Source organism: Rhinichthys klamathensis, unplaced genomic scaffold, assembly GCF_029890125.1.
Source record: "Rhinichthys klamathensis goyatoka isolate OS25496 unplaced genomic scaffold, OSU_Roscu_1.1 h1tg000277l_1, whole genome shotgun sequence".
In the NCBI taxonomy this organism is placed as follows: domain Eukaryota; kingdom Metazoa; phylum Chordata; class Actinopteri; order Cypriniformes; family Leuciscidae; genus Rhinichthys; species Rhinichthys klamathensis.
In genome coordinates, this window is record NW_026606796.1 from 1 (window position 1) to 576,716 (window position 576,716).

The 576,716-nt window shown below is 38.3% G+C and overlaps 24 protein-coding genes, 2 long non-coding RNA genes and 1 pseudogene across 84 annotated transcripts in view; 14 read left to right on the forward strand and 13 right to left on the reverse strand.

Moving 5' to 3' along the window:
* Positions 1-336: 336 nt before the first annotated feature.
* On the reverse strand, positions 337-77,122 carry atrnl1b (attractin-like 1b). The gene is made up of 26 exons (XM_056268780.1): positions 76,009-77,122; positions 65,511-65,594; positions 65,114-65,227; positions 63,701-63,829; positions 63,246-63,454; positions 60,322-60,496; positions 59,790-59,877; positions 58,401-58,656; positions 57,405-57,588; positions 57,139-57,293; positions 56,032-56,116; positions 55,736-55,947; positions 52,019-52,137; positions 51,787-51,919; positions 50,149-50,336; positions 46,730-46,943; positions 46,425-46,613; positions 38,291-38,509; positions 37,248-37,385; positions 35,525-35,618; positions 29,124-29,176; positions 25,056-25,150; positions 24,638-24,716; positions 22,508-22,665; positions 10,937-10,998; positions 337-457 (listed from the first exon to the last, which is right to left on the reverse strand). The coding sequence occupies exons 1-26, from the start codon at positions 76,242-76,244 to the stop codon at positions 352-354; spliced, it is 3,774 nt and encodes a 1,257-aa protein (XP_056124755.1). The 5' UTR covers positions 76,245-77,122; the 3' UTR covers positions 337-351.
* A 4,255-nt stretch (positions 77,123-81,377) lies between these two features.
* On the reverse strand, positions 81,378-83,749 carry trub1 (TruB pseudouridine (psi) synthase family member 1). Its single transcript, XM_056268845.1, has 8 exons — positions 83,580-83,749; positions 83,337-83,435; positions 83,023-83,078; positions 82,847-82,928; positions 82,701-82,773; positions 82,461-82,600; positions 82,211-82,267; positions 81,378-82,107 (listed from the first exon to the last, which is right to left on the reverse strand). The coding sequence occupies exons 1-8, from the start codon at positions 83,713-83,715 to the stop codon at positions 81,875-81,877; spliced, it is 876 nt and encodes a 291-aa protein (XP_056124820.1). The 5' UTR covers positions 83,716-83,749; the 3' UTR covers positions 81,378-81,874.
* Positions 83,750-85,004: 1,255 nt separating this feature from the next.
* Positions 85,005-175,478, forward strand: ablim1b (actin binding LIM protein 1b). Of its 45 annotated transcripts, none has more exons than XM_056268902.1 (26): positions 85,005-85,144; positions 124,956-125,090; positions 139,532-139,715; positions 140,172-140,281; positions 147,635-147,761; positions 147,945-148,038; positions 157,939-158,026; positions 158,802-158,860; positions 159,195-159,323; positions 160,509-160,553; positions 162,522-162,599; positions 163,087-163,245; positions 166,698-166,742; positions 167,291-167,329; positions 168,732-168,767; positions 168,908-169,037; positions 169,263-169,355; positions 169,666-169,680; positions 170,729-170,821; positions 171,113-171,160; positions 172,648-172,794; positions 173,285-173,370; positions 173,668-173,791; positions 173,883-173,941; positions 175,170-175,230; positions 175,338-175,478. In XM_056268902.1, exons 1-26 carry the CDS (start codon positions 85,132-85,134, stop codon positions 175,355-175,357), a joined length of 2,217 nt encoding a protein of 738 aa, XP_056124877.1. In that variant the 5' UTR covers positions 85,005-85,131; the 3' UTR covers positions 175,358-175,478. The 45 variants fall into 45 exon arrangements, with proteins under 45 accessions (XP_056124877.1, XP_056124889.1, XP_056124879.1 ...); XM_056268914.1 differs by lacking the exon at positions 85,005-85,144 and adding an exon at positions 99,474-99,658; XM_056268904.1 differs by lacking the exon at positions 85,005-85,144 and adding an exon at positions 99,475-99,612.
* Positions 175,479-175,669: 191 nt separating this feature from the next.
* LOC130102832 (actin-binding LIM protein 1-like) lies at positions 175,670-179,411 on the forward strand. The gene is made up of 3 exons (XM_056268926.1): positions 175,670-175,803; positions 177,375-177,455; positions 177,899-179,411. The coding sequence occupies exons 1-3, from the start codon at positions 175,762-175,764 to the stop codon at positions 178,010-178,012; spliced, it is 237 nt and encodes a 78-aa protein (XP_056124901.1). The 5' UTR covers positions 175,670-175,761; the 3' UTR covers positions 178,013-179,411.
* A 10,247-nt stretch (positions 179,412-189,658) lies between these two features.
* Positions 189,659-230,540, forward strand: afap1l2 (actin filament associated protein 1-like 2). Of its 3 annotated transcripts, none has more exons than XM_056268821.1 (20): positions 189,659-189,858; positions 206,323-206,451; positions 209,123-209,194; positions 210,191-210,261; positions 217,595-217,706; positions 218,559-218,642; positions 221,553-221,761; positions 222,493-222,672; positions 222,757-222,831; positions 222,934-223,018; positions 223,867-223,962; positions 224,049-224,260; positions 225,845-225,990; positions 226,272-226,386; positions 226,621-226,827; positions 227,275-227,536; positions 227,667-227,837; positions 228,076-228,263; positions 228,965-229,114; positions 229,920-230,540. In XM_056268821.1, the coding sequence occupies exons 1-20, from the start codon at positions 189,843-189,845 to the stop codon at positions 229,944-229,946; spliced, it is 2,607 nt and encodes an 868-aa protein (XP_056124796.1). In that variant the 5' UTR covers positions 189,659-189,842; the 3' UTR covers positions 229,947-230,540. The 3 variants fall into 3 exon arrangements, with proteins under 3 accessions (XP_056124796.1, XP_056124795.1, XP_056124797.1); XM_056268820.1 differs by having other exon boundaries at positions 189,660-189,858; positions 227,664-227,837; XM_056268822.1 differs by lacking the exon at positions 218,559-218,642 and having other exon boundaries at positions 189,661-189,858; positions 227,664-227,837.
* Positions 213,350-214,967, reverse strand: LOC130102780 (kelch repeat and BTB domain-containing protein 13). Its single transcript, XM_056268823.1, has one exon. It carries the CDS (start codon positions 214,963-214,965, stop codon positions 213,418-213,420), a length of 1,548 nt encoding a protein of 515 aa, XP_056124798.1. The 5' UTR covers positions 214,966-214,967; the 3' UTR covers positions 213,350-213,417.
* A 646-nt stretch (positions 230,541-231,186) lies between the features above and the next one.
* vwa2 (von Willebrand factor A domain containing 2) lies at positions 231,187-247,835 on the reverse strand. The gene is made up of 13 exons (XM_056268868.1): positions 247,731-247,835; positions 245,472-245,546; positions 244,580-244,713; positions 242,474-242,583; positions 241,126-241,320; positions 238,595-238,728; positions 238,386-238,515; positions 236,692-236,747; positions 236,492-236,599; positions 234,263-234,841; positions 232,652-233,203; positions 232,446-232,568; positions 231,187-231,542 (listed from the first exon to the last, which is right to left on the reverse strand). The coding sequence occupies exons 1-13, from the start codon at positions 247,780-247,782 to the stop codon at positions 231,403-231,405; spliced, it is 2,388 nt and encodes a 795-aa protein (XP_056124843.1). The 5' UTR covers positions 247,783-247,835; the 3' UTR covers positions 231,187-231,402.
* A 4,408-nt stretch (positions 247,836-252,243) lies between these two features.
* On the reverse strand, positions 252,244-271,695 carry tdrd1 (tudor domain containing 1). The gene is made up of 25 exons (XM_056268869.1): positions 271,469-271,695; positions 271,325-271,377; positions 271,028-271,112; positions 267,450-267,564; positions 267,291-267,354; positions 267,125-267,208; positions 266,873-267,052; positions 266,547-266,690; positions 261,589-261,757; positions 261,416-261,502; positions 261,129-261,305; positions 260,487-260,594; positions 260,164-260,334; positions 259,785-260,036; positions 259,569-259,697; positions 259,382-259,489; positions 257,294-257,464; positions 256,824-257,168; positions 256,571-256,687; positions 256,323-256,439; positions 255,802-255,969; positions 253,482-253,856; positions 253,185-253,259; positions 252,727-252,764; positions 252,244-252,596 (listed from the first exon to the last, which is right to left on the reverse strand). Exons 1-25 carry the CDS (start codon positions 271,617-271,619, stop codon positions 252,537-252,539), a joined length of 3,543 nt encoding a protein of 1,180 aa, XP_056124844.1. The 5' UTR covers positions 271,620-271,695; the 3' UTR covers positions 252,244-252,536.
* Positions 271,696-274,376: 2,681 nt separating this feature from the next.
* si:ch211-225b10.3 (endoplasmic reticulum-Golgi intermediate compartment protein 2) lies at positions 274,377-280,096 on the forward strand. Of its 2 annotated transcripts, none has more exons than XM_056268851.1 (13): positions 274,377-274,479; positions 275,541-275,670; positions 275,764-275,872; positions 275,978-276,024; positions 276,148-276,215; positions 276,296-276,336; positions 276,437-276,538; positions 276,777-276,872; positions 276,959-277,014; positions 278,659-278,760; positions 278,934-279,031; positions 279,116-279,278; positions 279,532-280,096. In XM_056268851.1, the coding sequence occupies exons 2-13, from the start codon at positions 275,565-275,567 to the stop codon at positions 279,627-279,629; spliced, it is 1,086 nt and encodes a 361-aa protein (XP_056124826.1). In that variant the 5' UTR covers positions 274,377-274,479; positions 275,541-275,564; the 3' UTR covers positions 279,630-280,096. The 2 variants fall into 2 exon arrangements, with proteins under 2 accessions (XP_056124826.1, XP_056124825.1); XM_056268850.1 differs by having other exon boundaries at positions 274,378-274,479; positions 275,546-275,670.
* Positions 280,097-280,844: 748 nt separating this feature from the next.
* ccdc186 (coiled-coil domain-containing protein 186) lies at positions 280,845-313,813 on the forward strand. 3 transcript variants are annotated; one of them, XM_056268936.1, is made up of 17 exons: positions 280,847-280,979; positions 283,069-283,916; positions 285,286-285,412; positions 288,651-288,779; positions 290,001-290,213; positions 290,326-290,445; positions 290,815-290,919; positions 291,204-291,302; positions 291,891-291,977; positions 292,066-292,208; positions 295,975-296,230; positions 298,768-298,957; positions 300,615-300,695; positions 303,783-303,845; positions 304,416-304,635; positions 309,864-310,083; positions 311,707-313,813. In XM_056268936.1, exons 2-17 carry the CDS (start codon positions 283,090-283,092, stop codon positions 311,788-311,790), a joined length of 2,964 nt encoding a protein of 987 aa, XP_056124911.1. In that variant the 5' UTR covers positions 280,847-280,979; positions 283,069-283,089; the 3' UTR covers positions 311,791-313,813. The 3 variants fall into 3 exon arrangements, with proteins under 3 accessions (XP_056124913.1, XP_056124911.1, XP_056124912.1); XM_056268937.1 differs by lacking the exon at positions 303,783-303,845; XM_056268938.1 differs by lacking the exons at positions 309,864-310,083; positions 311,707-313,813 and having other exon boundaries at positions 280,845-280,979; positions 303,773-303,845; positions 304,416-304,586.
* Positions 313,814-330,531: 16,718 nt separating this feature from the next.
* Positions 330,532-331,903, reverse strand: adrb1 (adrenoceptor beta 1). Its single transcript, XM_056268846.1, has one exon. The coding sequence runs from the start codon at positions 331,861-331,863 to the stop codon at positions 330,640-330,642; it is 1,224 nt and encodes a 407-aa protein (XP_056124821.1). The 5' UTR covers positions 331,864-331,903; the 3' UTR covers positions 330,532-330,639.
* A 9,682-nt stretch (positions 331,904-341,585) lies between these two features.
* On the reverse strand, positions 341,586-364,062 carry nhlrc2 (NHL repeat containing 2). The gene is made up of 11 exons (XM_056268928.1): positions 363,870-364,062; positions 363,251-363,403; positions 356,014-356,469; positions 355,258-355,379; positions 354,982-355,111; positions 350,405-350,489; positions 349,689-349,920; positions 347,865-347,987; positions 346,637-346,846; positions 346,334-346,553; positions 341,586-343,143 (listed from the first exon to the last, which is right to left on the reverse strand). Exons 1-11 carry the CDS (start codon positions 364,030-364,032, stop codon positions 342,887-342,889), a joined length of 2,151 nt encoding a protein of 716 aa, XP_056124903.1. The 5' UTR covers positions 364,033-364,062; the 3' UTR covers positions 341,586-342,886.
* A 216-nt stretch (positions 364,063-364,278) lies between these two features.
* Positions 364,279-373,984, forward strand: dclre1a (DNA cross-link repair 1A (PSO2 homolog, S. cerevisiae)). 2 transcript variants are annotated; one of them, XR_008809295.1, is made up of 10 exons: positions 364,279-364,915; positions 365,292-366,713; positions 366,951-367,084; positions 367,769-367,887; positions 368,046-368,189; positions 368,324-368,469; positions 368,892-369,046; positions 371,012-371,150; positions 372,180-372,393; positions 373,909-373,984. XR_008809295.1 is itself a non-coding variant. In XM_056268927.1 (9 exons), exons 1-9 carry the CDS (start codon positions 364,522-364,524, stop codon positions 372,341-372,343), a joined length of 2,817 nt encoding a protein of 938 aa, XP_056124902.1. In that variant the 5' UTR covers positions 364,279-364,521; the 3' UTR covers positions 372,344-372,685. The 2 variants fall into 2 exon arrangements, 1 of the variants encoding a protein (XP_056124902.1); XM_056268927.1 differs by lacking the exon at positions 373,909-373,984 and having other exon boundaries at positions 372,180-372,685.
* On the reverse strand, positions 372,867-376,959 carry plekhs1.1 (pleckstrin homology domain containing S1, tandem duplicate 1). 3 transcript variants are annotated; one of them, XM_056268931.1, is made up of 12 exons: positions 376,896-376,959; positions 376,676-376,779; positions 376,476-376,591; positions 376,239-376,391; positions 376,103-376,148; positions 375,804-375,854; positions 375,588-375,704; positions 375,424-375,488; positions 374,931-375,020; positions 374,468-374,557; positions 373,849-373,981; positions 372,867-373,745 (listed from the first exon to the last, which is right to left on the reverse strand). In XM_056268931.1, the coding sequence occupies exons 1-12, from the start codon at positions 376,912-376,914 to the stop codon at positions 373,674-373,676; spliced, it is 1,056 nt and encodes a 351-aa protein (XP_056124906.1). In that variant the 5' UTR covers positions 376,915-376,959; the 3' UTR covers positions 372,867-373,673. The 3 variants fall into 3 exon arrangements, with proteins under 3 accessions (XP_056124906.1, XP_056124904.1, XP_056124905.1); XM_056268929.1 differs by having other exon boundaries at positions 375,804-375,887; XM_056268930.1 differs by having other exon boundaries at positions 375,804-375,887; positions 376,676-376,773; positions 376,896-376,957.
* A 12,795-nt stretch (positions 376,960-389,754) lies between these two features.
* On the forward strand, positions 389,755-394,144 carry LOC130102805 (uncharacterized). Its single transcript, XR_008809292.1, has 3 exons — positions 389,755-389,862; positions 393,235-393,358; positions 394,107-394,144. It is a non-coding gene; the product is annotated as an uncharacterized LOC130102805 (long non-coding RNA).
* On the reverse strand, positions 393,095-396,803 carry LOC130102800 (pleckstrin homology domain-containing family S member 1-like; annotated as a pseudogene).
* A 2,808-nt stretch (positions 396,804-399,611) lies between these two features.
* On the reverse strand, positions 399,612-403,073 carry LOC130102802 (pleckstrin homology domain-containing family S member 1-like). The gene is made up of 12 exons (XM_056268852.1): positions 402,988-403,073; positions 402,761-402,879; positions 402,531-402,683; positions 401,963-402,041; positions 401,558-401,677; positions 401,381-401,469; positions 401,197-401,253; positions 400,668-400,742; positions 400,455-400,550; positions 400,156-400,248; positions 399,884-400,016; positions 399,612-399,803 (listed from the first exon to the last, which is right to left on the reverse strand). The coding sequence occupies exons 1-12, from the start codon at positions 403,054-403,056 to the stop codon at positions 399,735-399,737; spliced, it is 1,152 nt and encodes a 383-aa protein (XP_056124827.1). The 5' UTR covers positions 403,057-403,073; the 3' UTR covers positions 399,612-399,734.
* Positions 402,786-414,280, forward strand: si:ch211-28p3.4 (probable E3 ubiquitin-protein ligase TRIML1). Its single transcript, XM_056268853.1, has 7 exons — positions 402,786-402,897; positions 411,308-411,519; positions 411,589-411,684; positions 411,791-412,024; positions 412,939-412,958; positions 413,203-413,345; positions 413,533-414,280. The coding sequence occupies exons 2-7, from the start codon at positions 411,499-411,501 to the stop codon at positions 414,108-414,110; spliced, it is 1,092 nt and encodes a 363-aa protein (XP_056124828.1). The 5' UTR covers positions 402,786-402,897; positions 411,308-411,498; the 3' UTR covers positions 414,111-414,280.
* Positions 406,203-408,948, reverse strand: plekhs1.4 (pleckstrin homology domain containing S1, tandem duplicate 4). 3 transcript variants are annotated; one of them, XM_056268856.1, is made up of 8 exons: positions 408,785-408,948; positions 408,609-408,703; positions 408,399-408,514; positions 407,843-407,977; positions 407,259-407,334; positions 407,090-407,146; positions 406,613-406,710; positions 406,203-406,523 (listed from the first exon to the last, which is right to left on the reverse strand). In XM_056268856.1, exons 1-8 carry the CDS (start codon positions 408,789-408,791, stop codon positions 406,466-406,468), a joined length of 642 nt encoding a protein of 213 aa, XP_056124831.1. In that variant the 5' UTR covers positions 408,792-408,948; the 3' UTR covers positions 406,203-406,465. The 3 variants fall into 3 exon arrangements, with proteins under 3 accessions (XP_056124831.1, XP_056124829.1, XP_056124830.1); XM_056268854.1 differs by lacking the exon at positions 408,785-408,948 and having other exon boundaries at positions 406,203-406,521; positions 406,617-406,710; positions 408,609-408,729; XM_056268855.1 differs by lacking the exon at positions 408,785-408,948 and having other exon boundaries at positions 406,203-406,521; positions 406,609-406,710; positions 408,609-408,729.
* A 1,803-nt stretch (positions 414,281-416,083) lies between the features above and the next one.
* casp7 (caspase 7, apoptosis-related cysteine peptidase) lies at positions 416,084-422,026 on the reverse strand. Its single transcript, XM_056268847.1, has 6 exons — positions 421,929-422,026; positions 420,108-420,256; positions 419,333-419,461; positions 418,052-418,227; positions 417,712-417,850; positions 416,084-416,896 (listed from the first exon to the last, which is right to left on the reverse strand). The coding sequence occupies exons 1-6, from the start codon at positions 422,024-422,026 to the stop codon at positions 416,670-416,672; spliced, it is 918 nt and encodes a 305-aa protein (XP_056124822.1). The 3' UTR covers positions 416,084-416,669.
* Positions 422,027-429,809: 7,783 nt separating this feature from the next.
* Positions 429,810-444,431, forward strand: nrap (nebulin-related anchoring protein). Its single transcript, XM_056268861.1, has 43 exons — positions 429,810-430,026; positions 430,244-430,338; positions 430,512-430,599; positions 431,793-431,897; positions 432,011-432,115; positions 432,249-432,353; positions 432,784-432,891; positions 432,983-433,087; positions 433,169-433,276; positions 433,359-433,466; positions 433,566-433,673; positions 433,907-434,023; positions 434,530-434,634; positions 434,761-434,868; positions 434,973-435,086; positions 435,265-435,363; positions 435,458-435,562; positions 435,678-435,785; positions 435,871-435,978; positions 436,109-436,306; positions 436,412-436,516; positions 436,650-436,748; positions 436,843-436,947; positions 437,055-437,162; positions 437,273-437,584; positions 437,694-437,798; positions 438,587-438,685; positions 438,780-438,884; positions 438,990-439,097; positions 439,178-439,291; positions 439,388-439,585; positions 439,695-439,799; positions 439,999-440,097; positions 440,184-440,288; positions 440,472-440,579; positions 440,748-441,059; positions 441,189-441,293; positions 441,565-441,663; positions 441,755-441,859; positions 442,605-442,712; positions 442,819-443,130; positions 443,364-443,516; positions 444,052-444,431. The coding sequence occupies exons 1-43, from the start codon at positions 429,955-429,957 to the stop codon at positions 444,397-444,399; spliced, it is 5,586 nt and encodes a 1,861-aa protein (XP_056124836.1). The 5' UTR covers positions 429,810-429,954; the 3' UTR covers positions 444,400-444,431.
* A 21,672-nt stretch (positions 444,432-466,103) lies between these two features.
* Positions 466,104-498,738, forward strand: thbs2b (thrombospondin 2b). Of its 2 annotated transcripts, XM_056268843.1 has the most exons (22): positions 466,104-466,402; positions 466,522-466,601; positions 481,113-481,280; positions 481,765-482,321; positions 482,618-482,702; positions 485,899-486,110; positions 486,581-486,815; positions 487,687-487,857; positions 487,941-488,117; positions 489,827-490,000; positions 491,134-491,261; positions 492,607-492,759; positions 492,909-493,127; positions 494,274-494,381; positions 494,495-494,654; positions 494,754-494,872; positions 494,955-495,189; positions 496,802-497,029; positions 497,125-497,396; positions 497,547-497,644; positions 497,749-497,888; positions 497,995-498,738. In XM_056268843.1, exons 3-22 carry the CDS (start codon positions 481,214-481,216, stop codon positions 498,000-498,002), a joined length of 3,546 nt encoding a protein of 1,181 aa, XP_056124818.1. In that variant the 5' UTR covers positions 466,104-466,402; positions 466,522-466,601; positions 481,113-481,213; the 3' UTR covers positions 498,003-498,738. The 2 variants fall into 2 exon arrangements, with proteins under 2 accessions (XP_056124818.1, XP_056124819.1); XM_056268844.1 differs by lacking the exon at positions 466,522-466,601.
* Positions 498,739-498,752: 14 nt separating this feature from the next.
* On the forward strand, positions 498,753-499,237 carry LOC130102792 (uncharacterized). Its single transcript, XR_008809291.1, has 2 exons — positions 498,753-498,813; positions 498,893-499,237. It is a non-coding gene; the product is annotated as an uncharacterized LOC130102792 (long non-coding RNA).
* A 12,745-nt stretch (positions 499,238-511,982) lies between these two features.
* On the forward strand, positions 511,983-515,326 carry kcnk1a (potassium channel, subfamily K, member 1a). The gene is made up of 3 exons (XM_056268873.1): positions 511,983-512,545; positions 513,960-514,355; positions 514,986-515,326. Exons 1-3 carry the CDS (start codon positions 512,191-512,193, stop codon positions 515,249-515,251), a joined length of 1,017 nt encoding a protein of 338 aa, XP_056124848.1. The 5' UTR covers positions 511,983-512,190; the 3' UTR covers positions 515,252-515,326.
* Positions 515,327-521,415: 6,089 nt separating this feature from the next.
* Positions 521,416-529,987, forward strand: slc35f3a (solute carrier family 35 member F3a). 2 transcript variants are annotated; one of them, XM_056268871.1, is made up of 8 exons: positions 521,416-521,525; positions 521,890-522,104; positions 525,648-525,993; positions 527,105-527,318; positions 527,462-527,587; positions 527,729-527,921; positions 528,026-528,115; positions 529,169-529,987. In XM_056268871.1, the coding sequence occupies exons 2-8, from the start codon at positions 521,894-521,896 to the stop codon at positions 529,417-529,419; spliced, it is 1,431 nt and encodes a 476-aa protein (XP_056124846.1). In that variant the 5' UTR covers positions 521,416-521,525; positions 521,890-521,893; the 3' UTR covers positions 529,420-529,987. The 2 variants fall into 2 exon arrangements, with proteins under 2 accessions (XP_056124846.1, XP_056124845.1); XM_056268870.1 differs by having other exon boundaries at positions 521,417-521,525; positions 527,105-527,324.
* A 455-nt stretch (positions 529,988-530,442) lies between these two features.
* The window catches only part of entpd1 (ectonucleoside triphosphate diphosphohydrolase 1), a 266,701-nt gene continuing 220,427 nt past the window's right edge, over positions 530,443-576,716 (reverse strand). Inside the window, exons 1-10 of one of the 2 annotated variants that reach the window (XM_056268811.1) lie at positions 559,211-559,417; positions 536,794-536,921; positions 536,573-536,690; positions 535,955-536,105; positions 533,992-534,151; positions 533,582-533,800; positions 532,915-533,166; positions 532,712-532,819; positions 532,477-532,614; positions 530,444-531,256 (exon numbers count right to left, since the gene is read on the reverse strand). In XM_056268811.1, the coding sequence (XP_056124786.1) occupies positions 531,047-531,256; positions 532,477-532,614; positions 532,712-532,819; positions 532,915-533,166; positions 533,582-533,800; positions 533,992-534,151; positions 535,955-536,105; positions 536,573-536,690; positions 536,794-536,921; positions 559,211-559,226 (1,500 nt within the window). In that variant the 5' untranslated portion in view covers positions 559,227-559,417 and the 3' untranslated portion in view covers positions 530,444-531,046. Of the gene's footprint in view, positions 531,257-532,476; positions 532,615-532,711; positions 532,820-532,914; positions 533,167-533,581; positions 533,801-533,991; positions 534,152-535,954; positions 536,106-536,572; positions 536,693-536,793; positions 536,922-559,210; positions 559,418-576,716 lie in introns of those variants that run through there. The other variant, XM_056268812.1, reaches the window with a different exon arrangement.
* The window catches only part of aldh18a1 (aldehyde dehydrogenase 18 family, member A1), an 11,595-nt gene continuing 4,986 nt past the window's right edge, over positions 570,108-576,716 (forward strand). Inside the window, exons 1-10 of one of the 2 annotated variants that reach the window (XM_056268782.1) lie at positions 570,108-570,247; positions 570,835-570,944; positions 572,801-572,952; positions 573,056-573,205; positions 573,751-573,855; positions 573,945-574,103; positions 574,606-574,696; positions 575,541-575,665; positions 576,257-576,401; positions 576,502-576,575. In XM_056268782.1, coding sequence (XP_056124757.1) covers positions 570,854-570,944; positions 572,801-572,952; positions 573,056-573,205; positions 573,751-573,855; positions 573,945-574,103; positions 574,606-574,696; positions 575,541-575,665; positions 576,257-576,401; positions 576,502-576,575 — 1,092 coding nt within the window. In that variant the 5' untranslated portion in view covers positions 570,108-570,247; positions 570,835-570,853. Of the gene's footprint in view, positions 570,248-570,834; positions 570,945-572,778; positions 572,953-573,055; positions 573,206-573,750; positions 573,856-573,944; positions 574,104-574,605; positions 574,697-575,540; positions 575,666-576,256; positions 576,402-576,501; positions 576,576-576,716 lie in introns of those variants that run through there. The other variant, XM_056268781.1, reaches the window with a different exon arrangement.

Genomic DNA, 576,716 nt, shown 5'->3' on the forward strand with positions numbered 1-576,716 from the left:
CGCTTATTGTTCAGTTTGCTCTAAACTGCATTAGATAACTCCTGTCAGAGCTAATTGGCTCATAAGGGCCCCTAATTAGGAAGATGGGCATGTTTGTAAGCAGTGAATTCTGCAGAGCTGTTTCATGTGGCAGACAATGCTTTATACGCATGTCTAAAGCGTTACTAATCACATTCCATAAGAAGGAAAATCCACACAACGGAAAACAGACTTTACCACAGTGTAAAGTGATTCCATAAACCGATATATCAGACAAACAGTTAAATCAGCAGATATTTGGAAATTGTGGAATTTCTAGGAATTTGACACAAAGATCAGATATACGTTTATATTCTTGTAATGAGAAGCGCTTTAAGTCTCTTCTGTTTTGTGACATACCTCTCGTCGCCTGGAGGCCCAGCAGGTCTGTTTGATCTTCCACACCACTGCAGCTACCAGCAAAAGGGACAGAAAACAGCTGTAGGATGAAGAAATGAAGGGATGGAAAGATTAACGTGATTGTAGAAATTTCAGAGATATCATTACATCACTAGGTATTGGGCAGTATGACGATAACTGGAAAATAATCTGCTATTCTGTTTATATTTGCAGTAGATCTGCAATATCTGTGCAAATATCAGGGTTTTATTCAATTAGAATTAAACTCTGAAACTACTTGTTAGTTTTTACTGTTTTTGAGACTTTTGATGTCAGATTTTGATCATTATTTTGTTATGAATAATCTTTTGGTTTGCATCCATCAAGTTCTAAATAAAAAGAAAAAAATAACGATTAGTTTTGAAAAAAATAACTATATCATGGTATAATGTTACAGTGATTAAATTATTCATACTGTGTGATATTTGGGTCATATGGCCCGTCCCTACCACTAACATTTGGCATTAAAAAACAATGACTTTATCTTTATGCAACCACTTTCCTTCTCATCTCATATGTCGTCCTTAAGCAAGTTTTAGAAACTTTGCACTGAGTACTATAAGAATGTCCCAGTGACAGATTTATGCTTATACCATTCAACATTATCACTGGATAAAAACAAAACATATTTTAAAATTAAAAAAAACAACTATTGTTTAGTCATTTAAAAAAGAATTTGATTTAGTAAGAAAATTTCTTAATTTGCATTTTCAGCAGTCTTATCAAGATTAATTCGACAATTGAATTGCCATGGCTTATTTGGGGTTGTGGGTGCCTGGGAAACAAAAGCAATTTAAATGTGTTTAACATGGTGGGATTTATTCATTGAGATACCTCAGTGATAGATATATGATTTAAGTTTTTCCTACTGGCTACTTCCTTCCGTATGGATGTAGTTTGGTTTTTGTAATATTCCATATTGTAGCCACCAATAATGGGTCTCTAGAACATGACAGTTGAGTCTTGACTAACATGAAAAAATGTTGGCAGTATTTTATACAATTGCTTTGTCACACATTGTTAAAGATTTTACAGAGCATCTAGACTGAATTTCTCAGATAATCCCATTTTAAAAGATTAAAGTAAATGGACAAAAGATCATGCACTGATAAATGTCAAGCATCTCTGAAACTCGCAGAAGGCTTTCCAGTGATCAAGCTGAGAAATATGCTCAACTCAGTCAAGTGCTAGAGTCTGGTGATGTGCATCAAAAGACTAATCTTATAACCGGGCTGACACCAGAGTCGTGAATTGTAGGGAAATTGCTTTTGCTTACTGTATTTCATTCACATATATATGTGAGCATTCATAAACATCTCTGTGTGAAATTAATTCAGTTTGCATAGATGAAAAAAGTTGTGGAGAAAAAAAAAAGTAATCCTTCTAATGCTTTCAAAAGCACGCCATCTTAGGTTCGTTTGAAGATAATGGCAAATTGGAGACGAATAGGGAAGAGAGAAACTTGAATGGCTCGATTAAGTAGCAGTGCGGGAGAAATCCCCCTTCAGATCGAAGCTTTTCATCCGGTACATTGCAGGCAGTAAACAGGACTTAATCCCCTCTGCGGTTCCACCTGGAAACCGAATTAATACGAAAAATAAAGCAATTAAAGGTTCTCGCCCCTCATGTGGTGGTACATGTGGCGGTTGAGTAAATATGTGAGAAAATTAAGAAGGTATCCAGGGACCAACAAAAGCAGAGGATGGTATGAAAGGTCTGGAACAAGCTATGGGAGAAAGAATTAAAAAGCCGCCTGCTAAACAATGATAAAAAGGTGCATCCTAAGTTACACATGCTTCCACTGATCCAAAAAATACAACACCACACCACTCCACTGACTTGGAGAAGGATTTTTTTTCTCACTTGCAGAAGCTGAAAAGATCCAGAACAAAAATGAATGATTAAACTGTGAACTAAAGTGTTATTTAGCTACTTATATGCAATTAAGTAGATAAGCAGCCTTGTATTGAACCCATTTCAGGAGTCACTTCAGGAAACCTTTCCAGGTTTTAGGGCAAAATGCAAGTGCTATTTACAATATCTGCATAGATAACAAACTTTTTCTTCTTCTGGAGCAGTCCACATATTCTGCAACACTGCAATTAGACTATAAATAAGGAAATACAAAAATAAAATCAGCTAACAGAAAGAGAACTAGGAGATACAAACTATGTAATGAAGGTGACAATCATTCCCCTTAGGCCAGGTGAGTTTGCTTCGGTCTCAAAGCACCACTGACATCATCAAGACCAAATGAGGCAAAAATGACACTGTCACCCCCTGATGATTTCATTTTCTGCCATTTAAGCACCCACTTTTAGCCTTCCTGGCATCCCTGACCGTCTCATTACAGTGAGAGGAGGATCTAGAGGACGATCGAACGGCATGACACCTCTTAGAACTGATGTTTAGTTAAACTCGTAGTCAAATCACTCTGCATTACAGTTTGCTGATTCACTGAGCTCCATGTAAATGAGCAAATGTCTGGGAAATGAAATCATTTGAAGGACGTTTTTGGTGATTTCGCAGACATCAAGAGGCGCATACCCATATCATCTGAATGAAGCAATCTACGTACAGAATGGATAAAAAAAGAGACAGCTACAGCAAACCTGGGAGAGGAAGTACTCATGTCCTACCCTGAAGACTGAACAGCATGTGCTAGATATTAAATAAAAGCAAATGGATGGCATGGATTGAACCAAATGCATTATCTTCCATTTAACAAAAAGACTGTTAAAAAGCCATTCACAGGGTGGAAATGCATTTCGCTATTGCTCATGTTAACTACTCTAATTTCAGGTCGCACACTGACAGGTTTTTAATCAACAATACATTTTCAACACACCCCTGCAGAGCCCTTTTACAGAGAGGGTTATTTTTTTTTTTTTTTTAGATTGTAATAACTAGAAAGTTAATATTATCAGGAATGTCTAGATACACCAGGTTTGTACGTTAGGCATCTCTCTAGCTGCACTGGTAATGGAACAGAATCTGCCTGAGGCTAGTCTTGATTCCAGCTGTCATGAGTTTTATCTCACTCTGTGGAAATAAAGTGAAAATCACACTGATAAAATCAGGGAAATGCTCATTGGAGGAAGCACTTGATTGACAGCATTAAATCCTGCCTAACGCTACTAATGTAATGATACATGAATGTTTTTTTGTTTGTTTAAGTTAAAATTTCTGACAGAAAGATGCCTTTAAGGAAGCCCATTTTTGCCACATAGAAGAAAAAAAATGCTCTGGTAAATCATTATTATGACATAAAGTGTCAAAATTATGAGATACTAAGTCAATTATGAGCTTAAATTAATTATGAAGGGACAGATTTACTAAACAGGGAAAATAAGTGCAAGACCGCAATCCCATAAAAGCACAGATGGAAGTGGAAAGTTCTGCGGGTGATTTACTGACAATGCACATATTAATGAACACTGACACAGCCTGATCAGTTCCATAATGACCAACGCATTCCATTAAGACAACGGTGCAGGTGCAAAGTGGCTTAAGACACGCTTTTTTGGATATTAAATAATGGTACAAAAACCAGTCAATTGACTAGCGCAAACCTTAGTAAATCATGTTGCATGATTCATTTAAATTCTCTCCTCCCATAAATATTGCATTTGAAAGGGAAATCCTACAAATGCATATGCAAATAAGGTCAGCCACAATAAGGTCAGCCGCAAAAATTGCGTGTCTTTAGTAAATCCTGACAGTATTTTTTTAAATGCCAAAAGAGGGTTTGCGTTGGCGCAAGCTGTTAGTAAATCTGGCCCTAAGTCATTAGGAAATGAAGTGTCAAAATTATGACTTTAAAAACATTACTGGTGTATCTCCTAGGACAAAATAATGGCACTGGCATGTTTTAAGATATGCCAGTGCTTTTTACTTTCAGTTAAGACAGCTCAAACTTGCATTTTAGCCTGGGACTAGGTTTAAGCCTTCTCTGTGATAACGGGCAACTAAGTTGAAATTATGACTTCGAAAAGTTGAAATGATCACATACAAAGTCAGAATTATAAAATATTATGAAATTAGTCAATGACTAATTAGTTTTGACTTCTTGTCATAGTTATGACTTTTAAAGTGATCATTTTGACTTCTCATCTCATAATACAGTATGAATTAGCATGTCATTATTTTGACTTTTTCTGTCATATTTATGACTTACCAGAGCATAAGTGGCAGAAATGGGCTTCCATATGCTTTTGATCAAAAATACCATAAAAACAATTTAAAATAACTAACTTTATATTTTGTATATTTTTAAATGCAACGTATTCCTGTGATGGCAAAGCTGAATTGCTCAAATGCTTAAGGAACACTTCTTATTATTATCGATGTTAAAAACGGTTGCGCTACTTAATATTTGTATTGGTAACCATGGTACATTGAAAAAAAAAAAACATTTTCAAGAGAGCAGAATTTATTTGAAATACATTATAAAAGCATTATAAAAGATTAAAGTAGCATTATAAAAGTCTTCACCGTCACTTCTCACCAATTTAATGTGTCCTTGCTGAATACAAGTATTAATTTATATATATATATATATATATATATATATATATATATATATATACACTCACCTAAAGGATTATTAGGAACACCTGTTCAATTTCTCATTAATGCAATTATCTAATCAACCAATCACATGGCAGTTGCTTCAATGCATTTAGGGGTGTGGTCCTGGTCAAGACAATCTCCTAAACTCCAAACTGAATGTCAGAATGGGAAAGAAAGGTGATTTAAGCAATTTTGAGCGTGGCATGGTTGTTGGTGCCAGACGGGCCAGTCTGAGTATTTCACAATCTGCTCAGTTACTGGGATTTTCACGCACAACCATTTCTAGGGTTTACAAAGAATGGTGTGAAAAGGGAAAAACATCCAGTATGCGGCAGTCCTGTGGGCGAAAATGCCTTGTTGATGCTAGAGGTCAGAGGAGAATGGGCCGACTGATTCAGGCTGATAGAAGAGCAACTTTGACTGAAATAACCACTCGTTACAACCGAGGTATGCAGCAAAGCATTTGTGAAGCCACAACACGCACAACCTTGAGGAGGATGGGCTACAACAGCAGAAGACCCCACCGGGTACCACTCATCTCCACTACAAATAGGAAAAAGAAGCTACAATTTGCAAGAGCTCACCAAAATTGGACAGTTGAAGACTGGAAAAATGTTGCCTGGTCTGATGAGTCTCGATTTCTGTTGAGACATTCTGATGGCAGAGTCCGAATTTGGCATGAACAGAATGAGAACATGGATCCATCATGCCTTGTTACCACTGTGCAGGCTGGTGGTGGTGGTGTAATGGTGTGGGGGATGTTTTCTTGGCACACTTTAGGCCCCTTAGTGCCAATTGGGCATCGTTTAAATGCCACGGCCTACCTGAGCATTGTTTCCGACCATGTCCTTCCCTTTATGACCACCATGGCCACCATCCTCTAATGGCTACTTCCAGCAGGATAATGCACCATGTCACAAAGCTCGAATCATTTCAAATTGGTTTCTTGAACATGACAATGAGTTCACTGTACTAAAATGGCCCCCAGTCACCAGATCTCAACCCAATACAGTATCTTTGGGATGTGGTGGAACGGGAGCTTCGTGCCCTGGATGTGCATCCCACAAATCTCCATCAACTGCAAGATGCTATCCTATCAATATGGGCCAACATTTCTAAAGAATGCTTTCAGCACCTTGTTGAATCAATGCCACGTAGAATTAAGGCAGTTCTGAAGGCGAAAGGGGGTCAAACACAGTATTAGTATGGTGTTCCTAATAATCCTTTAGGTGAGTGTATATATACATTAAAAAAACACACTGACTTCAAATGAACGGTAGTGTATGTGCGGGTGAACCAGATGGATGAATGCTTAAAAAAAATGAAAATCATTGTTTGACATTTTATCTTATTTGACAGTTGCACCACACATGGAGCATGGAGAATCGGGATGCCTGGAGGCAACGATGGAAGGCTCGTCTGAGGACGACTTAGAGAGAGACACCTTGTCATGGCACATTTTCCACAGCAATTCACGGGGTTAAAACTAGTAATCTGCCAACTACGCATCCACTGAAGCATTTGAAATCAACTATATGCTTCTTCTCACCTATTGCTTCCAGACGCCAAGGGAAGGCGCGCTGAAGCTGGTGCAATTTCCTGTATGATACGTGAGCAACATACAACAGCATTTGAACTTCCCAGATGACAGAACGGTTTTCAACGCCAGACAGTTTCTCATTCACCTGAAAAGACTGTCTTCTTTCTTCACTTATATTTGAATAAATGATGTTGGTGAAAAGACTAAACATTTGAGTCTGGTTCTTCTGAAGGTAGGTTTGAATTTAGCAGACTCAAACTGAATTTCCAGAATGAAGTGCCAAGCTTTCTTAAAATAATGGATTAATTCCAGTCTGCTTACGCTGCCAGTGTGGATGTCACACTACACACACACTAAGGCACGCTTGAAGCTAACTAGTTAAACTGATTGCCCAGGCAGTCAGAAACAAGCAAGCTGTATAACATGACTGTTTGGAGAACAAGTTGACCCCGTGTCGGAGTGCATCAGTGAGTGACACCAGCTTCCAGAGGGGCTGTCTAATCCAGGACAATGATCTGAATCCAGGACAAGCACCAGAGGGAGCGGCAGCAGCAAGAGATTGACCATTCAGAGAGAGAGACGGTCTTTATAACCAAATCTAACAAGACACAATGGGTACAGGTGTGCATTTAATGACAAATCAAGAAACTGCACAGAAATTAACAAATCAGGATGACAGATCTATCTTGTGGCAATGACACCTCATTTGGAGGAAGGAGCTGAGCAGTTCTGCATGAAGCATTGCGTGACAGCATTATCAAAAGTTCATTTTCAATTGTGTTTTGTCTCATCTCGTTCAGCCAAAACTGAAAATGCTGTCATTGTTTAGTAACCCTCAATTTGGTCCAATCTCATATGAATGTATTTCTTCTGCACTCCGCGAAAAAGGATACATTCTGAAGAAAGTGCTGGTTTATTTTTTTCATGCAATTACAATTAAGGGGGGCTGAAAGCTTTCAAGTTTCAAAAAAGATTTGAAAGCAACACAAGTTTTATGAAGTCATCTGACAGCTTTGTATAAGAACCAGACTAATTTTGTGAACTAAATTAAAAAATGTATTGAAAATATATGACTCAAAATCTGTATGTTCCAAAATCAGACCAATCCATAAAGCAGTGCAAAAGAGCTTAAGGTGAATGTCAAGATTTTCAGTGAATAAAAACTTTTTTTTGAAGCCTGAAATCTTCAGGCTCCATTCATTGTAATTTTATAATAAAGAGAGGCTATAGCATACAGGTTTGTAAAGACATAAGGGTGAGTAAATGAATTACATTTTTGGGGGAACTAGCTATGCCTTAAAAGTAAAACTACTATAGAAAGTGGCACATAATGTCAAGTTGAACCTCTTCAATCACCTTGTTTCCTTCCCTCGTTTCCAGTTAGTTCCTTGATATCAATTAGCTTATGCAAAAAAAATGTAAAGATAAAGCGACAGCTAATATACAATATACATGAATATCAGATGATGTCACCAACGTCTCCTCACTGACGTCACTCAATTCTAAAACTTGTCTTCCGCCATCTTGAGTACCTGATTCGGCAAGATCGATACGTCAGTCGCAAAGGAACTAGAGCTTATTCTCCGACCGAGCCCGAACTTGCGGGCCGATATTTCCCGTCACTATCCTCGGGCCGGGCCCTTGATCTAGAGACGTGCACTCCCAATGCAAAAGAGTGCGGCGCGGGACTAGATTTGATGGCCGAGTGCGAGCGGCAATGCACTCTCTGTGTGTGTGCGCGTTGCAGGGAGAATAAAACGATTCGCGGGACTCCCGCAAACTAGAAATATCTATGAATAAAACACAAAAACTAATACATTTTTGCAGAAAAGCAACAAGAACTAAAACAAAATAGAAACAATTTACAGGCCAGAGTTTCCTTTTAAAACACGTTTGCAGCGTTGAGCGATGTAGCCAATCACAGACATACGTGTTGATTTCTTCAACGCAAAGGCCAATCAGAAGCATTTAAGATAGACTCCCCTCACTGCTCAAAACGGACTTTTTGTTCAGAGCTCTGTATGCTGACAAATCCTCTAATTGTAACAAACAAAGTGTATATATTATGAAAGATTCATTGTGCAGTCAGCTTAATTGATATTAACAGAGATGTGAGATCGCGATTAACTGATGTCAGCTTTTTAGGAATTATTAAGGGAGCGCACTTTGCGCGCATTCAGTCAAAATCCTTCAATCATATCATGCCCAACCATGCACGCAGTAGCTGCTTGCTTGTATGTTATAACAGTGGTTTGTGTGTGCAAACTCTCTGTGCAGTGTTCATTTTGTCTGTGGTGAGTGTATGTAAATGATAATGAGCTTACGCTAGCTTAGGGGTGTGCGATATCACGATTTATGATCGTGGATTAAAATATATCGCGACGTATATTCACATCAAATGTTAACGCAGAGGAACGGGACAATGCAGTTCACATAAGTTCATTATTTGCATGTGCTAACAAGTCATTCACGTGTTGATGCGCGGTTCTAATGAGCGCTTTTCTGAGCGCGTACACCCGAAGCGCACGCGCACTAAGCCTGTCTAACAACAGCGACAGGTTACTGAACTAAGTTATCTTTCTAGTCTTATTGTGCGAATACTGTCAAATACACACAGGGTTTACATAAACAAAGTTGGTTATGTATAAAGTGAAACAAACAGAAAATCTGCTTCCTAGCTAATGCCGTCAGTATTGTAGACAGTACTCGGCAGGTACTCAAGATGGCGGCAGTCAACTGGAAAAAGAGCGGATGACGTAAGAGGTCATGTGACTGATATTCATGTATAAGTAAGGTAAACGGTTTCATGCAGCTTATACGTGAAGTCACATCATGGGCAAAATCCAGTCATTTCAAAAGGAATCCACACTAGGGATGGGCGATATGGACTTAAAAATATATCACGATATTTTCTGGCATTTATTGCGATAACGATATCAATGACGATATAACCATATTCACCACTGTTTTTGGCTACAAGTGATAGCTGCATGCAAAGTAAAATGTACCCTTCACCAAATAGGCTCCTATAAAATACCAATTACCGTCCATAAAATAATAATAAAAAAACAGTAAAACAGTAAACACCATCCCTTGCAGAAATGGAAAAGTTGCATACGTTTCTTCTGTAAAAGTGCAGATATTGTTTAAATAGTGCAACTATACTGAAAAACATCACACCGTAATAATTCAAATCATTTACAAGTTTGAAATATAAAAAATCTAACAACGAATAGTTATACTAATACTACTACGAATTCTGATACTAATAACAATATAAACCACACTAAGGATTGATGAGCTGCTGGGTTCATGAATATCATGTCTGCGTTTGCGCATTAGTTTCTGCTTGCTCAAAGCTGAATAATTCCAAATGAACTCCATTATTTTTACAGGAAAATACAACAAATAATATAATTTACATGTAGACATCATGTACACTTCAATTCTGCGTGGTATGTAAGACTCTCTCTCTCTCATCGAGTGCATGAGAAACACGGAGCGCTCTCAGCAGTGACAGCACGTCATGCGCCTCAGTGTTTACTGCGCGTCAAATACACTGTGTATTCATTGAGATGAACTGATATAGTGGGCTTTACGGATCACTTGACGGAGAGCGACACTCTCAAGTGCTCAGTCAGTGTTCGGCGAGATGGGCGGATGAAAATCTGTGTGTACCAGTTCCAGATTGTAGAGGTAGTTACTCGTTTAGCGATAAACTTCACCTCAGCTTCACGTCCGCCTTCCGCCATGCGCGTGAGCTGCGAATGCGTCCCGTCATAGGCTTTATCGTTATTATCGCGGGAAGACTAATTCTTATCGTGAGGAAAAATTTTAACGATATATCGCAAACGATAATATATCGCCCATCCCTAATCCACACAATGGGGAGTTTTGAGTGAGGACGAAAATACTCCCCATGCTGATTTCGCTCATGTTGGTCTTGCAAATTCACCATGTTGACCAACAAAAAGCTGCTTGGTTTGAAAGTAACTTCTGTGTGAGCATGCTTCGCTACACTATTATTATACTATTGACAATGGGCCTTGTTGTCTCTGTGAAATTTTGCTAATGTGACCGCACCAAGTCTATCAGAAGAATTTATTCCAATAGATAATTTAAAAACTTGAATGTATACGGTAGTTTAAGCAAATAGGTAGAGCTGGAGAACACTAAAACCAATTAGGTCTCATTTCCTCTTGGCCTAAAGAGCTCGCTCAGTACTGGCTCACTAATCCAAAGGGAAAAGGCATTAAACGAATCGAGTTCTGAGGAATCCAACCCGGGCAGGCTGTCACTAAATGATTATACATTGGCTTAACAGGTGAAAGATGTTGTTACGATCAACTTCGGTGTTACATCACTCCTTTGAAATGTGTAAGGAACAAGGACAGCACAAGCACTCACCTGAAAAATGTCACAAAGAACTGCACCAGGTCCATAATGCTGTTGTGCTGAGAGAAGGCGATCTATGAGGGGACAAAAGCAAAAGAGAGATAAATGATGGGGTGACAGGTTACCAAAGAACAGCTCTTTACCTGAAAAGATGATGAAGACCTTTGCTTGCGGCTAGGGTCCTTCACAAGAGATAATGTCATAACAGATTTTCTAGCTTGAGGGGCCATCATGTACATCATTTTTTCTTTTTCCTTGTCCCCTCTAATTGTTAAATGGAGGCAATAATGGCTGTTCATGGTTACCTGAGCTGACATCCCTCAGGCATTACACACATGCCAAACGTTTGCCTTCTGGGATTGTGGCTTACATTAAATGCACAGGTGTAGCTCAACATGGCTAAGAAGGGATTAAATGACACCGTGGAAGAAAAGTCCATAATTGCACGTTCAAATGGGCTGGATTTTTGCACACAGGGCAGCTTTAAAATGACCAGTGGCAGATTTGCATTTTGGAGAGATTAAGAATATGTGACCCACTTTGTATTAAGTGTATTTAACTACCAATTACTAACATTTAAATTGATCATTTGTACAATGCACTTATTGTGTACATATTTGTTTTAACATTCTACTTATATTTCAAAAAAATATCTGCATGTAACTACATCTGTAGTTACAATTATATTTGACCCTATCTCTACCCCTTAAAGATGTCATGAAAAAGACGTTGCAATAATTTTTTCCCCATTGTGAAGCATATTCGAGAGAAGCAGCTTCTGAACCGAGAAAAAAAAAATGTAGGGAGAGGCTTGATTTCATCCTTCAGGAATTAATTGAATCATAGGAAGTCGAGATTTGCTAACTAAATGGAGGCAGATCTGAATGCCAGTTTGCAGGCAGTTGTGGAGGATATATAGTCCCACTCTCCGCAAAGACATACATCATGAAGAGAACAGATGTGCACATGAATTAAAATAAATAAATAATGACGTGCATTGATAAATCATTTTTAATAAACACTGCAACATTATGTAAAAAAAACAAAAACAATTATTGATTTTGATTTCATGGTGACTTTAAACCAAACTTTACCACCAAACCTGTCCCTAACCTTACCTGTATCCAACTTCAATAGCAGAAAAAAAAGTGTTTTGCAGTGTACCTATCTACTTTGTTTTCTGGAAGCAAGTTGCATGCTAAAAAAAAAAAAAAAAAAGTTATTTTATATTATTAAAGGTTGCACGCTTTAAAAATGAGTTTTTATTCTGGCCATTCAACTTGTTTAAGTCAAAGATGTTTTATTCAGAGATTTCATATCGATATGCTACAGGATTCAGCAGACAAGCTACATTCTTGGCCAAGCTTCAGAAGACACTGTGTTTGAATGATATGAGACATCATGGGTTTGGCAGCGAATACTGCAGGGCCATTAACTAAGCAACAACACATTTTTTTTTTAAAAGTTGTTCAAGGGTTCACAGTGTCAAGAAAGTGTGTTCTCCTAGCATCCCGTAAGGCAAGGAGAATAACTACTTGGATAAATATACCCAGCAAAAATAAACAGATTAATGTTCTAAATGTACGAATTTGTAAGTCACCCTGACTCACCAGATGAATAATGCAACAATGGCAGAGCGGGGCAGGTCCTTTGGAGAACCCATTCATTTCATTAAGTCGTTGTCACAGGAACACGGCTGGGGCTAAAGACAGCGCTAGAGAAAGCTTTAACACTCGATTAAGGCTGAACCATTTTTGTCCCCAAAGACAAGCAAGCAAGATGCTGGGATTGAAAAGAGCAGTTGTGCAGCCCCTACATCTGCCCAGTTAAGTCATTGCTCCCACTGAGACCATACCTTGTTGTGCCATAAATAATGCTGTGGAAGCACCACATGGACAAGATGTTAACTCTACCAAATAGGTCATTTAGACATTGTAAATCATATGCAAACATATAGTACATCTAAAATAATTCTTAATACTGCATATCTGAACAGTAACATTCAAGTATCTGCATTTACAAAAATTCAGAAACAGGTTTGACATCTATCAGTGTGTTATAATGGCACCTGACAAACAGGTTTGTATTAGTGGTCATTTTATTAACGAAAACTACGAAAAATGTCCGCTGACGATCTCCATACATCAGCTATCAAGAGTCAAATTAGGGATTTATTACTGTACATACATTATCTTGTGCATACTACAAAAAAAAGTCTGTCAATAAGTCTAGATCATATAGCTGAAAGAATCCCTTTTATCATAGTTATTCTAATTTGCATTAATTATAATATATTAGATTATTGTATAAATTGTAAGGACTTAAATCACCCTGTATAGTTATTGTTCATTGCTGTTGAATGAATAACCACTAACAAAGCATCTGAGATGTAGACAGGACTGTCAGGAAAATTATCCTAATGAGCATTTTGAAACATACTCTATAAAGAGGACAGAGGAAACTACTGCGAGACCATCAAGCCTCAAGTCTTTGTTCTACCTTCATTATTCAAGGTGTGTCCAAACCTTAAGTCATGTTCTATGATGATGATGATGATGACGATGATTATTATTATTATTTATATTTATATTTATTTATATATATATATATATATATATATATATATATATATATATAAGATATGCAATTACTTCATATTTTAATATATATATGTAATAATAATAATAATAGTATTAAAAAACAGTAAATAGCCCAATATGTTGCACAGTGGTGTATGTGTACAGACAGCCTGATTTAATATTTTTCTCCCAGATTTTATTTTCATTAACCATAACAAATCTCATTTAAATATATGCAACAAGACTACAACAAATCCATTTAAATTAAAAAAAAAATTGGGTTGAAAAGGCTCAATTTATCCTGAATTTAACTACTTTCACTGACCAGTTTTATTTACGTATTGTAACATTAAAGCAAAAAATTAAATAAAGCTTGCACATATATATGCCTAGAATGGATTATTTATCTTGTTCATACTGGCTGACCTCACACCGACCCATGAGACAATGAGAGTTAAGCAGCAGTAATGTTTTGTCAGATTGGGTTTCCTGCACAACAAGAGCACTTCAATATTCCATATCTAATATCTGAATGCTTTCAGAGGGGTCGGGGTCCTCATATGTGCATAGTTTCACTTTCCTCAGTAAGCTAATAAATGCTGATCACACTTTCCGATCATAAACATCAGAGGAATGCGAGCTCACCGTGTCACGGGGGTCCATTTGATTTAATGATGCATCGCCATGGTAAATAAGTGACTCTGCTTTTGGGAAATCTAATAGAAAACTATTACTGCATGAACACAGCTCAACCGAGATGAAGGTCCGTGAGACCAACGTAAATAAATGAACCTTATCAAAGGAACTCATCTCATAGGTGATAGAGGAACAGAGGAATGAATGCAGATCAATATTAGGTGCATTCTCGCTGTTGGAGATGGTCCCAACAACAAATGACGTGCAGTATCTGAGCGTCTCGGAGCACAGCTGGCGAGCGGTAATGAACGACAGAAAGGTTGAGAGGATTTGTGGTGGTTATCTTTATAAACCATATGGATATCGACCAGATGAAATCTTCCTTTATTGAGGTGGATTTTTTAATAAATAGCTTCACTAGGCACAGAAACCTGCTCAACATCGAACCCTCTAAAGGACTGCTATTAAGTGTTTATCATATTCTGTGTAATATATTTTATTACCAATATAGAAGGTTATTACTTTTTCCTTCAGAGACTGGTAATTTAGGGAAAGACATCAGGGGCAGGAGGAGCGTACATTGCCCAGTGTGAACCAACTACCAGTGACATAAGTATATAGACTAACATGCCTGCTCTGTCTATCTATCTGCAAATTATACAATGATTTTCTTTTTATTTAATGTACAGGTAATATTATGAGCACAATCACTCAAGATTTGTTTATCGCAATAAACTGTAATTTCCCACCACTAGCACAGCTAAAGATCTTGCTTAAAATTTGGTAAATCTTGACAGACTGACCGTAATGGAAAGTACATACAAACAAATGTAAATATTATTTTTTGCATACGTTTTTGGAAATTTGCCATCTGAAAGGACAATATCCAATCACCTGGGGCCTCATTTATAACCGTTGCGTACGCACAAAACAGGCCCTGAAAGAGGCGTACGCCACTTCCGACGCATAAGATGTGATTTATAAAAACAAACTTGACGGAAAAATGTGCGCACCTGCACGCAAACTCTGACCCATGCGTACGAACGTTTTGGAGACGGAGCAGTTTGGCGACACCGATGGTGAGCTGTAGTTAAATGTCTTTTTGGTCACTTTTAGACAGAAAATCTAAAGAAAATTATACATAGGCTATACAGAAAGATAATACAAATATAATTTCACTCACTAAGCATATCACTTGAGGCAAATATTCATCCCTTCTTAAATGTCCGCGCCAGCGAGCGCGTTGGGCCGTTTAGTGAAACTAACGCCTATCTAACGACAGAGTCCTAATCATAAAAACTGTGCATGTTCACAACAGTTTAAATAAATAAAAGAATGATTTAAACTGTTTTACTTCTGATATAAACATTTAGATTAAATATGCCATTGTCATTGATGGAGTTAAACACTTAAACATGAAACCATTACTGAGAAGTTACAACATTTTTTATATTCAATAAATATAAATATTTGTTGTGGATGCAATGCTTTTGAACACTTTTCCTCTGGCATGCTGTGTTTTAATGTTTTAACTAAAGAGATAATTGCTTATCATGATAATAGCAGATTGTCTGAGAAAATAGTTTCGTGCAAATAATGCACAACAGTCTATCTGTTTCCATTAAAAATATAAATCAATTAAAAATAGGCTATTTGGTCAGTGGAAAAGATTGTGAAAACTTTCTCTGAAATGTATTTTACACTATTTGATTTATTTATATTTAAAAACAAGGCAAGGATAGGCTACTAAATTATTTTTATTAATGTAATGTGACGGCACATCCGTATTAGGCTATTTCATATTTTCCTAATGTCTTGTACCGTTAAACATGTTATCACGTGGATGAATAATCATATTCAAATGATATGCAGATGAGGATATGCATAGTAAAACTAGGCGTTGTAAGCTCCATATATGGTTATTTCGGGGAGGAGACGCATGTGCGCACAATCTTCCGCTGACTGAGATTTATCGGGATTTATAAAGTGAATTCTGCGCAGGTTCTGGCGTACGCACGGTTTTATAAATCTGAATATTTTTTTGCGTATGCCATTTTTGGCTTTCGGGCGCACGTACACTTTTAGTAAGTATCCTACGCACAGTTTTATAAATGAGGCCCCTGGCCATTACTGTAAAATAATGACCACAACAGGGTGATAAAAAAAAATCATTTGTGTCAGAGTCCTAATCACCATGTCAGAATACTTTTTTTGTTATTATCAGCTGATTGTTCATTATTGATATAAAATCTATATATAATTCAATAGAAATATCAGTTGACCTGAACAACAATCATTTATAGTTTTCATTTATACAATCCCAAACAGTGTTGTTGTTATTGTTATCTAAAACTATAAAGTTTTTGGTACCCGAAATAAAATAAAATATGAAATATAAATATTAAATGATAATTTCAGTTAGTTTCCAACGCAACATTTTATTTTTTTTTGTTTAAGTTGATATACTAAAATGACTAAGGCTATGTTTACACGGAAACGATCTGAAGAGAAAACGCAAAAGTGGCGTTGCGTTATCACTTTTTATTCTGCGTTTAGACGAGCGTTATGGTTGGGAAATCCGCGTGCATATGGAGACGCAAAAGTGTGTGAAATTCGATGTAGTATGCACTCCAGGCGGCTAGGTGGCAATGTGAAGCACTGCCACACAACAACACCAATATCTTAGAATATTTTGTACAACTGTTGAAAAGACTCTTGTATGTTTTTCAGAGCTGCTAGGGCAACTTGAAGGTCCGACGTATGGAAATAATCTGACATGTTGGTTGTTATTTTCCTGTACTGGCGCATGCATGTGACGCAAACGCGTACGCGACGAGAGCCACCGTGAGCAGATTTGCGTTTTTACCGTTTAGACGGGAACGCGACGGTGGAGCGTTTTTAAGATTTCCACTCTGGAGGGTGGTTTCACTTTTTTGCGTTTTTGAGCCCCCAAAATGCCGTTGCCGTGTAAACGAAAGGCACATCCGATAAAATATTTTTACGTTTTCACCCGGAATCGTTCTCGTGTAAACGGGGCCTAAAACTAAAACTGAAATAATAAATTAATGAAATGTATTATATATACACTCACCTAAAGGATTATTAGGAACACCTGTTCAATTTCTCATTAATGCAATTGACCGTTCGCAAAAGCCACGCCCCCTAGTTATTGTTGCTACGCCCGTCAAACAAATGGTCAAACACGACCAGCGCCACAGATTGCCATGACGGGAAGAGGTGCGTCAGTAACCTTTTTTGGAGCAATACCTCCGCGATATCCTCCAGATAGAGGCAAAAGGGGTTACAGTATGCAGTGGAGGGATATATTCAAAATATAAAAATACGCAATGAAGGAGACACGACTACTATCGAGCCTAATAATGCTCTCAAGCTCTCAAACCGGTCTCAAGCGAAATCTGAGAAACCCCATGACCTGTAACGTTACCTCAAATGCAACCAGCACAGCCTTGAAGAAGATTTTATAAGCTGTTTCAGTGGCTAATTGTTTGGAGTTAGAAATATATAACTCGCGCTGCATATTTAGTAATTTTGCCTCAGATACAGGATTATTCATTCGCTTTAACAAGCAGGTTGTTCATTACCACGGCAACCGCTTGCGTGTCATGCTGAATGCGATTTTCGTGTTTAAAAAGTAACTATACATAATAGACGGAAAGATGCAGATAACCATACATTATTTCTATTCGTTACGATATTGATATGAACTGATGTTGTCAAGTAAGCTTCATGCGTTCCCCGTTGCGAACGTGCACTCCTCTAACGTTAGTCTAAACTGTAGTCTACAGGTGCTGCCTGCACTGCTAGTGACTGCTGCTCATTTCCCCCCGAAAATATCATGTTAACAACAACACTTTAGAAAACGTACTTCCTTTGTAGATCCTCTTGATCTGCTTTCTCCATTTGTCTTTGACTAATCTCATTGTCTCAGTCTCACGCACGCTGCACGCGAGTTAACCATGTTCGACACATTTAACGTTAACTGGGAGTGGGGCCGTCCGCACTGTTTTTATCCATTGTAGGGACCGCTCACGTTGTGTTTTCGGCTTTTGAAACGGAAAGAACACAACTCCTCCAGACAATCTCTCGGGGTATCTAGTGTCCGATTTACAAACGCCGTGGGCGCACCGCTTCACCATCTTGCTTGGAGTCAATGTTTGACGGACCTGCTCACATAGTAACGGTTGCTATGATGTGTGATTGGACAATAGCCGTTTTGGGGGAGGGGCCTGCGAACGGTCAATTGTCTAATCAACCAATCACATGGCAGTTGCTTCAATGCATTTAGGGGTGTGGTCCTGGTCAAGACAATCTCCTGAACTCCAAACTGAATGTCAGAATGGGAAAGAAAGGTGATTTAAGCAATTTTGAGCGTGGCATGGTTGTTGGTGCCAGACGGGCAGGTCTGAGTATTTCACAATCTGCTCAGTTACTGGGATTTTCACGCACAACCATTTCTAGGGTTTACAAAGAATGGTGTGAAAAGGGAAAAACATCCAGTATGCGGCAGTCCTGTGGGCGAAAATGCCTTGTTGATGCTAGAGGTCAGAGGAGAATGGGCCGACTGATTCAAGCTGATAGAAGAGCAACTTTGACTGAAATAACCACTCGTTACAACCGAGGTATGCAGCAAAGCATTTGTGAAGCCACAACACACACAACCTTGAGGCGGATGGGCTACAACAGCAGAAGACCCCACCGGGTACCACTCATCTCCACTACAAATAGGAAAAAGAGGCTACAATTTGCAAGAGCTCACCAAAATTGGACAGTTGAAGACTGGAAAAATGATGCCTGGTCTGATGAGTCTCGATTTCTGTTGAGACCTTCAGATGGTAGAGTCAGAATTTGGCGTAAACAGAATGAGAACATGGATCCATCATGCCTTGTTACCACTGTGCAGGCTGGTGGTGGTGGTGTAATGGTGTGGGGGATGTTTTCTTGGCACACTTTAGGCCCCTTAGTGCCAATTGGGCATCGTTTAAATGCCACGGCCTACCTGAGCATTGTTTCAGACCATGTTCATCCCTTTATGGCCACCATGTACCCATCCTCTGATGGCTACTTCCAGCAGGATAATGCACCATGTCACAAAGCTCGAATCATTTCAAATTGGTTTCTTGAACATGACAATGAGTTCACTGTACTAAAATGGCCCCCACAGTCACCAGATCTCAACCCAATAGAGCATCTTTGGGATGTGGTGGAACGGGAGCTTCGTGCCCTGGATGTGCATCCCACAAATCTCCATCAACTGCAAGATGCTATCCTATCAATATGGGCCAACATTTCTAAAGAATGCTTTCAGCACCTTGTTGAATCAATGCCACGTAGAATTAAGGCAGTTCTGAAGGCGAAAGGGGGTCAAACACAGTATTAGTATGGTGTTCCTAATAATCCTTTAGGTGAGTATGTATATATATATATATATATATAATTATCAAATTAAAGTAACATTTAAAAACAACAAAAACTAATTCAAAATATTAATAAATCCACAAAAAATGTAGTAATGTAGTAGTTGTAATAAAAACGATTCAACCCCCAATGCAAATCAGGCAAAAAAAAAAAAAACAATGGGGCCGCCTCCTCAAAACAATGGTAGGGGAAACACTGGGCTTCATTAGTTAGAAATTAGTTAGAGCTAGAACACATGAAATATCTGAACTGGCCAGGGGTTTGATGACTGTCACGTTTGACTGCACGTTAGAAATACGACTACGTCAAAAGAATGGTCCAAAAAGTTAAGACAAGGTATCATCACCCTTCACAAACAAGTGACAGGATACAAAAAGATAGCGAAGGTACTAAATGTTCCTAGAGACACCATTGGACGCATAGTTTGCGAGTTCAAAGTTAAAGGAACAGTGGTTACACTACCTGGAAAAGGCAGAAAAAAGAAGCTATCAATGGCTGCAAACAGATTTCTGAGAAGGCAGGCTCAGAAAAACCCTCGAGTGACTGCAAAAGACCTGTAGCAAGACTTGGTGGCAACAGGCACTGAGGTTTCAGCTTACACAGTAAGGCGTGTACAAAACCCATGCGGTTTCAATGCCAGAAATCCAAGACGTACACCACTACTGACCCAAAAGCACAAGAAAAGTCGGCTCCAATTTGCTCAAAATCATATAAATAAGCCACAGAAGTTTTGGGATTCTGTTCTGTGGAGCGATGAAACAAAACTGGAATTTTTCATCCCTATGGATCAGCGGTATGTCTGGAGGAAGAGTGAAGCATATGCTGAAAAGAACACTGGCTACAGTTAAGCATGGTGGGGCTCGGTGATGCTCTGGGGCTGCTTTGCATCCTCTGGCACTGGAAACCAGCAGCGTGTGGAAGGCAAGATGGATTCATTGAAGTATCAGGAAATCCTAGGAGAAAACTTCATGCCGTCAGTGAGGAAGCTGAAGCTTGGGCATCATTGGCCCTTCCAACAGGTGCTTGGTTGCAGAAGAAGTGCTAGACTTGAACCCCACAAAAAATCTCTGGTGGGATTTGAAGGCAGTGGTTGCAGCACGCAAAGCCGCAAACCCAAGAATATTACTTAACTGGAGGCCATTGCTCATGAGGAATGGGCTAAGATTCCTCAGAAACATTGCCAGAAGCTGGTGTCTGGTTGTACATCTCGTTTGCAGAAGGTTAAAACAGCAAATGGGTGTTCTACTAAGTACTAAAGATGCTTGCCATGAAGGGGTTTTAAGACTGCACAAGTCATTAAAAGTTGTATTTTAGGAAAACCACTTAAAACATTTGTTGTGCTAATTAAATAACTTTTGTTTGATTTGTTCATTGCAAACAGCTGAAAGTCTGCACATTTTGCCAATAAACCTGATTTGCGATGTAAACAATACTAAAATAACTATGATCCCAAAAAGTAATCTATATCATACATAATGCCAGATTAACTTCAAGTAAGCATCTGAGAACCCAAGAAGAGCTCAATGAAAGGTAATGGTTAGGTTACATATGTTCTGTGATGGAGTCCATGTGTCATAAAAACTCCAAGTGATGACATTTCACACTGGAGTATTGTCTTTAAGACCAGAGTCACAGCTGAGGTGTGAGTTCATAGTGCCAGATCACATCTATGTCTGATCCACGGTGCTGGGGATCTAACTCTTCCAACACACAGCATTTGATTAGGGCCAGCCATACACTCATATAATGCAATGCTGATGTCATCGAGCAATGGGAAGCACGCTCAAAGCAGTTTTCAGAGGACAGAGAAAGGGAGGGGACTGTCAGTGTGGATGAGCCTCTGTAGTAGCGCGTTCCCTAAAGCTTCCAGCACACACAAAGCACAAGTCTCAATGGTCACACTATATAAATAAAATTTGTAACTAGCACTCCCACAAACTGTGTTAATTTTTTGTTTTTGAAATAACTCATACTATTGCTGCATTTATTTGATCATAATATTCTGAAATATCATTACAATTTAAAATAACTGTTTTCTATTTCATATATTTTAAAATGCAATTTATTCCTGTGATGGCAAAGCAGAATTTTCATCCGTCTTCAGCATCACATGATCCTTCAGAAATCTTTCTAAAATGCTGATTTGGTGCTCAAGAGACATTTCTCATTGTTATCAATTTTAAAAACAATGATGCTGCTTAATATTGTTGTGGAAACAGTAATATATATTTTTTTATTCTTTGACAAAATAGTTCAAAAGAACAGAAATTATTTGAAATATAAATAAGTACAATTGTCTTTACAGTGACTTTTAATCAATTTAATGCATCCTTGCTGAATACAAGTATTAACTTCTTTTTGAATGATAGTGTATAGTCACTACTTAAGGAACACATAAAGACCCAATTTTAATGACTATAGGTTTTAAATAGAGGCTAGAAGTTTCATATTGACAAGATCTTTTTTTTCTTCTAAAAACCAAACTACCTGTACCAACGTACTGTATGAAGTACTGTATGTATATCTCTCCTTCTGTTTGATTGCAAGCAATAAAGACTCCAAACATCGTTCATTTTAAGGGTGATGTACCAGAGTAGAGATTCAACATAAATGTTTTTCCATGATAGATAGCATCAGTCTGCACATTACTCCAGCAATGTCATTTTATGTCCGTTGTCTAGGCATCTGGCAACGTAACACATTGCCACTTAACAGCTGATTCAATTTTATGGACCATAAGATGCAAACTTGTTCTAGTGCATAACTGAATAATTGATTTCCATATCAAGGAACGCTGGATCTTTTTAGAAACATTTGTTTTAGTGGATTTCCATTTCACAAAGGAGATGGATGTTTCCTGCTTTACCCAAAACTAAAAACTAAAAAAATAGCTTAACTTAACATACTGAAACTGGTCAAAATGTGTCCTCACCTGTATTTTGATTGGCCATGAGAAGTTGCTGACATACACATAGAAGGTTATGTTGGGGTTGCTGTGAAAACTGAATTTCTCACAAGAGAAACTGTCTCTGTACTCTTTGATGTTAGTCTTGGACACGATGGGGATCTCTTCCCCGGAGATGGTCCCAGCTGTAAGGGGAAAAGAATGCGATAGATCAACTCGAATAAAAGAGGCATTCAGAAATGATATTTGATACACCTCATAACTTCTCTTAATTAAGGCATTGCCCATAAATGGTCATTCACGCTACACTATATATTCCATTGTCTTCCATTTTTAGACACGCAGACTTGTGCATTTATAGGGAGCAAAAATGTTTGTCCATAAATTTTCTTTACCTATATTTATGGTGGGATCTGAAATCATTTTGCATGGTTAAAATTTAGTGTGACTGCCACTTAATGCTTTCTGAGCTATTAAATAAGGGCAAATGAGAGCCAGTAATCAACTAGGCTGACCGCATGCACTGGTTTAGTTGTTTGTTGATATGTTTTATTCAGGGAGAAAATGAGTTTTAAATCAACCTCTCAGCGTGACAATTTCATTATCTATTTTAAACATATGAGAAACATGGTATAAAACCATAATGTAACAAAAATTACTTTTGGGAGTTGAAAAGAAAAGCAGCCTTTGTCCTATTTTATCAGGACTTTTTAAACTTTTCTGAAGTCCTCCAGTGAAACTCTTAAGTCTCACCAATCGTCATTCCAAACCAGCACTATGAAACAAAGCCCTCAAAATGACATCCCAAATGCCACTACGTGGCAATGTTTATCTTAATTGAAATCGTTCAGTGCTCCTGAAGACGCCGCAGCCCCAGAATTCAGAGCCGCACGCTAGACTATTGTTAGAAGCCCTTCTCAGGGGAGAGTGTCTTTAAACAGAAAGACACCACTCCAAATATTAATTGAGGGGAGCCGGGAGGTTGAGGAGGAGAGGGGTGAACCTGTTAAAGAGGAGCAAGAATGTCAAAGTCACATTTAAAAAATTGGCTGGTGACTATTTGGACGAAAAGGTGATTACAGAAATAAACAAAAGAGGATAATGGTGACGTCCTTGAGTGTCTGTCTATTACAAAATACCCAACACACCCAGGAACAAACTGCGGTCAAACTAGAATGCATTAGCATTTGTGTATCAGAACCATTACGATATTATGCAAAGAAAGATTGCATCACGGTGGTCGACTAGGCATTGTACATCCAATTGACCGACTACTAAGGATGACCTGTTTACACTACTATTCAAAACTTTGAGGTTTGTAAGATTTGTTTTATGTTTATGAAATAAGGATCTTATGCTCACAAAGGCTGCACTTATTTGATCAAAAAACAGTAATATTGTGAAACATTACAATTTAAAACATTTTAATTTAAATTTCAAAATGTAATTTATTACTGTGATGGCAAAGCTGAATTATCAGCACTCTTGCTCAGTGTCACACGACCCATCAAAAATCATTATGCTGATTTGGTGTTTATGTAAAATTTCGTAATTAGGGCCTGAGCACCGGTGGCGTGTGAGGACCCTATTGGAATTGCTCTGTTTATATCATCTATATGTTTCTTAATATTATCTTAATAAATATATTCTATAATATTATGTTGAAACCAGTTGTGCTGCTTAGTAGTTTTGTGGAAACAAAGAACAGTATTGATTTGAAATATAAATCTTTTTTAACATTATAAAATGTTATTACAGTCACTATTGATCAATTTTATGCATCCTTGCAGAATACAAGTATTAATAAAAAAAATCTTGCTGATCCCAAACCTTTGAATAGTAGTGTATGTTTTTAGTTTTTTATATTTTTAACAGAGATTTTTTGTTTTAAATATGCTGACAGCCGTTAAAAATTTTCAGGGCAAAAACATCTCTTAAAAGTTTAAAAAGTCTCTTTTTTGAGTGTCCTATTACGCTGTCAAATTAAAAATAGCCCAACTTTATAAAAAAAACGTTTCTTGAAACACAGTCTTCTTTGTGCACTGACAAAAAAAGGGAAGATTTGCTCAACTAACATGCTCGTTTTTACTACAAAAGCAAGAACTATTATACAACAAAACAAGCAAATATTCAACAGAGGAAAATATCAACCAGTACCTGTTGACCCAACTGACCAAGTGATGTTCAGATTGAAATTGTTTGAGGCATTAATGGACATGTCCAAGTTCTTGCTGGTCTACAAAATGAAAAGAGAAAACAAAGTTGATGTCTGTAAAATAACTATTTTTCAGGTGATTTTATAGCAGTATGGCTTCCGTATGGCATCGTTAAAAACTCATCTGACCCATAAAAGTGATCACCATTGGCTTTCCATATATGTAAAGGAGCAGCTTGGACATTCTCCAATATTTGTATTTATTTTTGTTCACATAAGAAAGTCATAATACGTATATGTTTTAAAAGACACTATGAGAGTGAGAAAATGATGACAGATTTATCATTTTTAGGGTGAACTATGGCATTTATGAAATTGATGAAGCTGCTTCTGTTCTCAGATAAGTAGATCGTGACTGACCTGTTCAGGGGTGGCCATGAAGTTAATGGCAGTGTAGTGCTGGTCATCTTCTTGAAGAAGACTGAAGGTGAACTGGTAATCAATCAGCAAGTTATCTGTTCAGATCAAAACCCTATTGTTAATTATCACAATTTATACAATCATGAATTCCACACCATGCAATTCTGTCAGGTTAATGGCTGAAACTTTGCATTTAAGGAACATCACAAAAGAGTGGTGCACATTCACTCTTGAAATAAGAGGGCTACTTTGAAGAGCTATGAATCACCAGTCACTTTAATTGCACTAAATGAATACCTCCCTTTCAGAGTGTGTCATTGCTTAATAAGCATACACTCTGATTAAGCTCAATTGTTTTTAAGACGTCTATTTTAAAGTATTTAAAATCTAGGCTTCTTAGTTACATTAACAAACTTGTTAACTTTACCTAGACCTAAAGCTAAAGTTTTAAAAGTTTAAGACTAGAAATAATCTGAAATCTGGAAATCGCCGTTTAAAGGAGCACAGTAAGGTGGAGTAGGTTTAGTCTTTTTCAAGGTCCTGACATCTCTTTAAAGCACCATTTCAAAGACATAGAAATGTCTGGATTGTTTTCTTATCTCCTGGTCTGTTAAATGACTGAATGCTGCCACAGGCATCTCACAGAGAACAGCTGTTTGTGTGAATCACAATATGGCACTGTAAACATCTCTTTCACTCCCCATCAATTTGAAAGATGTCTTTATAAGCTTTTGAATCAATTCAGATGTGACATGAAAGCACCATAGTTTCACTCATTTCCTAGATTTTTGCTTGAAAGATCATGTAGCCTTCATGCACCGAACAGTGCTGATCTAAATCAGTCCTTTCCTTTAAATCATCCGCCTAGAGGGAATGCTGCTGCTTTCAAAATTAGTTTTAGATGCAACTATCAAGGTGACAAAACTTGAACCATCCTCCAGCTTGCTCTTAAACCATTAAGGCGATATATGCTGGATTTTTTCAAGAATGGTGAAGCTAAAGTGAATGTCAGTGAGTTTCATAAGTCAGACAGCTGTTCTGAAAGTGATGTCAGCCACAAAGTTGTAAGTTATTAAAAGAGCATAGGAAAAACTTGGTATATGACATTTAAGTCCAAACGCTCACTACAAGACAGAAGCTTGTCATCCTGCACAAATCAAAAACTCACAGTTTCTTTGACAAGTTCTCTGTCATGTTCTCGTCTATTGTGAAGACTTCACACAGCTAATCGCAGACTTGCTGTCAATTACATGATCATTCTCCTATCTGGCTGTTGCTACAGTCTCAAAATTCATTCTCTCAAACAAACATTTAAAAAGATAATCCACCTAAAAAATAAAATAAACACCTCATGTCATTCCATACCTGTCCTACTCTCTTTCCTTTATATAACTCAAATGAAGATATTTTGAAGAATGTTAAAATGATAACCAAGAAGTTCTGGTTAACATTGTTTATCTTTCCAAAATATCTTCTTTTATGTTCCACAAAAGAAAGTCATACAGGTTTGGAACTGACAGGAGGGTGAGTAAATTATGGCCGAATTGTTATTCTCTTCACGCTGTGTCCGAAATCCGAATTCTTCCCTACTATTATAGTATGCCGTTACGTCCTTAGGGACGTTTATAGTGTTTTTGGGTGTGTTTTGTGTTTCTCTTTTTGGTCTCTTTTGTCTCTCTTACTTTCACTTTCACAGGCCGTCTTGCCTGTCAGTCATTCGTAGTGAGTTGAGTGGGTGTGCCTTGTGAGGCGGGATCCTCATCATGCTGATGCTTGACACCTGGAGAAGCCCTACTTAAGGAACATGCTACTGCCAGCGAGGGAGAGAGACTTTTTGTTTTGACTTTGCGATGCGTTTTGTTTTTGCTTGATTTAGTTGTGTTAAGTGTTTTGTCTGTCATGTACTCTTGCCCTTTGTTTTGAGCGCTCAAAAAGGAGAGGGGATAGGTAAGGCCGTCATGTGACATACATTTACACATTTAGGTTGATTTTTGTTTATTCACACTAGGTTAGGGATTTGTGCCACCCGCTGTATTTTTGGTTTTGTTAGTTAGAGTAGTTTATTTACGACGTCACGGACGTTGAAGACTTTTTCTTTGATCTTTCTTTTCTTAGTTTAGGATTAGATTGAAATGGTTTAGTTAGTTCCTTTTTGATTATGTTATTTTTGTTTGTTTGGCACAATCCAGTTTTCCCCTTTGTTCCTTCCGTTTTGCTTTGTTCATATGTAAAATATGAATTACTTTACCTTTATTAAATTAAGTTTACTTGATTTTGTCGTGTCTCTCGTGTTTCTCATTTCATTCCGTGCTCAATGGTGACAGGTGTCTGAACTAGTTTAATGTTCCCCTTCTAAAAATTCCTAGACGGTTGTGAGCCAAAGAAGGGTCGTAGCAATGTGAAATACAGTACACCAACAGAGTAGTATGTCCAAATACATAGTAGTATATAGTATTTGAAAAACAGTAGGCGAAAAGTACCCGGGTGACCTACTACTTCAGCCTAGATTCTGAATTGCGCATTCAATGGACATTTTACTATCCCATGAGGCCAAGGGAGAGGATTTGTGAATGGCAGTGAAGTGACGCAACTGACACCCGGCAGGTCAGATGATAATGACGAGATGGCGGATGTAGCATTTCATTTTCATACTATATAGAATGTACTTTTTTAACGGTGGCGAAGTAAGTTTCAAACCAAATGTAGTACATACTCAAGAGAGTATGCAATTTTGGACGCAGCGTAACCTCGCAGCTAAACTCTGCAGAACAGTGGGTATCCATGAGCAGGGTTAAAGACCTTTAATTTAAATTGTAACGAAAATCATGGAGAAAATGTTTGTGGTCACTTTTGACAGCAAGCACGACAATCTTCTGTCTTGTGCATTGGCTTAAGTGTTCTAGAGTAGACCAATAAATCTGAATCTAATGAATCAACTAAGGTGCTAGAATATTGTAATATTGAACTGGAAATGAACTCCACTCAGGTGATTAAAGACACTGCCCACTGCAGTTATATTGGGAATACATGGTGGGCTGATCACCCTGCAAGAGTGTGGGATTAAACCAGTCTGAGAAGATTTAGCATGATCAAGAGGTCTTACTGGGTCTGGAGGACTGTTTTTACAAGATCAATCTCCTTTGAGGGTGAGTCAAGTAACACTGACAGAACACACTGAACTTGCTTGCTAGTGCTGCCTCCGGAAATACACAAGTCAAACCTTGCATGTGTGAGAAAGCGAACGCACACTGCCTACTTCGACTCAACTTCTGCTTGTGTCTTTAATTAATTAGTTCGAATCATTCGCTTACTCACTCTGACAGGGTTTGACACTCTCACCAGTCTTATATTGTCGCCTGCGGCCCACTCTCCAGCAACACTTCCCCCTACAGGACACTATTTGAGAAAATACGGCCGGGTGATACAGTTTTCTTCTAAACAGCGATTGGGCCGGAAGCCTGAGAGCATACGCGCTCCATCTAACAGACGCAGAGGGAGCAGAGTGGATGGAAATTGATTGATAAATTGAAGGCTTTATTTAATCCTGATTGATGACAATAGGGATAATGCTGGCAGGATTTGCAAACGGAGTGAAATTTCATCTCCTAAACGCTACTGACTGCATTTAGCCTTTTCAGACTCCATGATGACTGCTGATATTAATTGCAAAAAAGGGAAAGAGAGAAACACCAATGTATACACAGGGATCATGCTGTTTCTGATATACAACAAGACTGCCCCCTGGTGCTGTGCATTTGAGCTCTGCACACAGACTTCAACATGGTTTGCTCATCTTCTGAGATGTTCAAGAGATCTACATCTACTTTTTGATTTCTGACAAATCAGAATGTCTCACTCTCATCCACAACTTTTATCTTGTTGTGTGGTTGTGCATCAGGTCATAGCAATTTCATCAAGGTTTCCTAGCATCTTAAGCCCCCTAGTCTAATTTCATTAAATGGCAGACTACAAACAGCCTCTGAGTTTGAAAGTGCCTACAGAGTCAGATACATTTTCAAGGTACAACAGGATTACTTTAAGGTCAGAGCTCAAATAGAGCATACTCACAGTAACAGGTTCCACGAAGAGGGTTGCCAAGATAACGGTTTTCTGAATCACAACTGTAGAGGGGATAAAAAAATAACTGAGATGAAACACATCAGTAATGAGACCGTGCAACATCTGATGCAAGAATCTTCTGACATGCATTTGTCATAACATTTATATTTTATGCACTTAGCAAGTGCTTTTATCCAAAGCGACTTACAATGCATTCAAGTAACACATTTACAGTTTAGAGGTTCTGGACTGTGAAACAAGAAAAAGTTTGTAACTTGAAAAAAAACTGAAATAAATATATAAAAACCAAAGTCTTAAGACAGACTACTAGACAACCTACCGCATAAGTGATTTCGTAAATATGTTGTTTTGCATATCATGATTAACTTTGTTAAATATTGCATCTGTGATGTTAAAGTCAGCATGAAATTAAAATTCTCCCTATTCATTTTCTAAATGCACGTTCAAATATTTTTGAACTTGTAATGTTTAATCAAAATGCCATGACTGGAGCTTCCGGTGAAAACTTCAAACTTCTCCTTTACGATGCATACAAGACTTCTCCAATCATTTGGTCCGCTTAAATCCCCTAGCTTTCATCTGCTTACATTTTTAAGTACAACAAGTACACCTCAAAAACCAATCAACAACCAATGCATAGAATCAAGTGTGTCATAGAATCAATCTGTTGCTAGAAAGAAAAAAATCTGTTGCTAGTTCTTTTGCATTTCGACTTTAATAGGAATCATCTGTGTTACTCATTACATACAGTGTGAAAAACAAACCTACAGCTGTTTTCATATATCAAACCCATGAAATTGCAGTAAAATTGAGTTTCCTTTTCTAGTTGTTAAATAAACCTGGCATTGCATATTATGAATATTGTTGGCTCTTTGACAAATTGTTTTTTTCCCCCTCCTTTGTAAGTCACTTTGGATAAAAACGTCTGCTAAATGCATAAATGTAAACTGCCGGAGTACAAGTTTAGCATATCTGCATATTGCTACCATTCATACATTCTAACATTTTTAACAACGGTTCTTGTTGACCTCTAAATGGAAAAATGGTGTTAAATTAACAGAAAAAGGTGAAGAATGTTTGTGTGTTTTGACTTTGTGTGGTGCCTGCGGTATCTTTGTCCCTTTCCATACTAAAGCAGATTATGTAATTCCACTCTGTTCTCGCGATCCTTTATTTCCAGAGCTTCATTAGAGAGCGCCAGGAGACAGCCCAAAGCTTCCTCTACCTCAATCTCAAACACGCTAAACAATTAACACAGCGCTGTCGGCCCAGCTCAGCACCAGCCTAAGCAGATTACACATCTTGTTGCTCTTCTGAGCCAGAAACTGACTGTCCAATTAGAGTCTGCATTCATTTGAGAGCATAACTCTCTCTCCTCACAACAATCTAGCCACTTAGTTTCTACAGAGGGAATTCACTTTCAATTCATTCCATTGTACTGTAAACATATCTGAAGTGCGAATGCGATTAATCATTGAAGCCACTCTTAAGGAGTAAATGCAGTGATGTAATAGTTAATGAGGAATGCCGGGCTCTGGTATAGTTACTTTGGAGCTAATCTAACGCAATGAACCCAGTTCACATGTATTTCAGCCATAACATTTTTTTATATAAGTATGCAAATGCATTACAATTGTAAGGTTCAGCCAAATCTGGCTTTCGAGTCTGTACTGAATGTGACAAAATCATGGCAAAAAATAAATAAATCTTCCCCCTACAGGACACTATTTAAAAAAAATCTACTTTCTTTTGAGTTGTCCACACAAGTCACATGCAAAAACAAACAGTCCGATTCACAATTAACTCTTAGACATGAAAGCCCTTTTTTGCCACATAAAAAACAAAACAAACAAAAACCCACATGCTTTAGTAAATCATAATTATGACAAAGCCAAATTTTTGTCAATGATTTTATCATCTCATTAATATAACTTAATATCTCATAATTTTTACATTTTCTCTCATCATTATTAGTCATATCTACGAGTGTCATATTTTTGTCAATTTTTATCTCATAATTTTTATACTTGTCAATTATGTTTTTATCATACTTTTGTCAACTTATGTCATAATTGACCTTTTCTCCCAATTTCAACTTATAATTTTTACATTTGATCTCATAATTAGTATGGCAAAATTTTGACTTAGCATGTCATAACTATGACTTCTTGTGTCATAATTACGATTTATCAAAGCATGATCGGGAAATCTGGATCGAAACCTAGTCATTTCTGGTAATGCTGAAAATGTAATGCATACTACGGTGGCTGAGAAGTGCAAAACAAACCACAATTCTGAAAACAAAACAAATTTATAAACGCAATGGAAAGACTAAAAACAAATGAGCAAGTTAGAAAACACAATAACAATTCCGAAAAAAATAACGACTCAGGTCGTTCGCGTCAAAAGCTAAATCTTCTGTTCTTACTACATGCCACTCTCCCACTTTACCAGATCGAGTTCTTTAATAATTTTGTCTGACCAAAACCAGATAGTGGTAGGAAGATTTTAATATGAAAAGGTTTTTTTTCTCCATAATCGCACTAATATGTACACATGCACACGCGAATCGTCTTTCTTCTGCCGCAGTCTGCTGTACTTTCTGCATGTCTTGATTGACAGATGTCTCGTCCAATCAGCTGTCAGTATTCCATTCGCCACATATACCTACCTTTTCCGTTTTGTCAGACTTGTCATTGTGTTTTCTGATTTGTTATTTTGTTTTCAGATTTGTCGTTGTGTTTTCCAATTTGTTATTTTGTTTTCGGAAATGTTATTGAGTTTTCTAACTTGTTAATTTGTTTTAGTCTTTCCATTGCGTTTATACATTTTTTTTATTTATTTTTATGTTTTGTTTTCGAAATTGTGGTTGGTTTTGCACTTCTCGGCCACCATAGCATACCCTACGAATTGCCCTTATCCATTTCTGAACATTGATATTGGGCCTGAAACATAGTCGGATTCATAGACTGTGTGACCAAGGCTATGATAATCCAAATAATTACACGTTTGACTGATAGGAAGTAAATTGACCTGCTTTACTGTTTTAAGCATTACACATACCTCCTTTAAGTACACTAATCTCACAGTCAAATATACACTGACCTCCATCCCATACTGTAAATATCTTTGCCCTTAGCTTGCGGGGGATACAACTTTATCATACACAGCTGAAGCGTTCATATTTTTTCCGAGAGTTGGTAATAAATACGAGAGGACAAGGTAGAGTACACTTTTACCACGGTACAGAGGACACAGGACAAACTGCACCACAGGCATTTTAAAACCTCTGCATATCAGTCCCCTAGCCTTTAATCTGGATGACATTTCAGAAATGACTATTCTCTCTCTCACCCATACACTGCAAATCAGAAGAAGAGGTTTCCAACGCTCATGCCTGCATACACACAATGTACTCCGTAAGGGCAATGAAACATAATGCACTCTTACTCAGTATCTTAATTTAATCTCCAGTGAGAGCACACCTACATGTGAGTGCATGCTTTAATGCACTCTCTCTCTGTAGTGGCATAATTTGATCCCCATTTGGGTCGCACCTGGAGTGCTACAACATACAACACACTCCATGACACTCTATCATGATGATGATGGACTCTACAGTAATCAAGCATGCTTTTGCTTCAAATTGTATCAATTTTCTCTCTTTAATCATGTGTATCTTTTCAAATATCTCTTGTTGAGCGGCCCTCTGATCGAGAAGGAAAGTGACGCATTCTCGTCACTCTGAAGTCCCACTCAGGACTGTGAAAGGAAACTTTGAATTGCTCTTCCACAATGTCAGCTCACTAAAGTGGGGCCAGCGAGCGATCACTGCAGCACATCAGGGGCCGTATTCACGAAACATTTTATCTTGCCACTAAGAGTTCTCCTAAATAGCAGTAAAAGTTATTAGGTACGGTTTTCCTCTTAAAACCTATTCACAAAGCTACTGAGTCCAACTTTTACTAAGGAATAGAGAGAAGTCTGCCCACAAGGCTATCAGCGCAGACGATTAATTATTTTCAACTTGACTGCAATGTTTTATTCTCCACCGTTCAATGCATATAGAACCTTTATGTTACTGTATGTCATCGCAGATTAAAATCGTTATTGCATTTATTAGAAGGCTCAGCACCCGAGGCTCTATCGCCTATTGCTTCAATAGTGTACAGTGTCTTTAGGCAGCGTCTGAGGTGGTCTGCCAGCAACAGCCATTTTAGGATTGTTTGTGATTTGGTCTTAGTGACTTAAGGAGTCCTTCTTGACAACCCCTGACTTTTCAAAGATTTAGGAGCTGGCTTTAGCGCTAAAATGCTTTGTGAAATACTCTTACAGCAAAAATTTCCTAAAAGAGTCCTAAAATTAGGCCTGACACAGCCATTTCTTCAAGAGTTTCTCCAAAATCAGCGAGTTAGGAGCTACTTTTAGCATTAAGATGTTTTGAAAATACGGACCCTGGTCTTTAATCAACCATTTTGAGCGTGATAGTGTTTGTGCGTGACAAAAATGGTCTCGGTGCTTCATTATGGACCTCATTATGTAGGATGGGTAATGGCATCTGTCCGCTCTGAGTAATGAAGGTGAGAGAACAGAGTGAGAAGGAGAGGAATAAACAAGAAGCGGTAACGGCCGTCTCAAATGCTGCCTGTGCACTCATTTGTCCTTGTGATGAAGACATGCTTGAATACATCATCAATGTACCTGGCTTGGCCTGATTGGGCTACACACAATTAAAAACAAGCATCTACCGGTATGCACACACACGCTGAAAACAAAAGTGTGTGTGAGAGATAGAACCCTTCGAGCCCACAACCACCACTATAGACACCAGACACAGCAGAAAGCCAAGTTAAAAGATGTTTTCTCACAACAGCTTTTGATGCAGAGTGAGGTCCATTTGTAGCCTGGGAAAACCCAGACAACTTCCGGCAAATTTAGATTTGCTCTGAAAGTTAGTCTGGCAAAGAGCTCATTCAAGCCCATTTCCAATCCGTCGAAATCGAGGCACCAATCAGAAACGTTGGGGCGGGCTTTACACGATGACGACAGCGCTGGGATTTTGAAGCAGATTTTGTAGCCTACATTACAAAGATGGATGCCGCCGTCGAACATCACTCGTTCGAATCAGCTATCGCGTCTGTTTTAAGCGATTTGAACGTTTCCTTTTTGTTAAAAACCAAGCAAAGAACAACACTCGGAGATGTTTCTCCACCGCTCTGCATACGTCATCTCCTTCATCGCTCTGATTGGTTTTAGGTCTATCCGCGACGTCCGTTGGTGACGCCCCTCTGGAAATGATTTGTCTATGACGCTTTGCCAGACCATAACTCAGTTACAACTGAGAATGGTCTGGTTTTAACCAGGCTAGTCCATTTGACGTCAGTGTTTACTTCATTTGTTCAAGCAACACTGCTGTGTGTATTTGATTCACTAAATAAATAAATAAACACTCATAATAGCCACTTGTTTAAGAATTAGACTACTCTGGTGACATTCTATGCTTTTGATTCACTAAAAAGAACCAACTCATAAAGAGTCACGGTTAACAATGGAACCAGTAAAGAAAAGGGAAAAAATAAATAAATAACATGAACAATGCAATGCGTGGTGCCTTCTCCTCCTGAGTCATTACCTTACTAAGGAGTACAGCTGTCGTTTAGTTTATGATGAAATTGTGCCGTGGTGACAAATAATGCAATGTGAAAATAGACCTGCAGGCATAAAGTCACAGTTTCCTGTTCCCTGCGATAAAACCCTGTTAAAAGATCAAGTGACACCTTCCATGAGCTGCACACCTCTTCATATCCCAGAGTTACACGTCAGCCTAGAACAAAGCATTTGCTCCTAAAAGAACAAAAAGGCACTAACACCCTCCGCTCTGTAGCCCTGAATGCAACACAGCAGCCCGGATTTCAAACTGCTTCTGTTTCTATAACTGAAGCATCTGAGTGGGAAATTCAGTTCTCACCCACGTCTCCTAAATAAGCATGACTGGTCAACCCACTCTTTAGAATTTTTGCATGTACATACAACAATGCAGTGAGTGAAGCACTTGAGTTTCATTATTCTCAAAGATGAACGGACTCTCTAATAGTCACAAAACTGATGCCAGCACACTCCCACACCTCACTTCCACCTCCATTAGTGCTATTTAAGTGTGTGCACACAAGCAGACAAAATGTGCTGCGTCTGCGGATAGGCCCAAATGTACACAATGTACACAAAGGACACAGTCAAGCTAAATGGAATGAAGGGGACTTCATAGCCTTAAATATTGAAATTAAAAATGACAATAATCATAATATTTGTATTTATTAAATAAATGAAATGTTTTAAAATAAAAGATTGATATGCCCTCATTTAGATGTGTATGAAGAAGATGTACTTACAGCTGGCATTGGTCGCCTTTGATACCCTTGGTGGTACAAAAGCATTTCCCCGTCAGCACCTGGCACACGTTGGCATGGCCATTACATTTACAGGCTAGAAGAGGAAAAAGTGAGAAGGAACCAGATAAAAATGGGAAGATGAGAAATACACAGAGGGAGATAAAGATTACCAGGAGGGGGTCAGAAAGAAAGAGAAACAGTGTGTGAGAACATAAATAATTTAAGGAAATAGCTTGATCTCAATACGGAATGAGCTCTTTTATCTAATGCATTATTTAATGCTACAACAGAGCAATTCTAGGGATACTTCTGTGACACCACATAATAATAAATACATCAAATAAATTAAAATACAAATGACTAAATCGACTCCAATTCAAATCAGTCTCTACAGTCATAGGTTTATCTGTTGGATCATCAACATCATGTAAAGAAGTTGAAAAACCCAGTGGGATCATCTCATAGGTGGTCTCTCTCCGACTCTGTTGTCACATTTTGTTCTTAGAGACGCAAGTTTGGGTGCATTACATGAAATGAGAACATTAGGTTACAATCCCCAGGCTACATCAATGATGGATATCAAAATAATAAATTATGAACCTTAATCACAGAGGTCAACAAACAAAAAGAATGGAAAATTGCACAGGAATGGAAAGTGCACAGGAAAATAAGACTATTACATAATCCAGGCCAAGCAGAAACTAAAACATCAATTTAGAAACATATTAAAAGAGTTTTGCCATCACAGCCCTAAGTAACATTAACAAATATTAATAAATACTTTAACAAATGTATAGCTTATTGCTAGTTCATGTACAATACATTCATCTTTTAATTTAAATTTTGTTCAGAAGTTTCTTGCCACTGACAAAAAAACAGTGACTTTAAGTGCCACAGCCACATCTGTACTGTGCCACATCTGTAATGAAATCCATTTCCGCATTTTCTGAGCAGTAGACAATAATTATTTCTAAAATAAGCTTTAATTCTACACATGCTCTACACGCTGCACTAACATCGTTTTAGATCGCAGGGCTCTGACAGGCTTTTGTCTTCCAAACTAAACATACATGACAGCACGTATAGGACCAATTCTATGCCGTCTCTAATCCCCAGCATCCTGTAGGTCGTATTTCAAAGGTTTATGCTGATGTGTGTAAGAACGCCTTTTGTAAGTTGCTCAGCTTTTAAGAAGGAATATGAATATCATATTTCTCAAGAATATGGGAAATATGATAGTGTCTAGGGTTTGCAGGGTGCAGTTTTTTGAACTGACATGCCATCAAGTATTAAAGTAAAGGAGGCCTTGGGCAAGATTTCACAAAAACATGGAGGAACACAACAAATCCATTTTCATACAAACATGTGCTGTAAATAAAACATTAAACGATAGTTTATGGTCCCTAAAGTGTCTCGAAAGACCACAATTTTAGAATTTTTAAACTAGCATGTTTCGTGACCACTAGTTCTTAGTGTTAAACTCCTGGTGGGGGTGTTGGCTCATATCTGAGAGCATAATGGTCTATGCCAGCATATCCTGTTTCACGTAGGATCAGTGGGCAATGCTGTAAACTGACATCTCCAGGGCAAAAGAGGAAAAAAACATTGTGAATGCAACCACCTCTATGACCTCAAAACTCATTTCACAGTGAGTTCTTTTCTCTATTACTAGGCGAATGGAATATCAAAATGCCCTGTCAGTAGAAGGTGCAAATATTCTCACCTTGGCACTTTCCGCCATTGGTTGGGTCTCCGTGGTAACCAGGCAAGCACGTTTCGCAGTGAAGGCCGGTGGTGAGGTTACGGCACTGCTCGCACACGCTGCTGTTCACACATGTACTGTGACCATTACACTGGCATGCTGAAAGATAAAAGTTGGTTGTTCAGGAAAAACTCAAGCATTTGGAGATTGTAGTAGTTTTTGAAAGAATCAAAAACTCCAGAGCATTCAAACTCTTTATGCCAAGGACCCCCAAATAGGAATGAAGGCCCCCTTTCCTAAAATATGAAGGCAGCTATACATTTTCATTTCTAAAAACCCATTTATACTGGGTAAAAAATAGTGTAAAGACAAAAGAAAGTGTTGTTTATATTGTCAATGTAAAGCAATTCAAAGAATTTTTTTTAAATAAATAAGATTTAAGTTGATAAGATTTTTAATGTTTTAACAGGAATTAAAAACAGTAATTAAATTTGGTGCTCAAGTAACATTTCTTTATCAATGTTGAAAACTGACGATATTTTTCAGTATTCTTTGATGAATAGCAAGCTATTTCAAATAAGTTCAAGTTTATCTATAAAAATGTCAAATTTTTTACTGTCACTTTCAATTTAATGATTCCTTGCTGAATAAAAGTATTCATTTCTTTAAAAAATCTTACAGACTGTTGAATGGTAGTGTATACCACAAAATAATATTTATATTTGTTAGTTTAAAAAAAACTAGGACTGTCACCTTGATCTCACAATTTCTGGTCAGTCTTTTGAAAACATAATAAAATAGTACATTTATTACTTATCATTTACTGTCAAGCTAAACATATTTCATGAATTTATTAAATGTACACGTTAACTTTAACAGGCCTAAAAACAATACATACAATAAAAAAATATATATATTCTCGTCAAGTTTTTCAAACATCACCTAGCACCCCTCTGTGACTTCTGGGGGTCCCTGGGCCGCAGTTTGAAAACCCCTTGTGGAACATTTGCTCTTTAATAAAGGTCAAGTGTGCGTGTGATTGTTTGAATGTTTGTGGCTCTCACCGGGGCACTGGATGAAGGCCCACTCAAAGCCACGCTCTTTTGGACAGAGCCCCGTCTCCAGGACCATGTCTTGGCTTTGTTTGGAGGGGCTCTTCATGGGTCCGCGATACGAACCCTCCATGCACTGCCCTCGGCCGGTGTTACTAGGGTCTCCACACCAGCCGCAGTCAGGCTGCTCCAAACACAGACCACATGTACGCAAACCAGAGCAGTTCTGAGCTGGAATGACAGAGAATAGAGTGGAGATGAGAGGCCAAAGAGATGAGAAACAGAAAAGACATGCTTAAAATTAGACTTTTTTAAGCTCCCACGGGGCATATCATTCCACTGACTGAGTAATGTGCTCTCAAATACCACCAGAAAGTTCACTCTGTCAAAAGAGCACATCAGAGCCATATGATGCCTCATCAGAGCCAGCCTTTTTCGGTTTGATCCACCACCCTGGCAGCCAAATCACACTCTTAGGATCTCAGACCACACAACAACAAGCATTACACACAAAGTGTGTTCAGGGGCAACATGATGGCAGCCATAACAATGAAAAAGAACAATGTTAGTCATTATCGCTGGCAGGAATTCATGGATTTTCAACTGCAGGAGCTGACAGATCGTCAACAGCAACATATGATTTAATTCGGCATGCTATAAAAATCCTTTGTTTAGGGGTGAGGATATGTCTAGGCGGGTTAGGCGTTGAGAACAAATGAGACGTCACTGGGAATAAAAATGCATCCCTGCCGATTTAAATAAAGGGTCACGTTCATAGACATAAATTGATTGGCATCCCGCAAATGAAAAAAAAAAGAGAGATGGCAGTTCAGCTAGCAGATATGACTGGTTTTAAAGTCACATCAAAATTGAGACCATTTAGATACTTTCTGGACTAAATTCATTGGTGAATATTGTTAAAAAGAAAAACATTTTTGTATTCATAATCCTTATAGACTGTAAATAAAGATGGATGACGTGCCTTCCACTGTTGAAAAATCGAGCCAAAATGTCCCAGAAATAACATCTTGCGGCGATGATGTAATTTGGAGCCTGAATCTGCGCAGTTGTGAGTGCGAGGTGGAGCCACGGTATCAAAGTCAAAGACAATGAAGTGTAATTGTCACAAATCGTTACATTTGAAGTGTCGCTGGCAATTGCGGAGAGAGACAGAGAAAGAAGAGAGATGTGGGACAAATAGTCAAATATATTATCTCTGGCAGTGCGACAAGGACATGGTACAAACCGACTATAAACAAATGCCCTTCAGCCCAACAGAACAGTGGCAGCAGCCGCCAGATTTAAGAGCGAATATATCAGACTGATACAATATAGGGTCGACACACACAAGCTCCCCACATCCCAGTGCAAATCACTGTCGCGAAAAAATGTAAACCTTCACAAGTCAAACTCATCCAGGCATGCACCGACAGAGACAAAGCACCCTGAAGAGAAAAAGAAAGAAAAAAACAGAGAGAGAGAGAAAAAGAAAAACATGAAGCAGAAATAGATCTTTAAAATGGCACTGACACAGGCCAGGGCTTATGGTGGAGCAGTTGAAACGTTAAGTAACCATCACTTGGACGGAGCGGTACATTTTGGTGACAAAAAGGTTTCCTCAGCCAGACAGATTTGCAGACTAGTACCACCTCTTTCTGGCGGAGAGAGCTTTTAATTCATTTTCCATCAGACTGAGCATAATGGAAGTTCTATCAGTAAGTCTAAGCCTGTCATAAGAACACACTACAGTCAGGAGACTGTACCTTACCTCACCAGATAGCCAGGGTGAAATAAGACATTATGAGCACTTAAAGCCTCAAGTCTGAAGGACAAACATAGCTTGGCATAACACAGAATATACAGAGCTGTGAACTAAATAAATGCAAAGCAAACTTTGCATTTGCACACAAGTGTTGTGTTGAAGCGAGTACACGTTGGAGATTAATATTTTGTAATTAAAGTGGTAAATTATGGGGGGGGGGGGGGGGTTCTCAAACAAAGCACTAGCATCGCTTCATAAAATTGAGGTTAAACCACTGGAGTCACATGGATTACTTTTATGATGTCTTTACTACCTTTCTGGGGCTTGAAAGTGGTAGTTGTGTAGACTGTCAATAGAGGGACAGAAAGCTCTCAGATTTCATTAAAAAGATCTTCATTTCTGTTCCAAAGATGAACAAAAGTTTTACTGGTTTGGAACGAGATGAGGACGAGTAATTAATGACATAATTTGCATTATTGGGTGAACCAACACTTTAATATTCCCTGCAGAAGATTTCCACCTAATGTCGTTCACCATCACGTTTTCCTTAATGTTTCTATCAGTTTGTGTGCCGACATGTGCCATAAGAATCCATTCGTGAACAGCCAAGAGGGAAGAGCGAATGCTTAGGCAGACAAATTGAAACACTAATTGCACATTACAGGCGGATCAGAGGCCAAGCAGTTCAGCTAATAGGATGAAACAACAGATCTGATAGAGATGAAGAACCCACACAATCAAGCCTGCTGACAGGCACTGATTGGTTGTATCTTTCTCTGAAAGGCTCCACAGAGCAACTTTCTCATCACTGGGAAGGGAATACTCAACACTGAAACCCTTCCAAGAAACAAGGCTAAGGGCTTCATGAGAAAACAGCTCCTCTAATTCATTCCAGTTTCATTCCAACATACGACATTTCCCACCATCAGTTCAAAGCCCAAAATATTCCTAAAAAGAAAATTAACTATTAATTATTAAAGGGGTGGTTGATTGCGATTTCACTTTTTTCATTTTAAATAGTGTGTAATGTTGCTGTTGGTGCATGAACAGTATCTGCAAAGTTTCTGCGCTGAAAGTTCAACGTAAGCAGAGATATCGTCTTTTAAAAATCAGGAAGGTTAATGCCTACAAAAACGACTTGAATGGGACTACAACGAGATACTTCCCGGGTTTTATACGTAACTAACCCATAAATTTACATCAACCCTCCCTCCGGAATATGCAAAAAAGGGGGCATGGCCATATTTCTGCGGCTTTGTCGAAGAGGAAGAGTTATAGTGGAGAGCTGTAGCCATGCCGTCGAAAGTGTGTTATTTTCACCCAGCTGTCAGGTCTTCTGTGTTCGGGCTTCCCACGGACGCTGTAGTTCGTCAACAATGGCTAAAATTTATGTTTGATTATGTTCCTGAAAATTACAATCGTAATTTAGCTCTCTGTGCTGCGCATTTTACGGAAGACAGCTTCCAGAATCTCCACGAATTCAATGCCGGATTCAACAAGAAACTGTTATTAAAACATGAAGCAGTTCCAACTTTAAAACCAGACGCAGCAGTTGTTGGGCCTCAACCTGTAAGTAAGACTTAATAATTTTAAATGTATTTGCATGTATAATTTCAGACGTAATGTTTTAGTTTTATCAAGGACGTAAACAAATGCCAGCGCTGGCTTTAGTAGCCACTTAGTTATGCTATTTCGTGTGTCAAACAAGTACAAACATTTTGGACCTGAATTTGTAATTATGTACTAATTTTGTAAATGTATTTTCCATGTGCTATTTTGTGTGTATAAGACAAACGAGTATAAAGTTAAAAAAATTATATGTAATCGCAACAGCAAACTTCAGCTGCTGTTATCAGTATTCAGTATGGTTTTAATACAGTTGCCACGTGTACACCTAAAGTAAACGATACACTGAGTAAACTAAGGGTGCTTTCACACCTGGATCGATTTGTTTTGTTCCGGAACAGATCCGAAACAGAATACTTTGTTCCGAATCAATTTAATACGTCACTCTGTTCACACCACACTGTTGTAAAGCGGTCCAAATCGCGCACCCTTCCAGGGCTTTCCTTACACCATTACATCACTACCTCATGCGTGCAGGTCGCGCATTCCATTGTGGGACATCGTCATGACAACAGTAGCCTAACACAAAATGAATCGCGGGTTGACTTGGTGGCGGTGCTACGAAGAGGTGAAATGCCTCATAGATATTTGGTCGGAAGTCAGAGTTTCCGCTAGAAAAAAATGGTGCCGGTCAAAGTGACCGGCAGAGGTTTCGTTAAACGGACATTTTGATGATATGCCGGTCAAATATCGCCTCTTAATTAGTCAAGTTCAGGAAAACTGGAGGCAGGTTATATAACTTTAAAAAATGACATAATCAGGCCTTAGGCATATAGAATGCAACATGTTATTATTAGCCTATAACTTTCAAATAGACGGAAAAAAACATGAACCTCTGATTGGCGTCAATCAACACTAATTGTTTTTTACTATGGTTTCACACACATTCACTTTTTGAAACATTGAGGCACGGATGTACCTAACACAAATAAATAAAAAATCTCCAGTTAACTCATTCATTTAGTTCGCTATTAAATAAGAGATCTAGCGCTAAAATCAGTTGTTTTTTAAATCAAGCTGAGCGCTCGTGTCCGCTGCTATCAGTTGCATGCACGACGCGCTGCGCGAGTTGCGCAATCTTCACTGGACACGCGTTTCAATCTATCGCCGTTGCGGAGGCTCTACACAGGCGAAGCACTGCTACTTGGGCGCAGAGATATCACGCAACACTTGAAATAAAGCTTGCCACAAAGAACCGGCGAAAGTAATGATTATGCATGAAACATTTAAATTGCTGATAAATTGATAAAGTTGACGATGCAGACTCGACATCTTCTTCGCAGTAGTGAACGCGCCTAGAGAGAAATGCACACTTCATATGAATAAATTATTATTTATTAATCCAGGCAAATTTGTTGATGAAACATTGATTAAAATGAAGATACAATTTATACAAAACGAAATAAACTTTAAAGAAAGGCTTTCTACAAAACAAAACTAAAAAACTGGTCAAAATCATGTCTGACCAATTCCAAATGTTTTCCGATATATAGGCCTATTGGTCATCTTATGATCCTATCTTACTCATCTCATGCAGTTCCCTTTTCATATAGCCTAATCAACATAGATGAAATAAAAAAATAATAACATTATATTTTTTATAAATATGAAACTTATATTTATTTGTTTTACTTATGATAAGCGTCACACCGCTCTGCTTTGCTCACATGCTCTGGGGTGTAGCCTAATGCATGTGTGCGTGCATGTGGTGGAGGGGTGCGATTTTCGAATAATAATCAACCCAGCGATCTTCGAATATTATTTTTGCTTGAAAATTTCGTTTTGTATAAATTGTATATTAATTTTAATCAATGTTTCATCAACAAATTTGACTGGATTAATAAATAAGAAGCAAATATAGTGGACAATATAGGCTAATAGGCTAATCAGGACACGGAGGCGTCGGCGCGTGCACACTTCTCTCTATAGGCGCGTTCACTACTGCGAAGATGGCGAGTCTGCATCGTCAACTTTATCAATTTATCAACATTATCAATAATATCAATGGACCTGGCCATATTTGAAACGTCTCACTCAATCGTTTGTTGTTTAGGTCTATATTACAGCGGCGTGCGCTTTATTTGAAATGCAGCATGCGATGTTGTTTAATAACTTTCTAACGGTAGAGCCTGTTCCTATAACATATAGCCAAAGGTAGGTGTATTTTTGCTTTATACATTTTAGGCTTATTCTCAAATTCATATTGTGTTAGGAGGGCGGGATTATTACGCAATTTTAATTGGACAATTTGACCGGATAGATTTAATTTTGGCGGACATTTAATTTTTTTTTCCCGGCCAATGTCCGGTAATTACCGGACAACGGAAACCCTGGTCGGAAGAACACATCTCCCGGATGTTGGACACTACACACAAGAACACCGAAGTGTACTAGAAGATCAGCTATAAAATGAAAGAGAGGGGTTATGAACGGTCCGTCGAGCAGTGCCGCGCAAAGGCGAAAAAACTCCGACATTGATTTGTTCCGGTTCGTGGGTCGGTTGTGTTCTCACTACAAACGAACCGCTCCAGGGTTCGTATGGAATCGAGCCGAGACCACCTCTTCTAGGCGGTCTCGGCTCGGTTGTTTTGTTCCGATTCAGAGTGCGATTGTTGTGTTCACATATGACCAAACGAACCGGGCCAAAAGGGAAACGCCCCTTTGTTTCGGAACAACGTCTCCAATCGATCCAGGTGTGAAAGCACCCTAAGTTTTGTGAATAGAGGGTATGCGCATGACGTCACCGTCGGCCGGAGTGAATGCGGTCACGCCCACAAGTGGCAAAAAGACTGAGCGGCAGCATTTGTTTTCAGCGTGAATGCCGTGAAAATCACACAAAACACATCTAAAACGGGAAAGAGCTTTGCGATTGACTGTACAACTAGATTTGACCAGAAATCTGAGGTACTGTATATTTTTACAGACTGCAAAAAGCTACAGAACAGACTATATTCTGCATAATTGGATGTTTTTAAATAAACACTGACAAAAAACTATACAAGTTTTAGGGCTGGACGATATGATGATATACAGTATAACATTAATGTAAGTGATCACTCGGATTTAGACCTATCTATATTGTATTTATATAAAACGTTTACAGGCAAATTGTCTTCATTTATTTCCCCGGCGTCGAAATCAGGCACATATAAATGTCAGGAAACACGATTCCTGGCTGCATGTCAATATCCATGGATCACTGGATCTTTGATAAGTTGTAAGGAACACTATATCGAGTCCAACTTTTAGTTTAAACTGATAATAGTTTGTTTTACTAGCGTTAACGCAGTTTCCCCTATTAACTCCAGTCACGCAGCAGCTCTTCTGCCACTCAGTCCCGCTGAGGTGGGCGTGTTCCGGCGGGGAAGTGACGTTAATGCATTCCCTCTATAGATAAACGGTTGTATATATCGATAATATATCGATAAAACAATAACTTTAAAAACGGTATTACTCAGTCATTTATTCAGTTATATTAAATGTTTAATCAGGAGAAAACCGTATCTCAAAAGCTAACAAGCAGCAGTAGCATTTTCAGGTAACAGCGTATCGATATTCTTATATAATAATAGAATAATAATAATAATAATAATAAATGTACCATTCAGAAACGTTTTGTAAGAGTCGTGTTAGGGGAGGTTCTGCTTGACTCTCTTCATTGCCGCTTTCTGGGTCTGATTCTGGCTCAAACTAATCAACACCATTATTTACATTTGACCAGAGCACATGCAACTTTCGCCCGTAAAGGTAATGGGCGTGAAGTTTCCGGACAACGTGCACTACGCAGTTTAGCCAATTACAACACACCGGCCCAACTAACCAATCTGAGCCCATTGCCTGTTTCTAAGGGAGTGGTTTCATAGAATCAGGAAGTCAACCGGTCGTTCAAATGACAGGAGAAAGCGGCTTACAATAAAGGTGAAATTTATGTTTAAAATTAGAATAAAGCTAAAAAAAACACGAAGACATGTTATGTTGCACCCCATAAACACAATCGTGCAAAGAAAAAAAGCAGAAACCAACCCTAAAAATATGCACTACCAAAACTTTAAAAGTCTATTGTACCCAGCAAGGCTGCATTTATTTGAGCAAAAATATAGCAAAAACAGATATAATAATTGTTATAATAATAATAATAATAACATAGAACAATTGTTATTTATAATTATTTATAATATTATATATTATTTATTTATAATAAAATTAATAATTTTTTTAAAAATGTAATTAATTTCTGTGATAGCAAAGCTGAATTTTCAGCATCATTACTCCAGTCTTCAGTGTCTTGTGATCCTTTGGAATTAATTTTCAATATGCTGATTTGGTGCTCAAGAAATATTTCTTATTATTGTCAATGTTGAAATCAGTTGTGCTGTTTAATATTTTGTGAAAAAAGTTTTTTTTTCTTCCTTTGATCACTAGAAAGTTCAAAAGAACAGCATTTATTTGAAATGGAAATCTTTTGTAACATTATAAATGTCATTACTGTCACTTTTGATCAATTTAATGCATCCTTACTAAAAAAAAAAAAAAAAAAAGATTTATTTTACTACCACTTATAGGTTCATTTTGTATATATTTTGGCTGCTACCAATAATAGTGCAGTACTATTATTACTAGTACATTTAACACATTTTAATGTATTCAGTTCCTTTTCCCCTGAAAGTAAGTGCTGAAAACTGAAAAAAAAGACCATAGATTCTCTCCGGGGCTATTTATAAGAAGTGATGGCCACTATAGGTAAATAAGGACACTCACACAAACAGTCTCCTGTCTGCCACTCCAGACACTGGCCGTAGGGAAAGGAGATGACGTAGGCATTGGAGTCCACACAGCGTTTGGTGCTTCCACACCACATGCACTCCATGGCCTGGCTGGTGCAGTTCTCACAGGTGGTGCGCAGAGAGCAGGGCATCTTACAAGGGCGGGCGTTCTGATTCGGGCTCACTGCAGAAGAGGAAATATGTATGAGGTTACTGAACAGGGAATGCTTATGGAAATGGGCACATTTCCAAGCCCTCACTGAAAAATAAAGGGAATAGGAGAATGGAATCGGTACTCACCGACTGGTTTCTCACAGATGAGGCCGTCTGTGTTGGCTGTGCAGGGATTGGCCCTGAGGCCAGACACCTGAGCTCTTTCCAGGTAAGCACAGAAGCCTGAGTCATTGGGCTCACCGGGCAGCCACTGCAGAGAGGTGTTAGTGAATGAAGACATGTCCTCCCAGCCCCAGTATGACACGTTGATCTTCCTCAGGCCAACCCACGGGGACAGTTTCTGCAGGACAAATGCAAAAGAATCACAGAAAAAGTTAACAAAATTAGGGACTAAACTAATTTTGAAGAGAGGATGCATCAATCATAATTATGTTAATAGAATGTGAGTATACACTACCATTCAAAAGTTTGAGGTCAGTTCCATTTTTTGTTTTGTTTTTAATTAATACTTTAAGCAATGAAGCCTCAAATTGATCAAAAGTAAAGATTTTATAATGTTAAAAAAACATTTCTATTTCAAATAAATGCTGTTCTTCTGAACAATTAAACAGCACAATTGTTTTCAACAACGATAAGAAATGCTTCTTAAGCACAAAATCAACATGTCAAATTGTAATAATATTTCACAATATAACGGTTTTACTGTATTTCTGATCAAATAAATGTAGTCTGTAATGTTATGTGTATAGGTTTTGTTCATGTATCATAACTGAAAATAAAACCATATAAAAAAATAAATAAATGCAGCCTTGGTGAGTTTAAAACTTTTTTTACAAAAACTGATCCAAACTTTTGAATGGAATAGTGAAAAAGCCAGTATAAATTTTGGACACACTTGACTAAATTTATGTTTTTCATGATCTTAAAAAAAATTAGTGGTGGGCATAGATTAATTTTTTTAATCTAGATTAATCTCACTGTAATCTTGGAATTAATCTAGATTAATCTAGATTAAAATAGCTTTTGAATTCTGCCGAAGGCATTCAGAATATGTGTGCTACCCAAATAAATAACCTCGCAGGTAGTTTGTAAGATGGGCAGGGGCGGAGCCAGACTCTCAGTACAGTGGGGGCGGAGCTTCATCATGGGGCCCTCTGCGACCAAGTCATTTTAAAATTAAAACCGTAAAAAAAAGTAACATATCTGATTAATGCATATGTAATAATGTGTCACTTGTTTAGCCAAGTAAGCTTATGTTAAATAAAACACAAAGACTAACTCGTTCTTTTCTTTTTAATGCGCCCGATTTATATTTTCTCTCCAAATTTCGTAACTATTCTCTAAATTATACATTCGCACCTCACGCCACCCACTGTACTCCTGAGGCAAGTAGGCCTACCTTATACGCTGTGTTAAGGTTCATTTATGACTCACAAGGCGAGCTCCAGTTCACGCGCCGGCGGCTCCGTGTTGTGATTATCTATTGTCTGCTATATTTACTTCGTATTTATTAAATCCAGGCAATTGGTTGATGAAACATTGATTAAAATTAAGATACAATTAATACAAAACGAAATTCACCTTAATGAAAGGCTTTGTGCTTTATGTTTGATGTCTCTGTGAAAGTTTTAAAGCAGTTTTTCAGTGCCGTTTTTTAAGAGCGGTAACGTCCGTAACGGGGAACTGTCACGTAACATTTTTTTTCCCTCATAAATGCGTACACGAAAAATAAGACAAAATGAATATTTTATGTTCTGTGGAGAGCCAACCCTTCTTCATCCGGTGGTTAGCATTACTTTTTGTACTTTTGCCACCTAAAAGTTAAAGTTTTTTTTGTGTCACGTCCATTACGGATGTGTATTTCCCTCATATTAAATATAAAACGCATAGACTGATATTTTTCTAATGTCTGGACTCCTTTATTAAGGGAGTATGGATAAACAGACGTTTCAATATATTGGTATTAAATGCCCCCTACAGTGCAATTCGGCTAGGTATACATCTGCGCTAAAATATCAAGGTGAAAGTCATAGCTTGCGTAGTATAGACCCAGCTCCCAACCCAACTTTGAGAATAGATTAACAGCGATATTTTTGTTTTATCGCCCGATAAGAGTCTCACGTTAACGCAGCACGTTAACGCCGATAACGGCCCACCACTAAAAAAAAAAATGTTTAAAGACTAAATGATAAAAGACTTGGATTGTGTCTATAGCCCTATTCGGACGGTAATTGTTTCTCATGGGGTCGTACGGTATTTTCAACATTTACAGGGGCTAGTTGGTGATTTTATTGCCATCATTTATTGCAATGTCAGTGTTTTTCTCCCACCACCCGTGTCAAAATCCCTGGTCGAATTACCTACTTTTTAACAAACAACAGGGTCATGTGATAATTTAACTGCCGTCCGAATCCACACCACTGAGTTTACAAGAGATCAATTCAAAATTCACTGTTTAAATCTATTTTGACCACTGCTGAGCACCGTACGATAACTGTTGCGCTTCGCTGCAATTTTCATGTTTTTTAAAGATGTACACTTTTATTATTGAAATGTTGGAAAGTATTTACAAGAACAATATTTCATCACCGCTCCACCTCAGCGAGTGGAAGCTGTTAAGAACAAAAAGGAGAAAGAGAAGAAAAGCATGTAAAGATTTGAAATGGACCATTATGCAACCATGCAGCAACAGATATGAAATACCTTTTTAAAATATATATATATATATATATATACCAAGCAACTTTATTTACTTCATGTTTATTTACTTCATGCTGCATTAACCTTTTACCGTTAATTTCCACATTTTTAAAATGACATCATTTTGAGTTAAAAAGCAAGACAGAACACCATTTCAACTATAGTGTGTCTATCTTCCTATTTTTAAACAGATTTTTTTTTTTTTATCAAATAATAAATAGGATATTATTTTCCTTATTATTCCAAGCATGAGACATTTTATTTACAGCAGACAATCATGTGAATAACCATGTGAGCAGCGTGTTCCTTGATTCAAAGGATCACAAAACTTGTTTCTTCACCGTGAATAAATCGCCATCCGAATGTTTTATCATTGAGGTGCAATGCAAATTAATTTTTTTTACAGACGTCCACATGAGAAATATTTACCATCCGAGTAGGGCTTTATTATGATTTTCTTTACAAAACTACCATTTTACTACAACAAAACGGTGAGTTGAATCACATAGCGAAAGAAAATAATCCAACAAGTGGTCAGCATACATTTGAACTCCTAAAATACTGTTTTAAAAGCATTCCAGGTGGAAGTTGGTTGTGAGAATCATGACCAAAGTGTGGAGAGCTGCAATCTAGGAAAAGGCTGGCTCCTTTCCAGAGGCTAAATATAAGATAGCATTGATTTGCTTGCCATTATTTGGTCACAACATAATTCTCATACTTGTATTTGCATTATTTCATAGTTTTGATGACTTTACTACCATTCTAGAATGTGGAAAATATTGATAAGGAACGAGAATGTAGGTCCAAACTCCTAAATGGTAGTGTACATATGAGCAGACACAAACCTTTCCCTTCAGCAGGTACTTCTGTAGTTCGTCCAGCACAAAGTCCACCTGCTTGGCTGTGGTAAGGGAGGCGATGTTTCCCTCCAGGTTCTTGCAGTAGTGCTGAGCATTGTCATAGCTCTCCCTGCTGGAATTGATCTGAAGACAGGCCTCCCCAACATTGCTCCAACCGTCTCCACACAGCTGGGCTACAGAGAGTTCATGAGATGTCGACGAATCAGGAGCTTTTATCTCAAGCCTCATATTTTTTCCATTTCTCGTTTGATCTCTGCTCTTCAGAGACAGCAGGAGAGCTCTTAACATGATGCAAATTACTCTGTAGAACCAAGTGAAGCTCTAAAAGGGCCAATAGCTAATTCAAGCAAAGTGGCCGGTTTAAGAAATTTCCACAGTGGTAAATGCCAGGCACAATCAGAATGAATCATTCAGCAAATTTACAATTCAAAGAAGACAAAAGGTATCCTGATTGTCAAGTTTCTTCAGGTCAGAATTTACAAAGAGCACAACACCCACAAATTCAAGTACAACCAAAATGAAATTACGAAACAAAAATAGAAGAGGTGTCTTTAAATCTGCCAAAAACAGGCTGTTTCAAAAAACTAGTGACCTTCCTGTCTAGACAACCTTTTAAGGTGCACTCCTGACACAAAGGCCCTGTTTAAACCTGATATTAAGATGCGTCTTGGTCGATCGGATCACAAGTGGACGACGCTAAATACAGGTGTAAACGGGTTTTAAAACGTTTTGAGCTTGTCCACTTTCAACCACTTCCAGAGGTAGAGGACCCGATTGCTTTCGTAGTGTAAACGCTCATGTGGTCGAATGTTTTCGGACAGCCACAAAAGACTGCCTACTCTCCGCCTACTGACCTAACACGTAAACATTATGGGAAACGCGCTAGCCAGACGGGATTTAAACTTTGTCGGCAGGAGAATCAAGTTTGGTTTGAAGACGAAAAACGTACCAAGCACAATGCTCTCTCACCATTCCTGATTTCTAACACACACTATCGCATTCGGCGTGATCTTGCGGCTGTCAGAGCAGAAACGAAAGCTGCTGCTTCCTGTATGTGTTACCGTTGTCTCTGGGCACGTTCATATATAAATTGTGCGACCTTATTTTGTCCATTAGATCGAAAGATCTATACATTTACCCGCCCATAGACCCTGTAATCGAAGGAATCAGGACAGAAGTGGTTGACAGTGGACAAAAGAAATCGATTAAAACACCGGGTGTAAACGGGTATGTGTCTCCCTCATCTACTTGTGATACGATTGACCAAAATGCATCTTAAAACCAGGTGTAAACAGGGCCAAATGCTGCTCCAAAAAGAAAGCTAGCTTCTTTTGGCCAATATATAAGACCACAATGCACTGTAGTAAGCTCACTGAATAAAATGAATCTAAGATGGCAGATGAGTGTGTATAAACTCATTGAAATTGTCTATTTTACCCAATATAAGTATGCTACATATTTTTATGCTCATCATGTCCTTAACTTGGCAGCATGTTAATGGCAAACTCCATTGGAATCAATTGTGAATCATGTGTGAAAAATGCTTGACAAGCCCAATGACCATCAGTCTCTGTTCACAAAATAGAATAAAAAATATCTCCCACCATCCTCTGCCGTTCTTACCAGGAAGGGTGTGGCATTCCTGCTGCTGAGGATCCCATTGGCAGCTGAGGTTGAGAGAGCAGCTCTTGCAGTTGGCCATCTTACTGCAAATCTGCTCATTCCTGATTGGACAGTTGGTGAAATTCTTTACAGTCTAGTGAAAAGAAAGTCAAAAGAGTTTTCAACAAACACAGGACTACTAGCACATAGAGTTGTGAAGTGTAGCATTGATGCCCTCTGCAGGCCGACTTACAGCAGTGCAGTTACTGAGAGCTGAGATGCATTTCTTGCTGTCACACCACTGACATCCATTAGTGTTGGCGGTACAGCTGGTGCAGTCTGAGAAGCGGTAACATCTCTCATCCACCGTGGCTAGAGCAGAGACAGATCGAAAAAACAAAGAAGAAAGGCTGAGATGAAGAGCTCAGTGCAAAAAACGACAGTCTTGAGTATTAATATCCAACAGTTATGAGGCATACATTAATCTAGAGAGACATCTAAACTCTTCCAAAGCCAACTCTCATATCAGACCTTTAACCGAAGTAGAAGAGAAACATTTAACACTTCAAACACCTTCCATTCCCCATTTACTTCTAATCGCATGACTTCAGACAGTGGGACTTATGTAAAGGATCAAAGAAGCCTCTGTTCTACGTCTCTCTGCTTTGACAATGCTTTATTCAATATTTAAAAGTGTCTCCATGTCCTTACTTCACTACAGAAACATTTGCTTCCCGGTCCTTGGACTTAAAAAGTTCTCTCTCAAACACACCTACATTTCCTGTACAATTAGTTGAACCAGTAAAGACTTTTACATTGTTACATAACGTTTCAGTCACATTTAATCGATTTAATGCGTCCTTGTTGGATAAAAGTAATGGCTGTCTCTCCAACAGCAAAAACATAATTGCAGTGATTACTACAAACTCTGCTACTGCAGTGAGAAACCCCGTTTAAACCCACAGGCCCTTCTCCAATAGGCTCTATGCACGAACGCTGCTGATGTATTTCCGGTAGAATCTCAGCCAGTATCTTTACCTCCGCATAGCGCGTTCTATAGCGAAGAGTACTAGCGGCCAAACTTTAATAAAATTCATTTTCTCAGAAACGAGACAATTTTAGAAACTGATTCGCTAGTCGGATTTCGCATGATATGAGAGATTACTCACCATCAAAGTTGTCGCTGTAGCTCGAAATATATAATTTAATGCCGTTCTCTTTCTTACTCTTATGTGTGACAGCTAACTGCCTCACAATATTGTTAACATCATTCATGTTAACCGCTGGAAGTTCTTGTAAACAGTGAGTGTAATTTGCCATTATACCATTGTAGCAGGTGACATCAAGGGAGTAAAGTTGTGAATCAAGGGGGTGTGGTTAGCCTAGTATAAAGCTCAGTGGTAGGAACGAGAATAGTAGGTGCGTTTGTTTCTGGCCGGCGGAAATCGATCGACACTTGTGGTGTTCATATGCGAGAGGTTCGCCTGTGGATTTCTTTGGATCTTTGAGACAGGTATGAGTTGATTCGAATTATTAAATTGTTTTAATATGGGGTGATTGTTTTAATATGAATAATAAAGTGGTTTTAATGTTTGTATTTTCAGCTCTATGGAGCCCATTTGTTGCTCTTGTTGTAATTGAATTTGTTTGGGTTTTTTTTGTTTGTTTATTTGGTTTGGGTATATTGTCTAGTCCGCCTGGGTGATTGAGCTGGTAATCGGGCCCAAAAGAAATGGGAAAGGCCTTTGGGGCAGACTAGTTTTCTTTTCTTTTTGTTTGTTTGTATATTGTTTGTTCCCCCACTATTTATTACTGCAGCACGAGGATGCTACTGGCTTAGTGTTTGAACAGAGGAGCTACTTTTGCATGTAATTTATTTTGGATTAACTGAGTGATTCACAAGGTTTTGTTTGATGAATTTACCTTGTGGTTTTTTTTATTGTGTTTGATTCTTATTTTGCTGGGTGGTTTAGAGGCTCCTTCTGTTCGGGTAGTTTGTGATGAAAGCATCCTTTTGTGTGTGATATACTTTTTGTGTAAGCCAAAAATAAACCTTGATGATTTTTCTATTTAATGAACCTGAGTCGTGTTTTGTTTAGTTAACGGTGGGTCATGTAACACCATGGTATGGGTGAATACTCGATTCTGATTGGCTGCATGGTGTCCGTTAAAAAGTGATAGAGGACACCTAGTAAAGTAGTTCTGGTGAAACTGACTGTTTACCATTCGAAAATAATAAATAAATGCGCTGCCTACAACAGCTGTGAGTAACCATAGCAACAGGCAGTCAAAGTATCCGTTTACAATTTGCTCTATCAAAACAAACATCTAACGTTAGTTAGATATTACATAGCCTACTAATACAACAATGAGCGACTTCGTTATTTCTTTTAACATTTATGGAGAATATGACAACTTTGACGACTGGGATGCTGCTGAAGAAAGAAAAAATGTAAATAAAACGGAGAAACGACACAGAGATAACACCGGGAGCATGTAGGCAAATGACCCTCTCTTTGATCTGATTAATTTATTGCCCTCTATAAATGCGCAAATCGCTGGAGCGCAGAACTAATTGTTTTTTTTTGTTTGATTGTTGTTTGATTTAATTGTTTTATGTGTAATAAAAAAATAACTATGCCTACCTTTGTGTTTCATGGAAAAAAAAAATGCATTTTTGAACCTGAAGGGTTCTACAAGCTGAGCGGACTATAAATATCTCCGGTTGCTAAATAAACCGTCAGGCAAGTTATTATTTGTAAAAACTAGATTTAGCCTAATTAAAATATAAACTAATGTTTTGAAAATGTTTTATTTGGCAAGTGACCATGGTATAAGCAGGTTAATGCCCTCCGAGGTGTCCATTGTCAAGTTTTAATGGACTTCGGCGGAGGCAACCGTCCTCCGCTGCGCGTTGGCCGGTTCACACCTCGCCGTCGTCCATTAAAACCTGACAATGGACACCTCGTCGGGAATTAACCCTTACTTATCTCCACCTAATGCAAAAACGGCTTGCGACGCAGCACCGGATGTATGTAACTGGGCGGGCTGAGACAAAACACAGAAGCGATCGTGCATAGAGCCTATTTTGAATGTTTTTATTATTTAATATATAGTTTGTTGATTTTTAAAAAATATTTTAAAAAAATACAAATAAAACAAGTATATCCTTTAAAAAATACCAAACATTTATTACAACACTAAGTTTAAGTTTAATTTATTTAATAAGTTTTTTTTATTTATTTAATGTCACTGATTTAAGTTTCACCAACCTTAAGTAGATACAACACTTACACTTACTTTTATTTCAGTGACTGATTTATCAAGTCTTTTTGACTGATTATTTAAAAGAACTGGATCATAAACATAAATCATTGAGAAATCTGACAACATGAGTGCTTCCAGCATCTTGGCGTTATTTCAAATTCATAGTACACAGTCTTTATCGCATTCGATTTAATTTAGACTGCAGGTTCACATTTTTCCCATGGCACTTGAGATTCAGCAGCGGCAGACAGGGGTGAAGAAAACACTGACACACACGCAACACAAACAAGGCCAGCACTGCCAGGGAATATCCCAGCATGCACCTCTCAAGACCTCAGGTTTGAATTTCAAATCAAAGAAAACAAAGCCAAATACTGCATTAGCTTGAGGTCCACACACTCACTCTCAAAGACTAAATTCTGGCTGGTTTTGTGTGGTTGGCTGTGTTCTGACATGTGGCAAAAGATCAAACAGACTGGCAGTCCTGCAGAGCTGAGGAGGGCTGTGGGAAACTGTCCTCTGCGTCTGCTTCAGACAGCTTGTGCCCCCGCCATTACTCTCTCATTAACACAGCCAGTGCACGATGTAGCAGACAAACCCAAGGGCTTAGATCAATACACACAAGACTGATTTCTTGGCTTGGGCATGGTAGAAAATGTTTTAGCTGAGGGTGGCAGCTTCTAAGCCTCTTCCAGGTACCTACCAGCTTTGGCAGGGCAGAATGGAGCAGGTGTAGCACTGTTAGTGAAGCTGGGCTCCCAGGACACGCAGCGGCCCCCTTTCCAAACGCAGCGCACGCCAGGGCCTGCAGCCTCACAACGCTCCTGACCCAGGAAAGCCTCACAGCTGGGCGGCCTGTAGATCAGTACGTCATTCAGAAGGACGCTAGAGAACCCCCCAAACACATACATGGATCTAGAAAGAGAAGAAGATAAAGACAGTTGAGTAGACAACAACCTTTTGCGAGAGTGTGTGTGTGTGGGGGGGGGGGGGTCTCACCCATTACTGGTTACTGCTGTATGTCCAAAGCGATTCACGTCTCTGTGCAAGTTTGGTTTGGGAAGGACCTTCCACTCGTCACACGCTGTAAGAAAAAAGGCACATGGAAAATTTATTAAATTATTGTAAATGACTTATTTCATGCCCTTTTCAATTAATTTGTGATTACGGCAAGACTTTAAAAAAAAAAATGGTTTGATTCGGACTGCTGTGGTGTGAACCGGTTAACCATATCATTAAGTAGAACCAGTTTAGGAATGATTTGCTCATAAATCACTATGCAATAAATTCATATTTTTGAACATAGAAACAAAACTAAAATGTATTTTCCCGAAGGGATTCTCCATGGACTTTATTAATTATAATAAAATGTTTCCTGGACAACACAATTTTTCAATTATCTGATATTTCTTTGGCTTTCCATGTGGGAATGCTGACAACTGTACACTACCGTTAAAAAATTTGGGGTCAGTACTTTTTTTTTAAGACATTAATACTTCAGCAAGGATATATTAATTTGATAAAAAGTGACAGTAAAAGACTTTTACATAATTACAAAAAAAATAATATTTCAAATAGAAGTTGTTCTTTTTAACTTTCTATTCATCGAAGAATCCTAAAAAAAATCCACAAAAATATTAAGTAGCACAACTGTTTTCAACATTGATGATAATGATAACTGAAGACTGCAATATTGGCTGCTGAAAATTCATAAAAATTCATTTTTTTAAAACTACATTTTTAAACTAATTGAAATATATATAAATAAATATAGTGTAATACTAGTATTTCACAATATTAGCTTTTACTGTATTTTTGATCATATAAATGCATCCTTTTAGAGTAGGGATGGGTATCGATAATAATAAATAGTAAGTGTATTTTCTTAATTTCTCCAGTACCGACAGCAGAACCGATAACGTCAGAGCTTATCGATACTGCAGTCTTTCATTATTTAGCCCCGGGGCTCATTTAATACCAGGTTTTGGTACCCATCCCTTTTGGTGAGCAGAAGAAAATATCCTTCAAAAACATTAAAAATCTTACAGACCTCCAACTTTTCAACAGCAGTGTATGTCAAAGGTGTAGCAAAGTACCAGCACAAACCAATGTCATAGGCGAGAAAGTCAGCAGAGAAGCACTTGGCTCCATTGCTAAGAGACGTGTCATTATGGGTATTTCCTCCAAAGATGAGTAGAGTTCCTCCCAGCAGCACAGACGAATGCAGGTAACGTGGGTAACCGCTTTCCCTAAGAATCGTCCTGTGACACACAACAAACAACATCAAACTGATGCACCAAAACTGAAACTAACTGAACTATAGCCTGTTCCTCTACAATTTTTTTCCCTTGAATATGTATGTGCACTCTTACCAGGTGCGGGTCTGAACCTCATAGCGGTAAAGATCATCCACCAGGCCATATTTGTTTGCTGGGAGAGATTTGTAGCCTCCGTGGACGTACACGCTCTTGCTACCGCTGTCGTACACACTGCTATGGCCATAACCACCCTGAGCGATTGCTCCTCTAGTCTCTGGCACCAGCCAAGTGTTCGTCCCTGTGCACAGAAACAAAATAACTTACTTTAAAAGTGCACCTTTAAGTCAAGGATTTTCTTTAAACGTTAAACACGTTTTGCCTCTCCATAACCAGTCTGTGGAAATTTGACAGTGAGCATGTTTCGGTACAATGAGTGGAATAACAATGAGTAACCTCATCCCAATAGAATATGGTTTGTGGTACGAGTTCACAACACTTGTAAGATCACTTGAGAACATAAAGATTATGCCCTGATCAAAGAGTTTAACATGATTAAAAAAAGGTACAGATTATTCAAATGCTTCAGACTGAGAGACACTGAGTCTCTGGATACATTATTTGTTCATGGGTCTTTGCAAAGAACCACAGCTTCATCTACTGGACCACTTGTGTAAAATAAAAAAATCGAATCCGTTTCAACCCCTGCAGACCTACTTGTTTTACTGTTGCTCTCAAAAGTTGCCTATATTGTCTTTAAAAAAACAACAATGTACAATCTGTGTTGTTATTGTTAACTAAAACTAAGTTAATTGAAAATTAATTAAATTAAAAACTAAAAAAAAACTGAAAATTAGGCCATGGCAACTAACTGAAATAAAAAAAGTTTAAAGTGAAGTACTAAAATTAGTAAAACTGAAATAATAAAAAACTAATAAAAATGACAAATGTGCATCAAATTAAACAAACTAAAATTAAAATGGAAACAGTAAAAAATAAAACCCATTTCAAAATATTACTAAACACTATAATAACACTGTGTACAACCCAGAATTTTTGGGTACTTGCAGAACCTTTCAATCCTAAACAAATACACCATAGTCAGTCACTCACTGATGTTGTACTCCTGAACATTGCTGATGTAGCTGTAGATGGAGGAGTAGCCGAAGATGACCACCATCACCACATCGCCGTTATCCAGCTCGACCATATGGGCGGAGTGGCCTTCCACAGCGTAGACCTGCCCATGGGCTGGCACACTGGGGAACTTCTGCGACCACGTCATGACGGGTATGTTGAACACCCACAGCTCATCTGTTACGTTACTGGCACCCATCTCCAACTTCCCTCCAAACATATAGATGTCATCCTGAAAGAAAAAGATTTAATAAGTTACAAGAAAGTTTTAATCTACTGGTAAATATTCTAAAGTTCCCATATTTTTCTTTCAGCTAGGGCTGCAAAAATTAATGTGTTAATGCATGTGATCAATATCTTGAATTATGTTTCATTCGGTTTTGTATATTTTCTTTATACTGGTGGTCAGAGACTTAACAAGAGCATTTACACTCCCGTTCAAAGGTATTTTTTAGGGCCGGGACTTTAACGCGTTAATTAAGATTAATTAATTACACACTTTAACGCGTTAATTAATTACACAAATTATTTTTAATCGCACTTATTTTTGCACCGCGGAACGTTTCTCACTGGATGAGTTTCGGCGGACCGATTATACTGGCGCACCAACTAGCGTTCATGACGAAGAAGCTGACGAGAACGCTTTGGTTGGCCGGTGGCTGGGAAATGTTGTTACAAAAAACGAACGGATGGACGCGTCGATAAGAGCATGGTTGTGTGCAAGCTATGCAACAAGGAATTCGCTATTGCTATTAGTGTAGTGTAGCAATATGCTATTTTGTTGCAATATGCTATTGCTACACTTAATGGCTATTATGGCTATTAGTGTAGTGCTATTAGTGTAGTGTAGCAATATGCTATTTTGTTGCAATATGCTATTGCTACACTTAATGGCAAAAATTGCACTGGTCTGCTGGACTTGGTTGAATAAAAATAAACAATATTTTGTTGCTTAAGCTTATGTATGCAGTCATTATTCAATGGTATACTAAAAATCCATGTGAAAAAAATTACTTCTCACAGTTCTCAGGTCAAATATTTATGCGATTAAAATGCGATTAATTTCGATTAATTAATTACAAAGCCTCGAATTAATTATATTATTTTTTTTAATCGAGTCCCGGCCCTAGTATTTTTTAAAAATGTTTTTGAAAGAACTCTCTGATGTTCAACAAGGCTGAATTTATGTGATTAAAAATATATATTAAAAACTGTAATATTGTTAAATAATATTACAATTTAAAATTAATGTTTTCTATTTGAATTCAATTTAAAATGTTATTTATTCCTGTGATGAAAAAGCTGATTTTTCAGAATCAATGGATTACAGCCATTTAGACAAAATATTGTTAACACTTATGTTACCCGATATAGTGCCAAGGAGTGTCCATATCTCGGCAGGGGTCCGCTACTGATGGGTACAGTATTCCAGATGCCACTTTCCAGATTATAACTGAAAAGCCACAAAAAAAAAAAAGTTAACATCCTAACACAAGTTCATTTACATATCTAAAGTAAAAAAAAAAAAAAATCCAGACTGTGATGGCTTCAGAATTACACAAATTACCCATTATTCAAGTAGTTAGTACAAGAAGTCACAGTCCGAGTTTTGACTGAAATATCATATCCATATCCACAATGTCGCTAATGCTCCCTATACAAAGAATTCCCTCTGAGAATACTCAGATTCACAGCTTTTATCCTCAAACTGACAGATTAATCAAACTCTACTCCTACCACAGGATCACATTGATTTATCATTAGTATTATTATAATTACTGCGGTTTTATTTTTGGATTATTGTCATTGTATGGAAGCGCATATACGAATAAGCCTTGTGCATAACATGAACTGGGTTATGCTGTAGGCCTACACAGCGTTCTGAACTACCACTTACTTTAGAATCATCTGAAAGTTGCTGTAGTTAAACGTGTAGCCACCGACGACCCACATGACCTTTTCCTGCACAACCGTCTTATGGGATGCTCTTCCAAGCGATGCTCCAAAAGGCTTGACTGTGGGCATGATCCAGTAAGACTCCGTGGAGGGCACTGTTAGCGAGCAGTCTGGACCTGAGAAAAAGAGAGACAGATAAATCGCTTGTACAATAATCTAAGGCGGAGTTTCCCAAAATAGGGCTTCACAGACCTCTGGGGGTTCACGAGGGAACTGCAGGGGGTTGAGAAGCTTAAATAAATATAAAATTTAAATAAATATAGGTGGACAATTATTAAAAATAAAACTGAAATCGCTATATAGCTTAGCATGATTTTCAAATCAAAGGCAGCATTTAATTAAATAAGAATACAGCATGTTGCGTGTTTTTCAGATTGAAGAGCAGCACTGTGTCGTGTCGCATGCCGTTCACAGTGTTTTCAACATCAGAGCGGCTCGGTTCACAGTAAATGCTGCTTCTCACGAATTCAATCTCTGTATGTGCAGAGTTTAACGTGCAATAAAATGTGTGCTAGGTTCACGTTATTTACACATTCCCATAATTTCCAACATTTCTGTGGATAGGAGTTTACAGCATTTCACCATCATTCTGCCAAAATAAAAGCTTTTAAAGAGAAGAATTTAAGAAATAAAAATGAGTATAGGCTTTATGCCGAACGTCACATGAACAAACAGGAGGGCAAGCCTCGTTCTAACCGTACGAAGCTTGTTTTCGCCGGTAGAACATGCCGAATCGGTGAGGTTATAGAATGTCTGAGAAGTGACGAACTGTAATCTGGTGATTGTCTGCATTGGTTGGTGTCTGTCGGTGCAGTGTGAATTGGCCTTAAGGGGTTCAGTTGACCAAAATGTTTGGGAACTCCTGATAGGTAACATCCATTTCATTATATTTGATCTTATGAATGATGACCTAAACAGAGCAGGTCTGGCAGCTTCTCATGGTCATTACTATGAACATTCACATCTCATGTGTCTCCTCACATGAGGCTTAGTGATAAGTTGGCTAGAAAGACTCATTAAATTAACCTTAAGGCATCCTGATGTCAATGCTCTATCCAGGGTTCCTACAGGTTTCTTCAAGTTAAATTCAAGTCTTTTTAAGACCTTTTTAAGACCATTTATATAAAAAATTAATACCTATTTCACGTCCCTACCAGCAAAGAAAAACAAATTCCTTCAACTTGTGTTCATTTATTTTTCAAATGTGGAATGGGTAAAAGATGATAAGCCAAGCAGGTGTGAAAAATAAAAACATTTCAGTAGGCCACAAGAAAGTTTGCCGAACAATGTTAAGTTGTGTTTTAACATTAGCTAGCTACTTATTCCATGCTGGGAATATGGGGAACTGAGAGACCCCTGAACAATAAACATCGAAAATCATAATAATCGTGGTTGACAAATGAAACTTTTAGTTGTTTTAGACTTGTTTTAGTTTTAGTCTAGTTTTAGTTGACGAAATACAATAAGATTTTAGTGATTTTTGATTTTAGTTTTTTGATTTTCTAAATCTACTGTAAACTAAATCTACAGTAGATTTAGTCGACTAAACTATAATGGTTTTAGGTAAATTGTAATGCGTTAATTAAGAATTTCTCTAAAATTTCCAAACCCATACACTCCCGGAGAAAACATTTATTAACCTATTAATATGTATGATTTTTAAGTTTGAACATGCAATACAGATACAGATTTAACTACTGTGACTTAAAAAAATATCTTAAAATAAATAAAACCACTTTTCCTAAAGTAAAACAGTCTTCTTTTCAATTAATGATAGATATGCATTCTTTATAACAACTTACATACATCATCCTTTATTCTTTCAAGTAGACAATTATTTGTATGAATTAAATATAATTAATCCGTATTAAAGCTATTAACAAACAGTGAATGCTTTTCTCTTTTTATTTTGTTGCTTGATCAAAATTAATGACACAGACCGCATTATGTTTATTGCCACTGTCACTTTAAGACATCGGCCAATGGGACTTTGGACTTTAAGACATGTCCAATGACATGCGGATACGATTGCACTGATGCATACCCGATACAACTGTTTAACATAACCGACATAGTTAACATGAATACTGTCCAAACCGGACATTTAGACATAATGTTGTGTGTATGTGTCCATTCAGACACGAAAGAGAGCTCATCAGTTCAGAACTCGCGCGCTGTATGGTGTCTATGTGCACGGCTGCACGCTTCGGGTTGGTTTACATTTTTACATTTTATGAGACCACGAGGTAGATCAGCACGTTACAGTACAAATGTGTGCATCTAGCACACACGCAGGACATCAGTTCTGACTGGATCGCTTCCCAGATCGACACGATCTAACATTTTCATCTAGTTTTTATTCGTTGAGTCAATGATTTTCGTCATAGTTTTTGTCATTCAAAACTAGGTTTTATTTACTAGCGTCTCGTTTTCGTCAGTGAAGAATGTCGTTGAAGAAATGTTTTCGTCATTATATTCGTCAATGAAATACACTGACATACAGCACAATTTTTAAGACCCAGACATCAAATTTTAAGACTTTTTAAAGACTTTTTAAGGTATTATTTCCGAATTCATAAATTCAATGCTTTTAAGGCTTTTTAAGACCCCGCGGGAACCCTGTCTATCACGCTTTGACATTTTGTGACATTGTGGCAAAAGCCTGATGAGGATGCTGCAGTGATGCAGAGGTGACAGATGCACTATTAAAAAATCAACACCAGGGGGAGACAACACACATAACAACAAAAACTGCCTGAGACACAATGCTCTGTTGGGAACATGAAACTGGAAAGGTCTCGGATTTTCACAGCATCCTGTAGAATACAGGAGAGGAGTGGAAATGAGAGTGGAAGTGAGTAGTACCTTGCCAGCTGTCATTGCACACGCACAGCTTTTCCCCTGTGAGGTCACAGTAGCCGTGATCGGGGCTGCCACAGTTGTTCCTGCAGTACGGGATGTCACAGGCCTCACCCTTCCAGTACTTATCGCATTCACAATACACACGGCTCGCTATTGAGTTCCCCGAGGAGCACTTCCCGTGGCTAGAGCAGTTATTTGGACATGAGTTGATTCTGTCGAGGGAGAGATGAAGAAAGAAGGTTGTGCAAGGGGTAAGTTGGTACACAGATGTACGAAGGGAAACCTGAAATGGGGGAGGGTATATTGAACAGGACTAATCTGTGATTACACTGAGAATAAAACAGGCAGAGAGGTGATAAAATTAAGACCTCTGTGAGATTACGTGTTTAGATATTAACACTAGACCAAATCAGCAGGCTTTCATTAACTCTGTTGTCCCAGCGTGGCTGAATACTCACGAGTAGAAGATTTCAAATCCCGTCAGGTTGTAGGCAGCGTCGCTAAAAAAGTGCAGGAGTGCGTAGCCTGAGTTGGTCTCCACTTCAGGGACGGTCTCGTTCCCTTTCAGTTCGGGGACAATGAGTCCACTGTGAGACAATTACAAAAAAATAGAAGCTGGTTAGGAAATGTTCCCTCAATCTTCCTTAAAAGCAGTAACTTATTCCATTTGTTATGCAGTAAAGTGAAATTTTCCTGTGTGACTCTAGGAATGAGGTTTTCAACTTCCAAAAGAGGTGCAAAGGAGTGCTATGAGGTCCACCAAACATGTGGAAAGGAAAAGACTTTACAAAATAAATTTTTAGGGCTTTCAAAGTTAACATGTTGACTTAATATATTTATTAGATATGTTTTATGCAATAACTTCTTAACATACCTAGTGCTTTGAAATTTATCATGAAAAGTGTTTTACAAATAAATTCTAATATATTTTTATTGTCAGTTTTATGCACTACCGTTCAAAAGTTTGGGTAAGATTTATATGTTTTTGAAAGTAGTCTAGGCTGCAAAAAAAAAAAAGTGATAGTAATACTGTCAATACTGCGATATATTTAGATAAAAAATAAACTTATTTTGAATTTTAATGATATCTTTTTAAAAGGTAATTTATTCCTGTTATGGGAAAGCAGAACTTTCAGCATTACTCCAGTCTTCAGTGTCACATGATCCTTCGGAAATCATTCTAATATGCTGATTTGGTGCTCAAGAAACATTTCTTATTATTATCAATGTTGAAAACAGTTGTGTTGACTAATATTTTGAGAAAACCGAGATTTCAGGATTAATTGATAAATAGAAAGTTTTTTTTTTTGTTTTTTTTTTTTCATATGGACAATATTTTTTGTCTCTGTTGTCTGGTACAAGGTTTGCACTTATATTGTAGGATTCTCTGATATTATTTTGTTGTTATTTATAACAATGCCAAATAAAGAACAATTCAATTCAAAAGAACAGTATTGATTTTAATCTTAAAATGTAATCTTTTTGTAGCATTATAACGGTCATTACTGTCACTTTTGATCAATTTAATACATGCTTGCTAAAAAAAAGTCATACAATTGAACAGTATAGTGTAGATCTAACATTAATAGTGTATAAAAAAAAAACAGAAATTCTGTCAAATTAATACAAAATAAACATATTTTGATCATTGCCATTGGCATTAGTTTAGTGACAATATAAAATCTAATTATTTATAGTAATTGTTAAAAACAACATGCTGTCTTTATAATAACACATTCAATATTTCTCTCACACAGTATAAATAGGTCTTTATGCATGAACATACATAGCTGCCATTATATTTTAGGAAGGGGGTACTTGGCACCAAAAAGTCTGAAAACCCAGTTTTCAGTTTTAGAAAACACACTCACCTTAAGACAGCAACTAAGGGAGCATAAATAGAGTCTCCATCATAGACGTACATGTGGTCCCAGCTACATTCGGTCGCAAAATGGTTAAACCGTAACCTCAGGACTGCGTTTGGGCTGCAAAACAAAGGTGATGACATAATGCTTAAGAATGTGTTTTTGGCTGCATAATCCATTATGAGAACACATTACAGCAGACTCATTTCTGCCAAGTCTGAAGGGTGTAAGGCGGAATGTGCTCGTCCAAGCCTTTTCTGGTAACCCAACACAGAAGAAAACACCCTTGTAAGGGCTGCTGAAGTCTATTTAAATAAGGGGTTATGCAAGAGGGAAGTGTGGGCACAACAAAACCGAGTCGAACTCTGGTGAGAAAGAGAGAGGATGACAGAATAACACTTACTAGCCCTCAATCAGCCAGGTGCACTTTGTTTTGTACTTGTAGTTGATGGGGCCATCTGTTAGGTACCCGGACGGCTCGGTCAACCTGAAAAATAAGATCAGAGTTGCCGTTCACATCAAATCGATCCCGTGGGACTAACAGAACAATGCGATGCGTAAGAAAAGAAGCCAGAGGCGTTGCGGAGAAGTGCTGTTTCAGTACAAGTATGCACAACGATGAATATGGTTTCTGTGGTTACTTATGGCCATATGGACACAGGCTTGTGTGGGAGCAGATCCACAATGATTCACTGCTGTAAATGTGCTCATGACACAGGCCTAACCAATCAGTTGCCTCTCCCTCCGGACTGCAACAGGGCCATCGGTCCATGGAGTGATAGCGCTTGGATCCATATTGCATCATCATGGAACACTCAGGGCCTGTCTGTGTCGCGGACCACATTAACCGCATCAAGCTGGCGGCATTGTTTGCCCAGACAAGGCCTATTGTTTGTAGATGCCGACTTAAAGGGATGCATCGTTCTAAACAATGACCTCAATATTCCACAGACACACTCTTAATTGAACACGTTATTGCTGGCTGAACTTCTCTGGCTGAATTCTACAAGGCCATCAATCTAAGTGACATTGCCGAGAGCTTCTGTCCTGCTCATCTTTAAGAGAACTGAGCTGGTGTTGCACTAGAATCTTGGAGTAAAGGAAGCCAACACACATTAATATTCACAAGATATCTTAGCATTACTATGATACTTAAAAGTAAAACTTGTCATTTCCATGCCAAATGGAACTGCAACTAAAGAAATATTCTTGTATAGATGGTGATTAGTACATTCAGAATAAAATGTAAAAGACATGCAGGTTCATTAACTGATATTCTCTACTGATAAACTGGAGATGCTCGCTATCATTCTATCATGTTGCATTTTTGTAATTCTGCACAGTAATTGAATCAGCTCATTAATTCTCATTCATGTCCCTGACAACAGCGCACTAGAGAATGTCATTGAGTGTCCGTTTGCCTGTCTGTATGTTTATCCGTTCATTTCTTTTAATGTTTAATGTAATTAAATCTGTCTCTTCCTCACGTTACAAATGTGTTTCTAGCTAGACTTTTTATAACTTCCTGTATCAACAATCGAGCTGACAGGTACTGTACATTTATCATCTACCTTTACTGGTAAGCTAAAAAGTTAATTTTGCCAATTTTCCATTACAGCGGATATTAGATCCAAATAAGGTGTTACATCACATCACATCAGAATTATGATTAATACAAGAAGGTTTCTAGAAACAATATTGTTGGCTTAATTTAGCTGTCGATGAGGTCAACATAATGCCCATCAAAAGTTCGGAATCAGCCTAAGCAAAGTGGGATTTTGGACAATGTCAACAAATTCTTTTCATTTCTTGGCGCAAATAAATTCACTTATTGAAGCAATTATTTAAAGCAATAACTATTTCTTATTACTTATTAATAGCCATACACTTTTTAAAAGTTCTGAATCGGTAAGATTGTGAAGTCTCATAAGCTCACCAAGACTGCATTTATTTGATCAAAAATACAGTAAAAACTGTTAAATATATTGCCATTTAAAATTAGTTTTTATTATTATTATTTTAGGATAAGAAACATTTCTTATTATCAATGTTGAAAACAGTTGTGCTGCTTAATATTTTTGTGGAAATCATGATGCTTTTTCCCATAATTCTTTGATGAATAAAAAGTTAAAGAAAATAGCATTTATTTGAATTTTCTTGTAACAATATAAAGTCTTTACTGTTAATTTTTGAATAAAAATACATTCTTGCTGAATAAAAGTATTCATTTTAATCATCACACAACAGACCAATTAGAACACACTTTAGATGGATTATACATTATTTCTGTTTTTAATTTTATAAAATATACTTTAATACTTTGTGTTCCCTTATCCATGCAAAAATCATCACAGAATTACAAAGATTCTGACTCTCACTTTCATATGACATATTAAAAACTTTTTCGGGTGCTAGTCTGAACATATCCAAACTCTGTAAATAAAACCTAAATTCATAAATGATATTAATCTGTGCACCACACAGCAAAGTGAAAACAAGTCGTAATTGATTTTTATACCCTTTGTATTAATCATTTCTTTCAGTCTGTGAATCATTCCTCATTTTCCTCACAACAAAATGTAGGTCTATGTGACGACAGCCAACCTAATGCAAACGCTAAAAACCAAGCATTCTTGCTGCAAGTTAAATCGTAGCCTATTAACAAGCTATTTCTCCACTCTGTGTTCTCTATAATCAGACAGTGAGATTTTAAGAACGGTTAAAAACAGTAATCACGGTGCACCACATCCTGTGCCGGGGAGGACACCCCTCAGGCTGAATGCTGGCGAGAGGGATGATTCTTTGTGCGGGCACACACTCAGCGGCCCAGAAGAGAGACAAAAAAGGCAACTGTAGGTGAGTCAACATTTAAAATATTCACCAGGTTTTCATGCATCTTTAATAGCACAGTTCCAAAGCAAATATATCCACCAAGGCAGGATTAATACCTATCCCAACGGCTTAGAAACCACCACTGGACAAGGTTCACTCAGCCTCGCTCAAAGGCTGGCCTCAGGCATTCAGAAAAGGACGGGAAGGGAGTTACATAAAGATCTGCAGAACAGCCAATGCAATATTACAAAAACAAAGACTTGTGCGCTGAAGGTAAATAGGGTCAGTACTACAGTCAGCCATAATAAAATGTTGACACTTGGCAAAGTCCAATTAGAGAGGGCCTCTTTGTCAGCTAACTCAAGCCCAGTTTCCTGCCACCTGAATAGGAGTCCACTGATATCTGCCGATCACTTCCTGAACGTGCCGGTCCTCACAGCCCTCGTCTTCCTGTAGTCGGTGTGTTGCCTCCCACCACTTGTTCGTTTAGCTGTTGTGCAACAGGAAAGCTGTTTTTAGTGCCAGTTTGATGTGGAGGCAAGGACACTAGGATAGGACTACTAAACAATTTAGGTCTGTTCATTTATTTAAAGTCGTGGTATCATCTAGCCCGTATTTTCTCCACTGAACAACTGTTTACCTAAAGATCAAGAATATATTAGCATCATTCTAAACGTGTAAAAGTTATTCTACTGCATTTGACTTACGATTCAATCTAAAACACTGAGCTATATTTACCCTCACACTGAGCAAGCAAGATCTATTCACAATTTGAGAAAGTGACTCCATTAACAGCTGCAAGACACTTAATGACAAAGGGGATTTTAGAGTGGAAGCACTATTTCATTAGCCTGACGTGGTCATACTCAGATTCTAGTCAGACTCAGAATGTGAGTCTGATACTGCTCCATTGGGCTATGATTATGGGGCGTGTTTCAACCGAACCAGGAAAGAAAAGGCCTCTGCACTCAATTGGATAGACTTATCTTCTATAACAGACGTGATGGCGGAATCTACACATCTCAATTCTCCAGCGGCAGCCACCTTTGTTGTAAACTAATTCAACCCAAGCGCTCTTTGGTGACGTGGATGATTATGTTACTGTTGATCATCTGTCCATCATTGTATAAAGCCAACCCTGGCAATTTGATTGGTCCGAACAGCTCTGGTTTGAGCATAGTTACTCCACAAAGGATCAAGTCCAGACCGAAATTCCATACCTCAAATGTTGTGGGCAGGGCTAAGTTTGGCTGGCATCCAGGCTACTATTTCATGGGATTCAAACACTTCTTGTTATTGTCCAGGATGTTTGGGTGAAGTGTGATACAGGGCAAGCATCCACACAGTGGGTGAATGACTGACCGCTCAGTATTACAATTGTTGCCTCAATTGTTACAGTGTTGCCTCTGGTGGACTCACCTTTGTCCAGCCTGCATTTTGCCAATACAGCACATTAGCTTGATCCTGAATGGTAATCTATATAAACTGGAAACAAAAAGCTATTACAGGAAAATGAAAAGAAACTAAGAGATATGTTGGAAAGGAAACTAATGGTAACTTTCTCTTATACTGACTTATATATAATATAATTATAGCAGCCTTTCAAAAACCATGAGCACATGAAATTAAAACAAGGTCAAAATTCAGTTTGGCCTAAATCAAGCAATCTGTTAGGCTTGTTTGATGAAGATGATGTAGCTCACATTGCACTTCAGATAGTCATCTATAAAGATCAACCTAAAAATAGTGCACAGATCATGTCGACTGGCTTTGCTTAATCCAAATACCAAATCATTTCACCAACAACTTTACGGCAGTCTAGACACCACAGACATATTTCAGATGTTCGCACAGGGGTAGTTGCCGTACCGGAACTGACACGTCCTGTGGTGTTAAATATTATACTCATTCTAAAACCATTTGAAAACATTTTGCTAATTATTTTATAATTATTATGCATTCATCTTGTATGACTTCATATTGATGGAGATACTAAATATAATATTTGTACTTTAAAAATGCATTTGTGTCACAGCAGGACTGTTTCAAATGAAGAGGGTGAAAAGCTTAAAAACAAGAAAAGAAAAATAATACAAGAAAAAGTAATCTGGTACAGGAACTATGTCACAACACCTTGTATACATTTTATCAGTGATGTAAAGTATCTGAGTAAATGTAATTAGTTACTAGGGACAGTTCCGCCAAAAATGAAAATTATGTCATCATTTAGCCTACTTACTTACCCTCAAGTTGATCCACCAAACCTGTATGAATTTCTTTCTTCTGCTGAACACAAAAGAAGATATTTTGAAGAATATGGGTAACCAAACAATTGACTTTCATAGTATGGAAAAAAATACTATGGAAGTCAATGGGGCCCATTAACTGACAATAATTTTCAGAAGACATTTTCTTTAAAGTCTGTGAACTTTTATGTCACTCTAATGTATAAATATTGATATCAGTTCAGCATGATGAAGGGGTCTTAACCCTCATGTGGTGTTCAAAACCCTATAACACCTGTGGTGTTCCCGGTCAAAAATGACCGGGCCATAAAAAAAACCTTATAAATCACTCATTATACCATATTTTCACCCAATCTTGGATTCAATCTTTTTGTCAACATGTTCTCTTTCAATTAGGACTGGTTTTATATTTTGATTTGCATCTGAATAATCATAGGCCTCATTTATTTGAGAGTAGGCATTTCATTTTTTGAGTAATTTTTTTAAAATTTTTGAATAATTTTGGAAATATTAAATAAAATCTGAAGAAAATTGGTATTGTTGATCACACTAGTCAACTTAACATTTTCACCAGGAATTTTGTTTTGAAACTTTTGTTTTGTAAAAAATATGGCACATAGTCACACTTGTGGTGTTCCCGGTCAAAAATGACCGGCCTATAAAAAATAGCTTATAAGTCACTCATTATACCATATTTTCACCCAATCTTTGATTCAATCTTTTTGTCAACTTGTTCTCTTTCAATTAGGACTGGTTTTATATTTCTGTTTGCATCTGATTAATCGTGGGCCTCATTTGTCTGAGAGTAGGCATCTCATTTTTTGAGTAAAAAACAAATCATTTATGAGTAAATTCGGAAATATAAAAAAAAAAAAAAAAAAAAAATGGCTACTGTTGATCACACTTGTCTACTCTAATGTTTCACCAGGAATTTTGTTTTGAAACTTTTGTTTTGTAAAAAATATGGCACATAGTCACACTTGTGGTGTTCCCGGTCAAAAATGACCGGCCTATAAAAAATAGCTTATAAGTCACTCATTATACCATATTTTCACCCAATCTTGGATTCAATCTTTTTGGCAACTTGTTCTCTTTCAATTAGGACTGGTTTTATATTTCTGTTTGCATCTGATTAATCGTGGGCCTCATTCATCTGAGAGTAGGCATGGTCAAAAATGGTCACAATGGCCGACCATTGAAAGTGAATGGGAGAGACTGAAAATAACAGAACAATTTAGTTTTCAGGAGCATGTTCATTATTTTCATGTACACATATGAGCATGTGTGCTTGCAAACATCGAGCCCTTGGACCTGTGCATGTATCGATACATTTATACACACGCTACCCAGACACACACATGTTAAAACACACAAACTTTTTTAAATATTACACACATTCTTTTCCACAGAGAGAAATTTGATCCTACCCTAACCTGCAACCCTAACTAGCAGTAAAGAGGAGATGAGATGATCGGTTCACGATAGAAAAGCAACAGAATTTTAAAGTTAAGACTTGATTTCAGATAACAAAGCACAAAGCTTTTTGTGATTATTAAAGTGTTATGTTTAGTTAAGTTTTGTTCACGCATCAACAGAAAATGGCACAGATTTCAGAGGCTGTTTCGGGTAAAAAAAAAAAATCCGGTAGCCGTAATTTCGATGCATCCCTAACAATCTGACCATTTTACCCATTCTCCTTCGACCGGAACTGTCAAAATCTGAGCTTGAACGACTTGAGCTAATTAGAGGGTGCCTGTTCCGTCCCTAAACCAATCAGGTTCCTCGTACGCTTTCAGGATGCCTCTCTACTAAAAAGTGAATACTTTAAACACACAGATGGAACGGAACATTACAGCAGAGATGATTATGGAAGATAATGAGATTTTCATTATTATTCAAGATGTCGATCCCAATCGAATTTATCACATAAATATCTCCAGCAAGCGACCCTTTGTTTTGCTAACATTTACTTAAGATTGTGATTATAGCCTAATGACCTTAGGCCAGTGTATTATCCCAAGCTTTTTCTTGCCACGGCACAGTTTTGATAAGTCAAGAATCCCACGACACTACTAAGCACTAAAATAACAAAATTGCACAAACAAGCATTGCTTCAAATGGCATATTAAAACTGGATATTATATTAAAAGTAGTTTAAGGTGAAACTTCAGCTTAAAGCTCCAGTCGGCAAGTCTGGCAGATTGAGTGGATTTAGGAAAATTTTGAATGTTTACAACTCTCATGCCCCTCCCCCACTATCAACGGATACCCTCCCACCCAGTTCATGCTCGTCAGTGCCAGCTCTGGTCAGTGCGTGTGCACCAGATTTTCAGTGAACACCAGGGCTCTCAAGTGTCACGCATTGAGCGTGACAGTCACTCATTTTGGTCTTTTGTCACGCTCTCCCGCCACACATTGTATTTCTCACGCTGAAAAACTATTTGTAATATATTTAATATGCCGCAGCGCCCAAAACTCTGGCCGCGCCGCTCTCACTGTGGAACCGGCATGAATCAAGCGCGTTGGTTTCCTCTGGTGTTGTTCGTCGAGCTACACAATAGCCAATCAGAAAATAGCCCTATTGTATCTGGGTAAGATTTAACGCAACAACCAATGACAAAAATGTATCCAACCCCCCGTCGGCTGGGTGTCACTCTTACCTGTCTTCAAAACTTGAGAGCCCTGGAACGCGCCCGTCTCATCAGCATCCATCAACACCATGGAGTATTTGGAGGTATGCTGTCCTGGCTAATGTACCGATAGATTGCATTTGCTAACGTCATTTATACTCTAAATGAGCTTACTTGATTTTCCGCCATCACTCTTCGTTACTGCGCGAACTTCCGCGAACTTCAGGCGTGTGCATGTGATTGTAACGTGCGCGAGGGGTGGCGTGTGCCCGATCTGTGATTGACAGTCAGATCTCACACCCCCCTGCGCTGATTGGACATGATGAACCGGGAGCTGTGGATTTTTGCAAAACAAATAACAAGCTCCAGGTGGAGTTAGAAGCTCGGGGTTTTTTCTAAAACCACTTTATTTATGTTGTTCTGTCAGATTATAGTGTCGATTTCACTGAATATGCTCAAAAAAATGTTGCCGACGGCAGCTTTAAGTCAGGTTGAAACAATACGGCCATATAGGAAGCAAGCTACATGATGTTGTTGGTCATTATAAAACAAATTTAGGCTAGGCTACATATCATTCCTGTCAGGCGGAAAACCTCATATTTCTAAAATAAACACTGTGACGTCAAAGTTAATTATTTGTAAAAGGTATGAATAATGACCAATAGGCTAGCATTGCTTTTTAAAAATAAAATAAAACAAAAACGAAATATAGAGATAGGAGGTTTCCACCCGAAAGTGACGATATATTCTTAAAAATCTCCATGGCACACCTGACAGCAATGATGAAATTGTCTATCTGTACTTTTACTTAAGTATGGTTTTCAGGTACTCTTTACACCTCTGCATTTTTTACATCAATGATTTTGTTAACTTCCACGACATGCATCAACTACCCATTAACATAGATTGAAGAAATACCTTGAATAATAATAATAAAAACATTCTAATGCAAAAAGAAATCTTAAAATGCAATTTTCCTTACACACAGAAAAAAATTATAATTTAACCTGTGCAACTAAGAAAGCCACCATAACCACAAACCCCTCAACTATCCTCAAATTATTATAAAGATAGTTTCAAGAGAAACTAGGCCTATATGACATGACAGGTGATATTCTAAAATCCATGTACACAACCATTGCACCTCAAGTATAGCAGATAACGGCACTATAAAGTACTCAAAATTATTTACAGACAATAGACAATTTAAGGACAAAACCAACCAAATCTAAAAATGTAAACATTTTCATAATCAATTATCTATACCTATTAATATCAAAATATATATGCAATTGCTATAACTAAGTATAATCTGCTGGAATTTAAACTAATGTAGTTTCATCTTCAATCTAAATTAACTTCAACATACAGGAAAATAACTGAAGGAAGTTACATCATCAGATGGCACAACCACAGAAACCCAACCAATCTCTAAGCAAGACTAAGGTTTAGGCAACGTCATTAAGTTAGCCGACTGCTCTAGAAATTTACAAAGCACTCACTTTTAACCACAAAGTTGACTCTATTTGAAAATGTACTGTTCATATTGCAAAAACATAGATAATATTTCACTTTGTTGAATGTCTATTTAGTCAATTTTTTCCCCAAGAAATAAATTAAAAGACTGATTCATAGTTTCAAGGCAGGTTGCTATATTTTAACTTTGAACAGACAGAACGGTCTCTATACATAATTAAAGCACTATCATGGCAAGGAGATTGTTGTTTATGAGCCTGAAACCTAACACATCTCATTAATAATTCTGCATCCTCATAAACAACATCTGAACATACAGGCCATGTTCAAAACAATAGAGTGGTATGCACCAGGCACGACAATTTCTATCCCAAGTATCCATTTAGCCAATCTTTATAACAACTTACTGTTATTTGTCAATGTGACAGCAGCAGCTAATGGGCAGTATGACAATGTCATGTAACTCCATGGTCTTCCTAGTATTTCCTAGTCACCTGGACCAGCATTAAAGGCAAACAATGGCCAAGAGTATCAAAACATCAATGGAGACCACTTCCTTCCATCCAGCTATTCTTGCTTCCAACCTTTGTCACACAGGGCTGGGTGTCAGTCTGAAGTTTAGTTTGAGTGACAGCACTTATAAATGCCAATAGCATCCTCTCAGCTGCTTCTAAGACGGAGTGAAGAGGAAGATCTTTGTTGCACCCAATGAGAGTGGGATGCTATTTTAAGATACAGGAGTGCAGGAGCTTTGTTAAAGAATTTAATTTATCATACAGCTGTCAAACTACAATCGTTTAAAACTAAATCATGTCTGCCCACAGTAACTTTGACATCCTTTTTGAAGACGAAAAAAACAGAATTAATAATGACAATAGTAAATGTTTGAAAACTCTCATCAGATCATGTCTGTACAATTATTTAAAAAATACAATATACAACAGTGTGTAAAGTAAATGTGTGACCAGCAAGAAGCCATCAAATTATACAATCCAGTTTTTCAGTACTGCTTTATGGAAACCAGTGTGGGCCTAAAAGCTTAGCAAACTTCATGTGTGCTAAAAGTACAAAACTTTAATTCAACTAAATTGTGCCAAGACTCACAGGATTTGCCAGAGGTATACCAAGATTTCAATGTGGATATGATAAATCTTTGACACCCTGACGAAGGCTTGTATATCGAAACGCGTTGGAGTGTTTTAAAGGTTTAAGATGACCAAGCCATAACAATAAAGGCTTTTTAATCTTTCTAAAGAGAGAGTGCCTTTGAGTTTCCTGAATTTTTGTTTGCTACATATGATTATCCCATCCAAAGAGCACCTCAAGGAAACATTTTGAGTCCTGGAAGTGCTCCTCTACAGACATATGATAAATCTATATTTTAAGCCATATGAAAATGGTCTGAGAGGGGGGAACAGTAAAGAACAAGTGACCTTCATATCAGTTTTTAACCAGATGGTGCACATATGTGAAAAATCCCTTTCAAGTTATCCAGAATTATTAGACAAATTATGAAAATCCAGCAATCAGTAACATGCTTAAGATGATTAACATATAACAAAACTTTGTTATTTTAATAAAATAACAATTAAAGAAATCACATCTATGCACCAATGATCATTGAATTTAAAACAAGCATGGTTCCCTGTTTCTCAAGAATTAAAAACAGGTACAAATGCATAATTTAATACTCTTAAATGTTTTAGTAAATACTCACTTGAATCTTCCCTGGCAGTGTTGGCATTGGTCACCAACCCATCCACGATCACAGACACAAGATCCGTTCACACACCTGCCTGACAGACAGTTCTTCTCACAGGGTTTAGATGGAGAGCAGTCTGATATCAGCACCAGGGAGAACATCACACATAGCCATAAATATCTCTGCATGCCCTGCAGTCTCTGTCTGACCAGAAACAGCTCAGGTCTGAGCATCCTCTTCCCGGCATTCATGGTTTAAGGATGCAGAACTGTTGAATTGGGTATCAATATCTTAGGGCCTTTCTTCCCTGCTTACTGGTGGCCAGATTGTTTCAATTATAACAGCAGGGGAAACCGTTCACTTATAGATCATGCATATTCCCTAAACATCAGCGATAGTATCCCGAAATCTAGGCAATCGTTTAAAGGAAAACCTCCAGATCCGAGCGTGATAAGATAAAATCAGCATAAACACAGGCATATTTAATCAACTGTCTCGCCTCATTGTGTTTCTGAACAAGAGCAGGAATTTCCTACGTTACCTCCTGCAGTTACAGGGCTGGAAAATAATTCCCCATAACATTGAAAAAACCTTTCCTCCCAGATCATTACCATAACTCAAGAGATGGGGTATTTCCAGCTTTAAAGCATCATATTATTCAACGGTCTTATTCTGATCCCGTCCGCAGCCATTTTAAAGCGTAAACATTCAGCTGGCTGCTCAAATACACTGCTGGTGTGCTTTCAAGCCTTCAAACCTTGAGCTTTTCGTGGCTAAACGTTCATATGCCACGTGAAAACAAGCTAAACGGAGAAGGCTTCTGAAGAAAAAGCATCCTTTATGATCGCAGCAGTGAGTAACATGGATGTTGTTTCTGCTGTTGTCCGTTGCGCTGAGGGATTTGGAAAATCTGGGCAACTCTCCGTTATTCGCATTTTTTCGCTATTTCTTTGGCTCAACGTGATAAACTCCTTGTCAAAAGTGTCGCCCCTCAATATAGATATATATCCTCTTCGTCCCAGGTCGCCGAAAACCCCTCAGCGTGCGAATTTTGGCCCCCTCGACCAGCGTTTAATCTCCCATAGTACGAGCAGCTCGCGCTGGCTGGCTGGCTGCTCCTCAGGTTGGAGCAAACTCAACACGGAGATGACCGCGCATGCGCACTGGGAAGGGGATACATTTAAAGAGACAGAGGGACAGTGTGTGCATCCGTAAGAATGTCCATTGCAGTACTTGAGAAGCTTCATTAAACATTTTGTGTAATATTTATAAGGAAATGTGTGAAAGCCTAACATACATTTCCCATGTAAATAAAGTTGATTGTATAGTATATTATGTGGAACATTGACAGTCAGTCAAGACAACAAGATGGCAAGCACTTATTTCTAAGATACAAGATTATTATTGTTTTACCTACAATGTACAATGTAACAATTGCTATACGGACAGTCCAGTATGCTACAGTAAATGTAAAAATGTATGTTGCTAACACTTTGTTAAATGAGTAGCCTACTTCATCCTAATTCTAAATGAGGATTCTACATCCCCACTAACTAGGTTTTATGACCCAGATTCCCTTCACACTTTAAGCCTCCATCTTAAATATGGACTCTGTTCTTCTCTTAAGCGTTTAGGTGCATATTATGCCCTTATATGCCAGCTGCTCTTTAGGTTCCTTTTTTAGTCACTCTTTTATGCACCACAAACATATGATATTGTTATAAGTAATAAAAAGCAGGGATGTATCTCATGTAATGTGATCACTATCTTTTAAAGTTTGTAGGATTGTTTTAGTGTGTGTGTGTGTACATAGATATAGATATATAGATATACTAGTGGCAAGGATTTTTTTTTTTTTTTACACCATACAAAATATAACATATTCATGCAACTGTAAATCTGCCCACTGTTATATATGCATGTAATAAAACACTCAATTCGGCAGGGAATTTGATATTCCACACAGACAATTACTGGGTCTTGCGATGATTCTCACACCTCAAGACTTCCCTTTTTAGATCATTCCCGTCACAACAGCCCCATTCAGTCAGGCACTGAACAAATGAATAACAAAAGAATGTAACACTGCATTATATCGCTGACTTAAGGAAGAGAACTGTGTGGTTAAAATACAAGGGTATCCATGCTATTAAGCTAAAAAGCACATTTAAAGTAAAAAGAACAGCATTTAACACTTTTTCATAAACAATATTAATTTATATGTGCTTCACCCATTTAATATTTGCAATTTTCAACTTTCACATTTACACAATATTCCTGTCTATGAACATAGCTGCCTCACACATTCACTGTTCTACATTTTTTCATGGCCCCACTGAGAAACATGAGACTATCCTCAGACCTTCAGGAATGAAAGAATCAGATCCTCAGGCTAATAGCTGATCACCACATTGACAGCACATGCATGTCCCAGCCTGTCAGAGAGCACATGTGGCATAACTGTGCCCAGTGACCCGCTATAGTAGGATGTCATGTGCAAAAACACAGGTGATTTACAATCGATTGCCCTGCACTTCAGGCATGCCATAAATCCTTCTATAAACCAAGCACCATAGTGTCCCCAGGTGGTAAACCTTTAAATATATGGTATAGCTGTACTGATCTCTGTGAATGACAGCTACTCGTGCTATTACTCTGTTTCTAAAGTCAGCACTATAATGCACTGTTACATTCTTATGTTCTTCATCTGTTCAGTGCCTATGGTGAAAAATTATATTATGAGCAGAAGGTAATTAAATATTGTTAGATTATCCGTGGCAATGCAGACATCTGTATTGACTCTGAGGAGGAGGTGGGGGGTTTTGTATTTCACACAGCGATTTCCCATGATTTCTCTTTGTTCTTAATGCCATTAAAGTATGGGTGGATACAGAGTCTGGGAGCAGAGGAGTTGAATCTTAATCCCCGACTAAGAGGGATTAGTATCCAAGTACACTCATTGCGAACATGAAAAGAGTCTAAAAAAAAAACAGATTTGTCAATTCGGCAAGAGACTATGATCATATTGCTTTAGATAAATATCAGTGTGTAATGGTGCATATTTCTTTCCAATCTGAAATCAATTTTTAATTACACGTTTTTAATAATATTGTTTAGGTTTGGTTTAGGTGTACAATTACAAAAACACTAAATTATTACTTTCCCTTAAATGGATAGTAACATAAAATATTAAAATGACAGAACTTTTAACAGTATTTTAAGATTTTTTACAAAGGAAATTAATTATTTCATTCAGCAAGTACACATTCAATTGATCAAAGGTGACAAAGACTTTTACATTGTTACAAAGGATTTCTATATCAATAAACAGAAATATTGTTGTTCTATTGAACTTTATATTCATCAAATAGTTCTGAAAATTATTTAAAAAAAACATTAGAGGCACAACTGTTTTCAACTGTGAAATACCCTGAACACTGGAGTAATGATGCTGAAAATTCAGCTTTGCATTCACAGGAATAAATTACATTAAAAAAAATATTAAATAGAAAATAATTATTTTAAGTTGTAATATTTCACAATATTAATATTTGTACTGTATTTTTGCTCAAACCAACACAGCCAACCGCAACCTTTTGTATAGCACTGTATTGCTATTTCCCAACGCATCAGTACTCCAATGAGTTTTTGCAATACTCCACATCACATTTTCTATTAAAAATATTGCTTTGATTTTCCATTTTCAATTTTGTACCTAACATGAAAACATCATGTATAAGAATGGAACATTTGCTGGAACCAGAACAAACACATTAAATGAGATATTTATTTATTAGCAAACCAAAATAACTATTTTCAAGAATATACAGCGGGGGAAATAAGTATTGAACACGTCACCATTTTTCTCAGTAAATATATTTCCAAAGGTGCTACTGACATGAAATTTTCACCAGATGTTGATAACAACACAATGAATCAGTACATACAAAGAAACCAAAACAAATAAGCTCAGAAATTAAGTTATGTGTAATAATGTGAAATGACACAGGGAAAAAGTATTGAACACATGAAGAAAGGGAGGTGCAAAAAGGCATGGAAAGCCAAGACAACAGCTTAAAACTATTAGTAATTAAAAAGCAATCCAACCCCCTGTCCGTGCACATTAATAACAGCTGGTTCAGTCCCAACGGATGGCCTACAAAAAGGTCTCATTGCCAAGGTGTCACACAAGACACATCTCATGATGGGTAAAAGCAAAGAGCTGTCTCAAGACCTTCGCAACCTAATTGTTCCAACACATAATGATGGCATTGGTTATAGGTGCATTTCTAAGCTTCTGAATGTTCCAGTGAGCGCTGTTGGGGCCATAATACGGAAGTGGAAAGACAATCATTTCACCATAAATTTGCCTCAACCACTGCTCCTCGCAAGATTTCTGATAGAGGAGTTAAAAGAATAATCAGAAGAGTTGTCCAAGAGCTAAGGATCACTTGTGGAGAGCTTCAAAAAGACCTGCAGATAGCAGGTACTGTGTTCTCAAAGAAAACAGTAAGTAATGCACTCCACCACCATGGCCCGTATGCACGCTCACCACGCAAGACTCCATTACTGAAGAAAAAAAGCATGTTGAAGCTCGTTTAAAGTTTGCTGCACAACATTTGGAAAAGCCAGGGAAATACTGGGAGAATTTAGTGTGGTCACATGAGAGCAAAATTGAATTGTTTGGATGCCATAATACACACCATGTTTGGAGGAGAAATGGCACTGCACATTACCCTAAAAACGCCATACACCTTGGTGTTAGCTCTTGGACAACTCTTCTGATTATTCTTTTCACTCCTCTATCAGAAATCTTGCGAGGAGCAGTGGTCGAGGCAAATTTATGGTGAAATGATTGTCTTTCCACTTCCGTATTATGGCCCCAACAGCGCTCACTGGAACATTCAGAAGCTTAGAAATGCACCTATAACCAATGCCATCATTATGTTTTGGAACAATTAGGTTGCGAAGGTCTTGAGACAGCTCTTTGCTTTTACCCATCATGAGATGTGTCTTGTGTGACACCTTGGCAATGAGACCTTTTTGTAGGCCATCCGTTGGGACTGAACCAGCTGTTATTAATGTGCACGGACAGGGGGTTGGATTGCTTTTTAATTACTAATAGTTTTAAGCTGTTGTCTTGGCTTTCCATGCCTTTTTGCACCTCCCTTTCTTCATGTGTTCAATACTTTTTCCCTGTGTCATTTCATATTATTACACATAACTTAATTTCTGAGCTTATTTGTTTTGGTTTCTTTGTATGTACTGATTCATTGTGTTGTTATCAACATCTGGTGAAAATTTCATGTCAGTAGCACCTTTGGAAATATATTTACTGAGAAAAATGGTGACGTGTTCAATACTTATTTCCCCCGCTGTATATATTTTTTCATTAAGTGAAAAGACGCACTAACCCGCTATCAACTTTAATAGCTTGTCAATATGTGATAAAAACAATATAAAGAAAGGAAAAGCCTAGTACTTACATCACTTTTGGGCTTACATAGTTAAATAATGACAGTGCCAACTGGTGTTTGTCAAAACAATATCAGTGCAGTTTTAACTTAATCTAAAAATCTAAATAATTATCATTTATTTCTTTTGGCACCATAAGGACTAGTCAAGTGGTTTTTATATTGAAACAATATAACAAAACAAAAATGGCTTTGATAATGGTTTTTGCACTGAAGTAAATTTCATCAAGTTCAACACACTGACACCACCTGTTTTATCCATATTTACAAGTACCATATATGGCCATGCAATTAGATGCAAAGGGATGGTGAAAGAGACCAGATCGAATCAGAGCGGACCAGGCAATTTCCTACAATTCTCTCACTGAGAATGTAATTTGTGTATCAGATGGGCAATTTCATCACCTTTAGTCACTGTTGTGATCTCCATCATCACCCTTAGATTCAGATGGGCCAGGCTTTTGCTTTGATTTTGCTTTCTTGGCATTCTTTTGTTGCTCTGGTGGCTTTGGGCAGGGCTGCAGAGCCTGTGATATATCTGCCAACGTCCAACATTCTTCCTTCAATGCGTGTTCTTCCAATGTGAATTGACCCTGCTTCGTCCGGGACAGTTCTTTAATGTGAGCACAGGACAACAGACCTGCAGGGGTAAAACTCAAGATTATACAGTAAATGTCAAGTCATTTAAATTAAACATTTAAAGGGGAATATTAAAATATATATATATATATTTAGAGTTCTACCTTTGGCCAGATCATCAACCAGACTTCTGACATAAAACCCGCCTCCACACTCCACATCTGTAAATGCAAATAATAAATTTAAATTAAAAGAAAATGTTTAAATCAAGCTGTTTAGCATGACATACAATGATTTTTATCAAAAAAAATATTTTTAATGGAATGTTGCGGTTTTTATTATAAATGATCTATGTTGTGTATAAGAAAGAACATACATGTACTACAATCAATCAAATATTTCCAAATGACTAACCTATGGTGAAAAGTGGGGGGCTGAAGTCTTGTAAAGAGAGACTGTACACTGTAACTGGACGTGCAGGTTTAGCCTCAACCTCTTGACCTTGCTTGAGAAGGACAGACATGCGCTTGCCATCCTTCTTCAGTGCTGAATATCTTTAAATGCAAATATCAGAATGTCTATGAGATCAAGAAACAACTCTTTCAGACATCAATGAGGAGTGTATTATACATCAAGCAGAATGAATTGACTTACAAAGGTGGAACCTGCATAATATCACCCGTAAACTGCTTCAGCTTCTCCTCAAAAGCTTCTTTTGTGATGTGATCTGGGGAAAAAACAAGTACTTAGCTTTATACACTGACTTCTGTTAGATATCCATTCCCTCATAAGATTCTTACCATAACTCTTTTCTTCAACAACATTTCCAGTGACGTCAAGAGTGTCAGTTGCTTTGCCTAATTCTCCAACAGCTCTGTATTTCTATGAAAAAGGCCATAGAATGTAATGTCACAGTAATCAAAGATTACAAGTGTAGAAGGACATGTAAACAAAATGTAACCTAGAAAATGCTTACCTTTGATCCTGCAAGCATTGTGGTGAGCATCTTTGTTCCTTCACCAATTCCAACCACTGCAAAACATTATTATTAAGCTGTATATATTTTATATTACAATCATATTGTTTTGTATATTATGTAATATGACTAGTAGAAAAACTAATAGAAAGAAAACATCATAAATACACATTTTCAACAACAAGAAATATATTGCCTTAATACGTAATTTCTGTGAAAACAGCTGCTTCGACTTCACCAGTGCTCTAGGTGTAATTTTTTTATTTGTTTCATGTTTCAGAACGGAAGAAGATACTTGATTAACTTATATTTACCAAGTACACCAGAGGCATTGCTGTCCAGGGTGCCGCCATGGCCAATTTTTAAAGGTTGCTTCTTCCTTTTCCGAGGGTTGGGATTTGCAACGCCTGCCTCTGTGTAAGGATAAACTCATTATACAATAAAAAGTATTCTGATAATTGTCTCGTGACTATCTAATCCCCAAATGCAGAGGAGTGACATGAACTGGATGCGTCACAAGATGTCCAAAAAGAACAATAACATAAAAACGCACCTACCTTTTAAAAGCGCCTTCTTCAGTGTGTTTAACACGTCAGCTGAGGTGGGACCCTCTTTCTTATAGATGGCAAATATACCATGCAGAGACTGCAGTTTGGATAATGAACCGTTCTGTAAAGTTGACACACCAGCCATGCTTGTTCTTGATTTATCGCGGCGCAAAATTATGACGTCATTCGCGTGTTGGTATTTGTAGTTCTTTCAAGAGTGACCGACGACATCAGCAGCAGAGCAGACCGTTTGTGTTTGTGTCATCTCTGACCTGTTTCTGGTAAGCACCTTCAAATTGACATAAGAGAACCCTCAGTTAGAATTGCAATTGCTGATATTGCCGGAGTACATTTCAATCATTGTATACCAGGCAAAAACCCAGCTGCAACACTAATAATCAAGCATATTCCTGCAAACTCTTTTAATTTGCAGTCGGACTATTCTGATATCAGGCCTCCAAAATACACAAGAAGTAGCATATCTAAATATCTCTCTCGATCCACTGCGAAGCTACTGATTCCTGCCCCGGGACAAAGCTTGCAAATGCCAGGATCTGATTCCCAAAGCCACATGCAAATCTACTAAAACTGACTCTAGATCAGTTGCGGCTGATCACATCGCGTGCTGCGTGCGCGCATGGCACAGGGAACTTGGCCTTCTCCATAAAATAGCCTATGTACTTTTCTGCTTCTTTAGGCATATATAAATATTTTTGTCCTTCGTATTTTACTAGCTCGTATAGGAAAAAAATCTAGCAGTGTATGTATCGTCAATTATTAATAGGTCTAAGCGAGGCCTACTTATTATAATTTATAGGCACAGTAAAATATGAAACTACCACATGATGGCGATATTTAACCATATAGGCTACTGAAGCAGTTTTTAGATAGGATAAACAAGAACAATGTGTTCAATATTACAGAATTTAAGAAAAATCTGTTATAGACTAATACGTTGTATAGCTAGGCTAGGCTATGGCTTATTTTTTATATAACGTTGTTGTAATTGTTTTAATTAGCCTATGTTTTGTTTTGTTTTGTTTTTAATGAGAGAGAGACGTATATTGTAGGCTAATGGTACATTTTAAACCAAGTGCGATCTTGGCAGATCATCGCAGTGACATTTATCGTCGAAAAGAAAGTGTTGGAAATGTATAATATATAAAACTTACATAAAATATATAAAACTAATATATAAACACCATTACAAATGGTTAAAGTCAGCAAAACAATAGTTATTCGAAAACAGCAGTGGCTATATATATGTTCTGCTTCAGCTCTGTAGCCACATACCGTGCAGCAGTCGGTCCATCACACAGGACACGCCCATTGTGTGCCACTGGTTCCCGTTATTCTCTCGCCTCGCCTCTCCTCGCGCTGTGGTGATCACTGATGCCGAGCGCACGAGCTGCTCCGCTGCTCACGGTCACGGACACAGAGCTCGCCTCGCACACCTTCTATTTATCTGAAGTCGGGGGACTATAGCCTATTTTGTTCTGAAAGGCACATTGCCGACCACCATCATTTCAGGAAGAAAATCCACAGCTTTTCCTACTGCATCATGTCAACGAGAGGTAACCAGTTTTTTTGTAGTTTTAAAGTGTCATTTTAATTTGCGAGGACAAAATTGTATTCATATGTAGCTTACTCAAGAAAGGTCGATATAAAACCGTTTGACACGTGTTTGTTTCAGCTGAAAATTAAGCCACTTTTGAACTTGGGACGCAGAGAGACGGTCATGTCTCTCTCTCTTCACCTGTCTGTTTTTGCATATGTTTACTATAAAATCTGACAACACACTCCACATGTGTTAAACTAATGCTACATGCAGTATCATACAATGCAAACAAAAATACAAACATTATTAAGCTGCAATATAAAGAATAAGACCATTAGTTAATATATTAGCATCTGTATAATATACTTGATAACATTTGTCATCAAACTTTGATTCATACATTTTCATTTTGATATTTGTGCACTGATTAATTATAATTATCTGTTTAGCAAGTATAATGTTTGGTGACTTATTAACCCTCTTGTCCTAAACTAAACCTGATTAGACCTTTAATGTTCTTTTTTCAAGTTCTTATGTGTATTATGATGGAATTTTATTTAGATTATTGATGGATTAACACAATTTGTGTTAAAAGAAAAAACTCTGGGAGACTTTGGCGAACGGTGTCCTTTTCTCTGGTTAGGTTCCCTTTTGGCATTTCATAATATCTCATATAATTTGTTTTGGTATTCCTGACAGTCTTGTTCCAATATAGGGAGGGGGGAGGGGGGGGGGACGTGGTATTTATTGTGTATTTTTACAGACTTAAAAATGACCTGAAGAAAACAGAAGGGTTAAAGAAAGCAATTACATTGAGTTCAAGAAAGAACACAGAGAAGAAACCAAGCAAGATGCCCATTAGACTATTATTAGCATTTTGCTTCTCACCATTGGATGCTCTTCCTTTCATATCAGCATCACGCGAGATGATGCTGTGTTTACGCCCACTGAATGCTTCTTTTTATTATTCGTGCTTTGACACTGACAGTTCAAATGGTTTCTGGACTTCAATTAGACTCACCGCAAGCACTGCAGATGATTTGTGGTGCCGAGTCTATTTAAAGAATCAGGCTGCCACGAGCCACAGTCAGAAGCCTCTACATGCTATAATTACAGCATGTGTTTAAAAACTTGCATTTCCAAGAAATTATTCTTAAAAAGTGTTGCAACATTATTCATTTAACTTTTGTGACTTGAGTGTGACCACCAGAGAAGCAGTGGATAAATGCCATTATCACTGGCCAGTGATAGTTCATAATACTTTAGTTGTATAGTTGTTCTCAAGAATGATGCTTCTTCTTCAAATGGTACAGTTATTATTAGCTTGTAGTCCTCTTTTTGAAATAAATCTAAATGACCAAAACTGCCATGATTAAAACTGAAGTAGATGCAGAATATGTCTGTATAGATCTGTGGAGGTTTTTGGCTTCAGACATGGCTGGAAGAGAGTTTAACTTTGATCTTGAGTTTGCCTTTCAGACGGTTACATTTTTGGTGAAGCCCCATTCATACCGCTGTCTTGCAAGTGCTAGTCCATGTTTTTCTTACCATGTCCCCATAACCCCTAGTAGCCAGGGGTATAGAGTTCATTTTAACCTTTGCACTTGAGATCAGCAAGGTGTCCAGTAATTTCATTTTAATCAGTGAGGTCACTGGAGTGCAGTTATAACACCAAACATCTGTAAAAGTATGGAATTAGTTTGACAGAGAAAGAATAAGTAGGGGAGACTGCGCTAGGGGAGGTTGTCAGAAGGGCTGTATTTCATTATATTTAAGTTTTTGTGTTAAATCTAGGCCTACAATTGCACAAATTTGTAATGAAATTGTTTGTATGCTATTTGATTAATTGTTTTGCATGTTATAATTGTTGACTGTTTAGATTTAGCTGAGAAGCTTATTCAATGGCAAGTTGTATTGTGGCTTAATCGCAAACAATTGCCCTGCTATTGGGGCACGTTGTCACAAATGGTTAAAGGTGCAAAACGCAAGTCTCTGAGTTTTTGCAGAACTACGCCCCCTCTGGCGACAAGCGAAACTGCAACCAGAGTTGTGCACACTCATGGACCATTCACGGGAACAATTTACTATTTTTACCGAAAAAGACAATATAGCCAATGCAACGGCGTTCTTCCTTGTTGGTCAATGACATGAACACCTTAGCATGTTAGCAATGGACACAAGGCTAACGTTACCGGTAGGCCATACACAAAAACATAGTTAGCATCTTTTATTGGATATGTTTCATGTTGTACTATTCTTCCGAACACAATTCCTAGTTTATGAAACTGTTCACTAACAATGGTAGTAAAACCAATTCTGATTGTACATGTATCTAGCTTACGCTAAAGCATTACACATTTTACGCATCGTCATTTGTTGTCATACATAGATTGGCCGTATCAAACATTAGAGACTAGGCTATAGCTTACCGTTTTATCAAGAAAAAAGCCAACTGAGGATCCCGTTTGAGACCAAGAGCAGACCGGAGATCTCTCCATTTGTTGAATGCCTTCCCGAGGTTGACTCTCGTCTTACTCCGACGCCTGTCTGACAAAAATTTTCTTTTCTTTACTTTACGTGGAGTTTGCGTTGGGGTTTGGAATGGACTACAAGCCGGTCTCTTTGAATCCATCTTCTACCTTTGACGCACAAGTTGTCTTCACTGATGCTGAGAATGGCGGCGCCGGCGAATACACAAACCTTCGAGACACAGCCTGGTGAGCGTGAACGCGCATGACGTCACGCCCAGTCTCAAATTCGATCCCTCTTATATATTTTACTGTACAGGATTAGAGAGGCAATCTCAGTGCGCAGAGAAGGGCTCATTCAGCCCATCAGGCAGTTCTTTAAGCATGTATAGGATAGAAAAACAGGTATTTTTAACATTAAAAGTTGCGCAATGCACCTTTAATGTGCGTTAAAAGAACTGTATCTTTTTCTTTGGGCAATAATGGTGGACATATTCAATTACTTTTTTGTAACTTTAAGGTATGTAACTATATAGAAATATTCACTGGTGTAAAAAGTGTGACAGCTCCGGTCTCCCTTATTCAAAAGAACAAACGAGTAAATACTAACTGGTTCATATATCCATGGTACATTTTCTCTCTTTCCCTGTATCTCCATTTCTCAGAGCCCAAGATCATTGTCGGCCCCTAGGGAAGCCCAGTTAAACCTGTCAGCTGAAATCAGTGTGAGAATCTGAAAAGTAAACCGTCTCCAACAACATCCAGCAAGTAGGAATCTCTCAAGACTTGCTTTTCTTTGGAGGTTTTTTTTTATCAGAGCAGTGATACCACTGTTTTCTTTCCCAACAGCCCTAACATAAATTCCCCAGGAAAGATGAATTTGTGACAGCCTTATTGAGAGTTTTTGAGAAGGAAAAGGAGTTTCTTAAATCATTCTAAATTATGAAACTAAATTATAACATGTGAGTTATTTCCAGACTGATTAGACTGAGGATTGTAAAAGAGTTGTGCTCTATTTATCACTGTCCAAATTCAGGTCATCCATTCCCCTGTAAGATATGTCTCTTATCATTGCTTTAAGTGGCTGTCAGACTATGAGACTTGTCTCTTGATGGGGTGAGGAGGATGGACGCCAGTGCACTTGTAGTTTTGCTGCAATAGAACCTACACCGTTTAGCTTTGCCTCAGACACAGAAACACAATCACTGAACTTCAGTGGAATGACACATCATCATTCCTGCTGTTCAGCTCACTGCTACACTTTCTTTGTGCCCTGCTCATTCACTCGAGTTGACACAGAATTGCATTCGCTGTATTAATAGTATGAATCATTCTTGCACATAGCTTCAACACAGTCAATTAAGCTAAATAAATGGATCCTGAAAACAACTATCCTAGGATATACTGTTTTTGCGATATAAGGTAATGGCACTGAAGCTTTTATGCAACAGTTCTGTAAACAAGTGGTTAAAGTCGGGAATGAAAATGAAGGTGAGCGATAGTATTTTCTTCCCTATTGTGACAAATGTAGTGAGTGTATTGTGAGTGTAGTGGCTTCTCGAACAAGAAAAAATGTAGGGTGGAACTTGATTTTGTCCATCGGTTCGGCAGTCAATTGGATCGTTGGATTGTTGTGGTTTGCTACTGCTGTGATCTCATGTGAGTGACAGGTTGTCCTACCCTCACCGAAAAACACGTCATCAGAAAAGAGAAGAGATGTCGTTGCAAGAGGGAGGGGAAGTTATTTTGATTAAAGATGTCAAAAAATTATGTGCACGGAAAAATTAGTTATAAGAAACACATTTACAGTGCTGTTTTGTTCCTGGATGAATCAGTATTTTGAGTGAGTCATTCAATAATCTTAATCACATGCTACACCATTGAATGTTTGGGATTGACAGCCTTAACGTTGACTCTCAAACTGTCTTGTTAATGCAACATTACATTTGGTATTCGAGTCTCTACTTTATGATCAAGTAACCAACGGCAGTCCTCTTGTTCTTGTGCTAGCTTTGAATATCGAACCACAGCAATAGTGACTAAATACAAATATGATATATTATAAGTAAATGTAATGAAAAAGAAAAAGTACATTGAGTGTAGCAGAATAGGCAAGCTTTGGCACATACTACTTAATCATAATTGCGTCTTTAACGGACTGCTCTGTCGCTTAGTTGCATATCGTGTCACCCTTTAAATTGTCAATCAATCAATTTAATTTAATTTCCTACCGTTAACAGTAGCACGTTGATCTTCCAGTCGTGGGTCTTTCATGCGGAGAGCTCTCCTCATGTGTTTAGAAGTTGCATAATGATGCATTTAAAAGTTAAAGGCCCCTTGAAATCAAAATGTACGTTTTTTAGCTTTTAGTATGAATATGTTAACCTTAAGGTTATGAATAAGCTGGTGAGTTCCAAAACAATGACAAAATTTGCATTTAGGAGATATAAGCTTTCAAAACTTACAGTCTCTCACTTCTGCTAAAATGGATCATGGATTTTCACATCCGTCATTGTTTTAGTTTTTTAACACTTTTTAGTTGTGTTTGTATTTCTAATCGAATCCCTGTCCAACGCACAATGGGTTGTGGGCAATATTAGCTGTCAGAGTGTGCATGGATCTGCACTTTGGATTCTTACTGGAAAAGTAGATCATCTGGGTATCTTTGGAATACTCATTTCAAATTTCGAATACTATTTAGGACGGTTAGTATGCGAATCGGGATGCAGCAGTAGTTTTTATTCTAAATGAATCAATGGTTTTGAATGAATCGGTTGACAAAATGATTCAATGACTCACTTGATTCAAAACCTACTGGTATAAAATGTTGATGTGCAAAAACTGTCCAAATGTGAAAGTTTAAAAACTGGATATTTAAGAAGCCTTAATCTTATTCTTATTTGAAGTCTTTGAACGGCAAGATGCTGACCTTTAGCCGTTGGCTCTGTTTCTTTGTGTGGACTTGGTGGTGCTCTGCTCTGCAGACCTGCCACAGTTAGAATGACCAGGGGAAGTGGAGCATGCTTGCTGATTGCTGGGGTTTCAGCCTCATGAAAGCCACAGGCCTTTAATTGTTGTTCTAGGCTTAATTAAGCTTGATCCCACCAGGAAGCTGCCCCTCTGCCTCTCTCTGTTCCCAAGCCGCCCTCAGCCGGCAGAGTCCGGACCCACTACATTCCTATAACTAGGATGTCACTTCTCTTTGGATGAGCTGGTCAAGTGGAGAGGGGGAAGGGGTGGTGGAAGAACCAGTGGCAGGACTTGAACTTGCAGTCCTGGGTTATGTCACCATCTCAAACTCTTTGAACCCATGCATGACGCGTACTTTGGTATTCTGCATTTGTTCCTCTTTCTATGTCCATTCCACTTGTGAGGGTTGGTGAGTTGCATATTGTTTAGAGGTTCCACGGAGATCCTGTATGAAGTCACATCAAGCTGCCCCTAAAACAATGGCAGGAGCTGGGCAGGAGCCAGAGGAATGAGAGTTAGAAACATTCCAATGTGTTCAGTTCAGTGGGCTTTGTTTTAGACATGTTCTACACCACCATGTGCTTATAAGATAACCTCAGTTTGATTTAGTCCAGGCCTCATGTAGCAGTGGAGACTGACATCTCAATGCACTCTAGCCAAAAACACCAGCAGTTTTATAAATAATTCTATGAAGAAAGACAGCACAAAATATTTCATTGACATTTAAAGGGTTAGTTCAGCCAAAAATGTACGAATTGAAATTAATGAATGTACTCACCCTCAAGCCATTGTAAGTGTATATGACTTTCTTCTTTCAGCCGAACACAATCAGAGTTATACTAAAAATATCCTGGCTCTTCCAAGCTTTATAGTGGGAGTGAATGGTACCTTACATTTTAAAGCCCAAAAAAGCACATCAATCCGTCATAAAGTGATCCATACTGCTCCAGGGGGTTATTAAAGGCCTTTTATGATGGATTAATGCGCTTTTTTTTTTTGGCTTCAAAATCTAAGGTAATATTCACTCCCATTATAAAGCTTGAAAGAGCCAGGATATTTTTTAATATAACTCAGATTGTGTTTGTACACATCTATATATCTATCTGTATGTCTGTCTGTCCATCTATCTATTCACTTAGACATCTGAAAATAAAATGAAAATGAAAAAAAAAACATTTTGCTACAAAAAAAAATATTACAAATGATTGTGTAAATTTAGCCTGATTTGAGAATGCTCCAATGGGCATCTTGTGCTTTGGTATAGGCAAGAACATCTGAACCTTTTTTATTTTATTTTTACAAAAGGAGTCATATGATCAGTCACAAATAGGATTGTTTTACAAATATTTCAGATATTTTGAAAATGTTTTACAAATGTAGCAGAATACAAAGTACATTTTAAATTATGTTTTAAAATCTATTTTATATTTTTATATATATATATATATATATATATATATATATTTAATATTAATATATATTTATATATATAGGCAGGTGTGTGAGGACCAGATGGAACCCATCATTCTGATTCCAGCTGACCACACACTCCTGAGCTCTGTATTCCCCGTGGGCTGCTGATTCTGTGCTTCTGCGCAAAAAAAACAAAAAAAAAAAACATCCTGATGAATGCTTCATCTGCGCTCAGCTCCACAGCCGCTTGAGAGCCTACAGATTAAATGCTCAGCTTCAATTGGGAATCTATCTTACATTGCGATGCGTTTTCTCAAATGTCTCTGACCACATTTTCCTGAGGCCTGTTTCATGTCAAAGCCAGTTCGATTTCCTTAGTTTATCTCTGTCTATGGACAGAAGTCCAGTTACAGACCAGTGGGAGAAAGGGCTACTGATATTACTGGCTACCAGCCGACTTTTGTCCCAATTATTTCCTGTGTTATTGTAAAAGATGTGGCTAAAAGTAAACCTACAGATCCCTCTCAAAACAAAGGATCCTTATGCTTTACACTGTAGTAAAAAAAAATCTTAATCACAAAAGCCATAGTGTATTTGATCACTTTTTGCCTCCTTGCCTCTTGTTAGTGACCTTGTGAAAATATTGAAGGAGCCGACTTTGTTGATTTTTTGTGTCTGACTTTGTATGTGTCCAATTTTGTCTACATGCACAAAGACAGTAAAACCTAAAAAAAAAAAAAAAAACACTGTGTGGGAAATCCAACAGTCTCAATGAGGAAAATGGATTAATAAACATCAGTAATATCAGAAAAAATGAAATGTTTCTGAGGTTAGGATGATAGAAAGTGTAATTAACTCAGTATTAAAACCATAAGTCAATGGAAAGTCAAAATGTGCAAATCTCGATTTAGATCCTGACAGTGTTAACGAACAAGACTTTGCAAGCATGGATTTCACAGGACGTTTCCTGTGATGTTTTTTTTAGTTTTTTTTAATTTTCTTATAGATACGATGTTATCCAGCATTTAATCATATTTGTCAGAAAACTATGGTAATACAAACAGTAATCGATCACATAATCATGGATAATTTTCCTAAGGGGGGATAACAGTCTTACAAAAACAAGAGCCTTTAAAAGCTAAAGTAAACACTACATCAATACTGTATGTTAGTTAGCAGGCTAGCGGAGGGAAAGCTTTGTGCTTCAATTACATCAAAGCAACTACATAATACTTATTATTGGAACTGTTAATAGAAAACACAACTACAAATAATAGCCTAAGACATAGTTACAAGTTGTGATCCATAAACAACAGATTGTCCCGACAGAATGGGAATGGCTTCGTCTTCCAGGAGAGGCTTTTGTGCGTATAAACTGCATTGTACTTGTACAACGTTGAGGTTATAATGTTCAGGAATAGTGTTAAAAATACATTTTAACCTCTCTAAGTTCATCAGCCTCAGGACGGAAAAAACAGCAACAACACTCTGATATAACTGATAACTTAAGTAATAATTTCTATAAAAAAATGTGTCTAAAAGAAAATTGTGACAAGTTATTGTAGTATTGTGATTGCTTTTCTTAAAAAATATTGATTTGCCTAAGTTAGACCGCCATCATTTATTTAAGTTAATGTTGTTTCAGTACATCTCAGTAATAATCCTGTACTCCTAATTGATCCACTTATGAATATTGATGCATGGACTTCGTCCACTTAGGATAAACCGAAGACAGAATCCGATTAGACTGGCAAGATCTTGTAATCTTTTGAGCAATATTGAGTGCAATGTTTGCAGTTTTCCTGGTAAAGTGTGTTTGTAGGTCATCTATAAGGTCACAGCAGTATATGAGGTCTTAATTGCTGCATCCAGGAAGGCCAACTGCAGTAAGAGCAGAAGCAATCACATTAATTACATCTAAGCCGGGCACAGTTGCATTAATAACAGCTCTACAGACTGTGGCTCGGGAGCAGCACACGGACTCCTAACTGAAACAGTAGCATCCGTTTTGTTCCCCAGGCCAGTGCCCTGTGTGTTTATAGCACTGTTTTGGACCCTCATGTTTACCCAGCCTTCTGTCAACCCATAGGATATAGAAACTGACCTTCTGATACAGTGATACCACAACTAGTGCTCAGGAGAATCTCCTAAAGCCAAATTTGAGATATTTGGAGCATTTGTCAAGGCATTTTCACTTGCTTGCGGTGTCTGAATGAGTTATTTTAACCCGCCAGCTCAGAGGATGATCAGGCCTGTCTGAATGATGCACACTGACATGGCACAGTCAGGGCTTTTTCATTTTTTATAAAAAATTTCTCCTTGAAGTCCACTTATAATATTATTAAAGATTTTTTTCATCAGATTTTAGTTTTTCATGACCGTTTTCACCCTCTTTTTAACCCTTCATTTTCATTATATGACCTTTTTACCCTTAAATGCATGGATGTTTCACCAGTCATTATTGCATATTCGGGTCTTTAGCGACCTGGATCTATATCTAACATGGATTAATCTTTGACCGTTGATGTATAAAACTCTCGAGATATTTTAATAACAATTACAAATGAATAAAATAAAGCATATTTTATTACCTTTTGGAACTTGCAAGGGTTCAATTTGAGCAGATGATTTTTACCATTATCACTGTCATGGTCAGAGCTGTTTTCCCCAGTACCTTCAGCAAATGGCTCATATTTGCAATCTCAACCATATTCTCATAAATATCTTCGAAATCAATATTTTGATCACTGACAGCTTCTTTACCAGATCCACTATCAAGTGACAGTGACACTAAGATTTGATTGCATACAGTACTTGCTCTGCAGTAAATCGATGAGTCATTTGAAATTTTGCCGATACCTGTGGTAATTATGAGTAAAACATCACGCCACTATTATTAATCAGACATTGCCACCCTGAAGAATAAAGGTGAATTGCACTTATTGAGTCATCAGAGATTCAATTGTTGAGCAGAAAAAATATACTTGCACTATTACATACTTCGGGTCGCTAGCGACACTATACACTTTTTTTACAAAAAAAAAAATGTAAAAAAAAAATCTTGTTATATTGTTTATAATGAATATATTGAGGAATAAGAAGGTTGATGAGGGGAAGGGAAATTAGAATGACGTCCCGGGTCTATAAGGGTTAATGAATATAGGCCATAAGCCAGGGGCTTTTAAAACTGGGGTCCAGGAAAGTTAACATGATAAATATGTTTTACTACTGAATTTGATCATTTTTAAAATAAGAAAAAAACAATTATATGGCCAAAAGTGATGTCAGGAGTGGATATTTGATTTAATGATCCTATTTTATATATTTTTTTATATTTTAAATATGAGGGAATAACAAAACACTAAACACACTTGACATATTTCATTGTGCTATCACGAGTGAAACAATTTACTCCAAGCACAACTAAACGATATGCTTACTAAATCTTTTACTAATTTTGTATCATCTATGTATCTGCTTTACAAATCTGCAGATCTGATAGTCGGCTAATGTTATGCTTACATTAGTGAAAGGAGAGCATGACAGCGGATAAATAGTGCTTTGCATGCGACAAGGCCATCGCTAATGGCTACATGACATCATTTTAGATCTGCAGCTAACATGCAATCTCTTTGTGTTATTAGACGCTGAGAGAGCTTTCTCTTCTCTGTCACACTATTCTTACAGTATATATTCTGCACACAATAGTCACTGCACATGATATTTTGTGGGCACTTGTTTTATAAACACCGCTTTTAGCAGCAATGTGTTACTAATTTTATTCTTTAGGATAAGCCCCTTGAGATGCATCATCTCGTTTTCAAGGGGGTCCTAATACACAAAAGTTAAATAACAAAACACAAAACAAAACAATATACACAAGACAAAACAAAAACAACATTCACCTAAAACAAAACAACAAACACACCACTACAAAAATTACTTTTTTTGCATTAATAAATATAATCATAGATATATCATCTAAAGCAATTACAACAAGTTTCAAAACACCGAAACAAACCGTTTTTTTAAACATATAAAATTAAGTCAAAGATCATACATTTAAAATTATTCCAATCTGAAGGAGCCTTAAACCTAAATGCTTTCTTCCCAGAAACTTTCTTAACTAAAGGGGTAAGAAAAAAATAATGTGAAGAGTGTCTTAAATGATATGATGAAGAATATAATATCAAATACTGTCTCAAATAATTAGGGTAATTAAAATGTACACATTTGAAAATAAATTGCATCCAGTGAAGATGCCTTCTAATATTGAGTGGAGACCATTTATGTAAGTCATACATAATACAATGGCGCGTAAAAAATGAGCATCCAATAACAAATCTACACAATTTTTGGGTTGTTAGTTGTATTCAACGTGTGTGTTATCCTGCCCGTCATCCTGCCTGCCTGTTTGTAGTACCTGTGATTTATATTAGTAAAACTGTCTGATTTGGAGCCTTTTGACTTTGAGTCTTCTTCTGCCCGCTACACACCCGTTACAGTGAGGTTTAAAAGTAATTTCAGGATCCAGCCATAATCCCAAATATTTAATTTGGTCTATTCTGTGCAGGTATTTACCGTCATTACAAATTACAGGTCCTTCTCAAAAAATTAGCATATTGTGATAAAGTTCATTATTTTCCATAATGTAATGATAAAAATTAAACTTTCATATATTTTAGATTCATTGCACACCAACTGAAATATTTCAGGTCTTTTATTGTTTTTATACTGATGATTTTGGCATACAGCTCATGAAAACCCAAAATTCCTGTCTCAAAAAATTAGCATATTTCATCCGACCAATAAAAGAAGTGTTTTTAATACAAAAAAAATAATTATGTTCAGTTATGCACTCAATAGTCAATACTTGGTCGGGGATCCTTTTGCAGAAATGACTGCTTCAATGCGGCGTGGCATGGAGGCAATCAGCCTGTGGCACTGCTGAGGTGTTATGGAGGCCCAGGATGCTTCGAAAGCGGCCTTAAGCTCATCCAGAGTGTTGGGTCTTGCGTCTCTCAACTTTCTCTTCACAATATCCCACAGATTCTCTATGGGGTTCAGGTCAGGAGACTTGGCAGGCCAATTGAGCACAGTAATACCATGGTCAGTAAACCATTTACCAGTGGTTTTGGCACTGTGAGCAGGTGCCAGGTCGTGCTGAAAAATGAAATCTTCATCTCCATAAAGCTTTTCAGCAGATGGAAGCATGAAGTGCTCCAAAATCTCCTGATAGCTAGCTGCATTGACCCTGCCCTTGATAAAACACAGTGCACCAACACCAGCAGCTGACATGGCACCCCAGACCATCACTGATTGTGGGTACTTGACACTGGACTTCAGGCATTTTGGCATTTCCTTCTCCCCAGTCTTCCTCCAGACTCTGGCACCTTGATTTCCGAATGACATGCAAAACTGAGCAACAGTCCAGTGCTGCTTCTCTGTAGCCCAGGTCAGGCGCTTCTGCCGCTGTTTCTGGTTCAAAAGTGGCTTGACCTGGGGAATGCGGCACCTGTAGCCCATTTCCTGCTCACGCCTGTGCACGGTGGCTCTGGATGTTTCTACTCCAGACTCAGTCCACTGCTTCAGCAGGTCCCCCAAGGTCTGGAATCGGTCCTTCTCCACAATCTTCCTCAGGGTCCGGTCACCTCTTCTCGTTGTGCGGCGTTTTTTGCTACACTTTTTCCTTCCCACAGACTTCCCACTGAGGTGCCTTGATACAGCACTCTGGGAACAGCCTATTTGTTCAGAAATTTCTTTCTGTCTTACCCTCTTGCTTGAGGGTGTCAATGATGGCCTTCTGGACAGCAGTCAGGTCGGCAGTCTTACCCATGATTGCGGTTTTGAGTAATGAAACAGGCTGGGAGTTTTTAAAAGCCTCAGGAATCTTTTGGAGGTGTTTAGAGTTAATTAGTTGATTCAGATGATTAGGTTAATAGCTTGTTTAGAGAGCCTTTTCATGATATGCTAATTTTTTGAGACAGGAATTTGGGGTTTTCATGAGCTGTATGCCAAAATCATCAGTATTAAAACAACAAAAGACCTGAAATATTTCAGTTGGTGTGCAATGAATCTAAAATATATGAAAGTTTAATTTTTATCATTACATTATGGAAAATAATGAACTTTGTCACAATATGCTATTTTTTTTAGAAGGACCTGTATAGTTAGATTATTAGATTTTAATTGAGATATACGCTTTGTACCAAAAACCATGGTATGAGAATTAGCTTTATTAAGTAATAAATTATTAGAATAGAGCCAATCTTGCAATGCATTAAAATCTGATTGGAGTATATTTTGAATTTGGGTCATGGGGTTTTGAAGTATAAATTACGGTATCGTCTGCACAGAGAAGAACTGAACAGTGTGAAAGAACTAAGGGAAGTTCATTAATGAAAATAGAAAAAAGAAGAGGACACAATGTTGAGCCCTGTGGTACACCTCTTTCTTGAATAAATAAATCAGATCGTTTCCCTTGAATAACAACAGATTGTTTGTAACAGATTTCTGTTATGCAAGTAAGAATTAAACCATAATAAAGAGTTGAAAGAAAGGCCACCTGTATGCAGATTTTTGAGTTATGAACCCATTAAAAGCATAATGCTCAAATGTTAAGACACACAGGCACTATTAGATGCTTTTATATGGTGTTCTAAACAGGCATAAAGTAATAAAGTGGCAAGAGATAAAATCGATTTTTTTCCATTAACTTTTGTCCTAACCATTTGCAACTAGCGAATGTAGAGAATTTTTTAAGTCCCACTTAAAAGGGACAGTTCACCCAAAGATGAAAATTCTGTCATCATTTACTCACCCTCAAGTTATTCCATTCCTGTATGAGTTTCTTTCTTCTGCTGAACACAAAATAAGATATTTTGAAGAAATTAAATAACCAAACAATTGATGTGCGGGGTCCATAAACTGTTTAGTTACCCATATTCTTCCAAATAACTTATTTTGTGTTCAGCAGAAGAAAGAAATCCATACAGGTTTGGAACAACTAGAGGGTGAGTAAATGATGACAGAATTTTCATCTTTGGGTGAACTATCCCTTTTAAGTGGGACTTAATGGATAAACTGAAGGAATCAATTATCAATGTATTAATTAAAAACATGTAAATTAATAAATCACTTTTCAAAGTGACAAATACATAGAGACATTTAAAGCTTGTTTAAAAAATGAATGTGACAATAAATAATATAAATAAATCATTTTTAAATGGTAAGAGCTTTTCTTGTTGCTTGTGGTATCACACCTGGTTAGGACACAGTGTTAGATTTGTTTTTTTCTTGCTTGCTTGCACCTTGTTCTCCTCAGAGACTTTGGTGCTGTTTGCTCTGGTGCTCGTGGTTCTGGGACTCTCTTAAGGGCTGCAAGGGCTCTTAAGGTTTGATTCTGATGTTGGCTCAAGGTCTGAAGGTCGTCCAAACAAACAAACACCCCCACAATGTTTCCGAGCAACCTCTGATATGGTGCGCCGGTCTGTTTGCACGATAGACCATAATCGCCAGGAATATAACTCAAACCAGCTTCATGTAAAATACAGAGGGGAAAGAAAAAAAACCTCCTCTTAACTGGAAAGGATTACAACATCATGAAAGAATTTCCCCAACATTTCCTCTTCAAGTGAGTCCAATGAGCACAGGCAGTTATTGAAGACAAAGAGCAGGAGGTTTGGTTGTTACAATATTCTCTCAAGTGTAACCATTTAATGCAAGGTTGATACGACTCTTTCTTCCTCTTTCTCGCAGTCTCTCTCTGTGGGTGTGCGTAAGAGTGTGTGTGCTTTTGCATTTTGAACCATGGAGCAGATGTGGCACATGCCTACTTTGCTGTGTTGTTGGGCGTTTCACTATGAGTCTGTTTAATCAGGTTCAATGTCTTGACAGCCAGTGGGTGGAGCCGAACATAACATTTCACCTTTATTGCTCCTGGAGAGCATGCATCTGTTTGCAAGCGTGTGTGTGTGAGAAACAAAGCAGGGATGCGGTCGCCTAACCCTCACAGTGTGTGGAAACATGTCTAGTTCCATGTCGTAAAATGTCACAAGCACCTTGTTCTAGATTTCTCAACGAAGATGGATGTGTCTGTCTCTTACATTTCTTGAACTCAACCACACAATTCTTTTGGAGTGAAATTCCTTCAGGGATGTTGAATTAGGGTCACACAACCAGAAAAAAAATACAGATATTGTACTCCAAGGTTTTTGTCTTCAGTTATGTTTAAGACATAAACCACCGCACCATATTTAAATGTTTTTCAACTCTAGGTCACATAAATGAGGTAATAAGACCAGCTGTTTATTATTGACATCTAAATGTTAAGTTTATGAAACCGTACTTGCGATATTGGGCTTATGATAACTGCACTGTTAGCATGTTTATGTCCTTTTTAAGGTGTGCATGCTTATACTTCACACTGTGAAGTGGATCTTGAGCCATGGTGCAGTGGAATGTGTTTGATTGGATTAGATTTGCTGTGTTTTTGGCCTAGGGTTTCATGTGTAACAAGTTATTTTTCTTGCACTTTTCAACAGTGCAGCTAGGTGGAGCAACACACAAAATTTCACAGCCTATAACTTAACATAGACCTGGGGCCTTTGCCATCTTCACACTGAGGACCTCTTAGTGGATAAAGAAATGCAGCAGGGATCCCCTTCTGAGTGTTGCATTTTTAGCCTGGCCTAACTATCATTATAGTATACTACCTTGTTTTTCCTTGATCATAGATGGCTCAAAATCTCCTCTTAGCACATTCTTAATTTTTGACATTTCATCTGAATATGAACATTTGTAAGATTTGGTCAGTCTAAACAGTTTTGAGGTTAATTGATCTAATTTTGTGTCTCTGGAAAGTAGTGATCTGTGACATTGTATGAGATACTTTATGAGATTTACATGGCACCGCAATTAAAATAGTCATATATAGTGATACTTGTGCAACTAATGATTTTGATGACTGCATTTGAGTCTCAAAATAGAGAGACTGAGATTTCAATGCATTGTGAATAGTGGAGACGTTATATAATGCCAGCACTCGTTGTCATGATGCACTTTACATTGCCTGCATTCATCTATGAAGTGATTCACTCTTGCCATGAGAAATTCTATACGCCACATCACATGGAGAAATGTTATGCAATGAAATGTGGGCCTGAGTGGTGATGAAAAGGAGGATTGTTTGATGTTTTGTCCAACCAGCCATGCATGGTTTAATAACCTTCCTCCAAAAGGAGGACCAATCCAGAACTATACGCCCCATCTGACGGACGGACGGACCGGTAGCATTGTTAAGGAGGTCCAGCTTCCAAGTGTGTGTGGACAAGCGCCTGTGCACTTCTCTGTGCAGATTAGTTGCTTGATTGTGTTGACCTTGCCTGGATCAGAACATATGTGTAATAGGCCATAGGGTGGACACAGAAGAACATTTTACATTGCACAAGGTTGACTGAACATGAAATATGTTATGAATACAGTAAGTATACATACTGTACATAGAACAGATTAGCATTATTTTGATGTTTGATTGATATACATTATATATTCAATATAACTTAAAAACTATACGATTATATATGAAAACACAATAGTGGATACTGGTCTTCTTGGCTTGTTGATAACATGGACAATTAATATGGATGGATTAATTACTGGAAGAACTTTTTTTTTCTGAAAATCCTGTTTTTCCATCACGTGAATAAATAACATTTTGAGCATAACAAAATCTTTTTTTTTTTTTTTACTATTTCACACCAAACTATTGAACAGTAGGCATATAAATAAATCATATTCTAACATAATTTTCTTTAAAACTATGAAATATCTAATTTAAAAATATGTTTAATCTGTTTTATAACTACAGGCTATTGACAAAAATGTGAATATAAGTTGACATATCTATTTAATTTCATAATATACATTATATGCTGCAATAATGTTTATTAATGTTATTGAAAGTTCTAGTGTTACAGAGGAAATATAATTTTCTTACATTTGAAGTCTCTAGAATGACTGAGACCTCCAGCGTAAAAACCTTTGCTGTATTTTAAAAGCCTATTGAATACCTATGAATGAAGGAAAAAGAAAGATGATTAGAGTTTAGCATTCACTTCTTCACCTCTCGCCCAGATTTGTCTCATAGCTGTGTATTGGTTTAACCTTCATGCGAGGGACTGTGAAGGGTGTGACAGAGGTAATGGATATACCGTGGTGTTGTTCAGCACAGCCAGAGACTGAATGACAACACTGCGAAATGTCAGCAGGACATAATCTGCCTCTCTGCTCTGTCATGTGAGGCATTTCAAGCATTTGAGCGCTTGTAACATGAAAGGATTTAAATACTCAAATTATGGAAACTTATTTTAGCTTGTTTGAATGCTGTACTGCTGCTTATATAAAATGGATTTTATCTAAGTGCTTTAAATTGTTTTGTCTATGTGTTTTAAGCCATCACTGAGATCATGACAGTTTCCTTATCTTAAAATAGCCCATGTGGAGCTTAATATTGTCTCCTAGTATTAAAAGAGTGTGTGTGTGTGTGTGTGTCGAGCTGAGTGTGTGTGGTTGGGTGTAGACATTTCTACATTTGCCCCAGAACATTCTGTGAGATAATCATAGCCGCTAGTCTCTCTGAAATTACACACTGCACCTTTAAAGTGCCCCGACACACACTTTTCAGATTGTTTCTATGGTCATGAGTCTATGATAAGTGTGCTTTAGCACAGCTGACAAAGGCTTTTTGGCCCATAGACTATCTAAAGTGCTATCTATCTACCATGCTAAAGTGGTGATTATGTGACTTCCCTATAAGGCGACATAGACATAGGTGGCCTGGGCACTTCCTGGTTTGCACTCTGTCATTAACAGTCATTATTCCATTGTCTCCTGAGTCCTCGCTCACATAACCTCCACCTGGATCATACAAGGCACTGGTGAGCTGCATCTGTAATTCCACAGTTATTATCTTAATGCACAATGCCCAGGGGTCTCATTTATAAAACTGTGCGTAGAATCCTTACTAAAAGTGTACGTGCGTCCGAAAGCCAAAAATGGCGTACGCAAACAAATATTCTGACTTATAAAACCGTGCGTACGCCAGAACCTGCGCAGAATTCACTTCCCAGTCAGCGGAAGAATGTGCGCACTTGCGTCTCCTCCCCGAAATAACCATATATGGAGCTTACAACACCTAGTTTTACTATGCATATCCTCATCTGCATATCATTTGCAAATGATTATTCATCCATGTGATAACATATGTTTAACGGTACAAGACATTTGGAAAATATGAAATACGGATGTGCCGTCACATTAGTTACATTAATAAAAAATAATTTAGTAGCCTATATCCTTGCCTTGTTTTTGAATAAATAAATCAAATAGTGTAAAATACATTTCAGAGAAAGTTTTTCTCAATCTTTTCCACTGGCCAAAGAGTATTTTTAATTGATTTATATTTTTAATGGAAACAGATAGACCTTGTAGTGCATTATTTGCACGAAACTATTTTCTCAGACAATCTGCTATTATCATGATAAGCAATTCTCTCTGTAGTTAAAACATTAAAACACAGCATGACAGAGGGAAAGTGTTTGAAAGCATTGCATCCACAACAAATATTTCTATTCATTGAATATAAAAAAATGTTGTAACTTCTCAGTAATGATTTCATGTAATTTAAGTGTCTAACTCCATTCATCAGAATGGCATGTTTAATCTAAATGTTTATATCAGAAGTAAAACATAGTTTCATGTATTTAAACTGTTATTGTGAACATATTTCACAGAACACTGTATTTATGATTATAATGAAGATTTACGGTTTTAGATAGGCTGCGTCAGTTTCACTAAAGAACAAAGGGATGGCCATTTAAAAAGGGATGGATGTTTGCTTCATGTGATAGGCTTGGTGAGTGAAATTATATTTGTATTATCTTTCTGTATACTGTATGTATAATTTTCTTTAGAATGTCGGTCTAAAAGTGACCAAAAAGACATTTAGCTCCAGCTCACCATCAGTGTCGCCAAACTGCTCCGTCTCCAAAACGTGCGTACGCACGGCTCAAAGTTTGCTTAAAGGTGCGCACATTCTCCCGTCAAGTTTGTTTTTTATAGATCACAACCTTTGCGTGGAAACTGGCGTACGTACGTTTCCAGGCCTGTTTTGTGCGTACGCACGCTTTATAAATGAGACCCCAGGTGAGGAGATTTAGATAAAAATCTCTAAGTGAAAATGAGCTGTCTCAGAAATTGGAATGAATGATAGTATCACATGAGAGCCAACAACATGGTGACACGCAACATATCTGGTCATGTTCGCTCTATGTCTCTGAGTAGTAATGTTACTTTTAATCCACAGTGCTGATTTATGTAACTGCTGTGACCTCATCCTAGTGTGCGAATTATATATCTTGTTTAGTCATGAAATAGCGCAGGTCCTTTACATGCAATCTGCTAGCAATCACATCACTATACGGCAAAAGCTGATTCTGCAGCCAATGAGCTTGCTTGCTCAATATTTAAATAGTCTGGTTCAGTGTTCGCTGTAGATCAGATTTCCTCTGAAGCCCTCTACCTCCCCCAGCTCCACCTGTCTAGATCTGCTAAAGAATTGATGTAGGCCTATTCATGCAGCAGCAGTATCTTACATGCTCACAGCAGTGTGTCTGGGTATCTGTTGGCAGTAGCAAATCCATAGTTGCTCTGCAACAGCAGCGTGTGTAGCAGATCTAGTTTACCAAGATACTTTAACATGGTCATATTTATTAACATGAAAACATTTGAAATGAACATTTGAGTAGCTTTTGGTGAATATGTCTGACTCAGTATGAATGACTCAGTCAGTGGCAGCACATCACTGTTTAATTGATATGTTGATATTAGTGTGCATGTATGAATGGTACATTTAATGTTTTAACTCGCTAGTATGACATGCTTATCCTTGAGAACATTTTATTGGACAAAATTCTGTATAGTGCAATATGGGCCATCAATATTTTTGCCCTGCTTCCATAGAAAAGAGAGACAAATTGTAAATGTTTATATAGCCTATGCCAAAATGTATCTGTGTCTGTCAATATTTAGGAGTATACAATCATATAAACGACCTTAAAGCTTACAAACATGGACTGAAAGCCACAAATTTGGGGTCAGACTCCCCAAACGCCCCTGTAATTCACATCCTGTTCTCAGTTCAGTGCTGCCATGAACTAAAGTGTGTGTAAATGTGTGTTGTATGTGTTTCTTTGTTGTGTTGTGTGTGTGTGTGTGTGAGAGAGAGAGTTAGGAATCATAAACTTTGATTTCAACGTTTGCAACAAACAAATATCACAAACTTTCTGCTGATGCGATAAATAAATGACCATCGTAACAACCTCAATGAAAATTGGCATTTTGATATAACTTCATGGCCTTGCAAAATAAGTGACGCAAACATATACTTGAGTTAGCGTCTCTACGCATGAGACACGGCAGCAGGGTTTATGATTCTAAAAGTACCACAGACAAGGTCCCCTTCAGCAGCTTTGGTGATGTGCCAGTTTAAATGTGGACAGACGCTTGTTCGGCGTGGGTTTATGAGCTCAGATGAAGGCATGTTTGGTTAGAGAGGATCTTTATTTTAAAAAGAAATGTCAGTTTAATCAAGCCGATGCATTATTGTGCGTTTTATTTCCTAGTATTTCCAATATAAGGACGTTGATGCCTTGCCTTGTATTACGTAAAAGACTTTGATTTAAATACGATTTAAACTGCAATATACGTCTGCAATGCCAGTCAATGTAAAACTTTATAATCTTCTAGAAGATGCATCCAATCACAGAGGATTAGGCTGTGATGCTTTTGTTTTTGAAATTGCAACTTTCATCTGCAGGTTATCTGGACATAATATCATGACTCGGACTGTCTCATGCAGGTGCCCTTTTTCCTTTTCTAGTGAAGATAATCACTAAAAATACATCGGCCGTAATCTTCTTAAGTAAACCAGGAAGGAGCTCACAGCAAGGGCTCAGTGCTGCTTCACCAACAACACAAATAAACCCTTGAGATCTGGTCGTTTAATCTTGTACCTGGGGTTCAGTTGTTCAACACAACACACGATTGTGTGACCAGGCGATTTTTATGTTATCTCCTCTCACTTCATTCTGTAGCTCGCCGTAGTGGGCTGAGGGTACCGCCATGCCCAACTTACCCAATCTTAACAGCTTTGGCAAACTGTGCGGCACCAGCCGCAGCGACGACTCTGTGGTCCTGGACCGGGTGAAGCGCAAGAACTCAGTTCGGAGGATGTCCATTATCGAAGATGGGAATGTGGCCGAGGTGCTCTACCTCATTCCCAAACAGTCCATGATGGAGCAGCTGCCCTTCCTCAACCCTAATGAGTATGTCATCCTGGAGAAAATGGCACCTCTTGACATGGGACCCGGTAAGGAAGAATAGAGAGTAGGAGAGATGCTTGATTTATGCTAGACTCATTTGCTATCACAGAGCATATTTCCATTTTGCAACTGCCTGTGTTATTGTACAGATGTGTAGAAATATTTTGTTAACTGAAAAAACTATGTTAAAGCTAAAAAAAAGAGCATTTTTGTCTTGCTTTAACCTATTTTTAAGCATGAACTAATATAATTTGTAAGATTTATTTAATTTGATCTTGTATTTTGTACAAAATTAAATTCATTTTAAATTAATATATTCATGAGTAAATTAATTTCAGTATGTATATGTACATAATTTTATTTGTAGTAAAGATGTTTAGATATTTAGAAAGATAATCTTAACTTTGGTCTTGGTTGAAGTTGAACCTCAATATTTTTCAAGCATAAACTTAAACTAATATATTTATACTTATACTATATCAGATTTATTTTATTTATTCTGTATTTATTACAACTTAATTTTAGTACACGTACATAATTGTATTTTTAGAATATGTTTATGTTTAAATATTTGATATATATATATATATATATATATTATATATATATATATATATATATATACTCACCTAAAGAATTATTAGGAACACCTGTTCAATTTCTCATTAATGCAATTATCTAATCAACCAATCACATGGCAGTTGCTTCAATGCATTTAGGGGTGTGGTCCTGGTCAAGACAATCTCCTGAACTCCAAACTGAATGTCAGAATGGGAAAGAAAGGTGATTTAAGCAATTTTGAGCGTGGCATGGTTGTTGGTGCCAGACGGGCCGGTCTGAGTATTTCACAATCTGCTCAGTTACTGGGATTTTCACGCACAACCATTTCTAGGGTTTACAAAGAATGGTGTGAAAAGGGAAAAACATCCAGTATGCGGCAGTCCTGTGGGCGCAAATACCTTGTTGATGCTAGAGGTCAGAGGAGAATGGGCCGACTGATTCAAGCTGATAGAAGAGCAACTTTGACTGAAATAACCACTCGTTACAACCGAGGTGTGCAGCAAAGCATTTGTGAAGCCACAACACGCACAACCTTGAGGCGGATGGGCTACAACAGCAGAAGACCCCACCGGGTACCACTCATCTCCACTACAAATAGGAAAAAGAGGCTACAATTTGCAAGAGCTCACCAAAATTAGACAGTTGAAGACTGGAAAAATGTTGCCTGGTCTGATGAGTCTCGATTTCTGTTGAGACATTCAGATGGTAGAGTCAGAATTTGGCATAAACAGAATGAGAACATGGATCCATCATGCCTTGTTACCACTGTGCAGGCTGGTGGTGGTGGTGTAATTGTGTGGGGGATGTTTTCTTGGCACACTTTAGGCCCCTAAGTGCCAATTGGGCATCGTTTAAATGCCACGGCCTACCTGAGCATTGTTTCTGACCATGTCCATCCCTTTATGGCCACCATACCCATCCTCTGATGGCTACTTCCAGCAGGATAATGCACCATGTCACAAAGCTCGAACCATTTCAAATTGGTTTCTTGAACATGACAATGAGTTCACTGTAATAAAATGGCCCCCACAGTCACCAGATCTCAACCCAATAGAGCATCTTTGGGATGTGGTGGAACGGGAGCTTCGTGCCCTGGATGTGCATCCCACAAATCTCCATCAACTGCAAGATGCTATCCTATCAATATGGGCCAACATTTCTAAAGAATGCTTTCAGCACCTTGTTGAATCAATGCCACATAGAATTAAGGCAGTTCTGAAGGCGAAAGGGGGTCAAACACAGTATTAGTATGGTGTTCCTAATAATCCTTTAAGTGAGTGTATATATACTGTATATTGTATATTATTAATATTTTTTTTTCTGCAGTGAAATTAGTTAAAATATTTGAGTTGAACTTTAATGGCCAAAATAAGCCTTTATAGCTTCCAAAGGAATATTTCTGTCTAGGAAAATTTTAGATTGTAGCCGAGCAGAAATTCCAAGTCATAGTGACCAAGTGAGATTTAGCTGCAGAATTCCGGATAGCATATAGCCAAAAAGTTTGCATATTGTAAGCAATATAATTGAAGAGATTAACAGAAATGCTGGTATTTGTGTTTATAAGGCAGTAGGATGTGAGGCTAATCTAAAGTCTGAGCTGGATCACAGCACTATCCCGCTGGCAGGATTATGGCTGAAACGGAGGACACATTCCTGACAAATCTTCCCATTAGTCTGCTGTGGTCCCTTTTTATACAATAACTCATCCTTACACCCCGTAAAATACCCTGCTGGTATTGTAAATGAGTCATAATGTAGTTTTCAGTGGGTTTGCCATTGCATCCCAGAGTAGCAAACAAATTACTTAGACTGTCTTTGGACATCACTTGTGTCTTAGCACACGCATGTGCATTTTCATCTTGAATATGTCATTTAATCTGCAATACGGCTCGTTACAACAACATTCTGCAGATGTTTTTGCAACACTTATTTTCTAGAATATTGGCTATATAAATGAGTTCTTGTCAGGATGTTCATTATTGCATAATGCAGTGATTTCTAAATGATGCTAAAATGTGTGCTGTGCTGTATATTTTGAATAGTTTTGAATTGATCTGAGAGATTGGAGAGGGGTTCCTCATCTGCACAGATTCAAATGGGTGTGTAAGCCTGACTGTTAATGTTTGGCGGTTGTTTTCAGAGAGTGCCGGCTCATGGAAAGAATAAGAAACCAGTGTATATAGTAATTGTGGCTTCACTCAACCAATCAATCATTCACAGCCGAGGCAAGAGAAAGACTGGATCCCCCCTGTGTAGCCCTCCAGGAAGGGGAAATCATAGATACGCTGTTGCCAAAAGTATCATACTGTTATTCCACTGACATTTGCTGCTTTTCCATAGCATTACTGTACTCCAGCTACATTACATAAATCCAATTACAATTTGTTTTTCACCTTAAACGGGTGGTAAAAATCATCGAAACACCCTTGTAACCATACAGAAGAGTTTAGAAACCACATAGAAACACGCTACCCGAAATAACACCATAGTATAGTTTATACACTGTTATTCGCTTTTATTTAATGTCTTTAAAAAGGTATAGGGTAGGCAGTTTCGTAGAGGCAGTAGCAAGCTTGCTTTGAAAGTATAAAATCCCACCACAAATTGTGGTGTTGCACATATAAATGGAGAATAATGGCAGTGCTCTAGCTGTATCCTTGTTGCTTTGGCTCTGTTTATTCTCTTTTCTCTCACTTGGTGACAAAAGATTCAGCTGTTTTCTTCTTTCTAATGATATAGAATTCAAGTTCCTCTATTTATCCAACACCTGCTGTTTGTGCCGTCCCCATGACACCCAGCAGACACACATCATCCCCTTATTTAAAATTCAGCTAATCTCCTTTAACCATAGCAACCCATATATGGGTGTTTCTTAAGATATCGACAATTTCGGCCCTGTGGACTAATTGGTCTGCTAACAATGTCAAAATTATTGCATTTTTTGTCTAAGATTACTATTTTTCACCAGCAGGTGCAATTTCTAAATTATCATATCTCGCATTATGTATCGTGTTTAAAACCTTCTGTGGTGGAAATTACAGTTTCGGAAAATATGCGGTTGAAAAGTTGACTCCAGTCTTTTGTCTTGATGGTGCTAATTTTTTTTTGCATCATTTGACTAAATTACAGTTTAGTTTGGAAATGACACTGTGATAAAAGTGATATTTACCTTTTAATTGGTTTCTTTGCACGACACAAATTTCATCTTAAGCTGCTCTTTACTGTTGTCTCCTTTGTAATTATAATTACTCTAATGTTCTTGATTACCATCAAATTGTTGGTTGTGATGGAAAGGTTGGCAGTGTAACAGTTGCCAGCTGGAGTGCCCTTGAGAGCCACCAGAGGGCACTCCACATCAGACTATAGTCATTCCCTCACACACTACATTTCCCATAACTCACTGCCCGCCCGGACTCATCATCCCTCATCATCCACCTGTGTCTCGATCATTACCTTGTCAGTCTCAGCCTTAAACCATCTACTACACTCATTCATTCCCTGCAAAGTCTTGTATGTGTCTCACTGCATTTCTGAGCGTGTTTGTATCCTGTTTCTCCCGTGTCCTGGTTTTCTTGATTCTCTGCCTGTCCCCTCGGATTTCTCTCTTTGCCTCAGCCCTTATCTGTTATTGTTTGTATTGTTTGTTTGTGTATGACCCTTTCCTGGATTTGGATTACGATTGTGGATAACCCTTAATAAATACTAGTGGTGGGCAGATCGAGGGTTTGTGGAACACTGAAACAGTTGAAGCAAATGTGCCATATTGTGTCGAGGCTTCGAAACAATCCGACACCCGTCTCCACGGCGACCCCTAGTGGTCAGAACAGTGTAAATGCAACAAAAACCTGGGCCAAACATGCATAAAAACACCTTTTACAAATCTATTGCAAATTTTTTATTGAAAGTAAAATCTTTCAAATGCAATCATCTAAGCATCTAATAAGATTATCAAGTGTCTGTGTTATTTTATCAATTGTCAGGGTTTGTTTTGTTTGTTCTATGAATGGCTCCGCTAAACAGGCCAATAAGAGACTATTAACTACCATTATTCATTTTAATTATACTAATGTCTAATTGAAACGTCTAAAAAAATTATAAAACTGATCAAAGATCAGGTAAAACCATGGGTAAAACCCACAGACACTAGTTTGTTGGTTCTTAGTGACTCAGAGATCTTCGCCCCCAGGTGTGAACCATTGAAATTTCAAAGTGTTTCGAAACAATAATGAATGTAATGAAGTAATGAAGCCTCGTTTACTGAAATCACGTGGCAGTTTGATACACGCTCCGAACCATTGATTCGGAACAAAAGATCCGTAAAGGTTTTGAAGCTTCATGAAGCAGTGTTTTGAAATGGCCATCACTAATAAATACCGCATTTGGATCCTCAACCTTTGTGTCTCAGAGCAGTTCGTGACAGGCAGAACTGAGGGACAGTCATACTTTACACAGTTATTTCACAGTTTGGTTAGATTATTATTGTGTAAAAAAAAAAATTAATTTGTAGAAAAACTGTTTTGTACGGTGGCCGAGAGAGCTCAACGTGCTGCAACTGAAGAAAACACATGCAAATACAAAAAAACACATGCAAATAAAATAAAACGCATGCAAATACAAAAAAACACGTGCAAATAAAAAAAAACACCCGCAAATTAAGAAAACATCTTCATCAGTTTCACAACACACGTGTGCTCCAAATACTCACAACACCACCAAATACAAACGCGCTGCAAAAGCTCACAACACAAATACAGAAAACGCGCTGCAAATAACACAGAGCACAACGGAAATGTTTCCAGAGGAACCAAATAAGTGACGTTTTGTAGTTAGAAACACCCATGCATTTAAATCCAAAGATAAAACACACTACCGTTCAAAAGTTTGTGTTAAGAACGTAAAAAAAAAAAAATGACACAAATAAGACAAATACTTTTACAATGTTACAAAAGATTTATATTTCAAATAAATTCAGTTTTTACGGTATCCACCAAAATATTAAGCAGAACAACCATTTTCAACTGATAATAATAAGAAATGTTTCTTGAGCACCAAATCACCATAGAATGATTTCTGCATTTTTGATCAAATAAATGCAGCGTTACAGACTTCTTTCAAAAACAATAACAAATATAGCTGAGCCCAAAACTTTTGAACGGTAGTGTTACGTCTCAGTCGCATATAAAATAGCGAGCTAAATAAATGTATACGTAAACAACTTTTCTGTGAGCACCAAGGCTTCTGGGTAATTTGTCAGAGCAGCCCAATTCTCTCAGTACAGTACATGTTGCCCCTTAGTGACGCCACTGCACCAGTGTGAATATTAATTACGCCTCTCAATAAACTCCCCAATTCAATTGTCGGCCTAGTAATCCTATAATCTACCGGCATGACACGTGGAAGAGAGACTAGCTGATCCCTCAAAGACCAGCAACTTTGTTTCATTTCACATACCATGTCACCCTTCAATTCAAAAGTGTTACTGTATTATCTGATAGATACATGGGTCAATGAACAGGAGTTATTTTCCAGCTAATTCATCCACAACAACCAGGTTTGAGGGGCAAAAGCAGCAGTCAGCACTTCACTGAAGTAAACACAGCTCATCAGAGCATGTGATGAACAATGGGAAGGAGACAGTATGTATGTGTGTGAGAGAGAGAGAGAGAGAGAGAGAGAGAGAGAGAGAGAGAGAGAGAGAGAGAGAGAGAGAGAGAGAGAGAGAGAGAGAGAGAGAGAGAGAGAGAGAGAGAGAGAGAGAGAGAGAGAGAGAGAGAGAGAGAGAGAGAGAGAGAGAGAGAACAGGAAGGGATAGATATGTGCAGTATATACGAATCACATGTGCCCGTCGTCTATCCCCTCCATCTCCGTTTGAAGAATTTAAGGTGGTGTCTCAGACTGGGAGGGATTACGGCTGTGGAATCTGCATTTGTCACACACGGCAGCTGCAACCTGGTTATTTCAGAAGAGCCAGGGCAGAGTCCACAAACACACACACATACACACGGGGTATGCGTGTGTATGAGGAGGAGAGGGGGGGGGGGGGTGCTTGAGAAACGAAGACCAAGCCAGCAGTTGCTGAGCGGCTGCTTAGTTTAAGAGTGCAAGCTCTTTTCTGTCCGTTCCTCTGCTGTCATCTTGCCGTTGCCTTGCTTTCTCTCTCTCTCGCTCTTTCTTCCGTCGTCTCCTCCTCACGTTTGGATTCAGTGGGGGAATAAAGCAGCAGAAGCCGAGGAAGATCCTCCTCGTCAGAGCTCCAGCAGACACTGAGGAGCCAATGGTCATGGTGAAGGAGAAAGGTAGCATGGCTTTGCACAGCACTGGGTGGGGACCAGGAGAGAGGGAGAAAACCAGGCCAGCGTGTGGGAGATTTGTGTGCATGTTGGGTGTAGGGACTAGGGAGGGCAGTTTGGTGTTTTAGAAGGATCGCGGTGTATGAAAAAGAAAGAGATGCTGCAGAAGGGATCATCGTGGTATTGGTGATAAGCTAGTATCGGAAGGGTTGTTTAATTGGTCGTCCTTTGGCTGTCTTGAGAGTATCGGTAACTGTGCTTGGTGATTTTGCTACAGAAAATAATATTCTGCCTAACATTAGTTTGGAAATCTACCGACAATATTGTCAATGGATAGTGTGCTTTTTTTTTCTTTCTTTTTTTATAATATGTAAATTAAGTGTATAAAAAATGGATAGTGAGCCTTTTCTGTTTATTTTTCTTTTTACGAAAATGCGTAAAATAAGTGTAAACCTCAATGGACACTGCATGGTATTTAAGTTAATATTGAGTATATATTTTGCAAATAATACAGTGATGCACATTTTCTATGTGTAAACTAAGTGTAACTGAAAGGATAGTGCATTTTATTGTTTTGTTTTCAATATTTGTAATTCATTTTGAGTATACATAGTGTAAATTAATTGTAAAACAATGAATAGTGCACTTTTTAGTTCATTTTGTGTATATATTGGGTAAAATGTAGTTTTATTAATTAAATCAGTATTTCCTTTGCATATTAGCCACCCTGCTCTCCAGATATCTGTATTGGCATTGGGCGTTGAAAAAAACTTGGTCGACCACAAAATGGTGTAAAAAATGATAAAACTTTTGTTTTTGTATTTGTTTGTTGTTCTGAAGCTTGCAGTTCATTTAACACATGTAATCATAGGGTGTGTGTGTGTGTGTGTGTGTGTGTGTGTGTGTGTGTGTGTGTGTGTGTGTGTGTGTGTGTGTGTGTGTGTGTGTGTGTGTGTGTGTGTGTGTGTGTGTGTGTGTGTGTGTGTGTGTGTGTGTGTGTGTGTGTGTCTTGGGTTGGTATTGATGGAAATTACTTTACCTCTAATTTGCTGCTCAGCATGTGGGCTCCACATTGTGCTGTGCAAACGTAATGTGTGTTTATTATTATTATTATTCAGAAGACCATTTTATAGACATTTGTGTCTTTAGGTATCACCATTTGTTTGATCTGGCACATATTCTAGTATAAAAAATATAGGAATACTAACCATTCATTTACGTAAGTGCATTAGAATGCATGATGGTTACATGTGTGTGAATATGGATAACTGTCTGACTGGTTTGTGCAGGACTTCTGTGCGAATATAAAGTGGGTGGCAGTAACTTCAGAAGTTATCTGATGAGGGAAGCCGCATTTTAGCAGGAACATCTGGTGAATCTTAAATGCTTCATTAACATGTTCGCTCAGGACCAAACTGCCTGATTTAAACAATACAGTGAAAACACCCAATACAGGACAGAAAACAGACTGTTATCCAGCAAAAGTAACTTCAGATGGCACAGTTTCCGCCAGCGATGTTGTGTAATACCATGTAGGAATTTAGCAGGCTATTGAATTATTTACAGAATGCAGGCAGTGCACAGTGCGTTCCTGTTTGGGAAATGGGGTTGTTTCCCGAAGAAAGGCCTTATCACGGCTCGGAGACGGAGTTAAAGGGTGTTCCGTACCAGCGGTGTGCGTGTGTTTTGAAAAGTAGATCATGGTTTAGTAAAAGCTAATAGCGGTCTGCGCAGGATGAGGGAGGGGGAGCGAGGGAAAGAGAGATGAGAACAGAGAGAGACTGAGAGAGAATGAACTCAATAATGCATTTAGTCTATCGCTGTAGCCATGGCAACCGAGCGATGACTGGTTTGTTGCTGAGGCCGTACCCCGTGTGAATCACAGCACAACACACACTGCAATCCCACTTCACACACAAACACGTGTATGTTGGTGCATTCATACATGCATGTGTAGTCTTTTAAACGTTTATTCTGTGCCACAAGCTATCACACAAACAAAACTATAATAGACATAGTTGACAATATTTTAAATACATTCATATTTTTTAAATATGAGATATATATATATATATATAATATATATATCAAATATTATTTTATAAATTGATGCTAATTGTACTATTATAATAATTATTAAACCATTATACATAATATAATACATAATATGTTTCTACAGATTCCAGTTCTAATGGCATTCACATTGAAACCAGACTTAAGTATTTTTTAATATTATCCCGCTGTAACATTTGAAAATATTGTTTAATAATTTCAATAATGTATTAATGTCATTTACATTATTTTAAATGTATTATAATAATTATTATATGAATTCATTATAATAATTAATAAAATATTAAACAACATAGTTGTATGTTTCTTTTGTAATTTCGCCACTGCAAATCAAGTCTTTATTTATCAGAAAAACTGAAGAAGACCTACAATTTTGAGTGTATACCTATTTTCAACTTTCATTAAAAAAATTACATTATTCTGCTGTATCAGTGGCCAATCTCTGTCTCCACTGTCCCACATTTACAAATGATCTGTTTCCTCCATGCATGCAGCTGAGAAGTATCTGGGCCTGACTAAGCAATGAAATCACATTCACACACACATGACAACCAAACTCCACTCAACATTTGCTTGCACACCCTCAGTCTCTGTACTATCAGCGGTTATATGAGAATGCTCAGTTGGACTCACGTCAAAGGCACATAACTCTGATAACCTTTCCATAAATGGTCAAGGAGAGCTTCACATGATTGTAAATGGGACCGTTGGTCTAAAAAAAATGTGCTATGGTATATTACATACTCTGTACCAGAGGAATGGATATGCCGTTTTTGTAGACCTGTATTTTAGGACAGGGTATTTTAGGATAATGATAGTTAGCCAAAGACAGACAAAAGACATTGCCTCTAAGGACTGTTTCTGACTGCACATATTTATATTTAAACATATCACATATTAAAGGGCTATTGACCTAGTATTCACACTGTATGCATAAGCAACATGTTATTATAAGGTCTGCTACATAGCAGAAGCGAAGCTGCAAAAAGAATTTGTGTTTAGCCTTTTTTTTTTCTTGCCCACAGAGCACATTGATCTTAAATGCTCTATAAACATGTTTATCGACATAAACTTTGGTAATATAGGCTTTGAAGAAGCTACAGTTTGGATGCCGTTGTGTGTAAATACCATTTGGATGTAAATGTGATCTATCATGCAAATTAGATTTCAATCAAGTTTGTATTCATTTTCACTGGTACTTGTCCGGTGGTAATTTTGATCATTTATGACCATTATTAAAGGAAATACTCAATAGTTTCCAAAAAAAAATCACTTTATATTCTGTCACACTGCATTCAATGGCAAAAAGGCATTTTATAAATGTCAGTCAATTTGTTTTGTGTCAGTGTGTCCCAACATTTGGTTGGATGAATTTCATGTTCTTTGGAAATAGCCTGAAATTATCCCTTGGCTATTATATCTAAGGGTACATTACATCAGTCACTGATCTCAGACTGTACAGATATGCATATCACATTTGCATAAAGTTATCTGTCCTTTGCTTGCATGGTAAGTTAGCCTTTTGTATTGGTGAGCATGCCACAGAGAATTTATAACTTTAATCCTTAATAATAATAATATCCAATAATATTGAACTAATTGCAATCATTGTGCAGTGACACTTTCTAAGGCATACACTACCTTTCAAAAGTTTGGGGTCAGTAAGATTAAAAAACAAAACAAAAAAAACTTGTTTAGCAAGGACGTATTCAATTGATCAAAAGTGACAGTAAAGACATTTTTTAATGTTACAAAATATTTCTATTTCAAATAAATGTTGTTCTTTTGAACATTCTAATCATTAAAGTATTCTTAAAAAATATATATATCATGATTTCCACAAAAATATGAAGTTTTGTTTTCAACTGTGAAGTTTCTCGAGCACCAAATCAGCATTATTAGAATGATTTATGAAGGATCATGTGACACTGGACTGGAGTAATGATGCTGAAAATGCATCTTTGCATCGCAGAAATAAATTACTCTTTGAAATAAATTAAAATAGAAAACAGTTCTTTAATAATAAAAATATTATTAAATAATATTTCACAAAATTACTGTTTTTACTGATCAAATAAATGCAGTCTTGTTGAACATAAGAGACATAGAAGAGAACATAAGAATTAAGAAACCATCTCACAAACCTAAACTTTTGAACAGAAGTGAATTTGGTTTTATACACTTCAATAGAGACAATATTCATCAGGTGCTGGCAACACTGTTCCGTTTCTTGCCTGTCCTCTTGGCCACAGACCCTGTTTGTGAGGCTGGACGTAGGCCAGCAATGTGAGGGCCGGCGTGACGATGACTGGAGGGGAGCCAGATGCTCATCACAATACAAATATTCCTCACAATAATTTTGTATTAGATTGATATTATGAGTATTTCACCTTGAATGCATTACCTGTGGCCAATAGCAATCGCCTGTGTCTAAAACAAGCTCGCTTTAGTTTCCAACCCTGACATATGCGGATTGACCGGTAGTTTGTGCTTGGCCAAAGCACAGAAGGTCATCAGGATTCAGCGTATTGAGTTGAGAGGTGAGCTAATACTGCGATTAGTACAGGGGTTGTCGTAAGGTTAAACTCAAAAGTACTAAAAGTAGAGGTGAAACAATCTCTCAGATGAAAAGAGGTTTAGCCCTTTATAGTCTGACTTGAGGAGGAATGTATCAGTTTGTGAAGTTTGAAAATGGCTGCTGGAGGCAGTGGTGAGGAGTAAAACATTGACTCACACGATTCACACACAAACACACACACTCATTCTGAGTCAGAACGAACTCACTTTTGCCTCAGGACTGAATAACCCTCTCCAGTTACACAGCCTGTAATAATTCAGTGTTTAACTCTACTTAACACCATCATAAGCTTTCTAAATGTGTTCATATGTATCTGTGTGCATTAATGGACAGATAGTGTACATTAAATCATTGTGGGTCAGTGTTGTCATTAGTTTTTGCACAGTTCTAGAGCTGGGTGGTTTGACAGATTATACCATGTCAGACTGTGGTAAAAATATCTGCCGCCATGTCATAACTTACTGTATTAATATAATATTCATTTGATGTGTAGATATCTGCTATTGTACAATGACTTTGAATGTGGCTTATCCAATCACACACCAATCAGAATTAAGAATCAGAACTGTCTGTTTTTGATAATATTAGTTTTACTGTTTTGATTATTACATAATTTGAAGCTGTTTATTGGATAGACACCACTGTTACCATAAGTTTGGGTTTAGTAAGATTAACAATAATAATAATAGTACTTTTATTCAGCAAGGACACGTTAACTTGATCAAAAGTGACAGTAAAGACTTTTACATTGTTATAAACGCTGTTCTTTAGAACTCTCTATTCATCAAAGAATCCTGACTGCTTCCACAAAAATATTAACTGCATCAGCACTGTTGAACTGTATCCAACATAATAATAAGAGATATTTCTTGAGCACTAAAATCAAGTTATAATGATTTCTGAAGGGTCACGTGACACTAAAGACTGGAATAATGATTGCTGAAAATTCAGCGTTGTCACCACAGGAATAAATTACATTTAAAAATGTAAAAAAATAAATAAAAATAAAATTATTGGATATTTACTTGTGCATTCAGATTACATTTGTGGTCAAGTTCATCTTTTTAAAACGCTAATCATGTTGTAACAGTAAATGTAATCTTTAACAAATCTAAAAATGAATATCATTTTTTCTTACTGTACAATGTACAGTAATGTTGTGATGTCGAGGTGTACTTATAGCATGCCATGAGGGTAATATAAAATTTTGTATCTGATCCATAAAAAACGAGGCAATCACATTTCTGTGTACTGTGTTTCATATATATATATATATATATATATATATATTGCATGCAACAGTTTATGCAAGGATGGTTTTGTGGACAATTTACATATTAATAAGTCACATGTTTCATGAATGAGGCTCAACGTGTGTGTGTGTGTTTCAGGAAGCCTCAGTGTTTAGCTGTGCTGTTCTTCACCACCTGCCTACATTCCCTTACATCTGCGTGGAGCGTGACAGAGTAGTGCTAGCAGACTCTGCCTTTGGCTGAATGCAGAATACACATACTGTAGCAGAGTCCAAATGTGCCTTTTGTGTGTCTGCTTAATATAGCTACAGTGTAAGCTGTTGTATTAGTTACAGCATATGTTAGGAAACTCTCCTAGTTTAGTCCATCTGCATGATTGAAACAAGACAGTACATTGTTGGCTTGGCGTTGTCTGTTGACATTGGGGTTCCACCGTATAAGCTCCCGGTGTTATAATGTTGCCGCCCTGGTAGAGCTGGTTACTATAGCAACAGCTGTCTCGGGTTGGGGGGGCTAGTTTAAGACAAAATCCTGTGCTTCAGTTTCGAGGGCCGGTAGGAACATTCTTGAGCACAAAACCCTGGCAGAATCTTGTCGTTACTGATTAGTTGCTTGCTCACCAACTCGTCCAGACAAAGGGGAAATTTTTGTCATGCATGGCAACTTCAGCAGAGAAATAATAAGGGACGCCATCCATTTCTTTACTTTATACCACATATCAGGGCTCCTTACTGTGATTAAAATGACCACAAATGTGACAGAAATAACGTCTAGTTGGTCAGTAATGTTTTGTGTGCGTTTTTTATTATCTCAAAGGTCACTCTTCCGGCAGAACTAGACTCGTATATGGGCGTGACCGGAAGCCAGTGATTATAGTTTATAAAGTTATAGATATGGATATTTTTCTTACAAAAACACATCACTTCGCTTCAGAAGACCTTTTATTAATCCCATGGAGCTGTCTGGATTACTTTTATGATGGATGGATGCGCTTTATCGGGCTTCAAAGTCTCAATTACTATTCACTCCCAGTATAAAGCTTTGAAGAGCCAGGATATTTTTTTTAATATAACTCCGATTGTGTTTGGCTGTAAGAAGAAAGTCATATACACCTATGCTTGAGGGTGAGAAAATTATAGGATAATTTTCATTTTTGGGTGAACTAACCCTTAAAGTCTAGTGTGACTGCGGCTTACAGGGGCCGGCACACTACACTTTTCATTCCACTGATATTAAAATGCATGCGAATGCGGGAGACCAGAAACTCAAACTCATGCGAAGAAGTTTTGGATTTCTGTGTCACAAAGTTCAAGTTTGGTGAATGACCTCTTAGCTGAATTTAAAGTATGTAAACTTGTGGAAAAGATTGTATATTTTTACAGTTTGTATGTTTGTATTTGTTTTTGAATAGACTCAGCAGAGAGTGACGTCACATCACGTCCATAGAATATTTTGTGTGTTCAAAGTCTAGTGTGGCCGCGGCTTTAGAGTGTGCAGCTGTGTTTTTTGCGCAAACCACATGCAAGCCTTGATGTCAGATTCATGATCAAATTACTCTTAGGAATGCTACTTTTTAACGTAAGTTCGCTTGTGATTTAACTTTTCTGTTATGTCTGATTCAAAATGAGCCGGGAACCATTATGTTTGCAAGATTTAAATAATTATAGTGACCAACTGGTTGTTTATGATATCTATATAAAAGTACTTGGGAATAATAAAATAAAAATCATAATAGAATAGTTTGCACCTGGTGTAGCCTGTGGAGACACTTTTGCGTGGCAATATTATGTAACCTTATGGCCTGATAAGGAGTGGCGAGTGACGGTGGGAGGGAGATTCTTTCCTGTTAATCTTGCACAAGCCTTTCAAGTGGCCAGCGATTAGATTGGAGAGGTATGCGTTAACTCTCCAATAGGGCAAGAGAGACATAAAGTGGAGAGGTGTCATTCTAGAGAGAGAGGAGAGAGTACGGGCTCCTGTGATTTTTAAGAGTAGTAGTAAATGTCTAAAGGAGCAAGGAATAGCGTGAGTAAGAGGAAAGATTCATAGTCACGCTAATGAGAAACCACTCTGAACGGTTCAGAGATCTTTTCGTTCAAATTAACTTCAGCTTCTGAGTGCCGCCAGGTTTAGAACAGCAGCTTTGAGTGGACAACATCTTGGCCTGATGAACAAATATCACATAGTGACGCTGTGAAACAGCACATAAACAAAGAGATTCTGAAGAAAACCAATTGAAGCATTGTGAGTCTTAGCACACAGCTCACTCATTTCTGACTGTGTGTGTGACGTCTGCTCTCCTTCAGGGCATGTAATTATCAAGATTATAAACAACTAAAGAGTGTACTTTTAATGTCTGTTTAGTGTTTATGTTTTAAAGGAATAGTGCACCCCAAAATTTACGATTTAAAATGATTTTGGGTGAATTATTGTTTTTGCGGTTGTTTCTGCAGGCTAACATGTCAAAAGTTAGTCAACAGCGAAGCACAAATGACTCATGACCTTCATTATGCAACTGTTCCGACTCTAATTGACACTTGTGATGAGCAGTACAGAAATGTAAACAACATGACTCGTGCGAGAGAGTGTGAGCACCTCTCCGTGTGGCTGTGATAACCACTGTGTGGCAGTCAGCTTGTCCTACAGATCCCTCAAAAAAACCTCCAAACACCTACTAACACTCCTCTCACACCCACTCAGTGTGTGATAGCACCCGGAATGCGGACATTGGCCCGTTGAAACACTTTCTAGCCAGTTGCAAGCATTATGAAATGCTGCCTAGTTGAGATTCAGCCTCATGTTTATTAGATTGTGCATCTACATGCATATGTATTGCTTTTTAATGAAAGTCAACTAGGGCTTGGAACAGTGCAGCCAATTATCAAAACAATTAAGGTTTCAGTTTTTTATAACAGTGCCATTTGCTTTGTCAAATGTAGTTAGACATAACAAACTGTTTAAACTGTTGCAATTGAAATAATGATTTCATTATTATACTCTTAGAGGTTATCAAAATGCTTCAGAATATCTTCTTTTGTGTTCTGCAGAAGAAAGAAAGTCATACCGGTTTGAAACGACATGAGAGTGATTATATGATGACAGAGTTTTAATTTTTGGATGAACTATACCGTAATATTCTAAACAATTATAGCTTTTTATTTTTTTCCACTTTTATGTCAGTCAGTCAAGGCTTCTTGCACTGATAACTACATGTAATTTAGTTCCCTTTTGAGGGAACTCCATGCTGCGTTGTGATTGTGTCTGAACCAGGTTTGCAACTATTTCAGTCCTGGTCAATGAGGTGTGGAGGTCCTAGATTAAGCCGTTCTCCTCTTGCGTCTATAGCCCCACGATTCCTATAGGATCATGGCTATGGGACGATGCCCAGGGTTGAAGAGACCCTGGCATGCTATCTCTCCTCGGAGGATGCACTGTCCCTCAAGGCCCTTACCCTGCTCACCAAGCCCTATAGAACAACATCATCTTTGGTGGGAAGGGCTTATATGGCAGCGGGTCAGGTGGGTACATGCCTGCTCACTATACTCTAGGCATACCAGGCTGACCTGCTTAGGGACCTGGATAAAGACGAGGGTGTCGGGCCCAACGTGAATAAAGAGCTGCAACTTTTCGGGGATTAAAGAGAAAGATAAATTGTTTCTCCTGGATGCTTCCCTGTCTCATCCTGCCCTAGAGAGTTAAGAGTGTGTAAATGATCACACTTATAATTAGCTATACTTTTTTTCAGGTGTGCTAGAATATAATATAGTTTACAGGGAATGGAATAAAAGAGGTAGGTTATTGTCACATAAATATAAGTGGTATTGCACATATTTATCATTGCACAGTGGCGAGAATATTTAATTGTTCATGAGATAGATTGATGGGGGAAGAAACTTTTCTTTTGCCTGGCTGTTCTGGTGCTCAGTGCTCTGTAGCGCCGGCCAGACAGCAACAGTTCAAAAAGAACGTGACTTGGATGTGAGGGGTCCAGACTCCAGAGTGATTTTCTGAGCCCTTCTCCTCACTCTGGATGTATACAGTTATTGGAGGGTGAGCAGGGGAGCACCAATAATCCTCTCAGCAGTCCGAACCGTCCTTTGTAGTCTTTTGATGTCTGAGTTTGTAGCTGAGCCAAACCAGACGGTTATGGAAGTGCAGAGGACAGACTTAATGACTGCAGAGTAGAACTGCATCAGCAGCACCTGTGGCAGGTTGAACTTCTTCAACTGGAGAAGTACAACCTCTGCTAGGCCCTTTTTGCAATAGAGCAAATATGTTTGTCCCACTTCAGGTCCTGAGAGATGATGGTGTCCAGGTTGTTATGACTGCACCAGACAGCCCGCTCTTCAACCTCCTACCTATATGCAGACTCGTCACCATTGTGTATGAGGCCAATGATGGTAGTGTCATCTTCAAACTTCAGAAGTTTGACAGAAGGATCTTTGGCAGTGCAGTCATTCTTGTACAGGGAGACGAGCAGTTCAGAGAGCACACATGCCTGGGGGGTGTGCAGGTGTTGGATGAGAATTTCCCCATTCTCACTAATGGTTGCCTATTTGTCAGAAAGCTGGTGATCCACTGACAAATAGAGCTAGGGACAGAGATCTGGGTTAACTTAGCCTGGAAGAGTGCTGGGATGATGTTGTTGAAGTCCGAGGTCCACAAACAGGATCCTCGCATAAGTCCCTGGTTTGTCCAGATGTTGCAGGATATAATGCAGTCCCATGTTGACTGCATCATCCACTGACCTGTATGCTCAATAAGCAAATTGCAGGGGGTCCTGTAATGTCCTTCAGGTAGGCCAACACCAATCTTTCAAATTAATTCATGACCTCAGATGTGAGAGTGACAGGTCTGTAGTCATTTAGTCCAGTGATTTTTTTTTTTTGGTTGTGGGGATGATGGTGGAGCATTTGAAGCAGGAAGGGACTTTGCACAGCTCCAGCGATCTGCTGAAGAAGTGCGAGAAGATGAAGGCCAGCTGGACAGGACAGATTTTTAGACAGGCTGGTGAGACACCATCTGGGACTGGTGCTATTTGCATTTATAATGTATTTATCATTGTTCATGCATTAACTAATGTTAACAAATTCTAAGATTAGCATTAGCATTTACAGATTTGTTGAATGTTTATGTGAATCCATCACTGGCCAGTTTTCAGTCATGATCAAATTACTAGTTATTTTTTTAGTAAAGTTGTAGGTTGTACCATCTTGTTGTTTGTTTTTAAAGCTCTTAATAATCATGCTCCATTTTATATTATCGATCTTCTTACTCCTCTGCCACCATCCAGATTAAGATCTGCAGACAAGGCTCTATTATCAGTTCCCCGCTCCCGTTTAAAAACTAAGGGAGACAGAGCTTTCTCAGTTGCCGCCCCCCGTCTATGGAATAAATTGCCTCTGGACATCCGCCTTGCACCTTCCATTTGTACTTTTAAATCAAAATTGAAAACATATCTCTATCGCCTGGCGTTTGATACTTGATATCCAGTTTCATTGTTTTGTTTTCATTGTTTTGTTTCTGTTTGGTTTTATGCTTCTGTGTTTTTATTTATTTATTTTTCATTACTTTGTTCAGCACTTTGGATAGCTTCGCTATGGTTAAATGTGCTTTATAAATAAAATTTACTTACTTACTTACTTGTACCAGGTTTTATTGTCTTTTAGTTAGCTTTTCACCAGTTGTTTATATACAGAACTTGCTAACGTCGGTTGTGATTTTATTGTTTTGGGTTTGAAACTCATTATATGACATAATACTATCCTCTTTATCAGCATAGGCTGCTTCATATAAAAGGGAGGTCTTATGCTAACCTATGTCTCTGTGTTCCTTAACAGTGGCCCATCCTCAGGAACCGCACCATCCACCAGGAAAACTGGTTATCCAGTGCTATAAGTGTGGGGAGCCATGCAAGGGAGAGGTTCTCCGGGTGCAATCCAAGCACTTCCATATAAAATGTTTCACATGCAAAGGTAAGATTTGAAAATAATGTGAAATCTTTTGTTGGCTCATTTCTCAAGTCAAGAATGACAGATAAGTATAGTAGCATCAAATTCCTTTTAGCTGGAGTGTTATTAAGGAAAGTAATGTAATTACATTTAGACATTGCTTCATCCCAGTCAAAAATGTGACCAAAGGATAGATGAACAAAGCTGGCTCTGATAAGGCAGATGGCTGTGGGGTTGAATGAAGAGGAACTCAGAACTTTATTACCCGATGAATGAAACCAAAGTTAGTCCAAAGCTGTATCGCTACCACGGTAATTTGATTAAATGGGCCTCTCACTCTTTATCCAGTCTTCTATGGTCCTCTTTGTTTATACCTGCTTTACTGACATCATTTGGCAGGAATGATGGAAAATCTGTGACTGAACTTCTTGGTGAGTCCTAGGCAGACGGTGTTGGCGAGATTTGTCACACTGTTTTTTTGGTCTGTTGTGGTTGAAGTTCTGACCTTATTTATTTAGTTCAGTTGTGTTTAGTTCTCTGTCTAAAAGCTTATTTTCATTCTTCGCGCTCTATATGGATTGACCCTCAGGTCGTATAACAGAATGTGAGGTTTATGTGGTGGCGTGTTGCCAGTCTCAAAGAGCAGACAACTCATTTCCTCCTGGAAACCACACAGAGAGCTCAATCACTCAATATGCCTTTGCTCACGTGGAAGACAGCACTCAATGTGCCAAAGAAAAAACGGTCAGTTTCTGCATTCCTGATTAATGTGCAGCACTTCAATATGTTTAACTACTATGTTGATAGATAACTGTCTTCAGCTGTTTGAATGTCATTGCCATGGCAACCATAATATCAGGTGTCTGTGTCTGGCTGTAAAAAACGTTGTATGAGGGGTCTTGACAGTAATTGTCAGTGCATCCATTAGCTCCTGTTCCCAGCTTTGAAAAGCCCTCTAAAGCTGAGGTCTCTCCAGATTTTCTTCTTTAATCTCACCTGAGCAATTCACTCCACCTGTAGCTCCGCATTAGTCACTAATCGTAGACGCCGCATTAGTCTCCTAAAACAAGGGCTGTGTCCGAAATCGCCCCCTATACCCTTAAATAGGGCACTATTTGAAGGGACAGACATTTGTTGTTGTGTCCGAACCATAGTGGGCATCATCGAGTGCACTCATTCAATCCCATAATGCACCGTAATAACGGGTATAAAACTGATGTACACTCAACAGCTAGAGAATTCCCATAATATAATGTGACAGTCGCGCTGAATGAATTCACTCACTCGTTTTCATTCACTCTTTCTAGTAGACTATATTAATGGAGTAATGTAGGGAATAGTGAATGAGGGTATAGTGGGCGATTTCGAATGCAGCTGAGGTCAGTCTTTCTTTCTTTTTCAATTACTCTAAATTAGCTTTTAAGGATAAGTTAGCTTTTATTGTAAGAACAAATCAGTGATTTAGACAGAATAATCTCTCAGTCTTTTACATTCTCTCGAGTACCTTGTGAGTTCAGCGCCACAGTAAAATATGATGGGCGTATGAGCAGAGACTTACATCATTACTATAGCAACCAAAGTAGAGACATTGGATATTGGTGACCCTGTCTGAACAAACAGTTCAGATTTCCTCACTTGCAAAATGACAGTGCAGACATTAAATCCTGAAGATTGGATTTTAAAAAAATCAGATTTGTATGCATTTTCTATTCAAGTATATAAAACATCACAAGAATTAATTTAAAAGCACAGATGGAATAAAAAAGGTGCCCAGTGTTAGTTCACACCAACATCTGTCACATGGTATTTCACTTGTATGGTATTATTTGAAGTACAATGGGAGGTCTAAAATCTGTGATTGAAAATATGGGATTCAGAATCTCATTTTAAACCTAATTTTTTAGATAGAAAAGTTTAGCATTTTGGACTTGGATAAATGTAAACAAAGACACTTGTGTAAAATGAATAAGAAATTAGATTCTGCACTATTTTTAGGTCACTAATCAAATAATCAAATTGGTGATACAAATCAGGTGACTCTTTGCTTGTGCAGTCAGATGTTCTTGCTTTTAAACTCAAGATTCTCAAATCATGCTGGAGAATACGATCATCCGATTTACACATACTTGTGGAGTTCAAGCAGCTCGAGTGCTGCTGCCATTGAAGCAAAAGATGGACAAACTAAATACATTCTGAAATTCCTGTTGATTGTTTTATTCAACTTTTCACTCAAACTGATGCTAATACAGTAGACTAATTTGCCATACCAGTAAATGTTTGTTCAGTAAAATGCAAAAAAAGAAACATTTTCACAAATGGTCTCAGACTTTGTGGCACCACTGTACATTTTGAGTACCATGTATTTCCATACTGTAATTCATTACCATTATACATACTCAAAGTGTCATCACGTCATTTTTAAGTTTTCCTAAATGGATAATGAGTTGTATTAATCCCTAATCTTCCCTAGATTGTCAAATATAGAACAAGACTTTAACACATTTACAGTAATGTTTCATTTGTTAACAGTAGTTAACTACATTAGTTCACATGAACTAAGAATGAACAATACTTCTACAGAATTTATTAATGTTAATCTCATCATGTCCTACATTTTTAAGATTCAATGTCAATATTAGCTAATGCACTGTGAGCTAACATGAACAAAGGTTAATAAATGCTGAAAAATATACTTCTCATTGTTAGATTATGTCAGTTAATAGATTAACAGTAATACTTTAGTCTTTACTAGCAATGTAGTTCTTGAAAACAGAAGAGGGCAGCACGAGGGCTCAGGTTAAGCAGGCCAGTGACTTGTTGTCCACTTACAAGGAATCCATAATCTAATGGATCTCCTGTCTTTCTAGTGAATCAGTTCCATTCCTAGAAAGCAGGATTCAGACTGTTGCATAAAGTTAGTTTCCCTGTGGATACCTGGCAGGAGTGCTTCTGCTGGGGTGACCTGCCAAAACCTGAACTCTGACAAGAGAAGATGCAGTGGCTTTACAGCTCGGTTGTAAGCTAATGAGCCGTGCTTTGCTCTATTAGTTTCATTTGTTCACTTTAAGCAGGCTCACTTAAACATTACAGTGAGCATGTGCAGTCAACATATACTGCTCCGCCCCCCTCCCTTTCTCTACGGTGATCACTTTATATTCCTGTCCATGTCTCACACCGTCTTTCTGCACATTCTCCCTCCCTCTCCGTCTCTCGCTCTGTGTGTGAATGCTGTGTCAGTCAGAGAGCCTGTGTGTGCTATTTCAGGCATAGTCTCCAGGAGCTGTTAAAGCGCTGCAATGCTGGAAATAGCTCTGCTGATCCCCATTGGGAGGATAAGACGGCAGAGGAGGGGTCCACACACACCTCTTTAGAGACCGCCAGTCTGTCTGTGAACATGTGTGCTTGTGTGTGTGCCAGTCACTCTGCAGCTGTGGGTTTGCATTAATGAGGAGTGGCAGACGCCCCTCAGGGGTCAAGGGTTACATGCCTAAACATGTCATTTCAGGATGTCATTCTCACAGCCAAGAAGATGATGTCAGTGGCTGACCTCAACGCAACAGATTTGATTTATGCATTTGAGCATTTTATTTATACGCTTTGATGAAGTTACTGCTGTTTTTATTGCTCTCGGTTTATGAGTTTTTCTCAGTGAGAAGCAGATCATGTGAAATTGTTCCTATTGAATTGGAGGAAAGTGAATCACTAATTCCGTGGATGCTGTTAAAGAAATGTTCTGGAGTAAGCAGAATTTAAAGTCTAATGCTAAAGGGAATTTTTAGATTCATCAATAAAAGTCTAAGTCTAAGAGTGATCAAATATCACACTATTTTAAATATAATTTTTTTCTATCGTATTTGTAGTATTTAAAGAAAAAGATGCAATTTTGTTGTTATTTTTTGTCAAGAATGATACTGTAACTATATTAGCGTTTACACCAGAGGACTATCATTCTGCTTTTTCTGAACGCTTGCTACAGTTTGACATCTGCCGCTTTAAATGCTTGAGTTCTTTAAAGCAAGATGGATTCTGATTGGCTGTCAGTGTTTTTATCATTAATCTGCTGGGGGAAATTTTTTTTTTGAAAGTGATTCCAATGATAACGCTTCTCTGTGTTATTATAGTTGTGGTGTGGACTCTGCTATTCTTTTATATTTAGAACACTTTTTAGAACTAGATCTTTATTGTTATAGTTATTAGTGTGAATATGTCACGATACAAAAGGGGAAAGAGAACTCAAATGCAGCATAAGGATTTATTTCACAAAAGAAAACAAAACACAAAGCAAAACCCACAAGGGGGAAAAACATAATCGAAGAAACATGAACAGAATACTCAAAACAAACACCAACTAAACACGCAGACCAAACCAGGAAACATCTGACAATGAACCGACAAAGACTGCAACCAAGAGGAGACTTAAAAAGGGAACAAATCAAGAGGGGACAGGTGGAACAACTCAAACACTAATCAGATAACAAGGGGGAGGGATCAACAATCAAAACAGCACATGGCACAACATAACAAACACCCATGTGCAACACAAGACAGGACAGGCATGTGACATAACCCCCTCCCTACGGAGCGGCTACCAGACGCTCCATCAGGCTAGGGCGGGGCAGGAAGGAAACATCAGGGTGGAACGGAAGGGACTGATTGGAGGGACTGAAGGGATAGACCAGGGCGGGACGGGAGGGAAAGACCAGGGCGGGACAGGAACATCGGGCGGCCAGGGCGGCGAAGAGCCCTCGGGCGGCCAGGGCGGCGAAGAGCCCTCGGGCGGCCAGGGCGGCGAAGAGCCCTCGGGCGGCCAGGGCGGCGAAGAGCCCTCGGGCGGCCAGGGCGGCGAAGAGCCCTCGGGCGGCCAGGGCGGCGAAGAGCCCTCGGGCGGCCAGGGCGGCGAAGAGCCCTCGGGCGGCCAGGGCGGCGAAGAGCCCTCGGGCGGCCAGGGCGGCGAAGAGCCCTCGGGCGGCCAGGGCGGCGAAGAGCCCTCGGGCGGCCAGGGCGGAGCAGACCCCTCGGGCGGCCAGGGCGGAGCAGACCCCTCGGGCGGCCAGGGCGGTGACGACTCCTCGGGCGGCCAGGGCGGAGCAGACCCCTCGGGCGGCCAGGGCGGTGCAGACCCCTCGGGCGGCCAGGGCGGTGCAGACCCCTCGGGCGGCCAGGGCGGTGCAGACCCCTCGGGCGGCCAGGGCGGTGCAGACCCCTCGGGCGGCCAGGGCGGTGCAGACCCCTCGGGCGGCCAGGGGGGAGCAGACACCGGCTCGGGAACAGACACCGGCTCGGGAACAGACACCGGCTCGGGAACAGACACTAGAACAAAAACAGTCACAAAGACAGACACAAACACAGACACAAAAACTGGGTCCGGAACCGACATGACCTCCGGCTCAGGAACAGGCACTGGCTCTGCCTCCGGCTCAGGAACAGGCACTGGCTCTGCCTCCGGCTCAGGAACAGGCACTGGCTCTGGCTCTGCCTCCGGCTCAGGAACAGGCACTGGCTCTGCCTCCGGCTCAGGAACAGGCACTGGCTCTGCCTCCGGCTCAGGAACAGGCACTGGCTCTGCCTCCGGCTCAGGAACAGGCACTGGCTCTGCCTCCGGCTCAGGAACAGGCACTGGCTCTGCCTCCGGCTCAGGAACAGGCACTGGCTCTGCCTCCGGCTCAGGAACAGGCACTGGCTCTGCCTCCGGCTCAGGAACAGGCACTGGCTCTGCCTCAGGCTCAGGAACAGGCACTGGCTCTGCCTCCGGCTCAGGAACAGGCACTGGCTCTGCCTCCGGCTCAGGAACAGGCACTGGCTCTGCCTCCGGCTCAGGAACAGGCACTGGCTCTGCCTCCGGCTCAGGAACAGGCACTAGGTTCAGCTCCGAAACACCGGACACCGGCTTCTTCAATATCCAAGCCAGCCGCTCCAGATAGTCCTGGCTCAGGGAGGCAGATGGGACGTGGACAGTCTCTCGCTGGGCAGACGGGACGTGGACAGTCACTCGCTGGGCAGACGGGACGTGGACAGTCTCTCGCTGGGCAGACGGGACGTGGACAGTCTCTCGCTGGGCAGACGGGACGTGGACAGTCTCTCGCTGGGCAGACGGGACGTGGACAGTCTCTCGCTGGGCAGACGGGACGTGGACAGTCTCTCGCTGGGCAGACGGGACGTGGACAGTCTCTCGCTGGGCAGACGGGACGTGGACAGTCTCTCGCTGGGCAGACGGGACGTGGACAGTCTCTCGCTGGGCAGACGGGACGTGGACAGTCTCTCGCTGGGCAGACGGGACGTGGACAGTCTCTCGCTGGGCAGACGGGACGTGGACAGTCTCTCGCTGGGCAGACGGGACGTGGACAGTCTCTCGCTGGGCAGACGGGACGTGGACAGTCTCTCGCTGGGCAGACGGGACGTGGACAGTCTCTCGCTGGGCAGACGGGACGTGGACAGTCTCTCGCTGGGCAGACGGGACGTGGACAGTCTCTCGCTGGGCAGACGAGAAGTGAACGGTCTCTGGATTGGCCTCCAGGAGAATGGCGGGCTGCTGAGGACCGGCTTTCGGGCACTCAGGGAGGTTGGAGATCTTTCCCCTACTCCGCCGTCTCTGATGGCGACGTGCCGATTTGGTGCTGGATGAGATGGTCGGTTCATTCTGTCACGATACAAAAGGGGAAAGAGAACTCAAATGCAGCATAAGGATTTATTTCACAAAAGAAAACAAAACACAAAGCAAAACCCACAAGGGGGAAAAACATAATCGAAGAAACATGAACAGAATACTCAAAACAAACACCAACTAAACACGCAGACCAAACCAGGAAACATCTGACAATGAACCGACAAAGACTGCAACCAAGAGGAGACTTAAAAAGGGAACAAATCAAGAGGGGACAGGTGGAACAACTCAAACACTAATCAGATAACAAGGGGGAGGGATCAACAATCAAAACAGCACATGGCACAACATAACAAACACCCATGTGCAACACAAGACAGGACAGGCATGTGACAGAATAGGCCTTTACACCATCATTAACATTTTTGGGGTTGGTAAGATTTTTAATTGTCTCATGATCATCAAGGCTGAATTTTTTTTATTACAAATGAACAGTAATATTGTGAAATATTATTACAATTGAATTTATTCCTGTGATGGCAAAACTAAATTTTCAGCACCTATTACTCCAGCGTTCCGTGTCACATGAACCTTTAGAAATTGTTCTCAAAAAGAGGATTTAGACTTTACAGATCAAATATTTTTGACTTTTTACTGAAAGAAAATGCATGCACTATATAAAAAAAATTGAGCTTAACATTTTAGCTTCAGACACTATAGTAAAATCTTCCCATAGATTTACAGTGTAAGTGCATAGCTGTCAACAGGTTTTTGTTGTTTTTTACAAACTAACAGTTGACTTAATTTAAATAATTTTAAAAAAAAATTTTAATAATAAGTTGAGCTTAACTTGTGTTTAATTTGTATTATAGCTTTAAGAGTTTAACAGAGTATGTTTTAGCAACAGGAAGAGCGAGGCTCAGGTCATCCTCAGTCTAAAGAGTAAGGTGAATATTTAGAAATCTGTTTTGTGTGTATCTGTGTGTGGTAAGTGCTAATGAGATTCTTTGTTTAGACAAAGGTGGAGCCAGAGAAGTTCAGGCAATCTTTACTAAAATAGTGTGGAGAGGATTTTTCTGGCACCTGTCACTGTCAAAGACACACATTACCAACCACCCAGACTCACACACACAAACACTCCTTCCGCTCCTTCTCCTATTTACCAAACAGTTGTCATGTAAAACAACCTCTCTAGTTTATCCAACCGTACACACACACACACCCTCTGCCACATCTCCCACCCAATCTTTCTCTGTCAGTCTCTAAAGTGGACACTCATAAAAGCCATTATAACTCATAACACAGTAAGCCATCATGAAAGCAACAAATAATTTACGGCTCTCTCTAAACCCAGCATTAAGTCAGCAAGTTGCCTCGGATACAAAACACAAACTATTATGCTGTGACGTGTGCCTGAAACTAGTCCTGTAATGTCAGACTGAACCCTGTAATACTGTGGCTTCACACATGCAGCTGGGGCAGGGACCAACGATCAGTCCAACCAGAGGTCATCCTAAGAAATTATTTTCGAAAATAGACTGTTCTGTGATTTGGCATAACAGATTCATTCCCAGAGTAAATTTTTTTTGTTTGTTTTTTTGCAAAAACTATGCGCTATGTGTTTTATCTGGCTATCAAATGTCTGAAATGTCGTTACATTAACATTGCAGAGATATTTCAAGATTCAAGTTGCTTTATTGGCATTGTAAAAAGGATCATCGCAGGGTGGTCTTGAGATCATCATAGGGGAGGCTAAACCCCCCAAGCCTCTAAACTCTAAACAGATTTGGAACAACTTGAGGGTTGAGTAAGTGATGACAAAATTTTCAGTTTAGGGTGAACTATCCCTTTAATTTCTTTAAAAAAAAATCTTCTTAACCCAAAACTTTAGAATGGTAGTGTATATATGTAACGGATGGTGGCTGTATTATGAAATGAAATCAAAACGCAATGAAACTAAATGTTTGCATTTGTAACAATACATACCATTTTCTTTTATTTTTTAATTTTATAAAAAGTTGACATTTTTTTAACTGTCATGAATTTTTCATACTGTCCGGTGCACTTTATTAAATTTGCTGTGCACTGCCATGCAAACTATAGGAGTCACCCTTACAGTACCTCATGGGAAATTGATCTGAAACATATGTGTTTAAGGGCTTAAATTATTTCAGTATGCCACCTGCATTCCTTGCTGAGGTCAGACTCAGAATTCTAGTCCCAGGCGAATCATACATTAGTGTTATGTAGACTCAGCGGTCATTTTAACGATCTCTGCATTTTATTTTGCAGCTTTGCTCAATGTACATACACGCCTCAACACAAGAGGCATGAATGATGTCTTGCCATTAGGATCCGCTCACTCTGTCAATACAGAAAGTCATGCCATGTCTCCAATTAGGACGGCTCAGCAATATAAGTGAATAAATGAGTGCAACTTATCGATGTTTATGATCTCCATATAGCTCAGTGGAGATTGTTAAAGGGATAGTTCATCAAAAATTAACACTCTGTCATCATTTACTCCAAACCAATATGATTTTCTTCTGTGGAACACAAAAATAGAAATTTGTAAAAAAAATAATAAGAATAATAATAAAAAAAAAAAAAAAGTACTGTTTGTTTCTCCATGCAATTACACAGAATGGGATAAGGAGTTTTAAGAAAAACTGCAAAAACATAATAAGACTGGTCAGTATGATCTTCATAAGCCATATGTATTCATATAAAATGTGTGTGAGTAAACAAGCTGAAATGTATATTTTTATTCCGTGATAATTAACCTCTGCAACCAGATCATTAGTCAGCATGAAACAGAAGTTGTGATCATCTTTTTTTTCTCTCTATTGTGGCATATACTGTATATCATAGTAAAACAATGTGTAAAAAAAAATGAGAGAATTGGGAATTGATTAGATAATTGGATCATTGTGGTTTGCTATTGGTATAAGTGAGTGACATGTTGTCCTGCTCTCGCACCAGTAATCACATCATCAGAGAAGAGAAGAGAAGTTGCTGCAGAGGAATTAAAATAATAATAATGATGATGTGCACAAAAAAAATCATTTATAATAAATACTGCAAATTTTATTTTTAAAAAAAAAAAAACAAGAATTGCCAATTTTGGTTTCATGTTGACTTTAAAACACTGATCTGTCCAATTTATGAAAAAATAATTCAGACTGTTTTGTGAACCGGGTCAACCTATTCATTGAAAAGATACTCACAAATCATGCATTGTTACTCGTTTAATGAATGCAGTTTTTGTCTGAAATATTCTTTTAACTCTCCCTCATATTCAGTATTCTGGTAATGAGGCTGGACAGGCCTGGTGTGCAATATGCTAACCTTTCTTTTTCATAACAATGCTGTTGGTAGTTTCACATTCAGACTCATGCCAAGAGACCTTTCATGCTGCCAGGGTTCTTGTTTGGGAATAATTGTATCACTCCACTGGCTGATCTCACAGAGGGATTAAGTGCGTAAAAATGAAGTATAAAACTACATCATAGTAAAAAGATGAGAAAAGACTCAACAGAGAAAGTGATGACTGTGTTTCCCTTTACATCCCACTGCTGCTGTATTTCAGGGAGAGACGTCTCTCTGTGCAGGAGAAACTAGAAGAAGTCTCAAACAAAGTGTAGAGGAAACCCATGCTGAAAGGCTGCTATCCACTAAAGTGCAGGGAGAAAGCAGCATGCTGGGAAAGTCATTAAAATATAGATGAAGTCTGTGAAAGCTTGTTTGATGTCTTCATATACTGTATGGGAAACCCTGGACTTTCTGGGCTTCTGCAGTTTGTGCAGTTTGCAACTTGGCTTTGTTTCTGAGACTCTTTTTGTCGAATTATCTGGACTGACATGAAGTAGAATCTGAACTGAAAAAAGTCACATTTGAACTGAATCAAATGTCCCTGCTCTTCTGAAATCTTTTCATTAGTTAATGAATAGGGTTTTTTTCCCCGGTTTCCATTCAGAAGGAGGTAGTAAGACGGTAAGTAAGAGTGTGTGGATGGAGGAGTTGGCTCAGTGATTGAGAGTGTGGATGGATGTTTGTTCGGGGAGGAGTTAACAGGCTGTTCTTTTGAGGAAGGATCTGACAGTCATTCAAAAGTGTCAATACACTTGCGTCATTGTTCACTTGCACACCCTCACACACACAGTTGAATTCCCAGTCACTCCAGCCCCTGTAATTACTCAGCCAAGATGTACTCGCTGGATTAAATCCAATAGGTTGTGGACAGGTGACACATTTTATTTTATTTTTTCAAAACCAGGTTAAGGTTAGGGTGTAGGGTAGGTTTAGAGAATAGTATTAGTTGTAGAATTGTGTTGGCAATCAGGACTGGGATTGACATCAATAATGAAATGTGTTGAATCCGCTGCGGAGCGGAGTTTGCACTCAACTTTGGGGGGGAATCAGGCGTCCAAGTGTATTGGATTTAATCCAATATGTCATTGCACTACAGGCTGCAGTGAGGACAGTCTTGCTAAAGCAGATATACAAGCCATTTCACTGGTACTAGTTTTGACCAGTAGGTTGTGCTGTGAGCCAGCTGCTCAGGTGCCGTAGTGCCCTTTTACTTTTTCAATTAAATATTTTCTTAACAAAGTTGTGTTATTCCATCTTTAGACCACGCTGCAACTATGAAAAAAACAACATCAACAACAATCTATTATAATCTAGTCAAAATTGTAACAGTTCCATTGTGCTTGGACTTTGTTTTGTCTTTGTTTACTGTTTTCACGTCTCTCTGCCTGAGTTAGTTCATTAATTTGTCACCATGGTTACTAATTTGATTAGTCATTGGTTTCAGCTGTTGGCTATTAGTTCTCTTTGTTTTCTCCCAGTCTAATCTATCTGTGTTTTAGGCATAAAGTATACTTCGTTTTTTTCACAGTCGAACGCACAGCCTTGCAAAGTATACTTCTTTTGACATGCGCACTTTTGAGCAATCTCTCGCCACGAGTTACAACCAATGCAAATATTTTTGTATTCTTTCATGCTAGAGTTGTACAAATGAGGGTACTTTCTAACCTCTTCGCACAATCTCTCTTCTATGTAGGCCTCCATTGTCACAGTAGGTTGCCAGGTTGCATGCGTTCCGGTCTGTTCTGTTTATGCAGTTTTTCTTTGACTACCTTGTGAATCGACGCCCCCAAGACACGGTTGCCACCTTGTGGATAAACTAATTACTGCAAAAAAAAAAAATGCGCAGGTAAAGTACGCTCGTTTACAAAAATCTGTCGGTGCGTGTACAGTACGCTTGTACTCTTCTGATGATGAAATTCACGTGTCGCGCACAACGCTGACCCTCGTGTGCGTGTAAAAAGTGAAGTATACTTTGCCCTTTACTCTAATGCTGTTGTTTGTCATTAATGCTAACACTGAGTTTGGTTAGGTGTGTCTTCCATTAATAAAGTCTTTTAATGTTAATCTTCTTCATTGTGCTCTTTCACACTCCACGTTTAACAAAGCATGATAAAAATAATCAAATAATCAGCTTTTTACTAGAATTTTACTGTTTTGGTGTGACTGGTTTTGGTGTGGTCTTAAGATCCCAGCTAACGGGAAAAAAAAGAGAATGTTTTGCTAATGTTCTCATTAAGTTATAAAAACGTTACTTCTGAATGTTCTCTGAACATTCAAAACATACAGTTCTTTTAAGTTTTAAAAACGTTTTTTTTTTCTTGGTTATGTGAACATTCCCTTTTATCATTTTGCAAACATGCAAACGTTACTTTTGAATGTTCTCTGAACATTCTTAAACAAAAAGTTGGACATTTGTCTATTTTTTTTTAAATGGTACTGAGACGTTTCAGGAAATGTGTTTGTGCTAACTTTTGAGAAAACGTTTGTTCAGAACTTGTTAGAACCTTAGCTAAAGTTTTGAGGACGTCCCCTGTTAGATTGGATATGGACAACACAACTTGAAAATATGTGATTGCAGACGGCCCAGGATAGTAGTGAAGAGAATGGCAGTTGTGTCCCTGTGGTCTGTAGTTACAAGATGTGCGCTGATCAACATTAATGGGTATGACATTTTCTAAACTGGCATCCTGGCATTCTGTACCCTGTCAGTGAAGGTTACCCAAATGCCATACACAATTTGGGCACTCGCTCTCTCTCTCTCTCTCTCTCTCTCTCTACTGCTAATCACTACTGTCGCCACAGCCACCTGTTTGTCCCATTTGTCTGTCTGAATGGACCTAATCTTTCCAAACCAGAAGACAGATTCAATGAAGCAAAAGATATGTTATATATCAAATGTGGAGATGGGAGTACAAATAACATTTTAGATTTGTGCTGAAAATGTAAAAAAAAAAAAAAAAAAAAAAAAATGTTTAAACAAAATGACAATTTTAAGTCAGTTTATTCATTTGGCAAAGACGGTAATGAATCTACTGAGCTATGTTATCAGTCGTGCTGTATTTGTCTAGAGATATATACATATGTACTATAATGTGTTCAATTGTTGTTGTTTTTATTCCTGCAGATGATATTTCTAGTTCTAAAGGTCACGCATTCATAAATTTCATGAAACTGGGAGGTATAATGATTCAGAAGGTTGCTCACATGCGCTTTAATGAAAAGATAATATTTAATTAAATCATAAAAATATCAATTAAAATAATGAAAAAATGTTAAATTATTTTAAATTAAGTTTTTTTTTCCTGCAAGTCATGTGATCATTAACTGACATCAGAGAACTGTGAACAGGCGAATGTGGTGTTAAATTATTCAATAATATCAAGGGGTACTTTGTGAATATTTTAGCACACTTGTGCCAAACACATTAAGCAGTGGTGTGTGAATGTGGTCTGCATCATATGATGTTTCTTCTCTTTTTGACCATAATTTCCAAATGTACACTGCATAAAATAGGGAAAATTTGCGGCCCTTATAGTTTTACAGGTCGGAATGTTGGAGGATAGACAGAGAAAAACAGATAGAGAGAGAAAGGACAGAGGAAGTGAGAGAAAAGGGGGCTTGTTGAGAAGGTGGTATCGTGTGACGCTAAACAAGCTGTTAAATATCAGTCCCGCCTGCCAAGGAGCTTTCAGACAGATCTGGCATGTGTGACGCTTGCCAAGAGGACACAGACCTAACACACCTATTCATGCAGACCTATATAAAGTGTCTGAACTTGTGCCAGAGTCTTGAAATCATCTTGAAAGCTCAGGAAATCTTCAGCGAACCAAACTCTCTTTTTATACGCCTTTGCCCTAAGACACACTGGCCAAGATAAGCATAAGCCCCCTGACCTTGTGTTTGCTGGCAGCCAAGATGTGTAAATCTCTGTGCAAAAGAGATGCACTAGTGTAACACAACTACTGGGTTGTGTTTCAACACTCAAGGAGAGCCAAACTAAGTGTCATTTATTTTGAATGTCTGTTTCAACAGTGTTTTAGATTTCACTGTAGACTCAAGTGTCATGAAACCCCCCCTGTTTTATCCTGGTCGTTCACACTTCATATTTGAAAAAGACTCAATAAAGTATGTGATTTTGGACGCAGCCAATCTCAGACCAGTTGGTGTATGACGTAACATGAGTACCACGGTGAAGTACCTCGAGAGCAATTCGAAAGCAAACAGTGCCGTCTAGTTTCTAATCGCTCTGGCGATATTTTTATGCCATGCACCGTTCGGTCTGGGCGAACACGCTTTTTGCTTTTTAAAGCGTCCGGAAGAATGAAATAACTCTGAAAAATAACCACTTTTCCCATAATAATAATCATAATGAGTGCTATTGTTTCATTCATTGATGACCTGTACATCTGTTAACATCTCAAAAAATGTGTTGATGACCCTTTAAACGATATATTCTAATTTCTGATTTCTCTGTTTTTGTATTTACATTCAGTGTGCGGTTGTGACCTGGCTCAAGGTGGTTTCTTCATGAAGAACGGGGAGTATCTATGCACACTGGACTACCAGAGGCTTCATGGCACTCGCTGTAATGGCTGTGGAGACTTTGTTGAAGGAGAGGTGGTCACTGCTCTCGGGAAGACCTACCACCCCACATGTTTTGTTTGCACTGTTTGCAAGTAAGAGTTACATGAAAGCAGGCCCATTTCAGGCCCTATGTTAAAAGATGTAATGACTTTACCAATCATACAATTGGTACGGATGTCCAATTCTAGTAGAAAAGACTGACTTTTTTCCTCAGAATTGGACTTTATATCTCACAATTCTGACTTTATAACACACAATTGGGACTTTATATCACGCAATTCTGACTTTATATCTCGCAATTCTGTGAAATAAAGTCAGAATTGCGAGAAGTAAACTCGCAATTGGGAGATAAAAAGTCGCAATTATCTTTTAAAATGTTTTATTCTGTGGTGGAAACAAGCTTCCATAATTTGCTGTTACTTTTGATCAATTGAATGATTCCTTGGAATCCTTGCTGAATACAATTAATTTCTTTCTTTTTTTTTTAAATCAATGAATGGTAGTGTGTATGCCTAAATGTCGTCTTCTCATCTGTCTTCTGTTGACAGACGTCCGTTTCCCGCTGGTGATCGAGTCACGTTTAATGGAAAAGACTGTCTCTGCCAGCATTGCGTCCAGCCAGTGTCCCCAACTCCCAAAGACATCAGCACATCTAGCAGTGAGTTTGCTCTCACACACACGTGTGTTTGTGCTTAATGGTTATGTTTTAGTGTCCTACTCCGATTTCAGCTTGCCACAATCATCCCCCTTTTATAGATGTGTTAGATTGTGTAGTGTATGCATGTGTTGACAGGTCTTATACCCCTCAGGATTCAAGGTCATTGCTAGCTGGAAGCTCACTGTCTCTCCATCCCACCAGAAGCTAAATGCCTTGGTTTTTTCGGCATCTAAATCCACTGTTTAGAAAACCACGAACCATGCTGTGAAGCATTTTGGAAAAACTAAAGTCAAAGTTCTCAAAGTAACAGACCTAGTGGCAGTCTTTTTCTTTCGTATTGTGAAATGGACTATTACAAAGAAAAAAAAGAAATGTCGGGCCGGGGTCTTAGTTCAATCCATCGGTTGTTGATTGGATGTTCTATTTACCTTATGCGTCTCTTTTTGCAGTAGCTTTGTATATTTCTATGGCATCGCTTTCGAAGAGTAATTAGCTAGTAAAGTGGGTTTACTTATTGTAGTTAACGAAAGTTATCTGGGGCATTGTAATGTTTGTATCGGATGTCATAAATGTCAGTATTCCGAGAGAGCTGTATCATTCATTAATCCATAAGATCTTAGCTCCATTCTGTGAAAATATAAACAGGAAGAAAGAACACATTGAGCACATCGCAACACCCCAACAGCCACCACAAATATATGTGCTCTACATTATCAACCACATAGGAATGCCCTGGCAACCATCCACAGCACCCTAGCACTATGATGGCTTTTACACAGGCAAATATTTATTCTGAAATAGTGTTTCAATAAGATTCCCTGCATATTTTCAGACTCGTCTAGGGTTACTTGAGTTGACAGGTGACCGATTCCTGTGCTGTCAACCAGGGAAAAGCTGATCTCCTTATATATGTTTCCCTCTTTGATTTCTCTCACTCTTTTATCTCACTTAGAGGAAGTTCTTCATCCTCTTCCGGTAGATTAGGGGTCCTCTTGGTGTAATTTAAGCTCCGGGGCCCCCGGAGTCAAGCAGACAAGCACAGAGAATGAGGGAGGCTCAGAGCCAATGAAAAAGCTCAGAGCGCTGCTGTGCCTGCTGGTTGACCCATTCTCTCTCACTTGCATTCTCTGACCTTCCGCTTCCTGACACATTCTAGACTGATGGATACTGACAGATTTGACAGAATGTGCCGATTTCCTGAGGCTCGGGGTTTCCTTATTATAGTAAATGGCTCTAGTCATTAGAATCAAATTGTCATAATGCAGGGAATCATTGTTATGTAACAACATCAGGTGATGGACAATTACAGAAGCAATTTAGCGATGAATAGTTGCTGTGTTGCAGAGGAGCGAATTGATGTAATTGTAAGCATTGCATCATGGGATTGGGTTGATTGAGAAAACATTTTGTAGACTTTTTTGCTTCGGTGGGCAAAAGGGGGCAGGGTGCCTTTCAAAAGTTTGAGATGTAATACTTCTATTCAAGGACAAATTCAGTGGCACTAAATAAAGACATGTTTTAAGCTTTATGTCAATCTTTATGTTTTAAACTTTCTATTCATCAAAGAAGGGAAAAGGGGAAAAAATGTATCCACAAAAATATTAAGCAGCACAACTGTTTTCAACACTGATAATAATAAAAAATGTAAATCAGAATATTAGAAAAATCTGGATCATGTGACACTAAAGACTGGAGTAATGGCTGCTGAAAATTCAGCTTAGATATCATGGGAATATTTTCAGAAAATTACAGTTATTTTAGTTATTCTTATTTGTTGTAATATTTTACAATATTGCTGATATTATTGTATTTTTGATCAAATAAATGCAGCCTTGGTAAGCATAAGAGACTTGCAAAAACATTAAAAACTCTTACCGAACATATATTAAAATATATGGTTGCAACAATATTGAAATAGCAGATAACCAAAAACAGTTTATATTAAAAATGATATAGTACTTTGTCTAAATAAATTAAAGGCAAAACACTAAAAAGTCAAATGTATTGTTTTACAAACTACAAGTTAAGACACCACAACAATGTACAGTGTGAAAAACGAATTTTCATTTTGAGATTTGATGTTAAATTATTAGTGTTTTTGAACAACTGTAAGTGTAACGGTCACCAGCTGGAGTGCCCTTGAGAGACACCAGAGGGCACTCCACACCAGACAATCATGTTTCACTCACAAACTACATTTCCCATGACTCACTGCCCGGACTCATCAGCACTCATCTCATTCACCTGTTTCTCATCATCTTGTTTAGTTCACACCATAAATACCTGGTTTTCACATTCACTTATTGCGAAGTCTTGTTTTACTGTTAGTTGCAATTCTGAGCGTTATCCTCCTGTGTTTGCTTCCTGTATTTTGACCTGTGGATTGTTTATCGTTGCTGACCCTTTTCTGCCTGCCCTGACCCTGGACTGTTTCACTGGACTCTGATTCTCGCTGCCTGCCTCGACCCTCTGCCCGTATTTGGTTTGTCTCTGCCTTGTCTCCATTGCCCTGTTTGCTGTTATTTGATCCCTGCCTGTTTGACTTCTTCTAATAAATACTGCGTATGGATCCCCTGGTGTCTGCTGCATCATAACAGAAGACTTCGCCACTTCAGATCCAGCAGCATCAAAAATGAATCCAGTAGCACAAATTATGCGCCTCCGTCAGGGAGACCGGCCCATTGAGGATTACGTGAGAGACTTTATTGAACTTTCAAACGTAACTCCAATGGATTCGTTGTGCCTCATGATTTTCTTTAGAGGGGGACTATCTGAGCCACTCGGGTCAGCCATGCCACTGCACAATCCTCAATGGACTTTAGAATTTTATATTGATTTGGCCCTGTTACTGTGCGGTTCAACCTTTACTGTGGGTCTAGCGGACAAGGAGCCCTACAACCCCACAGTACCTGCCCAGCGAGAGACCGTCCAGCGAGAGACCGTCCAGCCAGAGACCGTCCAGCCAGAGACCGTCCAGCCAGAGACCGTCCAGCCAGAGACCGTCCAGCCAGAGACCGTCCAGCCAGAGACCGTCCAGCCAGAGACCGTCCAGCCAGAGACCGTCCAGCCAGAGACCGTCCAGCCAGAGACCGTCCAGCCAGAGACCGTCCAGCCATAGACCGCCGAGCAAGAGGCCGCTGTTCACGTCACGCCTGCCGAGCAAGAGGCCGCTGTTCACGTCACGCCTGCCGAGCAAGAGGCTGCTGTTCACGTCGCTTCTGCCGATCCAGAGACTGAGCTTCACGTCGCTTCTGCCGATCCAGAGACTGAGCTTCACGTCGCTTCTGCCGATCCAGAGACTGAGCTTCACGTCGCTTCTGCCGATCCAGAGACTGAGCTTCACGTCGCTTCTGCCGATCCAGAGACTGAGCTTCACGTCGCTTCTGCCGATCCAGAGACTGAGCTTCACGTCGCTTCTGCCGATCCAGAGACTGAGCTTCACGTCGCTTCTGCCGATCCAGAGACTGAGCTTCACGTCGCTTCTGCCGATCCAGAGACTGAGCTTCACGTCGCTTCTGCCGATCCAGAGACTGAGCTTCACGTCGCTTCTGCCGATCCAGAGACGCTTCACGTCACTTTTGCCGAGCCAGAGACACCTGCCGAGCCAGAGACGCTTCACGTCACTTCTGCCGAGCCAGAGACGCTTCACGTCACGTCTGCCGATCCAGAGACTGTTCTCGTCACGCCTGCCGATCCAGAGACTGTTCAAGTCATGTCTGCCGTTCCAGAGCCTGCACCTCACACCAGTCCAGCCGTGCCTGAGTCTGAGAGCGTTATGCCCGCCAAGCAGGAGTCTGTGAGCGTTATACCCGCAGAACCAGAGCCAAGGCCCTCTTCACCGCTGGTCCTGCCCAGCTCAAGGCCCTCTTCACCACTGGTCCTGCCCAGCGCTCAGTCCTCCTCGCCGCTGGTCCTGCCCAGCTCAAGGCCCTCTTCGCCGCTGGTTCTGTCCAGCCCAGAGTTTCAAAAGATGCTGGTCCCGTCCATTCCAGAGTTTCCTGACAGGATGGCCGTCACCGAGCCTGTGTCTCCGGACAAGATGGCCGTCACCGAGCCTGTGTCTCCGGACAAGATGGCCGTCAACGAGCCTGTGTCTCCGGACAAGATGGCCGCCGAGCCTGTGTCTGTTCCAGTTCCTGAGCCGGATCCAGTGTCTGTTCCTGAGCCGGATCCAGTGGCTGTTCCTGAGCCGATGGCTGTTCCTGGGCCGGTGGCTTTTCCTATGCCGGTGTTGGTTCCTGAGCCTCCGCCGTGGCCGCCTGAGAGGTCTTCACCGCCGTGGCCGCCCGAGAGGTCTTCACCGCCGTGGCCGCCCGAGAGGTCTTCACCGCCGTGGCCGCCCGAGAGGTCTTCTCCGCCGTGGCCGCCCGAGAGGTCTTCTCCGCCGTGGCCGCCCGAAGGGTTTCTTCCGCCGTGGCCGCCAGTTGGACTGTCGTCTCCTCCCTGGCCGCCTGAAGGATCGCCTGCACTGCCGGATCCGCCCTGGTCGCCTGCACTGCCTGATCTGCCCTGGTCGCCTGCACAGCCTGCTCCACCCTGGTCTCCAGTTCCTCTTCTGCTCCACGGACCTGGCCCTCCATCCCGCCCCCAGATCCGCCTCCGCTCCACCTCCCACCTGGACAGTTTTTTGAGCGTCTGGAAGCCGCTCTTTGGGGGGGGGGGGGCTATGTAACGGTCACCAGCTGGAGTGCCCTTGAGAGACACCAGAGGGCACTCCACACCAGACAATCATGTTTCACTCACAAACTACATTTCCCATGACTCACTGCCCGGACTCATCAGCACTCATCTCATTCACCTGTTTCTCATCATCTTGTTTAGTTCACACCATAAATACCTGGTTTTCACATTCACTTATTGCGAAGTCTTGTTTTACTGTTAGTTGCAATTCTGAGCGTTATCCTCCTGTGTTTGCTTCCTGTATTTTGACCTGTGGATTGTTTATCGTTGCTGACCCTTTTCTGCCTGCCCTGACCCTGGACTGTTTCACTGGACTCTGATTCTCGCTGCCTGCCTCGACCCTCTGCCCGTATTTGGTTTGTCTCTGCCTTGTCTCCATTGCCCTGTTTGCTGTTATTTGATCCCTGCCTGTTTGACTTCTTCTAATAAATACTGCGTATGGATCCCCTGGTGTCTGCTGCATCATAACAGTAAGCATGCATGATGCATAAATTTGGTGTTTTAAGATATTAATCAGATAATAGTTGTCATAATCATGCATTTTATTTGTTTTATTCACATGTTCATGATCTTCCCATGTCAATGCACTTCCTCTTTCTGTCTTTCTTTCACTCTTTCTCAGTTATCTTTCTCTTCCACCCCTGTATGTACAAGCATCTGTACACACACATAGGAACACTGCTGAATATCTCTTTGTGTCATGCTCGGCTGATTATTTGTCATTCACGAGCCCCAGGAAATGATTTAAGGCTGATGAAAGTCTTTAGCCAGGATAAGTGTTTTGTTTTTTGGAAGGCACTGTTTGTTCGAGCAATAGTAGTGCTGCTTTGTCAAACCCCTCAAAGCTTTTACCACATGACACTTCTTAAAGCCTGCACTGAGAGTCTGATAAACCTCATGACAGGTGGCTTGAACACAGGTCTCTTTGAAACTTTCCCTTCTCTTTCTCTTCACACATATTCTTGCACACACACTCTCTCTGCGGGTCTGTAGCACACACAGTGCAAGTGGAGGTTGAGAAGGCTTAAATGATGCATTAGAGCACTAGATGCAGTGCATTATATACTCTCCTCACTGTCAATGGTTGCCATTGTGCCTGGAGCAACATCAGCAGCGTCTGGGAGTCAGCGTCTCCCACCCCTCCACATCCGGCCCTGCTTTTTAAAAAAACCTTTTGGGATTTCAGCCAAGGAACATAAATAGAAGATGACAACCCTGAGCTATTTTTATCCGTCAACCTTTTACACACGTTACGCATGTATTAACTAAATTCCCTCACATGTGGAAAGAGGATGGAAATGTCCTTGTCGTATCTTATTCTTTGAGCCATGCAATATAATGATGATTTACTATTGGTCACGGCATGCATTTTATGGATATTCTTTGCTTGAAATCACTTCTAAAAGCCTGAATAGTCAGTGCTGGAGGTTGTAAATCAACAGGCCTCAAACTAAGGGAGAGTTGTTTGGTTAACACTGACATCTAGTGGAGAGAATTGTTTTGTGGGCCCCAAAAAGTATTTAAAAATATATGCATTGCATTTGCATTTAAATATGCCTGCTTCTCTACTGTGTATCGTTGTTATCATTAATTAAAACTATAAAAATCGATGTTGATAATTTCATTTATGCTGAAATAAAATATAAATATTAGATGAAAAACTTAAACTTAAAAAAACGTAATGAAAATTAGAAATGTTACATTGGCAAGTAACTGTAATAAATACAGTGAGTGTAAGTTGTTGAAGTGATAAAAGTTGTAAAATGAAATAAAAAATAAATGAAAGCTGCACTCCAAAAAAAAACGTAAGCCTTTTTTCAAGATTTACGCATATCAGTTAATAGTAAAATTATATCAAATTGAATTGAACAATCCTTACATATTTTAATTAAATAATCCTTATAATTTTTACATGAGGATTATTCAATTCAATTTAATTAAAAAAAATCTGTAAATAGAATTATTTAAAAAGTTAAAAACTAATAAAAATTACAAATACAAATAATAAATGACTAAAATGTAAACTGAAGTAAAATGAAGTAAACTGAAAACTGAAAAATGTCAAATAAAAGCTAATTCAAAATAATAATAAATACTTTAAAGTCACCATGGAATCAAAATTGAGCATTCTTATTTTTATTTTAATAGAATGTTGCAGTATTTATTTTAAATGATTTAGCCTTGCACATCATTATTTTATTAAAATTACTCTTTTCTTCTCTGATAACATGACAATGGCAAACCGCAATGATCCAACGATCCAATCAATTCTCGATGGACAAAATAAAAGTCCCATAATAATAATAATAAAGTCCCATCCTACATTTTTACTTTGACAAGCTATTTTACTCATATATAGTACATCACAATAGGAAAGAAAATATTATTACGGCATTTTTTTCATGTCGAATTTTAGTACTATATAAATTATACTATAAGAACACTATGTAAAGCAGTACATCACATATCTAATGCTGCTTGTGACTACCAATTGTGAGTTAATGACTGATAAACTACAGTAAATCCGTTTGACTGTTTTAAAAATTAAGCTCTTTAATATGTCTTGTCCTCTTTCTCATCAAGATGCCATGGGGTCTATAAGTGTCATTTCCAGGCTGCTCTTCAGAACGTGTGTGTGTGTGATCAGCTGGATCTGTGTGTGTTCTCTTACAGACTGTGCAGGATGTGGCAGGGATATAAAGAATGGCCAGGCTCTTCTGGCCTTGGACAGACAGTGGCACCTCGGCTGCTTCAAGTGCAAGGCCTGTGGGAAAGTGCTGAGCGGGGAGTACATCAGCAAGTGAGCTATGCCTTCATTATTTTTTATCTTTCGCCATCTCGTGCCTCTATAATTCCCCCTCTCTGATCTGTCCTCTTTTCTAATAGCATTCAATTTTTATCCTGGTTGCATTGAGGTGAAATAGAATACAGTAAAAGCATAAATCTCTCTTCTCTCTCTTCCTGCCCTACCCTCTCTTTTAAGGGATGGTTCTCCGTACTGCGAGAAAGACTACCAGATCCATTTTGGCGTGCAGTGTGAGGCCTGTCATCAGTTTATCACAGGGAAAGTTTTGGAGGTGAGTTTCGAGTATGCGTCTATTGACTGAGAATTATAAATTATAAGGCATTATAAATGTCCAATTTGATAATAATGTACTGTGTATAAAGCAATAGAAATTTTGATTATAAATCTATTTAGACTACTTGGTACCAAGTATTGATTAAAAATATCATTTTTAAGTTATGAAAGAATTATATATTTTTGTATATTAGCAAAAAAAAATTACCTATATATTTTTGAACGATTTGTTGACTGTTTAAAGCCAGTAGAACATTTTCATTAGATGTAGTTCTTTCATTGCTCTGGAGACTTAAAGTAGATCTCATTTATGATTTAAATATTAAATCATAGATGCTTCTCATTCAATTCCTCAGGAGAAATACACTACCGTTACATTTTTTCTCTCTCTCATGCTCACCAGAGCTGCATTTATTTGATCAAAAATACAGTAAAAACAGTAATATTGTGAAATATTTTCACAATTTAAAATAACTGTTGTCTATTTGAATATATTTTAAAATTAAATGTATTCCTTCGATGGAAAGATGACATTTCAGCATCATTACTTCAGTCTTCAGTGTCACATGATCCTTCAGAAAATATTATAATGCTGATTTGGTGCTCATTTATTATCATCAATGTTCAAAACAGTTGTGCTTAGTAATGCTTGTTAGAGTATAGAACTATAAAATGAATGTGAATAGTTTAGATCAGATAATTTGGCTTCGGAATAATTTGATAAGAAACTTTTGAGGTCAAATTGAACTCTTGTTTGCAGACTTTGGTATCTTGGGTAATCTAAGTACAGTTTGAAACCATAAATTTTTTTCCGGAAAATCTAGAGAAGACGTGCAATTTTTTTACTCAGCCAGGAGAAAAATCAGAAGAGCAGAAGACTCAATTCGCTCTCAATTTAATCATATTGCTGTGTAAAAGAAACATTTGAGATAATAATGAGATCACTATTGTGATTTTTCTTGTTCTCTTGTGGATATTATTTATTTTTTTTTCTGTTCAGTGTTTTATAGTCATGTCAGTGTTTCAGAATCTTACACATCCGTTCCCGCTAAACATCTGGATCCCCTAAGAGTGGAGTCGTTAGTCTGACTCTGACCCATGACCCACCATACACTCTCATCTCAACAATCATGAACACAGCTGAACTTACATCATTGCGCTATTCATCAAACATTTTAGAACTGACACAAACCCACGGGGAATAGAGCAAAGCAGCGCTGTTGGGTGGATTCCAAGACCCCGCCCAGCTATTGTGCACGGGACGGCCCCTTTGAGGCCGGGCCCCTCTGATAGGGTGGGATTGGAGTGAGATAGAGAGGGGTGGGCTGGGGGGGAATTTAGGAAAATTCTCAAGAAAAGTCAAAGGGGAAACGTAAGGAACTGAAGGGGAATATAGGAATACTTTTGTAAGTGACAAAAGTGCTTTTAACTGCAAGGTCGCAGGGCTGGGGTGCCACACGAGCAGCCTGCCAGAGGTAAACTTCCTAAACTCTTTCAGTAGAGACGGTTAGATATTTTCTCATTTTTTAAAGCACTTGACAAACGTGTTTGCAGTCATGTCATGATGTGTGTTCTGCTCAGTTTTAGGAGCTACGTGTAATATAAGCGTGTTAATGGTGTTTATCAACAGAGTGTATATATACTTCAGAGCCTTTTTCTTTGCTGTTTAGGTGATCACGGTCAAGCTTTGTCATCCTGATTATACTGACCTGTCAGCAGTCTATTAGTTACTGGTTCTCATCTGTGCTCTATCTGTTTGCACTTACACACTTAAGTAGACTGGTTGTATTTATGGGGATCTGTGCAGCCACAGATGGTGGAAAGGAAGTGCACTGGAATCTTATGCATGTGTGACCATAGGAGATCAAAACCAGCTCACCATCTATAAAAATCCAGGCAGATATGTGTAGAATCTCAGTGTAATGTTGAAAGCAACAGATGCCGCTGGTCTGCAGATGGCATCGCGTTTGTGCCAAGGAGGCCATTCAGATTTAATGAGGGACGAATAGCGCTTATAAACATTGCTGTGGAACGCTGTTATTTTAGCTTCGGTTATGACTAGAATGGAGACTTTGCAGTCAGCAGTTTGTTTTCTGTACTATTAAAAATTTGTGTTGGGAACAGACACTCACACATGCTATTAGATTACACTGGGCTGTCAGCTTCTATATGTCAACCGTGGATAAGTTATTTAACTGCAGTGAAGTTTCACTCTCATTAAACCTCACCAATAAGTGTCTAATGAGACTATCCAAAAATGACAAGTCTGCCGCACCAGCTGGCCCTGCATTATCTCACCACACACACACACACACACATATCCAAAGTGTACCAGACGCCCTGAGGGAAATTGCTCAGAGGTTGGAGTTCTCAGTTGTGCTTAATTTAGGTGACTTTTTCTCAGAGATTTTTTTCTAAATGAGAAATAAAAATAGATGACAGAGTAGGACTACATAGCTATAAAATGAATATGGATGGCATAGCTCTCATCATTTTTTACAGAAGCATTTTATGTGAAGAGTTCTGACTGACTTTTGAGTGCAGACTTGTGTTACTGTTCAAAAGTTTCGGTCATTTCTTTTAGATGGTAATTTACACTTTTATACTGCAAGGATGCATTCAATTCATCAAAAGTGACAGTGAAGACATTTCTGTTTTAAATAAACGCTCTTCTTTTGAACTTCCTATGCTACACAGTATCCTGAAATAAATGTATCATGTTTTTCAGAAAAATACTAAGCAGCACTACTGATTTCAACATTGATGATAATAATAATAAATGTTTTTGAGCGCCAAATCAGCATATTAGAATGATTTCTGAAGGATCATGTGACACTGAAGACTGGCATAATAATTCTGAAAATTCAGCTTTGACATCACAGGACTAAATTACATTTTACAATATATATGAATAGAAAGTAGTTATTTTAAATTGTAATAATATGTTATAATAGTACTGTTCTTCCTGTATTTTTGATCATACAAATGCATTCTTGGTGAGCATAAGACACTTCTTTAAAAAACATTAAAAAATCGTACTTGATCCCAAACTTTTGAGAGACATACTGTATAGCGTAAGTATTAAATGAGCACAATTTATGATCTTTTCTGAACCTTTAGAGACGTGAAATTGCAAAGGTATAGGGAATTATCTGAGAAACTCAAGTAAAGTCTTCATTTGGTGTCCATTTCATCTCGTTGCTGTCTAGGAAAAATAATCGTTATATCAAAGACATCTCATTTGTGTTTTTCTCTTTCTTTTGGATGTTCTCTTTTTGTCTTTTTTTTGCGCTTTGTGACTGTTGGGTGTCTTTTTTTGGAGAGTTTAGTTTTTCTGTTTGCTGTAATAGTGGCCAATATCTCAGCAAACTGCACCTTGTCAGATTCACTTGTCTGACTCTTTCCTCATTGGGCAGGTTTGTAGAGTGAAGTGTTTTAGTTCAGCTGAGGGAGAACATACACAACAATACACTGTGAGTCTGGCAACACAATACTGGGCTATGTTACTGAATACAGATGAAAATGACTCTTACTGGCATTTATACACACACACACATTATACATGATAGCACACTTACTAAAAAGACCAGCAAAAAAATGTCAATGCTAGAAGACCAGCTGGCTGACTAGTTAAATAAACTGAACACCAGCTTAACCAGACACGGAGACAGTTGTACCATATGAGCACCATTTTAGCCAGACTTGGAAACCAACCTGCAAACCTTAGGAAACTTCAAACAGAATGCGTTTTCTGCTGTTAAAAACGTGAGATGCAGGTAGGTGAAAAAGCGCAAGATCTAGAGATGCGTTTTTCAAAAGTTGAACTACTTTTAACTTGAGCGCTGTGTTTTTAGAATGCCGTGTCTTGCACGAGACACGGCAAAAGACGCAACGGTTAAAGACCATCTAGCGCGTTTACATTGGAAAAAAATCTAGAAAAGTAGTGCAGTGTAATGGTAAAACGCGTTCTGTGTGAAAGGCCACTTAAGCTGCTATTATATTTTTATTTCATTATTTTCAGTATGGTGCTTTTGATGCACGCTGAAAAAATGTTTAGGCCTAAATTTATGATTTATGTATTTGAATAGCATATAAAATTTCCATCCATTTGGATTACACCATTTTAACATCAACAATCTAATAAAGTTAATGTGATGTATATTTGTCAGTCATACATAAATGAAACAGAAAATATTCTTGCACTAAAATCATGGCATAGTTTATTGCATTTATAGTTTATATAGCATTTATAGTTTATAGTTTATTGCATTGCAAAATGCATTTATTCAAATAGCTTAGAATCAGCATAAATCTGTTAATTGTGAAAACCAATTTATTTAAGAATATTCAATTAGTTAAAATGTATGGGATACCTGTACATAACAATTGGATTTATTGATTATAAATATATAAACCTGGTGTGTATTTATTAGTACTATCAATGGCATCTTTCTTAATACATTTTTGTATGACTGACAAATGTGATGTTAGTTTGCATACTGTATAAAATGTCCATCCATTTGGATTACAGTTTTAACAATTTAAATACATAAATCTTACATTTACACCTATATATATTTATATATGTATATATTAATAAAGTCTTGCTGATTAAGATGGATAAACAACACACTTTTTTTCGTTATAACAACAATTTGTTGAGATAACTAAACTGAACCAAAGTTAACTAAACTTAATATTTTAAGTCAAGCACAAACACATACTTTTTTTAAGTTGAAACAACACATTGTTTCTTACTTTAATGTTGAATTTTAAGTTGTGATAAATAATCACAGCAATCATTTTTTTACAGTGAACCTAGTAATGTCAGTCACACATCAACATCCCATGCATGGGACCAGCATCTAAAATAATAGTTCTATATCCAAGCACTTTCTCTCTTTTCTTTCTCCTTTGTGTCCCCCAGTCGTTATTCCCCTTGCTGTTTTCTCTTTATCCCTGTGTCCCTCCCTCTCTCTGGCTCTGTCTTCTGTCCACACCCCTCCATCTGGGCTGAAGTAGAGGCGTGGACTGTTCTTGGCCCCAGAGTTCGATGCTCTGTTTTCTGTGTTTGCTTCTTGTGATGCAATAGGAAATGACTGGCAGCCGTCTCTCTCAGACAGAGCGCTACTCAGAGAAGTAGAACATGTTGTCACTCTGGTTTGTTGACTGGAAAACTGTTGCATGGCCTTGTTGCCATGGCAAGGAGACCCGGGAGCCGAGGGGTCACATCTGTGTGAAATCATGCGTTATAGCTGCATTGCCTCATAGTTCAGGACAGCCGAGGACCATGGGATGTTTCCCCTCAGAGGAGCCAAATGGGCGACTCCCTCTTCAGCCTGCAGAGCTCCAGCTGATATAGAGGAACAACAAAACAATTGAATTGTGTGCCTGTATGAGAAGCAAGATAAACTAAGCTTTAGGTTTTTTGGTGCTGTATACCTCCTGTGAACGTATGATATAAATTTCATAGAGTAAAAGAGCAAATCCTTTGAGTTGGAATTAACAATTTCACTCCATGTCTTTCCAAGCCTTTTTCCTATGAAACAGAGGGAGATATTTTGGTGAGGGTGATGGTCTGGCAACACTTTGTTAAGCTCGAAAATGCACCATAAAAATGTTATAAAAGTAGTCCGACGCTATATTCCAATTTGTCTGAAGTCAATAAATATCTTTGTGTGATAAAAGATGGTAATTCAATTTGTGAATTATGAAATATTGGGCCAGTATCATTCGGCCATGAGAAATGCCAGAATCAATGACGTTTGGTGTCACTGCAAGATCCACTGCTCATTCACTTTGAAAGTTCAGAATATTCTTAAAACAATTTTTTTTGTGTGTGTGTGTGTGTTCCACTGAAGAAATAAAGGTTTTGAATAACATGAGGTTCAGTAAATTATATATATACAGTATATATATATATATATATATATATATATATATATATATACACATACCGTATATTTGGCGTAAACTATGCTTTTAAGGAGTGAAAACAATTGAGAAAGAGGGAAAAAATAACAGATAAGGTAATCAAAAAGGAAAAAGGTGTTTTTTAAGGAGGTTTTGAAGGAGAGAGAGAGAGAGAGAGAGAGAGAGATGTCAGAACTGCAGGGCTCATCAGCATTCCCTGAGCTAACTGAAAGCAGCAGAATGATGAAACAGTACTGCAGATGACTTACAGCTGTGCGCTACATGACCTAGAGTGATGATCTCACACACATACACAATCATATGAATATAATGTGGAATGTACTGTACCTTGAGCTATGACTGGTATACTGTATACACTACCATTCAAAAGTTCGAGGCTGGTAAAATTGAATTTAATGTTTTTGAAATATGTCTCCTGTGCTCACTAAGGCTGCGTTTATTTGATCGAAAATACAGTAAAAAATATTTTGAAATATTATTACAGTTTAATTTTATTTTATTTAAAGGTGCATTGTGTAATATTTAGGAGGATATGTTGACAGAAATGAAATATCATATACATAACTATGTTTTCAGTGGTGTATAAAGAGCTTACATAATGAACCGTTACGTATTTATTACCTTAGAATGAGGCATTTCTATCTACATACACCGCGGGTCCCCTTACGTTGAAATAGCCATTTTGCCCCGACATGTTTCTACCTAGCCCTAAACGGACAGGCGCGTTTCGTTCCTATGTAGGTTTTGAATAACATGATAACTTCTTTGCATGAAGAAATTCTTCATGCAAAGAAGCTAGCTAAAGTCAGCGAATAAAACACTGACACAATGATGAACAAGTAATAATAATATTCACAATAACAAATCGTTTTTTTACTTAAGTAAACCTAATTTCTTCATTTATCTTTGTAAAGAAACCTCATTGCTTAACTGGCTACTCTCTGTTGTCTCAGACTACGACATCTTTTCCTGTCAGCCACCATAACTTCTGTTGGTTGCAATTCACAAACTCACCACTAGATGCCGCTTAAAAATTACACAGTGCACCTTTAAAGGGATACTCTACCGTTTTTTCATATTAAACTATGTTATTCTCTTATCTAAGACGAGTTGATACATACCTCTCTCGTCTCAGTGCGTGCACTTAATCGCTCTGTCGGGCGGAGAACTTTGAGAGCAGTTAGCTTAGCCCCATTCATTGTATATGGGCCAAACAGAGATTAAGTTAGAAGCGATCAAACACATCCACGTTTTCTCTATTTAAATATAGTTACACGAGTAGTTACACGACCAAGTATGGTGACACTAAATAAAATGTGGCGCTTTTTATAAGCGGGTAAAATGGATAACGATAAAGTATGGCGGAATGGCACTTATTGGGAGCACTTCGACTCGGCGCTGTAATATCTTCAATCGTGAAAAGTCCTCTCCCCCCTCTCCCTCTCCCTGTCATTTCCGTCAATAGAACCAACGTGACCTGCACGCCTGCAGTAGTAGCCTAGTAGTTTTTTGTGCAGAGTTGACGAAGTATCAGGGAGAGGGAGAGGGAGAGGGAGAGGGAGAGGGAGAGGACTTTTCACGATTGAAGATATTACATCGCCGAGTCGAAGTGCTCCCAATAAGTGCTATTCCGCCATATATTATAGTTATCCATTTTACCCGCTTATAAAAAGCGCCACATTTTATTTAGTGTCACCATACTTGGTCGTGTAACTACTCGTGTAACTATATTTAAATAGAGAAAACGTGGATGTGTTTGATCGCTTCTAACTTCATCTCTGTTTGGCCCATATACAATGAATGGGGCTAAGCTAACTGCTCTCAAAGTTCTCCGCCCGACAGAGCGATTAAGTGCACGCACTGAGACGAGAGAGGTATGTATCAACTCGTCTTAGATAAGAGAATAACATAGTTTAATATGAAAAAACGGTGGAGTATCCCTTTAAAATGTTATTTATTCCTGTGATGGTCTTTCAGAAATCATTTTAATATGCTGATTTGCTGCTGATTTACAAAAAATCTTTTGTAATATTATAAATGTCTTTACTGCACTTGTGATCAATTTAATGCATCCTTGCTTAATAAAAAGGGTTAGTTCACCCACAAATTAAAATTCTGTCATTATTTACTCACCCTCATGTCGTTCCAAACCCGTAAGACTTTTGTTCATCTTCAGAACACAAATGAAGATATTTTTAATGAAATCTGAGAGATATCTGTCCCTCCATTGACAGTCTACGCAACTACCACTTTCAAGCCCCAGAAAGGTATTAAAGACATCATTTTAGTAATCCATGTGACTCCAGTGGTTTAACCTCAATTTTATGAAATGACGTGAGTGCTTTGTTTGAGGAAAAAAAACCCCATAATTTACCATTTTATTTTCAAAATATTAACCTCCAACATGCGTGGTAATAAAGTGGTAAATTATGTTTTTTTGTTTTGTTTTTCGCAAACAAAGCACTTGTGTCGCTTCATAAAATTGAGGTTAAACCCCTGGAATTACAATGATTACTTTAATGATGTCTTTACTACCTTTCTGGGGCTTTTAAAGACCCCTAATGTTTTTCTAGGTGTTAACATGTTCTTGTGGCATTTTTCTGATGTTAGAGGACATAACTTGAGAAAAATAAGCTCAAAGTTGTATTTCTGAGTATTTCTACATTCAAATGGCTGTGAATCAGTAGCAGACGCTAAAATGCCGGCTAAAATAGACTGGAGTTGTGACGTAGTAACTCCACTGGGCGTCTCCACACGCGACGTCTTGGAGTGAAATAATGATCGGTGATCGGTGATAACTTTGATTAACTTCGGATAATAATAATTAACGTGTATATAATACTGTTGCCCCACCGGTATTGGGGATGTAAGCTAGCGGGAGAGACAGAGCTCTCAGCAACGGGCAGGGGGAGGGTCGTCTCCGTGCCAATGGCTCCGCCCACAACGCAGAGGCGAATTGCTAATGAGCTACTGCCGCTCTGCTGAAGCGAAGTCCCAGGAAACGGCACAGGTTTTGTGATTTTGGCTAAAAATGGCATAATCATAATTTAAAGACCACTGGGAATGTTTAAAAATAGCTCAAAATATGATCGGAGTGGGACTTTAAGTAGTTGCGTAGTTCGGTTAATGGAGGGACAGAAAGCTCTCTGATTTCATTAAAAAAAGATTTTCATTTGTGTTCTGAAGATAACTGAAAGTCTTAGTAAAGTCTGAGTAATTAATGGCAGAATTTTCATTTTTAGTGAACTAACCCTTAAATTTCTTTGAATAAAAAAAAATCTTACTGACCCCCAAATTTTTAACAGCCACTATCTGAAACCCCTAAGTCTTAGCCTAAGAGGGGCTCCATGTGATTTCAATGTTTCTGCTCGTGGTTGAGAATGACCTTCCAGGAGTGAAAAAACTGACAGACTGCAGTGTTTCTCAGTCCTTCCAGCTCCCTAGTGAACCGCCCAGCTCTCCAATATCAGCATTCCAGCTCATAGCTGTGGCTGACGGGCCGTGTTGCGGTGCTTACGTGCATCTGAAATGTTGAGCAGGGTGATATCCTGTATGTAACATTACACAGCTGTCTAAAACCCTCAATTAAAATCGTTATTTATACATTTATGTGTATGTCAAGCCAGCATGTGTATGTGTGAACTTGTGACTGTCTTTATGCTGGTATTGTTCTCTTGACCTGGAAGCATCCGGAGGTCAGGAGGGTATTTTTGTGTGGCAGGGTAAGGTAATATGGGATAGTGTGCTGTGCAAACAGTGACTCTGTAGATCTTAACAGAGCTTCATTCATTGAGAACACACACACGCCGCCTTTTAAAATAAGTGAAGTGCAATGAAATGACAGACTGTTTGGCTTGCCACAGATGTTAAGGAATATGTCTGTTTTGCCCAGTGCTGTGTCTCACTGGAAGCTTTTTCTCGTGAAATCGGTTGACCTCTGAATGTTGACCTTTGCCCCTCACAGGCAGGAGATAAGCACTACCATCCCAGCTGTGCACGATGCAGCAGGTGCAATCAAATGTTCACGGAGGGAGAGGAGATGTACCTACAGGGTGAGCACAGAACTTTAATGCTACATTTAGTAGAGGATTGAAGCATTGCTGGAACTTCCCATGAAAAAGTCTACAAAATTACCCTTGAAACTCTTGGAACTAAATAAAATAAAAGATAGTAGTTATATGTAAATTACCCATGTATTAAGGAAATTTTTTCTTATGTTAACTGGTAACAGGGTTGAAAGTCGAACTTAGTTGGTTTTATTTTATTTTCACTGTTCATGTTTTCTTTTTTCTTTTTCTTTTTCTTTCTTTTTTTTTGCAAACCTCTTCCCATATTTTGGGAAATTTCTAAATACAGCTGATTTAGTTATTTTAGCTACATAAAATAAAATAGTAATTCATATATTTATTTTCCCCATAAATTAAGGAAAAATATTTATTTGATCGTTTTTCTTATGGTAACTTTGGTAACAGGGTTGAAAGTCGAGCTATGTTTATTTTCTGTTCATTGTTCAAGGGTTTTGTATTTTTTGCACCTGTTGCCATAATTCTGTCTAAATGTTTATTTTGATCTTTTTACAAAAAAAAAAACATAATACAAAATAGTATTATTCCCCATAAATTAAGGAAAAATATTTGTTTGATCTTTTGATGACTTTGGTAACAGGGTTGACTGGTTGAGCTGGATGAATGAGGTCACATTACAATGTGTATACAAATTAGGAAAATGTGTTGGAATGTTCCATTTGTAATATGGGGACAATCATGTGGTAATATAATTCTGATATACCCCACCCTCATATTTTGTCTTGATTTCTATCTCCCAAAGGTTCTACAGTATGGCATCCAGACTGTAAGAACAACAGTAGAGTGGAAGAGAAGTACAGAGTGAGTATCTATCTTTCTAAACACTTACTATCTGTCAGCTAGTACATTAATCAGCCCTGTCTGTCTCTCTCTCTGGAAGAGAAAACTTTGCTGAGCTCCTCCCTCATATATTGTTCCCAGAAACAACATCTACATACCAGAAACAACAGTCTACGAACCCCTGGGAAATGCTTGAGTTTGAAATGCACACATTCTTTTCAAAACTTCCCCCAGTGACTCCAAGGTTAAAATTAAGGCTCTTAATGAAGCGTTACGTCTGAATCACTAAAAGAGAGTGTATGTGTGTGTTTGTCAGTGAGTGTTTTGTCCATTCTGTTGTAATTCTCCTCCTTAGGCAGCTTGGCAACATCCTAAAGGAAAACCCAGTCCGTTTGATATCTTTTACCCCCAGTCTCAGATTCAGAGCCGGGGCCCAGGTGGCTCTCAGTCTCAACTGGGCCGGCGTCCCCTGGGCAGTCGCGAGGTTTGCAGTCTTCTGCTCTGCACTCCCTCCAAACTGCAATGCTTCCAGCTAACACAGCTCCCTCCAACCGTCCTGCTTTACTCCGAAGCAAGACTGAACTGCTGTGTGTTTTATTAGCTTCATATAACTTACACTACCAGTCAAAAGTTTGGAATAATTAAAAAATATATATGTTTTTGAAGGAAGTCTCTCATGCTCACAAAGGTTGTGTTTATTTCAACAAAATACAGTAAAATGGTAATATTGTGAAATATCATTGGAATATAAATTAACAATGTTCTATTTTAATATATTTTCAAATGCAATTTATTCATTTGTTGGAAAACTTGAATTTTCAGCATTATTACTCCAGTCTTCAGTGTCACATGATCCTTTAGAAATCATTCTAATATGCTGATTTCTTATCATTATCAATGTTGAAAACCGATGAGCTGCTTAATATTTTTGTGGTAACCGTGATATATTACCACTCAAAAGTTTTTAAACTTTAAGTAAAGTAAGTAAGATTTTTTTTAAAAGAAGATAAATTAATAGTCTTATTCAGAAAGGGTGCATTGAATTTAACATTTACAATGTTACAAAAGATTTCTATTTTAAATAAACTTTCTATTTATCTAAGAATAATGATTAAAAATGTGTCATGGTTTCCACAAAAATATAAAGTAATTGAACACCAATAATAATTGTGACACTGAAGACTGAAGTTATTGCTGCTGAAAATTCAGCTTTTCCATCAAAGGAATACATTTAATTTGAAAATACATTAAAATAGAAAACAGTTCTTTAAATTGTAATAATATTTCATAATATTGCTGTTTTTACTGTATTTTGATCAAATAAATGCAGCCTTGATGAGTATAAGAGTCTTCTTTCAAAAACATATTCCAAAATTTTGACTGGTAGTGTATACACCCCTCAGCCAGAGTGAACCAGCACACATAAGAATATGCTTGCTCTCTCCTCCTGCAAGTTAGGTTATAATCCTAAATGAGATGTGGTAATTTCACAAAAATAACCTTATATCCCACAAAACCTGAAATTAGGATCTGCCCGCATGCATAGGATAGCAAGCAAGGCTGCGAGTAGATGACTATGGATGTGCTTGAGTTAGATGGCCGCTGGCTAAGGTGAATGATTCAAGTGTTTTGTTGAGTGTGATGTCATATCCTTTTCCTCCCTTCACAGCCCCTCCCACCCTCAGTAACCTCTCTGCACCAATCAGAAAGGCAGGTACTGTATTCTGCTTCTGGCAGCAGAGTGGGGGAACCCCGAATGTGTTTGCGTTTGCAGTCACCCACCAGCAGAGGGTTTTCTGCCCTCGCCAACTTCCCCTTAACAGCCTGTGTGTGCGAATCATTACGCTTTTCTTTTTTTTTAAACTGTTTATTTTCACATTTTTTTTTCCCTCTTACCAAAGCAATAACAAAAAAAATAAATAAAAAAAAAATAAAAAAAATAATAATAATAATAATAATAATAAATCAATAAAGATAAATAAATGATAATAATAATAAAAGATAAATAAATAATAATAATAAAAAAACATATAATAATAATAATAACAAATAAATAAATAATTATTACATGTCTGCTATGTCTACATTTAGTTAGTTAACAGTGTAAATTTTATACTTCATGTATACACAGGTATCACACATATATACACATTTTCTACGCAAGTTTTATACAGACCGCAGACCATATTTAAATACTTATTTGGGTATTTATTTTCTGCCCTCGCCAACTTCCCCTTAACAGCCTGTGTGTGCGAATCATTACGCTTTTCACCGCTGCAGGCATGTGGCTCAAGCCCCCCCAGGGCTCTATTCACCATTACAGGAATGACGGCTGTTTGACTCTTCATGCAGAACCGTCTCAGATATGAGCTCAGCTCAACATGTAGCATAACTGGTCTCTCAAACGGAATACTGTTCCTAAAGGTCGTCCGATTCGGGTGTTTTTGGTGACATTTGACCAAGAGTCCATATCTGAGGGATTGGCTGCACTGGCTGCACTGATTGTATGATATGAAACCCAATGCATCTTGGGAAGGCTTGCATTGGAGTATGAGGCAATATGAGCTGGAAATCCGGTGGTTTTGTAATTTGTGCTGAATGAAAGCTTAAGAATGAGCTTACTTCACAAAATAAAAATGTTGTCATCATTTTCTCTCGTTATGTATACTTCTCTCTTTTGAAACCTGTACGACTTCCCTTGTGAAAAAGAAGTGCGCATAATTGTGCTTAATTTATAAAACTGTATATAAAAAAAAAAAAAAAACTGTACTTGCATATAACATATTATATATATATATATTAATGAAATAAAAGGCCACATAAAGAGAGTACACTTTCATTATTTTGTTTCTTAACACACAAAAAGTGCACTTTGTAATAATGTGAAATTAAAAGTTTTACATTTTAAATCAATTTTAATAATCTTTTATCATGCTTTAAAGAAGTACACTTATTTTAATGTGTAACATTTTAAAGCATTGATTATAATTTTCAACTGTAGTGTTGAAATTAAAGTTTCAAGTTCATTTTCATATAGTTGTAATGCATTTGGCAGTACACTTTAACCATGTTTCAAAGAAAATAAAAGTAATTATGAAATGACATACAAGCATGTACTTATGTGTTACTTATTTAAACTACAATACATTTTCATTTAATTGTGATTAACATGCAATTAAGTTTCCAAAAACAATACATTTTTCAAATCACACATAAGAATATTCCTTTAAAGTATATAATATTTTACATAGGTTATTATTTCCTGTATGGAACACAAACAGATATTTCGATCAATGTCCAAGCTGCACTTTTCAATACAATGAAAGTGAAAGATGACCAACACGATTTTAAGAATAACGATCCTCTCACAAAGCTATCGTATGGCCTCAGAAGACTTAAAATATAGTGCATATAGTGTATAGAGTTACTTTACAACGCTTTTATGGTGCTTGAGCTTGAAAGCCTGGTCCCCATTCACTTCCACTGTATGAAAAAGAGCAGCGTGAACATTCTTCAGACCTTGTCCTTTTGTGTTCCATGGAAAAAAAGAAAGTCATACAGTTTTGGAAGGACATGAGCGTGAGTGACTGATGACAAAATGCTCATTTGTAGCTAAGCTATACCAATATGTGTGTCTATTATCTTCAGCTTATTGCTAATACAACATCTCGTTCTCCCGCAGCCCACAAGGTCATCGTCTGAGAGTATCTGTTCGAGACCTGGCTCGAGCATACCTGGATCTCCAGGTCACACCATCTATGTGAGTCCCACTCAACGGCGCCCACAATCGTTTCCTGAGTCTGTCAGATCATATCACACAACCCACAACGGATTCTGATGCTGGTATACTTCAGGGTCAATGTAAAAAAAAAAAAAAAAAAAAAAAACTCCTGGACATGCAGGAAAAGCAAAGGAGTTTCCTTCATCTTCTCTCCACTCTTTGCCTTTGCCTTGTATTTGACATCTGTAGCATCGTTTTTGCATGTAAACGAATTTAGAGTATCATTTACATTAACACTGAAAATGTATAGCTTTCCACATAAGCATGCCTCCAACAACAGCGTTCATCTTTCCATAAGTGTCCATTTGCCCCGTGTGATGACCTTTGTGAGAGCTGTAGCTTTGGTTGGATGTGATGTGGATGACCTTTGACCTGTGCCCTGACCTCTTCCTCATCAACACCTTTTCTCCCTGTGTTTCTCCACCTGTGTCCCCTTCCCCTGTCCCTCATCCTCTCCTTCCTCCAGGCAAAAGTAGACAATGAGATTATTGATTACAAGGACCTAGCAGCCATTCCCAGAGTCAAGGCCATTTATGACATAGAGCGTCCAGACATGATATCCTATGAGTCTCTCCATTCCACCTCCTCCACCCTGGAAAGACAAGGAAGGCACAGCCCTGGAGAGGTAATCTGAATCGTAAACTTTTAGTGTCTTTCTGATTAACAAACGATGTGCTATTATGACCCAAACGGATAGATATAGCCACTATATGGCTGAGTAGACATGATGTCACCGATTTATGTTTATATATTTATTCTCATTTTTTTTGGGATTAGGTGTGGCTTTCATAAAAAAAATAACTCAAGCCATTTTATCTCAAATCGGACAGTGTACCTGCCTAAAAATGTTTGAACAGCCATGCTCTATACATTTAGCATTCCTGTTCTTCAATTTGGAGATGTGAACGATCTAGTCTTTATTTTTAGCATTATAATTTCGAGTTTGATTATTTTAATATATTAATAATAATTTATTCATTTAAATATTTTAAAGTCATACATCAGCCTCCTTGGAAGTTTGCTGAGGCCCCCTAGTGGGCCCCGCCCCCCTGTTTGAGAGCCACTGGTCTAGTCATTATCAAACCTGCACTTGGGTTTTGGCCACTTTAGCGATCTGGCCCAAACACTACCAGACTACCCCTATATAACAGACCCAACCCTAATGCTCCATAGTTGTGATAATACCATCCCCATCCCCAGGTCCCTACTTTGTCACAGTAACCATAATAGCTCTCTGACCCCATTATCCCATTAGTGTTCCAAAAAGCTCTATTGGTTGAGGCTCTCAGGCCACGGACAGAGCAGACGTGAGCAAGTGTGTGCTTTTGCTCATTTCTCTGTATGTGATCATGTGCATTGCATGTATTCCTGTCAACATGTTAGCTATGTCTATGCATGAAAAGAATGTATGCGAGATGTGTTTTTTTATTCTCTGTGACTGCTCTTGGGTTCCCATTGTCTATTAAACATTGCTCTTCTGTACCTGAAAACGCCTGTGCGCATTCTCTGTGTAGAGACAGCAGTGTCGCAGCGCCCCCTGGTGACCATAATCAAGATCTCAGGCAGTCTGCGGTGGTGAAGATGCATGTTAAAGGAATATTCCTAGGGGGGGTTTTCACCTGCATCTATGATTGATTACCACATTCAATCATTTAGACATGTCTTTGATTGTGTATAAACAAACAGGAAATGCATTTACAGTAAAATATTTACAATGGAAGCCTATCAAGCAAGTGGGTCAAAGTGTTTTAGCAGAAATATGAAGCTCACATTGTTGTTAGCACTTACTTGAATCAATACTTATTTTTTTTAAGCTATAAACTTTAAAGTTGCCTAAATCGTCCCTGTGAGTTGGGACTACTCATAAGGATGATTTAGGCAACTTTAAAATTTAGTTAAAGTCTGGTTATGCACTACCAAAAAAAAAAAAAAAAAAAATCATAGTAATTACTCTACCGTTCAAAAGTTTGGGATTGGTATATAAAAGGTTTTTGATCTCTGGCTCTCATTTGGTATGCATTTATTTGGAATGTAAAAATACAATAATATTTTGAAATATTATTACAATTTAAAATAACAGTTTTTTATTTTAATTTTAAAATGTAATTTATTTTTGTGTAGCAAAACTGAATTTTTAGCAGCAATTACTCCAGTCTTCAGTGTCACATGATCCTTCAGAATCAGATCGTGTCACAATATATATCGCAATACAAAAATGCAACAAAATGTATTGTGGATAGTGACAATATTTATTGTGTATAGTTTACCCAAAATAAAATTCACTGTGTGGGGGGGAAAAAAAATCAAATTTTCAGAGCTTTAGTGTCAATACTACATTAAACTACTATATAAAATGTTATGATGTTACATATAATGTATAATTATGCAATGGGGGAATATTTGTGGGTCCTGATAATTCCAAATGTATTATGTTACCAGTAAAAAGTGGCCTACATTATTTTAAATATATCTAGTGAGTGACAAAGCATATTCGTCTAAAATAATTCTGTATTTTCAGCTTCAGAATCATGATTATTTTTATCCTGGTGTCACCATGATCCTGTGCATTGGGTTACCAGCACCAAGTCCAAGCCTATTAATTTACACCCACAATGTAATATCAAATTGTTAACGTTTTATCATATGTCTTGGAGTATCGCAATAATATTGTACCGTGAGCTCAGTATCGTGATATGTATCAAATCGTGACATGAGGGTATCATTACACCCCTAGAATTATTTTGTAACAATGCAAAAGCCTAGCACTTTTAATCAATTTAATGCATCCTTGCATGAATTAAAGTATTAATTTCTTTCAAAATAAATAAAAAATTCGGTTACACTTTATTTTACGGTGTCATTGTTACAGTGCAATTATATATTTAAGTACTGAGTAATATTAATTAAGTGCATGTAATTATTATAGAGTTAGGGTAGGATTAGGGTTTGGTTGAGGGTTATTTGCATGTAATTATGCATAATTAACTGTTAATACTATTGTAAGTACATGTTACAGTGCAATTATATATTTAAGTACTGGGTAATATTAATTAAGTGCATGTACTTATTATAGAGTTAGGGTAGGATTAGGGTTTGGTTGAGGGTTTTTTGCATGTAATTATGCATAATTAACTTAATACTATTGTAAGTACATGTAACATATGTAACAAGGACACTGTAAAATAAAGTGTTACCAAAAAATCTTACTAACCCAAATGTTTGAACGGTAGTGTTTTTCCTAGCCCAATAACAAATATTTTATTCTTCTTTAAAATACAAAATGAGTATAAAACTGAATTTTGCTTCTCCAATGCTACTTAATCTATCTTGTTTGAAAGATGTTTAGATATTTTCACTGGAAAACAAGACCTACATACAGGTTTAGCAAAATTAGCTGGGTTTGCTTTTTAGCTGTTCATGTAACAGAGGCCAGCTAGGGGGAGCAAGAGGCAGACTAGCGACTGAGACTGCAGTCTTAGGCTCCATGTTAGCATGCCTAGCTCCCAGGCCGGAAACATTGGTCGGAGTGGGGCGAAAATAGGACCGGAAATGTTGCATTGGTGCCGTGACCCGGATGGGAGTGAGGTTTAGGGGGCTGAGTGTAACGGAGGCCAGCTAGCGAGAGCTGTGCATGTAAACCTCACTCCTCTGATCTCAAGAGGCGCACTAGCGACTGACGCTAGAGACTCCTTTAGCATCATTGTTAGCAATCCCGCATCCCATGCCATAGACGCTGGTTCAAGTCCCGGGTTATACACTCATGACATGAGTTTGATTTGACATGAATGATATAGCAGCTATAACTCCACAGAAAGGAAGCAAGCAATTCTATCCCACTAGTTTTAAGCTAACCCATCAAGTTATACTTTCGAAAAAGCACAGTCATGTGTTTTCTTTGTAGTGGGACCCACTAGCCAGTTAGCCTTTCATTGTAAGTGTATTACTGTTAACAACATTATTACCTGTGGTAACAGACCAGTTGAAAATGACCAAGAATATTCCTTTAATGCATAATGTTTTCTTGAGTCACTGACAAGCTTTTAGAGTAACCAAACTCAACCCTTTCCTCCCCTACAGCCTGTCAAAGCCTCAGGTGGCAGCCCTCCCAGAGGCAGAGCCACAGTAAGTGGAAGCAGGATAGAAATAAGACCAGTTAGTTTGTGGATTACCAACCCAAACTAATAAGAACACAACTAACATATTGATTTATAAAACCTAACCTAATCTTATAAGCATGAACATCCAATGCCTCTCACACTTAGTTTCACTCATCTCACTGGCCGTTGTCTGTTCTCTCAGTCTCATCTGAATAGCTGCTCTCTAAATAAGTAGACTTTGCAAGTGACAGTCACTTGAAGTGTGTACTGTGTACTCAAAAACCCAGTGGAAAACTGAAGAAGCTTCTATATGTGCCATGTAGATTCAGTCTCATTCTCAATTAACTGATCTGTGTCAAGTTTCAATTTAGACTTTATCATGACATTAGACATAGACAGCATCTAACATTCAAGACAAGCACTGCCAGCGCTTCTGTGCGATTCCTTCATCACATTCATTTCATTTTAAACATCATGCAATGCATGCAGGGTCACAGAAAACACGACTGTTTCCATGACGTATGACATAATACGTTATTTTTAGTGATTGTAATTCTGTGTCCACATTCCCAGACCCTGCCACAAGACCCCTCCTCACTGTCAGCAGAAACAGTAAGTTTTCAGTGACCTCCCTCTGAACCCCGACACAGTCAGCCTGTGAGCTGTGGCTGCACTTCTCTCTCTCCTAAATGTGCTTTTGATGGAGATGGCACTGATCTTCAGCTGTCCCTTGAGCACTGGAAGAAGTCCTCTGTATAATTAATGGCTACCTACTACAAAGAAGCAAGAGTGTCCTGTTGGAGTGTGTGCTTATGTCTGTAATGCTTGTCTTGTTTGTCTGACTGTCTGTCTTTATCTTTGCTACAGCTGGGTGAATCTCACAAAGAACTTTCCCAAATCATAACAAAGAAATTACATATTGTTTAAAGAAAATTAACCCTATTAAGATATTGTGTGTGTGCACGCGTGTGTGTGTGTGTGTGTGTGTGTGTGTGTGTGTGTGTGTGTGTGTGTGTGTGTGTGTGTGTGTGTGTGTGTGTGTGTGTGTGTGTGTGTGTGTGTGTGTGTGTGTGTGTGTGTGTGTGTGTGTGTGTGTGTGTGTGTGTGTGTGTGTGTGTGTGTGTTCGAAAGTTTGGGGTCAGTAATATTTTCTTTGAAAGAAATTAATATTATTTTTACTCAACAAGGATGCATTAAATTGATCAAAAGTGACAGTAATGACTTGTTACAAATTACAATATTATAAAAAGTATATTTTTTAAATAAATGCTGTTCTTTTGGGACTTTCTGTTCATCAAAGAATCCTGAAAACACAGAAAAATTAAGCGGCACAACTTTCTTCAACATTGATAATAGAAAGAAATGTCATAAATTGCATTGACTCTGGGAAAAGCTCAGAATCAGAATACTAAAAATGATTTCTGAAGGATCATGTGACACTGAAGACCGGAGTAATGACTGCTGAATATTCAGTTTTGCTTTTACAGGAAAATACTTTAAAAAAAAACTGTTCTTTGAATTTTAATAATAATTCACAATATTGCCTTTTTTTACTGTATTTTTGATCAAATAAATGCTGCCTTGGTGGGAATAGGAGACTTCTTCCAAAAACATTTAAAAAATCGTACATACCCCAAACTTTTGAATGGTAGGCTACTTATACTATGATACTAAATATATTGTATCTTATAATAATTATTATTAAATGAATAATTTTATTTAAATAAGTGAATTTTTGTATGTAATGCATATAATTTCTTATTTTGTTCTTTTAACTTAGAGTGAACATTTCTTGAGTTTTGTGATATTCACTCATATCTAACAACTTACCAAATATACAAAGTCACACAGACCTTAAAAAGTATACCAACAGTGGCATGATTTAACTTCCTGTTCCTAATCCAACATTTTTGCTTTTCTGGCCTGCTCTATCCAGCATACAGTCTCCTCTCCACCTTTGAGTGCTTATTCTGATGCATCCTTACATAGAGCTCTTGTTCCTGTTCTGTTTCAGTCTCCAAGGACACTGTCTCCCACTCCATCTGCTGAGGTTAGAGGCTATTTTATAATGCTAAGTTATTATAGTAGAGCCTATAGTACATGTCATTAAACAATACATTTAGAAATGTGAATGTGTATGATATGTTGAACCTTCCCATATGTTATGTTGTGTGTGCATGTGTGCGGTAGGGTTGCTATGACATGAGGGAACGCATCATTCAGAGATCCACCAGTCAGGGCTCCATCGGCTCTCCGGTCTACCACCGCCATAACTACATACCCCCTCTATCCAAGTCTCCCCAGCACTTCCACAGACCAGGTGAGTCAAATGAACCGTTCCCAATCCTGCCTCCATAGGATTCCAGCAGAGTGTACGGATAAGCGAGATCTCCTCGCCACATTTTGGCCTCGCGTGGCCTTTTCTTGCTTTCCGTTTCCTCCTGAGCTTTTTTTTCCTTCCTCCTCTGCTCATGTGTGCTCCTTCCATCCTCTTTTTTTCCCCTTCGTTCTACTCCTCTGTTCCTCTTCCCTGAGCGGCTGGCAGGAATGCTGAAGCTCTGCTCCTCTTTGCGCTCCAGCAACAGCGACACGCGCCCTACCTCCCCCTTCCGACATCACTTCCTCCCCCATAACAAAGGTAAGGCCTCTCCACCGCGGTTGCCCGACCTCTTCGCCTCGTTCTCAGTTTTCAGTATCGTTCTGTAGACACAAATCCACCTCCCTCCTCTGATTCAGGCCTGCTGAAATGTCTTGAATGTGATGATTGATTTTTTTAGCTTGTAAAGCTGTGCTTTTGGCGGCTCTGTTTGAGAAAATCACAAGTCTTGGAAATGCTTGAATGGCGCTCTTATGAGGTCAAGGGCTGCGTTTGTAGATGCAACTGAAGCTAATGCACAGTTTACTAATCACATGCTCATGTGTGTAATGTCCCTCTGTCCTCTCCACAGATTCTTTCTGCATAGGTATGTCTTGGCTTGGCTGTTGTTGACTGTGTAGAGCAATTTGGTGCCCGTGGCAGTTCAGATGCATGCTGGTCCTGTGTTTTGACTATTCAGAATTCGATTCATTTGATAACAGTCAATTAACCAACATTAAACCAAGCCACTGTGACATCACTAATACTCTTATACTAATAACTCTGCTCCAAAATCTTGTGAGCTGCCTTGCTGTTTAGTGCCTACATAGGCAGCTGTCTTCTAAGGTGGCATCCTAACTGAAATGGAATTCTGTCATTCTGGTTGTTATTATTATTATTGTTGTTATTGAGGATATGCTTGATTGTCCTGAAAATATATTACTGACAGACATGCTAAATATATAAAAGGCAAGTTGTTAGATGAGTGAATATTCAAAATTGTCAATTGGTAATTGAATAAAAATGAAATTAGTGCTTTAGTATTGAATAAAATAAATATAAATATAATATAACTTTATAGTCAACATTTCTCTTGCTTTTTCCACCATTTTGGATTTATGGAGCTATTTGGAGTGCATTGTGGGATTGCCTTCTCCGTGAAGGGCAACATAGATGTCTACCTTTTTGACAGCAGGAAGAGCACATGTGATGCCTTGAAACGCTGTCTATGTAGGCAGCACGCTATTTTTTGGAACGTGTATATGTTGCATGCTTACATTTCCTCATAGGCAATAGCCCTAAAGGATATTCAGTCATATTACCATCAGACACAACAGCTTCCTAACAGTGTGAATGTTATGTGTACCTTACGACTGTGCTGGTGAATGATACCATGTTCTTGATTGTGAAGTATGTGCATGCTGATTTCCTAAACCATTCCTCTCTTTCCAATCTGTCTGTCCTTCAAACCCTGTTCTCTTTCGTGGGGCGAACACACTGGTCCAATCCGTCTCTCTGTCACCTCTCTGTTGAAGCCCTTTTCTGTTTGTCCATCTTTCCGTCAGTGAAGATTTATTCCGGCATTATTCTCTCTTTCTTTTCTTCTTTTGTTTTTCTTTTCTTTCTCCCGCTTATTCTGCTCTTCTTGTTTGGAGGCACTGAGCCATCCAGTGGCCGGAGTTCTCCCCTTTCCTCTCGGCCGGCCACCCCGACCCTCTCTCTGACCCCTAAACATTTCCACATCCCAGGTAGGAGCTGGAGCATCATCTCTTTTTTCTTCTCTAGAGTTTTTCCTGCTCTGTCTCTTCCCCTCCATTCTTTAATTTAAATCTTTCTCACCCCCCATGATGCATTTATGCTTTTATCTATTTATTGTTTTAATGGTAGATTTTGATGACCCCTTATGCTGAGTACATGTACTGCCACATACGGCTTGCTTTTCCCCAAATCATTATCATAACTGGTTGATTGGAGCATCTTATTTGTGACTGAGACTGCATTAAAAATGTTATTAAAACTAGATCTTTTCTAATTTACAGACCAAGGCATTAACATGTATAGAAAACCACCAATCTACAAACAGCATGGTATGGTTGTTTTATCTATCTATCTATCTATCTATCTATCTATCTATCTATCTATCTATCTATCTATCTATATGTCTGTCTGTCTGTCTTTCTATCTATCATCTGTCTTTCCATCTATCCATCCATACATGCATCCATCCATGTCTCTTTCTATCATCTGTCTGTCTATCTATCTATCTATCTATCTATCTATCTATCTATCTATCTATCTATCTATCTATCTATCTATCTATCTATCTGTCTGTCTGTCTGTCTGTCTGTCTGTCAGTCATCTGTCTTTCCATCCATTCACCCATCTATCTATCTATCTATCTATCTATCTATCTATCTATCTATCTATCTATCTATCTATCTTTCTATCTATCTATCTATCTATCTATCTGTCTGTCTGTCTGTCAGTCATCTGTCTTTCCATCCATTCACCCATCTATCTATCTATCTATCTATCTATCTATCTATCTATCTATCTGTCTCTCTGTCTGTCTGTCTGTCATCTATCTTTCCATCCATTCACCCATCTATCTATCTATCTATCTATCTATCTGTCTGTCTGTCTGTCTGTCAGTCAACTGTCTTTCCATCCATTCACCCATCTATCTATCTATCTATCTATCTATCTATCTATCTATCTATCTATCTATCTATCTATCCCGTAAAACATGTTTGGTGACAGTCATTATGGTGTGTGCGCAAGCATTATTTCTGACTATTATTTTGATTATTTATATATGTTTGTTTATGTGTGTTGACTCCATCCATCGATTAATTTTTGGTAATGATGCTATGATCACATCACATGTTCACATGTAAGTACCATTTGACATCATAAACTTTTCTCATCTCTGAGACTTTCTTTTTCTTTATTTATTGCTTCCTCACTACTGACTCGCTCGCAACAAGAAACCAAAATACTATCTTCTTTAACAGCCGCCGTAAAACTTTGATTCTGCCTTTTAACTGCATGGAGTTATAGCCTGCCAGATCCCATAACAAATTCACTGACACTTCAGATGACTCTGCTTTGGTCTCTATCTTGCATACTCTGTAAATCTACACATCAAGCTAGTTTCAATAAACTGAATGGCACCATTTGAACAGTTGTGCCATTTACTGGTTTCAAAATACAGTTTATATATTTACATTTTCTGCTTGCTTAATTTTATAAAAATCTATAAACTTGCAAACAGTAGCATGTGTGCTCTATCCACTTTATACAGTCCTTTATAAGATGCAGTACTGGCCATTGACATTCAAATCATTTGATACCGTCTCTGTATTACTGTTTTAATAAAAAAAAAATAAAAAAAACAAGAGCAAGAAATAAAAAATATATATATATTTGACATTTTTTGTAATAGGTCATTTACATTTTTAGATATAAAAATCCTGAAATGTCATGCTTTGAACTGATTGTCCAGCACTGCACTTATTAAAACCCTTTGAGAGGCCGTCACTGATAGTGCAGTTCCCCCAAAATACCGATTCAGATTCAGCTGCCCTGGCAGCCCAAAGCAAGTCCGCTGATGACATCATCAAATCATCCAAGTTCCCTGCGGCCCACGCCCCTCGGCCAGACGAAACCGCAAAGATCGAGACCGACTACTGGCCGTGTCCGCCGTCCCTCGCTGCTTTAGGTACGGTCCTGCTGCTGGCTCCTCCAGGCCCAACGGCACAAATAAAACCCTACAGCAACCAAAAACGAATGGAAGTCTTTATTGAATTAAATAATGCTCTCAAAACAATGTATATTGAGAACTCTTGGATTCCTGCTGGTAAATTTAGCCTGTTATTTCCGTCTGGCTACCTACCCCTAAAACCAGTTGTGATGATAGTAAATCGGAAGAACACTAAACACAAGATTGCTTTACAGACACAAAGATTTGCCAACGCTAATAAATCCAATACGTTTCCAATCAACAAATCATTACACCACTCAATCTGATCAATTGTATTGTTATTTTTGTTCCATTGTTTGTTTTCCATGCGTATAACTTGAACTCAGAGGTTCCATTTGAAGGTCATCATGGGTACAATGACATGACAATATTGCAGTCATCTCAATATTTTTTTCTTTCTTTCTTTTTGGCTTTATTTGAAAATCCTTTACTGGTCCTGGATGTACAGGCTCAGATGGGAGGAGTCGGTCACGGGATGAAGAAGAGGACGAGCAACTGAAACGCAGACAACTTCAGGAGGAACATCTCAGCAAGGTCGAGGGCGTATTAATACTTATACATTGCTTGTGTCATTTTTTGGTGAAAGCAATCCTTTAAATGCATATACAGCGTTATTTACACATACACATTGTTTTATTGCCCAAAACCACTGAAAAACTAGACACAGATACACCTTATTTGCATATTTGCACTAAAAACTATTAAAAAAATAATTGGAAGAACTCAGTACTCAGTATTTTTTTCCAGTACAAATATCTAAACAGTCTTAAATCAAGATACATTTACTTGAGATTCAACATGACTTATATTAAGTCTTGTATTTAACTGCAGATCCAGTCTGGACTTGGGAAGCTCATTCTGAAGGAGGAGATGGAAAAGGAGATGAACAGAGAGAAATACGTACGAAGTGTGACCGCCCAGCGCTTTGACTCCCAATACGCTAACTGTACCACAGGTAAAATGCCACATAACTTTGAAAGCAAGCACAACAAATAAAGCTTTACTTTGGCATTAGTCTAAAAAAAGTATTTTGTCCTCTGCTGTAGACTCCCAAACCGTTAAAACATCATCCCTGCCTGGATACGGACGAAATGGCCTCCATCGGGTAAGTCTCAGCCATTCATCTGTTATTTACCTTAATTTAAAATATGGATGCAAAACTACCAAACTCACCACAAAAACTCACCACAGGCTGCATTGATTTGAAAATAAAATGCGGTAAAATCAGCGATATTGTGGAATATTATTCAAATTTATTTTATTCCTGCTATGATATTCATTATTATCAATGTTGAAAACGGTTTATGCTGCTTAATTTTTTTGTGGAAACCATGATACACTACAAATTCAAAAGTTTGGTGTAAGTAAGATTTGAAGAAAAATAAATAAATGAATACCCTTATTCAGCAAGGATGCATTAAACTGATCAAAAGTGACAGTTATTGACATTTATAATGTTACAAAAGATTTATATTTCAAGTAAATGCTGTTCATTGAACCTTCTATGCATCAAAGAAAAATTGATCACAGTTTCCACCAAAATATTAAGCAGCAAAAACTGTTGTCAGCGCCGATAATAATAAAAAACATTATTAATAATGGGCACCAATACTAATTGATAATAACTGAGCACCAAATCAGCATATTAGAATGATTTCTGAAGGATCATGTGACACTCACAGGAATTTCATTTCAAAATACATTCAAATAGAAAACCGTTATCTTAAATTGTAATAATATTTCACAATATTATTACAGTTTTTACTGTATTTTTCATCAAATAAATGCAGCCTTGGTAAGCATACAGTAAGAGTCTTCATTCAAAAACATAAAGAAATATCTTAACATGTGATTTAATTTGTAAGATAATGTTTCTCTCATTAAAAAAATGTACACACAAAGATAATGTTTCTCTCATTAAAAAAATGTACACACATCACATATTAAGATATTTTTTAATGTTTTTGAATGAAGACTCTTACTGTATGCTTACAAAGGCTGCATTTATTTGATCAAAAATACAGTAAAAACTGTAATCATCAACCAGTTTTATGATTGTGAGAAGTTGGTATGCAGATCCCTCCCCAAAAGACTTTCAGATTTATAGTAAACTTTACTCATAGAAGTACGAGTTTGTTATAGTATTTTGAAATGAAATTCCTGTGATGGTAAAGCTTTCTGCTTTTCAGCAGCCGTCAGTGTCACATGATCCTTCAGAAATATCAGTGAATTATTTCTGCAACCCCGTTTTGGAACACTTGAGCGTGTAGAATAAATGAGGTCATATCAGCCAGTGTAACATCAACTAAATTGCATCTTGTCTGTGCTTCCAGCCCCAGTCTACAGAACTCTCTCAGTATAACAGTTATGGGGACGTGTGTGGAGGACAAAGAGGTAAAATCCAATGTTTTAATACTGAAAACACACCTAACAACTGAAAAAAAAGCTATTCTAATAATATAGTAATATTTGGGAATTTTGTCTCTTTCTGATTCATACAGATTTCAAGGTATGTGACTGACATGCAGTGTTTACTGAGCATGTGCATCTGCAGTCATGCACATATGGAAGTCAAATCATGCTACATGTAACCGGAATGGCACTCATGCCCTCATTGCTATGCTTGTGTCTGAGTTTGAGTCATTGCCATGGGGAAAGTCAACAGCACAGTCAAGGGTTTGATATGTTGAAAGTCCCCCCCCCACACACACACACCCTTAAGAGCACGTCACATGAATAGTTAAGTTTCCACCTCCCTCGAGAGAACTTGATACAGAGCAATAGCTGTTAGGAATTAGATTCAGACTATTTCCCATGGTTCTGAGTTCTTGAAAACAGTTTCTGCTTTATTTTCTTATCATTCGCATCACGTGTATGTGTTCTGTTCTATAGCCCACCCAAGATGCCCACGATTCCATTACAAGAATGGACAGGGGAATGTCTATGCCTAATATGTTGGAATATAAAGCAAGTATCCCAAATATTTTCAAATAATTATGTTTCTCTTCTCTCTCCCATCTCTAAATGCTCCTCTGTTCCTCTGTGTTCAATAAATAATCACCCCCCGCCTATCCCAAAAATCAAGATTATTCATCAGTCAGGAGGACTGTTATTTTGGTTGTGCTATGAAATTATGTCATCACATGACATACTCTGTTTTAGCCGTGCCATAAGATTATTCAATAACTTTGAACTCCTGGTTCTCATTAAAGAGGTTTCACAGTTGCATATGGCAATATTTTGTTAAAGTTGTTGCTGTAGTTACCCAGAAGCCTGATTCTCTTAGGACTGAATTTATGCATCGGCCCTGGCTAATAGTTACTGGCAAGATTAAATAGATTGGAACTTAATAGGCTTTCCCAGCAATGCAAGAAACAATAACTGGCATGATTGTAAACTGTCCGTAGGAGTGCTAGCATTAACAGCATTATAATTCCTTCCCGTACATACAGTTGGCAAACCCCTGTGACCTCATTCATTTCAGTAGGGAAAATAAATAGAAGAATTCAACCGATTTATCTTTTTTTTTAATGACACTGACTGTATGAATCTACACCAAATCAAATATCTGTCTTTAATTAGTCATTAGCTGATCTAGTAGTTAAAATATGAATTACACTACAGTTCAAACTTTTAAAGTAAATTAATACTTTTATTCAACACGCATTAAATTGGCAGTAAAAAAGATTTCAATTTCAAATAAATGCTGTTGAACTTTTTTTCGTCAAAGAATCCTAACAAATGTTATCCCAGTTTCCATAAAAAAAATGTTTTCAACATTAATAATAAGAAGAAATGTTTCCTGAGCACCAAATATACATATAATGTGCAATATGCATAAAGCACCAGCATGCATAACACCTAGTAAATTAGTAAAAGCTGTAAAAAAAAAGAAGCCTAAGCTGGTTTGCGGGTCTCACACTGGGATTGTCTCCCAGTGTGGCCAATCTGGTTTTTAGCTGGTTGGCCAGCTTGAACTATAAAACCAGCCCACAAAGTTGGGAGACCAGCTAAAACTCAAACAAGTTTTCCGACATTTACTTATTTTATTTACTATCTACTTAGTTTAAATATGCAATATAATGTCTGCTGCCACTATAAATGCCACAAACACAGAACCGGTCTTGTTTGGTTTTTTGAGTGTTTCTGGACTAGGATAACCAGGACGCACTAAAACACACCCCAGTTTAATTTGTGCTGCCAACTGTATCTATATTGCACTAAAGCACTATATATTACTCCCTATCCTATCCAGCCCTTTCCTATATTGAGAAACACAGACTTTCTGCTTTGGAAATACATGCTCACACTCTCTCTCTCACAAGGCTCACCTATATTCCATCGCATGCTCTGCCACACTCTCACTTGCACCGTGTGCTGCAGTGTCGTACTTTGGCAAGAGTTGGTGTTTGTGTACCCTATTAGAATGCAATGACCGTGCATTATTCCCTCAACCATTTGCTTTCAGCGATTCATTATGTTTGGCAAATGCCTCGCATAGCATTCTCCATAACAACACAATCCCTCCTTTTGTAAAGGTGTACCCATATGAAATGCTCACTGTCGCCAACAGAGGGCGTACTAAGCTCCCGAAGGATGTGGACAGGTCGAGACTGGAGGTAAATAGCACCCGATAGCCCTCACTGTGTGGAAACTGTATGGAAACGTGCATTTTCTGTATTTTGTGACCTAAGTTTGTGCAAATTGTGAATTGCGTAAATCTGAGGAAGTAAATTGCTGCGTTTTCAAATACAGTCAAAATGCATTCATTTGTTCTGTAGAATAAAATAATTACAATAATAATACATTTAAATAATACATATTATTATTAAATACTCAAATGCGTATTAAATAATAACATATTACATATTAATAATTAGAAATAATACAAATGATTATTATTATGCAAAACAATACTTTAAAAAAACTATTTAATGATTAGCATAGACATATTGAATGGGGGAGTGGAAAAAGGTGTTCAGTCTTTTTTTTTTCCTTAGCTGATCACATGCCTGATGACTTATAATTCTCCAATATTTTTTCTCTCCTCATTTATATCCAGCGCCACTTGGCTCCCGAGACATTCTTTGACATTTTTGGGATGGAGATCCACGAGTTTGACAGACTTCCTCTTTGGAAGCGCAACGACATGAAGAAGAAAGCGAAGCTCTTCTAGCTAGCAGATTGTGCATGTTTTAATTTATCAGTCACTCATCTGATGTATTAGAGCTATTAGTCTGATTTACTTTTCCTTTATTGTTATTATTATTGTTTGCATCCAATTACAAGCACAAAAAAGTTTTATTTTGCTTCAAAAAGACCACTTTTTATTTTCCCAAATAGATATCTTTATCTTTAAAATGAGTGAGTGTTTGAATATGAACAAAATGAGGTGCGCGTGACCCCTAGATCCGAACTCAGGAGCGAGGGGAGCTGATGGTGTGCCTGTGCTCATTAAACCTGCCTCCAGGAGCAGAGAGATTTATCCTCCTCCCTCCTGCCCCTCTTGTAAAACAGGACTATAATTTTTTAGATGGGGAACCGGGGCTGTCAGCAGGGATCGCCCTCTAAACAGGCCGTTAAGGTGGTGTAGTTGTTGGGATCCCTGGAGCCCCCCTGCTGCTGAGGACCTAACGAGACCTTTGAAGTGCATTAAAAGCGGGAAATGAGAGCTACTGAAGATCCTCCACCTGCGGAGCCGAGGTTCTGGAAAGCATTAGAAACTGAAATCTGCGTCCTCTCCCACCAGAACTCTGCCGCCTCGTCACAATCCTAAAAAAAAAAAAAAACATCCTACATGTAATTGTAGCAAGCATGTTCTCACCTTAGCCAAAGCCCAAACAGCACTCAAGATAGACAAGTTCTTTATCAAAAACATTTTTGATAGTAAGAAGAGGAGGTAGTGTTTGTTATTATTATTACTTATAAATTAAAAATGTCAATAACTTTATAAAAAAAATATTATTAAATTTTACCACTAGAGGTCAGGCGTGGGAGGATAACAGACATCGGCCCGCTCTGAAACGGCCTCAGACAATCCGTTTGTTTTGACTTCCGGTTTTTCTGCAATATTTAACCATATTTTATTTTTAATAAAGCAAGAACAGCCTTTGAAATGACTGCCTCGGAGGTGTTTCAATACTGCCACTGTGTTGACTTGGGATTGTCGGAGCTGTAGCCATAGCATTTGTGCCAGGTGTAGACTCGATATCAGGGCCGTATCTCGTTGTCGTTATTGCTGCCGAATAATGCTGTTCCCATAGACACTGCTTGCAGATGGATTATGGGCCGCCGTTGGCTATTATTCAAAAGCAGTTTCCTGTGTTACTAGCAGGGTTAATGACAGAGAACTAGGACATATTACAGCATTGTGCTTTTATAGTAGGCCTATTACAAAACATACGACTATAACAAGTGTGATTACTATAAACAGACCTGTATGTCACTTTAAAACAGAATGAGTTGGTTTTGATACCCCCCACTGTGTACCTCGCCCTTTTTCTGTCTTTTTTGAGGGAAAGATTTGATGAAAATGGTGTAAGCTCTGCTGAGTAATAAAACTCTGCTTCAGATCATTTTGTCCTATGTAATTATTACTGTGTGGTGGTGCGCCTTACATGAAATACAACAAGCCCCTGTGCCATAAGGGGGCCATTACAGTGGGAGGTCTGCCTGTTGAGTCACTTGGAAATCCCTGGGTGCTTTCCTTCATGTTCGCTGCCTGATAATAAATGTTCTCGGTGGTATGACCTCTTTCCCAAAACGCTCTCCTCACAGGCTCCACAGAGAGTCGAATTCAAAACAGGGCACTGTGTTACTCAGTGATCCCACTCTTGTAGTTGTAGAAAAGCCTAGAAATATTTGAGCATGCGCTGCCTGCTTATGAATGTATAGAAATGTATAGAAAGAAGTATAGTAGCCAATGTGAGCTGAGTATAGTCTAAGTCTGAATTTAGTATTAATAAGTGAAAAGTACACGGATCTACATCCGGCATGATTCTGAAGTGCGCATTCGATCGACACTTTAAAGACCACGTGAGAGGATTCAGCAACATGGAGGCAGATGTAGTATGTCCGAACTTAATTCATACTACACACATTCATACTATAGAGAAAGTAATGTCAATTGTATAACAAAATTCAAACACTTGGCACTCTTATGTCTTTAAAAAGTTTTTATAATTTTATTATTACAAAAATGCCTTTTGTGCAATTTAAATGTTTGTAGCCTTTAGGTTGTTAACTTTTACATTTAATATTATAGTAGAAAAATGTACCTACCTGTATCCAAATTAATCAATATTGAATCGAATTCAATATACACTCACCTAAAGGATTATTAGGAACACCATACTAATACTGTGTTTGACCCCCTTTCGCCTTCAGAACTGCCTTAATTCTACGTGGCATTGATTCAACAAGGTGCTGAAAGCATTCTTTAGAAATGTTGGCCCATATTGATAGGATAGCATCTTGCAGTTGATGGAGATTTGTGGGATGAACATCCAGGGCACGAAGCTCCCGTTCCACCACATCCCAAAGATGCTCTATTGGGTTGAGATCAGAGGATGGGTACATGGTGGCCATAAAGGGATAGACATGGTCAGAAACAATGGTCAGGTAGGCCGTGGCATTTAAACGATGCCCAATTGGAAGAAAGCCCAAGAAAACATCCCCCACACCATTACACCACCACCACCAGCCTGCAGAGTGGTAACAAGGGATGATGGATCCATGTTCTCATTCTGTTTACGCCAAATTCTGACTCTACCATCTGAATGTCTCAACAGAAATCGAGACTCATCAGACCAGGCAACACTTTTTTCCAGTCTTCAACTGTCCAATTTTGGTGAGCTCTTGCAAATTGTAGCCTCTTTTTCCTATTTGTAGTGGAGATGAGTGGTACCCGGTGGGGTCTTCTGCTGTTGTAGCCCATCCGCCTCAAGGTTGTGCGTGTTGTGGCTTCACAAATGCTTTGCTGCATACCTCGGTTGTAACGAGTGGTTATTTCAGTCAAAGTTGCTCTTCTATCAGCTTAAATCAGTCGGCCCATTCTCCTCTGACCTCTAGCATCAACAAGGCATTTTCGCCCACAGGACTGCCGCATACTGGATGTTTTTCCCTTTTCACACCATTCTTTGTAAACCCTAGAAATGGTTGTGCGTGAAAATCCCAGTAACTGAGCAGATTGTGAAATACTCAGACTGGCCCGTCTGGCACCAACAGCCATGCCACGCTCAAAATTGCTTAAATCACCTTTCTTTCCCATTCTGACATTCAGTTTGGAGTTCAGGAGATTGTCTTGACCAGGACCACACCCCTAAATGCATTGAAGCAACTGCCATGTGATTGGTTGATTAGATAATTGCATTAATGAGAAATTGAACAGGTGTTACTAATAATCCTTTCGGTGAGTGTAGATCGCAATTCACCCTTCGCTGGGAGTTTGAAAGGCGATTTGACCAATCAAAACTCCAAATCAGTCATTTTGTCTGACAAACAGACCAGACAAGAGAATTAGTAGATGTCAGTGGACTTGAACTTGAACAATTGTGTATTGACGTCTTTCCGCGATTGAAACAACATATCCTCTGATGTTCATTCATGTTTATTTTAAGCTAACTGGTAGGAAGATTTGATCAGTTCATGTGCTGCTTGAACTGAGGCGTTACAGCGATCTGTCACGACACATTAAAGAGCCGCAAAACGGTATTTATTGTTTGAATTTCTTTTTAAAAAATGACAAATTTCAAAGCTAAGACTTTGTTTCATACCAAAAGTAACCTGGGCTCCGTTTCTCAAAAGCATCGTGAGCTAAGTTGAACACAGAGACCATTGGTTCCAATGGTTCTACTACAATCTACTTAGGCTTATGATGCTTTTGAGAAACAATGATCTGTCTTTTCTGTCGTTGCGTTATCAGTGACCTCTTTGCACCGTGATGTATTTTTTCACTGTGTGAGCGACGAGCGTGAGAGTCCATAGCTTGTAGCAACAGTAACCAGGGAGGCGGGTCTTTGCGAAGGGTTGAATTGAATCATGAAATTTGTGTCAACCCAGGCAGCCCTACGTTTTTTCATGTTCGACAGACTGACACATACCCACCAAAAGGTATGAATGGAGGTATTTAAGCAAGAAGATGAGTGTTTATTGGTGTTTCTGGTCACCCATACCACTTTCACCCTCCTGCAAATTAGAAACCCTGCTTTTTTCCATGTTCGACAGACTGTGACACGTATTCACCAGTACCAAAAGATACACACACATACACAAAGTTCCCATCCTGTGGAGCTCATTATCATGCTTGGTTTGATTTGCTTTTTAGGACACCCATTCATTATTTTCATGATTTCAGATGTTTTTCTGTGCTGATATTTGGTTCATGCCTGGTTTGTGTTTTAACATCATCCTCATCCATACCGTCTCACTGCTGTATCCACTGAGTATTTAGGATGGCTATACACTGGTCTTGGATTTCAGACCCCACAAGCCCCTGTCAGGATGTCCTGAGTTGAATCTGACGAAAATGTGGCGGTAATTATAGCAGCTTTGCCAGAATACGTGCCACCCTGAATGTTCTCGATGGACCGTTCTCACAGCAGAAAACTGTTTTTCCTTGTATGAGCTAGACTGAACCTGATCGCTCAACGTAGGAGTGGCAGAATAATATTATTTCATGACATAACACTCTCCTCTTGAGGATCCATGGGAGCGCAGATCCGAGTTTGATCAGGTGCCTTGCTTTCCCTGACTGTGTGAAAAGCTACACCGACTTGCCAAGGTGGGTTATTGTCAACAGTCAGCAAGACAGCACAGTAGGTCAGAACTTCAGAAGAACATGAATATGAAGTGTTCAGACCAGGTATTCAATCTTCTATCCTTTTATCCGCCTGCTGGTCAGTTATTGTGTTCGTTGATGGATGGCATCTCATCGCCTCATTGCTCTGACTGATTTACTTGGCACATCCCAAGCACCTCTTTGTGTACAAGGTTGTAATGGTGTTTTGTGAGTGTATCTGTCTATGTGTGTAACATGGGAAAGGTCCTTGAATCAAAAGGCCCCAGTGCTCGTATGGGGCTGAATCAGTGACCCCTGCTCTCTGACTCACAGCTGTGGAATGTTCTTTGTGCTTCAACAGTAGCAGCCAGGAGGATCTGCCAATGTCTGAACCCACACCATCCAGCTGATACACAGCATCCAAACAATGCAACCCTTTTCAGGCATCTGAGTGGCATTCCAGATTCTTCATAAATCTGTTACCTGTTCTAGGAGGCTTTGAACTTGAATCTAAACCTTGGAATCTGTACAAAAGCGTATTCACATTGTTCCTTTATGCTCCATGAGCATGAACAATATGACGTCCCTTATTTTTTCCTTTACAAACAAACCTTTGGGAGGCAGACCACCCTCCGTCAGGCCCCCATCCCACACACGTCCCGCAGACAGTTTTTCATTCACACATCCACCTCTAAATCCACAGGATCAGCTGAGCCTGAATACTGACTGGAAACCTGGTAGATTAATTAAGGAAGTTTGTATAGGGTTCCTCATACTGACTCAGTTATAGGGGATTACCCTGTTGCTCAGAGATGAGTAACCACTGTTGATCCAAAGACTTCTCGCATCGGTCTTTGATATTGAAAATGGTCCCTTATGCCGAGTTCAGACTGCACCATTTTAGCCCCGATTTTGGCTCGCCGACAGGTTTTGAGAAATCACCGACAAATGCCCGAAATCACAGGCAAATCGGTGCTCGTTCACGCGAGTGACAATCAGGCAGTGTGAATGAGCAAAGACGCGATCTGAGAGAATCGCCGACGAGTCGCCGACGCCCGTGAGATATTTGACATGCTAAATATCTGGACCTGTCGGCGATTCACAATCCTGCTGTGTGAATGTGTTCTGACTGAAAACTACATCGGCGATGACCGACAGCCAATGAGAGAGCAAGATACAGGGAGGAGGAGTTATAGACGACCAGAATGTCAGTATTTTAATAGATAGGCCTATATTTACAATTATATCAAACAGAAACAAAGCACAAACATTTGCATGACCAGCAGCAACAGCAGGACATTTGCAAAATTATTTATTTACCCCCAACTCTCTTTGCAAAACACAGTGCTTGCTCCCCTCGTCTTCCCAACCATTTCCTGCATAAACTGTTTTTTTGTTTTTTTTCATTTTCGCTACAAATCAGTGCACAGACAATTTGTAGGCTATCATTTTTAATAACAAATTCAGTGTCGCGCGAGAACTCCGGTCTCACGCACGCGTGATCTTCCGTTATTTCCTATCACTTCTCGCGTTTGTTTGGTTGTGAAACGTAGTTTGCGGACCAGGCAGAAGTTGTCGGCGATTCTTTCTTAAAGTCATGCAGTGTGAAACCTCCTGTCGCCGATCCATCGTGCAGTGTGAACACAGCAGCAAATGTTACCCCAGATAGTCATGCAGTGTGAAAACAACAGTGACCCGATTATTTTGAAAATCGTGCAGTCTGAACTCGGCATTAATGCACAACATTGATGTGTTTTCCATCAATTGCAGATTCAAATCCATGAAAAATTAAAGCTGTTTCAAAACAGTGACTGCAACATGCGTCATTTCACCAGCATCACCAGATGGAATTGCAAGAGTATTTAGGAAAAATATATAAGATACAAAATATGATAAATAAAAGAAATATGATTTAAGTGACTTTGAATGTGGCATTGTTGTTGGTGCCCGACGGGCTGGTCTGAGTATTTCAGAAACTGATGATCTACTGGGATTTTCACACACAACCATCTCTAGGGTTACAATGAATGCTCAGAAAAAGAGAATATATCCAGTGATCGGCAATTCTGTCGGTGGAAAATGCCTTGTTGATGCCGGAGGTCAGAAGAGAATAATGGTCAGACTGGTCGAGCTGATAGAAATGCAACATTAACTCAAATAACCACTCGTTACAACCGAGGTCTGCAGAAGAGCATCTCTGAATGCACAACACCTCGAACCTTGAAGCAGAAGGACTATAGCTGCAGAAGATCACATCGGGTGCCACTCCTGTCAGCTATGAACAGGAGACTTCAGAAAACTACAGTTCGCACGGCCTCAACAAAATTGGTCAATAGAAGATTGGAAAAAATTCCCTGACTTAATGAATCTTGATTTCTTCTGCGATATTCAGATGATGGGGTCAAAAATTGTCGTAAACAATATGAAAGCATGGATCCATCCTGCTTTGTATCAAGTACCAATTGAGCATTGTTTAAATTAGTGGTCGACTGATATATCGGCCGATATTCATTATTTTTGAAATATCGGCATCGGCCGATCAGTTTTTCTGATTGGCCGATGTGCTAGAAGCGGGACTTTTTTTTTAATGTGTCAGACTTTTATTTTGATGGGTGGCGCTGAGAACGGCATATTATCCGTCTCCATTAGTTTAAACTTTACGGTCTCTGTTTAACAGTCATATCTAATATGTTATTAGATACAATTGTTAAACAAAGTAAGTAAACGGTATGCGAAAAAATATAACCTGTATAAACATGTTACTGCATGACGTTCGGTCCCTGTGAATAGAATGCAGACAGGAGTAGAGTTCAGGTTCACTCGAGACGCGATCGTCAAACTTTAAATCCTTGATTTTAAAATATGCTGCGCTGTATAAAAAAGTATATTCATGCCATTTTCACCGTATGCAGTATGTCAAATTAGTCTAACCTTGTCTTTTTTTGAAAAACATATGATTACCAGTGCGCACACCAGATTACTGAGTGCCCTGTTACAATTTTTCCGTTTTATTCATATATTCAAATATTTTTAAACAATTACTTTATTTGTGAAAAATACTGTAATAGGATTGCAGAATCAATTGCTATCTAAAGTATCAGCATGTTTATTTTAAAGATAATTTTTTTTAATTTATTTCATATTTATTTCTAATTTGTTAAATATTAATTAAAATAAATATACATTTTATATATATACTCTTGTAATTAAAAAAGTTACGACGCTCAAAGTTCAAAGCAAAGGGAGATATTTTCTTTTTAAGGACTACAACAAACGGCTGGTAGGGACAACAATGAGTTTCTTCACAGATTAGTGACATCACTAACCCTAAAATTTACATAAACCCGCCCCCGGGAACACGATTTATAGATTATCATGACAGAATATGCTAATCAATGACTAGAAGATATAACTCCACATCAGCTACATAAATTCATCAACTAACCCGGGAGGAATGTTGTGTAGCCTATAGTCCCTACCAGCCGTTTGTTGTAGTCCTTAAAAAACGATTTCTTTAAAAACAAATATCTTCCTTTGCTTTGAACTTTGAGCGTTGTAACTTTGCAGATGTTGTTTATGCTCAAACAGCAACATTACACACTAACTAAAGTTAGAAAAGTGAAATCATAACCAACCACCCCTTTAAATAAAAAGTACCGTCAGATGAAATCCTGCAAGTGTCATGCTTATGGTTTGACCCATTTGAGAGGCGGCGCTGACTGACATGTATGCGCATGAATCACTGTCTGTCACAAACACACTCACACAGCAGAATAATACAGCATCACGACAAACAAAGTCTCGCTTTTAGCTATGTCTTTTAAAGGAGCTGTATGTAAGAAATGTATTTCAATTCATCATAAAATGGCCCTGAAATGTCACTAGACATTAAGAAATCATGTACATTTCAAATACTTATATCACTGACAACAGTAGTCTGGCCAGGATATCGTCATTTAAAAACTGCAGTTGCAGCCCTCAACTGATGTTGATGTTGTCATGTTGTGTTTTGGTCTGATGCTCCACCCTCCACCTATCTACCAATCACGAAGTCAGTAGTGTTGCGGCATCCGGGTTGCCAGGTCTGCTCTAGTTACCACAGCTGCAGCTCGTCACGTCCCTGCTGGATCCTGCAGCCTATCTGGCAACCTTGAGTCAGGGAGGAGGGGGAGGGGATACACCACTCTACAGTAATTTGAAAGTGATTGCAGTACTAGTTTTGGCCACAATCTTACATACAGCTCCTTTAACTATTATAGTATTTCTAAGGGCAAAAACATGAACTTTAACTATTGCTTGGCTTTATATCATCAAGTCAGCTGTCACTTTAGCGCGAGGCCCTGTGCGGTTGCACACTTGGCACAGGCGAGTTACCCCAGAGTGCAGTCTGGACAATGGGGTGGGGCGACACGTGTTGCCCCGCCCAAATGTGTCGCCCCGCCCCATCGTCCAGACTGCACTCTGGGGTACTTGGCTCAGCTTGACCCATGCCCTGCCTCTTTGCCCATTTTCTGTTATCCGGGAGTGACGCGCGGTGACGTGCTGCCAAGACGGTTTATGAAGTGTAATAAAAAAATTGTCTGTGGGGTATTTTGAGCTAAAACTTCACATAAACATCTGGGGACAACAGATACTTATTTTACATCTTGTGAAAAGTGCATTATGGCCCCTTTAAAAAAGTAATTTATTTGAAACTGAATTTTTTTGTCCACTATTGATCAATTTAATGTATCACTGCTGAATAAAAGTATTAATTTCTTTAAATCTTATACCAGTAGTGTATAAATAATTGTATGCATATAGGAAATTAACATGCTCTGTCTACAGCACTGTGTTACGTTAAAAGGTTCTACCTACCACTGGCCTACTTACATGCTGAGAAAACAAACACAGCATATTACAAATTGTGATTTATGCATATAATCCCCTAGTTCACAAAAAGGCCTTGACAGGGAGATAGAGATAGAGATGGAAAGTTCTTGCAACCCCTTGGGGTTTGGTGGAGGGGTCAGCTTCTCAGAGCATGTGACTCCCATTCACAGACAGGAAGGGGTTCTCACACACTGACCGATTAACACAAAGATATGATGATGTTCCTGATGGACTGGCCTGTATTATTGTCCTTATACAGCAAACCAGTTTGTTTGGGCTGTAAATATTCCTGTTAGTTTCACTTAAAAATTCACTGTGACAGCTGTGGTGGACCCCTAATCTGTCCAGACCAACCTGTCCCCTTAACCTGTTTAGTTATGTTTCAGCATGTACATCCAACGGGAGGGACAGGAAGAATATAAAACCTGTTCACCCCTCACAGACAGGTGTGCTAAAGTTAAGGTGAGTTTGGAAATCCCTTTAAATTCTTTCAAATTATTAAATTAAAATGGCATTGAATTATTTTATTTACCAAGGTGATTACACTTTTATATATGAATGTTTGAAATTTTATATTTGCAATATCCAGATTACATTTGGTTTCTTTATACATCAGGTGGTGCCTTAAACATATTTTTTTATTTGTAATTGTTCAGTGTAAACCGTTCATTTAGTTCAATGAGTAATATAATCTTGGGTAGCTAGTGTAGCTGAAGTGAAGAATGCTTTAAGTATGTACCACGCCTAATTTAAATCACATGTAGTCCTATATCTAATGTTACCTGTAATGTAGGGCTTTTTAAATTGGGGCCCAGGGATCCCCAGGTGGCCGCAAAGGAGTGATTTATGGGTCGAAAAGTTTAGAGAAAAACTATTACAAAAGTAAAAACAAATATTAAATAATTTTCCAAATAATATTACACATGTTTATCGTAGGCTATTTATTATAGCTACAAATTGGGTCTTCATGAAAAATATTGAACTGCCTTTAAATTTTAGGATGGACACATTTTAGATAATATTAGAGCCTATATCTAACAGATAAAAAAAACGGTAATTATTGCGCCGAGTAGGCTTAATTAATTCAAACAAACATTTGTGTGTGGAATGTATTTTATGTTTATTAGGCCATCCATCGCGTCTATTAAAAAAAAGTGCTTCACTTTTTCTCAGCGCTTAGCAATATGCTAAGTTAACACAAGACTTTCCGCACGTAGAACGAGTTTTTGAGACCCATCTCTGTTAAGACGTAGCCTGAGCATATCCACCTTATTTTTCAACACGGCAGTAAGGTGATTTTTGTGAATGTGAGAGACTTCTGATTTATAGGGAAATAACGAGAAGAATATAGGCTATCAAAGTGAAAACTTTTTGAAACTTTTTGCGATCGCCTATAAACCAGCATACAAAAATAATGCCTGGAAGTGAATGACACCGGAAGCCAGACAGATTAAAATTATAAATGGCCGCGCCCACGCTTACCTGTGGAGGGGGCGTTTTTGCCTTCATAAGGGAAGTGGAAAACAAAAACACAAGGTCTAAAGTTTTTTTTTTTTTTTTTTTTGCTTTGCTTGTTTTGTTTTGTTTTGTTTTGTTTTTTACTACTATGCGAGCGCAACAATTAAACACTTCCGCCTGGCAAGCACATGTTTACACAGAAAACAATAGAAAAGCGCAGGTTTTTCTAGTTGGGAACAGACCTGGAATCCAACAACACTAGCCTAATTGCTTGAAATATATTGGCTAACATATTAAGCTATTGCATATATAGGCTACTTACTTATATGTATAGTATTCGTAGCCTACAGTATATCTAAGTAAGATTTTTTTTTTTTTTTTTTTTTGCTTTGCTTGTTTTGTTTTGTTTTGTTTTTTACTACTATGCGAGCGCAACAATTAAACACTTCCGCCTGGCAAGCACATGTTTACACAGAAAACAATAGAAAAGCGCAGGTTTTTCTAGTTGGGAACAGACCTGGAATCCAACAACACTAGCCTAATTGCTTGAAATATATTGGCTAACATATTAAGCTATTGCATATATAGGCTACTTACTTATATGTATAGTATTCGTAGCCTACAGTATATCTAAGTAAGATTGCACAACTCTTTCAAACCATTCACTACAATGCAAATTGACTTGGTTGTTTGATGACGTGCGCCAGAGGAGGCGCGGCAGTCGCGAGGCGCATCTGAAAGAAAGAGCTGTAGAAGAGACTAGAGGAGAGGATAACCTCAGCACATCACTCCAGAATCAGCCTGAGGAATCGATTTAACCTGACACAAACCGCTCTGTATTCATCTGCTTCATATTAACACAGCTGACAGGCTGGAAAGTCTTCTTCACGTGTGGAGAATGGATCAGCACCAAGGTAAGTGGAATGATTATGAGAAGTTATCGCTCGGACTCGGAGTCCGTTTGCATGGTGTCATGTCAAAAGAGTTTTCCGTACATCCAAAACAGCCCGCTGTAAACAACTTTCAACTTTGCAATGTTTCCCAATCCACACTATGGGATAACGGATCGTGGGAATCTCCAGAATCTCTCTCCAGAGGGATGCAACAGGAGGAAATTGAGTTTCCAGTGAAAGTTGAATTTAGCTCTGTGCTCGTTCACTCTTGTGTGGTTCTCGCATTCTTTCTCAGTTTTGGTATTCTAGTAGTCTATTAGAGTTCTGAATGAATAAATAAACAAGCATGTATTAGAGAGATGCTCATTGGAAATCCTGTCCAGTAGCAACAATTGTTCTTCCAGGATTCCTGTGGTTTAAGTTTTTATATGCATAGGAATGCAGACCCCTAATATTTCATGACTAAACTGAGATAAGACTCTTCTGTATGGGAGGAACAGCAGCTTTTGTGCAAAACTGACGTTTCTGTCTGGAAATGTTTCTAAATGAATAATCATCAGTTCAGCATAGCTTGAACATAGCTTAAAAAATAACAACAATAATCAGGCATTAATGGTCAGCTATAATTTGGTGGCTATTAGCTTGACTTGCAAACATATTAGAAGCAATAGACCAAAGTTAATGGACGCTGTGGTTTGGACAATAAAAAACATCTGTACCAGAACAGACAAAGGCTTTCACTTCATAATTCCACTTCATATGCTGTGTAAACTTAAATTAGTTAAGTAGACTTTTAGTTAGCTTTTGGTTTAGCTAAGGTCTATTACTTCATGAGTTCCTGGTATTTGCACTGAACATGTCACTTCACCATTCCAGTCTGTACCTTTAGTTTAATTTGTTATAATGTGATCAGTGTATGGGATATCACTCTTTGATCCTTTAATATTCAGCATCCTTGCAAATTATGTTACGACTGAAAGCACATTATAATTCTGCTGTAATGATTGTTTTGCATTTTTATTTATCTTAAAGAGACAGTTTTGCCCAAAAATGAAAGTTATATCTTAATCTTATCATCCTCGGATCATTCCAGTGTATTCCCTCTTCCGTGGAACATAAAATTAGTTTGACAGGATGTCCACATTGTGCTTTTCCAAATAATGAAAGTGAATGTTGACAGGGGGCTGTCAAGTTCCAAAAATGACAAAAAAGCATTATAAAACTGCTCATCATGACTATTCTAAAGGCGCTCACAGCAAGAATGACAGCTATAAATGTAACAATAACTAGCATCCACACCAACACAATAAGGTTTGGTTTATTTTAAGCCCACGCTGCAGTTGTCATTTGCTGCTTTACATGCTACAGCTCATTGAAGTCAGATGGGTTCTGATTGGCTGTCAATGTTTGACCGTTTTGAAAGTTTGTGAAACTGTGTCATTACCATTATAACTGTGGTGTGATATCCTTATTCTCATTAAGGCGTTGACACCAAGAACGATAATTATAGAGAGATAACTATAATGATAATTATATTAGCATCCACAGCAACATGCTGTTTCTTATTTGTTGTCTGACACTTTAAATCCTATGTAACTTTATTTTGTTCAAAATTAACTACATTTAAAGAATGGGTCAATACACCATCAACCCTTCTTAAAAACCTCTTCAGCTAGTCACCTTGAGATCCTTTCCATCTAAACTGGCTATATCTCTTAAGCCTAGTAGTGAATATTTTACGAGCAGTAGGATAACCATATTCATCCGCACAGTCACGCAGAGCCGAAGCACAACCAAAACAATGTTCTTCCGCAAAGAAATTGTTTTTAACCACTAGAGAGCAAAAAAGTTACATAGTGTACCAGTCAGGTGGATTCTAATTGGCTGTCAATGTTTTATTGTTCTGAGAGTGATTCCAATGATATTGTTGCTCTGTGACACGAACAATTTGAAACCCATTTTCAAAAGCTTAAGTTTTTGAAAACTATACCGTTATCTTCCCCATTTAAACAAAAAAATGTGAATTTGTGAAAACAGTGCATCATGCACAAAATGCATATTATTACATGTTCAGTCTATAGGCGCGTAGTGTTTCTTTTCAAAGTGACATCGCCAACTACTGGCCTGACATGCATAGTACAGCCTTTTTAGTTGTTTTCGTGGATCCGTATGATTGTTTTGACAATGTTGTCATCTGTATGTGAAAAAAGGTAAAACCTTTCTGTTTTTAGTACATCGTTGTCGTGTAAACGTACCCTCAGATTTCGGCGATTTTTTTTTTTTTTAGCCACTTGCATTGTATAGGATAAAACAGCATCAACATTCTGGTAAACATCACCATAACAACATGGAGGTGAGTAAATGGCGACAGAATGAACTATTCCTTTAATTAGCAGGCACGTGTGACTTGATTAAATGTGGTGAGACGCTTGTGCACACTGTGATGGTTTAATGACAGCATTGTGTTGACGCCTGGTAAATGCTGTCAGGAACAGGCCAGTTATTGTGGTTAGACTTCTATGAGGCCATCTTTGTGAATTTTGTTTTCATGAGATAAGACATACACGGAGTGAAGGAAGATAGAGGGAGGAAAAAGGGATAGTGGGAGGAGGGAGATGGCATTTTAAGGAGCATTGCATAATTTATCCTATAATAAAACACTGAGTGAGTGGATGACATTTTTCTTTGTCATATGATGCTTTGTTTGTGTGGAACATAACTTAGCAGAAACAAGCGCTGTAATGCTGTTTACACGATGAGAACTGGTTCACATAACTGTGTAGATGACATGAACGTGCACGTTTTGGGTTCAGGATAGCTTTGGGTTGTGGTTTTGGATAATACAGTGCTTTGAGCCTCAGAATTCACTGTTAGTATCACAAAACTGTTGATTCTGGCATATTCGGTGTCCATTTTACATGAAAATGCTTTTGTGTGGATATTTGAGCCTGTGAACCTGAACTAAGAGGCTTAGTTCAAACTCTTGTTCCCATTTAAATGATGTGATGCAACAGCAGGGTGTGTTAAAGAAAAAAGATTACAGGTGAGAGCATCTAGAATTTCCATAAGAAATAAAAAAAAATGAGTCAAAGCACCAAGCATTTAAATCAGATAGGTGGCCAGATATACCCTAACAAAGTATTTAAACCCGTTCTCTTTTCAAACCCCTCCGGTTTCCTCCTTTCCCGCCTTGATTTCTCTCTTCAAAGGCAGCTCATGGAACCAGATCTCACCCTTGAGGTCCGGCATGATACCAGCATGTTTCCGGACCCACCCACGGGCTCCGCTGCCTGGGCCAGTGCTCAGAACGTGTCCGTGTTCCAGAAATTTGCTGGAGACACAGGGACGTCTCGTGCATCTTAATAAAGACAGCCTGCACACTGGAAGCAGCTCCAAAGGCGTCCCAGAATGAGAGATCAGCACTTTTTTTCAAAACGGGTCCTTGAGTTCATGCCCTCATTACGCTCACTTCTGAAGAGAGTCAACAGGGAAGCAGCATGCTTATTATTAGTAAACGAAGAGAGCAGATCGGAGCTGAAATACAGAGAAAAAGAGCCAGGACTCAGCACTTTTCTTGGGATTGGCCTGGAATAGAATCGGTCGGGTTCAAGAAGGATCATTTTTTTCCTTAAACCTTTCAAGACGCACCTACAATGAGCTCTGAGGGTTATTAATGGAAGATCGTCTGTAGACCATGAATTGGGCAACGCTGGATCCTCTAATCTAAAATAGTTGGTGTTGCATGTAAACGAATGTGCCAAATGCTGTCCCACTCCCATGCAAATCATGTAACTGAGACAGTCTCCACTTATATTGTACATATTTATTTATTTATAATGTCTTTAAATCCGTAGATATATTGTACTTTTGTCTTTTGTTCAATTACATCATTCGCATTGCTTTATGAGAAGAATCCCTGACAACATTCAAAAGACAACAGAAAACTCATAACTTTATCATCATAAAAAAACAAAACAATTCTATGCTTTTACTTTCCTTTAATCCCTGCCTATTCTAGCAGCTTATGGTGCAATGTCTGAAACTTTTGAGCACTTCTTGTGTTTGTTTGCCTCTTCACGATGAACCGCTTGCTGTATTCCTCATTTCCTCAGTCGCTTTGGATAAAAGCCTCTGCAAAATGAATAAATGTAAATTAATATTTAATTGCCTTGTAAAAGACCTTTACCCTTTCATTTTATTATTTATTTATTTAATTTATTTAACAAACTTTATAGTAAATGTAAATGGAGGCCTATTTATTTATTTATTGCTAATCATTTGTTCATGAATTTATTTGTTTATTGTTCAATCGTTCATGCATTTTATTTATTTATTTATTTAATATTGAATTTGAATTAAGTAATGTAGTGATTTACCTTGAAGCTGGTTGGGTTCAAAGTCTTTTCTGAGGAATTTTTTGAAATCCCAATGGAGAAAATGAAGGAGAAAAATACTTCCGGAACCAAGGCCGCTGAAAAAGTGGGCAATCATTATTGCACTCAACAGACTTGCAGAGAACAGATCTGATAGTTAAACAAACACACCAAGCTTTAACTGAGTGGTAAAACTGCTCTAACTTGTTATCTGGCTTCTTTCAATTTGGCCATGTTTAGAGTGTAATCTGCGCTACAATGCTATCGCCATATCTGTGTTTAGGCTTTAGGGTTGGTTAATTCAGGCATGGAGGTTGTGATGTCGAGATGGCTTGATAATTCTATGCTTATCTTTTAGCAGGAGTGTCAGATGTAATTTGTCCAGGGTTAAGATTGTCAAGTCTGAGCTGACCAAATAATGCAGTTGAGCTGGTTGTAATTGAGTCTGTGGTGTTTCAGATCCTCTCTTGCTCAACCCTTTTCTGTTTGAGAGTTCTGATGAAGTCAACACATTGTTTTGTTTTGCCGATGACATCTTGTTATGACTATTGCAGCACTAAATCTCAAAATTATGTGAATGCATGTTCAGCCAGCACAATATAACTTGCATCAGAATTTGTGAGAAGTCAATCACAGTGAGACAGTTGTAGACGCCAACTGCTGATGGCTGTGCTGTGTGTTTGAAGTCTTATCTGAATATGATTTCAACTGTATGTCTATTTTCCAAGTTGGTGTCACTTTGTTTCTGTATCGCCATTTCATGACAGTATAATGGCAAGAAAATGGTTTGAAGTTAGTCCCCTAGATTTGACCCATATTAATGGCCCTTCGATGGCCAGGAAAAGATGAAGATTAAACAGTGTGGACTGAGTCCCTTCAATCAGTCTTGTCATCACTCATTTATCCTTCACTGAATGAATGAGGTCAGAGGCGGCTTGGCCAAGTGAGCCAATCAACAGTTGGGCTTGGGAGAGTTACACTAACATAAGCACAGCCAGTGGAAAATGACAAGGTTGTGAGAGGTCATACATGCTAGGGCTGTGCGATATAGCTAAAAAATTGTTCACCATATAATGTTTCATATCATTCGGTATCGATAATTATTGACATCTTTTTTTTTTTTAAGACAAATATAAAAGTTTGAATTTAAACCACTGTTTTTTTTTTTTTTTATCCACATTATTAAGGCCAACAACAAATTATATTAGTTTTAGCTGTCAAAAACAAAAATAAAAATGTATCTGAACAAAAATATCTTCTTTATGTCTTATATTAAGATAAAAAAGTAAGTGTTAAAGAAACTCTTGAATTTAAATACAATGTTACAAAATGTTTACAAAATTCACGGTCGGTTCGATACGACAGTGTGTAACTCTGAAAGCTGACAAAATGTACTATTAACTAAAGACTTTGGCTATTTAAAAAATAGCTCAAGCCCTTCAGTACGCCCCACCATGCACAATGTCTTGTTTTAATTGGAGACATATCAACTCTGGAGGGAAAACTGTGTTTGTCAAATCATTTCAGGGGATCTTTAAAGTGAGTCATTCCAAATGGAATTGCTCTAAAAACAATAGCCTAGGTTATCACTGGATTTGTTACTAAACCATTTTCCTGACAATTTTAAAGCAACACCAAGTAACTTTTCCTCTGCGGTCGCCCTACAGGTTTGAAGCGGAATTGTCCATTACCGCTGTCGTAAATAATTTATCCTACCGCAGCCTATGTCGCACGCACGCTCGTTTATTAGGGTTGTGCGATGTCTACCAATTTGGCATCAGACGATGTGTACAGTGAAACATCGCGATGGACGATGATATCGGGAGGAGGGGCGGGGCTAACATTCTAATTTTTCACTTAAGCAATAAGCCTGGCAAAGCCGTGTTTTACAGTGGATTTAGAACAGCTAAGGGGCGTAGGCACAACACGGAGATATTTTTCTTTACATCTCATCAGCAATTTTGATTTCGGCACGCTCTGCAGCAGCTGACCAATAAGGAGCGAATGCACAGTGACGTGACAGAACTGCCAGATTCAAACTGCGTGCTTTCGCGCTGTGGCTGGCGCTGAGCCAGAGATGGACGCGCTCAGCGCTTGTCATAGGCTATATCACAACTGTTCAGTGTTTTTAACCACGTAATGTTTATTTTAGGTTTCAGACATTTAAATACATATAATTTACAGCAAAACAATACATTTATAGTTTGTAAAATAATACACAATGGTGTCTATGGAATCAGCAATAACAACCCATTCAAATATATTTGCCGACGGATTTTATTCATATCAGACACACAGTGTAAGTAACTATAAAGTTAACTCTATTCTTCTCCCAGTTCACCGGCCATGTATTTCGGGAGAAACTGATGAATTCACGTGCTGTAATAAACCCAACAGACAGGAATCTCACGTTACAGATCAAAATCATTTATAAAGGTTTTTTAAACGACAAAACAAACTCACTTACACGCATTTGAGAATCGGAATAGATAGTTGATGACATGGTATGTAACCAGGTTTGTTAATATTTAGAAATAAAAGCGCTAACGTTACATCTGTCATACAGCGCTATTTTGGCTGTGGTGAATCACGTGCCAAGCATGACGCGTCACCATGGAAACATGGGGGGGGGGGGGGGGGGGATCGCGATGCTGGCTTAACATCGTGATGGACGATGATATCGTCTATCGGCACAACCCTATTGTTTATCCAGCACCGGCTTTGGAATGAACGATGTCCACAGACAAGGTAGAGTATGTTGCATGATTTCATGAAAGTATGATGTATTGCGACATCAGAAACGAAGAAAAACAAAATAATGAGTATTGTAACGCTTGACGTAAAGCAAGTCAAATTTGTAGTTTTCTCATTTATGTCTCATTAGAACTACAGAAACGCGACCCGATTTGGCAATCTTACATAGCGTGGTTATAGCAGATATAGGACCGCAAAGCGAATCCACAAGTGCCTTTCACCCTTTTACGACTTAATGAACCACTGAAACGATTTTGGAAACATTATTTTAAGGTAAAAAATCCTACTTAGTGTTGCTTTAAAACTTGGTCAGTGTTCATGCATGTAAATGGAGTTAATCATTGACATTTTTCAAAACATTTGCCATACATTTTTTTTCACAATAATCAATGTTTCAATGTTCCTATGTAAATATTAAAGACACATAAGCACTCCTTAGCCAAACAATTTCTAAATTGAAAATTAAATACAGTAACACTGCATGCAAAACTGACGCTCCAAAACTGTTATTCATTATTATCATCTGCGCAGCAAATGTCAATCAAAGTCAAAATGCTGTGCACGTGTTGAAGAGGAACGACGTAAACAAATAAATCATACAATCTAAGGATATATTTCTAAGTCCAACTACAATCACAGCCAAGACATAAGTAGCACAGCAGAAGTATTTGTGAGAAAGCGGAAAACTGGGGAGGGTTTAAGTTTAAATCAGTGTCTTTTGTGTCTGTAGACAGTTAGAAAGGAGAAATGGGAGAGGCTGGGTGAGAAAGTTTGTTTTATGCCCTAGTTTCTTTGTTATTTTTATTTAAAACACAGCACCATAAAGTCAACATGAAATCTTATCTTTTTGCCTGCTTTATGCACGTTCCTGCTCTCATTGAGCATGACTCATCAGTGCGCAGTTTTTTTTTCTCAGTAATAAATGGTATCTGTAATCTTTTATTAAAATGTACTTCCTCCACCTCTGAAACCACTTCCCATTTCGTCTAATGTCATAAATCCCTCTTACTTTTCAGTCCCTCCCCTAGAACCTGACTCCATTTCAGTATATAACTCCTACTTTTTATGGTTCAATCATCACTTGGAAATTACACCGTCAGTGCTGGGTAAATTGTAGTCTCTTAATAAATACAAATTACATGATACAAATTGTAGTTAGTAACATTATCTATTAGATTACACATTTTAGATAATATAATCTGAATACTTTTTGATTACTTAAGATTACTTTTGACGTAACTTTTTTATAACATTGGTTTGAATAGTATAATATTGTACCATATAGATAAAAATACAAAGAGAAAGAAAAAAATATTTTACTGTTATAACTTATTTATTTTATGTTGTCAACAACATGAAGTAGACCTACTTTAAACATTTACATTGTGTCATGCAAAATTAAACTAAAAAAGATTAAATGTTTCATTTGTTTATGCTGTGCGGCCTCTAAATTTTCCATGTAATTATAGTCACCTGACCCGTGGCCCGTGTGTGTGCAATTCCACAAAACGTTTCAGAAAAAAAAAAAAAAAAAGATAAATTGGGGAGAATCAATTAATTCTGAATAATTTACTGCCGTTTTGTGAATATTGATGATGTATTTCAAGACATTTGTCAGGTGTTTGTCCTTAAAACAGTCTAGTGTGTAGGAATAATTGTCTTATGCATCTCATCCCATGCCTCCGTTGCTAATTCCAAAACATCATTTTACAGCTAGTAATGGAGGCTTGAACCACGAATAGCAGTTATTAGAGTTGGGGTGAAAGAAAGAAAGAAAGAAAGAAAGAAAGAAAGAAAGAAAGAAAGAAAGAAAGAAAGAAAGAAAGAAAGAAAGAAAGAAAGAAAGAAAGAAAGAAAGAAAGAAAGAAAGAAAGAAAGAAAGAAAGAAAGAAAGAAAGAAAAAAAAAGATAAATTGGGGAGAATCAATTAATTCTGAATAATTTACTGCCGTTTTGTGAATATTGATGATGTATTTCAAGACATTTGTCAGGTGTTTGTCCTTAAAACAGTCTAGTGTGTAGGAATAATTGTCTTATGCATCTCATCCCATGCCTCCGTTGCTAATTCCAAAACATCATTTTACAGCTAGTAATGGAGGCTTGAACCACGAATAGCAGTTATTAGAGTTGGGGTGAAAGAAAGAAAGAAAGAAAGAAAGAAAGAAGGAAAGAAAGAAAGAAAGAAAGAAAGAAAGAAAGAAAGAAAGAAAGAAAGAAAGAAAGAAAGAAAGAAAGAAAGAAAGAAAGAAAGAAAGAAAGAAAGCGTTAAGATTGATTAAGCGTCTGTGAATAACATGAGTTAGTGTGTCTCTCAACAGTGTTTGACAGCAGTGTCTCTACTTATAGCAAAACTGTAAGTTTATCTGCTTCAAGAACAGGTGCATTATTACCTCGCCAGTGAGAAATATCTTGTAGTTATTAAGTTGCTAAACTATTTTACTGATGAAAATGTCAGAGCAGACAATTCGTTTCTGTAGAAGTGTGTTTCCGTATATGTGTGTGAGAAAAAGAGCATGTGCTTTCCGTATATAATAAAACATAATTTTGTTTTTTTATCCTATTGTTTACTATATTTATTTGCTTTGTCATTGTCTGGATTTTGGTTCCTTTCTGCTCTAAGGACCTTTGAAATAACTGAAATCATTTGGCGAAGTGATAGAACTATAATGCAGTCAAAATCTGCCTGGAACTACTTTAGCCGTGCATTTCCCTGAAAATAATATTATTGCACACCTTAGAATGTTCGTCAGCCAATCAGATTCAAGCATTCAACAGCCCAGTATTATAAAGTAATATAAATGAAGTTCCAAGTGCCCAATCAAAAGGAAAACCATTTTAGGAAATCAACCTCAATTTATGAAGTCAACGTATGTGATGTTCTCTCAACCTTTTCAGTTGTATAGTATTTGGCTTCTGTTAAAGAATAATCTTCTTTTTGTTATCTTATTGATATCCAATTTATTTTATTTCAGCTTTATTGAGTAAAGTTTAATTTAACATTAAAAACAGAGGTGTGCATTGTTTTATGGAGTACTCGGGGTGGGCTGTAGATGACACAGCAAATGTCTGTAGAGTGCCGATTTCATCTCCATGAGATAAGATTCAAGGCCCAAGGCAGTTTAGTCATGTTCAAAGGTATTGCAGTGTTTTTCATCTAGAAGAATAGATGATGTGATCCATAGCTGCACCCACACACGGTTTTATGTACTGTACTGTAGCTAAGAGGTTAAAGAGGTTACTCTGCTCTTCTCCATGTATACAATATTAAAGTAGTCAAATGTATTTGACCGGTCCCTAGATCTCATCCATAACTCGGTCTCTCTCCAAAATTGTGATTATAAATGGTCCAGACAAAAGAAAACATTTTGACTCCTTTTGATAAGGAGTAATTGTAGGAAATGGAATTTGTAACCCAGATTTTCTGAGCAATCTGATTTTCTGTTGCCAGTGCTCCTGATTGCTTAATCTAAATAAACTGAAAAGCATAAAGTGGAGCCAGCGGGGCCAGACCATAATGCAACATTCCTGGGTCGAGACATATATTAGGCCATATGTAGTAAAATGTACTTGTTGCTGTAACTTGTTGTTGGCTGATAGATGGATGTTTAAGATCATGGGTGTGATCAGCATTATGCTTAAAACGTGACACGGTATGTTTTAATTTATGTAGTACAGAATTATATATAATTGATGCAATTTTACTGAGTAATGTCATTTGGGTGGGCGCGTATTTATATGTTTTTAGTAAAGATTCATTGTGGTTGTTGCGTTCGAGAGGAATTGAAGCCAGACTATTATGATATCTCATTAAACATGATGAAACCAGTCTTTAATTCTGGCGGTGTTTAAAGAAGCTTGTATGTTTTTGTGCGAAAGCAGTTCTGATTATGTAGCAGTTTTGTTTTGATTTTATGTTCACTGGCAAAATTCATCAATTAACAGTTCATGGACTGTGCTGTTCATACTGAGTATGTAAAATTGTAGTATCAGTAGAAAAAGATGTAATAGTTTTCAAATGATTGATTTGTCTGGGTTCGAGTCGGCAGGTATCTCGTTCGTGACAAGTCTGCAACTTGCATGAGCGCAGCACATTGCAGTTTCTCATTTAACATGCAAAAAGGGGCATTTTCAAAGTGCCATGGTTATAGTAGGGTCAGATAGGGGTGAAAATATTTAAACAGAAAATATTTTGTACAGTAGTTATTTGTTTATAGCAAGAGCTATAGCAGTAACTGCCGTCCCATGAGAGCAGCAGGCGTAATGATATGACGCAGCGCCTGAAAATAGGCTACCTTCCGTCAACACAACGGAACTATTTTCAGGCGCTGCGTCATATCATTACGCCTGCTGCTCTCATGGTACGGCAGTAAAGTTTCTTGATTATTACGCAGGAATGAGAGTATAGTTCCTAGCCATATCAGCCTAGAAAATCGCAACTTTACATTTTCCGTCGGTCTTAGTGCACGATGTAACTACAGAAGAGTCCAGTTTTAAATAGGAAAAAAATATCGAAACTCTTTGGTCATTTTTTTTTTGAGAAATGCTAATGGTCGTGTCCACTTCAATGATGTATGCTAAGCTATGCTAAAAGTGGTACCGCCAGAACCGGAGATCGGCTGAATGGATTCAAAAACGGTAAAACTCAACAGTTTAACTCTGGGGGAGTTGTAAAATGAGCCTATTTCCAAAAAAAGTGGAGTATCCCTTTAAAATCTCAAGCAACTGTATAGTACAGATCCATCTTTGACTTGTGTATTGTAGCATGCATATTGACCTGTGACATTGAGTGCTTTTGTGAAGTGCTCTTTCTAGAGGTATATAAAAGATCAGTGCTTCTGTTCTGCTTTTCTGCAGTCTCAGGATGGTTAGTGTCATCTGTTCCCTTTAAACAAGAATAGAGAATTCTATACAAAAAGCAAACACCAAAAAACATGCCATCACTGCGGTGATTGCCCTCCCACATGGCCGAAAGCCCGTCATTTTAGAGATTGAGGGTTTGACTCGGGAATCAAATAAATGATGTGCTGTGACACGTCGCCTTGAGCTGAGCTAAGTATATGAGCCACAGCTGGAGCCTGGCTGTATTTTAAGTGTCAGACAGGAATTGCCTGTAAAAATCAAACCACTTAGGACACTAACGCAAGCCAGAGCGGCATCAAAATGCTCCTCGTCCACTCGATTTAAACTCGTGTTTATTATGCCAGCTCTGATACAGTAAACGCTCTGTGGCTTTGATTCTGGGAAGAGCGATGCTTAACCTTACAATTTACCACGAGCATGTGTCTAAAATCAGTTCAATAGCCACTCAAGACAAACAAGCACAGCGACAATGTACACAGTGTGAGATGGTTTTATCGAAGTCTTCCACATTCCATCAAACACTTGCTCTGCGGATCAGCCGCAAAAAGAATTTCTTTGTCTGACTGCAAACTGAAAGTCCAGAAATAGTGTAGGGTTTACAAAACACCATCAAACACCTTTATTTGCAATCATTGTTTGTCCTGGAATGAGGAAGTGTTTTTTTCTTTTTCTTTTTTTTTACATCAGAAAGAAATCCCCTCTTTGCTGCAAAGATCATGGCCTTTTCCTCATTCCTTCAATCAAAGTGAAATTGTTGATCATTTTTTAGCATATTTTCTGACACTCTGCCCTTTTATTCGGTGACTCGTGTGATAGACAGTCTAAAGAGTCACTGTCAAACCCAGGTTTCATTACTCTGAGGAAGTGTTAGCGGTTCTAGTGCTTACAGGGATGTAACATTCTCGTTCTCACCGTTTGCAGAGTTTAATGGGCTTGGGGCCAAACTGTATCCAACGGAAACTCGGCTCTTGTTGGACTAGACTGAGTCAGCTGACTCCACATTCCCATGGTCCCTCCAGAGAAGGGCATCGAAGTCAATCTCTGAAAACACACCGCAAAGAAAATGTTTGGACAAATGCTCAGCTGAGCATCATGGGAAGAGAATACATGACAATATTAAAGGGATAGTTCATCCAAAAAATTGTATTCTTTCATCTTTTATTCACCCTCATGTTGTTCCAAGCCTGTATGCCTTTCTTCTGTGGAGCACAAAATAGGATATATTGAAAAAAGGTCTCAGTGTTGTAATGTTACCATGAAGGTCAGTGGTGTACAATGTTGTTTTGGACCCCATTAACTTTCATTGTATGGACAAAAACAGTTGAAATTCTTCAAAATATTTTATTTTTTATGTCTTGCTGAAATAAAACTTTAAACTTTTTTAATTTAAAAGTTACTTTATCTTTTTTCTGTGGAAATCAACAAAGGAAGTGACATACACTACTTTAAGATTTGTTGTGTGTGTTCGGATAGTTGGCCATTCTTCGTGGGTGAGAAACCAAAACAACTTGTGAATTCTTGTGAACTAGATGTTGATGCTAAATGAAGCCACAAGCTGTTTGCTGTTTACATAAAATGTATGTGTTAGAACCACATTTTATGAACAAATTCCTACAAATAGTAATGCCATCAAGTAATAAACATTTTTAAAACTTTGGATCTACTTTGATACGTCATTATCTTCATTAAGATGATTCACCTATCAGTGAACTAAATATAAGCAGATATTGAATATAATTGAGGAAATATTGAACATTGAACACACTCGCATGTTATGTCCTGTGAGCTTGTAAATCTGTTTGATGTCTTTGTCAGGGATTTTATCTTTCATACAGGAGTTCTTCTCAGGAGCTATTTATGCACGCAGAGAAATATGGATAGATGTTATCTGTCTCTGAGGAGGCGGACAAGAATGTTCGAATAAATCCTGCCCTCCTTAAGCTATGACTTCCTATTGTGCTTAACATGTCTCAAAGCATGTCTTACTCTCACAGTAATTGTAGAGATGTCACTATTACCATTGACTTTCTAGTAATACTAGACAGACAATAACATATTAGTAGACAGCTTCATCATTATAGCAGCAGCAACGTGTATGACACTTATCTTGATGGTGTCGATTTCAAAGCTAAAAACAGATACAGATGTATATCTGCTACAGACATATATGGAAACGATTGTTCCATATTTTATATTCATAAGACTTGTTGACAAAGGACATGTCAGTTGTTGTTTTTAGCATCAAGGTTTGAATTTAAAATCTGCATTTCTTTTACAACATGTTTCACCATTTTTAATTGGTATCTGCTTTGCTGTTCGTGTAATGTGACAAATTAATTTTTTTAAAGTATAAATACCGGTATAAATGTAAAAAATGTTGGTAAAGATTTAGATCCATATATCACTGCTTGAAATTTCAACAATCTATAAATGAATGTTATTCAGCTCATTGTGCGTGCTAAAGAAAACTGGTTATCTGACTTAGTTATGGCAATGAGTAATCCAGTGTTACTGAAACATTCACAGAAAACTTTAATTATTTAATGGCATTCATTCTTCTCTATCCATTGTCCGAACAGCAGATCATCTGGGTAGGGACACTGCTTGTGGATATTGCCTAGAGTTGCATCACCAAACTGAACTGGGCCTATACTTCCTAAAGGCAGGGTAAAACACTACTGTTCCACAGTTAGAGGAAAGTAAACATCACCACTGCAGAAGCCATAAGAGAAACATCAACATGGGTTGAATAGTTTTATAGGTCATCTCACTAGTTTAGAAACTAGAGAAGTTTATATTTAACCAGTAAGGTACAAGAGGCTGGACTGTAAATGGACTAAAGTGTTTTTATAGTCAAGTGCCTGAAACCTCTTTATCTTCGAATATATTCCCAACAGCAAGTGCGTTGTTGCTTTTATTAGAATGGTTATTCAATTATGAAAATATAAATATAATGTAGTCCCTGACATGTAAATGCACCTAGTGTTTCGGTTAATAGTTAATCTATCTGTGCTGTACTGTGCAATGATATACACATCTAGGTGAATGGATGTTGCACATCGGTCACCGTGATTTTGCCAAGTAAGACATGGTCCTGGATCAACATTCCTGTCCCAAAATGTAGTCCTTACCCAATCCCTACCCCTAAACCTAACGCTACCCATAACTTTTCCCTAAAATTAGAGGGTAATGATAGGTGAATTACACTGATGTCTAAGTACTTCACCCTGGTTCTAAGCCTAAACTTGACATAACCTTTAAACTTGGCCCTCAAATCTGATTGGTTGATTGGAAAGTTGATCCAGGATCAACAAAGATGTTGATCCAGGAACATGTTGTAGCATGGCTGGAATCCTCTGTTGACCAAATAGCATCCTGGACCAGAACTTTCAGTTTTTAAGATGCTACTATTTATTTAAAATTATAATGCACAAAATGTGAATGCCTGAGATCAAATCTCTCATCTTCATGTCATTGTTGCATTACATACAGTAAATGTCATTTGAATCCGAAATTTTAAGTATGATGACCAAATATTTAAATGAACAGGAGAGTGATTGTTAGTAAGTTAACTAACAACCAGCACTCACTCATTTGTCCTTTTATATACCACAAAATGAAGACAAATGGCATATTTTTATTGGACCGAATGGAATGTGGTTTAAAGGAGTTTGATAGTTTTTGTTTTTGCATGCACCAGTTCTTGATAGCCTTATGTGGAGTTTTAATGAGATGTTAATGGCACAAATTAATCTATACTTTCTGTTTCATTTCCTTTTTTGAGCTTGTATCCAGTAAGGTCATTTCTGTTGTAAGGCAGTGTGATTCATTAGAGGAGAAAAACAAAGTATGGCTCTCATAGTCAAGACTGGGATGCCCAGTTTGCTGCTGACCCCTGAGGGTGTGTGGGTAGAGTGACAAGGATACGTCATGGGATGTTGGGAGAGTCAGTGTGGGTAGAGTGACAAAGCCTCATCATTCACCCCACACTGACTCTCTCAACAACCCATGCCGTTATCCTTCACTTAAGCTGCTGCTAACTAGCTACACACAGACACAAAAGGCAAAATAATATGGATGTTGTCAACAATTAGCAAAACATTCAAAATTAGCCAATAGAGTATTTTACATAATGAGGAAATAGTTGGTTTTGTTATGACACCTACTTGGTTTAATGTGTGTAATATACAGCAATCGCTTTCAAGGTTAGTGAAGCACTGATTGACAGGCACAAGTGATTCACCTTTGTGCTATCAGGCATTGGTAATTTTCAACTGATTGAAAACTGCTTCATTTGAGTTGCCAGATTGGAGATAATTCTGAACTTATCAAGCATGTATTAATTTTTACTGTAACTATTTTGTAATCAGCATGAGAGGTATTTACTCGAAATCAAGGTTCAGCACATGAGATCTAATGCACTGACATGATGATGTTATTTATTACTTAAACTAATTATCGTGTGTGTGTGTGTGTGTGTGTGTGTGTTTGTGTGCAGTGCTGGAGCAGCTGTTGGAGCAGCTGCAGAGGTTCCTGAAGATCCTGGATGGAGAGAAGCTGAGTGGAAATGCCACAGTACAGAAGGGCCTCCTGAATGAGCTGCTGCAATCGTACAAGTCTTCCAATGGTACATACATAACAGCATAATGTCTAGACTAACCATCTAACTCTACACCAAATCCTTCTCAAACTGTGATCTGCAAACCATTGGTGGTCCAGGAAGGATTCAAAGTGTTGATTGGACCAAAGGGACTAACATTAAACGACTAATCGATTAATTATTTAGAACACTACCGTTCAATAGTTTGGAGTCAGTCAATTTTTTATGTTTTTGAAAGAAGTCTCTTATGCTCACCAAGGCTGGATTGATTTGATCAAACATACAGTAAAAAAAACAAAACAAAAAAAAACTGCATTTTCAGCATCATTACTCCAGTCTTCAGTGTCACATGATCATTCAGAAATCATTCTAATATTCTGATTTGCTGCTCAAGAAACATTTCTTATTATTATCAGGGCAGTGCTGCTTAATATATGTATGTTAACCACAAAAATGTTTCAGGATTCCTTGCTGAATCTAAAGAAATAGAAAAACAGCATTTAATTTAATCTTTTGTAACATTATACATGCCTTCTTTGATCAATTTAAGGCATCCTTGCTAAATAAAAGTAATGACTTTTATTTTTTATTTTTAAATGATAGTGTACATAATGATTTTACAGACATTAGTTGGCAATTTCCCACTGATTTGGGGTGTCTGCATTTTTTATTTTAATTTTTACGTTGAATCAGGTTTTCCACCTGAAAAAGCCTGTGATGTCCCTTCTCTCTTTACTCTTGTCAATAAAAAAAAGTAAAAGGCCCAACAAAAATGACCGTTTCATACATATTTATTCATTTCAGCATACACTTGCGTAGCACAATTGTTCTCATGGGGAGCAACACAAAACTTGTGTGTTGTTTAGAGAATCTGCTCTGTTCTGTCTTATTAAGGAGCCTGTTATTTTGGTCCATCCATTTGCTTCTTTCTTCACACAAGCATGGCTGTAGTTTTTTCATGTTCTGGTCTCGGGCTTGTGCACTTCCTCCCCTGGCTTCAAGCTGTATCATTTTCCTAGGCTGTTTTTATCCTCTAGGGACACTAACTTCCTTTTAGTAGCAGCTTATAAATAGCTTTCATTTCCATCCTCCAAATCCCAATCTGTTTTCACTGTACCATCGAAACATGTTTTTGTTTCATCACAGGGTTTTATTTCCCCTTCAAAAATACATCCGAGCTTTGTTACCTGTGGATTGCCACATTTGATCTTTTATTCTTAATTTAGTTCTACTGAAAAATTGCGAAGATCCAAAAAAAATTCTTAAGTGTTTTTGTTGCCAAGCAAGCTGTAAATCCATCTCCCACAGGCTGGGACTAAATCAGCACTTTTATTATGATAGAATATGACCTCTCTATGTATCCCACTGGCCTGCCTTTGATGTGTACAGAAGGAGGGGCCCTGGAGATGCCTTTGGACCCTTACACAAGAGAAGTGTGAGACAAAACTCTCACTGTTCTTCTCCATAATAGAAATCTATTACATGTTCAGTAAAATACGTGAGGGATGAAAGCGTCCAGAATCTGAAAAAGCATTGAATACGAGGAGGAGGGGGATGAAAAGTTCAAAGAAGTCTTTGGCAAGTCCAGGCAAGGTTAAATGAGTGGAGTGAAGAGTATCTTTACTCCAGCAAGTTCACATTCAGTGGCCTAAAAAGTATTTGGACATTTAGGCCCCACATTTATTGCATAAATAAGCAAAGTTCCTCATGTTCGCCCAGGTGTCCTAGCAGAGAAACCACAGGTGTAGATCATCACATTAACTATAAACATGTTTTACTAATGTTTGACCAACTATAAAATGTCCAAATTTACTTTTTGTCTTCAATTCGAACAGTATATGTATTGTTTTATCATTTAAAACCTATAAACTTCTTTTACTGATATTGGTCGATATTGGATATTGTACATACTCATTTCTCCATAAAAAATAAATAAAAATGATTGTCTTTGCCATCATCTAATGCTCACTTAAAGGAATAGTTCACCCAAAAATGAAATTTCTGTAATCATTTACTCACCCTCAAGTTGTTCCAAACCTGTATGAATTTCTTTCTTCTGCTGAACACAAAAGAGGATATATTGAAGAATATGGGTAACCAAACAGTTGATGGGCCCCATTGACTTCCATATTTTTTGTTTAGTTTTTTCCCCATCAACTGTTCAGATACCAGCTTTCTTCAAAATATCTTCTTTTGTGTTCAGCAGAAAAAAGAAATTCATACAAGTTTTGGAACAACTTAAGGGTGAGTAAATGATTACAGAATGTTCATTTTTGGGTGAACTCTCCCTTTAAAGTTTTTTTTTTTTCACGTTTTTTAGCCAGTGACACTTAAGTCACATTTTAAGTGTAAATTACAATACAGTCTCCTGACAACTATCTTAAGTTGGCAAATTGCTGGCAAATTTGTATGGATTTGTATGTATGAATATCTCATTCCAGCACATTCCTCACTGACACTTACGGTATGTTTAGGGGTGGGTTTTTTTTTTTTACAAATCATATGCTTTCCTACTAATCACATTATACGAACTTGTACGAATTTGCAACTTCTTAAAAAATAAAAAATAAATTTATCAGGTCAGTAAAGTGTACTAGCAAATACTTTTGGGGTTCCTGCAGCAAAAACTCTGTACAAAAAAAAAACGATGTTATGGTTCAAATCCATAATCCAGTCTTTAATATTGGTTATTTTGCAGAAGAAGATGAAGAATACATCTACATGAACAAGGTCATCGTCACAGGTCAAAACCAAGACCGCACAGACAGAGGTGAGTCTATAATATTCCTTACAATTAACTTGTAAAACTTTTGCAGGTGTGAGGATGAAAATATCCCCTAACCTGCAAACATGTCTCTCACATATCACAGTGGTTTATCTTGCTGTTTGACAGCGCTGCTGTGAATGTGTCATGTTTAGGGGGGTGATTGGGTTATGGTTGAAGTGTTAAGCCCCCCCCCATCCCCCACTCCTCACCATTTCCTGTCTGTTTCTCAGTAACTCCTGTCCTCCTCTCGCTCTTTCTGCCAGACCCCCATCTGAGGCCAAGCTGCTTTGTTTAGATTTCACTAAAGAATGAGAGTAACAATAAAACCAGACTTAACATTCACATCGCAGTCGTCTACATATCCAGAAGATACATGCATGACTAAACTGCGGTGGTGTTCTGTGATTAGATTTGCAAACGGCACCATTTTAATGAACAAAATTTTTAAAAGGCTTATCAGGAGAACAACCCTTTGAGTTTCAGTGTTGTGAAGAGGGACTTTTTACAATGTAATTTCATAATTTCCTGCCCATATGTGAAAATGTCTACTACCTTGTGCTATTGGCATCTGATAAATCAATAATAAATATTAGTCACTAATGTGAAACATCATATAAGCTCACGTAGACCAACAGGGAATTGTAAGTGGTGAGAATTGAATTGAATTTCAGTAAAAGGCATCACTTGATGTCGTCCTGACTCCTTGGTGACTCTTAGCCCTCGCTGTGCGGGTTTGGTATTTGCCTTGCGTTCCTACAGCAACCCAGATGTTACCGTTTGGAGAGGAAGTTGAAGGAATGTCTGATGGGACAGCTCTAAGAGACTGCCGCAGGCTAACCATTGATACCAGAACCGAGCCGAACAGCAGAAATATTATGTCTACTTGTTGCTTGCATACACATGCTTCTTTTTGATGCACATGATGAACCCTTTGAAAAGTATTTGATCTATTCATTAACAGCCACTGTTGTTCTGTGTGAAAATCTATATGCTTGTCAGACCACAGACCAGAAGCCAATGGAGAACCAGGAAAACACCAGAGCCCACCAGAGCCGCCTCCTCCTAGACCAGTGAGTGACCCTCAGCATCATTTCAACCTCATTTAAACAAAGCATTAGCACGAAGACACTGAAAAAAAAAATCAGACAACAACCAACACAGTTCAATTTCAAACCTAATGTGTCTTAGGATGTTAGTAAGACAAATGCTATACTAAATGTAATCTACTTTTAGGGTTGGGTGATATAGTAAATTGACAATAGACTATAGTATAGTCATTTTCAGTAGTTTCAATTCATTGAGTCAAAATTCAGCGATTCAATAATCAATAATAAGATTAACTAGATTTTTGCTGTATTTTACTATTCTATTTAGCTACAGTTGCCGTTACTTTGGTTGAAAGGAAACAAATATATTGGGATTAGGGCTTGACATTAACTTTTTTGCTCACAAGCCACTGTGGCTAGTGGTTTTCCAAAGTTACTAGCGTATTTGTTTCGCAGAGTGCGCATAAAACCATGGCGAGGTATGTACGAACGGGACGCACCGAGATGAAAGCGCAGACTGCCTGTCGCGGGAACTGAAAATGGCAAAATGCGCTTTTCGTGTCATGCATATGCATTCATGGGATGGTCAAGGGGAAAGTGGGAGTGTCACATAAAGAGATGGGAGGGGAAGTGTAAACTGCGCCTAATTATGTATTCCGCGTTATGTACAGAAAAAGGCGGTGAAAGCGTGCCTCTATTTTGCGCCGAAAATTCTCCGCCTCTTAAAAGCAGGTGTAACTTAGGAAGCAGGTTTCCTGGCATATGCCTCCTGGTGAAATGGCAGCAGTAATCCGAGCAAGACGAAGACATAGGCTAAGGAGACGAGCTGAAAAGATTTTTGCCACAAGAATCACACTTTTTCAGTTAAGTGAAAACGAAATCATTAAGCGTTACAGATTAACTGTATGTTCACACCGCCGCCGACTTGAGCTTTCAAAGCGGCCGGAAGTCATTCATTTTCAATGGAAGCTGGCTTCTCTCAGCTGCAAGGAGCGTCAAATCCATCGGCATCGCGTTTTGTTACCATGAAAGAAGCTCAACTTTATGGTAATGAGCTATGACGCGGTTCAGCGGCAAAACGCCAGCAACCAATCGGAATATAGACGTCCTTCGCGCTGGCTGATTCCGGAGAAACATACAATGTAAACTTTCGTTCCAAGTTTCGAACTAAAACATTAGTTCCGAGAAAATGGAAGAGAAGCTAATAATCGCCGTTGCTGGGTTTCCTACAGGCTTCCTATCATTTATGACATGATGTTGTTTGCTTATAGGGACCGCATGAGCGCAACTTTTATTTGAAATATTTACGAACGCTCGTTTTAAAGCATTTGCTCACGGTGACACCGATTTGACCAATTGCATTTATAGCCTAATGCAAATAATAATAATAGCTAACTATTCTTTTTTTTCCGACCAAATGTGACCAAAACGGTTATAAAAATGCTGTCATTATAAAAGGTTTCTTCAATGTATTGCTTGTTTTTTTCTCTTTATTACATTTCATGTTGTGACACTTCTATTCTCCCTGCAACGTCAGAGCGTTCAAAGCATCAACAAGCTTCCCCGTACTTTTTGACAAGCGTCCTTGACAGGGCGGCCAGAGCTTCTTTGACGCTCAAGTCGGCGGCGGTGTGAACGTACAGTTAAGCAGTTAATACACAATATTACAGTTACTTGAGGAAATCAAAGATGACATCAAATCTCCGACTCAGCGTTCACATTCCATTCCAGCAGTTGTTAAACTCCTCGCTACATTACAATTATTGGCATCAGGATCATTTCAAACAGTCATAGCATCAGCAGTGAGAGGAGGAGGCCCATTCAATTGCGCGTTTAAATACGTGCAATTTACGGTATAGTGGGTGGGGACAGGCGCTGATTACCTGATGAACTGCAGGTTTGGTACATAACACGCACACTGCGGTTTCACATCAAGCGTCTGCCTCTTGGCCATGGCGCTATTAATGCTGCGTTTGCAAATGTACGTACATCTGGCTCTCAGCATTTTCACTGGACACAATTTTAGTTATTTAGTTGGAGTGTTACACGGCACTGCTGAAATCCACCCACATTTAGCTGGCTCGTGGGCGGTAATGTCAAGCCCTGATTGTGATGTACTGTATATTGAATATTATCAAAAGTATCAACATTTTTTTATGAAGCCTACATATAATGTCTTATGTTATATCGCACAGCCCTATCTTTTTTCAATCACACTAACTACTACAATGCAAGACACTGTGGTCATGCTGTCTTTTATTATCTGCTGTCTACTTTCATTTGGGCCTTTTTACTTACCACATATCTGTTATGTATCTGTTTCCCACGCTCAAAAATACTGTGTTTTTGTTTATAAGCCACACACAAGCCACATAACTAGTCCTGCAGTTTGATAATCTGCCTTGATTAGAAACAGTAATCACCTTAAAACATCACGTTTTTTTTTTTTTAGATGAGAGAAATATGAGGAAGTTTTTGTGCTGAAATAATTTGTAGCTCCTGTATCAATCCTAGGTTGCTGTGGGAGTTTGCAGTCAGTCAGACATACAGACAGACAGGAGGATGGAGAGCATTAAAGCTCTCCAGTGAGAAGACTTTGAACTTCAGAGCCATCTGCGGGGTGCTGGGTCTGATTAACAGCAGCTGCACAAGCGTTTGGGGAGCTGTTTATAGAGGCTAGAGAACCGCAGTTAGAGCATGGACACGTGTGCATATGTGTGGGAATGAGAGACGGTAGATGTGTTCACACCTATTAAATGAGTGTTTCTCTCATTTGCCATAGAGTAGACAATATGCATAGAGAAAGTTTATTTATTGGTTATAACATTAGATTCATTTGAAAATTCTGTCATATACTGACATATGCATATATAATGTCATATAATCATATACTCACTCTCGCGTGTTCTAAATCTGGCTTTTTTTCTTCTATGGAACAAAAAAGGAGAAATATTTCAAATGTACCTGCCACTCACTTTGCATTTCCCCATTTTCTTTCATTGTGTGGAAAACAGTGTACAATGTATTATTTAAAATATCTTCCTATGAGCTCAACAGAAAAAAAGAAAGTCAGGTTTAAAACGGCATGAGGGTAAGTAAATAATAACAGCATTTTCACTTTTGGATGTACCACTCTTTTAATTACAATTGCAAATGAAACAACGGATTGATCCACAATCCCTAAAGTGGATGATTAGCCTCTACCAAGTCTTCCACACATTCCACATTGGCATTCATCTCCAATGCTTCCTCTGCATCACGTTCCTCCTGTGTGTCTTTGTTCTTGGGCAGTCTAAGTAAGCAGGTCCAAAGCGAGCCACTTTTTGGAAAGCCAGTCATCTGTCTGCGAGGCTTCCACTTGTCACCACAAATTACATATTCCAGGGTCAAATTGCGGTTGACGGTGAATGCAGAGTTCCCCCTCACCATAGCTGTGAAGAGGGCACCCCTGCTATTGACGTAGTGTCCTGGCATGGCCGTCCATTGACCCGTAGTGATGTTGTAGCAGTCCATGAGGCAGCGCAGGAAGTCATCACATGGGCCGTTCCTCATGACATACAGGTTGTCGCCATGAGCCACCATGCAGTGTCCGTAACTCTGAGGCTTGACCATAGTGGTGACCAGTGTCCATTCATCATTTTTAGGTGCGTATTCATAAATGTCTGTTGTATCTGGAGACTTCCAGAAACATACAAATATCCTACGCCTGGCAACAGCGCTAGCCGGCGAAGCCACAGAACGAGGCGCGTTCTTACAAAATGTCCACGTGCCTGTGGAAACATCACATGCTTCTACCGAGGACATAATCTTTTTGTCGAATTCACCTCCGATGGCATACAAGTGTCCATCCTGACCCACGAGGGTAAAGTTATACCTGGACTGCTGAGGACCATCAAACACACTCCAAGTGTTGGTTTCTGTGTCATAACAGAAGCTTAAGTCCACAGTTTCCTTGCTAACTCCCCGTACTCCTCCAACGATATACAACCGGTTCCCCACGATGGCCACCCCGGCCATGGAGGTGCTGGCGTCTGTTGGCAGATCAGTCAGGTGTTTCCAAGTACCCGGTTCTTCATCGAGGTAAAACACCGTCCTGTAGCAGTCCTGCAGCATCTTCATGGACGGGGAATGAGTCCCTAGAGAGACAAACGATGTTGGTGAAAGCGACTCCACGTAGCAGATCAGCTCCTCTGGGAGTGCCTTGACCATGTCTTGCAGGTCAGTGTAAGCATCGCGGATGAACACCGCAGCGCTCTGAAACAACCTCCACAAGCCGTACACCGATGCCGTGTGGTACAAAAGAATGCAGTTGTCGGTATCAAGAAGGTCTATCAAGTGCTGGACTAGAATATCCACTTGGAGGAAAGCTGCACACTCTGCGGCCTCCACGATCTCATCTGGGTCTTGTATAGCAGGCCGCTCACCCCTGGAAACCGCCATGGCTATGAGGAAGCCCCTCGCTTTCAGGCCTCCCTGCAGGTGGAACTCGTTCAGCTGGCTGTCCTTCATCCCAGAGCGGAAGAGAGCACGGAAATACTCACAGTTTTGCCCCAGGACGGCCCTGTCTATGGTGAAAACGCTCTCTTCTACCTGCACTCTCAGAACTCCAGTTGACTCTTCTCCTTGTTCTTCCTCATTTCCGTCTCTGCTCTGACCCAAACTGCAGGGAGGCCCCATAACACCTCTATCCTGCCTGTCCGTACCCAGATTACTTTGTACACGAACCATAAAGTTAGTGTTTCTGTTTAGGTTTGACCTGTAAACAGAAGTGTGCACATGCTGCACTCTCACAGCTACTTGCCACGCTAAAAATAGCAACACTAAAATAGCAAAGAGGCCACAGACTTCAAAATAGTAGTGGAAGATTTTCGGCACTAGTACTGAAAACAATTATGTTCCAATATAATGCTGGATTAATGCAATTTAAATTAAGTTGATTTGATTAAAGAATTGAATTAAATAATTTGACTGTAATTTCTTTCCACAATAGACTTGATTTGATCAGTTTTACCAGTGTTTTCGCCATGCTGGCTGTCTGTAATGACTCAAATACAGAAACCAATACATGAATGATGACAGTTCAGAGAGCCACTCCTGTTTTTAAATAAAGCTAAAAAGATTATTTTCCTTCAGTACCCCTCTCTACCTCAGAAGTGTTTTGGTCCTGGTGAGTTACATTTTTTTCTTCACTGAATTTTTGGCATGGGAACGGGGGATTTTCCATGTTCTGGGTGTTCTTTTGGTCTCTTGCCCACTTGCATTTTTTCACTTTCTGTCCAAAAGACTGGTGCTTTATCATTATTTATGCCTTAGACTTGAAATCTTTCCTATATAGACTACATTTGTTTTCTTTACTTTTTTTTTTTTCAAGCAGAAGATGGTATGATTTATGGATTAGAATATGAAAACAAGCCTGGGGTGGAGTTCAGTCTCAACATACAGTACTGAGATTTAAGGATTTTTCTTTTGCTCACAGTGATTTTTACAAGCACTTAGCAGCATATAAACAGATCTCACTGTTGTTATGGTTATTCTGGGATGTGGACATGGTCTTGATCCTCGCCAGTGGCCGGAGAAGAAGCAAAACTGAGTTTGACGCTACCCTGAAATGCCTTCTTTTTCTTTTTAAACATTGTCTGATGCCTGAGAACTCAGCACAGTTTTTTCCTGTTTCAAAGATTTAATGTTGAGTCTAGAAGAGTGAGGGTGGGATGAAGTGAGAAATGTTGGGGTCGATGTAAGAAAAACAATACTTTCTACACAGTTCAATCAGCATCTTCCTTCTGTGTGAGGCTGTTCTTATTTTCCCATCAAAACACTAACCATTGGTCCCTCTTGAATGTGTCTTTTACTCTTGTTCTGCATCACTTATCACAGCGGAGCCTCTAGCAAACTTTTGCATTCAACATCCTGTGTCCTTGACATCCAGTTGTTTATATTTATATGCCTTGCTATAACTTAGCCTCCCTGTTCGCCTCACTTCTGCTTTTAAGAAGCACAAGCACATCAAGTCAAGCAGGAGGTTTCAATCAAACCACTTAGTACAAGTAAAATGCAAGCGAAAGGAGATTTTCCCAGCCGCTTGTATGTAACCTCTTGCCATCATTCAACTTTATGGTTCACAAGCTACCGCTAACCCTCATCATCCCTGTGTGTCCATTAGTGTGTTTTTGGTGTGATGAGGAGAGGATCAGTTCTCTGTTTGCCCAGGGGCTGTCATTGCATTGTGTGTATCATAGGGGAATTTAGTAATGTTATGAACCGGCTGATTTGGGAAACCTCATAGCTAGCTCCACACCCTTTTAAAACCATTACTCCTGCAGGCAAACACGTGTGGAATCCCTATTCTAGCTGAGCAGGGCTGAGGTCAGGAAGATATCAGTTTCGAGGAAGAATCCCCCTTCGGTCAGAAAGAAAAGCCCACATGAAAGACAGGTGCAGAAACGACCAGGCAGGCTCATATCTGGGGAGTCATCTATCTGAGTCATTACATGAGAATGTATTAGAGATATTCAGCTCAGATGCAGCGTGTGGATGTGCGTGCTTTGCACATTTATGTTAATTAACTCTGCTGAAAAGATAGATTTGCATGCTGGAACAGGCTGGTTTATGATGGTTTTTGGTGGTCTAGCTACTGGACTAGCATAGTCATGAAGCTAATCAGCAAAACTTAGGGAAGCTATTTGACCTGCATGGTGTGGTAAAGCTGGCTGACCAAGGATGTTTAGCCTTGTTATTCCCTTCTGAAATTGACAAATTTTTCTTAATACACATTTCTGGTTATTCGTGCTTATTGTGAACAAATCATATATCTATGTGATTTTTAAGGGTGCTCTGATCGATCGGGCGCCGATTGTTATCAGCCGATAATTGTTTTATATAGTTTGATCGGTGGTCTCTATAAAGGCCGATCTGAAAAGCTGATCAGATGCCGCAAAATTTGTGAGAGAATTGTTTTTATGCGCAGCTAAAATTTTCAGACATTCTCTGGTCTGGCAGTTCTACCTGGTGTCTGAAAAGGACAATACATTTGCAATGTCATTACGGAGACTTTTCAACGACAATATATATATATATACAGTATATATCCATGCATGTGTGGGTATAATTTTGTGAGTTCTTTATATTTTATACTATTTTTAAAAAGTACAATAATGAATATTTATTTATTATTATTATTATTATTATTTTAATTATATATTTATTTGCTCCACCTCTGAACAGTTGATTGTAAACTCACATTCAGGAGACTGCACCCAACTGTAACTGCATTTGTAATTGGAAATACATAAAAATTGCATTATTATTTGATAAAATAATGAGAATGTTAACATAACATCTTTCTGTTTTTTCTCAGTGCAACTTAGGGAGGGAGCCCTTTCCTCTTCCACCAGCTCCTGCTCCAGCATCTTTAGTGCCTGAAAGTTACTATGAAGATCCACAACCCTATGACCCTATAAGCATCAATGGTACGTCTCGAATTGGGCCCAAAGGTCCCCCACATACAAATTATCTTCTATTGTTGATTGTTTTCTTTGATGTTCATGTCAAACCACTATTTAACCTGACTGGGTTACTGATTTGTGACTTCTCATTATTATTATTCTTGTTGCTCTTGTCCTATGAGAGTGAACCTGTGGTCATTGAGTGCTTTGTTTTAGCTCAGTCGCACTGTAGTCTACAGCTTTACTGTGATACAGAGAAGCCTGCAGGCAGGGAACTCAGAATACAGTGAAGGTCTTTGTTCAGCAGTAACCAGTCCTCTGGCTATGGACACGCAGTGATGGAAGATTGACCGTGAGCCCAGGAAATGGGGCCAACAGTGATGGGGCATTTGGCTGGAGGTCCAAAGTTCAGCCCAGCGAGGGGACAATCATTTACAATATTCTTCGGAAAATGACGTCTCATTTTGGTCAAAGGATTACAGAGGAATTATCATGCAGCTGTGCTGTGTAATATCAACACACAAGGGATGCGCGGGCCAAAATCTGAGATGTTTCGGCACTTGTTTCGGCAGCTGATATCAAGCCAATCCCCGTGGTTTAGGAATACGTTCTGACAGTGATGAAGCCCTAAAATAATTCAAGCATTACAACCACAAGACACAAATATTTAGTCTAGTCCAAGATATCAATATTGAGTTTATGCAATTCTAACAAACAATTCTCATTCAAATGCACTTGAAACACTTACTCTTCCTGTTTCTTTCATGTGACATGTCAGCCACATAAATGTTTCACTATCTGTAGCTTCTCACCTGATTTTTTTCTCTTCCTCCCTTATTGCATTTCCCCTTTTATTGTCCTCCTGTGTTTCTGTAGATTTTGGTTGCTTTGCCATCATCACAGGGGTCAGGAAACGCGTAGAAGCTTCAAACACTGTGGTCTATGCTGTGATCACTCGGGGTATCTATCTCTGTTTCTCTCAATGTGCATCAGGAGAGAAAAACAAAGAAACCGCTCTAACTTTATTGGCTACGGCGAAGCGCATGGCTCTGGGAAAACCTCATTGTTTAATGTATCCAAGTTTGAGGCCGCTGATTTTGCATGTGCTTGCTGGCTTTAGAGCATGCCGCACATATGCACTTTCACTTTTTTTACTGTGTATATATATATATATATATATATATATATATATATATATATATATATATGTGTATTATGTACTATATAACATATGTAAATGTAATAATTATAATAAATAATATAATAATTATATTGAAATAATGTAATATAATACATTTTATTATTGTGCATGTGCAGTGATAAACATATTAATATATATATACACAGTTATATCACGACACAGATCGACAGTTATAATCAAAATGATTCAACCCCCATTGCAAATCAGGTTAATTGGCAAAATTTGAACAAATGAACAAATCAAACAAAGTTAATTGAATTCCCTCAACACGACAAATGTTATAAGTGGTTCCCCTTAAATTCAACTAAAAATGCAACTATTAATGACTTCTTCAGTCTCAAAAGTGTTCAACCCCTTCATGGAAAGCATCTTTAGTACTTAGTAGAATATAATTGAGCTGTTTTGACCTTCTGCAAACCAGAAGGTCAAAACCTTGCCTTCTGGTTTGCAGCTTCTGGCAGCGTGTCTGAGGAATCTTAGCCCATTCCTCATGAGCAATGACCTCCAGTTCAGTAATATTATTGGGTTTGCGTGCTGCAACCGCCGCCTTCAAATCACACAAGATATTTTATATGGGGTTCAAGTCAGGTGACTGATGGCCACTGTAGAATCTTACAGGACTTCTTCTGCAACCAAGCCTTGGTGGAATTTGCTTGGGATTATTGTCCTGTTGGAAGGTCCAATGACGCCCAAGCTTCAGCTTCCTCACTGACGGCATGACGTTTTCTCCTAGGATTTCCTGATACTTCAATGAATCCATCTTGCCTTCCACACGCTGCTGGTTTCCAGTGCCAGAGGATGCAAAGCAGCCCCAGAGCATCACCGAGCCCCACCATGCTTAACTGTAGGATGTGTTCTTTTCAGCATATGCTTCACTCTTCTTCCTCCAGACATACCGCTGATCCATAGGGCCGAAATGTTCCAGTATTGTTTCATTGCTCTACAGAAGAGAATCCCAAAACTTCTGTGGCTTATTTATATGATTTTGAGCAAATTGGAGCCGACTTTTCTTGTGCTTTTGGGTCAGTAGTGGTGTACGTCTTCGATTTCTGGCATTGAAACCGCATGCGTTTTGTACACGCCTTACTGTGCAAGCTGAAACCTCAGTGCCTGTTGCCACAAAGTCTTGCTACAGGTCTTTTTCAGTCACTCGAGGGTTTTTCTGAGCCTGCCTTCTCAGAAATCTGTTTGCAGCCATTGATAGCTTCTTTTTTCTGCCCTTTCCAGGTAGTGTAACCACTGTTCCTTTAACTTTGAACTTGTGAACTGTGCTTCCAACAGTGTCTCTAGGAACATTTAGTGCCTTTGCTATCTTTTGACTTAGCCATATTTCTAACGTGCAGTAAAACGTGACACTCAACAAACCCATAGCACGTTCAGATATTTCATTTGTTCTTGCTCAAGCACACCTGGTGCAACTAATGAAGCCCTTGATTCGTTGCTGTTGTGAGGGATTCTATAGAGGGAATGCATTAACGCCACTTCCCCGCCGGAACACGCCCCCCTCAGCGGGACTGAGTGGCAGAAGAGCTGCTGCGTGACTGGAGTTATTAGGGGAAACTGCGTTAACGCTAGTAAAACAAACTATTATCAGTTTAAACTAAAAGTTGGACTCGATATAGTGTTCCTTACAACTTATCAAAGATCCAGTGATCCATGGATATTGACATGCAGCCAGGAATCGTGTTTCCTGACATTTATATGTGCCTGATTTCGACGCCGGGGAAATAAATGAAGACAATTTGCCTGTAAACGTTTTATATAAATACAATATAGATAGGTCTAAATCCGAGTGATCACTTACATTAATGTTATACTGTATATCATCATATCGTCCAGCCCTAAAACTTGTATATTTTTTTGTCAGTGTTTATTAAAAAAAATACAATTATGCAGAATATAGTCTGTTCTGTAGCTTTTTGCAGTCTGTAAAAATATACAGTACCTCAGATTTCTGGTCAAATCTAGTTGTACAGTCAATCGCAAAGCTCTTTCCCGTTTTAGATGTGTTTTGTGTGATTTTCACGGCATTCACGCTGAAAACAAATGCTGCCGCTCAGTCTTTTTGCCACTTGTGGGCGTGACCGCATTCACTCCGGCCGACGGTGACGTCATGCGCATACCCTCTATTCAGGGTGTTGAATCATTTTGAGACTGTAGAAGATATTCAAGGTTGCATTTGCACTTGAAACATTTGTAGTGTCGAGCTATTCAATTACTTTTGTTTGATCTGTTCATTGCAGACAGCTGAAAGTCTGAAAGGTTTTCTATGGGGGTTGAATAATTTCGATTACAACTGTATATCATTCTCTGTTTGTTTCTCCTACTCGTGTATAAATCAAGAATCTCAAAAATACCTTATCTAGACTAACTTTGTTTAAATAGCTCATACAATTCAGTTATACAATTTGTCATCATTCACTAACCCTCTTGTCGTTCCCTTTATTTTCCACGGAAGACAAATCATACTGGACTGTAACAACAGAACGTTCATTTTCTGAGTGAACTATTTCTTTACGAATCTGATTTTGCAGGGAGCATTTGCAGTGAGTTAGGTTTTTACTGTCATTTGCTCCAGTGCAATGGTAATGAGAATGAACAATCAGATTATCCCTAGCCTCTCCTTTTTCTTTATTGACTCGCATTTTTCTCATGTTTCACATTCACAGAAGATACAGAGCCAGTGAGCAGTTCATATGAGTCCTATGATGAGGAAGAAGTGACGAAGGGCAAGTCCACAGCACAGCACCAGTGGCCGTCTCCTGAGGCATCCATCGAGCTAATGAAGGATGCGCGGATCTGTGCCTTCCTCTGGAGGAAGAAGTGGCTCGGCCAGTGGGCTAAACAGCTGTGTGTCATTCGCGAACATCGTCTCCTGGTAGGTGACATCATTGCTTATGTCAGTGACACCCATATCCCACCCATAGCTGATCTATGATAGGAATGTTTACACAAATCCGGGTGTTTGAAATTAAGTGTTTACATCTGTTACTAATACTTGTAGTAGTTTACTTCAACATATGCTTTTAACTTTTTTAAATGTCCTTCAAACAGACCATTTAAAGTCAACCTAAAGTAAAATATATTTATTTTCTTAATGAACATTTCTGGTCTACGTGTGCATGATTTATTGTTGCAAATTATTCCGAAGAATTTTTTTCTTTAGTTTTTTTCTAATCTTTAATCAAAATTTAACTTGAAATGACATTCCTATTTCCTTCATCCAACAGTCATGGAATTGTTCATGATTCAGTCAATTTCCAGTGAATAAAAACCAAGTTCCATCCCACATTTTGACATGAAAAATTTAAAAAAGGGTTTTGAACATTTTACATTTACGCATCTGGCAGACACTTTATCTAAAGTGACTTACATTACATTCAATGTGTACATTTTATCACTTCATGGATTTCTTGGGATTCGAACCAATTACCTTGGTGTTGCTAGAGCCACGCTCTACTATTTGTGCTGCAAGAATGTTTATGTTTACATTTACCACTATATCCACAATTTTAATGAAGTTCTATTACGAATGATATATCATTCTTAAATTTGGCAATATAAACCTCCAAAAATTAATCAGATTTTTCTGTATGCTACTGCATTCAGTGCTACAAAAGCTCAAAGGATCAGACTCCTCTGCTGGATATCAGTCTGCTGGGCTGCAGTGTTATCTACAAAGAGAAGCAAACGAAAAGGAAAGAACACAAGCTGAAAATAACCCCACTGGGTGGAGAGGCCATTGTCCTGGGACTTCAGAGCAAAGAGCAGGCCGAACAATGGCTGAAGGTGAGGGGCAATGGAGTCATCCCATATGGATGAATAATTACCGGTAAATCAGTGTTTGTTACAGCCTAGTTCCATCTTCTTCAGGTTATTCAGGAAATTAGTCCGAAAAATACTGCGGGATCTGATGTTACCGACTCTCCAACACTCATCTGTACTAAGGTATGACAGATTGCCGTTTATTCCCTGATTGATTTATGTATTAAACACCCCAATTTAGTCTTTGAGTCAGGCTAAGCTATAAAGTTCTACCTTTTCTGCCAGGGTGAGCTGAGTGAGAGATACTCAGTGGCATCTGAGAGTGGCAGCAGCACAGACAGTCACGCAGAGAACCTGGAAAACAAAGATGGTGAGAGTGGACTGTTTCAGCCCTTCTTTTAGATGTCACTGCTTATTTTAGATGTACACTGGAAGTGACTTGAAGATGTCTATGCTCGTAGTGTTGAAGATGAACATCACCTCAGAATGTTGCTTAACTTTGGACCATACAGCTGTAAGCTGCAGAATTGATTAGTGTCAATAACATTTTTTAATAACTTTGTATACAACTTTATTTTTAAAAGAAACATGCAACAGAAATATGCCTCAACAAGCACTTCCAGAGTAGAAGCTTCATTGATTTATACTATATACTACCATTCAAAAGTTTGGGGTCAATAAGATTTTTTTTAAACAATTTAAATTTTTATTCAGCAAAGATGCATACGGTTGATCAAATGTGACAGTAAAGACATTATCATGTTGTAAAATAATTCAAATAAATGCTGATTCCTGAAAAAAAGCATCACATTTTACAAAAAAACACAAAAAATTAAGCAACACAACTGTTTTCTACATTGATATTAATCTTTCTTGAGGACCAAATCAGCATATTAGAATGATTTCTGAAGGATCATGTGACTCTGAAGACTGCTGAATGATGCTGAAAATTCAGCTTTACCATCACAGGAATAAATGACATTTAAAAGAAATAGTTAAATAGAAAACAGTTGTTCTAAATTGTAATAATATGTCACAATATTCCTACCTTTAATTTATTTTTGATCAAATAAATGCCATCTTGGTGTTTCTTTCATAAACATTAAAACATCATATAACCCCAAACTTTTGAACAATATATATTACATATCAGATTATAATATACAGTATAATTATATATATATAATATCTATCTTTTAATTGTCATTTTAACTGTAGTTAAGAAGAAATACGGCAAGTTTAGTAACCTTATGAACATTGGTAAAAAGAAGACTTCCTCTTTGGAAAGTCCAGAGAAGACTGTGGATCCGTCAGGTAACCAACCATCACAATATTTAGTTGGCCAGCTTTTAAACTCACTCACAATCTAAAATGTTCATGTGTATTTCTCTTTTTTCCAGGCTACCTTAATGTCCTGGTGAACACTCATTGGAGAAGCCGGTGGTGCTCAGTGAAGGACCGGCAGCTTTGGATCTACAATGACAAAAGCAGGAGCAAAGTGTCCCAGCAGCCACTGTCTCTCGAGGGGTGCATGGTTCTGCCAGACCCCAGCCCTGAACACCTGTACTCATTCCGCATCCAAATGGATGGAGAGGGGCTTGCAATCCTAGAAGTGAGTAGAGATCAATGAAGTTCATTACTAAAGTCCGGCATAGCAAGACTTTTGACTGTGCAGCTTGTTCTGCCCACTTATACAGGAAGTGATCATCTGACCGACATGTAAACATCCAACCACGGCTCATTTTGTTTCAATATGCAGTTTAGAGATCTGAAAGAGATGATACCACAACAACAGACTGTGGAAAATAAGTCTATAATAGCACAACAAAAACTCATTGAAGTATGACACAGCAACATCATACATAAACAGTGATATAAAGATGCATTTAGTGAATTTCTGTCCATCTAACAATAATAAACATGAATTATTTCACAGACATTAAACAGAATATACAGTTCTAGCTTGCTTAAGTATCTCAAACAAAACTGAATATCTTCCAAAGTCACTAGCAAATTCTGATTCCTTCTTCCTCATAAGTGCTCTTATTTACCCAGTACCTTTATAAGTACTGTAGCTTGTGATTTTTACAAGTGCTTTACATTTTTTTGTGCAATACTCATTCAGCAAATGAACTGTTGGCCATCTGTGGTGTATAACAGATCTGTACAGAACAAATATTTGTTCCAGTTAGAGCTGGACCAGGAAGCTGCAGAAAACCGGAAGTTCCAAGGTCACAGATTAGTAATCCTTTACACTCTCATGATGAGCCACTGTTTTTCCCAGTCTCACTGTCTGATGCCCCCATGTATCTTGGCATCAGTCCATTAGTCTAAATGAGATTTCTGAGATGTGTGAAACTTCCCTCTCCATTTAGTTCTGGTGTGTACAACTTTGCAAGATTCACAGCTAGTATTTACAGTATATGCTATACAATTAATGTAGCCTATGCTTCTATGTTATACACACACTACTGTTCAAAATTTCGGGGCGGTATGATTTTGAATGTTTTAATAGAAGTCTCTTATGCATACCAAATATGTATTTATTTGATCAAATATGCAGTAAAAACGGTAATATTGTGAAATATTACAATGTAAGATGTCAGTGATGACAGATTTTCATAACAGATTTTCAGCAGCCAGCAATCCAGTCTTCAGTGTCACATGATCCTTTAGAAATCATCCTAATATGCTGATTTGCTGCATAAGTAACACTTCTTATTATCAATGTTGACAACAGAATTTTATTTGAAATAGGAACCTTTTGTAGCAACGTAAAAGTCTTTGTTGTCATTTTCACTTTCATGCTTCCTTGATGAATAAAAGTATTTATTTCTTTAATACAAATCTTACTAAGCTCAAACTTTTGAATGGTAGGGTATTTGTATTTCTTTGTGTACCTATTTTGGGTCACTGCTCATAAAGTTATCCTGCCTTCATTCTTGAGTTGTTTATCATCAGTTTTCAGTAAGACACATCTCAGTAAACAAAGACAGAGGGGACAGAATTACTGCATGGGATTTTGAGGATTCGATATAAACTTCAAAGTGACTGCCATCTTCAGGCCAGAATGAAGTCAATGGCAAACTTACTTCCTATTTGCTGATTGTTTCAACAGACCCAGCTGCGCTTGTTAAAGTATATGAATATCTCAGCAGGGTATTGATGATTTAAATATCCTCCTTTTTCCTTCCAGGCGAAATCCTCCGCTGATATGGGCCACTGGCTCGGGCTCATACTGTCACAAACCGGCACTAAAACAGAGCCGGAAGATCTCACCTACGACTATGTGAACTCAGAGAGAATATCCAGTATTGTCAACGCTGCCAAGACATCCATGTAGTAAGTTACGTCCTGCACATCAGTAGTTATTAAAAATGAACATACACTATTAAATGAACGTTTTGTCAGCCTCATGTTATCCTAAACCTGCATGGGTTTCTTTTTATGGTCCACAAAAGGAGAACATTTGAACTATATCCTATGGGCTAAGGCAATGAACATCAAAATGACAAAAAATCACTATAAATGTACCATAAAAGTGGCCAATGTGACTTGTGATCATATGATAGATTTGTTTGCTTTTTGGAGATTTTGTAGCCTGATTTGTGTGTTTTTGTCAGTTTTATGCAGAGGAGGTACTCAGAGCCCAACACATACACAGACAGCCCTCCGTCAGACCCCTATACCTGTGATGACATATACGATGATGTGGCATCCACAGAGAATGAACAGGAGGTGGGTGAAACACCCTTGCAATGCTTTTGTCGTAAATCTACACCTCCCACTTTATTGCAGCTGTGTTTATTCTGAGTCATAGACTCAGGACAGTCGGAGATTCACTTAGCAGTCGGACAGAAATAATACGAGTGGCAGGAAGTCATTGCTGTGACAGTGTTGTGTTTTTGTAACCCTGCAGGCCATCCAAATTCAATAATCTCTCTCTGATACTGTTCCTCTCTCCGGCTGTAGGAGGTTCAAGAGGTTCAGAATGGCAGCGAGGAGGGAACAGCAAGCACTGAGGAGAACGGGAAGGAGAGAGTGTATCTGGATCTGATCCCGGTTCGCTCCTTCCTGCACACGAGCTCGGGCAGAGGGTCACCCCAGATGTCCAACACCGTACAGACAGAGCTCAGTCCCTCAGCTGCTCCAGAACATGATCAGCTACAGCCTCAAGAGGTTAAGATTAGATGCAATGTTATTTTCTAAATCCATGTTCATAGACCTAGTTGTAAATGAAAAATCCATGTATGTTTCTTTTTCGTTTTTTTGACCTTATTATTACTGGATCTTCCTGTGAAAATGACAGACTTCACTCTGATGAGATATTGCAAGACATCACTAATCATTTAATCTGCATAAATTCCCCCCCTTGCAAGCCCACATCTCAAAATACAAGAAACAGCCAATGCATAGAAACAAGTTCCTGTCCTACATCTTTCTTCATCAATAACCTTTTACACTCAGATGTATGTCACAATATAGATAAAAACATTTGTCGCGACTTCGGTTTCATCGTGACTTTTTTTTTTTCTAAGAAAATGTAGGAATTATAAATTGGATTCTAGTGTGTTACCAAGGCCACAGTAGCACAATGTTTGCTGAATGTTTGTCTCTTCAAAACAGTCTGAATATGAAACCTCACTACCAAGCAGCACAGAGATACTGGACCCTCCACCTGTAGCCCCAAGAGTGGACGCAGATCCCTCTCCAGCCCCCAATCTGTACGTCCAGACTCAAAAAATCAGTTTCCTTAGTCAGCAAGGCCAAAAGAAGGCCTCTCTGTCACCCCAAACCCTACCCCAGATGCCCCAGAGTCCTCCCACCTCCAGAGGAAGAGCCGCCAGCGCGGATAGACTTCTCGACAGGCTCAAGTTCTCTCCAGCAGGTGAGAGCCTTCAGCTGTAATGCAGACCTACAAAACTTGTATTTATTTTTCCCAACCATGCACTCAAGTGAGTATACTTGCAGAATGTGAATGTAGGTCATGACTCCTACAAGCTCCTCTTGTTTAGCAGCCCCAGGGTCGGTTGAGGTGAAATTAGGGAAGAACAGGACGGAGGCCGACGTGCGACGTTACACCGACGATAGAGACCGACTGGAGCGAGAGAGGGAGGAGGTTAAAAACATTCTGGCCACACTGAGGAAAGACAGACGAGAGGTGAAAGAAGAGCTAAACTCCTGTCAAGGTACTGCAGTGACGCCTAATGGTCATGTTAGGAAACACTCGTGTTGAAGCAATAGTTTACTGAAAAAAGATAGTTGAGTCATTTTTTATCAACCCTTATGTTGTTCTAACTTTGGATTCTTTTTATGCTGCTACTGTTTGCTAATTTTATAAAACTTGATGTACTTTTATATAGTGCTGAGATACTGTCACTGTGCATGTAAAATGCTAATAAATGCTTTTGATTATGGCTTTCATAGACCCCACCCAGCAGGCCTCTCTGGAGGCTCGTCTGAAGCAGATGGAGGAGACGTGTCGTGAGGCAGAGCGTCGACGAGTGGAGGTGGAGCTTAGCTTGATGGAGGTGAAGGAGAGTTTGAGAAAAGTGGAAGCTGGACCTTTTACACTGGGCACCACGGTAGACAGCAGTGTACTGGAAACTTTAACGGTTAGTCTCATGACAACAGAATTCAGTGACTCTTTTCATGCACTCTGTGTAGGGGAATGTAATTATATACACCCTAGCGTTCAAAAGTTGTTTTTAATCATGTATTATACGTAAATAATTATATATTTACTTTTTTAATGAATATACACCAAGAACGCATTACATTGATCAAAAGTGACAGTAAAGACAATTTTATTGTCACAAAAGATTTATATTTCAAACTTCTTTTACACTTTCTATTATTCAAAGAATCCTGAAAAAAAGTAGCACAACTGTCTTAAACATTGATAATAAAAATGTTTCTTGAGCACCAAATCAGCATATCAGAATGATCGAAGGATCATGTGACACTGAGCAACGATGCTGAAAATTCTGCTTTACCATCACAGGAATAAATTACATTTTAAAAGATTAGAAGACATTTATTTTGAATTGTAATAATATTTCACGATTTTACTGTATTTCTGATCAAATAAATGCAGCTCTGGTGAGCATAAGAAGCCTCTTTCAAAAACATTAAAAAGTCTTAAACTGTTCCAAAACCAAGTGAATTGCAAACCTAGACATAATTCAGCACAATTGTGGTACAATTCAGGATAGTTAAGAATTCAATCCCACTGTGTTCTTTCTGTGTTTTTTTTTTTTTTTTTGGACTGTATATTTGAACTACGTGAGCTGACTTTGTATTGTTTTGTTTGTAGCCCAAGATGGCACCTGTCGCCAGTCCTGCTCCAAATACAAATACACCCACCAACAATGGAGATTCGGCTGTGAACTGTGCCACAGCGCTGAAGAACAGACCCGTGTCCATCATGGCACCCAACAAAGGAAACGTTCTGCAGAAGGCCAAGGTCAGAGTCCACTTAGGCATCCATAGTTCTAACAGAGAGCTTAGCTTTTTTATGATGACTTTATGATAATCTCACAATTTTACAACAATCTTACAACTTTATAAAAAAAAATACAATCATTTCTCAGTCAAAGCAACTGTACACAACAGAAAAGTTCTAATGCCATGGTTTTTGGACATGTACCACCATGGTAATCCCATGGATTTCTTTGAAGTACAGTGAAGTACCATGCAAATGACAGTGTATATATACTAACGTTCAAGAGTCAAAATATGTTTTGAAAGAAGTCTCTTATACTCTCCAAGATTGCATTTATTTGCTCAAAAATACAGTAAAACAGTTGTGAAATATTGCTACAAAAGTAACATAACTTTTATATATATTTTTTTTACTATAAAATATTTAAATGTATTTTAAAATGTAATGTATACTGTGATGGCGAAGCTGAATTTTCTTAAGTCATGTGATTCTTCAGAAATCACTCTAATAATATGATTTGCTGCTCAATAAACATTTATTTTCAATGTTGAAAAAAACAGTTGAGCTGCTTAATAGGATAATTTGATGAATAGAAAGTTTTTAGAATTTTTTGTATCATTGTAAAAAGTCTACCGTCAATTTTGACCTATATTATGCATTCTTGCTGAATAAAACTATTAATTTCTTTCAAATATATTACTGACCCTAAACCTTTGAATGGTAGTGTATGTATATAGATGTAAAGATGTATTCAGTCATCATCTTTTTTTTTTACAATATGTTCCTGATTGTTACTGCCTGAGCTGATGTCATTCTTCTTCTGCAGGAATGGGAGAAAAAATCCACAACCTAATAGATGGGAACAGCGAGTGCAAAAAGACTTTTTAGCCAAAGCTCAAAGGACTGCTAAGGCAAACGCTTCAGGCAGGGAGGGGAAGAGGGTGTGTCCAATTCCCTGCAGGCTCCGCCCCTCTGATACATCACCCTCCACTCGTCCCTGCATCTCTGCGTCTCTGCTATCAGAGGCTGAGATGGCACTGGGTACATCAGGCAGCTGATCCAAGACAATATTTTCTGTTCCCTGCCAAATAATGCCACTGGACAACAATAGATTTTAAATCTATTCGAGTCATTTTATGTAAGAGAAAGGAGGAGAATGATAGAAACTACTCTTCCAGTGGTGTGCACAGTATGTGATGGATGTTTCACAAGCTTGAGAAGAGACCAAAAAGGAGTTTAGGAGAGCTTTGAGAACCACTATTTTTATATTGAAACATTTAGATTCAAGACTTTAAATCAGCCATTTGGTACATTGTAGCTTGGTTCATGTATGCTGGTAACCAAGATGTGAATATATATAACGTATCCGTTCAGTGTTTTTCGGTTTGTTACTGTACGCTAGCTGAAACATGCACTTTTTATTCAAATAAAAGTTTGTACTGACAACAATGCATATTTATGCAAACGGCATCCTGCTTTGAAATTGCAGAAAACAAAACTGCATTTTTTCCCCCCAGTAGGTGGAACCAAAACAACACTAAAACAATAGAAAGTATTTTGAGTTAGGCAAGGTTCTGGAAAATTTTTTTTTATAGCTTTACAATAGACAAATGCATCACTGTAACTGATAAAAAAATAAATATGGTCAAAAACATAAGCCTCTAACATGAGGCTTTCTGTTACACAAGGATTTTTCATTATGACAGATCACAAGCAAGTCCAAATCTCAGACAGAAGACACGTTCATAAAGGGTCTTCAGTGCTGAATAATCAACACAAACAGCATCAAAACCCCTTAACTCTTTCCCTGCCAGTCACCACCAGCATTTTTGATCATTTTCACAAAATGTTCATGGCCCCAAGAATATTTTGTTGTATGAAAATCTGAGCAAAACATTTTATTCTTGCTTCATGCAATACTTGAATGTGGGTAAGTTTCATAAAAAGCAACAAAAAGCTGAGAAAATTGTGTTTTTGTCAAAGACTACAACGTGCATAAGCAATGCTTTTATCACTCGTTTCTGCTTCTTTTTTGCCTGTTTCTTTAATCTCTTAGAAGATGTGTACTGTATTGGGGAAGCATTGTGTCATAAATGATGGAAATTTCCATTAATGGCAGGGAAAGAGTTAAGATTAACTAAATAAAAAAATCCAAATTTTTAAGGCACAAAACGTATTTACAAAATTCATGTAATAGATACCCGTGGAGTGTCGTCTGGATTGTGTGTTCACCACCAGAGTGAATTGTAGAATGAATGTTAACCCATTGCTGAGCTGGGTCTTTGTGTGTGTAGTGTGCGTTGTTCTCTTCATCTGTGCTGTGTTCGGGACGCGTGTCTCTTGCGGTGCTCCCTATAGCGCTGCAGCAGCTCTTTTTCACTCTTGTGCTGACGGCGCCTCAGGCCTGCAGGTTTAGGGAGATCTCCTCTGCTTGGCGGATCTCTGCTTCCTGAAAAAACAAGTTCACAAAAATACATAAATCAAAACACCTAAATATACCCTGCCAACCAAAATTATGACCCATCCAGCGGGCACAGAAAAATGAACAAAACATTCTGAGCAACATAACATAGCATCACTAACATAACATGTGTGAAGCCATTTTAATTTGTTATAAGATGGGTTAAATAACCAAGATTTGCAGTGCAAAAAAATGATCTTAATCACATTTTTTGTCTTATTTTAAGAATATGCATATCTAAGCATCCTTACGAGGTAAATTTACTTGAGAAAACCATGTTAATATTTGACTTGTTTTCATATTCTGCATCTTCATTCAAGTTTATTTTCCGTACCCCGATGGAAATATATATACATATACCCCATTGGGGTACGAAAAATAAATATATAATTAGTATATATATATATATATATATATGGTATAAACTTAAAGTTTAAAAAAAAGGAATTAAGTTTTATTCAGCAAGGATTAATTTAATGTAAAAAAAAAAACTTTCACACAAATGTTCTTTTGATTTTATTTTCATCATATAATCATGAAAAAAAACAAATCAGCATATTAGAATGATTTCTGAAGGATCATGTGACACTGGAGTAATGATGCTGAAAATGCAGCTGTATATTTACAAAACTAAAACAAGTAATAAAAACACACATATATATATATATATATATACACATATGAATGTGTTTATATATATATATATATATATATATATATATATATATATATATATATATATACGTATATAGGTTTTAATTTAAAAAAAAAAACAGCAAATAAGGTGACTAAAAATTGTGAAAAATACCTACATGTCAACTTCCCATCTCCAGGAAAACAAGAATATCCATTACTAGTACAAAAGACTAATTAGTAGTTACTGGTACTGACGTGTTTCGCAGTGTGGACCCTTCCACCCACGGCATTCACAGCGGTAGCTGCCGTTGAGAAGCACACAGACGCCATCATTCATACAGGGGTTGGGACTGCACAGGTGAACAGGTTTCTTCACGTCTGTAGAAAGCGAGCAACAGTAGAATATAAATCCATCACAGATGAACAAAGGTTTTCAAAGGGGAATATTTGTGCGGTCGTACCTGCACACACCATCTGTACCAGCACATCCTCAGAGTATTTCAGGTCATCATATGAAGGTACAGAGATCATGTGATCCTCAGAGCCGGCGATGCGGATGAGGACCTCTTGCTGTAAGCTCCCGATGCCAATCACAAACACTGACACTCCGCTATCACGGATCTTCTGGGCGGGCACCACTGCATCCTCCACACCCGTCCCATTAGTCAGCACCACCACAGCCTTGTTGACTCCAGGTCGCGCTCCTTTCCCCACCGTCAGGCTCTGGGAGAGCACATGGAGCAGGGCTGAACCTGTAGAGGCCTTCCCACCAAGAAAAGCAGCGTCTCCCACTGCCTTCAGCACAGCAGAGCCCGAGTCATACTTGTCCAGGTCAAAGACCGTGACGGGCCGCCTCCCATAAACCACCAGTCCCACCTGAGCCACATCTCGATTGATGTCAAACTGCACTGAGGTGCTCCGAACAAAGTCTTGAAAGTGGACGAAATTGTCCTTGCCTACAGCACTGGAGGCGTCCAGCACAAAAACAAGGTCCAAAGCTTGACCCAGGCAGCCTAACAAAGACAAAAGGCGTTAGTATAACAGTTTAAAAAAAAACAAAAAAAACATAACCAAACTGAAAGGAATAGTCCAGTTCCCAAAAAAACTTTTTCATTTATCTGTTTTGGAAACCCCAGACAGCAACATGGTGTCGGCTATGTGATCCGACGTGATGTGGCCAGGATCTGCGCCGACACTATGTTGCTGTCTGGGACTGCTAGATTTTTGCTAGACAATTTCATTGTCATATATTAGAGCATAATCACAATGTGACATCCTGACTAGTTTGTATCATGGTTAAAGTCGGCATGTAACAGAAGTTGTGATTTTGTCCATTGGGAATTGATTGGATTGTTGGATCATTGTGGTTTGCTGTTGTAACACAAGGGACATGGACATGGTGATGGAATAAATATGAGAAATGAGATCAATATTTTTGATGCTTTTGCTTTTTCTTCCAAAAGTTTTTCCATTGCCCTGAGAAACTTTGTGTTCCACTCGCAAAAACTTTTTCGTTAGCAAAACTTTTGCATTCCCTGTCAAAACTTTTATCCAAAAGTTTTGCATTCCCCAATAAACTTAGCGTTCCCTCACAAACCTATTGCTTTCACTCACAAAACTTTTGCGTTCTCCCAATTACTAAATTTAGTGTTCAAGCAGGTCAATCTCAGACTTTACTGATTATGAATGAATTATAAACAATCATATTCTTTTGAGATTATTCTTGGACTCTGGAAGTGTATTGCTAATATAGGGGTTATGTTTATTTCTTCATTTTTGTCAGCAGTGTATTTTGATTAAGATTGAAGAATTATCCTAATCATTCACATTTTCATCTTCGTTAGTGTTGAGGAAATAAAATAAAAAAACGCTTTAACGTACAATTTTCATAACTTTGGAAACACATCATCACAGTCTGTGAAAAGAGTCCATTAGATGGAAAATGTAAAGCATCCTCACTAAAGTAAGGAAATAATGACTGACTATTATTTGAGGAGAACTATTCCTTGAGGTGCAACGATCTATGTAAGGACTTTACAGTTGTGTCAATAAAGAATGGTTAAGATCTCTACCCTGGTTGTCGACACTGCAAATTTTGGCTCTTAGTTCCGGGATCTTAGCGGTCAATCTGTCGGGTGACTGGTATGTGATGGTGCGCTGGGGGTTTCCTGTTATGTTGTTTATTTCAGCCCTCATCCCTTCTGGTCCTACACCGATGATGAAGATCTCCCTGTCCCGTGCGTACTTCGCTGGCTCCACCACAGGGTCCGCCGAGGGCGTCCCCGTGAGCAGCACTACCACTCGCGGCAGGTCGTCCTGAACGTCGGCAAACACGGGTGCGCTCTGAAAGCCATTGCGTGTGATGTAGCGAAGAGCGTTTCCAGCCTTGGCCTGGCCACCACGATACTGCAGGCGCTCAACGGCCTGGATCAGCTTCGCCGGGTCTCTGTGCTCCCCAATTTTGGCTTCGATCTTCACGTCGCTGCTATACTGGGCCAACCCCATCTTTACAGGGGTGTCAGAGCTCAGTACAGCCTGCATGAAACGCTTTAAGAAGGACTTGAAGCGCAAGAAACCCTCCAGAGTAAGAGAAGAGGAGCCCTCGACCAGGAAGAGCACATCCACAGAGCAGTCGAAACTCAGAACGGGAGCTGGAAAAAGAGGAGACGGTTAAGAGCCGCTTTGATTGACACTTTAAGATTCCATTTTCAGATCTAAAGAACACCACTTCTGCATTATCTTGTGTTTATTTTAGACTTTAGTTAGGCTCATGTGAGACTCTTCTTTACCCATTAGCACATGCAAAAATGCATTTATGAGAGCATAAACAAACAAAAAGATCCATCTTTCACTCTGCAGGTTAAGTGGGGTCATGTGATCTAACCCCTGCCTGTGATGTCATTCACACTGACTGACAGCAGGAGGTTGTGCGTGTGTCATCATGTTGTGATTGGCCGGAGGATTCTATGTCAGTGTTACAATGGAACTCATGGAGACTGATAACAGATTCTTGGAATCTCGTTTAGGAAACTATACCAGCCCCATCTAGAAAACCCTCACTAAAACATTTATTCAGCTCTCGTTGTCTGAGTAGAGCGGCTAACATACAGTAATCATCATCTTTAACATCTTCCGTTTGTCCAGTTGCCCTCTGTTGGGTGTTTCAGGTCTATTGCATCACGTACTAATAGTTTTAAGAACAGTTTTTACCCAAGAGCCATCAGAGAACTGAACAACACTGCTAAACACTATGTGTCAATGTTTGATGACACCTCGAATGGTCATGATTCAAATGCACTAATTATAATTAGAGTTAGGGCCACTTTGTGATAACAATGTGCAATATCTTTACATGAAACTGTCAAGTTTCGGTATTATAGTGTGTCATATTTATTTTGTCATAATTATTGCTGTTGTGTTGTCATGTGTGGACGCACCGTAAGGTTTGCTAATTAACTTCAATGTATTATGCAATGACAATAAAAGGGAATTGAATTGAACACTAATTTCTTTAATGTTCTTTTTTGCTAATGTTTAATTGTTTTTGGAGACTGCTGTGTCATTGTTTAATCATGGCACTATTGTTGCGATATTATTCATTTCAGATTTATCTCACCCTAAATAGTATATAAAAACAAAACAAATGTGGTTGTTCATTTTACAGCTGTTGGCCTGCAACAGCGATCACACACAATGTATATTAAAGATATTATTTGAATGTTATTATTACCGTAAATGTGTTTAATTTTTTTATATTTTGTAAAACAATATTATTACTATGTTATTATTATTATTATTATTATTATTAATTATTACAATATTATTATTTTTATTTTTTTAGTGACTGCTTTTGTTGTGTATGTTGATGCTTTGGCAATAAAAATATTCATAATAATTTTATTTATGTATTTATTCATTCACTGCTTTTGTTGTGTACATTGATTATTTGGCAATATTGTATCTATATCAATATATTGGTATGTATATACGAAATAAATTTGAAGGTTGCATTTCACGGCACAAGGCAACAAATTTAGATGGAAACAGAGTGATATTATTAGCTCATAATTAGAGTGTCCCTTTCATCTGAAGGACATAAGACCTCTGAGGTATAGTTCAGTCATGACCTAGCCCGAAAGCTGACCCCCACTGTAACCTGAAACCATGAGCTGTTTGTGACAACTCCCACACACGCATACAATCCACTCAAACCCACCAAAACAAAACACACACAGTGAGACAGGCACAGCCCGTTACTCGCTGAGGAGTGTGGGAAGAAAGGCACATGAATGTGAACTCACCACAATTGGGGTCACTGCCGTAGCCTGTGGGACACTCGCAGCGGTATTTCTCCAGTCCCTCAGATATACACGTCCCCCCGTTCTGACAGGGCTGAGAGTCACATGGTTCTGAAGGGAGAGGGAATCATTTCTATTAATCAAATTCTAATGATCATGGAATTAAATATTCATTATTAATTATTCTGATTCTTGGGTCTTACCTGGACAGACAGTTCGTTGACAGACAACGGGGTGCTGCCTGTAAACTTTGCTATACCTGTAAAACAATGTAAACCTGTAAAACAATCCACTTTCACTCCACACATCACTGAACTCCTTTAAGTTTCACCTCAGGCCATTAAACCTCAAAATGAATAATAATAATAAACTATATTATTAATATTCATTTATTTATTTATTACTATCTGTTTATTTGACCTTAAATCATCATAATAATAACGCTATATTATTTTTTTGGTCAAGGTTTCTGGAAGACAATGAAACCAGTTTCACATTTCTGTTAAAGTAACACCAAGGAACTTTTCCTCTGCGGTCGCCCTACAGGTTGGAAGCGGAATTGTCCATTACCGCTGTCGTAAATAATTTAGCCTTCCACATATACTGTCGCACGCGCACGCTCGCTGTTTATCCAGCACTGGCTTTGGAATCAACAATGGCAGACATCCCAACCTGCAAGAAGTCATTTCAGGGAGGTATATCTTGGTGAGTGGATTGCTGACGGGGGGTGGGGTGGGGGGGGGGGGGGGGGGGGGCGACGGGTGACGGGTGGTGGGTTGACTAGCTTTCATGAGGCACACTCGCAAGGTCTCTCGCTCTCTCCCTCTCTGCCGTCCTCGCGCTATGTATGTTAAGCGCGCAGTATGTTTTGTCTCGCATGCGCGCTCTAGATTCCGGGAGATTTGAACTAATCTTCGGGCATCAGGGAGATGCTATCAATATGCGGGAGACTCCCGGGAGACTTGGGATGTCTGCAATGGCCACAGGCAATTTGAGGAAGTGGTGGGGGAAGTGACGTATACCGTAAAGCAGTCGAATTTTGTAGTTCTTTTTGTGCACGGATTCCTACCTGAAACCCGAAGTTACATAGTGCCAGTAAAAGCGATACAGACCACGTCAGGCTATAGCAGACGTGTCATTTAACTTATTTTAAGTCGATGTACCATCACAAGGGTCTTGGAAATATATTATGAAGGTTGAAAAACTACTTAGTGTTACTTTAATGAACTCCTTTATGTTCCACCTCAGGCCATGAAACCTCAAAATGATTAATAATAATCATAATATTTATTTTATATATACAGTATATATTATATTTATATATGTATTAGTGCTGTTAAATCGACTAATTGCATCTAATATAAAAGTTTTTGTTTACATAATAAAGGTGTGTGTATATATATATTTATATTATATATGTGTGTGTGTGTGTGTGTGCGTGTATGTATACACGCACACACAGACATGTATAATATATAGACATCTAATAATATATATACACACACACACATTAATTTATTATGTAAACTAAGACTTTTATGTTAAATGAAATCGTGATTAATCGATTTATAATATATTGTCAAGGTTTCTGTAAGACAACCAGTTTCATTCCATACATTTCTGTTAATGATCTGCTTTATGTTTCACCTCAGGCCATGAAACCTCAATATGAGCCTGCGATGCTTCGAAAGAACAAAAACACACACAATATGATACAATACAAACATAATCTCAGACCTGAGGCATCTCTGTGACTGTATAATGGTGAGAAAGACAGTACATTAAGGTCATTTTGACTCGCCATAGGTATGTGTCATGGAATGAAGTGTTTTTTAGACTTTAGAATAGCCAAAAGCATCTCAAGAGCCATGCGTTTTGTTCAATCCATGTCATTTACCTGTAATGAGGGCAGAGGGATGTGTATGGTGAGTATCCCTTGGACCCTTTCCAGCACATGAAGTTTCCCTGAAGCTCTTTTACCGTCTCCAGGGTTTTCTGCACACACGGGTAAGACTCCACCTTACACCCTGCAGATATCACAGTGCAGGAAACATCACTTGCTGTTCATAAAGGCGCTGTTGATTGAGTCACAGGTGAGTTTTTTACCTGAAGGAACGGCAGTGCAGACGGAGGAGGTGGTGAGGCTGGTGAATAATCCATTAACAGCATCACTGAAGTGCTCCGCGAAGAACACATGAGCATCCGATGGGCTGCTCGCCAGTTCATGGAGCTCTTCCCACCTTACAAGAGAAAGACATTTTTCTTTAAAGCTCTAAACAAAAATAAAAGATAAACATTCGCTTTGGCTAAGTTTTCTGAAGGGTTATAATGGAACATATCTTTTTTTATTGATATCTGCCAGGCAGTATGAACATTTATTATACATTATATATAAAAAAAATCATTTTTTTTATGTTGTGGAAAGAAGTGTCTTATGCTCTCACTACACTTATTTGATCAAAAAATACAGTAAAACAGTAATATTGTGAAATATTATTACAATTTAAAATAACTGTTTTCCATTTGAATGTTTTAAAATTGTAATTAATTTCTTTGACGGCAAAGCTGAATTTTCAGCATCATTACTCCAGTCTTCAGTGTCACATGATCCTTCAGAAGTTATTCTAATATGCTGATTTGGTGCTCAAAAAAACATTTCATAGTATTATCAATGTTAAAAATATTTGTGCTTCATATTTTTTGAGGATTTTGTGGATTTTTTTCAGGATTCTTTGAGAGAATAGAAAGCTCAAAAGAACAGCATTTATTTGAAATATAAATCTTTTGTAACATTATAAATGTATTTACTGTCACTTTTGATCACCTACTTGCTGAATATTTTTCAGTCACTTTTGATCACCTACTTGCTGAATAAAAGTATTAATTTCTAAAAAAAAAAAAAAAAATCTTGCAGACCTCAAACTTTTAAACCGTAGCGTAGGTCACACAGTCAATTCCAGATTTATGTTACACATGGTGAAATAAAATACATTTTGAGCAGACAGAGCATATAGTGCTGCAAGAGCTCTGAGGGGTTTCATTCATCCAAACGTCACAGTAATCCACCCAAACACAACACTGATAGACTCCCAGCTGTTAGAAATGCCAGTTAAGGTGAGTTTATCCACTGAGATTCTCTCTTCCTCCTGCACCTGTTGGGAAGCTGTCATAAAGCCTCAAAGTAAAGACAGAACAGAGGAATTACACTATCTGCAGCCTAACCAACAGTAACACCACACATCCAGGCTGTCAGCAGCCTTTTGGTGTGAAATAACACACCTGTCAGTGTGTCTGAGAGCTGTCAGCACATCAGTTCACTGACTAATAGAGCTGAAAACATTTCAAATATGAACGCACCTGTCCCTGCAAAATGTTTCAAAACAATCACTAAAAAGCACAGAAAATATATTTTCATTTTATGAAATTTCTTTAAAAAAAAATTTAAATTCCTATAGTATTCTTCACCGTACATTGAAGTGCCATGCAAAGGAAAATACTACGGTACATCAATATGGTAATCTCTCAGCGCCATGGTATATATTAAAGTACCACAATATTACTTTCTGATGCAATACTGTACAGTGTTACTGACAGAGTGTATTACCAAGGACACAAAATAAATATAAAGTGATAAAACAACTTACCCAAATAAAAAATATTTAAAAAAGACCAGCTGGTTTTTTTTTTTTTTTTTTGACATTATTTTCATGAAAAGTCCATAATACATAACCATAATACATCTGGAGTTTTTTGTTTTGTAATTTACAATATTTTTATATTTTATATTGATTCTTATTAGAGTAATATTATGTTTTTGTTGTATTTTGTGTTGTGTTTTTTTTTTTTTAATTGGCATAAAATGAAGGCAGTACGACAAATAACATATAATACAATTATTACAATTAAATTAATATAATAATAATAATTAATAAATACAATTTAAATAAAAGTAATTAATACATTTAAAACAATATACAATCATTATTTTTCACGGAATTAAAAATTAGATACTCAAATTATATACATAATTCTATATTAATTAGTGCTGTCAATTCAATTTATCGCAATAAACATACAATTTTGTGTGTATAACTTATATGTTAATCGCGATAACTAAATTTGACGACACTAATTAATGTAGAATTATGTACATAATATTTTGAGTATCTCTTTTTTTATTTCTGTATATTTGTGTGTGTATGTGTGTGTGTACTGTTTACATATATAAACTGTACATATATACATACACACACATATATTAGATATTTACAAACTTTTATGTTTGATGTGATTTATTGCGATTACCGGTAGTCAATTTGACAGCACTAATAAGTCTTTTTTTGTATTAAAATTCAAATGAGATACTGTAGTCCAATTTTTGCAGTAGGCTATGGTAAATGAAAATATGGTGAGAAGATGCTTAAATGTCATGAAAATAATGTCACAATTGAAAAATATCTTCTTGGTCCTAAAAATAGGCTTTTTTTTTTCTTTTTTCTTTTTTTTCTTTTTTTTTTTTTTAGTGGGGGGTTGGAATATTACCTGGACATGTTTCTGAGAGGTTCTGTCGAAGCGGGTAATTAGAGATGTGAAGGTTTTATTCAGTGATTGAAGTCAGTGGAAATGTTGTGTGTTACCTTGGGTAACGGATCCCCACGGCAAACAGAGTCACTCCAGACAGCTTGAGCTCCGAGGCAGCCAGCTGCACTGCCCCCTGGGACTTTCCGTCAGATAAGAGGATCACGATGCGTTGCCCAGTGGAATTGCGTCCGCCGGAAAACCCCTTCCTCAAAACGAACTTCAGAGCCAGACCTGTCTGTGTGCTTCCACCTCTGAAGGAGAGAAAGAATTACTTTAAACATTTCACATTTTTAAGACATAAAACTGAGAGTTTAGAAATATCAAAATTACTACTGTGACGTGATATTCCAGTCTTTATTATGAGCTTTCTGGCTTGTCACACCTCAACTGTGGAAAACAGTAACTCAGAAACCCAGCAACACAGTCAACATTACACTGCACAATAAAGAGGACAGTCTGGTTTTTCTTTGTGAGTTTTCCTTCACTGCCTCTGCTCTAATCTCATTAATGTAACTACAGCGGCCCCTCAGAAGTCCACAGAAGCCTTTAGTTCCCTTCAGTCCACTGTGTCCTTAAAGCACCCTGCATGATGAAACCTAAACCAGATACAGCACTCTCAGCTTCACACAGGCTACATCTTCATCTTTGGGTTGATTTAAACTCTGCTTGCCTTCTTTCCAGTGTTAAAACTGTACATTCTCTGTACTTCATAAATTAACACTTGATACATAAATTGGAGTTAATGGTAAACTAGCCAGTTGATTAAGAAACTGATGTAGGAATTGCAACCAAATCACAATATAAGAATGATTATATATAAAATACAGTTTCACAAGTAACTTTTTAAACAATGGTATAACAGCTATATTTTTCAATGTCAACTACTGACAATGCTTCTTTATACAGTGCTGAAATACATGATCTCCTCCATCCTGCAGGGATATTGACTAATGTCAGTGGCGACACAGGCATGTGCACAGCTGGGCTTCTCTCCATCATCTTTGCTCACAGTTGTTCAGCTAGACAGACGAGTGGTGAAATTTTCATGGAGTATGAATCTGAAACGGTAATTTCACAGCTTGTCTAGGGAGATGTGGTATGTCCTGACTGGGTGATAAGGTTTAGGCCAGCTGTGTGCTCTAAGTGTAATTCAGCTACTAGTCATTACAGAACCCTGCACAGCCTTCACTACAAAAAAACATTAATTCAACCTCATAAAGTCATCCATCATGACACAGCGCACTCCGACACACATGCACACACATGTTGAGAGTGTATTGTAAACACAAGTCCCCATGGCTGTGTCGACAAAGTTTCAAAGATGTAAAATGGAGTGAGATATTTCTCATCCTCCACAGGAAGTGCTGAGCCCTGATAGACACACAATAACACTAATCTCTGTACCTATAGTGGATTTTCTTCATCTTTTTCTTCAGCTCGTCCTTGCTCTTGTAGGAGTCTAGACTGATTTCCAGTTTGGGCGTGGAACCAAACTGAACCACGCCAACTTTCACCTGCCCAAAATAGAGAACATTTAAACACCATAAACATGAAGAGGAAACTAACATAATTATTCAACATAATGCCACAATTTGAGAGACTGCATGCAAGAATTAAAAGAATAGGTCACCCAATAATGAAGTTCTGTCATTACCCTAATGTTAAGGAAGCTTGTTTCCGTATGAAAAAAAAAAAGAATTGCGAATATTACAGACTTTTTTTTCCTCACAAATGCAAGTTTATATATCACAATTCTGACTTATTTTTTCCTGAGTTCATATATCACAACTCTTACTTTATAACTCACAATTGCGAGTTTATATCTTATATACATCTCATAATTGTGAGATAAAAACTTGCAATTTTGAGAAATAAGTTAGCTGACCATTGACTTTTCAGTTTAAATCTTTTAATTCTGAGATTTTGTGAGATATAAACTCGAAACTGCTAAGGAAAAAAGGTCAGAATTGTGAGATTGCAATTACCTTTTTAATTTTTTTATTCCGTCGTGAAAACAAGCTTTCATATCACGTCGTTCCAATCCTGTATTCTGATATTTTTGTAGTGACAATGGCTGTCATATATCAAAACACAATAAGCACCATAAAGATAGTTTATTTGACTTGTATGCTATATTCCTTTACATCTTCTGAAGTCAAATGATGTCTTTATGTGACAAAAAAAGACCAACTGTTCACTATAATCAGTCATTATTCACTGATAATCTTGCCTTGTCACAGTTGGTTACTGCATGGTTACTTGAATACCCCATATCACAATAAACTTTCAGGTAACGCTTTAGATTACAGCCCGGAAAGTACTGTGTAATTAAGAGGAATTTACAGAGTAACTTTCGGTAATTATAGTGTACCTATAACGTACTTACATATAAGTATAAGGGAACAATATGTAAAGTTTGGGGAATAAAGGGGTAACAACCAGGAGAATTAAAATATTATAAATATTATAAATATTTATACTGTAAGTATTATAGAACTAAGGGGTTATTATTCTACTATTATGATACAACAATCTTACATTTGGGAGCAATTTAGCGAGAACATACCTGCGTACCTTTTTGTAATAATTGTGTACCAATTATACATACTGTATAGGCTTTTTTTAAATGACAGGGTACATATCTATGCATTTATACTTGTGTTTTTTTTTATAGCAAAAGTGCAGATGTTCAAAATACTGGGAAATATATCTTGTTTCATGTGGTTACAGGGTAAGTGGTGCTTGTATAATAAATAAAGGTTTCCGAGTCAGTGATATAAGATTGTGTATGCATTTTTATTGTACTTACCCTGTAACTACATGGAGCAAGAGGGTAACAAGCACCACTTTAATTTACAGCCCACAATGTTACACTTACCCTGTAACTACATGGAACAAGGGGGTAACAAGCTACATGAAACAAGAGTATCTTTCCACAATATTTAAGTAAAAGTTGCAATATTTTTCGTTTTCAGTGCACTTTTGTTAAAAATATTACTTTATAAATGTATAGATGTACCCTGTAATTTTTAAAAAGCCTATACAGCATGTATTGGTTCACCATTATTTCAAAATGGTAAGCAGTGTATGTTCTTGCTAAATTGCTCCCAAATGTAAGATTGTTATATCATAATAGTGGAATAATAACCCCTTAGTTAATACTAATACAGTATTATCTAAGTATTAACTTAGATAATACTTACAGTATACATATTTTTTTAATTCTCCTGGTTGTTACCCCTTTATTGCCCAAACTTTACATATTGTTCCCTTATACTTATATTGTAAGTACGTTATAGGTACACAATAATTACTGAAGGTTACGCTGTAAAATTGCTTTAATTACGCACTTTCCGGGCTGTAATCTAAAGCGTTACCAACTTTCATTATGTCAAGAGCTGCATTGTAAATGAAACGACATTGAAACAACATATGAGTGAGTAAATAATGACTATTCTTTACTTTTGGGTGTTACTTTTAATCTGACATTGATTTCTATGCAAATCTGACCTTGTCTGGGCTGACATCAAGAGCCTCACACAGCTTCAACATGTAGTGCCGGGATCGTTCGAATCCTCCTTTCCCAACGCTGTAGGAGCTGTCCATCACAAAGAGAATATCCACTGCTGCAGAGCACTGCATCACTGACCACACACAGAAGAAAACACAAAGCTTACCATCTGGATTCCATCTTTAGCTACTCAACGGTCACTAATGAATTAGTGCGCAAAAAGTCAAGACTGATTAACCCAATGGCACATTAAAAAAAAACACAGTGGTGATGCAAAACAGCAACCCTTCGACATTCACATAAACACTAGCCTATATTTGACACATTTAAGGAGCTCAAAGGTCACCTGTGGCATGTTCTAGCAGAGATAAATACTCACAAACACATTACAGCAAGTTTGTGCTAGTCAACCGGCTAAATTATAATCCATGTAGCTGTCATGTTAGAACCCGCCGCCTGTCATAAAGAAGGCGATTAGACAGAGACGGCATGCCGCTGTCTGCACCAGCACACAAACACATTAACCTAGCTATACAAATGCACACATAGCACAGACTTGCATTGTTTTTATGCTACTTATAATTTCTAAAGACAGGATTTAGCTAACTTCTGGGGGCAATTTTGGCCCTAAACTATGGCTAAGTAAATACACTAACTCTCACAGGCTTTCTGTGTCTATGTGTAGTCATCCTTTCAAACTTTTAATATGAAACTAAACCCTCTCTTTACAAGTAAACACAGGTTTTTGACTCCCTTGCACATTTATATGTAGACACTTTGGCATTAGATCAGTGGTTTTAAACAGTTCCTCTGCACTATAGTGCTGCTTTGTAATTGTCTGAGGAGTTGTCACCTGATTTTCTGACTGAGAAAGAAAATTTCAACACTCACTTTCTCCAGCAGCGTTGATTTTCATAATGGTTTCAAGATCTGTTTGCATCTCCTGTACAGAGAAAATGGACCAAACTATAAAGAAAGAGATACTGTAGTTAGCAGTTAATAGGCATTAGACAGAGATGTAAAAATTAATCATTTCAATTTCAATTTCAAATGTTCTATTTTAAATATAGAAATAGAATTTTAAAATGAAAGCTTGTAAACTAATAAAAAAGGGTAATTTTTCACCCAAAAATCAAAAGAAAGAAGATCAATTTTTAGGATTGTTAAATCTATTTTAAAACAATTAAGCACCACCACCAAACCTTGTAAATCTAACGGGGAAAAAAAAGTGCCATCACTGTAACAGGGAAAAATATTATGATATATTACTTAAATTAGTTTTTATACATCAATGTACACTGCACACATTCACACCCCAACTGTCTTATCCAGTTACTTATTATTAGAAACATACGTTTTCAAAAATAAACATAACTGCTTCGAAATTTGCGTTTTCGGTACGGGTGTGTGAAATTTACTTTGTAGAACAAAACATTAAAGTATCATCAAGTTATGTTTTCCACAGACCTTATTTTACTCATAAATTGAAGAAAAAAAACATTATAGGAAAATCTTGGCGAATTAGTCTTCGGGCTTCTGATGTCATACCTGCACCACTCTATTGTCTTGAACATAATGCAACTACAATATAATGCAAAAAATCTCAATGGTCATAAAAAATATTTCAGGTGTAATGTGACTTAGACATGTATTTAGTGACACTCACCCAGGTACTCCCTCAGGCACTGTCAAAGTCAACAACAGGTTGCACAAATGAGTCATTCGAGCATGACTCCAGATAGCTGATCTGACCCCTGCCCCCAAGACACAGCTCCGTATGGAACTCCCAAAACATCCTTCAGAGAGGAATAATTTAGAGCGATCGGCATTCCAGCAACGCCCACTGGACGTGAAGAGAACGGTCAGGCTGTCCTAGCCCATGTTTCCCGCTCGAGTGAGCAGGGTTCAGAGCGACATGCTCTCTCATGCATACAATCAATGATTGAGTTGCAGGGGCCATGAGAACAGCCCAGGGCAGTGAAGACCCTGTGTAACGCTCCTGTGGAGTGGAGTGCGCTTGAGAATCACACACTTTAATCATGTGCTTTTGTCCCCTAACACTCATGCCATCATGTGGAGGGCTGCTCTCAGCACCTCGCCATGGAAACAGACCTCGGCCTAAGAAACCTGCAGGACCCCCCCCCCCCCCCCCCCCCCCCCCCCCGAGTAGATGAGGGGCTGGGGGGCGTCAGAATGTTAACGGTTTAATTCCACCGATGGTGAAGATAAATACCGATATGTGTCATTCTGAATCACTGCAATTCTCACAAGAATTCCAAAAGAGCAAACTGATACCTCAGAACCTTTGTAAATAAAATTAAAAACTTTATGAAAATAGTAGCCAAAGTAAATTTTAACACCTACACTATATACATGATAACTACACTTTAATTACAACCTCTTTACAAAGCATGCATTACACTGCGACAGGTTCAATAAATGATCTGAGCTGCGGTGTGATGAACCATGAAGCTTAATGATTTTGTTTGAATATGTACTATATATGCATTTTTACATCTAAAGAAGAAAGGATTGGTAATACTGGAAAGGGGATGTTATTTTCATATGATAGACGACCAGCATCAATGACGTACGGCTCTGAACAAGTCAACTTGTACTAGGTCACGGTGAATCTCCCCTCAAACCCTGCGGTGATCCCTTCTGACAGGCTGTGGAACCAAGAGACATTTTATCGCCTGATTTGAGCGGTCTGAAGGACTAGTTTAAATCCCTCCTCAGATTTATGGCATATGTTCAGGAACGTAATGGGAAAATATTTCAGGAGCACGGGAAGATATCTCAATCCAGAACTCCACACTCCAACAAATAGAGGAATTTTGTGGAGGCCTCAGCAGGACAGCCAATAAAGAATAACAATTATGTAAAGTAAATATTTTGAACAGATTTGGATCTCTTGAAGCTTTTGCTGGCAGGGCAAATGATGTAAAAGTTAACGCACTTGTTGAGAAAATAAACATCTGGCTGAAATTCCTTGTTGAGGGCTATAATGAATTATTCTTTTCAGATACTAAGTTACTAACAACAACACATTTCTAAAGCACAATGAAAGATATGCATCTAAAATCAACAAACAATATTTAAATCTCTAAAAAAAAATTAAAAATAAAGTGCTCCGCCACTTTCTCTTACCTTGGCCAAACAGGAGCATGAGAAGGAGATGCAGCCGACTTCTAGAGGACATTTTGCATTCAGCCCTGAAATGTGAATAAAAAGATTAAAAAGTCTAGCAGGAAGTCTTTGAAGAGGCCAACTACTGAGTAACTGTACCCAAAAAAAGGCTTTGAGAATTCTAACAAAGAAAAAGCAGCAGTGAGAGAGACTATCTGGGAAAACAAAATCGGGAGAGAACGATATCTTGGAATTTCACTCATGAGATGGTGGGCTTGAGGTTAGTGGGACAGCAATTTTTATTGACCCTCAGGGGCACTAGTTGGACAAGCTAGGAACATGGGATGGGAAAGATCCAGGCTGTCTGAGGGCTAGTTTGTGATCAAACCCAACCAACTAATGGCAGAGGGACTCGGGTAGCATGAAGTCTGCAAAGAGAGTCTGTACCTTTATGCATCATAAAATGACTGACAGCAGTCAAGCCCTGCACTACAATTCAAAGGACCCATGGTAAAATATATATGGGTGGGCCACCTCTCCCCTGAGCCCAATGAGGAGGCATTACTGGGCCCCAAACAATGTTCCTAGTAGTCCCCCTGATCACAGGCAAGCTCAAGTCTAAGCCAGTCAAACTGTCGTCACATCAGACTAATCATTTACCCGTCTGTGTTTTGAGAAAAGAGGAGGGACAGCCCAGTGATGTGTGGAGAAAACAGAATGATACTGTTCATCTCAGATGAAGTCTCCCTGCAGCCACAAAATACTCCTGTGCCACATTCCCAGAGCTTAAGGTCAAAGTTCACATCTTTAAGAGCCCATCTTTATTATTAAATTAAACATGTTGACAAATGCCAGCTGGCTGCACCAGACAGGAGAATCATTCTTCACCGCCACGAGTCACTGGATTTAATCTCAACGCCTACCTGTTCTGCTCTGCAATCAAAGCCAAAACACATCCAAAACCAACACTGGGAAATACAAGAACTGGCTCATGTTCAGACTACTAGAATTAGCTACTTATTTCCAAATGCATTATGCATTAACCACAGGATGACATTGTTTTTTGTTTAAAAGAAGTCATTTAATACTGTTATTCAGCAAGGACACATTAAATTGGTCAAAAGTGAAAGTAATGACATCTATAAAAATACACAAGATTTTTTTTTTTCAATTTAATGCTGTTCTTTTGAACTTTCTATTAATAAAAGAACCCTGAAAAAATATTAAAAACTGCACAACTATATTCAAAATTCAGAATAATAATAAATGTTTCTTGAGCACCAGATCAGCATTATTAGAATGATTTCGGAAGGATCATGTGACACTGAAGACTGGAGTAACGATGCTGAAAATTTTAAAACATATTCAAATAGACGGTTATTTTAAATAATATTTCACAAGATTACTGTTTTACTGTATTTTTGACCGAATAAATGCAGCCTTGGTGAGCATAAGAAACTTCTCACAAAAACATTTAAAAATCGTTTGAATGATACAGACTACATTTGTACGTTTTTTAGGACATCCATAACACACACTTAAAGACACCTACCCTCACACATATTACAGCTAATTCCATTTTACAAACCCTCCCAAACGTAGTCTTTGTGGTTGAGAAAAAAAATCAGATAACAGTATATTTCAAGTCTATATACCGGTAGTCAGATCTACGTCCAAGATGACAATCATACTGGTGTGCATTCAGTAGAATCTTTCTTCAAATGTGTTTGAGACATTTAAAGAGCACAAGCAAAATGTTTGTGTGTGTGTGTGTGTGTGTGTGTGTGTGTGTGTGTTATGTCTGCACTGTTGTATCTGATTGGTCAGGTTCCAGGTGTTAAGAGCAGTTTAAAGGCAGAGTGGTTATCAGTTTTGGAATGAAATGAAGTGACTATTGAGGCAGTTTGGACCCGTGAAGTCACTCTTTGATCGTCTCTCACGATTGGACTTCTGAAGATACCCACAGAGCACCACTTGAGAGGAAACGTGGGATGCCACCTGACATTCTTAAAGATAGAATCTATTCTGTAAAGAATCAAATCCAGCAAACTGAGAGAAAGACTTTTGGACAATCCAGCCACACAGCACCCTTTCTGAGACTTCAGAAACTTTCGGACCACAGTTGTTGAAGGGAATCTGATAAAAATCTTACCCTGATAAGGTGCATTTCCTACTCATGAATGAACAGCAGGAAGAAGACAGCACTTGTTCAGGTGCCATTTCAGAAAACCTTCTTTGAGGATGAAAATCATCTGGATACTAAGAGCACCTCACAATCCTGCCATACGATAACCTTGACTAACAACCCGTCTCGGTCTGTGTAACAAGTGGAGCCGTATAGGGCCAGATCAACCCAGCACTGGCTCTGCTCTCCCAATTCCTCTTTATTCCCAATTGCACACATTCCTCACTGGTCTAAGCTTTCACTTTAATTATTTCCTACTTTATCTATGAACAATTCCTAACCTGATCTTTTAGATGCACAAACCCCCAAAATATGATCATCCTCACCCGAGGGACCTCCATGCTAAAATACAAAAGCCAGCAATAATTTTCTTTTATTTAAATTATTTTTATTTTAATACATTTGCATTTATATTTTATTTAGATCTTTTTTTCTTTTTTTACATTTTCTCTAAACTGTTCCACTTTTTTCCAGTTTAAACATTCCTGGCCTAACTAACTGTTAGCATAGCAAATCAAATTGTAAAATTTAATTTTGTAAAACATATTTTGCTCAGATTGTCCTCTCAGTTACCCTTTTATTTCAAATCTGCTGCAAGGTTTAATATTTTTTTTAAAAAGCCACTAAGTCTTGGTTAATTCAGCAACAAATTTGTACTAATGTTTAATTTTCTTCCTCCCCCTCCCCCTCCCCCTCCTCCTCTCATTGTTTGCTGTTGTAACTGTAATTCATAAAAGTCCTTCAAGGGTGTAGCAAATTAGCTTTAGCTACAAGCACTATGAATCACGCATTGGATGGCTGTTGTCAGTTTTATCTATGTTTATTGTATCTGTCCCTATACAAATAAAACTTTAAATAAATAAATGTTGGCAACTACATCAGCGTTAAACATACTAAATATATGTATTTAACTGCAGAGCTTACGCTTATAATGGACGAGACACAGGACAGGTTTGGCTTGATCCCACTGGGAGGAAATGACTTGAGCTCAGTGCACTGGACTCTCCTATAATCAGAGGAGTGACAGTAAATGAGAAGAGAGGCTGAGGATGAAAGGACAGAGCATTCAAATGCCTGATAATAAGGTCCTTATTTAAGGCTCACTTATTAACTCATTTGTGACAATCCATTTTGATTGGAAAACATGAGCAAAATTCACTTTAAGACATTTAGAATTATATCAATTCTGTTTGTTGTTATATGTAACTAGTATATCCTCCTGTGCACGTCACGCATGCAGCCGCAACAGAGAATTGCAGGTATTTGCATTATCCCTCTTTTATATATTTAGTATTTGCTTATTGAACGTAATTTAGATAAAATGTGCCTATTACATTCTTTAACGCCGAAGTTAGTGTAAATCTAATAAGCATGCGCTTTTTGTATTCTGCAAAATGTACGAGTTCACTTTCCCCAAAAAATATTTAAAACATGTCATTCATTCCATTCCGCACAATGTTGTTTCCGAGAAGAAAAATTTATTTGTAACATTTTCTAGATGTTTTGATTTTGGTAACGAGGGCGATTTAATGCAATTAAGCCAACAATTTTTCGATATATTTTCCAAGCATGTAACAAAATTACGATGTTAAACAATTTTAATGACACGATCCATGAAAATACAGTACAGTAATACGCCGTGAGACAGTGCAAGACCTTGAAATTACTCTAACCGGTTCAATTTCTAGCACCGCTGCCTCAACCATTTTGAGTTTAGTTTCGTAAAACTTCAGCTAAACGACATCTTCAAACATTTCTATTTAAAATTAGCCCAGTTAAAAACTCTTGACAGTTCCTATTCACAATGAGCCTCACCTCTGCGTCCTGTTCTCCCCGTAGGTACTGAATAAGTGTCAGTTTCTCTAGTGCGCAGGTTGTGTTGAACAGGAGAGGGTGCTCTGCTCTTCTACTTCCGTACTGACTTCATGCTCAATTCAAATTACTCTACAGACCTCTTATCAAGCCAAGACCAAAATACCCTCGAGACAAAGTTATTAAAAAGTGTTACCTTTATCATATGCCTCGAATTGAGTAAATTAGGATTAAGTAAGGAATTGTTCATCCCACAATGAAAATTCAAGTTTCAAACCGATACATCTTTCTTGTAAGTGACATGAGACTTTCATTCCCCTACAAAGCATTTCTCAATACAGTGAAGTGAATGGTGACTGAGGCTCTGTCTCGTTAACATCTTTTGTGCCACAGAAAAAAAGTCAGTCATACTAGTTTAGATGTGAAAATGACAGTAAATCTTTGTGTGAAAGTTGTTACACAGATGAACCCACTTAAAAGGCTTGCATAACTAACTGAAAACACAGTTGGTACTCTAATGAAAAAAAAACAAATCGCTCCAAACAAACTTAAGTACTTTTTTATTCAAAATTCAAACTGGCACACATAAGGAACAAAACTGGCCATAGAAAAACAAAAAACTGACAATGTGGAACTGGAAAACTGAATGGCAATGCTGCATTATTCACGATTAATAGTTACGTTCTCTCTTGGCTCAAGAAATAAAATCACAAACATTATATAGGCTATAATAAAACAATAGCAACAATATTCGTTCAATAAAACAAAAATAAAATATATTCACACTTCTCTAAAGATAAAAGCTACTTGACAATGAAGATCTTGAGTCACTATTTGGTTCCACCAACTTGTTTGACGAGGAGCAGAATCAATTTCTCAATATGGTCAACCTGAAGAGGGAAAAATAATTAAATAAATCCATAGAATGAGCCATATGTATGGTAAAACTATTTTTTTTTTAAGCTTTCTAAAAAAAAAAAAAAAAAAAAAATCATGACTTGTGTTTGCAGCTTTCCGAACCTTTTGCTTCAGCTCAAGACAACAGCATGATTGGGGAGCTAGAAAGAAAAGACAAAATTCAAAAAAAAAAATTTAATTTAGTTAATTAGTACATTTATATTTTAAAGCTCATAAGACCAAGGGTTGCCCCTTAAACAGAAATCAGCAGCTGTTCGTGCACTAGGCTAAACTACTCAATATCTGACTGTCGAGGCTAATTCACAATGCACTGACGGACACGACCAACATGGATAAATCACCAGAATTACAGTACTGTGTGTCACTACTCAGACATTCCACGACACGACAAACAGGTGCCAACCAACACCAGAGGCCGACAGGTAACGCACTGATCTGACAAAACCCAACAAAGTGTCTCAGAATCTATCAGTGCAGTGTGAATTGGCATTAGTGATTACAAATGTCAACATTTTTACAATCCTTTGCAAGTCATCTGTCTCAGAAACGCCAATACCCACCACTGCTGCCCTTTGAGCTTGTAATGTCTTGTGGCTCAGTACATTCCACTGCAGCCGTAGTCTTGGGCATGTTTTCTGAAATTAGACATAAATGTTTGACAACTGTTTCACTGGATATGATGACAAGGCTCCTTTTAAATAACACCTTTGAGTTACAGCTGAGAACACCAGGTGGAACAGCACCTGTGCACCAGAATTTCATTGCTACACATCCTGGACCAATTATTGCGCAAGCCCAGTAAACACCTACATTAATACTTAGTCTTGCCAACATGAATTCTGCTCAATGTTCCTCACCTGGTTCCTCAAGCCTGTAGCTGGTACTTAAAGGCGGGGCTTGATCTTTCAGGTCATGTTTCTCTATACCTGCAGATTGAGTTTTATCTGCAGCCTTGTTTGAGCTGACAGGTTGTGTCTGACTCTTATCTAGATCCTTTTTCTCCTCATTGACAATGGAAGGCAGCTTTGAGTTAGCCTTGCTCTGTCCTTTCTGCAGAGCTCCAAAGATGATGGAATTAATATCTCTGTCAGCTTGACCTGACTGCAGGGTAAGGGTCAGCAGGTTGGAGGTCCCATCAAAGCCCTGCAGATTTGCCAGGACGCCCCCACTCAACTGAATCCCAAAGAGTTCCAAAACTTCAGTGGGCCACACTGTAGGAAAGTGCTCTTTACCTGTGAAAAAAAAAAAACCCACACAATCATGGCTCATCAAAAGTTTTAGGCCAATTTATCCCCGATTTACCCCTCCCATCAATTAGAGAGAAAAAGTGTCCAGGACCTTGGTCTGTTCTAGGGATGCTCATATTGACCGTTTAACCGTTAACCGAAAGTAAACATTTTGACCGATTAATACTGATTAATTAAAAGTTAAGTTTTTTTTTGTTTGATTTTTTATTTAAGCTTTTTTTTTTTTGCTGCATGGTTAAAAAAATACTATATAGCCTATATTTGTTAACTCACGGGGCGCGTCGACATGCGCAACCACACGTACAGACATACGCAACCACACGTACAGACATATTTCGCTGAGCAAGCAAAATGAAGATAGCGAAAAGTACTGTGTGGGACCATTTCGACAGAAAGGGCGACGAAGTTACTTGCAAAATATGCTACGTGGTATTAAAATACAGCAGTAGTACAAGTATACAATGCAATATCACTTGCGAAGCAAACATCCACAAGCAAATGAAAGTCGCTTCCCGAAGCTGGCCACTCTAGCGAGACGTTATCTCTGTATTTCCCGGGACATCTGTGTCATTGGAGAGGGCGTTTTCTGCCGCGGGTCTAACTGTCAACAGGCTGCGCTCTAGAATAACCCCGCATCATGTAGACATGTTACTTTTTTTTTAAATAAAAACTAGACAAGGTGTGGATTGAGGTAGGCCTGCTATTTTTATTTCACGAAAAACTTAGTCTGACGGGAAAAAAATGTGCCGGTTTTTCAAAGCTTCAAAGGGATTCAGTGTATTATTTTTGTCATCTTAATTTGGAAATTAAGTTAACTAAATATTTAGTGTAGGCCTATTTTATGATTTTTTATTTATATTATTTTATTCTGTTTTTCTCTGTTGTCACTGTCAGAAATGCTGCAGGTGCATGAATTTTATGTGAATCCAGGTTCTGTTGTTGATCTGTTCTGTATTTTGTATATTCTGTATGCTGCTGTTTGCACGTTAAAGGGGGGTTCAGGATTTTGGACATCGGACCTCATTTCCAAGTTAGCCTGGGTGTTATCAGTGGAGACAGTTTTTAAAAATTCTCATCCAGTCCTTCCAGTTGCATAGTTCACCGGTGCTAGGCTAGCGCGAGTCAACGGTAACTGCTAGCCTGCCATTAAAAACAGTTTTACCCACTCCACAGTACACCAAAAGCAAATAAATTATAACACCAGACTATTGATGTAAATGTCTGTTGAGAGAATAATGTTAGAAATCAAACTACCCATTTTTTGAAAACTGTCTCCACTGATAAATAACACCCAGGCCAACTTGGAAATTAGGTCTGATGTCAAATCCTGAACCACCCCTTTAAAATAAACCCGTGACTTTTTTTGTATTTTTAACGGGTCACAGACACTCGTTAATTTTATTTTTATTTAAATCCTAATTCAATGTTATAATCTTACCAGTTAACGGTTAATACTCAGATAACGAGCGGCGGCTGTCGGTCGGGAAAATTAACCGAAATGAGCATCCCCGACTTCTGATATTTGGCACAGATTACCCGGTAAGGTGTATGTTGAGACATTTTCAGATCTAATCTTAAACCTCTCAATCTATTAGCAGACACATTGGGGTCGTCCCGATGATAAACATTTAAATAGGATTTTAAACCAGGATTATGACTATGATTACATCAGTACTTTCATTCCCAGTCTCCTTGTAGACTTGTCTCTCATTGGCTATTGTGAAAAAACAAGATAATCTTAACATCTTGAAGTGTGTGATGTGCCACGATTGTGCATGTTGGAGAATCTTTACAAATGTTCTTCTCTCAAATCTCATTGTTTTTAAATCCTAACTGATTATGAAATCTGGTTGCATCACACACTTCCAGCCTTACAAGGGTTTTAACATCAGCAATGATTTGTGCATATTCAGACAAGTGAAAGTCTTACCTGCCAGTCCACACCTGACGATCTGAAATGGATGCTGGAGAAGTTCTTTGGTGATAGGAAGGATACTGGAGACAGGGACTGTCTCCATGTTCCCATAATCGGCGTAAATTACATGTGCATGCTTGGTTGTCACCTCCAACACAACAGCTCTGTACCAGTTTTTGTCACCTGAACAAAGGAGTTCAATTTGACTGATTTAAGAACACATCAAGGGGATATCAGTAGCTCAACCACATGACAACATCATGAAACTCATAAAAACACATCACAGCAACAACTCTCTCATAAAAATAACATTATGACATGTGAGGTTTTGAAAAACATTTTTAAGTTTAAAAGAACATTTATTTGAAATAGAATCCTTGCTAAATAAAACTTTAAAAAAAAATACCCCAAACTTTTGAAAGGTAGTGTATATTATAAAATAATAGTGCTGCTTATTTGCAAAAATTCACCATATAGTTTAACACTGCACATGTGATTCCATCTATTTATCCCACGGGGGTGAAGGTCAAACTGACCTGAGAACTGTGCGCAGCAGGCAGCTCCTGGTAAAGGGTGGCACTGATTGGGGATTGGCTGTTTGCTGCAGTACTTCGCAACATCAGTCATAATGGCCTTCAGACCCTCTACATTCACTAGGAGAAACACAGATTCAGCTTAACGTAAAGCATCATTCTAATGGTACAACCATTTATAATAATATAACCATAATAATAGTTGCTCTAGCTAGACTTTATGCTTTAAATGCTACACTATGAGTGCACACCTTGTCCAGGATTCATTATGTAAAAGAGACTTGGGCTGATCACTGCTGCCACCCTCGGTTGGAATGTGTCACTGCAAGGCAGCTCCAACGTCTTCCAATTCAAAGGAAAAGAGTCACCTAAATGACAGTGAACATTATTTAATCATGCACAAGAACAATAATAAAAAAGTGACCTGCATATTACTAGTACTAGCAATAAAAAAATAAAAATAAAGCCATATTTAAAAGGTTAAAATCAGTTATGCTAACTTACTTAATGCGGTTGAAACTTCTGGGGCATTGGCAGCTTCATTGTTGTTCAGTTTCAAAGGCTCTTCAACAGGTGGATTCTGATCAATGGGTTTTAGAGTGGGCAGATCCTCAATCTGATTGAAGGGTTTAGTTGGCTGCAGTGGAGGCTGTTTCACCTGTCCACAAGGTCTAGCCAGGTGCTCAGAAATTAGCACAGCAGAAATGTTTTGACCAGCGCTCTCTAGCTCAATCCCATAACCCTTCTCAGTAATGGACAGCACTCTGCTACTCAATGGCTGACTGGCACAAAGAGCCTGAAACTTGTGCATTGCCTCTGTACTCCACTGACCCTCCACTGGTTCGACTCCTGCACACAGTGATTGTTGGCTATATGTACAATGCACTTACGATTGTTGGCTATATGTACAATGCACTTACAACTAAACAAATTTAGAATTTATATCTACACACAAACCCCAAAGAAAAAAATACCTGCAAGCCAGCAGCGGATTGCTTGGAAAGGCAGCTTGAGCAGACTCTGGGTGATGGCCTTCAGATGTGCTGCCTCCACCTCACAGAAGTTCCCATAGTCCACAAAATAAACTCTAGCCTTACCCTCTCCACACACTTCTAATACCATGGCTCTGTACCACTGGCCATCTCCTGCAAACAGGAAGCAAAAACATTGAAAATTGTATCTGTACATTACCATTTAAAAGTTGCTCATTATCATTTAAAGAGACATGCAACGAAACGGAAAATGAGCTGTTTTTGAAAAAAAAAAAAAAAAAGCTGTTTTTGAGGAAGTAAAAGGGTGTTGGTTTACACAACCAAGGAATTTTAACCAAAGTATGTTACAAACTTTACACGAAGACCCTAAAGAATTATACCAAAATGGGCACCCAATGACCCCCTTAACTTTCCATTAATCAAAGAACCCTGAAAAAAATACATCAGCTGTTTTTAACATTGAAATGTTTCTTGAGCACCAAATCAGCATATTAGATTGATTTCTGGTGGATCATGTGATACTGAAGGAATCACATGAATAAATTGCATTTTAAAAATATATTAAAATAAATGGTTATATTTCACAATATTTTAGTTTTTAATGTATTTTGATAAATGCAGGCTTGGCAAGCAAATGATACTTTATAGGGGTGTGACGAGATCTCGTGCCACGAGATCTCGCGAGACTAAATATGACGAGATTTCTCGTCGAGTGAAAAAGCTGTCTCGCGATAAACCCCATGAATATTCCACCGCTACACTCACATTCGCCTAAACTATCGTTTTGTTGTTTTTATAAAAAAATAAAAACCATTATAAACTAATGCAAAAGTCTGCTCTGCTCATCCAGCACGAGTTGCCGTTGCAATCAGTGCAGCACGAATCACAGTTCACTGATCGCGTGAGGATGGCGGAGGATTCGTTGCGCAACAGACTAAACGTCTGGTAAATGTCTTATCATTTAGAATGCGCGCTCAGCACCGCTGCTCCCTATACGCGCGGTCACGAATTTGTAAGTGAAAGTAAAACTCAAGCTCCCTGATGTGCATTGCGCACAAATTAGGCTGCATACATAAAATAATCCGTCTCCCAATACCCATCTCTGGACTGTTTATTTGCGGCTCTGGTCTCTGTTGGCACTGCGAATATTGAGAGAGCACTGTAACGTACAAAGGACAACAGACAAGGGAGGCTCCGTTTCTGAACTTATAATCGGAACGCAAGAACAACTGTAGAGACAAACAGCCTCGTTTCTCTCGGCCTTTTCCGAACTCACCGCATTAACCCTATAACTGCCGGTCCAAAATAAAACCGCAATTTCACAACAATTATAAAGAGTCTGTGTGCTTATGGTTGCACTCGCACTTATTGTTTGCACTTAATAAGACTAAGAGAAAACAGTTATTTATTTTTGTTATTTATACTGTTTTTATTTCTCTGTTAAATGTATGTAAAGGAGTTCAGTTAGGAGGTCACACACAGCCTCAATCAGAAGTTCTGAAAGCTCTTAAATGTACAGTAAGGTCTGAAGAGACTAATGTGAAATTATACAGGAGAAAAGCCAGTCAATAAAAACCTTTTACAGTGCTTGAATATTGTTTTCTTTCAATGCATTTGATAATTCATACTCATAAAGTAGACCTGAAATGACATGCATTAGAAGATTATAAGTTAAAACATTGAAAAATGCACCTGCATACTATTTTTCCAGTCATGAATTTTGTCATTGAGGATTTCTGAAAAATTGTGCAAAAATCTCGTCTCGTCTCGTTCTCGTGAACCCAATCTCGTGTCTCGTCTCGTCTCGTGAGATAAGCGTCTCGTCACACCCCTAATACTTTACAATTCCAAACCATTAAAACAATCATATCGACACCAAACTTTTTAACAGTAGTGTATATCTAGCATCTTAAATGTCAGTTGTCAACTCTGTAAATAAAACTCAACTTCTTGTAAATAAAATTGTTTGAATATGAAAAAAAAAACTATATATAAAAAAAAAAAAATTCTGTTTACTTTAATAAGTGTGTTACTGTAAACATGGTGTTTGTTTGGACGAGTCAGTATCACCTGTGAAGAGAGCACAACATGGTTCTCCCACAGTTGGTGTAAAGGGATCTCTGCCCAATTCACAATGCCTTTTGAGCTCATAGGACAGCGCCGTCAGGATGTGTGAATCTGCCAAACAGAAATAAAATAATTACAAACATGATGATTCACACAGTGTAGAAAGAACAACACTGATGGACAGTCGCACCGCTACTGTAGTTGTAACAGTAGAATTCGTCCAGGCTCTTCAAAGTACTAATCACCAGCTCCACCTTTTGGCCATTGAAGGGAAGTTCAGCACAAGTCCACTCCATTTTCTCAACAGGCAGACTGAGGGCTAGCGTAAAATTAAAAGATATTGATCTACATTATCCTTTTGAAAAAGATCAGAAATGGCTCAAATTAAATAAGGTTCTGTACTTACATGGCATTTCAGGGAAGGATGCCTGAGCTGGTTCATTCTTCTCGGCCTCCAAACTTTCAATGGCAGCATAACCCATGCTAACCAACAACTCAGCGACATTGGTCTGAGGGTCACTAGTCTCATCGATCATGGACACCAGAGCCCTACCGTCCTTCTTACCCAGAATCTCAACCCGAATGAAGCGGTTGCAGGCCAGACGTTTCACCATCAAAATGGCCTCCTCTGACCAGTCGTCTGTTGGAGACTTTATACCTGGAGCAATATGAACATGTTAACCAAGCAATCAATCTTGCTGAAAATATCTGACAGTGTCATGCATGCAAATCAATATATGCTGAGCCAATTACAGATACTCAGTGAATGAATCATTGCACTATACCTGCCAGAGAACAGGGGATTGCTTGTGTTGCTAAAGCCAACAGATCCTTGTTGATTGGTCGTAGGCGAGTTAACTCAACTACCTCAGAGTTTCCAAAGTCTATGTATCCGACACACACGCGATCCTCAGAGGAATATGCCAGAACTTTAGCTCTATACCACTGGTTGTCCTCTGTAATGCACGAGGAGATGGTGTCAGAAGATATCACTTTTAAAGTGCATTTTTAGTTCAACCTCCCCCAGTCCCATTCACCGATGGGAAGGTGCACTTTACACATTTTTACATGAATCAAAAGGTAAAGAAGAAAAAAACACAGGTCTAACCAGAGAACAGTGAGCAGCAGACAGTTCCTGGCGCAGGTCTGAATATCTCATTGGCTAGAGTGTTTGAGCAGTGCTCCCTTAAATTCACCTGCAACTGCTGGATTATACCTGAATACATGAAGATTACATCATACGATCAACATACTGAAAGTGCAGTATATTTATAAAAAGGAAGAAATTTACAACAGAGGATGCTAGTACACTACCATTCAAGAGTTTGGGATCATTAAGAGTTTTCCCCAAGGATGCATTAAATTGACCAAAAGTGACATTCACCAAACTCAAACTATTCAAATCCTGAAGTTTCAACAAAAATATTAAGTACCACAATCGTTTTTGATACTGTAATATGAAATGTTTCTTGAGCACCAAATAAACATATTAAAATTCTTTTCGAAGGATTATGTGACACTGAAGATCCTAGTAAAAAAAAAAAAAAAAAAAAAAGATTTTAAATTGTAGTAATATTTAACAATATTACTGTTTTACTGTGTTTTTGATCAAATAAATGCAGTTTTGGTGAACATAAACCACCTTGAACAGTAGTGTATGCACCAATGGTCATGTAATAAAAATACCATGAAATAAAAAATGTTTAATTGAGGTAAAATTGTGTTTTAAATCAAGTTGCAGAAAGCTCACTGGCATTTTCAAGCTTCTGGCAGAGGATCTCTGAGGGAGACTGGATGTGGGTGACCACTGCAGTGAATGCGTCACCCACTCCTTGAGTCAACGGCTCTGGAGGCCTGGCTTCAGAGTTCTCATTCTTTCCTCCAGACAAGCGCTTGAAATTTTCAAACGATGCCTTCAGCAATGAATCTAAAGAAAAGATACGATTAGATCAGGATGAAAAAAATAACATGAAAATTGAGTGAATCATTTATAGAAGATGAAAAAAAAACAAAAAAACAGATGAGTCAGCAACTCACTGATGTTGTGTTCAGTCTGTGGTTTGACAGCAACATCCTCCTTTATACCATAGCCCTGGTCTATCAGAAAAGTGCTCATGCATTTACCTGTAACAAAAAAAAAATGATATCTTGTTTGTTGAACATCTTGCTCATTTCAAATAAAGCTCTCCAAAGAACCACGTATGCCCTACCAAGTGTGCTAAGAGGAACATCTACAGCAAGCAGAGCTCCATCATTCATGATGTCCAACACTGTGAAAGTGAGGCTCTTTCCAGTAATTATCTGCCTAACAGCAATAGTGCATTCGCCTGTCCAACTTCCTGTCACAGGCTTTACCCCAGCAACACAACACTGCAAAGCCTGTGAAAACAACAAAGCAGCTTTGGAAAAAGCATGAGATAATGACTACTGCTGGAACCATAAGTAATTTAACAAGAGCTGAGCAGTATAATTTTCACTGGGGCTTAACAGAGATATCAAACATCAGGAATATTGCAAACATTTAAATATATATTTTATTTGGCAGTTACAATATATATGTACAGTATATGTATATATAATAGGGCTGGGACGAAACATCTATACGATCATGATACTTGGGTGCCTATACGAAATGTATACTAGGGCTGGGTTTCGATTCAAATTTCAAGAATCGATTCGATTCCGATTCTCAAGATCTTGAATCGATTAACATTATTCAATTCGATCTGTTCCGATCTTCGAGTGTTTTTGAAAAAAGCATTTTTTTTCTCCAGCTGTTACCTGAATTACAGGACTGTAGTTATGCAACATATTGATACTATTATTATAGACATTCAACTGCAAATTAATGGAGTATTGATGGTTGTAAAGAACAATCCCCCTTCCAGAGTGTTGATATACAACTGCTTTCACAAACTTGCACTGGTGTAGACGACAGAGGACGCAGAGGTATATCAGCAGCAGTACTAGGGCTGTCGGGATTACCGCAATCTTGTAGTAACGCGCTACTGACAAGTCAACCGCAGAGGATTGCAAGTAACCGCAGCAACCGCGATATTCACGTTTTTTTATAAGGCTATACCCTTCTTGTTTTGAACTTCATGCATGTGTATTGAATGTTAAACAAGTTCATAATGATAACAAACAAGACTGTTTATCGTGGTGATGTGTAGCCTACAGAGGCTTCGCACAGACAGTGAATGAGAGAGATCGGCAGACCGCGTGCGATTACCTGCGTCTGTCTTTGAAGTCATATGTATTCGTGAAAAAGGTTGCCGTGTCAAAGGAAAGCGACATTTGTCGGATCATCCTTTTAACGTTCACGTCACGGGTATTTACCATAAATGCGCGTCAGCAGCAGCGCTGGTCAGCATTCCACAGCGCGAGGAAGCCGCGGGGAAATAAAATCAGCGAGTCACGCATTGAATCAATGCCATTGGCTATTGGTCTCTAATAAGTGAAGTATACCCATGCGACGCATTGCTGCTCAGCTGAGCCTTGAAAAGTGGAACTCAAAGTTAAAAATAATTAACACCTTGTTTCATTACATCTCTTTTAATGAATCAGCTTTTTTGAACGTGTTCGTTGAATGAACGGTTTAATGACTAACTCAAAGCCTGTTGTCGTAACAATGTGCGCTCTGAGTGAAAGCCTTTCAATGCGCATACAGGGATCTCCAGTCGCGGCAAGTTAAACTTCACGGGGAAAATGTAAGGCTATTATTAAATCGATCCTCTGAGTTACGGATCGATCTTTAGAAATTAATATGAAAATCGATTCAGAATTGGTGAATCGATTTTCTCAACACAGCCTTAATGTATACGAAATTAAGAATTGCGATTCTAGAAGTATTGCGATTTCGATATTACAATGCATTGCGAATTTTTTTTTTGTTTTTTTGCACTAGACAGTGGGGAAAAGCTAAATGCACTTATACAGACTGTACATGATGTATAAGATGAGTCATAATTTACAAAAACAATTCATCACATCTTTGAGTTTTATTTCAGAAGCATCATACAGTACTACATTCTCTTGAACAAATGATTCAATCAATTAAATTAACAGTCGCGTGATACTATGAGGTTGAAAAGACTGTTGGTTAAGCGGTTTCATAACAACTCTCTCTAGGGCATTAAAAAAAATTTGTTTGGTTCCGGTTTCCGACCGACCCTGTCAATTTATGTGCGACCCAAATTTATTTTATGAGCTTGGGGAAGAAATAATAAAAATTTAATAAATACTCAAATAAAAAACTTTGAGGCGAACTATAATTTACGTTTTTGTACAGCACCGTATTTTTATAGCACGCGATGCAAGATGCCTGTTGTCCTCCAGCAAAACAAACGAGGCAGCTACATTGTCGTTCACACATCGTTCGTCAAACTGAACTATAATACATATACAAGTCTTTTTTTCTTTCTTTTTTTTTGAATGCACTTTTATTCATATACGCACACATACAAATGCATGCATTCATAGGCACGCACACACCACTTGATGCGTTAAAGAGTAACCTCCATCCGCCTCCCAAGTTTCATTAAAAATCATCCCAAATCCCAATACCCTCTTCTGCTGTCTACCACTTCTTTCGCCATGTATTTGTTCGTTTCTTTTATTATTTTATGCAATCCAAAACACTCTAACCTGCCACGCTTCGCATCTCCAGAGCCCGTCTAACTTGTCCGCGACAAATGGATTTTTGAAGGACAAGTAAAAGAGAATTTTACTTGCCCGAACGGACAAGTAGCCTGATTAGAACATCAATAACAAACAAAAAAATAACTAGGGAATCACTAAACCGAGAGAATGATTCTGATTTTATTAGATTTATTGTAGGTTGCGATCGATTGTGGATAATAAATGTATTAGCCTGCTGACAGTGAGGTTGCGCTGTTGACGCTCGCGCAGCCTCTCGAGGAGAAATCTACACACATGAGCGCAGCACACAACACACTCAGTTAACAACATACTGCCTATAAAAAATCTAAATGTGGAGTTTCTATATTTTAACATGTGTTAAACAGCCTCAATTATTTTTCCTGAATACCATTACGATTGAAAATGTGACATTGATTTCCTACAGCAGTTCAATAAACAGTTAAAATTAAGTCACTTACATTTTAGATGCAATATTGGCTGTTTTTGTTCTGTTTCAGCAGCGAAAATAGTTCCAAACAAAAATCACAGCAGAACCACGGCGCATCTCCATGCGTATCTCACAGGAACACTCATCCTGTTTTCATTACTGAATGATTCAGCATTTTGACCGAATCGGTTGAGTCAAAGATTCAATGACCCATTCATAAACATCTGTCTCATTCTTGAATGAATCAACCGTTTAAACGAATCGTTTGAATTAATGAATCAATGACTCACTCATTAATACGGCCGCCTGCCGCCACCTATTGGCAGTTTAGTGTTATGTTTATAAGTAGCCTAGTATACTTCTTTCCAATGTTTCTTATTTGTACATTTAAATCAATTTCATAACATTATTTTATGCAATTGTAATTTTTCAGTGTAAATTATTTAATTTGATCAGCCCTACCTAGGGTAACAGTATGCTTCATCTTTCATTTTAAATTCCTAAATTTGATCAATAAATTCAATTATTTAGAATAAGGCGACACTATAGGGCATTTAATAAGATTGAGGGAGGGGATGCCCTTCAAAGGTGCAGATATTACAATATGCCAATTTAAATAGCAAAGCTGATTGAACACTGATGAGAATATTGCTTCAGAATAAATAAATAAAATAAAAAAAAATCAACTTTTTTGATGTGAATGACAGATTTACTTGTTCGGAGGGCAAGCACATGAAAAGGCTTAAGGTCGAGCCATGAATAATTTCCTACCTATCCGTTGCTGCCACTGAAAAAAAAAATAAAAAAATCCCTACCGACCCATGACCTCAACTGGCAACAAACCGGAACCAAACTTTTTTTTTTTTAATGCTTTGGTCAGCAACACAGATTTGAATGTTGCGATATGATTTTGTCAAAGGTTTAATATAGACGAATTGGAAGATAGCATGGGTGTTTGAATCGAGATCAGTCTTTTAAAGATGAATCGTGCAGCTCTATTGTCTTATCCAATAAGACTTATCTCTCGGCAAACAAGTAGCGCGAGGGCTTTTCAGCACATTCAGTCTCACGTAGCCAGTGTTGTGCCTGAACGCGTTCATTGAACGATAGTTCATGAACTCGTTCATATTTTGGGCGAACGTGAACTGAACGTACTGTATTACTGCCTGATGAACGTTATTGTGAACTCGTTCATTCTGGTGTCTGTGAACGCACGCTCTCTCAGTTTAACTTCGTTCAATAGGGTGCCAGATTTCTATAGAGCCTTCCAGGCGAAAACCCGGCTAAAACACACGTAAACAGGCCTTAATTTGTAGCGAAAAAAACACCCAATCTGGCAACACAAGCCACCAGCGTCGCAATGCGGCCGCCACATGCGTCATCAAAACATAAAGCAGCATGTAGTCGACAAAGCATCAAGGATGCGTCGTATCGTATGATCAGTTTTAAGACAAGGTCGGCGAGGATGGGAAAAATCGTACATTTCTGTGCAAACTTTGCCCGCCGATAAAATAATTGCTGTCTGTGGTTGTATATGGGTTGTGGCAATAATTTTAAAAAAAAAGCTCGCAGCAACATATGGAAAAAAATAACTATGGACTAGTTCATTTTTTGGAACCGTGAACTTAGTTCAAAATTGTGAAGTGTGAACTGAACTAGTTCATTTTAAAATTTGTGAACTGAACTTTGAACTACTTCATGTAGAAAGTGAACTTTCCCAACACTGCACGTAGCTTTCACGCATCCTTTTACTTGGAACATTACAACACTACACTCATAGATAACGACACATTTCATCCTCTGTTGGAACAAAAGTGGCTAATTTCGGTAAACATCTATAAGCAAGGATAAAAAAAAAAGCTATTTAATTTGAATTAATAATGATTCTGGAATAAAAAAAAATCTATTTTAAAATCGTAAACAAAATAAATCGCAATAGTTAGCTGAATCAATTTTTTCTCCCAGCCCCAATATATAATATCCATATACACTCCCATTCATAAATATATGGAATCAACAATAATACTAAAATATTATGGAATTAATAATAATATATTATGTAATGGAGATGTAACTCACAAATGGTGGTGCAGCATCGATATGGTCAGAGAGAGGCCTTATGTTGTCAAGTGTAACATTCTCCTCATTCCCAAAGTCGATGTAAAATACACTAGCAGTTTTGTGGACCACATCAACTGACTGAACCTCAGCTCGATACCAGTTCTAAATCAGCATGAAAAAGACCAAACTGAGCACAACAACACTCACTAGTCAACGCTTTAAGATGAAACAAACTTGACCAGTTACGCACTGCACTGATTTAAGACATTGATGCATATTTCACAGAAATTCTAATCACTCTGGTTCTCTGACGAATTTAATTAAAATGTAATTATTTGCCTCACCCGATCAAGTGAAAATTTAACAGCACAGAGCTCCCCAATTTCAGGCTTGTATTCAGGAGCAAATGAAGTGCTATAGGCCTTCTGGAGCTCTGCAGTGATGTTTTTCAGGGACTCCATCATCTCGATTGACTGTAGGTGGATGGAGAACATCCCAGGGTTCCTGAGGTCAATCACTGTACCCTGAAAAAAAAAATGCTCTGTGAGGCAGAGAGTCTATAGAGAATAAAGCAATATAGGCCTAATGAAAAGTACCTGTATCTCAGCTCCTTTGGAAACATTGTTCTTCCGTAAATCACGTCGATACATTCCCTTTGGCTTTAGGTCAACACAGATCTCCTGTAAATGAAGAATTTTCTCAAGGAATTAGATGGAATAACTAACTACTGCAAGTGCAAGTACCCATTACAACTATGAGTACCTTAGCTTGAAGGCAACCAAGTCCATTTCCAGATGGCATAGCTGTGGATTCCTTCATTTTCTCACTAAAAAAAATTAAATAATTGAAAAAAGGAGATTTTCACATTGTGCTTCCAAACCAATTCGCAAATAACACTGATATACAGAGAAAATCTAGTACCTGGTAGCTTCTGGGATGCTAGGTTTGCAGACATGTCGATGAGCTTTCCAATCCTGACTCTGACAAGCTACAGAACAGTAGCAAGTTTTTTTACAACGAGTACACCTGAAGTTTCCTAAATAGGGTACAAGAAATATCACTAGTAAATGACCAACTCATTCTGCTGATCAAAGCCAGCCAAGACATGTTTGCAACACACTATCAGTGGGCAGGAACATAAATATGTATACGCCATCTTGAAATGGTCAGCGTAGCGCCACTCACATCAAAAATCAATTATGCCACAACATTAATTTACGCAGCTTCTAGTTATGAAACCGCCTAAAATTAAATTTCCAAAGAAATTGTATAACCCTTCACAGGTGAGAATGTGTTGGTTTGTGTTTTATATGTATTAACTCAATATTACAGGTTTTCACTATGGTACTTCTTAATGTTTTTAGCGCCCAGTCAACCTGCTCTCAAATGGTCACAAACCGGCTTTGACATTTCCAATATGGTGGATGGCAGCCACTGTTTTACATGCAGACTACAAAAAATGTTGGTCTTGTTTTCCATTACAAATATCTTAAAAATCCTTAAAGGCACAATATGTAAGATTTTTTTCACCACAAGAGGGCGCAGTTTCCAACAATAACAAAGGCATAGGTTGATGACGCAGTGATGAGCTGAATGGTCAAGTTGATGGATCTAATAATGTTTATGGATGAGTGCAAACATTCATGTTTTTTAACATTACAGTGGTATGAAGCAGGTCGCGATTGCTAAAGAGACAGATATCACACGCGAGTCCCGCGGATATAAAGGAATAAGGACATTTAATTCTACCGAACTACCCGCAAGTGCTGGATTACTCACACAGGTCAGTTTATTAGACGAATTAAACTTGTGAGGTAACACAGCGCTGCTTCACTTGGTCTAACGTTACACTATCACACTAAACGGCATTTAAATGTGTGTTGAAAGTTATAATGTTATTCTACGTGTTAGTTCGTTTGCTATACAAAACTAGCAGTAAGCTAGATCAACATTAAAATAATATACTGACCATATTCTAACATTTCATCATGTTGAGCTAACGTTATATAACATTGATTTGTTTTATGTACGTTTGCTCACTTGTCTAATAAATTATTCTAATTAACATTATTCTAATGTTAATAAAGCTGTCAAGTCTTGACTCGTGAAGCTCTCGGCATCTCAAAAACACCACGCTGATATTGATCCTCATTTTAGTTCTCCTTGTTTGTCCCAAAGTCTGCTTGCCATGGTCTATGTTTGAAAGAAACAAGAACTGCGTGCCGCTAAACGTTACACACTACGCAGTTGTCCACGTCTGTCGCCATGGTTACATCATGGCTATGGCAGTATGAACGGAAACCGAGGATAGCGCGGATATTGCGTCATTGATAGGCGACATTTTTTTCCGGGACGGCCACTTATTTAAAATTGGATTTTCTCTGAAATAAAAAATCTTTGGAGACTTTTTTATTAGAAAATTCTTACATATTGTACCTTTAACCCTTTAGGCGCCAGAGGTTTGTTCCTAAAACGTTCGATTTTGACATCTTAATTTCAAAAGGCTATATCTTAAAAGTGATAAACGATAAAGACTTTCTGTAAATTAGAGAAATATTAAGGATGACCCAAAGTTTATGTTGGGATTACATTTTCCCATCTAATTTGCATATTATGACATCATATGGTGGTGGCAATCTTGGATTATAGAATTTTCATGAAAAGTCACATGTTTAAATGATAAAATGCAGCACTTCTTTCCCCAAAAAATGTCCATCACCTTCTGTATGCTATATTGCACAATACTGAATGCTCAGGTATATAGTAAGTAGTAAACAAACTGTGTAAATCATTACTAATAAATGGTAGAAACAAACCGAATGCATGTAGTGGTTGGCCTTTTGCTGTAGAGATTTTCCATTTACTAAATACAGTAGGTACTCTGATTCCATGTATGGGGCACATATATATTATTCATATGACATACAAACACAAGTAGACAAGACCTGTTTAGTTCAAACGCTCACTCGCACAGATCATGAGTGACATGATACGAGCAGCGCGGCCAGATCTGCCTCGCGCGCACGCCGAATGTGCAGAGCTCGGACTACTGTCATTGTCATTGTGACTCCTCACCCTGCCTCCACGTTGTCTCCTAACTGTCCTATGAATACTTCGACCTCGTCTAACATACCCAGTGGTATTAGACATAGTCTCCACCACAATACTGTCGCCGCGATTGCGGAGAGGATCTGATAAAATGGCTCACTCGCACACTAGCTCCGCTTTTGATCGCACTGATTCAATGCGCTCTAACTCGAACATTTTATATAGAAACATTACTTTTTTTGATTCGGGGATGAAGTATGACATGTCTGCCATCCAGTGGAGGGGAGGTCGAACGAAATTTGACACCCAATTTGACAAAATCGGCCGTTTTATTCAGTGCCGCATCTTGTCGAGTAAACTCGACCGTGGCGCCTAGAGGGTTAAATTATATTTAAGTATTGTTTTCGGGAATAATTTATCAAAATTAAGAGTTTATACTTTAAACAAGGAAAAAAAAAATCTGTTAATGAGGTAAACAAGTCTTTTTCTTAACCCACTGACAGATATTTCTTGTTTTAAGCATCAACTAAATTTGGAACAAATGATAAATATTTTAAAGGGATAGTTCACCCAAAAATGAAAATTCTGTCAGTAATTACTCACCCTCATGTTGTTCCAACCCAGTAAGACTCGTCATCTTCAGAACACAAATTAAGATATTTTTGATGAAATCTGAGAGCTGTCTCACTCCTTCATAGGCTGCTAGGTAATTGTATCTGCCGGCCCAGAAAAGTTAGTAAAGACATCGTTAAAATAGTCCAAGTGACTACAGTGGCTCAACCTTAAGTTTATCAAGCGACGAGAATACTTTGTGCACAAAAAAGAGAGCGCCACGACGCATGCCCGAGAACTGAGAAGATGACGCAGATGGTTCTTGAGCATGCGTCATGGCGCTCTCGTGAATTCACTCAGAGGCCCACATGGAAGAAAATGAATAGTTGAATAAAGTCGTTATTTTTGGGGGAGGGTTTCGCAAAAAAGTATTCTGGTCCCTTGATAAACTTAAGGTTGAGCCACAGTAGTCACTTGGACTATTTTAACGATGTCTTTACTAACTTTTCTGGGCCAGCAGATGCAATTACCTAGCAGCCTATGAAGGAGTGAGACAGCTCTCAGATTTCATCAAAAATATCTTAATTTGTGTTCTGAAGATGACGAGTCTTACGGGGTTGGAACAACATGAGGGTGAGTAATTACTGACAGAAATTTCATTTTTGGGTGAACTAACCCTTTAAGTAATTTTCCTTCACAAGTTAAATGTATTCTGATCCGAGAATGTACGTTTGTAGAGTGACAAAAAAAAAATTACTGTTGGCTATTTTATCATGTCTTGAAATTTGACTCATCCAATCAGATTTCGAAGTCGTTGTTATCAATTTTAAAATGCTAGTAATACCAAACAAATAAAAGCAAGCAAGTTGAACTGACTGAAATCAAGCAAAGTAACCTACCCTGGTGACTGCAGTAATTGCACAACTTTACCAGTGGGCCCAGCATGGACCCTGCTGTCTGTGGGGGAGACAAGAAATCTACACACTGTGGAAAAGTTAAACGCTTTAAATATTGATACTACAGCAGACAACTATCAAAGCTGTCTGATCTCTGGTTAAAGTCTCAAGAGGAAAATATTACAAATATATCTACATAGCTAAACAACCATTGTTAGCATATTAAGAATAGTATTTGACTTTTTTTTTTTAACTTGAAAAGATACACATTTAATCATATATAGAGGCATTATCACGTACATTGTTTTTTGCAGAAATCACATTCTCCTTTCTGACAGCATCACTTTTAGGATCTAAAGAAATGGAAACAGAAAGTGATCTAGATTGTTTTTTTGTTTTTTTCAAGAGTCAATGACAAAATGCTCAAAAACATTTAACCAATACCTTCTAGAACATCACTTGCTAGAAGATGTTCTTGAGCGAGCTCCTGAATTGCTGGTGCTGGTCCTCTAGGACTAAGTGAACCCGGTCCAGTCGCAGGTCTCCTCAAAGGGAGATTGGGTCTCACCAAAGTCTGAGTAAAAGATCGATTCATTCTTCCCTTGGTTTCACTGTGAGGTAAAATAATATACACTATTAGTCAGTATTATGAGTTTGTGTGCGTGTCTGTGTGTATGTGAGATAAACCAGTAGTCAATCCTACTCCTGGAAATCTAACTTCCTGTAGCGTTTAGCTCAAAATCTGCTACAATGCAATTGTCTGTCATTTTCAAGTGAACCCAGAGACATTCAATATTTGGTTCAGGTGTGTTTAATTACAACTTCAGATAGGTATATGTGAAGCAAGAAAAGTGACACATAGGGTTTAATGAACGTGGAGGGCCAATTGGCAGTTGGCCTGTAATATTTTTTATGAATTCATATGCAATGTTGTGACTGAAAACATGAACGAGGCTCGGGACAGTTGACAGGCCAGCGATGCATCGTCACGAAAGTTAAAGCCATGCCAATTGAAATATTTAAGTGCAAGAATTCGCATTTCTCGCTGTGTGGAAAGTTATCTGTGCGCAAACATCCGAAGCGCGCGCCCAGATCCCCGCGTCTCACAGCGCGCGAATATTAAACTGAGCTTTTTTCACTTCTTGAGCTTGAAAAACCCCGTGATGTCGAGTATCGTCGTAAGCATAGTCAGAGACAGTTATGGCTTAAGTGAATATAAACAGCTCAGAAGGAAAAGGCATCAGTACTTGCTCATGAAGTGACACTATTCGCCTCAATGTTAACGTTACTCAAACAACAAAAGACAATGGAAAAAAAATCCCTCACTAACTGCTATTGACTTGCCCATTGTAACTTTTATACCGATTAATACGTTTAATTTATACAGTAAAGACAATGCAGTGTTATATTACATTTGATCACTTTATTACATTTCTGTAACTGAAAATTGTGAATTTTCACTGGTATCTAAAATGTTTGGTGTCGGAACTGCCCGTTTTTGCAAAAACAATTTAATGAAGAAAAAAAAGTGTTATGCCCGTGCATTAGCAATACCAGGTGTGCAGAAAGTTGGTTCACGCCTTGAATGCATGCTGATATGCTTTCCTTTTCTATAAAAGTGAACTGAACTTAGATTCCCTGAACTAACCGCAAAACCCAGTGTAATGAATATAATAATGTAAGTAAGTCTATGGTATTGATACTGAGAATGACGCAGAGCTGTTTACACGTGGCCTGCTAGATTAATCGACATTGCAAGTTTTCTATTCAAGTACCCGTTATGCAGGTTAGGGAAGACAACTTGATAAGTGTAAATTAAATACAAGTACTTAACAACTTTCCCGAATGTATTCTTGCAGAGATGAAAGATGGAGATGTTCTTACCCTTGACACCACCTCGTGCTTTAGGAATTGTTTGCGCATGCGCAATTGAACGACCTCTGCGACCTAAGGACTTCACGTGATTGAGGAGCCTTCTGCTTTTCACATTGACTATCAAGTCAATGCAACATATTGATGCTTTATTTAAAGGCAAAATCTACATTACAATTTTCAGATATAGACACGAAAAATAAAACAGTTACAGTAATATACATGGTGGATTAAGATAAAAAGTAAATTCATTAGAATGAAATTCAAAGTAAAAGTTCAATATATGTGCATACATTTTAAAACGAAAGTCTCTAAAATAAATTCAAATAAATTGTAAAAATACATAAAGATTGAATGCTGTAAAGAGTCTTATTTGTTTTGCTGTTCTACTCCCCCCTTCACTGATTAAATATATTGATAAAATGAATATCTGAACTGGGGGAAAAAAAATAAGTTTCCACTTACGGTCACAAACATATCATTGTGTTTTTGGTTCTGTTCTGTTCCTGTTCCCTGTCATTGTAAGTTGGCCTTATTTTTTTATTTTTGCATCCAAAAACTTTAACATGCTGCCTTAGATGACTCATTCCAAGGTAGGAAAGCCTCAAGGCACATCCGAATCCAATAGCTTCACTTCCTGTCTACTGAGATACCTTCATCTGATCGATTTTTGAAGGAAGCAGAAAATGCATCTGTCGCTGCCTTTGATATCCCTGCGTTCCATTCAGTGACAGGCAGTTGATCACGGAAAATAAAGATGGTGTCAGAGAGTTGTGGTTACTGACCAATTTGTGTGTAAATGTTTTTGACCAATGTTTTCCACTTCTGATGTCATTTCTAGAGAGAAATTACTACTGTAGTAATGAAATATTTGCTTAGTTCTCACCGAAGCTCTCTCTGTTACTGTAGATCATTAAATTGTTACGCTGCCTCAGAAGTCTGCCCAAAATCAGTTTCGTGAGGTACTTTCATGCGCGAAAGCTGCAAGCAGAGTTGTTGCCTATAAGGCAGCGAGGCAACAAGTCAGCTGCCTAATTTTTGAGATGCAGCCCATAGTGTGTGACAGTTTATTTCCATAGTTACTGATTAGTTTCACCTGTTTCATTTAGCTCCCTTTGTTTGCCCTGTGTATTTAAGCCTTTCTTTCCCTTGGCTCTTTGTTCTTGCTTATGTTGGATGTGTTTGTGTTTTGTTTTTTCTGTGTTTCTCCCATGTGTTATGTTTGTGATTAAAGCATGTGTGTTTGTGAATAGCCTACAATATTTATTTATTTTGTCAAAAGAATATACTGTCAATGAATTGCCAACTGGGTTCTGGCTAAAGCTTCTGCCATGATATGACAGAACCTATGTCAGTTTACACAGCATAATAACATAACCAGGGATGTATCAGGCCAAGGTATTTCAGTTCTGTCACTCCACTTTTGTGCTGCGGAAACCATGTGCTTTTTTGTTTAGCCGGAAAAACCAGCTGTTCCACTATGTGGCAGTGGTTGACAGCATATTTGAATGGAAGTAAATGGACGGTCCCATTGGAAAGTGTGAAGTGTTTAAAGCCTGGTTTTAAAGGTGTTTAGGGAAAAGGTAAGACATATTTAAGCTACATTTGCATCAGTCTTGTTGTGACTTAATGTCAGTTTGATTTTTAGAGTTGATTGTGCTGAAATGGAGTCAAATATAGCACAGTTATTTCAGTTGAGTGAACAGGAAGAATGATCCTATTTACAGTATAGCTGTTTGCCAGTAAGACAGGGCTTAGTTTAAGCCAGGGCATTTAAATAGTTTTTATAAACGTGCCTTAGAAAAAAGAAGATTACTGGTGTGCATCTTGAGACAAATCAATCGTATATTTTAAGATATGTCAATGCAAGTTCAGTTGCTTTAAAACCGCTCAAACATGCATTTTAGTCTGAGGCTTAAGCCTGGTCTGTGAAACTGGGGGTAAAAGTGATTTCAATTACAATAGATCTTTAATAAAGTCGTTTTCTCGAAATTAGTTTTTTTTTTTTCTCATGCACTGAGCCAAACTTTCCAGTTGTATTATATTTATATTCTGAAGGATTATACAGAGGAATCTGACATATAACACATTATTCCTAAAATTATTTTTCTGTCTGTTAATGGAGTGATAAAATCCCCAAAATCCCCATTCAATCTTCAAAAACCTTTAACTCTAATGTCAATAAAAGAAAACAAGAATTTTAAACTTGACTTTATCCAATGTTCAGATTTCTGTTTTGGAAATTGTAATAAATTACTTCATATTTAATTGGATAATGCCTCATTTGCATATTAAAATGAATGCCCAGTTCACAGACGAGGCTTAAGACTAATCCTAAAACATGTTTGAGCTGTTTTACCAGAAACCAACTTTCACTGACATATCTTAAAATGCCAGTGCCATTGTTTTGTCTCAGGATGCACGCTAGTAATGTTTTTTTTTTAAGGCACGTGTATAAAATCTACTTAAATGTACTAATTTAACTAAGGCCTAATCCTATAAGCCCCGTCTGTGAAATCGGGCTAGCATTTTAGAAAGCTTGTAGTACAAAACAACTGTCTTAATGTACTGTGATAAATCACCTTGGGAAGTATGGTGATATCTTAGTTAAACTAAACCCTATTCATAGTCATGTTTTTGCAAGTACAGGACTACTGACATAACTACAATGAGAAGACTGAGCAGAAGAAATACTATCGATATAGTGAAAGAACTAGATGGCTTTCCTAAGGTTTCAGAGAGCTGTGTTGTAACATCAGCTTTTGGAGGCACAGGTGAATTTTGACATTTGCTGTTTGAATATTACAGTAGTTGTGACCTGTAATGTTACCTGTTTCTGATTAAGACTTCTTGGTTGTCTTCTCCAGTGTCACTGATTGTTTTCATCCTCATGGCACTTCTGGCCATATCAGAGTATCTTGTGTACCAGGACACATGGATGAAATATGAATATGAAGTAGACACAGATTTTACCAGGTGTGTATTTTTTTTGCCTGTTGTAATATATTTATTGAGATTTTTTTAAAGAAATTATAGGACCTGACCTAACTTTGTTTTGTTGTTGTTTTTGATTTTCGGCAGTAAATTGAAGATAAAAATTGACATCACAGTTGCCATGAAATGTGAAAGTAAGTGCATCTGTTATGCACTGGAATTATTTTTCAAAACATTTTATGCCCAGACTGTATTCATTATTCTGAATCAATCAACATATCTCACGTATAAGATTTTAAAACCATATTCTTGTCTAGAGGTGGGTGCAGATGTGTTGGATATTGCTGGCACTGTCATTGCATCAAAGGAACTGAAATATGATCCTGTAAGTAACTGCAAACCGTCCACTGCATTTCAGATTTCATTAACTGTTAATAGAAACTGTTTTGTGATTTTGTTTTTCAGGTTAGCTTCGAGCCCTCTCCACAGAGACAAATGTGGTATCAGTATGTACAGTTTGTTTGTCAGTTATCACTTAAATGCACAGTTGTCCAGACATGTGCATGTGTGCATTATAAGTCTTCACCTCTGATTATTGTATCTAAGGATATTACAGCAGATTCAAAACAGACTGAGGGAAGAGCGTTCACTTCAAGACGTACTCTTTAAATCAGCGTTGAAAGGATACTTTTCTGACCCAGTTCCAGGGTACATCTGTTTAATTAATTGCAAAAATATTAAGTCCAGTGCTGATGCAATAAAGTACATGATGCAATGAAATGTAATCATATTTTAGGTAAACAACCTTGGTATTATTTAAATCCACATAACAGAAAGACATTACATTCAATTTTATTCAGGATTTCATTTTACATGATGCTGAAGCTTTTCCCTTACAAACAATTAATTAATCCTGCACTGTTTCTGTTTTTTTTTCTTTGCGCAGAAATGATTCTGAATCCGAATCCCAGAAAGCATGTAGGATACATGGACAAATCTATGTCAGTAAACTGGCAGGGAACTTCCATATCACACTAGGCAAGTAAGTATGCACTTTTAGCAACAGAAATACTGCTGCCTTTATAAACATGTCTTCTACATGAAATTATTTGTTGATTCTGTCCTCAGACCAATTGAAACTATCAAAGGTCATGCCCATTTTGCTTTATTAATCAAAAACGAAGGTACGTTTTACTTACACTTACTTGTCAAAATATCATTGTCATCGTTTTAGAGGAATATTGTGCCATTTTTAACCCTTTGATGCACAACATGGGTCTAAATAGACCCGACTGAGTTTTCATTTTCTATATCTGCAAAAAATTCATTTCATCATTCAGTATTCCAGGTATTCCTCAATTAACTTGTTTTAGATCATTACAAATCCTTATTTAAATTTTTTCTTTCTTACTTTTCGAATAAAAATCGTTTTTGTATCACTACCCTTCTAATGCGCAACATGGGTCTAAAAAGACCCGTGTTCATGTTTCTTTGCTGAATATTTGAAAGAAATGTATTTTATCATTTATTAATCCAGGTATTCATTAAATATCTTGTTTTTGATTTCCACAAATCATTATGTTTATTTTTCCTTTCTTACTTTATAAACAAACACGGTTTTTGTATTTCTACATCAATTTTACACACATGGGTAAAAAATTACCCATATAGGAACCTTTGAAATTTATAAATAGTATAAATATATTTACTGCAGAAAACTATTCATCTGCCACACATTTCACAATTCAACAGGGCTGCTTTTGTATATTTCATGCATGTAAGTTTTATTTAATAAATTTTTAAGAAAATATTTGATATTTTGTGAAAGACATCTAGATATGACCTAATATTTGAACGTTTAGGCTAAGGTTACCTTGACCTTGAAATCCATTACTAGTGCAAAAGAAAAAAATGTCCAATACTATTAGCTAGCTTGCGGTCGACATATTCTATTTTATCTAATAGCTAGGTCAACAAAATAAAAGTTGCAATAGAAAGTTATATATACACAAGTATATATTGTCGCTGTTGGGCAGAAACCTTGTACCTCCATATTCATTTTTATTTGTGGTCATAAATCAATGCTATCGGTCACATAAGCCGTCGCGTGGTGGCGTTCAGGTGCACTATGGCTGCTGTCGCATCATCCGGGTGGATGCTGCACATTGGTGGTGGGGAGATCAATGGTGGCGGGGAGATCCCTACAGTTGCACTACACTACAGTTTAATTTCAGTGTTATCGGTTATATGTGTGTTATGTGTGACAAAGTGGCCAATAAACTTATTTCAAGTGTTACAGTAAATGTGTTGATCTAAACAACTGTGACATTGGTTATTTTAACAAAAAGCTTTCTTTATTCTTTTGTTTTATCACGCTTGCATAGATGGGTAATTTTAGACCCATATGTGTAAACTTGATGTATTAACACAAAACCTAGGAAATATTAAAATATAATTTTGTGATAATTGAAAAGAAGATATTTAGAATATTCATAAATCATGAAATTTATAGATCATGAAATATTAAATGCTTAAATAAAGTGATTTCAAAAGGTGAAAAAAAAAAAAATTCCCAAGCCATGCATGAAATAACATAGGAAATGAATACGGGTCTTTTTAGACCCATGTTGTGCATTAGAGGGGGTATCCATAGCTTGCGCATCAAAGGGTTAAATAGTCTTTATTTCAATTATGTGGTTGTCAACTTTTAAAGAAATTTCAGTACCTTCAAATTGAAAATTCATGTAATTCTTTAGATATCCTCTAGGTGGAGGGCTCACACTTTGCAATCCCTATATTCACAATTATCTCTCTTTTTTTTTTTCCAGCAGTATATAACTTCTCACATCGAATAGATCATTTGTCTTTTGGAAACGATGTTCCTGGACACATCAATCCCCTTGATGGCACGGAAAAAATTGCATCAGAGCGTAGGTCTTTTTCTTATAGTTCAATGTTTGTCAAATACAATTCACAGCACAGCATGCAGAGTCTAGACATGATGTATGCAAATAAATTTAAATGTGTATGTAAATAATTAGAGAATGCCTCTTTCTACATGCAGTACAGTACCAGCAGATGTGTTCTTAATCTGTGTTTTCAGAAAATATGCTGTTTCAGTATTTTATCACAGTTGTTCCCACCAAACTGCACACATCGGATGTTTCAGTGGACATGCACCAGTTTTCTGTTACAGAAAGGGTAGGTTATATGTGTGCCCTGTGCATGCATGTGTATCTGTGTGAAAGTGTGTGTTGCTGTTGATCATGTTGCCTTGTCATACAGGAGAGGGTTGTAAGCCAAGAGAAAGGCAGCCATGGTGTATTTGGGATCTTTGTTAAGTATAAACTGAGTCCATTAATGGTGAGGGTGAGCGAGGAGCATATGCCTCTCTCTGTGTTTCTTGTGAGATTGTGTGGCATCATCGGGGGAATCTTTTCAACTTCAGGTAACTTTCACACACTATACAATCTAAATATAAGTCTAAATCAATTACAGTAAATGTTTTTATTGTTTAAGGCAAGTTATATATTTAATTTTTTATTGTAAAGTCGTTTTCAATATTATCCAACATATTATCAAGCTCACAAAATGTATTATTAATGTGAGCATGCATGGACTTTTGTGAACATGAGCAGCAGCAGCAGCAGCATGACCAATCATAGCCAAACATTCATAGACTTTTCTTCTTCTTGACACAGACCTGCTTCACAGATTGATTGGGTATTTTGTTGACATTATCTGCTGTCGTTTTAAACTTGGTGCAAATCAGTCCAAGGAGGTGAGCCACTACATTTAGAAGTCACGATGCATGACTCTCTCTTGAAAAAGTAGGACAAAGTACAACTGATCTGACTAATTGGGTTCTGTGTTTTTCAAGGTTCTCCCAGGTTCTCCCTGATTAGGACAGCCTGGAACATTTTCAGTATTCATTTGACAGAGGCCTTTATCCAAAGCGACAAATGAGAAGCATACATCGGCCTTGGATAGCAGAAACCAACACAGATTATTTGATATGCCTCCACCCAAATGCAATTCCATATGTTTATATACTTTTCATTTTTCATAATTACATAATCATTCTTTCAATAAGTGGACAAAGACAAGTTAAAATCTCCCATTGTTAATTACTTTCTAATTTTTGTAATGTTTGTCAGACAATCTAAAAATGCCAACTCTGTTACCATGATTTTGTGTTAGTAAGTAATAAATGAACAGTGGATATTTTATTTTACACATGTCAGAATTAAATTCTCTTTCAAAGAAGCAATTTGTAGTTTCATGACTTTAAACATAAGCCTTGTAATGTCAAATTAAACTGTAGAACTGTCCTACCCTGTTAACTTTATGAAGGTGGTCAATATAATAGATTTTAAAGACATCAAAATTAGATGTAACGGTAGGCTACTTATTTTATGCGGTTTACTCAGAAGTTATTATGGCTGCAACATTTGATAAACTGATAATTCAATTTGATAATTATTTCTTTGATTAATTGGGCAAAAAAATTCACATTTTATTTTCTATATCTTATTTAAAAACAAAATATTCCATATCCTGCCCAAAAAAAAGATGTGTTGTTAACTTTGTCTATGCATTATCATAATTATTATAGGCCTAATATTATAACATATCAGTTATAGTTATATATATATATATATATAAAAAAAATACTTTATAAATACCCTGAAATTTAACAAACGCTACGCTACATCAACAACAAAAACAAAGAGGGAGCCTTTAAACCATAGGCTACCAGACTTCCGGTCTTTACCGTTTGGTTTAGATTACAATAGAACATACAGCCAGAACGCGTATTTACATTTTTTGACAGTACGTTTCTTACCTATATAAGTATTTTAACACCCCCTCGGATCAAATTAATTTAAATGAAATTCATGTGGTCTTCCAGAAACTCTTCAGAAAAGTAATGTGGGCGACTTGGCTCCCCCTGTTGGCGAGATTTGATCCTGCGTTCTAGGTAACTGCCTGCTGGCCATCTCGGTGTTCGCAATTCTTCGCTATCTGTGCGTTCAGGGGCCATATTGTTGATGTGTCACCTCGGGAGGAGATCACTTACACGGACTTGACTCTCACTATTTATCTCTGCAGCTGGTGTATGGCATTTTAAATGGATTTAACATAACCGGTAAGTCACATATTTTAAACCAAAATATCCAGATCCCAACTGCAAAAGCGAATGTTTATTTAATTAGCTTGAAAGCTAACGTTAAGTCATTGGGTGAACTCAGTGGCAGCTGGCTGATATACTATTGTTACATACTTATAATCTACAAAATTAATAAATACACTCTTGTCATATCATCATAGCAAGCAAAATTTCTTGTTATAGTTAAATATAGCGGTTAAAACTCATATCAGCCTGAGAATGTTATGAAGGTCTAGATTAGCACACACACAATTCACAATGTGTGTATTTTTGTATTGTAGGTGTTAAAATAATTGACCATTCAATAATTAGTTACATTAACACCGTATCTCTTTTGATTCGTGTGGACAAAGCAGGTGTTTTCTGATTAACACGTAGAATGTGATATATTTGGAAAGGTTAGCCGGTGTGCTAAAGCTAACTGCACCTGTGTGGAAACAGCAGTATCTGTCACTCGCCTCAAAATTACCAACATAATCATCATTACAGCTTTTATTTACTATTATTCCTCTTTTAATGCTGTTTATAGATAAAATAACTTGTTTGGTGTGAGAAAATGTGTCAATGGTTGGTTTTGTGGGCTGAGTACTGTCCATCCTCCCCTGTAGAATTACAGAAGAAATGCAATAATATGATGATGTGTGAGACTGAAGATAAAGAAACAGAGACATTTCAAACACTGATAAGAAAGAGGAAAAAGGGAAGTTAACGTGGGTTGGAAATTGCTTAACTTTTCAATGTGAGTCAAAATGTTTTTCTACTGAAAGTTCTGACTAAAAAGTGTATTGTAGTCGTTTAGCATCCATTTAACACCTTTTTAAAGTATGTTCACTGAGTGTCTGTGAGTTTGAAATATCAAACATTTCAGTTTGGTGCTAGTTGACAGTTAAGAATATTTGCTTGTAGAGAGGCATGAGAAGCTGGTGACCTTTTAAAGTTAAAGTTGAGTTATTGGCAGTTGCACATCATGTCCTACAACAGACAAGTCTTGTCTCTCAAACAGAAATTGTGTATTATCCACTGACAAAGCTTTTGGATATATTTTGTGGTAATACATTTTGTAATATGTAGGTTATATGTAGGCTACCAATTCTGAAAAACACTGACAGACTATCGAAAAGGTTTTGACGGTTTAAAAATGGGTCTAGCCTATTGAATTTCCCAACTGTAGAAACATTCCCAGATTTTAAGAAGCTAAGAGAAATTCGAAGTTAAAAATGAGAGGGAAAAAAGCGTTTTAAACGGCCCTACAAAAATACAAAAAATTTACAAAAAATTCAAAGAAATGGTAGAGCCATTGTTACCTGCAATACAAGATTAAAAAATAAACTTTATGTAGGCTCAAGGTGTTTGGGTTAAGGTCCATCTCCCCCACCTCGCTCTCTCTCGCACACAAGTTAACTCTCACAGTAAGCTCTCAAAATAGCCAGGTATTGTAAGACTCATCCTGATAGTGTTTGTAACACATTCTTATCCTGCTGGATGGGTTTCTGCCCCAGTTTCACTCATTTAGTGTGAATCACACAAAATCAGTGTCTTTTTCCTCAATGCCAAGTATTTTCTTTTGTGCGCTCCAGTGTTATGTATAGGCATTTAGCTGGGAATGCAGGAAGCCACTGAATCCTAATACAATGACGTATCAGGCAAATTGGGCGTGAGAAAGGCGGGCCATCTTAGTTTCACAATACTGGCATCACAAAACTGCCTCCGGGTGGAAGGAGAGCCGTGTCCTTATTTTGAAATAAAGGACCACACCTCAATCATGGAAATGTGTGGGTTTGGACAGACACTATTAATGGCAGTATCATGACAGCAGGTGTGACGACTGTGAGAGTTTTTGCACAAAAATTGTTGGCTACACAACATCCCAATTTCCTGGTGAAAGACGGAAATCTGATAATGTAAAATAGTCATATTAATGTGTCTGCTTTATTTGACCTGGTGATGCCTTGATAAAGATGTTTTATGGTAGCTTCTTATTGTTGATCATAAAAGTCATGTTTTTATCAGGTGCTTTGTTTTGAGTTTCACGTGCATGTGAGTCACTTGTGTGTGGTTTGTTTTCCAGTGCCAGCAGCTGAAGGAGATCATGGAGCCGTTGGATTGTCAGAGCGAACTGACCCCTGCCTCTGACCCCTCACAAAGTTCAGAGGTCAACATGGTTCCGGAAGGGTCAACCTATGTCCTCAGCAATGAGAGTGAACCTGTTTTAAAAGAACAGGATGAAGACAGTCTTGAGCTGGATGGTACTCTTCCAGGTAGTGTGGACAGAGAAGGTCACACAGAGGTTCAGCCAGAGGTTGGACCTGGAGAACAACCACATGGTGACGGGAACACTAGCTGTGACAGTGGAACAGCATCCATTGATGATGCCAGGACACCCCTAGCTGTCCACGACAGTGTTGTAGAATCACTTCCCGCTGTTTTTGATGGAGAACTCGGATGTTCTGGAATTGAGGAACCAGCAGGGGTGGTTCCAGAATCAGAAAGTGGGACTCAGAATGAGGTAGAGGAATCTTCTCCATCTGTTCTGAATGGGACAGATGATTTTTCATCCACAGAGTTTGATGCATTCAATGGGCCAACAGAACTTAACAGAACTCCTTTGACTTCTACACCAGCTGGTCAGGGTGAGGAACTGCCAGATGTTGTTTCAGTACCCCTTAACTCACAATCCAACTCCAACATGAACCCATATGACACGGACTGCAGCAGGAAGCTGATGTCTGAGATCCAGCGCTCTCTGTCTCAGGAGTCTCTACTGGATGAGCTTGAGGATGAGCTGTTGAACAGTCAGTCAGAGGGCATCCGAAAGGGACATCCTCCCAATGGACTTCAGAAGGACCAGAACTCCATGGGTTTATTTGAGAAGTGTGTACAGTACAAGTACTCCCAACAGGAGAAAGCCATCAAGAGGTAGGCTGTTGATTAATAGCTATGTCAATCAGCTCACTAGAGGTTATAGTCCACTGCTGGTGATAAGATTTATAGCAGCATGAGATTGTAAATCATTAGTTTAATTTGCCTTTCTTGCCTGCATGAAAATTACTCTTCACGTTCATCACTATCTTTCATTGTCAGTGCGTAGCAATAAAATGTACCCATTTGCCCACCAAAAGTGTCAAATAATCAAGGGTAATTAGTTTTATAAAGTTTTATATAGATTTTTATTCAAAAAAAATAAGAAAAATTGAAAGACACCTTCAGCAATTGTATTTCATATAATAAATATATGTACTAATAGATTATATATATAGGCTTATTATTATTATATATTATTATTATTACACCTTATAACGATTTTATAGGTGTTAAAACTGATGTTCTTTGGATATTATTAAACAGATTATAAGTTATTAAACAGTTATTAAATGATGTCTTGTGTGAATGATTCAAAGCAATGATTATTCTGTGAGTCTTTTTGACTGATTCATTGAAAGAACTGACTAAGATTAATTTGCTAATAAATCATACTACTTGAGCCAGTTTCACATACAAGGGTTAGATTAAGCCAGGATTAGACCTTTGTTCAATTAGGGCATTTAAGTAGCTTTTATAAACGTGCTTTAGAAAAAAACTAAACATTACTGGCATCCTGAGACAAAACAGTGGCACTGTAAATTACATATTTTAAGATATGTCGGTGCAAGTTGCTTTCAGGTAAGACAGCTCAAACATGCATTTTAGCCTGGGACTAGGTGTAAGCCTTGTCTGTGTAGCCTGGCATATATGCTTTTGCATCCAGCCAGTGAAGACCATGCATTAGAATTGTCTTTGTTTTATTTCACGAGTCATTGCCTGTTTAACTCATGACATTTAGTTCACATTGCAGGCTCACAGCTATGATTTATTTTGTTGTGGTGCTGCTATTGATATTTTATGATGTGGTCAACCTGAGCCTTTCTGCTCTAAAACCCCCTCCTGGTTTGCCTTTATTAATTTTTTCAAGGGCATCTGGCTGACTCTCATATTGGAACCAGTCCATACTTTGCCCGACCTGCTGTTAATATTGTCTGATCGGTGACGCTCATGGACACCTGTTTCCTTTCACATGGTCTTTTCTACATTATGACTCATGGTGCCTGATACTTTATCGAAAACAATTAATTGTTGTTCTTGATATGGTTTAGATCACCAGTTTAGCTGGTAAAAATATGCTTCACACTGACAACAAGCAAATCACAGATGGACACAACAGAAGAAGCATTATTTCACAGTACAGCAGCTCCAGTGTATTACAATGTGCTAACATTGGTAGTGGTGACAGCTGGTAACTGTTTTTCAGGTTACTTGATGACAATAAGAAACATCAGGAGCTGATTCTGGGCATCTGCTCCGAGAAAGACAACATGAGGGATGAGCTGAAGAAGAGGATGGAGACGGAGAAACAGCATCATTGCACCATTAAGAAGGTAATGACAACCATATATTGTTTTGTGTGTGTGTGTGTCTGGCTTTATTTGTTTTTTTTGATAAACTGGCTATCAGTGTGTCCAATTATTGGAATACAAGGATGAGTTAAAATGCACACAATTCAACTAGAGATGCACTGATTGCAATTTTCTTGATTTGTGTGAGACCTGCCGATACCGATTTTTGCAGATACTGATTTTCTTTCAAAGAAAGAAATTGACAGCAAAAAAACTACTTTTCTTAAATGCTAAATTTTATTTTCATAAAAAACAAGTAAAAAGACCATTATAAAATAACAACAAATAAACACATTTCAAACAACAGCACAAATAAATGCAATAGAATAAAGAGAGATGTGAAATAAACACGGCTTTAAGTTGTTCGGGTGGGTATACACACATACAGTATATTCAGGGAAGAAATACTACAGAAATTAAGGTAATCAAATGTAAAATAACACTGGATATTCTTCATTGTAAAAATTCAATATAGATGAATGCTTACAATTAGTTACAAAAGCTAGCCTATTCAGTTAAGAGCAGAGAGTGATTTTCTCTTTGTCTTTTGTTCTTTTATTAACATGACAAGAGCTACTGCACGGATCCAATATACTGTTACACAAAGTTGAGTTATCTTTCTCAACTAATTGGGTTTCAAGACTTACTGTGTTTAGCTGAATACTCGCCAAGACGGGCATTTTGACATAATTTTGTATGTATTGGACTGTTTAAATGTAGTAACTAAGTCACTCATTTGGTACTTACAACTCAAAAGCTGTTTGAGAGGCGGTTATTGAGCTCCACTTAATATAGATCAGTGGTGCGCGCTCTTTTGGTGTGAGCGTGAACAAAGTCCTTTTAGGCAAGTCATGCCACTCGGCCGCCATCTTGGCAACGCCTCCGGGCAGCTATTTCGGACTAACAAGACCAGGCTCCTATCTAAATGAATGGGCAGAGACCCAGAACTGCACTTTCACTGGTCACCGGGACATAAAAAACTGCATGTATACAAACACTCATAAAATATGATAAAAATCGCTGAAAAAGTGTGATGACTTTACCCCAAAATAAGGTTTAAAACGCCTTTTTCCCCACAGGTTATACTTTTACTGCGCATGCGCAAGGGTTCTCTCGCTCTCTGTCGTGCGCGCGCTACTGCTCGCTCGCTCTAGATTCCGGCAGATTTGAACTAATTTGCGGTCATCAGGGAGCCGCTATCAATCTGCGGGAGACTCCCGGAACTTCCGGGAGACTTGGGATGTCTGATATTTACACAACTAACACATCAAATCTGCCTCACTTTCAAACAGTAACATATTTTCCGCTGTCGCAAACCTCAACTGTGCGCATGCGTCGGTGGAACCAGACGATAGGCTTATATGTTTCCCGGCTTGACTGTTAAAAGCAGACGATTAGCTTTACAGCGGGAGGGGCGGGGCATGTGCATACAACCGCCATCTTTGGCGTTATGGGTTTTCCCTATATAGTTGTATTAAGGATTGGGGAAGTGGCATGTCTCTATGTAAATAGTCTCTGGCGTGAAACCTGCTGGAATTAGTAAAATTATACATAATACAAGCACTATTTTAATGGGAGCGAATGAGGAGTGAGTGACAGGAGGCGGGTGCGTTTCACTTTGCTGTCGGAGAGAAGAGAGTGAGAAGGCAGCTGGCGTTATTAAACTTTTCTATTTCAATTGAATTTATTCATGTAATGATGGGAAAGCTGAATTTAAGCATCATTACTCCAGTCTTCAGTGTCACATGATCCTCTAGAAATAATGCTGATTTGGTGCTCAAGCAACATTTATTATTATTATCAATGTTGAAAATGTGTTGCTTAATATTTTTGTGTAAAATGGGATACTTTTTTCAGGATTCTTGGATGGATAGAAAGTTCAAAAGAACAGCTTTTACTTGAAATGGCACACTTTTGTAATGTTACAAATGTCTTTACTGTCTCTTTAGATCAATTTAACGCACCCTTGCTAAATTAAAGTATTGATTTCTTTAAAAATAAATCTTACTGACTCTGTAGTGTATATCCATGCACTCATGTTACAATTTAATTTCCAGCTTTTCCAGATTTTAGGTATGTTGTGCTCAAGGGCATTATATTATCTTCAGGATCTGGATGGACAACCATGACTGTCCCGTTTGCACTGATTAGAGAACACTTGTTTGCTGAAGAGCTTTCATCTGATACTGGAAAAGCGGGTTTGTTTGAGAGAGACTCCAGGCTAAGAGAGTCTGTAGTTCAGTTCAATCTGAAACAGCCCCCTGTCATAGAGGGTAATAACACAAATCAAACAGAGCGGCCTGGAGGGGACAGGTCGAGAAGCCGTAATTAAGTGTTGCAGTAATGACGTGAAACTATTGTGCGTGTTTTTTGGTCATGGTTTCTCCACATAGGCGCACAGACAATCGCTTCCTCTGAATGAAATCTTGCCTGTCTCTTTACTTTTCATTCAATAGCAGCACTGTGAAAACTTAACATGTGGTTGTCAGAAAGAGAAGCATTTATTTTTCAAAACCCTGAATGGAGCCTTTCAGTCACTTATGAAAATATATTCAAATTAATATTGGAATAAGCAGTCCGGAACTTGACATTTAAATGAAGATGCCATGTTATGTCAAAATTTTGCAATAGTTAAATTTTTTTTATTGTTTTTGAAAGAAGTCTCTTCTGCTCAATTCAAGGCTAAATTTGTTTGATCAAACATACAGTAATGTTGTGAAATATTATTGCATTTTCAAATAACTGTTTTCTATTTGATTATCTTTTAAAATGTAATTTATTCCTGTGATGGTAAAGCTGAATTTTCAGCATCATTGCTCCAGTCTTCAGTCACATGATCCTTCAGAATAATTCTAATTTGCTAAGTTAGTGCTAGATTATTATCAATTGTTATTGGTGCTCAATCATTAATAATAAATCTTATTAGTATCAATGTTGAAAACAGATTTTACTGCTTAGTATTTCTGTGGAAACATTGATTACTGGAAAGGTTTTTGAGCACCAAATCAGCATATTAGAATGATTTCTGAAGGATCATCTTAATGATTTCAAACTTTTGACCACCAGTGTAGCCTATATTTAGTCATATTTCACTCACTGGGCGTGTAAACTTTGATCTGTCTACTGTCTGTCAGCGCTGTCTCTGTTGTTGTCATGATGAATATGTTTATGGTTACTGCAGTCATGACATTTTAACTGATTGTCTCTCTTGTTTTACCAGTTTGAAAGCCGGGTGGAGGAACTAATGAAGGAACTAAAAGACTCTAGAGACAAACTGGTTCACCAGGATCAGGCTGCTAAGAATGCCATCCAGCAGATGCAGAGGGAGATTGCCTATAGGCTTGAACAGGTGAGAGGTCATCGCCATGGAGACAGTCCAAACAAATCCCTCCCTGCATAAGAACCCTCTTAAATATATTTAAACAGTTTTCAGTCTGTCTCTAAGCATCTTTAAAATGAAATCACATCAGTCTTACAGTGATATCATGTTTGCACAAACTGAAGGAGGGTCGTTGTGCGTTTTGTTCATTTCCATTTGCATTTGTCCTCATCCTTTTATAATCCCACTCAACGGCAGCTAAATGTGAAGTCCAGCATTCAGATATTGAGAACTAACGTCACACAAAATTTGCACAAAATATGGAAAGAGAGTTGTGTTTGGTTTGGCAGGACTTGTTCAAACAGCTCCTCTCTCTCATGTAAACTCCTCAGTCAAGTGTGAGGGCCTCTCTTTTGCTCTTTCACTGCCTTTGGAAACATCAACTATGATAAATCATAGAAGTTATCATAGTTAGTGTATATTTGATAGTGGTCGACCGATATTGATTTTTTTTTTATGGCTGATGCCAATATCTTAGAGAGATGGTTGGCCAATGTCTGATTATAAATCCGATACATTTATAGATGGTAAAAACACATGCATTACATTTCTACATAATATTTACTTAATTGGAAATAAATAGAACTTTAGAAATAGAAGATTTATCATAGAACTTGATAAAAAAATAAATCTGAACACATGCATTACAATTCTACATAATATTTACTTAATTGGAAATAAATAGAACTTTAGAAATAGAAGATTTATCATAGAACTTGATAAAAAAATAAATCTGTAAAATTAACAGATTTTATCCTGTTATAGTATTTTTCACAAATATGAAACTGTTAAAAGTATGAATAAAAAGGAAGTAAACCGTGTAACCAGTGCACTCATTAATCTGGTAATATGTTTACTTTCTTTTACAGCTCTGTCTAATAATTTATTTGACAGAACTGCTAAAAAGAGACAGCAAACTAATGAAGGAGGAGAATGGGAGATCTGACGCTCGCGCTGACAAAATTAAAGTCCCACATGCTGTCAAAATAAGACACATTGGCCAAACAGAAAAACCTCTCGGCCAATGCCGATAATTAAGAATGCCAATATCGGCTGATATACCGGCCTTGGCAATATATCGGTCAACCACTAATATTTGTGCGGGTAACCAGGCTTTTAAGGTTTCAGATCTCACATGATCCGTAAACAGTGCGTGTTCATGTGTTTACATGTATGTTTTGCTCATCCCAGGCCAATAAGAAATGTGAGGAGGCACGTCAGGAGAAGGAGACAATGGTGATGAAGTATGTTCGAGGTGAAAAGGAAGCGCTGGACCTGCGGAGGGAGAAGGAACAGCTGGAGAAGAAGTTACGGGAGGCCACAACAGAAGTAGACAAGCAGGCCCGACGAGGAAACGCGCTGGCCCAGGAAAAAGGACGCCTGCAGCAGCTCTATGATGCCAAGGTCATACATTAAGAAATAGTTTATTTTGATGCTTTATGTGGTGTGTGAATCTACAGTATGCATTGATTATGTATGTTCTCAGGAGTGTTTGTCTTTGATTACGCTTCTGTAGGAGAATGAGGTGACGAGACTTTCCCGTGAACTGGAGAAAGTCAAGGAAGATATCAATTCTCACGTCATCAAAGTAAAGTGGGCTCAGAACAAACTGAAGAGTGAAACGGATGCTCACAAGGTAAACCAGAGAACATTGTAAAATAAGGACTTAAAGTTCAAGTAAAAATTGCTCTGAAAGTGATTCCAACGATTCCAGTGTAATTAATTATAATGTAAACAGAATCGATAGTTATTTAAGTGTTGATAGTTATAAGAGAGTTTTAGGATTTCGTGCTTTTGTCTTTTTTCTTTTCTTTTTTTTTTCTTTTTTTGTCTTTTTTTCTTTTTTCTTCGGCTTACTAAAAACGTTTTTTTCATCTAATATTTATATTTTATTATATTTTAGCTTGATTTAAATTACCGAAAATTATTTTAGTTTTCATTTTAGTTAACATTAACAACACTGTATTGCTGATTTCACTTTATTGAGATGTCACTTCAATAACAGGAAACAAAAGACAGATTAAGAGAAACGACCGCCAAGCTCACTCAAGCTAAAGAAGAGACTGAACAGATTCGCAAAAACTGCCAGGACATGATCCGCACGTACCAGGTAGTGTTTTCTTATGACATGAGATCAGTTCTGACCACTAGAGGGCACCATATACAAATATTTGCCCTGCATGTAGACTGCAAAACCTTTTGTATGTTATCTGTAATGAGTTGGAGATGTGCATTTCAAGCAGTGTATTCTGCTATAATTTATTAAAAAATGGTTGCTTTAGTTCTCCGCTCAACATAATTTGTGTGGCTTATCTTCATTTAGGGGGAGATAAGCTAATTTGCAATTTCTGTGGCTTGTTACAAACTTCAAACCTCCCTCTCTGACTCCTGCAGGAATCTGAGGAGATTAAGTCAAATGAATTGGATGCAAAACTACGAGAGACCAAAGGAGAGCTGGAGAAGCAAAAACAAGAGCAGACAGACCATCTAGAGGTGCAGTTTCACTTCATTTACACTCCGATTCCCTTCAGTATAATTCATTTTAAGAGCACAAATCCAGAAAGTTTGATTGATATCAGTACAGTCTTGCCTACTAGGAGCTGTATATTTACTTCAAGCGATAATGATATAAATTTCCCAATTCATATTTGAGTAATGTGCTTCACTAGGGCACAGAGGCCTCATAAAGTCTATTTTACAGCTTTTGGGGATGAGTGTTTGTTCATGTTGTTACACCTCGTATATCTTTTGGTTTGCTTCTTTTAGCTGTTCTGCCACTGCTTTTCTGAGATATGCCGCTTGGTCCTTATGGCACTTTGCCACCTGCTTTTAAATGCATTTATGAGTAAATGAGCCTCCATTCACCAAGCGTCATTAGTACCCGAGGCCGAAAATGAGAGTGTGTGCTCCCTTATCAATGAGTCGCCCCTGTGCAAGAAATAGTGCTTGCATTTGCATTCTCATTAGCATTATTAACAGTGTTGCCTAGCAGGCGTCCTCTGCTGATTGTGATTACAATAATGAACAATGGGTGGATGTTTGAAAGAGGGGTTTTTCATGGTCATTTTGTTTGATTGGCAGATGCACAAGGCTAAGATTAAGGAGTTGGAGGATCTGAAGAGGACTTTTAAAGAAGGCATGGATGAACTGACCACCCTCCGGACCAAGGTGGAAACTCATTTCTAAAAATAACTCTTTGAAATGACACTATAAAAGTACATTAATCTTATGCTTTGGCACTCTCTCTGGCCCTCAGGTTAAGTGTCTGGAGGATGAACGGCCCCGCTGGGAAGACGAACTCTGCAAATACAGAGAGATCATTAACAGACAGAAGGCTGAGATCCAGAACCAGAGGGAAAAACTCTCTGCCATCACTAGACTAGAGGAGCAGCACCAGAGGTCTGAACACTCGTGCCAATAGCCTCCTACCACTAACTATATCATATGTATTATTTACTCAACTACAAGCTCATCGAGCCTAAACTTTGTAGCACTGCACTGCACCCAATTCCAATTTGCCTTTCAGATCTGATATTCAGGACTCATTTTTTAGGCCATGAAATTGGATCCATTTGTCGAGGCTAGAGTTGTCACAATACCAGTTATGTTTCACAATTCCTGATACCAGTTTTAATGCAAAGTAAACATAATTTGCTATTGAAACAATCATTATAACTATTTTAGAAATGTAGTATTAATGCAAATTAAATTAACAAATTGAAATCAATGAACACTTTTTACAGCATTTATTAACCTAGGCTATTGTTTATTTATAAATGTAGTATATTTATACTACATTAATAAATGTACTTACTAAATATACTAGTTCATTGGTAGTAATTCTTGTTTGTTCATATAAATAAATAAAAATAATTATAGTATAATAGAAAAACAAAACCGATGAATGAAATAAAATGAACATATAAATTATATATAATATATAAAATATATATAATTAAGTAATTACTTGCATGTTGAAATTATCATTAAGATGTATAAAATATATTATTAATTGTCCTTTGTTAATTTAATAAAGTAAAGAATAAATAAAGAATTAAAACCATGTTATAAAGCCTTGTATTAAAAAAAAAAAAAAAAAAAAAAAATCATTAATAAAATGAAGAACAAAGACAACTATATGACATATTAAGTAGATTACCCTAGTCTTGCAAATGTTAATGAAAACTATATTAAAAAAATATTTTTGTTAATTGAAATAAAGCTGAAATGAAATGAAACAAAATAAAAATGTTAGATAAAGGCCTAAGAAAATGCAAAGATTACAAATGTTGCTCAGGGAACTGAAATAAAATAAATATTTTAAAATTACTTAAACTAAAACTGAAATAACAATAAATTAAATGGAAAAAAATTGAAATATAAAAAGCGAACAAGACAAAAGCACACAAAAAATACTAAAACAGAAATTAAAAAGAAAACTGAAAATATAGAATTCAATACACCATACCAATGGACTGTACTCCCTTTCCTCAGCCTCGTTTTTGTTCACGTCGATATTAATATGCGTTCTACTCTCATTAAGGTCTATTATAGTCCAGCCAACACTACAGACTTTATTCGTATTTGCATGATTGAATAGCATTTGCATCCGACTCTCTGATCCTTAGACTGTTAATTTTGCCGTGCTTCTATTGAACATGGAGCATCAGTACAGCGTCCTGACCTTGAGTGATCTCCCAGCAGTCGGTGGACCCTGTTGATGCAGGAACTGCAGGTGGATGTGAATCCACAGTAGCGTGATCACACGGGCCCCTGCAGCACTGACAGAATAATTCATACTTCTGTGGCCGCCTCACAGGGCCTGCTCTCATTTCACTTCTGGTAGGCACGTAAACGTGTCAGTCAGCTGTATTAGCTTATTCTTATTTTGAGCTTATTTTAAAACTCTGCATTGCAGATGAGTTATTTGTATTCCCAAGAATGATAGACCTCGTCTTTAGTACATTAATTTAGACCCTTCAGTCGGGTACTTTTATAGCCTATGCAGTCATTTGGTCCGGTGGGAATGCTGGTACACCTTTATTCTGAAACTAGCCAAGGGTGGAAAACGCTTAAAGTCCCTGTAAAGGCAATTTCAAAAAAAAATTCTAAACACATTATAAATGTTAGAAATGTATTGCTAAAACATATTACAAAGACTGTGAACTGTGAAGTACTGAATTGTGGAGTTAGACCGTTAAACAGTTTTTCACCATTGCTATTTTCCGGATTTTCTGGGCGGGGCTAAAACAGGGCTCGATGACGCACTGGAGCCCTTGAGCTCCTGGACACGCCCCTACTTGATGACGCACTGAGGCCACTGAGGCTGGCCGCTCCTAACAATATTATAGAGCACATTCACATCAGTTTGCCGCTCAATCGCGAGTTACTGTCAGTACTATTATTAGTAACACAGCCTACAGATTGCTAGCTACTAGCTATGCCTTCGTCACGGAAATGCGTACTACCTGGATGCGATCACCGGATCACGTACAAAACAGATCGGTGTCCTTATTTTAATTTCCGAAAAACGATTACATCAAGAAGAAGTGGATTAATTTTGTGAAGAGCCACCTTTGATGGAGAGCTGAGGATCACCGCCAAAACCCGCCTCTGTAAGTGATCATTTTACACGGGATAGTTTTATAAACTTTCGTCGGAGATAACTGTCTGGGATTCACTGATAATCCGCTGTTACTGGTGAATGGGGCCGAACCGACTCCCGCCTCAGCCTTCATCCTCCCGTCGCGCCGACAACTGGTGCCATTCGGCAGTGCGTGCCCACCGTGCGAGCATCCATTCCGGCTGTAGAGTTGAGTGTGGCGAGTCGACGGCAGCTTAAGCTTTCCCGCGAGTGGGCGTGGTTTCAGCGCAGCCAGTGGACACGCCCCCAGCGTTTGAGAGCAGAGATTACTGCTCATTTTTTCAAGATTTTGATAGCTTATTTTATGTACTTGCTGGCTTTTTTTATCATTCAAATTTGGCTGGGTGACTAATAACACATTTTTCTGTGGTGTGACAAACTCAAAACACATACTTAATTTTGACTTTACAGGGACTTTAAAGGCACACTGTGGAATTTTTGGCCACTAGGGTGCGCTCGACCTGTAATTTTCACGTCTAGTGCCCCTAGAGGCCACAAGCGCCGCAGCATTGTCGCAAAAGTCAACAAACAGTCAACCGGTCAACCTCCAGTGTCTTTGTGTGTGCAGACGGCATTTGATTTGTATGTTGGAGAAAGTTAATCGATTCACTACTGACCAAAATAATAATATAAATATAAGATTAATAATATAAATCCTATAAAGAAAACAAATTGAATAAAAGTAGCATACGCAGAAAACAATGTCTGATCAGGTAAGTCGCATCGACAAGGGTTGCCCAATCCTGCTCCTGCCGATCATCTGTCCTGCACAGTTCATCTCCAACCCTAATCAAACACACCTGAAGTAAACAATTAACGTCTTCAGGATCTCTTTGCAATGGGTTGGAGATGAAATCGAGTAGTCGGGAAATCGTGTAACAAAACTGATATAACTCACTACATATTTCCGTTATTTGTAGTCTTCAGTTTGTTTTGCCTTTTACACAAATACAAACATATATGAGCTGAAAGGAAAAAAAAAAACATTTACATTTGTATACGGCAGTATGTTGTGACTTATATCAGTTTTGTTACACGAATTCGCAGTAAATATTACATTATATATACACCTATATGCCGATGTTTATTTTAAACTCTCCCTTTTTCTTCTTTTGGTCTCCTCTGACAAAATCTTTGCTTTCTTCCGAGTAGCTGTTGATTCAGCCATGACGACAACATACAGACGCCAGCAATCAAACGCGAGTTGAGCTCTCACGTTAGAATTTGAGGAAGTTGGGGTGGTGGGGGAAGTGACGTATGCCGTAAAGCGGTCGAATTTTGTAGTTCTTTTTGTGCTCGGGTTCCTACCCGAAACCCGAAGTTACATAGTGCTGGTAAAAGCGATACAGACACCTTTAGGCTTCGGCAGACGTGTCATTCAACCTATTGTAAGTCGATGTACCATCTCAATGGGTTTTGGTAATATATTATAAAGGTTGAAAAGTTCCACAGTGTGCCTTTAAATAGCACGATCTGTACACGTGTTGGTCCTCGTGTCTGACGTGTGCGTGTTTTTCTCAGGGATGATCAGGAAATTGCATCCTTGCGGGAGGAGGTGGAGAATCTGAACTCTCAGATAACTGACCTGCTGAGGGACATTGAAGGCAGCAGGACGAGAGAGGCAGAGCTACTGGGCTTCACTGAGAAATTGACCAGTAAAAATGCTCAGCTCCAGTCTGAGAACAACAGCTTACAGGCCCAGCTGGACAGATTGAACAACAGCTCCAGAGAGCTGCACAGCAAACTAGAGGAGACCGAGAGATCCCTCTCTGAAATGGTAAGACGATTGTATGTATATAAGTGTTGGGGAGATTTCTTAGAAACCGTATAATGCCAAGTAACAAGCTACCTGTAATTAAAAGTAGTTAAATGACCGTAAACCCACCCTCAAAGTAGTTGACTACAATACAAGGCACTATTTTAAAAATCAAAGCAATATTTTTTTGGCACACAAACATTAAGGATCTTAAAAGTGCAGTAAGCGATTTCTGAGAAACGCTGTTGAAAGTAAATCGGACTGATCACCACAACACACTTGTACCCAATCAGCAGTAAGGGGGGTGTATCAACTCATGATTTCAAGAAAGACTGTAGAAAGAGAGATGGCTGGGAGACATTACAAAAGAGAAAAGGTCAGAGGAATATTACTGGAAAAGAAGGGTTATGATCAGGCAAGAGCTTTAGGACCCACGTTAATATTAGAAAAGCTTTCCAGCGCTGAACAGACCTAAGCGGGGAAGGCCTGAAAACAGACCCAGGTTGCGTTGTTTCTGCTCCATACGTGAGAAACATTGGTTTTGATTTGTTTCACAGAACCAAGATATGGTATTGTAATATTAGCTATAGTAACGGGACCATTTGGAGTGGATTTTTTTTGTCTGGAGCTAGTGTGCTGCTGGCGACCATATCTTGTGTAATGTGTAAATTTTTTTGTTCTTCATTGTCGTTCTTGCGTTATCTTCACTTCATTTTTTGTAAAGCATTATTTTGCTTCGCTTCAGCTATGATAAAGAGACATCCACTCTTGCATTGCATGTTTGCATTTTTGGGGGGAAGATAGGGATGCACGATGATATCGGGACAACATCGGTATCGGCCGATAAAAGCTTAAAATGACCATCATCGGCCGATATGAATATTTCTGCCGATGAGCCTTGCCGATAGGGTGGCGTGTTTCCTATGCGCACGTGACGCGAACGAAGCATGAGCGCCAGCAACTTAAACTTCCAACTAGGGGTGTGCGTCTCACGGTTTTTGATCGTGGACGATTAAAATGTCTCCACGATCTGCTTTTGAAGAAAAATCATAGTATCAGTTCAGTTCTGGCGCCTTCATCTCAACATACTGTACAACGCGACGTACATTTACATCACATGTAAACGCAGAGGTAGAGTTACACTCACGGTCACGGGACACCGCAATTCACAAAAGTTCATTATTTGCATGTGCGTCAAAGTCTTGCTAGGTAAACATATCATTCACGTGCTGATGCGCTGTTCTAACATCCGCTTTTCTGAGCGCGTTACACCCGATGCTCACAGGAACTACAAGCCTGTCACAGAGTCTGCATACTGGACTAATCTTTCGAGTCTTATTGCGCTGATACTGTCAAATACACACACGGTTTACATAAACAAAGTTGGTTATGTCTAAAGTGAAAGCAAACAGAGAAAATCTGCTTGTCAAATGCGTGTATGTTAGACGCGTCGCGTGCAGTTCTTAAAGAGACAGTATAATATGCTGCCGCTTGTCCTTAAAGAGATACTGCACCCAGAAATAAAAATTCTGTCATTATTTACTCACTCTAATGTTGTTCCAAACCTGTATTCATTTCTTTCTTGTGCTTAAATATACTATGGAAGTCACTGAAGTACAGCAACTGTTTGGTTAGCCACATTCTTCCAAATAACTTTTATAATTTTAACAGAAGAAAGAAACTTGAGAGAGTAAATTATGACAATTTAAATTTTGGGGAGAACTATCTCGTTAATGTTAATAAAACAACAAAACACAAAGAGGAAATCACTCACTGCTCTTGACTGAGAACTTTAATAGAAGCTTTAATAAGCTTTTTTTGCACTTAAAAAACACACACAAATATATCGGTATCGGTATCGGCATCGGGCAAAATTAGTCTGAAAATATCGGCATATCGAATATCGGCCAAAATCCTATATCGTGCATCCCTAAAGAGCAGTCAAGGGAGGGTTGTGGGGTTTTTTTGGGGTTGATTTCAAATTTCAACAGTGTTTCTCAGAAATCAGTTACTGCACCTTTAATTGGGGTAAAGCATAAACCTTGAGCATAAAACTTAAACGCAATTTTAAACTAAATGCAATATATTATAAAAATGCAAATTTTTATCTGAAGTGAAAAAAATTCTAAACAACAAAATTTAATTAAATACTTATTAGATACACAAAAGGTGCTGTAAAAGGCTGCACAGGAACACTACTGAGTGATGAGACTAATTAAATGATTATGATCTCGTATATTAAAATGAACCATTCCAATAAAACAAATGAGATTTCTCAACAACACTAGCAACTACGCTGCTTTCTTGTTGGAATAAATAGCTTGTTTGTTTGTTACTGGAAAACCTACACTATTATTGAAAATAGCCAGGATATTGTCACATAACTGCTACTTTTGGTTAGTTGCATCCCAACACTGTGAACTAGTTTGATATCAAACATCATGGTATTTAAGTGTATTGATTGGCCAGTTTAATTGTAGCAACTCCTTAAAAGACACACACGCAACTTTTAATCATTTAGACTTTGAGGCATTATTCAGTTTGTCTGTTTTTTTTAGACTGAAAGGTTGAAGAGAGAGGCGCAACAGAGACAGGAGGAAGTTTTGGCGTTGCAGACGGAGAGAATGTCGCTGCAGACGGAGACATCACAACTAAAGACACGCATGGAGGAATTACGAGACGAACTGGTCACTCAGAAGAGAAAACAGACGGCCAACATCAAAGACCTCACCAAGCAGCTCACGCAGGGTTAGCAGCTCAAATAATGAATGTCCTTTTTTATTTTTCATTTACATAACTTTTCATTTACATTTATTTTCAGGCATTGATTTATGTTTAGAGGCCAGAAATAGTGAGAAATGCAACAAGACCTCAAACGCAGACAGGTGCTTTTACAAAACAAGCTTTTCTTTATAATGGTTTTCTATGGAAAAATGCTTAATGGGAAACTTTGTGCACTGTGTTTATATTCTGGGTTCATCTGCTTGCATGAAGTATGCATCATCAATAAGGTGTAAACTGAATTTTCTCAGGTCAGTACAAACCTGATAAAAATAACTGTCGGGCAATGGTGGAAACCCTTGGTTTGCCATCTAAGTGGGGATCCTATAAGGATGTGACATCACATGAAAACTAATGACATAAAGCATGAAACTGTTTTTTTAACGCTTGCCACCAAAATTATCACATTTCTTTATTGTACCAAAATCACCTTAAATAATTAAAAAAAACTGTAATTTGTTAATATCAGAATGAACTGTATAAATACAATAATATGCTAAATTATTTAAATCCATGACCATTTAACACGTAAACCAGTATTTAATGTAGTCTTGGTCTGTTGCATAGTTTTGTTCATGTTTTTTGAGGATGAGGACATGTCACACAACAGGTCCAAGCTGGCATCTTCTTAATTTGGCTCGCTTGTACCAAGCAACTCTTGCCAAAATACCATAGAATTGGACACATGGCCTTTGACGTCAATATGGGAAGCATTCCTCTTACTTTTAAAAGCTTATTTATTTTTCTATCCTTGATATGCACAATTGTAAGTTTAGTTTTTCTTAGCATTGTTTTTTTTTCCCTTGCGGTCTATTCTATCAGAACAACCCCACAACGCATTTTTTGCCCCCTGGTTAAGAACCACTGATGCCAATGTTTTTAATACAAAATGAAAAAAAAAAAAAAAGTAACAAATCATAACACAATTCTGAAAAGAGGCTATATCGTTCCCCTCTCATATTGTTTATCTCCTCTGTGTGTAGATGTCTTAACTAGAATTCGATGTGTTGTTTTAATAGGCTCTCAGTGAGTTACTTCTCTATGCTCCCAGGAGCCCACAGGCACTGTTAGTAATTATCAAGGCATATTGACGCTCTCGGTGGGGCAGACTGACGTTCATTGCAGACAGATTGAGTTTATGTATCTGTGCCTGCCTGTAGCCGCAGGAAAGCCTAGGTTAGGGCACAAGACTGTTTCATAGCATCTCTTCTTTGAGAGGAGAGACGAGGAGGGGAGGGCAAGGGAGAAGAACGTGCGCCTTGGGACTCTCTTTTAGTGTCGGAGGAGGCATACAGTATGTGACGGTATTTTTAAACAAATCTATTTTTTCCTTCTCCCATTTGGGTCCCCGTGATCTTCAAAAACTTTCTCAAGGTCTGCATGTTAAATGTGAAACTTAATTCTACATATTTGATGGACGCTACAGATGTGCCCAGCGGGTGGGAGTTTTATGGTTAGTCATAACCCCCCTCAGCAGGTGCAGCGCTAGAATGAGGCACTGAGCGGTACAAGCACTCAGTCATCGGCTCATTACTGATACTGAGGTGTCAGTCTCTACCAGGAGTGTGTGTTCGTCACTGTAAGAGAATGAGAGAACTCATTGTGTGTTTGTGCCTTTGTGTAGCTCGTAAGAAGCTGGATCAGGTGGAGAATGGAGGATGTGATCGAGAGGGCAGCAGTATGGGCAGCCGCTCCAGTTCCTCAGGTACATCCATTTAACACTTCATTAGAGATGTTGAGAGCAACACACACTGTCATTTTTATCTTTTTTCCCCCTAAATACCCTATTTTGGTAACACTTTACCTGTGGCCAATATATAATGCATTATAAAAGTATTCATAATGCCTTGTTCACCATTGCTAATTTCTAGGCCTCTTGCTCATAGGTCTCTTTCTTAATTACAACAGACTTTATCCACTATATATTTTCATAAATAGTTGTAAGCAGAGTAGGGCTGCCCCTAATAGTCTACTAAACGTTAGTCGATTAGAAGAGGATTAGTCGGTAGTCGCAGAAGAAAAAAGGAAGTGGCGAAGTCACTCAGTCCGTGAGGGACAGATTGTTAACGCCTGGTCCTTGTGGTAATTACAGTATGTCGGGCAGGAAATCCAAACGTTCGCCTATCATCCATCCATCCAAATATGGCTTATCATTTGAAACATGTAAGTAGCAACTTTACATGGCTGCTCGCAGGGTCCGAAATTAACACCCGCCAAGCGCCAAATGCGGGTAAGTTAGATTTTCCGTTTGGCGAGTAAATCTCAAAAGGCTATCCGCCCCACTGGCGGGTGAATGTTCATACCAAAATAATAATGTAACGAGTTAACGTTAACGAGTCCTCTTATCGATGCTTCTGCTCCAAAGCGAATTTTTTTGTCCCGCCATGGTCTTATTTGATCGGTGAGTAATGTAGACGACAGTAGTGCTTGTGACAGGGCGCAACTGAAGAACGAGCAGAGAGAGAGAGAGAGAGAGAGAGAGCCCCGGTCGCGCACGCGCACTCTTTCTCTTCGGATCCAGGCGAAAGTATAAACAAGGCTTCACCGTCTCCTAAGCGCTGTCTTGCTCTCTCTCCCTGGCACATATTAATCAAAATAAATCGATGGTAAAAGGTCGGAAGACCATAGTTTCATGTGGAGCATTCGGATATATTTTTTCCTGAATTACCGCTGGATGTGAATTGTGCTAAAATACCTTATCTTCTCTGAAAAGCGTTCCGCACATTCAGCTGACATAAACCACACTTTAAATAAACGAAAAAAAACGATCCAGTGATGAAATGTTTTCTGTGTTGACACAAATCTTGTGGGATGTCCTAGCTGCCGGGATAATCACACAACGCGAACACATCCGATAATGACGTCCAATTCGCGAACTAATGACTCCTTTGAACCGATTCATTTGAATGAATGGTTAAAACAACTGATTTTCCAGTCCATCAGTTACTGATCGGATCAGTCAGAGTGAGTAATTATAAAAAATAAAATTAGGCAGAGTTAAACTAAATTTTTTTTTGAAATAATTATAATATATTATTATTGCATATATTTTATTAAATATACAATTAATACATTTAGTTTGTACAGAACTATTTTCATAGGCACCACCACAAAAATATTATTTTAATGTGTGTAAATTGTGTAATATGTGTGTAAATTGTGTAATATGTGTGTAAATAAAAGTAAAAATGGAAAATAATAGACCAGAAATATGACAAAAATGTTTAAATATAGCCTATATATATAAATTAATGTATATGTGACACAAAAGGCTGTTTATTATTTTGGCCGGTAAAAAATATGCTTGGCTGGTGGATTTTTTCATCTACCAGTCCCCATGGCAGGTGAGCCAAAAAGTTAATTTCGGACCCTGGCTGCTCGCTCTTACGATAACCTAGATAAATATGCGCTTTAAGGTGCATATCCAAGTGTTTGTGCAGAGTGTGGAAGGAAGCTAAAGTATAGCGCGCTTTACTGTACGACATGGAGGCACCTGGAGGATCACTTGCATTTTTACCTGACAACAACTTAAACTACTCCGTCATTTTTGGTCATACAATACATCTTTCGAAACTGTAAAGGGTCTACTTTTATTGGTGTAAACTCACAATAGCAAGAAAACGTTGTGATTTTGTAAAATAAAGAAAACAAACAGGATGCGCTTTCTGCCGTCTCGGTCTCCCTGAACTGCAGTGCGTCACATAAATGAACAAACTCAGCGTATAGGCTACTCGGACTGACTCAGAAAACACTAGTTTATTAATAAATAATTAAAATGTCTCCTTGCTATTTTGTCCCCACACATTCATAATTTGCCGGTGCTTTGCGGCAAGCTTTGTTTATTCGTACGCTTGAGCGCGGAATAGACATATTACGCCTATATTTAACACTCATTATGGTTTAGTATTCTCATCAGTATATATTTAAGTAATTAAATTAATATAAACGTGCGATTAGTCGACTAATGGCTTAAATGAACGACTACTAGTCGACTAGAAAAATCTTTATTCGGGGTAGCCCTAAAGCAGAGTTATTATACATTATAATACCTATTTATGTCTGCACATTTAAAGAGCATAATCCATTAAAATGCATAATCAACATGAAATAGGGTCTTTTAACGTATTATATTCTTGAAAGAGCTAACTATGAATAGATATGTTATCATGAAGGTTCATGTATCCACCTTTTTCTGAACTTAAAAGTCTCGCCTGACTCGTACTGGAATGACGCTGTCAAATTAGCGTATTTTCCGAGCTGATAATGTAATGTTAAACCTATGAAAAGGGTTTAAAAAGCACATGGCTCCACTGTGCCATCACTTTACAGTGTAGCAATGGCTGTCTTTTGTCAACGCCTCACTCATCATTTATTGAGTGCGTAGATGACACGAAACTGTCCGATATTAGCTGATGCACTGATAACATGAGCGCTCATATCCTACATGCAGCTCCCAATCGGGATGAAGTTCGTGGGATTTTGTCATCAAAATGAATAGAGCACACATATACCCTCTTTGGGTAGTATTTTAACTTTAGTGCCGCAAGCCTTGCTCGTTTTCTCTTGACATTTACCTGTATACGGACATTATTTTCAGATTCGCTGGTGCTCAATACACGTACTTCCCAAAAATTTCTTCAGTTTATTGCTGTTATGTAGCAGCCAACAACAGCACAGCTTAACCCTACGCACATTTTTATTTTTTAGTAATGTTCAAAAAGTTTCTGTTTAGTTAATTCAGACGCTCTTTTTACCCCGTTTTGACAATGTGTTCCTATGGAGACCGGAACAGGACACCATCTAAACGGAAGTTGGAATTCCTCATGGCAGCGCTCATCGTTTACTCAGGAAAAAGGTGGATATTAAAATAGAAAAGTATTGCTCAATATTGTTTTTACTGTATTAATGTTCAAATAAATGTAGCTTTGGTGAGCGTAAGAGACTTTTCAAAAACAAAAAATATGTGTGTGTGTGTGTAATTTTTCTGGTTCAGTACAGATTAGGTCACATCAACCTCATTTGACAAAAGAGAAGCCAAAAAGCTAAAATAACAGTACAGTAACACACTAACAGTGGATATGTGAAGTTTTTATTCAATCTTTTCTAAATAAATCTTGTAAATGCTTTAACACAAAACTGATCTTCACATTTCTTCTTTTAAACCCTCTGGAATGCTGACCTGGTTTACTTTCCTGTAAGTGTGTTACTGTAACCTGCAATTTTTTTCTTTTTTTTTTAAAGGCTGAGGAATGAGTCAAAATGAATTTGAGGTGATCGAAATTACCAGCAGCATTTGTGGATAAAGCTTAACTTGTTTTGAACCCAGAGTATTCCTCTAATCTTAGTACTAAGTTGCCTTCCTGTGTTGTTTATTGTTGTATCGTGTGACTGCTACTGCACAATGGTTTGAATCTCTCACTTTCAGGCTCTCTAAACGCACGTGGTAGCAGTATGGATGATCGCTCTCCGGAGAATCAGTCCGGTTCATCGGTGGTAGTGGTGGACAGCTTCCCCGAGGTGGACAAAGCTGTGCTGGTGGAGCGTATCGTGCGGCTGCAGAAAGCACATGCTCGTAAGAACGAAAAGATTGAATTCATGGAGGACCACATCAAACAACTGGTGGAGGAGATCAGGAAAAAGACAAAGTGAGTGAAAGTGAAAAAGACAGAATGGAAGATGAAAGACAATGGAGAAAAACTCTGTGGCTCCCAATGTTTATTTTGACATTTACAAATGATCCTGTAGCTGTCTAGTTTACATTGACATTCGTTTATACAAAGTTGTCAGGGAGGACACCAAAGAGAAGCCATGAGTTTAATAGAAAAATAATAATGTAGAAGGATACAATGGCTCCAAAAAAACATTTGGACACTTCAGCCACAATGAAAAATGTATGAATGTCTGATAAAATATCAAAACCGCATGGTATTTATTTTAAATGAACAGCACAAATTTGTCCTCACAAAATTGACTGAAATAGCCAAACCTGTTAATTAGAGCATACGTTTGGCCATGTTGTGTGTTAAATATCTAACACTGTGATAATCAGGCAGTTTTAATATTGCAGTGTCCAAATATTTTTGATGCCACTGTAGAATAGCTCTGAGCTTTTGGTGTAGAGAATTTATCACTGCCGCCCCTCCTTTCCGTTTGGTCGAATTCGGCTGGTCATTGTCCCTCTTTTGCATCCTCTCTTTCTCTTGTTTTTCTGCCTATTTTTGTTTTGTTGGTTTTTTTCCTTTTGTTTATTTGTCTACGGCTTCCTGACCTAGGCTTGTGTCTTGTACGTCTGACTTTCATTGCGAAAGGGGATCTGGCAGACATTCATCTTTTTCTTTCACACACACACACACACACACACACACACTGAGCAAACCGATGTTTCTGACAGAGAGGTCTTGGCAGTGATATTTATAGCTGTCAGTTCTTGCGGGAACGATGCGTCACCAAGGTTGCTAATGATGCCTGATACATATTCATATGCATCCCTATACATGAGCAATCAGGTTGCCGGTGCACATTTCCACCACAGAACAAAAAAATCTTTTTGCAAAACAAAGTGAATGCGCTCGGAGAACGAGAATGCCTTGTTTTCGTGATCAGACTTTGAATGAGATAAATAATTTAACATGCCGCAGAAGGATGCAAGTTGGGTTGCCGCCACCACCCTGGACTGAAATGCCATCTCTGTCCATTTCCCATCACTTTTGAATAATGATAGGCCTTGAGTCGATCCACCTGCACTAACTCACATTCATTAGTTCTAATCAAAGACGCATCCCATTGAGGTCAGGCTTAATTTAGCCTCCTTAGCTGATCTTTAGCCATTACGTGCAGCTGAGCTTCCTCAACAAGTCCAAGTTTGCCAAGCGGTGGAATGTTTCCCAGTGTTTATCGACTGTTGCCGTTCGAGTGATTCTTTGACACACGGGAAGGTTAGATCAGGCCGTTATATCGTTCAAGGCTCAGTGGAAATTGATTATATCATAAAACCGCAATTGATTTAATAACGTCTCCTTGGTTTTACAGCTTGACTACACCTAGCTGAGGATTACCATATTGATCAAAGGAGTTAAACCTAAGTATTGTCACTGTGCCACTCGTCAAGGGCGGTTAGAGGAAATCGCTGTGTTCTGGAATTGATACCAAGTGCCGTTGGACTTGCATGTGAATAATTTTTATTGGATTGGTGCATAAATTATTACTATATTTAGTAGTGCTTTGCTTGCTACATTTCAACAAACCTCTAACCTTAAAGGAATAGTTCACTTCAAAATGAAAATGATGTCATCATTTACTCACCCTCAAGTTGTTTCAGACCTGTATGAATTTCTTTCTTCTGCTGAACACAAAAGGAAGATATTTTGAAGAATGTCAGTAACCAAACAGTTGATGTACCCTATTTACTTCCATAGTAGGAAAAAATAAATACTATGGAAGGCAATGGGGTCCATCAACTGTTTGGTTTCTGACATTCTTTAAAATATCTTCCTTTTGTGTTCAACAGAAGAAAGAAATTCATACAGGTTTGAAACAACTTGAGGGTGAGTAAATCATGTCAGATTTTTCTTTTTGAAGTGAACCATTTCTTTAAGGATTAAACTTTAGCATGAACAAATCATATGGCTTGGTGTGGAGAGGTTTGCTATTACTTTTTTAGATATTTGTCCAGCGGATGATGAAATGTGTGTGAAAAAAACGATTGAATGTTCAGACTCTGAACCCCTCGGTTTGACGTTGCATCCCTGGGGACTCCAGTAGTGTCAAAGGACCAGAATATCATTGGGACATTGAAAGTCATGGCAATATTGTCAGGTGAACACCAGCATTGTGGCGGTGAGTTTTGCACAGGCAAGCTGCATTTTCACTTTCAGCAAATTTAATAATGTAGTTCAAGATTTTAATGTATGAAATGTAATCTGACGGGAAAGGCTGGTTAATGATTTGGGTATTTTTGACCCATTTTGACCCATGTATCTTGATTGAAATGAGAATATGCTGTCTAGATTTATCTTTGATTTGATATGATCATGAGCTCTCATCTTTAGTCATGGTTCAGTTGTAGTGCTAGAAATTCACAATCCTCATAAAATAAACATAAAGATTCACATTTCGTCTTTTGATTCCTCGAATGAAGACGAACAGACTGCCAAAGCCTGACTCTCTTTATCTCGTCCTATGGCTCGTGTCTGTTTTTCTATACTCTTCTGATGTTCCTGCTGCCTATCTTTTGCTCTTTCAGCCTCTAGGCTGTGAGAATCAGGCCATGCTACTGCGCTTTAGCTAAAACTGTCATCTGTTTCGAACAAATTGGTCTGCAAATCAAAATTCAGAATGGTCTCAGAGCTGTGGTACAGCTGTTGTGCTGTTGTCCAGCCTGGGTCATGTTCCGATCCAATTCTTTCTCTCTTTCCCTCAAATTTACTGTCATTTCTCCACTGTTCTGTATTATAAAAGTCAGAATGGCAGTAAAGTGGATGTGGTAGGATTGCCACTAGAAAAAAGGTTATAATGAATTGCAGTTACATGTGTCTGTATGTGCATGCAAAATGTTTAGCTAGGGGCAGCTTTTTAATTTGCTTTTGTTTCGTTTTGTTAAATACTAACCTTATGGAGTTGGGGTCCATTTGGACCCCATATTAGTGAGAGGTGAGTTGTTCGTTTTTATTTGTTCTTTCTGTTGTGTGCGTCTATGTGTACAACTACGTATAGTATGTGTGTTTGTCCTTTTTGTGGCATCAGCACATCACAGAAATTTTGTTTTTCCAAAGCATTTCCCTAGTTTCTTTCCTGTCACTCTGATAAATAAATGCTTTGTAACATTTTATCAGGGTAGAAAAAAAATCCCTGTTTTAAAAGTTGTTTTGGTATAGATGCCCTAGTGTGTTCATTTCAGAATCAGACAGTGAAATGAGAGTGAATTCATTAATACAGAAAGCACTTATATAGTTGTTTTTTTTTTTTTTGCTCTCAGGCAGAGACCTTTAGTCTTACATCCTCTAATGTCTTTGTCTCGAGCAGTGCTCTGAAGAAACCATTAGAATCGAATTCTGCCTTTATTTGGGCTGTGCGTCACTGCAGAGAAAATAGATTTTAAATGGTGGTCGTGGAAGAAAGAACTCTCTCGCAAAGACTGAAAGATAAATGTGCATCACAACATCATCCTTTAATGAAAACTACAGGGTTTTTTTTTCCTTCTCCATTTTTTATTCAACACAACAATAGTGAGGGAGATGATAATTACTTATGATTTCCATCTGCTCGCCACTGTGGTTAAAATTGAAGCACTTAAAACTGAATTGTGTTTTTTTTTAAAGCTTTTTAAGATCTCTAAAACACTGGGTATAAAGTTCTCTTGATTTCTCATGTCTGTTTCTGGGTCTCAGTACAAAATAAAAGATAATATTACATTAATTAAGGATTGAAATTTTGGATATAGACTACTGGTCAAAGGTTTTAGATCGGTAATATTTTTAATGTTTTTAAAAGAAGTCTCTTCTGCTCACCAAGGCTGCATTTATTTGATTAAAAATACCAACAAAAACAGTAATATTGTTAAATATTATTACAATTTAAAACAGCTGTTTTCTGAAGTGTAATTTATTCCTGTGATCAAAGCTGAATTTTCAGCATCATTACTCCAGTCTTCAGTGTCACATGATCCTTAAGAAATCATTCTAATATGATGATTTGATGCTCAAGAAACATTTATGATTATTATCAATGTTGAAAACAGTTTTTTTTTACATTTTTATTTCAGGATTCTTTGATGAATAGAAAGTTCCAAAGAACAGCATTTATCTGAAATAGAAAGCTTTTGTAACATTAAACACTACCCTTCAAAAGTTTGGGGTCAGTAAGAATTTATATTTTATTTTTGGGGGAAAGAAATAAAAGAAATCAATACTTTTTATTCATCAAGGATGAGTTAAATTGATCACTAAATTGAGTTACAGTAAAGACATTTATAATGTTAGAAAAGATTCTTTTTTAAATAAATGCTGTTCTTTTGAACTTTCTATTTATCAAAGAATCCTGAAATAAAAATTTAAAAAACTGTTTTCAACATTGATAATAATCATAAATGTTTCTTGAGCATCAAGTCATCATATTAGAATGATTTCTGAATATACCGGTACGAATATATATATATATATATATATATATATATATATATATATATATATATATATATATTACTGGTATATAATAATCCCAATTCCAAATTTGGTGAAATGCTGTCATTTCTTTTCTATACTCTGGCATACTTTGATCTTTATCTCTCTGAACCTTGTTTTCATTCAGGTAACGTTACATGATGTCTACCCTCGCTAAGTTTTTTTTTTACGCAAGGCCATACCGCTATTTCCATTTTAATTTAATTAATTGAGAACCAATCTTTTTTAGACTTTTTTTCATGAAAAGCCTTTAACCAGAAAGCCTTTAAGCCTGACATCAAAATAAAGAAGCTTGTCCTTTATGTACTCGACCACTATATTCATTTACTAATTAAAACCGGCTTATGGATTTTTTCCCCCCAAAGAAGTATTCCTGCAAAAGTGAAAATGACATGAAAAGCTATTTTAAGGAAATGAGTGTCACATTAAATAAATCTTATGAGACAGTGACCGGCTGAGATTTAGCTGTGCAAAGCCTTCTAATCTTCTAAACGCATTTATCATCCAGAGTGAAAGAGAGGGACAGAGAAAGACACTGATGATGTAGATATGGGTAATGGGGTCTTTTCCTCCTCTGTCCCCAGGTTCGTCACCTTTTACTTTCTCACTGAGGATAACTATGTGACAGTGGCCTTTATGGCTTGAGGTTTCATTGACACTTAAAATTGCTGTGAAAAACGTTGTGTTTCCTGCAGGATTATCCAAAGTTACGTGCTCAGAGAAGAGACTGGAGCTCTGTCTACAGAAGCCTCAGACTTAAACAAAGCTCACTTGATCCGGAGGGGAGGCATCATGGCATCGCTGTACACCTCCCACCCCGCCGACAGCGGCCTCACTCTCGACCTCTCGCTGGAAATCAACCGCAAACTCCAGGCTGTGTTAGAGGACACCCTGCTCAAAAACATCACGCTGAAGGTATGAGCCACCGTCCACAGCAGTGACAGCCACCCATGCCCATTAAAGACCCCAATGAAATCAAAAAGGGAGTTTTGTGGCTTGTCTGTTAAGGCCAATTCACACTGCACCGATGGGCACCAACCAATCATCAGAATGTCACTTCTCAGACATTCCCCTATCTGGCAAACGCTGATTGAACATTGAACTCCTGAAAACAAGTGGCGACCAACGGTAACACTGACAGGGGTAACGCACTGACATCGACAAATCCCATGTCTGTTGCCTTCTCACTCACTTGATATTGACCTATGACATGAAATTCATCTGAATATAAGGGATCTCATGGATGTGGCTGTTGTGGTTCGTGGTCATAGTGGCATCAGCTGCTGCAGTAAATGTGACGTATTCAAACAAATTTGACACTTCTTTTATATCTCCCCGCTTTAAATGTATTTTGCTTACTATGCACAGTTTCCCTAAAGCCACTGACCCGTCATCACTGCTTGCAGCTGTATAATGTTTTTTTTTTTTTTTTTGATTAACAAAAGATTAACGTATGACAGCAAAGATAATATAAATGTAAAATATCCAATATTGACCGGTCCGATACCAATAAATCTTTAATATCGGCCAATAACTGATATGGCGCCAAAATATTGTGCATCCCAATTAGCCCTTTAATGTGTCACACCGGTGATTTTAGTTTAGCTTTCATTGTCAACGCAAAATCAAACATAGCCTAAATGTCTTGACTCTGTGGAAGATAAAATTTGTTCTTCAGACCTGTTACAAAAAGTGTCAGTTGCTTTGGAACATCAGGAGAAAACATGAATATATTAAAAAGAGATGGTCTCTTTCCTGCTCGTGCCCCACATCCCTCTCAAAGTGCAGAGCGGTTGGCTATATATGACACATCTTGTGGGAAAATAGAAAAACTGCCACCATCACAGCTGCTTTGAAACAATCTGTATTGTAAAAAGCGCTATATAAATAAATGTGAATAGACTTGACAGCCCTACTCATCAAGCGATTTCATGGGGTCTCTATGCGTTTTAAACCCAACTTTTCACAGATTGCATTTGTTTTTGCATTTGCAATAGTGTGACCATATATAGCCAAACTAGGTGTTGGTATATTGATGTTAGTGTTGAGTTCCACAATGGCATCCGCTGATGTAATTACAATTTTTAAACTAAGCGTCTTTGTAACTGGATTCCTGGTGATGGCTATCAGAAGAAAAGCAAATTTGGTGGTGATGGATGACTGTTCAGTAATTGGGCAAATTTCCATGCTGACAGTGACCAGTTCTCGGTTATAGAGCCACATCCAGGTCACAGCAGGGCCAGCAGCTGTCCTCTATGAGGGAGCACATCAGCTGGGAGATCAGAGAAATTAATAAAGTATGTTATGAGGACAGGGCACAAGGGGAACGCAGAGCTCCATTCAAGGCACAATGGCAGGATTACGGTCTTATCGTGAGATGAGCAGGAAATCAGACCGTTTCAAAGCAAAACAGCCTGGAATTGCCTGGTTATCCGAGCTTACAGGCTTTTTGCTCTGCTTGTATATGAATACACTGAATGGCAATGTAAATAATAGCAGTAGTCCTCACAGCAGTCTGATTTGTTTCTCTCTCTACAGGAAAATCTCCAGACGCTGGGTTCGGAGATCGAACGACTAATCAAGCAGCAAAGGGTGCCGGATGATACAGCCGGAAGGAAGTGAAGTCAGCTGAGGGGAAGGCTGTTACAGTAAACAGCACACGCTGTTCAACTGAGCCCGTTACAAAACGCTTGAGAACAAAACGGTTCTCATTTCATCAGACAAGTTCAGTCTGAAACATACACTGGAAGCACAGTTTGCGGTGAGGACTGAACTGCGCCAGAGATACTCGCGTGACAAATGAATGAAAAGCACAGAGGTTACCAAGAGTCTGTGCTCACGTTTCTTCACATCGTGCCCAACATCCAACGTTCCTCTCTTCACCGTCCTCTGTGATGTAGCCGGCTCACCTGTGCCTTGATGAGTCAAGTTCATCAGGTTCAGAGCAGAATCGCAGTCCTATATCCAACGACCTGGTGTATGAAGTTGGGTAGATGAATGACTATTCTCATAAATGTGACCCCACGCTCTTTTTGAAGAACAAAATGCGCTGGACTAATGGAGAGCTGCGGATTCTGCAGCTCTTTAGAGGCTTTCAGAGGCTTTTCCTCTATTCACGACGCCGCAGGTTAATGGCTGCTCCTCCCCGCTCTCATTTCCCCCTCATGCAAACGTGCCAATTAATGAATGTATTATGTAATGAAAAGGACCCTTGTATGTAATCCCACACGCTCTGACCCAAGAGAGTGGGCAACATTCCCCGTTCGCGCTGCTGCTAGGTTACCGCTACGCCCGGATAGCATTATCTCTCATAAAGCACTTAGGCGAGAAGGGCCATGCCAAAAAGTACAGCTCTTGCTCTGTCTCATTATGAAGTTAAAAACATTAATCAGAATGATTAACTTCATCTTAAAAATGTTGATCCATCTTGGGCTAGTCTTAAGGGAGCTTGCATTTTTACTATCAGTTTGTTTTATCTGGATTGAGTTGTAATTAAATATTGTTATTTTTCCTCCCATCTTCTTTCCCCCCTTCTACCTCGGCTTGTATGTTTTCTGTAGAAACAAGCTTGTTACTGTTTTATGTTCCATCTTTTTTTTTCTTTTCTTTGTATGACGTTGCAAAGCTGCTTTTGAAAAGCCGGTTGCTCCCCAAAGAGACGTAGAGTGTAACATCCCCATGAAATGAAGGAGACATTGGAAATATTAAGGGCAAAAGTGCAATTTTAACCCCCCTTTTTGTTTGTTTGACTGAGCTGTAATCGCCCTGGCCGGCGTCCCATCTAAGACTCCTGCAAAATATCCCGTTAGCATCCAGTTCCGTGGTGATGTAACCATATGGCACGCAACATCGTGCAGAGCTGAATCCATTCCTACCCATGAATTGCGACTGCTTGAGACTTCGCTGTTCTGCTTCCGACTCCGTCCCTTCTTTCAGGGGTGCATGATAAGGAATTGCACCATCGGATGCAGCTGATGGATTTTTCACTTTCACCTTTAGAGCTTGTAAAAGACAGACATGCATTGATTGGCAGATCTCAGCCAGTTTACCAACCATTTTAGTGCCATTCTCACTGGGTTTTCTCCCGCTTGAGTCGCTATTGAAAGTAAAATCATGCCATACACTGTGATAAAGGGTTTATAATAACATGGCACACTGCGATATAAGCTTGTCAAGGTCATATCAGCTGTTCCAACTTGAGAGCCTGTATTGTAGCTTTCAGTACTCCCAAATCCCAAACACATTGCACACATTCTGGAAAAAGCAGGATGAGGGAAATTATGCAATGCTAGCAGAAAAATAAGCATTTACACACAGCCCTTAATGGCGAAATGAAGACTCACTAATCTGTTGATAATTTATCAGTGTACTTTACATTCATAATTTATTTAATGTCTCAAAATAGAAGAAAGATCTCTTGAAGTATGTATGTTTGTGAATGGTGAATTGAAACTGATGAGAAAAAGAAAAAAATTACGTGTTGATTCTGTTTATGGTCTGTAACCTGTGCTCTGCTTGATTGTATAGTGAGTGAAACTGTGATTATAAACTTGTAGATATATTGTACAATGGTCCAATGTTTTTAAACTTCTGGAGTCTTCTGTATATATGGCGTTTAAAGGGGATTAAAATGAAAAAATTATAATCAAGTCATTAATTTCCATTTTTTTAATGCAAGACTGATAAAACTATAAACTTTAACGTTTTCTATTCTGTGTGTATATACAGTATACAAATTTGTACACGTGTGTGTATATACATACAAATTTGTATACGGTATATACACACACACACACAAATTTGCATACAATATACAGGTCCTTCTCAAAAAATTTGCATATTGTGATAAAGTTCATTATTTTCCATAATGTAATGATAAAAATTTAACTTTGATATATTTTAGATTCATTGCACACCAACTGAAATATTTCAGGTCTTTTATTGTTTTAATACTGATGATTTTGGCATACAGCTCATGAAAACCCAAAATTCCTGTCTCAAAAAATTAGCATATCATGAAAAGGGTCTCTAAACGAGCTATTAACCTAATCATCTTAATCAACTAATTAACTCTAAACACCTGCAAAAGATTCCTGATGCTTTTAAAAACTCCCAGCCTGTTTCATTACTCAAAACCGCAATCATGGGTAAGACTGCCGACCTGACTGCTGTCCAGAAGGCCATCATTGACACCCTCAAGCAAGAGGGTAAGACAGAAAGAAATTTCTGAACAAATAGGCTGTTCCCAGAGTGCTGTATCAAGGCACCTCAGGGGGAAGTCTGTGGGAAGGAAAAAGTGTGGCAAAAAACGCTGCACAACGAGAAGAGGTGACCGGACCCTGAGGAAGATTGTGGAGAAGGACCGATTCCAGACCTTGGGGGACCTGCGGAAGCAGTGGACTGAGTCTGGAGTAGAAACATCCAGAGCCACCGTGCACAGGCATGTGCAGGAAATGGGCTACAGGTGCCGCATTCCCCAGGTCAAGCCACCTTTGAACCAGTAACAGCGGCAGAAGCGCCTGACCTGGGCTACAGAGAAGCAGCACTGGACTGTTGCTCAAATTTTGCATGTCATTCGGAAATCAAGGTGCCAGAGTCTGGAGGAACTCTGGAGTCATTTTTCAGCACGACCTGGCACCTGCTCACAGTGCCAAAACCACTGGTAAATGGTTTACTGACCATGGTATTACTGTGCTCAATTGGCCTGCCAACTCTCCTGACCTGAACCCCATAGAGAATCTGTGGGATATTGTGAAGAGAAAGTTGAGAGACGCAAGACCCAACACTCTGGATGAGCTTAAGGCCGCTATCGAAGCATCCTGGGCCTCCATAACACCTCAGCAGTGCCACAGGCTGATTGCCTCCATGCCACGCCCCATTGAAGCAGTCATTTCTGCAAAAGGATTCCCGACCAAGTATTGACTATTGAGTGCATAACTGAACATAATTATTTGAAGGTTGACCTTTTTTTTGTATTAAAAACACCTCTTTTATTGGTCGGATGAAATATGCTAATTTTTGGAGACAGGAATTTTGGGTTTCCATGAGCTGTTTGCCAAAATCATCAGTATTAAAACAATAAAAGACCTGAAATATTTCAGTTGGTGTGCAATGAATCTAAAATATATGAAAGTTTAATTTTTATCATTACATTATGGAAAATAATGAACTTTACCACAATATGCTAATTTTTTGAGAAGGACCTGTATATGTATTTTTAATAAATTATATAATTTATAGTTTTTTATTTTAAACAAAATTTCCTAAAAGTTTTGTTTTTTGTTTGTGCTTATCAACATTGAAAGATCTGGGAGGTTTTTTTCTCTCCTCCCTATAGACCTTATGTAGCCACGCCCCTTTTCCGCGCTGAGCTCATTGTCTTTTGACTTCCGGTCTGTATTTTCACAGCGATCTTGACTAGTTATGAATGAACGGCTCGTTAAAAAAAAAATTCCCAAGGTCCATTTGTTAAGACATATGCTTTACAATGCTTATCATAAACATTACAATGCTCATGATAACTTTGGTTAACTCTACAATAAGTAAATCCACTTCACCAGCTAATTACTCCTGGACAGCGATGCCATAGAAATATACAGAGCAACCGCAAAAACGGAAGTTCAAAGACAATATTCTAAAGATGGCGGCGCCCTCGTTTCTCTGGTGCATAAGGTCTATAATAAGCCTATTTATTTTTGCCACCATAACTTTTCAAGATTAAATGGTTAGTTGCGTTTTATTACTCCGTTTAATCTTGCATTTTCTCAGCTGTCTGCAGGCCTATCTGAGTTTCTGCCCCTTTTTACTGACTTACAAGGTGACTTATGGGTCACTGGTCACTCATTTGGTGTGTGAGAGTGCACAATAAACCACGTGTCCCCCCTGTATTGCCTTAAGTAACATTATGTGACTGTAGCAGGTGATGTCCAAAACCAGAAGTTTCTGTGTACTGGGGCCTTGCCTTATTGATACTCTTTCCCACAAAACTGCACAGACACATCAACACAGTGCTGATATTGGGCAGGTCAACATAAAGGAAAGCTCTTAGAATTTTATTACAAGTAGTAATAATAATATATAAACTACTTACCGGTATTCAAATGCACTTTGCTTCTCCCACAAGAAACTGATATTTTTAGGCAAATTGTCACAGGACATTCAGTACTGGAAACACACTTATGAAAAGTAATTTAGGTGGTGCATTTCCTGTTAGCTTCAGCCTGCACTAATTATAGGCATATTTACAGAAATGGCTGAATGTGTTTATCAAACAAGCTCTGTGAAATATGAAATGCACAAAAGTTTTTGCCATCTGCAGAACCATCCTACAGGTTTTCTACAACTTTCAAAACTGTTAAAACACAACATCTCTTTCCTTTTTAAAAATAAAATAAAAAATAATGGACACTCGCTTGTTTTAAATTCATCTCACATGTGTGGCATTTCAGTCTGCTGAATGTGACGAGAGATGGCAGGTTGAAACATCCTGTACATGGCAAAGAGCCATTGCGTAAACTCCGCTCAGCTCTTATTTTTAGCACTTCACGATAACGTGCTCCGACACTCATATCAACCTTGTAGACCTCCAGAGAATTCATAAGCCTCAGTCAATGCTTTTGACTAACTGGGAGGTCTTGTCGTGAGTTACTGGAGGAATGTGAGATTGTCTAGCCACATGTATTGCAAATATATTTCTATACGTAAATATAATTAGATTCAAATTCTTATTTTTAGAAAGTAGCATTTTTTTCCAATATTGAATAAACTAGTAAAAAAAAAAAAGATCTTTATCTTTTTGAAGACAAAAAGCACAACACAGGAAAATAGTACTTGTCCAACTTAACACATGTTTCACAATGACTAATTCAGAGGCATTGTTAATTTTTTACTAATTTCTTAGTTTTTGTCTTTTGCCGCAAACGTCTTTAATTTAGTAAATATTTCTTCATGTCACGCCATTTTGAACTGCATCTAATTTTAGTCAACAACAACAACAAAAAAATATTATATATATTACATATATTACAATATTTATATATATCAGTTTTTCTCAATCGCTTTTTCTCTCAAAACAATGTTCATATTCCTGAACAGTTAGTTTGTTACCATGTTACCAATACCATATTGTGCACATGGCTTGTAGATCAAAACTGATGAGTTACTTCTCAGTGAAATTGTCAAACTCTTCACAACTTCCAAACATTCTTATGTAAGCCTTCACATGCAAAATTATCCATTCAAAATCTGTTGGACATGCATATATATTCCATAAATACCTATGACATTGAATGTTTGTAATGTCTGCTATTTGTCAAATGGCCTGCCATTGTAATGGAATATGAATCACAATACCAATCAAGTTTGGAAGTACATATGGAGTTTGCCCAGCACAATCACTACCATTTTTGAACATGGATGAACATCTAAATCCCTAAACAGCAACATCAGTTTATTTTTGTAGAAATGTGTTATGTGTCGTGTAAACTGAAAATTCACAGTTGCTTGTCGTGGACGAGCAAAAGGAAGATGTATAAGAAGTAAAAATGAACAAGCAACCAGGAATGATCCGTTTACAACACATTTCTACAAAAATAAATGTGCTGTATAAATACATTGACATTCAGTATTGACTTTTTTCTAGTAATTTTGTTTTACTGTTGAAATCTGTATCTAAAAAGCTCAGTGTGATATCCAAGAGCATTCAGCTATAGACAGAACTGACATTCTTGTATATTATAGAAAGCAGTCAGTCAACAAAAAAAGTAGGACAAAAAAAAAAAACCCAGATATTTCCATGGTGAAAAAACATCTAAATATTTTGACAAGTGTGGCTCACACGATGACAAAAACATTTTTTATTTTGGTGGTATTTGCCAATTTACTGACACAATATGTTTTGAAGCATAAATTCAATGTTTTGGGTGAGCAGACATGCAACAGAGTTCTGATGTTCCAGCAAACAGTTGTGACAATTGAACTTTAGAGAATGTTAAGAAGACTGTTTCGAAAGAATGTGAGCGATTGAGAAAAACTGTAATTTAAACATATCAACGTTTAACAAAAAAGACTCCTGAAATAATATTTTAATGAGTAAACTACCATTGTTATATAGGCTCATTGTTGTTATTATTATAGCTGTAATTATTTTTTACGTGTTGCGTTGTTACTAAAAGAGCATGGTGCAGGATGAGAGGGAAGTGCCCTGGTTCTCTCGACAAAAACCCAGTAGCACTTTTCCATTGGTTTTGGATTATTGCAGAAAATAAGGTCCATGTCCAACAAAAGCACATTTTGTTCATCATGATAATCTTAACAAATGAACACAACTTTTATTAATTTTAATAAATAAATTAATCTGCATAAATAAAAGCGCAAAACTCAAAAGCTCATTATAGGCTATGAACAAAATACACCGCGGTCCGACTCCGACACCATCACTAGAGCTTGCGTGTGTTATAATAATTTGCATGAACACTTGTTGTTACTGTTCATTCAAGCATTTATTAAAAAAAAATAATAATAATTTGCATGACCACGATTATAAACACATCGAGGCTGTGAAAGCAGACGAACGAGTAGGCTATGAGTTCCCTTTCAAGGCGGTCACTTCGACATTACGTCATACTGACATATATGGGAACTCCTCCCTTCTCCATTTTCACTGAAATCTTATAGGTTAACGCCAGCTGGAGACAGCTGGCCAATTGACGCAAAACATGCAAATGCTGACCGGTCCGCGGGCAGTATAAATAGCATGGGCGCGACAATTACGTCAGAATCTCTTTCTTCACGCTAGAAGTCTTATCTGAAGTCATCGTGGAAGTTGCTATAGAGGTTACTCACCATGTTTCCTCCCCGCATCCGATGGCTGCTACATGCCAGATATGTGCGGTATTGACTCGCTCTACCCAAACAAGGATCTACCGAGGCCGCACTCACGGACGACTGGCATGTGCCGGTCTACCAGTGTGCGCCCTCATAAACCCGGGCATCAGCAGGGATGAGGCCCACTGTCGCCAGCGGCCGCTGGTGGGCCCTCTGACGCCCAAAGAAGAGTTGACAGTCGTTCTCCCCTGTGGCCCAGTGGCGGAACCTGAAGCCTTCGCACGAGAGACCTGTGTTCGATCCCAGATCTCGCAGCTCTCCGGTCCTTTTCGCGGGCTCGCTAGAAGGACTCGACGCGATAGGCTTCGTCGGAAAGGATACTTTTATTATTTTACTTAGCCCGGTATCTAACAGCCAGGCTACTTCAAGAAAGATTCCGTCTTCACGACGTCCTATGGTAAGTCATGCGAAGACGCATCCAGAGAGACGAGGCAAGGCCATGGCTCTGTGTTTAAAGGCGTGAAAGTGGTTGTTTCCCCCTGTGGCTCAGTGGCGAAACCCAAAGCCGTCGCACGGGAGACCCGTGTTCGATCCCAGCTCTCGGATACAATTTAGTCTCGCCGCGGCCAGACTTTAAACCGAAACTTTTGATCTCTATACGGTCCAGCCTTCCTCGATGTCTCTCTTCGTCGGCACCTCGTCCCGCCTAATTCAGCTACAGGCGCCAAAACGGTTCGAACCCGAACGAACCGGATCTTCACCGCTGGCAGAGGGCGGGACCGGGAATGTGGCGACACAGGCCACGGAGAGCGCCGCGCCAGGACGCCCCGCTCTGGTAATGGAGGTGCACAGCTTACAGCTTATGTCGTCAGGCTGCCCTGTATCCTTCAGTGCAACTGGCCATTCTGATCTAACCACGTATCCACAGTTGTTGTCGCTACGCCACGGACGCTGTGTTTATGTTCACACTGCACACTGATATGTGCTATGATTTGTGCCGTTATATATTGCCCTGTTTCTTTCAGTGCGAATGGCTATTCTGATTACCATGTATTCACAGTTGTCGTCGCTATGCCACTGACGCTGTGTTTATGTACACACTGCACACTGATATGTGCTATGGTTTAACTGTTATATCCTTATACATTGCCCTGTATCCCTCAGTGCAACTGGCCATTCTATTAACGACGTATTCACAGTTGTTGTCGCGACGCCACTGACGCTGTGTTTATGTACAGACTGCACACTGATATGTGCTAAGATTTGCGCCGTTATATGCTGCCCTGTTTCTTCAGTGCAAATGGCTATTCTGATTACCACGTATTCACAGTTGTTGTGCGATGAAATGACGCTGTGTTTACGTGCACTCTACACACTGATATGTGTTCATGATTCATGCCGCTATAAATTGCCCTGTATCCTTCAGTGCAACTGGCTATTCTGATTCACAGTTGTGCGATGCCACTGACGCTGTATGTGTGAGTTATGCTTATGCCACGATATTGCCCTGTACCCTTCAGTGCAACTGGCTATTCTGATTACCACATATTCACAGTTGTTGTGCGATGAAATGACGCTGTGTTACGTACACACTACGCACTGTTATGTGTATGATTTATGCCATTATATATTGCCCTGTTCCTTATCCTTCAGTGCAAATGGCTATTCCGATTACTACGTATTCACAGTCGTGCGATGCAACTGACGGTGTGTTACGTGCACACTGTGTTATGAATTTTGCCGTTGTTGCCCTGTATCCTTCAGTGCAAATGGCTATTCTGATTACTACTTATTCACAGTTGTTGTGCAATGCAACTGACGCTGTGTTACGTACACACTACACAGCGTTATGTGTTGGGATTTATGCCATTATATATTGCCCTGTAATTTTCAGTGCAAATGGCTATTCTGATTACTATGCAGTACGTATTCACAGTTGTTGTGCGATGCAACTGACGCTGTGTTTATGTACACACTACACACTATGTGTTATGAATTTTGCCGTTGTATATTGCCCTGTATCCTTCAGTGCAAATAACTATTCTGATTACTACATATTCACAGTGGCGCGATGCAACTGACACTGTGTTACGTACATACAACTCACTGTTATGTGTAATGATTTATGCCATTATATATTGCCCTGTGTCCTTCAGTGCAAATGGCTATTCTGATTACTACGAGTGCACATTCACAGTTGTCGTGTGATGCAACTGATGCCGTGTCTATGTACACTCTACACACTGTATGTGTTATGATTTATGCCGTTGTACATTGCCCTGTATCCTTCAGTGCAAATGGCTATTCTGATTACGTACAGTTGTTGTGCGGTGCAACTGACGCTGTGTACACGCTACGCACTGATGTGCTATGTTTACGCCGCTAAATATTGCCCTGTATCATCAGTGCAACCGCCTATTCTGACTTACTATGTATTCACAGTCGATGTCGCGATGCCTCTGACGCTGTGTTTTTGTACACACCAATGTGACTATGCTATCGCGTTGCCCTGTATCCTTCAGTGCACCTAGCTATCCTATCTAACTGTGCATAGTCACAGTTAGTCGATACGGCGACTTGCGCTGCATCTGTGTCCACACTGAAGCGTTATGCAGTTATGTTGCTAACGTAACTGACCATTATGTGAACTGTGCATATTCATGCAGTCTCGGTCGCTTCGTCGACTTGCACCGCATTATACTCTCAGATGTTTGAAATGTGCACACTGATGGGTAATGCTGTTAGGTTGCCCTCTATCCTTCAGTGCAACATCCAGCTATCCTATCTAACTGCATATTCAGTTTGGTGGCTATGGCGACTACACGGCACGTACAAGGACGTGTTTTTGCTATTTTGTTGCCCTGTTTCCTTCAGTGCAAAACTAGCTATCCTAATCTAACCGTGCATATTCACAGTTCTGGATGTATGTACGTAAACGGATGTGTTATGCTGTAATGCTGCCCTGTTTCCTTCAGTGCTGCAAGCCATCCTAATCTAACTATGCATCTTAGTTTCTGTCTCTACACAGTTTCTGTTGCTACAGCGACTTACACTGCGTTATGTACATGCAAGGATGCGCTATTCCTTACTCACTTGTGTTATGCTGCCCTGTTTCTTCAGTGCAACTATCTATCCCAGTCAAACTGTGCATATTCACAGTCTCCGTGACCGTCGATACGGCGACATGCGCTGCATTTATTTACAAATGGATGTGTTCATGCAGCGGTGTTGCCCTGTATCCTTCAGCCTAATTCGGAGCTAACTGGTGTATTAAGTTGGCGCTACAGCGACCTATGCTGTACGTGCATGTGCTACGCTGTTATATTGCCCCGTTCCTATCAGGGCAACTGGTTATTCTGTGCTACTCATATATTCACAGTTGTAGCTACAGTTATGACTGTGTTTGTGTGCTTAATGAGGTGCTATGCTATTATGGGGCTATTTTCTAACTGCGTATATTCACAGTTGTCGTCGCTACGGCCACTGGCACTGTGTCTATGTACATTCAGTACTGTGTTGATTTGCACTTCTGTACATTGGCTATAGAACATCGGCTATGTTCTACAAGGTGTCACCCCAGCCCCAAGCTGTGGAACCTTCTTGTGTGTCCGCTGCTGGGTCCTTAGTTGAGCAAGACACTTCACACTGACAAGTGCTGAGACGGAGCTCTCCCTGAGATGGCCTTACCAAAGGCTCTCGCCCCAGCGAAGCACTTGGAGACTTACGCTCATTCTAGTGAATGTTGTCGCATTGTCTCGGACCTGATGACTGCAGCGTCACTCCCAGTCCGATACCAAGCTACGTTCCGAAGTCGCTTACACCGTTCAGAGCACAGGTTGATCCCTGCCCGCCTTATCTGCTGAGTTTCAGCCTCGCATGATGCCGGTGGTCAGAGTGATGTTGGCCCTGTAAGGGATTTGTGGATGTACGTGGATCACTTGGCAGCAGTCTACCAGCTGTTTGTGTGCTTGGTGGATGGTACTAGGGACGTGCTGTTTTATACAGATACTTTTTCTCTGAATTCGACGCTTTAAATGGTTGCTTAATGCCTACGGGATTTAGGTATGCTGGCTGTCTTCTCAGAACACATTCGCCAGGGTTCCAAGTTTGATGCACCACCTTAGCGTCGTGGGTTCGGTGAGTTTTATCGATGTACTCATGAAACTGTTACCACCAGCTGTGCAGTAGTCTGTATTGCGGAGTTACCATTGCTGCTAACTCTGTGTTATGACTATAAGGTTACATAGCTGTTTCCACATTACGCAGTAGTTCCAACGTACTGTTAACTCTGTGTGTGGCTTAAGGTTATGCAGCTGTCACCGCTATGCCGTCGACACTGTGTTAGCTCTTGTGCTCGAGTGCTTATGGTGTTGTGCTGCCCTGTCCAGTGCAGCCTTCGCCTCATTGCAGTGGATGCGCAACTGGAGCAGACGTTGGTCTAGTTTCGCCTATCAGTTTTGAGTGCTCCTGGCGGCGCTGCTGGCTTAGAACTGTTGTTCCTGTGGGAGTGTAGCTTGACCCGTTCAGGGCTTATCTTCACTGCGCTCACGGCGGGATTCTATACAGTTCCCATATACCGTATATGATATACGTCAGTATGACGTAATGTCGAAGTGACCGCCTTGAAAGGGAACGTCTCCGGTTACTATCGTAACCTCGGTTCCCTGAGAGGCGGGAACGAGACATTACGTCCACCGCCGTGCTCGCCGTTTGATCAGCTGTGCTAGCGTTCAGTCTTGATTCTGACGTAATTGTCGCGCCCATGCTATTTATACTGCCCGCGGACCGGTCAGCATTTGCATGTTTTGCGTCAATTGGCCAGCTGTCTCCAGCTGGCGTTAACCTATAAGATTTCAGTGAAAATGGAGAAGGGAGGAGTTCCCATATACGTCAGTATGACGTAATGTCTCGTTCCCGCCTCTCAGGGAACCGAGGTTACGATAGTAACCGGAGACGTTTTCCTGTTTGGTTGATGACGTTCGATTTCATCTGTAGTTTATGTAGTCCCATTTAGCCACTTGCAAGCAACTGCCCGTTTTACAAGACACGTAAAAGCTTTAAAAAAAATCACAAGAGGGTATTTCTGATGTTTTTTATATCATAGAAGAAAACGGGAGAATATCTTGAGTTTGTGTTTACCACAGACCATATTCAAGCATTTAACCAAAAACCCATTGACTTCAGGACGATGAAAACGGAAGTGGTAAAATGCTAACTCGTTTCTGAGTTTTTGCCTACAAAAACACGTCATCTTTCCACCACAGGTGTGTTCACATGTTAATTACTAGATTTCAACATGTATAAAGCATTCCCATCCTCCTCGTAGAGCGTGTATTCAAAATTGGCCATACTTACTTCGTTTGGCTAAATTGATCGTTCTGTGGTGAACAATTCATCCATGCAAGTCAATCCACACAAAAAAATTTTTTGGCTTCATAATCTTTAATCAAAATCTGAAATTTCCCCTCCCCTCTGCATTGGAGGACCTTCCCTGAAGACGTATGTTTGACGGTTTGGGTGTCTGCTTAACATCCGTAACGACGCCCCTCCAACTGACAGTAGACAGGCTGAATGAAAACACCTACTTTTCTAGATCCAATCAGGTGCTAGTTGAAAAAAAAGCCACGCCCACTATTTTGCCTCATTTAGTATTCCGTTTCTCTCGGAAATACGTCACAACACTGGAGAAAAATCGTTTGCAACTTCTGGTTCACGGGGACTTTAAGCTGGGAATTTTCGGAGATTTCCTATTGTACCACGTGACCATTGCAGATTCATTACGGCATGCATTATCATTTAGCAAATGAAAAGTAATTTTCAACTTTTTTTTATAATTTATACAAGATTCAACCTTTAAATTCAATTTAAGTTGAAATTACTTTAACATCTAAATTTAAGGCAGCTACTTTTTTTTTTTTGTCAGTTTACGGTGTTCAGTTTTCAGTTAGTGCAGCTAAAACGGGCTATTCCTGATGAATGGAATATTTTTAATCAGTTAGGCTATGTTTTTTTGTAGAATTTCCTTGCGGCTTTATTTTTCTCTTCAACAGCCTATGTTTTAAGTGAAATCGTTTAATTGCTGTCATGATGCACTTTTTTTTCTGCTAACAAACACTTCCATCAGTAATTTAGCTAACGAGATTAGCACTGTTCAGTGTGATATATCTCATCTTGTCCCATAAACAAGATTATCATAACTTTTATCACACCCTCAAAAGTTCAGTATGTGTGAGCGTAGATATAATGGTCCAAATGCGCCCTTCAGACAAGCCGTTGAATGGAAACTACAACACTGGAATGTATGGAAGGCAGCCAGGCATGCACAGGTATATATAAGTGGATGCCGTTCTCTCAACACCTCATAAGCCAGTAACGTATTACAATTAACTGTGTGAGCTGTTGGCCAACGTGAGAGGGAAAAACATGAGCGTTTTATCTCCACGATGTGCTAATGGAAGCCATTGGCTGACATAAAACAACGTGTTCAAAGATTGTTGCCGCTCCAGACCAAGTGGCCCTTACGTGAACTAAAGATGTGTAATGGCGGTCAAAGCTCAGAAAACTTTTTGAACTTGCCCACCAGCTGCTATTAATAGACACTTGACGTTTTTGAAGTAAGCAAATGTACCATTCACTGACCACAGTGAGCTAATCTTTTCTACTTAGGGTTCAGTGCAATTCTCTTGATTTGAGCGCAGCGGCACATGAGCCTCCAAGCAAATAAAGCAGTCATTACGTCAGAGTCATCAGGTAGAATGATAAACTAAGAATAAGCTTTCTGATTAATGAAAGAGATCCGACGCTGATAAAGACACCAAAGGCAATCACATGTGCACCATTTGTTTCAACACAAGGGCCCTCATCTGTCACGTCTGTCCGGATACAAATTCCTGCCAAACAAATTGTTTTTAATAACAAGGTGACATGCAGCCAAGAGCATATTCATGATGCGGGCAGTGTTGTTGTTGTGAAACGCTGCGCTGTTGTATTAGCACAGGTAATCACATTTAAATAAGGTTCATTAGCCGAAGCGATGCGGACATATTGCATTCAGCGACCCTGAGGCAGTTTTAGATGTGAGAGGGCTCTGGGGACACTGCTCCGAGTGATGCATTTTAAACCATCCAACCTCTTGAAATTAACAGCACACAGCTGTGAGCTCACATCAAATGTATTACTTAGAAGCTGGTTTTTCAAAGCACAATGCATTTGGCATCCGTTTATGTCAGATTTTCCTAGAAAGAATAAAACGATAAGCAGCCAAACAAGGTAAACTGCTTTTTATTATTCAGTCAACATCACAATAAACGATAAAATATCATTTAATATATCATCATTAGAACAATACACGACCAGAAAGGAAGCCAGTTAATCACACTAACCAATATACTTAAACATTTGACCACATTATTGCATCATATTGTCCATAAATGCAAAAAAAAGTTTTATTTGCATGCAGTTGATTCATGAAAGTTGATTATAGGAAGTTCAACTGCAGAAAATTTGAATATCCATATTTCCTTTGCTAACACTCCATTGATGCAGTAAATTATTCCATTAGGAGACTTTCCTAATGCTTTTTGTTCACATTGTGATGTGAATCTTAAGGACCAAGAGACACACACCCTGCACTGCTACACATATACTCTTAGGGAAAAAAAGGTTAATTGGGGTTCGATATAGAACCTTTGCTTCCAAGAGTGTTCTGTTAGTTTGCACGTGTGAAATGAAATTACGTTTGTGTTGTGTTATTTTTACAGTCCAATGCAGTCTGAGATGGTGGAAAACCCAACAGTGATGCAAGTGCTGCAAACTAAATGAGGTCAGCACATAAATATTTAAGGCAAGCTCTAATTGGAGGCCTTTGGTAGATATTAGCCATGTTGAAACGGACTGTTTTTTTTTTAAACTTTCAATCAACTGCAGACTATGGGTAAATCTCAACTGTGTAAAATAGTTAAATATCTCCTGACATATAACTGATCCCTAATTTCAGTACAAGCATGCCTGAAAACATTTTGAAAAACAAACAAATATCCCAAAAGATTTCAGAAATCCCATCAAATGAATAAAGTGATAACAAAAGCAACGTGCCTTTTTACAATATCACATTTTATTGTATGCTAGCCAACTTGACGTCAACATGATAAATCTTGTACAATACTTCACCTGAGGCACTGGTACATAAATTATTTCTGTAAAAACATGAAGTTGGAGAAATATATTCATAACAAAACTTGCCAAAACATGTGTGCGCATCTTTACAAATAAATGAGTCTAACATATATAACTGGTAGAAATTTTAAATGAATGGAAAATGCAAGAAGCTCATTGCCCCAGCTCACATTTGACACAAATAAGGTGCATGTAAATCACAAGTATTTAACATTATTTTATCACATTGCCACGCTTTTTCATATATGCTGTACAATGCATCAAATAAATACTGTACATTTTGACAATTTGTTTAATATAAACAACTTCCTCGTACAATTTGCACATTATACAGGTATGAGGTAAAACAAGATTTAATATCACACGTTCGTGAATAAAACATTCCAATAAACAATGTAAAGGCTCAATGCCTATAACATTACTATGAAGAATGAAAAACACGGTTTCACTACTCCATTTCAGAGCTAAACAAAACATCACTGCTTCAGCCTGACCAAACTGCCATTTATTCAATGCAAAATACTGCAGTTTGTATTTGAAAAGATTTCAGCTTTTAGAATTGAATTTTGAACGATGCCACATGATAATCCCACATTATCATGTGACTTGCATTACTTTTGAGTTTGAAGGGTCTAAAAAGATTTTGTGTGTGTTCCAAAGAGTTCTCAATAGTAAATGAAAGTGCGGACTGTCTCGATTTAATGTCATTATTTAATGTGATCATTTTTAATCAGCTGGTTTAACCCTTTGATGCACAACATGGGTCTAAATAGACCCGACTGAGTTTTCATTTTCTATATCTTTGCAAGAAATTCATTTCATCATTCAGTATTCCAGGTATTCCTCAATTAGCTTGTTTTAGATCATTAAAAATCCTTATTTAAATTTTTCCTTTCTTACTTTTCGAATAAAAATCATTTTTGTGTCACTACCCTTCTAATGCGCAACATGGGTCTAAAAAGACCCGTATTCATGTTTCTTTGCTGAATATTCGAAAGAAATGTATTTTATCATTTATTAATCCAGGTATTCATTAAATATCTTGTTTTTGATTTCCACAAATCATTATGTTTATTTTTCCTTTCTTACTTTATAAACAAACATGGTTTTTGTATTTCTACATCAATTTTACACACATGGGTAAAAAATGACCCATATAGGAACCTTTGATATTTATAAATAGTATAAATACATTTACTGCAGAAAACTATTCATCTGCCACACATTTCACAATTCAACACAGCTGCTTTTGTATATTTCATGCATGTAAGTTTTATTTAATAAATTTTTGTCACAGAGAAAATATTTTATATTTTGTGAAAGACATCTAGATATGGCCTAATATTTGAACATTTAGGCTAAGGTTACCTTGACCTTGAAATCCATTACTAGTGCAAAAGAGAAACATGTCCAATACTATTAGCTAGCTTGCGGTCGATATATTCTATTTTATCTAATAGCTAGGTCAACAAAATAAAAGTTGCAATAGAAAGTTATATATACAAGTATATATTGTGGCTGTTGGGCAGAAACCTTGTACCTCCATATTCATTTTTATTTGTGGTCATAAATCAATGCAATCGGTCACATAAGCCGTCGTGTGGTGGCGTTCTGGTGCACTATGGCTGCTGTCGCATCATCCGGGTGGATGCTGCACATTGGTGGTGGGGAGATCCCCCTACAGTTGCACTACACTACAGTTCAATTTCAGTGTTATCGGTTATATGTGTGTTATGTGTGACAAAGTGGCCAATAAACATATTTCAAGTGTTACAGTAAATGTGTTGATCTAAATAACTGTGACATTGGTTATTTTAACAAAAAGCTTTCTTTATTCTTTTGTTTTATCACGCTTGCATAGATGGGTCATTTTAGACCCATGTGTGTAAACTTGATGTATTAACACAAAACCTTGGAAATATTAAAATATAATTTTGTGATAATAGAAAACAAGATATTTAGAATATTCATAAATCATGAAATTTATAGATCATGAAATATTAAATGCTCAAATAAAGTGATTTCAAAAGGTGAAACAAAAAAAAAAGCCAATCCATGCATGAAATAACATAGGAAATGAATACGGGTCTTTTTAGACCCATGTTGTGCATTAGAGGGGGTATCCATAGCTTGCGCATCAAAGGGTTAAAGTCACATGAACAGAGCTGTTTAATTTCATTTTGCCCCCTGCATATTTGCTAAATATACTCTAGAGAGTCTATCATTAATTTATTGGAATACTCTGTCAAAATGAATCATTATAAAAATAAAAATAAAAACTATGTAAACATGTCAATGATCACATTTGTGACCGGTGAGAAACTGGTTTTGAATAGGCCTAACTGATTGATTCACAAGGTAAAATTTGAGATTTTAAGGTATTGTTACAATAAATAAAGCAAAGAAATAGAAATCTATCCATAGAAATCTATTTATTGCAACTTCTTTTTTGGTCTTACTGACAAACAACAATTTGACAAACCGAGCTTTCCTACTGGTTACAACTGTGTCAGAAATAAAACAAACTGTGTCAGAAATTTCAACTTTTTCAGAAAAGACATAGCCAATTTGCATCAGTGGGCTCTTCAAATACATGTGCTAAATTTAGCTAAATATGTTAATGATTGTTGTTGTTGTTGGACACAGCTAAATTTCGTCAACTATCTTATACAGCGTAAACACTTATTTCCGGTCCTTGATTTTGATTGGCTGAGCGAATTTGTAAACGGAACAGGGACTTAATTTGCACTGTTTGTTTGTATTACTCCGCTTACCCGTGTTCATGGAGGAGCCGGTCGGAGTGGAAATGGAGTGAGTGCGCATTTTCTCTTGATCCATATTCACTCGGCACAGGAATAAAACCCGGAGTGGAGCTGGAGTAGATTTATTACAGAACTTTGAGTGGGGGAAGGGGAATCTCTCGCAGATCTGCATGCTTCATCCATTTAGTTTGTGCGTTGCTTGGTGAAAATGTAAAGTTGACATTGATGGAAGTTTCCTTGTTCTGAAGTGGATCAAAGTGTTCTTAACTGAGAAAAAATATAGGTCATGAGTCTCATGACTTGATTTTGTCCATCAGAGTTGATTGGGTCGTTGGATTATTTTGGTTTGCTATTGCTGACAGGTTGTCCCGCCCTCACGTCACGCCAGCAAACACGTTATCAGTGAAGATATGTTGTTGCAAGAGAAAATATTTTGATTAAAGATTAGGGCACATGAATTGAAAATAATATGTGCATGGATACAATTTATAGTAAATACTGCAATATTTCATAAAAATAAGAATTGACCATTTTTATTTCATGGTGACTTCAAATCTTGGAAATATTTTCGAACTAACCCAATTTTCGTCTGAAACGTTCACTGGAACAAGCAATATCACACTCACATATCACTAGCGCGTCAGTAATTACCTGATTTCCAATAGTACAAACAGCTCGTGCAATATTGACTTAATAATCGCATGTACTTTTACAGCTGAGACTCTGAATGGGACACCCTTCCGTTCCTCTCTAGACTGCAGTCGCGGCTGTCCGCGCCGTTACAGTCCGACCAGGTCCCGAGCATGCTCTGCTCCATTGAGTTCACAAAGCCCCCGGTGCAGCGCGACAGATCGCACGAGCTCACGTGCAGCCTGCGGTCCGCCTGCCTCGGACAACACAACAGCCTCTTGAAGGCTTTCCTGAAGTCGGGACTCCGACAGTATATGATGGGGTTGAAGGCGGAGTTCACGTACCCCAGCCAGTTCAAAAAAACGAAAAGTTCCTTTTTCACCACCTCTTTGCCAAACACCCGCACCACGTTAACGATGAAGAACGGCAGCCAGCAGAGAGTGAATGTTCCCATGATTATTCCCAACGTTTTCAACGCCTTCTGCTCTTTTAAAGCCAGGATCTTGGTGGTTCGTTTTCGGTTAGGTTTGCAATTAGTACCATTGTTGTAGAATCTTCCCTCACATTTGTTAATTTTGTTCAGTTGTTGTTTGGCTTCTCTATACACTCTGGCATAGACGAATATCATGACTATTAAAGGGATGTAAAACGATATAACGGAGGAGGAGATGGCATATTCACGGTTGGTGATGAAGTCACAGCACTCGGGTTCGTTATAGCACGATGTATCCACGGTGTCCCGGGACCAGTGCATTAGGATGGGTGGGAATGACACAAGAGCTGATATAGCCCACACTCCACACACCACCACCTTGGCTCGTGCTTTCGTTAAAAGGCTTTGATAGCGAAATGGAGAGATGATGGCGATGTACCTGTCTATTGCAATTACGCACAGGGTCTCGATGCTCGCCGTGACGCAAAGTACATCAAGAGATATCCAGAATTCACAGAAGAACGATCCATACATCCAGGATCCTCTGACCTCCAAGGCTGCGCCAAATGGCACCACCAGTAACCCCATGATAAGGTCTGCGCACGCCAGAGACACTATGAAAACATTGGTGAGCGTCTGGAGCCTCTGATTCCGCGCTATGGCGACTATAACCAGTATATTCCCCACTACAATGACAAATACTACCAGACCCATGATGATTCCCATGCCCACGAGCCACTGTTCTGATAAGTTATCCGGGGCGCGTTTAGAGTCATTGCTGTAGTTTACAGACGGTAAACCGTCTCCCATGGTGTGGAGAAATGAAGCGCGTTCATTCAGAACTTCAGGTCCTGTGTGGAGCGCTTCCATCCGCGCTCTGGTCTCCAGCCCAGCGCACACACGCGCTCGCTCAAAGAACAGGCAGAGCGACAACTATACAACGGTTACGTCACAGGCTGCACAGCCAATGGCGCCGCGTCTCTAAATTGTCCCTAAAGCGCCGCATATTAAGAACTCCTTGGTCTCACCCAAGTGCGGACATACTGCTGCTGCGCTTTTACATGGTAATTTCAAGAATGAAGAAATTCTTGATTCTTCATCCCCCCACCTTAAGGATTTACTTTTCTTTACGTATTGGTGATTAATCAAATGTATAAGCAATTTGTCAATAATGCCATTAACATGAACTAAATAACATCAAATGTAACAAACACCCCAATGACATTAATAACAAACATATAAAGAATATTTTAAATAAAATAGTTTGTGCACAGAATCTAGCAATGTCCCTTCTGAGAATACGTTTCATTTATTTAAAAAAACAATGTTTCATGAATATTTTACTGTCATATTTAAATATTTACTACATACTGCCTCATTAAGTTTAACATACATTTTAAATAAGATATAATTCTGTACAGTAATTCATGCATTTTACATCTAAAAAAATCACATTAAAACATATTGTCTTTTAAAATCTATATTTTTTACAGTATGGTAAGGTGACTTCCAGTTAGCTTTTACGGTTTACATTTTCTGCACTTATGCATTTGGTGCATGTTTGCAAACTTCACAATGCTCAATTCAGTTGTTCCATGTGCCCCAGCACTTTCCTGGACAAATCACCACCAGCCAAGCTATAAAGAGCCAACAGTGGGCCACTTGCTTTCCTTATGAAAATGAATCGGCCATGGCGAGATATGTTTTTCTAGCAGTAGGAAGCTGTTACTATAGATAAGATCATAATTGCACCTCCTTAGCCGGGACACAGACAGGCACATTAGACTAATGCTGCTGCTACACAATTTATCTCTCGTTCTCATCTACATTCCAGCATTGTAGAACAGCACTCTTGACTTTTTCTTTTTTTATTACCTTTTTATTACCTTCGCCAACGTGTGGGGCCGGCTCCTCCACACTTTCAAGCCTTTTGTCATTGTTTGATCTATCAGATAAAGTCCTGGGACTCTTGTGAATGAAATGATCTCACTCTTTCTACACTGTAAAAAATGATCGTGATTTTAACGGTAAAAGACGGTAAAAATGCTACAGTGAAAAACTGTTAATTGGTTAACAGAAAGTTTCCTTACTATATACGGTAAATAACTGTGATAGATCTAACGGTACATTTAATGTAATTTTACTGTAAAATACCGTTAAATTTACAGTTCTTGAAAGTGAAAAAGAACAACTCATTGTATAATTTACAGTGAAAAACCGTAAATTTACATTCCCACAATTCCCTGCGTGATACTTCACATTTGATGTATTTTTGTTGAAATAACTATGTTTCTTCTTAGTTTTCTTAGTTCTTTTCTTATCAGTTATGTACATTAGAGTTTTATGTTACATTTAATGTTGTTAAATTAATGTTTATTGCATTTTTTAAATTTCATGTGTTACCATGATGCTGTTTAGTGTGAATGAGACTGTGCAGCTTCTATATATTAGTGTGAACTTTCTCGTGGAAGAGCTGCTTGTGATGAGCTATGATTTATCATGTGACTTTCATCACTGCTGTGATGATTGTTGGTTGTCAGTGTATTACAATGGTACAAAACAGATATTAATACATAAATAGGTTGGAAAATTAACATTATATCAGATAATGAAATTCGGTTTATTACTGTAAATTTTAAGTTAAGTCTGTAAAACCAATAACGTCTGTACCATATTTTTGACGGTAAAGTTCTGGCAACCACAGCTGGCGGTATTTTACCGTAAAAATGGCATTTTATTTTTTACAGTGTAAGCAAACAATGCGATGCAGAGTTAATAATGTCTATTATGTTAGCATAAGTCCCATTCTTACCAGTGCAAACTGAGACATTCATGCAGGCATTGGAATTGTGGGTAATGCAGTTTAACGGTGACGACTGCAAAATGATAGATGATTCAGACTAAAATTAGAAGGCGAATAGTCATATGAACAGTCTGAGCAATGAAAGAGAGGAATAGGGCTTCATTATCCCTTGTGTTCCCCAATGTTTTCATCCTAGGACCCACCAAAAACTTGTGTATTAGGACCACCTTGAAAACGAGATGATGCATCTCAAGGGGTTTAAATGTGTTACTTTTCAGAGAGAAATATGTGGGGAAACAGGTTGGTTTTCTTGGTAACACTTTACATTTGTGAACATTAGTTAACTGCATAAGCTAACCTGATCTAACAATGAAAAAACTAACGTTAATTAAAGATGAATCAATCCTGTCATGTATTGTTCAATGTTATTACGTAAACTAATGGGACCTATACAGTATTACCGTTTTTTTTCTAGTTAACATGTTCCTTATTATATTATTACATTAAAAAGTACTTATCAATTTCATAAGGCTTTTGGTAAAATTAAAAAATTAGTATAACCATGTACAAAGACATGACTGTGAGGTATAATACATATTGAAATGATGCTTTGACTTGGAACTTGCGGTTCAGTAAGTGAGTCACAGTGTGTTAAATGGTAAATGGACTGCATTTATATAGCGCTTTCACAGACCCAATGGCCACCAAAGCGCTTTACAATTTGCCTCACATTCACCCATTCACTCACTCACTCATACACCGACGGCGGTGTCAGCCATACAAGGCGCCATCCAGCTCGTCGGGAGCAGCTGGGGTTAGGTGTCTTGCTCATGGACACCTCGACACTTGGTCAGGTGGAACCGGGGATTGAACCACCAACCTTCCGGTTTGTAGACAACCTACATGAACCACTGCCGCCCCGCACTGCCGTGGTTCGTTGATTCAATAGCCAGATTCTGGAGTTCATTTAATGAAAGATACGTTGGAAGAATTTTTCACTGATTCAAAGCAAAAACTTCTAGTTTAAAGTACAATTGAAGAGGTTTGGACATAATGAGAATGCTCTATAATTTAAGAATCTTCCTCCTATATAGTCACTCTAGCCTATAGAGCAAATAAGCAACAAATTCACAATTTATACCAATTTAATCCTTGTAATGACTTTCTGCATGCCAGAACAAATCTTAATCCATGCAGTGCAGCTAATAAAAGATATTCTGAATTTAAAGCAGCCCATGCAAGCCCAGTGCTAATACAGCATGGAAAATGAACATTCTTCTCAGTATTATCAAAACGAAAGGATTAAAACCACACAGTCTTATGTAAAGTACTGTGACAATTATGTAAGAGAAACCCAGGTAACTTTCTATTCACAGCAGTCCAATTATCTTTAGTTTCATGCTGTTTTATTAAAATTCACAGAGCACGATTTTTGAGTCATGGCGAATGTCTTCAGAATATTAATACTGTATAGAAAATATGTATTTAAGCAAACACCTGAACCAAAAAAATAGACTTTCATCTTCTGACCTTCAGAAAGAAATCTGTTGTGGCTTTGAAAAAACACAAAAAACAATACAATGTTTTCAAGGTTACAAGGTTAGTGCACCCAAAAATAAAAAGTATATCATCATTTATTCACCTTCAAAACACAAATAAAGATATTTTTTAATAAAATCTGAGAAATTTCTTTCCCTCCATTGACAGTCCACGCAACTACCACTTTGACGCTTCAAAAAGTTCATAAAGAGATCATAAAACTAATCCATATGAATTGAGCAGTTTAGACCAAATTTTCTGAAGAGACACGATCGCTTTATTTGATATGAAAGATTGAATTGAACAAAGTGAAGGCTTTTATTCACATATAAACATTGATCAGCGAACATAGAAGCTCAACCGTGCATGCTTTAACACACGAGAACAAATCTTGTTGGTGTCAGGGTTATGTTCTGTTTTGTCACATTTACACGACAACGTTATGCTTAAAACTGAGAAGTTTTTGCTTTGAGTTTTCCGTCTTACAGACGACACCATAGTCAAAACGATCCCCATTCACAAGGATCCGTGAAAACAATTAAAAATGCTGTATTCTGCTACCAGGCCATTAGATGGCGATGAAACACTACAGATTGAACACGTGCATGACGTCATCGTTTTCAGAGATTTGCGTTTTTGTCGTTTACACAGAGACCATTTTCAAAAACTTGCACTTTGAAACCCGATTTCAAAAGTTTGCGTTATCAGGCACCCAAAACGCAGTTGTCGTCTAAGGCCCCGTTTACACGAGAACGATTCCGGGTGAAAACGTAAAAATATTTTATCGGATGTGCCTTTCGTTTACACGGCAACGGCGTTTTGGGGGCTTAAAAACGCAAAAAAGTGAAACCACCCTCCAGAGTGGAAATCTTAAAAACGCTCCACTGTCTAAACGGTAAAAACGCAAATCTGCTCACAGTGGCTCTCGTCGCGTACGCGTTTACGTCACATGCATGCGCCAGTACAGGAAAATAACAACCAACATGTCAGATTATTTCCATACGTCGGACCTTCAAGTTGCCCTAGCAGCTCTAAAAAACATACAAGAGTCTTTTCAGCAGTTGTACAAAATATTCTAAGATATTGGTGTTGTTGTGTGGCAGTGCTTCACATTGCCACCTAGCCGCCTGGAGTGCATACTACATCGAATTTCACACACTTTTGCGTCACCATATGCACGCGGATTTCCCAACCATAACGCTCGTCTAAACGCAGAATAAAAAGTGATAACGCAACGCCACTTTTGCGTTTTCTCTTCAGATCGTTTCCGTGTAAACATAGCCTAAATGAACAACCCAAAATGAATAAAAAGTTTTTAGTTGAAACCGGTGTTGTGTAAACAGCCCTTTAGTTTTCATTGTGTTCATTTGCTGTTCCTTTGACCTGTTTTCCTGTGTGTTTCATTGATTCACCCCATTCACCTGGTGCCTTGTTAATGAAGTCGTTAGCCCTTTTGTTCGCCCTGTGTATTTATGCTTGAGCTTCTGTTTACCATAACTGATGTGTGCGTTGATGAATATGCTATGTGAATAAAAGCCTAAATTAAATCTGTTCAGTGTATAAAGCGATCGAGTCTCTTCAGAAAATTCAGACTAAACCAGTTTTATGATCCTCTTTATGAACTTTCTGAAGCATCAAAGAATTAGTTGCATGGACTGTCAATGGAGGAAAAGAAATCTCCCAAGCAGATCTCATTAAAAATATCTTTGTTTATTTTTCAAAGATGAACGAAAGTCTTACGGGTTTGAAATGACATGAGGGCGAGTAAACGATGGCAGAATTAACCCTTTAAATCTTGCATTATGGATTTTGCGTTTTTTATAGCCTACTGGTTCCAGACATTAATAAACCCTTGAGGGAGCCTGTTTGATTTTACTCCACATCTGGCTGTCAGTGCATATGCTTCACACTCCATATGTTTCATGCTTTCCATACATTTACACTCCTGGCAAATATCACAGATCAAAAACAGCATCTGTCTTCCCCTCTTCCTAATGGATGGAAGGTTCAAAGGGTCATTATCTGACAAACAGCACGCTCTGATCTCAGGCTGTTAACCTCAGAAAACATGTTGTTCATTCTATGAGCTTCATGTATGCAAACATAAACATGACTGCAGCTGAAAGTCCAATGTGTTCACTACGAGGTGCGTTATTCAATGGTTAGAGCTCTAGAAGTGTAGCGTTTTCCCCCAGACAGACATAGCTCCATTAACTTTTGGCTATTTCCCCGCCGCTTCATTGCAGATGCATTTAGATGGCAGTTAACTCAACATCTGGTGGAATTTTCATGATAAGTTAGTTCAACTAACCTTAATGTGAGAGCATGCACATTATAAGACATTTTGAAATGTCTCAGTGTATTTTATGAAGTTTTATGTAACAAAGTTCGGGAGGAGCATGTTCAGGTAATCATCCAATCAGCACAAGAAGAAGCCAGTATAAATAAAGCCTTCCCTTACCTCCTGTCTCATGACTTCTTTCTCAGCATCCCTCCACCACCCCTTCACCCCACATTCGGCGGGGTCCGCTCATAGATACCTATGACCTCTAAGGTTAGGGGGGAGTACTCTGGGGTCGGGCCGAATTCTGAGCTCGGAGCCCTCCCCCCGGACAGCAAGCCAAATAGGCATTATTATATTACATCAGATTTCATTAACATGTAAACTTGTGAACTGTCCATATAATGAAAGGTTCAGTTTTTTTGGACCCCATTGACTGTCATTGTATGGATAAAAACATTCTTTAAAATATCTTCTTTTGTGTTCCACAGGGAAAAGAAAGTCATTGAAGTTTAAAATGACATGAGGGTGTGTAAATGCTGACAGAATTTGTCATTTTTGGGTGTACTATTCCTTTAAGCATGACACAATGTGCTTCAGTCAGCGCATTGACACGCTCTTCAATGTCATTTAGCAAACTCCATCAGATTAATACTGACACTTCTTTCATGGTTAATGAGAACTCTACACTACATTAAACACTAGAGTGGTGCTTTCCCATGTGCAACTAAGGGTGTCTTCGGTGGTTATGATGTAATTTAAAGGTGATTTGTAGCGCATTATGTGGTTGCTACGTGTCGTCCTTCCGTCAATGTAAATCTGTAGTTGTCTCCCAAATGACATGCACTGAAAAAAGTGTAGGCTATAATTTTTTTAAATTGATTTTAGAAAACTAAACGCAATTTAGGCTACTGTTTATCCAACTGATAAACCAATGTTGTCCAACTTATTTAAATTTGACAAAGGCTACGTCTACAATAATCTGGATGTTAATCCAATAATCTCTGTCCACACTAGCTTTTTCAGGCATTTTCCAAAAGTTTTTCATCCACTCTGAAACATCGGAAAACGCTAAATGCACCTTACTGCGCATGCGTAACTCACAAAAGCTCACTAAGATGATACAGACAACGGTTATCGCGCAATTCTTCGGGCAGGATCAATTTATTTAGCAAAATATCTCACCATTCACTGATGCGTCCAGGTCGCACTCAGTTACATATGTTTGGTCTAAAACGCTGATCTCATGTATTGCCTCAGGACAGCAAACATGTGAGTACATTTTCTGTCATCTTTGCAGGACTGTGATATGAAGAGTGTGCAAAGTAACATTTTAGCAACTGTGTGAAAGGGAATGGCACATAACAGGCACAATACACCAATATAAATGAATAGGATATCTATTGGTACAATATGCGTAACATGACTAAACATGCATCATCGTTTTCAAAATTCCTACGTTTTGACAGTCCACACAACAACGCGAAAACAGCGTTTTCAAATTTATCCGCTTCTTCAAAAAGCTTCGTTTTCATTAATAAAAACGTATTAGTGTGGACAAGGCCAAGTTATCTAAACTTTTGAGCCCAAGTAAAACTCCAAAAAGAAAGAAAATACATCGAGATTTGTTTACAGTGTATACACACACTATTCACTTTTACTATGAACTGGACTACCGGTATGTACCTTACCATTGTCACGTACGCTCTCCATCTTCAACAGTCATCTAGTCAAAATCTACATTTCCCAGCATCCCTCCTGTTTATCACCTGCACTGAGGATAAAAACTTTGTTTGGTCTCAACTATGGACAGCAGACTGCTTACCCGCTCTACTTTGTGTGTGTGTGTGTGCGCGAGTGTTATGAAGCGATGAGAATACTTTTTGTGTGCAAAAAAAACAACAAAAAACAACCCGACTTTATTCAAAGATTTCTTCTCTTCTGTCAGTCTCCAACGCTGTTCACGTTGTAAAAGGTGCAGCACTTGCGGACTGTGTTGCCAACTGAACGGCCAGAGAAAATGTGTAAGATTTTACATGAGCTAACCACATTTGGTGTGTGCTTTCAAACGTAAAAATGACTGAAGCAAGTCAACCAGGGTTAATAGTCCTGTCGTGGAATCATAACTGGACCTGAAAGACTTATATGGGCGTTTTACAGACTGACGTTTCTGTCAACCAACACTCACAGTATCACCAGATTGTTGTTGCCTCTCTCAATCACCCATGGCATTCTTCTCCAGATTATTTCAGTGCTGTTGGCAATGAGAATGCTGCTTTTTCCCCCTCCCATAAACTTTGTGAAGAATGTCTTTAAAAAACAAACCATAAATTCTTACATTGATATTTGCATGTGTGTAATCATCTCAAGTGTGCAAATGCTCTTTCACTGCTGCTGGGAGCTGTTGTGATAAAGGCAGATGTGTCAAAAAGCAGCTGTCTGATTGACTGCCTGTTCAATTCTAATGTTCTATTTCTTATTTACGCTTCTGTTAATCCTGCGTATGGACTCGGGCTCTGATTCGTAATGTGCTTTCTGGTTAAATATTAGCCTGTTGCGTCGTAATGGGCGCTGCAGAATTCTCTGGGGGATTCTTGTGAGTGGAAATGAACATTTTGATAGGGTTCAGTGTTTGCTGAGAGATTACGAGGATCACATTCAACAGCACAAAGCATATATTTTCACAGCTCAGCTTTATTTGTAATTGCTGAGAACATTAAGCCAAGGAAATGGAGCGTGGTGGCAATACTGGTTTCAGACTGCCAAACACTCCAGTGAATGGAGCACATGGTTATCAGGTGTATGCGTGTGGACCATTACTGAAATATTAACACTTCAAAGGATTAGTTCACCTCAAAATGAAAATTTCCTAATAATTTACTCACCCCAATGCCATCCAAGATATCCATGTCTTTCTTTCCTCAGTGGAAGAGAAAATACGTTTTTTTGAGGAAAACATTTCTGGATTTTTCTTCGAATAATGGACTTCAATGGCAACCAACGTTTTGAAGTCCAAATGCAGTTTCAAAGGTATTTGAAGTGCTTCAACGGGCTGTGCACGATCGCAGCTGAGGAAGAGGGTCTTATCTAGCGAAACGATAGGTCATTTAATATATATATATACTTTTTTAAATACAATTGTTCGGATTGAGCTGATCTGCAAGGGAACTACGTCATCACGTTGAAAGGTCTTCTTCTTCTTTTATTGGCGGTTGGCATAACAATTTAGTGCATTACGTTGAATTAAGTACACTCAGTAGGCTACTGGGTACAAATTGTAGTCATATAATCAGTTACTGCACTACATTTGTTACAAAAAAAGTTAATTATAAATAAATAATGTCCTTTTGAACTTTCTATTAATCAAAGAATCCTGGAAAAATGTTACATGGTTTGCAAAAAAAGAAGAAATAAAAAAATTAAAAAATTCACCATTGATAAGAAATGTTTTTGAGCATCAAATCATCATATTAGAGGTTTCTGAAGGATCATGTGACTGAACACTGGAGTAATGATGCTGAAAATTCAGCTTTGCCATCACAAGAAAAAATAATATTAATTTAAATATATTAAAATAAAAAGACTCAAAAAACTTACCAACCCCAAACTTGTGAACAGCAGTGTATTATGAACCAAAAAATATAGTTTTACAGCATTTAATAAATGATTTCGTTACTTTTACATTTTAAAAATTTTGAGATTAATTTTCTATGAATTGTTAAATGAATGTATACTGAACAAATGAATTAACGATGAACAGTAGCATATTTATAAATTATTAATAAATGTTTGTTCATGACTCCTAATGCTTTATGTTCATAAATCAAACCTTATTTGAAAGTGACACTGAAAAAAGTGTAACATGTACCATGAAACATCTCTGCTGGAACAGATGGTCTGTTGTCATTCACAATGAATGCATAGGTCCTTGCGTGTAGTGAAGAGAATATGAAAACGCTGAACACAAAATGCTGGGAAAATAAACTTTATTAGACCACTGCATCCAATTAATTCATTAAAGTGCAGAATTTGGAGGTTGTATAAAAGAGCTGCCCTCAGAAGGGAGAAAGATGCATTTTATTTATATTAAATAATTTATGGGCAGGAACTGCCACAGGAAAAGCAAGCAAAAACAGAAACAGAACAATTTTAGTGGCCATTTCTGAAAAGAGTCGAGAAGAATCACCTGGTCTGATTCACGCTCACACTCTCCAAGTGCATGATCTGCAAGCACATGATCTATGATGTAGCCAGCTTTATGAATACATTGCAGTTCCACTGTTAATGCTTAACAGCACTGATAGGCTATTATTTCAGAAAACATTCATATGTAGATGTAAATGCCTCATGATTCCATTTAGCAAAAGACTGAACACTGAAATTAATGTCATGGCACATAATTCTTTATATTTATTCATATAAAGTGTATTGCTCATTGTGAAGACACTTAAGCCTGGTAAACAAATAATGCCAATAAAAATTATATTAAGTCTGATTGCTCATTTACAAGACTTCCTTACAGTATGATATGGCTAAAAAAAAAAAAAAAAAAAAAAACAGTGTGGGAAAAAAGGTAGTAATAATAATAATAATATCAGCCAAACCAACCATGAAGGGCTGTCGGAGCAGCTGACAGGCTACATTTTTACACTACACTGCATCATTTTGAATATTATTGTGTGAGAGCATGTGACTGAGTGAATGAAGATGGCTGATAAAGATATCAGGCTATTAAACAAAGGCATTACACAAGCTTAATCATGTGAAAAGTCCCTAGCAGAACCACAGAATATATTGCTGATGAGAGCGAGGCACTTTGTATAATATTTTGTCAAGATTTAACAGTCAGATCCTGACTCTGCAATTAGCACTTGCGATCCATCATTAGCGTGATGACAAGCCTGTGTGAGGTCTGATTACTACAGTATGTGTTAGCCACAGGAAGTGATTAGAATGTTAATGGGATATTCACCTAAAAATCATTCACTCACCCTCATGTTGTTCTGTCTTTCTTTTGCGGAACAACAACAACGACAAAAAAAAGTGGGGAAACAGTTTTAATCCATTATATGAATGTCAATGGGGTCCAAACCAACCCCCTTGGACCCCATTGACTTTCAATGTGTAGAGATAAAAAAAGTTGTATTCCACAGGAGGAGGAAATGAAGTCATGCAGGTTTGGAATGGCATGAGGGTGAGTAAATAACAAGATTTTCATTTTTGGTTGAATTATCCCTTAAAATATGCCTAAAGAACTGTAAACGCCTGTTTTAAAAGGCATGCTTGAGCGTCACAGCAACAGAACCTTCCTGGGATGTGGAACCGATCAGAAGAGGTTGTCTGAAGGACACTGCCTTCATCATACAAGCCCCGCCCTTAGAAAGGCAGTAGTAGACCCAGGCGTCGAGCCTCAGCGTTGGGTCTGGGGATGCGGGGGCCACTGGGATGGATGAGACGATCGAGATGGGTTCAGAGAGCTCACCGATGCTCCCCGTCACAGCTCGCCCTTCCAGTAACCACTCATTACCTGCCGAGGAAAACAACATTTAACGTTTGACATTTCTGGCTGATGTTTGTTTGAAAGGCATTGGCTCCTGAAGTACCATATGTTTGGGTGTCAAATAACACATATACACCTGCCAAGGCAATGAAATATTTCTCAGGCAATTGATAGGGACTTTCAGAATGCATACAAACTCATATATGTGGTCAAAGGAAATGCCTTTAGTTCATGGTTCTGCACTGCAGCGTGTACCAGGTGTGTGTCACTGGCCTTGAATCAAGGGCAGGCTACCAAGACAAGTGCCAGATAGAATTAGGACAGCGTCCAATCAAATAATCCCCAGTGAGAGCTAAAACAGGAGAGGACGCGAGCAAAGACCCACGGAACTGAGCTTATGCAATATCGGCCACCTGGAGGAGAAGATAAGCATCACATACATTGTATATTGTATGTTCATTTTTATTAAAAATATAAAAATATGCACTACCATTTAAAAGTTTGGGGTTGGTAATATTAAAACATGTTTGATGTTTTAAAAGAAGTCTCTTCTGCTAACCAAGGCTGCATTTATTTGATCACAAATTCAGTAAAAACAGCAATATTGTGAATTATTACCATTTTTAAATAGATTTAAAAAAAATAATATTTGAATATACTTTTAAAATGTAATTTATTACTGTGATGGGAAAGCTGAATTTTCAGCATCATTACTCCAGTCTTCAGTGTCACATGATTCTTCAGAAATCAGTCTAATATTCTGATTTGGCGCTCAAGAAACATTTATCATTATTATCAATGCTGCTTAATATTTTTGTGGAAACCGTGATACATTATTTTCAGGATTCTTTGTTCAAAAAGACAGCACATATTTGAAATGGAAATCGTTTGTATCGTTATAAATGTCTGTTTCTTTTGATCAATTTAATCAGTCATTTTCTGTTACCCTTGATGGCACTTTCCCCAGTCTCCATTAATTTCTGACCCTGCTGATATAACTATTTACATAATGATAATATTTTTCCTAGAAAACAAGAATTCATTTCGCACTTGTATTTACATATAACACACAAAACAATTAACACTGCTAACTAATACACACGCGAAGCCACCCACAAACAAGCACTCACGGTAATGTGGTGCATAATTACAGTCAATCAATCAAAGTCAGACAGAACTATTATTTCCCGTTTCTGAGAATTGTACGCCCACAGACAGTCAGGCTTTTTTTGGGGTCCTAATGGGTATCTTTGTTCTAATTATGCGGCGTAGCCCCCCCCGGGACTTTTTGTCACTTCAACTACGACCACTTTCGTAAACTAATTAGGTGCTTGTTTATTGGATGGTAAAACGTTCTGGTGCAGAGCGGAGACAAACAACCAGAGTGATGAGCAGAAGTCGTCTCTGGTGACTGAGCTGATTATCAATCGTGGAAGATGTGCGTTCGGAAGGGATTGATGTTTTTGTGAAGAAGAACTGAGAGAAAAGACAACAGGAAAGACAAATGTTGCAGCAGACGGACTGAGAGTGAGGCAGAAATGATGACGCTAAAAAAAGAGAGAGAGAGAGATACGAAGGGTAAGATAGAATGAAGGGTTGACCGTGTGTTGGGATGCATAGAGGAATTGTTTATTTATCCTTGGATTGTCTCCCAGTACGGCCAGCTGGTCCCTGAAGCCTGCTGAAAATGTGTGAACAGCAATCCAGCAAACAAAACACTACAGTTCACCCCACGGAGATGCCCCAGAGGAATAATATACAAGGTGCGAAAACCGCATGTAAATAAATGCGTTTTATATAATATTCATGGATAGGGATTGGAATTAAAGATGCTCTTTTTCGATAAATTTGATTTTGTACTACTAGAGCTACACGATGTACCGGAAAAAATTGATATTGTGATATGGGCTGCGATTTAATTAAGTAAATACTTGTGCTACCGGATTCAAAATGAAGCATGCTATTTAAACACGTGTAGTTTATGATAAAGTCTCAGTCTCAGAAGGGCTTGGTTCATTTACTGTGAGCTACACACATGCAAATGAACATTCAGTGCTTTTACTCTGAGGGTACGTTTACATGTCAGCGATGTACTAAAAACGGAAAAGTTTTTCCTTTGTACAGACGAAGGAAAATGATCCCCATTCATATGGACCAGCAAAATGGTTAAAAACGCTGTATTATGCTGTCAGACTAGTAGTTGGCAATGTCACTTTGTAAAGAAACAATACGCACCTATAGACTAAATACACAATATGCATGTGCATGATGTTAACGTTTTGAAAAACTTGCACTTTGAAACCTGTTTTCAACAGTTTGTCTTTTTAGGCCCATTGTCGTGTAAATGAACGGCCAAAACGCATAATTTTTTTCCGAATTTTTAGTTACAAATGGGGTCGTGTAAAGGCAGGCAAGCTGTCAAAATAAAAGCTTAATGGTAAACTATTTGAAAATGAAGACGTAAATATTATTATTGTAATTTTACAGTAAAAATAAAATAAATTGTTTTACTCCATTTTTTTTACAGTACAATATTATTAATTTCTTTATAGATGATTTCTTTATAGATTATCAAGACAGAATATGCTAATCAATGACTAGAAGATAACTACACATAAGCTACCTAAATTCATCAACTAACCATTTAGAAATGTTGTCTACATGTTGTCACTTCTTGAGTCTCTCCATCTTTGTCTGACTCTAGTTTGAACATAAAAGGCTAAACGTTTTTGAAATTTTCAGTGTGTCTGTGTGAGGTAATCGGATCTGCTAACACACGAGCTCTTGAAACGGTGCGTTTTTGCTCATCCTCAAAAAGTGATGATTTTAACATGCTATAAACATATCTATGAGGTATTTTGAGCTAAAACTTCACATTCACACTCTGGGGACATCAACGATTTATTTTACATCTTGTGAAAAGGGCATTATACCACCCTTTTAACTCTATGGTTTGAGTTGATTCTTGTAAATAGTAAACCCAAGTATGAATGAACACACAATATTTTCAAGTTGTTCCCAAATTGTTCAGCCCTAAAAGGTTTTGCACTTAAAAAAAAATTCTGCTTTTCAAATTTGGTCACCCCAATCATTCAAGAATGATTCATTCTTTCCAAACAGTCCTATTTAAGTCACTTGGTGAAACCTCCTGTATTTTTTCATATTGCAGAAAAACTAAATATCATTTTTTCCAATATCATGCAGCCCTATTTTGTACCTTCTGCAGAAAGGCTCCAGAAACTAGGTGCTTCTTCGGTCAGCTTAGTCTCAGTCGGTAGCGCCAATTTCAGCAAAAGAGTGACTGACTGCCCTGAAGAAACCGTGATTGATGGCATGGTGAGAACTGGGGCTGATTTGGGAAGCTTTTTGACAGCATGCGTGTTGCTGGTAGCAGTTGTGAGGATAGCATCAACCTCTGGTTTCCCTGCAATGGGAAACTGGTGCAAAAAATTAGAGAAAACAATGAGACAATTATTAAGAAGGACAACTGTCAAATGACAACCCACATATGGGAACTCACCAAAGAGACCGTTTTGGTCTCCAGGTCAAGGACTTTGATGTGATGGTTGTTGGTGTCTGCCACATACAGCAGCTTTCCTCCCTCACCCACACATAGGCCTCCGGGTTCGTTGAAGCTGGACTCCAGAAAGCCTGGGCCAATCCCATTCCCAGCCTTCCCTGTGCCTGCCAGCAATCTGCACTGCTTAGTCTTCGGATCCACCACTTTGATCTGCAACAGAGAAGCTCTTTGACCATTGGTAGTTTAACTAGGTGTTCGCCCATTTAAAAACTTGCAACATTTTATGACAATATGTATTGTACAACATGTTCTGCAAGTTGCTTAACTAACTGAGTGGCATGATTCCCAAATAAAAAGTGGAAGAAGAGAGAAAAATAAAATAAAATAAAATAAAACAGGGATGATGCACACAAAATAATTCCCTTTTTTGTCAAATGTTTTGTTTAAAAAGTTCAAGCTGTATTTCATTAAAACTTAGTTTGATATTTTATTTAATCAAATAACATTAATTTTTAAAATGCTGCTTAAGTGCTGCTTAAATATATATTGGGGCCACTGCACTATAGTTTAATAAATTTAGGCAAATAAATCCTGAATAATTAAAAGGTAAGTTTACCCCAAAATTAAAATTGTCATTAATTACTCACCCTTAAGTAGTTCCAAACCCGTAAGGCTTTTGTTCATCTTCAGAACACAAATGAAGATTTTTTTTTATGAAATCTGAGAGCTTTCTGTCCCTCCATTGACAGTCTACACAACTACCACTTTCAAGCCCCAGAAAGGTAGTAATATAAAGACATCATAAAAGTAATCCATGTGACCCAAGTGGTTTAACCTCAATTTTATAAAGCGACAAGTGCTTTGTTTGCGCAAAAGAAAAAACGACTTTATTTACAAAATATTATGCTGCAAAGCACGTTCATAAAACTGAGGTTAAACCACTGGAGTCACATGGAATATTTTAATCATGTCTTTACTACCTTTTTAGTAGCTTTAGTAGCAACTAGCTGACAGGTAGTTGCTTAGGCTGTCAATAATGAGATAGAAATCTCTCAAATTTCATTAAAAAGATCTTCATTTGTGTTCCAAAGATGAACGAAAGACTTAAGGGTTTGGAACGACATGAGGGTGAGTAAATAATGACAGAATTTCCAGTTACCTATTAAATACACACACACACACACTCACACTGTATATAGGTTTGTGTGACCGGTGCAGAAAGACTGACCTTGTGATTGTAAGAATCTGCGACATAGAGGAGGCTGCTGTCCTCATTCCAGGACACTCCTAATGGATGTTGCAGTTTTGCATCTATGCCCTTTCCATCAACGTCCCCAAATGCAAACAGGTTCTGCTCAACATAAAGAAAACATGATCTTAAAGGGCCATGCGTGATTTCTTGACTGCTTACCCATGAGAACAACGTTACTAAAAACCTATAAATGATCCTTTTCTGTATATTTACTCAATCACAGCGCTGTGGTGGTCTAATATACAAAATAAGTCACTGAACATCACAAGGGGAAAGAAAAAGCTCATTAATCCAGTGACCAAATATGGTGAAACCCAATCCATTCTCATTCTCTGACAGACTCAAAGGAAATCTAGCAGATCTGAAAAATGTCTCGACTGCTCCAAGAAATGGAGAAAAACAGTTTCTCATTCAAATCGCCTAGGTTCATTAAGTGATAAAAATTGCTCCACGACTTTATTTATTAAACGTCTCCCTGCATTACTCCCTGCAAGGGTTGGGATCTTGCAGTGCCAATCAAACTTGTTCAAAAAACTGCTTTATGTATGCAAATGTGACTTGCAATCAACTGTGATAATGTATGACCCCATAAAAATTCAACTCTCTCCATGTGGTGTGATTTTCCTAAAGTGAACTGGATAAAAACACCCTCCTTCCCTTATAAAGCATGTGCAGGGAAGACAAATTGCTCAGAAGGGTTGAGAAATGATCTGATACTGATCAGAAGAAATAAAGGTCTGCTTGACCAAAGAGCCGAGTCCTCCCAAAAAAACAGAAGTTCAACAGCTTTACACTTCTTTCTTTGTATCTGATTGTTTTAGAAGTCATTGCATTAACCCGGCAGCTTTTGCATTGTTCCACAAAACAAAAATAATGTATGAAGAAGTTCTAACTTGAAGAAAGTTCTAAACTTAATAGATTTAAAACTTTATAAAAAAGAAGGTTTATAAGCTTTAATCTACATGTAAACAACCTGTTTAAAATAACAACCAAAAATGTGTACAGGTTCTACTTGTTCTATATATGAGCTTTTTACCCATAGTATTGATGGTTTTTGGGTTAAATGTGACTTTATAAATACTAATGAAAATGATAAATGGTAGATGATATCTATCATAAATAAGTTGAAGTTGAAGTACTAAAGTTACTAAAGTTAAAACTGAAATATAAAACAAATTAAAAGCAAAAGCTAATAAAATTGACAAAAGTATATAACAAAATTATTGAAAACTAAACTAAAATTAAAACAAAAAACGAAAATATAAAAATAAAAGTTAATTTAAATGATTAATTAACACTATAATACTTTATAAACAATACTACAATAACATTGATATCTATTATACTAGATATCATTTAGTATTAATATTATTAAAATCACTTGAATATATTAAATTCCCCCTGTGGTGAAAATCAAGCTTTTATTGTTGTTTATATGTCTATGTGGTATTTTCTCCTTAAAACTGCAGTGAACTAAAGACAGTCTCAAAAAAACGGTTTGAAATCGCTGGTGTTTGTGACGTCACAAACTACCTTGTAACCAATCACGTCAACGTGTGATCGTCAACGATTGGATCTCAGAGCTGGTGTGAGTGAGTGGAGGCGGGGCTAATTTGCATATTCATAGAACCGCGTATACTAAATGAGGCAAGGGTGTAGAGTTACATTCAAGCTATTTTAAGGGATGAATACGTTTTTTTAAGGAAAAAAGTTTTAAATTTGGTGCATAAAACATTAAAGGATGAGAAACACTTTAACATGTTAGAGAGTTGACCTGGAAACATGACAGGTAGGGCTTACCATAGGGTCTCGCTCTCCCCCCACCACATGTTTGACTGCTCCGTCCTTCAGCGAAAGGCTACGAATGGTGCTGCTCTCACTGTCTGCGATGAAGAGACACTCCCAGGGCTCTGTTGGGGCAAGAGCAAGGCCTGACGGCTGGGCCAGTCCCGCTTTATGAGGGTACGAGTTATTTCTGTTCTCCTCATTCCCACTGCCCGCAAAGCACACACATGTTCCTTTTTTGCTGTCGCTGGAAAAGGCATTAGATAAAGATGGATAAGTCTGATTAGACTGATTACATGGAACAGTTACTTAGCTCTTAATTTGGCTGACTCTAAAAGAAAAGCCGAAATTGTGATAAAATGGACAAAATATCCACAATTAGGAGTTAATAGCATGTAAGAGCAAAAACAAATGTTGCCAAAAAGTCTTAAAACAAAATCACTATATTTAATAAAGTAGTTTCCCCCCACACATGTTCTTTATCTGAGATAAAACTGTTATCAGTTCTCACAACGACTCTAAAAACGTCAAGAGAAATGTTACACTAGCTAACAGCACACAAAGTTAAGGGTTCGCTTTGTATCAGGACGATCAGAACGATTTCCGCCAACAGTGAACTGTGTGGCTGCCCAGAAAATGACATCACTTGGGCTGTCCCGTGGCCTCTTTACATGAATGTTGCCTTGTCTGTACAGAACTGACATGAGGAGTACACAGGGAGAAGAGCTCACCTCCCTTTGGGAAGCTTCCCGTCCTCCAGGAAGAGAGCCCAGATCTGATGCGTTCCTGCCATGGCTATCCACAATATATCACCACCTGCATAAACACAAACACACGGTATCAAAGGGTAAACATCTTACGTTTTCTACAATATATTGATGTTGATAATCTTGATAAACATAACAGAACAAATTCTTAGTCAAGTGTGTATGAAACAAGGGTAAACAAGATCTCAATCTCAAACACGTACAAACTTCGTATTCACATTTGATCCTTTTGGGCTACATGAAGATCACTTTATTAGGTCTAATCAATGCATGCATGGTCATTCCGAATTGTAAATGAGTGCGTATATCTATATAAAGTAATAATGGTGTCTGATGTAGGGGATAGACTCGACCAACTGCCTCACACATGTGTCCCGTTACTCCTTTTAAAGCAATAAACGGAACAATTCCATATTTGTGGCTAAATAGAAAACTATTTAGACTGTGAAAAAGTACTATATCATATTATTATATCATATTATATCAGTGCAATATTTTATTTGAACTTAATAATTGTTAATAAAGAAGCCTAAAGTTGATTACAGAACATTTTTCTTTTATTGCAATATTACAAATAATATATAATAAATATTTGTTGTTAATTTTATTTAGTTATGTTAAAAGTAAATAAATAAGCTATACGATTACTAATCATTAATTAATGTAATTATACAAATAAGAATACATAAGGTGACATTTTGTCCAACATGTGTACCTCATTTTACTGACCCTTTGTGGAAAAAGAAAAAAAATGTGACCCTATTTTTGTATCTTATTCGTGGAAAAAGACAAAGTACCGAAATGATTTAGAGCACTGGAAATAGAAAAGCACAGAGTGACCTGTACCGATAAATTGACATTTGAAATCAGTTTAAGAATTGTGTGGAGGGGCACTAATACTTGAGAGCATTGCAATGCATTTTCTCTTAGAGGAACCAGAAATGAAGGGCTCTGTACTTGTGTCTAACAATAGACCTCTAATGGTACTGCGCTTATCAGGGACAATTTCTTTGCTGGGCTGGAGCCTAACTACACGCATTCATGAAAGAGTGAGACAGAGGGAAAGAAACAGTGAGGGAAAGAGAAATTGAGAAGGATTGACATGGGGAGGAAGGGACCAGAACTCTCCTTCTCATGCTGGACTTTCAAAGGGATCGGAGATGGAGAGAAAAAGTAAAAACAGAGAATGAGCCAAAGTGGATCAAATCTGATGAATGACAAAAGACGTGCTGCAGGATTTCAACATTACAATTAAACTTCAAGGAGGAAACTTAGTAAAACGGGCAAATGCAAACCAGACTTATTTAGCAAGATGGTTAAGGAAACAATATGATGTGGCAAATATAAAATATTACAGTAGGTATTGGTTTGTACTATACGAACAAATGCTTCAGATGATCTCATTCTACTTGAGCTTCCAATAATTTATTATTCCAATGATTAAATAAATGTATATATGTATACATGTGTGGATGTGTGTAGAAATAAATAAATTACTTTAAAAATATCATAATGCCCATTATAATGCGAACCAAGGCTACATTTATTTGAGCAAAAATATAGTAAAACCAGTAAAATTGTGAAATATTATTACAATTAATAACTTTTCTATTTAAAAATATTTAAAAATGTAATTTAATCCTTTGATGGCAAAGTTATATTTTCAAAAGCCATTACTCCAGTCTTCTGTGACATGATACTTTACATTGTATACACTATATACACTCACCGGCCACTTTATTAGGTACCCCATGCTAGTAACGGGTTGGACCCCCTTTTGCCTTCAGAACTGCCTCAATTCTTCGTGGCATAGATTCAACAAGGTGCTGGAAGCATTCCTCAGGGAGTTTGGTCCATATTGATATGATGGCATCACACAGTTGCCGCAGATTTGTCGGCTGCACATCCATGATGCGAATCTCCCGTTCCACCACATCCCAAAGATGCTCTATTGGGTTGAGATCTGGTGACTGTGGAGGCCATTTTAGTACAGTGAACTCATTGTCATGTTCAAGAAACCAATTTGAAATGATTAGAGCTTTGTGACATGGTGGAAGTAGCCATCAGAGGATGGGTACATGGTGGCCATAAAGGGATGGACATGGTCAGAAACAATGCTCAGGTAGGCCGTGGCATTTAAACGATGCCCAATTGGCACTAAGGGGCCTAAAGTGTGCCAGGAAAACATCCCCCACACCATTACACCACCACCACCAGCCTGCACAGTGGTAACAAGGCATGATGGTTCCATGTTCTCATTCTGTTTACGCCAAATTCTGACTCTAACATCTGAATGTCTCAACAGAAATCGAGACTCATCAGACCAGGCAACATTTTTCCAGTCTTCAACTGTTCAATTTTGGTGAGCTCTTGCAAATTGTAGCCTCTTTTTCCTATTTGTAGTGGAGATGAGTGGTACCCGGTGGAGTCTTCTGCTGTTGTAGCCCATCCGCCTCAAGGTTGTGCGTGTTGTGGCTTCACAAATGCTTTGCTGCATACCTCGGTTGTAACGAGTGGTTATTTCAGTCACTGTTGCCCTTCTATCAGCTCGAACCAGTCTGGCCATTCTCCTCTGACCTCTGGCATCAACAAGGCATTTCCGCCCACAGAACTGCCGCTCACTGGATGTTTTTTCTTTTTCGGACCATTCTCTGTAAACCCTAGAGATGGTTGTGCGTGAAAATCCCAGTAGATTAGCAGTTTCTGAAATACTCAGACCAGCCCTTCTGGCACCAACAATCATGCCACGTTCAAAGTCACTCAAATCAACTTTCTTCCCCATACTGATGCTCGGTTTGAACTGCAGGAGATTGTCTTGACCATGTCTACATGCCTAAATGCACGTAGTTGCCGCCATGTGATTGGCTGCTTAGAAATTAAGTGTTAACGAGCAGTTGGACAGGTGTACCTAATAAAGTGGCCGGTGAGTGTATATATATATATATATTTTTTTTTAATTTAGCAAAAAAGAAACATCCACTCACATTCAACTGCTTTTAATTCCAGCAAATTTCTTAACATGTGTAAATATTTAACAAGTAACAAAAAAAGATTCAACAACTGAGACAAATTTCACAGACATTTGATGAACAGAAATAGAATAACCACTATTTGATTGAACAAAGAGGAGGTTGTTGATAATATTACCCTACTCTTCCACCAAAACATCTGTAAGTCTTCGAACACATCTGACCTGAGGGGACAAATTGGTTACACAAGATTTGGCACTGCAAGGACGACAGCTGTCCCTCCCGTCTCCCTGTAGCTGTCTTAGGCACTTTACTTCATGGACTAGTTTTTTTTACACTGAGAGTCATGTTTCTTTGTTAGTTTGCCAAACAGAGTAATATCATCTTCTGGTTTGTTTATGAAAAATGTTATACATCCTAACCCTTGTCCCTGCCAGTGCCAGTTTCTGAACATAGTGTGATGCTGATGTGTAAATGTAGGCGACCATATATTAATTTGATCAACTTTCTGACGTCAACGATCTGGAACGAGGAGCACTTGCAGCTTAGTTATTAAATGGTCTTTTGGACTGGAGGAAGCTTTTATTCAAAAGAGGAAATTTTATTTTATGACCACTTTAAATAAAAAACATTTAAATTTATTGCTGCATTAAATGACATAAGAAAGAAAGGAAAAAGGAAAGGAAAAGTGATAGGCACATACAATGATATCTTGTTTTTTCAGTAGAAGAACCTCCAAGAAAACAGCCGATTGATCAGGGAACGGACCTAATGCACAGCGGGGACTCAATGAATGTGCTCCAAACACACACTGACTAAATCAGGCACACAACACACAGACCACTTTAAACGTCTCTTGGTCAGCTAATGCTAATCACATCCATTTCTTCAGCAGTTTAATGGAACGATATGACTGAATAATGCAGCGTGATTTAATAATGGCTTCAATGTAAAGTAATGTTTTAGAAGCATGTGAAATTAAATTGTCTAGACCTGTGGGACATCTTGCTCTGCATAAAGATATTACTGCAAAACAAAAAGAGGCAATCTGTGACGAAACGGTTTGTTAGAGGCACCATTTATCGAAACCACAGCCACATGAGTGCTTTCTGATCATATCTTTTTCTTTTTCTTTGGTGTTGTGGGTTTAACTCAGGCGACACCACAACATTCAGCTCTGTGTCTCTGGTTAGCAACTGACAGACCACACAATTTACTTCAGGGCTGCAGCCAAACAACAAGAGGCCATTTTAGCAGAACAAAGATCTTTTTGCACCCCTCACCATACACACTTGTGAAAATCAAAGGCGAGTGTAGTATCTACAAAGCGAAGACTTCTGAGAACAACCTGATTAAAGAATCCAAGATGGACCAGACAGATAGAGAGAAGATGTGAAGAATATGTGAGAGGGAGAAAAAGGGACGTATAAAATGCTCCCGGCAGAATAATAAAACGCAGATTCACAAGATATTAAATTTTATGAGCAAGGTAGAAAAAAAAAAAAAAGACAAAGTGACCCTTATTCTAAACAGGAGCAGAGTATACTGGAAGAGGATGGCCAGTAAAAGTACCTGTGTTGCCAAGGGTAACATCCCAGGGAGAGCTGATTGGCTGTTGTGGTCCCAGTGCTCCGCCTTTTTTATCTGTGCCTTGCACGCCAATGCCGGCTAAGGTCGAGACTTTTCCTTCTAAAAGGTTGATCTGCAGAAGAAGAAGAAAAAAAAGACAAATTCTATTGAGAACAGACACAAGCACTATCATGGCGCCTTTTTTCCCAAGCACCAATCAGAGTGAATTTGGGTTAGAGATGCCAGCAGAACTAGCTTGACCTGATTCTGCTGATTTACCTTTCTAACAAGGTGGTTCTCAGTGTCAGCCACGTAGACCGTGTCTCCCTTTATGAACACCCCTTGTGGGGAGCTGAACTGTGCCTCAGACAAATTTCCATCTCGTCTCCCACTTGAGGGACCTAAAAAAGGGCAAAGACAAACCAGTCTAAAAGTACTGTAGACTAAAATAGCCTCAAAACATTCACCAAGGAGAAAAATAGCAGCCTTTCTATACAAAAAAATAGGGCTGCCATTGCCAACTGCCCCATATATTATGAAACCATCCAATATTTACGGCAATAGAATTGCGTTTCACATTAAATTAATACAGGATGCCATTTGCACATTATTTTACACCAAACAGCTACAGAGAATGTCCTTTTTCCAGCAAAGACATTCAGACATTTTGCTTTAATATGTATCATTAAAAAGATTATGCATGGGAATTTATTTATTAATTAAGAAATAAAATCACGTAAAATGTAAAACCACTAATTACATTACTGCTACTAAATCAAATTACTATTTTTATTAATCAAAAGATGTATGTAATGTATTCATATATTATACACTTTCATGTTTTTGAAAGAAGTAATATAATTTAAAATGTCATTTATTCCTGTGATGCGAGTCTTCAGTGTCACATGATCCTTCAGAAATCGAAAGAATTTTTGCAACAATGTAAAAGTCTTTACCGTCACTTTTTGATCAATTGAATGCATCCTTGCTGAATTTGGTAACTCTGCTCAAAAAGTGTGTATTACCAGGTCTTACCCCCTACAGAGTGCAGCACCTGCCCAGTATTGGAGACCACCAAAACCCTGTGGTGTCCCGTGTCGGCAATAGCCAACCGCTTGCTACTGGGGTCCATGGCTATTTTCCCAGGGAAAGAGAGGATGGAGGGAGGTAGGGAGTCTCTATAAAGTCTGATTCCCACACCGTGGTCCTTCAGCAGCCCTTGTTCTCTGTAGTGCTTAAGGGCAGCAGCAGTGAAAAGGAAGAGCCGTTCTCGATGACCTTCACCCACCAGTGAGAAAAGCAGGTTTCCCCTGGGTCCCAGCAGCACCAGTGTGGGCCAGCAGGACACCTCCAGCTCCTGCCATAGACGAGCATCGCTGTCATTCACTACGGGATGGGTGATGTCATATCTCAACACCGCACTGCGTATGTTCTGTAGGATTTTCTCATTGGGGAATTTAGCCGAGTGCACACCTACGACAACCAGACCGTCTGCAGAGATGGAAAAGAAGATAAATGCAATATACAGCATTTATAGAGGGTTTGATGCTGAATAGCAGCAGCTCACATTTAGAAAATCAAAATCAAAATGGACAATTCTTGTCTTTTTAAGGAATATTGTATGCGTGCACTTCATTATTTTTTTAATATATATGTCCCCTCATATTCTTTAATCAAAATAACTTCCCCTCCCACTTGCAGCAACAGCTCTTCTCTGTGATGATGTGTTTAACGGAACGAGTGCGAGACAACCTGTCACTCACATGAGATCACAGTAATAGCAAACCACAACGATCCAATCAATTCCAAATGGACAAAATCAAGTCCTATCCTAAATATTTTCTTGTCCGAAAAGCCGCTTCACTCGAATATAAGTCACAATAGAGAAGAAAAGACTTGTGACGCAAGTGATCCTGACTTTAAAAGAATGAAAATATTAAAAACAATACAAATTCAGACTGCTTTATCAGATAGCACTTGATACTCTCTTTAATGGGGATGAAAAAAAAAATCCTACCAAAACCTGCTGGCCTTAGAATACTTTTTATTAAAACGCCCTGAGGTACATTTAGGTTTCAAAGTTATTCTAAAAAGGTCCTTTATAGAGAACGTTTATGAAATAATAAATGTTTAATCTGTTTAATCTATCAGTCTGGCCCTAAATCAAAAGGAAAATGTCTTTAATTTAAGTATTTAAATTTATTTTTTGCCTAATTGGTTTTTGTGGAGACTTTTTTTTTTTGGATCATTCAAAGAAAATCTATTCAGGTTACACAAAGCTGTTCATTCTTATCTCATCAAACAATGCGTGGAAGCATGTTGCGTTGGTGTATGCTTCTGACACGTTTTATTCGAGCCCTTGAACACTGAAAATCTCAAAGAACCATCTTTTGTCCGAGTGTCAGCGCTTGCATATTTTCAGCAGTACTAAACTTCACTCTTTATGAGTCACAGTTCCTTCCTTTTAAAAACGTTCAGTAAAAGAACAACAAAAGTCTATCAGGAACAAAATTGTCTGTAAAGGGGACATGAAAACTTGATTTTACTTGATATAAAAGACCTCAATGTACTAGACATACTGTAACAATCACATTGTAAAACTCCCTCACATCCACTCTCCCGAAGGAAACTAAGCAGAAATAATATCATATAAAAAAAACCCACATAATATTGGCAACATAATTTGGGAGGGGCCTTGTTATGCAAAGTGATATGCAAAGAGGTTAGCCAGCCATAACATAGGTAATTTACATATAGAAGCCTTGATAAAGTAGCACAAACTTGCAGTTTAACATTGTGTCCTAATATACAGAACGGGGTACGTTCCAGCGACAAGTAATTTGTTATAACATACAGTTATGATGAGTGTGTTTTTGGACCAATGGGATTCACAGTGGGTGTGGCTACCCAACACAATGCTGCAAAAAGAAAAACTAAGCAACTGGCAATGTCATATCACTCATTGCTTATCAAGGTCGCATGATAAATGACAAAATGGAAAAGCTTTGATTGCTTGACGCTTTATGCAGTGTCTGGTTAGGACACTAAAGGCCCATTCACACAAACGGACGGTAACTATAACAATAACTATAAAGTTTAAATAATCATTCTAATTCTACAAGAATAGAGAAGTCCACACAACAGCTATAACGATAACAACACAGAGGAACGATATATTTGAAATCACTTTCAGATTTGACAGCCATCCAATGTCCAACTGAAATTAAAGCGATTGAGCATTTAAAGCGACAGATGACATAACTGAAGCGTGCGCTTATAATAAACATAATGTTATTGTGTTGTGGATGCTAATATAGTTTTCGTTATAACGGTCTTTATAGTTATTTTTCTTGGTGTGAATGGGCCTAAAAGGGTTTATTCACCCAAAAATGAAAATTCTGTCATCATTTACTCACCTTGGCCCTCATTTATCATTCTTGCGTAGAAACGGGCGTATATGTTGGCGTAAGATTATGCTTACACTCCTCTCACCGCCTGATTTATGAAGCTGTGCGTACCTTTGAAATCCAGGTGTACGCAATACCTGCCCTTGATAAATGCCGCGGCTGAAAACGATCGTCATTAGAATAACACGCCCCTATATATTCAAGTCTCCGCTTCCCCCACGCCCTCATTTTACGCCATGGACACACGGAAGACGGCAAAGAAGAGAAACTTCTCTGACGTGGAGCCGAAATGACCTATCACAATGCAATATTTTACAGCACGTCTTTTGAATTAGCATTCAATTTCGAATCACGTTACATGTATTGGGGTGTACAATAATGATGATGATGATGTGATGTGGAGTACCATTCATTTACATTAATAATTGCATGACAATTTGTAATATTCTTCTTAGTATGATTTGTATTATTAATGACGCTTATTGTTATTTAGAAGAATAATGTCATTATTATTATTTGTATTATTATTATTATTTAAAAGATGAAGAATGTATTTTTTATTATATTATTTTTTGGTCATTGAAAACCTTTTGTTACCGAACCCAGTCCGTGCGCACCTGCCGGCCTAACCATGAAACGTCAGGGTAAAGCGCACAGGCTCGCAACTGAAGGAATACATATGCTTATACAAATCAAATGCTTTGGTAAAGTCACACAAATTAAACATTGAAGTCCATGTTGCACAAAAATAAACACTGAAGGTTATAATTACTATGTTGTTGTTTTTTTGTTTTACAGTGGGTCATAATATATAATATCTTTTAGTTTGTCAGTGCATTTTGTGGTGTTAGGAATTATTTTTCTGCGCATTTCCGCACTAACTCAAATGTGCGTACACCACCTCGTGAGCTGGCGTAGGATTTGAGCGTGCCGTACGCCAACGTCCATATTGATAAATCTCAAAGTCACCGTGGTTTTGGGTGTACGCCAGGTGTACGCTGGAAATTTGGTGTACGCACTTTTGATAAATGAGGGCCCTTATGTCTGACCAAATAAGGATTAACCTAATACATCCTTGATTAAATCTGTTCATCATTTTAATAGATCATAGCTCTTCACAAGACTTGGATTAAACTGCTTGATTCATATGGAATAATTTGATGATACCTTTGTGACCTTTTTAGATCTTGTAGAACTTTTAGATCCGTTTTGGTTATCTCAGATTTCATTAAAAAAGAAAGAAAGATGAACCAAAGACTTATGGGTTTTGAACAACATGAGGGTGAGTAACTGATGACAATTTTTATTTATGGGTGAGCCAGACCTTTAAAAGGTCAAACCTTTAAAGGTCAAAACCTTTGGTGCAAGAAACCTCGACTAGTTATAAGTGGACTTTAGAAAATTAAATGCTACAAAAAAAATGAAGAAAATGTAGGCCCCTTTAAAGAAATGAGAGTATAAGAATCCCAGAGGTACACATCCTAACATGGGCTACTGCATGCAGAATGTTAAAACCAATCAAGGAAAACACGGGGGTCTTGATTGAGAGCTCATGCAGCCCCCAGGCATCCCATTATAACCAATGCGTTCCGTTTCTCTGTTTGTTCCAGTCTCCTGCACTGCGCTATAGTCTGCGATCACTCCGCTTGACTGTCTAATTTAACAAAAATGTCAGCGGAACTTCTCCGCCTTGTCACTGGAAGTGACATTCCTCCATTCTGTATCCCTGGGCTATGCAACGCCACCATTTAAGATTGAAGCAGACGGATGGTGGTTTTTAAATTCCGGTTTCAGCCGTCCATTAGAAGATTAAAATTCATAGGCTCAGCATCAGAGGCGGGAAGCACACGCACGGGGGACGAGTGTCCCATTTCAGTATGCTTTTAGCCTTCTTCCCCTCTGCCTATACATGCATTTGAAATATACCAAGCTTAGTTAAAATGTGATCAATGTTTTACTGTAGTTTTCTTCATGTCTCCCCAGCTGATGTCCCCTCAGGGAAGTAAATGGATTGTATAACCAGCACTTCTACTTATGATGATATTATGAGAGTGAGATATGAGTGTAAATTATGGAAAATATGCAGGTCTCAACAACAAGTATTGCTCGATTTCGGTGTGAGTGAGTTCAGTTCCGACTGTTGTTTGCTCCATCAAACCAGTGCTGTGTTGTCATTATGACTTAAAATTGTTGATAATGCATATATTTGTAGGTCTTGAGAACATTAGAAGAATATACATTATGTATATACACACACACACACTGAAAATATAAAAATTTGTGAACCTTTTTGAATTTTCTATATTTCTGCATAAATATGACGCAAAAAAAAAATCATCAGATTTTCACACAAGTACTAAAAGTAGACAATGAGAACCCAATCAAACAACTGAAACAAAATATTATACTTGGTCATTTATTTATTCAGGAAAATTATCCAATATTACATATCTGTGAGTGGCAAAAGTATGTGAAGCTCTAGGATTAACAGCTGATTTATATAACCTGTTCTGAGATGTTTTCAGTCAATGGGATGATAATCAGGTGTCATTGTGTGCCCTGTTTTATTTAGGGATCTATTTAAGACTGATCTTCACAACACGTGTTTGTGGACGTGTATCATGGCAAAACCATCTCTAAAGAGTTTGGACCTCACAAATCCACAGTCAGACAGATTGTGTACAAATGGAGGAAATACAAGACAATTGCTACCCTCCCCAGGAGTGGCCAACCAACAAAGATCACTCCAAAAGAAAGATGTGTAATAGTCTGAGAGGTCACAAAAGATCCAGGGTAACTTCTAAGCAACAAAAGGCCTATCTCACGTTGGCCCATGTTAATGTTCATGAGTCCAGGGCAGAGTTGCAAGGAGAAAGCCACTGCTCTCCAAACAACTCCGAACATTGCTGCCCATCTTCAGTTTGCTCAAGATCATGTGGACAAGCCAGAGGGCTATTGGAAAAAAGTTTTGCAGACAGATGAGACAAAAATAGAACTTTTTGGTTTCAATAAGAAGCGTTATGCTTGGAGAAAGAAAAACACTGCATTCCAGTATAAGAACCTTATCTCCTCTGTTAAACATGATGGTGGTAGTAGTATTATGGTTTGGGCCTGTTTTGCTGCATCTGGGCCAGGACGAATTGCCATCATTGATGAAACAATGAATTCTGAAATATGCCAGCGAATTCTAAAGGAAAATGTCAGGACATCTGTCCGTGAACAGAAGCTCAAGTGGGTCATGCAGCAAGAAAACAACCCCAGTCTACCAAGGAAATGGTTAAAGAAGAACCAACACAATGTTTTCAAATGGCCATGTCAAAGTCCAGACCTTAATCAAACTGAAATGTTGTGGAAGGACCAGAAGCAAGCAGTTCATGTGAGGAAACCCACCAACATCCCAGAATTGAAGCTGTTCTGTACTGAGGAATGGGCTTAAATGCCGATCAGCAGTTACCACAAACATTTAGTTGTAGTTATTGCTGCACAAGGTGATCACACCAGATACTGAAAGCAGGAGTTCACATGCTTTTGCCACTGACAGATATGTAAAACTGGATCCTTTTTCTCAATAAATAAATGAGTAATACATTTTTTTTTCTAATCTGTTTGATTGGGTTCTCGGTCTACTTTTGGACTTGTGTGAAATAAAACAATAAATAGGTTGTTTTTTGTTTTGTACAAGAAATTTTACATTAAATGAAAAATATAAATATATTCTCCTGACGCATATAAAATATGTTGCTGAAAATAAAATGCATTTTTGTGATGGTGCCTTGCAGATAAAGAACTCTCGCACACTATCGTAACTTGCCATTTAAAATGAATGTTTTATTAACACACAACGTTGTGATGGTGCCTTTGAAAATACTGGCAGGGCAAGAACAAATCTGAACTGATTTATTGATAACCTCCCAGAACCAACAGTAGAATATGTGACTTGAATGGCAGGAGTAAAAACAAAGGCTCTGCGTAATAATAAAAGGCCACTGCTCTGTGATATAATCAGCGATTAACCCTAATAATTAATGAGACACTGGGAGGAGGGGTGGGGAGTGCTTCTGTAACAGAACAGCGGTAACAGAATGTACCAGTGGCGTAGGTTTGATTTTGAAATTGGTGGGGACGGGGACATCAATATATAAATATATTTTAAGTTTTGATCGAAATTATTGCTAGGGATATATCAGTGTCACTGGATATTGGTAGGGACACGTCCCTAGTGTCCCTACTAAATTCTACGCCCCTGGAATGTACCAAAAGAAGTGCCAAGATGAGGTATGTGTGAGATATGCCAGTGAGTGGGCTGACGGCTGCCTGGCCAGTTGCCCCGGATGATCCCACAGAAGCGGCTACCGATGGGCTACTGACAGCTGGAGCTGATAGCACTGGACGCAGAGCTGCTATAATAAGCCACAGGCCAGTATGATGGTGTATCTATGTGAAACTCCCTGCCCTCGACCTGGTCTCTGGATATTTTAAGTCTCATATCCGATACAGTTAAGAGATAATGGGAATGTGTTGCTGGACCAGAAGAAAATAGTTATCAAGCTCAAAAGGCTCTGACTTCTATCCCAGGGAACCCTGGACACAATCTACTATAGGATATGTGTAAGGTCCAAAGTAAAACAGCCAAGAAACATTTATCTTGATTGGCTATTGACTGCGGCTTCATATTGTAAGATGCTTTTTGTTTACCTAATGATGTAATATACAGCATAATGACCATTGGAGTCAGGATAGATGTCATATTTAATTTTACGCTCTCTTTGTCTTTCATTTGTCAACAAACAGACTCCATCACAAACATCCTCGTTTACATTCATGCCAGAATTAAGCCCCTATGCCTAACAGCTCTGTGTATATACCTTCTATGGAGTAACTCTGCTCCAAATGGTGTAGATCAGGAAGTAGGTGCATGCAGTTTATGCAGCAGTAGGTGAAGAAGTCAAGCACCACCACTTTGCCTGACAGTTCCTTCCTGAGTGACAGCGGCCTATCTGTGTTCAACCATTCCAGTCCTGCAGAATAACAATGGAATGGTTAGAGATTTTAAAAAAATGTGAGTTTTAGATTCAGAGGTCCTAACTATATAATATATTATAAACAGAAACTAGGACTGTCAACATAATTATATTGTTAAAAAAATTAAGTCATCGTAAGACCTCTTTGGAAAACTACTGAGGGCCCTAGTTACAAACCAATGGGTGATCACTAATATATATCTCGGATCTCTAACGTTACCGAATATGCATTAGATCACTTGCTACAGCTTTACCACTCACTGTTGATTCAATACAATATTATACAGCAGTAAACAGCAAACAACAATTTGTAATTGGCTTGTCATGTTCCATGATGACAGTCATTTATCTAACACCACAAATCGATCTATGACTGGGGTGAAGTTTTAAATCCACTCCCATAAGATACAAATACCGGTACTGTAAATACACTCATCACCACTGAGTTCATTTACACTCTTACCATCTTCAAAATCCGGTATGATTAAATCTTCCTTCTCATCTATTTTGTGCAAATACTGATGTACGAGATTTTCCTTCTCTTGTTGAGTTGTCGAGTCCTCTAAGGCACAATCTAGCTGGCTCTGAATGGAGAAAATATCTGTCAGCTTACTGTAAGACGCCATGACTCTCCCACAACAATAACAACCCAGAGTTTATGCTCGGCACTTTCGACAAAAACATATCTTAACCATATCCGTGACAAACTTGTTTTGCGAGCAATAAATATATTCGTCAAACTACTAAAAATAATGGGTTTATTAAATTTGTAAATAAAGGTCCTGGATGCCTTATGGTATTACCGGAGAGGTTATGCAATATGGAAAATGCGAACATCAATGGGAAAATAAATGCTTTCAACGTTGGCGGTAAGTGCAATGACGGAAGATAGTGCTCGGTTTAATTTCTCATCTAAGTTAATATGAACGTTTTTTGTTAAATTCGCTTTTCTGTAGGCTTTTTATTTTGGGATGAATTTCTGCATGATACGGTCTTTGTACGGTTGCGTTTTTTTTTTAATCTTTTTTTGCATTAGGAGACCATGAATGTGATGTTACAAAACAACTGTGTTAAACAAAACAAACCAGTAGCCTAGAATCTGTTAATGTTTACAAATGTCACAGAGCGGCTCTGAGAATGACATCTGGAATTATAAACCTCTTAAGAAGACCAAAAAACGAAGCTGCAAATCACAGATATCAAGGGAACGTGGGGCAAAGAAGAGAAAGGATTGCAACCCTGGGACATCAGTGCAAACAACCAAAGTCAACAGTGCTGAAACACACACTGATTTAGACCAGAATAGCAATACTGCGCCCATTTACACTGTAAGCTCAGACTCTGTGGACGTGAATCATGGTGGGACACTTTCTCAGGATGTCCAGGATACAGACACTCAGTCAGGAGGCTTCTGTCCTGTCTGTCAAATGCCATTTTCCCTTTTGGTGGTTCAGTCTCAACAATGGCATGTTGCAGAATGCTTAGATACCCCTGTTGACAATTGTAAAGGTAATGCTTTTATGTGTCACACACACAGACACACACACACACACAATAAATGTAATAATAATAATAATAATATATATATAAATATATTATTTTATATATATAAAACATTATATAAACAAAACTTTTATGTTAGATGCGATTAATCGATTTGAAAGCACTAATATATAGATTTTGTTGCATAATATTTGTTATTTTAATTAAAAAACTCATGGAAATTCATTGATCCTAAGGTTTGAGAACTCCATCATTATTAAAATTATCCATTAATTGGGAATCAGTGTGAGATTTTAAAACTTTAATGTTCAATGTTTGGGAGAATACGTATAATATTTAAGGAAAAAATTGTTTAAACTTTTTCTGTCTTCTAATGTTACAGAATGTCCAGATGGTCTTCAATGTACGTCCTCCATTCCCAATCATTACAAAAGGCACAACCACTCTCTGCTCGCTCAGAGTCGAGCGTTGAACGACTGCACGGTTCAAGGCATCTCAGACTTCAGCTTGAAGTCACATAATAATGTTGCTCCCACAAATGGTACAGAGAGCTCAGTGTACAGTGCTTTAAATAAATTTACTTCATCCAGCCAAAACTCATCCTCCGGTGATGTGCCAAAGGGAACTCCCACCCAGAGCAATGCTCTGCTGCTTTTGCGCTCCCCTAACACTGAGGACATCAAGAAAAAGAAAGGCTGGTCTCCTTCCATCAAAAGATCTCAGTCCCAGAATTCATCGCAGGAGTCAAGCATGACAATTCCATCTCCAGTCAAGGCACATAGTGTTCACAGTGCTGTTCAGACACAGACTAATGAGGTTAAAGAAGAGCTCTTTAAATGTATTAATGATGATTATATCTCCTACTCTCCACTCTCCGAACTTCAAGATGTGGATGAGGAGCACAGGATGCAAAAAAACAATAAAGAGATACTGTTTCCCAGTACTGCATTGCAGGAAGATGAAAATAAAGTTGATGATGATTCTCTTAAACTGTTCAGCGATGAAGATGATGATCTGTTCTTTGATATGCTGGACCAATATGAGACTGGGAACAGGGAACATGGGCCAGACAAAAACTCATTGGACACCTGTGAGAAACTGCAGACATCGTTAGCACCTGATAATCACCTGACCAATTCCAGTTCCACAGGTGTTTCTGATGGAACAAATTCTAAGCAGGGAGCTCAATCAATGGGAAAACATGCCACAACAAACAATGAAGGTCCAAACTCTCTGTTACAGTCACCCCAAAGTTTGGTATTAGAGCATCTTCGGGATCGTATATCTAATCCTGCACGTGTCAACAGTTTGGCTTCACCTTTTGAAGAAGTTAACGCCACTTTCATAAACCAAGAATTGTCTTCCACCCAAACAGCCCTATCCATAACTCAGAAAACACCGTCTATGGCTCCTAGGAGGACTCAGAATAAGACCGGTCCCTCTGGATTAAAGCAAACAGACATTGGAGTGTTTTTTGGCCTGAAGCCATTGAGTGAAAAAAAGGCTGAGGAGGAAGTGAAGGCAACGGTCAGGGAGGCTGATCAGCAAGGGCCTAGGAAAGCAAGGATTTCAGAAGCTCAGGGGGAAGACGCTAGGCACCAGGGTAGACGGCGTAGGAAGACCAAAGCACCATCTGAAGTGTCCAGTGTCTCGCCTGCTGCAGAAGATGGTATGACTAGGCCCACGCAAACAGAAGGGAAAAGAGGAGGGAGGGCAGAGGGGTGGAAGAGATGGAACAGAGGAAAAGCGACAGATGGAGATCCCGAGGAGCCCAAGCGCTGTCCGTTCTACAAGAAAATTCCTGGTTTGTGAACTGCTTTAAGGCTTTTGTTTTGACTTATTCAATAACAATTGTTATGATTACATAAGCACTTATACTTCATGTCTTATAAGCTGTGCCAGAATTTTAATGTACCAGATTGTGTGTGTGTGAATTTATTTATTTTTCCTATGATATACAGTAGCTCTGTTGTTTAGCTTGAGGGACAATGTTTTAGTCGATTGTACTTTGGAGACTATAATATGATATTTCTCTGTTCAGGAACTGGATTTGCTGTGGATGCTTTTCAGTATGGGACTGTTGAAGGCATCACAGCCTACTTTCTCACTCACTTCCACTCGGACCACTACGGTGGCTTGAAGAAAAACTCTGTCTTGCCCATCTATTGTAACAAAGTATGTCTCCCTGCCTCATTTCACTTTAAAAATCATAAAAACCGAATTTCCCTTGCTATTTAGAAACAGAAGAGTTTTACTTATGAATTTTCTATGTAGAAATACTCTAACATTCAAAATTAAAATCTCCCTTCCAAGAAACTAAAGGGATATTGTAGTTCACCCAAAAAATTTAAAAATTGACATGATTTGTTCCAAACCTTTCTTCTGCGAAACACAAAGAAAGATGTTTTGAAGAACATTTGGAACCAAACAACTGGAGACCATTGACTTCTGTTGAATGCAAAAACATCTATTTCTCAATATCTTCTTTTATGCTCCACAGAAGAAAGAAATTCATACAATTTTGATCAACCAGAGGGGGAGTACATGGTGTCAGACTTTTTATTTTTGGGTGAACTATCCCTTTAAGCTCCAGAAATGTTGGGGTTTTTATATCAGAATTGTCAATACATTACCATAAAACCTCAGATTTATATGTCAATCGATGTCTAATTCTAAGGGTCAGAACACGGAAATGGAATGCAAAACCTTTTGGCACTAGAAACCTTCACTACCATTATAAGGGGACTTGGAAAATGGGGAAAGCAAAATGGCATGGAACTGTAGAAAAATGTTTTTCAGGTTTTCCCTCAATGATAGTGTCAGGGTGTTTTCATGACAAAATGGTGTTAATCATGGCAGGTAACTGGTAACCTTGTGAAGACCAAGCTGAAGGTGGATGAGCAGTATGTTCATGTTCTCCCAATGAACACAGAGTGTATAGTACAAGGAGTGAAGGTCACTCTCCTGGATGCTAATCAGTGAGTGTATCTTCTAACTAATGAATGTTTGAAGCCAATTTTATTTCTTTTTTGCAGGACCCTATTTTTTTTTCCTTTCGTAGCTTTATTATTGTTTGGACTGTTCATACAGAGTAACAGAGTAAGACCTTAATTTCTATAACTGTTTCTCCCCCCAGCTGTCCTGGGGCAGCCATGTTGCTATTTGTGCTGCCAGACGGCCAGAAGGTACTCCACACCGGTGACTTCCGGGCTGATCCGTCCATGGAGCGTTACCCAGAGCTGCAGGGTCTCAGGATACAGACCCTCTATCTAGACACAACGTGAGTTCCCTACTAACAAAGCTACTTTTCTGTTCTGCTTTCTGTTTCTCTCGTCAGTGTGTCTCTGCTGACTGCTTTTGATCACATCAACTGAGACTGATATTAATAGGTTTAAAAAATCGTATCTTTTGTAGGTATTGCAGTCCAGAATATACCTTTCCCACTCAACAGGAAGCCATCACCTTTGCTGTAAACACAGCTTTTGAACAGGTCACTATGAACCCTCGTACACTTGTGGTGTGTGGCACCTACTCAGTTGGGAAAGAGAAGGTCTTTCTAGGTGAGTGAGAATATGTTGTCCTGCTTTGCCCAGACCTTTTGTAGACCTTGTGCTTCTTTATCCACTCTTGAAAGGACAGATTGTTCGCCTTTCTATAAACTGACTATCATGAATGACGCTCATATAAAAACAAAAATAGTTTGCAGATGCTGTCCTTACTTGACTTTGAAATGTTCCTGGTCAGCAGTTTGTCTGACTGGCTTTCCTGTTCATTTTACAAGATGTATCCATGATTAATGTCCTATGCCCATTTACTTCTAAAGCTCTTATCACAAACAGTAGTGTTATCTCCGTTCACCAGTAATATGAAATCTCTTTTGACTGTCTTGCTTAATTACTGCTTTCCAAATCCAAATAGGTTGATTTTCATTCCTTTTGTACATAGAGATAACATTTTTTACCTGTCCCACCTGTTCTTTTAGCTGTATCGGAAGTGTTAGGCTCTAAAGTATGCTTGTCCAAGGATAAGTATAACACCATGTGCTGCCTGGAGTCCGAGGAGATTGGCTGGCGCATCACTACAGACTGGCAGGCGGCCCAGGTGCATGTGCTACCTATGATGCAGCTCAATTTTAAAGTGAGTTTAACTATATTAAAAACTTCTTCAACTTGTTTCTCATATGTCAGTTATAAATTACGAAATGCAATTTTTATCATCTGCATTTTTTGCTATTTGAGATCATAAGCTTATAAAAAGAGCTGATTATGCTAAACACAATCAATGAGGCTATGTTTACTTATTCAATTTGGAGTTTAAAATTCATGCAGAGTTCAGTGTTATCTTAAATTTTCCTTGACAGCGAATTTATGCTAATGTAGGAGGAAAAAATTAGGATTCTAATTACAGAGACCAAGTGCCAACGCAGCAGTTCTGGCTGCGGTAGCACTGAATGAGTCTGACTGAAAGTAAATTCTAATGAGACAGTTGCAGATAATAAAGATTAGTCATATGATGTGCACTAAACCATTATACTCCACTTTTCTCACACATGCAATGTTGGAGCTGTTCCCAATGAGAGACGTGTTTAAATGCCCATGACAGGAAGGAGGAAAAATTTCATGGCGAGGTTAATTGTAGATTGCACAACATTTCCTTTTGCAGCAACATTGAAAAGTAATTATGTAAATTGAATGAAGAAAGAAGCTGATTGCAATGTGGCATCATTTGACTTTGATTACCCTGTAAGTTTTTGCCATATACACTACCATTTAAAAGTTTGGAGTGGGTAAGATTTTTTTTAAATGTTTTTGAAAGAAGTCTCTTATGCTCACCAAATATACAGTAAAACAGTAATATTGTGAAATTTTACAATTTAAAACAATTTATCTTTTTGAATATTTTATAGATTTTAAAATGTTTGTTTTTCTAAAAAAAAAATATTCCTGTTATGGCAAAGCTGAATTTTCTGCAGCCATTACTCCAATCTTCAGTGTCACATGATCCTTCAGAAATGTGATGCTCAAATATTTATTTATTATCATCAATGTTGAAAACGGTTATGTTGCTTAACATTTTTGTGGAAACAGTGATACATTTTTTTCAGGACTCTTTAAGTGAATAGAAAGTTCATAAGAACAGCATTTTTTTTTTTTTATGAAAATATTTTGTAAGATTATAAAGTCTTTACTGCCAATTGATCAATTTAAAGCATTTTTTCCTGCATATAAGGAAATATAATATATAATATGAATTTCTTTAAATACAAATCTTATTGACCCCAAACTTTTGAACAGCATTATATATATTATTTACATTTGGATTTATTACGTTTGCACGGGGCGTAGCCAGAACTTTTTTTCTGGGGTGGCCTTATAAGACCCAGTGATTTTATTGGGGTTGCAAAAAACTTAATAAATAAACTCTGCTTCAAATCTAAAGAAAATCACTTAATATGCATCTAACTGTGACCGTGTGTAGCCTGTGTGGAATACCATAAAACGGATGTGAAATGGAACATGCATAAAATGGATTTCATGTAACTGCATCTCAACAAACACTGGTTAAACTGTTCCCTCTGCAATGAGTGCTTTAATTTTCTACAGAATGTGACTTGGTGAAACACTGTAGTACATCGATTACACATTTCTTATAATTATTCGTGAGAATGCGTTGCCTTATCCTAGAAGAAATAATAAATATTCATGGCAGCACATGTGTTATGGAAGCTTGTTTCTACCACTGAATAAAAAATAAAAAAGGTAAATGCGACTTTTTATCTCACACTTCTGACATTTTTTTTCTAGCATATCTCGCGCTATATGTGAGATATAAACTCGCAATTGCGAGTTAAAGTCAGAATTGTGAAATATGAACTTTTGAAAGAAAATGTCAGAATTATGAGCTGACTTTTATCCCTCAGAATTGAGACTTTATAACTTGCAATTGAGAGTTTGTGGAGAGTTTTCCCAGACAGGGAACTTTATCCAAAAAAACTTAAACTAGCCAGCCTAAATGTTTATATGACTTGATGGAATTATTTTTTATTTTATTTTCGTTTTTTTCCTTTCATGTTTTCACAATCGCCCTTTCTTGACTGTACAGAACCTGCGGACACACTTGAATAAGTTCTCCAGGAAGTATGACCAGCTAGTGGCCTTCAAACCCACAGGCTGGACCTTCAACCAAACTGTGGGAGTGGAAGACATTCAACCTCAGACCCAAGGGAACATCAGTATCTATGGTATGTGTCAGTCTATTTATAAAGGATTTAATAAAATGATTGTATTTATCTGAGTCGTTATAGCAAGTGTTTAAGTGCAGTTAGGGAAGTGGATGTACAACAGAAGGGGTTTCTGTAATACCATATTTGCATTTTGATTTTATAAGAGGAAAAAAAAAATACCCTCCAACTTTTCCTCCTGTTTGTCTAGTGACTTTAAGTGCCCTAGGCAAAATGAGTGAGTATTTTTGTCATCCTTTTAAATCAAAATGGAAATAAGGCATTTGACAAAGCAAATAAAGAACACCTTATCATTTTGCTCCATTTGAGAGTAAAATGGTGGTGTAATAGGTTTGCTCCATTTTGCTTAATTGTAGGCCTTTACCAAAAAAAAAAATTTATGCAGAAATCACGTTATATTTTATTGATATGTCACACCATCCTTTCCTTAATAAGATTATAAAAAGGATTGCTTTCTATTAAACTGATTTGCAGTGTAGACACAACACAGCCTTGTCATTCTGTTCCACTAACTGACAAGATTATACCTAATGGCTTTGTATGTGGAATGTAATTACATTGTATTTATTTATTTATTTTCACCCTTACTGCAGTTGTAGGAAATGCTGAATGTTGTTTCAGGCTAAGAACAGCATGCCTTGTATTAACAGAATCAGCAGATGTGATTTGACCCAGAGAAAAACTCAAGATGTCAGATTTTGCAAGCCCAGGGTTTTAATTTCAGAATATCAGCGGTCTTTCAGCCGAACCAGGTGCTGCCTCAAGCACTAGATGCATCGCATTTCACAAGCTCCGCTGGAATCTGAGACATCCAACGGGGGAATTAATGGGATTTTGTGCTTGTTACAGTATTTCAGGTCTTTACACAAAGACACTACATATTTGTTAAATAATGGTACAAAAGGTTAGAATATGACTCTGCGTAAGCAGCAGAAATCATTGTTGGTTCACAGACTTGTATAAATAGGTTTTCCCATCATCTCAAAGATTTTGAAAGCTACTTTACTACTCTATACTTATCTATTCCAGGTATTCCCTACAGCGAGCACAGCAGTTATCTAGAGCTGAAGCGTTTCGTGCAGTGGCTGCAGCCGAAAAAGATCATCCCCACTGTGAATGTGGGCAGCTGGAGGAGCAGGAAAGCCATGGAGGGCTTCTTCTATGAGTGGCAGACTGAAAACCAGAAACCTTAGCTCGACACCATGTGCCCTGAGAAGCTCAAGCTGTGGAACAAGGCAATAAAGTAAACTGACATCCACAATCAAACCTTTGACCAAACAGTCAGATGGTGCCTTTATTGATTGGACCTCTGAGTGTTTTGGGTTGCCTTCTTTCATTTGTAAAGAAGGGGCTTCAACCTGCCATTTAAGTGCTGGTTGCACAACGGTTAATAGTGTTTCATTTTACTATTGGCTCCCTTGCCTGTTTTTACCTTGCCAGTGGCTAATGCTGGAATGGACCACATATGCCCTCTTATTTTAGGAGGGTTTTTTTTTACTCGAAGTTTCTAAAGGAAATAAATTCTATTCACTCTACACTCGTTTCACACGTGTACTAATGATTTTGTTCTCTGAATTGCATATTTTTATTTTATACTTGTGCACATACAAGATAATAACATTTCCTGTAAGAAAAGTAATACATTTCAATACACGTGCTCAACAGTTCTTTAGCAGGTAGTCAGTAGTTTTATCTTTTGTTTTTTAAACATCTGAATCTCATTTCAATTAAAAACAATACATTTGGGTTTGTTACAAACAAGTTTCAATGCTGCTGCAGTTTATAAAAAACACATTTATTTAGCAAACCAAGACACTTTGCTGTGAATTTAAATGCTGGAAGTAATCAGAATTCAAGATATAAGAATCACAAGATTTAAGTTTTAAAATAATTCAGTTTGTGTCAGCTTGCCACCATGTGGTTACAGAACATACTGCAGTTAATTGCAGTTAATTGCAGTTTCAGTACACAGATTCACAGGCAGTTAAAAATAACATCAAAATACTGTTCAACATATCTGTAATCCCAACATTTATTTACTGATACTGTAGAAGAAAGTTGAAAATTTGTTTCTTTTATTAATTTTTCACTATTCTGTACAAGTATAACAGGTCTTTCCTCTTTAGTTAGATTTAGTAGAACATGAACTCAGCAAGCCTTCGTGTAGGCCACACAGGAACACAAAAGCTACTTGTTTTACTTTTGACAACCTGTATGTACAACCTGACGACCTGGGTTGTGTGAAAAGCAGTGCTTTCAGCCTGTTTGATCTGGCACTAACAAATCATAAATTCCAGTGAAGCATAGTTTTAGAAATCTCCACTAGCGAGTCTAGAAGTTATATTACGATAAAACACATTCATCAGCTCATTTTGTTTTAAACAATCGTCAACTGATCTCCAGCTCAGTGCTGCTAGTTACTCACTGAGAAAAAAATGCACCAGAAACTTAATGAAGAGAGAATAGTTGAAGCCTGAAAAATCAGATGAAGAAGATAAACAACGTGCTATGAGATTAGGTCGTTTAGTTTTTGTTCTCAGCAGGGTTCAGATGGAGAGGAATGGAGCGTGAGAGCCGTCGGATGGTCAGTTTTACCTGGATGGGGAGCGAAAAACAAACAAAACCAAAAAAGTCAACTATAGTTATATTGTAGCCCTGATTATTACAAAAGCATTCTTGTACTCTGACTCTTGACTACCTCATCCTTGCTAAGTCTTTTTAGGTATCTGTGCATCTCCTCCACTGTGTCTGTCAACAGGTCATTGACAGCCAGGATCTGATCCCCCTTCTGGAACAGACATGAGTTCTGAATCTGCTGACACTCAGACACACTGGAGAGGAAAAGAGATGTGGAGGAAAATAACATAACTTAAACATAAGAAGTATTTCACACATACATGCACATATAGAGGTGTATAGACAGATAGTAGGGCTGGATAAATTATGTGTCGATTTTAATCGATTCTCATTTTGAAGAATCGATTCGATTTCTTAAATCCCAAGGATCGATCTTTTCAGTCTATGCTGTTTTCAGTTGATGAATGAATGGAACATTGTAGCGCACCTCATCCAATAAATCGAGATAAGCTTTGTTATTTTTGCTCAGCTCAGCTTTCCAAGTCTGCCCAGCCCTAATATAATATATAGGCTAATTGTTGTTGTTGCATACATCCAAGCAAACTTGCATGAACTTAGCTGAAAAATCAGAGGGCGCATGGGCATGACAGTTTTGGGGTCAACTCAAAATTTGAAGTCTTCCAGCGGATAGAGTATTTTTGAAGCAATGACTTTTCCTAATTTATCAGTGAGAATTGTACCATGGTTTGCCCGCCTCCTCTGTAAAGATCAACCTCTTCAGCTCACGATGACTTACGTAGATTTCCGTCTCGAGAATGGTGTGCGTTTCACTGAGGAATGGAAAACATTGTCAAAATGTAACTTGATTCCACCACAATTTCATAACCACAGTTGATTGAAAACTAATTTCTGCAGTTTTCAGATATTTTCAAACAGTTGTTTTCCATTGAATTGCTCTTCATACTAAGATATATTTAGGTAGTACTAGAGATATATTCTATATACTAGAGATATACTCTTGTCTGGAACTGACCAGTTTAGCTGGTCACAGCAAGAGTTTTCAGAGATATTGTTCTGGTTTCTTGCATTACTCAAATTCTGGGATGACATTGATTGACAACCCATTATGGTGGTCCAGGAAGTTACAGTAAAAGAACAGTTTTGCACTAAGCTTCAGATTTTATCCTCTAGGGTGTTTTGTACCTATCTGACTCAGTTTGCTGTGTCAAAGAATTCAAGGCTTTTGTGACACAATCCAACAGACTGCCTTCAGATGAACCAGTCACGCTCTGCCTTGAGAGAGAAGCAAATAATTATCATTTATTATTTGCAGCACCGATCAGCAGCCAGTAAAACATTACTGCACAAAGCTTGTGAGTTTATAAAACCAGGCGTCTAAAATCAGTGAACTCATCTGCATGCAGAGTACATTTATAAAAGACTTTGGAAAATGACTCTTGATTACCACAAAACAAGCGTTCATACATTCATTGCAACATTAACTATTTTAAAAGATGGAAATCAAATGAGCAGCAAATCAAAGACAAATTGGTCTATTAGACCACCTCATGCTTATTCAAGAAGGAAACAAATGGATTTAGATCTAAAGAGTAATTTTACCTGAGGAACAACAATCACTGTCTAACAACTTAAAGAGAGGTAAAGTACGTTTAAATCTAGAAAAGGTTTGTCATACCTTGATGACATGTACTCTTTGCTGTCCTCATCTAGGGTTTCCTCTTTTTGCATCTCTTTATACACCTGAACACATACAACAAAGGTATGTGGGTTTTTTAAAGTCGGAATGAATCATGATGTAAGTGTTTGGTGAGAGCCTGTTTTTATTGGTTTATACAATACCTCTGTTGCAGATGGACTGTTCTTGGGTGGTTGGCTACATGGACCATGCTGAGTGGTAACCACTTTAGATGCTGACTTCTTCTTTGGAGGCAGTGGGGGTCGACTATCAACTTTAGTCTAGTTAAGAAGAGGTAATACTCAGAAATAATGCTGACATTATGGGGATTGGGGATTGAATTCCAGTCACACACAAGCAAAGCAATGCTGATGAGTTACCTCGTCAGTGTCACGGAGGTTTTGGTCACTAGAGTTGGATTCTGCCTTGATCTGAGGTTCAGTTTGTGATTCAGATTTGATATTCTATTAACACAATTTGAAAATTAACTGTAAGTCTCATCAAATTACATTGATTAAGAATTAGTTAAAATTATAAAAAAATATATGAAATTGCAATATATTTAAAAAAGTAAAATATTGAATATATTATTTGAATAAAAAATATGGTTTAAGGATTTTTTCAAAGAGAGCATACTGATTACAGCTTTTCATATAAGGAAAAAAGTAGAATGTCTAACCTTCAAAATCCCGGATAAAGCATTGAACCATCTATCCACCTCCTCACTGAAAACAACAGAGCACATATAACAGCACTACAACTACTAGCCTTTATTTACTGGCCGTTATGGTAAAGCAATGATAGTCACTGCAAACCTGGTGTCTCCAATGAATAAATATTCTCTTTGGGCCTTCTCTTTTGGATCTTCTGCTTTCATGAAGAGCACATAGGATGAAGAGCACCTGAAGTTTTTGCAGATCCATTCAATGGCTGAATGCGATTCAGGGCGCATATACAGCAGTGTGATGCTACATAAAAGAAAATAATTATATAATTGTATAATATTAATTATTTTTACTCATTTCAAAAGCATTCAGCAGATTTTGTCTTACGTGGAAACCACTATGGATTTAATATGACTGTCTCTCTCAGTGGTTTTGTAGTATTTTAGCTCATGGCTGCTGTCTTTTGTCTTTGAAAGCACAAAGAAGCGACGCTTCCATGCTTTCTGCAATGGACAATGAAACTTGACATACAGAGATAATACATGTAATCTGCTGATATTTGTGTTTAGGAAATCTAAATATTATACCTTAATTTTTATCTGGCCAGAAGGAGGGGACTTGCACAGGTAACCTGAGTATACTTCATCTGCCTCAGCTGCTTCATTGTGACATGAAGTATTGGAATCTGTTTCTAGAAGAGTACATGTGATCAACCAGACAATTAGAAAAATGTTTTCTTCTGATCTCTTTTCAATGCCATTCTGTTTCCAGTCATTCTATATTGTTCGAAATAAATTTCAGACCTACCTGATTTATGTCTTGACATTTGGAATGTTGACTGCTAAAACAGACATGATATGTGTTGTGAGTGATGTCTTCCTCACACACATCAGACAATTGTTAAGCAATAATTAATTTACAATATAGAAAAAGCCACAGTGCGGTAGCTATTTTACACAAATGTATTCATAAAGTAAAAAAAAACTATGACCTTTACACCAGACCTTAAAGGGACAGTTCACCCACTAAAACTAAAATGTTGTTGTTTAGTCACCCTCATATCCTTACAAACGTATATGCTTTATTTTTGTAGAACACAAAAGGAGATCTTTTGGGGGAAAAAAGTCCATACAATGAAATTCAGTGTGTCTAATGTTGTTTTGTACAAAAACAACATTGAAACATTCTTCAAAATATCTTCTTTTGTGTTCTGCAGAAGAAAAAAGTCATACAGGTTTAAAAGAACATGAGGATAATGATGACACAATTTTTATACTGAGTGCTTGTCAGTGTAATTCTTCAAACTGTAAGAAAGGTGCACATATTGTAAGCAGTACTGTGTAGCCATCATTTCTTTATGTGCTCAAATAAAACCAGGCAGTCATAAGATCAGTAGACCTGCAATGAATACATTACCTTCACTACTGTATATGTTGCAATTTAAACAGTGTCCTCCTTACTGCTGTCCTGTTTTCAGAATGCATGTTATGATTTTGCCAAACTCCTTTTGTCTTTGAAGGAGGAGTTTCTAGTTATGTCACCAAAGAGTCCTCCCTTTATTGAAAGCATTTTCTTTTTTAGGTGTACGGAATTTTTTTAATGGAAACTAGCAGATTATTACCGGTAATGACTAAAAGCGATGCGGGGTGATTTTCTTTTCCTTACTGTCTCAGATGGCTGTGGTTATTTACGCAATTCCTTCAAAAATTTTTTTTTCCAAATTCCAAGCTTCTTGAAAAATTCCCCCACATTTCAGCTTCCTTGATAAAGCTGGACGCATGACCTTGTTTTTGGTATTTTATGATAGCATTAGAAGATGTCATATATGTAGATAATACACACTGTATATGTAATACATTTGTACTTAGTACATTGAGGCATATTTATGATATTTACATATGACTATATTTAATATACTTGTAATAATGGTCACTAATAATCATCTAATACTTATTGAGACTCATCAAGGGACCTAGATGACTAAGATGAGTGGCTTGATTTTACATCTTATAGCAAGTAAACAATAAGAAACTACTTGCACATGGACAATAAATTAATGATTAATTGATCACTCTCAGTTAGAATCAGATTATATCTGATAGATACACTATGCGGTTTTTGGTTTCACTTCATTTTGATGGTCCCTTTAACACATTCTGTTGACTATAAGTAACGTTGCACCTACATGTCTACTAACTCTTATTAGAGTGTTAGAAGAGTATTAGTAGACTCGTAGGGTTAGGGTTAGAATAAGTTGACGTGTACTTGCAAAGTTACTAGAAAGTTAGTAGAATGTCTGTTGGGGGAGCATCACAATAAAGAGTTAGCAGATATTAAGCAGACAGTCTACTAATACTCTAATGAGACTTAGTTGCAAGGTTACTTTTAGTCAACAGAATGTTCAAAAGGGACCATCAAAATAAAGTGTTATTTGTTTTTGTGTGTGTTTGGCTTTCTGGGAACATGATTAACACAAGGAACTAAGATGAAGTCTTAAAATGCCAAAACATTCCTACCGTGCATTTCAACCGGAACAGGTAACACTTCCCATAACACCTGATCTACTTGGTACATCGGAAGAGGAATGGCATCTATGCTCATATTAGCCTCTCATCCTTATCCTGAGGTTACCTTAGTCAGCCTGATCCGCTCCTTATCCGGCCCATATGGTGGACCTGCACCCAGAGACGACCAGCCCTGAATGTCAGCGGAGACTATGACAGCTAGACTCTAGAGCTCTAAAGAAAGATCCCCTGTGAAGACTTTGTCGACTCGACAGCCCTTGGCACAGATCCTTAGCAAAGACCACGAGAACCAAACAAGTCCTCTGCACTGACCCTATGGCCAGCTTCAACTCCTCATCTCTCTAAATGCCAGTGTGATATCCGATCTTTGAGCAGAAGGAACTGGACGAAATATCCTAAATGATTTCACGAGTTCACACTTACATATAATTAGAGTGGATAAGATTAAATGCGTATTTGGCGTGCTGTCCGGGGGGAGGGCTCCGAGCTCGGAGTTTGGCCCGAACCCAGAGTACTCCCCCCTATGTAAGTGTTTAGGACTGGAAGTGTGGAGAAGGGGCGGTGGAGGGATGCTGCTATACTGTCAATGGAGTGAGGTTAGATTTTTTTTACAGTCTATGAGTAGACACCCCGGATACCTATGCGTATAACACCTGATTTGAGCTATCCGTTGGCATTCCCATTTATCTCAGTGACATATGCAGGACCCCAGAAATCTGCAATCTGAGATCTCCCATCTTAGTTCTTGTGACCACAGAAGTTTTGAGCCAACAGTCAATTGCAGCCAGTTGCATCAAACACAATGGCCCTCATTTATCAAAAGTGCGTACACCAAATTTCCAGCGTACACCTGGCGTACACCCAAAACCACGGTGACTTTGAAATTTATCAATATGGACGTTGGCGTATGGCACGCTCAAATCCTACGCCAGCTCAGGAGGTGGTGTACGCACGTTTTGAGTTAGTGCGGAAATGCGCAGAAAAACAATTCCTAACACCACAAAACGCACTGACAAACTAAAAGATATGATATATTATGACCCACAGTAAAACAAAAAAACAAAAACATAGTAATTATTTACATCAGTGTTTATTTTTGTGCAACATGGACTTCAATGTTTAATTTGTGTGACTTTACCAAAGCATTTGATTTATAAGCGTATTCCTTCAGTTGCGAGCCTGTGCGCTTTACCCTGACGTTCCATGGTTAGGATCGGCAGGTGCGCACGGACTGAGTTCGGTAACGAAAGGCTTTCAATGACCAACAAATAATTCAGACTGACAAAATAATAAAAAATACATTCTTCTTCTTTGAAATAATAATAATAATACAAATAATAATAATGACATTCTTCTTCTAAATAACAATAAGCGTCATTAATAATACAAATCATACTAATAATAAGAAGCATATTACAAATTGTCATGCAATTATTAATGTGAATGAATGGTAGGCCTACTCCACATCACATCATCATCATCACTATTGTACACACCAATACATGTAACGTGATTCGAAATTGAATGCTAATTCAGAAGACGTGCTGTAAAATATTGCATTGTGATAGGTCATTTCGCCTCCACGTCAGAGAAGTTTCTCTTCTTTGCCGTCTTCCGTGTGTCCATGGCGTAAAATCAGGGCGTGGGGGAAGCGGAGACTTGAATATATAGGGGCGTGTTATTCATGACGATCGTTTTTAGCCGCGGGATTTATCAAGGGCAGGTATTGCGTACACCTGGATTTCAAAGGTACGCACAGCTTCATAAATCAGGCGGTGAGAGGAGTGTAAGCATAATCTTACGCCAACATATACGCTTGTTTCTACGCAAGAATGATAAATGAGGGCCCTTGTGTTTAGAAAACCCTTAGAAATTTGTTAGCATTTGTTTAGAAATCCAACTAACACCGTGTGTGTGTCTACTACACTGGACGTGACAGTTGACACGTTGCGTTGCAACCAGGGCCGGTTCTAGACATTTGGAGGCCCTAGGCAATATTCATGTTGGAGGCCCCCCACCCCCAATAAAAAACTCTTGAAACAAATATGATTCCTAACCTTTTAATTTATACAACATTTAATTTTAAATGTTTTTACTTACACAGTACATAAGTTTGGACACATTAATATTTTTAATGTTTTTGAAAGAAGTCTCTTATGCTAATCAAGCCTGGATTTATTTGATCAAAAATACAGATAAATAATAGTGAAATATTATTAAAATTAAAAATAACAGTTTTCCTATTTTACTACTTTAAAATATATTTATGTGATGCAAAGCTGAATTTAGTGTCATGTGATCCTTCAGAAAACGTTATAATATTCTGATTTATTATCAAATGTTAGAAATGGTGCTTAATATTTATTTTGTAACCTGTGATACTTTTTTTCAGGATTTTTTTATTTATTATTATTAAAAAGTTGTTTAAAAAAGTCTTCACTATCCCTTTTTATATATTTAACACATCCTTGCTGAATATTCCTGTTTTTCTTTTTCTTTTTTGTATTTTTGATCAAATAAATGCAGGCTTGTAGAGCATAATAAAAAAACTTCTTTCAAAAACATTAAAAATAGTAATTGGTCCAGACTTTTTACCAGTAGGCTACATATTAATCAAACTTCATCTAAGGTAATCTCTTTTTTGTTTAATGAAGATGTTATTGTTATTGTTATTTTGCTGTTTTATTCAATTTATTCACAGTTCCAGAATACCACTTCAGTGATATATGCTTTTATCATTTTTTTCATAGCTGGTATGGGCAGGATTTTCCCCTCCCATTTAATAAATATTCGACTGCAGAATGCAGATATTGTCATATTATTAATATAAGTAGGCCTAATATGATATTATGCATTGCATTGCTAGCTTAAATATGCTATACACAAATGAAGTGGAAGAGAAAGACACGATCGCTACTGATTAGAAAAAAAATTCTAAACTGATATTATTGGCGTAAGTAGGCTGATGTCAGACAGGGTATAATCATCAGCAGAATTTAAAAGATAGACCCGAGATCCTTTATTTGAAACATTTAAAAATGTTGTAGTGTGTTGGCTTTTTAACTTTGAATTCAAACGTCTTGTCTTTTACTTTTGTAGCGTTTTTAGTCAGCTCCCGACGCGATGTTATTCATTGTACGCGCAAATTCAAAGCGTCGCGTCTGGGCACGTTAATGACGCTCGCGCTCTTTTAAACTCGTAATAAAGCGGTGAATGTTTTTTCCAGAAATGACGCTGATCTACAGTACAAGTTTATATTTAGAATACATTGCAATCACTCCAAAATAGATGACGACAACGCACACACCTGCATTACGAGCTGTGCTTCTTTGCGTGCCTATTTAGGCTTTTGCTTCGCAGCACCTGATGGGCTGGCGTTAATGTGACGTAATGTAACAGTCTATGGTTAAGATAAACATCGTCACTATTTTTAGTTAATTAATAAATATTGAAATAAATTGTAGATAGGACATTTGTAAAAAAAAAAAAAAAAAAAAATGTATCCCTCTGTCTGGGCCCCATCCAGCCAGTCGGGCCCTAGGCACGTGCCTAGTTTGCCTTTGCGTTAATCCGGCTCTGGTTGCAACAGCTAGAAGCTGTCTACACTGGACGCGACAAAGCAAACGTTCCTATGAGAAGTATCATGTGTGCTTGGAGTATACGTCATAAATAGAACGAGGTATCAGTTTACTGATGGGAATTTGTCGTGTCGTATCGTGCTGCGCCACATCCAGTGTAGACTGCATCACTAATTAATGGGTTGTATATTGTTGCGTCGCATCACCCCGCTCGTGTCCTTGTAGACATGGGCTGCGTTCAGCGCCGACAAAACGTTGCAGAACGTTTTTTAAACAGAAACGGTGATGCGTTGAACGCACTGTTGTGATGACGCAAGAGTTACAACTACGGCAGCTGAGAAGGCTTTTTGTGTTAAATTTGTGAAGAATTTTCGGAGCCTGATGAAGTCGGTATAAATATGTTTAATACTACAAAATATGCCCGATGTTACAGTTACTGCACTTGCCGCCCAGAACACAAGAGAACATATCCCAATCGAGTGAAGGGATTTGTGGAAACTGAAATGGAAGCACATCTTACCTAATAAAGACTAAAACACATCTATTTAGCCTCACATTCTTGTTGTTCATAATGTTTTTATTAATACCCTGTATTTTCTTTCTAATTTTTAGGAAAAGCACTTTACATGCATTGTTTATTTCTATACCAAATGTCACACACTTGCAATGAAGCTAAAAATATAAACAACTTTAGCCTACATCATTATGTTAATCCTATATTTTTACAATAATACTTACGAAAAACATGTCTTCTGATATCCTTAGTTGTTGCGTATCGAACACATTTGTAAATTACTTCCATTGTGCGAGTTCCCTTATCGAGTCGGTCTCTCGACATTACGTATGGGGAAATCCATTTTCCTCGAATCATGAAGTCTGATAGAATAACTCTTTTGCTTGCAAATAGCCAATGGCGGTCCCGCCATCACCTGATTGGCTGACACTGCTCAATATAGGTGACGGCGGGCGCCAAAAACCTCAGAATCTTTTTTCTTCACTCGAGTCTGTTTTCACCGTTAATGTACGCATTCAGAGCGGAGTATATTAAGGAGTTTTAATTCCCCTCTCGCGTTCCGGTGGATTATATTATGTCTCTTTGTCGCCAGTGTGGTGGACCCATTGAATCCCCGGACGCACACAACTTGTGTGCTGTGCCTGGGTCGGGACCACGCAGAGGCGGCACTCGAGGGATCGGGATGTCCCGCCTGTGAGGAGCTTCCCATCAGATCCTTCGTGCAAGGCTGGCCGTTACACGTAGCGACGACCTTGTGTCTCCTGCCTCTCCCCAGTCTGCCGCCTTCGAGCCGCGGACCGGGAGACGGCAGAGATCTCCATTCGCGGGTTCTGTTGAGGCGCTGACGTCGGCCCAAGGTCCACGCCATCCTCACGTGGCAGAGCCCGTGACTTACTCTTGAGGCCATTTACCGCCCTCTTGAGGAAGCACGGGAATTATCTCGTTCGGTTACGACGATGACGACGCCAATGGTCCGAGTCTCCGTCTGAAGGCGCCCTCGCCTCTTTGGATGCGGAGCTTATGGCCATTCTCACTGAGGCGGTGGCAGATATGGTGCTGGAGTGGACAGCGCCCAAGGAGCTGCCGTCGAAAAGGTGGCCTCGGCGCGGGCCCTAAAGCTGAAGCGAGAGGCAGTTCAGGAAGACGCTAAAAAAAAAAAAAAAAAAAAAAAACAGCGCTCCTGATGTGCGTGTCAGGGAGGAAAGAGCGCGGGACGTGTTCGTCGGACCGGTGCGAAGAGGGCGTGTTCCCGCCCAGAGTTCGACGAGAATGTGTTGTTTCTGAAACCGCTGTGTTTTGTTTCAATAACAAGGTACATTACATGTCTCAGCAAAAGAGCTTCTCTCCCCAACATTATTACCCGCCTCATAGACGGGAGACGCATCGCAGAGCGGAAGCTCGGGGAAACCCGAGGAGATGGCTATCTATGTCCCCGTGCATGATGCCGCGGACGAGCTATACGATTTCATATAGCAGTCAATGCTTTCCCGGTGGCTGGCGCCCAGCCCCCGCCGCAGCATTCATTGCCCTGTATGGCGATTCTGATTACTGCAAGTACGTGTTCACAGTTGTTGCGCGATGCAACTGACGCTGTGTTACGTACACACCACACTGTTATGTGTAAGGATTTATGCCATTATATATTGCCATGTGTCCTTCAGTGCAATGGCTATTCTGATTACTACACCGTAAGTATTCACAGTTGTTGCGCGATGCAACTGACGCTGTGTACACACTGTTGTGTGTAATGATTTATGCCATATATTGCCCTGTGTCCTTCAGTGCAATGGCTATTCTGGTTACTACGCAGTACGTATTCACAGTTGTTGCGCGATGCAACTGACGCTGTACACACTGCACACTGATATGTGTAATGATTTATGCCTTATATTGCCCTGTGTCATTCAGTGCAAATGGCTATTCTGATTACTACGTATTCACAGTTCGTGCGCGATGCATCTGACGCTGTGTTACGTACACACCGCACTCTGTTATGTGTAATGTTTTATGCCATTATATAGTGCCCTGTGTCATTCAGTGCAAATGGCTATCCTGATTACTACGCAGTGCGTATTCATAGTTGTCGTGCGATGCAACTAACGCTGTGTTTGTGCAAACTACACACTGATATGTGTTAAGATTTATGCCTTATATATTGCCCTGTGTCATTCAGTGCAAATGGCTATTCTGATTACTACGTATTCATAGTTGTCGTGCGATGCAACTGACGCTGTGTTTGTGCACACCGCACTGTTATGTGTAATGATTTATGCCATTATATATTGCCGTGTCATTCAGTGCAAATGGCTATCCTGATTACTACGCAGTGCGTATTCATAGTTGTCGTGCGATGCAACTAACGCTGTGTTTGTGCACACTACACACTGATATGTGTTATGATCTATGCCGTCATATTTTGCCCTGTGTCATTCAGTGCAAATGGCTATTCTGATCACTACGTATTCACAATTGTTGTACGATGCAACTGACGCTGTGTACACACAACGCACTGATTACAATATTACGCCGCTATATATTGCCCTGTATCCTTCAGTGCAACTGGCTACTCTTTTACTGTGTAGTCACAGTTGTTGCGCGATGCCACAGACGCTGTGTTATGTACATTGATATGTGTCTATGATTTATGCCGTTATATGTTGCCCTGTATCCTCAGTGCAGCCGGCTATTCCGATTAACTACGTATTTACTATCGATGTCGCTATGCCTCTGACGCTGTGTTTTTTGTACACAAAAATGTAACTATGCTTGTGCATAGTCTCAGTCGTCGCTACGGCGACTTGCATTGCATCTGTGTAGATTTTATGCCCGTTATGCTGCCCTTCAATGTAATGGACCATTGTGTACGCATATTCATGCAGTTTCGGTCGCTTCAGTAACTTGAGCTGCATTATACACACAGATGTTTAAAATGTGCACACTGATGTTTTATGCTGTTATGTTGCCCTCTATCATTCAGTGCAACAACCAGCTATCCTATCTAACTGCATATTCAGTTTGTCGCTACAGCGACTACACTGCACTTATGTACGTATAAGGACGCGTGTTGCTATTTTGTTGCCCTGTTTCTTTCAGTGCAAAACTAGCTATCTTAATCTACTGTGCATACTCACAGTTTCTGAATGTATGTACGTACACGGATGTGCAATTTACCATGTGTTATGCTGTAATGCTGCCCCGTTTCCGTGCAGCTAGCCATCCTGATCGAACTGTACATCTCAGTTTCTGTCTCTACGCAGTTCTGTCGCTACGGCGACTTATGCTGCGTTATGTACATGCATGGATGCGCTACAGCGACCGATGCTGTTATGTACATGTGCTATGCTGTTATGTTGCCCCGTTTCCTTCAGTACAACTGGCTATTCTGTGCTAACTCGTCTACTCACAGTTGTAGCTACGGCTATGTGTTTGTTGTTTACTGAGGTGCTATGCTATTATGGGGCTATTATCTACTGCGTATATTCATCAGAGCCCAGGTGGTTGCAATTCCAGCATTTTGCCCGGATGAGGTCAGTGTTTCAGAGTCTCAGAAGTACGCTTGTGCCCCATGCGTGCCCTGCGTGCTTATGTGAACAGAACTAGCCAGTTTCGAACTTCAGAGCAGCTCTTCGTCTGCTACGCGGGTGCTAAGAGGCGGCGCGCTGTCGAAACGGAGGCTATCTCACTGGATAGTGGAGGCTGTGCACTGGCTGGCTTATGCTTCACGGGAAGCCGTTTCCCTATAGGGGTGCACGCCCACTCCACTAGGAGTTTGGCGTCATCATGGGCGTGGGCGAAAGGCATGTCTATTCAAGACATTTGTTTCGCGGCAGGTTGGTCGTCTCGTAATACCTTCGCGAGATTCTATAACTTGAATATCCCTTCATTCGCACCACATGTCTGTCAGTGCAGGGAGAGAAAGCTGAGCTGTCGTTGGACTAGGCTAGACTGCCCCGATGGCGCGCGCTCTAGCCACGGTTCGACTAGTCGTCAGACAGTGCGAGTTATTATTAGCATAGCTATTATGTTCACTATATTGTGCCCTTTGTTATGTCCGCATTCATAGCCGGCAGTATTTTCCTAAGCACCAATCACTTGCTGCAATCTCCCTCCATTCAGTTCAGCGTGCTTAGCTTGATGGGAGGGGCCTTCGTTGGTGCAGATGCCGAGTTGGCTCTGTGCCAATAGATGTTTCAACCAGGTCCGGTGTCTGTTCCTGAGAGCTGGGCGGGGGTTCTCCCACGCGGCGGGGGTTTTATTGTTCCCCATACGTAATGTCGAGAGACCGACTCGATAAGGGAACGTCTCTGGTTACTCACGTAACCGTAGTTCCCTGAGAGGAGGGAACGAGACATTACGTAACCTGCCGTGTGGGAGGGACTCTCAGTCTCCTTACTCTCGTTCAGCTAAGATTCTGAGGTTTTTGGCGCCCGCCGTCACCTATATTGAGCAGTGTCAGCCAATCAGGTGATGGCGGGACCGCCATTGGCTATTTGCAAGCAAAAGAGTTATTCTATCAGACTTCATGATTCGAGGAAAATGGATTTCCCCATACGTAATGTCTCGTTCCCTCCTCTCAGGGAACTACGGTTACGTGAGTAACCAGAGACGTTCTCTTTAATACCGTGTGCTTTATATACATGTTGCTGATTGGACTGCAGTTCTGACACGCCCACCAAACAAGAGAAAACGCATCTCAAACCCCGTTCCACACCGGTGCAGGACGTTTCCAGGAAACATGACGTTCAACCCGGAAACCGTAGCAAAACGTTGCGCACCGTTGTGATCTTGAACATGCCAATGGTGTTACCTTAACATTCTAACTCAATGAAGAATTTTGGGTGTGTGCATTTTGGGCGTTTGTTTACGTCAATTAAAATTCTCCATACGAGAAAAAGAAGAAGAAAATAAAAACACTAGATATCAGTCATCAGGTAAAAGATGAGAGCACTCCTCTGGTATGTTAAAAAGCGTGCCAAAAGTCTTTATACTAGGAAAGGGTAATCAGGGCAATCAGCCAAGAAGAAAAACTAAAGTAACAACACAGTTTTGATGGGCGATAAGCTGATAAAAGGAAATGTTTTGTTCATGCAATTTGTTTTTTTAATGAAGTCTAATTATGGTTACAACATATTATTAGACTAAAACATTATTAAAAAAAAAATATATATATATATATATAAATGAAAAGAAATGTGCAAATATGCACAAAAAAATGTTGAAAAATGTTTTGTAGATGTGTGGTGACTGGTAATCAGTTGTATCTGAGGGGATGGTGTGATATACAAAAACATTCTGACATCACTGATGGGAACAATATGTGAGAATAAGGACACACCTTTTTGCATTATGAAATCTTGGCTCCAGAAATACACACTGACTACCAAAAGTAAAAAGAAATCTTGGTTGGAAGGATTTCTAATGTTTTTGAAAGTCTCTTATGCTTACCAAGGCTAGCTACATTTATTTGGAAAGAAGTAAAAACAGTAATAGTGAAATATTATTACAATTTAAAATGACTCTATTCTATTTTAATATATTTTAAATTGTTATTTATTCCTGTGATGGCAAAGCTGAACTTTCAGCAGCTATTACTCCAGTTTTCAGTGTTTCATGATCTTTCAGAAATAATTATAATATGCTGATTTGGTGCTTAATATTTTTGTGGAAACTTTTTTTTTTTTTCAGGATTCTTAAATATAACTTTTTTTTAAACTTTTTTGTAGCAAACTTCTACACTGTCACTTTTCATCACATTAATACATCCTTGCTTAATAAAAACAGTATTTTCTTTAAAAAATCTTACTAACCTCAAACTTTTGTGTAGTATGATTTACATGATTTCCAGTAGTCAGTGTCTAATGTTCAGTTGATCATTAAAATTAATGTTTATTAGTAAAGCCATTGGCCAAAATAGTTTCCTCTAGAAGTAAACTCTGTTTTAGAGGAATCCTGTGACTACAACTAAATGTAAAATGAATGTTTAAAAAAATAAATTACCATTAGCAATATCTATATATTCTTCAAGACTTGACCTTGTATTTTGCTAACCGCAGTTTATTTCTATGGATAAACAATGGGTTCTCACTCTAAGTTGTTTTTATATCATGCCGGAAGGAAATAGGTGATGCTATATTTAGAAGCATTTTTCAGCCCATTGATTTGAGCTTTGAGAAAGGTGTTGAACTATCCACCTAATCACAGAAAGCACAGAAATGCCTTTGATACAGCTACTGGTCTATAGTTATTTGTAATGAAAAACTGCTTTGCTAGAAAAGTATCTTGAAGAGGGGTAATTTTAACATGAAATAGATAGAATGTATAATTCTTGTTTCCCCTAAATGCATCAGCAGCAACATAAATCTAATCGCATTGCAAAACTGTGCAACTTACATGCATTTTGATTATTTAACTTTGTGTAAAATTTGCATAATATATTTTTTGTATAACCTTCCAGTAAAGTTTCTTGGATGTGAGCCATAGATTCCCTGACAAACCTGCTTTCTTCAATGAGGAAACAACCTGTCATTTTCTGCGATGGATAGGGTTTCTGCAGACCCATTGTCAGATACAGATCAAGGCATGTTCTAAGAAACCCCATAGATGAATAAATGGTGCAACTTCAAATTTTCTCCAAATTGTACATTTATATGCATGCAACATGTAAATAATGTCCTGTAATGTGATATTCTGATTCTGTTTCCAGTTAATCTCATTGGATGAATCTTACTGCATTCCAGTGACGGATCCTTAAAATCACAATCACAATTCATGAAAATAACTGTTTCATTTGTTCAATTCTCTGCATGGGTGTCATTTGGGTGGGTCCATCATACAGTATACAACATTTCATAGATCCTGTGCCTGTTTCTCTGGGTATTGTGTTCTTACACAGAAATAGTATCTCAGTGACTTTTCAGTATCGAACCCATTATTAATTGGTTTCTAACAACACTCCTATTTTGTTTACCTTTACTCATCCAGGATGTTATATGTGGGTGTATGTGTGTTACGCATACACAATTATACATACAGATATAGTTGGTGTTTCTAGGTGTCCTCTTCTGCATGACCATTTCATGATAGTAGTGCAGATCTGGGCGTGTTTTGTCCCTGGCCCTGATGGGAAGAGAAGATGGAATTTCTGGTTATTCACTCAGGTAAAATGTCCATCTGCCAGTCACAAGCAACAACACCTTATCAGTTTGTTTTGGTTGTCAAAACCACCAGATAATACATGAATAAGCTAGTGGGGATTGTGACGGCCCCGGGGCCTCTGCCAGGGTATTAGTGTGTGTTTCTCTGTCTTTATATTTCAATAATGAAAAATCTTTTATCTTTATAGATACTATAAAATTTGAAAAGCATTAAATTACTGCAGAAATTAAAAACACCTACAGTCTGATTTACACAATGCTAATTGTGAGACAAAATCTGATTATGTAAAAATGAGTTATGTCACCTTCAGCACTTCAAAATGCAGGTGTGCTTTTTACAGAATGTGGAAAAACTGGTTTTACTCAGAGAAAAATGCATGTTGGAAGTTTACAAGAGAGCTACAGATCTCTGTTCTTGGCTGTGATGGGAAGAGTAGGTGGAGTTTCTGGTTTCTGTTTCTTTTTTTAAGTCCCTCTCAGAGAATCAAACAACAACATCTGAGTTCTGTTCATCATGTTTCATTCATTGAGTTTGTAATAAGAATTTGGTTGTGGAAACTATCAGTCATACATGAATAAACTCATAGTTATAGTTATTAGATATAGTACTTATAACGTACCACATTATAAGTACTAAATATCTATAAGTACTAACATATCATTATAAGTAATAATATAAATAAAAGATTACCATATTCAACAGGATTAATTTACGTTATTTTATAATATCGGATTTACCCATGAGCCATGTTTGATTTTTAGTAGGAACAAACAATATTTTGACCCCATATTGGTTGTTGTATAGGCCAATCTTGTATATTTAAAGTCCTCCTGTGGTGAAAATCAAGCTTTTAATGTTGTTTATATGTCTATGGTGTTTTTAATATGCTTTAAGACAAATTCATAAGTCAACATCATTGCTGAGTATTTTCTCCTTAAAACTTGCATTGAACCAAAGACGCAGTTTGAAATCGCTGGTGTTTCTGACGTCACAAACTACCTTGTAACCAATCACGTCTCTATTCTCTAAACCTCTATTCTCTTAATGAGTAGTCAGTGGTGTGGTGGTGGGGGGTTGGAGACGGACTTTTGATTTGAGCTCGGCGACTTCTCCAACATGGGGGGGTGGAGACGGACTTTTGACTTGAGCTCGGCGACTTCTAAGGGCCCCCGCCCTGCCTCGGGCCCTGGGTACACTCGGTACCCTATATCCCCCCAGTACCACGCCCCATGGCGGATTGCTATTTACATGACGGAATTTGCAAGCTGAAAGACTAAACGCGTCTCCAGAGCGCAAATGGATCTGCTGGTGCGCGAGGTTAAAGCATGCAAGCAGACCATCTACGTGACAAGCCGGATTCCTCCATATCTTTTATGTGTACACAGACACAATATTAATCTTTTACATTGTAATCCTTTTATTTTTTTTATATTTTGTATGTTTGTGTGCTGCTGCGCGTCCCTGTGTGTGTAATAAGCAGTGTAGTGCATTGTGGACCCGCCTATAGGCGCACATTACTAACGCGCTCTTTAAATAACAAAAAAAATATTGCGCCATCGACTTTTGACCAGGTTTTACTTGGTCAATTGCGCAATATTTTTTTTGTTATTTAAAGAGCGCGTTAGTTATGTCTATTTCAGTTGCCTCAACATAGCAACGTGCCAACAATGCGCCTGAACACACCTCGTTTTCAGACCAGCAGCCCATGAGCGCACATAGGCGCAAATGTATTTGCTGTTTAAACAACAGGACGTGAAAATGATAACTGCGTCAGGCTGAAACTAGCAAAAAAACACTTGTGTCGCGCTATTTCTGCCTTTTAGATTTAGATCATGTAGCATTAATCTAAATAGAGCTTCAGATGCCAGTTGCTGTGTGCATTCATGCATAAAAATTAATTCAGTTGTTAATTTCTTAAATACAACCATCTTTATTACTTTTACTTTGAAATGCACAATAAACTCTCTTGTATAATATCCAACTAATCATTAAAATTAATTGATTATACCAATCCTGAGCTCTATATTAAATCGATAGTTTTTAGTGAAACACACAATGTTAAGAGTCATGTGTTAAGAATTATGAAAGTTTAATAACATTTCACCGTGTAACAATGTGCAAATGCATGCTTTTGTACAGCTACTACTTTTTCAGTAATCCATCTAAATTGTGACTGAAAAATTTAAATCAATGTATAATGATTTGGAGCAATATACATAATTGATTACATACTTTTCAAAATGAAATACACAATGACAGTAAAGTTGTATATACACAGTATATAAAGTATCTCATACTGTTAGAATTATAAAAAGTACAGAGCCCCTAAAGGGACATGTTGAAGAAAAAAGCGAGATAGGAGGAAACATTATTGTCAATGATTTTGCGTTCGCTGGCAAATGTTTTGTGTTCCTCCGAGAAACTTTACGTTTGCTCACAAAGAACAAAAAAAAAGATTTGTGAGCAAATGCAAAGTTTCTCCAGGGAACACTAAAGTGTTTTTAGGGGGAAGCGCAAATGTTTTTGTGAGGGAACGCAAATGTTTTCAGTGGGACCAAAAGTTTTTGTGAGGGAACGCAAAAGCATTTACTTACTTTTCCTCCCATCTCATATTTTTTCCACCCCCAATGTCCCATTAAGGGGAAAAAAGTGCAGCTTTAAAGAGGTTGAAATACATGAACAGTTTTTTTTTTACCACAAATTAACCTTCAGTTCATACTTGTTATAAAGTAATACTTGACTCTTGTTCTTCACATAAGCAAACATAATTCATCAAATTTATATAGCACTTTTCTGGGTACTCAAAGGCAAAAGCGCTTTACATGGAAGGAGGAATCTCCTCAAACACGACGGCAGCCATATTGCGCCAGAACGCCCACCACACACCAGCTTACTGGTGGAGAGGAGACAGGACTAATATATACCCACTACCACTTATAAAGTTTTATGTACATACAGTCTAAATGTTACTCATTTCTTTCACTCAATGGCATTTTCAGGTCAGTGAATCTAACAAAATTCATTCGCATTGTTTTATGGACAAGCAAAAGAAGACAAGGTACTTTGTCTTTTTCTTATTAACACCTTGGTTTCCACCTGTATAATTAGACTAAAATGAATGAGTTTTAATGTTCAACAGACCTTAAACTAGACGTGTACAACATTTCTGATAACTCAGTGGTGATAACATAATTCACATGAGATTTTGTTTCATGTCCTCAGAGTGATGTGCAGAAGCTGAGATCCTGGAAAGCCCAAATAGTGAGTTTTACCTGCAGATATTTTCAGTTACATTATTTATAGATCTCTGAATTTAGTGACTTGCTTAGTCTTCTTAGGTATGTCTGTATCTCTTCTACTGTGTCTGTTAGCAGGTCATTGAAGGCCAGGATTTGATCCCCCTTATGGAATAGAAGTGAATCCTGAATCTGCCGACACTCAGACACACTGGAGAGGAAAAGGATGAGAGACAAAGAACAATGAGACACGTAATACAATGTAAGTTGTTCTTTTGTACTCATGTTCATGTTTTCTCTATTGGGATTCAACTGCAATAACTAATTATGTATCAATGAGAGTGGTACCATGGTTTGCCTTCTTCCTGTTTCAAGATCAGACTGTTTTTCAGACTGTTTTGACTAACGCAGATCTTCTTCCCGCCACGTGTGTTCGCCTTTCGCTACAATTAGAAATTTACATTGATGATTTTAAAACAGATGCCACATTTTTTATAACCTTAGTGCTAAATATAGCTGAAAATCAAATGGCAAAGGAAATTAAGAAAGTGTTTCCTTGGTCCCACTTTATATTAAGTGTCTTTAACTATGGTGTACAAATCATTTGAAACAATGCACTTCTTGTGTAAGTACATGTTTTTACAATGTAAAAAATTACCTGCATGTAATTACAACTGTAATTAATTTATGTAATTACATTATAATTATACTGTTGACCCTTCTCTTACACCTTAAACCACTCTTAAGCCTATCCATATCACCAAACCTGTCCCTAACCTTACCTGTATCCCACCTTAGTAGCAGCAAGAGTGTTTTGCAATACAGCATGAACATAATAAGTACACTGTACGTAACAATTTATATTTTTTGATGTACATTTTTAAAGACACCTAATATAAAGTGGGTTTCCTTTTATGCATTATACTCTAATTGTATTTCTAGTGTTGAACTAATGGACTAATGGGGGAGAAGGGTGAACTGAAATGATAAAAATCACCTCTTGTTTAAAGGCGCCTTGTTTAGCTCTGTAGAGGCACAGTTCCCATTGAGGTTGAGGAGACAAGGCAGAGAATGTCTCTCATCTGTACTCATTCTAAGGAAAAAGTTAAGAAAGTGAAACAACGATGACATCATTCAGACGTATTCAGCAGAAAAACACAGTTCAAAGCTGCCATGATGTCAGTAAAACTGCATTGAAGTCAAAATGTACCGTTTATTTTCATCGTCCGTATCCTGGTTGACGGCACCATTGCACACAGAGGACTCGTGGCCATTAATGGAAGTGCTGAAAAAGACAAAATAATAATACAAATGTGTTTAACTTTATGTATTTTAAACAAAAGGGCATTAAGAATTAAGATAATTTGAGTGTTGAACAAGGCTCAACCTCAGAACAATGCTTGCTTAATCGTTCTAGTCAGAGATGATTGCTTCTCAAGTATCAAGATGCTAAAATAATGCTAAAACTTAGCATTCATCCATGATGAGCAAGACTGTTCAGCAAGACTGGACATTTCCAAACAACAAAACAGAATGTTCAGCAACGCTGAGATAAGAGTTGTTTTGTAGTCTTTAAATAAACGAAGAATTACATCTATGTGTAGCATCTGAGGCTCAGGGGAATGAACTTCGTGAGCACATTACAATGTGTCAGACCGGGCGGCAACATGCACTGAGTTAACTGTATCTTGTACAACTAACACAATAGTGCAATGTCATGAGGTGAATCGAAGACTTCAAAATTACTTTGTCTGTATGCATGCAGTGTCCGCCTCCGGTTGGACATCTTCCAACGCCATTTGCCTAATCAGGAAAGACCACAGAATTTAATTAAATGTCTCTCAGAAAATTGCATTTTATCAACAGAGTAGCCTACATTTCACTATGCCAGTTAAGGGGAAAACACCTACAATGATGCCATGAACATGTATTCATTGCTGTCCTCTGGAGATTCATCCTGTTTCCCATCCTTCTCATCTTTATCCTCGTTAACTGAAATCTGTCAAATTGAAGTGAGTTTTTGTCATATGGAAGTTTAAAAACATTTGTGTTAAAGAAGCATATAAATGTGTAAAACCTTGCGCTCTACTGGTACTGGAGGTTCGCTGAACTTGCGAGGATAGTCATAATGGGTTGGGGTTGGTGGAGGAGATAACATTAGTTCAGGTGCTGACCATCTTTCATCAGACTGAATTTCAACCTTTTCTGAACTGTTCAGAGGTGCAGATGTTGATCTACTTCTGTTGTCCTGAGGAGAAAAAATAAACTATGTGAGCATGCGCAACCTTTTCACACACTTAGATTTTTTGTTTCTTAGGATGTTAAAACACTCATCAAAGTACTTAATAAATTATGCGTGATGTGTGAGTTTCTAAACAAAAAAATATATATAAAAAAATAAAGAGTAATTGTTGAAGTTATAATAATATTACAAATTACAAATAATTTACAAAATAATTAAAAGAGAGATATTAGAGAGAAATATTTTAATGTTTACCTCAAGGGTGTCAAATGTATGTCTCCGTTTATCTGATTTCTGGGTATTCAGGGCTTTGTACCAACCATTCACATCATCACTGAAAACACCAGAAAACATTTACTGATTTGGAAAAAAACGTCATCAGTTGTTTTAAAATGAAAATTAAAAGTTTAAACTAAACAATTTCTAAAATTATATTTACAGTATATAACTTATTTTAGAAGTATAATGATTAAGCTACTGCTTAAAGACTCTCAATCTTACTGTGTATTTTTCTTTTAATTTCATGTCTCTTTGTTTATTTCGTTTTTTTTGTTTTTGTTAGACTCCATTTTAAATATGTATATCTTCAAAACCAAAAGACGGGCTAAAAGCCACACTTCATGGAGACTTTTATTATTATTTTTGTCTGTATCATGCTGGCTTTCATGGAACTATGGCGTGACAACAATGAGAGATATGATCAAAATGATGGTTGCAAACCTGTCTTCTCCAATGAGAAAATAGTCTCTGCTGTTTTTGTGTGTGTCGTCTTCCACCCTCAAGAACAGCACAGAGGATGGAGGACACTTGAAGTGTTTCTGAATCCAGTCCCGCATCTGATGTGTCTCTAGGGCAGTAAACATCAAGATGATCCTTTAAAACAGTAAGAATTTTTTTATTATAGTGTGAGAATACTGTGTTTATTTTTGAGTGTGATAGTGTATTACTTACTTAGAAATGTTGATCTCTCCCACAGGTTTGTCTCTCTTTTCGTTGTTGGTATAATATGTCAGATGGCAGGCGTCTTCGCCCGTCTTGGAGAGCACAAAGAAACGGCGTTTCCATGATTTCTGTTATATACCAGGTAAAACTGTTAAGTTTCATGAACATAGAAACTGTCTTTGACAGACTGCAGATATTTAAATTTCAAGTTAAAATGCAATATGAGACCTACGAAGGTTTTTAAAAAGGCCGGTTGACCAGGAGACTTGTGCAGGTATCCAGTGTACACTTCCTCCACCATTGCTGGTTCTTTGTAAAACTTTGCAGCAGTTGCTGCTGCAGAAACGTGAATAAAACCGATTAACATTAATACATTAATAATAATGACAAATTAAATTGAGTGGTAGGCTTTCTTGATTATAACATTTATCAAGAGGTTTTAGACTTACTTTTATTTTTGAACATGTTCATGTTGTTGTGCTAAAATAGATGTGAAATGTTTAAGTTGTTTTACTGTAAGCACTAACATCAGATACAATCGTATTTTAAAAAACATTTATGATTTTGTATATATATATTCAGTGAAATGTCACCACAGAACTAATTAAAATGCAATAAATGAACCATCCATATTCATAATATTTTATGAATAGTATCAGCATTATTTCTTTACAAGCATCACAAAGCAGAATCATCAAATCAGTAGCCATATTCTATAATATTATTGTCTTACCTTGTGTCTCGGTAAAAATAGTGTCCTCTGAAAAGCTCTCTCAACATGCGTGTTATGATGGCAGATTAGGAGGAAGCTCGAGGCCTTTTGTTCCTTTATGTTCCAGTTCTAGTTATGCTGCTAACAGGAGGAGTTTCTGGTCATATTTAAGCTCAGGTTTAAAGGTCCCTCCCTTTTGATGATGTCAGTTATTCGTTTGTGGAAATTACCAGACAAACAAGACGATCATAATGGCTTTGTGGTATTGTGGAAAACGTTATACTACAAAAAGAAATTAGCTTCTGAGCATACCGGTATGCAAGAAACTGTAACTGAAAATAATATGTACAAATATACACTGAAACCTGACACTTTTCCATTTATCAGAATATAGTGATTTTTGGGGTTAGAAGCTCTTGGTTTCCCATAGAAATGCAAAAGGTTCCAGCATTTACAAAAATATATACAATAGAAGTGAATGAGACCCATCAACTTTTTGGTCACCGAAATTATTCAAAATATGTTCTTTTGTGTTTAGCAGAAGAAAGAAATTCATAAAGGTTTGTAATCAACTTGAGGGCGAGTATCTGAGTAAAGGATTTCACCCCATTTTGGGGTTAAATTGGAGTAAATTTCATCTAACAGTAGTGGGGGACAATAAACAAAAAATATTTCAAAAGCAATTTGTGATGAGGACACTAATCATACAGCCAAGATTGCACTTGTAGCTTACACAAAGGGATAGTTGTTTAAATATGAGTTAGGTTCATAGATTCACCAAGCGGTCATGTTATAATTATTTAATTATCTTGTGTCCTCCACAGTATAGGTTTCGTCTGGGACAGACAAGCCCACTGATCTGCCACTTAACATCATATTGAGCAAATCCCAACACACCGGTAGATCTACAATATTAGCCTAATATCAGCAGTTCACACATAGGCGTATCGCTGTGTTAGTTGTAGTGGGTGACTTAGTATCCAACAAACTGTATTAAACAAGCCACCAAACAAGCTAGGTAACATTATAATTGCTTTCATAGCGGACGCATGGAAAAATAGATTGGATATCATCTTTTTTTTTGTTTTTTGTCATGACTAATTTATTAATGACAGCATCATCTGTATTAAAGAGAAAATAATCAATTAATCCGATGATTAAAGTGAATAAGATTGACAGCCGACTTACTGGAGTTCCACAACTACTGAAGAACTTGATAATCTAGATTTCTTTTTATAATAGGAGTCTGGGTCAAGGGTCCCTGAGAATGTAAAGATCTATATTATGTCATTGATTGTACATACGTAAGGGAAGGGGGTGTGCAGAATTTTTTTCATTGTTGCACTTTGCTTATTCCTGGCATAAAAATACATGCAAACCTACGACCTGGCACTGATTTATCCCATCTTGCATTCGAATGCACCGATACAGATAAATTGTTTTGAGGACAAATTGGAACATTTTACAGTAAGCAAAGATTTTAACATAAGAAACCTTTATAATCAAAAGGCTAAATATCTTACAAAAATCTTTATTTTACTTTGCAATGCACAATAAACTCTTGTGTATATATCCAATTAATCATTCAAATCCATTGATTATCCCTTGTATCTCCGAGCTCTAATATTTAAATCCCTAGTTTAAGTGACACACAATCACACACAATCAAGGGTTAAGAGTTATGAAAGTTTAATAAAAATTCACAGTGTAACAATGTGCAAATGCATGCTTTTGTAGAGCATAATTCATCAATAAATTAGGTAGTCTATATCTTCAGTAATCATAAATCTAAAGAGTGACTGAAACATTTAAATCAATGTATAATGATTTTGAGCAATACTGTTACAGGTGTGGTGCAGGCAGATGAAGAGGCAGCAGTCAACAGGTCCAATTCAAATATACTTTACTCAATATAACAAAACAAGGATCACGGGAGACAGCAACACACCATACACAAACGAGAACCGACAAGGACTGAAGGAGAACACAGAGTTTACATACACAGAGAACAGATAGGGGAACAAGACACAGCTGGGGCAAATTAACTAGACACAGGGGAAGGAACTGAGAACTAACGAGGAGAGGGAAAACTGAGGAGGAGGAGGAGGAGGAGGAGGAGGAGGAGGAGGGGGGGGGGGGGGGACTCAGGACACACATGTAACAAATACATCATTAATTACATGCTTTTCAAAAGGAAATGCACAATGACAGAAAAGTTGTATCAGTATAAAGTATCTCATACTGTTAGAAATGTAAAAAGTGCAGCTTTAAAGAGGTTGAAATACATGAACAGTTTAGAACTGAACTGTTTAAAACTTTAGAACATTTTTCACAGTGAATTAACCTTCATAATTGCAATAAAATAATACTTGAGTGAATCTTGTTCTTCACATAAACAAACATGAACTAATATATACCCTCTACCACTCATACAGTTTTATGTACATATATACACTCTAAATGTTATCAATTTTTTTTCACTCAGTGGCATTTTGATGTCAGTGAATATAACAATTAATTCACATTGTTTTGCGTATTTACATGATTAATGTACAAGCAAAAGGACAAGGTAACTTAGATAACCTAATTTCCACTTCTGTTATTAACGTCTTGTGTATGATTAGACTCAAATGAATGAGCTTTAATGTCCAACAGATCCTTTGATCTTAAACTAGGTGTGCACAATATTTCTAATAACTCAATTGTGATAAGAGAATTCACATGAGATTTTGTTTCATGTTCTCAGAGTGATGTGCAGGGTTCAGAGTGCAGAGGCTGGGATCCTAGAAACCGCCGAATAGTGAGTTTTACCTGCAGATAATTTCAGTTACATTATTTATTGATCTCTTAATTTAGTGATGGAAAAACATCAAATGGAATCATCATCTTACCTCATCCTTGCTTAGTCTTCTTAGGTATGTCTGTATCTCTTCTACTGTGTCTGTTAGCAGGTCATTGAAGGCCAGGATTTGATCCCCCTTATGGAATAGAAGTGAATCCTGAATCTGCCGACACTCAGACACACTGGAGATGAAAAGGATGAGAGACAAAGAACAATGAGAAACATAATACAATGTAAGTTGTTCTTTTGTACTCATGTTCAAGTTTTCTCTATTTGGATACAACTGTAACAACTTTAATCATGTATCAATGAGAGTGGTACCATGGTTTGCCTTCTTCCTGTTTCAAGATCAGACTGTTTTTCAGACTGTTTTGACTAATGCAGATCTCCTTCTCAACATGTGTGTGCATTTCACTACAGAATAGAAATATGCATTGACAATATTAAACAGATGCCACATTTTTCACAACCTAGTAAACATAGCTGAGAATCAAATAGCCAGGAAACTAAGAAATTGAAATAATTGTTTCCTTGGTCCCACTTTATATTAAGTGTATTTAACTATGGTGTACGAACATTTAAACAAATCATTTGATACAATGGACTTATTGTTTAATCACCTCTTGTTTAAAGGCGCCTCGTTTAGCTCTGTAGAGCCACAGTTCCCATTGGAGTTGAGGAGACGAGGCAGAGAATGTCTCTCATCTGTACTCATTCTAAGGAAAAAGGTAAGAAAGTGAAACAACGATGACATCATTCAGACGTATTCAGCAGAAAAACACAGTTCAAAGCTGCCATGATGTCAGTAAAACTGCATTGAAGTCAAAATGTACCGTTTATTTTCATCGTCCGTATCCTGGTTGATGGCACCATTGCACACAGAGGACTCGTGGCCATTAATGGAAGTGCTGAAAAAGACAAAATAATAATAAAAATGTATTTACCTATGTATTTTAAACAAAAGGAAGAATCTAGATCATTTGAGTGTTGAACAAGGCTCAACCTCAGAACGATGCTTGCTTAATTGTTCTAGTCAGAGATGATTGCTTCTCAAGTATCAAGATGCTAAAACAATGCTGAAATGTAGCATTCATCCATGATGAGCAAGACTGTTCAGCAAGACTGGACATTTCCAAACAACAAAACAGAATGTTCAGCAACGCTGAGATAAGAGTTGTTTTGTAGTCTTTAAATAAACGAAGAATTACATCTATGTGTAGCATCTGAGGCTCAGGGGAATGAACTTCGTGAGCACATTACAATGTGTCAGACCGGGCGGCAACACGCACTGAGTTAACTGTATCTTGTACAACTAACACAATAGTGCAATGTCATGAGGTGAATCGAAGACTTCAAAATTACTTTGTCTGTATGCATGCAGTGTCCGCCTCCGGTTGGACATCTTCCAACGCCATTTGCCTAATCAGGAAAGACCACAGAAAATGAACAATTCAATTAAATGTCTCTCCAAAAATTGCATTTTATCAATAGAGTAGCCTACATTTCACTATGCCAGTTAAGTTGAGAAGTCCTCTAAAACACCTACACTGATGCCATCTGCATGTATTCATTGCTGTTTTCTGGAGATTCATCCTGTTTCCCATCCTTCTCATCTTTATCCTCGTTAACTGAAATCTGTCAAATAGAAGTTTGAGTTTTTGTCATATGGAAGTTTAAAAGCATTTGTGTGCATATGTTGAAGAAACATGTAAATGTGTAAAACCTTGTGCGCTACTGGTACTGGAGGCTCGCTGAACTTGTTAACATATTCATATTTGTCGTCAGACTGATCTTCAACCTTTGGTTCTGGACACTTCTCTAAATCTGATCTAAATCTGCTGTCCTGTGGAAAAAGGTAAGTATGTGAGCATGCACAACCTCTCAAAAGTTTTGACACCCTTAGATTTTTTGTTTCTTAAGATGTTAAAACACTGATCAAAACACTTATGCTTAAATGCTTGAAAATAAATACATTATGCCAACATGAATTTCTAAACAAAACAGCAACAACAACAATTTTTTTTAATATGAATTTAAAATAATATTATGACTGGTAGTTTATATATACGTTACGTACATGTGTGTAAAGATAGAGAGAGAGATTAGAGAGAAATATTTTAATGTTTACCTCAATGGTGTCAAATGTATGTCTCTGTTGATTTGATTTCTGGGTATTCAGGGCTTTGTACCAACCATTCACATCATCACTGAAAATACCAGGAAACATTTACTGATTTGGAAAATCATCATCAGTTGTTTTAAAATGAAAATTAAAAGGTTAAATGAATTTTTTTTTAAATTATATTTACAGTATATAACTTTAGAAGTAGAATGATAAAGCTACTGCTTAATTAAAGACTCCATGAAATTAAGACTTCTTCTCATTCTTACTGTCATTTCATTTAAATTAATTTAAACGTTTATTTCATTATATTTTCTGTATTGTCTATTTTAATGTTTGAATGCTACAAATGCTTTTGCGACTTTTTATATGCAAACAGTCATGCCAGTAAAGCTTTGCTGTCTGAGTTTGTAAGACTTAATTTTAAATGTGTATATCTTCAAAACCAAAAGACGGGCTAAAAGCCACACTTCATGGAGACTTTTATTATTATTTTTTGTCTGTATCATGCTGGCTTTCATGGAAATATGGTGTGACAGCAATGAGAGATATGATCAAAATTATGGTTGCAAACCTGTCTTCTCCAATGAGAAAATAGTCTCTGCTGTTTTTGTGTGTGTCGTCTTCCACCCTCAAGAACAGCACAGAGGATGGAGGACACTTGAAGTGTTTCTGAATCCAGTCCCGCATCTGTTGTGTCTCTAGGCCAGTAGAAATCAAGATGATCCTTTAAAACAGTAAGACTTTCTCATTATAGTGTGAGAATATTGTGTTTATTTTTGAGTGTGATAGTGTATTACTTACTTAGAAATGTTGATCTCTCCCACAGGTTTGTCTCTCTTTTCGTTGTTGGTATAATATGTCAGATGGCAGGCGTCTTCGCCCGTCTTGGAGAGCACAAAAAAACGGCGTTTCCATGATTTCTGTGGCAGATATACCAGGTAAAACTGTTAAGTTTCATGAACATAGAAACTGTCTTTGACAGACTGCAGATATTTAAATTTCAAGTTGAAATGCAATATGAGACGTACGAAGGTTTTTAATAAGGTCGGTTGAGCAGGAGACTTGTGCAGGTATCCAGTGTACACTTCCTCCACCATTGCTGGTTCTTTGTAAAACTGTGAATAAAACTGATTAACATTAAACACATAGATAGCTTACCACTCAATTTAATTCGTCATTAAGTTGTCTTTCTTTGTTATATAACATTTTACTAAATGATGTACAGACATCAGATACAATCAGATGCAAACAACATTTACGATTTCGTAAAACAAAACTAATATTCAGTGAAGACTAATTAAAATGCAATGGAAATTAACCCTCCATCATATTTCATTCATAATATGTTATGAAAAGTATCAGCAATATTTCTATACAAGCATCACAAAGCAGAATCATCATAACAGTAGCCATATTCTATAATATTATTGTCTTACCTTGTGTCTAGGTAAAAATAGTGTCCTCTGAAAAGCTCTCTCAACGTGCGTGTTATGATGGCAGATTAGGAGGAAGCTCGAGGCCTTTTGTTTCTTTCAGAGAGTTATGCTGCTAACAGGAGGAGTTTCTGGTCATATGTAATCTCAGGTTTAAGGTCCCTCCCTTTTGATTGTGTCGGTCATTAGTTAGTGGAAATTACCAGACAAAGGTATTCATAATGGCTTTGATGAATTGTGGGAAACTTGAAACTACAAAAACAAATTTAGTTTCTGTTACACTTACAGTAAGCTGTGAGTCTGTGACTGGAAATAAGTACAAATATTCACTGAAACTGGCACTTTTCCATTTATTGTTTGTTCCCTTCAGGAATGCAGGAGGTCAATTAATAAGTTACCTTGCAGAAATCATTCCTCCTTTGCATGCTGCTGGGGATTTTAGGGGATATTCTTGATCATTGGATTTCAGTAAATATTAATTATTGTCTTTCCTAGACCATTTTACCTGGATATTTTCTTGACTTGTGAGGGGGTTGGGGGTGATTGATGGATTTTTTTTTTTTTAGGGTTAAATATATTTGTTGTACTCAACAATATTACAAACAGAAATACCATGGCATGACATTTCTAACTATTTGAATGAACATTAACAAATGATCTAATATGCATGTAATAATGCTAATACTTTTAATGAAAGTAAAAAAAAAATGATAACAGGAGTCTGGGTGAAGGGTCCCTGAGAATGTAAAGATTGAACTAAAATGTGTCATTGATTATTGTACGTGTGTAAGTGTTTTTCATTGTTGTTGCACTTGTTTCTAGCATAAAAATGCATGCAAATATGTATAGAATGCAAATGCACCATCCTTCTTATTGTTAATGTGTAACAATGATGCTGAAACGTATGACATATAGTGCCGTTGAAAAACAGAGTTACGATACTCCCATAGGCGTCCATAGGAATCGAGGAATGTGGAAGTAATGCGTGTCATGGATCAACCAATAGTTCCAAACAACCAATAGTTCCACTTCCAACAATACCACATTGAATTGCATTAATATTTGTGTTACTTAAGCACACTCGCTAGTAAATTGACGAAATTACTGGAATTATGCAATATTCCCCACCCTGTAGATTCTACAGTTCTACAGTGTAGAAGGTCAAATTAACTTTCTATGAAAACTGCGCATTCAAGGAATAACTTGTTATTTGTATGTAACTTGTCAGTTGTTGTGTATGCTGTGAGTATCATCAAATAACATTAGGATGTGAGTAATTCATCTTTTAAATGTAACGGGCTGAATCAGAAATCGCCCCCTATACCATCAAATAGGTCATAATTTGAGGGGACATGCATTTGTTGTGGTGTCCAAAACCATAGTGGACGTTGAGTGCACTCATTCTATCCCACATTGCACCGCAATAACAAATGTACAACTGATGTACACTCAACGGCTGTCCGAATTCACTTCCTCGTTTTCATTCACTCCTTCAAGTGAAATGTATTAGTGGACTAATGTAGGGAATAGTGATTAAGGTTTTAGGGGGCGATTTTGGATTTAGCCACGTACATCACCTGAAGCACGGCATGTCAAAAGAGCCAATGAGTGTTTGTTATCACTGGTCGACGCTGACAATGGAGATGAAGGGCCTGTCCCAAATGGCACACTTCATATGCACTTTTGGTCTTGTGGACTCCATGGCTGCCGTGTGGGCGTGTCCGTTAAGTCCATGCGTAGGGTGTCCCATTTGTCATTTTAGGATTCAGAAGGGTGCTTGTGAGCGCCCCCCTTTGCGGTCGATATGCGCCCTCGATGCGCACTTTTCCCGACAGTCAAAGCAGCGTTACTTCACGAAAGTGCAGACTCGTTGGAAGACCGCGAATGTTTAGGGTGCCATTTGGGACCGGGCCGAATATTAATCCTAGAATAAAGTCTTGAATTTGTGTCTGTTCATCTCAATCGTATGCTGGATTCTAAAGATTTGGATTACAGCTCACAAATAAAATTGATTGCTTTTGTGAACTTATGTTTCGTTTATAGTGTATTTTATGATTCTATTGTCAGTCACAGCATAACTAGGAGGACTAGCTACTCAGAAAATGTATGATTTCAGCATATATGGAAACATAAATGTTTATTTGGTAAAACCACACTTTACTTAAAAATACATACAAATATAGACCATGTTGCAGCCACAGATACAGATAAATTGATTTTGAGGAATTTTTTTTTACATATAGTAAAAGTTTTTATCATAAGAAACCTTCAAAAGGCATAGTACAGTACAAAATACAGAATTAAAGAAAAGCAATACACTGAGTTTGCAGAGTAACATAAAAACGGTAATTTCAGGGTATGAAAGAAAAGTAAATGAAAGAAAATGAATACCAGAAATCTTTTACATTTGAATACTGAAAAATATTGACATTGAAATCACACACAATATAGTTTTAATCAAATGTGTGCATGTTAAAACAGATCATACATTTACATTTTATTTTCTGTACATTTCGCATCAAGGTGAATTTTTATAAGATCATGCATTTGTTTGAAACAATTTGTAATATTATAACTTCATATAGGCCTAATTGAAACGTTGTTTGAAACGTAATATTTAAATATACATTTAGTAGCCTATATTTACACAGTACATAGCTGCATACTTTTCTTTATACTGAAGTATTGTTCTGATCTTTTTGAAAATAAGCTGCCTTGTTCTAATATAATTGACTTTTGGTCATTTGCTTTATATTATTTATTTTTGGTAAATTAATGCAACTTGTGCAATTCATCTCATTATTAATATCTATTGAGGTTCCCAATGCAAACCTATTATAAAAACATTCCCTTTGCTTTGGTTTAGTGCAAGTCAGTGAAACAAAATATGATTTAGCATATAAGAATCCTGTTCAACCTTACATTCAACATACTACTTGAACTGTGAAAATAAAACAACAAATATATCTTAAATTCAGTCTTGTTTCCAGACTGTTATGACAATTAGCACTCAGTAACAACAGGTAAAGAAGCTGGAGTTTAGAATGAAGCCTGCGCGAGTACATTTCTGCACTCATTCTGACAATTCATCTGTGTCGTTATCTTCGCGGTTTGTTTCTGTTCTCAATTCTGTCTGGGGCACAAAAAGAGTGAAACTATTAATATATTTGTGAGTATATGTTTGTATTTCCTCTTGTGTTGTTTGCATGCATCTACCTGATTACTTTTGAATTTTGCAGGAGAAACATAGATGGGCTCGTGGGTCACATGTGATGGCAGCTCATGTGTAACATATGTTGTATGACCCCACTCAACTGTCTGTCATTAACACAATATAGATGATGATATCATTAGATTATTGAATAGCTGCAAATTAAGTGCATTAATAATCAGAATAAGTGGAGTGAACTCTCAAAGCAAAGGATTAAATAAATCCCATTACAACATGAACAAGCAATTTTTCTAAAATTAGCAAACCTGTTTTTTCCCCCCCAGCTTGTTTGATTTAATCAGTATGGGTTGCAGAAATGAGAGCCACATAGACTGATTATGGTGGCCTCTCATTCTTATCTTGGTTCACATTTATTGAGACTTAACTGTGCCACTCTCCTCAGGTGATTAAACAAAAAAATACTTGGGAAACTTTGCCATAAGTTCTAAAGACTTAGTAGACATGGAAGGGCATGTGCTAATATACCTGCTCGTCGTTTTCTGATTGTGGAAGTTCCCTGATGTGTCTCTTCATCCCAAATGTCTGCGTGACAGATGTTTAATTCAAATTATTCAACTAAGAAATTTTTTTGCACACCATGCACAATTATGTATGAAATGCATGCATTTTCAAGTCAGAAAAGTCCAAACATTACCTTGGGATCCAACAGTCTGTGTGGACGATTATTTAAGATGTCAAATAAAGCAGTGAACCATTTTTCCATCTCCCAACTGCACAAATATGTTATATTGCATCATTCAGAGACTATTTAAAAATAGTCGGATCATATCATGATTATGTATAGAAATGACAAAAAGTAATATGTTTCTGTAAAAGTTATCTCTATATTTATCATAAAGATATCATGTACAGTTCTGTGCAAAAGTATTAGGCACGTTAGTATGGTCACACTTTAGGTTAGGGTCCAATTCTCACTATTAACTATCTATTAACTACGACATTTGCCTCAATAAACTCCTTATTACTGCTTATTAATAGTTTGTAACGTAGTTGTTAAGTTTAGGAATGGGGATGTAGAATTTGATCATGCAGAATAAGGCATTATAAGTACTAATAAACAGCCAATATCCTAATATGCATGCTAATAAACAACTAGTTCATAGTGAGAATTGGACCGTAAACTAAAGTATTACCATAAATATTTTTACTCAATTTACGACAAAAAAACCCAACAATAAATCACTGCCATTGAACAAAGCAAACACATTCAGGACAAACCTGTTTTCTCCGATAAGGAAGAAGTCTCTTTCTGGGACTCTAATAAACATTACGCACGAAGGAGAACATCTGAAATGGTTTTGAATCCAGTTCCACTTATTATCCATCTCGGGGTTCAAGAACATGAATGTGATCCTGCAGGACAGGCAGAAAAACAGATGTTCTCTTCTGCAGCCTTACTGTACAATAGTAATTGTTTAAGGAACGTTTGTCAAGACAAACTACACTGTAAAAAGTTGCTACCTTAAATTAAGTACAATCAACTTGGATGTTTCTGTTATTTCAACTTAAATTACATTAAACTCACCTTAAAAATTGAATTGAAAGTTGAAAATTGCTTAACTTTTCTTGGTGAGATAAAGCAATGTAAAAACATATGTCGTCATAACTTATTGATCATCATTTTTTACAGTGTATGATGTCAAATAGATAAGATAAATGTTTGCTAAGGTACTCTGGGTGGTTGACAGACAGTTTTTTTTTTTTTGTGGGGGGGGGGGGGGGGGGGGGTGATGATCTAATGAGGTGGATCAGTGCGTACAATTATTGAACATACTTAGACAAGTCAATCTCTCCAAGTGGTTTGTTCTTCTCTTCATTTTTATAGTACTTAAGCTGGCATATGTTGTTACTGTACTTTAGAAGAACAAAAAACCTCCGTTTCCATGATTTCTGCAAAAAATATATACAGCATGAGAGAAATTGGCAAAGGGAGTCTCCCATTAACGCACTATAAAACCTGTTCTGCTCTTCTAGAGAAACATACCTGAGACTTGAACTGATTCTCTGGGGGAGATTTGTAAAGATATCCAGAACACATTTGCTCCTCTGCACCATGTATGTAAAATGCATAGTTTTTATCTGCAGAGACAAATAATCTATTTAAATCTAAGCCGTATGTGATGACTATAATGTCGATCAGAGACATTTAAAAGGACATACCTGCCATTGTACAGTTGTGGTGATGAGTAATGGAATGCTGTGAGTGTAAGCATAGGAACAGAACAAGCTGTTGTTACTTTAGCATATTCAGCATGATGAATGATTTGAAGTGCCAAATGTTTGAAATTCAAGATTTTCTTTAATGGAACATTTACACTGTTAGGACCTGGCCTCCAAAGCCACATCCACATGGTCTGAGACTACAACAGGAGGTGTGACAGTAAGCCCATCGATCTGTGTTTGCACATGATGGACATTTCTTTAAGATATTAGCAATCCTCAAAAACATACTAGTCTGTTAGTGACACTGTAAACTGAGTCGAACAATCGATATCATTGTAAGCAGCACAAACAAGGAAACACACACACACACACACGTTTTATGGGGACTTTCCATAGACATAATGATTTGTATACTGTACAAACTGTAAACTCTATCCCCGTACACTAACCCTTTCCCTTAACCTACCTATCAAAGAAAACTTTCTGCATTTTTACATTTTCAAAAAAACATCACTTAGTATGATTTATAAGCTGTTTTTGGATTTTGGATATTGCCATCTTTGTGGGGACATTTTGTCCCCGTGAAGTAGGGTTTACCAGGACACACACACACACACACACACACACGCACACACACACACACACACACACACAGAAAACTATTCCTGACCTAAATATAGTTTTGTTTGAAATATTTATTCAGGTGGTATATTAATAAATAAATAATTTTGATTTAACTCACTATCATTGATGCTGCCTTACATTATGTAAATCAGACAGCACAATTTCTTAGCTTGACCTCTTCTGCTGCAGCAATCAAAATTATGCAAGTAATGTTATACAAAATTATGATTTTAGTATTTTTATATGACTGAAAAAAAATTACAGTTTCTGTACCTGAGATAGATGCTCCCTGTCTGTGAGAACACAACATGTGATTAAAATATATGAGGAAGTTTACGCTAAGGTGTGAATCCTTAGAAGTGATGTCACAAGGAAGGCGGTGATTTAAACATATTTAGTTATGTACTTGGACAACAAATAGAAAGTAGAAAGAAGTAGTCAACAAGAAACACTAATGCCACTATTGTCAAGTTTAAACTCACTTTATGTACTCACTATTCAAATAGTGTGACTATATTATCTCTGCAATATACATTATTGGCGCAGATTGCATGTTTTTACCAGACTAACAGTATGACATTGAAGGTGAAGTCACTTCTCCCACCACTTATTATTTCCCGAACATCTCCCGTCTGCAGTTGGTCATAAAAACAGATAGCCCCGCCCCGAACTTACGTCATTGGTGGAGCCAAAGTTGATGTCTGGAGATAGTCGGGATTTTCAAACAAACATTAGGGTCTCATTCACTAATAATTGCGTGGATTATTTCGTATTTGTACGCACAGGTGAACTCACAAAAAATCTCCACCTAACTCACAACATGTGCGTACGCATATGAATTTGCTCTTAACCTCTGGTCTTTAACACTATTACATTGGATTGAAGAAAATGAGTAATTACCAAACAAAGGGAGTATTTTGACAGTATTTTTACTCTGAAAATATTACCAAGAAAATGACATATCCTCAAATGATTTCACATAAAAATACTAAATGCGGTATTTTTTTATGTAAGCAATAACTGTAGGTTGTTGTTTTTACATTTCTTCTTAGACGGAGCGCAAGTACACTTGCACTGTTGTGCGGTGCCGTTTCACACATCTATCAGTTTCAGCATATTTCTATGATTTATGCAAGGGTGAAATCCAGACAAACATTGATCTGCTACATTCCAGAAGTCAACTTAAAAAAACTTGGTGGTAACCTGACACCTTACCTTACACTGTGTAAAAACCCCTGCCCTAATTTCCAGCCATACTTAAAATGTTCTCAATCAAAGAGTCACCGCCCAACCCACGTCAGTTCCCATGCACGCCTACTCATCCAATGGCGTGAGGCTGAATAATCATTGTTTGATGGCACTGTGACTGGAAGTTGGCCATGATGTATCAGGGAGAGAAAGACAGGCGGCAGGTGGCTTGGCACAGGCCTCAATACAAACATTCCTACTCATACGCAATTCATAGAATTTGTATCAGTCATTACAAGGGCTTGGGTCATGGCTAAAGCCTATAATTAGTGCTACCTGCTCCATAAGTGCTTCTGAACTATTTAGAATTTGACCCAGTTGCGACACGCAAACTTAAAACATGCTAAACTTACAACTTAAAATGCATCTGTAGATACAGTAAGAAGAACCCTGTTAAATTTTTACTCTGGTTAAACTGGTCACCCCGATTTAAACATCTAAATATTAGTTGTTGCGACACATGCATCAACACTTTCTAAAGTCTTCCATGTGAAACGGTGATATAAATAGATGTTTTGTTTGGCTAGAAGTGCTGCTTCCCTTCTCTTTTGGGCACTATGCACTCAGTCTACAGCAGGCCTAGTACAGCTCTTTCAGTCCTTTAGCCAGATTTACAGACCACAGTCGTACAACGCGAATACTTCCCAGGGCACAGGAACAACAGATGGACCATCACCCCTCCCCTATTCTTGGCATCTTAACCGTACAGTATAAAGCTCAAAGTTTGGGGCTTAGGCTAGTCGTTTGCCAGTGGACAACAAGACTGGAAAGAAAACCAAACCAATTAAATTAAATCAAGTGAAGAACTGGTTCTAGAATAGATTGGAGTTGAGAAGTCAATGATGAAGACACAAACCCAGGTAAATATTCAGCTCATTTCTATTCATTATGATGGATTTGATTTTGACTTTTGAAATGTCACATTCAAGGACACCCCAATAAAACATCAGGGGCTCCTGAAGAGACAAAGAGACATTCTGGCTTTCCGAATGAAGAAGCTGTCATCAAAACAATCTGACTTCAATGTAAGTTGCCGATACTTCCATTAACGTCTGTAAGTACGATAAAGGCAAAGCTTTGAATATGGCAGTCGGGTTTGTTGTATCTTGAGGACCTTTTATTATTCCACAGAGCAAGACTGCAACTCTAAAAGAGAAGATTAAGAAAAAATACGATGACATGAAGAGGGTTTTGGATGAGGACCTTAGAATTACACTAAGTCAGCTGGATCTTGAGACGGAGGCCATGGAGAGAACTGTTGAGGACAGCATTGAGAAGTGCTACCGCCTCACGCTGGAAATCGATCAGCAGCTCGCTGAACTATCTGCACAGATGGAGAAAGATCAACATCTGGGTCAAGAGAAGGTGCTTTTTTTGTAGTAGCACATACTGTATAGCTGAGGTAGTAACCAAATACTTTTTGAGTAACTTCAAAAATATTTGATGTATAGGACCCCCAAATGCAGTTCATCAAATATAAAGGCAGCGTTGAAAATATATAGCCTATTTTTTCACATAAATTAATACTTTGGTTTAGTGAAGATGCATTGAATTGATCAAAATATTCACAAAAAATATTAAGCAGCTTGACCGATTTTAACTATATATTTAGATTGATTTCTGAAGGATCATGTGACACTGAAGACTGGATTAATGATGCTGAAAATTCAGCTTTGCCATCTCAGGAATAAATTGCATTTTTAATTATATAAGAATAGAAACATTTATTCACAAATATTAGTGTATTTTTGCTTATACTGTATAAATGCAGCCGTGGAGAGCATGAATGACTTCATGTCAAGACTTTTGAACGTAGTGTATATATTTTCTTGTGTTAAACCCATTTGTACAATTTGATAAGAGTGATATCGTAAAGATAATGAAATACTTTGGTTTTATATTGTCATTGTAATAAAGCAAAATGTTAAAACATTACCTGGAAACTATTTTACAGATTAATTGTTTTTTTCCCCACAAAATTATGTAGATTATTTTCGTACTCTTTAAGAACTGTAGTGCCATCAGTAGAATTCAATAATTACTTTAATTAATTAAATTAATTCAAATCAATTAATTGATTTCATGATTTCTGACCAGAATGAAACATTATTTTTTTATTTATTTTTTTTATAAAAAAAGATGTAGCACAATTGCTTTGCCAATTTCTTTGGATTAAAGTGGCTGCTCCATAGATAAATTAAGGCATCTGCAGTGTGGAAATGTTCTACAAATAGCTTACCTTTTCAACCCTCATATCTCCACCTCTCTCTTACTTACAGATGTCAGAGGTGGAAGAAAGGTAAGTAGTGTTGCAGTTTTGGAAATTTGGTTTCTAGCTAGTCCATGATGGAAATTTAAGTTTAATAAGTATGTAACACTCTAAGGTTACTGGAAATTTCTTTTTTAAATTCTTGTTTTGACAAATCTGTGGGACGGAAATGGGCCAAGCATTAAATCAAGCAAGGAATCTGAATTTTCTGCACAACACTTCCTTCTTGTGTGGCATGTTCATTTTTTCTGCACATATTCTTCCTTGTTTATAGAATAATGGAGACTCTGAAGCTGACTGATCCAGAGTTAATACAGATGGATGAATTTAAGAATGAACAGCTGCTCTGCTTAACCATCAACCTGCTACTGTTCATACGTTCTCAGGTTCCTGTCACCAAGAAACTCTTCCAAAGCTGTGAGGGTCTTAACATTTGACATGAGAATTACTCTAGTGCCTTTAGTATGTACAGCTAAAGCAAGTTCAAACATTCCTGCAATGTTGTTTTTATCATTCTAACCCCTGCTAAACCTGTCCTTAGCACCTCAGAGCTCTCACAAGGAATTTGTTTCTATTTATAGAGTCTTATTTTTCCATTTTTCAGATGCCCAAGATGTTGTTCTGGATCCTGACTCTGCTCACCCAAAACTTATTGTTTCCCCTGAGGGCGACTCAGTCTCTTACACTGATACCTGGCAGGAAGTATCTGAAAATCCCTCTCGATTCGACGCCACCCTGAATGTGATTAGCCGAAAGAGCTTCACGGATGTTCGCAACTACTGGGAAGTGCAGGTTGCTGGAAAGACATACTGGGAACTAGGCCTCACTTACCCTAAAATCCCCAGGAAGGGGCGAGAGGAGGACTGCTGGTTGGGACGGGGCCCAGCGTCCTGGTGTGTTGAGTATTTCAATGGCGACTACACAGCCTGGCACAATGGCGTTTCCCATGAGCTCACCCATGTAAGTGGGAGAACCTTCCAGCGCATTGGCATCTTCTCCAGCTCAGAGGGAGGTTTGATTTGTTTCTTGGGGGCAGACACCATGACGCCCCTGTACAGTTTTTGTGCAGGAACCTTCACAGACATAATCTACCAGGCTGTATGTCCTGGTCATGACAACCAGGGGACAAACAGGAAACCGCTGCTGATTTGCGATGCCTCGAAATCTGCCCCCACCTTGTGATAGACAACCAATGAGGGTTGGGGACTGGGTTTATCTATGTGAAAGAGGTTGTTTTTAAGTGTAGATTCAGTTTTTGGGAATTAGTCGGAAAATGTTCCTTAGCTTTGTCGTGTTCCTTATTTGATTATTGCTAGAACGTATGAAATCATCTGTGCCATTTTTTGTATCATTTTACTGTATAGATGGGAAAGTGTGAGTTTACATGTTACTATGTTTTCCCCATGTACACTACATGGGGAAAATGTCACAAATGTCAAGGTAAAGACATTTATAATTTTTCACAAGATTTCTATTTCAAATAAATGCTGTTCTTTTGTTCCGAAAAAAATTAAGTATTGTGCAGCGCAAATAAATGCAGCAAATACAGAAGGATCATGTGACACTGAAAAGACTGCTGAAAATTCAGCTTTGCCATGACAGGAATAAAGTACATTTTAAAATATATAAAAGTAGAAAACAGTTATTTTAAATTGTAATGATATTTTACTATATTACTGTTTTTAGTATTGTATTTTTTCCCAAATAAATGCATCCTTGGTGAACATAAAAGACTTCTTTCAAAAACATCTTACCGACCCCAAACTTCTTAAAGTCCCCCTGTCAATCATTTTATCCCTTAAAACTCACCTTTGATCACCAAAATGACATATTTAATAAAAAAATCAGTCATGCCTTAAAATAACTTGAATGTAACTCTACATCCTTGCCTCATTTAGTATATGCGGTCACATGTTGACGTGATTGGTTACAAGGTAGTTTGTGACATCAGAAACAAGCGATTTCAAACCGCTTTTTTTTTAAGACTGTCTTAAAAAAATCACTGTAGTTTTAAAGACAAAATACTCAGCAATGGTGTTGACATGGATTTGCACATGGTTTGTCTTAAAGCATATTAAAAACACCACAAAGACATATAAACAACTTTAAAAGCTTGATTTTCATCACAGGGGGACTTTAACAGTAGTGCATAGCCTAGAAGTATTAATAAAAAAAATGACAAGAGTTCAATAAAGTTTTTTTAATACAATAAAATTAGGCTTACAAAGTCATTCATTTGAAGTAAAGTCATTTAAACAAAAATCAGCCCCACTTTATACAATGTAATGTTGACACAATGTAAAAAAAAAAATAATAAAAAAAATCGGCACTTGTGCCAATAATATCATTTTTAAATTATTTTTTATAAACATTCCTATTATCACAGTAAAGCATATAAATTTTAAATCGATGTGGTATAAATTTAAAAATAAAAATCGTTTTCCATTTCAAAACAAGTGGAGCTGACATTTCCTTTAATATAGTTTGAGCACTTCACTAATAATCCATGCATAAAGAAAAGAAGGCCTTTCATCTGTGTCAGTCGGTCGGTTGCACAGGCTGGCAGATTTATTGTGTGATCTGAATGAACAATCAATAACTGAGAATGAGAATACAGAAAGAACCAAAAGGAAAAAATGTAGGACGAAACCAAAGACAAGCTCTGAACACATCAGAACCTTCCATCGAGGTTCAAACAGCACGTTAGGTCAGATGGATGATAAATGGTTAAAATGGTCACCAGTAATTCAATAGCTGCCTCTGTAGATTATAGACGGATTCGGTACAAAACATCAGTAAATACTGCATGAAGACTTTAAAGCTACAGTGTGCTTGGTGCATGAAGATCTGATTTAGGTTTTTTCAGTGAATGCAAACTAACCAGCGAGGGATAAATGAATAGCTTTTAAAACCAGTCAGGTGTCAGCATTACTTCACTATTTGTCACTCCATTTCCATACATGCCCTTTCTCTGACCCCCCTTGAAGAGCATTCTGGAATAACCAAACCAAACCAAACCAAACTGAAATGCTACAAATGGTAATTTATATATAGAGTAAATGCTTGAGTTGTCTTTTTCTACTTATAAATATAAAACAACAGCATTTTTTTTTTGTGGTATGGCGTAGCTTTTCAAGCACCATATATATATATTTTTCATTCATATCCAAAAAGAGTTTTATCTTGTAGGGTAAAAAGGGCAGCAAACTTTCAAAGTTGGCAAAGCAACATGGATATTTTACACTGCCAGTTGACAAAGATCATACATGACATCACTATTCTCTGGAATACTCTGAGGAAGTTGAAATAGAACATGCACTGAGAAGCTAGTGAACTGGAACAGGAAGTAGCACAGGAAGACCTTTTCCGTGTCTGTATGCACAGCATAGCGGGTAAAAATTGCTTTCACACACAAACTTCCATCTGGGATCATCCTTGAATGTTGTGACCACTTGGTCGAGTGAAGTCAGTCAGTGGTGAGTCTTTGTACACCTGATGTGTCTTTCCTGCCTGTTATCCTAAAATGTGCACCGTAAAAATGTAAAAATATTTTGCTCAAGTATTAGACTGAGGTTTCCCTCCTTATGGCGGATCAATGACAAAAAAGGATAACAATTCTGTTAATATTTACTGTTAAGAGATAACAAATTAAAAGTGTGCTACTATAATGTCCTTGGGAAGAAAATGTGTGTGCAGAGAAAAGGCAGACGGAGCACAGCATGTGAAGATGGTCGACTCAGATTAGTTGAAGTAGAGCTCTTTAGTCAACATGGACACCACACAAGGTATCTGTTTCTTCTCGCTAAAACGAGGGTCCTCTGACCAGGACTCGAAGCTGGTGGCCACCTTGTAGTTGACCCGTGTGAGGATCTGCATGATCTCAAGTTGCTTGCCAAACTCATCAAGAACGTCACAGAGGGCCTGGACAAACCAGGACCCTCGGCCCGGATTCCTCCAGGAGTAGTAACCTGTGAGAACAAATGTGGAAGAATGTTAAAACGAACAGGATTTGACAATATTTTAACCCAGGGATGGGTCTCTACTCAGATTTTTAGATTCACAACCTCTTGATTTGATTCAAATTGATTCAATTCTCATATATTTGCTTATATATGAAACACACATATTTAAACAATTCTTGTACAAATATACACTACTGTTCAAAAGTTGTGGGTCAATAGGATTTTTTTTATGAAAGAAGCCTCTTTTGCTCATTAAGGATGCATTTATTTGATAAAATTTTATCAAATCATTTTAAAATTATTTTGATGTACTTGAATTTTAAGCAACCAGTATTCAGTGTCACATGATCCTTCAGAGATCATTCTAATATGCTGATTTTGTGCTCAAGAAACTTTATTATTATCAAAGTTAAAAACGGTTGTGCTGATTATTATTTTTGTGGAAACAGTGATACTTTTTTCAGGATGGAGAGACGGTTAAAAAGATCAACATTTATTTGAAACAGAAAGCGTTTGTAACATTGTATGTTTATATATTTATCAACTCCTCTGAGTTTGTGATTCTTTTTGATTGAATCATAAAAGTAATCTTTTTATCAATGAGACTAGACTGCTCATACTATATGTTTTTGATTCACTAAAAATAACTTGTTAAAAAGAACTTGAGTCATTTGTTCATGAATTGGACTATTCTGGTCATTGCTGTTTGTTATTGTGTACAGCTCTAGAGGACAACTCAAGATGTGTTTTCTTGCCATTGTTTCGTGGTAATCTTTGAGACAAAACGTCCTGCATTCCATGACTAAGAGAAGAAAAATTACCTGGCACAGTTGAATATGCGAACAGGAAGTCTGCCTCTACCGGAATCTTGTGTGTTGGATTGGCATCTGTCTCTATCGTTTCATTGGATGGCCCTGAGTCAGTCTGTATGCCATCATCAAATTCTGAACCCCGACAAGCCTGCCAGTAAAAGCACACGGCCATGTCAATATCTGCCTAGAGTGCACTTCAAAAAACAGGTTCACTCCGGGTATGGTGCGACTGAAATAGCATTAAAACAATAGACACCGTTGTCTGGAGTTGCTCCATTTTCTCCTGCTTCACTTCTTCCTCATCATCCTTTCTCCTCCCCAAATCCTCCTGTAGCCCTGCTCCTCTTACCTGGATGAAAAAGAGCTTTGGCTTGCCCACGAGGCTCTTGCACACGTCTCCTTTGAAGAGCGAGGTCATGCTCTTGATGGGAACGGCTCCATCTGTGCCGTAAATCATGCCCTCCTCGCCGTGGCTCAGCAAGATGCAGGCGAAGCAGGAGCTGTCGCTGTGGTCCTCTTCTGAGACTGAAATACATAAAGACAAAATATGTAAGAGAAGAAAAAGACAACTGTTTTGTTAAACTTTAGTTCTGTCAGGACCACTATCGTCAAATAAATACGATTGACAATCAGCATACAGTTAGGTTTGGCGGTATGGTTCTGTTCTGGGCAAGAACTTCCTGCGCATCCATACAGCCTAGCATGGATAAGAGCAGGGAGAGCAGCAATAACCCCCCTTAGGGTAAACAGAACAGAACCAGCATGAATGTAATGCAGATATCATTAATTCAAGATTTTAAAGTACAACATAATTCGAGATTTTATTCTGATTCAAGGGGAATCAGAATGCCATACTGACTGGACGAGAGGAGGAACTGGAGATAGAGGAGGGTAATTCGCTCCTGAGAAACGCGATAGCTGCTGATAATACTGTGATAGGCGTCGTATTCCTATAGGTAAACGTGTATCAGCTGAGAGTCACTGATGCGAGCTTGACTAACGTGACCTGCCAGAACTGATGCTACGTTTAATTTATCATAATGTATAGAAACTGTGAGTTTGCCAACAGCAGGGGGTAATTTGGGCCTCTACACAGTAGAGGGCAGCTGATTCAATACTGAAAAGCGTAGCTAAAAATTGTTCCATTGGTGTCATTAAAACTCATTATATTAGCTAATAATTTTTTATTTTATTTTTCATTTTTAGAATGTATACCTGTAATGTAATTAGCTAAGCGACACACTAACACTTAACAACCTATGTAGACCAACCCAAAACGGTCATTTATGTGGTTTCATGATGGTTATAGTGCATTAGAAAGCAGGTGCCTTTGTAGTCAGGTGACAGTGAGGCAGCTCAATGGGTTTTGGAACAAAACTTTACACAAACAACAATCAAAATAACATATGCCATTATGCAAATTTCCAGCAATCAGGCAGCCCAACCACATTCTGTTTTAAATACTTTTCTGGATCTTACTGATATATAATACTCACATACATATGTTCTTATATTTCATGTTTGTAATAAAATATAAAAAATTTCCCAGTAGAATTATGTAAGCCTAATTTGTAAACCGGATGTGACATTTTAACGGTCTGGGGTAAAGATGAATATTTTGGCCACTCACCTTTTTTAAGTAGACGCTCCATATTCTTACAGGTCTGGTCATTGTAGATGAAAACTTCAAAACCCAAGCTTTTAAAGCGCTTTAACAGCTCTCCAACATCCCGATCCGTGCCATTGCGTACATTCATCCCTTAAACACAGAGCATAAAGTTAGCGCCATTAATCTAACTGAGCATCGACCTAGTAACTACCTACATTCAACAGTTTTATTTTCTTGTAAATCTTTTAAAGACAGTCACTAATGCCTGTGGTGTTTTTACAGAAACTATAGTTGCTATGGTAAGAAATGTCACGGAAGAGCAAGTTTAATTGTGTACTAAGTAGATTTTCTTTTTTGACTCATTGCCGTACTTTAGTATCCTAATGTTTTTACTGTATAATAAAAGTAATTTGTTTACTTTTGCAACAATATACAGGTGAGCAAATGTGATTTTTTTAACACATCACAATTTTAGATCTCAATTTTAACAAATCATTTGTCATTAAATGTTTTCAGAAATAAAAACCTTCATATCATTGACAAAAATCAATGCAGAATGATGACATTCATTTTTATTTTATTTTATTTTATTATGTTTACCAATAATGAACAGGATATTAACTTTTTGGTAGAGGCTCATAATAATAAAAAACAGTTGAGTATGTGATAAAAAATTTTTTTTTAATTATTATTATTAGCAATATATTGAGGTATTTTTGCTGGATGTGCCACTTAAAGCAATAAGCAATTTAATATTGATTGTTCAACACAAAAAGTCATGCAGATGAAGACTCACCTGTCTTATCATCAAAGTTCTTGTTGTTGATGATGATGCACTTGCCAATGCTCCGGTGGCTCATCTTATACTGGAATGTTGGTGAAACAATCCTGTATTGGCTTTCAGAAGATTGCTCTTTTTCCTGCAATATCCCATCCTTCTTCTTACTGAGAGACAGAGATGGACAGTTAACCAATCTATAACAGGACCATCATTCTCTCTCTCTCTCTCTCTCTCTCTCTCTCTCTCTCTCTCTCTCTCTCTCTCTCTCTCTCTCTCTCTCTCTCTCTCTATATATATATATATATATATTAAATACCATATATATGGTAACACTTTATTTTACGGTGTCATTGTTACATATGTTACATATAGTAACTATATTAATAACTATAAATTATGCATAATTACATGCAACTAACCCTAAACCAAACCAAATCCTAACCCTATAGTAAGTACATGCAGTTACTTAATATTACTCACTACTCTGTATAATTACAGTGTAACAAAGACACCTTAAAATAAAGTGTAACCATATATATATATATATATATATATATATATATAAAAGAGACATTAGCACAAATCAAAATAATAAAACAAACTCAATCCAACCTCAAGCAAAATACAACCCATGCCCATCAGAGAATAGGATATGGCAGCTAACCAGGATATCATGAAGACAATTAAATCCCTTTATCGATCATAATATTTGCTGCATGGTGTCCCAAAGAAATAATATTCCACATGCCTGAGGTAAAATTCTCACAAACGTCTCATATCTCCCTTGTCAAATTTCCAAAGAATCCGTCCAGATTAGAAGGCCACAGTGGCCACTGGATGTACAATATGTGCCAGTATTCCAGAAGAGCCTAGTCATCACGTTACCCAACCACAACAATGGGTTCATGCCTATACACACTCTCTAGCACACATGAACAGTGGAGTGAATCACAGGTGTCCCATGTGATGTGGGACAATCCCCCCCTAACTCCCCTCCAACTAAACCCTACCTCGTATCCCATTTGATGGTTCTCCTACCTGGGCTCTTCATTAAATGGTACGCCACTCTGCATTGAAAAGTTCTTCTCTTCCTTCTAGATCTACTGAATTTGGCCCAAATGTTAGGCTCTTTTGGGTGGATTTTTTCCTTGTTGTGCGGTGAGGTCTGTGCTAGGGTCCTGGCATGCTCTATACGCTATAAAGAGTGGAGTGGTGGCTCCGCTGGACAGGGACGGCGCATGCTACCTGAGTCAGCACACACGCCAATCCCCAGAGCTTTCGAAAAGGCTATTCAAACCCATCGACCAAGGTCATGCAGGACATCAGCACACCTCTACTGACAAACATACTATCACACTTACATATTAGGGCTGTTACTCAAAGCAAGAATACTCAAAAGTGCCACTAAATGTGCAGTCTCTTTACATATTAATGAATTTGTTTATTCACAAAGAAATGAGTCTAGTATAATTCTAAATATGCAGGTTTTTTCATATCGAAGAGCTATGAAACATTATTCTGAACATCTCAAAACGTATTCAAATATTGCCTATATGATGCAAGAGTTACAGTGGCCATGTCATTTACAAAGAGGACTGTGGCGCCACCTAGTGTATGACATGGCCTTTAACACCAGAACACTACTTTCAACTTTTTTAATAATAGTCACAAAGGTTTTTCTCAATTAAAAAACAGTTTTGGTCACTAGTCGTAGTTAGTATCTGCACATTGCATAAATAAATGTATGGATGGACGGATGACGGATGGACAGACAGACTGACGGACAGACAGATGGACGGATGATTGGATGGATTAAATTAGAAAACACGATCTCACCGGCCAAAAAGGATAAATCTCCCTTTGCGGTCAGGTTTCGCATCTATCAGGTCTCCTCCTCCATCTTGGTCCTTAGCAGCAGGGGTTTTTTTATCCATTCTGGAGCAAGAATGAAAGCTTACTGATCAGTAACACAACGTAACTTTGGGGAAATAAAGCAAGTAGGCTGATGTGGAATTCCTGACAGGCTGAAACTGGTTTTCATCAAGTTATACTGATAATTATTTTGGCATGTTGTCCCACCTTTTCCTTACATTGGTTTTCCACTGTAACAGTAGTTTCCATCAACAACAAAAAATTCAGTGGGTAGCCTACTTGGTATTGTCCATTGGACATTAAAATAAAATAAAAGATATTAATCTGTTTGAAGATCTATTATTCACCAGGATTTTAAAGTAGTGTACATAACTGTACAACTGTTTCTATAGTAAATTTATTTTTCAGTTTCAGAAAGTCCATTTCAAACAGTAGAGCTATTATTTTCAAATACTTTTACTTTCACTTTGTGGTGTTATCTCAACTGGATGTCTAATTAAAAAAAGAATTTTTAAAAAACTATTTATTTATGGCTCAGAGGATAAATAAAACCCTTATGTTTAGCCTATGTATGAGTTGGAGCTGATGAGCTATGACGTGTAGACTAGTTAAGACCATGTTAAGACAGGTTCACAGCGGCCGTTAACACACCCACAGAGGATTGTCGAGGTATGATGACATACTACTGTAATACAATTACTTTAGCAATTATCGATGCTAATATAGGTTTAGTCATTTACATGAAATATTTAACGTGTTCTACTACAGCTAAAACTTTTGCGAGCTGTAAAGTTCTCACTTAAACTTTCCGATGGCAAACTTGTCGCGTTTACCTCGAGACAAGTTTGACTTGACGTCTTTCTAAAGTGATTCTAATGTTTAACATTTAAATAGCAGAACAAACCTAACCAGTTTACAAACCTAGTATTAAATATAGCCTATACATTTTAATTTCGTAATACTGCAGTGCTTAATGTTAATGAAATGTAGACTTTGATAGTTACAGTAAGTAAGTTAACGTAACTTACATAAACAAAGATGTTTCAGCATAGCTTGATGTTTTCATAACATTACTAACGTTACTATCTTTACTCTCGAAACTTACATTTCTGTCGGATCAGCCTCTGTTTTGCTCCTTGTTCTTCCAAATAAGTCCAAAGACACTACACTGAGAAAATGAAACTTTCAAATGCCTACCGATCTGCCCCTTCCAGTCGGAGTGTCTGATGTATTTAAAGAAACAGTCCCAGATGAAGTGAAAACTATTGTGCGCTTACTTCCTGTAGAATATAATTCAATAGAATATAATTCAAACAACTGAAACATGATATTAGTCAGAAATAAACATTATTTATTTATAGATTTATACATTTCAATAATAATAACAATAATAGTGTGTGTGTGTGTGTGTGTGTGTGTGTGTGTTTGTGTGTGTGTGTGTGTGAGCAGGTGTTTTTATGTAATTGGCAAAACCCAATATTTCCGCGGGACGGATATCGAAGCTGACGGGGGAACCATGGCGATGAACCTCCACACCTCTTTGGACAACAAAGGGCTCAAAACGTCAAAAGACTACAAGGGGGGAAATTTTTGAATAGGCTACATTTACGTTTATGTCGATGAATTCATAAAACCTTGATTTGATTTATTCATGTAAAGACATTCACTCATTTTGCACACCTTAAACCTGAGTTACTTCTTCCAGTCAGTGGCGTACTGTAGCATCTGGTAGGCCTACTGTAGCCTATGCAGGGTATGCATGTGAATACCGAGGGGACCCGTTTAAATACATTGCATATGGGCAGGGCTGTCTTGTTATGGCATTCCCTCCAAGAGCTTTTTCATTAAATGCCAGCTGCATTATTATACATCACTGATCTAGGCCAATAGGTCTGATCTTGGCATTTCCTTCTTATTAAAAAAATAATATTCTCACATTTAATATGCAAATGTGCTACAAGGGTTACAGTTTCATAGCTAATTTACATTTAATAATTTAACATAAAAGTTGAGGGCCAATATTTACTAATATAGGGCTATATGTTGACACTATTGGCCTTCTATTCATTAGGGACAACTTGACTTATTTGTTTATTTTATTTAGAAATACAGAAAGTGACAAATTCAATACATTGTCCCCATTAAATTTAAAGTAAATAAATACCTTTTTATCCCATAATGAGAAATAACCATGTGCGCGTTTTCGTCTTCTGACCTTTGACTTTGGACATAACGGTCCCACTTTATATTAAGTGGCCCTAATACCTGTGTACTTACATGGTTACTAGATATGTACTTAGTATGTAACTACAGTGTAAATACACATTGGTACATAGTATTTACAACTGTAATATTTGTGTAACTACACATATGTAACAACCCACGGAAAGGTATGTGTAAGTACAAAAGTGTAACAGGACATTGGTAACAACACTTTTTCCACTACAGTAAGTACACATGTGTAACAGGCATTATGTAACTACATTTTGTAACAACAATATGTATTCACACAAGTTGTTCCACTTCCACACGCAGTCTTCCATACTGTAGTTACCAGTTAAGAACACACTGAAACCATGATGATTCCTATGTGTATACCATGTATTTACTATATGACCGGCAGGGCTTATGTTGAATTACAGCTAAAGTTTTCCCTTGTGGTACCAGTGTACATACATGGTAACTCCTCAGGAACTCTGCACTTGATACAATGTGTTAAACTGTCATAACTTACATGTATTATGCAAAACCCAAACCTCTGTGCAACTGTACTAACAGTGTACTAACATGGTAACTCCTCAGGAACTGTCCACTTAATATAAAGTGTAAAATGGTCATAACTTACTGTGTATTATGCAAAACCCAAACCTCTGTGCAACTGTACTAACAGTGTACTTACATGGTAACTCCTCAGGAACTGTCCACTTAATATAAAGTGTAAAATGGTCATAACTTACTGTGTATTATGCAAAACCCAAACCTCTGTGCAACTGTACTAACAGTGTACTAACATGGTAACTCCTCAGGAACTGTCCACTTAATATAAAGTGTAAAATGGTCATAACTTACTGTGTATTATGCAAAACCCAAACCTCTGTGCAACTGTACTAACAGTGTACTAACATGGTAACTCCTCAGGAACTGTCCACTTAATATAAAGTGTTAAATGGTCATAACTTACTGTGTATTATGCAAAACCCAAACCTCTGTGCAACTGTACTAACAGTGTACTAACATGGTAACTCCTCAGGAACTGTCCACTTAATATAAAGTGTAAAATGGTCATAACTTACTGTGTATTATGCAAAACCCAAACCTCTGTGCAACTGTACTAACAGTGTACTAACATGGTAACTCCTCAGGAACTGTCCACTTAATATAAAGTGTAAAATGGTCATAACTTACTGTGTATTATGCAAAACCCAAACCTCTGTGCAACTGTACTAACAGTGTACTAACATGGTAACTCCTCAGGAACTGTCCACTTAATATAAAGTGTAAAATGGTCATAACTTACTGTGTATTATGCAAAACCCAAACCTCTGTGCAACTGTATTAACAGTGTACTTACATGGTAACTCCTCAGGAACTGTCCACTTAATATAAAGTGTAAAATGGTCATAACTTACTGTGTATTATGCAAAACCCAAACCTCTGTGCAACTGTACTAACAGTGTACTAACATGGTAACTCCTCAGGAACTGTCCACTTAATATAAAGTGTAAAATGGTCATAACTTACTGTGTATTATGCAAAACCCAAACCTCTGTGCAACTGTACTAACAGTGTACTAACATGGTAACTCCTCAGGAACTGTCCACTTAACATAAAGTGTTAAATGGTCATAACTTACTGTGTATTATGCAAAACCCAAACCTCTGTGCAACTGTATTAACAGTGTACTTACATGGTAACTCCTCAGGAACTGTCCACTTAATATAAAGTGTTAAATGGTCATAACTTACTGTGTATTATGCAAAACCCAAACCTCTGTGCAACTGTACTAACAGTGTACTAACATGGTAACTCCTCAGGAACTGTCCACTTAACATAAAGTGTAAAATGGTCATAACTTACTGTGTATTATGCAAAACCCAAACCTCTGTGCAACTGTACTAACAGTGTACTTACATGGTAACTCCTCAGGAACTGTCCACTTAATATAAAGTGTAAAATGGTCATAACTTACTGTGTATTATGCAAAACCCAAACCTCTGTGCAACTGTACTAACAGTGTACTAACATGGTAACTCCTCAGGAACTGTCCACTTAATATAAAGTGTAAAATGGTCATAACTTACTGTGTATTATGCAAAACCCAAACCTCTGTGCAACTGTACTAACAGTGTACTAACATGGTAACTCCTCAGGAACTGTCCACTTAATATAAAGTGTAAAATGGTCATAACTTACTGTGTATTATGCAAAACCCAAACCTCTGTGCAACTGTACTAACAGTGTACTAACATGGTAACTCCTCAGGAACTGTCCACTTAATATAAAGTGTAAAATGGTCATAACTTACTGTGTATTATGCAAAACCCAAACCTCTGTGCAACACTGCATTAACAGTGTACTAACATGGTAACTCCTCAGGAACTGTCCACTTAATATAAAGTGTAATTGTTAGGGTCATTGTTGTGTACCACAGTAAATGCAAAACACAAGGTTACGTAGTTGATAGTAAACTCTGAAATATAAATGTGATAGTTATGCTTTGATAGATTCTGGGATATTACGGCATAAGTTAGCACTTTTAAAGATTTATTCTTTAATTTAGATTTTTTGATTTGACATTGTGGTGACCTATTTGCCTTTACAGTAAATTACAGTGTTCTGTAAACAATAAACAAGAATAGCCTACACTTTAAAACCTTAAAAATACCTTGTTTAATCGTTTAACCATTTTGTAGTATTTAGTTCATTTACCGTGAGACACAAAAAGCGTTTTCTCCAATAAAACACAACATAAATTCACAAAAAAAAACATCAATTGTATTAGCCTGATGTAATCCAAATCTTTAGAATCCATACGTTGTTTGCAAGAAACAGATCCAAATTCAGCCCTTTATGATCTTCATCTCCATTTCTCAGCAGCGACCGCCAACGTCAAATCCCGCGCTCAGGCGCGCTGGTGAGTGGTGATGAATTCAAATTCAAAAAATGCGCCTTCAAGAAGCTTTACGACATGTTTTACGGCCGTGATATCAAACGCTCATTGGCTCTCGCCTGCTTCGTCACAGATTGCGACATGCCGTGTTTCAGTCGGTGTTGTACATTTGAAATGGAGAAGCGCGCGCGCCTTCACAGAGCGAACCGAAACCGGATTAACATTTTCATGGATTAATAATTTATATTCTGATCTGTACCTCATACACAACTATTATAATACTGCCAGAGAGGACTGCGGCTGCAACGCATCATCATGTGAACGACTTTTGGTACCGGTTTTGACATTTTCGCAATAAACAAATTATTGTGAAATGTATAACGTTACTTGTCTGTCTGTTATGTTTTTATTTTCTTCATAAGTGTAGCCTACGTAGTTTTAAGGAATGGTTATGGGTAGGTTTAGGGGTATGAGTAGGATTAGTGGCTCAAAATATATTTTAATGCTATTGTTAATAAAACTATGAGAGGTTTGGGTTTGCTGAGATGGTCTCTGTTATGACCGTTTTACACTTTATATTAAGTGGACAGTTCCTGAGGAGTTACCATGTTAGTACACTGTTAGTACAGTTGCACAGGGTTGGGTTTTGCATAATACACAGTAAGTTATGACCATTTTACACTTTATATTAAGTGGACAGTTCCTGAGGAGTTACCATGTTAGTACACTGTTAGTACAGTTGCACAGAGGTTTGGGTTTTGCATAATACACAGTAAGTTATGACCATTTTACACTTTATATTAAGTGGACAGTTCCTGAGGAGTTACCATGTAAGTACACTGTTAATACAGTTGCACAGAGGTTTGGGTTTTGCATAATACACAGTAAGTTATGACCATTTTACACTTTATATTAAGTGGACAGTTCCTGAGGAGTTACCATGTTAGTACACTGTTAGTACAGTTGCACAGAGGTTTGGGTTTTGCATAATACATGTAAGTTATGACAGTTTAACACATTATATCAAGTGCAGAGTTCCTGAGGAGTTACCATGTTAGTACACTGTTAGTACAGTTGCACAGAGGTTTGAGTTTTGCATAATACACAGTAAGTTATGACCATTTTACACTTTATATTAAGTGGACAGTTCCTGAGGAGTTACCATGTTAGTACACTGTTAGTACAGTTGCACAGAGGTTTGGGTTTTGCATAATACACAGTAAGTTATGACCATTTTACACTTTATATTAAGTGGACAGTTCCTGAGGAGTTACCATGTTAGTACACTGTTAGTACAGTTGCACAGGGTTGGGTTTTGCATAATACACAGTAAGTTATGACCATTTTACACTTTATATTAAGTGGACAGTTCCTGAGGAGTTACCATGTTAGTACACTGTTAGTACAGTTGCACAGAGGTTTGGGTTTTGCATAATACACTAAGTTATGACCATTTTACACTTTATATTAAGTGGACAGTTCCTGAGGAGTTACCATGTAAGTACACTGTTAATACAGTTGCACAGAGGTTTGGGTTTTGCATAATACACAGTAAGTTATGACCATTTTACACTTTATATTAAGTGGACAGTTCCTGAGGAGTTACCATGTTAGTACACTGTTAGTACAGTTGCACAGAGGTTTGGGTTTTGCATAATACATGTAAGTTATGACAGTTTAACACATTATATCAAGTGCAGAGTTCCTGAGGACTTACCTGTACACTGGTACCACAAGGGAAAACTTTAGCTGTAATTCAACATAAGTCCTGCCGGTCATATAGTAAATACATGGTATACACATAGGAATCATCATGGTTTCAGTGTGTTCTTAACTAGTAACTACAGTATGGAAGACTGCGTGTGGAAGTGGAACAACTTGTGTGAATACATATTGTTGTTACAAAATGTAGTTACATAATGCCTGTTACACATGTGTACTTACTGTAGTGGAAAAAGTGTTGTTACCAATGTCCTGTTACACTTTTGTACTTACACATACCTTTCCGTGGGTTGTTACATATGTGTAGTTACACAAATATTACAGTTGTAAATACTATGTACCAATGTGTATTTACACTGTAGTTACATACTAAGTACATATCTAGTAACCATGTAAGTACACAGGTATTAGGGCCACTTAATATAAAGTGGGACCAATTTGGATTATAACTTTTAACAGTTATTTATATTATTAATTTTGTTTCGACTTGCAGTAATTAACCTATAAGAAAAACAAAATTAGTAAAAAATGTAAATCTCAGTGGAGTAGAAATATGCAAAATGATGTAGAGTAAAACATTTTATATTATTTCATAGAAGGATGCATTTTATACAGGATTTCTGTTTTATTTTAAATATTTGTAATGACTGTCAGTGGACATGTTTGTCACCATATTTTGAGAATGACTTAATCATGATATCTTAAAGTTATAGTAACAGCATGAACAATTTAATCTTATTTGAGAAAATGACGGAAAGCCATGATATGCTTCTAGAAACTATAAGGCATTTCATAACATGTGCAATGGCCAATCTAGCCGTGACTTCATTTACCTATTTAGAGCATGTCTGAAGGCTCTGACTAATGTACTCAAAAAGAACAACACCGTGATCACAATTCAGTGACATCTCTCAATGTAACTGACAGCTGGTCAACCAGTCAGCTGACTGGCAACAGCTAAAGAGGGGCGGAACTCTGCACCCACTGACATGTAGACAGGGTCTCTGTCAGAGAGCAGATCTAAGTTTAACACAGGACAGAGACTGAGACACAAGTGGGAACAAGGGACTGTCTGGGAAGCCTTGCTTTCCTGTACTGACTGTTTGTACAAGTTGTTTTTATATTTCTCTGGAGTTGCCGTCTTAATTGGATACAATTATGAATGTTCAAAAGTGTGCCAGGTGCGGGTTTGTGGTGTACCCAGCGGAGAAGATCAATCTTATCGGTCAGGTAAGGCTTTACCACGTGTGTCTCAATTAAAACGATAGTCCATAGATCATCATAATGAGATAATGTATTTTAAAGTTAAGTCTATCCATGTTTTCTATGATGTGAGCAAGACTACGTTGGACCAATTAAATTGGCCAGATTTTCAGGAGGAGGAATTGTATTCAGTTCTTTTCATTTTCTCACGCTCTGCATGAAATGTCCCTCTTTCCTCTTTCAGAATTGGCACAAATCATGTTTTCACTGTGAAGACTGTAAAATGGTTCTGACTGCCAATAATTTTGTCAGCCATCAGAAAAGGCCATACTGCCAAGTGTAAGTGTTTGAGTAATTTTTGGCTCGAATCTCATTTTTTTTGTAACAATTAAGGCTCAGTGTTTCAATAAGTCCGCATTATTTTTCTTTGCGTCATGGCTGAAGGCATCATTTGCAAAATTTGGCCCTTTCATGTGTTGAATATATAATTATTTGTCTCTCATATCTCATAGGCATAATCCAAAGAACAACACTTTTACAAGTGTTTATGAGACCCCAGTCAACATCAATGCCAAGAAGCAATCTGCGGCAGCCAGTGAGGTGAGGCTTTGTTTACATCACAGACAACACAAAACACAACCAAACTTGATTTAAATTGCAAATACTGCACATCTGACAAATTTCTATAGTAGAGAAACTAAGTACACCTTACAGAGAAAAGCTTAGGTTATAAAAATGAAGAATTGTGTAAAAATTAAAGTCATATTTTGTTTTTCTGTAACATTATTTGAGGGAGTACAAGCGTAAAATTCACAAGCGTGAAAAAAATAAGGTAATGCTGTTACATTGAGGTGTATTTCTATAAAGAATATATTAAATATTAAGTAAGGCGTAATGTACAGTCAGTTGATCTTTATCACAAAATAATGGTAATTTATTTTGCGATAATGACCAGTTGACTGTACATTATAATGAATAAATAGTGTAATACGATTTGAATTTGAATTATTTTATTAGTTTACTTATGGAGACTTTAAAAATACTTGACTTTAAAGATATTTAAGCTCATTAACAGCTTTGAAACACAGGCATGTGCAAAGTTTTTAAATTAAATAAACGAAAAAGTTATTTTAAACAACCATACAGATTCAGAGAAACTTTACAATTCAGCTTTTTAGGCTGCCTGAATTTTAGTGGTTCAGCTTCCTGAATTAGAAGCTGAACTAGTGGTGGTCAGTGTATACTGTCTTACACTGATTTGCAAGCAAAAGGTATTTAAAGAATTGAATATGGGTCATTTTGCTCGTAATACCCCCTATATGAGTTGGGTTAAAGTGTTGTTTTTAGGAGAGCTCAAAGGCCCTGGTGACTCTACAGGATTGGAATGAGAACTGCATCTCTCTAGTTATTTCTGTAGTGTGACATGATACTCTTCTCTGGCCTTCTTTATGTATTTGGTGTTTAAATTTATACCACATGTACATAGCCCACCTCTCTTCCTTTCTGGCTTCCTTTCCCTCCCTCTCTTTTTCTATATCTCTCTCTGTGGGATCCCCAGCTGTCCCTGTCTGTCACTGAGCTCTGCGATGATGGTATTCAGAGTGACAAATTGCAAACCACCAAACTTCCATTTCACATGTATAATTTCATTTCATCACCAGAAAATGATCAAAAGACAGTGTAGAAAAAGACCAACTAGACCCACTGACATTGCACATCTTTGAATATGACTTTGCTTGTGCTTATAGGAAGCTCACCGACAGCTTCATGTTTATGTCCCTCTGGTTTTTTAGAATAGATATAGAGAAGAAGGGGAGCGTTTTATGTCCACTTTTCACTATGACATGAGATCAAAAGAAATCGAGCAAGCTCGTGCGGCCAGCCAGCTTTCCAGTCAGGTGAGTAACCCCCTGATAAAAAAATATATAGACTGTAGGAACAGAAATCCATTAAGTTTAAGTTTAGCCATGGACTTCAACATGTGACTGGTTTCTAATCTTTCTAAAAGCAGCAAGGTTACCAAACTGAATTTGTGGGCCAACAGTCATTTTACTCAGGCAGCGTTACCAGCCAGGAAATCGTACGTGTGACCCAGGCTCAGAAGACCATCAGTGACGTGAGTGATCTGATTCAGACATAAAGGGCAAATGCTTTGAAAAATGTTCTTGCTATTATCCTGCATCAATAAATGGATAAATATTGATGATGTATTAAAAAAAAGTGACCTGACATGGTAATTTGGGCTGCAGGTGGAATACAAACGAGGCCATGAAGCACGTGTGACGCAGTTTACGTCTGTAGCAGACACACCTGAGATGATACATGCCAAGACTGGAGTCTCATTGGCCAGTGATGTAAGGACAAGTTTCCAAAGTGACCTTAGACACTGAAATGGCATGCAAGGTTTTAAGAATTCAAGAATCTTTACAACATTTTTGTGAGCTTGGTATAGTATTCTCTCATAGCAAACTGTGCTAGTAGTAAATTCTTTATGTCATACTTCTAATGACGGTTGATCAAATCCAAGCGAATTGTATAATAATATAATATATTGTAAGTATAGTAAATGCAACCTTTTAGTATGTTAGAATAAAACGTAACATTTTAGACATGAGTTCCAAAAACGTTAAATAAAAATTTCCTTAAACTGCGTTGTACCGAATGTTGCAGTGGCCACTGAGGCTAAATCGATTGTGCAGAAGGAGGTTCAAATCTTACCCCTGATAATTAGGTATTGCACAAATTGTGTGTTTCTTGTCTGTGATGTGTTTTGTTGATTTACAGGTGAAATACACAGAGGAATATGAACAATCTAAAGGAAAGGGCAGTTTTCCAGCCATGATCACTCCAGGATATGAAATGGCAAAGAAAGCCAATACACTGGCTAGCAATGTAAGCAAAATGATTCTGTTGCAAAAAAAAAGTGCTGTTTCTTTCCAACCGGGTCCAGTATGAGTTTATTATTCCTTGCTTTTTTATTTAGTTGGAGTATAAGAAAGGCCATGAAGAACGAGTATCAAAGTACACCGCTGTGACGGATACTCCTGACGTACTTTTAGCTAAAAATCAAGGGAAGATCGTCAGTGATGTAAGTGAATAGAATCTTGAAAATTCTTTGTGGCTGAATACTCTTCATATATCCTCACTTTGTCTCCTTCCATGAAAACAGTATGTCTACACTGAAGGCTATGAACAGCAGAGGGGCAAAGGCAGTTTTCCTGCCCACTTCACTCCTGGATACCAGGTGGCCAAAAAAGCAGGCGAGATGGCCAGCAAAGTAAGTTTCCAAATGTGCGATTGCATGTAAATGCCAGCTGCATGTGCGTGATAGATGTAAAATCAGTGTTGTTTTCGTGCAGGTGAAATATCAACAGAAATATGAGCAGGAGATTAAGGGCAAGGCCAGCACTGAAGCCGGGGCTGCAGAATTTGCTTTGGCCAGAGAGAATGCAGAACACTTCAGTCAGGTGATACAATGCGCTTTTGCACATACAGTATCTTTGGTTTACATCCTATGTGGTTACATCATTGCACATGGTTATACTAAACGTCTCTAATTCCTTTAGCATGCCTATACTGAGGATTATGAACAGCAAAAGGGCAAGGGCAGCTTCCCCGCTATGATTACCCCTGGATACCAGATGGCCAAGAGAGCCCATGACATGGCCAGTGATGTGAGTTTCACCACTGCTGAAGTGGTCTGTCATGTATGTCACTCTAGAGGCATCAAAAGAACATATTTAGACTTTCTGACTGTCTAAATGACTGATTGTGTATGTTCTCTCATGTCACAGGAATTCATTCTGACAGATGAATATAGGCTTCCTGTAGAGTAGATTGAGCTCTTTCTGGTATTGTTGTGTTTGAACACCTTCCTTACCCCTCTCTCTCCATTTTTAACCTGCAGCTGAAATACAAGAAGGATTTGAAGAAGATGAAGGGATCTTCTGCATACCACACTTTAAACACTGAGGACAACCTGACTCTGATGAGTGCACGCAAGATCAACAAGCTAATGAGCGAGGTGAGGGGACTTATGCCCTTGGTCCATTGCCTAATGTTGAGAAGAGGTACAGGAGAATAGATGGAGAATAGACATTTACTATCTCCAGTTAAAAATATTTAGAAACATCCTTGATTAGTTAGCTGTAGTATTGTAACATGGCCTTCTGTGGCAATTTAGGATGCACAAGTGCTAAAAGAGAAAGAGAGGATCAGTGAACTCATCTGTCATCAGCTTAGCCAGACATAACGTCTCCACACCTGCATTCCCCACATCCCATGAGCCCTCCTACTGAGCCCAGCCACCCACAGATATAAACAAAGAGAACACGCAAGCCCAGGGGCCACATCATCATTCTATTTTGACCCTCTCACACGACCAGTAGATTTTTCATTCTGCATGCCACAGTGTATGCCTGATGATACCATCCTTCCCTGATTTACAAGCAAATGTCAAAAGGGCACATGGTTTTCTGTGATAGAGACTTAAAACGGCCTATGTGACCCGGGCATCCTCCCATTATACAGGTTGAATACAAGAAGGACCTTGAGAACACAAAAGGCCACAGCATCAACTACTGTGAGACGCCACAGTTCAAGAATGTGTCAAAGATCGCCAAGTATACCAGTGATGTGAGTGCCTCATCAATGATGTGACTGCTATACCCAAAGAATGACTGCATATTCTATATTTAAGGTGTTGCTGTGCTGGGCACTTTTGTGCAGTCAAATGCAAGCTCATTCACTCTGTGTTTGCAGAATAAATACAAAGAGAATTACACCAATCACATGAAGGGGCACTATGAGGGGGGTGGCATCGACAAACAGACCATGCATGCCATGAACGTCAGAAAGCTTGCCAGTGATGTAAGAAAAAAAATATTTTTTTTACATAATATCTCTCCTTTTTTTTTTTATTACCAGGCATAGAGCAGTGTGCTTACATATTCTCTAATACCATTTGATTTCAGATTTCCTACAAATCAGAATATGAGCAGGAGAAGAATGTACAGGGTGAGTACAACTATCCAGCCACCATCACCCCATCCTATCAGTCCCAGAAAAAACTGGAGCCGCTCAAAGATGTAAGTCTGTCATTCTTGTTGCTGCTATACACTGTATTAGAGTGTATATACGTTGTCATTCAGTAATAATGCCAACCTTAATTGCTTGAACAGTGCTGTGTTAGCCTTACAAATGATCTTCTTTACGCTTGTAAACATGCAAGCTAATCTAAATGGATGTCCTTTTTCTCCCACTCAGAAAAACTACAGACAACATATCGACAAGCTGAAATTCAGCCAGGTTGCGGACACTCCTGAAATTGTGCAAGCCAGAATCAATGCTCATCAGCTTAGCAATGTAAGCATCAATTGTCCTTTTCATTGAGTGTTTAAGTTAATTTAATATAACATATCTACAGTAAGCCTCACATATAATCTCTCTCTCATTAAAGCTGAACTACAAAGCCAACTATGAGAAGACAAAGACACAGTATACTTCGTCTCAAGATACACCAGAACTTAAGAAGGCAAAAGCCAATGCAGAACTTGTCAGTGATGTAAGGCTATGCTCACATACATTCCAGAGCCTTGGCACATTGTTTGTCATCCATATATAAATAGTTTACCAGTGTTGACTGCATTGTTAAGCACTTTCTTTCTGCACGTTCACAGATCAAATACAAAGAAAACTGGGAGAAGAACAAATCCAAAGCATGTGATATCGGCCTGGATACTCTGACATTCAAAGCTGCCAAAGCCTCTCGAGACCTAGCTAGTGATGTAAGAATCAAATGTTCAATGTTTAAATGTAAATCTTCATTCAAATTTGTTTTCTTGGATTTATTTGATTTCTTGGGCCGTACAGATCAAGTATAAGGAGTCATATACAAAGAACAAGGACAAAGCCATTGGAATGGATGTGAGTGACTCTAAAACACTGCACTCCCTTCAGGTGGCCAAGCTTAGCAGTCAGGTAAGTCTGAGTAGCTAAAGTCAGGTTAAGTTAAACAAAACTGTATTTTTCCCATTAACATGAATGCTCAATCTAAGATTCTTCAAATACTATAGCCTAAACAAAAAACAATCAAATTTCTGTGCTATAGGTCGCTTATAAAAAGGGTTCTAAGGAGACTCAATCCAAGTTCCACCTTCCTTTGGACATGGTGAATCTGAGTCATGCTAAAAAGGCTCAGGCCCTGGCAAGTGATTTGGAGTACAGGACGAAGTTACACGATTACACCGTCCTGCCTGATGACATGAAAGTGCAGCAAGCTAAGAAAGCTTACCAACTGCAGAGTGATGTAAGAAGACGAAAGCATGTCTATATGCAAGACCAGAGTAGAATGATACAGATAATGGGAATTCATTTATGCATGCTAAATGGATATTTGTTTTGGCTCTTTTAGAACCAGTACCGGTCAGACCTGACCTGGATGAAAGGAGTCGGATGGGAGGCTGATGGCTGCCTGGATGTGGAACAAGCCAAGAAGGCAGGAGAACTACTCAGTGAGGTTGGTGATTACAAAATGTGTATTCCATACAGATTAGACTCGTATAGCCAGTCACAAGTATTTCCCTAGGCTTTTTAACCGTAAAAAAACATCCTGTTAAATTTATCCTGCTGCACTTTTCACCTCTATACAGAAAAATTATCGCCAGAAGGTGGATGGTGTGAAGTTCACACAAGTGGCAGACACTCCTTCCATCATACATGCCAAGAAGAGCCAGGAACTACAGAGTGGCGTAAGATAAGATCAATCTGATTGTATATTCATCTCCTCGGTGGACATTTAACTGGAGTCCTATCTGAGATTGGTTGGTGTTTTCTCATCCTCAGCTGACGTACAAGGCGGGCACTGAGCAGACAATGCACCAGTACACTATGAGCAAAGATGAGCCTCTCTTCAAGCAAGCCAAAGCTAATGCAAAGCTTCTCAGTGGGGTATGAAATTAATCACATGAACCTGTACTTATGTTGCACCAATAACCTGCACACAAACTAACAACCCACCGCCTGCTTTTAATCAACGTTACATTGGTAATTTTCAGAAAACATATAAGGGTATTTGGGAAGAGCAGAGAGAGAAGGGTTTTGAGCTAGGCCTGGACACGCTTTCCATTCTCGCAGCCAAAACAACAAGAGATCTCGCCAGTGATGTGAGTGACCAAACACTCTGATACACATGACTCACTTGGCCCTTAACTAGACACTGGAATCTTAAGTATCGTGACTTATAATCTAATCTCCCGATATTCCATTTATGTAGGTGAAGTACAAGCAAGAATATGAGATGACAAAAGGGAAGATGATTGGTGTGAAGACTGTGTCAGGTGATTCTCAGATGGCCCATTCGGCCCAGGCCACCAAACTCCAGAGTGACCTCAACTACAAGAAAGAGTATGAAGACACCAAGACAAAATACAGTTCCTTACTCGATATGATGACCCTCACCCATGCCAAGAAAGCCCAGGAACTGGCCACTGAACAAAACTACAAAACCTTCTTACACAAATACACCCTCCTGCCCAATGATATGAAACTGGAATGGGCCAAGAAAGCATATGGCCAACAGAGTGATGTAAGAGCCCAGCATTCAATTGAATGGCTTCAATTGAATGACTTTACAAGTCATTTACAAGCCAATGACTTGTAAAGCTAAATGCAACAAAACTTTGTTTTCTTCACAGAAAAAGTATCGCTCTGACCTGAACTGGATGAAAGGGGTAGGATGGGAGACCACTGGATCACTTGATATACAACAGGCCAGAAAAGCTACAGATTTAGCCAGCGAGGTACAGATCAGCCTCTCATGAACGTAACCAACCATACACACTAAATGTTATTGTTTTTCTTCTTTCAGATCTTAAATTCAAATAACTTAAGGGAGTCACTAGATTCTTAGGTCATCTGCAGGACTCTCCAAAAAAATGTAAAGTGGAGTACCACTTGGAGAATAGTTATGTAATGCTTGCATAGCAAATAGCTTAAGCAATAGGTAAATGGCTGGGGTTATATTTAGCAGAGAATATATCTGCTAAACTATACAAAGTGTTCGGTTCATCAGCACTTTGTATAGTTTATTAAGAACCCTTGTCTCAGCAAACATGGCTGAGAACTATATTAAATATACGGCATATATCTTCAACTAATACAGTAGTTGAGTATTTTACTAAAGAAGAGTTATTTTATATACTAATTTACTAAAGAATATTTTTGTTAAATTTTAACCTTGGAATAAACTGAAGGTTTTAAGACTTTGAAAAATTTACAGCAGAGAAACATTATGATTTTAAGTGATGCTGTTAGGGTCCTCCATGAATATTGTTAGATGGCCTTACTTTGAGTATAGATGTGAAACTCAGCTAAGATAAAAAAAAGCATATGCTTAGGGGTTAACACTTAAATTATGCATGTGTTACTTAAAAGCTATTATGAAATGACTGAAGCAAAACATCCTTGAGATGAAAGACCTTGAGGGCTGTACACCCAAGAGACAGTTCAGACAATAAATTTAAAACACATTTATCTCCCAGCACTGAAAGTCAATATAAATCTTTGCCATGACCTGTATATGTTCCAGAAAAAATACAGACAGAATGTGAGTGCTCTGAAGTACACCAGCGTGGAGGACACACCAGAGATGGTCCAGGCCAAAATCAGCAGCAAACTGGTTCTTGATGTACGTCTTTTCTATGAATCAGTATTTGAATCTATGAATTGAATTCTGTGATAATTGTTAAAAGAGATCATGTATGTGATCTTCATGTCAACAGAGATTATACAGAAAGAAAGGAGCGAATGAAATGCACAAGTACACATTGATTGGAGATATTCCAGAGCATGTGCAGGCTAAGATCAATGCCATGAACATCAGTGAGGTGAGAATCCATTACACACACTGCTGTTTCTGTTTCAGTAGCTCTTAAAAACATGCACAAACAATTGAATTTCCACATTAAGTAGAATTTTTTTTTTTTACATAGTCACGTTACAAAGAGTCCTGGACAAAGATTAAAGATGGTGGCTACAAGTTGCGCTTGGATGCTATTCCATTCCAATCAGCCAAATCGTCTGCAGAAATCCTCAGTGATGTGAGTATTTTGTACACAATAGGGATGAACTACAGTTTCTGTTGTCCGTTTATCTAACTCTATAAAATGTTTACCTCCAGCAAAAGTACAAGGCACAGTTTGAGAAGACAAAAGGGAAGATGATTGGGCTAAAGGGACTACAGGATGACATAAACATTGCTCACTCTGTGCATGCCACAAATATACAAAGTGATGTGAGTATTCCAGCAAGGATACAACCGAATGAAGTAGCATGAATGTGAGTTTGAGAGGTCATGCTCAAGCAATTGATCAACTTTCTCTCTCCTTAGCTCAAATACAAAAAAGACTCTTCTAAGTCGCATTCTCAGTTCCATCTACCAATGGATATGTTAGACGTGCTCCATGCTAAGAATGCTCAGTCTCTGATCAGTGATCAGGACTACAGACTTACATTACACAAGTACACAACACTGCCCGATGACCTCAAAGTGCAGGCTGCCAAGAGAGCATATGAACTGCAGAGTGAGGTAATGTCTTATTCAATGCATTTCCACTAATATGGTTACCAATACTCATTGCTCCACAGAATGCCTCTGAAAGTCGAGTGCTCTTGAACATACTGTGTTTATACAACAGAAACTCTACCGCTCTGATCTGAACTACCTTCGTGGTGCGGCCTGGATTGCCACCGGTGCCTTACAGATTGAGGGGTCCAAAAGGGCCACAGATCTAATCAGTGAGGTATGAATGGCTATTTAAATTTCAACACTTTGATCCAGCATGGTCATCTGCACTGCTGTTCAAAAGTTTGGGCTCATTAAGATTTTGTTTTAATGAAATTAAGACTTTTATAACAATTGTACGATCTCCAAACTTTTGGACAGTAGTGTATGTATTTTTAATTCACATTATAAATGTATTTATTTGTGTTGCCTAACAGAAAAAGTATCGCCAGCAACCCTACTCTTTTAAACACACATCTGTCACGGATTCTCCGGATATTGTGCATGCAAAGACCAGTAGCAAGATCAATAATGAGGTAGGAGGACATGCAATATTGTCTCTGTGTTTTGTGATTTGCAGTGATAGAGGGATCATAATGTCTTGTGGTCTGATATTATTTAGCGCTTGTACAAAGAAAAGGGAGAGAACTTCAAGCACAGCTACACCATTACTGCTGAGCGACCTGAAATCACCCAGGCCAAGATTAATGCTGCTAACTTCAGTGATGTAAGATGAGCCTTCCAAGTCTATTTTTGTGTTTATGGATAATGCTACATCATAAAATCCACTATTCTTAACCGAAGTTGATAGCTCATTTTAAAGATATTCTAAAGAGGAATTTATTCAAATGAACTTGTGTTTAAGATGATAAAAAAGACAAAAGTTTGAACATTTTCTGTTTTATTTCAGGTTAAATACAAGGAGTCATGGAATGTGCTAAGAGCTCAGGGTTATAAACTCACCATGAAGGATATCCCCTTCCAGGCTGCAAAAGCCTCCACCAGCATTGCTAGTGATGTAAGATTACCCTCTCTAAATTTACACACATTTATGGGCAAAAACAGCTCTGATAAACTCATGCATTAATATACATAAGCAATCATGCCGCCAAGTTTGTGTTAAACAGCATATTCAAAATGTACACCGACATCCAGTTGAACATATTCACCTCCTTTGCCTTAATAGGTTCAATACAAGCACAGCCATGTATTGGAGAAGGGCAAGCACATCGGAGCTCGTAGCCTTCTGGAGGACTCGCACCTCATGCACTGCATGGAGATGGGTCGTTTGCACAGTGACCAGCATTATCGCAAAGACGCCGTGTCCACCAGCGGCCAGTATCAGCTGCCTCTGGACATGGTGAACTTGGTTCAAGCCAAGAAAGCCCAGGCCTTAGCCAGCGACCAGGATTACAAGACTCACATCCACTCTTACACAGTCCTTCCTGATGATATAAAGGTGCAGTGGGCCAAAAAGGCATATGACCTGCAGAGCCAGGTGAGAATGAGTAAGGCCATAAAAGATTAAGATCCTGATCTTGAGTTTTGGATTTATACCATAAAGGAGTGACAGGCCAAAGCATCTCAATACAATCATTAAAATCTCGTCTTCTTTGTCTTTTCAAAGAATGTATACAAATCAGATCTGAACTTCATGAAGGGAGTGGCCTGGGATTCAGCAGGCGCACCCCAGATGGAGTCTGCAAAGAAAGCCGGAGAGCTCATTAGTGATGTAAGTTGCACTTCAATTCAACATGAAATCAAATTACCCTATTTACTTTCTTAATGCAATTCCCTGGTCTTATGGTGAATTCTGGTATGGAACACCCACTTTTCACACTCCAATCAATTATTTTTTCTTTTAAATACCCTGCTTCACACATATTATTGAAATAAAATAGGTTGCGAGTGGGGTTTCATGTTTATATTCGTAATTTTGCCAGCATACTTTGATAAAATCACGGTTAATAATAAATGCTTTTCTTCATCGTTACCCTCTGTAGAAGAAGTACCGTCAACATCCTGACAGTCTGAAGTTCACTCAAATTGCTGATTCACCAGATATCCTCCATGCAAAGAACAGCTACATGCAGTGTAGTGAGGTAAGCTTCATCCAGCATGCTTATTTCAATGTGTGTGTAGGCAGTGATTGTTTTAGGTGAAGTGAATAACACGACTTTTATCCTGTTTCAGAGGATGTACAAGTCTGGAGACTCTGATTCTATGCACAAATACACATTACACTCTGATCATCCTGACTTCATCAGAGCAAAGATCAACGCTCGGCAAATTAGCAATGTAAGTTTTTTGGGTCTCTTACGAGAGGTATCTCAGTATCTCTGAAAGAAGTCTCTAATGCTCACCAAGGCTGCATTTATTTGATCAAAAATACAGTAAAACAGTATTATTGTGAAATATTTTTTTCTGTTTTAATACATTTTTAAATATAATTTATTCTCATGATGGCAACGCTGAATTTTCAGCACCATTACTCCAGTGTTCAGTGTCACATGATCCTTCAGAAATCATTATAATATGCTGATTTGGTGCTCAAGAAACGTTTATTATTATTATCAATGTTAAAAACTGTTTTTGCTCCATAATATTTTTTGTGGAAACCAAGATTTCCCAATATTTTTGATGAATAGAAAGTTCAAAATAACAGCTTTTATTTTAAAAAAAAGAAGTATTTTGTAACTGTTTTCAACATTGATAATAATAATAATAAATGTTTCTTGAGCAGCAAATCAGCTTATTAGACTGATTTCTGAAGAATCATGTGACACTGAAGACTGGAGTAATGATGCTGAAAATTCAGCTTTTTGTCGCACAGGAATAATTTACTTTTTAAAATATATTAAAATAGAAAAACGTTTTAAATTGTAATACTATTTCACAACATCACCTTTTTACTGTACTTTTGATAAAATAAATGCAACTTTGGTGTGCATGAGATTACATTAAAAAAAGATTTCGAACATTTGAATGATAGTGTACATCCTTTAATATTGTCTATGCTCTTTTTTTCTCTTTCACTTTGCAGAAAGTGTATAAAACATCAGGTGAGCAGGTGAGGTCTGCAGGTTATGACTTCAGGTTGGACGCCATTCCCTTTCAGACAGCCAAGGCATCTAGAGAAATTGCTAGTGATGTAAGTTATCATCAAAATGTTTATCTGCCAAATTGTGTACTATTTCATTAAGTAAAACCCAACTTCAGAATTTTAATTTAACATATGTTGTACCATTGCTTCTCAGTTCCGCTATAAGGAGGCATTTGTCAAAGAGAAGGGACATCAGGTGGGCCTCCTCAGCGTTGAGGATGACCCCAAGATGAAACACTCATTGGCTGTCGGGAAGCTCCAGAGCAACAACGTGTACAAGAAGCAGTCCCAGGAGACACGCTCTCAGTTTAAGATCCATGCCGACCAGCCTGATTTCCAGCATGCTAAGAAGAGCCAGGCTCAGCTCAGCAATGTCAACTATCGCCAGCATCTCCATGACTACACCTGCGATTCTAATCAGCTCAACGTCATACATGCTAAACAAGCCTACCAGCTGCAGAGCGATGTGAGTTTTGGGATTATTAAATGTTGTGAAGAACTGTATTGATGCCATTGTATGCTAATGCCTCTCTATGATGACATGTGGTTGACATGAGACACTATGCATGTGAAAATATGTCCTTGGAGTGACTTGGTAGCAATATTTGCCAAAAGTTTCTCAGATGACATTATTTTGACAAATGAATTGTTCTTTGTCCTCGTGTAGCAAGTTTAATGGTCCTGACTCTGTGGTTGCAGGTCAACTACAAATCAGATCTGAACTGGATTAAAGGTGTGGGCTGGACCCCACCTGGCTCTCATAAGGTAGAAATGGCCCGCCGTGCTGCAGAACTGGGCCTTGCTGAAGGAGTGACCACTGATGAGGCTATCGCCCAGTATCAGCATCTAATGGTGAGACAGAACTCTACATCACAATATTACTTATCTGAAGATATCTGAATAGGATCATTTGCTCTGTTTCAAACCCTAGTGAGCTGCATTGTTAGCATCCTAAGCATCATGAAACCTCATAAGTGATTGTTTTGGAACACTACTTAGGCAGCAGCTCCACAAGCTAAACAAATAGCACTGATGATGTGACTGTGAATTGATTTCAATAGAGTTAGGATGCTAGCATGTTGCTAACCTAATAGTACAATACTTTAAGAATAAAAATACATAACATACACAAATATTGTACATAATATATCTTTTTTGACACATTTAGTATTTGTAGTGAAACTTAACTAGAATTGAAGAATTTGGCTAAAACAAGGTATCTTTGGAAACATATTAAATCATATCATATCAGGAGTGCGCCTTCAAATGGTAGCGCACTAGGTTTTGGAACAGAGCAATTGTCATGCTTTTAAAAATTTTACCACATTACCAACTTGACTCTATTTCCTCTCCCCATAATGCATTTGATCATTTTCTTCTGTCTCAGATGCTCCAGAGACAGCAGGAGTTCCAGGAGCAGCAGGAATCCACCACAGAGCAGACGGATACCACAAAGGAGTTCCAGCAGCCAGGAGTCAATCCTGATGCTATGGAGATCCTCCATGTCAAGAGGAAGAAAACTATTCACACCACATTCAAGCAGGCCAAGACCACAAAATCCATCACGTCACAGTCTGTTGCTTCCCATTCAACCACAAGTCAGTCTATCACCAACCAGTCCTCCAAGAAACAATCCATTATGAGCCAGTCTCATGCTGATGAATCCACCGCAAGACAGATGAGTGAAAACCGGGCCATCACAGATCAGGCTGCTGCAAAGTCAGGAACAATGTAATCTGTCATTCTTGTCTTTTTTTTAAAATCTAATTTATGAGCATCATGTAGATCCTGGTGTTCTCTGGTTATATTTTTAATTGAGCGATATTTAGATGAAAGCTATAAGTGAAAAGTGAACTTGAAGATGGTTAAAGTGCAGACTGTAAACAATGAAAATCATGGTTGGTTTTCTTTTAACTATGGTTTAATGAAGGTGATTGTAGTTATTGTTATGAAAATATCAAACAAAGCTGCATGTATGGACAATGTATGTAACGAATAAGGGTGAGCGTGATTTTGGAGAAGTGCCCTCACTGTGTAAGAGTAAGATCCATGTTCCTCTGGTGGATTTGATAGTAAGTAATACGCTATGTTTGAGATATTGGATATATTGTATGTCTATCAAGTTGCGCTTTATGAGAAAGCCCCGCAACTCAGAATTTTAAGTGTGAATTATGACACATGATGATAATAATAAAAGTTTTTGTTTCAAATATCCTTCATAAAACATTTCACCTTTTTAACAATCTTGAGCACTAGAGGGCAGTCATAGACAGTTTTATTGTGTTGACAGTCTTGTTATAAACTTTTGTTTGAGAAAGGACTTCTCAGATAGATAGATGGATGGATGGATCACTGTAAAAGCTGTAAAAAAGCGGTATTCCTCCAGGCAGTTTGGAGGAACTGCTCAGCGGGGTCTCGCTGATATTGCCGGGACATAATGAAAATCAGTTTAAGCAAATAAATCATGTTTATTTTCTTGCTTTTCCAATGCAAGTGTTGACCCATAATGCCTAAAGCAGAGGTGCTGAACAACTGTTGTGAAGGAACTGGTGATGGTTAGTCCATGAGAACACTTGTGAAGGCTGATGCGAGTTCACAGATGAGTTCTGGGCATTGGACTACTGGAATTGGTTACGGGAATCGGTAGAAAAACTCATAAGAAAAAAATAGGTCTATTCGCTTCAAATGCTGCATTATAGCATATGGAATAAAAACTGTTTTCTGGTTAATACATGATGCATGTTTACTTTAACTTCAAGCCTTATTATAGTGATCATATTCATACAATATATCTATAGGATTAGAACAGCTGGGTTTTCTAAATACATCTTTCTAACAGTGATTCCTCAAGAGTGGTAATAGGATAGACACAAAGGATGACTAATTATGAAAATGTTTGCAATTAGTGTATATTTTGCATGCATATAAAAGCAGAAATGTCATGTCAAGTGTTTTAAAGAAAGAAAAAGCAGCATCCCCTCAGACAAAGTTCACTGCTGAGGAAAGAGGAGAGCCTGACATCTCTTAAGAAAGCTTTGAGTAATGTGACCATTTTTCCTAGAGACAAGAACTGCCAGTGAGTCAGTGGGTTTGTGGTCAAAGTGGTAGTAAAATCATCTACTGAATGTGTGCAGTCATCATTCCACCCCGTTTAATTTGGTGTCCAGCAAACCCCTTGTCACCCAAGTTTCTTTATGCATCTCACTGGACCTTTAAGAGTGAATTTGTATTGCTTTTGGGCTTAGTACTTTACAAACACACGAGTGTGATTAGACTGAGTCAATCCAGGGAGCTGGACATGAATTTCGCTAATGCAAACCTGACGGCTCTCAAAGGCACATGTGCACTGACGTTTCTGGTATTTCTCTGACATGAAGGCCTCGATCTGAGCTAGTTTAAACAGAAGTTTTATGATCTTTCGTGATGGAGATCAATTGCTAAATTCATAACATAACCAGGGCAACCTAAGAGCATCAGCCACTTGGCTCTGTCTTTAGTTTGCTTTTGCAAAGAACATGAATGTTCCAAAGATCTTAGGAAACACTGCCTAACCCTTTGAGTATAGTTTACACATGTTGTAAATTTCAAGTGTACCTTCAAGCTCATTTTGAAAAGAAAATACTGTGCACTGTGTATTTTCTACAGCCAGTGAGGGGGGACCAGCGGACACACATGAAACGTGACATGGTGGCCAGTCAGTTCTGTCCAGTTTGAAGTGAACCCTGTCCGTTTAAATAGTGCCACATGGCTTGTATAAAAAAAGCCGGACTTAATGAGTTGTATTCCACTGGGGTATTGGCTTTCATGAGTCGGCCTTTCCACATGGAAAATAAGGACATTCCTGAGTCTTCTGTGCTGCAACGCAAACTGTCAGAATTAGATCCGTAGATGGAAAAATGAACACATGCTCTCTGCCTAAGTAGGCTACTGTAATGCAACACCAGGGATATTTACAGAAGGGGTTCTCAACTGGTGGGTTGCGACCCAAAAATGGGCCACAGGTCTGTTCTGGTAGGGTCGTGACTCGTGGGGAAAAATAGTTAGGATAGCAAAATGAATGGAGAAAACGCAACCCATCTTTTGTTGATATATTCTACAATATTGTTCTGTAAATTCATCTGTCACTTGGTTTTTACCAAAGCCAAATCAGGCTAATGCTAACATGTTAGCCGGTTTCTTGACTAGCAGTTTGTGTCAAACACAATTCGTTTTGTGCGGTACATTGCGGTAAGCATGAAACTATTAGAAGGATGCGCGGAGGTATGGAAATAAATACGTTGACAGGCAGATAGGGCATCCTATAATTGCATTTGGACCGAATGCAATGATTGGACGAACATTTTTTTGGTCCTGAGACTTCCACAGAAGATATATGTAAAAATGTTTATATTTAGACCACTTCTGATTGCTATCGGGATGTGAAGAGTTTCAACCAGCAGGCCTATAGCAAAAAGTGTTTATTAAAAGCATTGCCTATCATACCTTTAAAGGGATACTCCACCAGTTTTTCTTATTAAACTATGTTATTCCCTTAACTAAGACGAGTTGATACATACCTCTCTCGTCTCAGTGCGTGCACTATATCCCTCTGTATTGCCGCAAAACTATGTTAGCACTTAGCTTAGCCCATGCATTAAATATGGGCCAAGCAGAGAAGCGACCAAACACTTCCACGTTTTCCCTATGTAAACACAGTTACTCGAGTAGTGTAACTTGACCTGGGCTGGTGACACAAAATAAACCGTTGCGCTTTTCTAAGCGTTTAAAATTGATGACTATATTGTATGGCGGAATACCATAACAAGTGCTTTTGAGCACTTCGACTTGGCGCAATAATATCTTCACTCGTGAAAAGATTACCGGCTCCCGCTTCCTCTCCCCCTCCCTCCAATAGCATCCAGCTGCTGACATTTCCGTCAATACTACCAACGTGACTTTTACTACCTGTGCTATTAGCAAACTGCAGATCATTTGCAATGGCCGACTTTGTAGATGATTATGACTTCTTTTAGAAGACCCAGAGCCATATCTGTTTGAACCCGAGTACACGGAGGAGGAATTAGCTCTTGTGGACCGTGAGAGGCAAGAAAGATATGATCCAGAACAGACCGGAGCTGGCGAAAGACCACGGGCTTTCTGTAAGTGATCTGAATATTGTTGGTGTAGCCTCATCCTTTAGGCGTGTTCCTGTGCAGGTATAGTCCTTCTTTGTGAAATGTTCGGAGCAAACACGCCACTTCTTCAGAGTCATCAATGGTGTTTTGGGATTCTTGTTCAAAGCAGCTAACCAAGCTCTCCGCTGTATGTGGTGTGTTGGAATTCGGTGAAAAATGACAGCACTATGTACATTCTCCTTATTTTCACAACCCTTTACGATGCACGCTTTAACCATTATTGTACACAAACTAGCTTCCAACAACCTGTTACTTCGTCAACTCCGCTCGAACTACTACTACCGGCGCATGTCACGTTGTATTGACGGAAATGTCAGAGGGAGGGGGAGAGGAAGCGGGAGCCGGTAAGAGGACTTTTCACGAGTGAAGATATTATTGCGCCAAGTCGAAGTGCTCAAAAGCAATTGTTATGGTATTCCGCCATACAATATAGTCATCAATTTTAAACGCTTAGAAAAGCGCAACGGTTTATTTTGTGTCACCAGCCCAGGTCAAGTTACACTACTCGAGTAACTGTGTTTACATAGGGAAAACGTGGAAGTGTTTGGTCGCTTCTCTGCTTGGCCCATATTTAATGCATGGGCTAAGCTAAGTGCTAACATAGTTTTGCGGCAATACAGAGCGATATAGTGCACGCACTGAGACGAGAGAGGTATGTATCAACTCGTCTTAGTTAAGGGAATAACATAGTTTAATAATAAAAACTGGTGGAGTATCCCTTTAAGGACTTTTTTATAATAATCAATCTTGTCACTGTGTTAGGTAAACCTTGGTCAAAAGCAGTTGAGCGCCACTCATTTACTGTCATGTGAGACATCAAGGACCACAAAGGGATGTAGCTAAACTTATAAACAGTACTTGATCCACCATCCCTTTTGTGTGTTTACGCGGTTGGCTCTTCCTTATGTCCCATATGTAATGCATTAAAGATCTCCCGTTCCTTCTATCTCTCTTTCTCTCACGTTTTCTCTGTGGTCTTTGGCAAGAGGGACTGAATAAATAAAAGCATGCATGGAAGAGCCAAGGATTTGCCTCTAGGTGCCAGGGCAGGGTGACCTAAGTGTGAAAATGAGAACAGGATGCACGAGAACGGTTGCTATGACAGACCTCTGGGATTCCCAGCAGAGTGAGGTTTTCTTATGAGTTTTTACTGGACACGGTTCCATTGGAAAACCAACCGTTGTATTGGCTGTTAATCATGTGCACAAATAAAACGTGTAACATACTTCACTTTTGCATCATGGTTCCATGACATGACATTTAAAGCTAATTTGATGGCTGCCTGTTTTCGCTCCTGCCTCACCGCAATGCCCAAGCTCTCCGTTTGTGACGTGCAGGTTCACAGAACCACTGTGGAATCCTGCAGAGAGGGAAACAGGCGTACTGGAGCCATAAAACCAAACCAATCTATTATCGGCCATTTTTCACTGTGAATTTGCTGATAAACTTCATCTTTGTTTAAAGTTGCTGTATTAAAGGGACTTTTTCAAAGCAGGAGATGGTGCATTGCAATTGCACAAATCCAAGGTAATCCCACTCATTCACATTGCTTGCTGGGGTCACTTCCCAAAATCCACAAAAAATAGAACCTAATTGCTGAGTTATTTCTTTTGGCTCAAAAACCACTTCTTTCTTCAATAAATTTGCAAGTCCCCCTGGGGTCCAGTTATAGCTTGGTTTGGTGAATTGCGTTCTCTCATGAGGTAATAAGAAGCATTAGGCTTGGCAGAGAATGCTGTGGAAAACAGATATCCCAAACTGGTAAGTTTTTCCATACTGTGTTCAATGCTATGTACAAGGGTTTACATAAAGTCACGTAACCTTCAGCAGCAAACATTAATTAAGAAAGGGATAATGCATTGAGGGGGTTTATTCTGCAATAATGACATGCTGACTGTACATTTTCCTGCTTATTACATGACTACACACCATAATAAATCTAATATGTGGACATGAAATTTTGATTTGAGTTGAAATTATTTTATAAGTGTAGCCTACCTGTATACTAATGCTGCGTTCCATTTACCTCAGAAGAGGGATGTAGGAGCTGGGAACAATGTCCACCATGTTCCATTACACAGGTTGAAAAACTAAGGAGGAAATATCCAGGCAAACCTTTGCTGGTTCACTACGGTTGATTCGCTGAACAGCCATATTGGATTCTGAAGTCAGGGTTTTGCACTTCCCCCGAGTTTCCCAGTCACAGCTCCGACTTGATGGGGCATTCCAGTTAAAAGTTCCTACTGGGAACAAGGAATTTCACACTTCCACAGACAAATGGAACACACCATAAAGCCTCCTCTAAGAAAAAAAGTAGTCCACTACAATGTACAGAACAATCAGTCTAGAAACTAGACAAACTCTGTAAAAAAAAAAAAACTCTGAAAGGAGTGAAGAGTGAAAGATTTCCGATTTCGCAATGGGCTCGAGTTAGTCGTGCGGATTCGCCATGTTGACCAACAGAAACCTGCTTGGCTAGAAAGTGACTTGAGCTGTTGCTATTTAAAATGTGCCTACATTTCACTAATGAGACTCCATCTTAATAGGAAATATCAGACTGCTGGATGGTGCGACTTACCTAATCAAGTATTCCAGAGAGCCGTGTAATTAACATTCAAAAGGTATGACTGCAATTTACCCAAGCTTAAGCTAATGTGATCTTGGCTTATGAGTTATTTTGACTAAAATGAGTCCAAAAATCATATTTTTTTGAATTTTGAGTAATGTTTCCAATTGATGTAATTCAAAAGGGCTTTATGATCAGGTAATTAACCAGGCAATTTGAAAACCAGTATATTTTTTGCCACATTAGTTGAGCTTTTGACATATCTTTTGTTAAATGGCTATGCTTTTACGATCTCCTCACAGTCTAGTAAAACAGACCTCTGCTGTAAATTAATAGATTTGATTCAGAGTTTGAGGGTAAAATTTGGCCATAATTTGTATCCTTATTAAAATGATATGCCAATTATTAGCTCACAAATATAGTACATGGAATATGACCTCATCTAACCAGATGATTTGTTTTGCAGAACACCTTATCTGGAAATGGTGCTACATTTCATGTCCAGTCAGTGTAATTTGAGCATTTGCACGCTCATGTTTAGTCCATAAAACCGCTATATTGTGTGTTTCAGACATGTGAACGGTTTACTTTTGTTCTAGCACAAAGTTTAAGGTTTATTTTGGGAGCAATTCAGAATTCCATCTGTAGAAGTCATCTATTTTCCTGGACAAATTTATCTAAACTGGAAAATGTTTTCCCTGTGCGAGATAGAATGATGTTTCCATATTTACCTTAATTGTGGTGAACAAAACAAAAGAGTTTAAAATCCACGTTAAATAAAACATTACGAATTATTCAAACTGGAACAGAGGAGATGAAAAGGAAAACATTTAGAGAGAAGAAGGTCTCTGTCAACAGATGGTACTGGAAAATGATTTTAGGTTTGGACTGCAGCATCAGCACATTCTTTAGCAACTGGCAGTATGTTTGAAACATCATGATACCTTCCATGTTTCCTCGGCAGAATCACCTTGGACTGTAGCCTCTGTCAGACGACTAAATTATATTCATTAGCCTGACACAGCGTCCTTAGCTGAACTCACATTGCCTGATAGCAGAACTAGGGATGCACGATGATATCGGGACAACATCGGTATCGGCCGATAAAAGCTTAAAATGACCATCATCGGCATCGGCCGATATGAATATTTCTGCCGATGAGTCTTGCCAAAAGGGTGGCGTGTTTCCTATGCGCACGTGACGACCGTGAACGAAGCATGAGCGCCAGCAACTTAAACTTCCAACTAGGGGTGCTCGTCTCACGGTTTTTGATCGTGGACGATTAAAATGTCTCCACGATCTGCTTTTGAAGAAAAATCATAGTATTGTGCATTCTATCAGTTCAATTCTGGCGCCTTCATCTCAACATACTGTACAACGCGACGTACATTCACATCACATGTAAACGCAGAGGTAGAGTTATACTCACGGGACACTGCAATTCACAAAAGTTCATTGTTTGCATGTGCGTCAAAGTCTTGCTAGGTAAACATGTCATTCACGTGCTGAAGCGCTGTTCTAACATCCGCTTTTCTGAGCGCGTACACGCGACTCTCACAGGAACTAAAAGCCTGTCACAGCGCCTGCATACTAATCTTTCGAGTCTTATTGCGCTGATACTGTCAAATACACACAAGGTTTACATAAACAAAGTTGGTTATGTCTAAAGTGAAAGCAAACAGAGAAAATCTGCTCATGTTGAAATGCGTGTATATTAGACGCGTCGCGTTACTCGCGTGCAGTTCTTAAAGAGACAGTAATAATATTCTGCCGCTTGTCTTTAAAGAGATACTGCACCCAGAAATAAAAATTCTGTCTATCTAATGTTGTTTCAAACCTGGATTCATTTCTTTCTTGTGCTTAAATATACTATGGAAGTCACTGGAGTACAGCAACTGTTTGGTTAGCCACATTCTTCCAAATAACTTTTATAATTTCAACAGAAGAAAGAAACTTGAGAGAGTAAATGATGACAATTTAAATTTTTTGGGAGAACTATCCCGTTAATGTTAATAAAACAACAAAACACAGAGGAAATCACTCACTGCTCTTGACTGAGAACATTAATAGAAGCTTTAATAAGCTTTTTTTGCACTTAAAAAAAAATACAAATATATCGATATCGGTATCGGCATCGGGCAAAATTAGTTTGAAACTATCGGCATATCGAATATCGGCCAAAATCGTATATCGTGCATCCCTAAGCAGAACCTTATACACCCTGCATCAATTCAGTAACCTCATATCCTTTTATACCTCACAGTGTTCCCCATTTGTCTTTGATCAATTCAAGTGCTTTTTAAAGAGGCTCCAAAACATGCTCATATTTGGACAATGTTTAAGCAACAACGAGATTTAATATCAAGCATACTGTTATCAAGATATATGAAGAAGTGTTATTTTTAACGGAAGAGCACGTACTGCACTGTAGTCCAACAGTTGTTCTAACTAATACTTTTTTGTTAACTTTACTTAATGTCTTAACTTAATTGTAAAAATCTAGTAATCTGTACTATTCACAATCGCATACTATGCCTTGTTTACTCAGAAAACCCAAGTTAAGATTAATTCATTGGTTTGAGTGGCATTTTGTCAAAAAAATTATAATAATAAAGAGGCGGAGTATATTTCTTATTAGACTTTCACTCATTTCCTCCATTTCTACAGTTATCTTTCTCTAGTTGCATTCACTCATTTCCCAAAGTCATCTTGAATGTTGAATTGTCAATACAGCTGAAAGATTTGAGAGAACATCACGACTTCATAAATTTATGTTGATTTTCCTGATTTTTGTTGTTGTTGTTTGAACTCACTGTTATGGTGATTCAGCCTGTTCTCACGTAAATGCGTCTCTATAGCACGCATTGTGTATTATCGTGCAATTTATACGCGAAAATGAGTTTTTACGTGCATATGATACGCAGTTTTCGCGTGCATTTGATATTCATTTGCGTGTAATAAACACGCACCCCACACCACTAATTCTACCCAAACGTATAATACACACGCACCCCACACCACTACTAAACCTACCTAACCAACTCATGCGTATCCTATGCACGTAAAAACTCATTTTCGCATATAAATTACACGATAAAGACACTGCGTTATATTGAGACGCATTTAGTGTGATCGGGTTGGGCACTTGGAACTTCATTTATATTATTGCAATTTTCTTATTGATGCAGCGATGCAACAAGATATCAGTTGTTTGGTTTGAAAGGAATGGAAGTAATTAATTCAGAGAACATTCAGAAATAACATTTTCATAACTTAATGGGAACATTAGCAAAGCATTCTTGGAACATGTTTTTTGCTAGCTAAAATGATTTTGGCATTAAGTGTAATTTTGTTAAGTAAACATTTCATTCATAAATGTCGTTTTTACAAGACAATTCCTAACATTACTCATTGGAGAAATGAGTTGAAACTTTTTTATAACTCTTTGGTATTGATTAAGAACAAGAATGCTAAGAAACTGGCTTCTTTTGTAACAATTTTATTGAATGATTGCCCTTTTAATTTATTTTCTTTTGAATATGTAAATGCCATTTTGCCATAACATGCTCCATGTTCATATGTTCTTTTAAGTTTTTCTTTTTCTAGGATGAGCACTGTAAGCTTGTAGTAAGATTTGACATTGTTCCTGATTTGTTTGCATTTGCTTTATAAAAAAAAAAAAAAAGATATCAGCCATGTCATGCTAACAACATGGATAGTGTGTTTGCAGTATCATGCCAATGATTTCCTTCCAATTATCTGTTAATCTAAAAGGACGAAATTGGTTTTGACGTACATTTGCTCATGAAATTGATACACCTCTGGCACAAAAGTGGCTCTTGGCTATTTGTTTGAAAAATATTTTATTACAGCTAATAAAAGTTCCTTACTTTTTCCTTTCAGTCTTAGTTTATGATTAGTACCTCTGAAACAGAGCTGTGGTCAGTGCCCCAAACTCACCCTGCTATTACACACATCTGCAAAATGCCAATTAGCCAGCTCACCCTCGCTTTCAATAAGGGGTTATTCGGAAGAGTTCTTCTTTAAACACAGACATAGGCCTATGTTTATCTCTAAAGCTTATATTTAGAAAGCACATTTTCAATGGTAGGACCTGGGCTGCATTTCCCAAGTAGATCATAGTCACCATTTCCACCAATGGTCTCTACAATCAACTTAGCTCTCCTCACGATGCTTTTGAGAAACGCAGCCCAGATCATTTGCAAGCGGGGCGAGTAGGACCTGAGGGGTAACACGTGGACTGGTGAGCTAAAAGAAAAACAACAGCAACAACAACAATGTAAATTATTACAGACAATTCGTTACTTTTATAGCCTTAACCGTTTGTTTAAATCTGAAGGTTCTTCTGATTGGATGAAAGCACCAATGGCCTTTGACCCCATACAAGCTTTCAAGTGTTTTGACAGCCCCCTCATTTTTCCCCAAGGACTGTACACCATAAATTGGCACCATGAGGCAGCTATGTTACTGCAAGACTACCCACGTTGCATTACTCAAACAAGAAATATGATCTGAGAAGTCTCAAATCATAATATTTCCTTTCTTGCCCTGTTTGCCTGTAGCCATTCAAGGATGGTTTGATGTTCTGTATGAGAGTGTTTTCCTCTGTCTGATTATTTCCAGATAACCAGTGTGACTGAATAGATCAGGCAATTTCATGTAGACAAACTGAGTGAGATATGAAAGACTGACAGAGAATCATGGAATAGAAAATGTAAAAATATCCCGAAGCAGTGGTTCTTTAATGCAGTTGTGCAATACCTGTTTTACAGTGCTTAACTTAAACTAATTTGTAAAAATATGCAGTGTGACAAAGTTATCTGTTTAGCATGTGTTAAGGCATATGTCATGCAATGTGCGTTTGATTTCCATGCATTCTATCAGTCAGGGGATTTGTATTTCGGTGAATTCAACTCAGTTCAGCTGTAATGATTCTTCATTCCCCTCAATGAAATGTGGTGTATGTTTTATTCATTAATGATACCGAGAGAGTTTGTCCTCAGCCACGGCTGGAATGCCAGCACCTTAGCCATGCATGCTACAACAATAATTACAAAGCCAGATTCGTGACTGATGTGATCCCCTTCAGAGTCTGGGTGAGCCAAGCCAAATCAAACTCTTTGATATACAGGTTTTAAAGTCCTGATGCATATGTAGGTCATTTTAATTTGCCCCGGTAATAAATTCTTGACTATGGAAGCAAGTGCTCACTTAAAAGGTAAGTTCACCCAAAAATGAAAATTCTGTAATCATTTACTCACCCTCGTGTTGTTTCAAACCAGACTTTCATTTATCTTCGAAACAGAAATGAAGATGTTTTTAATAAAATCTGAGCGATTTCTGTCCCTCCGTTGACAGCTACACCACTTTGACTAAAAAGTTAATAAAGAGATCGTTAAACTAATCCATGTGAATTGAGCGGTTTAGTCCAAATTTTTCGAAGAGACACAATCACTTTATGTTATAAACAGATTGAATTTAGGCTTTTATTCAAACGTAAACATTGATTAGCAAACATAAAAGCTCAGACATGCTTGACTGCAGCTCATACATGCTGAGTAACACACGAGAATGAACCTCATTGGTTCTCACAAGTCAAGCAAACATGCTTGAGCTTCCGTTTACCACAACTGATGTGCGCTTCTTAAAAACCCGGCACTCGTGCATGAGACGAAAAATGAGCGAAACTGTCAAAGATACGGTGAATGTCCACTATAGACCTTGTTCACAGCAGCGCCATCTTCTGTTTTAACAGGAATGAAAGCGAGGCTGTGATGTGGATTGTTGGATTGTTCTGCTGACGAAATACTGCAAAAGTATCTTTCAGAGAAATTTCAGTAGACAAAAACCCCCAGACAATATGAGCTGTGGAAAATTATAAGTGATCTAGGAGCTTTATGCTGCTTTTACAGCGGCTGCCTGCCATTGAAAACACAGTAAGTCTATCCCTCACAGACCTTATAGACCTTATTCAGAGCTGCGCCATGACAGTTATGAACCTACCCCAACCTAAATATACCCTATATTAAATCTAATGACTATGCAAATGTTTGCTGTATACTGTGATTTATGTATAACAAACATATGATTTGAATGTAAAAAATGTGATGAGTGTTTTTGGGATTGTTGGATTTATTATGACCTACAGTATCCAAACCATTGTGTTTTCTGTTTTCTATTTTTTTCCCCCACAAATTGTATACAGTTATTATTAGTTAATGAGATCCACTGTTCTCTCACTATCCAATCTTTCATCTTTCAAAAAAAGGAAAATAAAGAATTACATTTTCTTTCTGAGAACTTTGACAATTATATATGCGTATGGCTAGATCTTACTATTCATGCGAACTGCCAAACCAAGAAAGACGATCTCCATGATTTCCACAGAGAGGGTATGAGTTCCACAAGACACTGACAGGCTAATTCGAAGTTATCAAGGGAGCTCTTATTGGCCCAATTCTTTTTTAGTTGTCTTCATATTTCACAACACAATTGCTCTAGAGGAAAATCATTATTGCTCACTGTTTCCATATCAGGGCTTTTAAAATAGCAGTTGTGGAGACCCTGGTTTCCTGACCACAGATGTTCACAGCTACTGCTGCTCTGGATGGTTATTTCGAAGAATGCCTGAGATGGCTTTTGGACTGTATTTGACAAGACAAAAGCCAACCGTGTTGACAGAACTGATGGAAAGAGAAAGGAAGGAGTCTGCTCTGGTGTATTTACAGCCACTACAAATAATCCCCTCAATAGTTCTCCCTGACTAACCTATTAGCCTTGTTAGCGGCATTCACTTCTTCTGTGGTTTCAGAGCTTGCAATGACAGATGGATGTCCCTGTTTGTGATATGTTATCCTAGTGTCAACTCCAGGATGATGCTGTATTCAAGGGAGCCAAAATGGAAAACACCTGTGGTGATTCTGGTGATGCTCTGTCTGGTAGAAAAACGTCTCAACATCTGGTTTCGTCTGAACTCTCTGAAGACTGCGGATGATTCCTCGTCCCTTTCTCTCACACTCCAGTATATCCCAATTCAATATCATATGGAAAATTTCTCTTCTCCCCAAAGTAAGGCCAGAAAAAAAATACTCATCTGGATTCTTCAACAGCAGCAGTGGTGATTGATAGAGACGTAGCTGTTTTCATCTTAAAATGTTGGACAAAACAAATAGCTATAAATCTTCCCATGTGCAAACAGGGAGACAGTGGCCCGAGAGAAAGCAGGGGCGGGCGGAGTGAAAACTTTATGGCAGCAACAACGTTAATTGCAGCTTTGGATGATTTCAGGGGCCCAGCAGAATCAGACTCACCAGTAAAAGGTGATTTCATTCATCTCCCATAACAGATTGATTTCTCCTTAAGTAACAGCCAGTTACCTTTCAGTTTGGCATTCCAAAATGCTTACATATTGATATAGTTTATTTAACATATGCTTGGGTCATCATAACAGTGTTTTAATTATTTATTTATTTTGTCTTCAGATTCATGCAAGTGACTGTCTAGTCTAAACATGCCCTGGAGTTTATTTGGTTTGTACCATCTAAATGTTTCAGAACAGTGTGTGAGTGATTATGTGCATGTGTGTTTCTCTGGCAATAAGCATCTGAAGTCGGCTAAAGAGAAATGAATTTATTTCTGTCTGGAAAACATGACGCACAGTTTTGACTTCCACAGGTGCAAAACAGGATGGGGGACATCTTGTATTTTTCTTCCAGCTTCCTAAAAATCAAATCATCCAGTCATCGAGATTTATCCTTCCCTTGAGAGAACACAGTTGAGACACAACAATCCAGGAACGTCTATGGAGCTTTAGGTTGTCTGTCAACATTTCTTCCATTTCACCAAAAAATGATGGTAGCCCACCCCTAAGATAAAATATATCTGCTGGATGGTACAGGATCAGAATTCTTTGATGAAATACAACCCGAGGAGGATGATGTTGATTTCTTGATTTCTCTCAACAGTCTGGCACTTCTCCTTGACAACTAATCATTTTGTGATTGAAGCAAAGCAAGCTTGACTTTAAAAGGAATGTTGGAACTTTCCAAGGCTGCTTCTGGAACTCTCAGCTTCCACAGCGGGCTTATATTTTAATGATATCTCAAGGCTTGTCTCCTGTGCTGTTTGGATGGAGTTTGGCATGATGAACAAAGTCCTGTATGATGACCTCACAGGATCAGAATAAGTAGCAATCCTGTGCGATGATCTGACCCAAAGGTCCTGGAGAACGGAAGGACCTCTAATGGTTTTTTATTTGTTGTCTTAAGCTCCCACACTCAAAGGCCGTCACTATAAAGATAATATTTCCTATTGTTTATATCCGCAGACAGTAACGTCTTACAGATGTGTACACCATTCATTTGTGCATTTGTAGCAGAAAGCTGGTGATGTGCTACTTTATTAATGCATCAGGTTCAAAACTTCCAAGAATAAAGAATTGAGCATCTTTGACTGATTTTTTTTATACCTTGTCTAGTTATGTTGTCCGTCCTCGAAGGGTTTTGTAATTTTTGTAAATCTTTTCCATGCAGTCCTTGTCTGCAAGCAATTAAACATGCTGCCCAGTTACATAACTCTTAAATTATGGACACTATCATTTTTGGCATAACTAAAGCCCAAGAACCTATAAATTAAGAAACATAATAAGGGATAATATAGCTTCTTATTTGCATATTTAAATTCGAACACTGTAAAAAGTGATCAGTTGACTTAACTTAAAAAAAATTGAGGAAATCCCTTTGCTTTAAAATTAAGTAATTTAAAAATTAAGTTATGTGGAATTGTCAAATTCGCATAACTTTTTTTTTTCCAAGTAGGCCAATGCATGAATTTATTTACTTAAAGCTCCAGTCCGTAACTTTTTTAAGTTAAAAATAATCCAAAATAATTATATTAAAAAACACTTATTCTGCCAGTGGTCAAAACTATCTGCTTGCCATAGCTAGATTCAAAACGGTTAGCTTGTAATAATGATTTTAATTCCAGTGGTCACGCAATGCTGATGTGATGTTGAACAATTTGAGAACAAAGTAGGCTATAATTTGCACGGTTGCTGTAAATCGCGTTGATTAAATCTAACGAAGCTTATCATGTCGAATGCTTTTTCCCCCTTAGTTGGTCAGAACAAAAATGGATGTTACTTACCTGTTCAGAAGACATTTTCTTATGAAAATTCTTATGTTGGTCAAACTTTCAAAAAGTGAATCTGTGATTCTGTATGACAGTATCCACACAGCGCGGTGACTGACAGCAGCACTCAAAACCTCAAAACACTGTGTTCATCCGCGCTGTTTCATGCCGATTTACAACCCACGTAAAGATGATAATTCCGCGAATCACTGCAGTTACAGATTTCGAACAGAGAGATGGCGACAAAGAGGGAAAGCCACGGACTACAGCTTTAATCATTTTAAGGTTACGGGTTTCATCACTTTTTAAAGTTAAGTCAACTGATCACTTTTTACAGTGAATCTATTATCGCTCAGATAATTTAAGGTGGAATATCTGCTAATTTCGTGCTGAAGTAAATTTAAACAACAGGCACGAATTTGTAATAATGTTGCATAGATACTAGGGGTGTAACTGTACATGCATTCCAATCCAGAAGGTGGCGCGTGCGGTAATGTAATGCTGTTTGCTACCAGTAAAAAGCGCAGGAGAAGAGGGAGATACGATCGATCGGTTTCCTATGGTATGTTTACATCGGAAAGATATCTATAAAACAGCTTGAGAATAATATTTCGCGTAGCATTACATTTACCTCTGGCATTTAGTGTCGACAGCATGTTAGTTCACTCGCTAGAGAAATTAACTCTATAGAAGCATTTCGTATGCACTAACGTTAGTATTAGCAGAGAATGTCTAATATGGTAGACGGGCTTTGTATTAGCCTGTATTCGTGATACTCAACATGTTATATGTCTTGATTATTTATCTTAATGTATGTTATGTTTAAATAAATTTGTCATGAAAACAAGTTATGACAGCCACTGAGTAAATTATTATATTTCAAAATAAATTGAAGTAGAAAATTAACTTTATAATTAGATTTAGAAGTTAATGCAAAAACTGCCTTATGTGCAATTTACAGTACGTTACATATATATATATATATTATATCTAAAAATAAATAGCAACTGAATTTAATAATTTGGGCTCTGTTGTTAAGCTTTAGGCCTAGTATTATAGTAATATTAAAGCTGCAGTCCGTAGCTTTTTTGGGGGTTAAAAATTATCCAAAATACATATTTGAGAAAATACATAACCAGCCAGTGTTCAAAACTATCTGCATGCCTTACCTCGATTCAAAGCGGTAAGCTTGTAATAATGTTTTTAATTCCAGTGGTACTGGTGGATTTCCGTGGGAGATTCGAGCATGTCTTTGCGTCATTACGTCACATCTGTACACATAAAGAAGGAGTCTCGGCTAGTAAGCTATATTGCGTGTGAGGATGCTGGAGGTGGAGATTTATACCCTTTTCTCACATATGATTAAACTTATCAATTTGATGGCGGATCCAGAAAGGTTCAAACGACAATCACCAGTGACAACAGATTCACCCATTGTAAAATGCAAAAGACTTCGTTCAGACTTCGGAGTGGCTACAGAAAAAAAGAGACTGCAACCGGACCCATGCGAAAACAAGGATAATATCGAGAGGACATTACATGTAGTCACGCAATGCTGACGTTGTTAACATTAACAATTTGAGAACAAAGTATAATTTGCACGGTTTTGCGTGATATGATAAGCCATTGTTAGATTTAATCAGCTGCAATGTCAGAAGAGCAAAAGTGGATGTTACTTGCTTGTTCAGATGACATTTTCCGGTGAAAATTCTTATGTTGGTCATACTTCCAAAAAGAATAATCTGTGATTCTGAATGACAGTATCCACACCGGCGCGGTGACTGACAGCCTCAGTCTCCTCAAACATTGTGTTCATCCGCGCTGTGTCGTGTCGAAGTACAACTCACGTAAAGTTGAACAGAGATGGCGACAAAGAGGAAAAACTGCGGACTGCAGCTTTAAGGGCTCCTCATATAGTTTACAGCACTAGCTAGATTTTTTTATCCTTAAGAATTTATTTAAACACATACACATTTGTTAAAAAAAAACCATTTAATTAAAAGTTTATTTAATAGACAAAAAGAAGCAATTTTGTGTTTAGTTTACTCCCCCCTCCTGTACAGAACCGTGACTTCAATACCGAGGTACGTACCAAACCGTCATGTTTGTGAACCGTTACACCCCTAATAGATGCTTTACTACCATATTCACAAAATGACAATGGTTGGAAAAGAGAAAAATTGCTGAAATACATCATGCCAGAATGATTACTCTAAAATAAACAGTAAGAGATGGATGACGCTTCATACTAGGAATCAAGTATTGAGCTGGTTGATAAAGTAGAGCCTTAGAAAACAAAACAAAATATTGAGCAAGGCAGAAGAAAAAGTTGTTAGTTTCTCCTGAGTCACCAATGCCTGACAGGGTTTTGCTGTCTTGTTTCCTCTCCTGTACTGGACAAAGTGCTTTTCAAGAGGGGGTTGGGACTCCCAGCATGTTAAAGTAATCATATTCTACTGGTGGACCTCACCACAGCCTTGGGAGTTCTCTCCAGGGCTTTTCCTGAGTCACTGGATCTGGGGCAAAGTAGCAGGCGTGTATCTCCATCTTGCCTCTTAAACCTGTCCGCCTGTCAGACAGCTGGAAAAATCCATCTTTGTGTCCTGCTGTAGAGTATTCTGTACTTCAGCATGATTACAGATTTGAATCTTCCTCCTCTAACCACACAAAACTTGCATCAATTTTTGAATGAATGAAGCTATTTTTGATTTGAGGGCACATTCATGAAAACCAGGGGATCATGAAAGAGGGTTAAAGAGGGAATTTTGTGAATAAGATGCAGGTTTTTTTAACGCTGAAATACCAGGCAACAAACGTTTTTGATTTCGCCCCTGAGAGCATGAGACGTTCTAATCATAAAGGGACAGTGGTGAACGTGCCGACACGGCTGTCGCCCCCCTTGGGGTGGAAGCTCAATTTAAAAGCAAGCCAAGCCAAATAAATGTTTATCCAGCATAAACTCTTCCTAGAATCCAAACAGATGTCAGTGGAAGGGCAGCCTTTATGGACCATGGATTACTTTGTGCTAAATACCGTGCTTTTTTTTCTTCTTTCAAATATAATGTTCATTTCCATTTTTTCCATTTTGATTATTTTAGAGGTCATCTAATGCTCACCTGAAGTTGATGTTTAAAAACACTACTAAAATAATAGCACTGTTAATTTTTAAATAAATATCCATTTTCATACTGTATATTAAAATGTGATGCCTAAATTCACTTGTAGCATTTAGGATTGGTTTCATTGCTTAGTGTTTCATTTAAATAAATTAAACATGAAAGACATTGTTATAAATGGATGATGTAAAAATTGTGAGAAATGTGTCGAGGTCACAGCCCTTGATTTAGTGTTTGATTACTAGAGAAACAAAACTGAAAGACCAGTCAAGATGATGTTGAAAAGATGTACAACTAACGGTTAATTAAAAAGTATTGACAATGAGACAATGACCTATGACCTAATGAACACCCATGCTTCTTCCAGGATTCTCTCCTTGGACATTTACAGCATAAGAGATTAAAAGGAAAAGCCGGTAGGTCGTACATCTTTCATACTTCATGCCTCAGACCTGCGAATGTCTGAGATTTTATAACTGGAATTGTAGAGTGAGACTTGTCTTCCCGCTCTTACGTACAAAGTCTCTGTCTACCTCTCACAAAAGGAGATTCTCACCATCCCAGATTTATGATGTGCTCCATGAGCTAGTATTAACCAGTACAGCTTGACCCAAAGACTGAACTCTTCATGCAGGTAGTAAATGGCATCAAGTATTGGCAAAGTCTGTTTTTAGATATTTGGACCTTTCACAAGCCTGTGACCTGCAGGGCCCTGATTATTTGTGAATATATGAGCTTAGAGTATTTCCAGGCTTGTAAATCTGTTTGTAACAGTTTGTGCTATAGCTAACAATACCCAAAAGAACTCTAGATTGCTGAACAATTTAAAAAGTTTGGCAGAATGTTTTTATATTAATCACTTCATAGATTTAGATGCTTTTTTATGATTTTCAAAAACAGCCAAGTATGAGAAAGAGAAATAAAAAACCAATTCTTTTTCGGCTGGCTTCGATGGTTTAGACTAGCATACAGAACTTGCAAGAGTGCTGATGGTTTTATGAAGGCTATTAAACAGTCCACAAGACAGAACAGCAGGTCCCAGCCATGTTCCAATTAGGAATGCAAAGGAGACGGTCTAGACACATCATCCAGGAGAAGAGAGAAAACCTTCACAGACGCATCCCCTGAGCTGCATCATCTCTCTAAGGTACAACTAGGCCCATGCTATGTGAATTTCTGAGGAATTGGAATGTGTGACGCTCACAAAGTTCTACACTGGCCCTTGAGTGTTCATTTATTAGATATTTTGGACAATGCTGGGTTTCCCAAAGCACTGTATTAGTAGCATATAAGTATATGACATGTTTCCCAAAAGCATTGTTGAAGTTGAATGTTCATAAATTAAAAAGCGCATCGGATCACTGATACATAATTTATCTTCAATCATATTAATTGATCTATTGGAACCTAATCTTTTTAAAAAATCTTATTATTTATATATTCTAATTATTTTTCTTACTTTATCTACTAATATTAAAGGCGCAATATGTATTTTTTCGCCGCTAGGGGTCGCTAACCTCTTCAAAACAATAACAAAGACGTAGATTGATGACACAGTGAATGAGCGCGGAATCATGGAACTTGTCGTCATGCCGTTGGATCTAATAATGTTTATGGGGAAATCATGTTTATGGATGAGTGAATGCATTCATGTTTTTTAATGGTATAAAGCAGGGCGCGATTGCTAATGAGAGACTGATATCAACACCACAGAGGATATTTCATTCTACCGAACTACCTGCAAATGCTGAATTACTACTCATACAGGTCAGTTTATTTGACAAATTCAAATTGTAAGGTAATGCAGCGCTGTTTCACTTACAGTAGTCTACACTATCATATTAAACTGCATTTGAGTGTGTTGAATGTTATAATGTTATTCTATGTGTTAGTTTTGTTGGCTATATGAGACTAGCAGTAAGCTAGATCAACATTAGAATATCATACTGATGATATACTAACATTTCATCATGTTGAGCTTATATATAACATTGATTTGTTTTATGTTATATTTGCTCACCTGTCAAATAAAGCGTAAGAGCAGCATCTCTGTCAAGTTTGAAGTTTGTCGCGAAGCTCTCAGCATCTCAAAAACGCCATGCCGATACTGATCCTCGATTTATTTCTCCTTTTGTCCCAAATTCTGCTTGCCATGGTCCATAATGTTTGAAGAAACAACAACAGCATGCCGCTAGATGTTGCGCAGTTGTCCACGTCTGTTGCCATGGTTACTATGGCAGTACAAGCGGAAACCAGGGATACCGCAAATATTACGTCATTGACAGGCGACAAGAGACGGGGACTATAAAAATGGTACATTTCTCTGACTTTACAAATTCTTTGAAGAAAGTACACAATTAAACGAAATATATAACACTGTGCAAGTGGTTTTGGGATATTTTAATAAAAAAATCCTACAAATAGTGCCTTTAAATACATTTTTGACATGCCTTCCCCCCCCCGTTTGCCAGATTTTTTCCACATTCTTTTCGTATTGGGGAGGCAAAATATGGGAGATACTGGGGAAAGGTTTGGCCTTAGTTCAGCACTGATGGCTTGTATTACAATTTGGACACTGGTTTGGGTTATAGGAATTGTTCCATCAAAAAATAACATAACTAAGCCTAATTTGATTTTGCTTTCAGCTACCAATACCGTAGGATTTTCAGCCTCATTTAACACATTATCACGTTGAAAATCCATTCCACAGAATTCGGCAGAGCCTAGAAGCTTTTCTACTCCCTTTTGCCACAGAGCCTTTTGTCTGGATGAAAGAGAATGACTTGCTGGAGAATACATAACAGTGTGATATGCCATTATAAGAATCCTGGTACGGATTTAGACATGTCTCTCACCATTGTGTTCATGCAAACCTTCACAGCTTGCTGGGTAAGTGTGTTAAAGAGTTTCACTGGGGCTCATTTGTGGAACAAACCGTGGAGCAGGGCCTCTGATCTCCTTTATTTGTGGTGGAGCCCTGGAGGGAGAGCTGTCACTCAAAATATGCTGGTCTGCAGAGACTTAGGTATCACCACAGGAAGCTGGTGCTGATTATGGGAAATGGAGACTGATCTCATGTTTGGCCTGAGCAGACATGTACTTAAAGTAGACGGCAGAGCAGGCCGCTAAGACATGAATGGAATATTTAAGCTTGTCTATTTATCTACCCCTATATGTTTAGGCTTGATGCGATCAATCACCTGACGTAAGTTTAAATGTATGACCTGTTGTACCAATAACCTCTGACAGGAGGATCAAGAACATATTGAAAATGATTTCTCTCGCTTAGTCTGCGCTGCCGTTTTCCACTCTCTGAACGTGCCTATATCGCGGATAGTCATTTGGGTGCGTCAGGCTGTAAGAGCCGTGACTCACCATCTCCAGTGCCTTTCCACAGGAATGTTCCTCTACCTCTGTGTGAGGCTGAATTCACATCTGGATATGGAGATGGAGCTCAATTCCTTGAATCTCAGCACTGGAACCCTTTTCTGTGTGACAAATCAGCTGCTAAAGCCTGGCAAACCAACCTCTCACCTGTTTTCCTCTTTTATCGGTTTCAAAGACCTCAAGAAATGGAGTGTTAATGTGCTACAGCCATGATTAAGTGGATATTTGTGTTTTTTTCTCATCACAGTCACACATGGAAGCCTCCTATGTGCCTGACTCAATATGTTTTTGCAGAGAGGGGCCAGAAGAACAAACCGAAGAGCTTATGAAAACGCCAATGTGAGAGTGAGTGAACGAAGACAGAATTTTCATTTTTGGGTGAACTATCCCTTTAATGGTTCAGTTGAAATGCATGTGAAAGGAGCAAGTTGTACATGTGAGCAACTCAGCTTTATATTCCTCAGGTTGCCCACATTCTCCACAGAGAAACCAGTGTTGGATCTTGAAGACAAGGGTCCGTGAGAGTCTTCTGTCAGGTTCATGTGTGAGTTCCACTACCAATTTGAAAAAATAGCATCTGGATTTGGTTAGTTCCAATTAACTCAATTCAAACAGTCCCCTCAGAGGGGAGGGAACAATTCCTGGGGAAATGCTCTTGTGAACTTGTGTTATTGTTTTGTGAAGGATCCCCAACACACACTCTGAGGGAAGTTATGGGGATGTATTTCATGTCCGAGAAGAGGAATAAAGCCTCAGCACGGCCACAGTGCAGAATAAACTCTAAACAGTGTCTTGCTCCATGAGTTTATTCTTGGGTCGGAGGCTGCAGATGGAAGGAACATTGAATATTGCGTAATTCATGGGGAAAACAGGTTTTATTTCATCTGAATTAAATCAGTCATCTCAAGTAAAATCAAGTGTGTCTGGAGAGATCAAACGTTTGGCTGGGGTTTTCAGGTTCAAATTCCTCTGTGAGATCTTTGACAAATGAAACCCCTGGATAACGGAATGATTTCTAGTGACCCCATTTGCCATCAGAAATCTGATCTTATCATCATGAAACAATGTCTGGCTACATTACTTGCATAGACAAACACATATGACTTCATCAAAGGTTTTCAGATGTGATTTGAAGTGAGTGCACACTCTAAAAAAATGCTGGGTTGTTTCAATCCATGGGTCAAATATGGACAAACCCACACTTTTTTAAACCCAACGTTTGGGTTTATCCATATTCCTATATTGTATGACCAAGCAGGGGGATATCTTTAAATGAAATCAATACATAGTTACTCATTACTGAAGCCTCAAAATTGAGACACAAGCCGAGTAAGCAGCCAGAGGCAAGTGTTATAAACCAACTGAACCTTGAACCAGTGAACCACTTTTGTGAAACTATTTTAGGAGCCCAAGGGCAAGGGCAGGAATGCATGCACACAGTAAGGTGGTAAAATAAGTAAAACAAGGAATGAAACAATGCAGCCTGTCAGTCACCTTTGAAAAATGAAATTAATGCCTCTCCCACTGTTCATCCATTTCCTCTGCTGTCTCAGTGGTTATGCAATGGGGTCCAAATGTCTGAGACCACATAAAAATGTTTCAAAACCTATTTAAACCTTGAAATAAATATTTGAAAACTAAAATTGACCATTTCAAAACAAAGAAACCTGACAAAATGAATGAGAATTTTGGATTCTTGGATAATTGTATAAGCAAATTCTTTTTTGTACAAAACATTGTCAAAGCAGAGCAACCAAATAAAAAGAAATTATGAAATTCATGAGAGTTTTCCTATTTAAATTTTCACCCAAGTTATGATGGTAAGATCAGATCATTTTTAATAATTCACTAGTAGTCTATGACGCTAGGATGATGAAGAAGAAGAGGAGTCTATGACTTTTGGACCCCACTGTGTGTTAAAGGGACACTCCACCCATTTCAACATTAATCTTTATTGAAAGTGGGTCATATATGTAGTCGAAATGTAAAATAAATTTTGAATTTGGTGCCCTCTTGACCGAGAAAAGACAGAAAATAACTTTAGGGCGCATTTGTATGTAAGACAACAACTCCCACAATGCACCACATTGCACAGCTCCGCAAGCCACTCCCACTAATCCAGAACAGCGCAAACATCAGAGAAATCACCCTTTCGTCTACAAGGCTAGCTGCCAAAAGAGTTTGAAATTCATTTCACACAAAATGTCTAGTTAGTTGGCTGTGGCGAGCAGGACGAGGGCGAGGTGAAGTGAGAGGACGGCGCGAGTGATAATGAATGACACCTGTGAGACACAGCGGTCTCATATCTCTCACGAAGGAGCGAAAGCACAAAAGGAACAGGCCTGATTTTATGTTGTGTTTTGTTTCTGTTGTGTGTGGCCAGCTGGCTTATACTTTTGTTTTGTATTTGTTTATTTTACTATTAAAATGTTTAAATGTTCGCCGGTTCCCGCCTCCTTCTTCCCACAACAACGAACCCCGTTACATTGGCAAACTCATTAGCGAATTACTCCTCGTTTGTATTTCTTTCTATATGGTGAATTATTCCATGATACCTGGATGTTCAGTCAGAACATGCGGTGCGAAACTAGGATGGTTCACATCACAACACAAACGTCCGTGTGCTCGTCTGATTCAGAGATTTCGTCCAGGAGAAATTGCCATCGTTGAAATTCTCTGCAGCAGACGGACTCTATCTGTGTCCGTAGAGCACAGCGAGAGCACAGGCACCAGCAGTCCGCCCAGCTCGAGCTCGTCCGCGACAGGCAGCCGCCTCCTGTTCCTCCATCAGCCTCAGCTGCTCTTTACTGTATTGCGGCTCGTAGAGATAGCCACGAACAGCGGATTCGAGCATCAGAATTTCAAAATCCTCTTCTTCCATATCATGTTTAGTTTCTTCCGTCACTGTCGTAACTTCCTATCTCCACAGCGCTTGTTAGCTTAGCTTATAAACAAGATGGCTGATATTGATTTCAGTATCTGCAAGTGAAGTCCCACCCACTGATCTGTGATAGCTCTGTTAGCGCATTAGGTCCAACCCCCTATGGGCAACCCCCCCCCCTCTTACACTTCCTCCTACAATGACGTAAAATGACGATTTTTGCATCATTGTAGGAGGAAGTGAAAAAGGTAAATAGCGGATTTCTCTCGTCTCAGGGGAAAATGAGAGAGTGTTGCACGGCCATTCAATAGTATGACTGGGTTTCTAACAATGGAAAGCTTAATGCAAATGGGTGGAGTGTCCCTTTAAGTCTACACCCTCCCTTACTTTCAAATGGAAATATAGAGAAAACACCTCTATTAAAATAGATGTAATAACTCTTGAACTTTCTTAAGTTTTCTAAAATCATATGACCAGCCAAAAAGTATCATTATTTTGGGGTATTTTTGGTTGGTAAAACGTCTCGGTTACGGGTGTAACCCTCGTTCCCTGAGTAGGGAACGGAGACGTTACGTCGGATGACGGAGAATGGGGGTTTCGCCAGAAAGCCTATCATCTTCGAGTATTAAAAAACGAGCCTATGGCAATGAAATGCCATGGGTCTGCGGAATTTGCATAATGTATCTCCGCCCCACCGCGTGGGTATTTAAGGAGAGACACCTGCAACAGCAGATCATGTCTTCGCTGAGGAGCCGAGACTGAACTCAGGCGTCTACCCAGCGGTACAGCGGAAGTGGCAGGGAGACGTAACGTCTCCGTTCCCTACTCAGGGAACGAGGGTTACATCCGTAACCGAGACGTTCCCTTTCGTAGTCACTCCGAGTTACGTCGGATGACGGAGAATGGGGGTCCCCGTGTAATCACGCCACCTTCACAGCTGTCTTCCAGTGCCCTGCGAAGTCTGACCTCCCTGTCGTGATATAGGCACGGACGAAGGAGTCCTACTTAACACAGGAATACCAAGGTACACTGGGAAGCATATCTCAGGGGAGATATGCCGCAGCATGCCTACCCATAGGGAGGACTTAAGAATACACATATGGCCGAGGGGGCTTCATATGGAGGAACACTGGAATGACCAGCCCGTGGGGTGGCAACTTTCAACTCCAGGAGTGGCAAGGTGGCTTGCCGAGGGAAAGACACATGCTCAAAGAGGCTTACAGTGGAAATACACATGTGGGGGTTACTCAGAGGAGGAAGCATGCACACGGAGGCACCTAGCCGACGCACAGGCAATAGACACTGGCGCCAGCGTCAACAGTGCTGGAGGAACTCAGGGCTTCAGAGAGGAAGGCTACCTGAGGAAATATCGCAAGTATCCAGTCCGTGGATTGGAATGGCGAGCAAGCGAGACACCTAACGGCTCCCATGTTAGCTTGAAAAAGACAGTACATGGGCGGAGACTGGCTCCACTCGGAGATTGTAAAATCTGGCGAATGTGTTGGGTGTCGCCCAGCCTGCAGCTCTGCAGATGTCTGTTAGCGAGGCGCCACGCGCTAAAGCCCAAGAGGACGCCACACTCCGGGTGGAGTGGGCGGTCACACCAAGGGGGCACGGTCGACCTTGCTGCTGGTTTGCCAAAGCAATGGCGTCCACTATCCAGTGGGATAACCTTTGCTTGGAGAGAGCCTTTCCCTTCAGCTTCCCACCATAACAGACAAAGAGCTGGTCTGAGGTCCTGAAACACTGCGTCCTGTCTACGTAAGCACGGAGGGCGCGTACTGGACAGAGCAGTGCCAAGGCTGGGTCTGCCTCCTCCAGGGGCAGCGCTTGCAGGTTCACCACCTGGTCCCGGAAGGGAGTGGTGGGAACCTTGGGCACATATCCAGGCCGGGGTCTCAGGATCACGTGAGAGCAGGCCGGCCCAAATTCCAGGCACGCTTCGTCAACAGAGAATGCGTGCAGGTCCTCCACCCTCTTGATGGAGGCCAGTGCAACCAGGAGCGCTGTCTTCATTGACAGGAACTTAATCTCCACTGATTACAGAGGCTCAAAGGGAGCCCTCTGCAGGGCATATAAGACCACTGAGAGGTCCCAAGAGGGTACGAGAGGAGGGCGAGGAGGATTCAGTCTCCTCACTCCTCTCAGGAACCTGATGATCAGGTCGTGCTACCCCAGAGACTTACCTTCAACTGCATCGTGATATGCGGCGATAGCGGCCACATACACCTACAGGGTGGAGGGAGACAGCCTTCGCTCCAACCCGTCTTGCAGAAAGGAAAGCACGACACCGATCGAGCATCTCCTGGGGTCTTCTCGCCGAGAAGAGCACCAGTTGACGAAGAGGTTCCACTTCAACGCGTAGACGTGTCTCGTGGACAACGCTCTAGCGGAAGTGATGGTAGCCGCCACCGCAGGTGGCAGGGTACTCAAACCTGCCTCGTCCCGTCCAGGAGCCACACGTGGAGTCTCCAAAGATCGGGACGAGGGTGCCATAGGGTGCCCCGTCTCTGAGAAAGGAGGTCCTTCCTCAGAGGAATTGGCCAAGGAGGTGCTGTCGCGAGGAGTATCAGTTCGGAGAACCAGGTCTTGGTGGGCCAGTATGGGGCGACCAATATGACCTGCTCCTCGTCCTCCTTGATCTTGCACAGGGTCCGTGCGAGAAGGCTCACTGGGGGAAACGCATATTTGCGTAGGCCCTGCGGCCAGCTGTGCGCCAGTGCATCCGTGCCGAGCGTGCCCTCAGACAGGGAGTAATACAGGGCGCAATGGGATGAGTTGTGGGAGGCAAACAGATATATCTGTGCGTCCCCGAACTGGTCCCATATCAGCTGGACCGACTGGGGATGGAGTCGCCATTCGCCAGAGGTTGGCCGGAGCCGTGACAGCTCGTCGGCTGCAAGGTTCCGCTCTCCTGGAATATAAATAGCACGAAGGGACCTCAGGTGCTTCTGACTCCATAAGAGGAGGTGGCGTGCGAGTTGCGACATACGGCGAAAGCGTAGACCACCCTGATGGTTGATGTACGCTACTGTCGCGGTATTGTCCGAACGGACAAGTACGTGTTGACCCTGGAGCAGCGCGTGGAAGCGGTGCAGGGCAAGGCGTACTGCCAGCAACTCGAGGCAATTGACATGCATGAGGCGCTGGGGTCCTGTCCAGGAGCCCGCGGCTGCATGTCCATTGCACATGGCGCCCCAGCCCGTGGCAGAGGCATCTGTGGAGACAACAACATGCCTGGAAACTCGTTCTAGGGGAACTCCGGGCCGTAGAAAGCTGAGGTTCCGCCACGGGGTGAAGGACTGACGGCAGGTTGGAGTTATTGGAACTCTGAGCGTACCGCGATGCCATGCCCACCTCGGGACCCGATCGCGAAGCCACAGCTGAAGCGGTCTCATATGAAGCAATCCGAGTGGCGTTGCCGCGGCTGCGGATGCCATATGCCCCAGGAGCCTCTGAAAAAGTTTCAGTGGGACCGCACTCTTGCCCTCGAACTGTCGAAGAGAAGTCAGCAGTGAGTGTGCGCGCTCGCTCGTAAGCTGCGCGGACATGGCGACCGAGTCTATCTCCATACCGAGAAAAGAGATCCTCTGCACGGGGCAAAGTTTGCTCTTCTCCCAGTTGACCCGAAGGCCCAGACGGGCTAGGTGCCGGAGCACAAGGTCTCTGTGTACGCAAACCTGATCTCGAGAGTGAGCTAATATTAGCCAGTCGTCGAGATAATTCAGGATGCGAACCCCGTGTTCGCGTAGGGGAACAAGGGCTGCCTCGACAACCTTCGTAAAGACGCGAGGAGACAGAGCCAACCCGAATGGGAGAACCGCGTACTGGTATGCCTGCCCCCCGAAAGCAAACCGAAGAAACGGTCTGTGTCGAGGTAAAATGGAGACATGAAAGTAGGCGTCCTTCAGGTCTATCGCTGCAAACCAATCCTGCGGCCGCACGCATTCGAAAATGCGTTTGGCCGTGAGCATCTTGAACGGCAGCCTGTGAAGGGAGCGGCTCAAGACGCGCAGATCCAGGATTGGCCGTAACCCACCGGTCTTCTTGGGGACAATGAAGTACGGGCTGTAAAACCCTGACCTCATTTCGGCTGGAGGGACAGTCTCGATTGCACCCTTCGCCAGCAGGGTGGCAACCTCCGCTCTCATGATCGGGGCATTGCCACCGACCAAAGTAAACGGACTCCCCTGAAGCGGGGAGGAGACCGTGCGAATTGGATCGCATAGCCGAGCCTGATAGTTCGGGCGACCCAGCGGGACAGGTAGGGAAGCTCTAACCAAGCTCCCAAGAACTGAACCAGCGGAAACATCCGAACGACAGACGTCCCCCCGGAGGGGCAGCGAAGCGGAGTGACCGGCCCAGGCGTGGGTGGCATAGCGGCCCGGTGCGGGGGCACGGTCATGCTCCGCGTCCTGACAGAGGAGACCAGGGAAGGACCAGCGTTCCACGGGGGTCTGCTCTGCCAGGGGTCTGGCGACAGAGGGGGACGAGAGTGGTGTGGTCCGGAGACGGCACACACTGTCATCTGCGCCCTCAGAGACAGAGGGGGACGAGAGCGGCAAGGCCCGGGAGCGTCGTGCACTGTCGTCCGGCCCTCTGAGGGCTCAGAGATGGGATGCAGCTCTTTGGTTTAGAAAGATTCTCCCCCAGCCCTCCACCGGGGGAAGGAGTGGCCCTGCAACCACATCTGAGCTGCCCGTAACGGGAGCGCCGCAAGCCTGGCCTTGGCGGGGCTGCGGGACCGGTACGGGCAGGGGCGCCTTCCTGCGACCACCTCCACGGCGCTGCCCGGTGCTGCTGGGGGCCGGGCGGGAGGGGGCGGAAGTCGCAGGAGGGCGCATTCGGCAGCAAGCAGACTGAGGCGTCTGAGCCGGCAGCTGGAGGCAGCAAAGCCGCGGGGTCAGACAAAATAGCCACAGTCCACTTCTGGGCGGCCGAGAACTGTTGGGCAGAGTCCTCGACCGCGCCGCCGAAGAGGCCAGCCTGGGATATGGGGGAGTTGAGGAAACGAAATCACTCAGCCTCGCGCACATCAACCAGGTTAGCCAGAGGTGTCTGACCACCTATGTGGACATCACCTGACTCAGGGAGCGTGCGGTCACCTACGTCGCTCGGAGAGCAAGGTCGGTGACGGCAGGCAGCTCAAGGATGAGCCCTGAATCAGCCCTACCCTCGTGCATGTCATTGAACACCCAGGAGGATGGCAATAACACGCAGTGAGGTGGCAGCCTGCCCCGCAGCTCTATAGGTCCCCGCCACCGGAGTAGACAAGAACCTACAGGCATTGGAGGGGTGCTTAAGAGTCGCCACGCCAGGTGGAGGCGCTGTGGGGACACATAAGTGTTGCCACAGAACACTCCACAGGGGGAACCCCAATGCACCCTAGGCCGCGGCCTCTACAAGGGCAGAGAAGGCGGAAGAGGCCACTGAGCAGTCGCAAAAAGTCAAGGAGACTTCCACGATCTCATGATCTCTTCATGCACGTCCGGGTAGAAAGGATTTGGGTTCGCCACCCCCAAAAACCAATCAACAGCCTTAAGTGCTCGGGACATGGCAGAAGGTTCCATACAAGCCCGATACTCGCGGCAGCCCGGGAAGCATAGCTGTGCACTCTGGATCAAACTCGTTATGCTAGCACATCCGAGGACGGCAGCACAGACGAGCCATCATCTCTAGAGGACTCCAGCTCACCTTGTGATGCGGTGATACATGATTTCATCAGCCGGGGGACCGAATGAGAACTCACCTGGGACCACGCAGGTTGCAATGTGAAAGACGGGGTGTGGGCCGAGGAATTTTTTGTCGGTTTAGTTCCAAACCTGCCGTCTTAGGTCACCCTGGCCACCAGCCGAAGTATTATCTCACGTGGAGAAAAATAGATCGGGGTGTGGATGAGGGGACTCTCACTCATTGAGCTCATCGAGTCTCGACCGTTACATTGCGATGGTCACGATCCCAGTGAGAGAACGTGACACACCCACGAGCGCTGTCTGAGCGCGATCAAAGCCCAAACACTCAAAACAGCGCTCGCGCCCATCAGCTGAATCTATCAGAATACCACACTCAGAAAAACACGGGCAGATCGTCTTTAGAAAGACGCGTCTTTAAAAAGACGTTCCGCGTGCAGCTCTTTAGTGAGAGGAAAAACTCCGCGGATGTTGAAGCGACCAGGGAGAACACACAGACTGGCAGACCACTGCTCAGCTCGCAGGCAATGTGAAACTCGCTGGATACCGCCGTCACACCAACACCGGAGAGTTCGCTCGTCTCGAAGAGATGTAGTCACTGAGAAAACTCAGGATTTGGCTTGTGGAGTGAAGAGATGCTCTTGGCTCCGAAGCGAAAACATGATCTGCTGTTGCAGGTGTCTCTCCTTAAATACCCACGCGGTGGGGCGGAGATACATTATGCAAATTCCGCAGACCCATGGCATTTCATTGCCATAGGCTCGTTTTTTAATACTCGAAGATGATAGGCTTTCTGGCGAAACCCCCATTCTCCGTCATCCGACGTAACTCGGAGTGACTACGAAAGGGAACTAAAACAGATTTACAAAAAAAAAAAAAAAAAAACTTTTGTAATTGTATTACAAAATAGTTTTTACTATTAATTGAGTTTTATATATAATTTTATAGAGCAAGTAAAATTTTTAGAATATAATAGGATATTGGCTTGGTAGGATATTTAGATGTTTCCAAGCTCTGTAGTAAAATAGATGGCAAAAATACTGAGAGATTATTTAAAAATAGAAGAAAACACAAAATCCTTCAGAAATTATCATACGGAAATTGAATACTGGACATCTAAGAATTGATTTCAGTGACCTAAATACTTTGAAACGATGTGGGAAACCACAAACACCAAGATTAATCACACAAAGAACAAAAAACAAACAAACAAAAAAACTAAAAACTAAAACTAAAAAACTAAAAGAACTAAAAAAAAACTAACAAACATTTTTTAGTTAAGTCATTTTTAAGGGTTAGGTCAGATATGTCCCTCTGTAGCAAATGATTGCACAATGGGCTCTATGCACGCCGGTATTTCCGGTGAAGGTCTAAGGATGCTGGATTACTTCTGCCGATCGTAGAGTCCAATGCTATACCGAGAATTTATATTGGTTTTTATACTCTATTGCTATACTAAAGAAACGTTAGTCACAAAAACAGACAAAACAGACACCCCTCATTTTGTTATGCTTCTTTGTTTATTATTTTAAATAAACATAACTATATATAAAATTACATCTAAACGTATTAAAGTTTCGTTTCAAAGACGAGAGGACAGTAAATTTTGAAGACTCTGCCATAATCCCGTTTTCCTCGGTTTTCCTCCGCTTTAAATCTCCCCAACCGGAAACGCAAGAGCATCCTTGCATCAAACGCGGAAGTTATGCGTGCATATAGCCCATTGGGCTATTTGAATTGCAGTGGCAGTGTTTTTAAGCATCAAATCTGCAGAATTTAGAAAAGTCTAAATCTAAATGAACCACCACAGGCCACACTTTTCCGCTTCACAAGGGAAATCAGATTTATCTTAATGACTGATCCAATGACATCACCTCTCTTTTCCTGACAAAGAAATATTACCCAATCCTGATTTATGTTGCCTGTCACAGAGTTTGAACAAGGAAATCAGACTGTGAAACTGGAGACTAAAAATAATTAAATGCTTATTAGTCTGTAGTGCACTAATGGATGGATGATGCCTTGAATCTACCTTTTCTTTCTTCAGAGGAAACAAAAACATTAAGTTGTTTAATCATTCATAAACTGACGTTTCAGAAGAATTTGTGAACTGATCTCACATAACCCATGATATTTGGTGCTTCTTTCACTTTGCATTACTCAAACAAAATTGAACATACCAATTTCTGACTTTTACAAGATTGGAAACGGTGTAAATTGCCCAAGCGGAAAGGAACATAAAAAATAAATTGGTAACAATGTGAGAGAAACAGAAAATAATATATTATAACAATACAAATAATACATTACATAATAAGCAGATTTCCCCAGGGTCTAAGATGTAAAATGGCTGAGATAAAATAGGAATTCTGCAGACTTCGTTTAGCATTCTCTCATTGTTAGCTCATAGAGTGCAATGTCGGTCTGGAAGTCATTAGCTAAATGTTCCATTTTAATGACAGATATATGAATACTTTGGGAGGTGAAGAGAGGGAAAGGCTATCTGCTTATTATGTAATGTGGGCATTAGGTTCTGTGACGTGAGGAGGATCAGAGGCTTTGCTGTACATTTTGACTATACTGGGATCACTGAAACTGGAGTTATTTAAGTGTGCATGATAACTTTGAATAGATGAAGTGTAATATGGTTTAAGGCATTGTTTATTTGGGAATATTGAGCAAAAGTGGTACATAATATTGCCAGACTTTCATCATTTATTTTAAATGATACATCAATACAGAAACCATGAGATATGTTTTTCAGTATTTGCAGTTTGTTATGTCCATCAGTTTAATATGCTTTCTATATTCCACTTATCGGTTTAAAAGTACAGTTTCCCAGAAAGTGTTTATCTTTCTAACAATACCATCATTTATTATCTGTACAAGATGGTCTAAAGGCAACAAAAAATAATGTGTATTGATGGAAAAGATTGATGATTCTCTTGAAGATTTCCTTTGAACATGGAAACACATTGGACCAAAATCAATCCGGCAAGCTTCCCAGTACCCCATTGGGACAGTCTAGTGGTCTAAATGTCATTTCTGTCCAATTTATGATTGTTAGGCATGAAGTACTCCCAGAGTCATCAGCATTTGTTTATTGAACAGAAAATGTATTTGCAAAGACATGCCCTTCCTCTACATCAAAGTGATAGTTCTATAATTAATTTAAAGAGGCCATTATAAAATTTTATGAATGTTTTTAAAATTGCAGTTGCCTTTAAAGAGCAAAACTGTTTAACTTATACACATAAAAAGGTAATCTCATGATCAGATGATGCATGTGCTTTGGCAGGCATCCTTGTTCTGTGTGCATTATGTAATTAACGTCGAACCTTTCTCAAGAGCTGATTATAAGACGCACATCTTGGCAAAACAGCATTAGAAACTGTTTGAAAAATCTGGAACTGTAATTTAGATTCCATGGACACTAGGAAGGAAGAATTATTGTTCATCTCACTCTAATCACGCACGTTAAAGAGGGCAGAACTCATGGGGATACTTTCTCATTTCAGAAATAAAAAGGATACATTGTCATTTCCAGCATATAGTAGTAAAATATATAATGATGTCATCCTTTTAGGCCTTTGCTGAGGCCATTTTGCCAGAACACTCTCTCTTTTTTTTCTCACCATGTTGTAAACATGTACATAATCTGTCTTATCTGCTGTATGTCCACTTCATGTGCTTTTGTAAGATGTTCCCACTCAACAAAAATATATGGAATGTTATCAAAGGAATGCAATGCTTTTCATAGAAGAGGTCAAAATTAAAGTCATACATCTTAAAAGGTAAATGCCACATTGTACTGTGCTGTGTTCATTGTAACTATTCATCTTATCTATCTATCTATCTATCTATCTATCTATCTATCTATCTATCTATCTATCTATCTATCTATCTATCTATCTATCTATCTATCTATCTATCTATCTATCTATCTATCTATCTATCTATCTATCTATCTATCTATCTATCTATCTATCTATCTATCTATCTATCTATCTATCTATCTATCTCTCTGTCTGTCTGTCTGTCTGTCTGTCTGTCTGTCTGTCTGTCTGTCTGCCTGCCTGCCTGCCTGCCTGCCTGTCTGTCTGCCTGCCTGTCTGCCTGCCTGCCTGCCTGCCTGCCTGCCTGTCTGTCTGCCTGCCTGCCTGCCTGTCTGCCTGCCTGTCTGTCTGTCTGTCTGTCTGTCTGTCTGTCTGTCTTTTAATATTGGGCTATAGAGTTACAGAATGGATATATACAGTAAACGCACACACTACTGTTTGAAAAGTTTGGGGTCCAAGAAATTCTTTTAAAAAAAAAGAGAAATTAATACTTTTCAACAAGGATGCATTAGTAAGACATGTATAATGTTACAAAAGATTTATACTTAAAATCAGAGCCGGCCCGAGCCTTTTGGGGGCCCTAAGCAGAATTTGATTTGGGGGCCCCCTCCCACTACACGGAGTCACATGTGCTTGACGATTATTGACACAAATATCACGCAATAATGATACATTATAAATTAATACAGTGAGGTTATGTAGCCTATTAATACAAAATAAATACTTAATAAAAAATAGATAGCCTATATTTAAATAAAAAAGTTTTAACTTTTACTTTACTCTTTTTCTAACTCTTTGAAACTTCTTAAAACAAACTGTCTCAAAACATATCAAATAATTGATTTGCTGAAATAATGACAAAACTGAGAAATCAACATAATAAGAGGGTGCAACAATGACAATTATTGTTGAAAACTGTAAAAATTATTATTATTTCTCAACTGTCTCAAAACATTGTAAGTTTTTTTTGTGATTATTATTGTAACAGACTTGGTTGGATTTTACATGACAGAATCCAACAAAGTCTGTTACTATAATACCGGTGATGATGTACTGGCGCTCGTTGTATGTGCGTAGGCCCATGCAATGTATTTTTCCCCTCGGGGCTTGCCGTAGAATGGTCTGCACAAAACATACCGTAAATAATCATGCAAATATAGTTTTATCTTGCTCTTTTTTTCTCCTCCTCTGGCCTTTCCTTCTTTCTATTTTCGGGACCAGAGGGATACGTCCTTTTTTGTTACATGGCTTAACATTACCGTGACTTTACGCAGTTGCGCACGAATTGTCTATGCGCGAGGTGTCTAGATTATGCGCATGACGCACGTATGGCAGACGCAGCAGCAGTTGTAGACAGGTAATATTGATCATGTAATCAGTATTCTCTTGTCTCGAAATATTCATTCATTCATTCATTCATTCATTCATTCATTCATATTTATTCATTCATGTTTGTCACTTGTTTAAGTCATCTAAAAAAATATTTTTCGGTTTTTCGACTCGATTGGGGGGGCCCCTGGTGGCCAAGGGGCCCCAAGCAGCCGCTTAGTTCGCTTATGCTTCGGGCCGGCCCTGCTTAAAATAAATGCTTTTTTACTCTTTTCATGTAAGAATCCTGAAAAACATGTATCACGGTTTCTTGAGCAGCAAATTAGCAGGATCATGTGACACTGAACACTGGAGTAATAATGCTGAAAATTAATCTTTGCCACGACAGAAATAAATTACAATTTATATTCACATAGAAAACTATTTTCAATTTAAATAATATTTCACACTATTATTGATTATATACTTTGGAGTTTGGAGACATGATTGATAATGCACTGCATAGTAGAAAATAATGACCCAAAAAGGCATTTATTTGGTGTCAAGTATCTGGCACATGATACTTAAATCGCTTTCTCACATACCAATGCTCACATTTAGGTCTTCACCCCTACCCCAACAGCCCCAGGCGCGATTAAGAACTGCATTAGCTAATGAAAACTGTCATGACGTGCTGTCACAGCAACAACCCAAACCTCTCCAGCCCAGTGCAACCCGCCTCCAGCCAGCCCAAACCCTCCCCTTTGAAACCAAATATGCGCACCCCTCTTGATAAAATTCAAGAGCGATCAGTTATGAGGAGGGAGCCCGTGAGTCCGGCATCATCTGGATTTATCACGCATCAGTTTTGGAACATAGAGACATTCAGTAACACCTCATGATTGACTGCATTTCTCTGTGAACCGTGTAACCCGGTTCGTGCGCGAATTTTAAACTTTGCGCTTGGGGACCCGTGGCATCTCCAGGTTTTTACGCAATGAGTTTTTATTCATATCGTGGGTTTACCATTGTGGAACTGACTGAGGATTAGGACGGACAGTTATTTTCGTCTTGTGCATAGAACTCAAACTTTTTTTTTTTCTTCTTTTTTTTTTAGTTCGTTTTTGCAAAAAATTTACGGAGTTCTTCTTTGGTTCCGGTAAGTGAGGTGCCCGTCAATTCTATTGTTACTGCTTTATGGGAAGTTTATGGGGGTTCTTAAAAGTATGTGCTCTTTTTACATAGACTATATATATATATATATATATATATATATATATATATATAGACGATAAATTTACTGGATTTGGGTATGTCTAATAATGTGTTTTTAATTCTAGGTGAGGTATCCCGATTTTCAGCCGAGCAGAACTACTGTGGGGCAGGTAATTTAATTAACGTGAACAATTAATATTCGGTTACCATTGTGATCCATAGAAGAATGATTCTCCGAAGATGTCTCCGAATTTTGGCCCTTTTGCTTCTGTTCACCTCTGTAAAATCTCAAGGTAATTCTGTAGGATTTTTCTATATTCTGTATCTGAATAATCTGTATTACCTTTTAATGTAATGAATTTGTGTATTGTAAGACCCCAAATATATCTTTAAATCGTTGCATTATTATTGTTATGTTGCATTTTCTTTATGTTTTTTTGTTACTTTCATTTTAGCATAACAATTATTTCATTATTATCTATACAACAATTGGCTACAACAACAACAACAAAAAATGGTGTCACAGAATAGCCCAGGATGTCCTCTGTAAGACTTAAAATGATGGCATGTCTGGATCAAGGTTGTTGACAAATAACTTGTCTATGAACTTTTGGACATATTAGGTTCAAATTTACCTACAAGGGGGAATTTGTTTGTTTATGTCCTGTGACCAGTCATCATTTCAATTCTTACACCATGTTTAAACACCTTTTTGCCATCATTTTAAATGACCCTGTCATGTTTAACAGTAATAGCAAAACATGTACCCCTTTTTAGATGCGCAACTTGAAGATGAGACCGTTTTTGACTTGTTTGAAACCAGTGGGATCACACGCAAGACTATCGGTGTGAAGCTTTTCAAGGGTCTGGACAGCGATGCTCCAGCATACCGCTTCATCCGTTTCGACCAGCTCCCTTCTGTCAGTTCCTCAGCGCTACAACAACTTCTTTTGCAAATACAAAACAATGAAGGCTTTATTCTGACAGCCACTCTGCGCCAGGACCGCACATCCCGTGGCACCATTCTTGCACTGGAAGGCCCTGGCGAGCGCAGGCAGTTTGAGGTCGTTTCGGATGGCCGAACCAACACTCTAGATTTGGTGTACTGGTGGGCCGATGGCTCACGCAACATAATCTCTTTTGAGGATGTAGACCTCTCGGATTCGCAATGGAAGAATGTAACACTCTATGTGCATGGAGAGACGGCAACTTTGTACATTGGTTGTGGACTCATTGATAGCTTCATTCTCGATGAACCTTTCTATGAACATCTGAGCGCCACAGGTGGCCATATGTTTGTGGCCAAAGGGTCCACCCGAGAAAGCCATTTTAGGGTATGTTTAATGTCATATTATTGAGAAATGTAAAGTGCATGCAAGTAGAATACATTAGGACATAATCTACAGGAGATCAAGAATATTAACTAATACATTTGTGCTTATTGTAACGCAATTTAGTCAGATTTAGTAGTTGCAGAGCAAGCCAAGCAAGTGGCTGGAAAGTGAGTAATAAATTACAGCTGATCCTCCAGTGTTCTGTAAATCCACCCCAACTTCCCAGTCCTGGGAGATATATGTGAACGGTTGGAAATTGGCAAAGTAAGCCTGACAGCAGCTGTTGTTTCTTTCAGGGTTTGCTGCAGAATGTACGTTTTATCTTTGACACCCCACTTGAGGACATTCTGGAGAGCAGGGGATGTGATCTTGGAAACCCAGGTAGGAGGGGCTTGTGAGTCTTAACATTCTTTTAACACTTTTAGCCAGCCAAAAAAGATTTGTGGGATCAAGATGAAGTTCCTGTTTAATGGGAACTGCAGTACTGAATATATAACTCACAGACAGGAAGGGATTTGCTCAGTAATGATGTCTCAGAATGGGTTCTTAGGCTTTTGACATCCCTCGCTCAGGGGAAGGTTTTGGACTGTTGACAGTTAGCTTTATAAATAAACATACTTGAAGGGGCTCACACCTGTGAAGACCTGCATGCGCACACTCACTCAGACTACGACCAACCAGCCTGATTGAAGGAATTATGTATTTGTCTAAATAGGCCATCCATCAATCGGGTCTGACTTTATGGATCAGAGCACATCAACTCTTTTGATTTAGTTTTAAAATTGGTATGTTTTTGTAAATGTATTGCATATATCTCACCTTTAGCTTGTATTTAAATGAATTTACCTTGTTAGAAGCATGGGACCATGTGTTGGGTCAGATAGATGGGTCAGTAGGTCATAAGACCATGAAAGAAGAACCGTTAAAGTTCACACTGCCACACAGACACAAACACAGAGAGAGAGAGAGAGAGAGAGAGAGAGAGAGAGAGAGAGAGAGAGAGAGAGAGAGAGAGAGAGAGAGAGAGAGAGAGAGAGAGAGAGAGAGAGAGAGAGAGAGAGAGAGAGAGAGAGAGAGAGAGAGAGAGAGAGAGAGCACACTTTTAGCCACTTGAGGATTAAATGAGTTCTACAGATATAGAAAAACAGTCCTGGCTTCAAGGAAAGGCAAGTTTATTTATATAGCATACCATACACAATGGTAATTCAAAGTGCTTTACATAAATTTTTTTTAAATAATCACAACAGATGCAAATAAAATATCCATAAGAAATAAAAATAACAATAAAAGCAGAGAATACAAATTACTAAATTCGGGGCGTCCCTATCTGAATGGAAGAGTCTGAGTCCTTTTGTGATTTTACACTAGTAGCAACACCTGCTTTCCTAGTGTCTCTTCACTCCTAAGGGAGTGTGTAAACTTTACACCGTCTGTCTTTGACAGCTTCAACGTCTCTTCACCCCTAATGAAGTGCGACTTATACACTGTCTGCCTTTGACAACTTCAGCTTTTTTCACCCCTTCAATGGAGTGCGACACTTATACACTTATACAACTGCTTTACACAAGTGTATAATTACACCATTCATGACTTAGAGAGTCCTGGTGTCTCTTTACTCACATCTAAGTGCAAAGCCATCACTCTCCAATTCTCTAAAGCTTTCCCACCAGATATCCTAAATTCAGGACATCCCTATCTAAATGGAAGAGTCTGAGAGTTTCGGTTTGTGATTTTACACTAGAAGCAACACCTAGTGTCTCTTCACCCCTAATGGAGTGCGAAAACTTATAAACCTGCTTTACAAGAGTGTATATTCACATAAGGAAGTTCTGGAGAATGTTCAACAAATACACAGTCTGATGTGTCATCTGATGTGTCATGTAAAAAATTATGCAGCTATCTTTAATGCTGCTGTATTAATCTTCGTTTCTTTGTTATCTGGCAATATCAAAGGGATCAACATGATATTTACAACAGTCTAATCTAGAAAGTAAATTCTGTTTCATGTTAGACTTTTTTTTAATAATAGTTCATTGGGGTAACTTACACTGCTGCCCCACCCATACTTTAATATTGTAAGTTCCTTTGGAACTACTTAAAAATAACTTCAAAAAGTGTGCTTCTATAAACGGCAATCTAGAATTGCTGAGATAGGTCTGTGTGCCTAGAAATAGTTTGCTCGCGGTTACATGTGTGTAACATCACAGGAGCCCATGAAATGGTTTAATTTGGCTTCCTATTACAATCTGCAAGCGCCTGAGTGTCGTGTATAAAGAGGCTTTATTGCAAACAGGTTTAGTCGTCACGCTGTGAGATACCAAATGTCTGCATTCTCTGTCCTTGTACTTGCCTTAAAAGTGAAGTGTGAAATTTTTCAACATTAAAATGCTTTCTCTAATACTACCTTGCTAAGACAACTATAAGTAAGCCATGATTACCTTGGAAAGTGTAAACACTGTGGCTCTGTGGGCTGTGGCTCTATCAAAACATAGCTGTGTTTGTTTGAGCATTTCAATCAACCCGACACAACACTGGCTTAACCAATTCTGTGATTTAAGGGTAGAGCTACCAGTTTGGAAGTTTTGGCTGACCAAAAACAAATGCAATTTTCTTAACACTGCCGTTTGTATGAAGTCTCTTGAACTCTCCAAGACTGCATTTATTTGACCAAAAATACAGTAAAAAGAGTAATATTGTGAAATATCAGCCCGATCCCACGGCAATTCGTACGAATTTTACGAGGTGGCTAATTCGTACTAATTCATACGACCTCACTCGTACAAATTCGTACGATTTTTGCTAATTCGTACATATTTTACGAGTTACCAAATTCGTATGAATTCGTACAAATGACCTACCCCTGACCCCGACCCTAAAGCTACCCATCACGTGGGTTTAGACAAATCGTACAAATTCGTACGAGTGAGGTCGTATGAATTAGTACAAATTAGCCACCTTTTAATCACTCGTACGAATTGGTCGTGAGATAACGTTGGAAATATTATAACAGTTTAAAATAACCGTTTTCTATTTTAATATATTTTTAAATGTAATTTATTCCTGTGATGGCAAAGCAGCCATTACTCCAGTTTTCAGTGTCACATGATGCCTCAGGAATCATTCTAATATTCGGATTTAGCTCAAGAATATATTTTTTTGTCAATGTTGACAGATGTTGAGCTGCTTACATTTTTGTGTGGAAACCATGATAAATTTTTTTCAGGATACTTTGATGAGTAGAAAAGAAATATAATTATTTTGTAACATTGTATTTACTGTCAGAAAAAAATCTTACCCCAAACTTTTGAATGGTATAGTGTAACTATGTAATATACAACACTACCTTCTTCGCGCTGCAGCTGTCTTTTGTAAAGAGAAGATAAACCACTGAAAAATTATTTGAGAATGTATAATGACATAAAATACCGATTTGTCAGACTTTGAATATAGTACAATGTGGTATTAGTGCTTTTATAGTGCGTATAAACAGCATGTGGTCTCTATCTAATTGTTGTCCTTGAACCAGCACATCAAAATTCATTTTAATCTAATTAGCATTTCTTCTGTCTTTTCCCAGTGGAGGCGAATGTAGTCAGTGAGAGCGCAGAGGAGGTGGAAGTTCCATCTTCAATTGCCTCCAATGTGATTGTCCAGAATACAGATGTTCCAGCAACCAGCTCCTCAGAAATGATGTGTGAACGTTCCTGTGAAGAACTGGCCAACCTCTTCCAGGAGCTCAAGGGTCTCAGAGTTGTCGTTAGCAACCTCATAGATGGTCTGCAGAAAGTGGTGAGACAGATCCGAATGCAAATCTTATGCTACACCTTATCAGGCCCAAACAAGATTAGGCACCTATAACTGCTGTCATTTAGAAAAGAGAAGTTTCCCTTGCCTCTAAGATCTAACATGCAGATATAGCATATCATATTGTTGATGTTAACTGATTTTGTCAGATGTTTATAAAACAACCTGAGCTCACTGCAGCGAGGGCAGTTATGTTTGTGGGCACATGAATGCAATAGTTGGACCATAACTTGGTATACTCGCATAACTGTGGGAGGAATGTGAGCTCAGTAAATCACTGTGTGTTAGACGGTTTCTATTGGAAAACATCTCAAATTTGCAATGCATGAAAATGTATAGTTATTGTGACTGCTTGTTGTGTTTGAATGTGTGGAAAGCCTGAATTACGTCTCATTGCAGTATGAAGATGGACAGGTGTGTGATTCAGTTCATTTCAAACTTTTTTTTTTTTTTAGACAGAAGAAAACACAGCGATGAAGGAAGCACTGAATAAGATGCAGAATCCTTCGGAGCAGAGTATGTGTTGGCAAGATGGCCGTATGTTTGAGGACAAAGAGGACTGGATTGTGGATAGTTGCACTAAATGTACCTGCCAAGAAGGAAAAGTTGTTTGTCGTCAGATCACATGTCCTCCTGTGGCATGTGCCAATCCATCCTTCATCGATGGCGAATGCTGTCCAGTGTGTCTTCGTAAGTGCACACACAAACACACAACATACAGTTACCAGCACTAGTTGTTTCTAGTATTTATTTATGTTTTTGACTACAGCGATTAAATAGAAATTATTTTAACTAAAATAAAACAATATAAAACTATACAAAATAAGAATAAAATAAACAGCAATATAAAATAATTGTAAAAAAATATATATACAAATTATACACTACCATTCAAAAGTTTGTATTCTAAAAGAATGTATTCTTTTATTCAACAAGGATGCATTAAATTGATCAAAAGTGACAGTCAAGACATTTCTAAAGTTACAAAAGATGTATAGTTCATATAAATGCTGTTCTTTTGAACTTTCTATTTATCAATGAATCCTGAAAAATGTATCACCGTTTCCACAAAAATGTTAAGCAGCACAACTGTTTTCAACACTGATAATAACAAGGAATGTTCCTTAAGCAGTAAATCAGCATATTAGAATTGTTCAGCTTTGCCATCACATGAATAAATTCCAGAAAAAGTAATTAAATAGAAACACTTATAATAAATTGTAATAATAATACACAATATTACAATTTACTGTATTTGTGATCAAATAAATATAGTCTTGGTGCGCATAAGAGACTTCTTACCGACCACAAACATTTAAATGGTAGTTTTTATAGACTTATAAATCATGTGTAACCGGTCCTATTTGACTCGGTCCAACCGGGACTCGAACCAGGGTTTCTGGCATGGGAGGCGCTAAAGACCGCAACCGCTAGCATGCCTCTTGAGGCCAGGGGAGTGAGGTTTACACACACAGCTCTTACTGGCCTATGTCCGTTACACATAAAACATGTAGATTGCATTTTTACATTTTCTTATGATGTTGTATAAATCTTTGTCTAGCAATGGACAGTGAGGACGGCTGGTCTCCGTGGTCAGAGTGGACTCAGTGCACAGTCACGTGTGGGAGCGGCACTCAACAGAGGGGGCGCTCTTGTGATGACACAAGCAATACATGTTCTGGACCCTCGATTCAGACACGCAAGTGCAGTTTGGGAAAATGTGACCGCAGAGGTACGAATACAGGCACTGTATGTGTGATAGCTTGTACTGGGTCATTGTAGCACGCTTATAGTAACATTATTTTGCACTCACAGCTCGTCAGGATGGTGGCTGGAGCTTATGGTCTCCCTGGTCATCCTGCTCAGTGACATGTGGGGAGGGACTGATCACACGTATCCGTCACTGCAATGCTCCTGTTCCACAAAGAGGTGGCAAAGACTGTGAAGGTGACGGACGAGAGACACAGAGCTGCCACGCAGACCCCTGTCCGAGTGAGTAAACAAATAGGGTTCACATATTTAATAGACCATCATTAAATTGCATGTCAAATTGAATAAATGTGTTAGCAGCATTTCAAAAATTTAACGCTGTTAAGCAGCCCTACAAAATTTAAAGCTCAACCCCCAAATTGAGATCATATAGAAACCATCTCATCCACCCTGCTGTTCAGATCTTAACTGGAAAACATAGAGAGGATGATGTCAGTCTTTCCATGGCTTATATTGTCATTAGAGCAGGGATGCTACACAGTTTGGGCAATTTGTTCATCAGAGGATTACGGATAAGATGCTTATGACATGGCCAATGAATGAGATTCACCTCGGAGACACAGCAGATGCCTGGGGACACCCTGAGATCAGAGCTATTGAATGCATAGGATCTGGGCTAACTTTTATTTTCAGTAAACAGCCATAACATATGAGGGAGAGCTGTGTGCATTGTGCCTGCTTATTCTGGGCATTTATGTGTTATTTCCACATTAGCAGGGAATGTGACAGAGATTGTGTTATTTTGGAGGTGTTACATAACATAACATGGGGTCCACAATAAAAACCAAGTGAATTCATGTCTAAAATTTATTAGTTAGTTTTATTACATCAATATCAGTACTTTGAAGTCTGCACTACAATATCTTAAAATTGCATGAGCTGATCAATGGCACAATAAAACTAAATAACAACCAGTTTAATACAAAACAAACCTGAATAACAAGCAGATGGACTTTTGTCACATTAAAAACAGCCTAGTGCTTTACAATATGCAATAACATAAACATTTACAATGCAATACAAATTTTATTTCTATAGCACATTTAAAACAACTGCCGTTGACCAAAGTGCTTTCCTGAAAAACTGAAATCCTGTTCACTCTAATCAGATCTAAAAGCCCAACTAAAAAGATATGACTTCAAACTATCCACAGATGGGGAAGATTTTAATGTGCATTGGAAGAGGGTTCCATAAGTGTGTAGCGGCCACAGAGAAGGCCCTATCAAACTTTGATTTTAATCTAGTTTTAGGAACATGAAGAATCATCTGACTGGAAGATCTCATATTTCTTGTATTTTGATATGATCAAATATTTTGGAGCAATACCATGCAACGCTTTAAAAACCATTGTGTAAAGAAACCATTTGAGGTCACAAAACAAATGCTATAGATGCCCTCCGGTCACTGAGTGACTAGTCCAGACAGATTTGTGAATTAAACTTTTGAGGTGGGATATCTAAGGCTACGTTCACACTCCAAGTCTGTAAATGTAAAAACAAAGATGAGGATGCGTTTATGTATAAGCCCTCGTGTTTTGCTTGTATGAGCTGTCACTGTAATACTTATGACACATCACTGACTACCTTTCGCAACTGTCTACTTCGAGTATGTTAAATCTTTTAAGTGATTCCCATGAGCGCAAAATTGTGACGAATTTTGCTCTAGAGTGACGTAAAAGTGGCATGAATTCCTGTATGACGGTTCAGACTGCAGTCACATTGCAAATAATCTGACTTGTATTGGATTTAGGACCAGATATAGAAGTGGCACAAATTGGAATTGAAAAGATCAGATTCCATGTGGTTTGTGTAGTTCACATGAGAAAAACAGTGAGCAATGTGAGCAATAAATTGGGCCATATTTACCTGCAGTATGAATGTAGCCTTATAGATGGAAATATCACTCCATGTTGTGCCTGTTTCTCCATTTAGTTGATGGTGGCTGGGGTCCATGGTCTCCCTGGGCATTGTGTTCAGCTACATGTGGAGGGGGTCTGAAGAGTCGTGTTAGAGAGTGTAACAGCCCCGAACAGCAGCATGGAGGAAGGAAGTGTCTTGGAGACTCCATTGAAAATGAAGTATGCAACCGACAGGAGTGTCCAATTGGTAAGAAAAACAAACTTAGGAAAATATTGTCTTTAACCCCTTAAGTGTCACCGGCCCACTGGTGGGCCCAAATCCATTACATTTTTAAAACAGTAATATCCTATACTAAACCTAAACTAATCTTGACAAACTATATATCATTTGAAAGCTTACAATCTCTAGTTTCCATATTTGGTGATTGATTTTCAAAATGAATTACAGAGGAGCCGTAATTTATCAATTTGCAACAATAATATTTTCATACTCCTAAGGCGTGTTTAGACCTTTATTTTGAAATAGTGATGAACATGAAAAATCATGAAGGAAGGGTAGAAACCTCAGTTTGTTTTCATGCCAAGAGTTCAAAAGATAGCATCCATTCAATTATTTTAGAAAAAAGGTCTGATTTTTTTTTTTAATATAAAGAAAAAAATGATAGATTCACCATTTGTTGCAGGAAGCTATAACGCACATGCGTGTTCTTTTTATGTGTTCCTTAGAGGTTGAATTCATATCAAAATCTGCCAAACTTCTCATATTACTTCTGAATAGGATGTTTACTTCATAAATTGTATGAAAATTGTGGAAATAATGGTTCATATCACTCAAAACACATATGGAAATGGAGGCGCCCTTATATGGGCAGTAATGGAGTCTGGTTGTCATCTAGTGAAAAAGTTTGGTACTGCGCCCAAACAAAATCTTACTGAAAGCTCATTTTTTGAGATATAAACCTAAAATTTGAAACACAACTTGTTCAGATTTTTGGCTTTGATTTTTTGCAGTTTTAGAGTCGGCCAGGTTTTGAAAATATATATTTTATATAAAATAAGAATAATTAAATTTTTTACATTGTACATTTTCATAAACTCAAACTTCTATAACTTTTTTTCTGTTTCACTTTCTCAATTTATTTCACTTCTACAAAAATCTGCTAAATCTCTTCTTTAAAACAAGACCAATCTTACGTCTATATTCCAAAGCATTCTTGAATTACAACCATTTAAGTTCGAAATGTGCATTTTCATGTTTATAAAAAAAAAGGGGGGGTGACACTTAACTTTTCAGACTCCTTAAATCTCTTTCCTTAGCATTAGAGACAGAAATGAAGTACAGTAAGAAAGAAGTAAGTAAGAACTGTGTTGATTTCACAGATGGCTGTCTTTCGAACCCTTGCTTCTCTGGGGTTGAGTGTAGCACAGCTTCTGATGGATCTTGGGAGTGTGGACCCTGCCCGAATGGCTACCGTGGCAATGGAACCTCTTGTGAAGATGTCAATGAGGTAAACAAAGGCCCTGTCTACACCCAATATTAAGATGCGTTTTGGTGGATCGGATCACAAGTAAACGAGGGAGACACATACCCGTTTACACCTGGTATTTTAATCCATCTCTTTTGTCCACTTTCAACCACTTCTGTCCTGATTTCTTCGAGGGGAGGGTAAATGTATAGGGTTTTTCAGATCTTTCGATTTAATGGACAAAATAAGCTCACACAATTTACATATGAATGCCAGGAATAGTGAGAGAACATTGAGTACCGGTCAGAGTACCGGCAACATGTGAGAAGAATTACTGAAAACTGTTGAAACATTACATATATTTTACATGGAGGAAGGAACCAAAGCCATATCTAGAGACCAGAACATCATGGAGACTAGGGGCTGAGTTATTTTAACATGAAAACTGCCTACCAATGTTCTAGCAACCACCCAAAAGTTGTTTCGCAATAAGCTAAATTTTGGTTGAATTTTGCAGCCAAAAAAATGTTGCAGCCATGATCTATTGTCAATGGGCTATATGCACGCATAACTTCCGCGTTTGACGCAAGGATGCTCGTGCGTTTCCGGTTGGGGAGATTTAAAACGGAGGAAAACCGAGGAAAACGGTATTATGGCAGAGTCTTCAAAATTTACTGTCCTCTCGTCTTTGAAACGAAACTTTAATACGTTTAGATGTAATTTTATATATAGTTATGTTTATTTAATATAATAAACACAGAAGCATAAACAAAATGAGGAGTGTCTGTTTTGTCTGTTTTTGTGACTAACGTTTCTTTAGTATAGCAATAGAGTATAAAAACCAATATAAATTCTCGGTATAGCATTGGACTCTACGATCGGCGGAAGTAATCCAGCATCCTTAGACCTTCACCGGAAATACCGCCGTGCATAGAGCCCATAGTCAAACAATATATGAAGTTCAGCTCACACAGAAGTTACTTTCAAACCAAAAAGGTGTCTGTTGGTCAATGCGACAAATTAACATAACCAACTGAAGTGATGTGAAATGTTATGTGACCAAAGCAATGCATTAAGAATCACTCACAACAGTTTAGCAATGCCATATCATAGCAATGAGTTTTGCACAGGCAAGAACCCGTAGTGTGTATACATGCAATATGTATATATAATCTGACAATACTGATCCTCTCTCTCTCTCTCTCTCTCTCTCTCTCTCTCTCTCTCTCTCTCTCTCTCTCTCTCTCTCTCTCTCTCTCTCTCTCTCTCTCTCTCTCTCTCTCTCTCTCTCTCTCTCTCTCTCTCTCTCTCTCTCTCTCTCTCTCTCTCTCTCTCTCTCTCTCTCTCTCTCTCTCTCTTTACTTCCTTTGCGTTCTGTGGTGTGCAGTGTGATATGGTTTCAGATCTATGTCATAAGGTGGGTGGCCAACAGCAATGTGTGAACACAGACCCTGGATTCCACTGTCTCCCCTGCCCCCCACGTTACAAAGGGACTCAGCCCTACGGCATGGGAGTGGAGTCAGCTAAAATCAACAAACAGGTCAGTCCCACACATCACCTCACATACCATTTACCAGGCGGCTAATTTATGTCCATCCTCCTAGCCGATACCCTCAGAGTCTCAAGGTTCTGCCTCATATGTGTTTAAATATAGACAAAGTTTCAGTATGTTTCCCCCCTCATAAATAGGTGTGTGAACCCTACAACCCCTGTAAGGACAACAGCCACAGTTGCCACAAGTATGCTGAATGCATCTTCCTTAGTCACTTTAGCAACCCGATGTACAAGTGTGAGTGCCGTATTGGTTATGCTGGAGACGGAATCATCTGTGGAGAGGACTTTGATCTGGATGGATGGCCCAACCAGGATCTTGCATGTGGAGCAAATGCCACCTACCATTGCAAAAAGGTATTACATGACTCATGATTAACCAGTGGCATGCCCTCCATTTGGGACCAGATGTCAATTATATAGCAAAAATGTGTAGAGCATTCAAATATATTGAAGACAATATGCTTTCTGATGAGTTCAATGCTAATAATAAAGCAGATTCAATGTTTTTTGTTTAATTTAATGCAAGCCAGAGCCTAAGGTTTAGCTGTTGACTGCTATGAAATGGCTTCTAAGGAATATAAAATGGAAAGAAATATCGTTTCACCTTAATAAACCCCACAGGACAATGGCATCAGTCAGGCAGGGGGCCAGTGACCATGAACTAGAGGAATGGTTTGATTTGGCCCAGTGTTTACTACTGTCTATTGTGCCTTTTGGAATCGTATATTTTAGATCCCTTAAATGTCTTTGTGGTGAAATGTTTAGCCAAAGGGAGGGAGAGCAAAAGTAATAATTACATCATTCTTCTCCTGTGATGGATAATTGCTTGATTATGTCATGATACACCGTAGAGAAAAACCAGGACCAGAATCTGCAAGACATCATAGATCTGAAGCCTGGGAAGCAAAGGGAGCCAAGCGAGAAAGCAATAAAGGATAAAATATGTGCACATAACAAATAAAGGAAAATATTGGTAATGCACAGAATGAAAAATTGAGACCTCATAGAAGAAGAAGCTTGAAATTCTTAGTATTGTATGTGGGTGATTGATGTGGCTCATTTGATATGAGTAAGTATTAGTGTCAGATGGACTTGTTCACATCGCACACATACAGTAAGCGAAGCAATAGTGTAACAGCTCAAAATTAACTTAAATGAATGATGGTTAATTTATCTACAGAATTAATCCATGAAACAGCATCATTATATATATATTATTTATAATAAGCTAAAAATATATATATGTATACACACCATTCAAAGGTTTGGGTTCGGTTAGATTTTTGGTAAGTCTCTTATGCTCATCGGGACTGTGTTTATCTGATCAAAAATACTGTCAATAATTTCCCACTGAGTAGGAAATGTAGGTTGCGACAGATTTATTCAGATTTTAGCAGTCTTTTCTTGAATTGAGTCATTATGTTCTCCCAGATCAATATCCATTACTTATGCTTTCACTGATATATTTCTGCAATTAATTTTAAACTTTATTCTCTGCAGGACAACTGCCCGACTCTACCCAACTCTGGTCAGGAGGACTTTGACAATGATGGGCAAGGAGATGCTTGTGATAAAGATGATGATAACGATGAAATTGTGGATGAAAGGGTGAGGCGGATTTAGTACTTGTGATGCTTATAGACTTGTGTTCACGTTACAGATATGAGAGTGCGTACTATTCATATTGACACATGTAGGTCTATATGATATATTTCTTCTAGGACAACTGCCCCCTGATGTATAATCCCAGGCAGTATGATTATGACAAGGATGATGTTGGAGACCGTTGTGATAACTGCCCGTATGAACACAACCCTGCTCAGACCGACACTGACAACAATGGGGAAGGAGACGCCTGTTCTATTGATATGGATGGAGATGGTACAAAAAGCTTTGATCTGCCTTTTAGAATCCACGCGACTCTTTTTAGATTGCAACAGATGTGTGAATCACATGTCCTTTTCTTATTTCTGTTCATAGAGATTCTAAACGAGCGAGACAACTGCCCTCTCATTTACAACACAGACCAGAAAGACACAGATATAGATGGTGTCGGAGACCAGTGTGATAACTGCCCTTTAGTCCACAACCCACAACAGGTCTGGAGAAAAATGGAGACTGACTGCTTTCAAACATCTTTATTCATTTTTTTTAAATAATGTTACCATTTTGTGTTTGCAGACGGATGTAGATAATGATCTAATTGGAGACCAGTGTGATAACAACCAGGACATAGATGAAGATGGCCATCAGAATAACATGGATAACTGCCCATACATAGCCAATGCTAACCAAGCCGACCACGACGGAGATGGGAAAGGAGATGCTTGTGATTTTGACGATGATAACGATGGCATTCCTGATGACCGTGATAACTGCAGACTAGTTCCCAACAAGGACCAACTGGACTCTGATGGTAAAACACTGTTGAACATGCTACATTAAAATAGACACACCTTATTTTGGACTCTGATTATAGTACTGAAATAATAATCAATTATTTATCAGCATGATAAATTAATACCATGTCAGTTATTGGCCAGAAAAAGTATTTTATTTTATCTTTAATAGTTGCATTGAATGTTATTGTTGGTAAAAAATAAATAAATAAATCCTGGTTTATAAAAAAATTCCTAAAATATTCTAAATCAAATTAAAGTGAAATATATATATATATAAAACATTTAAATATATTTGCATAAAAATGTTGCACCGCTGCACTAACAAGCCTTACTGTACACTCATATCATATCTCGCTTCCGCTATTTACCATTTCACTCCAGAGTAAGGAATGTGTGGATATAATGTGTCTAATTATTGATATATGGCATTGGCTCTGAAGCATTATGTGAACATTTGTTCTGCAGATTATCAGAGAATGGAGGTAACCGATAAACAACGTCCAGAATTTTCCTCCGGGCTCCTTGCACCTGTTTGTCTCAAAATACAATCCTGCATTAAATTTTTGTGTCATGCGGGCGTCTGTTGTTTTGGACGTTGTTCATATTTCCTATGAGGGTCGTCCAAGAATCTGTCCCATAAAAAAGAAAATCAAAGACAAGGCATGAAAAGCAGGGAGATAAGAAATGCGTAAATTTCTCGCTGGCATCAGACATGCCGAAGAGTTGCAGTAGTCCGCGTCTCTATGTGTTTTATGAGGTATTTTAGACACACATATACGCAGCTTGACGTTAAGCCTAAATGGTATAATGGTTGAATAGGTTCTCTGTTGTCAAGCCATGCTTACTGCTTGGGTTTTCTTTTATAAAGTGGATTTGAACTTTAAGTGGGGTGAAATTTGCCTTGGCATTCCAAAGGGTGTTCATTTCAGCGGCCCTCTGAACTCCAAGTGCTAGCTGAAGCTGTCACGGTCTACGTGGTCTTTGAGGTTTTGTTGGCTTAGAGAGACAATCCAAAAGCTTTGGGAAAAGCCATTGTTCAAGTTTTCCAAAAGGAAAAGTACCTCTTGGCTAGGATTGCACTGTGATGCCAGTAGTTTGCAGATCAAATGATTGAATGTTTTGAAGCTTAGATTTGAATTTTCTAGGTCAGTGGCTTTTTATGAAGTGGTTATAGTCTTAGCACAAGGAGTGTATATGGCCTCATATGGTCTCATAAGCTCATAATGATTTGTTTGTACTTAATTATTTGGGTCACACTTTAGATTAGGGTCCAATTCTTACCATTAACTAATCAACTATTAACTATGACTTTTGCCTCAATAAACTCCTAATTACTGCTTATTAATAGTTAGTAAGGTAGTAGTTACATTTAGGTATTAGGTAGAATTAGGGATGTAGAATAATGTCATGCAGAATAAGGCATTCATATTTATAAGTAAGCTTTATAAGTATTAATAAACAGCCAATATCCTAGTAATATGCATGCTAATAAGTAACTAGTTAGTGAAAATTGGACCCTAAACTAAAGTGTTACCATTATTTGTCTGTTTTAACCTTTGACTCCCCAGGTGCAGGGCAAGCATTTCAGCTTAGTGGTTGGTTTAACGTTCTTATATTTTCTCCCAGGTGATGGTCGTGGTGACGCCTGTGAGAATGACTTTGATAATGACAATGTCCCGGATATCTTTGACGCGTGCCCGGAAAACAGCGCCATCAGTATCACAGACTTCCGGAAGTTTCAAATGGTTCACCTCGACCCCAAGGGAACCACGCAGATTGATCCCAACTGGGTGGTCCGAAACCAGGGCAAAGAGCTTGTGCAGACTGCCAACTCCGACCCTGGCATTGCAGTGGGTAAGTGAGCTGTAATGCAAACATTTACATACATAAAAAGGTAAAACGTTCCAATATTGATCTTGGATCCTGATCTTTTTGCACAATAACGACAGGCTTTGATGAGTTCAGTGCTGTGGATTTCAGCGGGACCTTCTATGTGAATACAGACAGGGATGATGACTATGCAGGTTTTGTGTTTGGATACCAGTCTAGCCGACGTTTTTACGTAGTAATGTGGAAACAGATCACGCAGACGTACTGGGAAGACAAGCCGTCAAAGGCGTTTGGCATCTCTGGCGTCTCTCTCAAGGTGGTCAACTCCACCACAGGCACTGGGGAAAATCTACGCAATGCATTATGGCACACAGGCAACACCAAGCAACAGGTGAACGCTCTCTTCACTTTTATTAGTCCTGACAGATTTCTCTTTTTGTGCCATTACTAACAATAAACTGTCCAATAAATCCCCATTTCAAAGTAGTGCTGTCGGTCTTGGTGCTTAAAATGATGAATGGCTTTACAATCCATTATTTAGGTGCGCACTCTGTGGCATGACCCGAAGAATATCGGTTGGAAAGACTATAATGCCTACCGCTGGCATCTCATCCACAGACCGAAGACTGGCTTCATTAGGTAGAGACTCACACTGCATCTTGTTTTAGTCAGCAGCACACTACATTTTATATTATATTTATAAATTATTATTTTATAAAGTTTATAAAATACATTTTCCCCAGGGTTGTTGTATATGAAGGCAAGCAGATCATGGCAGACTCAGGTCCCATTTATGACAAGACGTTTGCAGGAGGAAGACTCGGGTTATTCGTTTTCTCCCAGGAGGCCGTCTTCTTCTCTGACCTCAAATATGAATGCAGAGGTGAACAAATATAACTTCCTTTACAGATGAAAAAAAAAAAAAAACCTTCCAATATCCTGTGATCTTTCTTTTCTCATATTATTGGGAATTGTCTTTCTTTTTGCAGATAATTGAGTGTGATTGGAATACATATTCTGTCTCCTGTCATGGACTTTTTTTTTTATCAAAGCAAAACCGGATCGATGTAATCGAGAAAATGAGACATACATGCAATCGAGGTTCCTTCAAGAGGTGAATATACCTTCCGCTGGACAAGTATGAAAGGAAACAAATATTTGGTCAGCATTGCTTTAGAATCCTCAGTTAATTGTTGCACATATAATATTTGTAATGCTACAATGAGTCCTGCCATCTTGAATATAAACCCAAGGCTCTGAGTGTTTTAGGGTTTATAGTTTTTCATTTCATATCATTTATTCTTTTATATGTCTTTCTAGTCATTCTTATGGAGAAGATTTTTGTGCTTTTTGTGTTTGTTGCAATCGTTTAGGGGAGATGTATTATATTCAGACATTTTCTATTATCTACTGTAACTTATTTGTCTTTTTTTCTGGTTATTAGTTAACATTCCTTTTGTATTGTATCCCTTGCTGACAAATTGTAAATACTTATTTATTTGTTTACATTGACAACTTTTTACAAATGAGGTTTAAAAAGATGTTTTGCATATGTTATCGAATTGCATTCATGTCAGTAAGGCTCCGTCATTTGCCGTTATCTACATGAAGTGAATGTGACAAGAGGAACAGTAATGTAATATTCCTGAACATTTCAGAAGTATCAGGTGGTTTCACTTTTCTTTTTATTAAACTACAGAGGCTGCATGAAAATAACCATCGCTTTAAACGTGTCTTCAGTGACCCCAGACTTTCCTTGCTCTCATACAATGGTCACAAACCAGGATTGTGATCTCAGTAACTCTCCAGTTTCTAGTCACCCTAACTTGGCATTGATCCAGCAATATTTGAGGTATCCCCTCAGAACCCTCTTTTGTATGCCTTTAGAGTCAATAAGGAGAAGCGCCATTCAGGAAATGCCAATGAGAGATTTAATATAAATGTCTTTCTTTTTTTAAATGAGCTGATAAGGGAATATATGTTATGCCTCTCACGTAAATGCTTTAAATCAATTAACTTGTTTCATTTACAGTCGTTTCATTCACTGCGCGACATGAAGCACTTCATCAGATGTTAGATTCAAGATTCGACTACAGGCTTGCTGCTAATCATATCGTGTTTGTATTAACTAACAAACAGTTGTTTTTTATAGTTTCTCACTCATATGCATTTTCATGGCAAATATTTGATGAAATCACTTTTTGTCAATAAAATTATATACACAAACCATCATTATAGTCTAATCAAATCTGTTTTCTACATGGAGTGCACACACAAAACATTTAGGCCTTAAATTATGATTTATGTATTTGAATCGCATATACCATTTCCATCCATTTGGATTACATAAAGAAAGTAACAAACTTAATGTGATGCATATTTGTCAGTCATACATAAATGAAACGGGTAAGATTTGCATATTTGCATCTGCACAAAGTTTGCAAAATAATCATATTTTTAAAATACATGTATTCAAATTGCTTAGAATGCATCTCATTAAGTGTATTAGTTTATGTGGTTGTTAGATCCATATTAGTTTATGGATTGAAATTTTATATGCAATTCAAATGCATACATTTTACATATGGGCCAAGGACTAGCATTTTCTCAGCAATTCCATTTTATCAGACACTTTTGCTCACAAGAATAAATGAATCAGCTGACTGCATAGTTAATTTCTGCAATGGCATTAGGCACCAAAAACTATATTCTTGCATGATGCTATACATCCATGCTGCTAAGAAGTTGCCTCTGCAACATAAAAAAAAATGGCATCTTTAAAGAATTTTTAACAATTAATAAAATAAACCAAATTTAAATTTGTGGTTTAATTCATTCTTGTGAATAAAGGCATGGACTGCTAGAAATCGTTCCAAATGTTCTAGCATGTCCATTTTTGGTAATATTTTCTGTCTTCCATCTGGTGATCCTCTAGGCTCTCTTTGCAGCATTTAGGGGAAAACAATACTTGGTAGAATTAAGGCGGCATGCTGTCCTCTAGTAATTCTTGTCTCTGAAATAGTGCCCATATTTCACTGCTTTCAGATGCTGTTTTTGTGTGCATGCAAGCTGACACAACTGTGCAATTAGGGCATAATTAAGGGGAAGTTCTGTGTTAAATCTAATGATCCGGCCACATAGCAACAGGAAAACACATTTTTGCTAACCGACATACACGCATGTGGAGGATTTGAAGCTGATTCTGATATCTTTCATGTGCGGGAGTCTGTGGTTCTTGAAAGCAGAAGATTTTAGACATAGAGAACATCATGAAAAAATGTGTCATCCTTGTACTTGATGCACATGAATGATGCTCTCTAACGCTTGGATGTTGTGTTACCGTTATTTAGTAGGTCTATAAACAAATCCAGCTGCGCTCACGGTACACTGCAAACCCAATCACACAGGCAGCATTATGAAGCTTATGCTTCTGCTGTAATTTTCATGTTGAAGAAGCAGAGCAGCGTGTCTCCTGAGGAGATATCAGATGTAGTTCTTGTTCCAGGGACAGGCACAAAACTGAGAGAGAGGAAGAGAGAGATCTCAGAGGAAGCTTCTAAGAAGTTATTTAGTCTCTGTTTCTGGAAAGCTTTTGGGATATTTTGCATGATTGAAAAATGTAGGTAATAAAATAAAACACTTGAGGTATTGCAGGACCACAGTGTTCTTTACTGTTTTGAACAACAACACTGTGTCAAGGTCCATTTAACCTTTCTATTTTTATAAATCATTCAATAACAACACATAAAATGCACAAGGAGAATATTTATTTTTTTCAATATTACAGTATGAGATTTTCTCATAACTTTTGTATTGAAAGAGATTTTCTGAGGTAAAGCTAACAAAAGCTGCCAAAGTTTTGGGATCGGTTTAAATTAGTCTTTACTCTTGTCTTTACTGTTCATATAAATACATTTTAAGGCATTACTGCATCTCACTCTTATTTCCAGGTCCATCATTACGAAAAAGAACCATAATGACAGAAATATATAAATAATGTGATAAAATTCAAGACATAAAGTAGCTGAGATTTATTAAACAAGGCTGGCCATAAATAGTTTCCTCTTTCTAGACAAAATAGCACAGTAGGGAAAATCTCTATTAGATGTGACTTAAATATGTATTCATATACAGGGATAATAATGAAAATTGTTGGGTACTTTATATAAATACACACAAACCGTCTACTGTTCAAAAGTTTAAAGTCGGTAAGAGTTTAGTTCAAATGTTCAGTATACCAGGATTTTCACCTTTTCTCTGTGAATTGTGTGACGGATGGTGCAAATGAGAAGGTCAAATATTGCAGCACAACAATTTCCTAAAATCCATAGTCATACAAAACTGGGAAAGTGGACTAAAAATATAGTTGCAGGTCATAAGTGCGCAGAAAGAACGATGAGAGCTCTTTCATCACATCAGTATGTTTTTGAAATGATTTTGTCTACTGTTGTCGTTCTTGTTCCAGCAGGGGTAAAGTGCAGAAGACTAATGGGTCATGGTGAATAGAGCGGTCCAGTGCTGTTTTTGAACATTAAAATACAGTCATCTGAGTGGTGCATTTCCTCTCAAGACCCAAAATGACTTGGAAAGTTCACAATTATAATACATCTTTTAAAATAGTATACTTGTATCCTGTTTTGGGAGAATATTGCATATACTGTAAGCAAGCAGATAAGAAAACATTTTCCATTTCATGTTTTTTATAATTCCTCTTTCAGAAACACAAGCCTGCCATATGCGGCAAGACGGGGAAAAGATATTTTATAGAAATTGGGGGCAAAGATTAGGGTTTACGAACTTCTATCATCTGCAGTGACCACATTAAAGATGCAGTGATTACATAAGGCAAAAGACAATACAGTGATGTCATGTGGACCACCCAGCTGTTTTTAGTGACCTCAGTATTTGGGCAATGAACAAACTAATGAACACACAATGCTAAAATGCTAAAAGTTTTCCTCAAAAGAGAGGCACACAATTCCTTCACTCATTTGCTCACTCATTTGTTCACCCTCATGTTGTTTCAAATTGTATGACTTTCTTCTGTGGAACATAAAAGAAGCATATTTTCAATAATGTTTTTACTTTGTTGTGTTTTAGACCCCATTGACTTTCATAGACAAAAAACATTTTTTGGGTGAACTATCCCATAAGCTCATCTATGGAGAGCGTTTATTCAAATAATAATAGGTTGTCTTAAAATTGGCAGATATTAGAGATTTCACACATGTTCTGCTATGTGACTGTATCGATTCATCTGATAAATACTCATGTTGTGGCCAAAAACAACAGCTTGTTTTGTAGACACCCGTAGAGCAAGAGGAACTGAACTTACAGCAGTAACTGAGCTCTCACTAATCACACTCTATGGTTATTACATGCTTAATTACATTGGCTTACTCATATTAGTCCAATAGGTCCGGGGTCATTTCAAACGTTTGGACATATCACAACAGTTTTGCCGGTTAAACAAATCTCCTGACCCAGAAACGTCTAAACTAAATCATTTTATCTAAACATCTTCACAAAAAGCATGAGAAACCGGCCATCATTAATAACCTTCATTAATCATACTTTACTGACAGGCAGACTCAATCTTTCAGCAAGATATAGAACTAGAAGCGGGAACAAGTTCAAGTTGTCGTTTTACTTTAATCCAAAGGTCGGCAAAATTGCTTTCTTATGCTTACATCTAAACAACACTATCCTTCATCAAGATTCTGTCAAAATACAATCCGTTCCCTTCTTCTTCTTTTTTTTTAGGACCAAGGGAGTTTAAAACAGCTTGTTCCAAAGAACTCCTCAGCTCATTAGGGAACCACATGGAAAACCCCGTCTGTTTCATTCATTCACATTAAGGTATAAGTCATCTGCAAAGGTAACACTTATTTTAAATGCGTTTCATGTCAGTGCAAACAACTTAATCAAAGACACCAGTCTGACTTCACTATTGGCAGGCAAATAAAGATGAATTAATGCGGCAAGGGTGCCAGTTTCAGTGTTTCGAAAATAGAGGGACCACAAGACAAAGTATTCATTTCAGAGCACATTACAGATGCATCTTTTCAGTTGTCGTACAGAGGCATGGCAAATTGATGATGTATGGTTCAGAGTAGATTAAGAGGATATTAACTTTGCCACATTCTGGCCATAAGATGAGCTCATGGAGGAAGTTCAGCACATTTCAAACACAAGCCACTTTCACATTTCTGCGTACCAAGCCAGTCATCTGTCTGTGAAGTGAAGCTGATTAGCTCTGCACTCAAAACACCAAAAAAATGGTGTTGAGGTCATGAAGGAAGGTGGCAGATTAAATTAGAAATGCTTTACAAGCAGACTCTCAAAATGTTAAGAGTTATTAACTTCATGGGCAAATCTCTGTGGGGTACTGTCGTTTAAAAAAAGTAACTCTAGCCTTATTTATTTTTTCTTACATTTTTTATGTTCCTCTGACATTTTTAAAACCCAGTAGTCAGATACTAGTAGTCATTTCCAGTATAACTATCAAATGAACACAGTGCAAACTCACATGGACTACGAAATCTACACCAACACTATACTCTACAACTACACAATAAAATAAGTCATATTTTACTCAAATTTGCTGTCTGAATTGAATGTAAGATTAATGGCAAGAAAACACTTATTTCTATCCAGTCATCTTTGCAGACTGCACACGAAAAATACTTTGTGACCTATGAAGACCAGTCAATGAACAACGACTCGGATGAACTTATTCTGTTTAGTGAACAAAACCAGTGAAGCCGATTCACATTCAAATGATTCTTGAGCCAATCCATTGAATGAAACCCTTTGTATATAGACATATGGGTGGAGGGATGGATGGATGGATAGATAGATGGATAGATTTGAAAGATTTAAGTCTCATGAGGTATAAAGCGGTGATAAGAAGTTACACTTTCTCGATTTTAGTAATTCTTTATTTCATTTTTCAAACATTAACTGCAGAAGTGCATACAAGAATGCCATTGAGTTTTCTGCCAGTGGCCATAAAAAAGGGCGATATAAATCAGAGGAGGTAATGCAGGCTTTATTCTCAAAGGAGTGAACAGAATGCAGCGTGCTCACCCCAGCTCTTCATGAACTAGTGTAAGAGCCCCTGTGGGGTGGACCGGCTGGGATGTCTTTTCCAGATGCATTTTCTGTGTCCCGACTACAGCCTACATGTCCAAAGTGAACCGCAGAAGTTGTTGAGCCAGGAAGCTTCCCCTGCGCTCAACCTGAAACATATGCACGTATATGCAGCATGTGGCCCCAATCAATGAAGTGCCCCAAAAAGTACAGCTGAAAACATACACGCTGAGTGGCAGCTCCTGCCAAAGCACGCAACCCGGCTAGCGTCCTGCCTGCGGGGCACATGGCGTCAGGGTGCTTGTGCGTCACAAAAGGATGACAAACCAAGGCCAGCTGTCAGATTGGTCCACATCTTAATTTCAGCACTATTGCAACATAAGCCTGGGAACTGGTCAACAGCCCAGGGATGGTAAAAAAAACCTAACAGAAGGCACAAACACAAATGCCAACCATTGAGACAGAATGTTGACTTTGGCTGGAGAGCTCTGCACGTGTTCACTTCCTGTCTGAGAGGCTATACCATGTTACCAGCGAATAATATGAGCAGCCTGTGCCATGTAAGAGACAAATGATAGACTAAAGACAAGGTTAGATGGAGACTCACAACATGATCTCGTTTGATTTATGAAGTAACCTCATGCTGGATTTTCAGAAAGTTCTTGTTTTCAACAAATAGGACATTTAATCCCTATGTGCGCACTGACATTTCATCTGTCTTTCTTTTCAGCCAGCAACTGGAAGAAAAGGGCCTTTCTGTGAAGCACTAAAACCAAGTTGGAATGCTTTGAAGCATTTATGCTTCTCTGCTGTTCCTTTATGCGCACAGGTGTAGATCAACAGAAGTGTCGACAAAGCCACCGATTAATCTTCATTCTGTGTCCTCCTTTTGACGTAGGAAATATCACAGGTTTTTACGAAGTCTGAAAAATATGATTAAGGCACAAGTGAGTAATGGAAATAACATTTGAATAATGGAATAAGCATGTGAAAATGGCTTTAAACAGTAGGTGATAACCTAATGGTAGCCTCATAAAACATAGCCCAACAATTCAAAACACATAAAAAACAACTTCCTCTGCATTTAAAGTAGTTAAACATGGAAATCACAAGCTTTTAAAATATAACACTTACCACAGCAGGCGGAGAAGTACAGTAGACAGAGGAACATCAAAGGTCTGTGGGCCATGAAACAGGAACGATAAATAATACCCAGGTGTAAAGTTGACAGTGTTCTAGACACACTTGAAAAAGACTATAACTCTACAGATGTGGCATTGTAAACATAGGCCTATATTTTTTTTCCACTCACAGTAGAGGAATGCAAATATACGTGCTAAGGTGAGGGACAGAGTTTGCTATGCTTTCAAAAACATGGTAGGGAGAATAACAAGACCAGGATTTAAACACTTTTTAGACACATTTTCCCCGCCAGTTTTTGGAGTCACAGCACCCTCTAGTGGTCATTAAAAGCAGCAATAACATTACAAGACCTATTGGTCATCCAGTAATCTGAATATGGCCTTCTGAAGGTCGGTGTATGAGGATCATCATGGATCAGCGTATTCTGCATTAAAGGGAGCGTTCACAAAATACACGTTTTTTTTTTTTTACGTCTCTGTTCTAGCTACTTTTGTAAACATGCGCTCGCGTCTTTTGCAGCGTCTCGCCCCACCTCGTTCTAAAACGCAGCGCTGAAGTTAAAATAAGTTACAATTTTACCCTGAGTCTCACGTTCCCATAGCTAACAATTTTTTTGTTCCCAGAAAATTCGTTTTTTGTTCCCAGATTTTTTTAAGGTTTGTTTTTGGTAGCCAGGAAAGTTTTGACGGAAATAGAACGTTAGTTTTTGGTTTGTAGAATGTTATTTTATCGTTACTTTAACGGTCCTCTTGCGGTTTTCTACGCTCGTGCCTGGAGAAGCGCGTTCAAATCAGAGGCGCGCAATTAAATGATAGAAAAAAAAACACTAATTGGCTTTATGCACAGCTTCACTTCCTGAACTTCAGCCAGCCCTTTGTTTCCTGTCTGTCATTATTGGACAAACTGATTAATTCAGGTGTGCCTGGCCTCAGTAACAATAATCAGGCACACCTGGACTAATCAGTTTGTCCAATAATGACAGACAGGAAACAAAGGGCTGGCTGAAGTTCAGGAAGTAGTGAAGCTGCATAAAGCCTATAGGCCTATATTATTTCTGTGCTTTTCACAATGCTATAAAGTTGGATTTATCATTATAGCGCATTTTGATTTCAGCATACAAACTAATTTAGGCCTAAATATCCGCGTTTTAATTGAAATATTATTTTACACAGTTATTACATTCAGTGGCGGCGCCAGGGGGGGTCTTGGGGGGTCTCAAGACCCTCCCAAAAAACGCTTTGACCCCCCATTTGACCCCCCACTCCCTTCCTGATTAATAAATATATAAAGATTTAAAAATGTTTCTCTTCAAACTACGCAGAACAATAGTAATGAATAATTTATTCGACATATAAAAAAATATAAACATAGAATCACTGCGACGCCCCATGAACGTCGCTGCGCCTTGCGTCATAGCGTTCAAGGCGCTCCCGCGAGCCCGCAAGAGCTGCTACGCCACAGCGGGCACGGATGGTGGGAATCCTGACGGCTGAGTGGATTTAACGGGGATTTAAGCCATGGCCCAGCCGAGAAACCAAGACAGCCTCAACTAAAATCCAGAGGCGGACAGAGTACAGAGCTTTGTTACTTGAGTAAAAGTACAGATACCCCTTGCTAAATATTACTCAAGTACAAGTAAAAGTACTACATTCAGATGTCTACTTAAGTAAAAGTACTAAAGTACTTGTTTTTAAAAGTACTTGAGTATCAAGAGTACAAGAGTAGATTTTCTAAATATTGCATTAGTAATCTACTGCCACAGTGCTTACATTTATGCACAAAAACGTCCTACATGGAGTTATGAAAAATGTTAATGTTAATACCTTGGAGAATGTAAAAGGAATTGAAAGTAAAATCAAGTCATTTTCATCTTTTTACCATGTTGCTTTATTTAATTTAATTACATTTTTGGGAAGTCCCATCTTTAAATGCGGGGACAACACACACACACACACACACCACATGTAAGGGTGGCGCTGCCAATAAAGCACCTAAAAGCTGTCACAAAGAACCGGCAAAAGGAATGATTATGAATATGTAAAATATAGCAAGGAGATATTTTAATTGTTTATTAATAAACACTTGTTAATAAACAAGTGTTTTCTTTGTCAGTGTCGGCTAAGATGAAGTTGACGATGCTGACTCGCGATCTTCAGTAGTGAAAGCGCCAGAGAGAAATGCACATTTCATACGGATTACATAAGCAGAGAGCAGTCTGTAGTCTGTTTTCTTTCGTTTAAAAGTAGACATGTCTGTGAGAGGCAAGTAGGCTACCTTATACACTGAGTTTCGGTTCATTTATGAGACGAGATCCAGTTCACGTGCCGGCGCCTCCGTTTCTTATCTATCGTCTGCTATTTACTTCTTATTTATTAAACCCAGGCAATTGGTTGATGAAACATTGATTAAAATTAAGATACAATTAATGCAAAACGAAATTCAGGTTAAAGAAAGGTTTTGTGTTTTCTGTTTGATGTCTCTGTGAAAGTTTTAAAGCATTTTTTATGCCGCTTTCAGAGCGCTCACGTCCGTAACAGAGAACACGTCCATAACATTGTTTTTTCCTCATAAATGCAAACCCGAAAAATAAAATAAAACAAAATTAATATTTTATGTACTGTGGAGACTGAGCACCAACCCTTCTTCATTCGCTGGGTAGTAGCCTACTTTGGTTTGCGCAGTGTAATTCACATAATCAGTAAAAATATATTTTGCCTCCTAAAGTTTTTTTTTTAAGAAATCAGAAATCCCTCGTGGCTACGCCACTGCCACATTTGAACCTGACTGTGTTAAACACACCACATACTCAAGAACATCAAACTAAATGCTTGGCTTACATTAATGTGTAATATAAAATCTGACCATGGAGTTGACTTTGGCGGAAAGCTGAAAGTGATTGCTGATAGGCTGTCCCAATCAGTGGCGCCTGCACAATCCAATCACGTTTGAGAGGGAAACAAACGTTTTTTTTTACTCGGGTACTCACGGTTATGGATAGAAATGTATTGGAGTAAAGAGTACAATATTTGCCTCTCAAATGTACTTGAGTAAAGTCATGAGTACTCCCCAAAAATGATACTCGAGTAAAGTACAGATCCCTCAAAATTGTACTTAAGTACTGTACTCAAGTAAATGTACTCCGTTACTGTCCGGCTCTGCTAAAATCATACCCGCGTCGTTATTTTGGATCGCAGGGGCAGCTAGCATCCAGGGGTTTTAGTTGCTCGTGATTCAAACAGTAGGCTACCAGTGGCTTGAATAGGCTATTCTGTGTCAAAAGACGCGGCTTTTTGTTTTGCCTGTCGTCATTTTTTTTCACAGTGTGCATGGATCTGTGGTCACTCATTGTATCCAGTCTCCTCAAAAAGTGTCAATTTTAACATGCTATATAAAATTATCTGTGGGGTAGCCTATTTTGAGCTAAAACTTCACACACACTCTGGGGACACCAACGACTTATTTTACATCGTATGAAAAGGGCATTATACCAAAGCCTTTAAACTTTAGTTTTTTTTTGTGAGTATAAGTATTTCAATCCTGATTCAAGACAATTCTGTAATTACAGCTACAACTTAAGCAGGCACAAGACAAAATTTACGAAATGGCTGAGACATCAAGATTAGACCTGGATTAGACAGAGAGACGCTTGAAAAAAGGAATGAGGTGATCTATTTTATGACACAGATTAAACACTGTTAGGTACATTACCGTTCAAAAGTTTGGGGTCTGTAATATTTTTTTATGTTTTTGAAAGTCTCTCATGGATCACCAAGGATGCATTTATTTGATAAAAAACTGTAATATTATAAATGGAATTTAAAATAATTAGGCTATATTTTAATATATATATATAAAAAAATGTATTCCTGTGATGGCAAATGGCAGAGAAGAAGACAGGAGGAGACTGAACAGAAGTAGGGCAATCAAAAAGTCCGAGTATGACCGTAGATAACTGTAAATATGTTTTCTGTCATGGGTGTGGCTATGGCAATTAAAATTCGAGCATAGCCTATTGTTTGCAAAATGCAATTGATTAATTAATTAAAAACAAAGTAGTTGATATGCGGTGTTGTTTTTGTTGTTAAGTAGCAGTACGCCGTTATTAGCCGTGTCTACTGTATTTTTGGTGGTTTTCATGGGACCCCCCTTGAAATGACCAGGACCCCCCATTGCCCCCCCAATCAAAATTGTCTGGAGCCGCCACTGATTACATTATAGGCTAATAACCTAGAATGACCTTTAGGGAACGTTCTGTAAGTTATTTTTAAGTTGTTTAAAAACAACTACCCTGCAACATTCTGGTAACGTTGTTTTATGGTTGCAAAATAATAACTTAAAAATAGCCATTGGAACGTTCTATAGCCTAGGCCTATAAGTTATTTTTAGGTTATTTAAAAATAACCTTCCTGTAACGTTCAACGTTATTTTATGGTTGCAAAAAATAATAACTAAAAAGAGCGTTCCTATAACGTTATTATTTGGTGCTCTAAATTTAAAATAACCAAACGGGAACCAAATACTAACGTTGGGGAACGTTCTGTGTTTGCTGGGTTAAACGCAAAAACTCTGCAGCGGCTTACTTTCCTGCATGGCATTGTATAGCCTACAGTACCTATTACGAATATTGTTGGCTCTTTTGTCAGTCGCTTTATAAAAGGGTCTGCTAAAAGCATAAATGTAGCTAAATGTAATGTAAGCATGCACGTTGCACTCCCGTTTGGCGCATGGCACAGCGTTCTATAGGCTACGTGTAAAAGGTAAAAGTATCAACGCAAAAACGCGTTCTTTGTGAATCAACCCATATTATGGTTATTAGATTAAAAAACCTCAGCGAATATCTGGTGATTATTTTCACAAGAATAACATAGTTTGATATTAATCTTATTGTCAGTGAAATTTATGTCAATGTCATAGTAGATTAGTTTTAACATATCACTAGTCTATGACAATAACATTGCCTGTGAAAGCAACAACCTTGGCTACTGGGTCTCTGGTCTGGCCTGAGGTCTCACATTTCACTCGATCATCCAGAAATAACCCAAAGGAGCAGAACAGAATATAAAAAGGAAGCTCTCTCAGTTTGACTTCTGTTCAATACCAAGAATGAAGTCGTCCAATGATGCAGCAATACTGCAGAATGGCAAGCGGTAGGAATACAGCTGCCACATCAAGCTGTCCAGCCACTCACGAAAACAGGCACTAAAATCATCACAAGAGCATTGTTTGAGAGAGAGAGAGTTTGTGATTGGCTTAATTCTTCTCATTGTACTTTTACCTTATTTAATTGTTTTACAGTGTCATACAAGGAACTTGTCAACGTGAGCAGTCTGATGATCTCAGATGTATTAGCTGAATGTGCACAGACGGGTTTATTGAGATATGCATCTCCTGATGTGTAATGCTGCCACACATGCAGGGTGGAGTCATGTTTTTAAAATGAAGAAATGTTTCAAAGATCAAAGGATGTGGTGAATTAAAGGGATAGTTCAAGTTCACACAAAAAAGAAAAGAAAAGAAAAAAGAAAAGAAAAGAAAAGAAAAAGAAAAGAAAAGAGAATTCTATCATCACGTCATTCCAACCTTGCATAGCTTTAATTCTTCTGGAACAAACAAGTGGAATTTTTGAAGTGAACGAGGACATGGCTGTCGAACTCCAAGACAAAAAAGCAATATAAAATGGTTGTAAAGAAGGTTCACAACTTCTGTGCTACATTCCGTGCTATGTGCTAAAAAGAAATAATGTGATGAAAATACCTAAAATGAGTCATTATTCAATGACAATCTTGACATTCATCCTCTGGTCATGTTTGTGATTGAATTGTTCTTTTGTGTCAGATATTTTCAGTGAATCAGGTGACCGGATAACCAAACTGGACTGAATTGATTCATTTGTGAATCAAACTGGTGTTATTCTGGATTTTATAAGTATAGCTACTAGTCAATAATCACTTTTATATTGTGTTTGTCATACAGCTAATGGCTTCAAGAGACATGAAAGAGTTCAGTTGATGTGCGGGCCACTTTTATGATACTATCATGGCGCTTTCATACTCCGGCTTAATTTACATTTATTGATCAGATGATAGACTTAAAAGGTCACTGAACTGAACAGACATTCCACCTCATAACTGTCCTTCACAGAAACCAGACAGGAATTTTGGCTTAGAACCATTGGTAGCCTACAAAAGTCTTTCAATGGGCCACATAGAAACAGGTGGAGGCATACGAAGTGTCCAGCAACACCTTTGTTTGAGGTCACTTTTCAAAACTTGTGTCATGATTAGTCCATCCAATCACCACCTGGCCAAACCTGTTCTACCAGGTAGGCCTAACAGAAACTGTACCAATGATGGCCCTACAGTATTAGCCTATTTCTTTGAGCAGATGCAGACTCTAATGGGGCTTTCACTTACCTATAATATTAAGCTGCTTAACTCTCTCTCACTCTTATAAAGGCAAATTCCTCAGGTTTACCTTACTGGGTGCGCCCAGCCGTGATAATAATGTGATGAATAATGCGTAAGGTGACACGCGGATGAACAAGACGTCATGAGCCTGACGTAAATCTACTACGGCGAAGGGCATCTTATGAATATTAATCAGGTAACACTGACGCCCGTTGCAACTGTCCAATGGCGAAGACATATCTATAAATATTAATTAAGTAGTGCTGACGTTGCGTTGTTACCTTCATAGACAGTTAGCTTCTACAGGCGAATTTTAGATTCATGAATATTAACAAAAACCCTTCGCCATAGTATGATTAGTAAACGCGGCTACTGATCGTCCGTCACATCAGCTCCGCAATACCGGCAAGGAGACAAACAGGAAACTATAACTTAAAGACAGCTGTAAGAGTTTATTTCTTTGTATGAAACGAGTGTATTCCTGTTATTGTACTGGACTAAGTTACCTGTTTTAATTATCTCACCTATTTTGCCGCGGAGACAATGCTTCAGTGTCTATCGGGAGGTTCGTGTGTGCGTGTCATAGAAGGTTACAGGTCTACGTGGTATTTTGTGGTCTTGGTGCTGGCGTATGTGGTGTATCTGATATTGGGGGCTTTAGTGTTTTCCGCGGTTGAACTGCCGTATGAGGAGAAGCTTCGACAGGAGCTTCGGGCCGTGAAGCAGCAGTTTCTAGATGACAATGAATGTCTGTCCGATGAAAGACTTGAGGAGTTTCTGGCTAAAGCATTAGAGGCGAGTAATTACGGTGTGTCGGTTCTCAATAATGCCTCCATTAGCTGGAACTGGGATTTCACATCTGCACTCTTCTTTGCCAGCACTGTGCTTTCCACGACAGGTGAGCACAGACATTCTCTTGACAACACTATGCATTATAGGATTTGTGTGTGTGTGTGTGTGTGTGTGTGTGTGTGTGTGTGTGTGTGTGTTTGTATTTTAACACATTTGATTTACATGAGATAGGCCCTACTTCTGATAATCTGAAGTCATTCTTTACTATTATTCACCCAAGAGGCTCAATGACAGAAAAGAGGCCAGTGATGTCATTTCATTAAGATCGGTCTGTCCTCTCTGATCTGCGATAAAAGCATTATAGCTTCTTAACTTACGCCTGTGTTGTCTGACAAGCTTGGATGGTCTTGTTAAACAGCCCAACATTTACATTCATATTTTTTATAAATACTAAAATATGCTTTAAAACAAGCATGCATGTATCTAGAAAAGAGATATGGTGGGTTCCCTCCCTCCATAAATTGTCAAAAGTCAACAAAGCTTTATGGGCCTGGCCCTGATTGTTAACATTTGCAATATTAATTAGGTACTTGCCAACACATAATAAGACAATAAAAAGGAGGTAACTAAAATATTGTCTTAATCTGCAAAGAGGAAAAGGTAAAAACATAAAACAATAAAATAGAATACAGTGTTTAGACACTCTCTTTCATACACAGAGAGAGAGAGAGAGAGAGAGAAAGAAAGAGAGAGAGAGATAATTTATTTAGCTTATTATTTTATTTTTGTTTTTGTTTTTGCTAATTAAACTAGTTAGCAAAAGTTTTACACAGAAACAAATAACACGTTGCAAAAGATAATTAAGTTGAAATCAATCACATGAGATAAAAACATTTGTTATAGAAAAAAACTGGATGTTATTTCACACGGACCAAGTTGTTTCTAATGGGCTTCATCATTTCAAATGACCTGCAGTGTCAAGCAATTGGCAATCGACTGAGTCACTACCACTAATAGTAACTGTAACATAAGTTAGTGCTCAAGATGCTTTATTAAACATTAGTGTAAAAGTAGCAACAAATAGAACACCAAATACTTTATTTGGGACCACTTTTGAACATTTTCTGTTCTAATGATAATGACCATCCTCACAGGTCCATTTTTAGAGGTTTTAGTATATTTATTAGGATACTCTTACATATAGCAAGTGCATACTCATATATTTGCAGTCCCTGTGGAGCCCTAGTGGTTTTGTAATTCAATGTGGATGATCTGTGGGCAATTTGAAGGGTGTCTGAAGGATAAGCATGCAGTGTGTGTAGTGTTTCCAAGGATTATGTAACTTAATCGAGCAGTATTTAAGTACTACAAAAGGAAACACCCTTGCATTCCTGGTGACTTTTCTTTATGTCATTAAGATGATGTTTAATACACAAATTAACTGGTTCATTAGAGTAAAATGCTAGATTGTCTTAGAATGTACAAAATACCTTTTCAAAGAGCTTCATGTTTTCTTCCAGGGTATGGCCACACCGTTCCTCTGTCGGATGGGGGTAAGGCCTTCTGCATCATTTACTCAGTGGTGGGAATCCCATTCACCCTGCTGTTCCTGACTGCGGTGGTCCAGAGGATCATGGAGTTCAGTACCCGCAGGCCTGTGGAGCATCTGCACCGGCGCTGGGGCATGTCCAAACCTCTGCTGGCCGGCCTGCACGCTGCCCTACTGGCCATTATTACCATCTCCTGCTTCTTCCTTATACCTGCCATCATCTTCTCAGTACTGGAAGAGGAGTGGAATTTCCTAGAGTCCTTCTATTTCTGCTTCATCTCTCTTAGTACTATTGGCTTGGGTGATTATGTGCCAGGAGAGGGCTACCACCAGAGGTTCAGAGAACTCTATAAATTGGGCATTACCTGTAAGTGCACAGTCAGTTGAATCCTTATTGATGTACAGAGCCATATATTGTACATTTCATTTGAATTTTACTTTCTTACATTCACACATGCACTACCGTTCAAAATGTTTTCTTAATGTTTTTTAAAGTCTCTTATGTTCACCAAGGCTGCATTTATTTGATCAAAAATACAGTAAAACAGTAATATTGTGAAATAGTATTACATTTAAAACGACTCTTTTCTCTTTTAATATATTTTAAAATGCAATTTATTCCTGGGATGGCAAAGCTGAATTTTCAGAATCATTACTCCAGTATTTAGTGTCACATGATCCTTCAGAAATCATTGTCAAATGTCTTATTATTATCAATGTTGAAAACAATAGAATATTTTTTATTGCAATGTAGAAGTATTTACTGTCACTTTTGATCAATTTAATGTATTCTTGCTGAATAAAAGTATTAATTTCTTTCCAAAAACAATATCATACTGACCTGTAACATTTGAATGGAAGTGTATGTGGTAGGGACAATGAAACATTTATCAGAACTTTAACTTTGGACTTGAACTTTATCTTAGTTTGCTAAAGAGATACATCAAGGGGTCATTATCCATCTCCCTTTAACCCTATCTGTCTTTCTCCTATACAGTCTATCTGATATTGGGCTTGATCGCGATGTTGGTGGTTCTGGAAACCTTCTGTGAACTTCAGCAGCTGAAGAAGCTCAGGAAGATCTTCTACATAAAGAAACAAAAAACAGAGGACCAGCTTAACATCGTGGATCATGATCACCTCTCCTTTGCCTCTGTGTCTGACCCGGCATCCTCATTTAGAGAGGATAAGACTGATCTGTTTCCTGACGAAATGGTCTCCACCTCACCTACTCCTACCTCTAATGGACCAATGGACCAATGAGGCATCCTGAAATTCTGTATCTAGAACCCGACACATCAATGTTTCTGAAGCACCTCCACTAAGAGCATAAATGTATTGTTAGGTTTCTCTGCTGTTAAGTTAGCTAAAACGTACCATAGATATGAATACTTGAAACACCGGCTAAAGGTAAGTTACAGTGCTGTGGAAAAGGATTGTATGAATTTGTAGAATAGTTCATAATATCACAATATCAGAAATTCTTCATGCAGCTACTGAACTGAAAAACGTGTTGTGACCAAGGTGCGTGCGCGCGCATGTGTGTGTGTGTTTGTGACGGATAAATCCATCAATGAATTCTGAAAATAAATAGTTAACTGGTAAGTGGTCATAGACTAGCTGTACATATTCCGGTTCTTGTTAGGTAACTTAAAAGGGATCCATATCTTGTATTGTAGGTTTACAGATGTAATAATGTAATCATGTTTTCTGGCTATTCTAATTTGAACAATTGCTTTAGGCTGGAATATACCACACATCTTTTGTACAGATTCTTGCCCTGATTGCAGTCTGAACAAGTCAGCGCTACACTCTTAAAAATAAAGGTTCTTTATTGGCATTGGTGGTTCCATGAAGAACCTTTAACATCCATGGAAACTTTCCATTGTACAAAAGTTCATTTATAGTAGAAAAAGTCATTAAAGTCATTTATAGTCATTAAAAGTTCATTTATAGTATACTAAAAGGTTCTTTAGGGAACCATAAATGCATTAACATTAACATTTATTTTAAAAGTCTGAGGCATGCCAATTTTAGGCAGTCGGTGTAGACAGATTTAGCAGAAAATCATGTAGTGTAATACAGGCACAGACTCCGATTTTTTTTTTAAAACTTATTATTCCATCCAAGCATTCCGTCAAAGGATATCAAACATGTTATCAAACTATTGTTTTCATTTGGCAGCAACAATGTGCACAATTATGCCTAATTTTGTTGTGTTCATAACTTGAAAGTCTGGTAGTGTTTGATCCTCAGTCGTTTAGTGTAAAGGTTGTGTAGTGTATTCCTGCCTGAAGCCTATTCAAAGTCTGCAAGTGTACGATGCCTAGTGTTTTGTTTTTTTCTCCATTAGATTTTTAGACAGGGGCAGGTCCCTGGTGACTTCTTTTTCCTTTTTTTTAACATTCCATAATGCTTAAAGGGAATTTAAAATATATTTTTAGTAGAGGCATAAGACAATCAAAAAGCTGTATAATTAATTTATCTACTGAAGGGATTATTGTGTTTTTTGCCTTTAGTAATGTTGGCTCTTCTGAAGCAGTTCTGTTTGTTGCAGTAGGCATTGTCCACCACCTAAGGGTGCTGTAGTGCCATTTGTGTTGTATTGTAAGCAAAAAACAGAAGTCACATCAGTGCATCAATATGCTCTTCTGAGTGACTGGGTATATTGCTGAAGGAAATAAATCTAATTTTATCATTAATTTATAGTTTTCAGTTTTATATTTTAATTGTATTTCACATGCCTTAAGATGCTGGAAGTTGTGCATTTAATGTATGTTTCAAGTCGCACTTTATCAAAACAGAATAAACTGGTAATAGATCATGTGATTGTATCGTGTCCATTCTTCAGCAAATAGCAAGATGCTGTACAGTACATACACAACAGAACTTGCAGGACACATATTAAAAAATAATCCGAACTCATCTCCTGCACTTCGTACCCCTATCATTTTGCTAGGCTATATATTAAAACCTTGCTGAGTGTGGGCGCTTTGTGGACCCGAGCAGCTGTAAGGTCTGTTAACAGTCTATCAGGATGCCTGCTCCGTGCTGTTAAAAGAGATATTTACTCTGCTGTTTGAAAGTGAATTTGATGCCATCCTGTAATTGTGGTGCTGAAATTGAGCCGAGGTTATGTTAACAAGGCCCCGCAGCTGAGCTCACCTTGATAAACTTGAACAGGGCATATTTCAATAAGTTGTCCTCTGCTTAGAGCATGTGAAACTATAAGTGACCTTCTTGAGTTCCCCTAGACATTCACCTGAATGTTGCACTCATTATCATCACAGCATAAGATATTGTTGAGAACGGTGAGTTTGACAATGTATTTTGCTTGTATAGGCGATATAGGAGTTTATATTTCAGGGGGTTCTCCAAAGGTAAATAATTCCTTCGTATCATGGGAAAACTATGTTTTTTTTTAAAATATATATGTGGTATTCAGAATGATTTCTTGTTAGTATCTGTTGTTGTTTTTTAATTCACTATTACCATTCAAATGACAATATAATTTTTTCCCCATACCTCAGATCTCAGTAATGCTTCATTTACTGTACTGACTTAATATGTTTCTTCTAAAATTCTTAAGGAGAAAAAAATAGGCACAATAGTTATTTGTTGGCAAACAGTAAAAGTACACATCTCAATATTAATGAATGTGAATATGGTTATTATAGCAAATACTTAAATACATTTAAACAATAAAAAAGTAGGAAATCAATATAAATAATTTGGCTTCAGAAGTATTTGATGAGAAATATTTGAGATATCTGACTGTCAACAATCTGAGACATTACTGAAATATCTTCGGAAACTCCAGAACACAAGATCAAAAATCTCCATTTGATCTCCATTCAGTCTCATTGTTATCTAGGAGAAAGAACATATATATTTAAGAGATCTCTTGAATTTACTTTTCCATTGAAAATTGGAAGTGTGGTACTAAAGGTAAAGGTATTTTGTCTGACTGTTGAAAGATTTACTATACATACAACTATACATATTACATTTCCCATATTTATTTGAAGATATGACATAACAGCAACATAAATTAAATTTAAATAATTTCACTCAGCTTATAGGTTAGATGTCTGAAAGAAAGATGTCTAAAATGTACATTTAACTTATGGAATTACTGAATATAACCCCATGAATTACAATAAATATTAAATTAAAAATAATAACACTAGTAACATGCAACTCTGTGGGCCTTCTGCACCAAATCATGGGGGAACCATCTTACCCCAAGGGTCTAATTTTATATTTCACTTCGGAAAAAACATCTCGCCCCAGGTGGCATCCCTTCTGTTCTCCTTGAAGAGAACAAACTATTGGATACTGCAGTTGTTATTTATAAATGTCTCCTTTTAACTTTGCCTTTGGTTTGTCCTTGATAAATGTGAATGATCTCCACCAGCGCTTTGATAGTTCTCACCCAGGATTTTTCAATTAAACTCCCTCTCCCATGGCCTGTGTTTATCCAAGCCAGTCTACTTCATTAGATGTAAGGTCTCGCTACAGTGTGTGCCAAGCTCAATCTTGAGTTAAGCATATGCAGTGGCTTCTCCCCACGGCGTTCTCCAACGGAAGGTGTTAGGAGGGTATTGATGGCGCTGTCAGAAGTTTTTGCTTAGCTAAGCACAGGTCTCCTGACTGAGGAGGTGGAGACGGATCTTCCGATCGATAGGTGCCAACCAGTTACAATGAACTCCCCTTCAGACACACACACACACATACCGTGGCTCACACCCCCACTGCTAGCCATCTTTCAAAACCTGGCTGTGGACTGTGAGGCTGCCACACTGCAGGGAAAAGATCCCCACACATGATGTGCCGGCACAATGCAGAAAGGGGACCAGACTCCAGCACCCTGTGTGCAACTATATCCTCAAAAAGACAGGTAAAACTTATACATTTGATTAAGTGCTGAAAAGCTAATCTGAGTGACATTTTAATGACTAAATGGCATTATGATGATTTTAAGGTGTTTTATTAAGACTGCTTTGATAACCAGCATAGATCTTTTAATCCTTAACTTACTGTCTTAAAGTCTTGTTTTTTTGTTTCCTCTGCTATTTAATTTAGAAATCTGGCTTTACATTTATTTATTTATTTTATAACAGGCAGCAAATGCACAGGTTTTTGTTGCAATTTTGTTCATGTGAAATATAAAATTGGTTATTTGTCTTTGTTAAATTTGCTAAAATAACGGGTAACACTTTACAATAAGTTTTCAATGGTTAACATGAATTATATTATTTAACATGAGCAATGAACAATACTTCTACAGCATTTATTAATCTTAGTCAATGATATAGTTTCAACATTTACTAATGCATTTTTAAAATCAAAAGTTGTTTTAGTTAATGCACTCTGAACTACGAACAAACAATGAACAATTAAATTTTTACTAATGTTTACAAAGATTAATGATTTAAAAATGATATCTCATGATTATTTTAAGCATTATGGTTAGTTAGATAATGTATTAACTTTAACAGATGAGACTTTATTGTAAAGTGCTACAACAGCAGCAATGAAAATGCCATAAATTAGCGAAAAAGTAAATGTGGAACTTTGATTATGAACTGTATATGTGAAAAATAACATGGTGTTTGCTAAGGTCTGCATCACTAGGTTATAATTGCTCATTTAATTTTTTATAGATTTATTGATTGAAAAATAGATTGAACTTTGCATCAAACTTTACCATGCAACTCCATTCCACAACGTTTGTGTCATGACTGAGTTCTTAAATCATGTGGCTTGATGATGAGATATTGCTGTGATATGCACTTTTCTTTAAGTTTAAGATTTTTTTTTGATGGACAATAAAATGCAGGTAACAAAATCTCATAGATTTACTCTGAATGATTAAACAGAGTGTTTGTAATGCACAAAACAAATGCTAATAACCAGCCAGAATGCATTAGCAACCGCATAGCAACACCCTGGTAACCACCCACAACACCATAGAATTGGTGTTATTGAGTTTTGCATGGTCAGGTACCACTCACATATCTTCTGGAATGTAAAAAATTATGCATATTATGAGCATGTATGATGGGATCAGTCTAAAACTTTGTGTGGGGAAAAAAACAGGCTTTGCCATGTTGTCTTCATGGGTAGCTTACCTACCCCCAAGATCCACTTCCTTCCTCATCTAAGTCTTGGCCAGTTTGCTTCTTTCCCCCTGCCATGCACTGGCTTCTCTGTTGTGCCAGACAGATGGGCTGTGCTGGGCTGCTGTGTTTGCTGCAATAGCTGGTCACCTAAAGGAAAATACACATTGCTTTAGCCAGATTTAATGTGCATCACAAGAGCAACACAACAAGGATGTGGAAATTATTGTGTAAAAAGCAGAGGTGGACAGTAACAAAGTACATTTACTTGAGTACTTATGCACACTTTTCGAGTATCTGTACTTTATTTGAGTATATTTTTTCTGGAAACTTTTTACTTTAACTTCACTACATTTGAAAGACAATATTGTACTTTTTACTCCACTACACAGATGTGTACTTCTTTTGTTGGGGTGGTAGGAGTGTTAAAAAAAAGAAAAAGAAAAAAGAAGATGATTATGGCTGTTGTTCAGTCGTTTAATTTCTATATAGGTTTTATAACATTCTAAAAGCTCTTAATTCCACAGATACTACTACTGGTTGGTTGGTGTATAATACACCGTGTATTCACTAGGTTGCTTCAGAGGCATAAGGTACTGTAAGTAAGTATTACATACAACAATGCAACAATAATAAAACAATGCATTGATATTTACTTTTTACTTTTGATACTTAAGTACTTTTAAAAGCGAGTATACTTCTGTACTTTTACTTAAGTAAAAATGGGTCTTTACAACTTTTAATTGTAACGTGTTAATATTTGACCAGTAGTATCTGTCCTTTTACTCAAGTAAAGGAAGTACTTTGTCCACCTCTGGTACAAAGTGACACAAGTATAGTCTCAGACCTATACAGACAGACAGTCAGCAGTTATAAGGTTTTTGCAAATAATGCAATAGCCTATATATTTGTGTGTAATTAATATACATACTACTAGCTATATGAAATTAGCCTTGAGTCTCTGCCATTTTATTATAAAAGATATGTCCACCACTGAATGCTCGTGATTTAAAAAATAAAATAAAATAAAAAAATGACACAATTTTCCTATGATTTATGCACATGCACTATTAGACATTGTTAGTGACCAAATTAAATAAATTACAGTGAGTCTGAAAAGTGTGTTTTAAGATAGTATATTGGTGGTCCGCATGGGTAAAATCGTCCATAGAAGATGAAGCATCCATTGATTGGATTGGAAGCTCATAATTTACTGGGTATCAGAATTTGGGTCCGCGCAGGCGCACTGCGTTCACAGGTGGTCGTGTCTTCATACGGCAGAGAAGCTCCAGCCCAACGCATCTCATTTTGACGATCTACCCTGAACAGTCACGATTACTAAACGCTTGATTCTTTAAATACTTCTTAAAATGGGCTAATCAGAGTGCCGAAAGAAACAACTTCTCAGTGTCAGAGTGAGTTATACATTTCTTGGCGAATAAATATTAGAGGCTTCAAAATGAGCGCGTGCGCACGAACTGCTCATTGAATTTAAATGCATCCTTATAGTCCTTTAAATGAATTCGTCTAGCTTGCAGTGATAAGTAGGCTAAATAAGTTTACACTATTGTCTGTTTAAGACAGCGGTTCAGCGCAACTGCAAGTTCTGACTCTCGCAGTTTTGTACAGTTTCATCGATTGGCAGCATTTTGTCGTATTGCGTTGTGTCGTGCCTCTAATTTGCAGTGTTGACGTTGTGTTTACATGCAGGTTGGTTCTTCTAAGCTCTACGTTTCCGCTGAGATCCACTGTGTTCTGATGTCTCTTCTTTAACTTCAGGGGAATGATAAAGCCTTCAGACATGAGTCCGCGCCGATTGTCAGATATCAGTCCTGAGATCAGACAGCTGAAATCCCTCGTCATTGATGAAGAACTAAATGAAGAATTGAAGTCATCGAGATCGGTCGAGTACATCAACAACGCATCCATAGAAGAGCGGATTCTGAGGATCACTGGTTACTATGGCTATGTGCCCTGGAACGCATCACTCAGAGGTAGTAGCCTGCACTTGATGTATACTTGTGTTTATATGGTAAAGGTAAAGAATGAAAGACATATTATATAAGTTAAATTCACCATGCACTCAAAATAGACTATTCTTTTTTACAGAATATTGCAGTATTTTGATTTGTCGTTGCACTTCATTATTATTTAATTCATGGGACATCTTTGTTAAAATAACTTCAAGTCCTGCCCAAAATCAAGTCCTGCTCTACATTGTACTTGTTGGAGAGAAGCCATTTCACTCGGGCAGGGGCGTAGAATTTAGTAGGGACACTAGGGACGTGTCCCTACCAATATCCAGTGACACTGATATATCCAATAATTTCAATCAAAACTTAAAATATATTTATATATTGATGTCCCCGTCCCCACCAATTTCAAAATCAAACCTACGCCACTGCACTCGGGTATACATCACAATAGGGAGTTTTGTAGAACTCTGAGTGTACTATATAATTAATAATTTAAAAAATCGTATTACACGTGATGTATTTCATTACCGGTATATTGCATTATATGACTTTTACATGGATTATGTTGTAATCCTTAAAAGTTTAACGGTGGATTAAAGGTTCAAGCGAGGACTGTTTCTTTTTGCTTTTCAGCTGTTTGTCCAGTCTATTAGTTTGATAGATGTTTTTTCTTTACACGAGAGGTGAGCTGCCTGTAAACAAACACATCAATCAGAGTCCAACCTCACACCCCTGCATCTATCTGAGCTCCTCCACAACCCCACGCACAAGCAACAAAATCTATGACCCATTTGAAAAACAGCGGAATCATCTATAGACAACTTTTTTCTATTACTTTCTATATGTGTATATATATGTGTGTATAAAAAAAAAAATCAATTTTTATGTTATTTAAAAAAAACAACCATCTTGCATATTCTGAAAATATCTGTTTAGAGAATGATGTATCTATTGTTGTATTTGAGCTGAGCACTGTAGCCGGAGTTATGATGTGCAGCTCTGGCACTGATTCTATATGCATAAGATGGTAACTGAGTCAGAGCCCAGATTTGCTGAGTCATCAGGGGCAGACGAGGTCTCTCTCAATTCTCATTTCAATTCCTCCACTGACTGCATCATAGCAATTTTATTTAGATTTGAACTTAAAACATTTTTTTTACTTTGTTGTGTGTTTTTGTCTTTTTTTTATATACTGTATGTCTATATACAACCCGAATTCCGGAAAAGTTGGGACGTTTTTTAAATTTGAATAAAATGAAAACTATAAGACTTTCAAATCACATGAGCCAATATTTTATTCACAATAGAACATAGATAACATAACAAATGTTTAAACGAAGAAATTTTACACTTTTATCCACTAAATGAGCTCATTTCAAATTTGATGCCTGCTACAGGTCTCAAAATAGTTGGGACGGGGGCACGTTTACCATGGTGTAACATCTCCTCTTCTTTTCAAAACAGTTTGAAGACGTCTGGGCATCGAGTTTATGAGTGTCTGGAGTTTTGGTGTTGGAATTTGTAGTTTTTATGAATTTTTATTTTAGTTTTAGTTATTTTAGTACATCAAGTTAAACTAAATGAAATGAAAAATGTTGCCTTGGCAAATGTTTTAGTACTGAAATATGTTTTTAGTAGTTTTAGTTAACTAATAATAACCCATACTCTGTCATGTCTTTGTTGTGCAGTTAGTTAACTCAAGCCTCTCCTGCATGTACATATTGAAACTTACCACAGTAGCTCCTTAAATGTTCCCTTAAGCAGTTGAGACATCTAAAACCCCCTGAGAGCATAAGCTGCGGTTATCTTTAAAAAACTATAGCCGGCTGTTCAGCATGTTTTGATGTTCAGATTGCCGATATACTGGGTTTTTGAATCATTGGGTTTAGAGGCCCAATCTTTAACCACTTTAGTATCACTTCATAATACCTGGGTCAATATGCGCAGCACCGAGCTGGCACTCGTATCACATTATCTATCCCAGACTTTGGTCTGTGGTGTGGCTATAATGGTGAGGGTCACATTCGTTGTGTTGACTGACTGCTACTTGGGGACAGTCTGTCTGCCTCCTTGTCCTCCTTGCACTGTCAGTTCTATCCTTTAGACCTGGCTTGTTCTGGACAGTACATACTAAATGTCTTCCGACATGCCATGTGGACACAAGTATGGTACATAAAGGAGAAATGAGATGCCTTGTAAAACAATTAATGGTTTTCTGCATAGCAGGAAAAACAGTGTTACATCTTCAGTGCAATGGACAGCAATATTTGACGATCTTGTGTATGGCTTCTTGCTATCTGTTCATGTATCTGGTTTTATAATGTTTTGTAATCATGTCTTACTTTATAAAAAAAGCTTAAGGACAGGTCAATAATAATTTCTGTGTTAAATTACATTATGTCACAAATATGAAGGACTGTTTTAATCCCAGAGAAAAAAAGAAATTGACTTTATTTCTTACAATTGCAATTTTTATCTCACAGTTGTGACTTTACAACTGCAACTCTATATCTCACAATTGTAAACTTAAAATTCACAATATGAACTTATACAGTACCATTTAAAAGTTTGTGCTAAGTACGATGTGTTTTTTAATTAATACTTCATACTATATATATATGTAGATACTATATTCCACAAAGATGCATTAAATCAGTGTTTCTCAACCTCTCCTGCAGGGACCCCCTGACAGGCCATGTTTTTGTTTTAACTCTGAAATGGCACACCTGATTCAAGTAATTAAAGGCTTAATGAGTAATTAGAGTAGGAATAGTTCAATTAATCAATTAGTCAACTACTCATTAAGCCTTTAATGACTTGAATCAGGTGTGCCATTTCAGGGTTAAAACAGAAACATGGCCTGTCAGGGGGTCCCTGCAGGAGAGGTTGAGAAACACTGCATTAAATTGATCAAAATTGACAGCAAATGCATTTATAATGTTACAAAAGATTTTCAAATAAATGCTGTTCTTTTGAACTTTCTATTAATCAAAGAATCCTTAAGCAGCTCAATTGTTTTCAACATTGATAATAAGAAATGTTTCTTGAGCAGCAGATCAACATATTAGAATGATTTCTAAAGGATCATGTGACACTGAAGACTGGAGTAATGATCCTGAAAATTCAGCTTTGCCATCACAGGAATAAAATACATTTTAAAATGGATTAAAACAGGAAACAGTTATTTTTAAATTGTAAAAATATTTCACAGTATTACTGTTTTTACTTTTTTTATCATCAAATAAAGGCAGCCTTGGAGAGCATTAGAGGCTTTTTTAAAAAACATTTTAAAAAATTCTTACCGACCTCAAACTTTGCTTGATTCCTGTTGTCAAATTCCAGGTTAATGTTGAAATATTACTTGATTTGAGTTGTTCAGAAATTACATTATTATATATCATTTATTTGCTGCTTTGTAGTAAGCATCAGCTTTGTTATGCAAATTTCTCCTATAGTACTTCATGAAAGTTTACTGCTGAAAGAAAAGAGTTGGCAGTACAGTTAAATGCCTGTGGCTATTCTTATGACTTTGTATTATGCAATTATGCTGTCTGTCTGCAGAGGAGGACCAGTCCGGCGGCGAGAAGGTGGAAGTGAAGGTAGATGGCCATTCGGCTACAGAAACAGTCAAATCAGGTTGTGTGAACAGGCTGCAGAGGCTCCGCTGCTGTTTGTGTACGACTGCAGTCCTCCTGCGCAGAGCACTGTGGGGTGTCGCTATGGTCATCTGCATCTGCGCGTCTTGGACAGGCTGCACTCAGTTGGCCAAAATAACCGTCAGACGCTTGAATGTCCCGTTCACCCTCACTTGGTTCTCCACCTCCTGGAACTGTGCCATCTTCCCTCTTTACTACCTGGGTCACCTGTGCTGTAGCAAGGACAGACAGAGCCCCAAACAGCGCTTCAGGTGAGACGGGTTGTGTTTCCTTTCATGCAAGTAGATCTTTCTGATTCTGTGGCCTACGAAACTTCACTGAGTTTCAAAATGAGAACTCTTTGCAAAAGTGCTGCACTGTGTAATAGTTTGGATTTATGCAGACACTTCAATTTGGCTTGCAGAACCAGAGTGACTGTTGACTTTGCAGTTCTGTTGGGCTAGGCTGCTCAGATAGAGGACTTGACCTTAACCTCATTTTCTTAACAATGTCCCATGGCATTTTTGTCCTTTTCATGAGTTCAGCACAGCAGATTTTTCTAAAGGTTTAGTCTTTTGTACTGAGCAGCACTTTTGGAAGTAGGTGTAATTTAACACAAACAGGGTTTCCCTCATGTGTATCTAAATTGGATATGTTTTACTAGTTCTTCTTCATGAAGTCAAAATCTATTTATTAAAATGTTCTCAATGTGCACATCTTATTGTGTACATCAGTGCAAGAAAAAATGTTTGTCTTTGTAATCTTAAAAATGCAATTACTTTCTCCACCTCTGAAATGACTTTGCTTGCCTAATGTTGATTAATATTACACATTAGTATTAGTAAGATATTTTTATGTTTTTGAAAGAAGTCTCTTATGCTTACCAGTGTTGAATTTATTTATCAAAAATACAGTAAAAACCGTAATATAGTATTACATTATTACAATTTGAAATAGCTGTGATTAGATGGAATGACGATAATAAAAAACAAAACACTCTAATATGCTGATTTGGAGCCCAAGAAACATTTATTATTATTATCATGGTTGAAAACAATTTTACTGCTTAATATATTTGTGTTTTCTTTGATGTATAGAAAGTAAAAAAAAAAAAAAAAAAGCCTTTATTTGAAATAGAAATCATTTGTAACATTATAAATGTCTTTGCTCTCACTTTTAATCAATTTTTAATGCATCCTTGCTGAATTGGTCATTTTATTTTAGCAATTAAGCATAAGATTTTAGATTGAACATTTTTACAATCAAGAACAGTCAGGTGTGCCCAAACAATTGGCAATCTATGCTACAAAAATGCATATTGTAAATGGTAGAATGATAAATGATGGTAGATAGATTATTTGCATGTGTGTGGATTCTCAATAGAGAGTGTTGTCAGTTCTTGGGAGATGACGGGCTGTCACTGAGAATGCTGCTCTCTCGCGTGGCTCCTTTTGGAGTGCTGTGGACTCTCACCAGCTACCTGTACCTGCAAGGCCTTCGCAGAATCCCCGCCACAGATGCCTGTGCCCTCTTCTGCTGTAGCCGTGCCTTTGTCTTCCTAATATCCTGGATTGTCCTGCGGGATCGCTTCATGGGGGTGCGGGTGAGTCTATTATGTATCAATTGTTGTATAAAATGCTTTAATAGTGGCTATACTGTTGTGTGTAATTGAGAGTCTACTGTGGATTCTCCTTTTTATTATAATGTACTTTGTTAAAATAGTGTTCTGTCTGATCACAGATTGTAGCGGCCATTTTAGCCATTGGGGGCATAGTTATGATGACATATGCCGATGGTTTCCACAGCCATTCTGTGATTGGCATCTCCCTTGTGGTTGCGTCTGCATCAACAGCAGCTATATACAAAGTAAGAGAGGATTATATACTGTAGCACAACAAACACACCTTAGACTGTCATACACCATTGACCTATATTTCAAATGAACATTTAATTATTTCATTCTCTCTTCAGCTGTACAGAAATGCATGAATGCACATGTTTCCTCAGGTTCTGTTCAAGCTTGTTCTGGGTAATGCAAAGCTGGGTGAAGCAGCAGTGTATCTTACAGTCCTCGGCGGAGCTAATTTGGTCTTCATTAGCGCTGTACCTCTGATCCTGCTTCTCACGGGGGCCGAGGACTTTGTTTCACCTAGAGATTTGCCATGGCCAAGCATCTGTGGCATGTCCGCTCTTCTGCTGGGTAAGATGATGGACACAAATACACAAGCTTCTCTTATGTACTTGAATCGCCATCTTCCCTTAAAATTATTAGCAATGTTGATTTTTCTTTGGTTGCCTTCTTAGTGTTCAACTTCCTCTTGAATTTTGGTGTTCTGGTAACACTTCCTACTTTGATTTCTCTGGGCGTTGTCCTCAGTGTGCCTGTCAACGCTGGTGAGTCACTTGTTGTTTTTAAAATGAGTTATACTGTTATGTTCTTACAAATTTGTTTTATTATTTCTTCTGTAATCCACAAAAGGAGATGCTAAGACAGTATGTTAACTCTGCTCTTTTCAATACATTGAAAGTAAATATTGACAAAAAAGCCCCCAAAATAATGAAAAATATAACAGCATGTAATATAAATATAAAAATATTAATATTTATTGAAATTTAATTTGTTTTTCTGAAAATCTCTGCTTTAAAAACTAATTTTTGCAATTTGAATATGTTTAAAAATAAATCATCTTTTACTCGGTCTCATGTCAGACCTGTATGAGGATTTTTAGTGGAATGTCGCTGCGTTTTTCCATATAAGGAATGTGAATATAGCTCTTATGGATTACTTTTTTTTTTTTTTTTAATACAGCGTCAACATTCTGTTAAAAAAAAATCCTTTTGGGTTTCACGAGGAAAGCAAGCTTGGCAAACATGAGGCTGAGTAAATTAGTTTAGTTTGATGTCAGTACATTTCTTTCGTATTTTATGCTCAACAAGGCTGCATTTATTTGATCAAAAATACAGTGAAACAGTAACATTGTGAAATATTATTATTAATTTAAAATAACTGTCTCTATTTTGATGTGTTTAAAAATTTTCAGCATCATTACTGCAGTGTCCGGTGTCACATGATCCTTCAGAAATCATTCCAATGCTGATTTGCTCCTCAAGAAACAGTTGTGCTGCTTAATACTTTTGTAGAAACCGTGATAAGTGTTTTTTCATGATTCTTTGATTAATAGAAAAATCTAAATAACAGCATTTATTTGAAACTGAAATCTTTTGTAGCATTATAAATATGTTACTGTCACTTTTGATCAATTGAATGCATCCCAAAAAGAAATCTTACCGACCCCAAGCTTTTGAAAAGTTTAAAATTGACTAGAAATTGCATATAGTTGACATGTTTTCCAAATATCCCTGATTACATTAGCATCTTTGTTTTTGAATTATTAAAACGTTTTGAAGTAATAACAGAGTGACCACCATAAATCTTCTGCACTCCAGTCATAGATCGCTACATGTGTGAGATCCAGCTCAACAGTGTACGCGTCATTGCGGTGTCCATCATTTGTTTGGGCTTCCTTTTGCTCTTGCTGCCCGAGGATTGGGACCAGTGCCTGCCACACTTACGATCAATGCTGCACAAGCGAGAAGAGCCACAAGAGTGCGCCAGAGACAAACATTCAGAGATGCTTCACATCAGGCCAAGAGAGGCCAAGAAATGCAATGCCAAAACTACTCCCAGTGTCCACTGACTCAGCATTTTATTCATCCCATAAGCATCGTATGGGCACCAGTCTTCCACATTTGTGATTAAAATTTAGATGTATTGCACATCAAATTGAATGGCAATCACTGCTTAGAGGGATGAAATAGTTGGTACAGATCCTCAAAGAAGGGTGTTATAGATATAGAAGATATTGAACAATTCTATGCAAAGTTTGATTGGTTCACCTGTCATTTTTAAGCACAGCTGTGAGTCTAGATTTGAACATTTCATTGTTACTTCATATGTTTAATGTTTGTATATTGCCAGTATCTTCACTGCTGACACATCATCACACTCTTCAGCATAAAATAGTACTCCTGATATGAGCTGTATTCTCAAATTGGTTCTATATACTCTGCATATGTATTTGACAGTGTTATGGCCTCACATATAATAGGCTATACCCACGGATTCTTCAGATTATTGTCTTACATTATATCAGTGGCAATACTTGGTTCAAATATTCCTGTGGAATTAAGGCTTAATGTAAACCTTTGTAAGGAGGATTTTTGTTACTTCTCATTAGCAATAATAAAGAATGAATGTATATCCTATGTATATTGTAGCATATTTATCTGAAGAAAAAAATTATATATGGGGATCAGTAAGATTTTATTTTTTAATACTATTAATCACCAAGGATATTAATTTGATCAAAAGTAGTACGTAATTTATAATGTTACTATATATATATATATATATATATATATAAATGCTGTTATTTTTAAATAAATTATATATTTACATTTATTAAAATTATATGTGATTATAAATAAAATATATACACAATCCGTCATTTGTAAATTTAATAGAAATTTGCTACAGGTATTGTTTAAATATAAAAAAACAAAATCTCACATAATTTTACATATCACTTCAGGGCAATACACAGGGAATTCATATACAGAATGTGGCTTACAGAAGCAGACATGAACAAATGTTTTTAGCACAAAAGATTACTTCTCCTCCATCATTGTATGTAAAAACTATTTATATATATATATATATATATAAAAAACATTGCAATAAAAAATAAGAAACAGCAAAAATAAAAAACATGCAATGACAGACCTAGCAAAATGTCTCTCCATTTTGCAATTCGTAAAAAAAAAGTGCTATGCCGAAAACAATGCTTAAACAATGATATCCAGTGATATTCATATGACCATTATGCAAAAGAAGGTTTACAACGAGAGACCTTTGATCTCACAGACATTGCTTTATAACAAGTAAAAGATACTGGCATCAAGAAGATATGTGCTTTTCTATAAATTGGGAGAACTTTCACACAGACTAAAGGTACACAATAAATTGAATGTCAGTGCACTTTTCCTTTTAAGAAAGCTCAGCAACCCTTTCATCCAGTTCCCCAAAAACTAAAACCTGTACTTATGACTTGATTTTTTTAAGAAAACTTTTATTTGGACACAAAAACCACAAATGGGAATAGAGTTGCAGTGGAACTTCTCTCTCACAAAACCTGTTTATCCTTCACATGAGGTATGGTGTCCAAATTCTTTGAAATGTAAGAACATTTAGATAATTCAAAACATGATTTTTTTTCTCTGCAGAAATAAACATTCAGTATTAAGAGACCACAGCAAAATATCCATCTAAATTATGCCTTTCTGGGCTTTTCTAGTGGACTGACGGAAGTACATGTAAGCCAGAAGAAGGAGAACAAGTATAAAAAGTGTGAAGAGGAGCATAAATGTGACATATCCCCCATAAGGCATCAGGCGAGTGTCTGGAGCTTCAGCGGGGATCATGTTGGTCAGGTTAAGCATGTAACCTAATGTCCAGCCTGCATCACTGTCTCTTATCTGCAAAAAAAGAAAGCGGTTATGACACAATGTGTGGCCCCGAAACGATTTTTTATTGTAAAAATAAAAGGGATTCAATATTAAAAGTATTAAACTGATTTTAATTTGTACCTAAACCTACATTAAAATGTTTTGAAAATAGATTTTGAATGTGTCTTAAAGCTGCTGTAGGTAATTTTTGTAAAAAATATTTTTTACATATTTGTTAAAACTGTCATTATGTCCTGACAGTAGAATATGAGGCAGATAATCTGTGAAAAAATCAAGCTCTTCTGGCTCCTCCCAGTGGTCCTATTGCCATTTGCAGAAATACACGCTCCCGGTCAGAAACAACCAATCAGAGCCAGGAGGAATGTCTTAGCAGTGTCAATCACGCTCGTGTACGCGCTGATCACACCCCTCTCTTGCACAGCGCGAGCCGTCGTTCAAACTCAAGATTGCCGGCGTGCTGCAGCTGTGTTTATGACGGAGAAACAACCTAAACTGCCAATTCTCGAGTGACACCTGCTCATAAAACAAAGAGGTAAAAGGAAAAAGACCGATGACGATAAACAAGCGAAAAAGAAAGAATTACACAGAGCCCGTTGACTCGGTGTCAAAACTCTAGCCGCATAACATGTAGATAAAATGTCACGCACTCTGCTAAGCAACAACTGAAACCTGCTAATTCACTGGCTTGTCATGTTGCTGAAATAATGTAGCACACCTTATCTAGCATTATATATCGCTAGAATAATTACTTACATACTGTAACGTTAGTTACCGTTATATAAACGTTATCTAACTAGCTATTTATAACTTATAGAAAGAGTGCAACGTTATAAAGTTACATGTAGGCTATTGCAAAATACATAATGATTTGAGGACCAAGTTTGTAGTCAAAGTATGGGCAGGCCATAGTCAATGTAAAGCATATTGTTGATGTTTAGTCCCTATTAATGAATGTGCCATATAACTTTTTATCCGCTTTTATCGGTGGCCCTGTTTACTAGCCTACGCGTTCACGACAGGCTCCGCTGTGGAGGACGAGCTGTGGAGGGAGGGCTGTAGCGCAGCAGAGAGCAAGGGGGTGGGACCTGTAAGTTGTGCTTGTTCAAATTTTCAGGCTAACTCAACGTTTTCTCAAAACTCCCTACTGCAGCTTTAAGTGTCTAAATACTTTGAGGCCACCGTATTCTTTGATGAGAACTGAAATAATTTTTAATTTACACCATACTTACCTTTTTAATGAAACGGATGTCTTTCCAGTTTTCAGAGGTGAAATTGTATCCGTCTTCCAGAAGAGTGAGTATGTATGTTCCTGAGAAGCAGTATTCTGAAAGGTACTTCTGTTTTATTTGGGGATAATTTTCTACAATCTATAAAAGTCAAGCAAGTTCACATTTAGACATCCTGTCCCAACAAAATGCAACGGTTTTAAAACATCTTTCAAAGACAGTAAATAAACCATTTAACCTTTTTCCATGGAGTAGAGCAGTATGTTGCCAGCTTCTGCTTTGTAGCAGCTAATGAATCACTGGTCAGATTCAAAAAGTCCATCACAAAGAAAAAAGCAGAAAAAGCCTGGAAAATCAAATAGCATGATTATTAACACTAGTTTTTTTTTTATTTGCAACCAGCCATTCAAATTTATCCAAACAATCTTCATTGTTTCTTACCCCAAATTTTCCATCAACAGAAGGCTGGAAAACCTCATTGAAAGAGCATTTTGAGTAAGCACAACGGCTGGTATTGAAAACCTTTCTGATCGATTCTTGGCACTGAGACCAATCCCCCAACCCCACATGGGAGATATTTCCATTTGAAATGTTCACTGCTTTCATACAAGGGGTATTGAAGACGCTTTGAACCGTCTTGGTGGAGTTATATCCAGGGTTGAAGCAAGGATCCCTTAACTCAATGGGGTGTGTCTTAGGGAAGAAAAAAATATAGAGATACAGTAGTATTAGAGTGAAGTGTGGTCTATATCTATACTTTAAAAAAACAAACAATAGTTAACTTCAACCAAAGCTAAAGTAAAGAACCAAAATGCAGCAACATGTTTCATTGTCCCTCTCAAATTGAATTTGTTTGCTGTAAAATATTTTAATGGCTTTGCAATGTAGGCATCATAAAGTATGGAAAGTAAATGCATTAAAAGGGTACTGTACACACATTGCCTTAATGCAACACTCAATTTTATACAATATGCAATAGGGGTGTTTTACGCAAGTCTACACCTTTTCTTTACATATAAATTTATTTAGATTGGACTAGGACAGGACCGCGAACAGCCCGCACAGCTATGGCTTCGACACACTTTTTCTATCGCAATGACAAGCATACCTTGCTAGCAGCATATGTTGACACTAATTTCTTGCCCATAGAAAGCTTAAGAGCTTGGTCCTTCCCGTAACAGAGAAAGCTGTGGGTGTACAGGTGATAATCGTTTCCATACAGCCTAAAGTCAATAGAATTGTCATCCGATTCAATGTCCTGTTGAGGTATGAAGGTTATCTGAGTAGAGGCGCCACCCAGGTCCAGAGCTCCAAGAGTCCCTGTGGGCTGCATGAGAAACACAGGAGCTGACATCATTCTCCTTTTCACACTGAAATTGTTTGTTTCACTGTTCATTCTTATAGTAGAGAAGTAATTCACACGGTATTCTGCACTGTAATTCTGTGTGGAGCGGAGCTGTGGGTTAAAACTGACAAATTTGAAACGTTGCTAAACCCAGACGGAAAAAAACAGCATACCTTATTTAGGTTTTCGCTCAAGTAATTGACAGTGATCCATCCAAAAGCTCCCTCCTCTTGGCCAGAAATGATGCGAGCTCCCTGGTAGGAGAAGGGGTACGTCTTCAGTGAATGTTCTACCGAGGCCAGTACCTTTTCTGAGGCCGTTTCATCCTCCATCCTTGAGAAAATAGATATTATTGAACTTCATCTCTAAACAATTAATTAAATAATCATGACATAGATTTTTTATTATTATTTTAATATGTTCCTTGAGGTTCGCTTATATATTTGTGTTGGGGTTTTTTTGTGCAAATAAACTCTCAAAATAATATGTAGAAAAACAATTATTTTCAACCTTCATTCTGACCCCTGTCTGAAATGATCAGTTTTTAAGGGCCGCCTCTTTAGTTGATAGTTCATCCAAAAATGAATATTCTGTCATCATTTACTCACTCTGTCAGTTTTTTGTTCCAAATCTTTATGAGTTTCTTTATTTTGTTAAACACAAAATAATATATTTTAAAGAATATTGGTAACAGACAGTTGATGGTAGTCATTGACTTCCATAGTTTTTTTTTTTTTCTATTATGGAAGTAAATGTTTACCATCAACTGTCTGTTACCAACATTCTTTAAAATATATTATTTTGTGTTCAACAGAAGAATGAAACTCACACAGGTTTGGTACAACTTGAGGGTGAGTAGATGATTACAATTTTCATTTTGGGGTGAACTATCCCTTTAAGGCTTGTCAGTAAATGACCACTGTTATGATTGGCTAATGTAATTGCATAGGAAACGGTATCCACGCCCACTCTCTATTGCACACAAGAAAGTGTTTTGAAAACATAAAACCGTAATTTACAGACAAAGCATTATGAAATGGTTTACTTTCGATTTGTGATGCAGCTGCTGTCGGATCCAATACAGTTGACTGCTTCAAAGCGAACGTTTCTTTAGGCTTCTATTTAGTTTTCCATTTTTCCTCTTGTCGGCAGACTGAAGCGCGTAGAGTAAAATGAACGTGCATCTGTGTACTGTATCCACTGTAGACAGTTACAGTGATTATAATGGGTTCTATTTGCTTTTGAAAAGACGCTCACATCCGGTGTAGGCAAGTGACTGAACGGGGCGGGCCTATGCAAATACATTTGCTCGTGTGACATCACAAGTCCCCCAATATCCAAACAAGCTGTTTTTGGAGCTTGATTACTGTAAGTAAATGCTTTGTTTAAAGTTTTTAGCTCTGGAACTTGCAGGATGTTTTAATAGGACAACTACCTCTTATATGTCAAAAGATCAAGGCAAAATTGATTTCTCATGTCATGACCCCTTTAATAAAATTGTTTAGTAAAATCAAAAGTTTGGAATAATTAAGATTTGTAATGGTTTTGAAAGAAGTTTCTTATCCTCATCAAGGCTGCATTGATCAAAAATACAGTAAAAATAGTAATATGGAATATTATTACAAAATCAAATAACTGTTTTCGAATTCATGTTTTAAAATTTAAAATCTATATTTAACATTTATTTTCAAATGAATGTTGTTGTTTTTTACTTTGTATTTATGAAATAATCCTGGTTTCCACACACAAACATATATAATTGAAATAATTGAACACCAAATGAGCATATTAGAATTATTTCTGAAAGATCACTGAAGACTGGAGTAATTATGCTGAAAATTCAGCTTTGCCATTACAGAAAAAAGAAAAAAAAAAGAAAAATCACAATATTGTTTTTATGGTATTTTTGATCAAATAAATGCAGCCTTGGTGAGCATAAGAGACTTTTCAAAAACATTTAATTTTTTTTAATTATTTCAAACATTTGACCTGTAGAATAATTACAGAATAAAGACAATTCATCATTGATTTATAAGTCTATCGTTTGAGTACTTAGAGTTCTATTCCAAATTATTCTCTATACCTCCCTACTCCATTTTTTATTCTTGAGAATTGAGAATATTGAAAAGTGATTACTTGAGCAGTCTCATGCCTGCTGTGGCTCCCAGGTACACAGGGGTTTCTTCGTGTCTGTGAGCAGGTATTCTTTGCTGGGCCTCCACCATGCAGTCCTGCAGAGATTTGCCAGCCCCATCTGGATTATCATAGTAACTGGAGATGCCTTTGCCTACAGTATGCAAAATGTTGTTGGGAATTATGTGGTGTTGACAAACTACTAAAGGGATAGTAAATTAAACTCCTGGCTTTGTCTTTCATGGAATAGCGAAGAAGAAGTTTAGCAGACTGTCTAAACTGTGCTACAATGAAAGTGGATGGGGACCAGGAGCTGCCAAGCAGCATTAGGAAGGACAAAAAGTACCATAAATATATAAATTATTATATATATATTTTTTCCAAGACTTCAGAAAGACATATGATAGCTTTATGTGAGGAAAAGGCTGAAATTCAAGTTGTTATTTTTATAAAAATCAGTGACTGTATGGAAAAAGAGCAGCTTGGACAATCTGCTAAATATCTATTTTTTTGTTCCACGGAAGAAAAAGTCACACATAGTGCATTCAATTCCTCCTTTCAGTTTTAGTTGAAATCCAATCCAGATCTTGGCCTCTGCAGAGTAAATTAGGGATCATGTACCTTTTACATTGCAGGTGTGTTTCTGCCGTACCATGCCTGTGTTGTTCTCCTTCTCGGCAGGCCATTCATAGATATATACAGAGGTGTGCGAGGAGCCTGCATCCAGAACTATTCCATACTGTCAAGTGAACAGGAACCACTGCATCAGTGAAGTCTGTACAAATCTAATCTGATTGATTATTAACAACCAGTAAATGGTTCACTCAAATTGTCAGTCATACCTTGTACTTCTTGGGTAAAGGTTTGTTCTGGACGACAGAAATGGACACCATGATGACGATCCCCAGGATGATAAAAGCAGTCAGAAAGATGAACGCTGGCCTGTGCCATGGGTTCTTGACTTTTACTTCTAAAAAGAGATAATAAAGAGAGCAGGTTGACAATTTACACTTAGTATTTAACAGCCTATGTGAGTCTGTTTTACAGTGTAAGCTGAATAAATACGTAAATGATGTTAACTAAAAAAGGACATTTATTTCATATCTGTGTTACAGAACAGTACAGTAGCCTTTTAAATTATTAACAACAGCAATACAGGATGGTGTGAATATCATTCAATTCTGCATTCAATGCAAACTCAATACATCCTGTGTTTTTTTCTATTTTATCTTTTTCAAAATCTATCATGCAGTCTAATAATAATTGTGAAGTACTTTTTGTGTTTTGGTGAGGCTTTTTAAGTGTTAAAAGAAAATAAACAGTAATACCTACTGTCCTTTTAATGGAAAAACAAACAGGGATTGAAAGCATGAGGGCACTGCATATTCTGCTGGGCATTACAGCATGTCTCCCCAATGTGTATACAATAAAGCCCTCTAAGAGGCCCTTCATTCGTGTTTTAGATGGATGTATATATTTTACAGATCAGGAGAATTTTTCTTGCTCCAATGAATAACTTTGAAATAAAGAAAATATCCTGTTCGTATGGACAGGACATCTGTTTAGGGTGTTTCCCTGTCTTTAGCCCAAAATGCTGGGATAGGCTTCAGAATTCCCATGAGCATATTTAGGACAAGCTGCGTGGAGAATCTGGATGGATGGATTGATAGTTCATTTTGGCTAAATGTTATAAGTAGGCAACCCTTGGGAAAAGTGATTCCAGCAAAGAATGTGAATTTTGGGTTCCAAGTGACTAATTAAATTATTTTGGTACGAGATGATTAAAAAAATAAAGGCTAAATTATATGTAATATTATTATAAGTTTATGAAACCTCTGTGATGTTATTATTTTGATTGTTTCATTTATTTAAAACAGCTACTCAACTTTGTAAATTCAGCCTGGGGGAGAACAGGGAATGTTGCAGTAATGGATATATCACCATAAATTTAACCAATTAGAAATGAAATCACTATCATAGACTGAACAAAATTATAAATGCAACATTTTTGTTTTTGCCCCCATTTTTTATGAGCTGAACTCAAAGATCTAAGACTTTTTCTATGTACACAAAAGGCCTATTTCTCTCAAATATTGTTCACAAATCTGTCTAAATCTGTGTTAGTGAGCACTTCTCCTTTGCCAAGATAATCCATCCACCTCACAGGTGTGGCATATCAAGATGCTGATTAGACAGCATGATTATTGCACAGGTGTGCCTTAGGCTGGCCACAATAAAAGGCCACCAGCAAACCGCTCACCCACACGACGTCTGCCATCTGCCCTGTACAGTGAAAACCGGGATTTATCCGTGAAGAGAGCACCTCTCCAAAGTGCCAGACGCCATCGAATGTGAGCATTTGACCACTCAAGTCGGTTACAACGATTAACTGCAGTCAGGTCGATTGCCAATTGCAAGCTCCCTCAAAACTTGTGGTATTGTGCTGTGTGATAAAACTGTACATTTTAGACCTTTTATTGTGGCCAGCCTAAGGGACACCTGTGCAATACTCATGCTGTCTAATCAGCATCTTGATATGCCACACCTGTGAGGTGGATGGATTATCTCGGCAAAGGGGAAGTGCTCACTAACACAGATTTAGACAGATTTGTGAACAATATTTGAGAGTAATGGGCCTTTTGTGTACATAGAAAAAGTCTTAGATCTTTGAGTTCAGCTCATGAAAGTGCTTGCATTTATAATTTTGTTCAGTGTACATGACCACCTCCCTCATGAGGTCCACACATAAGCTGTCACTATGTAAAATTATAAATGATTAACATGAAGGGAAAAAAAACACATTCTGAAGTAATTATTCTTTCACATGCGTCTCAATTTAATTCGTGATGATCATGTTAATTAAAGTTAAATAACTGAACTGGTGTAATCTAAATCTAATGTATAACATCAGCACAAGTTTAGAGGCTGATTTGTTCTGGCATATTTCCCATCTTCAAGTAAAATATATAAAAAAATTAAATAAGGATGGTGATGGGGTATGACAATTAATTAAAAGTGAATCTGATAACATTTGTGCACAAGATTTAAAATGATCATGTTTTCAGTTATTCAAACTCTGGTAAAGTTTTGTGTGGTACTTGACTCCAATTTAACGAGACATCTACAAAACTATTAGTTTCCACACTACCTTAATTTGAAGCAGACACATATGGAAATATTACGTTTCAGGCACACATTAAAAAAGAACAGATCTCTGTACGCTATTAGTTTAGGCCTAGTTCTAGTCCTTGCAAGCCCAATAAAGCCACATCTGATAAGGTTTGCTTAAAAGGATAGGTTGATCTCATACAATGAAGCGGAAAGTAGTTACAAAATAAATGCCAGGATTGAAGCTTTTCAATCCGCGCGCCTTGCTGCGCTTTTCACCTACCCATCAGGACACGCGCAGGGCGTTTAACCGCTGAGAACTGTGTGTCAACGACTGTCGAGGTTTGTGTGGTAAGTCCCAGTGAACTGACTGTTAACCGATTCCTGCCCACTTTTCAGTGTTAAGTATCAGTATCAGGATTTCAATATTTTAGTAACGACTAATCACACCTGTGAGCGTAACTGCATCTTTGCTTGGTTAGAATATGCGTGTGATTGTGGGGAAACACCCATTGTGCATGTGGAGCCATGCAAGGCTTGCAGTGACGTCACGGGCGGCAGTGAGCGGAATTCCCTAGTGCAGTGAGTCGTGCACTCGTTTTGGAACTGAATCACTTTAGAGAACCTGAGTGTGAGCTGCATACTGATCTGTCTCTGGAACTGAAGCTTCTGTCTTTGGCATGCAAGTCAGTGGCATCCAAGTGTTTGGGAAACATTAAAGGTCTGAAGACTGTAAACCACATCTTCTTAACCGTTGCATGCACAAACTATTACATTTTTTTTAAATTCTCAGAATAGAATTTTTATCAAAACGTTTTATTAAAAAAATATTAGGGGAACTGTCTTTATAAGAGGACCCAATGGATGAAAGATGTATAGTATGCTATGTCAGAAATGACATACAGAAATAACTCACTTTTAAATAACCACTTTCCTTCATTCATTGCATGTAGCAGGCAGCATATGTTATTTTCCAGAACAAATTGCTCAGCTGTTGTTCCCTTAAAGCAATAGCTCAACCAAAAATTAAAGTTCAACTTAAATTCCAGTCTGTTTCTCTGAAGTTCTGGAATACAGCAAATGATTCATTTTATGACAGTTTTATGTCATTTTGTATAGCTTGACAGCCACATTCCTTTATGTAAAAGAAATTCCCAGGATATTCCTCATAAATTCACCCTTTGTGTTCCAGACAAGTGAATGCAATGAGGGCAAGTCGATTTTGTTTATTCCCTATAGCAAGAACAGCAGTGCTATTTGTTCGGGAAAATAGCATCTGCTGCATGCTGTAAATGCATTGCATGAAGAGAAGTGGTCAGATTTAAGAATACAGTTCACCCTGTGTTTTCCGTAAGAGACATAAGGTCATACGGGTTTGGAACAACGTGAGGGTGATTAAATGAAGACCAAATATTATTATTTTGACTCATGTGGAAGGTGCTGTTATCCAGAACAAACTGCTCTGTTGTTGTCTTTACAACATATTCCACCCAAATATTTTACTCAGTGCATCAGGGTCCTTTATTGTCCTGAGAAGTCTGGAAAGTGATCAGTCTCTGTCTTTTTAAGTTATTTCAGATTCCTTATTGGTTTCCTTCCCTGATGAACACCTGTTTGTGTTTGGATTATCTGCAGTGTTGCCTGGACACAATGAAAACACTCATTATTAGATTGGAGGGTTGGTGAGATTTTTTTAATGTAGTCTCTCATGCCCACCAAGGCTGCATTTATTTAAACATATTACAGCAAAACAGTAATATAGTTTAAACAGTAAATATATTTTTAAATGTAATTTATTCCAGTGATTGCAAACACTCCAAAAAAATGATATGTTGGCTTTACTTAACTTTTTTATGTAAACAGGTTCCACCGGTTCCACATAACTATGTTTCGTTAAACAAACATAATATGTTCATGTAACTTCAACATCATGGAATTTGGTCATTTTAAGCGACCCAATTAAACTCTGAGCTAATGAGTTAATTAAGTGAATAATTGAGTGATGATTGAGCTAATGAGTTAATTAAGTGAATAATTGAGTGATGATTGAGCATTATTGAAGACACCTGATGTTAACAAGTAGAATCTCTGAAGGAGAAAATCAGACTGTTTAAGTCACCATTATGCAGATAAGTGTGTGTTTTAGTTGGGCTCTTGACCATTAACTTATTAACTTTAGATTTTGTTTGGTTGCTGTACATGAGTTATAACAGCCGGATGAACAATGTTAGGAGATCTGATGGTGTTGGTTGTGATTTAACATAATCATTATTTCACAATCATTTGACCTCAATCACTGAACTTATATTGAACCCAATTTCTGAGTTAAGTTTACCTTACTGTCATTGTAGAGCATACTATTTTTAGCCTTTTCAAAAAAATTCAAATGATCAAATCAAGAAATAAAAAATAAACTTCTTAAAAAATATCCTGAGTAGGCACACACAGACATCAAGAATCAGCATATGAATCTCAGCAATGGTGACAAACAGATCATAAGCTCATTATTTATTCATGCAGCAATGCATGATGGGAGCCATGAATGAGTTTTGATTGGTGGCACCCAGAATGCACTGCAACATGCTTTATAATTGTCACCATTGTTGAGATTCACAGGCTGATTCTTGATGTCTGTGTGTGCCTATACTCAAAATATTTTTTTAGGAAGTTTCTTTTTTATTTATTGATTTGATCATTTAAATTTCATTGAAAAGTCTAAAAATAGTAAGCTCTACAATGACAGTGCTGCTATCATTCGTAAGGTAAACTTATCTCAGAAATTCGGTTTAATATAAGTTCAGTGATTGAGGTCAAATGATTGTGAAATAATGATTATGTTAAAACACAACCAACACCATCAGATGACCTTTGTTTATTGTTCATCCGGCTGTTATGACTCATGTACAGCAACCAAACAAAATCTAAAGTTAATAAGTAAATGGTCAAGAGCCCAACTAAAACAAACACTTATCTCCATAATGGTGACTTAAACATTCCGGTTTTCTCGTTCAGAGATTCTGCTTGTTAACATCAGCCAGGTGTCTTCAATAATGCTCAATCATCACTCAGTTATTCACTTAATTAACTCATTAGCTCAGAGTTTAATTGGGTCGCTTAAAATGACCAAATTCCATGATGTTGAAGTTACATGAACATATTATGTTTGTTTAACAAAACATAGTTATGTGGAACCGGTGGAACCTGTTTACATAAAAAAGTTAAGTAAAGCCAACATATCATTTTTTTGAGTGCTTAAGCTGCCATTACTTCTGTCTTCAGTGTCACATAATCCTTCAGAAATCATTCTAATATGCTGATTTGGTGCTCAAGAAACATATTATTATCAATGATGAAAATAGCATATTGCTTAATAATTCTTTGATGAGTTCTTTGCAAGATTCTTTGATGAATAATTTCAAAAGAACAGCATTTATCTGAAAAAAGTGTAACATTATAAGGTGTGCTAGCCTGGGAAAACCCAGACAACTTCCGGCAAATTTAGATTTGCTCTGAAAGTTAGTCTGGCAAAGAGCTCATTCAAGCTCATTTCCAATCCGCCGAAATCTAGGCACCAATCAGAAACGTTGGGGCGGGCTTTACACGATGACGACAACGCTGGGATTTTGAAGCAGATTTTGTAGCCTACATTACAAAGATGCCGCCGTCGAACATCACTCGGTCGAATCAGCTATTGCGTCTGTTTTAAGCGATTTGAACGTTTCCTTTTTGTTAAAAACCGAGCAAAGAACAACACTCGGAGATGTTTCTGCCGCTCTGCATACGCCATCTCCTTCATCGCTCTGATTGGGTTTAGGTCTATCCGTGACGTCCGTTGGTGACGCCCCTCTGGAAATGATTTGTCTATGATGCTTTGCCAGACCAAAACTCAGTTACAACTGAGAATGGTCTGGTTTTAACCAAAGGTGTGCATCTTGAGACAAAACAATGGCACTGACACATTTTAATATGTCAGTGCAAGTTGCTTTCTCTTAAAACAGCTCAAACATGCATTTTAGGTTTAAGTCTTGTCTGTGAAATCGGGGGTAAATGTCTTACTGTCACTTACAAACAATGTAGGCCTAATGCATCAATTTCAAGTATTAATTACTTTTGAATGCTATAGTAGCTGGTCTTTTTTAACTGTTTATGTATTGTACAATGTAAAGGGAGCAAAGAAACACTGCTAAGTTCTTGCACCAAGAGAAACTGCTAAGTGTCCAAAGTCACATCGATATAAGACTGGTCTGTTTAAGCAGACTAAGCAGATTTTGCACAGAACTTAACATATGTTATAAGTCATAATGCACAAAACCAAAATACTGTCTGAGAAAAACAGCTGTAAATGCAGGTAATGCACTTTCCAGCTGTCCAGTTTGGAGTTCTTAAACACAGAAGAGCATTGGCTGTAAGCAGCAAACAAATTGCTATAAGAACTACGACAACTGTCTGATTTACCGAGAACTTAAATTTACATCCTTGTGGTAGGTAAAGTCAGAGGAAATCCATGGTAAATTAACCATGGATGACCTGCAGTATATTCAGGACTGAACAGCCCTGTTTTATTGCTCTGAAAACTAAGATTAACATTAGCCTTGGTGTTTTTCTTGCATGATTTTGCAGTATTCGTATTATTTTATGCAGTCCTGTCAAATTTAAAACTTTGGCAATACGTTTAAAAATCCCTTATGGCACAACCCTTTACATGTGGAAAATGCTTTTCACTTCTGATCAAGTCATCCTCTATTTCTCTTTCAGGCCTCTTGGGAATACGTCGCTTGACAGGGCAGAACGTTAGCAGATTGCGTAGAAAAACAGAAGTACCGCTGTTATGCTAACAAATTAACATTAGAACCAAACAACTCAATCAATGGTCTTTTGTGGGCAAACACTCTTCTACACTATGTTTATTGCATTCTTCAGACAGAAAAAATGCATCACCTCAGAGCTGTACCGCAAAATGTCTCTGAGTTTATGCCAAATGCAAGTTGTTACTGATATAGAGACAGGGGCCAAAAACAACCTTTGGCACCAGTGGCATGTTGCCTATGAGTTGCATTTCCTCTTGAGAAAAGGGAAACACGCACAAAAAAGGTTTCTTTGTGAAATGATGGTCATTTCAATAGATGTTTGTATAGCAACCTACATGTCTCAGCTGTGAATCTTTTATTGACTGGAACATGAGATACGTCAGAGCACACTCATGCTCTCAAGTAAACAGACTTTCTTTCTACCTCAGGTGTTTCTCTTAAGTCCTCCATAGATCAGGCATAATTGCGACGATGTCGTCATATACTAAATCCTTTGTAAGCATAGTAGCACGGACAGTTTTCATTATGTCTCATCAGACTGAAGAGTCACTGTAGTCTAAATCCGTCACTAAACGTGTTACATCAGGTTTAATATCTTCTCTGTAAGGTTCACCTGCACTAACATGCCTTAGGTACCTGAGTAAGCTTGTATGAAGTAATCCAAGTCAATGTGACACTCTTGAGACATGGTAAATAATGATATGTCACTTCACACCCACATAGAGAACTCTGACAGGGGTTCTTGCAAAACATTCGTGAGAAAGCGTGATATCAAAGGTGTCAAGTTGTGATGTCTTTGGGTTGTTGCACAGTAGCTTTTCTTACAAACAATGGGAGAACGAAATTCTATTCCTCATTATAATGTGGTTTAGATTACAAAAAACAAAGTATCTGGATGTAAAAAGTTATCTGATAGCATAAAATGGCATTGTGATTTTAAATGGTTTTTCTTCATGAGTTTGTAGTTTGTAACATATTCTATATTAGGGCTGTACACTTTAACGTGTTAAAGTGGTGCGATTAATTATGGAAAAATAATGTGTTAAAATTATTAATGCTTGTTACGTTTTGTTGTGCATCTCTGAGCAACACACAAAGGTGTTTCATTACTGAATGTCCTCGTCAGAGCTCATTTCCCAGTACATTCAGCATAGCTCATATTCACGATCTCAAACATATTCTCAAAAATTTCATTTTAAACATCTTCAAAATCAATATTTTGATCGCTGACAGCTTCTTCACTAGATCCACCATCAAGTGACAGTGACACTAATATTTGATTGCGTTCAGTACTCGGTCTGCAGTAAATCACTGCGCCATTTCAAATTTTACTGATGATACTTCCTATTCTTTTGTTTTCTGCCTGCGGTGACAATGAGTGAAACGTCACGTCAGACATTGCCACCTTGTGGAATAAAGGTAAACTGCACTTATTCAGCATCAAAGATTCAATTATAGTTGTGCAGAAAAAAAATATATGTACACTGTTAAACTTGAATGACTCACTGAGTGCCGCCACCTGCTTTCAGTTTTAGTTTAATATTTAGAGTATCATTTGGTAACACTTAAGGTTTCATTAGTTAACATTAGTTATCTATAGTTAACATGAACTAAGAATTAACAATACTTCTATCTACAGCATTTATTAATCTTATTAATGTTAATTTCAACATTTACTAATACATTACGGAAATCAAATGTTGTATTTGTTAACATTGGTTAATGCACTGTAAACTAACATGAACAAACAATGAACAATTTTATTTTTATTAATTTAATATGAACAAAGATTAATAAATATGGTAACAAATGTATTGGTCATCGTTAGTTCATACATTAACTAAGTTAACAAATTAGACTTTATTGTAAAGTGTTACCTGTTTCATTTTTCATTCATATGCTATTCATGCCACCTCTGAGTTTCATTAAACAGCCTGTGTAAACATACCTAAACGCCATATTTTAAAATATTATTTGAAATGAATTCAACATGAAATGTAAGATTCTTATTATTTAATAAAAATGAATGAAATATTTTTTTTATAATACGTTTTATTTTGTATTAAAATACGTCTACTTTTGAATAGTCGTCAATAAAGGAAGATGTTTTTTGCCTTTCAAAATTGTGTAATTTTTGCATCTGCCAGCAGGGAAGTATGCTAAGATCTAGGATTTATGAAGCAGACTGGACGATAAACACTATCTGGAAAGGAACTCTCATGCTGACAGGCGTGGCTCCCACATACAGCGCCTTCCGCCAAAAGTAGGCCTAAGTGGTGTGAATAAATTACATGGATTGACCCAGAGCTTACACTGATGAGACCCTGTAATATCTCATCATAAGTATTTTTGACCTCACTGTAGCCTTTTAGCTAGCAGTCATTCAAGACGTACAGTAACAAATGCTTTTCCATTGAGTGCACATTTCCCATGCATCCGTGTGTAATGCTTTTCTTAGAGAGATAATACAATAAATTGTGCCTTTCTTGCCACTTTACTAAGCTATCTAATAAAGTCCATTTGAAAGCAATCAGACTGTTTTTATGTGAGAGCCAAGAAGCCTCTTTAGATTACACATTATGTGGTTCATTCAGTCTTACAGACTGAGAAATGAGCCAACTGAAAGTGTCTGGTTTAGCAGTTTACAAAACTTGCACTCAGAATTTCCATAAGAGAGAATAGCTTTTGTCACACCCATGCTTGAAGCGCGTGCCAGTGTGATCGTGTGGTTAACATGGGCTTGTCAGCACAAACACATGTCTGAGAAGGACAGATTCCCAGCAGATGTCTTCCACTAACCTTCTTTGGAAGAGAGACGTGCCAATGCAAATTCTTAGTGTTCTTCTTTAGCGTTATGGTTTGGGGAAAGTTAAGATCTGAGCTTTGATCTCCATAATAAACCAAGATAAGAATGTTTTTGTCATAACAGGAAAGGCCTAATTATTACATCCATTATTTGTTGTTTTTAGGAGACTGTGTAAAGTTCTACACAACTACACACCGTCTTATTTCCTCTGTGTATTAAATGAAGTGACCTTGTAAAGTGTGATGTATACATTTCAGCACCTCAGAAATATTCAGGACAGTCTTCCTCCAAGGGTTTGTTCAGCCAGAAAAGGATGTTTATTTCAACTGCTGTGAGCTGTTTTGGGGTTAGAGGAAGTGAGCGTGTCTGAGTTGTGAAATGACCAATGACTACAGAACATCCCATATAGTTTTAAAACCAGTATTTCATTATGAACAATAGTGTCCAGAAATGTATTGCTAATATAAAAGTTTAAAAACATAATATTTTTGGCCTTTTTTTAACATAAATGTCGATCTAAATTGTCACGTTGAGGGTTTTGTGTCGTGTTCCTTGTTCTTGTGATTCCCTGATTGTTATGTGATCCTGCCATGTGTCTTGCCATTTGTTAATCGTCTGATCATTGTTCACAGGTGTTCCTTGTCTTGTAATTAGTCTGTGTATTTAAGCCCTCATGTCTAAGTCTTGGTCTATTGAATGTTTCTTGTCCAGGTTCTTTCTTTGTTTTGAGTTTCCTGTTCTTGTTTCTGGTTCATGCCTTGCCTTGCCATGCCTTTGTTTTATGTTTGATTATGTTTTGAAGTAAAGTTGCATTTGGGTTCTATTTCGTTCTTCCTGACCGCCAGAGGCAGTGCTTCACACTGGATACTATCTCTCGTTGCAATGCATAGGTCGAGTCTAATACAAACAATGTCCCTCGTGACCAGGATGACTCGGGGTGCTCCCCTATTTAACCCCGTGACTTCCTGCAGACTGTCCCTATAATCTTCTCGCGTGCTTGATGCAGGTCGTAGATTATGTAAAAAAGAAAAACAAAACAACTCGAATCCGGTCTTCACAGCTTCGCAACAGAAAACATTTGTTGGTGTCTCGCGACTGCGCGTCCTCCAGAGGCTGCAACGTATTTATTGATTATGAAATAAGCAACACAGCAGGTGAGTTTGTTTACATTGCTGCTGGGGTTCGTTCTCGTTTTCCTGGCATTGTGTTGGTCGCTAGACAGAGTGTTTTCGCTCATTGAAAGGGCCATAATAACTTGCAGCTGTAGGTAAGTTAGACCACGCTGGAGGGTGTGCACTCTGTATAGCGATTGGTATCTGAGCTACAATAGCTGCATACTCATCTATTGTGTTATTGAATGAGTCTAGTATTGCTGTAAAAAAAAAAAAGAAAGGGGGTGCCCCTTGTGTATATATATATATATATAACAATTTACACAATAATTATAGGATAATATACATGTATATATATATATATATTTATTATTATTATTATTATTATTATTATTATTATTGTATATTTACATGTACACTTCAATAATTGGGTGTGTGTAATATATTGTATTGAAATTATTCTCTAGTAAGTTTTCTGGCAAGGCTTGCTTAGGACAGTGACAGTCAGAGTGATTCCGCTCGACCTACCAAATATCTTCCGAAACCAGAATGGAAAAGTTACCTCATACTTGCACATTGTGCATGGCTGTTCTCCAGGCAGATGATGGGCATGACTGCTGCCCTTCCTGTTTAGGCCTAGAACACCTTAAACAGAGCCTCACAGAAGATGCCTGCATGAACTGTAGCGTCATGTCTTGGGAGAGGAGGACTTCGAGGATAACCATGGTGGAAGGGCTTTTGGGGGAGTCGCTACCTCCACCCCCACCACGTAAAACAACAAGTAAGCGTAAAAATACTGAATCAACCAGTGCTTCCGCTGGTAAAAGACCCAAGGAAGACCCTTTAGGGAAGAAGGTGGATATGCTGGCGGCTGAGTTTGCTCAGATTAAGGCTTTGCTTATGAAGTTGCAACCGGGCAAGAGACTAGTATCCTCAGTCGAAGCCCCTGCTATGGAGTCGCCCATTGGGGAGGAGGATATCCTTTCAATGGCGGCTTCTCAGAGCCTATGATGATGTTGATGGAGAGGTGCAGGTTTTATCTGATCATCAATCCCAATTCTCCCATGATGGCTCCCAGGAAGCTGGTCATGGATCTGCAGAAGGTCCACAGTCAGAGCAAGAGCTAGTGAAGCAGGCTCTTCAGGCTGCATTGGCTCGCTTGGGTCTTGACACAGCCCCTGCTGTGGCAACCTCTTCTAGTGCTTTTTTCAGAGGTTCAGCGCAACCCTCTCCTCTTACAATTCCACCATCAAAGGATTATATCGAGGAGTTGCAAAGATGCTGGGCTAACCCTAGGTCGCTTACGCACCCCACTAGTGCAAGCAGGGCATTGGCTGCGATGCAGGATGCAGACACTTATGGCTTGGGTCAGATGCCTAAGGTTGATCCACTTATTGCCTCTTTTGTTCTTTCCCCAGAGGAGGTATTGAGGCCTAATGTTCGGTGCCCCCGGCCTCAATGTAGGATTACAGATGACCATCTTATTCAGGCATATAACACAGCAGCACGAATTAGTCGCATTGGCAATTCTCTCTCCCATCTCATGTTGGCCCTGTCTCAATCTCTTCAATCATCAGGGAGTGATCCTTTTAACCAAAACTTAAGTGATGCCTCCCTTCAGGCAATAGCATTCATGACAAGAGAGCTGGGAAGGCTGATGTCAACGCTCACACAAGCACGCCGCCAAGTCTGGCTTGCACAAACACCTCTGTCTGAGGCATGTCGGAGAACACTAAGGGACCTTCCAGTAGTTCCAGGGCAACTCTTTGGGCCAGCTGCACAGGAGACACTGGAGCGTAGTGTCCAGGTGAATCAGACCAGGCAGCAGTTTGCTGACCTGAGGAGAGTTCCACAGGCTCACTTAAATTACCGTCAGCCTTCTAGGGGGTATGAACTACCACGCTCTACGGTTTCAACACGCTCAGGTGATGTTCACAGGGGCCAGCCTCCGAGATCACCGCGAGTAGGGAATTCTGCTCAGCGGCCCCGGGCTCGGGGTCAGCAAGTATTTCAGGCCCCTAGGGGTAGAGCACCTGGCCAACGGCCCACCAGGGATGCTAGAGGCCATGGACGTAGGTCCTGAAGGTCCGCGGCCGGCCGTCGGACAGTTTTCTCATCAGCAGCTCAGTTACTGGGAAGCAACAACTTCCGACCCATGGGTTATAGCAACACTAACCCAAGGGTACAAGCTGCAGTTCCGACGGCGGCCGCCCGCCTTCAAAGGGGTCAGGATGACTGTAGTCTCAGACCCCAACAGTTCACTTGCCTTAAGACAAGAAGTAGCACAACTCCTGGAGAAAGGTGCCATTCAAACCAGTAGATTGGTCAGAACGGCTAGGTGGGTTCTTCTCCATTTACTTCATCATTCCAAAGAAAGATGGCGGTGTAAGGCCCATACTCGACCTTCGCGGCCTCAACAAGTTCCTGAAGATCTTACCATTTCGTATGTTGCGCATAACCGATGTTCTTCAGGCGGTCAAGCAGCAGCACTGGTTTACTATGGTAGACCTAAAGGATGCTTACTTCCATGTTCCAATTGCTCCTCAACACAGGCCGTTCCTCCGATTTGCATTCCAGGACCAGGTCTATCAATTCCGTGTCCTCCCATTCGGCCTTTCTCTGTCGCCACGAGTCTTTACCAGATGCATGGCGGCCGCACTGGCTCCAATCCAAGCCACAGGGCTACAGGTGCTTCCATACTTGGACGACTGGCTCCTTTGCTCCCACTCTCAGGAGCAGGCAGTGTTAGAAATCACACAGCTGCTCGCACATATTACTCAACTGGGCCTTTCTGTGAATTTCAGCAAGAGCCGATTAATTCCAAGTCAGTCTGTGAGGTTCCTGGGTCTCACGCTGGACTTGCGGTCAATGAAAGCCACTCCATCAGAACAACGAGTGGACAATATACTACTACTCCTTCAACGGTTTCGGAGGCAGGCCAGACTTCCATTCAGGTGCTTCCTCAGGCTCACAGGTATGTTGGCGGCTGCAGCGGCAGTCATACCATTGGGCCTCCTTTCACTACGCCCCTTTCAAATATGGGTGAACAGTCTCCACTTGAACCCCAGTTGGCACAGGAACAGGTTGATCAAGGTGACACAGCGATGCCTTCTGGCCCTGAAGTCTTGGAGGAGCAGATTGTATCTGACCAAGGGGGTTGTTCTGGGCATGATTCCCTCTCGGAGGGAGATAGTCCAGACCGATGCTTCCCTTACGGGCTGGGGGGCAGTCTGGCAACACAGAGCAGTCACAGGACAGTGGGGTCCTCGGGAAAAAGGCGAGAATATAAATACCCTGGAACTTCGTGCCGTTCTGCGAGCTCTGAAGCACCTCGCTCCGTTTTTGAAGGGCAGGCATATCCTTGTCAGGTCGGACAACAAATCAGTGGTTTATCACATCAACCATCAAGGGGGCACAAGGTCCAGCCAATCCCTTCAAGTATCACAGGAACTGCTGACTTGGGCCTTCCCTCATTTTGCAAGCATCAGAGCAATGCATATCCCAGGGGTATCAAACGTGGTTCCAGATTTCTTGTCGCGCCACAGAATTCCATCGACAGAGTGCAGGCTCAACCCGGAAGTGGTAGAGATGATATGGCAGCGGTTTGGCAGGGCAGAAGTGGACCTATTTGCCTCGGCGTCAACGACCCACTGCCGTCTCTGGTTCTCTCTAGCGGAGGAATCCAGTCCGCTGGGACAAGATGCTCTAGCCCACGCCTGGCCAGATCGGTTACTCTATGCCTTTCCCCCGATACCGATGATCGGGGTGACTGTTCACAGGGTTCTTCAAGAGCACCACAGGCTGCTGCTAGTGGCGCCAAACTGGCCGGGGAGACCGTGGTTTCCAGTGATGTACAGGCTCCTAGACGGGGATCCTTGGACCCTTCCCAGGAGAAAGGATCTCCTCCAGCAGTTGGAGGGTCAGATTTGGCACCCGAACCCAGACCGCCTGAAGCTCTGTGTGTGGCCTCTGAGGGGCCGGAGCCACTCTTTGGAGCCTGCGATCAAAGGGTCCAGAACACCATATTGAACTCTAGAGCAACTTCCACTAGGAGTGCTTATGCCTATTTTCTCTGAGTGGTGTTCGGAGCAAGCAGTGGTCCCAGAGCACTGCCCTGTTCCTCTGGTTTTACGTTTTCTGCAGTCCCTATTAGAAAATAATAGAGCGGCTGCTACTTTGGTTTCTTTATGGGACCTGGGCCTAGTCTTAAAGTCTCTTACATTGCCCCCGTTTGAACCTTTAGAGCAGAGCGATCTGAAGTGGACCTCATTGAAAGCAGCATTTCTCTTGGCCATTGCTTCAACCAAGCGGGTGAGTGAACTCCACGCGTTATCAGTTAACGCATCCTGTATGCGTTGGAACGCAGATGGCTCAGTCGTGACATTATGGCCCAACCCAGCATTTCTCCCCAAGCGGCTTTCTGCCCTTTTTAGAAACCAGGCTATTGAGCTGGCAGTGTTTAATCCTCCGATGTCAAACGCGCTGGAAGAAAGTGGAAGCAAACTACTGTGCCCAGTAAGAGCTCTCCGAGGCTATCTGAGGACCACGGAAGTTTTTCGAAAATCAGACCAACTTTTTCTCTGTTACGGGGGCCCGAAAAGAGGTCAGCCCCTCTCAAAGCAGAGATTGTCGCAATGGGTAGTTGAGGTTATCACCCACGCTTACACATCTAATAAATATCCAGTGCCTTTGGGGGTGAGTTGCCATTCGACAAGAGGAATATCAACGTCTTGGGCTGCATTAAAAGGGGTCCTTCTAAGTGACATCTGTGCAGCAGCTACGTGGCCATCAACAAATACATTTGCCAGATACTACAGGGTAAATGTGGCTGCTTCCGGTAATATTGGAACAGCTGTCCTCTCCGGACCCTCAACTTCCTCTTAACGGTGAGTAGGACCTCCTCGTGACCTTGTTGTTATAAGTCATCCAGTGTGAAGCACTGCCTCTGGCGGTCAGGAAGAACGAAATAGAACGAGAGTTACGTATGTAACTGCGGTTCTATGAGTTCTGGATGACCGCCAGAGCTTTCTGTCACTCGGAGTCAGGCGAGAAGATTCCGTAGGGACAGTCTGCAGGAAGTCACGGGGTTAAATAGGGGAGCACCCCGAGTCATCCTGGTCACGAGGGACATTGTTTGTATTAGACTCGACCTATGCATTGCAACGAGAGATAGTATCCAGTGTGAAGCACTGCCTCTGGCGGTCATCCAGAACTCATAGAACCGCAGTTACATACGTAACTCTCGTTCTCAACCAGGGGCCTGTACCATGATGGTATTGAACAAACTCAGGGTTACAGGATTAGAGTTGACTAAACCAAACTAATCCAACCAGGCTTTGTTGCTGATCATCAACTTTCTCTGTCAACTCAGGCTTTGATCCTGAGTTTAGGTGTGACATCAGTAGCGAACAACCAATCACATGCTGAGAAAGAGTGAAACTGAAATTCATTTCTCGCGAGAGAAGCAGCGCGATTCAATTCACTTCTCTCCTCTGCAGAATACGAGATTGAAAAATATTAAGAATTTAAACAAATTTACACAGCAAGAAGAAAATAGCTGTCCATGAAAGAGGACAACTAAAATAAAAAAGTCTTGCTATATCAGTGCAAGTAAAAGTTGAGAAGTTAGTTTATACATTTGATAAAGGTAGAGATCCATGTAACATTTAAGCTCACATGTCATCATTTTATAGCTTTATCTCTTGATTCTAAAGCGTATTTATTTTACCATTTATTCCATTAAACTGTGCGTAATAATAATTGATCAACTAAAATGGTGTGATCGATTAAGGGTACAATAATTACATAAATAATATCTAAATCATTATTCTAAATAAGCATTAGCCTACTAAAAGCCAGACGATTTTTTTCTTTAAAAATGATTTGCTGTGTCGTGATCTTTTATTTGGAGTGGAAACAGGTGGTGTGACTTTATCGCATCAGACATGTGTCACTTTGCTCACAGCTGATTGGTCCAAGTTCGGTTTGCAACCTCTTAACTGGAACATAGGGCCTTTCTCAATCTGTGTTTTTGTCTGTTCTTGTATCCTTGTGTCCTTGTGAAACGTCATCTTTTGTGGCCCAAGTACGGTCCCAATACACAAGTTTGCATTTTGGCAAGAACGGATAAAAATCCCGGAAGTGTTCTTGACACGCCCATTTTACCGAGGATGCATCGGTTGGTAACTTGTGTGAACTTGACGGCAGAAATATCCCAGTATTCAATTCGGCATTCGAGGATGGAGAGGCAGGTTAATACAGTAATTCATTTTTCTACAATTACGTACGCTATTTCATCACTAAATTCACTTCTGAGAACATTTGATGCGAGAAATCAACTGTGTAGATTTCAAATATTGGCATTTTTACGAAAATTTACGGCTAATCGAAAATGTGCTCAAACGTTTTCGGAGGTGAGAATCTCCATAAGCGCCTGCGGGTGTTAAGTGAGCTAGCGAGCCAACCGGCCAGTCTGCTCACAGACTCGTTTTACCCCACAGTCAAGAGACCATTGCAGCCTGGCTGTTATCGTCAATAATTCTCGTTATGTTTGGGTACTGCAGATGGCGTCTGTGCGGGGGTATTATTGCGCAATACCAGCAAGAACACATCGTCTCAAACTGTCAGCAGCGTTCTGTGTGCTCGTCACCTTGTGAGTTAATTCTTCCAAGAACAACTAGCAAGAGCTTCCTCCCGAAGAACACAAGTCCGTTCTTTGCATTCTTGGTTTTGAGAAACACCCATAACCTGCCCGGGACGCAATATTTTTTTTCACAGGATGGTAGGGGAAGACTCATGAATATTCATTAGGGAACTCATCCCTGATTGGTCTTAACCCCAGTGACTGGTAGGTTTAGGGGCGGGGTTAGGGGTAGGTCATCAGACCCCCAGTGACGGGTAGGTTTAGGGGCGGGGTTAGGGGGTAGGTCATCAGACCAATCAGGTATTCCCTAATGAATATTCATGAGTCTTCCCCTACCATCCTGTGAAAAAAAATATCGCGCCCGGGACCAGGTTAGCCATGGAGCGTAAGTTACTATGGTGATAAACACTGAAAGCCAAACCACTTTCATGGTGCCTAAAACCCAGGGTTGGCGCAAATTAAACTGAAACATATCAGCCTATCCACCTAAACCACCTAGCCACCTAAACATGGTATAGGCCCCAGCTTGCCTCGAGTGGACCTCATTCATTACGGAAACAAATGGCAAGACACATGGCAGGATCACATGACAATCAGGGAATCACATGGCAGACAAGAACAAGGAACAGGACACAAAACCCACAACGTGACATAAATATCTTTATATAAATATTATTGTTTTTTAAATAATACATTTATTTATATATTTATATGCATTAACACATGTATTTTAAGATTGGAAATCGTTTTTTGTTAACCTTTGAATACATTGTGTAATATGTACTTTATTTAATTTGAAGGTTTAAATTAAATATATTTTAAATAAAAAAAATCCTTAAAGTCAGCATGAAACCGAAGTCACGATAGTCTTTTCTTCCCTATTGTGACGTATACCCGAGTGAAGCGGCTTTTCGAACAAGAAAGAATGTAGGGCGGGACTTGATTGTGTCCATCGGGAATGGATTGGATAATTGAATTCTTATAGTTTGCTATTGCTGTTATCTTATGTGATTGACAGGTTGTCCCGCACACACACCAGTGAACGCATCATCAGAGGGTAACACTTTATTTTGATGGTCCCTTTTGAACATTCTGTTGACTATAAGTAACTTTACTACTACATGCAACTAAGTCTCATTAGAGTATTAGTAGACTGTCTGCTTAATATCTGCTAACTCTTTATTGATGGTCCTCCAACAGACATTCTACTAACTATAAGTAACTTTGCAACTACATGTCAACTTACTCTAACCCTAACCCTACGAGTCTACTAATACTCTTCTAACACTCTAATAAGAGTTAGTAGACATGTAGGTGCAACGTTATAGTCAACAGAATGTGTTAAAGGGACCATCAAAATAAAGTCAAACCGAGAAGAGATGTTGCAAGAGGAAGGGGAAGACACCTCAGCCAACAAACCAAAGGAAGCCTGATTGTGAAAGAGAATAATATGTCCTCACAATTATCATTAATCTCTGAAAACAAGAAACATATTTCATTCACTGTGGCATCTTTCTCCATTCAAACCTGACCAGTCAAGCCCGAGCAGAGATATATTGTACGTAATTTTCCTGTGTTAGAATGTAGTCCAAGGTACTTTTTTTAATCATAGTTTTCATTGCTCAGTCATTTCCATTTCTTCACCATGCCTGTCTTCAATGCAGTTGTATTGTAAAGTAACACTTGCAATCTGTTTGAGCATGTTAACCCCACCAGTGATTTTGATTGATTCATTAAAAGTAAAATAAGCGCTGCATTCTAGAGAGACGCTGGAGGACACATGAAATGTGCTTTTCCCGGCAGACAAATTGGCCATGAGCAAAATGTTTAATTAAGGAAAGTCAGTTGCGATTGCTAGATGTATTGTAATTCCACATTTACTTTATCTATTAATTGATTTACATTATCATTTTAAAAATAGACATCAGATTGAATTATCAGACTTATTTCAAAAATTAAACTTTTTGTTTTATTTTGCAGCCAACTAAAATACAAGCACAAGTTGTATTATGTGCCTTAACTTGTAAATTTAAACGGAAACCTAATTGATGTTAATCAGCTTTTAGTGAGTGGTTTGTGGTTGGTGAGCAATTTTCAGTAAAGATGACATATTACTGATTAGTAAGCTTACATTTTCTCAATAATTCACATCTTCTACTTTCATGTTTGAAAAGGTACAATAGTCAGATGGACAGTACACAACATTTCAGCTGCAACATCTCAGAACAACTTCTTAACGGCAAAGATGGAGCTTTTATTCATTACTGTGCATTTGATAGTTTTAATTCATTTATTTAAACGTTTCTTAATGTTTCTCTTCATAGATTTTAAATCTAGCACAGTTTGTCTATGACAAATGTTCTCACGGTTAGTGTCATGAGAAGACCGCATCTGCAGGACAGTGGTAAAGATTAATGTCACACTCAACCCACGCATTACTCATACATCTGAAATAAGTCATGAGGGATCTCAATAACGTGTGACTATAGAGCCCTGTACCTGTACATGCCATTTACAATGACACGCAATATACCACACTCTGAGGTCAAGAAGAATCCATTTTGCATGCAACATTTTCCTATATGCCTTATATTTCACCTCAAATTTAAAGGTGCATTGCGCAACTTTTCATGTTAAAAATACCTGTTTTTCTATCCTATACATGCTTAAAGAACTGCCTGATGGGCTGAATGAGCCCTTCTCTGCGCACTGAGATTGCCTCTATAATCCTGTACAGTAAAATATATAAGAGGGATTCGGGCTCGAATTTGAGACTGGGTGTGACGTCATGCACGTTCACGCTCACCAGGCTGTGTCTCGCAGGTTTGTGTATTCGCCAGCGCCGCCATTCTTAGCATCAGCGAAGACAACTCGTGCGTCAAAGGTAGAAGATAAAGAGACCGGCGTGTAGTCCATTCCAAACCCCAACGCAAACTCCACGTAAAGTAAAGAAAAGAAAAATTTTGTCTAGTGCCACCAAAAGGTCCAAATTGGAGACAGACAGGCGTCCGAGTAAGACGAGAGTCAACCTCGGGAAGGCATTCAACAAATGGAGAGATCTCCGGTCTGCTCTTGGTCTCAAACGGGATCCTCAGTTGGCTTTTTTCTTGATAAAACGGTAAGATATAGCCCAGTCTCTAATGTTTGATACGGCCAATCTATGTATGACAACAAATGACGATGCGTAAAATGTGTAATGCTTTAGCGTAAGCTAGATACATGTACAATCAGAATTGGTTTTACTACCATTGTTAGTGAACAGTTTCATAAACTAGGAATTGTGTTCGGAAGAATAGTACAACATGAAACATAAAACATATCCAATAAAAGATGCGTGTGGTCCATTAGCGTGCACAACTCTGGTTGCAGTTTCGCTTGTCGCCAGAGGGGGCGTAGTTCTGCAAAAACTCAGAGACTTGCGTTTTGCACCTTTAAATAAGAATACAATAAGTGTCCCTTTATTTGTTATTTCTACTCTTTATAAAACAAATTCCACTTTTGAAAAGCCTGTCTTGTCCAAAGATGCTTTGGATTTTTGAAGTATAGCCCTTTAAATAAAAGGGAATTACTTCAGTTGCTTCCAAAAGAGGCCCCGTGTGTGGGAGGGGTGGGACTTCCTCAATTGCACATGACTGGAATAATGAGAAACATCTACACTGGCCTTGTTGTGTCAGCTACAGGAAGTTTAGTTTGCTCAAGGCACTTAGTGGAAGTACATGTTTTACACACGGTGAGTACATGTTTTCTCATTTTAGCATGAGAAAGAAACAGAACTTCTATCGAAAGCATTCCTGTAATTCCTTGCCTCGTGCAAGAATGCAAAACTCCATGAGACCTACTGTATTGCAGCTCCGACTAACTTACTAAATTCTTCTTTTGTCATGGTAACACGTGGGATGTTTTGTCAGTTACCAGATGGCCTGTCCACTCTCAGGAAGAAATCCTCCGGTGTTATGCAATCTTTCTCTCTCTCTTCCTGATGCTGCCTCAGTCCTGTACTAACTCTCTGCTAAAGCTCTTAGATGGACACCAGATGCTGAAACCTGATGCTTCAGACGACCAAGCAGCCTGCAGAGGATTGCTGCATTTTTTTATCTTCCTTTATTTACATTGCTTATTTGTTTGCATGCCTAAGTCAAATGTAGTGCAAGACCTCAGAACAATGGTCGATTATCCAGGCACTTTTCAGTTCCTGATCTACAATAGTGCTTCTAAGTAAATATATCCGATGCATGAACTTGCAGTCAAACAGTTAATAAAAAACAGCATGCTTCAAAGAACATTTTAAAGCCTTTTAGGAGAACGTTTTGGGGTGTATGATGCCTTTCTGGAATTTCCATTGACATCATGTTACTGATTTATGCTGCAAAATGCTAATTATGCCATTTGAATCAGTTAATAAGTTCAGCGAACAACAGATCTTTAATTAGAAAACCAATAAAAAAAAACATGTGGGAGACTAAAAAACATTTAACTCCTGAACTATCTGCCCAAAGTAACACACAAAGATGAATAAATGACCACTCATTCATTACTAAGTACTTGTGATAACTACTATCTTTTTTTAGAAAGCTTGATTTAAAGCAAAAAAATACAAAATCAGATCATTTTGAGTATATTTCCAGTTATCCGGCTCCAAATAATGTGATCCAAACATTGTCCTGAAGTTCTGTACTTCTTTTTCTTGCTCCTTCCTTCCTTTGTCCACCAAATTACATCCTGCCCTGCATGAACCCAATATGGTGAAGTGTGCGTTCATATGAGTGGTTGTCATGGACTCACCTCCTTGTTCATCCATGAATGCAGCGACCTATAATCCCCTCTCTCTCTTTCTCTCTCGCCCCAGCTCTCAGAGTGCTGTTTCGGGTGTTTGGCACTCTTAGAGGGTCTTTCCCATTCCTCAGGTTCTTTATAAGGCTAGGGGGCATGAGTGGGCGGGCCAGTCGCCAAGCTTTCTCCCTCCCTCCGCCACCAACCATGTTAACGATCTGCCTGTTACCTCTCTCTTCTCAACTGTGTGTGTGTGAGAGAGAGAGAGAGAGAGAGAGAGAGAGAGAGAGAGAGAGAGAGAGAGAGAGAGAGAGAAACAAAGACGCTGACAAAGAGTGTGTCTGTGTGTGTGTGTGTGTGTGTGTGTGTGTGTGTGTACATGAGACAGAGAGAGCTTACCTTACAGTATCATTATTCACACTCTTCCCTCACTAACCGTGTTCGTACCACTTTTGCCAGAGCTCTGACCAGAAACAAAGACATTTTTGTTTCTCTCTGGGTTACAACTAGCTCTTTCACAGCCCTTGGTCATAAAAATAAACATCAACACACAACAAAAGTCATGTTTTCTCTTCTTTTGTGTTGTCTCTGTTTGTGTCTGGGTCTTTCACACAGGTGATGCCCTGGGGACAGAAAGAAGTGTTGGTGGATATTAATAATGATATCTTTTAGGATGTGAGAAATATGAGGGCTTATCTTGTGTATTACAGTATATAAGGGATAGTTCACTTAAATGCAATTTTCATTGTATGAAAAATAGCTGCTGACATTCTGCTAAATATATCCTTTTGTATTCTGCAGAAGAAAGAAAGTCATGTGGATTTGAAATTGTTTTTATTTTACATCTGCATCTGAAAACAATAGGGAACATTATGTATTTTTGCAAAGTATTTTTTTTATTGATTGTATGTATAATAATAAAATAATAGTATACATTTAACAAATAAGATCACATAAAATAAATATAAATATTAAAATGATAATAATATAAATGATAACATTATGTGTATTACTGTTCAGACTGTCTTTAACATTTGAGCCTGCAGTTTTGGAAGAAAAAGGGATGTTGGAAAAAAATATATACAAGAGAGACATTTGTACAGCATTTTCACTTCCTCTACCAGTGGAACTGATTGACATGAATTCTTAGAAGGTATGCAAGAGAACAATTATGTTGCAATTCACTGCAAAGAGAAAATTGTTTTTGTTTGGAATGCTCAGAAACACAGACGCTAGTCCGTGTGTAAAGTGTGTAAAATCTAAAATCTCGAAAGAACATGAGCTTCCCTGAGATCTGCTGCTGCTAATTAAAGCGATGGTTCACCCAAAATGAGCATTTCTTCATTTCCGTGTTGTTTTGTCTTATTCCCCATTCACTTTCACTGCTTTTTTCCATACAATGTAAGCAAATTGTGACTATCGTTGTCCTTCTGCTTTCTTACATCTTCTTTTGGGAATAAAGAAAGTCATATGGGTTATGAGTAAATGATGACAGAATGTTCATTTTTGGTAAACTGTTCCTTTAAATGGGCAGATATTCAGTTGATCTATGCCAGATGAGTAAAGAGATTAAACACAAGATCAAAGTCACAATATGCGGTTTTAGGTTTTTGTTAAAAGTTAGCATGAAATATTTAGAATATGTTTAGAACAATAAAAGTCTTTGAGGCAATTCCACAACAGTGGAAATGCATTGGAACGTGGTCACTCTAAGTGGAAACCAGTTGCCTTTTTAAATTTAGAACACAGAAAGGACCTCTGTCATACCAAATGCATAAAACATTACTTTTGGAAGTTCAGTCTCTATACGACTTTCCTCGAAAGAAAATGCATCGTCTGAATGACTTCCTGGTGCCCCGAAACAGACTTAAACAGCATATTCTTTCAATTAAACTTTCAGAAAGCTGTTTCCTGGTGTGTGTTTATATCCCCTGTATTTGGATGGTAACAACATAATCAAGTGCCTCATCTTGTTTCCATGTGATTTTTTTGTAACAATGTAATTGGACCGAAACATCTGATTAGAGAAAAAATATCAGATGTTCATAGGAAACATTTGAAAGGGAGCGCCTATCACCTTGCATCATCAGAACAAAGACTATTCAATGTTACTGAGGTGAACAACATAAACTTTATCTGTGACCTTCCCATTAAAAAAAACAACAAAAAAAAACTTTGCTTTTCAGTCATTCTCTGACCCCACATCCTATTGTTATGGGCTCCCAAAGACCCTGAATAATACAGAGTTTCTCACACATTGATAATTTCCAAGACATCATCAATGATTGTTAGAAATATGTGGTTTTAGCATTGGGTCAAAAGTGTATCCAACCATTTCTGCACAGATCTGTTTATATCAATTCATGCCATGGTTTGAAGTGTAACTGGCAAAGTATTATTAAATGAACCCCCAATGGTACTAATGGCACTAACTGATTTTCAAAAAGTAAACTGAACACATTGCCAATGGTGACTCAGATCCAGCAGGCTCACTCATGGCTGTTTGGTAATGATGCCAATCTGCTTCCCACATGAAACTCTCTTCCCTTCAAAAAAGGTTTCCTGCTACACATTAAAAAGAGCATTTGTGGTACACAACTTGGACAATAAGTATGCACCCAGTCAGTTATATTGATTTTCAATTAATAAATTGAAAAAATGCTCATCACAAATGCTGAAGAACAGCAGTGTTTCATAATAAAAAAAGAAACAAAACTCTATTAGCATTATTTTCAAAATGAGGAAAAAATGCAGATGTTCCTGTTGCTCCGGTTGCTATGCCGCAGTAAATTATTTTTGGTCTCACTTATTAGACACCAGCACTTTTGTTCTTGTATTCTCTTCACTCTTCACCAACTCTTCATTCTTCTGAAATAATGGATTTTCTCAGCACATATGAAGTCTATTTAAAGAACACATTCAGCATGTCATTCTCATTTGATTTACAGATAAAAGAGTGCATAATGTGATGAATTAACTATATTGTGAATGAGATTATTTCTGTGTGTTGTGAGTACTCTGAAATAGGTTTTAAACTGTTTAGACATTAAGGAGCTGTTCAGTATTTTTGTATTTTTTTAGGCTAATCATGCATGACCCATTATTCCCCACTTTACAAATGCATCAATCAATTCACTTCACTGTACATTAACTAAAAAAAAAAACATGATATTTATTGCCTTTAAATCAGTGTGCAGTTGCATAAACTGCTTAGACTAGTCTAGACTAGTTTTTTTCTTCAAGACATAATTTATTTTAAAGTCACAAGTTACATAAAAAGGATGTGTAATATGGTCTTGGGTTTTGTTTAAGTTTCATGCTTTTTATTGAACATAAATGTGTACAAAAACAATGACTTGGCTTGACTAATGACTAACAAGGAACACCTGTGCATAATCAAACAATGAACCAGTGAGAACAAGACACATGAACAGGGGAAGCACATGGCAGGAACATGAAACATGGCCAAGGCAAACTATTAAATCAAAGACATGAAAACAAACTTGAATCAAAACCCACGTGACAGGTAGATTGTGCAATTTGAACTGGAAAAGTAGGACGGATTACCCCTTGGTTAACCGCTAGTTGTTCAAACTAGTTCTTCAGGCATGGCTTATAAGTTTATGCAACTGGCCCTCAGGTTTTCATAGAAGAAGATATAGGGTTCTGTCTATGTCAAACATATGAGTTGTGCCAGGTGTTTCACTCTGGGACTTTGCTCAGATTTAGTCTCGGGATCAGAGCTTTTAACTAAGAGATGTGGAATGTGGAAAATAAATAAAACCTGTCCGAACATCTGGACTGTGTTGCCTAAGCAATGTGTCCTTGTCGATGCTCCTTTAAATCGAGACATGATACATATGACGTGAGGCCATATGGATCATTCCTGTTATGCATATTTTCATGTCCCAATCATATGTTTCAAACTCACAATTATGAAATATGGAAATCAAGTCAGGTGTATTTAATTAATATATTGTCTGAGATCGCCAATTTATTAATATAGATATTTATCTTTTTTTTCATGTTTTTCTTTCTCAATATCTCTCTAGCTACTTATTTATATCCTGTTATTTTTCTTCTAAATTGTATAAATAAAATGTAGCCTACTTATTAAAGGTGAATTGCATTGACCAGAGCATAGTTATGAAAGTCTACATTAATATTCAAAAGTTCCAGAGCTGTTAAAGGGATACTCCACCCAAAAAAGAAAATTCTGTCATCATTTACTCACCCTCAAGTTGTTGCAAACCTGTATGAGTTTCTGTCTTCTGCTGAACACAAAGGAAGATATTTTGAAGAACGATTGGAACCAAACAGTTGTTTGGCACCATTGACTTCCATAGTAGAAAAAACAAAATAGTCAATGGTGCCAAATCGTTCTTCAAAATATCTTATTTTGTGTTCAGCAGAAGAAAGAAACTCATACAGGTTTGCAACAAAGGGTGAGTAAATGATGACAGAATTTTCATTTTTGGGTGGAGTATCCCTTTAATACAGGTGAATACACAACAGGAACGCCCCACATTGTCCAAAATTAAATAAATAGTCGGGGTTTTTTTCTCTTGTGAGCAAGACAAAACATTATTTTAGATACCTAGCAGTCATAAAATGTCCACAAAAAAAATAAAATAAAAAAATCATAAAAATTCACCCAAACCTGAAAATGTTGTCATCACACAGTGGCATGGAAAACGTCTCCGGTTACTATCATAACCTCGGTTCCCTGAGAGGCGGGAACGAGACATTACGCCATACTGACGTATATGGGAACTCCTCCCTTCTCCATTTTCACTGAAATCTTATAGGTTAACGCCAGCTGGAGACAGCTGGCCAATTGACGCAAAACATGCAAATGCTGACCGGTCCGCGGGCAGTATAAATAGCATGGGCGCGACAATTACGTCAGAATCAAGACTGAACGCTAGCACAGCTGATCAAACGGCGAGCACGGCGGTTGACGTAATGTCTCGTTCCCGCCTCTCAGGGAACCGAGGTTACGATAGTAACCGGAGACGTTCCCTTTCAAGGCGGTCACTTCGACATTACGTCATACTGACGTATATGGGAACTGTATAGAATCCCGCCGTGAGCGCAGTGAAGATAAGCCCTGAACGGGGTCAAGCTACACTCCCACAGGAACAACAGTTCTAAGCCAGCAGCGCCGCTAGGAGCACTCAAAACTGATAGGCGAAACTAGACCAACGTCTGCTCCGGCTTACCAAGTTGCGCATCCACTGCAATGAGGCGAAGGCTGCACTGGACAGGGCAGCAGAACACCATAAGCACTCGAGCACAAGAGCTAACACAGTGTCGACGGCATAGCGGTGACAGCTGCATAACCTTAAGCCACACACAGAGTTAACAGTACGTTGGAACTACTGCGTAATGTGGAAACAGCTATGTAACCTTATAGTCATAACACAGAGTTAGCAGCAATGGTAACTCTGCAATACAGACTACTGCACAGCTGGTGGTAACAGTTTTAATGAGTACATTGATAAAACTCACCGAACCCACGACGCTAAGGTGGTGCATCAAACTTGGAACCCTGGCGAATGTGTTCTGAGAAGACAGCCAGCATACCTAAATCCCGTAGGCATTAAGCAACCATTTAAAGCATTGAATTCAGAGAGAAGTCTCTGTATAAAACAGCACGTCCCTAGTACCATCCACCAAGCACACAAACAGCTGGTAGACTGCTGCCAAGTGATCCACGTACATCCACAAATCCCTTACAGGGCCAACATCACTGAGCATCGGCATCATGCGAGGCTGAAACTCAGCAGATAAGGCGGGCAGGGATCAACCTGTGCTCTGAACGCTGTAAGCGACTTTGGAACGTAGCTTGGTATCGGACTGAGAGTGACGCTGCAGTCATCAGGTCCGAGACAATGCGACAACATTCACTAGAATGAGCGTAAGTCTCCAAGTGCTTCGCTGGGGCGAGAGCCGGTGGTAAGGCCATCTTAGGGAGAGCTCCGTCTCAGCACTTGTCAGTGTGAAGTGTCTTGCTCAACTAAGGACCCAGCAGCGGACACACAAGAAGGTTCCACAGCTTGGGGCTGGGGTGCCACCTTGTAGAACATAGCCGATGTTCTATAGCCAATGTACAGAAGTGCAAATCAACACATAACTGAATGTACATAAACACAGTGCCAGTGGCCGTAGCGACGACAACTGTGAATATACGCAGTTAGAAAATAGCCCCATAATAGCATAGCACCTCAGTAAGCAAACAAACACAGTCATAACTGTAGCTACAACTGTGAATATATGAGTTTGCACAGAATAACCAGTTGCCCTGATAGGAACGGGGCAATATAACAGCGTAGCACATGCACGTACAGCATAGGTCGCTGTAGCGCCAACTTAATACACGCAGTTAGCTCCGTATTAGGCTGAAGGATACGGGGCAACACCGCTGCATGAACACATCCATTTGTAAATAAATGCAGCGCATGTCGCCGTATCGACGGACACTGTGAATATGCACAGTTTGACTGGGATAGCTAGTTGCACTGAAATACAGGGCAACATGGCAGCATAACACAAGTGAGTAAGGAATAGCGCATCCTTGCATGTACATAACGCAGCGTAAGTCGCTGTAGCAACAGAAACTGTGTAGAGACAGAAACTAAGATGCATAGTTAGATTAGGATGGCTAGCAGCACTGAAGGAAACAGGGCAGCATTACAGCATAACACATCCGTTTACGTACATACATCCAGAACTGTGAATATGCACGGTTAGATTAGGATAGCTAGTTTTGCACTGAAGGAAACAGGGCAACAAAATAGCAAAAACACGTCCTTGTACGTGCCGTGTAGTCGACATAGCAACCAAACTGAATATGCAGTTAGATAGGATAGCTGGATGTTGCACTGAAGGATAGAGGGCAACATAACAGCATTACCCATCAGTGTGCACATATCAAACATCTGAGTGTATAATGCGGTGCAAGTCGACGAAGCGACCGAGACTGCATGAATATGCACAGTTCACATAATGGTCAGTTACGTTAGCAACATAACTGCATAACGCTTCAGTGTGGACACAGATGCAGCGCAAGTCGCCGTAGCGACAAACTGTGACTATGCACAGTTAGATAGGATAGCTAGGTGCACTGAAGGATACAGGGCAACGCGATAGCATAGTCACATTAGTGTGTACAAAAACACAGCGTCAGAGGCATCGCGACATCGACTGTGAATACATAGTAAGTCAGAATAGCCGGTTGCACTGATAATACAGGGCAATATTTAGCGGCGTAAACATAGCACATCAGTGCGTAGCGTGTACACAGCGTCAGTTGCACCGCACAACAACTGTACGTAATCAGAATAGCCATTTGCACTGAAGGATACAGGGCAATGTACAACGGCATAAATCATAACACATACAGTGTGTAGAGTGTACATAGACACGGCGTCAGTTGCATCACACGACAACTGTGAATATGCACTGCGTAGTAATCAGAATAGCCATTTGCACTGAAGGACACAGGGCAATATATAATGGCATAAATCATTACACATAACAGTGAGTTGTATGTACGTAACACAGTGTAAGTTGCATCGCACCACACTGTGAATACGTAGTAATCAGAATAGTTATTTGCACTGAAGGATACAGGGCAAAATACAAAGGCAAAATTCATAACACATAGTGTGTAGTGTGTACATAAACACAGCGTCAGTTGCATCGCACAACAACTGTGAATACGTACTGCATAGTAATCAGAATAGCCATTTGCACTGAAAATTACAGGGCAATATATAATGGCATAAATCCCAACACATAACGCTGTGTAGTGTGTACGTAACACAGCGTCAGTTGCATCGCACAACAACTGTGAATACGTAGTAATCAGAATAGCCATTTGCACTGAAGGATACAGGGCAACAACGGCAAAATTCATAACGCAGTGTACGGTGTGTACGTAACACAGCGTCAGTTGCATCGCAAGACTGTGAATACGTAGTAATCGGAATAGCCATTTGCACTGAAGGATAAGGAACAGGGCAATATATAATGGCATAAATCATACACATAACAGTGCGTAGTGTGTACGTAACACAGCGTCCGTTGCAACGCAACAACTGTGAATACGTAGTAATCAGAATAGCCAGTTGCACTGAAGGGTACAGGGCAATATCGTGGCATAAGCATAACACACACATATCAGTGTACATAAACACAGCGTCAGTGGCATCGCACAACTGTGAATCAGAATAGCCAGTTGCACTGAAGGATACAGGGCAATTTATAGCGGCATGAATCATGAACACATATCAGTGTGTAGAGTGCACGTAAACACAGCGTCATTTCATCGCACAACAACTGTGAATACGTGGTAATCAGAATAGCCATTTGCACTGAAGAAACAGGGCAGCATATAAGGGCGCAAATCTTAGCACATATCAGTGTGCAGTGTGTGCAAACACAGCGTCAGTGGCGTAGCGACAACAACTGTGATTACGTGGTTAAATCAGAATGGCCAGTTGCACTGAGGGATACAGGGCAATATATAAGGGCATAACAGTTAAATCATAGCACAAATCAGTGTGCAGTGTGTACATAAACACAGCGTCAGTGGCACAGCGACAACAACTGTGAATACGTGGTTAAATCAGAATGGCCAGTTGCACTGAGGGATACAGGGCAATATATAAGGGCATAACAGTTAAATCATAGCACATTTCAGTGTGCAGTGTGTACATAAACACAGCGTCAGTGGCGTAGCGACAACAACTGTGATTACGTGGTTAATAGAATAGCCAGTTGCACTGAGGGATACAGGGCAATATATAAGGATATAACAGTTAAACCATAGCACATATCAGTGTGCAGTGTGTACATAAACACAGCGTCAGTGGCATAGCGACAACAACTGTGAATACGTGGTAATCAGAATAGCCATTCGCACTGAAAGAAACAGGGCAATATATGACGGCACAAATCATAGCACATATCAGTGTGTAGTCTGAACATAAACACAGCGTCAGTGGCGTAGCGACAACAACTGTGGATACGTGGTTAAATCAGAATGGCCAGTTGCACTGAAGGATACAGGGCAGCCTGACGACATAAGCTGTAAGCTGTGCACCTCCATTACCAGAGCGGGGCGTCCTGACGCGGCGCTCTCCGTGGCCTGTGTCGCCACATTCCCGGTCCCGCCCTCTGCCAACAGTGAAGATCCGGTTCGTTTCGGGTTCGAACCGTTTTGGCGGCTGTAGCCGAATTAGGCGGGACGAGGTGCCGACGAAGAGAGACATCGAGGAAGGCTGGACATATAGAGATCAAAAGTTTCGGTTTAATGTCTGGCCGCGGCGAGACTAAATTTTATCTGCTGTGAGAGCTGGGATCGAACACGGGTCTCCCGTGCGACGGCTGAGCCACAGGGGGAAACAACCACTTTCGCGCCTTTAGACACAGAGCCATCGCCTTGCCTCGTCTCTCTGGATGCGTCTTCGCATGACTTACCATAGGACGTCGTGAAGACGGAATCTTTCTTGAAGTAGCCTGGCTGTTAGATACCGGGCTAAGTAAAATAATAAAAGTATCCTTTCTGACGAAGCCTATTGCGTCGAGTCCGTCTAGCGAGCCCGCGAAAAGGACCGGAGAGGCGACGGGCAGGTTAAAATGTATCTGCTGCGAGAGCCGGGATCGAACACAGGTCTCTCGCGCGAAGGCTTCAGGTTCCGCCACTGGGCCACAGGGGAGAACGACTGTCAACTCTTCTTTGGGCGTGAGAGGGCCCACCAGCAGCCGCTGGCGGCAGTGGGCCTCATCCCTGCTGATGCCCGGAGTTTATGAGGGCGCACACTGGTAGACCAGCACGTATGCCAGTCGTCCGTGAGTGCGGCCTCGGTAGATCCTTGTTTGGGTAGAGCGAGTCAATACCACACATATCTGGCATGTAGCAGCCATCGGATGCGGGGAGGAAACATGGTGAGTAACCTCTATTGCAACTTCTACGATGACTTCAGATAAGACTTCTAGCGTGAAGAAAGAGATTCTGACGTAATTGTCGCGCCCATGCTATTTATACTGCCCGCGGACCGGTAAGCATTTGCATGTTTTGCGTCAATTGGCCAGCTGTCTCCAGCTGGCGTTAACCTATAAGATTTCAGTGAAAATGGAGAAGGGAGGAGTTCCCATATACGTCAGTATGACGTAATGTCGAAGTGACCGCCTTGAAAGGGAACTAACTTTATCCATAGACTTTATCACGCTCCGAGAGTCCTCTAGTGGTAGGGCGCATTTCCGTTGTGTTGCGGCTTTATTTTCCGTTATTTTGTGGCTCATTTCCTTTGTGTTGTGGATTCATTTCGTTGTGTTTTGAACTTATGTTTGCTTTTTAAATTTCGTTGTATTGTGCACTACTGGGCCCCCTTAATAAACTCATACAGGTTTGGAACAACATTAGGGTGAGTAAATGATGACAACATTTTCATTTTTCAGTAAACTATCCCTTTAATGATTCATTCAGGCACGGCTGTATACGTGCTGGAGGAAGAACACGTATACAGAACAGGGCCACCAACCCACTAAAGACCTAAGAAAACTAGGCAAAATATCAGCGTTAAGAATGGTCCATTGTCCATGTCCGGCCCTTGGAATGCAGACGAACCGTCTGATAAGTTTATCCTGATCCTGATGTTTACACGCCGCCCTCTAGTGCTGGAGATTATGATTCAAACTCATGGCTGCGATACCGACAAAAGTACTGCATTCTGACCTTTATTGACATTTTAGAAGTTTATTATTATTATTATTTATTTATTATTCAAATCAAATTTATTTATTTTTTGCGAAGATTGTGTATGTTAGGTAAGCGGCGTATCCAGGCAACCGTAAAAAATGTTTGTGAATCGTAACGATCTCGTCGTAAAGCTTAGTACGTACGCTCGTTGCGTATCAACGTGGATGAACGTCAACATGGCCGAATCCATGAGAGCAGCTGCTGAGAGTTGATGTGGCACTGAAGAGCAGCGGTGGCAGTGAACTTGAATTGAATAAGTAATATTTATTTAGCAGATTAAGGTATGTAAGATGATATTTTCACATTAAGATATTGCACGATCGCAATTTCGCAATTGCACGATATTGTCATGCTGGGCCATTTATTCTTCCTTCTTGCATCAGCCAACGTGTATCTAAAGAAAGTTTACTGAATAAATAAGACGTGTTGTTCTTTAATGTCTGTATTGATTATGTTTATTAATTATATTGATTATTGTAACGGTTTCCTGAACCTCGTTGTTTTTAATATTGTTAAATATTATTGTAGATATCATGCACTTAGATCATACAGTATATGCACAAAACGTATTAAATGTCGTATTCAAATAATTAAAGAAACATCAAACCCTGGTGACAACTTTCCTTCAGCACAATGATGCACTTGTCTTTGAATTTTAATTGAACGTAACGTTACTAGGTCAATTGGGTGTGGAATTCATGTTATATATCAAGCTTTTGTTTACATTTACTTTCAGTTTAAGAAATTATGATCACAAAATATCTTGCATAATTCATTATGTGGGGGGACTTGCCTAGGATCTAGCCTAAGTGAATTGATTTGATTAATTAATTAATTTTTTATCTGAAATATATGGGTTATGTTTTAGTTGTACAGATCTGGTCACCATGTATCTCCAGAAGATGTTCTCATGTTCTCGGCTTTTAGCGAGACCAAATGCTCTGCAAACCTTCAGAAGAGCTGCTTCTCAAGGCAAAAGTAAGTACTTGTGTATTATTTATGTGCCTTGTATGCCATACCTCTGTAAAGAAAGTAAAATATGTAGGGTAATATAAAGAAAAGTTTGCAACACTGACTGACTGTACCGTCCTGTATATCAGTATATTCTTCCTTGTTTCTTATTTATTAAAATCAGTCCGTAATTAAAATATGGAGATGCAAGTAGTTGTTTCATGACCCTTGCTTCTAATTTACAGCACGTCTGTCTGTCTCATTCACTGGGTCGGTGCTCTTCTTTGAGTTCTGTCCTGTCAGCGTTTGGTTGTGCTGTCTGGCTTTGCTGATGTGGCACCTTTTAGCATGTTATTTTCTTTCATAAAGAATGTGGCAGGGGCTTTGGTGGGCGCTGTACTTTACAAGCTCACAGCTTTGTGAATTGCTTGTCCCAGATTTCTGTTCTCTTCATTTGATTGCTTCGACTTTGATTCCAGATAACTTTTGTGACTGCATTTTTTATTCAACCTCTGTAATGTGAAATTTAAGAGTTAAAAAATATATTCACCTGGAATTTAGTTTAGGGCGAGACTTAAATTTATTCATTGAAAGTTGTTTGGGTCATTAAAGTTAGACTGTAATGTTATTGGTTATTGTTATTTTTCCCTGCTAATGTGCCTTTGTTTACATCAGCATAAGAGATACAGAAAGAGAAATTATTACATTTTAGATTATGATTATTATGAGAACATAATAAGAGCATTGGTGAATTTTGTATAATAAGACCAGGGGATTTTTAATAAGTAAAATATACGGTAGTCAACATTGATTTCATGCTTTGCTTAATTTTCTGGAATCCCATAGAGACCTACATTTGTTTTCAAGTACATTTTTGCTTTGCTCTCTCTCTTTGATGTAAAGGGTGTGATTTCAGATTCACTGTTTTTACTCAAAACTTTTTTTTTTTTTTACATTTAGATGACCTTTTGCCGCAATGTAAAACTCATTTAAAGTATTTAATTACTCTTAAATTTTTAGTCTCAGAATAAAGAAAAATCCACTTTTCATACTGTACTCTACACTTGTAGCATTTAAAACAGTTGAATTTTTTTTTTTTGAGATTTTATTGTTAATTTATTCACAGAATTTATATATGTTTCACTAAAGTCATATATTTATATTCATATTTTTATAAACATTATTAAAACAAATCAAACATTTAACTATGAAATATTTATATATAATTAGAAATATATGTATAATTAGAATAGACGTCATTGAAAGTTGATTGGATGATGAAAGTTAGACTGCTGTTATTGTTTTTTTTTCTTGCTATGTGGCTATGGTTACTCCAGCTAAAGAGAAACAGAGAAAGTTATTACATTTTAGATTATGAAAACAAGCAATGATTAATTTTGAATTACAAGACAAGGGTCATTAAATATTTACTTCTCAAATGATTTGATAAGTAAATATAGTCAATAATGACTTTTACTGTCTTTTAAATCAGTTTTTTTTTTTCTGGAATACCAGGGGGACCAGCATAATGTTCATTTGTTTACATTTATTCATTTAGCAGACAAAATAGAGGAATAGAGGAACATAAGCAATTTGTCAACGGTATTTATAGTATACAATGCCATTTGTTACATTATGGACATGCACTTCATACTTCCTGTTTTCTCTGCTTGTCTCTTACCATTTCCACATTATTCTGATATTTATCGGTGATACAATCAGTGCACACTAACACAACCCATCTATCCACTCACGGCTTTCCTGCATGGCATGGCTCCTCATTGGGTTCTTTCCCGGCTCTCTTTCCCATGCAGATCCCTCTTCCTTCCCATTTCCTACACTCCATGCTGTGCGTCAGTGGAGTAATGTGCCTTTTTTTACAGTGCCTCTGGCACGGGCGCACGGTAAGTCATTTGCCCACCGCAGTGAGCTGCGCCAGGCCAAAAGAATCGTTGTCAAGTTGGGGAGTGCCGTCGTAACCCGCGGCGACGAGTGCGGCCTCGCTTTGGGCCGACTTGCTTCAATAGTAGAACAGGTAAAGGATTTGCAAATAAGTCTGTGATGTAACACATTTTACTAACAAGGCGGCGTTATGCAATATTTCATTGTTGTATGACTCTGAATTTTGATTGTTTAAGGTGGCCGTGCTTCAGAATCAGGGTAGAGAGATGATGATCGTGACCAGTGGCGCTGTAGCATTTGGAAAACAAAGGCTGAGGCACGAAATTCTTCTCTCACAGAGCGTCAGACAAGCCCTGCATTCAGGCCAGAATCAGCTCAAAGATATGGTGAGGACATACAAATTTGTTAACAATTTCTTTGGTACAATTTTTGTTTAAAATGCTTTAAACAAAAATACAATGTGTTAAATGTATAGTTCATCCAAAAATGAAAATTCAGTTTCAATTACTCACCCTCATTTCATTCTAAATGAGAAGACTTTCTTTCAACTTATAAACAAACTTTTTAAATTGAAAAATCTAATCGTAAGTCCATTCACCCAAAACTTAGATTCTTTAAAATGTTCATAAAGAGATGCATATGAATCGAGTGGTTTAATGCAAGGCTCCTGAAGAGACAGTCACTTCATATGATGAACGGATTTAATTTAGGCTTTTATTCACATTTAAACATTGATCATGGCACACAAATAGATCACATCAAATATGGTAAATGAAACCATACTTAAACCATACTTGCCTGACGTGTGAGAACAAATGAACAAACCTCACTGGTTCTCTCGTACGTCAAGCGAGCATGTTTTATCTGAGTGTACTATCCTTTTAACTTTAAGAAGTTAAGAAGCTAAAGTTGAATGTGTTTCCTCTGTCAGGCACTGCCGGTTCTAGAGGCGAGAGCGTGTGCCGCTGCGGGACAAAGTGGGCTTATGGCTCTGTATGAAGCAATGTTCACTCAGTACAGCACCTGTACAGCCCAGGTACATACACACACTCACATATGCATGATGACACTTCAAAAAATACACTCTTATTCATATTTTAATGGATTTTTTTGTTGTTGCTTCAGATCCTGGTAACAAATCTGGACTTTCACGACGACCAGAAAAGACGAAATTTGAACAGCACCCTTCACGAGCTGCTGCGTATGAACATCGTTCCCATTATCAACACCAACGATGCTGTGGTGCCTCCCCCAGAACCCAACAGTGACCTACAGGGGGTAAATGTGGGTACAGAGCAAAATGAATCGGGAGATAGAGTCTTCCCAGCAGCCTTGGCACCCATCCTCTTCCTTTTGGAACTGCATGCTGGGAGGGGGCTTTACAGATGCATGCTGGAGCAGAGCAATACAGAGGCTTGATGTTTGTCTTCTGCACTGTTGCAGCCTGAGGGTTTTTCCATTCCTGTAGAAAGTGGAAAGAAACTAACATTACTTCATTCACAGTACTGTCGCTTACTCTCTGAGCTCATCTACATTTGCTCTATCATGCACTGGCTGCGGCTTCTAATGTGGTTTCATGTGGAATTCTGCCTTTTCATAGACTAGACATAGTCATTGTTCATCACACCCATTTTATTGTCATAGTTTAGTGATAAATGCTCAACGAAGCTTAAAAACATAGAGGAGATGTCTTGCTTTGTGGGTTTATAAGACAAGGCCTATTTTCTCTAATTTGCTCTTGAGACTCATTTTGTCACACTCTGTATTTCTCTTTTTCATTCTGCAGGTTATCAGCATCAAGGATAACGATAGTCTTGCAGCGCGGCTTGCCGTGGAGATGAGGGCAGATCTTCTCATCGCTCTCTCTGATGTAGAGGGTGAGATTTCAGATTGAATGTTTAGATCATTACCATACTCGTTAAGGCCCTAAAATACTTCGATAGTCATTTCGAACAAAATCAGGCAAAAACTAACTTCGTTTGAAGACTGGAGTAATAATGCTGAACGTTCAGCTTTGTCATCACAGGAATAAATTACATTTTAAATATATTCGAACAGAAAACAGTTACAGTATTTTAAATTGTCATAATATTTCACAATATTACTTTTTTTTTGTATTTTTAATTAAATAAATGCAGCCTTGGCGAGCAGAAGAGACTTATTTTTAAAAACATAAAAAATCGTACCGATCCCAAGCTTTTGAATGGCAGTGTATATATATTTATATATGTGTATGTATGTGTGTGTGTGTATATATATATATATATATATATATATATATATATATATATATATATATATATATATATTGATATTTTATGGTCAAGTTCAGTGCATTTTTGGAAAAGAATCAATGTTTTTATTCAGCAAGGCTGCATTAAACTAATCAGAAGTGATTGTAAAGACACAATGTTACTAAAGATTTCTATTTCAAATAAATGCTGAAAAAATGTGTCATGGATATTTCACAAACTGTCATAACAATTATTACTTTTATGTTAATTTTTCTTATGGTATTATATAAAAAAATTAAGATAATATTTTGATCTATAAAATGAAGCCAAAAATTCACACTAAAGGGAAACCTTTAAAGACTAAGAGAGTCACTCTTTTTCATGCAGTTGCAATTGATGCGTAAACAATGGCAGGCTATACATTTTTGGTTGAAATCTTTCTTAAACTCAACTGTTTACTCTCTGTCCTCTTTTGCCACTTATTTAGGCCTTTATGACAGCCCACCGGGGTCAGATGATGCCAAGCTCCTGGACACATTTTACCCTGGGGACCAGCATTCCATAACCTATGGCACAAAGTCCAGGGTCGGCATTGGAGGAATGGAAGCTAAGGTATTATTACAGAAAGGGAATCTGATATAGAAACACAATGTAGCTTTTGATTACCCTGGCTAACGTCAGACCACGTCTCATTGACATTGAGACGTGGTTGGGAACCACATGTTAATTTTCTCGTATTTGAGGCGTGGTTTACAAATGCTCAGAGCCATTTATTGGGTCTATCAAATGCGCCTGTACATAGCTCATAGCCAATCGTTTCAATTATACCAGATGACGTATGTAGAGCGAAAGAAATTAGACGAGGAAGAAGACGATGGGTCTGAGATTTATTTGCGTTCTAAACTACTTAGATCAATATCTAAGGCTGCGTCGAAAGGTAACTTCACGTCTGCTGCCATGTTTGATCCATAGGTATAAACAAACTGCTTCGGTGTGTCGCATAGACGTCGTCATCGTCTTGCTGCTCCCTCCCCGTTCTGTGATTGGTCCCCTCGCTGAGGCGAAAATTTGGTCCATGGTATCCAGACTGCCTAGCAGCGTCAATAAAATCGCGCTGCGCAAAGGCAGTATGGGGAAACCCAGGCTAGCTTTTGATAGTATGAATGCCTAAAAATGACAGTCTGTGTGTTCTCTAAACTTTAGGTAAAAGCTGCCCTCTGGGCTCTCCAAGGTGGGACTTCTGTTGTGATTGCTAATGGTACACACCCCAAAGTCACAGGTCATGTGATCACTGACATTGTTGAGGGCAAAAAAGTGGGAACATTCTTCTCAGAGGTCAAGCCAGCTGGTAAGTTATCCCCGGTTCTACTGAATCAGTTTTCGTCTGACAAGATTTGTTTATCCTTATCTGTTAAAAGTCCTCAGATGCCACTTTTCTTCATCCACAGGCCCTACAGTTGAGCAGCAGACAGAAATGGCTCGTTCTGCTGGCAGGACACTTGCTTCCCTTGAACCCGAACAGGTTAGTTAAAAATGTAAACCACTATTTTAAATGACTGTCTGGAATCATGTGTGCCTAGTATTTTCCCAGAAACCATTGAATATTTTGGGTTATTTTCATCTTCACGTCTATAGACAGCACCTGTGTCAAATCATTCTGTTT

Excerpts from the sequence above, each read along its gene's own strand:
- atrnl1b (XM_056268780.1), bottom strand. The coding sequence starts at position 76,244 with ATGAATGCCGGGAAGAGGATGCTCAGACCTGAGCTGTTTCTGGTCAGA. Across the intron at positions 65,595-76,008 it reads CACTGCCAGGGAAGATTCAA|GTTGACCGAGCCGTCCGGGT; the intron begins GTGAGTATTTAC and ends CTTATTTTTCAG. Across the intron at positions 58,657-59,789 it reads ACTCCTTGGCACTATATCGG|GATGACATCTATATGTTTGG; the intron begins GTAACATAAGTG and ends TTTTTCTTTCAG.
- trub1 (XM_056268845.1), bottom strand. The coding sequence starts at position 83,715 with ATGGCTGGTGTGTCAACTTTACAGAACGGTTCATTATCCAAACTGCAG. Across the intron at positions 83,436-83,579 it reads GAAGAAGGCGCTTTTAAAAG|AGGCAGGCGTTGCAAATCCC; the intron begins GTAGGTGCGTTT and ends ATCCTTACACAG. Across the intron at positions 83,079-83,336 it reads CAATGCCTCTGGTGTACTTG|TGGTTGGAATTGGTGAAGGA; the intron begins GTAAATATAAGT and ends AATGTTTTGCAG.
- ablim1b (XM_056268881.1), top strand. The coding sequence starts at position 106,161 with ATGCCCAACTTACCCAATCTTAACAGCTTTGGCAAACTGTGCGGCACC. Across the intron at positions 158,861-159,194 it reads GAGTGGAAGAGAAGTACAGA|GCAGCTTGGCAACATCCTAA; the intron begins GTGAGTATCTAT and ends TCTCCTCCTTAG. Across the intron at positions 171,161-172,647 it reads ACCAATCTACAAACAGCATG|ATTCAGCTGCCCTGGCAGCC; the intron begins GTATGGTTGTTT and ends ATACCGATTCAG.
- LOC130102832 (XM_056268926.1), top strand. The coding sequence starts at position 175,762 with ATGGACAGGGGAATGTCTATGCCTAATATGTTGGAATATAAA. Across the intron at positions 175,804-177,374 it reads CTAATATGTTGGAATATAAA|GTGTACCCATATGAAATGCT; the intron begins GCAAGTATCCCA and ends CCTTTTGTAAAG. Across the intron at positions 177,456-177,898 it reads TGGACAGGTCGAGACTGGAG|CGCCACTTGGCTCCCGAGAC; the intron begins GTAAATAGCACC and ends ATTTATATCCAG.
- afap1l2 (XM_056268820.1), top strand. Across the intron at positions 210,262-217,594 it reads AGCCGCCTCCTCCTAGACCA|TGCAACTTAGGGAGGGAGCC; the intron begins GTGAGTGACCCT and ends GTTTTTTCTCAG. Across the intron at positions 217,707-218,558 it reads TGACCCTATAAGCATCAATG|ATTTTGGTTGCTTTGCCATC; the intron begins GTACGTCTCGAA and ends GTGTTTCTGTAG.
- LOC130102780 (XM_056268823.1), bottom strand. The coding sequence starts at position 214,965 with ATGGTTCGTGTACAAAGTAATCTGGGTACGGACAGGCAGGATAGAGGT.
- vwa2 (XM_056268868.1), bottom strand. The coding sequence starts at position 247,782 with ATGTCCTCTAGAAGTCGGCTGCATCTCCTTCTCATGCTCCTGTTTGGC. Across the intron at positions 242,584-244,579 it reads TTGATGTCAGCCCAGACAAG|GTGAAAGTTGGCGTGGTTCA; the intron begins GTCAGATTTGCA and ends TATTTTGGGCAG. Across the intron at positions 236,600-236,691 it reads TCAACGAACTGTCTGTCCAG|AACCATGTGACTCTCAGCCC; the intron begins GTAAGACCCAAG and ends CTCTCCCTTCAG.
- tdrd1 (XM_056268869.1), bottom strand. The coding sequence starts at position 271,619 with ATGAATCGATCTTTTACTCAGACTTTGGTGAGACCCAATCTCCCTTTG. Across the intron at positions 267,209-267,290 it reads TTGGTTGCCTTCAAGCTAAG|GAGATCTGTGTTGACCTAAA; the intron begins GTACTCATAGTT and ends CTTCATTTACAG. Across the intron at positions 259,698-259,784 it reads ATCCTTCCCTGAAATGCCAT|CCCTCAGTCTGCCTGTTGAG; the intron begins GTAAGTACAGAA and ends ATTTTACGCTAG.
- si:ch211-225b10.3 (XM_056268851.1), top strand. The coding sequence starts at position 275,565 with ATGAGAAGACTGAGCAGAAGAAATACTATCGATATAGTGAAAGAACTA. Across the intron at positions 276,539-276,776 it reads TTTTCTGACCCAGTTCCAGG|AAATGATTCTGAATCCGAAT; the intron begins GTACATCTGTTT and ends TTCTTTGCGCAG. Across the intron at positions 277,015-278,658 it reads TTTATTAATCAAAAACGAAG|CAGTATATAACTTCTCACAT; the intron begins GTACGTTTTACT and ends TTTTTTTTCCAG.
- ccdc186 (XM_056268936.1), top strand. The coding sequence starts at position 283,090 with ATGGAGCCGTTGGATTGTCAGAGCGAACTGACCCCTGCCTCTGACCCC. Across the intron at positions 285,413-288,650 it reads ATCATTGCACCATTAAGAAG|TTTGAAAGCCGGGTGGAGGA; the intron begins GTAATGACAACC and ends TTGTTTTACCAG. Across the intron at positions 300,696-303,782 it reads CAGCCGCTCCAGTTCCTCAG|GACACCATCTAAACGGAAGT; the intron begins GTACATCCATTT and ends AGACCGGAACAG.
- adrb1 (XM_056268846.1), bottom strand. The coding sequence starts at position 331,863 with ATGGAAGCGCTCCACACAGGACCTGAAGTTCTGAATGAACGCGCTTCA.
- nhlrc2 (XM_056268928.1), bottom strand. The coding sequence starts at position 364,032 with ATGGCGTCTTACAGTAAGCTGACAGATATTTTCTCCATTCAGAGCCAG. Across the intron at positions 356,470-363,250 it reads GCAGAGTTACTCCATAGAAG|ACGGTCTGGTTGTCGTAGGT; the intron begins GTATATACACAG and ends CCATCTCTGCAG. Across the intron at positions 346,847-347,864 it reads CAGATTCTTACAATCACAAG|ATCAAAGTGGTGGATCCGAA; the intron begins GTCAGTCTTTCT and ends TCTCTGTTGCAG.
- dclre1a (XM_056268927.1), top strand. The coding sequence starts at position 364,522 with ATGTCACAGAGCGGCTCTGAGAATGACATCTGGAATTATAAACCTCTT. Across the intron at positions 366,714-366,950 it reads GTTCTACAAGAAAATTCCTG|GAACTGGATTTGCTGTGGAT; the intron begins GTTTGTGAACTG and ends TTCTCTGTTCAG. Across the intron at positions 368,470-368,891 it reads GAAAGAGAAGGTCTTTCTAG|CTGTATCGGAAGTGTTAGGC; the intron begins GTGAGTGAGAAT and ends CTGTTCTTTTAG.
- plekhs1.1 (XM_056268929.1), bottom strand. Across the intron at positions 376,392-376,475 it reads AAATCCATAGTGGTTTCCAC|CATCACACTGCTGTATATGC; the intron begins GTAAGACAAAAT and ends TCTTTTATGTAG. Across the intron at positions 373,982-374,467 it reads GAGGAGGCGGGCAAACCATG|TGTGTCTGAGTGTCAGCAGA; the intron begins GTACAATTCTCA and ends TTTCCTCTCCAG.
- LOC130102802 (XM_056268852.1), bottom strand. The coding sequence starts at position 403,056 with ATGGTGGAGGAAGTGTACACTGGATACCTGCACAAGTCTCCTGCTCAA. Across the intron at positions 401,470-401,557 it reads CAGTACCAGTAGCGCACAAG|ATTTCAGTTAACGAGGATAA; the intron begins GTTTTACACATT and ends TCTATTTGACAG. Across the intron at positions 401,254-401,380 it reads TACATGCAGATGGCATCAGT|GCAAATGGCGTTGGAAGATG; the intron begins GTAGGTGTTTTA and ends TTTCCTGATTAG.
- plekhs1.4 (XM_056268856.1), bottom strand. Across the intron at positions 408,515-408,608 it reads AGAATCAGTTCAAGTCTCAG|AAATCATGGAAACGGAGGTT; the intron begins GTATGTTTCTCT and ends TATTTTTTGCAG. Across the intron at positions 406,524-406,612 it reads CCTGCAAAATTCAAAAGTAA|AGAATTGAGAACAGAAACAA; the intron begins TCAGGTAGATGC and ends TGTGCCCCAGAC.
- si:ch211-28p3.4 (XM_056268853.1), top strand. The coding sequence starts at position 411,499 with ATGATGAAGACACAAACCCAG. Across the intron at positions 411,685-411,790 it reads CAAAACAATCTGACTTCAAT|AGCAAGACTGCAACTCTAAA; the intron begins GTAAGTTGCCGA and ends ATTATTCCACAG. Across the intron at positions 413,346-413,532 it reads CAAGAAACTCTTCCAAAGCT|ATGCCCAAGATGTTGTTCTG; the intron begins GTGAGGGTCTTA and ends TCCATTTTTCAG.
- casp7 (XM_056268847.1), bottom strand. The coding sequence starts at position 422,026 with ATGGATAAAAAAACCCCTGCTGCTAAGGACCAAGATGGAGGAGGAGAC. Across the intron at positions 420,257-421,928 it reads AGATTTATCCTTTTTGGCCG|TAAGAAGAAGGATGGGATAT; the intron begins GTGAGATCGTGT and ends TCTGTCTCTCAG. Across the intron at positions 416,897-417,711 it reads CGCATATTCAACTGTGCCAG|GTTACTACTCCTGGAGGAAT; the intron begins GTAATTTTTCTT and ends TTGTTCTCACAG.
- nrap (XM_056268861.1), top strand. The coding sequence starts at position 429,955 with ATGAATGTTCAAAAGTGTGCCAGGTGCGGGTTTGTGGTGTACCCAGCG. Across the intron at positions 437,163-437,272 it reads CAAGAGATCTCGCCAGTGAT|GTGAAGTACAAGCAAGAATA; the intron begins GTGAGTGACCAA and ends CCATTTATGTAG. Across the intron at positions 439,586-439,694 it reads CATATGAACTGCAGAGTGAG|AAACTCTACCGCTCTGATCT; the intron begins GTAATGTCTTAT and ends TTTATACAACAG.
- thbs2b (XM_056268843.1), top strand. The coding sequence starts at position 481,214 with ATGATTCTCCGAAGATGTCTCCGAATTTTGGCCCTTTTGCTTCTGTTC. Across the intron at positions 486,111-486,580 it reads TAGATGGTCTGCAGAAAGTG|ACAGAAGAAAACACAGCGAT; the intron begins GTGAGACAGATC and ends TTTTTTTTTTAG. Across the intron at positions 494,873-494,954 it reads TAGTCCACAACCCACAACAG|ACGGATGTAGATAATGATCT; the intron begins GTCTGGAGAAAA and ends TTGTGTTTGCAG.
- kcnk1a (XM_056268873.1), top strand. The coding sequence starts at position 512,191 with ATGCTTCAGTGTCTATCGGGAGGTTCGTGTGTGCGTGTCATAGAAGGT. Across the intron at positions 512,546-513,959 it reads CACTGTGCTTTCCACGACAG|GGTATGGCCACACCGTTCCT; the intron begins GTGAGCACAGAC and ends GTTTTCTTCCAG. Across the intron at positions 514,356-514,985 it reads CTATAAATTGGGCATTACCT|TCTATCTGATATTGGGCTTG; the intron begins GTAAGTGCACAG and ends TCTCCTATACAG.
- slc35f3a (XM_056268870.1), top strand. The coding sequence starts at position 521,894 with ATGATAAAGCCTTCAGACATGAGTCCGCGCCGATTGTCAGATATCAGT. Across the intron at positions 522,105-525,647 it reads CTGGAACGCATCACTCAGAG|AGGAGGACCAGTCCGGCGGC; the intron begins GTAGTAGCCTGC and ends GTCTGTCTGCAG. Across the intron at positions 527,588-527,728 it reads CAACAGCAGCTATATACAAA|GTTCTGTTCAAGCTTGTTCT; the intron begins GTAAGAGAGGAT and ends ATGTTTCCTCAG.